General features: G+C 39.7%; 7 protein-coding genes, 2 long non-coding RNA genes, 1 other non-coding gene and 5 pseudogenes across 21 annotated transcripts; 9 read left to right on the top strand and 6 right to left on the bottom strand.

The window, feature by feature from the left end:
* Positions 1-459: 459 nt before the first annotated feature.
* On the top strand, positions 460-54485 carry MROH2B (maestro heat like repeat family member 2B). Its single transcript, XM_059062334.1, is given in 42 exon segments — positions 460-487; positions 1832-1893; positions 3459-3569; positions 4902-5077; positions 5700-5782; positions 8432-8586; positions 11325-11421; positions 11424-11464; positions 11843-11948; positions 12053-12097; positions 13706-13819; positions 14799-14872; positions 16469-16591; positions 17334-17447; positions 19484-19640; positions 19787-19827; positions 20454-20605; positions 20731-20875; positions 23884-23976; positions 27000-27106; positions 27657-27810; positions 30348-30374; positions 31098-31217; positions 31428-31507; positions 36414-36549; positions 36646-36741; positions 36968-37057; positions 37380-37500; positions 39535-39632; positions 42444-42596; positions 44746-44903; positions 45440-45566; positions 46044-46179; positions 46182-46230; positions 47285-47425; positions 47828-47942; positions 48564-48710; positions 48962-49144; positions 53258-53335; positions 53337-53414; positions 53752-53892; positions 54279-54485. Coding segments are annotated over 42 exon segments (4659 nt in total).
* Positions 54486-60256: 5771 nt separating this feature from the next.
* LOC136794129 (uncharacterized) lies at positions 60257-63236 on the top strand (annotated as a pseudogene).
* Positions 63237-70030: 6794 nt separating this feature from the next.
* On the bottom strand, positions 70031-123683 carry C7 (complement C7). Its single transcript, XM_059063455.2, has 18 exons — positions 123439-123683; positions 117965-118020; positions 116090-116165; positions 112984-113125; positions 110956-111103; positions 109576-109714; positions 102509-102679; positions 100979-101222; positions 98626-98736; positions 95381-95547; positions 92858-93086; positions 89897-90068; positions 86517-86604; positions 84115-84247; positions 79582-79773; positions 75799-75889; positions 72723-72907; positions 70031-71252 (listed from the first exon to the last, which is right to left on the bottom strand). The coding sequence occupies exons 1-18, from the start codon at positions 123442-123444 to the stop codon at positions 71071-71073; spliced, it is 2532 nt and encodes an 843-aa protein (XP_058919438.1). The 5' UTR covers positions 123445-123683; the 3' UTR covers positions 70031-71070.
* Positions 123684-124895: 1212 nt separating this feature from the next.
* On the bottom strand, positions 124896-148406 carry LOC136793987 (uncharacterized). Of its 2 annotated transcripts, XR_010840112.1 has the most exons (4): positions 148306-148406; positions 146786-147003; positions 142796-142966; positions 124896-125227 (listed from the first exon to the last, which is right to left on the bottom strand). It is a non-coding gene; the product is annotated as an uncharacterized lncRNA (long non-coding RNA). The 2 variants fall into 2 exon arrangements; XR_010840111.1 differs by lacking the exon at positions 146786-147003.
* Positions 136677-137218, bottom strand: LOC131756376 (large ribosomal subunit protein eL21-like; annotated as a pseudogene).
* A 67-nt stretch (positions 148407-148473) lies between the features above and the next one.
* On the top strand, positions 148474-152286 carry LOC131755659 (kinetochore-associated protein NSL1 homolog pseudogene; annotated as a pseudogene).
* Positions 152287-157436: 5150 nt separating this feature from the next.
* On the bottom strand, positions 157437-162459 carry LOC136794128 (caspase recruitment domain-containing protein 6-like; annotated as a pseudogene).
* Positions 162460-168464: 6005 nt separating this feature from the next.
* On the bottom strand, positions 168465-171134 carry LOC131755658 (caspase recruitment domain-containing protein 6; the record flags this gene model as incomplete). Its single annotated transcript, XM_059062332.2, is given in 4 exon segments — positions 168465-168952; positions 168955-169017; positions 169020-169076; positions 170771-171134. Coding segments are annotated over 4 exon segments (972 nt in total), but the record flags the coding sequence as incomplete, so codon positions are not given.
* A 10168-nt stretch (positions 171135-181302) lies between these two features.
* RPL37 (ribosomal protein L37) lies at positions 181303-183994 on the top strand. Its single transcript, XM_059063467.2, has 4 exons — positions 181303-181410; positions 182147-182282; positions 182524-182608; positions 183878-183994. The coding sequence occupies exons 1-4, from the start codon at positions 181408-181410 to the stop codon at positions 183945-183947; spliced, it is 294 nt and encodes a 97-aa protein (XP_058919450.1). The 5' UTR covers positions 181303-181407; the 3' UTR covers positions 183948-183994.
* LOC131756507 (small nucleolar RNA SNORD72) lies at positions 183716-183795 on the top strand. The gene has a single exon (XR_009335681.1). It is a non-coding gene; the product is annotated as a small nucleolar RNA SNORD72 (small nucleolar RNA).
* Positions 183995-188496: 4502 nt separating the features above from the next.
* On the top strand, positions 188497-205634 carry LOC136793986 (uncharacterized). 2 transcript variants are annotated; one of them, XR_010840109.1, is made up of 3 exons: positions 188497-188551; positions 201461-201648; positions 204408-205634. It is a non-coding gene; the product is annotated as an uncharacterized lncRNA (long non-coding RNA). The 2 variants fall into 2 exon arrangements; XR_010840110.1 differs by having other exon boundaries at positions 204538-205560.
* A 697-nt stretch (positions 205635-206331) lies between these two features.
* On the top strand, positions 206332-253935 carry PRKAA1 (protein kinase AMP-activated catalytic subunit alpha 1). 7 transcript variants are annotated; one of them, XM_059063458.2, is made up of 10 exons: positions 206459-206573; positions 207780-207903; positions 234091-234232; positions 235922-236015; positions 240043-240187; positions 241521-241608; positions 243378-243602; positions 246121-246607; positions 246720-246846; positions 248798-251701. In XM_059063458.2, exons 4-10 carry the CDS (start codon positions 235956-235958, stop codon positions 249040-249042), a joined length of 1377 nt encoding a protein of 458 aa, XP_058919441.1. In that variant the 5' UTR covers positions 206459-206573; positions 207780-207903; positions 234091-234232; positions 235922-235955; the 3' UTR covers positions 249043-251701. The 7 variants fall into 7 exon arrangements, with proteins under 7 accessions (XP_058919439.1, XP_066887020.1, XP_066887017.1 ...); XM_059063459.2 differs by having other exon boundaries at positions 207780-207911; XM_067030917.1 differs by lacking the exon at positions 206459-206573 and adding an exon at positions 207149-207287.
* Positions 207214-221262, top strand: LOC131754754 (non-histone chromosomal protein HMG-14 pseudogene; annotated as a pseudogene).
* A 1082-nt stretch (positions 253936-255017) lies between the features above and the next one.
* TTC33 (tetratricopeptide repeat domain 33) lies at positions 255018-288838 on the top strand. Of its 3 annotated transcripts, none has more exons than XM_067030923.1 (5): positions 255018-255157; positions 257803-258024; positions 281364-281445; positions 283255-283386; positions 286565-288838. In XM_067030923.1, the coding sequence occupies exons 2-5, from the start codon at positions 257804-257806 to the stop codon at positions 286916-286918; spliced, it is 789 nt and encodes a 262-aa protein (XP_066887024.1). In that variant the 5' UTR covers positions 255018-255157; position 257803; the 3' UTR covers positions 286919-288838. The 3 variants fall into 3 exon arrangements, with proteins under 3 accessions (XP_066887024.1, XP_066887022.1, XP_066887023.1); XM_067030921.1 differs by lacking the exon at positions 255018-255157 and adding an exon at positions 255191-255243; XM_067030922.1 differs by lacking the exon at positions 255018-255157 and adding an exon at positions 255210-255383.
* An 11150-nt stretch (positions 288839-299988) lies between these two features.
* Positions 299989-314574, bottom strand: PTGER4 (prostaglandin E receptor 4). Of its 2 annotated transcripts, none has more exons than XM_059063460.2 (3): positions 314116-314574; positions 312632-313547; positions 299989-301945 (listed from the first exon to the last, which is right to left on the bottom strand). In XM_059063460.2, exons 2-3 carry the CDS (start codon positions 313502-313504, stop codon positions 301355-301357), a joined length of 1464 nt encoding a protein of 487 aa, XP_058919443.1. In that variant the 5' UTR covers positions 313505-313547; positions 314116-314574; the 3' UTR covers positions 299989-301354. The 2 variants fall into 2 exon arrangements, with proteins under 2 accessions (XP_058919443.1, XP_058919445.1); XM_059063462.2 differs by having other exon boundaries at positions 299995-301945; positions 314004-314574.
* Positions 314575-487587: the final 173013 nt, after the last annotated feature.

Below are 487587 nucleotides of genomic sequence, written 5' to 3'. Positions count from 1 at the left end.
AACAAGATCACCATAAAGGCTTGACCAACACCAGCCCAGTAAAGTGACCACTGAAAATCATTCCCAAATCTGTGGTCAATGGACCCACGTTTAGGGAGAAGAACTCCTTTGGTCTACCAAAATTGTTTGAGCTTCAGTCTCTAATTTCTTCCTTCTCAGATACTCTGGTCTCCACCAAAGGGACACTATTCAGTGAGATGAAGCCATTTTTTTGGTCAGCAGGAGCTCAGAAGCAACAAAATGTCCTAGTGGTAGAATACAGCATCATCTTTCTCAGCAGCAGCCCATCACTGGAAGCTTCCAGATCACTGTGCCAATCAAGTGGTGGAGGGACTTTCATCTAGAGACCCTTATGTGAACCTTATGTGAGAAACTTGCCAACCTGCTTCTTCGATTTGTTAGTCTTATTATTTCTGATACTGAGGTGCTGTCTCTTAGAGAGCCTGAAACAGCCAAGACATGGCCAAGGACACAGAGGAATCTGCAGGTGAGCATCATCAGATCCTGAGGAATTAGGTGTTTTGTGTCTGTGTGACAATATGCATATGTGAGGTAAGGAATGGTGTACATCATTGAGGGAGATCTGTACACCTTAAAAGGTTTTATGAAAAGCTATGCTAAAGTAAGATTGTTTCTCTCTACCCTCCCTTTATTCAAAAATAATAAAATCACATGGATTGTAAAGGACCAATGATGATTGTGTCCTACCTTCTTTAAAAATGTATAGTCCAGGGCTTCCCTGGTGGCACAGTGGTTGAGAGTCCGCCTGCTGATGCAGGGGACGTGGGTTCGTGCCCCGGTCCGGGAAGATCTCACATGTTGCAGAGCGGCTGGGCCCGTGAGCCATGGCCACCGAGCCTGCGCGTCCGGAGCCTGTGCTCCGCAACAGGAGAGGCCACAACAGTGGGAGGCCTGCGTACAGCAAAAAAAAAAAAAAAAAAAGTATAGTCTACTTGAGGAGAAAGTGGGGCTACAACACAAAGAAAGGCAGTTTCTTATTTAATCTTCAATACTGGAAGAGTCCTTTGGAAATATTCTGCTTTGCCAAAAAAGACTGTTCTAAAGGGTTATGTTGTTTGATTTGGAGGCTTGTGGAAAATCACTGCATGGAGAAATATCCCTTCTACCAACTTGCCATGTGGTGTGAAATTGCTCAGTTCCCTGGACTCAAATATGTGTTTTCAGTTTTCCAACAAGCTTTATTCAAATAATTCCTGGAAGGTACAAGTCAAAAATATTTAGATCATTATCAGAAAAGAACAAGGTTGCATGAGCATGATACCAGAAGAGGGACCTGAGAGGGCCAGAAGGGAAGTCAGAGAGAAAGAGGATGTGAATACATAAGTTGGGGGGGGTGGCAATGAGGAAGGAGGTGGAAAATAACAAGCTCTATTACACTTTTGCCCTCCCCTACTCAAGTCAGGTGTAAGGGATTCAGTTCATGGAATCTGAGAGCTGAGCCTTGCTCAAGAGGATATAGGGTGATGCCTACATGACTGGAGAGATAAACAGGGATCTAGCATCTTTTACCTTCCCCTACACGTTTAATTCAGGTTTTGAAAAATACTAAGCATCTTCTATTTTCAAGTATGTCAATTATAAGAAATATGTATAAGACACAGTTCCTGCCATCAAAGAGGTGGCAGTCAAGAGGAAGAGAAGAGTAGGAGAAAGGGAGAGGGGAGAGAGGAAAGAAGGAGAGAGAAGGAAAGAAGAGAGAGGTGAGAGAGAGAAGGAGAGAATGAGAAGGAGAGAGAGGTAACCATAGCATAGTAATTCACGGGAGGGCATTTCAGCATGTTCTTAATTCTCCTTTTCCTGCCCATTTTAGAGATTTTTGGAGAGATTAACCTCACTCTCGGCATGCTGAACAAGGAAGATAATATTAGCAAGGTCAGGAAAATAGAGAAAAGTCTCTTCCCCCTTCACTTTTTCTAATCCAGTTAATGCAACATTTCATCTACATCATTCTTTGCTTCAACTTCCCCTTTTCTCTCCCGCTTCTTAAGTGGCACTCAGTTTTTCAGAAAATGCAGTTTTAATGGAAGTCATTGTAATGTTTAAACAATGATATTTGGCATTTGAGGATTCAGAGTATCCAACTGTAGAAGCTAACAAAAAAATGCCCCCTTATGTAACCTTACATAGACAGATGTGGAAAAAGGGAGATGTCAGACTTACAACCATGTGGATTAGAGCCTCCTCCTGTGGAATGTGAGGGTTAGCAGACATTTGGTCCTGTCCAAAACATGTCAAGGACTTTTGGTGTGGACCAAATGTCTTATGAACATTTTGGACAGGACCAGATGTCCTGTAAGGAATTTGAGGGCTCCTATGAAAATCCCAAAAGATCCCCCCTACTCATCTGTGATGCTGTTTCACAATTAGAGATTTATGTCTCTGAGATTTGAAGGCTTTTCTGGCTTCAACAACCTTTAGTAAAATAACAACAGTTACTGCTCATTGAACACTTACCTAAGGCTGGAGAGAGCTAGATGCTTTCTAAACAATAGTGCATTGTATTATGTTCACTCCTCACAACTTTATGATGTAGGTACTGTTATTTCCATTTGACAACTAAGAAAAGTGAGGCCCAGAGAAGTTACATGCCTAAGAACAGCAGGATTACATCCAAACACAAGCCTGTCTGACTCCAAAATAATGCTCCTAATCATTATTCAACGTAGCCTCCCTGTGAAGGGCAGTGCCTACACCTTTATCCTTAATCCAGTGGTTCTCAACCCTGACTCCATATTAGAATCCCCTATGCAAAGCGAGCTATTTCACACGTTAAACATAGGCATAGTACCTCAAGGTAGCATGCCTGAGGCTCTTGGAGATTTCAGAACACCAGTCTCTCATCTTCCAAAGGCCATGTGGCCACCTGAGAGATTGAGAAGAGCCCTCACACACCAGCATCTGCCAAGCCATATGATTCCCAGAGGCTGCAGCTCTGTGGAAAAGGATTTACAACTTCTTCTCCACAAAGGCATGAATGAAGTAAGGGCCTATAAATCCCCTTTAGGAACAAGTTTCATAACTCAGCAGCCTCTTTGGGAATCGCATTGCATTCCCTAATGCCATAGTCACTCTCTGGTTGTAACAGCAACAATTAGGTTGATAGGCATTTCCATTGTCCTGAGTGCCCTACAACAGTGAATTTCAAGAGACTTTAGTATGTTGGGTAGCTCACCCCTACCTTCAGTTAGATTTTGCCATAGAACTATAGTCAAATTAAAATAGGTTTTAGAATGAACTTTGCTTTACCTATAAGCCTTTGATTCCTAAAGATAAATATTATGTTAAGGAAGTCCCATAAATATTATGTCAAGGATATATAAAATCCATTGTGTAGTAGAGATATGTTGCTTAGTTTAACGGTGTTATTCATTTGGACTTTTTCTGACTCCTTTAGTTTTGCAACTCAAATTTCTGTGTGTAACCTTGTATGTTCACAGGAAGACATTTATAGTCATCTCACTTCCATTATTCAGAATACTGACATCTTGGATGATGCAATTGTCCAAAAGTTGATTTATTATGCTTCTAAGGACATGAGAGATGACAATGTAAGTTTGATCCTTGATGATGAGTCAGTGTCAGGACCAGAAACAGGTCTTTACCTAACCCAACTGCACCCATGCAGACATCCATAAACCTTTCTACATCACTGCCAGGACCACAGGTCACTTTTATTAGTTCTTCATGGTAACCTGGATATAGTTACAGCACATATTATTTACCCCAACACAGATGAGGAAACCGAGGTAGAGCTAAGAAAGTCTTTAGGAGTAATATCCCATCCACTTGTAGATGAGGAAGTTGGAGCTTAGAGAGATTGTTTGCAAAGTAATACAGCTATCTATTGACAGAACAAATAACTAGAACCAAAGTTTCTTGGCTCCCGTATGAATTCTTATCTCTTCACGTGCCTACTTGTCTATATCTACTAGACATTGTATCTGAAAAATTATTTGTAAAAATAATTTGAGTCTTAAAATAATGTTATTTCCTTCCAGAAAGAATTTTTACTTGTTTACCTGCCAAGGGCACAAACAATCTATGATTAATTTCAGGGCTTGAGATTTTTCTGGGCAACTTCTGTGACTCAATGTTGTACTACAGTCTGTGGAGAGCCTATTTAACCTTTCATATCAATGCAGCCCTTTGAGGTCTTTGCCCAAAAGATAAGAGGTGAGATGACCAGGATCTCACCATTGGTTGGCCCTGAATTCTGACTAGTGTCCCAAAACGCTACAAAGCAGCCTCCAAAGCAGGGCTTATCTCTGTGGATTTCCAGTCTTGTCCAGATCTCAATTCAGTAATTCATTCCACCTTATATTGTGATCTCTTTGATGTTTCTATGAGTATATTTTTTAATATCTTGCCCAGCACTTTTTATTTTCCTGAGCAGGAAAGTTGATCAAACTGACCTCGTTCACTATTACCAAAAGCAGAAGTCCCTCCAAATATCTCCAACACCAAGGATAATTAGATCAGGACAATACTAAAACCCAAATCTCTAGCTAGCTTTGGGTTTTTCTAGCCCAAATCCTTGCCCATTTTTCATTCTCCATTCCCTTCAGTAATTCATATCACTTCAACATAAAATGTAAATCTTATGTTCATGGTACCTGATTAATTAACAAGAAAACATGTATTGCCCCAAGTTTACAAGAATCCTATTAAAACCCGGCCTTGAGGTGCTTTTGAATTACCTCTGCTTTCCCAGCTACTGACACCTACCCTAGAGTCTTACACGCTGGGTTTGTAACAGCCTTTTCTCCCTCTACTGAAAAGGTAAGGAACTTATAAATATTATGTAAACTATCAATATTTCCCCTCTGCTGACTCATTCCCCTCTTCCTAGTTGTTATTGTTATTTTCCTTTTCTTCCTCAGATCTTCAGAGAAATCAGAATGCTAGCTGGGGAGGTGTTGGTGTCTCTCACTGCCCATGATTACAACTCTGTGATGTATGAAGTACAAAGTAACTTCAGGATCCTGGAGCTACCAAATGAATTCGTTGTGCTTGCCCTGGCTGAACTGGCAACGAGCTACGGTACAGAGGGAATAGTGTCCACATTTTCCCTGGGAAACAATCATTCTAATTGTGTAAACCCAAATGGGAGCAAACAGCAGAAGGGAGAGGATCTCTCCCTTCTTTTATACTAAAGAATATTGATAGCGGCATTTGGGCTGTTGTTTATGAGCATAGATGAGCCTGCTGGCCAGTCACGGGTCCACACTGCTCTGAATTTGTCCGGACTTTCTCCCACCCTCATTTTCCCTTTCGTCTGGCTTTGTGTTTGCAGAAGCACATTTTCCACAAGCCGTATCCTGCAAACCACTAAACTCTTACATGAAGTAAGGGTTTCCTAGGATGTTTTTTCTAAACCACTTTATTTAACAGATATTTATTGAGTACCTATCACCTGTACTAGGCCCTGGGGATACAGGCAAGTTCTGGTGGGAGGGACGAACATAAATAAAATAATTATTCAAGTAAGTAATTGCTACTAAGCAACAGGTACAGATGGCCGTATAGCCAGTACATTATTTTAAGGTACTCTAACTACAGATTGATTCTCTAACTATAGCCTGGCATTTCAGTGGGGGAGGGATAGAGAACAACTTCACGCTGCACCTCATCTGCCTCCCCTACAAAGCCCTGAAGTGCTTACTGATTCCTCACTGCAGTGTCCCAGAGCATTCCCTGCTTACTATGCAAACCATGCTCAGGCTGGCCAAGGAGGAAAGGATGAAGGGAGCTTTCTGTATCGGTGGGTATCCTCTTGTTAAGACCAGACTATGAATGGAGCAAATGTCTTATTTTTCCCTTTACTTCAGTCTTGTCCTTTCTAGTAATAGTAGCTACCACTTACTGAGTGCCTACCACATGGAAGGCCTTCTTCAGGAGTTATCTCTGTCAATCCTCACAGCAGTTCTGCAAAGTACTATTAACCCATTTTACAGATGAGAAACTGAGGGTCATGGAGGTTAAGCTATTTTCTCAGGGTGGTGACACTCAGTGAGATGGAGAGGTGGCATCCAGGTCTACATGACCACCCAGTCCATATTCTTCCCACTGTCTTACACCAGGTCCATTTATACTAGCCTCCTTCTTCAACTGGATCACACTTTTCAACAGTGATTATGAGAGCTTATGAGCTCTTAGCCATAGGCTAAATTTTGGCATCTCTTTGTAATGCAATATTGTGAAAGTGATAAGTAAACATTCTAATCAAAATACAAGCAATTATACAATCAAGGAAAATGGGCAAACAAGCTACGATCACAAATCCCTCTACTCCCAAACTGAAATACATCTATAGTAATCAACAATCTACAGAGAAAAACATGTCCTTGAGTTCCTGGAAAAAGCATTTTCAGCACAGTGAGAGACTTCTTGGATGAGTCTGAAGACCAGGACTCTTTTCTCCAATCAGTCACTGAGCCATCAGGTGATTCTGCCCTTCTCTCAACCTCAATTTCACCTCTAAAAACAACAAATGAAGTGATTGCTAAGACCCCTTCCACCTCTGACATCCCCAGCACTACTATTTTATAATGTTTTAAAGCCTATACTGTTAGGAATATCTTCTTTACCTATCAACCAACTCTTTCCTATTCTATTTTACCCATTTCCTCTTGTCTGTCCTCCATAAAGGTAATATTTGTATCTGATAAACATTGAGAATTTACCATGTGCCTGGGCACTGCCTTACGTATTTTAGGATTATTATTTCATTTAACCCTCATAGCAACCCCGTTAGGTGGCTAACATTTTCTGTTCATTTTACAGAGGAGAAATTGAGGCTTAGAAAGTTTAAACAGCTTGCCTGCAATCACACAGCTGGTACGTGGCAGAGACACGTACAGTCAGACTCAAGGACTCAAACTACTGTACTAGATTAGCCCACTTTTCAATATTTTTTACTTTCCCTACTTACTATCACAGCTAACATTGTGTCCCAGCAAAAAAATGTTGGTGCCACTAAGTGCATTTCTACCTCCAATATTAATAACCAAGAAGGTAAAAGAAAATAAAATCAGAAATCATCGTGGCAATGAATAAGGGAATTCTCATCTGTGTGTTAGAAATTTATCTAAGTGCGCTTTAGTCTTAAAGCAACTTTGCCTGACTGCCAGTAAAGAAAAGGTATAAAATTTAATAGCCATCCATCTAGCTATGTGTTCAGTCAATCAGCAAATAAACAGACATTGTGCTTGTTGTTTCAGATACCATCAACAAACCAGGCACCATCCCTTCTCATTATAGGGCAGTGCAAGACACACACGCATACACACACACACACACACACACACACATGCAAAATGGATTTGACAAAATGTACCATGAGATTATCAGAGAGAGTTTGGAGGGAATAGGAATAAACCAAAACTGACCAGCTCTAAAGCTAAGATACTTGGGATCTTTTTCATAGAGTTATTTGTAGATGAGGTATCCTTGAGAGAGTAAACTACAGTTTTTTTACTATCCCTTTCATTAGATAGGGGCTGAAGGAAAAAATATTATTTAATGCATTTGGGGCAAATATATGTGTGATATATATGATATTTTTGCAGGCCCAAGATTTTTTAATTTTATTAAAGTAAAACATACATGGAGAAAAACATAAGAATCAGAAATATACAGGTTGATGAATTGTCACAAAGTAGCTCATCCATTTGACCACAACTCAGGAAAAAATTTGGACATTACTAACTCCCTAGAAGCCCCCATCTTTTCTCCCAGTCATCACCTCTCCATTCTTTCCAAGGGTAACCACAATCCTGAATTCTAACACTGTAGATTAGCTTTGCCTATTTGTGAGAGTCATACATGTTTTGTGTACCTGTAGTCCATTTTCATTTCTGTATACTATTACATGTCTATACTACAATTTTTCCATTCTACCTGTTGGCAAATATTTGGATCATTTTTTTTGTTTGAGGCTATTACAAAAATAATTGAATAGGAACATTCTTGTACAAGATTTTTAGTGCCCATATGTATGCATATCTAATGCCCATATATATACCTTGGAGTGGAATTTCTGGGTTATAGACAAAGCATATTCAACTTTGGTTGATAATGCCAAATAGTTTTCTAAAGTGTTTGCAATCAATTCACACTCTCACCAGCAGAATGTAAAAATATCAGCTGCCCCTTAGTCCTGTCAACACTTGACATTGACTATCTGAAATTTTAGCAATTCCAGGTGGTATGTTGTAGTATTTCATTATGGTTTTAATTTACAGTTCACTAAAGTGGCTTGAACACTTTTTATATATTTACTTGGTGCAGTCAAAAGATTTTATGGAAACTATTACACATTTGCTAATCATCAGTACACTCTTCTCAAATTATATTATGGTCCTACCTACCTTGATATTTCTCTCAGTCTGTGGTTGTTTTTAAAATGCAGCCCTTGAGAAGTTCAGCAGAGCTATTTACAAGTATGTCAACCACTGGAGAGACTTCCCCTACCCCAGATTGGATGCCAATCACCTCTCTGACAAAATCTTCATGCTGTTCCGGTATATTATGGACAAGTGGGCCACCATGACCTCGCCCACACAAGTGAGTGGGGTTCAGCATGCCTCCAGCTAGCTCTCCTGGCATGCTGGTTGAACTTCCTCTTCTCTTTTTGACATGATAATTCATCTTAGTTCTCTTGGAAAGCTGTGGGTTGTATCTTATCAAGCTTATAAAATCTTTTGTTTTTCCTGTTCCAAATCACTATTTATTCATTATTTCAACTAATACTTATTGAGTCCCCATGACATGCCAGACATCATTCCCATACTGGGGATACAGCAGAGATTAAACAGACCCAAATCCCCACTCTCATGGAACGGACATGCCAAAGTGTGCAGAGAACAATAAATAACTAAAATGAGCAAAACATATTGAATTTTAGCTATATCATAACCCATATTTGGGCTGTCGCTGATTAGGAAAAACACCAGTCCAGAGAAATGTCCTGTGTCTGTGAATATCACAATGAATTAAAATGATATCTAAAGAAGGAGCGTGTCTGCTTCAAAATACTGTAATGACTTATAAAGAATAGATTACAAAGTGCATTCACATATATAATCCCATCCTTATCTTGCTTAATTGCTATGATTTTTTTAAAGTAGGCTAAATTATATTCTACTTCAATCTCTTTACTGCTATATTATAAAAGATTTAACACTTAGCTACCTTCTCTAGTTCAGTTTCTTTTCTATATTTTGAGCTTTTAAAGCATTTATTTTTTAACATGCTGGGATAGTTAAATCATTAGCAAACACGAAATTTTTAAAACATTCTGTAGAAGTCTTTTCTTCAAGCCACTTGAAAAACAAAATTCAATGCAAATTTTCTGACTACTTTCCTAGCCTCCCACAGGAAGTTAGGCAAGTAACAAGAAGGTGCAAAAGTAATAAGGGAACACAGGGAGATAAGCACTTAACCCCCGGTGAGCACTGGAAAGGCCATGACATTGGAACTGAGCTTGCAACCCATGAAGTCATCACTACAGGAGACACGCAGTCCCTGAAGAGGGGATAAAACCCACTGAAGCATAGGTTAGAGATGGGATAACGTGATACTTGAGTGAGTCCAGTGGGAGAAGGGGAAGTGGAGAGAGGAAAGGGGATATAAAGAGGCAGAAATAAAAGAAACCCAGAAGGTGGTCTTGGCCACATAATAAAGAATGCTACACAGTAGCTTTTTTTAAGAAATAAGAAACCTTGGGGGACTTCCCTGGTGGTCCAGTGATTAAGGCTTCACTTTCCAGTGCAGGGGGGCCAGTTCCATCCCTGGTCAGGGAGCTAAGATCCCACATGCCTTGCAGCCAAAAAACCAAAACATAAAACAGAAGTAATATTGTAACAAATTCCATAAAGACTTTAAAAATGGTCCACATCAAAAAAATCTTTAAAAAACCAAAAGAAAAGAAACCTTGGAAGGGCTTACGAAGAAGAATGAGATGTTAGAAACTAAGAAAGGAGTAATTTTCAAGAAGCAGAGACAAATCTACAGAGGACATTGCTATGGTGCTCAAGAAAGAAAAATCTTGAAACGTGTCTACTACATGGAAATGTGGTAGAAGAACTTTCCAGCTGTCACACAGTGTTAAGTGAAATAAATGGTTATTGTTATTAGCCACTAAGTTTTGACGTGGTTTGCTGTAGGGCAAAATTTAGCTAATAGGAAAAAAAGCATTTATTAGGTAGAAAAAGCAGAATATAGAACTATAGATTAAAGAATGGTGTCAATTTTTAAGAAATTAAAATATATAGAGAAAAAGATAGGAAAGAATAGGTCAAATAAAGAAATAACTTATTAAAAATACACCAGACAGTGCTTATCTATGAGTACTGTGGGTACTGTGTTTTCTGCTTCCTCCTAATTTTTGTGATTTCTACATTTTTAAAAATAAATTTATTTATATATTTTATTTATTTATTTTTGGCTGCGTTGGGTCTTCACTGCCGTGCACGGGCTTTCTCTAGTTGTGACGAGTGGGGGCTTCTCTTGTTGCGGTGCATGGGCTTCTCATTGCGGTGGCTTCTCTTGCTGTGGAGCACGGGCTCTAGGCACGCGGGTGTCAGTAGTTGCGGCACGTGGGCTCAGCAGTTGTGGCTCGCGGGCTCTAGACCGCAGGCTCAGTAGTTGTGGTGCACAGGCTTAGGTGCCCTGTAGCATGTGGGATCTTCCCGGTCCAGGGATCAATCCCGTGTCCCCTGCATTGGCAGGTGGATTCTTAACCACTGTGCTACCAGGAAAGCCCATAATTTCTACATTTTTATCATCAATATATTGCATTTATATTTTGTACTGGTTCATTTTTCATGTCATGTGGAAGCCAGATGACAGTGGATTAAGAAATAAAGGGGAGGTGGGGATTGGAGGTAAAAAAGGTAGACCACTCCTTCCAAAAGCTTTGCTCTGCAAGAAAGGAAAGAGAAACAAAACTGGATGAGGATAACAGTGGGGCTAAAATGATATGGAATCAAAGAATTTTTTTAATATAAGGGAAATTTTAAGTTTGTTAATATAGTAAAAGAAAGTGACCATTAGAGAGAGGTTAAAGAAATAGAAGAGCGGGGCAACTATTGAAATGAGCATCAATATAGATATAGATGTAGATACAAATATAACTCTCCTTCATACAATGATCTTAACCTAAACATTTTTGAAGAAATCTTGCTCGGTTGAAAGCAGTGAGGAAAGGTTTTTTGGGGATATCTAAAGCCTCTGGTATACTGAGAAATGTACAAAAAGCATAATGAAGTGTGAGAAACAGTATTTGTTCGCTGCCTCTGCAGATTTTGGCCATCATTAAGGTTCACGGCCCCACAGTGAGCCTGCTACTCCATTGGGAAGACCTCTGTGAATACGCCCTGGGCCAGGTCCCTTGGATCCTGAGCAGTATAAAGACAAAGAGATTGATTTCCATGTCAGTCAGGTGAGAGCCACACCTTAAAGAAACCGATTCTGATAGTTGACCAGCAATCATCCTGGAGGATGTTAATTTTCAAGAGGGGTCAAGGAACTCAAACACGTGTTTGGGCAGCCGAACTCAAATACCTCTTGGGAAATGTGAGGTAGAGAAGCGGTCGGTGGCATAGCTGGATGGTGGAAACTCCAGAAAGGAATTTCTGTTCAAGATGCTGGGGAACTAAACAAGGTAGAGGAGCAAAATCACTAAAGACAACTGGTAATCACAGAAAGGTTATGGGTTTGTTCTCCTCACAAAATGCAATGAGTAATGATTTGCTTTCCACATCCTGTGCTGCTGCTCGGTAGGCAGCCTCCAGCTAACCTTCGAGAGCTTTTATTCCAGAGTCTAAGACAGATATTAACCGCGGCAGTCCTTTATGACATTAGCCTTCCAAAGGCCTTGAAGAAGACCATCTTTATCAATTTACTCCACCAGGTAAGAAGACCATGTTGTCAGATCTGATTGTTTCATTTTCAACAGCTTTCTCTTTTTAACATCTACCACCTGATTTTTTTTCTTCTCATTCAGGTGTGCAGAGTTCTAGATCCTCAGTAAAGGAAAATGAAATCGAAGCTTCAGACTGTTTCCTCATTCTAGGTAGGACCCAGCATCCAGAGGGTTTTTAATTAAAATGTCTCCAAGAGATAATGATGAAAAGGGTGAAGTGCACGCAAACTGTCACATTTGTTACTTTCACACATACACACAAGATGTTTCTTCAACTCACAGTATTCTGTGCCTTTCCATATCCTCCCTGCTCCCAAGAAAAGTGCAGCTGGTAGGGTGACCAATCACCCTGATCTGCCCGGGACTAAAGGACTTCCAGGAAAATAGAACTTTCCGTTCTAAAACCAGAAAAGTCTCAGGCATATTTTGGATATTAATTCCTTACTGGATATAAGGTTGGCAAATATTTTTCCCCATTCCGTATGTTATCCCTTCATTTTGTTGGTGGTTTCCTTGTCTGAGAAGAAGCCTTTTGGTTTCATGTAGTCCCACTTGTTTATTTTTGCTTTTGTTGCCTCTGCTTTGGGTATCAAATTCAAAAAAAAAATCATTGCCAAGATCAATGTCAAAGAGCTTCTCCCTATGTTTTGTTCTAGGAGTTTTACAGTTTCAGGTCTTATGTTCAAGTCTTAAATCCATTTTGATTTAATTTGCATGTTTGGTGTAAGGTAGGAATTCGATTTCATTCTTTGGCATGCGGCTGTCCAGTTTTCCCAGCACCATTTATTGAAGAGACTACTCTTTCCCCATTGTTTATTCTTGGCTCCTTTGTTGAAAATTAATTGACTATATATGCATGGGTTTATTTCCAGGCAAACCTGTAAGAGTTGGCAGCCCTAAGGCTAGGAAATGCTTTTTTCTTGGCATTTGAGATTATTTGAAACTCTATCAAACCTGAGTCATCTTTTTTCTTCCTTGTCATTTCTTAGTATCTATTCCTTGTCTCTCTCTCCGTCCTTCACTCTCTCCCTTTTGTTCTTGCTTTCACATCACAATCCCACCCATCACCTGGTTAGAATACCGGACACCGGTTGTTGGGGAAGCACCAAGTTCCCAGGGTCAGGATACAAAACTATAATATAGTCCCTCAGGGCAAGAGACAAGAGCAATCCTAGACCTCCCACACCTGCTCCCTCCCAAAATATGTCATTTCCTCTACTTCACTGCATACCTTTCTAGTATGGTCTAGTTCTCTCCTAACTGACCACCTCTGTTTCTGTAGTTTCCACTTCTCTGTGCCCCAGCCTAATTAAGTTCTTCACTTTATCTCTAACATTTGCAACCCAAACCTCTCTACTCCATCCAGGTCTTTCTTCACCCTTCCCTGCTTCCTCCTTACCCTTGCAAGTCTCCAGCTTCCCTCTGTGTCTCTGTCTGTATCTTCTATCCATTTATTATAAAGACACCAGTCATATTGATTTAAGACAACCTCATCTTAACTTGATTTCATCTACAAAGAACCTAATTTCCAAATAAGGTTACATTCACAGGTATGAACAGAAGTGGGTCTAGCTCTCTTAGTGACCAAACTGTTTAATTAATTCTGTGATACTAAAGAAGTATGGACATAATAAAATCTGGTTACCAACCAAAGAGTGACTTTGACAATCCTCATGGAATGATCCTCTTCCCATTCACAAGTATTTTACCTAAGGTGAAAATGAGTTCTTATGACGCCAGTATTTCTTAAACCCACAGCCCATTCCAGCCCTGCAGACCTGATAGAATTTTTTGATGAACAAATGAGAAGTAATAGTAAAGCCACTCGAATGGGAATCTTGACTTTGTTAAGATCGGCTATCAGTGCTGAAGGTAAGCAGTAAAGATGACAGCAGAGTGGTTTATTCTGTACCAAAAAGCAAACTGAAACTTGTGCATTGTCTCTAATTCTATCCCATGTCTTTGGGAAGTTTATGGAGCATCATATTCAGGTGAAGCTTGGTTTTCTTAGTTGTCTACAATCTACTACTTTTAAACAGGCATTTCTAGTTACCTCTCTTCTTTCATGATATTTATGGATGCACCCACTAAGTGAGTAGAATATTTGAGAATTGAATCTAGAATTTAAAAGAGCTAGTAACCTGGTTAAGTAGCCTGATAAACAGGGAGTGGGTGGGAAGAATGTACAATATTCTAAAAATTAGTACATTTAGAAAAGAGAATTTAATAAATTTTCATATTTCATTAATTCCAAAAAGCACATATTTTCACAGTGTCAGAATGCATCTTATAATTGATAGCATCTTTAGTTATCATCAGCCACTAGAGTTTTTCACTCGGCACAATATAATGATGCCTCATAAAATTATATCTCGGATTCAATAAAATATGACAATTCATTTTTGCACAGCATTGTAATAGTTTTTTAACACCTTTTTAAAGAGTATAATTGCTTTACAATGGTGTGTTAGTTTCTGCTTTATAACAAAGTGAATCATTATAATAGTTTTTTAAATTCAGTTTACCCTTGGATTTACTGAAGACTTGGCAGAAGAAACATGAAGTTGTCTAGGAAATTTAAAGCCGATCCATTAGGCAGGATGTATTGAATCCACTTAAGAATTTAACATTTTAAACAAGGTGAAACAAAATGTAATAGAGAACAAAAAAAGCAATCAACATGTGGAAAGAGTTGGAAAAGGAGAAGGTAGCAGGGAACTGAATAACATAAAATGTTAAGGACCAGAGACTTTGCAACTATGTACCATAACTCTAATGGGTTTTCGTCAATTCTAGAACATACTGTAGTCCTTCTGAAGTGGGTCTCTCAATTTCTCCCTCTATCTTTCAGAGCCCAAGTTGAGGGATCACAACACTTCAATTGAAAAAACAGTCAAAGTCGTCATGGGCGACCTCAGTATTAAAGTAAGAGAATTAATGGGGACTTTTATTTGGATAATGATAGTTTTAGGAGTAAATGAAATGGTTTTGACTGTTTAAGAATCTGCTTATGAGATTGCTTTATAAAGAATTCAGTGATCAATTCTACTTTTAAAAGAACCCCATCTTTCCCCAAAAGGTAAACTATCGAAGTAAAGTTCTAAAGCACATTCAGTTCAAGGGCTTCTCAGTAGAAAAAAAAGATTTTTGCCCAGAGCATCACTCTGCCATGCTCTTCAAAAAGTTTTAAATTAATTAGTTGAAAAATTTATTGTTAATTATAAAGATAATACTTCTTCCTCCAAAAAAATAATAACCCCTGAACCCTGTTCTGAGCAGAGACATCCTATTTTCCAATCAGGGAGCACCTAGAGCAAGTCTTGCACACAATAGATTTGCCATTATTTCCTGATTATTTGATTAAAGTATTCCACGTTGGAAAAGACATAGAACTTAAATGGGAACAATTTTTAAAATTAGTAATTGTAGTATTATTTGTATGAAAACCATATTTTGTTTGGATCAAAGCCCTACACAGAAGCCAATGAAGAGGAAAAAATTCCCCTAAGAGGCTTTGGTCACCAATAACTATGTTTAAAATAACCAAAGCTATGCAATAAATAACAATGGAGTGATTATATAACAACCTGACCCAGTAACTGACCAAGCCAATCAAAGAATTGTTAGGATTTAGGGTAGAATAAAAGAGCACAGGAACTTTAAGGAAGGCCAGCAAAAATAAAGAGAAAATATACCTCTTTCTCCTTAATTAGGGAGATTACTGAGTCCCTGTATGCTAATTGTTAATTGCCACCTTGTGGCCCTTCCTCCCTGTGCAAAATTATTTTCTTCCCACCCTCCATTAAAAGACCCCGTTCACTAAGGAATTAGATTTGAGATTTCTATCCTCCAGGGAAGCAATCCAATAAATTAATTGAAGCCAAATTATTAAAAACCTGTGACACAGGTTCATAATTCTTTATTCGAATCCGTAGAGCCAGACATATTTCAGAATTCACAACTTTCCAGATTTCAGAAAAACATTACTGTGACAGTAGCCCACAATCAAACCTATTAATATTTTTTCAAGAAAATGTATGCATATCACACTACATAAAAGAGGTAAAGACTACAAATAGCTTTAAAACAGTTCAGTTTGGGTTTTGCTACCAATGAGCTGGCACCAAATTTAAGAAACAAAATCCCAGTTTTCAGAGTCATTTAGAGTTTGAATTTGTGGATAAGGAATTGTGGAACTTCATCTCAGTGTGGTATCTTTCACTGAGGATTTTTAAAGCGAGGCCATGTTTTAGCCCAAAGTTACTAATGTTTCATAATATATAGTAATAGAAAATATGTCTTGGGAACTAGGAAGAAGGATTTTGGTTAAAGAGAGCTTTGCCAGTGACATTTAAATCATAACCTGTAGATTACTTCCTGCTCCATATATGACAGTAAGATCATTCAATTTATACTCTTTTTTGGAAAGATTCCACTGAATGATCCATGAAGGTTACAGAACAGGAGAATCTAAATTTCCATTCAGAGTAAAATGTTGTGAATGCATTTTCCTTACTCTAGGTGAGGAATTCCGCCCTCCTCCTCAGCCAAACCATGTGTGAAAAATGCTACATTGAAGCCCAGGCAGGCTGGCCACTGATTGACTACATCTTCTCCCAGTTTGCAATGTCCAACAAGAATCTGGTACGAAGGGGGCGCCATTTTGAGTGCTGCCCTGTAGCAAGTTCAGTTGACTCAACTGGATTTAAAAAAATATCTGTGGTCCAAGTTAGAAACTGACTTAGAGGTTATATTTTAGCCTTATCACTTTCATTAATAAATTTTTCAGCTTCTAGTGTTCTCGGTTTTCTTTCAGTGATATCCTTTTTAACTTATAATAAACCCAAGGTAGGTTAAATCAGTTTTTCCTAAAAAGGAGGCAACCTGGCCTCAAAAGCTTGGGGGTGGTTTGGAGAGAGGCAGAGAAAGTGAATTGTTTCTAGAACACAAGAAACATCCATACTTGTTACACCGGTTCCTCTGGATGAAGAGCCTGAAAAACATGTGCTTAAGATCTCAGTAATCTTAGCAAATTCATTGCAACTGAAATTACAGTCCACTCCACTAGGAAGCAGTGTCATTGGAAATTTTTGCCCCAGAGAAAAAGCGGAAAGGCCTGAGGGAGAAAAGGAGTAATTGCACTCCAAGGATCCTCACAATGTTTGCTTTTTTGCTTCAGCCAGGGGTGTTTTTTTCTAACCCATTCCTCCAAAGAGCACTTTAAAACAGGATTAGATACTGGAGACCAAGATTGCTGGATTCCACAAGCCCTTTAAGTTGAGTGACAGCATCCTCCACCCCAGAGGCTAAGAACATCTCCAAGTAAGGTCAGAGGCGACCGACAGCAGGGATTATGAACCAGTCACCTATTTCATCTTTCTTAAAGGAGAAACCAATAAAACCTAACCCCCAGGAGACCAAAAAGGGAGAGAAATGTATCCAAGAAACAAGCCTGGAGGTCTTAAAAACCCTGGACGCACTGATCATTGGAATGCCTTAGGTAAGGGGTCTTTTGTCACCACTCATAGTTAACTTGATCACCTTTCTAAAGCTCTGTCCATTTAGGAGTAAAGATACGAGTGGGTACTCCATGTGTCATCAGCTTTTTGATGCTCTGACTACAGGAAGTATGTTGGGAGGCTCAGTGCCAGCACATAATAGTTCCTCAAAAACAGGTGTAAAATTAGCTAAGTAATCTTTTATATCTGGATGGCAAATGGCAGTTTATAAACATCTTCATATATTATTTTTCTTCTTCCCCTGACATACTTGGACACATATCGTAAGTGGTGATTCTAACACAGTGAATGCTAAACTTTCACCATTTATCTGGGAAGGTGTTAAAAGCACACATTCTCAGACCTCATTTGAGGCCTAATATAACCTGAACCTCAAGGGGAGGAGCCTTAGAATCTGCATTTTGCTGAAGCAAAACAACCTGGAAAAGGATTTAATGGCCAGAAATACATGGCACAGCCAGGAGACAATCAAAAGGCCAGTTTAAGGGGATCACAGGCTTTATCTAGGATGGTTTTCTTAAGGTGTGGGTTTTGGATTACCAGGGCTATTTATTTTAAAATGCAGATTTTCAGGCCACATGCCAGACCTACATGAATCAGTGTATCTGGGCATGGGGCCCATAAATCTGCATGCAAATAAATTCCAACATTTCTGATGTATATTAAAGTTTGGGAAATTCTGATCTAGTAGTAAATGATGAAAGAGTAGTCTAAGGCCAGACTCTAAAGGGTCTGAAATGCCAAATTCCTTCCTTGTCCTTGATAAGCCAATGAAAATTTTAAGCAAAGGCTAAACACTTTAAATGATAACTGTAGGAAATCAGTGTATTGACATTGATTTAAGAGTAGACACTGATTTAAGAGTAGACTAAGCACAAAGAGTCTACATATGAGATGAGATGAGATTCATAGGGACTGGAACTGGGTCATAATAGTAGGAAGGGCAATATGGAAGGGCGTGAGAAATCTTACAGTTTAAGAAAGACTAGGCTTGGGACTTCCCTGGTGGCGCAGTGGTTGAGAATCTGCCTGCCAATGCAGGGGACACGGGTTCGAGCCCTGGTCCGGGAAGATCCCACATGCCTCAGAGCAACTAAGCCCGTGCGCCACAACTACCAAGCCTGCGCTCTAGAGCCCATGCTCCGCAACAAGAGAGGCCACTGCAATGAGGAGCCCGCACACTGCAACAAAATCCTAACACAGCTAAAAAATAAATAAATAAGTAATAAAAAAAATAAAATTGTTTTTTAAAGAAAAGCCTTAGGCTTAGGCTTGGTGATTAAATACAGATGCCAAGACAAAGGGAAGAGTCCAAGTTGACACCTAAGTTTCCATTAAGACTTGAACCATAAATGGAGTTTTTCAGGGGACATGAAACATACAGACTACAGAAATCAGGTGTTGCAGATTTCCAGATTGAGGAGATCAGCACCTGGGGAATTCCCTGGGGATCCAGTGGTTAGGACTTGGCCCTTTCACTGCAGGGGCCCTGTGTTCAATCCCTGGTCAAGGAACTAAGATCCTGAAAGCCATGTGGTATGGCCAAAAATAAATTAATTGATTAAAGAAGAAGAAGAAGATCAGCACCTGTAGCATACACAGCAACAGCAGCCCAATCGCCATCCCTTCCCCATCATTCTCACTTTGGACAGTCCCACTCCAGTCTTGGAGTTTGGAGAAATATTGGGGGCATTTTGGGTTGTCATATTGACAAGGGGTTTAATGGCACTTGGTGAGTGGAACCCAGCCCTTCCTGCAGTGACCCACAATGGCGACGTGTCCTGTCCTAAATTCCAGCGGCAATGCCTCACGGAGAAACACTGCAAGTAGCATCTGAAAGTGAATGTGCTGTGCAGAGACTGTGTTTCATGATTTCATTTTGATTTGGCCTGAAGAGCAAAATAATAACATGTGACAGAAAGTTTTCTAAATTAGAGGGAAACACACACAGAGAGGACCAAGAGGAATAATGAAAAAGAATAAGTAATCCTTGCATCTTGCCTTATGTTTTCCACAGGCGCTATGGCCAAGAATCCTGACTTTTGTGGTACCTGCAGAACATATGGGAATGCTGAAATACCTGTTTAATATCATCAGAATTCTGTTTATGGCAGAGGAGAGGAAGAAGAATAATGCCAAGGAGTCAACAGCACTTGTCATCTCTACAGGAGCTGGTTTGTACATTCAAAAACAAAGCAAAATATTTCTCTTATGAGAGACTAGTTTCCAGAAAGGCTACAGGGCTTTGCGTGTAAACCCAAGCCCCATCTTATTTTTTCTAGGCCCCATAGCAGTAACGAAAATTGCTTTCTCTTTCTAGTGAAACTTCCTTCACCACAACAGCTACTGGCCAGACTTCTGGTGAGTGAGTTATGAAAAACCATTGTGGTATGAATTTAAACCAATATAGACAATTCAGTTCCAAATAAATGATAATAAAAATTATATAGATATTCCCAAACAAAAGAAACACTAAAATGGCATAATAAATGTTCTGCTATACTAATGACACTGATGAAGATTTATTATTCGCAAGATTATCTTCTCACTCGGTAATGTTTGTTAAACTTCATTTATGATTTTTTAAATAAACATAGACTGAATTTGATCCATAAGAACCATTCAAACAAATTCCACATCTGTTGTTTAGATTTCTCTCTCTCTTTCTGGCCACATATGTGCTTGAGCACTATTTCCACATGCCCTTATTTAATTAATAGATATATCTAAGTGTTGGTATGTTTCATTTATTTTTGGTTGATGGTTTCCATATATTTTTACACCTTTATCCTCAGAAGAAAATTGGACAGATGGATTGTCTAAGTATTAGCTTTGATCTAGAATAAGTAAGAATAGACTGTGATGGTTTGTTAGAAGATTATCTAATGAAGGATTCAAGAGAATCCAGAACAGTGATAAAAAGGAAAAGGTAGGTGAGCCTTTTAAATATCCCTGAGTTGATTAACAATTTTTCCTCCTTCCTCCAGGTAATATCTATGCTCGCCAGTTTAGGGAAATTATGTGGGGTCGGTGCAATGGGACTTTTGAAGATATTGCCTGAGATAATTCACCCAAATTTGGTAGAGCTATGGAAAACACGCATACCTGAGCTCCTGCAGCCTCTGGAAGGTATAAGGGAGTGGGATCAGGTCTTTATCCAAGGAGGCAAGAACACAAGGAAATGAGGCACCACTTCTATGTCTTAAGCCATTAGTGATCATATTAGGCAATAAAAACAATGAACTTGACATGCAAGGTAGACAGCTCTATTTTATCCTGGACTCCTTATGTTCTGATTCTCTACCAAATACTTATATTGATATTATAAGAGGATGTAGCCTGGACCATTCAACTGAGTCGGGATTTCAACAAGCAAATGGACAGTTACAGCAACACCTCTGTTGAGAAGGTTGGTTTTTCAGCTCAGAGACCTTAGCTTCTACTTTATGACCAAAAGGAGGGAGAAATGGTTAGAAAAATGCTCCCTTCTCTTCACCTTACATTTGACCAAAAGTTACAGGGCCACACCTATCTGGTTTCCATTGGGCCAGTCTTGTGAGGCTGGCTACAAGGAATAATCTACTACAATTTTTTAAAAACTTGAAAAAAAAGAATGCTCAAAGGCCACTTCTTTCATTCCTCTCTCTCCACATGACCTCTACCAAACCCTCCACATTGTAACCATCCATTCCAAATGGGGTTTGAATCCAGCTTCTGCTACTTACTGCTTATGTAGCTTTAGGTAAATTTGTTAACCTCTCCGGAGCCTCAGTATACTCACCAACAAAATGGAAATTTTATCTACCTCTGAGGATTGTAATGTTATGAGGGTTCAATGAGATAAAGTATATAAAGTCCCAAGTGAAGTGCCTGGCACATGGTGTGTGTTCAGTAAAAAGTAGATGGTGGTTATCATTGTGGTTATATTATTCTTAATTTTTTTTTTCCTGAAAAAACATTTCCTAAGTCCTTAAGTGTTCCCAGTATTAAGTGTCTCCTCCCACAAATTCTTTATTAGCAACCTCCAACTCTTCTATGTAATTTTCAAAATTCCCCTCACTGATTGACCCTCTAATTTGGTACAGAGTACTGATTCTCCAAATTGGTCTATCCAGCCTGCAGACACACCCATCAGGAAGATTTGGTGAGCAGTGACTCATCTTCTTTTACACGAACTAGCCTTGTGCATCTCATGTAGTACCATTCATCCAACAGCTTCCAAACCCACAAGATTAGTCCAAGATAATGGTGGTATGAGTAGGCAGAGCAATTCAAGCAATGAGCTGCTTAGATGGCTCTAAACCTTTACACTTAACACCAGAAAAGTAAGTGTACCAACTAGCTTTAGAAGCATAACAAACTTACCCCTGGTGGCTTAAAATAACAGGCACCTAGTTAGCTTACAATTTTGCAAGTTGACCGTTTGAGTTGGGCTCAACTGGGCAGTCTTCTGATCTCAACTAGCCTCACTGCAGTGCACTGGGGATTGGCTGGTCTGGGATGATCTTAACTAGGACAGCTTTTTTCTGCTACTTCTAGTCCCTCATCCTCCCGCAGGCTTGCTCTCATGGTGGGGGGCGAGGAAGTATGCAATGTCTCCTGAGGTCTCATCTCAGAAGGGGCATACTATTGCTTCTACCAATTCCATTGACAAAAGCAAGTCACAAGACCAGCCCAGATGCAAGGAATGGAGAAACAGACTCGTCTTGCTAAGAGCTGCAAACTCCCATAGCAGGATAGAGGTGGGACAGAAAGGTTATGGCTATTTTTGCCATCAATGACATTTTTTTCCCCCAATCCTGGTTTTCTGATTTCTGGGATTCCTAGCCAAGTCCCCGAGTAAGAATGCACCATACATTGAATCTCGACCAAATTCAGCAGAGAAGCAACAGTTCAGCAGCACTGGGGGCCACTGAGGCTAGCTAGCCCTTCACATGTAAGTCATATTTCCCCCTGATCAAACCAATTTTTTCTCAGCACAAGACTTTTCCAGACTCTTTTCCTGTCCTTCTCCCAAGATGGAGTTAAAGAGACTCTAGCAGCTTTGACCCTAATTAATATTTACTCCAGTGCTGTAAACAGTTTTCCTCATTATGATTCCGTGATCATGGGGGTCTTTTGCCTGGACAACCGAGAGTGAAGTGGCTTCTACCTTGTCACATTCTTACTCTGATTTTACTCTTACTCTGGTAGTTCTTCCACCTGTTTTATCACCTTAGGTCCCCCTCTCATCCCAAGTCAGACTAATGTGTACAATTTCTCCTGAATGTACTAATTTAACTTCATTTGTTACTACTAGAGTTTCCTTTCCTCCTGTGCCATACATCCTTTCTGATCAATAATGACCACTCCATAGCTACAATCCTTGGGGCTCTTCAGGGTCCTCAGAGTGGACTTCCAACTGGCCACTTTACTCTCCTGTGTGTAACAAGATGGACAGTCTAAATAAAGAGATGCCAATCTGGTATTATATAGCTGTATATACACACATGTTCATATCCCTATTTACGTCCAGGAGTGTGCTATACTGTTCAAACGTGAGCCACTGAGGGGCTGCCCCACACCTCTAGGCATGGCTCTACATCACACGTGGCCTCTAACGAAAGATGACAGGAAGACACGACTTTCCTACTTGCCTTTTCTCTATCCCCACACTGCAGAAGTAACCAGGGTAGGGCTGGTATAATGAATCCAACATTCTCACCACCTGTAAGGGAGGTGGAAGCCACAGAATGATTCCCCACATGCCCCGCCTCCAGTGTTCCTCCATGGGGTGCTTTCCCTCCCCAGTTTAGAGTTCCTTACTAAAGACACAATGCGTGTGTAAAAGTTCCTATGTGAATTTTCTCCTTCACTCCTAATACCATTCTGGCAGCACTTCTGGACAACTCACTCTACTCCTGGGAGAGAGATAATAGTAGAGCATACAAAGTATTATTTTCAAAATTACTATACTCTAAATCTCCTAAACTATAAACTAAGTCAATATACTGTGGAGTTTGAGAATATCTGATGACATTACCTTCAAAATTACCCAATTTTATTGAGCATGTTAATGCAATGAACACTTATTAGCTACCAGTGACTGTCCACTGGAAATAATCAATAAGACCCTCTGCAACCAAGAACTGAAATTCTGAGCATAGAGACAAATAAGAAAATAAAAAATTACAGTAGAGAGTGAAAGGTATTATGATGGTGGAGTACATGGCATAGAGGAGGGCAGAAGAACACAGGTAGAGGACAGAGCCTTGGCAGCGGGGAACGCTTTGAAGAGATAGTATAGGAAAGTACATGGTTAGTAAGCAGTCATAAGTTACCTCAATGTCTTTTCTTCAAATGACTGTTTTAACTTTCCATTTTTCATCAGTCTTGCTTTCCGACCTTTAACTGTGTTGCTTGTCCTTTGTTTTCCAGAAATTTCTTTGGAAAGCCTTGGGAACCACCTTTGTAAGCTCACAGATTAAGGAATCTCTGGCTGCCCCCAACCACCTGGGGGACCAACACCAGGTGGGGCCCCTTTCTCTCAATTTCCTCTCACGATAATGATAATGAATTCCCTCTGGAAAACCTCTGACAGTTCTTACGTTAATGTCTTACTCATTCAGCATTATCCATGTATTCAAGAGAGTCCAACAGAATTTTTCAGAAAAATGAAACTTCCTTATTTAAATATCAATGCTTCATTATCTCACCAGGTTTGTGAAAATATTGAAAAATGAATTTTTTTTTTTTGTTTTTTTGCCGTACGCGGGCCTCTCACTGTTGTGGCCTCTCCTGTTGCGGAGCACAGGCTCTGGACGCACAGGCTCAGCGGCCATGGCTCACGGGCCCAGCCGCTCCGCGGCACGTGGGATCCTCCCGGACCGGGGCACGAACCTGTGTCCCCTGCATCGGCAGGCGGACTCTCAACCACTGCGGCACCAGGGAAGCCCTGAAAAATGAATTTTAATCACTCTTACTTAACAAGAGTATTTTAAATATATTTTGACCTCGGCTTTATAACTTAAGAGTATGATTGTAAGTATCAAAATCATCAAACTTGTAAGCTGAAAGTAAGCTTATATACCATTGGTTTTCCACCTAGAGAAAATATAAGTATAACCTGGAGAGTTTTTGCAGTGTTTTTGCCTCTTCCCTACCCTAGCCTAAGCTGGAGAGCATATGTGAATGTGGAAGAAAAAGGAAGATGTCTGTTAAAAAAAAAAAAAAAAAAAAAAAACTCTGCAAGGCTAATAAAGACCAGCTAGTAAAAAATAAATTTTCATAGTCTGTCTTGTTATATACTCTTCTCAGAAATTCTCAGATGTTTAGGGTCCTTTCCCCGTCGTAAATGGCTAGAAACCACTAGACTTACAGAACTTTTGAAACTCTTCCTTCTCAGATATCCTGTCATCACATTTCTCATTGGCATTATTCCTAGCACCATTTTTCCCATCCTAATTGCCCTTTTAGCTCTGCTCTGGGCTAGGAAACAATGTCAGTTTATTTCAGATATAAGCATACAATATGGCCATCATTCAACATCTGAGGGGTTCACAAACTTTAAAAGATGAACTTTGTGACATCCATTTGAGCTTCTGAAATTACTCTTTTACTTAACTTTACTTCAAGTTCTTGAGTGTGTCCCAAACACTCAAGTAACTTAGTGAATGACCTCTGGATGGGTAAGGTGTTAACGCATAACTTTCTTAGTCACACTGAGCCTGCTGGCATTCCATCTCCTGAGCATGACTCTCTCCCTCAGGTGACACCTGAGCTCTGATTCTGATGTCAGACTAGCTGGATTCAAATCTTGCCTCTACAACATGCTACCTACATCTCTCAGGTTCTTCCAAGTAAAACAGGGGAAAATAGAAGCCTTCTCAAAGTTCTTATTCATGGATAGTGCTTAGTGAACGGTTTCAGGAGAAAAAGAGCTGAGGTTGCAACTGTGAGGAACTGGAGAGAGAAAATGGACTCAGGGAAAGATGTAGGACATCGGTGCAGATTTGAGGGCCCCACTGGGGGTTGAAATCACCTTCTACTGGCACCTATTTTCTCAGTGAGGTCACTTTTTTTTCCAGTAGCCTCCTGCAGATGAGGTGTAGGGATAGGTGATCAGCAAGATTGGGAGTCAGATTTATCCAGGGCTTGGGTTTTGCCAAACTTCCATGATAGAAAGACAGTGGGACGTAGGTGGAAAAGTAGGGGAAGGAGTTAAGACGTTAGGAAGATGGGTTTGGAGAGGAGAAACACAGAGCACTGTGGGGAGAACAGGACCCAGAGGCTGAAAGAAACAGAGAGGTTTATATCTTAGGCCATGACCAAGGAACACAGAGACTTCAGGCCACAAGCCTTTAAACATCTCTTCCAAGCATCTTCTGATAATGGAGAGTATGTAGCCTGGTATCTGAGGGCTAAGAACAGTGCTGGTTGAGACCTTGGTGACAGTGGTCATGGTGGTTCTAGCCAGATTATGCAATCAGATGAAATATAACAGGACTCATAAACAAACTGCCATGAAGGTACAGTGGTGAAGTGAGCCTCGAGCAAGAGAGGTGGGAAATGTGGGCAAGGGGGGAATATGACCCCAGAGCATGAAACAGGAGCTACCAGCTTTCAACATTTTGGCCACGTGAGATATAGTAAGGGTTCAGCAGGAGAGGGATCCTATAGAAATGACAGTCAACTCTAGCTCAAAAAAACCTCCACTGGCTTCCCACTAGTCTAAGATTAGAAATCCAAATTCCTGGCTGTGGCCTGAAAGTCTCTGCTCAGACCAACCCCCACTTCCTCTCACACCTCATCCTGCATTTCCCCTTGATTGTTCCTTCTCCCCTCCTTGATGGACCTCAGGGCCTTTGCACTTACTCCATCTCTTTAGAATTCTGCTTCCCAGGTAGTCCAATGGCTCAGTCTCTTGCTTATTTCAGGACTCTTCTCCATGTCACCCTTGTATTAAGGCCTTCTCTGGGCACCCCATTTATATTGCCAACTCCCCCCAGTGTGCAGCTTCTACTCTTTTCCTATTTTTTTTTTTTTTTTTTTTTTTTGCTTTTCTTATCTCCATAGCACTTTATCACCTTCTGACATACTATACATTTACATGCTTACCAAATTTATGGTTCACTTTATGTCACTTCTCTGTCACTTCCCCGTGACTTCCTCTGGTTGTACACTCAAAAGAATGGGGGGGGGGCTTCCCTGGTGGCACAGTGGTTGAGAGTCCGCCTGCCGCTGCAGGGGACATGGGTTCGTGCACTGGTCTGGGAAGGTCCCACATGCTGCAGAGTGGCTAGGCCCGTGAGTCATGGCCGCTAAGCCTGTGCGTCCGGAGCCTGTGCTCCGCAACGGGAGAGGCCACAACAGTGAGAGGCCCATGTACCGCAAAAAAAAAAAAAAAAAAAAAAAAAAAGATGGGGAGTTTGATGTGTTTTGTTCAATCCTGTATCTCCTGCACCTAGAAGAGTTCCTGACACATAATGGGTGCTCAATATATATTTGTTGAATAGATGAATAAATTCAAAATGTCCTATCTTTTCTGATTTTAGGGAATAACATTTATCTTAGGATACTGTGCCGAGAACCACTTTGAAATTGTTTTAAAAGTTCTTAAAACATTCCAAGACCAGGAAAAGTTTTCCATGAATCGATGCAAGGTAAAAAGAAGAATTTTCTCCTCCAAAGCCCTTGGTCATTGCAAAGGCAAATGACACTGACTCCTTCAGTGTATATCCTTTCTCCGTATTATACTTGCTCCCGTCCCCAGGTCTTTATTCCAGGTCAGAACTGTCCGAACCCAGGCCCTGAAGAATGACCAGCTAGGTAACAAGTCTCCTCCACTTTCTGTCACTAATGCTGACCTGGGAGGCCCTAAGGAGCTCCGTGTGTGCCTAGGTGTGTCCAAGCTGCTCAGGCCTCATGGACAGTTTCCATTGTGTACACCCTGCTTTTCCTAAAGGAGAAGAATTTAATGAGTAAAAATTAATGCAAGCCTTCTCACAGGTACCTCTCAACGCCTGACAGATCCACAACACCGTCCCGTGTGTTTAAATTTATATAGGCAAGAGTGTCAGCTTTAGACTAATTGTAATAATCTCAGTCCCATTTCTTAACCCCCGTAGTGGCCCATAGAATTAGGAAAAAATAGGAGAGAAAAAGAAACTCCTTCAGCCATATTTTTTATGTCTCTCTTTCCTCCTCTTCAGGGTTATTTTCTCTGGGAAAAAGAGCCTGACCAAGACTGACGTCATGGTAATCTATGGAGCCGTGGCCCTCCATGCTCCCAAGAGGCAGCTCCTCACCAGGCTGGATCAAGACATTGTATCCCAAGTCCTGTTTCTTTATGGCCAGTGCTCTCAGGTAATGACCAACACAGGGCCACCTCGATTTCCAAGGCTGGGGTTCCCAAAACTTGGAGGGACTCAGCTCTTGGAAATCTTCATGCTCAAAGGATATAGACCAAAGGAAAGATAGGGTATGGTATAGTATGTTTGGAGGATGAGAACTTATGGAAAGACAACATTTTATTATGAAACAGAGTGATTTGTTTCTTTCTCAAGACCTTGGGCAGTTCACATCCCACCCCTCCCGTGTTGCCTTCCTAGACCAGTTGTACCCATCATGATCTCACCCTCGTTTAAACTTAAAGCAATGACTCCTGTACTACTTTAGGGCAGCTGGCTTATTACTTCCCTGTAACAGTCTCTGATGTGTTGCTAATGGTAGCTGGTTAACCTCTTATAGGGTAATACTTATAAGCCATCTAAAAGAGTGCCTCACAAATAGTAAGAGCCATTTATGTATTTTTAAGTGAATAAAATGCATCACTTGTCAATCTACTCAATCCACCTCAAGTTGTACTAATTTCCCCCTCCACCTTCAGGCCAGCCACGCCGACCATCCTTGACGCTCCTCAAACACGCCAAGGATGCTTCTGCCTCGGAACCACAAAACCGAGTTGGAATTCATCCAATCATTTCTGTCCCCCATAGCACTTTTTGTATCTTTAATAAAATGCTTTCTACATGTTGTCAGTTCAGCCATTTTGCTGATTAGTACCAAGTTAGCCACCTAAGACCCACCTAGCAATCAAGTTTAAAATATGGCTTCTCAGAGTCATTATCCAGGGAGGTTGCCTCAGTAAGTCTGGGGTGGGGTCTGCCATTTGTATTTTTTAAAGGTTTATGAATGATTCTTTTTTTTTTTTTTTTTTTTTTTTTTTTTGTGGTACGCGGGCCTCTCACTATTGTGGCCTCTCCCGTTGCGGAGCACAGGCTCTGGATGCACAGGCTTAGCGGCCATGGCTCACGGGCCCAGCTGCTCTGCGGCATGTGGGATCTTCCCGGACCGGGGCACAAACCCGTGTCCCCTGCATCGGCAGGCGGATTCTCAACCACTGAACCACCAGGGAAGCCCATGAATGATTCTTATTCCCAGCCAGGTTTAGGGGTTTTCATTGATTACCTACACATCTGCTTCTCCCATTAGATTAACAGCACCTTGATGCTATGGATTGTACTTTATGTTCCTTTATCTCCTCTTCTGTGTCCTCCACAAACCACCTCTTTGATAAATCTGTGCCCTTAACATCTATTCATGTGTGTATGTGAGAAGAATGGACTCATAGGGAGCTCATGGTATTGTAGATATAGGTACATGCTAGTGGAAGGATGTAGGGCAGTGATCCTCACACCTCAGCTGCATGAGAATTACCTGGAAAGCTTGTTAAAAATAGAGATCCCTAATGAATCAGCCTTCAGAGATGGATCACTGAATCTGTACTTTTAATGCCTTCCTCAAAAAGTGATTCTGACATACCGAAAATTTGATAAGCCATGATGAGAACTGAAAACAAAATTTTCAAAGATGTTTTATGCTACATTAATATTTAGTCCATCATTGAGGAAAATTATTATAAAAATAAAAAAGGAAAGAGACAAAGATGTTTCAGATAAAGATCACTGGACACTTTGAGGTCAGTTCTACTATAAGGTAACATTTGCACAAGACAGTACCAGAAAAACCACAGGGATCATGGGGGAAATGGGGTGAGGGGAACAACATTCAAAAAACCCCATCAATGACAAATTTAAAAAAAACAGAATTAAATTTTCAAAAGTAATTTTAAAAACATTTAGGAAATATATAAATACTACCAAGAAATGACGGCACGTTTCCTTGAAAAACACCTGAAGTCAGCTGTGCAATTTATGAGCTACTATGAAAAGGTGGTGGGAAAGAGGGTTGTCTGAAATCTGACAAACAGCTGTAATGCCAGATTTGAATGAGAGCAGCTCATCACACACTGTAAACGAAGGCAGCTGATGGATATTCGAGGTATGTGCACAAGTCTTCCTATGTGGCTCAGTTCAACTGTTGCACCTTTTTGCTCTCACAGACAAAACTGTGCATAAGTAAACTCAAAATTCAGAATATGCTAAAAGTATTCCCTCATGTATCAATTTCGTTGGAACAAATTTGCATTTTCAACACAGGCGTTGTCACAGAACTAACTATACTTCAATTCCAAAGTCAGCTGCCCTATTAACTTTCGTTTTATAACTTTTCACCGCTCTTTCTGCCAAGAGCCTTAATACCCTTTTTCTTACCAAAGTCTGATAGAGCCTCTTTAAAATCAGAAGGCTGAAGCCCAAAGGCTTGACATCTTTATGCTGCTTTCTGTAGTTTAGTCATGATTCACCCAGGGCAAAGAATCTACCAGTGTACAGGGTCTCCCTTCGAAACTGGGGGAGGGAGGCAACAGCTCCCACCAGTTGGAAGGACTCGGCATCCTGCTTCACTGTTGTCCTTCAGGTTGATGGGTGGGTCTTTTTGTTGGGATGAGGGAACTCTAACTGCTGCTGTAGTGTCTGCTTCTGCCTTTAATTTTTTTTCAGGTTCTGGGCATGGCTGTGATGAACAAGGTATGCAGGGTATGTGATATATTTGAATACCTGTGTTTGAGTATAAATATATTTGAATACAAATTATGCTCCCTGGAAGTACAGTAACCATAAATGTTCTCTTGATTTGATTCCACATGAAAGGATCCCAAAATATAACTAATTAATCCAGTTCTGAAGCCAGGAACCCTGAGCCTAATTTAAGACAGAACAAGGAGCTGTATTTGGTTCTAGGTGGTTTGGAAGTTAGACTGTAAACTAGAACAGTGTTCTTACAACTGTGGGTTGTAAACCACGGGTAGATCAGGAAATCAATTTAATATATCTAATAGATCAAAACCAGCAAAATGTTTGTAATGAAATAAAAGAGAAGAGTACATTGCATATAGCAATAATAAATATCATAAAACTTTTATTTCAGTTATGTATTATATATATATATATATTCACTATATTGTGCATGTAAGTACAGGGTAGAATTGTAAACTGTTTCCTCTTTTGATTTCTGATCAAAAATGTTTGAAAGCCACTGCTCTAGAGAAACCTCAATTTATGGTGGGAGCTGGAGGGGCTGGAGATTGACCTTAGTTTCTCAACTTCCCTGCAACTTGGATCCGAGACTAAGGTGGAGATAGCAAAAGGAGCAGAGTGTCACTCCTGTCTGGGCACATATTTCAACCCTATTTGTAGAACCGGGTGTTGTGCCTAAGACCCTGGCTTGCACTGTGAGTCGTTCTGCTTTAGGACATGGATCTGCAGATGAGTTTTATAAGAAGTATCCCGGAAATTGGCATTGCTGTCCAAGATGCTGAGGATGAGAAGTTCAAGTTTTCCTACAAGGAGGTGCTGCTGGGTTACAAGCTGGTGAGTGTGCAGGGAGGACATGGGCAAGACCCTGAGAAGTTCATTACCGAGAGTGCAGGTAATGGGTAAAACTCGCCAGTCCTGAAAAACAGACCTTGGGCATATTTCTGCCTGAGGGTGCCCAACGGTCCAATGAGGTTTCCACCTCTTTGCACCTAGAAACTCCCCTGGTCCTTCCTGAGACAGTTCACCTCCTTGTCTGTCTTGCAGGACTTCATCAGGGATGAGCCCCTGGATTCCTTGGTTAGCCTTGTTCGGTGGAAAGCCTTAATCGCCATCAGATACCTCAGGTAGAGAATTTTTCGTTTGTTCTCATTGAAAAAATATTTCCTCCCCCATATCCTCATTCTAATCAACTGACTTATTGATCGGTGCAGACTCTAGTGCACCAATCAAACATGAACACAGTTCATCAATAGGTTATTTCAAATGGGGGCTTTTTCTCTTTCCAGAGTGACAGAATTGACTGAGAGCCTGATCATTTGTTGACTCACAGGGACTAGCGGAGCTGCTTACAAGAGTCAGACTTATTGATATATGAGGACTGAAATTCCTGTGCAAAAATAATTTATCTTGGCCTGTAGGCAAATTTTAATCTTCCCATTAGAAATATATGAAACCCTTAATCACACCCTAGATTGGTTAGCAGCAATAAGCCTGAAGAAGGTAATAATTTTAAGCACATTTTAAAAATAATATTTTTCCCCTGCAGTAAAAGAAATAGAAGCTCACTGTTAAAACCTGGAAACTATAGAAAGTTTTTTAAACTAATAAAAATCATCCCAATCCTCCCCCCCTTATTATTAACATTTTGGTATATTTCCAGGTCTTTACTTCTAGACTTCCATGTTGGTTACAGAGTTTCTACTCTGCATATGATTTTTTATCCTGTTTTTTTTTTTCTCATCTCATCTTACATATTCCCATGTTATTACCAACTCCTCACAGACATCAGTCGTTTTTTATTAAATTTTTTTAGTTTTGATTGTGGTAAAATATACATGTTTATCATCTGAGCCATTTTTAAGCGTACAGTTTAGTGTGTTAAGTACTTTTACACTGTTGTGCAAAGCAATCTCCAGAACTCTTTTCATCTTGCAAAACTGAAGCTCTGTACCCGTTAAACAACTCTTCATTCTCTCCTTCCACCAGCCCTAGCAACTAACATTCTACTTTCTGTCTCTGTGAATTTTATACTTTAGGTAACTCATGTAAGTGGCATCATACAGTATTTATCTTTTGACACCTGACTTATTTCCCTTAGAACAATGTCTTCAAGGTCCATCCATGTTGTAGCATGAATCAGAATTTCATTTCTTTTTTAAGGCTGAACAATATTCCATTCTATGTGTATACCATATTTTGTTAATCCATTCATCTGTTGGACATTCATCTGATGGGTGTTCTTCACATTTTGGCTATTGTAAATAATGTTGCTATGAACATGGGTGCACAGATATTTCTTCCAAACCCTGCTTTTAATTATTTTGGGTATATACGCATAAGTAGGCCTGTTGGATCATATGGCAAGCCTATTTTTATCTTTAGAGGAACCACCATACTGCTTTCTCTGGCAGTGACACTCTTTTAAATTCCCACCAGCAGTGCACAAATGTTCTAATTTTTCTGTATCCTTGCCATCACTTTGTTATTTTCTGTTTGTTTTTACAGTAGCCATCCTAATGGGTGTGAGGTGGTATCTCATTGTGGCTTTGAGTTGCCTTTCCCTAATGATTAATGACTTTGAGCCTCTTTTCATAGTCTTATTGCCTATTTGTATATCTTCTTTGGAAAAATGTCTGTTCAATCATTTGTCCCTTTTTTTTTTTTTGGTTCTTTTTGTTGTTGTTGCATTGTAGGAGTTCTTTATATATTTTATATTCTTTCTATCCTCTATAAGGTTATTAACCCCTTATTAGATATATGATTTGCAAATATTTTCTCTCATTCCATAGGTTGTCTTTTACTCTAAATTGTGTTCTTGATGCACAGAAGTTTTTAATTTTGATGTAGGCCCATTTGTCTATTTGTACTTTCATCATCTGTGCTTTTAGTGTCATATCCAAGAAATCATTACCAAATCCAATATCACTCCCCTCTAAATGGTCTTGGAACCCTTGTTGGAAATCATCTGACCATATATACTAGAGTTTATTTCTGGGCTCTCTATTGTATTCCATTGGTCTGTATGTCTGTTTATTTATGCCAGTACTATACTGGTTTAATTGCTGTGGTTGTATAATCAGTTTTGAAACCAGGAAGTGTGAGATCTCCAAATTAGTTCTTTTTCAAGATTGTTTTGACTACTTGGGGTCACTTGAGATTCCATGTGAGTTTTAGGATGGATTTTTCTATTTCTTCAAAAAGTGTCATTGGGATTCTGATAGGAATTCCATTAAATCTGTAGACTGCTTTGTATGGACATCTTAACAATAATAAATACTCAAATCCAAGGACATGGAATGTCTTTCTCTTTATTTATGTCTTCTTTAATTTCCTTCAGCAACATTTTGTGGTTTTCAGTGTACAAGTGTTTCGCCCTCTTGGTTATTTCTAAGTATTTTATTCTTTCTCATGCTATTGTAAATGGAATTGTTAATTTCTTTTGTTGATGGTTCATTGTTTAAGTGTATAAAAATGCAACTGATTTTTATGTGTTGATTTTGTATTCTGCAACTTTTTTTTTGTGTGTGTGTGTGTGTGTGTGTGGCTGCGTTGGGTCTTTGTTGCTGTGCATGGGCTTTCTCTAGTTGCGGCAAGCGGCGGCTATTCTTCGTTGTGGTGTATGGGATTCTCACTGTGGTGGCTTCTTTTGTTGTGGAGAAGGGGCTCTAGGAACGTAGGCTTCAATAGTTGCAGCACGTGGGCTCAGCAGTTGTGGCGCTCAGGCCCTAAAGCACAGGCTCAGTAGTTGTGGCACACAGGCTTAGTTGCTCCATGGCATGTGGGATCTTCCTGGACCAGGGCTTGAACCCGTGTCCCCTGCATTGGTAGGAGGATTCTTAACCACTGAGCCACCGGGGAAGTCCCTGTATTCTGCAACTTTGATGAATTTGCTTATTAGTTTTAATATTTTTTGTAGATTCTTTAGGATTGTCTATGTATAAGATCATATCATCTGCAAACAGAGATAATTTACTTCACCTTTCCAATCTGGATGCCTTTTATTTATTTTTCTTATCTAATTACTCTGGCTGGCACTTCCAGTATTATGTTAAATAGAAGTGGCATCTTTGTCTTGTTCCTGATCTTAGAGGGAAAGTTTTCAGTCTTTCACCATTGTGCATGATGCTAGCTGTAGGCTTTTCATATGTGGCATTTATTATGTTGAGGTAACAAACATCATTTTTAATGGCTGCCTAATGTCTTGGTGCATAGATATGCCTCATATTGTTACATTTAATTATTAATCAACCTCCTATTGCTACATTTAATTATTTCTTGTTTTTAAAACTATATGTAATACTTTGGTGAACACCCTTGCGCAAAAAGTGTTCTCTGAACTTCTAATTATAAAAGTTGACAATTTGCTTCAATAAATATTATTGAGTTGCATCCACGTATCAGACACTGAGCTAGGCTCTAAAAGGACAATGTTGAACAAAATACGGCCTTGCTCTGAAGGAGTTTTAGTCAACTAGGGGAAATAAATGCAAAACACATTCACATAATTTCTCTAAAACTCGATGAGAAGCAAAATAAGGGAAGGCACAAGTTGCCATGTTTACAAAGATGAGGGAGGTTTAAAGAAAGTGCAAATAAATCTTGAAGATAAATTAAGAATTAACCAGGCTCCAGAACAGTACTGTCAAGTAGAAATAAACTATAATACAAGTTACATATGTCATTTAAAATTTTCTAGTAGCCACTTTTAAACGTGTAAAAAGAAACAAGTTAAATTAATTTTAATAATTAATTTTAATCTAATATATTCAGTATATTATTTCAAGTATTTAAAAAAATAAAGAAGTAATAAGATAATTTACATGATTTTCATACTAAAAAATCCAGTGTGTTTTACAATTACAGGATATTTTAAATCAAACCAGCTACAACTCAACTGTTCAATAGCCACATGTTGCTAATTGCTATCCTCACATGGACAGGACACCTGTAGAACTTGCAAACTAATCTCTAATGGCAGAAAGCAAATCAGTGGTTGCGTTGGGCCAGGGTAGAGGAAGAGACGAGCTGCAAAGAAGCATGAGGAAAAACTGGGGGATGATAGCAATCAATGTTCTATATTGATTATAGTGGTGGTTCCATGAGTATGAAACTCATTTGATTGCACACTTTAATGGATGCAGCTGGTTCTGCATAAATTATAGCTCAATAAGTTGAGTTTTTTAAACAGCCAGACAGACAGTAAGGATGAGAAGACTGTTCAGCATCTATCAACACATTTAACACTTTCAATAGAGCTGTCCCAGCTGTTACTGACTTTTACTCTCCAGTGAGAGAACCAATTTCACCTTTCTCTGACAGTGTCATCATTTTTAACTTCTTTGTTAACTTGGTTGCTGACAAGTGGTATTGTATTGTCTTAATTTACACTTATTTAATAACAAATGGAGTTTTTCATGTTTATCTAACATTTACATTTTTCCAAGTTATGTCCAGGTTTGTTTATATCCTCATAATGTCTATAGTATATGTCAGAAAGAAAGAAAAAGAGAGAGAGAGAGGAAGGAAAGAAAGGAACAAAAGAAGGAAGATTCCATTATCACTTATTCATTTGTGCATTTATAAGAACCTATAGTATGTGTGATAGTATGTTTGACACTACATATAACATGAGAGGACATATGAAATTTATAAAACTCACTGCTCCTAACTTAGAATCTCTCTCTCTATCACACACACACACCCACACACACACAATCAAGTGCTGAAGAAAACAAGTAGACTAATGTTAGATCATATAATAAAGGGTAAAGTGATGCAAAGCAAGTGATGGTTTCTTTATCACTCTAATAAATTAGACCTGAAGCGTGTGGACTACGCCCACCACTACAGTCTGGTTCTATGTCCCCAATCTCTCTCTACTTCCATCACCACCTGCCTCAACATCCCTAACCCATCAGAAACGTACCTGACCCCTTCAGCCCCTTCAGACTGGCAGTTCTTGGGAATTCTACTGGGTTATGTTTTGTTTGTCAACATAATATCCACTCCTCCACGTGGTTCTCGTTTCAGTAAACTGAAACCTCAGCTCTCACTGAATGACCATCTTAATATTCTTGAGGAGAACATTTGGAAGCTGCTGCCCCTTCCACCTCTGGAAAAACTCAAAAATGAGGGCGAGACAGACAAGGACAAGCAGCACATTCATGTATGAGGGGGCGAGGCCGGAGGGGAGTGAAGAGTGGCGTAGAAAGAATGAACTTGCTCCCCTCGGCCTGACCCTCGCAAATCACTTTGATTTCAGTTTCTCTACGAACGATCCATGGATGCTCTGGGGAAGCTGCTGAGGACCATGATGTGGGATAACGTGAAAGCAGAGGACTGTCAAGAAATGTTCAACGTGAGTAGGGCCACTGCTCAAACTGACTCCCATAGTCCCTGATCGGTGCTCCAAGGCACCCTCCAAACTCTGCCTCATCCAGCCCGACCCACGTGGCCCTCCCCACTTAAAAAGGGCTTGTGGTGAGGCCAGCACCCTGTTCCAGAGGAGGCAGAGCGAGAGCGAGAGAACGAGAGCGAACGTATACGAGGATACTAAGGAAAGACTTTTACTTTTTGACCAACAGCTTCTCCGAATGTGGCTTGTTTCACAAAAAGAGTGGGAAAGGGAAAGAGCCTTCCAGATCACCGCGAAAGTGCTGACAAATGATATTGAGGTAAGGAAGCCCGTAAAATGGATGGATGGCATTGCTTGCTAACAGCAGGGACCTCTGAGGCCGCTGGAATCCAAAACTCGTGCGTGACAGATCTCCAGTCCCAGGTGGAGTCTTTCAGGAGAACCACCGGCGAGGTCTGTCCTAACCCAGGGCGTCTTTGCTGGCTTGCTCGCTTACTTGACCACCACCCTTAAAGTCCGAGATTCCATTTTATTCTAAGGGCCTGCACGGAAGGAACAAGGGACTTAATATCCAGTGTTGGGACTACCGTGGGACATCGTCAAGCCACCCTGTCACCTTGGGGTCCCCCTTTGTCCTGCAGGCACCAGAGAAATTTAAAATCGGCTCACTCCTTGTTCTCCTGGTTCCTCACTCCTGTGACACCCTGCCCTCCATCCGCCAGGCGGCTGCTAGCTTGGCTATTGGTCTGTTCTGCATAAAAGGTGAGGGAAGGATGTGAAACCCAGAGATGCAGAGAAGATAACTGTTTTCTTTTGTTCTCAGCTTTTCTCCACGTCCATCTATATCTCTCTCCTTCCTCCTCTCTCTCTTTCTCTCTTTCTCCTCCCCCAGTTCAGCCATTTCTGAGTTCTGATACCTTAATTATGTCACAATTTGTCTCTCTTTTAGATCCTTTTTCCTCAGTGGCTCTGCTTTCTGGTTTTTTTAAAATAAAGATAATAACACCAGAGCATGATAAAGAGTCATTAAAGCAGGGAAAATGTTTCGAGAGAGTCCAATTTAAATCACACAGCCATTGGGCATATTAGCAAAGCTTTCTCTATCACACGGCTTTCTTCCAGAGGAAACTGCACTATTATTATGGTGCTAAAGTGCCTCTCAGAGTTTCCTAAAAGAGATAACTTTGTGGAGGTTTTTCCAGCTTGCATAGCAGGACCTCTGTCTGCTCTGCCAGGACACGGGAATAACTGTCAATGTCAGGAAATATAAGGAATTTTAAAACATCAGTCTCAGGCCGAAACCAACACTCAGGGCTTCCTGATTAAATCCAGGTTAAATAAGCAGGCGTTCGGCCGAGGTGGGCCCTGCATCGTATGCACAGGTCTCTGTAGACCAGGTGCAGCCAGGAACACTCAGCCAGGTTGACTGCAGCTCATGCCCATGTTGGGCTCTTCATTCTCTTAGGTACTCGGTAAACATTTCTTGAGTAACTTTTCATGTGTCAGGCACTGTTCTGATGCTGGAAGCACAGAGATATTATAATTCTAAGATTCGCATAAGAAAAGTATGTTAGATTTGCCGTGCAAAAGCTTTTGAGCCAAAAGGTGGGATTTGGTTGGGGGCAGAGGGCAGAGTCAGTTAAAAAGGACAAACTATTCAACAGAGCCCGAATAGGTCTCTTGGGATATGAGACAGTCAAGGGACAGTCCCTTGGGATATGGGAAGATAATTCATGAAGGGTATATGCTTTTACCAAAGCCAGGAAAAAAAAATGAATTAAGGAAGTGAGAACTAAAGGACCATTTTAATAAGAGAAGAAGTGTGCCAGAGAGGGACCTCATAGGAAGAAAGGAATTCGAATTCTATTATTGTTCTACCTATTCTCCCTTTAGTGTCCTTTATTTTCCTGAAACATGCAAAGTTCAGGCCCTTAAATATTCTTTGTTAACAAGAAATCCCATATTTCATTATTCACGTTAACTCTTTCTTGGTTGACCAAATAAATATGGTAGAGAAAAACGATGATTATTTTTTTATTAGATACAGGTAACTAGTGTGATACTAAATTAAATACCCATTTAATACTCATGGGTTGTTGTTCAGTCAGTTGTTAAAGCAGATGAGGGATCTGAGGTTAAGAAATTTACCAGTTGCCTGGACAATTGAAAGCAGTGGAGCTGGACTTTGAGCCCAGGTGGTCTGCCCACTGGCTGGGCTGCCTTCCAGAGTGGTTCAGGTGTGAGTTTCCTCAATTACTACACTCCATTCCAACAACAAACAGAATATCATTACCGTTTAGGTCTGCATTTACAAATTGATATCAACAGTCACTTACACAATTGCTGATGTTCCTATTACAATGGTTGCCTTACCATTTCCTCCAAAGTGGCTCAGTGCAGAATGGAACTCCAACAGAGACAGCAGTATAGCAGAGGAGTAAGAGCCTGCGCATTGGTGTCAGACCGGGGTTCAGGTTCCAGCTCTCCTATCTTTACTAACTGCGTGATCCGGCCAAATGGCTTTACACCTCTCTGCCTCAGCTTTCTCAACTGCAAATAACCTCAGATCATTTTTAGGAGCAATGAGATCATTATGTGCAGAGTATTTAGCATGCTGCTGGCATGCAGAAACTACTCAATCAGGGTTTGATCTTATGCTCACCATCTAATCAGACAGGCTTTAGTGGGTTTGTTAAAGGCATCCGGCAGCTGAATTAGCGTCACATCAAAATACAGACAGCTTCTTCAACCCCTATCAGCTCTTTGAACTCCTAGGTCACCCTTTGTTGATTGTAGGCATTCGCCTGGAAGTGGAAAGACTACAGGATTTGCAGGAAGGGCTGCAACGTGATGACGTGCAGGTCCAGATCAAGATTTCCTCCAAAATAGCAAAGGTAATAGATACGGAGGACTGGCCAAGAGATGTAAGGATGATTCCGCGTTGATTTCCAAATGAGTCAGCTGTGTACACCCGGCTACCCATGAGGGCAACAGCCTAGCCATTCTAGCTGAATGAAAGACCTTTGTCCACTCATTTATTAACTCTGGGTCCATGTGCACAGGCAACACCTGCTACTGATCATATCATACTCTGGGAAACCTGGGGAACCAAGTGGCCCTCTCCAGGGTGAGGGAGGCAGTGGGGTGAAGTGGAAGGAACAGGACTTTGGGGTCGATCAGACGCACTCTGTGTGCACTGCTTGAAGTGTGTGCACTGGGTGATCAGTCTCCTCATCTTAAAAAAAAAAATGCATAACCTCCCTCTCAAAGCTGTTGTGAGGACTGGTCGATCAAGTCATTCATTTATCCATTCGCCTAATATGCCCTGTGCACGTACCACATGCCACACTTTTTTCTAGGCTCTAAGGATAGAAACGCCTGCCCTCATTGAGCTTGCATCCTAGTAGATGGAGCAGCCAGATAAATATGATGTCAGATAGTGACAATTGAGAAAAATAAAATCAAGGAAGGGAATAAAGAGTACGGGAGGGGTGCTCCCCTAGGAAGACCTCTCTGAAAGGCAGAACCATGGAGACATCTAGAAAAGAACATTCCAGGCAGAGTGGAAACAGCATGTGCAAAGGTCCTGAGGTGGAGAAAGAAGTGGGTCATGAGATCCAAAAGACAGCCCAGAGCTGACTGAAGTGCCTTCCAGGACTTGTTAAGGATCTTGGCTTTTATTCCAATTGAAATCAATAGCCAGCAGAGGTTTTGAACAGAAGAGTCAAGACCACTAGGTACACTGTGGCAGTTGTGAAATGTACAAGGGCACCCCTGTGTGAGGCAGCATCATTCCTAACGTGGACATTGTAAGTTTATATGTGTATTATGGCAGTTATCCACAGAGGGCAGTAAAGGGTCCAACAAACTCAGTCACTGTGACAATAACAGAGAACTCTCTTGAGAACAGGGCACTTTTCCTAATTTACAAAAGCTCCTTATGGGCTAGTGGTGGTTCTGCAAGGAGGAACGTGATTGGACTTATATCTTCTGAAGGGTCATCAGGCTGCCATGTTGAGACTAGACTATAGGCTGGCAAGAGTGAAACTAGTGAGGTTAGTTTGAAGGAAACTGTAAGAATCTACATATGAGATTAGGTGGCCTGGACTAAGGAGGCAGCAGCGGGGATGAGAAGGTGATGAGAACATAGGAGACAAGGCCGTGGGGGACAGGGAGGGAACATATGTCAAATGCCTAAGAAAGTGTCTGATGCATGAGAGGTGCTCGAAAACATGAATTCCCTTTCTTCCTTTCTTCCTAAACCAATATTCATCCCAATATGAAAAAACAAAAACAAAAAAACACATAACTGTTGAGCTTGGACCCAGGCAGGCATTTCGTGTTATACAGAACAGAGGCATGAGTCTAGGCCTTGACCTTGGAGCCATGGTAACTCAGAAACCGGCTGGGATATGCAACTCCTCGTGAAGAGGAACTCATTTCCTCTCAAACATGGTTCTACCAAACATCATTGGGCCATTTAATACTACTGGAGGAAGTCGGTTGTGAATAGGAATGTTTTCATATGCACAAACTCATAATCATGACCATCTTGCTTGGCTAAAGCCCAGATAATGCTCCTGGACTTTATTCAAACTTTTAACTTTTCACCTTCCCTGCCTGCCTTTTCATTCTTATACACGGAAAGACATATACAACCAAACATGGTATATAGTTCCTGTTTAGAGACCAAAATTGCAAAGTTTTTATTTTCTTCACTTTTTATTGACTACTCTTGATCTTGAAACATGCAAAAGCAAAAGACAGCATTCATAATAATTCACCCTCTGTGTGAAGTAAGTCAGAAAGAGAAAAACAAATACCATATGCTAACACATATATATGGAAACTAAAAAAAATAAATGGTTCTGAAGAACCTAGGGGCAGGACAGGAATAAAGACACATATGTAGGAATGGACTTAAGGACACGGGGAGGCGGAAAGGTAAGCTGGGATGAAGTGAGAGAGTGGCATGGACATATATACACTACCAGATGTAAAATAGATAGCTAGTGGGAAGCAGCCGCATAGCACAGGGAGATCAGCTTGGTGCTCTGTGTCCACCTAGAGGGGTGGGATAGGGAGGGTGGGAGGGAGGGAGATGCAAGAGGGAAGAGATATGGGGATATATGTATATGTATAGCTGCTGATTCACTTTGTTATACAGCAGAAATGCAGCATTGTAAAGCAATTATACTCCAATAAAGATGTTAAAAATAATAATAATTCACCCTCTGTATGGATACTGTGAAGCACCAGGTATTTAGCACAGCACTTAGTACACAGTGATAGATTTCCTGAATTTTCAAGCCTAGCTATTCTTTGGCAGACACAAGACTTATTTCTATGATACGTGAAATGTATTTGAAAGTACTTTACAACATATAAAATGGCATATAAACATTATGCATTATTTTTCCTTTATGGGGTATGATGTAACTTCAGGTTTGGAGAGGAAATTGCCTTGGCAGGCCTGGAATTTAATAAATAATGAAATGATCAAGAGATAACTCCAAGGAAAGTCTACTTAAAGTTGAAAGGTCGTGTCTACGTCCTATTTTAGTATTCTCTCTGGTTTCTATGGCCCCAGTCACATGCTAACTTTGTGGAAAGCCCAGTGGTTTCTAATACCCTAAAACAAAGAATAGGTGTCCAGATATGAAGTGAGGTGGCTGACGACATGAGTCTTTCTGGTTCATTCTCAGATCGTCGGTAGACTCATCCCAAGTGAAAAAATGCTCATGTTCCTGGGGGAAACCCTGGATGGTCTGGAGAGCCTCAACCCCACGTGTACAAAGGCATGTGGCATCTGGATGATTGCTGCCCTGAAGGAGCAGGGAGCCGCTTTAGAAGATCAGGTGAACCAAGAGCCAATCTGGCAACCGAGCAGAATTCTAACACTTCTGAAATGCCAATACCAGAAGTAGGTCGCCACTTCTCAGTTGGTCCTCTGATGGGCCACAGGCGGGAGTGCGCACGGCCTCAAGAGGCCTCAACTGAGACCCAAGTTGCGTGTGAACAGCCAGGCTCACACTGAGTGCCTGTCTAGCCTGACTCAATCGCTTCTCTAGTCTGTGATGATAAGAACTTTACAGACTGCCACTCTCTGGTCAGAGGCACGTGGATCATGGAAAACTGGGTTGTGAGGTCTGCAAGGATGAGCGTGACCTTTAAGATGGCCACTGAGGGCCAAGAGAATTTTCTAATCTCACTGCCACTCTGCGAGCTGCTCTTGAACACCCCTTAGGTATTTTCTGGTAAAGAAGGACGTCACTGGGGAACTGACTAAAAGAAAAGTCTCAGTCACTCCTCCCAACTGGAAAGTGAAGCAGAGAGAACAGGATTTAAATTCAGGAAGCCTGGTTAACAGCTCCAAATGGAGATATTCTACTCTCTCTCTTAAAGTCAGAAACAGAATACCAGCAATTCAGAGATTGAGGAGGAAAAGAATCTTTAACACAAAAAAGGCTTTCCAAGGGGAACAGAAGGAGGAAGTTATGGTCCCCATAGCCCAGAATCAACCACCCTAAATTTAAAATTTTTCCAAAGCATCATTTTTAGAAATGACCTCTGTGCTAATTACTGTCCAATCAGCTTTTTTCAAAATCATTCATTGAGTACATACTATGTGGCAGGCCCTGGGCCAGTCATGAGAAAGTCAAAGGTTAATAAATTTGGAATGTCCATGTTATTTGTGTGCTTAGCATAAAAGGGGAAGTTGTTCACACACTAAGTAAAGGCTTACAATAGGGACCTAAATCCTCTCCAAGAATCATTGAAATGGGACTGTGTGGTATTCATGTTTGCAGGATATTTATGATTAAGGAATTATAATTCTGAGAAAATATTATATTTACCTAAAAGTGTGTATCCAAAGTAGGTGGGAAAAATTTCCACTAGAAGCAAAGGTTCTTTAGCATGGAGACATGCCCTTATCCATGTCAAAAGCCAGATGTGTAATATCATTCCCTACTGCACACAGATTAAAACCCAAACTCAGAAAGGTGGCCCTCAATGCCCTTTAGCATCTGGCTTCATCTTTCCTATCAAGTTATCTTCCTTTATCACCTTTGTTCTTTCTTTGCTCCAAACTGGACCATTCTCCTATTCCATAAACCTTTTCCACATTTGCCTCTACCATGCTCTCATGCCATTTTCCTGTATAGATTTTATGTTTTTACAGCCATCATGTTCACAGCAAAATGGAGCTGAAGGTACAGAGTTCCCATATACCTCCTTTCTCCACACTACCGACATCCCACATCACAGTGGTACATTTGCTACAATCGATGAATGCACATTGACACATCATATAATCACCCAAAAGCCATAGTTTATGTTAGGGTTTAGTCTTGGTGTTGACAAATGTATAAGGACACGTGTTCACCACTGTAGTATCCTACAGATTAGTTCCACTGCTCTCTAAACCCTCTGTGCTCTATTCTCATGGTGTCTGATTTTACATCTTTACCTGTGCTCTTCCTTCTGATAAGGATGACCTTCCCCACCATCTCCACCTTGCCTTTTGGAATTGCTATATATCCTTTGAGACCCAGACCAGATGTCCCTCCACAGTGCCCTCAGTTACTTCTGGATTCCCCTATCAGTCCTGTCCACCTCTTGTAACACCATTTGCCATACAGAGCCTTGTGCACAGCCCTTGGGTATATGGCTGATGTCCCTTATGAGACCACCCATTCCTTTTGAGAAAGGGCTACATCTTATTCATCCCTGGTAATAAAATCCCTGGCCCCACAATGCCCAACACAGCACCTGGTATAATGCAGCCTTTTGCTAAATGTTTGCTAAATTGATTTAAAAATAAATGCCCAATTTATCGATAATCATCCTGAGCAAGAGATAGGCCATATGTAGAATCAATTACTTTTTAAACATTATTTCTAGTTCATCAACCACCACCCACAATATGCTAACCGTACATGACCTAAGCCATCCATGTAGAGGAAAAATGGCAACTCAGTGTTTGATTCGGCTTTTTCTTTTTAGCTGTTGGAGATCTTGGGCATAATTTACCATCACATGCCGGTCCTCAGACTAAAGGAGGAAAGTTTTCAGTTGATGCTGGAAGCCATCTCCCAAATAGCCAGCTTTCACATGGATGCAGTTGTTGCCAACCTTTTACAGAAGCCTCTGCCCTTTGACAGGTAGATTCTAACTGAGCTGGTCCCTTTTCCTAGGGAAGGCCACTCTGTAAGGTATTGGGGAAGAATCTGTGGTTTGAGAGAAAGATAGCAAACAGAAGTTGAAAACACCTCACCTGAATAATTTCAAAAATGGTGTTTGAATCACAGGTAATGGTTTTCCAAGTATTTTTCAAATATATGTCCTCATTGGATGATGAGAGTTTTAGATGTGTGTGTGTGTGTGTGTGTGTGTGTGTGTGTTTATTTAATAGCAATAAGTGAGTATTAGAAAGTGAATATTTCTCCCCTTTCTGGTTGCCTAAAATGAATCTACATGAGAGGTCTCTGTCTTGATGGACATTAACAAACCTCAGCAACCCAAGGCCAGAATGCTAGATTGTTAAATAAAACATCCTTATTATATCCCCAGACATGTTGGCATGTCCATCCGTCCTTGCAACTGCGATTAGTCATAATGTGGTTTTAGAGTGGATCAGATGAAAAAGCTCACAGCACAAGGAGCAGAGCCTTATCGGCTTCCTGCCGTGCTTCCCTAGGGACACAAAGACACTGCGGAAGGCTCTGGCTGAGAACCCAGCCTCCAGTGGCAAACTCTTGGGAGCCTTAATAGACAAACTGGAGAATGAGTTAGAAGATGACCTCGCGGGGACAGAGGCGATCTCCGTGAGCTGGACAACCTGCCACCCGCCCGGGATGCTGCCCGACTCCATCCCACCTGGCACTGGGTGATGTAGCATTAATCGCACTTCTTCCCCTCTCATACCCTGGTTTTAAATCAATTCCGTTTTACATTGGACAAAGATGGCAGTGATTTTGTCTGCAGCTGATCATGTTTAGAAGGAAATTTCTCATCAGCCCAAAGAAAGTCTATGTCTCTGTACTTCCAAATTAGTCTTCAAGATATCCACTTGCTATTGAAAGACCCCAATACTGGTGCCCCCTGGAGTTTGGAGTCACCCCACATGACAGCCCTGAGAGAGAAACACAGCAGAAGTCAAGAAGTTTCCAGACAAATAAGCCCTCCCTTTTCTATGTGCTTTCACCACAAGTGTGGTCAACCTGGAAAGCGATCCTTTGTAGAGAAAACAAACTGGAAGATCAGCCCTGCCTGCCTGACCACAGGGTCCTTTCTCCCCTCAGGTGGCCTGTGCAATTTATGAAGTGGTGTCGACAGGCACCCCTGTCGCAGGCTTGTACCCAAAGCTGCTCGCCCTTTCCCTGAAGCTGGTCAGCTGCACACTGGGCCAGAAGATGCCCACTTCGACCCTAAACCACCGCCACGGGTGATGCAGCAGGGAGAGCGGCTGCAGATCGCAGACCCCTGCAGGTAAACAGCCAGGCGGAGAGGGACTTCCAGAGCAGTCCTGACCCCAGACTCCAGAAGGGGTTGGCATGGCCTCAACTACCCGTGAAGAAACAAGGCCCCTCCATCCTTGAGCCTCGTAGCTCTTCTTCCCTGGGTACCCGGCACAGTTGCCCAGAACGGTCATATAACGAATAAGCAGTTATGTCCTCTTCCCTAGAGGGCCCGATCCACTTCCTTTGTTTTCTTTCATTGAGACCTTTCAAGGAAAGTTGGAATTCTGTGATTTTCAAGGCCACCAAGGAAAGAATATAAAATAAAAATAAATACCACATTTCCTCAAATCTAAGACTTCTCCAGTTGAAGGAAGCAACATTATTTTGCGTTAACATTGAGAAAGGAAAAAAAAAAAGAGTCCCAATTAAGTCATGAATCAGTGCTTTCTTATACTATTAAATTTGCATTTTATACTGATCCAAAAAGCTTTGAGGATTATTAGGTATAGATTTTTAACCTTTATCACACTGCTCTGCTTTCCTGTTCTTTTGCATTAACTTTTTGTTCCGATGTCAAATCAACCTTTTTAAAGAATTTTATATAGCAGTTAGGCTCAGCACATGTAGTTCCAATAATACATGTAACTTTACTAAAACGCCCACAACTCAAAGAGCCATACCTAAATCCATGCATGTACACGCATTGTATACACAGGCAATAGTAACTGCATCACAACTACTGTCTGGCCAACAATTGCAACGCACTATCCATTGTGAGATACATCCTGATTTCCAAGGTGCTGTTTTGTTTTAGAACCAGTGAAACAGCCTCCATTCACCCAGGAGTGAGGGAGCATTGTAAGGAACATTTTTTTTAAAAAGAAACACAATGTGCTATATTTATTCTGTAGAATACAGTGTTTACAAGTAACCAGATCCACACATATCAATAAAGAGCCCCAAGATATAATAAGTGAAAATACAGAATACAGGCAGCTTGATGATATTTATTAAGGACTTGGGGATCCACAATTCCTTGCATGGCACTGACTTACTTTTGTGATGCCAACTGTCTCCTTCAGGCTCTCGACTACAACTCTGAAGTGTGTGCAGGCCCAGGCCATGAAAGAAGGGCTGGCCAAAGAATCTGACAAGGGGGACAACATGTGGACCCTCCTCAGCAGTCCCAGTAGGCACCACATAGGAGTCTGTGCACTGGCCAGGTAATGTGAAGATATTCCAGAACTGGATACGAAGGAAAAAACTGAAAACAAAGTAAAAATGCAATGCAGGCAACTTCACTGACAGCAACTGATTCAGTAAGGACTTATAGTCCAGGAGGAAAAAAAACAGGGAAGAAAGAGCAAAGGGGTTGGGAAGAGACAGCAGAATCAGCCCCAAACTCACCCATCCCACAAAAAAATAGCGATACAATGAACAGTTTTAGGCAAACTACACTTCAGTCGGGCACTTGGATAGGCTATTATAGTTAAACCTTGATGCTCTTTCCTTTTTAACATTCCTTTTTGGATAATTTATTTTCCTGATAGAGAAATAGACTAAAGTGTCTTCCACTGTTCTGAAAGAAAAAAGTCTCTGCTACCATGGGAGCCTTGGTTTTCTAGGAGCATGGCCGTATGGCAACACAGGGTCATACTGGACATCACGGAACAACTGTTCCCATCCCTGACCTCCTCCTCGGAGAACTGCTGGATAATGGGCGCAGCTTTCTTCTCTGAGGCAAGGGAGCACAGCCATCCCAGCAGGCCCGTTGGGTCCCAGTGGGGTATTTCTCTCAGGAGTTCAGTGGGAATTTGAGCCACAGAAGAGGGACCCTCTCTGGGATCTTTGGAAATGGAGAGATCCAGCTATTGCCAGAGCAGAGAGAGGGAGAAAGAGAGAGGAAAAAGAACCCAGCCTCACCCTCTTCCTGCCCTCTGGTCTGCAGACATCAACTCCCAAGACAGAGAAGGGTAGAGAATCAACCTGGAAGGGACTAAACAAAATGCAACCAACAAATATATTATGGTCCTTTCAAACTCTGGGATAAAGGCTGACCCAGTCAATGCAAAGAAAGAAACTGTCAGTAACTCCTGTTTTCCCTGCTCCATGTTTCCATTTAGATTAGAAATACCTTCTTAACTAGGTATTTTGGTTCTCATCACCACATAACCTTGACCTGTGGAGTGCTCACTTCTAGAGCTTAGTTCCTGCCAGACAATTTGAATTCACCAGAGGGCTTCCTCCTCTGCCCCACAAGCAGCTGGGACCCTACTCTTTAATCATAGCTATAATGCCTTTGGAACTCTCCTGAAGGGAGGCCCTTCTCTGAACTAAAGGTGAGGAGTGTGTCATTTTCAGCTCATGAAGGAGCCAATCCTTTGGAAGCACGGGAATCTACGGGATGTGCTGATCTTGATGGATCAGAGCACCTGGGACTCCAACACCATTCTGAGGCAAATGGCCATCCGAGGGCTCGGTAATACTGCTTCTGGAGCCCCACACAAGGTAAAAGGAGTTTGGGGGGGGACACAAAATAGTTCATCTAAGTAGAGTTTTAAAATAATTATTTACTAACCCACACCCTGTGGTTGCATAGAAATTAAGTGAAAATCCAAATAAGTTGCTGAAGTGGTGGCTCTTGGGTTGAAGGACACGTGACCCTAAGAGAATGTCAATCCCCTCATCTGGGGTCTCCTACCCTATTCCAGATACACATAGAACAATTTTCGAGATTAAGAGACCTTATTTCAATATAGGTAAAGAAGCACAAGCAGATAATGTTAGAATCTATCGTCAGAGGCCTCTATCACCTGGCCCACGCCGAGGTCGTCTGTGAAAGCTTGAAGGCTCTAAAAAAGATCCTGGAGCTGCTCACAGACCGAGATGTAAGCTTCTACTTCAGAGAAATAGTGCTGCAAACAAGAACCTTCTTTGAAGACGTAAGTGAGCCTGTTCAGGAATCTTCCCTCCCCAGAAGTGAATTCAGGTAGCGCTTGTAGCAGACCAGTTTGATGTCCATTTGCATGCCTTGGCCTGCCCTAGAGATCACCTGCCCCAGAGGTCACCTGTCCCACAGACCACCTGCCCCAGAAGTCACCTGTTCAATTCCTGTGCAGCCTGTTGGCTTCCTGTGTGTCTGCCTGAGGGTATTCTCTAGCCCAGGAATCATGATTGGTTTGAGCAAGGTGGGCCGGATGTGTTGGGAAAGGACCCTCAAACAACAGGAAAAGAGAGTTTGTAGATAAACTCCCTGGCTTCCTCACCCCTCAGAAGGACGGTGCTCCACTTGCCCATAAGGGTACCACACTCACTAATGTTCCCTTTCGTAGCTTTCCTCTCTTGCCTATCATGCTTCCTGGGCCCACCTCCCAGATAAGTGACTTACACCTAAATCCCCATCTCAAAGTCTGCTGTTGGGATGAATGGGTTTGCAGGGTACAAATAGAGACACAGATGTAGAGAACAAACATATGGACACCAAGGGGGGAAACGGGGGGTGGAGGGGATGAACTGGGAGATTGGGATGGACATGTATACACTAATATGTATAAAATAGAGAACTAATAAGAAGCTGCTGTATAAAAAAATAAATAAAGTTCAAAAATTCAAAAAAAAGAAAAAGGAAGTCTGCTGTTGGGGGCACACAGCTTATGACAGTACTCCCTACAGGGCTAGATGTTATTGCCTCCAACACTACCTTTTCCACGTGCAAGATTTCAAAGACTCAAAATGCTTGCGCGGTTCATTTCATCCAGGAGTCAGTAAACTGCCCCATGGCTCAACGGCCAAATTCGACCCCCAGCATCTTTTTGTAAATGAAGTGTTATTGGAACACAGCCATGCTCACTGGTTACATATTATCTATGGCAGCTTTCACACTTCATCCCGCAGAGCTGATTAGTTGGTTATAGAAACTGTCACCCCGCAGAGCTAATTAGTTGTTACAGAAACCGTGTGGCCTGCAAAGCCTAAATTACTCACTGTTTGGCCTTTTATGGAAAAATTTTGTCGACCCCTGACATGGTTTATAGCCCTCATTTCAAAAAACATCAGTCAACAACAATCCTAGGCAAAGGAAGGTCATTTTTCTTTATACCTTCTGGCAAACCCGATTTTATTATTTCATTTTGGTTTATTCACTGACATTAATGTAAAAATCTATTTCACATCTAACTTAAACCTATTTTTTTGTGATCTAAACCTGCCTGCTCCTGTTATGTGGTCAGAGGAGATGGAAATTTCTGGCTGCCTCCTCCAATGCATCCTTCTTAAACATTAAGTAAGGCTTTATTAAATTTCCTATCCACCTGATAGTCTCCAGACTGAAAAGTCCTTATTTCCTTCATTATTTACCATAAACCTAATTTTTCAGCTCCTTAAATATTTTACAAGCCAGTGACTGTGTTGTATCCCTAAATGAGACCTGAGAAGTACTGAATAGAATCTAAAGAAAAATTGCCTCTCAAATCCAATCTTTTCCTATTTATTCACTCCAACTTTTTTTAAATCTTGCCCTTTCTTCCTGACTCTTTAGCAATTTATTAACCACACCAACCTCCAGACTGCAGTCTGCAACACATGTCCTCAGTCAATCGTCCTCCAGTGTTGTATTTTTCAGTTTCTCTTGTTTGTGTACTAGCCTCAACCTGGCCTTTGAGAGCAGCTTTCTGCTGGTTTCCAACTATTTTCTCCAGTGTACCAATATTTACTTTTAATTCTCATCTTGTCCCCCAAAATACTTACTGGGCTCTCACTCAATTTAGTATCTTCTGTAAAATAATGAAGATTTTTTTTTTTCATTACACAAATAATTGATGACAATCTTTAACAACAAAGGGTTAAAGTCAGCGCTACACAGCCCCACCTGTTAGGTTTCCCTGGACTGTTCTTGATCCAATGATAGTAACTCTCTTGGATCTGAGCCTCCAACAATCACAAGTCCATTTACAAGTTTTGTGGTCAAGAGAATATTTCTCAGTCTTAATGCATAAGAAAAAAAAAACAACTAAAGCCTATCTGGTTGTTAGGTTAGACCTTTCGCATTCCTAATAGGTATTTCATCACATTTGCATAAACGTAAAGTTTGACAAAAATTGAGTCTTGGTCATGACATGCTATTTGCAGGTCCTATAATGCTCTCTTTCTGCAAATATATTCAACTATGATACTTTGCCCCTATATTTTTCTGTAGATGAAGCATACAATTCTGTAATCTCTAAGTTTTCCCTTTCTTCTCTTCAATATTTAAGTACTTTCTTGAAAATCTAAAAATATGGCTACACTTTGAAAAAGTGGTAGAACAGAAAATATGGCTGCTGTCCCATGCTCCAGGACCCACTCACTGCTATTTCCCACACTGGCACCTGAGTAAAATGTTAATATCTCTCCCAGCACCCAAAACACTTTACCCCTTCTCTTTTCTGTTTTTTCATCATCCCAATTGGTTGATTCTCCCTTGATCTATCATTAGGTCTTTGATTTTAGAAAATTCAGAGGACTCTTAAATAAATACCTCTCTACCATTTAGATACTTTGTTACTGGTTTGCTTTCTTTTTCTAAAAAGAGATCTTTTAAAAATATACCTTGAGCTTCCCTGGTGGCGCAGTGGTTGAGAATCCGCCTGCCGATGCAGGGGACACGGGTTCGTGCCCCAGTCTGGGAAGATCCTACATGCCGCGGAGCGGCTGGGCCCGTGAGCCATGGCCGCTGAGCCTGCGCGTACGGAGCCTGTGCTCCGCAACGGGAGAGGCCACAGCAGTGAGAGGCCCGTGTATCACAAAAATAAAAAATAAATAAAAATATACCTTGACCTTACTCCTAGTACATTTAAAGAACAGTTCTACTTACATTTCCCCTCTATGAGGTCACATCTCATGTTATTCAATTAACTTTTCTAGCCTTTTCCTAACAAGCCATCTTTATTATTTTATGGAAGATCTTTGTTAACTTCCTTTTTCATGGCATTTTTGTGTATGTGCCCACTTCTCACACATTTTATTTTGCCTTCAAAATAAACTCCTCTATCTTCTCCCCCTCATATTCATAGGAACGCTTTTTTATTGGCCCTTGTTTGTTGCTAATCTAAATAATATTCTGGGGACTTCCCTGGTGGTCCCGTGGTTAGGGCTCTGCACTTACTTACACTGCAGCGGGCATGGGTTCGATCCCTGGTCAGAGAACTAAGATCCTGCATGCCGCGAGGCCCAACCAAAAAAAATTTTTTTTTATTTTTTAAATAAATAAATGATATTCTGCCACTCAGGATGGCTTTCCCTCATCCCTCTGTCTTCCTATGGGTATTTAACCTAGTTTTCTAGATACGCCCCCCCCACCCCCCAAAAAAATACTTCTAGAAAATTCACCAGAAATCTGAACCACATCAACAAAGTGTCTGAGATAACAGAACGCCATCTTTCTCCACCACCTTACCCTTTGGCTCTAAAAAGCACTGCCATACTCTGGTTTCTCTTCAGATCGCATACATCCTTCATCTTTTACTAAAAAGCACTGCCCACCCTCCTGGACAATAAGCAAGGCAGTTCCGTAACTTCACATACAAGAGTAGGGCTAAGCACTTGTTTATCTGCTCTTTCTCTCTGAGACACAAGGCCCAAATTTCTGAGCTTCCTGTAATCCCTTTGGAAAGGATTTGGGATCTTGGAGAAGAGCCCTAGGCCTTGGGCAATTTAGATCAGAGGCCCCATAACTCCAGGCTAATGGCGCAATCAGGCTAATCCGTACAAAGCACAGAACAAGCAAGCGCCCTCCCCGGCCTTGTGCTGCCAGCACCCCCTGTATTATCCCTGTGGTCGCGTTTCCCCACTAGCCCCACAGAGTCAGAAACCAAGCCTCCAGCTCTACATTCATGTCGTGTGGGTAGAGAGCTGCTGGGAAACGAAAGGCACTCTTGGGACACCCAGGGGCTATGCCAAAGGTGCGCCGGGGCACCAGCCTGCCTTTACGGAGGTGGGAAAGGGTGGGTAGGGTAGGGGTACCAGCTGGGAATGGCCTGTGTGGAGGACTCACCCATAACATGTATCTGTCACCACAGGAGCAGGATGATGTGAGGCTGACTGCAGTCCTCTTATTTGAGAATCTGGCATCCCTAACAGGAAGAAGGTGGAAGATTTTTTTTTGCTGAAGAAATTTTAAAAAGCATGATTTCATTCATTTTCCACCTCTGGGATCCCAATCCCAAGATTAGAACTGTAAGCGGCCCTTGCACAGACACCTGCACCTCCTCCTCTCCCCATGGCCGAGAGGGTGCCGGGAAGCCTGGTCTAGCTGGACCGGAAACCAGGTCTGAAGGCACCACTCGTAAATGAACCTGAAAACCAATTTTCCCGTCCTGGGTGCTTTTTTGCCATCACTGCCCGAGTTTGTGCTTCCATCTTTGAAACTGGGAAGGTGGCAGCACTGACTGTAAAGCCCTCACATCACAGACTTTTACTGCTCCTTTCCCAACACACAACCAGTCAGTGTGTCTTCCCATCTGGACAGGGAGCCCACATCATGGACTGTGATGCAGGAAACTCTGTTTTTCAGGCTTGCTGTGATGTCCTGATCATCTGCATTCCTTTTCTGGGCCTCCAGGAACTCTATGGGGTATTCGATCATCTCCTTGATGGTCAGGATCTACCAAGGGCCAGGAATTTCTACAGGCAATTCTGTGTGAAGCTGCTGAGTGTGCTGCTTTGCAGCTGGTGAGTGTGTGGTTCGAGCCCTAGTCCAGGAAGATCCCACATGCCGCGGAGCAACTGAACGCGTGCGCCACTACTGACCCTGCACTCTAGAGCCCGCGAGCCACAACTACTGAGCCCGCATGCTGCAACTACTGAAGCCCACGTGCCTAGAGCCCATGCTCCACAACGAGAAGCCACTGCAATGAGAAGCCCGTGCACCACAATGAAGAGTAGCCCCCACTCGCCGCAACTAGAGAGAGCTCGCACACAGCAACGGAGACCCAATGCAGCCAATAAATTAATTAATTAACTAATTTTAAAAAAAATAGATGCTCAATTTGTGGATCCAAATCCTACCTCTTAGGGTAAGACGTGAGCATGGGGGCCTAGCCCCACCCTGCACTGACCCTCAGTGAGAGCCTTCCTGTGCTGCACAGCTTGGGCCTCGGCTTTCTTCATTCACTGGACATTGCTATTCTCTCCATTTCAGGGCTCCAAGCACTTCGACAAGACCCCTGCATCGGTGTCCAGAGAGCAGCCAAAGCTGCCTTGCAGACCCTCTTGAGAAGGTGCAAAGAGATGAGCATCCATCTGTAAACCATCAGGAAATAAACCACTAGGCCTTTTCTATAACTGACTCCTGTCTTCATCCTCATAACTCACAAACTTGCAACATCTTGAGGAAAGAGACGGCACCTAGAGTGGGGATGTTGAAGTGGTGGTATCTTCCTTACCCTCCAGGCTCTCCCTGGTGGCTTCTGTTAGCAAAAACCACGCCCACCAATTCACTTGAGGAGTAACTTGTGATTTGAGCGGTGACAGCCCCATGGCTTTGCATAGGACAGCCCTCTATCTTGGGAAGCTTACATCCCAGAAGATATCAAAAAATGACAGAACATGAAACAATTCTGCCGCCATTAAGAAGAGAACCACTGCTATTTTCCACACAGAGCCCTTTTGTCTCATATCTTTGCCAGCTTTGGCTTACTACTCACACTCTTTTCTCTCTAAAAAACAGTCCCACGACAAACTTTAACCTGTCTGTTCTTAAGTTGTAATTTATGTGTCGAGACTGTGCCAGGTACTTTTCTGCAAAAGCCCCTTTCTGACATTCTATTAAATTTCATAGTTTCCTTTCCATTTTTATCCTAGAACATTGATCCCTTTGAACTGTGTGTATGCGGGTACGCATGTGTTAAACCTTCGTAGCATCTGAATAATAACTCTTCACTCTTTTTTCACAATGCACACCTGAAAGGTTACATACAGGAAATCATGTACAGACAAAGAAGTTTCTAACACAGAGCCTGGGACTCATTTACCACCACCGCTATCAGGATCATTCATGAGCAACATTACTTTTTTGCTATTATTTTTATCTTATTGACATCTAAATTTCAAACACTGAGCTCAAGTATATGCTGGCCCTTTGTTCAGATTTTTGAAATAAAGATAAATGGACAGACAGCTTTAAGGGTGCAATGTATTTAACATTGCACGTTAAATAATTAGAGAAAATCTAAGGGGTGGCATAACTATATACCTTTATACGTTTAGTAGCACAAGTATAGGGACAAGCCATGCAACTGGAGGAAAAAACCTGTTCAGGACCGAACAGAGAGGTCCTTGGCTGCTGACAGAATCTCCCCTTAACTTCAGACTTGAGAAAAACCAGGAGTCTGTCAGTATACAAAAACCACTGAATTCAGGACAAACAGTAACAGGATATTAAGGAACTGGCTCTGGCCAGTTGGGACTGTGGAGGCCAGTCTGAAGTAAGCAGGGTTGGCTAGAGGCTGGAAATGTTGCAGCTCAAGTCCAGGATCTGCAGATAAGAACAGCAGTCTAGAGACAGAATGGTTAGTGCATTCTTCAAAGATCCCCAGTTTTCCAAACAAGTTCTAGGATGCTCTACTCAAACAGCGGCAACTTATTAAACTGATGTTCCTCTTTATAAATCCCTATTTACCTATATTCTAACCCCTTCATCCCCAAGCTCTGTGGGAAAGCATCTTTTGTTTCTACAAAACATTTTAAGAACCAAAGGAATCTTTTAGGTCAGAGATTTTAGGCCAGAGTCCCATTTATTCACTCACTTAACAAATATTTGTTGACTGCCTATAATTTACAAGGCACTGTTATAGCCACTGGGGCTACAACCGTGAGGAAAAAAATAGAAAAATTCTACCCTCATGGAGCTTATACTCTATGACATCTGTGTAGAAATTCCAGAGGATGGAGCTAGCCTCCAAGATGGCTCCATGATTCCTTCCTCCTGATGGTTATGTACCCCCCTCCCACAGTGAACAGAAATGCCCTGTGCAATCAATACAATCGTTCAGAAATAACAGTGTGACTTCCAAGCCAAGGTCATAAATCGTTTTGCACTCTCTTGAATCACTCACTCTGGGGGAAGCCAGCTGCCAACATAAGGACACTCAAGCGGCCCCAAAAGAGGTCCATGTGGCCAAGAATTGATGCCTTCTGCAAACAACCAGAGCTAACTTACTAGGCTCGTTCATGAGCCATCTTGGAAATGGATCCATGAGCCCTGCGTAAAGCCTGCAGATGACTGAAGCCTCAGTTGACACACTGACTGGACTATGGGATAAAAGACAGACTGCCCAATTAAATTTGAATTTCAGGTGAACGATGAGTAATTTTTTTAGTAAAAGTATGTCCTGATTATTGCATGGGACACACTTCTACTAAGGAATTATTTATCATTTTTCTAAAATTCAATTTTAACTGAGCATCTTATATTTTTATTTGCTAAATCAAGCAACCCCAGTTGAATCTAACGGGAGTCCTGAGCCGGAATCACTAAGCTAAACCACTCCTGAATTCCTGAACCACAAAACTGTATGAGATAATAAATCCATGTTGCCTTAAGGCACTAAGCTTTAAGGTAATTTGCTACGCACCAGTGGATAACTATTACACAGAAAGTCTGTGATTCCACTCAAAGTCGTATGCAAATTTATGTGCATAATGCATAGGTGTATTTTCTGGGTAATGGCTTTGATTAAATTCTTAATGGAGTCAGAAGCTATTCCCAAGCATAACATACATGAAACAGAGCCAGAAAAAGAAGGCAAGAGACGCGGGTTTAGTTGACCTCTTTGACGGGTTAAGTCAAATGACATTTCCAATAGAACTTTCTGCAATGACGGAAACGTTCTATATCTGCACTGGCCAATCAACATGGTGGCCACTAGCCACGTGTGGCAACTGAACACTTGAAATGTGCCTAGTCCATCGGAGGAATTAAGCTTTTAATTTTAAGTTTAAGCAGCCATACGTAGCTAGTAGCTACAGTATTGCACAAGACGATATCAGAACACGGGGCACGGCTTCCCTGGTGGCGCAGTGGTTGGGAGTCTGCCTGCCGATGCAGGGGACGCGGGTTCATGCCCCAGTACGGGAAGATCCCACATGCCGCGGAGCAGCTGGGCCCGTGAGCCGTGGCCACTGAGCCTGCGCGTCCGGAGCCTGGAAGATCCCACATGCCGCGGAGCAGCTGGGCCCGGGAGCCGTGGCCACTGAGGCTGCGCGTCCAGAGCCTGTTTTCCGCAACGGGAGAGGCCGCGGCAGTGAGAGGCCCGCGTACTGCCAAAAAAAAAAAAACCAAAAAGGAACATGGGGCAAAGAGTCATCACAGAATTTGGGCTGAGCCACCCAGAACTATAGGGCTTTCTCAAGAAGTATAAATTCACTGACACAAGACCTTGTCTGATACTTCTTTATATATCCATCTCCACTATTACTCTCCACCCATCCTAGCAACCAGCAGAGCCTTCCTTATCATTGATTGGTGGAAATTAGGCAGAATGGCCCCACGAAACACGCATCACGGCTAAATCTTTGTCTAAACCCTAATCTTAGAAGGATTCACCATGACAAGAATTTCCGAGTCTTTTTTGTTGTTGTTGTGGTACGCGGGCCTCTCACTGTCGCGGCCTCTGCCGCTGCGGAAGCACAGGCTCCGGACGCACAGGCCCAGCGGCCATGGCTCACGGGCCCAGCCGCTCCGCGGCCTGTGGGATCTTCCCGGACCGGGGCACGAACCCGTGTCCCCTGCATAGGCAGGCGGACTCTCAACCACTGCGCCACCAGGGAAGCCCCGAGTCTCTTTTTATCATATTCCAGCTTCACCTCTTACTAGCTGTGTGACTTGGGAAAATCATTTTACCTGTCTGTTTCCACATCTGTAAATTGGGATCATAATTATCTACCTCAAGGTGCTATTGTGAAGATGAAATGTATTACTGTACATGTAAAGCACTTAGAAACCTCGCACAGAATCACTTTTAAGCAAATGTTAACTGTACAATGTAAATATTAATATAGTAACAAATTTATTATTAGAATCACAAATTTTAACATAAACTCGGCGACTGGCATATAAAGCCAGCTGATTATCCTACCTCACGTGGCCACGTTCCTGGCTCGGCGAAAGTTGCTGCCCTTCTTGAGAGGATGTAGACAAGACGGCCCCTCTAGTCAGAGGATCCCAGCTCAGCTGTTCTGGCGGCCTCTTACTGACTGCAATTCCCCATCGCAGCCTTCTTATTTGCTGTCTTATCATACAGAATAAGCCACAGTCAGGCTGTGCGACAGGGGAAATTTAGACCTATTTGCTCTCCCCAACAATTATTTCTCGTAATCCCTGCCAACCACTACCGTCCGCCCTCAAGGAGTTACCCCCCGCCCCACTTGATGCCTCTCTTTCCGTCAGTCCTCCACTGGCCTCCGTGGTTCATCTCTATGGTTCAAACACAGCCATGTTACTTGGGGCTGAGAGACTTACTGAGGGTCTTAGGGAAAGAGAGTTCTAGAGAAAAATTATGTTCAAGAACTCGTGAAGAAATTACAGATTTGTTTTTCATTGTTACTCCTGCTGCTTGCCTCACTATTATTTGCATATGTAATCGTTTTTCAACTTGTGTTTACTTTAGGATAGAGATTCAACGATGTTCACAGACTGCTTAATGGGCCCTCGCTACTTTGAAGCGCTCTGAATCACATTATTTTGCAATTCAGCTCTCTGCCCTTTAACCCAACAATGAGAGCCAGTGTTCTGCTGGTAAATCAGGGACGTTTAGCTTGGCTGACCTTGCTAAGAAGGCAGTTTTACCAGAAAAGAGGAAAATAAAAAATCACATATGGGAAGAAAGAAATAGGCTTCCAAAGAAGCCAGGGGGATTGCTTCATTGGAATTGTCCCCTTACCGCCATAGTTTTAGAAGTTTAAATCAAGACCAGCCACTTCTGCTGGAGATCTCAAGAGACTCCAAGATTGCAGCAAAGTATTTTCTAAAAGTGTTTTATTATCACTTGATTTAGTCCCCAACCCTGCCACTCTCCTTCAGATTACCTAAGTATAAAACTAGAGAATGCATGTCAGTCACACATGGTAGCATCTTGTGAGCTAAACAGGAGCTTTGATCTACACCCCTGACAGAAAGCAACTCTCTGACAAGCAAACTTCTATAGTTGCAGTCTGGGAATTATCATTTCTTGGAATTTCTCTTTCTTTCTAATTTACTGCAGGTATCCCTAAGACTGGGACAGTAGAAAACATGGGTAGAGTCAGGAGCGACATGAGGGAAAGACAGTGGGGTTCATTACAAAAATGTACGTGTGTTTCCGTACATATAAAAATCACCAAGTCATGACCTGAGAAACGGCATTTACTTCTTACCTCTACTTTGTCAAACTTTATTTATCCAAAAAAAAACTATCTTACTTATTTGTATTCCTTCTGGACACACTGCCCTGGATTTTATTTATTGAATTATGTGGTTATCCTGAAAGCAAGATAAATTTGGAGAGCACGATTTTCTAAATATATGTGACTCATAGTTTCTTTTTCAATTTGGGAGCCACCAAAAAACACAAAATAAGAAATCCTTCTTTCTACCTTACCTACCACTTCCTCCAAATATTCTGAGGTCAATCTTCAGGATTAAATTGACCAATGCCCTAACACTTCAATTGAACATTGGTGAAAAAGAAGCTCAATCTTAAAAATGGGAAACCTGGAGAATTGCTTATTGTCTGCAGGACAGTTTAACCAGGACTTTTAAAATTTTTCTGGGGAATATGGGGGAGTTGAAATTTATCTTTACCTTGAGTCCAGTGGAATTATAGGAAAGTCATTAATTATCCCACATCCAACCCTCAGTGACTCTGCTTAGGGCTGGGATGGTGAGAATGTTGTCAGACCTGTGGATGGAGGTAGACAGGCCTGTGGGGCCATTATCCAGTCTGTTACTTCCATAGAGGATGGAATGGAGCCCCATGACAATAGCAGAAAGGTGTTACTAAGAGATGAAGACGGCTAAATAGCAAAGGGCCAAATATTGAATGACAAATCAGGTTATAGTATATCTGGAAGACACTGGGTTGCCAGAAGAAGTTCTTGAACAAGGTAATAAAATAATAACTTAGTATTTTAGCATGTAATTACCAGAATAGATAAACTGGTAAATCAGACAGTAGGTGATAGACTTTTGGACTCAGGAACTATTATAAAAAGAAATGACAGGGTGGTAAATTACTAGTAGGGAGATTGAATCAGTAATCAAAAACCTCCCAACAAACAAGTCTAGGGCCAGATGTCCTCTCCGGTGAATGCTACCAAACATTTAAAGGAGAGTCAATACCAATCTTTCTCAAAAGCTTCCAAAAAATAGAACACTTCCAAACTCATTTTATGAGGCCTGCATTACCCCGATACCAAAAGCAGACAAGGATGCCACAAGACAGGAAAGTTACAGACCAATATCCCTGATGAATATAGATGCAAAAGTCCTCAGCAAAACATTAGCAAATCAAGTTCAACATTATATTAAAAGGATCATACACCATGATATGCTTGAGTGAGATTTATGGCATAACTTAGTTCATAGGAATCTAGATCAACTTTATCTTCTATGAGATATCATGTCAACCAATTGCATTGATGACATGCTGATTGGACCTAGTGAACAAGAAATAGCAACTACTCTAGACTTATTGTTAAGACATTTGTATGTTAGAGATTGGGAAATAAATCTGACTAAACTGAGAGTATCTCAGTGAAATTTCTAGGGGTCCAATGGTGTGGGGCCATGTGGAGACATCCCATCTACAGTGAAGGATAAGTTGTTGCATCCTGCCACTCCTACAACCAAGAAAAGCACAACGCCTAGGGGGCCTCTCACTTCACAGCAAAAAACAAAAAAAAAGTGCTGAAACAGGCCTTAGTATTTTGGAGCCAAGTCCTGCCATCCTCTGCAAATAACTACTCTTCTTTCAAGAAACAACTCTTGGCTTGCTACTAGGCCTTAGTAGAGACTGAACACTTAATTGTGGGCCACCAAGTTACCATGTGAGCTGAGCTGCCCATCATGAACAGGGTGTTATCTGACCCACCGTGCCAGAAATTTGGGCATGCACAGCGGCATTCCATCATCGAATAGAAGTGATGTGTATGTGATTGGCCTGAGCAGGCCAAAGCGCATAAGTAAGTTATGTGAAGAAGTGATGCAAATGCCCATAATCTTTACTCCTGCTACACTGCCTTCTCTCACCCATGTTCACCTATGGCCCCATGGTACACGATGAACACCATGATCAGCTGACAAAGGAAAAGAGAACTCATGCGTGGTTTACAGATGGGTCTGCACAACATGCAGCCACCACCCATGAGCAGACAGTGGTGACACTACAGTCCCTTCTCTGAAAACAGCAGTGAAGGGAAATCCTCCCAGTGGACAGAACTTCGAGCAGGGCACCTCATTGTCCACTTTGCTTGGAAGGAGAGGTGGTCAGAGGTGCGAATATATACAGATTCCTGGGCTGTGTCCCATGATTTGGCTAGATGGTCAGAGACTTGGAAATACATGATTGGAAAATTGGGGCCAAGAAAATATAGGGAAGAGGAACATGGATAGACCTTTCTGAATTTTCAAAAAATATGAAGGTATTTGTGTCCCATGTAAATATTCACCAAAATGTGACCCCAGCAGCAGAGGGCTTTAATAATCAAGTAGAGAGAATGACTTGTTCTGTGGAACCAGTCAGCCTCTTTCCCCAGCCATTCCCATCATAACCCAATGGGCTCGTGAACAAAGTGGCCATCATGGCAGGGATAGAGATCATGCTTAGACTCAGCAACATGGAGTTCCACTCACTAAGGCTGACCTGGCCACGGCCACCACTGAGTGACCAGTCTGCCAGCAGCAGAGACTAACACTGAGTCCTCCGTACAGCACCATTCCCCAGGGTGATCAGCTAGCTACCTGATGGCACATTGATTACATTGAACAAAACATCTATTATGGAAGGGGTGGTGTTTTGTTCTCACCAAAATTGACACGAAGCGTGCATATGGATTTGCCTTCTCTGCATCCAATGCTTCTGCTACTACCATCTGTGGACTTACAGAATGTCATATCCACTGTCGTGGTATTCCACACATCATTGCTTCCAATCTACGAACTCACTTCACAGCAAGTGCTGCAATGGGCACATGCTCGTGGAATTCACTGGTGTTACCATGTTCCTCACCATCCTGAGACGGCTGGCTTGATAGGATAGTGGACTGGCCTTTTGAAGATTTAGTTACAGTGCCAGCTAGGTGGCAATACCTTGCAGGGCTGGGGCAAGAATCTGCAGAAGATTGTATATGCTCTGAATCAGCATCCGATGTATAGTGCTGTTTCTCCCATCCACTATTCAGAGAGCCAAGAACCAAGGGATGGAAATGGGAGTGGCATCACTCACTCACTGGCATCGCTCACTGTTATTATCCCTAGTAATCCATTAGCAAAATGTTTGCTTTCTGCTCCCACGATCTTATGCTCTGCTGGCCTAGAAGTCTTAGTTCCAGAGGGTGAATGCTTCCACCAGGAGACACAAAGATGATTCTATTGAATGGGAAGTTAAGACTGCCACCTGGCCACTTTAGGCTCTTCAGGCCTCTGAATCAACAGCTAAGGAAGGAAGTAACTGGGCTGACTGGAGTGACTGATCCTGACTACCGAGGAGAAATTGGACTACTACTCCCCAGTGGAGGTAAGGAAGAGCATGTCTGGGATACAGGAGATCCTTTAGGGCCTCTCTTGGTGATACCATGCCCTGTGATTAAGGTCAACGGAAAACAACAACATCCCAAGCCAGGCAGGACTACTAATGGCCCAGACCATTCAGGAATGAAGGTGTGGGTCACTGCATCATGTAAAGAACCACAACTAGCTGAGGTGCTTGCTGAAGGCAAAGGGAATACAGATTTGGTAGCTGAAGAAGAGAGTTAAAATACCAGCTACAACCACATGACCAGTTGTAGAAACGAGGACTGTAATTGTCCTGAATATTTCCTCTTTATTTTGTTATGAATTTGTGTGTGTCTATTAAGCAAATATCATGTTTTTCTTTCCTCTCTTATTTCCTTATCATGCAACATAAGATTATTTAATTTATATCATAGTATTTAAGTATTGTTCATTTTACATCATAGTATTTAAGTTACAGTATATCAAGGGGAAGTGTAAACATCCTTCAAGTTCTCTACCTCCTCTTCTGGGGAAAGGGTTAGTATATTTTTAGTTGTATGTAAGATAGTTGTATCATGTGAGATGGAATTCTAACCTTATTATTATCTTCATTTGGAATTTAAGGATGGTTTATTGAGATGTGTATGGGGGTTAATAAGTTAAGACAAGTTAATAAGGGGTGGGCTTGAGATGATTAATTTTGTGTCAACTTGACTGGGCTGTAGGATGCCCAGATATCTAGTTAAACATTTTTTCTGAGTGTGTCTGTGAGGGTGTTTTCAGAAGAGATTGACATTTGAATTGGTGGACTGAGTAAAGCAGATTTCCATCCCCCATGTAGGTAAGGATCAGTCAATCCATGGAGGACTCAAATAGAACAAAAAGTAGAGGAAGTTTGAATTCTCTCTCTCTCTACCTAATTGCTTGAGCTGAGACTGGTCTCCTCCTGACCTTGGGATGAGGCTTAAACCATTGGCACTCCTGGTTCTCAGGCCTTCAGAGTTGAACTGGAATTTACACCAGGGGTTTTCTGGGTCTGTAGCTTACAATGGTAGATCATAGGACTTCTTAGCTTTCATAATCACAGGAGCCAATTCCTTATAATAAATTATATATATATAATTATAGGGTTCTCTGAAGAACCCTAACTAATACACTCTACTTATATGTACAATATTTATATACACTACTTCTAAAATCAAATGAAAACTGAAGTAGCTATATTAATACCAGACAAAGTAGACTTCAAAACAAAGAATATATCAAAGAGACATTTGACTGGCAACAAATGGGTCAATTTATCAAGAGGACATAATAATCCTAAAAGTTTATTCACCTAAATCTACACAAAAAGTTAGAGATTTCAATACTCTCAGTAACTGATAGAACAAGCAGTCTGAAGATCAATAAGGATACAGAAGACTTGAACAACACTACCAAGCTGAACTTATTGACATGTGTGGAACACCCCACTGAACAACAGAAAGCAACTACTTTGCAAGTACACATGGAACATTCACCAAAATAGACCATATTCTGGGCCATAAAACAAATCTGTACAAATTTAAAAGGATTGAAATCATACAAAGTATGTTCTCTAATCACAGTGGAATTGAACTAGAAATCAATAACAGGAAGATATCTTGAAATCTCCAAAATATTTAGAGAATTAAATGTTATTCAATAAGAGAACAAGCCAGTGTTTATTAAAGCTCCATATCCTCAAGATCAAAATCTTGGCAGTCCCATTCCTAGGTGAGTATACCCCTAAACCCATTCAAACACACACACACACACACACACACACACACACACACACACAACACACACAGAGTAGATTCATGGAGCATTAGAGCTTTAAAAATTTGTTTCAATCCATTTTAAAATATCAGTTTAAGAAATTCATCATATTTATACAGCTGAATCTTTCTGAAAAGTTAAGGAAATTAACTACTGTGTTTTTATTTCAGTGACCAAATCTTATCTTAACTGTTGGCTTATTTTTGAATAGGACCAAGTATTGCAAAAAAATTAGAACCTGTTAACGTCCTAATCAACGAGAAGTGCTATTACCATCTTCAACATATCAGAATAGTGGTTAAGAGTATGATCTATGGAACCAAAGGGCTTGGATTTAAATCCTGTTTCCTCCATTTGTTATCTGTGTGAAGTTGGGTAAATCACTTACTTAGCTTCTCTATGCCTCCATTTCCTCATTTGTTAAACGAGGCTAATAATAGTACTTATTCCTAGTGTCCTTGAGCTGATTGAATGAGTTAATATAGGTAAAGTGCTCCCAGCAGGTTTAGGTTTAAATATTAATGCTGCTCTTTTCCTGCATTTGTGTCTTTGCAATCCACAGCCCAAGACTGAGTTCCAATGTTCCTTCTCAGAAGAGATGGTATATCCTAGCCTGAGTTGCTTGGGATTTGTATTAGGCATTTAAAACACTGTCATTATAATGTGAGAGAAAAATGTCTCTTAGAATACGTAGGGAGAATAAATCACGTTCCATAAATTGACTTTGCTCTCTTTACATTATTTGCCAAGATTGCCAAAGGGCAAGCTCGTGAGATAAGATTCCTCACCAACCCACTGGATGAAGCAACAGGTTTGACCAATAAATTACAGTAATTTATGGTCCCTTCTATGGGCTAAATGTGTCCCCTCAAAATTCATATGTTGAAGCCTTTATCCCCAAGGTGATGGTATTTGGAGATGGAACCTTTGGAAGGTACTTAGGTTTAGATGAGGTCAGAGGTCATAAGGGTAGCGCCCCCATGATAGGATTAGTGCTCTTATAAGAGGAAGAGACCAGAGCTCCCTCTCTTTCCACCATGTGAAGATACAGCAAGAAAGCAGCTGTCTGCAAACCAGGAAGAAGGCCCTCGCCAGACACTCAGTTTACTGGGACTTTGATCTTGGACTTCCCAGCCTCCAGGACCGTGAGAAATAAATATTGTTTAAACCATCCAGTCCATGGTGTTTTGTTATAGCAGCCAGAACTAAGACATTCATGTTCTCTCTCCCACCAACACGGGAAAGACTGTTGATCACAGATTAGAATTCCCAGTCTGCGTTCCAGGGAACTGTCAGCTGCAGCCACCCCCACTGTTAGAAGCAGGAAAAACAATCTCTTAATAAGCCAGCGTCCCAAGACCAACTTTTCCAGAACTTAGCCTTGCTTGTCAATATCGTTTGGATCTCAGGGATTTCTGTTTCTTCCTTAGGTCCTCTGCTTCATTCTCTACTGCAATTCTCAAGAGCGAGCATCCTCACCCTCCATCAATCTTCCACAGGGGACGTGAGACAAAAATCTCCTAAGTGTTGTCAAAAGAAAAAAAGGGAGAGAATTAAGAGGCCCACACTTCCATGGCACAAAAGATTAGTATTTCAGAATACCTGCCCTGTGGGTGTCTCAAGAGAACACTCCCACTCTGCACATGAACCTGCCCCTGCCTGGCAACACACAACTCAAACATAACAGCCACGTGTCCACAGGACAGTAAAGGGGCCAGCACTGTAGTGGAACAAGATGAGAATCACCCTGGGAGGCAGAAGAGCAATTTCTAGAGTAAACCAGCTATGTCACAATGGATAATAACTGTAAAATGGCCGTTTTATTGAGTATATACAGCCCGTGTCCTGAGTCACAGGGGGGCACAGAACCCTATCATCAAGTCCCTACCCTTACCAGTCCAGAGCAGGCTTGGAGACCAGATCTCCTCAAAGATGGCTTTCTCTCACATGTAATGAATCTGTGTACCACGTCCGCGGGAAGCAGCCAATCACTGCATTTTTTTTTTTTTTTTTTTTTTTTTTTTTTTTTTTTCGGTATGCGGGCCTCTCACTGCTGTGGCCTCTCCCGTTGCGGAGCACAGGCTCCGGACGCGCAGGCCCAGCAGCCATGGCTCACGGGCTCAGTCGCTCCGCGGCATGTGGGATCTTCCCGGACCAGGGCACGAACCCGTGACCCCTGCATCGGCAGGCGGACTCTCAACCACTGCGCCACCAGGGAAGCCCCAATCACTGCATTTTTAAGAGACTCCAGACACTTAGGAAATCTCCTCATCCTCCTACCAAAGTATTTAATCCTATGGGGCCACAATCATCCCATTAGAGAGCTTGTCCAGGTTTACATCACACCTGACTTCAGCAATTCCCCCCTCAACACCCTGGTGCTCAGTGTCTGTGCAGAGAAGAGTTTCTGGACTTAGAGTTCAGTGGGGGCCCTTTATAAACACACTGGTACACACTAGGGTTGCATATGATCTAATAATACACCAATCCTGAGACTTTCATGTTAATCAGTTTCTCCTGAGGGTGTCTGGTAAAACTTGCCTTTGATGAGAAAATTCCTTTCACCTGTCTGTGTTCCCGGCCCACTTGGTCAGCTGATTATTGCTTAACAGGCCCTCATCCAGCAGCACATATGCTTTATTCTTTCAATCAATGCTTCTCTGTCTTGAGCATCATTGATCTGTTATGTGCCTGAGGCCCCTCCCCTGGGGTTCAGTACCAGCCCCCTCTCACAGGGATGCTTGGAAATAACAGTGATAACAGAGTAGTTCTTAATGTTTGTCCTTTCACAGGAAACTGTCCTCAGCCTGTGAATCAAAAAGAACATTTTAGTGTTCTTTCTTGTGCCTACCTTTTCACCTTCAGCCCACCCCTTCTGAAACGACAGTCTTCCCATCTAGTCTCGTTAACCCTTGGATGAAAAAAGCAAATTGTTTTACATGATTGATGTTTTGAGGATAAAGCTGGAGCTTTGCCTGACAGGAATAAATAAAAAGACGAATTGTAGGTGCTTTGGTGGTCACAGCAGGGACTCCTATCATGCCATCAGCTTTCTTGTCCCCAAATGTGTGAACTGCCTGAAAGACCTAGGTAATTGAAAAGCATGCATATACCTCAGGTTTCTCAGATATTAACGGAAATTGCCTGCTACTGCGGTTGCTTTCTGGCTCAGTGTTCTGAAAGAGAACAGGTCATTCCATTTCTAGCTAACACTTTAACTAGTCCATCAAGGAAGAAAAGTCTCAGTGGACTGGTAGATAGCCGGGCTAATGCAGCAGCTCAATTCTGCCACTGCTGTACTAAGGATGCTCCAGTCTTCCCCCCTTCTCTCTCTCCCTCCCTCCCTCCCTTCTTTTCATTTCTCTTCTCTCCTCTTGTGTCTCCTCCTCCTCTCCTACCTCAGAGAAAGAAGAGTTGTAGATACACCTGAACACGCTAAGTATGTAACATCTTCCTTTATCTTCAAATTTATGATGACCACCTTCACTAGCTATTATGCTCATCTTACAAATAATCCAAACGCCTGTGGTGGGTCAGTATGTGTGTCAGTATGAGGGTGTAAGAAATGTTGGTAGGTATAGAAAAAAATATAGAACAAATGATAAACTGTGGGGTCGGTCCAAACATATTGATGAATCCACATATCTTAACCAAAAGGAAAAGTGATTAATAATTTATGTGCAGCTGTTTCGGGGAATGTTGAGTAAACCAGCCGCTCGGCACCTGCAGCTCTGAGTGGCTACTTAACAACAGGATGGACTCACAAGTCCCATATGAAGCTGAGATTAGCAATGATCTGCCTAGCTGAGAGGGGGGAGCTCTCAATCAAATGAGCCAGTTACCTGGCTTGTTGCTAGGCAACTCAAGAGTTCCAGGGGTCATTTGTCAGATGTTCCAGGGGTCATTTGTCATTTGTCAGTCTCTTGCCACTCCGCATCCCCACCGTACCCCACCTGAGTACCAAGAATATCCCCTCTGTTTCAAGGGACTTACAAGCACCCTGGACTGTTGCTCTTGGGAGGGAGGTTCCACGCAGAGCAGTTAGGAGGGGGCTCAGTAAATCTCACGGCGTTGATAAGCAGCACTTCTGTTGGTCAATTATTAGGAAATGTGTGGAGCGTCACAAGAAGGCACACTCCGACGCAATTAGGGGACCTTCCAAAGCAGCGTCTCTGCCCAGGTGACTTACAGTGTCCACTTAAAATGTGAGTGATGGCCAATAGGGTGTGACTGGGTTCCCATGTAGCTCCCTGAGACTGGCCAACGCACCAGCTGATTCCCTCCTCTCCCTCTGTCCCCTGCTAGGCCCAGAAGACTTTAACTTCAGCACTTCCTGCCTTCTCTTCCAAGGCTAGATCCCATCCCAGCCCGTGTCCCTCACCTGGTCTGAGGCACGGGAAAGGGCAGATGGGGACATTCTCACGCTACCTCTGCTCCCGTTGCAGTCAATTTTCATGGCATAAACAGTCCTCCCAGCTTTCCTCAAAGCCTTCTCTTCAGATGTTCAAGGACTTATTTTGGAAGTTTCAAAACGTGTTTGAAGTCTTAATGTTGAAGGTTACGTTCTTCTTGCAGCCCTGATGCCACAGTCCTAATTCACGCATAGACAGTTGTGAAGGTCTCTGTCCAACTAAAGGAAAGGTCAAGTATAAGGATGTTCGGAACACTTAAAAAGGCGTGAAATTTCTTATTTCAAGACAGCAACTCTGCAACTTCATTCACTGCTCCCCTCCTTCTCCACCAACTATTCACTCATCCCTTGGCTAGACCTGGAGGACATGATGCTGAATGAAATAAGCCAAATACAAAAAGATGAATACTGTATAATCTCACTTTTAGGAGGTATCTAAAACAGTCAAAGTCATGGAGCAGAGAGTAGAATGGTGGTTGCTAGGGGCTAGGGGCAGGGGAAAATGGGGAAGTGATGGTCAAAAGGTATCAAGTTTCAGTTATGCAAGGTAAATGAGTTCTAGAGATCTACCCTATAGCACAGTGCCCGAGGCTATCAATGCTATAACGTACACTTAAAATGTTCTAACAGGGAAGATCTTATGTTAAGTGTTCTCACCATAATAATAATAATAATAATGAGGGTGGGAGGAAACTTCGGGAGATGTTGGGTATGTTTATGGTCTGGATGGTGGTGATGGTTTCACAGATGTATACTTATCCCCAAACTCATGTACAGCTCTTTACATGTCAATCATACCTCAATAAAGTAGTTTGAAATTTTTTAAAATATAAAAAAGAGCACATTAGCCATCCCTCATGGAAAGTCTTTAAAATTAAACATAACACAGACTTTAAAATTCCAAAGTATAGTATCTTTAATGAGTTTTTAAATCATTGTCACTTAAACTAAAGTTTCATTGAAATGTATCAGAAAAATACAGAGATATTATTTGTATATAAAAGCATATTTTAAATTCCATTGAAGCCCACTCATTTCATCAACTACAGCTGTTATTTTGTTGTGATGAAAGAAGATTAGGGAATAAATAGAAGGCTAATGCCTCAAATGGATCTACGTGTAGAGCCCCCTGAAAAATCTAAGTACGTATCCACATTAGAGAACGCTTCTCCCAAATACGCAATCACTCAATAGCTCAGGCATGAACGATGCTTCCTACAAGAGGAAAGGGGAGGAGGGGGACAAATTGCAGGTCTTGTGTTTGGAAAACACAAGAGAAGCTCCAGAGAGAAGCCTCAATTGTAAATACTTGTTCTCAGACAAGAAAGTAGAAGGTGCCCCTGTGACCGTAACATGATGGATTCCACTCTGATAGCAGTGATTCAACCTCCTGACAAGATGAGGGATCTCTAGGTGTTGCGCTTGGCATGGAATAATTGTATCTGCCTTTTTCCATTCGAGGTCCCCTTTGTGTTCAGTTTCACTGAGCGAAGCCAGCCTCCCTAATCTTTGTTTTCATAATCAATTTGTGGAGTGTGTTCTGGTCGGTTCTTTTAATCATACTAAAAAGAATCATAGAGCATTCCAATTTCTCTAATCCAACCCTCTAATTTTCAGATTAAATAAAAAGTCAAGGTCCAGAGAAGTCAGCAATTTTTCCAAGAACACACAGCTCCTTCAGAGGTTCACCAATATCCTTCAGCCTGACTGACATTTAAAAAGAGAAGAAAAAGAGGATGTGGATTCAGGTTTGGGAGAACAAGGGGTTGTGTCATTATGCAGGGCCTGGGGATTGGGAGAAGTGGACATGGAGCGGAAGGAGAAAGAATGGGCCCGCGTGCTGAGAAGCTGTCTACGGGGCCGAGCGTGCAGAGGTTTTAACCCGGCCACGCGGCTGCAGGATCGCGAGCAGGCCCACCGGGCGCCGGGAGCTACGGGGCTTCGGCGGCGCAGGGCCGGATGCTGGTGACGGAGATGCTCTGTCCTCGGCATCTCAGGACGCCGGCCTCACACTCTGTCATCGTCCGCTCCCTGCCATTCGCCTCCACGCAGACGCTGAACCCTGTTTCCTCGCACTCCGAGGCGGCTCTGCAGACACATTTGCTGCTCTGGGCTGGAAAAAGAAGCGAGACAGGCTTGGTGGCCCATGGTGGAGGTGGGGAAGACAAGGCACATCACGTCCAGAGTCGTGATGTTTGGTGACTGGAGAGCTATAGAAGCTCCTGCCTCGCGTGATGCAATCAACTACCCTCCCCTCTCCCCGACCCCCAGGAAAAGCCGCAGGATTGGGCAAGGGAGGCATTTCGCTCCACTCCGACAGAATAAGCAGTTTTTGAGGCTGCTGCCCCGCTTCCTATCGATGGGATCCCCGTGGAGCGGTTCTCTCCTCCACGTGCTGCACGGGGGGGGGGCGGGGGGGGAGGGGAAGAAAACCCCCGGTGTGATCCCTCAACGCCCAGACCAAATGCAGAGACCTCAGCAAAAAGCCAGGCGGCAAGGCTCAAACAGAGGGAGACGAAGAATTAACTTGCTTTGAGAGAGAAAGGGCATGAAATGCAAAAGGCCTCATGCCCCGTAAAGACCCATCAGAAACGAGTCGGGGAGGAAAGCAGTGTGTGCGCTGAAGGTGCGAGGCTGGAACACACCAGCCAGGCGTCCCCAGACGGAGGGTAACCAGGTCTGCCAGACCACTGTGGTGACTGCCAAACCGAAAGTGACCCAGACGTGGCTATATGTGTCATCGTCTCTGCTGCAAATGAGATGGGAGTGAGGGGAAAGGTGCCCAGCGGGTACCGGCCAGGAAAAGGAGGGCCTGAGGAGCTAGCAGAGACCTTACAGATCAAGATCGCACAGTCCGGCTCCCAAATTGACAGATGGGGAAACTGAGGACGGTGACTTGGCTCTGGCCACCCAACTCTTCCCCCTGCGGAGGAGGGCTGGCCAGTGCTGGTTGTCAAGATCACTGTTAAGTGCCACCTGGACACAGCACCAGCAAGTACGGAATCACAGCTTGAGAATGTAGTACCTCCTTTTCTATTCTCTTCACATCCTTCTGATTGCTCCTAGGAGAAAGTGTCAGCTTGGCACAGGTGTGCTTTCAACACGCCCCTGACACTTGCTAACCACCCTTTATCACAAGGAAGCATCATCCTCCAAGCTTTGAGCAGCATCTGGCTAGAATCTCCTACCTTGCTCTGTTTCATTGTATGTATTTTCATGGTTACCTAATATTTATGGCAAGGGACATTCCCTATTAAAGATGTGATATAAAGTTTCTTCTCTTAAAAATTGTTATTTTTATGGGAGCCTGTTTCTTTTTAAATGAGTACGTCATATGGATAATACAAGGACAGAGCAAAAATCATGAAGGTGGAACATGACGTTTGGGAGGACATTCAGACCATCAGGGAGAGTTCTTGATTGACCCCCTCCCCGGGGAAGGCAGTCAGGGAGGATAGTTCATGCTCAGACCAGTCGGATCTTTCACATCCTCAGGGATGTGCTTTGAGCTGCTGCTAAACTAGAAAACTTCACTCCTACTACTTGAGCATTTTTATAGTTACAAATATGAAATGCCCCTTACCATCACATTTTCCCCATAGTGGACACACACCGCAAGCTTTCTCAGCTGAGGCAGGTAGAGTACAGCTCTCCCTACCAGCAACAGTGTAATTTCTACCCTGACATTGGAGAACATGCATCTTGCAAACTGTCAGAGGCAGTATCCTCTTGCTTCTCTCATCTCGAGCACATACATCCAAGGAGGATCTGAAACAAATTTTTAAAATTACTTTATTTACAAGATTTTCTTTCTTCAAAGCTGAGAATGAGAAGCGAAAGGTGAGGCTCTGGGTTCAGTGCCTCAGATGTCGTCACCTACAGCAAAAAGATGGAACAGAAATGCAAATGCCCCTCATTACTAGGGCCCAACCCCCTCCAAAATATGTTCAGAATGAACATATTTTGCTCTTTATTTACTCACAAGTTTTACAAGCTTAGATATCTAGTGTCAATGTAGTTTCATCTACAACAGATCAGATACAGCAAATTAGAAGAGAAGGCAACGTCTGCTAGCCACAGCTGGTAGACTGACGACAAAGAAGGAGACAGAAAACTAGCAAAGATTAAAACACTCAGAGGAATGGTAGTCAAATGGGACCACTGACTGCAGAAGAAAGTACCTCCTCCCAGGCCAGCAGCCCTGAGAGTTCAGGTCCATATTATAGCATTATCCACAGCTGATGACTGAATCCTCAAGGGAAAATGAACTCTATTTTTCAATGCTATGTTTAGAGTATCTATGTTTACAAAATAGTTTAGAAATATCTCCATAAAATGGGTTACTTTTTTTCGTATGTATTGGTGTTAAAATAGTGCCAACTATTTGAAATGTCACTAATAAAAACAACCACATTTCTGAATGCTGATGGGTAAGGAAACAATTACTATAGTGAAACCCTAGACAATAAGGCATTTTTGAATAGTAAACAGAATCTATATTTACTTATATATATTTAGCTCTAATGTTTACTTCTCTGACCAAGAGTTAAATTTATTTGGACATTTACATAACAGAAACAAATCCTAGTATTTCTTTTTTATCTGTTTATTTAAACTTTTTTTTTTTTTTTTTTTTTTTTGCGGTAAGCAGGCCTCTCACTGCTGTGGCCTCTCCCGTTGCGGAGCACAGGCTCCGGACGCGCAGGCTCAGCGGCCATGGCTCACCGGCCCAGCCGCTCCACGGCATGTGGGATCTTCCCGGACCGCAGCACGAACCCGTATCCCCTACATTGGCAGGCGGACTCTCAACCACTGTGCCACCAGGGAAGCCCTATTTAAACTTTAAAAAGAAGTACTCAGAAGAGCTTAAAGGGCAGAGAACTTACAAGGCCATCTATCTTGTTATCAGTATCTGATGTTAAAACTCTTACCATATTTATAAACAGGCTGCAGATAAACTCAATGAATCAGAGAAGTTGGAAAGAGGATGAAAGTGAGTCAAAGTAAACAATGATTAATAGAGAATAACAGCACAGTCAGAAGATTCTGGGCTGACCATGTCCATTTATGCTATTCAGTTTTATGTTCTCCTTCACATGAGAAGTTACTTCTTATAAGTTACCACCATAATCATCATTACCCAATGTAGATGTTCAAGGAGATGTGTTTTGGTGACCATACTAATTGAAAGCCAAGTAATTGGCTAATAATTTGTGTTTTGCTTCTTAACCTTAAAGACGGCCAGTAAGTCCTGGGGACTGGATATCTTCCATTTGCCTCTCCAGATTCACCCTCCACTCTTCTCCACCCTGCCTGGGAGGCTGACACATAGGGACCACAGCAATAGACTTCCTTGTCCTCTAGCTTCAGGGGTGTTTGATCAATGGGGGAGTCTGGCAAGAGATTGGAGGGAGAGAAGAGGGTACAATGGGGGGTTTTATGCCCCTGGCTCACTGCTGGGGATCTCTGAGGTCCCCAAATGAGGGACTCAACTCTTCCTCAACTAGCCCTCTGTCAACAGGTCTTCATAAGTGCTCCTCTCTCACGCCTTCTGGCTTGGGCATGGAGATACTCTAAACCCGAACTGCTACCAGTCCAGGAGTACTGCCCCTGGCTTGCAGTTTTCTTTACTCTGTCCACATGTCTGTAAATAGTCCCACCAGTAAACCTCCTCTTGTCCCAATTTAATCATGCCATCTGTATCCAACATCCAGCAATTACTTCAGATAGCTTTCTACAGTGGAGTGATTTCAAGTGCAGGTGGTGTTCTTAGAATGCAAATCTATAAATAAACATATTTCAAGAATCAGAAAAGCAGCCGCTTTTGTTTCTCTTGGTATCTTTAAGAGTTTATGTCTCATGGGAATTTCAGCCCTAATCTCCTCAAGCTCTAAATCCTCAGGTGACGGTTTTGTATTTTGCCCCACTTTATGTAGAGAACAAGCAATCTCAGGCAGCCCTTCAGCCTTTCTCACCAGCCAGATTAGAACACTGCCTAACGCCACCAATGGGCAGCCCTGGTGACCCAGGCAAATAACAAACAGCAAATGGACTGCATTGAAATGCAAAGACCCTTAACCCATGGTAAGTAACACATTTGAGCTAACAGAGACTAGCATCTAAGAAATCATTCCATCTATTTTTTTTTTAATTTAATTATTTTTTAACTTTTTATTTTATATTGGAGTATAGTTTATTAACAATGTTGTGTTAGTTTCAGGTGCACAGCAAAGAGATTCAGTTATACATATACATGTATCTATTCTTTTTCAAATTCTTTTCCCATTTAGGTTGTTACATAATACTGAGCAGAGTTCCCTGTGCTATACAGAAGGTCCTTGTTGGTTACCTATTTTAAATATAGCAGTAGGTACATGTCAATCCCTAACTATCCTTCCTCTGCACCTTTCCCCCAACCCAGTAACCATAAATTCATTCTCTAAGTCCGTGAGTCTGTTTCTATTTTGTAAATAAGTTCATTTGTATCCATTTTTTTTTTTAGATTCTGCAAATAAGTGATATCATACGATACTTGTCTTTCTCTGTCTCACTGACTTCAGTTAGTATGACAATCTCTAGGTCCATCCATGTTGCTTCAAATGGCATTAAGAAATCATCCCATCTATTTTAAATAAAACAGAGAAGAAGACAGAGCTTACCCACATTCATAAGGCATTTTACAAACACATCTTGAGTTCTGCAGTTTCTCCCAACGCTGACATTCAGGCACTTCCGGTGCCAAAGGGGCATCTAAAAGAAAATGATAATGGAGAGGCGATCATTAGGTGAAAAGCTTCTTCATAGCAAACAAGGTATTATTATTATTATGTTTTTAACATCTTTATTGGAGTATAACTGTTTTACAATGGTGTGTTAGTTTCTGCTTTACAACAAAGTGAATCAGTTATACATATACATATGTTCCCATCAAGGTATTATTTTAATTGTTGAACCAGGCTCTGTAATATTCTCAACTTCAACAAGTTTGTGCAGTAAAAAATAAAGTTATGAAGCATTTTACAAGAGCTAGAGCATTCCTAGGACCACCCAATTTCATTGGTCGTAATAGCTACCATTTCTTGAGCATTTACTCTCGGCCCTGCCCTTTTTATACATTGTGATATTTAATCCCCTTAATAAATGCCCATTTAAGAGATGAGGAAACTAAGAGACAGAAAAGTTAGGAAATTCATGCTAGTTAACAAATTGGTCAAGCCAGGATTGAAGTCCATGTTTGTCTGAATTGAAGGCCCATAGAGTAGGCTCCCTTTCATCAAGTACATGGGGGTTTAAAAACTGTTTGTTATGTGGACGCATTTTGCCCACTGTGCCTATAATGAGACAGAAAGCATACCATCACTTGACCTATACAAGAAGAACTCTCAGTATCTCAAGGACAACTATAATAACCTCTTACATGTAAATGTCCGAGTGGTCTCCCCTCAACAGTGACTAAATGTCTGGAGGTACTTACATTAATAAAATCCTTTCCTTTATTTTATGTTTCCTACAAACTGATAGAAAGCCAATCATCATTCCAGTTTTGACAGGAAAACACTTTGGTCCAACTTACAAGAGCATAATTTGCCATGGCCTAGGCTATGCCTGCCTACAACGTGAACAGTCTACACCACCCTGCAATTTCCACCTCCTGCCAGCTTCATTACAATGGAATTCAGTGGCATATACTTTTGCATCATAAAACTAGCTACCTGCTGGATATATCTATAAAGGTCATTTGTCTGAAGGATGTGTTTTTATGGGTGCACAAACTATGGAATACTTCCTTACTTCGGAAAACAGAAGAGCTTTAGACATGACAGGAAAATCTCATGAACAAGGAAGGCATAAACTTGTAAAAATGGTAGCAAGGTGAAGTATGCCTGCCGTGTCCAGCAAGGTCTCTAGCAAGTACTTATTCTTTAAACATTTTTCTTTGAAATGGTATTATCTTTTTTTTTTTAATATATACAGCAGGCTCTTGTTAGTCATCAATTTTATACACATCAGTGTATACATGTCAATCCCAATCGCCCAATTTGAAATGGTATTATCTTAAATGAAATGTAGTATCCTGAATTGGATCCTAGACCATGAAAAGGATGTCGGTGGAAAAACTGGTGACATATGAATAGAGTCTGTAGGGTAGTCAATAGTATGGTACTATTTAATATTAATGTCTTGGTTTTGACCAACTAAATTGTGTCAAGATATGTAAGGTGTTAATATTATGGAAAGATGGGTAAAGGGTCTATGGAAACTATACTTGCAAATTTTCTGAAATCCTAAGTAATTCCCAAATAAAATATTTTAATGGTGTTATCTAGATCAATGCTTCTCAACCAGCGGCAAATGTTTGCTCCCCAGCGGATATTTGGCAATGTCAACAGACATTTTTGGTTGTCACCCCTGTGAGCCGCTTCTGGCATCTAGTGGGTAGAGACCAGGGATTCTGCCAAACATCTGATAAGGCACAGGACAGGCTCCCACAACAAAGAATTATCAGGCCCCAAATTCCAGTAGTGCTGGGGTTGGGAAAGTCTGATCTAAATGGACCAAAACTGAAGTTCAGTGATTAAGCCATGTACATTAGTTCTGCATTATTATTAGCAGTTTATTTGCTAACTGTTCATAAGGATAGAATTTCAGATTTTAAATATTTTCTAAAAGTTATTATAATTTCTTTGCAGAAAATCACTTGTAGAATTACCTAGACCAAAGACTTTTGCATTTTAAAAGAATATAGCTTTGTTGTCTCCATGGCCTGACTAAACAAGTAAACACACTCTTAGGACCCACCTACAATATGTACGTTTACTATTTTAAAATCAAATACCTTCACATCAAGACTAAGTACTGATGCGGGTGCTGACAGCTACAGAACATGTGAGAACAGGCAGGGCAGCCGTTCCACTGGACACGCAGCCCTCCCATTCTGTCCTCTGTGATCTATTTAACACAATCAGTCACAGAGTGCTCTCTTTTCAATTGTGAAGATCTAATTCACCTAATATTCTATTCATGGAATCAACTACTTCATCTTCACCATAGAAGACAAATTTCAGCATCGAATTAAAAATTATATACTCAAGAAATAAGAATATAATAAAAAATAGAATGCAAGTGCAATTTTCTTCTTTCTTGTTTTTAATTGTTATAAACATAATATTTTCCATTTCTTAAAAAAAATGTAAAGAAAGAGGAGGTTATTTTGAAGACAAATCTATCCCGTTTTAAGTATCTCTAAAAGAAATAGCTTGGGGCTTCCCTGGTGGCACAGTGGTTGAGAATCCGCCTGCCGATGCAGGGCACACGGGTTCGTGCCCCGGTCCGGGAAGATCCCACGCACCGCGAAGCGACTGGGCCCGTGAGCCATGGCCGCTGGGCCTGCGCGTCCGGAGCCTGTGCTCCGCAATGGGAGAGGCCGCAGTAGTGAGAGGCCCGCGTACCGCAAAAAAAAATAAATAAAAAATAAAAAAAATAAAAATAAAAGAAATAGCTTGGCTTTCTAAATCTCTTCCTGCCTTAGCTTCTTAAAAGACCATTTTATACCAATGGACTTATTTACAAAACAGAAATAGAGTCACAGATGTAGAAAACAAACTTACGGTTATCGGGGGGAAGCGGGGAGAGGGATAAATTGGGAGATTGGGATTGACATTTACACACTACTATGTATAAAATAGATAACTAATAAGAACCTACTGTACAACACCGGGAACTCTACTCAATACTCTGTTAATGACCTATATGGGTAAAGAATCCAAAAAAGAGTGGATATATGTATATGTATAACTGATTCACTTTGCTGTACACCCAAAACTAACAAAACATTGTAAATCAACTGTACTTCAATAAAAATTTTTTTCTAAAATCTATTTTAATTTGCCATGCGTTCAAAATACTGGACATTTGGATTTCTACCAATAAGAACAACTTCACAAAGCACAATACTTTTCCTTCAATAACTCTGCTTTGCAGGGTTACATGTAAGTGCTTTTAAATTTTCAATTTCAATAGCACTAATAAACTCTAAGAGCCCCCAAATGAAACATACAGAACTTTATATAAATTATGATCTCAACTCTGTACTTCATAAAAGTACATTTTTAAAAATCAGGAGGAATCCAGAAATCAGCTTTTAGAAATTCTTTATTTTCTTGGCACCTTAACAAATATAAAGCTGATCTTTGATATGAAAGATTTAAGTTAAAATTTCAGAATCACCAGGGCTATTCTTGCCTTTCCTTGAATTCTGTGAGTCTATCTGTGCCATGTGCAAAAAAGTCTGTTACCCACTCTATGAACTGACCTCCTTCTTGTAGCAGGGCAGGGATGGAGGGAATGACTCCATTATGGAAGTTCAATGCCTTGAGGAACTGCCGCAAGGACTCTCATTCCCTGAGTGTACGTGTCCTTGGACAGACCCAAGAGCCACTCACCCTTTTGCACACACTGGACGTTCTTCATCTCAGGGCTCCACTTAAGGCTGGATCCGCAGAGAAATGTCGAAGGACCTTCTAAGGACCTGCCACCTGAACAGGAAAAGGTCACTTTCTCACCAACGGTGTAGAAAGGTTTGTGGGGATGACTCTGTATGCCATCCATCAGTGCAGGTAGAACGCAGGCAATTTCTAAAGAGAAAAGAGAGAAGAATACAAGGGTTACTGCTTTCCTAAACCATCTTTTTTTAAAAAAAAGTGACAGCCTTGAATGGTGCTGATACACTTGTTCTGCTTTTTCTAATTAGAGGACAAGAAGGAAGAGGTGAGTTCACTCTTAGGATGCCCTGAAAAATATATCCCAACATGCTTGGCACGTTAATTACATGAATGACTGCAGGCCAAAACAGTTCCCACTCTCTCACCCCTGCCCTCAAAGCCATGTGACAACTTAAAATGAATAAGCCTTTTGGAGTCCTGAAGTCCAGCCTGCTGTTAAAACCAGACTTTAAAAAAAAAAAAAAAAAAAAAAACCACACCAGACTTTTTACAGCTGCTACTTCTTTTCTGGTGAAGTCCCAAGAGAAATTTCCCAAGAGCTGTGTTCATTTGCATATCATTAGCATATACCCAATTAGATATTTTGCTATCTGAAATCTTTAAAGAACCACCCTTGGGCTTCCCTGGTGGCGCAGTGGTTGAGAGTCCGCCTGCCGATGCAGGGGACACGGGTTCGTGCCCTGGTCCGGGAAGATCCCACATGCCGCGGAGCGGCTGGGCCCGTGAGCCATGGCCGCTGAGCCTGCGCGTCTGGAGCCTGTGCTCCGCAACGGGAGAGGCCACAACAATGAGAGGCCCAAGTACCGAAAAAAAAAGAACCACCTTTAACCTTGCAACCATAAAAATGTTAAATCATTTTTGGTTTTCCAGTTCTATCTTTTCTTATTCCATTACACTCATTAGCTCAAATCTTCTACTTGAAAAAACAACAAGGAGAAAAATGAGAAACATGCATAGTCATGGAAAGCGAGTCAGAACTCATGATTAAAAAAAAAAATCTTGCCAATCTCTTTAGTGGACTTTGGACAATATTCTACAAAGTACTGCTTTATTTCTGCACCATTTTAACCAGAAAATCCATTCATTCATTCAAAATCAGCATTTATTGAGTGTCTATATTTTGCCAAATATGCTGTGTGCTACTAGGGACACAAAAGACTAGTCACATAATCTGCCTTCAAAAAGCTAATAATTTAGCATCAGATTTGTTTATTTCTGGCCATGACACATTTGCTGGTTTCACACTAATGCTCCCACTAAGACATATAGAAAGGCTGTACAAAGTTAAAAGAAAAAGTATTTCTGAGAGCAACAGACAACAATCAGAGCAATGGAAATTTGAAGGCCCAAGACTCTAGAAAAAGGGAAGCCTACGGGCTTCCCTGGTGGTGCTGTGGCTGAGAATCCGCCTGCCGATGCAGGGGACACGAGTTTGTGCCCCGGTCCGGGAAGATCCCACATGCCACGGAGTGGCTGGGCCTGTGAGCCATGGCCACTGAACCTGTGCGTCCGGAGCCTGTGCTCCACAACGGAAGAGGCCATGACAGAGAGAGGCCTGTGTACCACAAAAAAAAAAAAAAAAAAAAAAAAAGGAAGTCTAAAGTAGTGAGATTACAACGTTTGGTAATGCTTTTGTCCTTGAGGTTATTTGTAAATTTGAAAAAATCATTTTTGTTTAATGTGCTGAAGGGCTGCTAAACTAAGGAGAAAGCTGCAACTCAAAGGCTGAATAGCTGCATAGAGTTTTTAGCAGTCTCACAGGGCTAGGAGACCAAAACTTAGAGTCCAATCCTGTTACAAAGGAGGAGCCTCAGTAGAAATCCCATACTTTCCTTTATGATCCCTTAATGGATACAACCTAAGATAAAGGTAAACCAGACATAAACAAGCCTTGTTCTTGCCAGAAACAAACCTAAATCTTTTCTAGAGGAAGATAACATCATCCATATGTATTTTTTTACATACAAATCTGGCATTCAACCAAAACTAATCTAACATTCAAAAATACAATAGAAACATCTACAGCAGATCCAGATGATGGGGTTAACAGACATGGACCATGAAATAACTGTGATTAATATGTTGGAAAAATGAAATTAGAAGATGGAGAATATCAACAGAGAATTAGAATGTATAGAAAAGTAGACAAATGGAATATCTAGAATTGGAAAATGAAATTAAGAACTCAGTAGATGGGCTTCCCTGGTGGCACAGTGGTTAAGAATACGCCTGCCAATGCAGGGGACATGGGTTCGAGCCCTGGTCCAGGAAGATCCCACATGCCGTGGAGCAACTAAGCCCGTGCACCATAACTACTGAGCCTGCGCTCTAGAGTCTGCGAGCCACAACTACTGAGTCCATGTGCCACAACTACTGAAGCCCGCATGCCTAGAGCCCATGCTCCGCAACAAGAAAAGCCACCACAATGAGAAGCCCGCTCAAGGAAGAGTAGCTACCACTTGCCGCAGCTAGAGAAAGCCCGCACACAACAACGAAGACCCAACACAGCCAAAAAGAAATAAATAAAATAAATAAATTTTTTAAAAAAGAACTCAGTAGAGTTCTTGAAAGCAGACTGTCACAACTGTACAGAGAATTAATAAACTAGAATATAGATCAATAGAAAATATTTAAAATGGAACAGAGAGAGAAAAAATGATGTAAAACAAAGAAATGTAGGGAACTCCCTGGCAATCCAGTGGTTAGGACTCAGCACTTTCACTGTCTTGGGCCTGGGTTCGATCCCTAGTTGGGGAACTAAGATCCTGCAAGACACAGGGCATGGCAAAACAAAACAAAACAAAACAAAGAAATATATATATATATATATATATATATATATATATATATATATATATATATATACACACACACGTATGTATATGTATATACATTCTAAAAAATGTATAATTTGTGTCTCATGAGGAGACGTGAGCAAGAATGAGACAGAGCAATATTTGAGGACAAAGGTGAAGAATTTTCTAAAACTGACAAAAGACATTAAAGCATAGGTTCAAGAATGCTTTGAAGATCAACCAGGACAAAGACAAAGAAAATCACACCTAGGCACATCAGAGTAGAGTTGCTTCTGGAAAAGAAAAAAAAAAAAACTTAAAAGCAGCCGGACCAAAAAAATACAATTTCCAAAGGAGAAACAATAAACTTGAAAGTTGAGTTCTCACTAAAAAACAATGAAGTCAGAAGGCAATGTAATAAAATCTTTAAAGGTTTTAAAGAAAATAACTGCTAACTTAGAATTCCTTATCCAGTAAATCTATCCTTCAAAACTAAAGATAAAATAAAAACGTTTTAGATGAACAAATACTGGGACAGCTTTTCACCAGTAGATACACAATAAAGAAAAAGAAGCTCCAAGCAGAAGTATCTTACTAATCTTTTAAAAGAACTAAATTTTGGCTTTAATACTCTTATCTAGGGAATATTTATATTCTATTTCGGCAATATTGATAGTTTATTTCTTCCCAGGGACTCTAGGGCAGAGAGACAGAAAGACAGACAGAAACAGAGAGAACAGGAGAAGATCTTACAAGTCAGTAAGAAAAAGACTAACAAACCAACAGAAAAAATGCCCGAAAGATTAGACAGCCATTTCACCAAAAAAAGTATCCAAATACCCAATAAATATATGAAAACAGGCTTAATATCATTAGTCATCAGAAGAAATACAAATTTTAAAAGACAAATTAAAAAATAAGATATTACTACACACTCACCAGTATAGCTAAAAAAAAAAATTTGAGATAGACAATATCAAGTGTAGGTAAGGATACAGAGCAATCTTGACTTCTCAGATTCTCTCTGGGATGTATATTGGTACAACCACTTGGAAGACTGGTAACACCTACTGACTCTAAATGTATGTATACCTGACAACTCAGAACTTTTACTAATATGTATGTACTCAAGAGAATAAAATGTACCTGTGTGCACTAGGACTTTCCTCACATAGCCTAGACCAACTGATACAGGACAAATACATCCCTGTAGCTCTGTCTATCCATCTGCTGAAGAATCTTATATTGTAGTACAGCTGAGACAGAAACCAGAAAATAGCGTTAGGGTGATACAACATGCAGAAGCACTTACTCAGATGCCTACATCTAAACAAAATAGGATCAAAAGCATTTAAGGAAGTAGACTGTGGTAAACCCCTGGTAATTAAACTCTAAAGAATATCCTGATGGTCTTAACCAGAACTGAGCTCCCTGACCTATTCTAATTTGCACCAGAAACTTTAAAATTGCAATAAAATGTGCCTCACCTAACAGGAGCACTAGCAACTAGAGAAAGCTGAGGGGTTTTTCAAGATATTCCTGAAATTTGGACAGGATCAAATAAGCCTTTCAGGAAAGGGAGATCAAGACATGGGCATGTGGTAAGAGGTTATTTATCCTGATTTATTCCTTTCCACACTATTCTTTCATCTTATATACTATAATCAAGGCCACTCACTCTGACAATACATTTTCCCAAGAAGCCACTGTAAATTTTCTCCACATCTGGCAACAGGGTCTCCAACAAGAGAGTATCCTTCATTGCAAGTATACACTATGTTTTTCCCAACAGGAAACATGGCACCTTCATCCTAAATAGAAATAAAAGATGGAGAAAGGAAGAATATCTCTTTTGCATTGACAAAATGTTTCTTTAGATATATTCAGCCTATAATTCATGACTTCTTTAATTATCAGGCAACCTACATTCAAATAACTCATTTTGAAAATTGTCTGTAAAATTATTTTTTCCTGTAGAGTCCTAGCCAACAACACTGGTACCACCATTAACTGAATTAAAGCTATTAATGCCACTGTACTATAATTTATTGACAGCTCCCCCAAACCAAGCATTATACTAAACATTTTACTAAAGTTACTTTAGTGGACACTGCTCAGGTAACTTCTATTATACTTTCAGGAAAGTATCGGATTTTGGAAATGTCCTTGTCAGTCAGCTCTTCCTAGTGAGGTGTTATGGGCTGTCCATTGGCAATACTGGCCAATAAATGTCATTATGAACAGGCAGAAATGTTCAAATGTCCTATCAACATGTTCACGAAAGTTTGAGGTTCCCACTGATGACTTTCAGGGGAAGCATGATGTTGATCTTCACCCACTACCCTTCCCAGCCCCATCCTGTAAGGGAAGTGATGCTGAGGCTGAGTCAGATTCAAGGACATGCCATTAGCCTATAATGCCAGGAGGTGAGATTTCATTGTGAAGCAAGGAAGAATCTGAAGTCTGAACCTTGAGGGAGTCATCATTCTTGTTTGGTGTCTCTCTTGGTTCCTTTCCTTATCCATCTAGCTCTTGGCTACTCAAGAAGATGGGGAAGAAATCTGGCCTGGGAGAGGGCGTGGAGCTGGACCAGCTCTGCTGTAGGCAATAGAACAAAATTCTGTGGCGTCTTCTTCTCACAGACAGTCTTGCTCCTCCTGGCCCAGTCTGGCTCCAACATGAGAGTTGGTAGGAAAAAGAGCACCTAGATTGGCATTGTGATTTGAAGAAAATGGGGAAAGATATTTGATCTGCCTTGGTTCTAGCCCCTAGGCCTTCCTCTGCCTTGCAGAAGGGACTTCTATCTGAGAAAGTCTAACTCAACAGTGTCTAAACCTGGCCGTCTCTGTCAAAACCATTAGTAACAATTAAAAAAAAAAAAAAAAAAAAAAAAAAAAAACCTCTCAGGCTCTACACTAAATTTACAAAATGAGAAAAAAAAAAAAAAAAGAAGAACAAGGGGCAAGCAGCAATCTATTGTTAAGTTTCCTGGGTGCCTATGATGTCGCCAGTCCACGGGACAGTGTTTGGAACCCCCAGGTCCTTAACAGGACACCACATGCACTACAGTTGAAGACAGCAGCTTCGTGGTTTGCTGAAGTATATGAGTCTGCCTGGCCTCCTTCTATAAGCGTATTTCCTTCAGGAACTTCATGGATTGTGGTGGGAAAATATGAGTGTTAGAGATTCTAGGTTCACTTTCTCTCTCTCTCCATAGAGAGAAATTTCCCCAAATGTAGGTACTGTTGTTAGAAAGATAATTTGAAGGTCATGTGAGTTGAGGAAGATGTATGTGTAAAACATACATACACATCTCCCAACAGTACCTACATTGGGGCAAATTTCAGCAAACCCTCAGTGAGTATACGTTCAAGGGCCTGGCATTTGAGAGGCAAATTCTTCACGGAGAAACCAAGGCTGGTGGCATTGAGAAAATCCTGATGAACAATAGCTCCTGTGTACCATGAAGAGATACTTCCTGGTGTTTGGAGCCAAAGTCTCATCATAAGAAGGAGTGAGAAGAGCACACGAATTAATATGGCCCCAAAGCCACGTTAATTTCCCAGAATGACAAATGGCAGATGACTTGTGTTCCTTCCTGAACAAGAAAATTGCTCAAAGTATAATACAATGACCCATATCGCACCAGACACTGGCTAAATGTCTTACTGGCCCCTGGAATAAACCTAATGCTTTACCCCAACCCTTGTATTTATGAAAAATTTTAAAAGACTCCTTGCAGTGAAAAGAACCAGGTAAGTTCTCTATGCTGAAAAACTTGCTTATAGATTCCTACTTTCGTGTTCAGAATGGAAATGTTTAGCTACCCTCTGGCATGATTACATTTCTAATTCATTGGGTGGTGATATTGATTTCCTTTACCGCAGGAGATATATTACCTCCTAAAGAATTCTAAGCGCCTTGGGCCAAAGAACAAAACTCACAAACTAAAACACACACATAAAATGTTTTTAGCACTGTTTCATCATGGAAGGAGGAAATAGATTATGACATCAGTAGAGAGCTAGAACTTGGAATGAACAGTGTATGTAAAGGAAAAAAGTATCTTTTATAACCAACTTGAACATATCCGTCTTTCAAGGCAGGAGGTGATGGACAGAATTCTGTTGGAACCAAAGACAAAGGAAAACAATGTGGTTCAAGCAATCTGAAAGGAAAAGGAAACAAAACATAATTAACATGATGGATTTTCCACAGTTTAACAAATATTTTACAGCACAGTGAATTTTTCATTTGCATCTGAAGGGACTCCATCAAGTAAGTAGTGGACACTGCTCTGTGATGTGATGTCTTTGTCATTCTCAGAATAAAATATCTGATCACATCCCATGATAGAAAACACAAACATCAACTCAAGCTTCCAAAAGATAACTACCAGATCAGTAGTATGGAAAACAAACAAAGCAAAGAAAAAGAAATAAAGCCATTGGACAACACATACGCTTTATGTGATTCCTAGAGGTCACCTGTCTCACATCCACTTTTCCTTCTGCTATTTGGTTCTTAAATACCTTTAACACAAAATTAATTCTGTATTGAAAATAAGGTACTTCAAGTTCCTGATCCTGTGAGAGAGGTAACACAAAATAATAACTATTTTTGACTGAGTGCTTACTATGTGCTAGGCACCTTGGCAGATGTTCGACAAATGTGCCTCAGCTCAATTCACACTCACAGTAAACCCATGAGATATGTGGAGAAAGGCTCAGGAAGTTTGAATAACTTGTCCAGGGTTATAGAGTAAAAAATACCAGGGATGGATTCATGTCTAGCTAAGCTCCTAAAATCATGCTATTTCTTTTTTTCTTTTTTTTTCGCCGCAGCCTCTCCCACCGCGGAGCACAGGCTCTGGACGCGCAGGCCCAGCGGCCATGGCTCACGGGCCCAGCCGCTTCGCGGCATGTGGGATCGTCCCAGACCGGGGCACGAACCCGTGTCCCCTGCATCGGCAGGCGGACTCCCAACCACTGCGCCACCAGGGAAGCCCAAATCATGCGATTTCTACCACTCACAAGGCAATCTCTAGGGGAGCTCACAGTAATTGAAACCAAGCAGGGCCCTGTGGGGCTCCAAGGCACAGAGGCCTTTTTCTGTTCCCCATTTCTTATAGGCAAGACTCCAGCCTCCATGACCTTCCCTGAGTTCCAAAGGGCAGATTTGAACAGTTGCTAATCAAGGAACCACCTGAGGCAAGATTAAAGGGAACAGAGAGACTTCCCTGGTGGTACGGTGGTTAAGAATTCACCCTCCAAGGCAGGGGACTTGGGTTTGATCTCTGGTCAGGGAACCAGATCCTGCATGCTGCAACTAAGGAGCACACATGCTGCAACTAAGGAGTACACGTGCTGCAACTAAGACCTGGTGCAACAAGGATAAATTAAATAAATAAAAATTAGAAATAAACGTTTAAATATTTTTTTTTTTAATGTTTCATTGCTGAATCATACTCCTGGGTTAGAGTTGTTTATGACACACCCCACTCTTTAATAGTGTCCTTATTAACCTTTTCTGATCTGGCATTGGCAAAAATTCTAGAAAGATGATTTGAAGATCATGTGAGTTGAGGAAATGTGTAAGATGCTTGGGTGTCTGGTATTAGCATAGGGAGGTGAGATAAGGTGACTTATTCCTGGATCTTCGGTGCCTCGTAATCCAACAATAACCAATATCTCTTGGCTGAGGAAGCTGGCAGACATATGAGATTCTGGTAGGAGGAGAATGTTGCCTTCAAGGGCACAGATCTCTGGGAAGAAGATGGTCTCTGAGGACACCTCTCCCTCCATGGGCATATTTCCTCTGCCTGTAGACATGAAGCTGGATGGACAGGAGCATCCTAAGGGGAGCACTGAGCGAATTCTCACTCTTCTTGGTGCTCACAGGAGAGGAAATCTCCTCCTCCTCCTTAGTACAAAAAGGAAAATTATGCTTAATACTTCACATCTCTGAGTTTCCTCAGTGTGTGGCAAGAATGTGAGGAACTCAGCTCAGAAGGAGGCGACATTCACAGGCTATTTGTAAGGCTTCCCCTCAGATTTCCTGTTTCTGGAGTGGAGATAATACTGGTGTACAGTGACCTCAGAGGCACTGCTGAAAATCATTGTTTAATGATGGATGTCATTGTTATCATGATTATGATGCCAAAATCTCGGCATCTCTGTACACCAATGCCGAATCAAGTCTCAGAGACAGTTTTGGGTGAAGTAGAAAAGGATAGCTTAATTACTTTGCCAGGCAAAAGGGGACACAGCGGGCTCCTGCCTCGAAAAGCTATGTGTCACCCACCACAGAGGATTTGATGAGGGGTTTATAACAACAGTCCAAGGGTGGGGTTGCTGACAAGATCAGGGTGTGTGCAGGGCTTGTCCTCCCTCCTCTCCACCGGTCGGGCTCCTAATCTTGATGAGCTCCTCTGGTCCCTCCTACCAGAATCCCATATGTTTGCCAGCTTCCTCAACCAAGAGATATTGGTTATTGTTGGATTACGAAGCACCCAAGGAATAAGGAATAAGGCATCTCACCTCCCTATCCTAATACCAGATACCCAAGCATCTTACACGTTTCCTCAACTCACATGACCTTCAAATTATCTTTCTAGAATTTTTGCCAATGCCTGATCAGAAAAAGTTAATAAGGACACTATTAAAGAGTTGGGTGTGGCATAAACAACTCTAACCCAGCGGTATGATTCAGCAACGAAGCTTTTTTTTTTTTTTTTAATATTGATTTTTGGCTGCATCGGATCTTAGTTGCCCTGTGGCATGTGGGATCTTAGTTGCCAACCAGGGATCGAACCTGCAATCCTCTGCATTGGAAGGCGGATTCTCAACCACTGGACCACCAGGGAAGTCCAGCAATGAAGCATTTTTGAAGATAGCTTTTGCAAGATCCTGGCAAACAGGAAGTTGGTATCAGACACCTGGGCTAATCAGTGCAGATGTTAGCTGTCTCAAATGTATGCCTCATGTTTAGTCCAAAGTAAATAAATAAGAGGGAGTGGTATACCTGAAAAATAATGCAACTCTTAGTGAGTGCCTACTATATGCCAGGCACAGTACAAATCACTTTCTATTCTTAACCTCAGGCAATATCCAATTATCATTGTACCTACTATTTTTATCCTAACTTTGCCCAAGTTTACAGAGCAAGTAGGTGGCAGATCCGCCTGATGCCAACTGCTGCTCGCATCCACTGAGCCAGACTGCCTTCCAGTCCCCCAGCCTTTTGTAACACCTGCGTCAGGAAAACTTGAAGCACACAAGTGCAAATTGGCCACTATATGCCTCTTTCCTTCAACTGACCCCAATGCTAAGAGAAAGCACTCCCTGATAAAAATCACCATTTAAGGTTTAAATCTTTCAATAGCAGCAATCCTGTATTCCGTGCTTACTGCAGAGGGCACTGAGTTTTACATAACTGCCAGGAGGTCTGGTCTCTATTACCGCAAATGCTCCAAGTCCTGGTCTTCGCATTGTCTGGTTTCTGACGTTTCTCCAATGCAGGATTTCCCACCCTCACTGGGAGGTGGGTTATTGCATTCTCGGCTCCTTGTTTTCTTCCCTTGAACACAGGGGCCCCAAGAGGACCAGCAGCTCCACCCTCCATCAACCCCTCCTGCAAATAAGAGAGACGTTGTTCAGAGAGTACCTGGAGAGGAAGATTTCAGAGCTCAGTGAGCTAAGCTTCCTACTATGTGGTTATTGGGGGAGGGGACGATCTGGGGTTTATTACCTTCACTCTGTTCACTGAGGTCTCCACAGTGGCCAGACTGTCTCTGCACACTGACTAGGACTGTCCATATCAAGGCTGCATTAACGAACTTCTTGCAATACTATCTTAAATTTGTTTATTATTTTACAACGGTTTCAAAGCACTTTCACATGCATTTTATCATTCATTTACTTCTCACAAGAACGAATGGAGGTGGCCAAGGGGTCCGTTAACATTCTCATTTGATAGGTGTGGAATCCAAGACAAAGTAGTTAAATGATATGCGCAGTGCTGTACTGGTGGTCAAGAGCCACATCCAGACTGTAACCTGGTCTTATGGCGGCCGAGTCCAGGCTCTTTTTATCACCCCACAGTCTCTTAGTAAGGCAAATAAGTCCCTAATGTTAAAGCAGTGATTGGGCATGAGAAGAGTATAGTCTATTGCAGCAGTCCCCAACCCTTTTGGCACCAGGGACCAGTTTCGTGGAAGACAATGTTTCCACGGACTGAGGAGGAGGGGCAGGTTTGGGGATGCTTCAAGCGCATTACATTTATTGTGCACTTGCTTTCTATTATTATTACACTGTAATATGTAATGAAATAATTATACAACTCACCATCGTGCAGAGTCAGTGGGAGCCCTGAGCTTGTTTTCACTTGCCACTCACTGATAGGGTTTTGATCTGAGTCTACAAGCAATTGGTTTATTATGGTCTCTGTGCAGTCGAACCTCTCTGCTAATGATAATCTGTATTTGCAGCCGCTCCCCACAACTAGCATCACTGCCTCAGCTCCACCTCAGATCATCAGGCGTTAGATTCTCATAAGGATCATGCAGCCTAGATCCCTCACATGGGCAGTTCACGCTGTGAGGGTTTGCGCTCCTATGAGAATCTAATGCCGCTGCTGATCTGACCGGAGGCGGAGCTCAGGTGGTAATGAGAGTGATGGGGAGCGGCTGTAAATACAGATGAAGCTTCACTCACTCGCCCGCCGCTCACCTCCTGCTGTGCAGCCGGGTTCCTAACAGGCCATGGACTGGTACCGGTCCGTGGCCCAGGGGTTGGGCACCCCTGGTCTACTGGGTACTCCAGGCTGCCAACCCCAGGGCTGGTGCTGTACAAGATGAGGAAATATATAAGTAGGAAAAATGCTTCTACCTCCTGTCAGCATCCTTCTTCAATCTACAGGCACCTCCTGAACTCACTCTGGCCACCTTCTACCTCAGGGCTGGTTCACGGCTCACAGTTTTTAGTATTTTTCCCATCATATTCCTTGGAGGACGTAAGAGAGAATTTGAAGCAGATTCTAAGAGCTTTGCTTTCCTAGTTAGAAACTGACCTCAGGAACCATTCCCCCAAAGCATTACTGCTGATAATAGATGGGTGTGTTTACTGCTCCTTAGCTATTTCTACTGTGTGACCTACATTCCTCTTCCCTCCACTCCCTCCACAGCCACTCCTCAGTATCACACACAAAAAACCTAAAATAATTTGTATAATTTTTCCCATGATCGTCCTTACCCTTTCTTCCACAATTAGAAATTGAGTTAATAGTGTATAGTCCTCTGAATATGTTAATAGTAGGTAATAAGAGCTTGATGTATTATGATTGCTACTCCACTCCTCACCAGCAGGGGGAGCTTTCATTTTATCAAATAGCTGTAAATCTAAGCCTCAAAGGAATGAATCGCAGTGGTGGCATTTTAGTTTCCCAGGACAGGCCACTTGGAGAGACATTTGGAGGCAAGGATGCTTTTTTTGTGTGTGTGTGGTATGCGGGCCTCTCACTGTTGTGGCCTCTCCCGTTGCGGAGCGCAGGCTCCGGACGCGCAGGCTCGGTGGCCATGGCTCACGAGCCCAGCCGCTCTGCGGCATGTGGGATCTTCCCAGACCGGGGCACGAACCCGTGTCCCCTGCATCGGCAGGCGGATTCTCAACCACTGCGCCACCAGGGAAGCCCCAAGGATGCTTTCTTAATGCTTGTCTATAAGCAACCGTGGTTTAGTCATGTACTTATTCATTTATCAAACATTTATTAAGTGACTTTATGAATCAAACACTATGTTGGGCTGTGGGAATAAAGAAAGGAATCAAACAGTTCTGAATTTAAGAAGTAAGCTTTCTAGAGGAGAGAGACACACAAATAAATATAAAAATAAATATACACAAATCATCTCATACTTTGCCTACTCATAAAGTGAACTTCACATACTAAATACTTAAAACACCAAATGCACTGTTGAGCACACAGCCAATGTTCAACAAATATTTGTGAATGATTGATTCACCGGTGGGACATAACACAGAATAGAAATAGAGGTGTTTCCAAGGGCTTGCCATCAGAAAGGTTAGTCAGTGCAGACACAAGCTCTACAGACCTAAGTCATGACAAAACCTTACTGAGATGACTATGGAAGGATAGAAGGTGTTTCAGGCATGAATCTGTTCTAATGGAGAGTGGAGAGTAGAAGGCAGTTCTGTTAGTTCAGATGGGAAAATAGAGAGATAGCAAAGGGCCCGACCTCAGTAGCTACAACCCGGAGGTGGAATAGGGAGGGAGAGACAAATTCAAAGCCCTATGAGACTTCCCCTTCTCCATACACAAAGAAGCACAATCTCAGAGGCCAGAGGGAAAGGGTAATTCCCTTTTCATTGTGTCCAGCATAACTGGAGAGAATGCAGCACACTGACCTGCTTGATCCCCTATGAGGGCTCCTTGTTCACAGGCCACACCGAACGTGTATGGTTTGCAATGGCACTGACACTGGGTCCCCTTAACAGTGGCCATGCCACCATTTTGACAAGGCCGGCAATGACAGGGGTCAAATTCATCGAGATATTCCTCAATGGCCCGTTTCAGGTATAGCCTTTTCACAGAGGCACAGGGTACTTCCTTTACCAGCTCATACAAAGGTGTCAGCTACACAGATAAAGACATCACGGTCAGTAATCAGGGTTTTGGGGGAGAATATTTTCCTTTCAGCATTTTGGCTCAATCTCCACTAAAACAAAATCAAAAGCCACTCTCATCTTAATTCCAACTATTTCTTGTTCAAATAAAAAGAGAAAGCAATTCACTACCTTTACAAGACAAACCTAGGGAAAATTAGAAACAGGGAGGGAATATTTTTTGTATTTTGTGTGCATACATAAAATTTTTAAAAACCAACAGGATGTTCATTTTCTAGTTACTGAAAGATTATTTTGAACACACACATTTCCACCCCTGCAGAGGATAGAAGAAAAGGAAATGCACTTAAATTACAGTAAAGAAGCAAATGCAATTAAATTTGAGATTAAATATCCTGACTCTGAGATACTTAACATATCTCTCTAATGGAGACTATGATTCTCTCTCCCTGAAGAAATTTAAAACAGGTAGGCATTATCGCTCTGTGTTGGATAGTTCTGATGAAGAGCAACTTCAAGACCGGAGATGGATTGGCTAAGCTCTAACAATCTGCTCTGCCAGGAACAAAAAGGCTCTCATTTGTAGCCTTTGCCAATTTCTGCAGTGTAACTACTCTCACCATGGCCAGTTTCAGGCTACCACCATGATGTCCCTGGGAAGAGCTGGGAAGAGACCTGCACCATTGGCTCTTGAGAGAGTCTGAGTGAGCTGGCTGGAGCACCCCTGAGAGTATGGAGATTAGCTCAGAGGGTCACATTGCCCTCCATCTCTGCCCAAGCTCTTCTGAACCGAACAGCATTGCATGGTTATCTACCTGTAAAATGTCTCTTCTTTCTCTGTCCCTTTCCTGTCCAACTAATACGTTAGCACAGCTATGACAGCTACAGTCCTATGTGGGAAAGCACACAGTTGAGAATGGAAACGAATGTCTGTTTTTTACCCCAAACAACAATTTAGGATTTTTAAAGATTTGTATGAGATACTGACAATGAAAATAGGTCATTTTGAATATTAATGAATGACACTTTAAGGTAAGACTTCCCAGGAAAAACTGCCCTTCCCACTGTCACTGTTATTGGGAGGCAACTGGGCTCAGTATGGTGTTAGGAGGGTACCTGAGGAGCACTCGTAATTTTTGAGTTTATAAAAGTGTCCAAGTTTCTTAATCTCAACAGTCAGGTTGGACCTGGGACACTGCCTGACTCCTGTGGCAGCGAATAGATCATAGGATCACTTCTGCTACAATGTGTTTTGAAAATGTGAATTTGTTCCATTGAGATTGAGATATTAAAAAATAAAATGAGCATATCACAAATTTTGTGTTTTCTTATGTACAATTTTGTCCATAAGAAACATGGGGTGAACACAGAAAACTGCACACAACTGAACCAAGCTGCATAAGGATACACAAAACACTCACACACAAGCGCACATCTCAAACACCCATCTAGTTCACCACCTGTATAATAAACCACACCAACCACAAATGGTGTTACGACTGTCTGTCATTTCTGATAGTACTCCTTCTACCACTTCACAATAATTCACAATCTGTAACCCTCCCATCACCCGGCAAGCTTCAGATCCTCTTCTAGGTAATGTGCCACCTTTATTGTAGTCCGTGCATTCCTTAACAATTTAACATGTATAAAACTTCCACTGTTTTTACTGGTGCCTCTCTTTTTTTTTTTTTAATGAGTGTCACAAATGTTTTTGAGTGTTGTATTCCTAACACCTTTTTTCCCATAAGCCCTGTGGTCTTTATTGTGCAATTTTGCCTAGCTCTCTGATTTTTAGGAACACATATGTTGTGTTATAAAATAACTGATTGTGCCAATAAAACATCCTAAAATTCTGCCAGCCAAATTGATTCTATCTTTTTAGAACTAATTTGCATGACCAGTAGCCTACAAGCCATGGCCACAGGAAGAAAGGTGATCTGACAAATGTAACACTAGACAAGCCCCTAAATGCCTTCGTCTTGCAAGAATCTATAATTCCTCTGAATCAGGGACCAAGGAAAACATAAACAAATTTAGGTCAAAAGCTTGAAATGTAAATTTTAGCACTAATTTCTCTTGGGATTTACAAGCCATTTAACCTTTATAACTGAAATATGGACATACAAGATAATGAAACTTGTTTCCTATTATGTATGCATTTATTTTACTATACAAAACATAACTGGGATACAGAAAACGCTAATTACAGCCTTCTCTGTTTAACCACCTTAATTTAATCTCATTTTCCCAGTGCAAAGAAAAATGACTGCTTTCTGGTGCTTTCAACAGAGTGTCACATACCTTTTGTTTTATGACTTGGGGAAGTTCAGTCACAGATCCTGCCCAGCGAGAATATCTCCATTTGTTTCCAGCAGGATTGTCCAGTTCCAGGTAACTAAGGCCAGACACAAGGCCAGGACGTCCCCCTCTGACAAATGGGACCCCTCGTAACACACTGCCCTGAGTTCCTACTCAAGGAGAAATCAAACGAAATAAGTCTGGATGCACAAATGAAATGAGAATGAGAATATGAAATTGAAAGTCAATGAAGTAACACAACCCATTCAACTGTATGACGTTCTGGAAAAGGCAAAAAACTATGGAGAGAGTAAAAATACCTGCGGCTGTCAGGAAGTGGGATGGGAGGGATTTTTAGTATTTTTAGTGGATTTTTAGGATCTTTAGAAGACTTTTAGGGCAGTGAAATTGTTCTGTATACTATAATGGATACATGTCATTATGCATTTCTCTGAACCCACAGAATGTACAAGAGTGAACCCTCATGTAAACTATGGACTTTGGGTGATTATTATGTGTCAATGTAGGTTCATCAGTTGTAACAAATGGACCACTAAGGCCTGTATGCTGATAATGGAGGAGGCTGTGCCCGCGGGGATGGCGGGGATATAGGGATTCTCTGTCCTTTTTGCTCAATTGTTTTGTGAATCTAAAACTGCTCTAAAAAATAATATCTATTAAGAGAGAAAAGAAAAGAGACACAACCATTACCTAACAGTAGATGATTATTAAGAAGTTATTATTCATATTCTTAATGTTCTTAGTGTAAGAAGAAAATTTGTTATACAGGTGACTATCTTGTTCTTAGAAGATACATGCATGTATTTAAGGATGAAACATCATGACATCTGAAACTTCCAAATGGTTCAGCAAATATCACAAATATTTTAAATACATATTTATACATTGCTAAACAGTCAACATTATAAATACTATATGTAGATATATATATCAAAACATCAAAATAATAATTATTGCATGTAAGAGGTGGGTATGTTGGCGTTTTTTACTATGTTTTTTCAACTTTTCTGTATGTTTGAAAATTTTCATAAGAAAATGTTGGGAGGAAAAAGTTCATTGCATTTGGAATACTAACAGTAACCAAAATGCTATTAACAGGAATATATTAACACATAAAAAGTGTTCTAAAAAGTTTGAGTACTAATCAAATCCTTTTTCTCACTTCTGTGCCTCATAATTTCAGAAATATTTTCAACTCCATGTATAATTGATTTCCACACTGGTCATGACTGGAAGTTCCTAACTTGCTGATCAGACTTATGTTGATTTTCATTTCCTTTTTTAAATTAAATTTTGCAATTTCATAACATTTTCATAAAATTTTGCAAATTCATCAGAAGTTATTAAAGTCTCAGATTTTTAAAGAAATGCCTGAGTGCTTCCTCATCTTCCTTGTTAGCTACGTTTTAAAATGCAAATAGTCACACTTTTAATGCAGCGTATTGCCAAGTTCAGTCCCTGAACTACGGGAATCACATTCACCTAGCATGACTGCAGATTTCTGAGCTCCAGCCAAGACACAGAAGGACCTAGCTGAGAGAAAAGTCAAGTACTCAGCATTTGAACAGGCTGCCCAGGTAATCCTCTTGCATACCAAAGTCTGAGAACCACCACCTAAACTGACATGCTTGTTTACAAACTACAGAGTCTGAGAAATCAGCTTTTATATTTATTTTTAAGCCTGTAGCCTCTCTCTCTACACCTCAGTGAGCTCTGTGCTCCAGCTGGCCCTCTTCCCCTAGACAATCAGCCTGGGGCAACAGTGAAGGGCCCAGATTGTGAAGCCAGACATTGGAATCTTGTGCCCGACCCCAACTGTGGTCTTGGGCAACCTTTCTGTGCCTCAGTGTCCCTGTCGGTAAGATGGAAATATGAATACTACCCAGTTCTTAGGTAGGAGTACATTGGTTAATTTTTGTAAATCACTTAAAATTGTGCTGGGCACATCATAAGTGCTACACGTTTGTTAAACATAAAATAAAATAAGATAAAACAAAGCAAAATTAAAATAAAATCAAATCAGTAAGCAGCTTCCAATCACCAGCCCAACTGATAACTGATGTCAACATCTTCTCAAAGCTCCCACTTTCATTTCTATTTCCACATCAGTGTATTTCCATGTTGTTCAAAAACTTGTCCTCCTCCTTCGTCATGTCAGGTCCAAGAAGACAGGAACTTTTTCTGGCATGTTCACTGTTGTATCACCAGTGCCTAGAACAATTTCTGCATGCACTATAGGTTCCGTAAATAGTTGATGAATAAAGTAAGTGAATGAGGAATTAAGCCTGGCTTAACGCTCTGTCTCCCTCCTTCTTGCAGTCATCTACTAAAGGATCCTCACTTCCTCAATGAGGACTTTAGCACCTGGCTCAGTCTTCTCCTTCACCCCAGTTTCTGCCATCACCCCAAGAGAACTTGAGCTCTAATGCTGCTCCATGGCCTCACACAACGCACCACAGTCCCATTTCCATCCCTACTACACCAAGAATCTCTTCATTTTAAGGCAGTTAAGTCTTAATCACCAAATCCAATGAAGTCTTCAGACCTTCTCTTCGCTGTAGCATTTCTCGCTGTCGATTTCTTCTCCACTACCTTCCACGTTACTCATCTTTTCTGGTTCTTATCCTATCAGATTATTCCTTTTCAGTCCCTCTTCTTTCACTACAACTTTATATTTGTCATCTTTCATTTAATCACTCCCTGTATTGAATCCTTTAACGGCATCTCTTGCCATCAGGATGAAACCCAAATTCCCTAACACGGCATCTAGACACAGTCTAAATCAGCTTACCCTTCCAGTTCCTTCTTCAACCACTCAAAGACTAACACACCACCTCTCACACTCTGTCACCACTGTCACCACCACCACCATGCACCAAAACTTTTAACTGCACTGAGCATCCATGTCACAGAATGAAACTGAAGCTTCTCCTCTTGCTGTCATTTTTCTAGGCTTGTTTGTCAACCTTCGTCACAGGAAACAAAGATGGTGTTCACTGAAGACATAATTACAGTACACAGAGATACCCAGTGAAATTTCCACTCTGCATGATAGATCACTGCCATGACATATGACAGAGAGATCAGAGGTAAAAATAACCAAGTATTTCAAAAACACAAAATAGAACACCCGCTAGAATTTCAAAAGCCCTTGGAGACCAGGAATAAACCACAAGAAAGAGGGATGGAGGTAAGTTTGCAATGAAAATTACCCCCTTCTCATTTACCTGAAACCAATTTTAAGGTCTCTTCCATCTCCTTGCATTTGTGCTCTGATGATTTAAACAAAAACTTGATATGTGAGGAAGCACATTTCTTCTTCTCCTCTGAACTAAGACCTGGGGGGGGAAATTTTAAAGGTGCTTAGTTTCCACATTTGTTGAAAATCTCCTTTGAGATGCTGGCCAGGTGTGAGAGTGGGATAAGAGGTTGTTTCCTACCACTGGGGCCATATAATCAAAAATATACTACACGTACATTTTCAAGTGCTCTAGAAGGGTCAAGGGTCAGAAAAAGCGATATTTGATGTTTGTTATAAACAAAATAATATACATGCATTATATTTAGGGGTAAAGCATCACATGTCTGAAACTTACTTTCAAATGGTTCAGCCGCTCTTGGCTTCTATTAACTTTGACCAGAGGGTGGGGGTGGGTGAAACAGTGGAGGGAGCAAAAACTGAGTACTTCACATAGTGATACCTTTTACCCAACTGCAGTCAGCTTCTCAGGCATAAGGCAAATAGGTAAAAGTAGACATACAATGGCCTCCAGCCCACCCACTGGAGACCCCAGAAGCTGGGTTCTGGTTCTACAGTAATTAATTCCTAAAATCCTAGTTCTGGTGCCTCAGTCTCTCCATCTTTAACATCTCTGGTTTCTACATTTTCTTCCTATGACATATAATCTTAGATGGTTACAATTTCTACTCATTATCAAATGGAGTTTTGCTAATGCATTTTTTTTAAAAGAGGATAGAAAATAATAAAGGGTAGAAATATATTTTTATATAATTTTACTAACTATATTATAATAAACTCAGTATTTCTTAAAGAACAATTGGGGGCATATAACATATCCCAGTATCCTTGATTAATTTCACTTAAAATTTTTAAGAACAAAAACTGCTCAAGAGTAAAATTTTTTTTTTTTATGTTTTTTTTCTTTTGGATGCGCAGGATCAATGGCCATGGCTCACATGCCCAGCCGCTCCGCGGCATGTGGGATCTTCCTGGACCGGGGCATGAACCCGCATCCCCTGCATCGGCAGGCGGACTCTCAAACACTGCGCCACCAGGGAAGCCCAAGAGTAAAATTTTTACTCAAAATTTTTTTACCAACTCAGAAAGCTTTAAAAAAAAAAAAAAACCCTCTTTGTTTCTTTGTAAGTGTTAAAGAAAAAAAAAGAAAAAAAAAAAGGTCATGAAACTGAGTTTAGATCAAGCCCCTTTCTGGATTAATTCCCCAAAGAAATACTACCTCTGTTGTTGCTACAAAAACCTGTGCTTGTGCATTCATTTCCAACCTGCTGAGGTTGGAAAAGCTCACATTCTAATTAAATCTTAATTGGTAAAAATTAAGCCCAATAGAAAAAAAAAAAAGTGAATGGAAACACAGAAAAATATTGTAGTTCACTCACAAGAGAAGGCTACAAGACCTCCTCTGAATCTGAGGTAAGCAGTCTTACTCTCCTCCAAGGTGGTAAGAAAGTCTTGACTGAAGAGTAAGATACTAACAAGAGGATTTGGGATAGAGAAGCAAGTGTGGCCACGAGCTTCAGGACAAAGTTGGAAAGGAGCAGGTTGGACTTGGAACGTAAATAAGCCAAAAGGTCTCTGGAAAGGAGGAATGGATACTAGGACACACACTCCTCTCCAACATGGCAGCAGCTGGTGAGGAACATCCTCTCATTGTGAAGTCAACCAAGAGTGAACTCAGTAGTGTGCCCTGAGTCTAACAAAAAGCAGGCAATTCCAGCAGCAACATAGCGTAAGGAAAAAGCTAAGTTGATGCTGGAGCCAGTTAGACCTGCTTACAATCAGTATGCCCTTGGATTTCACTCAGTAGCAGTGAGGATTATTGCTAACATAGGCAACCTGCCTGTCTAGAAGAAGGTATCCAATAAATTTAAGCTATTGTTACAAGTTTTAGGTAGTAAGCAAACTCATGATATCCAGAGCAGATGTTTTTTAAAGGAATGTGAATGGTAAAGAACAGAGGTAAATAAGAAAAGACTTCATTGAAACGTTTTGATTTCTGCAATATCAGTAAACTCCTCATTAGTTTTCCTCGAGGAATATTACTTAATCTGAGAAATGGGGAAAATTTTAAAGTATTCTAAAAATCCAATCAACACCTTCTAGAGATAGCAATAATGATAATGGCTTAACTCTCACTTCAGGGTACTATCCAAAAGAGTAGGCAGGCTTTTTCTTAAACCCTCGAAGACTTTGAGTAGAGTATAATAGATTCTTGCAATTTTGGATTCTTTTGCAATTTGTCATATTTTAAAGCTCTAAAGTTTAACTACTCATTAAAATCCCTGCGATGCTTGTATATAACAATATTTTTAATACTCTACCGCTTTGTTTGATTTTTTCTGAGTCCATATAAAAGATAACTTTGTATTCTCCTCCTAAGGAACCAGACTGAAGATAATGTGTCCCATACTGGTCGATCAGTCTTCGATAGGCGCTGTAGTCATACAGAGAGGGAAGGTAGGAGAGTTCCTTCCAGAATGACTCAGAAAGTTGTAAAAAGTCCGGATTGTTATTGATAAACTGAGCCACTTCAACAGTGTTCTGAAGAACCAACAACTGATAACTCTATAGGAAGAAGAAAGAGTAAAAGGAGTTTTAGGATGAAGACCAAAAGGCAATGGAAATAGTTCCTTGTCCAATGTCTCCATCAATAGCCACCTCCATCAATGCAGACTAAATGAATTTTTTATTTTTGATGCATAATGAGGTCTCTTCTGGGCCCACCCACTTGAAGCAATCTAAGGAATTTTCGGAATCCCAAACAGAAATAACATCTGAGTGATGACATGGTAACTGGTTTTATACACGACTTTGAAAACCCCCAAGACCAAGTTGTTATGCTCTTCTCAAGTAGAAAAAAAGATTCAACATCGTTAACTGCTAAATAATCTCACAAACAGGGATATAATATCCCTAGAGTCCACATCGTAACAATGACTTATAGGTAAGGTGACCATATAATTTATCTCCCATACTGGAGTATTCACAGGGTAAGCTACTTTATAATGAGGTCTTTTAAACCCTTCCTACGCATCTTTTCATGATGTCCAAGATAGAGCTACCTTACACCAAATTCTCACTTATGTGAACAATATAATATGGGTATAATAAATGTTTTTACAGCTCATATTTCCATAATCAACTTCTTAGTCATAAAACAGACAAAATTATATTCCTTTATACCTTGCTTATGTGATTTATTAATCAAGTTACTGACTTTAAGAATGAGATGAATTATGTATGTTATGAATGATGATCAGCCTGAAAAATTCTTCAGCAGCAAGTGTGAATCAATTAGAACAATTCATTTCAACTGTTCAGGTTGCCCATGATGAAAGTCTTAGTATCTCAATACAGCAGGATATCTAAAATTAAGTCTTTTAACCTCCTCGGATGAAAATGTTGGTTTCTCCAAAGTAATAAAGTATTTTAACATCTTTTATTTTCATGTACCTTCTTTAAAAAACTCTAGTATTACTGTATCGGAGGCGCATTTCATTGGATTTTTGAAATTTTATATAATACTTAAAATAGTAGCATCAGTAATCATGAATTAGAAATTTAGGCTAGTTTTAACTAGAAGATTTGAAAGTAATAAGTTTTTTTTAGATTTTTAAATAAGAACAAATACTTCAATGAGAAAATAAAACGTGTAAATAAATGTACTATCAAAGAGAATTAACAAGGCAAAAACCATACCTTTTAAAGAAATATATTGGATTATCTCTTTGAAGAAGATACTGTGCTTAAAGAATGAAAGCTGATTCTTTTAGTAAATGCACTTCTGTTAATGTTAGAAATACCTAAACCAGTAAAATATGGAAAAGTTAACTAATATATTTCATACTAACCTTTTCCTTATGGATTTCTTCAATATCTGAAGAGTAACTGGATGAAGAAGATGAAGAACTAAAAAAGAGGAAGCGTCCTTCACTAGATGATGAATATTCTGTTGATGTATGTTTTACATAAGACCAGGTACTATTGTAAAATTCATAATTAAAATCATTATTTATTTTCACCTATAAAGAAAATGAAAAAGTTAGATCTCTGGGGCTTTGTTTTTGAAATATTCTATGTGATCCAGCAGTGGATTTAAATTTCTAATTCTGTTTGACTTGAACAAATGTTAAGATTGGAATTGTTTTTCCTATGCTAGACGGTAGAAGAAAAAGTCATCCCAAACAAATTTAAAAACAGACAACAGGATAGTCACATGTGGTTGAGAAGGGACAGCTCCAGCACTCATGAAGACTACTATTTCTTTTTCCTTTATTTTGTCCTAGATCAAGTGTCAAAATGAAATGCCCACAGAGGACTGGCAAGTAATATAAATGTTGGAAGCATCCAGTGGCAGCTGGGGTAATGAAGAAGTGAGCACACACCCTGTCTAAAAGGGTCTAAAAGGTACCCAACACTCAAATACATCCGACAGTCCTATACAGTACTACAGCTTCCAGCATTGACAAATATCTGATTTTTCAAGAAAAGAGATATATCTGAATCTTCAGGAAAAAATCTTTAGTTTCTTTTTAAATCATAGGAACTATCTTGCTAAAAATGTCAGTCACCATGAGAATAAAACAACATGAAATATGATTCTCAGTCTGTTCTATATAAATATTCAAATCAGTAACTCTCCTTTCACAAATATTTGTGTTTTTATTATATGTCCATACGCATCTGTATTTGAGATCAAAGTATAAATAAACACAGAGAAAATTTAAATGATGAATATGATACATTTTAAAAATAAAGCTAAAATCTAAAAAAGAGTGGATATATGTATATGTATAACTGCTTCACTTTGCTGTACACCTGAAATTAACACAACATTGTAAATCAACTATACCCCAATAAAAATTTTTTTAAAAAAAGGCTAAAAAGAAAACAGAATATTATGCAGCCATCATAAAGGATGAGTGTGAGGACAAATTGTTCATGTTAAATGAAAAAGCAAGTATAAATGTGATATTTACAAATTCTATTAACCACAAATATGCAAGTATATGCCCAGTCAAAAAAAGACTAGAAGGAAATTCAACAAAATGCCAGAAAATATTAAAAATACTTTCATCACTACCCATGTTAAAAATTAGGCATTCATGCTAGAAGCATGACAGGAGAGAAGAAAAAATAGATTTAACCATACCTTTTATTCCAACATTATTTTCATTATATTATGAAATTGGTTTGTTTAAAAGTCAAACGTAAAAATTCAGCTCAAGTCAAAATGAAGAATATATTATTATTCTTAACTACAAAGAGGATATTATTATTATTATTATTATTATTATTGAATACAAAGAGGACATTATTTTAAAATGTACTAGAGATTTCTAGAGTCACTAGATAGTGTCTCAGTCCTATTTGGTTTTGGACAGACACAGAATTTAGTTTTTCCTCTCGAGAAAGAAAAGTTACCTACCTTCCTTTCAATGCAAAAAAAAGAAAACTAGCCTATTTTTTTCTCTTCTTCAGATGTACAATTCAAATACTTGATTCATGATTTATTCAGATAAGCCTCTTAAGAACTTTAGTTCAGCATCTCCTCACTCCCATGTACTCTACACATAGCCACAAGAATCCTTTCTCAAGGTAGTGTGATCTTAAATTTTCTTTAATACCCTCTTCCTTCCAGCTAAGATCCTGAAATTTCCCCAGATTGAGTCTTCCTCTGAAGTCACAAATTCAAACATCCTACACTCTGACATCTCTTACTCTTTTGACACTCATTCTATTATTGCCATATCTATTATTCAACCTCATAGAGACAGCCCTTCAACTTACTTTCCCTTCTCTTTCCCTATCAGCACCTTCATTTTGTCACTTCCTTCATGTTGTAGTTAAGCTTCATGGTTCATGACTTATTATTCTCTTGCCAATGAACCTAACTCCTGCCGATGAACCTTGCCTAGGTATGTTCTGCCACCATATTTGCCAGGCAAAAACTCAACCTTTGTTCAGTGCTCGCAGCCAAGCACCTTAGCACTGCTATAGAAAAATCACACAACTATCGATTGGTGTTACTGTAAGTCCATTCATAATTTCCAACCTCAGTGGAATCCTCAATACATTCCAGCAACACTAAATCTCTAGCCAATTCTTTCTCCCATTCTCTACAGTATCTATTTCAAAGTTCTGCACCCATCTCAATCCCCCAATCTTACAATCATTTCCTTCACCCTCAGAAGATAAACTTAACCTCTTTCTTTACAAACACTCCCACTATCAGACAGAGACCTCTTACACTTCTGGCTAACAAATTTACAGACTTACAAACGTCTTCGCTTCCTTTCCTGTGCAGGTGTTCCTCCCCCTGTCTAAGGCTAATTTCTCTTTTTTCTGTATTGCATTCCCTCTCACCTCTTCAAAGGACTAATTAAATTGATTGATTACTCCCTGTCTTACAGCTTCAACTTTTCTTTCTCTACTGGCTCATTCCTATCAATGCTTATACATATTCTAACCCCACCTAAGTACAGTGCCCTGCAACGGCTCTGAGCCACACTTCTAGGGTTCAGACCCCATAGTTGTCATCTACTACCTCTGTGATTGTAGGTAAATTACTCAGCATTCTTTGTCTCAGTTTCCTCATCTGTAAAAATAGTAGATGACAGTCCCTACATATTTAGGTTACTATTATTATTATTATTATTTTTTTTTTTTTTTTTTTTTTTTTTTTTCGGTATGCGGGCCTCTCACTGTTGTGGCCTCTCCCGTTGCGGAGCACAGGCTCCGGACGCGCAGGCCCAGCGGCCATGGCTCACGGGCTTAGTTGCTCCGCGGCATGTGGGATCTTCCCGGACCAGGGCACGAACCCGTGTCTCCTGCATCGGCAGGCGGACTCTCAACCACTGCGCCACCAGGGAAGCCCTAGGTTATTATTTTTAAAAAGTTCTATTTAAAGCACTTGAAACGGTGCTTAGTATATAAAAGGTTCTTAATATATGTGAGCTACTTTTATTATCATTCAAATTATTTTCTGTTAACAAAGTAGATTTAGAAATCTCAGATATCTAGACACATACCAACAGAGGAAGCAGAGGATCAGATAACTAAGCATTAGTTAAAATTGCCTTTAGAATACGTTTTTGTTATTCATTTGATATACATATAGGATCTTGCTTTAAAAAATATAGTGAAGGGCTTCCCTGGTGGCGCAGTGGTTGAGAGTCCGCCTGCGGATGCAGGGGACACGGGTTCATGCCCTGGTCCGGGAAGATCCCACATGCCGCGGAGCAACTAAGCCCGTGAGCCATGGCCACTGAGCCTGTGCGTCCGGAGCCTGTGCTCCGCAACGGGAGAGGCCACAACAGTGAGAGGCCCGCATACCGCAAAAAAAAAAAAAAAAAAAAAAGATAAAAAAAAAATATATATAGTGAAGTATACTAAATCAGAGAAAGACAAACATCATATATCACTTATATGCGGAATCTAAAAAAAGGATACAAATGAACTTGTTTACAAAACAGAAACAGACTCACAGACATAGAAAAGAGACTCATGGTTACCAAAGGGGAAGGAGAGGGAGGGATAAATTAGGAGTTTGGGATTAGCAGATACAAACTACTATGTATAAAATAGATAAACAACAAGGTCCTACTGTATAGCACAGGGAACTATATTCAATAGCTTGTAATAAACTGTAATGGAAAAGACTCTGAAAAAGAATATATATATCTGAATCACTTTGCTGTACATCAGAAACTAACACAACATTGTAAATCAACTATACTTCAATAAAAAAATGTTTTAATATAATGAATTACATTCAAGATCAAAACAGGAGGATCCAGGAAGTTATTTTCTCCACCTTAATCTTTACTCACTCCCATCTGCAACTCATTACATGCTGAGAATAAACAAGACAGTCTTTCAGCATCTCCCAGGCCAAACTAAGCAGGGTGGCACCTTCCCAAAGTGACCGTGGAGCTGGAATGTGTTTAGGTTTCAAAGGTTTCCTTGTGGTATGAAAAATATGAGCAAACAGAGAATGTGCATGGCATCAAAGTAAGTGGCTTACTCAATAAGAAACTGGGTTTGTCTTGGGTAAACTACCATGCTTATTTCCAAAACAGAGATTAGAAGAGAGATTGACTGATTCTGTTTTATGGTTCTTTACTAACATTTATGTTCCAACAAGCCAAAAGTCATGTTCCACCTGTAGAGGCCTGAATCCCCAGTGGCTCCCCTTCTATTTGAACTGAGGAGGACATTGACTGCCTCCATATTTGCACCTGGGTTTCCCGCTGCAGTGATTGACTCACTGCCTATTGCTTCCACCTCACTTCCCTTCAGCTGGGTCCTAAATAACAGGCTATAATTTCCCTCTACCTCTGACAAACACCCTCAAATTCAGTGACTGGCAAGGCATTTCAGATGTCAATCTAAAAACCAAGCCATGCTGTAGAAAAAAGAATGTCAGAATTATGCTGCTATTAAATTATTTTTCTTCTTCAGAAGCTGCAGGTTTCCAGCATGTCTCCTTTCCAACCATGTCAGAAATTCTCTCCCTTATTACTTCCTCTGTTCTGTAACTTTCTAAATTTGACTACATACACACACACACACACACACACACACACACACACACACACACATATACACATATATGCAATTCTCCCCCTTATAATTATGAAAGAATTATCAACACATCCTCTTAGTAATATGAGGAGAAAAAATTATCTTTATATGCCTATCTCACATTCTCCCTTCTGGCCAAAGGGTAAATTACAATATATGTTTTACACCAAGTAGAATTTAGCGTCAAAAAAGTGGTTAATACAATATATTGGGAGAGTAAAATATACTAGAAAAATGAAGGGCTGTTAAGTCTGACAGACTGGATCCAAGCTCTACTGCTTATTAATTTGGTGACTTGAAGCAAGTCTGCTGAAGTCCTCTGAGCCTCGATTTCTATATATATAAAACAGTAAAATATTACTTACCTTCCACAGATGTCGTGAGGATTAAAATTACACAAATTGCCTAAAATAGTGCAGATGCCACAAGAAATATTCAAAAACTGGTAGCTATGATTATTTTTCAAGTCAGTTCCACTTTCTACTTTCATGATTCAATAACTCTTAAATGTAATTTAATTCCATTATAAGTTGGAGGTTGGTGGGTTTGCTCCTCATAATCAGAACTGCTTTCTGAAGATGACTAACTTTGGTAAACTAAAGCCCCTTCCTTCTGAATATCCTAAGAGTTTTGGTTTACAAATTTGGGAGTAATCAGTAAGGAGGGCTGAACTGGAAGTTTTTGAGCTCTGGGAAGATGGGAGGAGAGGCATGAGAGAGGAGATCTTGGAAGAGATGAGCAAGAAAGAGGCTAAAACAGGATGAAACCAGAAACTTCTTTTGGCTTAGGTTGTGGAAGGACAGACAATTTAAGATAGAGGATCTCAACTGTTTTTGTCAGCTGCATTGGCACTATGAGGTAGACAATCTCTCCTCTATGTTCCCTCTAAATCTTCAGGAATTTCCCCTAAAGCCATTACTGTTTTGTGTGAGTAGATTTTGTGTTGAAATCAATAAATAGGATGAGTTTAGGTGTGTATAACAGAAACAGCCTGCAAGAAGCAGAAGCCTACAGAAGAAACCTTGAGACCATAAACAAAATTTTAAATTTTGGCAATATGGATGCTGGCAAGGATGTAGAGCACAGGCCACTCTTCCACACTGCTGGTGGGGTATAGATTGGTCATATATAGGTTTTGGAAACTTTAGTAGAGTGTAACCTAAACACAGCCTACAAAGCAGCAATTCGAGTTCCAGGTGTCTGCACTAGAGAAGCTCTAGCTCAGTTGTATGGAACTCATGCACAAGAATGTTCAAGGCATTTTCATAAGAAAAAAATAGAAACAGCAGTAAAAAATGTCATCTACATCAGCATGAATAAACTTTAAAACTCTAATTTTGAGTGAAAGAATGATTCATAGAAGAATATGTACTCTATGATTTATCTATATAAGTGGCAAAGAACAAGCAAAACTAAATCACAAATTTTTCTTTAGGGACAAAGACTTATGGGATAAACATATACAGATAAACAAGGGAATGATTAATACAAAATATAAGATAGTGGTTGCATGGTCAGTACAGGTAGAGAAGATGTGACAGAGAGAGGTAGATAGGAGCCTTTAAGTCACTGGTAATATTCTGTTTCTTGAGGTGGGTGGTGGGCATATATGTTTGTATTATTAGTTTTCTCCAAACTGCAAGTATATGTTATTCACAGCCTTTTGTACATATGAAATATTTCATAATTTTTAAAAAAAGCACTTTTAAGTAAGGTGACACTGTGGCAGTGGTTAGGAGACTATCACAACCAGTCATTAGCAGGGCCTTGGGTTTTAACACCCATACAGGGACAGACCATCAGGTTCTGGACCCACATGGAGTATGGAGTTCAAAACGAGATAATGGATATTTCAGCTTGAATGACACAAATTAAAAGTATCATTGCACTATAACACATATTTAAAGAATATATATTCTTAAATAGTGAATGTAACATAAAAGAAGAAGACTCACAGATATAGAGAACAAACTGGTGGAACCGGGGGGGGGGCAATATAGGGGTGAGGGGGTGGGACATACACACTACTGTGTGTAAGATGGGCTCAAGGATGTATTGTACAACACGAGGAATAGAGCCAATATTTTGCAGTAACTGTAAATGGAAAGTAAACTTTAAAAATTGTATGAAAAAACATTTTAAGAATAAAACATTTCTTAAAAAAAGAAAATGTATCCTTTTTAAGCCTATATAAGACATTTCTAAGAATTGACCACATACGAGGCCACAAGTAATTCTCAACAAAATACCAAAAAAATCAATATCATGTAAATAATGATCTCTGGCAACAATTCACAGATTAGAAAGAAATCAAATCAATGTAATTAAGTACCTGGAATGTATAGGAGAGGATATTTCCGCTCAGTCTGTAGAAATCTCTCCCATCCCCGCTAAACACCTTTCTGCATTGACCACCAAAACTTTTAGCGTTGAGGACTTTGTTCCTAAACTGGCCAGTGAGCGCATTGTAACTGTTTTTTAAAAAATGAAAGAAGAAAAAGCTGTTAAAAACCAGAAACACTGGGGCTTCCCTGGTGGCGCAGTGGTTGAGAGTCCGCCTGCCGATGCAGGGGACACGGGTTCGTGCCCCGGTCCGGGAAGATCCCACATGCCGCGGAGCGGCTGGGCCCGTGAGCCATGGCCGCTGAGCCTGCGCGTCCGGAGCCTGTGCTCTGCAACGGGAGAGGCCGCGGCAGTGAGAGGCCCGCGGACCGCAAAAAAAAAAACAAACAAACCAGAAACACCACTTGCTGAAACAGGCATCATTAGAGAACTCAAGATATTCTTGAAATACATTACAGTTAAACATCTCTGCGAGAGCTCAGAAAGCCTCCTAAAGCACACTATGCATTACCCAACTATCCCTCCTTGCTGTAATGGTTAAAACTAATAGCTGGGGAAACCCATCATCCTTTTAGCCTAAGAACGTGTTTAGGAAACACACAGCCCTTTTGTAACTATGGCAACAGCTCGTTTTGAATTGAATCTATAAATAAAACCAAACAATTAAGATTACTCTTGAAGAGAGAGAACTCTCTACAACGATTTACAGATTTACAACTCGTCGGCCTCTTAGCGTGCCAACTGGTATACTCTTTAAAGTAATTTTACCATTTTTCCATTAATGAATTTTATAGTAGTAGAGAAAAATCACATCTATCACTCTCAAAGAGATTATTTTAAAACCTTGAAACTTTAACTTGGGTCTGACCGTTAAAAAGTTTTCAGAATCCTTTTTAAAAAGGCTAACAGGATTGCCTCAACTTCACTTGAAAGTTCCCAGCTAGTTTAGGTGATTACTTTTCAGTTTGAGTGTTCCAACACACTTTCTCTCTTCTTCCGCTACTCTCATTCTGTTGTCTCTTCATTCCCTTAAGTAGCTCCACATCAATGAATTAGTTGTCCCCCCTTCCCTCCCATAGGGGGACTGACTGACCAGGTTTTCCCAGGTCTGAGGTGTTTCCTTAGATGCAGGACTTTCAGTGCTAAACCCAACATTCCAGGGACAACTGGTCCCTCTATGCTTTACCACATATATTTACAGGTATATAGATAGGAATTTTTAAATTGTTTCAGGATGTGGCAAAGAGCTCTAAACAAAGTCTTGACTTTTAGGTGATTTGTTATTAGACTTACCAAATCACAAAATAAAACACAACAGAATAAAAATTACAACCCATCGATGTGTACAGGAAGACACCCAACACCTTACCCGTGTCCAGTAAGTTCTATGTTGGGAGGAGGTTTATCGAGGTCACAGGAAGGCCTGCTTTCTGAGTCCTCACACCTGTCTTCATCAGCACCGTCCTCTTCACAGTCAGAATCCCCATTGCAAACCAAAGATATGCTGATGCACTGACCTGAACACAGGAAAAGCCACCGCACAAAAACAAAAGAGGTGAAGAGGAAAACGCTACCTGGGATCAAAAGATTTCACCCTGGACCCTCAACACAACACTGATACTCTAATGTGAGTTTGAGATAAACCCTCAGTGCCCAGGGAAGGACTGCTGATTATTTTGGTCCTCATTTTTCAACATGCAAATTGATTCTGACCTTGGCTGGACACAAAATTGAAAATAGAACCTGAATTCAAATTCCAGGCTCTCACCCATAGGCATCAAGCACTTTGTCTGAATTCTCCAAAATCACACAATGCCAATCAATCACTGGAAAGACAGATTGACCTCCTGCCCTTCAACTTTCCATTTCTCTTCTGTAATCACTGACCAAGATGCCAAAGTGCTGTCTTTCTTGGTGATTTAGATATGTGTGCTTTGAAAGCATGGGAATTGGATTAACAGATTAAAATTCAACATTTTTTTAGCACCTTCTCTGTTCAGGACACTCTTGGGTGTTGGGATCCAAATATGAATAAAAAGGGTATTCACCAGGGTTTTCATATACTTTACAATCTAATAGGAAAGAGTATGAAGTTAGATCATTAAAATTCAGCAGTGTAATTGTTGTGAGAGATAGAAGCCCAGGGTACCAGAAGTACATGGAAGCACTAGAGGGTACCAGATGATCTAGCCCCGGCCTCCCTCCTCAGCATTATATCCAACCATTCTCTTACTAGCTTCCTACGCCCTAGTCATACTGGATCATTTACATAAATCAAAGACCAACCTTTTTTGCCATCTCCACTGACTTTGCACCTACAGTTCTTCAAAAATCAAATCACACATTACCTCCTCTCAGAAACCACCCTTGTCCCACAAGCTACAATGTATGTCCTTCATCTGTGCCCTTATAGTATGCATGGCACAAAACTGTCCTGATAGCACATCCCACTATGCTGTCACTTGATCCAATGCAGCAAACATTTGTTGAGAGTCTACTATGTACCACACACTCCAGATGCAAAAATAAAAGAAATATAATACACACCTTCAAGGAGTTCAGCCTACCAAAAGATATCCAGGGCAACAAATACTTCAGATTACAGATGACACAATGCACATAGAGAACACAGAAAAGTGATCTGTTAAATAGCTCTATCAGTTGGGCGTTTAGGGAAGGTCTCCCTAAGGCGGCATCATCTGATTGGGTTTTGAAAGGACAATAAGAGTTTGACAGGTATTGTTGGAAAACATCTAACACAGGAAATATTTATGTACTATTTTGCCCATAAAACTTTAAGAGTTTTGAGGGAAGAGGCTATGTGTTTCATTCTACATCCACAACCCTCATTTCTGTATCTGGAACATAACAAGAAAAATAAATGTTTGCTAAAAATTGTTGAATAAACCTTTCTGCACAAATGCAACATAGACAATAGGTCAAATATTATTCAATCCAAAACTGTTTCATTCCCCCATGCATAGAGATGACCCGTATTGCTCCTTGATTAACTAATTAGAGTTGCTTTTCTTGTAAACATAAAAATAATTTGGGCACTAATATTGTTTTTGCCCAATTTCAGTCTTCATTCCAGACTCATTCTACATCTTCACCAAAAATGCAATGTCAAGAACTGCTTGGGTCTGTCAATAGCCATATTTCTTTTTCAAAGAAGCAAAGAGTATCCCCACCTTTATTACCAGATGACACCCATGCATTTAAAAGAATGATAGTTGAGTGTGCAACAATATGCCAATAAAAATCCAACTGATTTGGGGGAAAATTAATTTATAGGCTAATATAAATGCAGTACAATTCAACAAATACATACTGAGCAAATTAAACAAATAGCATTTGAATTTACATTCTGCATGCTGAACCTATGGGAAGCAAATACCTGAAAAACACCTGAAACGTTCTCCACATCCCTCTTCTGTTGGACATCCTCGTGTAGGTTCACACGATTGTGGTTCAAAAGCACTTCCAACACAGGGATGGCCGCCATACTGCCCATAAACAGCAATTGACCGCCTGCGGGTCTAAATAAAAATCAAAAAGTTTTTCGATATCTCCAGTTTCCTTTATCTGAGAAATAAAATCTGGGATAAATTAATACAATTGGAGAAATAATGTTTGTAAAATTGTTCTGGTGTACTACAGAAGTAAAGCCTACAAAATCAATGCACCCAGAAACCCACTTGTCTTTGAGTCCAGTGACACTTGGGTTATTATTTATAGAGCACTCCCAGTTATATATTTACTCTTAGGGTTGAATGAAAAAAAATTTAAAAAATCTTTAAGAAAGTATGCTGGATAGACCAGATCACAATACAGAATGACTAATTTTTTGCCAAAGCAATGTACCAAGAGCTAATTAGAAAAGGTGAAGTGAATTTTGCTGGAGAAAGAGTAAGCATATTGGGAAGGGAAGTTAAGATGAACAGGAGTAAGGGAAAGCTTTAGAAAAGTGGTGGTAATTAATTTGAGCTGAACCTTAAGCCTTCTTCAGGAAGGCAAGGTGAGGCAAAACAATCCAGAGAGACATATATGCTAACATGGAAGTCAAATTTACAAAACAGAAGCCTAAGTGGTCCACGGGTGAAGGTACATCTACAATGATACTTTACCGGACAACCAAAATTACTGACCTCTGAAATGGGAAAGATGTCAAAGCCCTATCTTAGGGTGGGGTGGGGTAGGAGGGGGTAGAAAAAAATTTGAGGAAATCTCTAAGGCAAATGAGAAAACTAATTCATCCTAAAATTCATTTACTCAATATGAAGACATGTATCTAATGTTTAAACAAAAAGAAAGATCTGCAAAATCATTTTCCTCCCCAAAGGCAATCAAAGGTGTATCTTTTAAGCCTCTTCCTATACTCAACTCTTACCAGTTAATAAAAATGGACAAAATCTGAGATTCCAGAGAATTTAAACCTTGAGCAACAGGGAAGACTAGATATACAAACCAAAGTTGAATCTATTCATTCATCCTAAATTGGGACAAAGGGTCACAGATATGTAATTTGAACTCTGAGCAGGTTTGCAACAGCCTGGGGTTTTCATTGCGTCTAAGCAGAGGGGTCGTAGAGGAATATGAGTTAGGAATGGAACTCAGTACAGTTTCTTAGTAAGTTTTTAGTTTCTGTATTTAATTGATGAAGACATCTCTTATATGTGGCTTAGTAACATTGTGCTTTTCTTAAGTTCCAGAGCATAGATTGCATTGTTGTATAAGTAATGTTTTCCTTCTCCATAGACACAAGGATGACCTTGATAGCTGTCTGCTCTCATGGTCTCATTCTCACCTGTCAAATTCTGATCTTATGACCCCTTTTTCATTTTCACTTGTCTTTTTCTGGATGAAAATTCTGTTTTTATAATCTAAGCATGATGACCTTCACTCAAAAAAATTACTCATATGAAAAATACCTTCTATCTACCTCTATTTAATGTTCTTTCTTGTTTTTAAATTATAAAAATGTTTTCTGAGGGTGGTGTTTGTTTGACTTTTGTTTTGTTATTCATGTACCTGTTTGCCTGTAATCAGAGTTGTCATCTAATATTATATTTGCCAGAAACCAAATCCTAGTTACTTGTGTAACTTGTTTGTAAATACCCCTCATGTAGATACTAAATAAATGCTGGAAAATGAGGATAATGATGATGCTTCAAAACACAAGTTATCTTCTATAATATGGTTCTGTTATTTTAATAATTTAAAAATGATTTGAAATGTACATTTTTATCTAAACTGAACCACCTTTAAAATATTTTACAAATATCAAATCATGTTGTACACCTGAAACTCATATAATGTTATATGTCAATTGTATCTCAATACAAAAAAAAATTTAGCCATTCAAATGTTCAAAACCTTTGAAACCAGCATTATACTTTTGGAATTTATCCTAAGATGATTATCAGAAAAAAGACATATCTATGTGCAAAAATGTTCACTAAAGTTTTATTCATATAGCAAAATATATAAATAACCTAAATCTCAAATAATAGGAAGTAGATAAATAAGATTGGTATACACATATAAATAAGATTGGTATACACATATAATGGAACATAATTCAGCTGTTAAAATTCATGCTGATAGTATAATGTTAGGTTAAAATAGAATACAAAATCATGATCAAATAATCCTATTTTAAAAATCATAAGCACATAGAAAGAAAATAGAGGAAACACCCAAATGCCAGTCAATAGAACTCTAATTAAATGTTTTAAATGTACATTCATACAATAAAATGCCATGTAGCTATTCAAAAAGAATAAAGCAGATCTGTGCTTACATGGAAAAAAAAAGAAAAGAAATTGAAAGAATAAATACTAAAATGCTGACATATTGGTTTCTTCTAAATGGTAGAATTATAAGTAGTGTTTTCTTTATTTATATAGAAATGAACCATTTTATTTCATTTATAAAACAATAAATCATTTTCTCCAATGATTAATTTATAATAAGGAAAAAAAACAGACATTGTTAGAAGTACTCTATAATCTCCCAGTCAAGTCTTGTATTTTATTTCTATTACTTTTGTATTAAACTTTAAAAATGTTTGACTTTCCATGGTCATTCACTATTAGTTAGGTAAAATGAAGCAGCTATTTTGCTACTCTTTAGTGTTTGTTTCAAATGAAAAGAAAAGTTGAATCCAGTAAATATGAAATTTTGAATTATCTACTAACTTCATTTCATGCTATTCTTATTTCTCTGATAGTGAAAGAGTTAGTGAGTTAGTTGCTTTTAGCGTCTCTCCTATGTATATTTCTAGGCTCAAATGTAAGATTTAGAGAAGTCCTGCAAGAAAAATGAGAATGCAGAAATTTTTTATTACAATATTAAGTATGAAATAAATCATACTTTTCCCTTCAAAATTACTAATTACATTTTCAAAAAATAAAACAACATTCAGAAGTTAATGCCATTGTGTCCACACCTAAGCTATTTCTACATATAAATAGTAAATACAAAGTTTTCACAGGTCCTACCTGAGTCTTGGTACAACCATTGCATTCTGACCAAGGGGCATAGGAAGCCCACTGGCAATTGACTGGCGAGGAGGCACTGTCATAGTGTCAAATTGTCCATCATAAAGCCGACAGAAAGGTTGGAGAGAAGAGAAAAAATTGGCAAGAATAGTCAAAAATTGCTTCACGATTTTTTTCCTACGAGGCACCAAGAGGATCCCAAAATATATAAAAATATATGTGGGAAGGACTCACTTTTTCAGAGATTTATTAAATATCATTTATGAAATATCTAGAATGTACCAGGCACTATTTAGATACTAGAGCTATAAACATAAAAGAGATAGGATACTGACAATTGGTAGAGGGGAGGATGAAGACACAGATGTGTAAACAAATAATCATAACACAATAATATAATCATGATCCTTTATACAGTATAGCTAATGAGATAGATTTCCTAACAGAAATGTGTACAGCATAATGCGTTGTGGAAATACACATAAGAGAGTGTCCAAAGTTGGGAGGCTAAGTGAGAACATATAGAAGGAATGTATTATGGCCTTTGACGGGATTTTGGACGATGAATTGGAGAGCTATACAGAAATTTAACTGAGAGACAACAAGCTCTAAAACGACCGTATGAGAAGTAGGAAACCAAAATCTGGCAAAGGCTAAATGGATGAGAGTTTAGTTTTATGTGCTCCCCCTGTTTATTTAGGTCACTTCTCAAGCACACACCCAAGTACAGTAGGGTCAAGTTGAGCTCAAAGAATTCCACCCAAATAAAATACATGTGGAAAATGACAGGTTGACTCTCTTACAATGCTTAACTCTGGCTGTGTCCAAGAGGTCATGTTGCTTAGTCCAAAGAGATTAAGGAAGCCTTACCTAAAACCACACTTTACAGGGGGTAGAGGAACCAGGACTCCTGATTTCTGGACTTTGAGTACATTCCTAATCTGGGAGACATCTCAGGTCAAGGTGATTCCTGGCTTAGTTAAGCATAGCACTGCCAGGTGCTGCAGATAAGGAGTCCTGTTTGTAGCTCAGGTGCCCTTATGGGGCTAATCTTGCTAACCTGTAGTCTTGATATGGCATCAGTGATCCAAATGCCTTAGTGTTTTTGACCTTTAAACAATCTGAACTTAATGCTATGTGTCTCTTTTGTCTCCCAGAGACAGGCAGAGGCCTTCCCCAAACACCGAGGCTTAAGAAGGGAAGCTCGCTCGGCCTCACCTCCTCTGTGCACCCCGTCCAGTCCCCTCACAGAGCCCTTATCACAGCTGCATTGAAATCAACTCTTTCAAGATCTCAGTCACCCCCTCTACCCTCAGTACCATCTGCCTCCTCTGTGTCCCAGTCACTGGTACAACTCGACACATGTTCTGACAGTTCGATGAGGTAAACCGAGCTGGTCCTCTCCCATCAGACAGTGAAAGCAAAGCAAAGCCGTGAGTAAATGATGCTGGCTTTTTTCCAGGTCTCAAGAGCTGATAAACCAATTTTCTTAAAAAAAAACTCTCAACTTTAAAATGCCAAAGACTATTTTGCAAAGATTACATTTAAAAATCAAATTCTGCTCTAAGATATGTAAGTCAGCTGCCATTCCCTGAATTGCAGGTAAAACCATGGTACTGGGAGAAGCAGGAAACCTTGAGGTGTTTTTAGTCTTCAGGTTTCTTCCTTACAGGGACTAAAATAAAGTAAAATAAGAATAAGAATAAAACACGCTTTCTCTACAATTGCCTTTTCTAAAAAAGGGAAAGAAAAAAAGTGTTGAAGGGTTAAACATGCTCAGGCTGCAATGTAAAAATCAGACCATACTTAAGAATTTCCTTAAAATAAAAGAAATAATTGTTAATGATTTCCACACACAATCCAAAAAATTCTCACCTTGAAGAAACTTGGAACTCTCCTATAAATCCCACCAAGAAGAATAAACTTATTGCCTAAGGGGGGTGAAAAAAAGCAATAAAGTGATATTTTAGTTAGCATTGCTTTGAGTCAAAAGTGAATGCATTTTTACAAGTCAAGATTTGTGAGTTGGGAATAGAAAGAGTGAAAGAACCATGGAGAAGCCTCGATGATTCTGCTTGACTTTTAAGTTTTCATTTTAAATAAAAATTTAATACAATTCTCTTATTTATTTTTGGGGCCGCATTCGGTCTTTTATTGCTGCGCATGGGCTTTCTCTAGTTGTGGAGAGCAGGGGCTACTCTTTGTTGCGGTGTGTGGGCTTCTCATTGCGGTGGCTTCTCTTGCTGCGGAGCACGGGCTCTAGGCACACGGGCTTCAGTAGTTGTGGCACACGGGCTTCAGTAGTTGTGGCGCACGGGCTTAGTTGCTCCAAGGCATGTGGGATCTTCCTGGGCCAGGGCTTCACCCCGTATCCCCTGCATTGGCAGGCAGATTTTCAACTACTGCGCCGCCAGGGAAGTCTCTAATGCATTTCTCTTGAGTTCACCTCCTACTATTCATTTCTGGAAAGACAACTAGGGGCTAGGTGATGTCATTGACAAATAAATTGAAAAGACTCCCTTGAGTTAAATGTTCACAACATTGCCTTAGGGCCCCATCATCTTTTAATTCCTTACTCCACTCTCCTCTCTAACTTTGGTACCCATGAGGACACCAGAGAAGAGAAAGCCTGGAAAGAACAGTTCCAAGGGCTGAGAAGCTAAAAGAGAAATAGCTTCCTAGATGGAAAAATCAAAAGTGGAGGTACATTCCTAGCCAGAGGTGCTGTGATACTCATCACAATCCTTAGTCCTGCGGGTGGTTCCTTCAGTCTTTAAAACACCACAGAGGCCTTTTATAATCACATTCATGTGATAGCAGCAGCCTAAAATATTGAGCATCTGACAGGTTATGAAATTGTATGTAAAATGTGATTACATTTTGTTTGAAAATCAAATGTGTATTGAAAACAAATCTAGAAAGAAACATAACAAAGGAGAATAGTTCATTTCTAGTTGTGAAATCATAGGTGACTTTTATTATTTTATTTTCATTTCTATGTATTTTCCTACTTTGACAACTGAAGGTGAAAGGAAATACAATTCAAATCTGTACTGGAGACTCTTTAAGAATATCAAACACATTCAATTCATAACCCAGTAAAAAAGTCCTTAAATCATCTTACCTCACATTTTACCAGGCCAGTGTTCTTTCTCTTCTCTTGATTTCCCCAAACCTCTTTTCTCTCAGGGTAGCTGTGGAATGGCTTCACAACATTATTTTGCAGACCCTTCTACTCACCTTCCTAGAACACCCATCCTCTTATTAGGTATCTTTTTTTCAGTTATAAAATCCTAGTTGCCTACTTCTGCCTTTTACAGATTTTTTAGTCTATAATCTGATTAACATAACCAAAAGGACAGAGAGGTACCAACAGCTGTGGGCACCCTGGAAATGTGAACAATGGTGGGAGAGGCTATGGATACTTTTCTGATTTTTCAACAAACACATGAAGCGCATAATGGAAAGCAACACCTTTTAAACGTTGGGTTGTTGTTTTTTAATTATAAACTGCAGTGGGTTGTTTCTTTTCAACAATATGTCTTTTTTTGTACTATGTCAACTCATTTTTCCCGCCCTTGGGCCAGCCTATCTCATAGCTTTTTCAGTCACTCCCAGGCGTTCTGGAACAATCTAACAGTCAAATTTCAATGTATCAGCCAATTTTAAATGTCTATCCTACTCCCAGGTCCTGCGGGAGGGGTGGGGTCCACTTCGAAATTCCTCTGCTTTATTCTCCTTCTTCTCTTCCCCACCTCCCCAGGATGCCTGTCTGCTCCAGAGTGAGAGCACAGGAGTGAGAGAGGCAAGAGCCAAAAGGATCTTCTTTGCCTGATGCAGCTGGAGTCTAGTGATGGTAAATCAGGGTGTGTTGGATGTTTGAATGTCAATTCTTTATCTCTCGTGGTGTTTTTGTCATTCTTTGGATATCCCTCCTTTGAGAATCGACAACCACTGTTCCCTGGCACAAATAATTCGTCTCTTTGTTCAGCTCTCTTCAGTCTCACCAGTGCCTGCTTCCTGATGCTGTCTGCTGGGGTTGCTTCGTCCTGCAGGCGTCTCCCAGACAGAGTCCCTGACAACCCAAGTCTGGCCCCTTTCTAAAGGTCCACATCTGGTCCATGGGATACCTGCACACATCCTTGCCCTGTCAAACTCTGGATGTCAGGATGTAACCAAAACTGCTGTGTTCACTTACTTGCTAACCACAGGGCAGTGAACCAGCCTATGCCTTTAGATTTTCTCAAACGTGAGTAGGGTATCATTCCCTATACACCCTCATGCTCCGAGGGGCACAATATTGCATACTTTTGAGGATGGAGATGGCCAAAGGGTCACCAAACAAATTTAGGGCTACTCTTTTGGTATTGCAATAATCCTGGATTGAATGTACAATATCTCACTTTAAAATGTGAGGGTACTGAGCACTTATTATTATTGGCCTTTGACTCTCAGGCAAAACAGGCATTGTGAAAAAATCCATTATAACATTCTATTACATATTTTTTGAAACGTCAACGAAGTTTTAAGGGATATACTTTTTCATCAGAAAAGATAACTTCGCCACCATCTTCCTTGTATACATAGTATAACCCATGAAGATCTGCTTATCACAAGTTCATGAGTTATACAAGCTGAATCTCTTAACCAAAAGAATGTCTTGAAAAATTGCTAGCTGAGTACCTAAAAATGAAGCAGTTATCATTCCTTGCCTTTGGAAAGAGTATCTCATCAAATGGACAAGATAGAACAATTACAAATTAATAAACAAATTAATGACAGACATAGACATACATCTGAGTTAACCCTATAAAAGAATTGCTTAGTTGAAAAGATATTGTTATCTTTGCAGTGTGTAATGTAGCTAAGCTGGGACTACATTTCCCAGAATTCTCTTCTCCTCTTTCTTATGACTGAATGAGCATTAGCTCTACCTCCTTCCTCTAAAGTGTTCCAGCTACAACCATTGCCTCTATGCTTCTAATTTCTCCACATCTGGTCTTTTACCTTTGTCCGTTCAATCATGAGCCCATTTGAGGTAAAAAATAAAATAAAATATTAATTTCTGTAGCATACACTGGGTTCCAAATATCCAAATTCCAAGAGAAAAAAGTGTGGAAAAATCAAATCTAATTTCTTAGCATGCCCTAATTAATATCTTGATCAATAAATTTAGAACATAGGGCACCAAAGAGATGAAGAAGGTAGATTTTAAAATCAATTTACTTACATCTTTATCAGAAATAGACATCAATTTGCAACACTTCTCGTGATAAAGAAATGCAAAAGGGCACAATAGTATGATTTGAGTACTTTGTAGCCATTAGAAGCACATTATAGATTGAACAATGACAGGAGAACATGCTTATGATATAGTGAGTAAAAAGATTCAGATCTAGATTGATAGCAGTTTCATAAAATATATTTGGTACATGTTCATATAAAAGTCTGAAAAGAAATAGATTAAAATGTTAATAGTGGTTATCTCTGAGTGGAGAAATAATTGATATTATCTTCTCTTTGAACTTATTTTTGCCAAGATGGTAGTATTATAACCTGGAAAAAGACATTTTTTTAAAGGCACAAACACCATCACAGTATAATTGACAGAAGACAGCTGATAACATCAGATCAGCTCTGGGTGTGTCGAGGAAGCAGAAAAGCCCTCATCTGAGCCATCACTGTGCCTGACCACATCCCAGCACCATGTGAATCATGCTTTAGGTTTACAAACCCCAGGTTCATCTCAGTCCATGGAAGAGAAAGTGAAGGTCTGGACCACAGCCAGCTCAGAGGGAAACACTTTTTGCTCTAAAGTCCTGAATCACTTCAGACCCAGTTATCTCCTATCCAAGAGATACAAAGAGAATGAAAGGAATTCTGGGACCACCTCTCTGAATTTAGTTCACATGAATGGTGGGGGTGGGGGCGCTGGGGAGAAAAAAGAATACTCCCTCTTAAAAGGCCAGACCTGAAAACCATTTCTAGTGGTGTCTTCATAGCCTAAGTTTACCTTCTCTGAAATGTATCACAAAAGCATACCCTTCAGATTTACTGTAAAAATATGAATCTCTACTTTCAAATATAGGTGAGAACTCTGAATGCAACTCACAAAGAAATCATTTCTTTATTTGTTAATATTTTATCAACCAACTGAAAGAGTAAAGTAAATATGTTACCCCAGCAGAAAAATTTCATAATAATCAATGATCCATCTTTAAGCACAAAACAATTATTAAGATGTCTCATCATAAAATAAGTAAGGAAATTGATTGATGGTTAATACAAATATTAGGAGAAAGTATTCTAGCTAGATGACTCTAGGAAATGGATCCTATTCTTTTTGAGCTAAAAAGCATTTTAAATTTTTAAATAAAAATACAAGACAGAGTGATAGAGATTAGATTATATCATAATTCTAACTTTGTATGGTTACTTGATGTTCTAGCATCATAACATTAAACAAATTAACTTTATGATTTGTGTGTAATTTTCAATAACTTAATTAAATGTAATTTCACCCATGAGTTACTCAAGACCCACCTCTCACTCCACTTCCAAAGCCCCTAGAAAGTGAGCGTAGATTCAGTATTGCAAATCGGTGGCATATGATGACAAAAGCAATCTAGCAGCTGACAGGGCTGAGAAATTATTGTTCCAGCATTATAATGTAAAATTTTTAAAGTTTAAATACAAACCTCTGCAATAATAAAATTGTAATAGCAGGTTCAACTTATTTTTGCATCCCAGAATTCTAGTCTATGATAGTGATTTCTGTCTTCAGTCCTGCATTTTTTTTTCCGTAACATTTGGCCATTTTCCATTAGACCAATATGTGTTTTTGGTAAACCTTTAGTTTCATTCCATTTATCTGTATCTTCTACTCTCACAAGCCTTATCTTCTCATCCAGATTCCAAACTCTAAAGTTACAAGTCTCCAAACTCACTTTTCTATAAAGCTCTTAGATAAGTCAGATCAGGGGGGTTCATTGTGTGACTCCAAATCAAACAAACAAAATCCGTGGGAGGGAATTTTCCCCTAAGGAATAACAATTGTATTATTGTATTTTATTTCTTAATGGCTTTCTTGGGACTTTCATAAACATTGTCTCCAATCTCTGATTCCCAGACCTCTAAACCAATAAATTAACTGCAAGAAAAGAGAAACAAATTCACTTTGGCTGAATTGTTAACTATATTTAATTAAGGATTTTTTTAAAGTCACCCTCTGAGATTTCTCTTTCCTATTTTCCCATGTATTCTCTTTTTTTTTTTTTTTGAGTTATTTAAGTTAAGCCTTACTCCCTTTTGAGTTAGCTTCGTTCACAAAAATAATGAAGTTATCTTACCTTCATGTTTGGGAAAACATTCAGGGCAGAAGACAGAAGGAAAATTTCCTCCTCCAGTGCCCAGTGAATTTTCAACAGGAGGAAGAGCCCAGAAGTCTACTCCCTGCCTGTCTCTCCCTGCTGGGGATTCACTTGGCACTCATATATAGAGCAAGTGGCTCCAAGACTTAGCTGTGACCCCCAACCAGGTTCTCTGAGGACACGGAGAGCCTGCCCTGTACTTAGTCTGTGTCTTGAAACCAGATGCATCTTATCAATTTACCCAGGCCTTAGCTACAGTCAGCTGGGACTGTTTGGAAGTGTAGCTCTGAGAAAACATCTGTAAATCAAGAAAAGCAGCAAATGTTCTCACTTCAGTGTTTAAGTGATTTTCAACCAAAGGAGACTCTGTGTAAGGCAAGGGATAAGCCTCCTTCCTGTTTCAATCTACCACGCTAAGCAGATGTTTTCACGATTCTCTAAAAGGGTGTTATACAACAGACTTTGAGATTAAACACTTTGTGGAAGAAAAAATTTAAATACAATTCTGTCACTCAAAATGTGAACAGAAACTTCTGGAGTGGAATCCCCCCAAAATATATATATCCTAACACAATATAATGCACATCCCTTCATGCTTGACTTTCAATGATCAAATGATCACTGAATGATCAAAAAGAGCATCTTTTTTTTGAAACAATATTTAAAGGCATCACTAATTTCCCCAAGAACAGCCCTTAATCCTATGATATTCAGATCACCCTGTTGGAAAGTTCTTTTCACAGTCATCAACCATGTCTATGTTCTCTTCTTCAGTTGAGGGTCTGCCAGACCCTCACTTTCCATGGCTTTGCATTGATTCTAGCACTTCTCCAACATCACTTGCATAGATTTCACAAAAGGCTGCATTTTTGCAAGATTTCAGATTTTCTATTAAAGTTGAGCTACAGTTTTGTGGGTTCTTTGTTTTTCTGGTTTTGGTTTTGTTTTTTTGTGAGCTACAGTTTTATTTGTATGGTTTGGCCAAATATTCTGAAACTTACTCTTAGGGCATTATGGGTAGGAGTGACGTAAGTGTGAAGGAGGAAAGGAAATTTGAACTGAGAGTAATTTTATAACTAAACATTCCATTTGTGAATATTTTCCAGTTTTAATATTTTTTCTTTTTATATCCAAAAAAATTGAATAATAAAGAACAACACCCACCCTCCATTTATAAATTAATGGTTGTCTTCCAGAGGAAAAACTTCCACATCTTTTGTTCAAACGGTTAGTGCTTTGTGTGGGAAAAAAAAACTGCCACAGAGAAGATGATGTCTGATTCCTGAAAGAGTTCTTTCTTTTAATTCAACTCCAGTTCCATGAATTCCAGATGTCATGGACTCTCCTTAAGCACTCAATGTACAAGTCCACATTCAGTGGCTGTCTTAGTTTGGGTTCCCCCAGAAGCAGATCTGAGACAAGAATTCAATTGCAAGTAGTTTTTTTGGTTTGGGGGTTTCTTGTGTTTTGGGGGTTGTTTTGTGCAGTGAAGTGATCCTAGAAAGCACTGCTGAGGGATAAGAAAGTGAGACTGGGAAGGAAAGGAAGTCAATACAAGGTACTTTAACAGGCAAGATACTGAGGCAATTATAGCTCAGTCCCAATGAGGAAATCTGGGAGACATTGAAGAGCACATCTCAGAGTTATTCCAACGAGGGGGTAAGGCTATATTTACCAACACCCTGTTTATCATTGGTTAAGGGTGGCTTCTGGACTCACCAACTCTCTGACACTTCCAGCTTGAACTGGGGGTAGGTTGGGAACACATCTGTAGCCAGGAAAGAAAGAAAAAAAAAGACTTCCAGTAGAAAGTTGCAGGTATTTTCAGTATTTGCAAGATATAGGCAGGACACCACCAGCACCTGCCACAGTAGTTTTTCCATTCATTCATGCATGCGCTCATTAATTTGTTCATTCTAAATTCAATGAATATTTACAAAGGTTGCATAATGTGATAGGCTAGGGGCTTTGACAGATGGGAGGCTTGAGCAACATCCTTCTTTATTTTCATCATTTACATGCTATAAAGATCATAGTAGCCCATTTATAGAGTTTCCTTAGTCTAGAGGATGAGACACACACATACAGATGTATCTGTGATAATTTAGAACTTGCATTGTTCGGCTTCCAGAGATTGTATGCCAGAAATTAAATCTAAAAAGTTTACAAAAACTTCCTTTCACCAAGTGCTTTGCACTTGCCCCTCTCCACAGCTTTGCTCTCATATGAACAGTGTTTTTTCTTTCTGGAATTTCAATGGAGGAGCCACCAGAACAAAGGTTTCAAATATAGGAGGGAGCCACACTGTGGGAAATTTGACTGCTGGAAAAAGTTGTGTAGACTTTATTCAAAGGACAATGGGAACTCGCTCACTGGAAGTTTTATTTATTTATTTTTTAAAATTTTTGGCTATGTTGGGTCTTTGTTGCTGTGCGTGGATTTTCTCTAGTTGCGGCGAGTGGGGGCTTACTCTTTATTGCGGTGCGCAGGCTTCTCATTGTGGTGGCTTCTCTTGTTGCAGAAGCACGGGCTCTAGGAGCGCGGGCTTCAGTGGTTGCCACATGCAGGCTCAGTGGTTGTGGCACACGGGCTTAGCGGCTCTGCAGCATGTGGGATCTTCCCAGACTAGGGCTCGAACCCATGTCCCCTGTACTGGCAGGCGGATTCTTAACCACTGCACCACCAGGAAAGTCCCCCTCACTGGAAGTTTTAAGGAAAGAATCAAAGTGATGATTTAAACACTGGTAATGTGCAGGCTACATGGAAAGGATAAAGAGGGGAAACAGGAAGTGTGATCCGGAATTTATTTCAGTAATCAGACAAGGGGCAATCATGGCCTCATTTGAGAAAAGAAAGACGAAGGACCAGAGGATTCACCAGGCTTGGTGATTAAACATAATCACATATCAGATTGACTGAGAAAATTGGAAGACTTTAAGAACAAACTAATGAAGGAGGGAAATAGGAAGTTGATGAGAAAGAGGTAGTTTTAGAAAAGGGACATTTTTATTTTGAAGAAAATATCCAACACATAACTGGAAATGTAGATCTCTTTGGGACAAAATATCTTGGCATGAGGGAGAGAGGTTACAGAAGAAGGAAAACCAAAACAATTCATTGTCAAGCCAATTGAGGGGAATTTCAAGGAATGGCCAGTCAACAAAGACAAGTGCCACATGGAGGTCAAAGAGAAGTGTTAAGGGAAGACCACACCACGCAGCAACTAAAACATTGTGGATAAACTGAAGGCAAAGTTTCCCCACAGATTTTCCACTCTAGTCCTACAAGACAATTCAAGAAGAGATAATTAATTTCGTGGTTGAATGAGTGTAACAAGCTGTGTATGTTATAGAGCAGGGTTTCTCAATCTGAATTGCTGACCTTTTGGGCTTGATCATTCTTTGTTGGTGGAGTGCCAGGGGTGGGGTGGGGGGGTTGCGGGGGTGGGGAGCTGTTCTGTGCTGTTCTGGAAGACGGTCAGCAGCATCACTGGTATCTACCCATTCGAGGGCTATAACATCCTTCCCCAGTCATGACAATCAAAAATGTCTCCAGACAATGTCAAATGTTCCCTGGAGGCAAAAATCACCACCCTCCACCGAGAACCACTGTTAGAGTATCTACCCCTAGCAAATGCCCAGCCTGAGATTCACAAAGCGCAATGCACAGGGTAATGTCAATTAAATGTTCTGAAAGTTCTACAGGAAGTAAAACTTTTAAAAACTTTTTCAAACCAGAATTTCCCAAATTCATGTGACCACAGAACTTGTACTTTTTTTTCTTTCTTTCTTTTTTTAAAATTAATTTTTAATTTTTGGCTGCATTGGGTCTTTGTTGCTGCGCGCAGGCTTTCTCTAGTTGTGGCGAGCCGGGGCTACTCTTCGCTGCGGTGCGTGGGCTTCTCATTGCAGTGGCTTCTCTTGTTGCGGAGCATGGGCCCTAGGCGCACGGGTTTCAGTCGTTGTGACACGTGCACTCAGTAGTTGTGGCACGTAGGCTCAGTAGTTGTGGCTCACGGGCTCTAGAGCACAGGCTCAATAGTAGTGGCGCACAGGGTCAGTTGCCCCGTGGCATGTAGGCTCTTCCCAGACCAAGGCTCACACCTGTATCCCCTGCGTTGGCAGGCAGATTCTTAACCACTGTGTCACCAGGGAAGTCCCAGAACTTGTATTTTTAACAACCCCCAAAACTGGTACGTGTGATAGGCTTTGGCAAATTGTGTCTGAGCCAACACTGAATCAGTAGAAGGGGAAGCAGATTTCTGCCAGACTGTGGAAGAGTCTGCAAGGACCCAGCCCTCTCCCCTTCTCCTGCAGAGACACACTCCCTGTTCCCCACTAGTCCCCACTTCCTGAAGTAGCACTTCAAAAACTGTTACTAGGGGCTTCCCTGGTGGCGCAGTGGTTGGGAGTCCGCCTGCCGATGCAGGGGACACGGGTTCATGCACTGGTCCGGGAAGATCCCACATGCCGCAGAGCGGCTGGGCCCGTGAGCCGTGGCCGCTGAGCCTGCGCGTCCGGAGCCTGTGCTCTGCAACGGGAGAGGCCACAACAGTGAGAGGCCCGCGTACCGCAAAAAAAAAAAAAAAAAAAAAAAACTGTTACTGTCCCCAGACCCTAATGAAACTGTTAGACCACTGATGATATCAAGAAGCTGTTCTGGTCCATCTCGGAGAGATACTAGAAAACATTTTACCAAGCCTATTTCATTTTCTAGTTATTTTGTTTTGTTCTGAATTGTTCCAGCAGATTCCACTTACTCTGCGGGCATACGAGGAACACACTGGGGAAGGATAAAGCCTCCTTTTTTCTGTGAAGTCTGGTAAGGTCAGAATTGAAACCGCCAGAGGCTGGAGTAAAGAAGCAACAGCACCCCCTAGTGGCAAGCATGCTCTAGTCCCTTGAGTTAAACAATAGCGTTAGGCTCTGGAGTTAAACCACTCAGAGGGAATGAGAAACATGGAATCTTCTTAGGCTCCCAGTCAAGGGCTTGTTAAGCTAATAAGTACTCCAGATGGTATCTCTTTTTCCACTAAATTGTAACTGTGTGAATAGTTTGAGAAAGAAAAATGGCTGCTAGGCAATGACTTAGCTAAAGGAAGATTTCAGCAAAATAATTATTGTTCATGCTTTATCATTACACCTTTATCATTACACCTAAATACTGTGATTTGTGCATTAATTTGAAGTGAGGTCAGAAGATGAGTATTCTCTGCTGGCACCAAGTCCTTCATAAGAATGTTGTTTTAGGTTTAAATAGATTAAGAAGTATGAACAGGGCTTCACCCTTCCCTTTTGGGCAAGATATCCTTGCCCTTTACAACACTGGTGACACATCTTTGCCCTGGTGGTGCTGATGGCTGTAGATGGCAAGGATCAAATGACAATCAGGAGGCGATAAGACATTTTGTCACGATGCTTTTCAATAGTGGCAGGCACTTGCTAAATTTAGGAGAGGACCAAGATTTGTTTGGGTTTCTAGCTATCATCTGGGTTTTTCAGTTCTTTGCATTACGTGGCAGGAGTCTGCAAGTCTAAGAAACACTTCATTTGGTTTATATTTGAATGAAGTCAAACAGCTCTGAGAAAGCAGATACGAAATGCAAAGATTTCTGTGGCTCTACAACTCTATTGGGTAAAATCCTGCAGAGGAAGTGTGAATATTAAAAGGCAAGGTCATTTATTTGATCTTCACTTTAAATTTGTGGTGCCCAAGTAAAAAAAAGGTGTTATTTTTTTTTCCTCAGACTAAGACTTCAGCATATTATACCCTAAAATGAAAATCAATCACTTTCAGAAAATGTCAGTCTGTCCCATAATTTTAAACATTACCTCCTTAAACTGTCTTTAAACAGATATATTTTGATATCAGATTCATCATTACATACTCCACAGGTCAACAAAGAGTAAAGAATGAGGGGTGGAAAGGAGTAAAATCCTGAATTGTACAAATTTTTCAAAATGTTTGTGATAAAACCTTAGAAAGCAATGGAAAACAGTTATAAACACATAACTAGAGACTTTTCCTTAAAAGTAGGACTTTCCCCGAAAGCAATAAAGGGTACTAATTTGTGTTTCACTAGTACAAATAAGTGCTCTAAAGGTTGACAGTCTTTGTTCAAATCTTGAGCAAGTTGCTTAGCCTCTTTGATCCTCTTGTTTCCTTAACTGAAAAGTGGAAATAATATTATCTAACTCAAAGGGTTGTTATATTAATGAACCCAAATAAAGCAATTATCACAGCACCTGGAATATAGTAAGCTTAGTCCAATAAATGTGAGCTATCATGCAAAAGATCAGAGACAACACAAATATTCATCAGCAGTGGATTGGTTAAGTAACTTGTACAGTATACACATTAAAAGAAATATTTTGCAGCTATTAAAGAAACTGGAGAAGTTTTCTATGCACTGATATGGAAAGATCTATACACTGTTAAGAAGGAAAAGAAAGATACAGACCAATAAGTTACTTTGGAGTTAAAAGGATGAAGGAGAATAAGAATACATTTCGGGGAGGGGGTCTCTGCACCATCCCCAGGTGCAACGGTGCTTCTCCGGGTTTGTGGGGCTCACTGAGTGCCCAGGGAAAGTCAGGAGCAGAGATCTGCACCAGCTGTGGAAGTGGACTGAGCTTCAGTTTGGTCTAAATACCCAGATGACTTTCATCCACCTTGGGTAGTAACCCCTTCGATAATCAGCACTGCTATATGTTATATATGAAAGTTGTTAAGAAAGTCCATTCTAAGAGTTCTCATCACAAGGAAAAAAACATTTTTTTCTGTTTCTTTATTTTTTTTTATTTATTTATTTTTTTTTGTGGTACGCGGGCCTCTCACTGTTGTGGCCTCTCCCATTGCGGAGCACAGGCTCCGGACGCGCAGGCTCAGCGGCCATGGCTCACGGGCCCAGCCGCTCCACGGCATGTGGGATCTTCCCAGACCGAGGCACGAACCCGTGTCCCCTGCATCGGCAGGCGGATTCTCAACCACTGCGCCACCAGGGAAGCCCTGTTTCTTTAATTTTGTATCTATATGAGATGAGGGATGTTCACTAAACTTATTGTGCTAATTATTTCATGATGTACGTAAGTCAAATCATTATGCTGTACACCTCAAACCTATACAGTGCTGTGTATCAATTATATCTTAATAAAACAGAAGAAAAAAAGTTTAAACAACTAATTCAAAAAGAATACTTTCATACTTCTTTGTATTTGCATGAAGAAACTCTGAAAGGATACACGAGAAACTAATAAAAATTATTATCTGACAGGGGATACATGGAGAAGGGGACTAGGTTGTCGACTGAAAGAAAAAAACACACAACCTAGAAGTGGAGAATGATGTTTTATCAGAGGATCTTCTAAGGGCTTAAACCTGGAAGACAGCCTCCCAGAACACTCTCAGGCACTGCTCCAAGGAGGCAGGAGGGAGCCAGGATATACAGGAGTTTTGCAACAGAAACCAGACAGCTGTAACATCAGAAGATTACTGTTAATGAAGAAAACCAGACATCTCAAGTTATTGAATTTAGTGCTGTTCTGTGTATGGGAAGATGCAAGAGTCTGGGCTCACTGAAATCATTCCTTTGTCATGCACCTTAGCTATCTAGGGCCAGTATCCTGCTTTTCTCCATCCTGAATCCCCTCAGGGTACACAGCTGGGAGTGGCTACAGTGGCTGTTGGCTTGGTGGCTGCAACATCCTTTGTTTACTGTCAACATTTTTCACCCACAAGGTGAAAAGATGGAAACAGGTTAGATTGAAAAAGAGATGAAACTAAGACTTTATACCTTATACTAGCTTATATTTTTAATATGTTAATGAATGCATGCATTACTTATTCGTAAAAGAAATTTTAAATTATTTAATTTTATTTTGTTAGCTGCTATTACTTTTTTATTCACAGTGCAATAAGATAAGCATCCTAAAGATGCTCTGTCTTTTGTATGTCTGCTTGTTTGTTGGTTCTTTTGTTTGAAGGAACTGGAGTATATTGTGATGATACACACAACCATGATAGAAACAGGAACCTTACTAAAATGCTTCATGGGCACCAGGGACAAAAGGATGGTCTGGATGCAAGGTAGATCTGGTGATTCATAGATCTTCACTTTAATGCACTGCTGGTATAGTTCCTTGATATTTACGTGACCATGTTTCCAATGTATGCTCTTTAACAGTGAGCATATGGGACTTCCCTGGTGGTGCAGTGGTTGAGAATCTGCCTGCTAATGCAGGGGATATGGGTTCAAGCCCTGGTCCAGGAAGATCCCACATGCCCCAGAGCAACAAAGCCCGTGTGCCACGACTACTGAGCCTGTGCTCTAGAGCCTGCGAGCCACAACTACTGAAGCCCACGCGCCTAGAGCCTGTGCTCCACAACGAGAGAAGCCACCGTGATGAGAAGCCCGCGCACGGCAACGAAGAGTAGCCCATGCTCACCTCAACTAAAGAAAGCCCGCGGGCGGCAGCGAAGACCCAATGCAGCCAAATATAAATAAATAAGTAAATTTATTTAAAAAACAGTGATGGGGGTATATGTATATGTATAGCTGAATCACTTTGTTATAAAGCAGAAACTAACACACCATTGTAAAGCAATTATACTCCAATAAAGATGTTAAAAAAAAAGTGAGCATATGAGTGAAGTGCACTGATGGTATGTATTTGAAAATACATATATGGGCTTCCCTGGTGGTGCAGTGATTGAGGGTCCGCCTGCCGATGTGGGGGACGCGGGTTCGTGCCCCGGTCCGGGAAGATCCCACATGCCACGGAGCAGCTGGGCCCCGTGAGCGATGGCCGCTGACCCTGCGCATCCGGAGCCTGTGCTCCGCAACAGGAGAGGCCACAGCAGTGAGAGGCCCACGTACCACAACAACAACAACAAAATTTTTTTAAATAAAAATACATATAGATGTAATAAGTTACTTGTACTCGTAAAGAAATTAGTTTCACTCTCTTCTTGCTCCTTCTTCAGCTTCTACTAGTATGAACCTGCTTCTTGGGAGAAAGTGTGGCTTGCCAGAAAGACCATCAGACAAATCTTGTCTCAAATGTAGGCTTTACTGTTTGCTATCTGAGTTATCCTCTTAAGCTTCAATTTTCTTACTTAAAGGATAATGAAACCTTATTTATAGGGTCGATGAAATAAAGTTATATAAAATACACACTGCAGCATCTTGAACACATATAGGCTTCCACACCCTCCCCACCCATGGGCAATAAGTGAGTTTTTAAAACATATGCATAGGGCTTCCCTGGTGGCGCAGTGGTTGAGAATCCGCCTGCCGATGCAGGGGACACGGGTTCGTGCCCCGGTCCGGGAAGATCCCACGTGCCGCGGAGCGACTGGGCCCGTGAGCCGTGGCCGCTGAGCCTGCGCGTCCGCAGCCTGTGCTCCGCAATGGGAGAGGCCACAACAGTGAGAGGCCCACATACCGCAAAGAAAAAAACAAAAAAACATATGCATAAGCAAATATGAGCCAAAGAAAAATTTTAGCAAATATTTTTAGCAGTTTATACAAAGATATTCCTCCAGTGATACACAGTTTGGGTGTCAGACTTCCTGAGAATAATCAAATCAACTTACAAACATTCAGTCCAGAAGGAACCTGATTAATAATTACCAGGGAGATTACCAACTATCTGACATTAGATTCTTACGAGTCTGTGAAGATATTTACTGGGGAACCTAGGGCTATTTTACTGGTCTAAGTTTATATGATCTAAAATGAGAATGTACAGGCTTATCAGAGTATCAAGACCCTTTTCTTTAGACTGAAATGATATCAACTAGCATTGCGATAGTGATGGTACAGTTCATGCAATGGGAAAGGCCAGTTGACAGTTGCATTACTATAACTTTGATTAGCCAAACAGTGAAACCAGTTATGTTAATAAATGCTTTTATTGTCAGAAAATCTTTCAAAATCTGTGGTCCGAGGCAGGGTGAAATGAAGAGGGCACCTCATTTGTGAAAACATCAGGAAGAACTTGGCAGAACATTTAGCACTTAGAGTCAGTAGAGGTTAGTGGCTTCTCCCATCAAGACTAAAGTGGGGAAACCTCAAAATGGGAAGTAGCCTTTCAACACTTGTCCAAACACAGGAAGTAACCTCTCGGTTCACAGGGGAAATTGAGCAACACTCTTGAATTGTATAAAACAGACCCACGAAAATGGATGTACTTGTTAATGCTTGCTCTGAAGTGTGTCTAAAACTGCCACTTACTTCTCCTCCAGAATAGACCCTATGTTTTCAGGTAGCAGGTGGAGAAACACATATTTTAACAGGATGGGGCACATACATAAATGAACCAGTGCAATACAAGGTGACGAGGCACCTCAGAATCATTCTTGGCCTTTTCTTCCTTCTCACTACCTCTCACACCCAATTAGTCAACAAGTTCTGTAGAACATACTTCGAGTTATACACCCCTTCACTCTGTTCTACTGTCAGTGTAGACCCAAGCCCTCCATATCTTTTACTCCCTATCTTCTGTCTGGTATATTTGCTTACTGGGATATAATTTCACACAGCATAAAACTCACCCTTTTAAAATGTATAATTCAGTGATTTAAAAAATATTCACAAGTGTGAAGCCATCACCACTATCTACAGAAATCCTGTAACCATTACCAGTCACTCCCTATTTTCCCCAGCCTTCTAGGTCCTGGAAACCACTAATCTACTTTCTGTCTCCGTGGATTTGCCTCTTCTAGACGCTTTATATAAACAGAATCATACAACAAGTTGCTTTTTGTGTCTGACTTCTTCACTTAGCACAATGTTTTCAAGGTTCACCCATGTTGTGGAATGTATCAGTACTTTATTCCATTTTATGGTTGAATAATTCTATGGCTGTATTTCATTTTGCTTATGCATTCATCAGTTCATGGACATTTGAGTTGTTTCACTTTGGGGCTATTATAAATAATGCTGCTATGAACATTCATATAGAAGTTTTTATATGGACACATGTCTCCATGTCTTTTGAGACTATACCTAAGAGCAGAATTACTGAGTCATATGGTAACTCTTTGCTTAACATTTTGGGGAACTACCAAACTGTTTTCAAAAACAGCTGCACCATTTTACATTCCCACCAACAATGTATGAAAGTTTTAATTTCTCCACAACTTCAGCAACACTTCTTACTGTCCAACTTTTTACTTACAGCCATCTGAGAGGGTGAAAAATGGTATCTCATTGTGGCTTTGATTTCTATTTCTCTAATAACTAATAATATTGAGCATCTTTTCATGTGCCTTTTGACCATATGTATTTCTTCTTTGGAGTAATGTCCTTTACACATTTTCTTAATTTGGTTTCTTGATTTTTTGTTATTGAGTTGTAAGAGTTCTTTACATATTTTAGTTACTAGACCCTTATCAGATATATAATTTACAAATATTTTCTCCCATTCTATAGGTCATCTTTTCACTTTCTTGATAGTGTCCTTTCATGGACAAAAGTTTTTAGTTTAGATGAAGTCCAATATATCTAATTTTTTTGTTCTTCCCTTGCTTATGGTGTCATAGCTAAGAATCCACTGTCAAATCCAAGGTCATGAAAATTTAGCCCTATATTTTATCAAAGAGTTTCATAGCTCTTTTTAGGTCTTCATTCATTTTGAGTTAATTTTGTATATGGTCTGAGGTAGGAGTCCAACTTCATTCTTTTGCCTATGGATATACAGTTGTCCTAGCACCATTTTTTAAAGAGACTTTTATTTACCCATTGAATTGTCTCAACATCCTTGTTGAAAATCCTAATCTTAGGAGGAAAACTTTTTAAAATCCTTTACCATTAAATGTGATGTTTGTTGTGGGTTTTTCATAAATTCTCTTTATCATGTTGGAGAAGTTCCCTTTTACTCCTATTTTGTTAAGTATTTATATCATGAAATGGTGCATCTCACCTGCATCTACAGAGATGGTTGTGGGTTTTCTGTCCTTTATTGCTTTAATACGATGTATTACCTTAACTGATGTTCATATGTTGAACCAACCTTGCATTCCTGGAATAAACACTCATTTGGCCATGGTATGTACTCTTTTTTGTATGTTGTCAGATTGTTTACTAGTATTTTCTTGAGGAACTTTGTGTCTATACTATTAAGGGATATTGTTCTGTAGCTTTCTTTTCTTATTATATCTTTCTCTGGTTTTCATGTCAGAGTAATACTGGCTTCCTAGAGTGAGTTGGAACATGTTCCCTCCTCTTCTATTTTTGGGAAAATTTTGTGAAGGACTGGAAGGACTCCATCTCTGTCACCTTACCCTCCTCTTAGTAAACATTTGTATAAGTAACCATTTGTGTTTGTTTGGGGTGTTTTTCCAGTGTTTCTTTCATGCAAATATAAGAAATACAAATATATGTTCTTATGATTGGATGAATGAAAAGAGAGAAGGATGAAACAGTTATCCACAAGTTTTTCAGTGTAAGAAATCTTGGATTCTTACAGTCAAAACTACCCTTGCCAATTCTCCCCATTCCACCCTGTCAATTATCCCTAATATATATGTCAAAACCGCAACTCTTATTAAATTCAGTCTAACTGTTCTCTTCCTGTACCCTGTGATTGGTCTTACTTTAAAGTGACGATTATGAACCTCAAGTGGGCTTTTAACTGGTAATCACACTACTTTGCTTAGTCCATTCAATTGTTCATTCTGACTATTTCACACTTCTTTTTCTAAACCTTTTTCCACAAATTCACTCTCTGGGAATAACCTTCTTCTCTACCTCCCTGATCAAACTGAACCAAAAGAGAGAGCTTCCACATACCTTCACTGAACCAATGTATTTTCTCTCTGGTTAGTGTGTTGCTTCTTTATACTCCTAACTCAGTAGCTAGATATTCTACCTCCCATTTCTCTACTAGAGTCCTGAAGAGAAGAAAGATAACTTTGGACTCATACTGAGTCTTTTTTGATCTCTAGAATCCCTGGGATGTGTATCAGAGAACATTGGTTCAGAATACTCTCAGGCAGGCATTCTAAACAAGAAAGGAGCCTCTGCCCCAACCTCAGCCCTGGAACTAAACTGGTGTCTTTTGGTGCACTGGGATGGATGTGAAGATGAGTGAGTTAATGTTAACAAGATTTTTCATTTATTTGTGTGTGTGTGTGTTTTAAATATTTGTTTGGGGGAGGGAGGTCACACACTTCTACTCAATTAAGAGAAACATTTATATAGTCCAGATCTTTTATTTTCTTTACACCCATCATGCCATGAATTCACAGGGAATGGGCTCCAACAGTTCAGGTTCCTTCCCATTGGTTCTAACGAGTGTGCTTCTCTGGGTGGAGCAGGCTGGCGCTTCAGTTGAACCCAAGTACCTTTCTCTTTGGCTTCCTTCTTTTTCTGATCATTTTCCTTCACCCGTTTCAGGAAGCTATCTCAGCTCTTAGAGTGTTTAATATGCTTGATATGCACATTAATTCTCTTGGCAAGAATCTTGCCCTTAACTTGTTTGTTTACAATGATGCCAACAGCATGCTGGGTAACATTGTAGACTCTCCCAGTTTTGCCATGGTAACATTTGTGGGGCATTCCTTTTTGAACAGCGCCCATTCCCTTGATATCTACAATATCACCTTTCTTGTAGATTCGCATGTATGTGGCCAAAGGAACAACTCCATGTTTTCTAAAAGGCCTAGAGAACATGTAGCGGGTGCCCCTCCTCTTTCCCTCTGTGTTGGTCATTTTGGCGAATTATGGGAAGATGGCGGTTCCAGCTGAAAAGCCTAATAAGATTTTAAGTGACAGGAACAGAGCTCTCTCTTAGCCCCATAAGCCTTAGTAGAATCAATACTGGGCTTAACCAGTGTTTGTCTTGCATGTCTATGCCCTATGACATTCCTCTCTTATTTGTCTTGTCATGAATCTTTCTTTGCTGGTTTTTACTTAACATTGATAATTGGGATGCTAGGGATAGGTAGGGGGTGCAATGGGGAAAGCTGGTGCGTATAACTTACACTGAAAACATCCAGGAATTCTTACACTGAAAGACTTGTTGATAACTATTTCATACTTACTTTCCCCCTCAAAGTTTCAAGATCTACTGTCTCACATTTGTTCTTTTTTTTTTTTTTAAGAAGATGTTGAGGGTAAGAGTTTATTTATTTATTTTTGCTGTGTTGGATCTTCGTTTCTGTGCGAGGGCTTTCTCTAGTTGTGGCAAGCGGGGGCCACTCTTCATCGCGGTGCACGGGCCTCTCACTACCGCGGCCTCTTTTGTTGTGGAGCACAGGCTCCAGACGTGCAGGCTCAGTAGTTGTGGCTCACGGGCCCAGTTGCTCCGTGGCATGTGGGATCCTTCCAAACCAGGGCTCGAACCCGTGTCCCCTGCATTAGCGGGCAGATTCTCAACCACTGTGCCACCAGGGAAGCCCCTCATATTTGTTCTTAATCAATGGCTTTCTTATTTCATTGAAAAAATGGAATCCATTATAAAGGACTTCCACACACTCCCACTGTGCAGCCATGCACCTCCCAGCATCTAAGCCCAAATACTCTGCCTTACCCTTTGTTACCACAGGTGAACTCTGCGTGTTACTGAGGCCAACTCCTCCAACTGTTGACCAAATTCCATCTTGTTCACTCACATTTAGAACCTGCAGAGCCAGCATTCATTATCCTTTTTAAAAACTCTGCTTAGAAACAGTCCTGCACTCAGTGAGATCACATCCCCACTCCCTTTTACAATTAAGCATTGCATGGTGGAGTGATTATGTGACCCTTGTTCCAGCAGAGATATTTAAGTGTTTCCCCAAACAAGTACATTTCCAAGACCCAGTGATTCTCTGCATTTGGGCCTAAGGTAGGTACTCAGAGCATTTTGCAGAATGAATAACATTCACAGACACAACCCCAGATCCCAGGGTTCAACTCCAGCCAGAGAGTTTCTAACTCTCTCAGGAAAAGTTTGGCCTAGTGTTTGATTCATTATTGATGAATGCCCCCAATAAAGTACAATAAAGTATGTTGATTAGGCCTATTTCAAGAAGAAAGCTTATTATCCTTTGAAATCCAGTAGGTTCCCCACACCTTATACCAGAGGAACTTTTTTTCACTCTCATAACAACTAAGCACTCTGCTGAGTGATACACCCCTTTGGTTAAAAAAAGAAAAGATAAAATTGACCCTCTACTTGCCCTAAGTTTCTTCAGCAAGAGTGTAAAAAATATGATATGGCCCATAAATACAATTGAATTTCTAAAATGTTTTATATTCTATATGAAAGCATCTTTCAAAAATATATGGGAAAAAAAGCCACTGATGATTTAAGCTCCCAGGTAATGAAAGGAGCTATTGAGCCTAATTCTTCTAGGATAAATTCAGGACATTAAAGCAGTGTTTCTCATGAATTAGTGGCAACATTAGGTCATTGCAAAAACTTTTCCATGTGTCCCAGCCTCTGTTCTCTGCCCTCTCTTTTTTCACTTTTCTTTCAACGAAACAAAATTCCCCCATGTCAGTTTTCAGGCATATTTTCCAGATACTCTTAACCCCAATATTTATCTCTCATGACACCTGAAATTACAACTTTAACAATTTATTCTTTGCTTCAAACCATCCTCCCACAGGCTGGACAACTTAAAAGTCCTACTTGAAGAGAATACTGACTATGTAGAGGGAAAGAGAAAAGAAAGGTAAGGAAAAGATATAAGAAAGAAATTCAGCATACTAGCCTTTCAGTCTGTGTCAGGGCTGAGCCAGTGATACCAACATTCCTGGATCTCAAAGCTCCCACTCTGGCCTTGCATCCTCCTCCAGCCCATTCTCCTGTCATGAGTAAATAGGTCACCTACTGTCTTTGTATAATGACAGATGGTAACTAGACTTATCATGGTGACGATTTTGAAGTGTATAGAATATCGAATCACTATGTTGTACACCAGGAACTAACCTAGTGTTATAGGTCAATTATACTTCAAGAACAAACAAACAAAAGAACTCATAGAAAAAGAGATCAGATTTATGGTTACCAGAGTAAGGGGATGGGGGAGGAGGAATTGAATGAAGGCAGTCAAAAGGTACAAACTTCGTGTTATAAGATAAATATCAGGCATGTGATGTACAATGTGATTAATATAATTAACACTGCTGTATGTTATATATGAAAGTCATTAAAAGAGTACATTCTAAGAGTTCTCATCACAAGAAAAACAGGTTTTTTCTTTTTCTTTTATTTTGTATCTATAGGAGATGATGGATGTTTGCTAACCTTGTGATAATCTTTTCATAATGTATATAAGTCAAATAATTATGCTGTACACCTTAAACTTATACAGTGCCTTATGTCAATTATGTCTCAATAAAACTGGAATAAAAAAAGGTTAGGGCTTCCCTGGTGGCGCAGTGGTTGAGAATCCACCTGCCGATGCAGGGGACGCAGGTTCGTGCCCCGGTCCGGGAAGATCCCACATGCCACCGAGTGGCTGGGCCCGTGAGCCATGGCCACTGAGCCTGTGCGTCCGGAGCCTGTGCTCCACAATGGGAGAGGCCACAACAGTGAGAGGCCCGCGTACCTCAAAACAAACAAACAAACAAAAATAAAGGTTAAAAGTTGGGACTTCCCTGGCGGTTCAGTGGTTAAGAGTCCATGCTTCCACTGCAGGGGGCACGGGCTCGATCTCAGGATGTAGAACTAAGATCCCGCGTGCCACACAGCACGGCCGGAAAAAAAAAAAGGTTAAAACTTGAAAGGTCATCTACTTTACAAGGCGTTTCTTTTTTTCTTTTTTCTTTGTTTTTGCGGTACATGGGCCTCTCACTGTTGTGGAGTCTCCCATTGCGGAGCACAGGCTCCGGACACGCAGGCTCAGCGGCCATGGCTCACGGACCCAGCTGCTCCACGGCATGTGGGATCTTCCCGGACCGGGGCAAGAACCCGTGTCCCCTGCATCAGCAGGCAGATTCTCAACCACTGTGCCACCGGGGAAGCCCACAAGGCGTTTCTTGACTGCAGCATCACCGCTGCCATCTCCAAGGCTGCAGTGGTCCAATCAAGTGGGCAAAGCTGCAGCATGGGAGCAGAGAGGTTACTGCTAACTCCTTCTACAAAGGCAGAGTGGATTGTATATTCCATCTTCCCAAAGAGTAGGAGTATGTTCCTTCTGGAAGGGCACCATGACAAGTGTCAACAGATGTTTCCTTACTTGAGCCCTTCACTCTGCTTTAAGGATAACTACAAGCAGGGTTTCTTAGGAGAATACAAGCACACACAGCACCAAGGCATTTTGGTCCTTCAGGCAACAGCTGTAGCCACTTCACTCTTCTTCTTCCCCTCATCAGATTTTCCCAGAACCCAATTTGTATCTGATGTTGGAAAATCTGCCAAGGCAGCAGAATTTAAAAGCCTAGGTGGTTTCCTACCCCTGTGATACTGTGAGCCAGTGGTTGATGTTGTAATGTGGGCACAAAGGAGTTGATGTCGTGTCTCCTGGGGTCCTTGAAAGCTGGAGGAAGATTTTCAGAAATGCAGGCGGGGACTTCCGTGGTGGTGCAGTCGTTAAGAATCTGCCTGCCAATGTAGGGGACATAGGTTCGAGCCCTGGTCTGGGAAGATCCCACATGCCGTGGAGGAACTAAGCCCGTGAGCCACAACTACTGAGCCTGTGCTCTAGAGCTTGCGAGCCACAACTACTGAGCCCGCGTGCCACAACTACTGAAGGCCACGCGCCTAGAGCCTGCGCTCTGCAACAAGAGAAGCCACCGTAATGAGAAGCCCGCACATGGCAATGAAGAGTAGCCCCTGCTTGCTGCAACTAGAGACAGCCTGTATGCAGCAACGAAGACCCAACGCAGCCAATAAATAAGTAAATAAATAAATAATACATTCTTTTTTTAAAAAAATGCAGGCACATAAGCCTTTTTCTAGGCACTTTATTCAAAATTCTTAGGGACTGCATGGAGCCCCTGTGTTTGTCCTGTACGATAAATTGAAGAAAGCCATCTAGATTCTGTCCAACTAGAAGTGGAAACCAAGGGAATCATGTAGAGTACTCATCATACTTACCGTATGAACCACTGGCCTTTGAGAAATTTCTGGTGTCTTTTTATCCAAGGCAGGTTATATTTGCAGGTTGCTAGGGAAAGCTCTAGAAACAAGAATCAATTATGATCACACCCAACCACTGGCTCTGATGCTTCCACATACTGACTATTTCAGTTTGGGCAGGTAAAGAATAATTGTAATTTGGGGTCTAGAGATAAGGCAGCTCAGCCAATTGGATTTAAAGATCATCCAACTGAAATACTATTCTGTAAGACCTCAAATTATGTTCAAGTATTTATCTTGACAAATTATGTTTTCCCTTTGAACTTAAGTCCTACGTACCATTTTGCACAACTGAATATTTTCAGTTATGCTCTACACTGGACATTCTGCTGTAGAAAAATAAATACACAGAACACACTTTAGAAAACATCTATTGAAAAGGAAAGCACAAGTTATGAAAGAAAAGCTACCTTACTTATCACCTCACACTGGTCAGAATGGTTATTCTCAAAAAGACAAGAAATAACAGGTGCTGGTGAGGATGTGGAAAGAATTGGTGCAGCCACTATGAAGAACAGTATGGAAAATTCCTTTAAAAACTAAAAATAGAGCTACCTTATGATCCAGCAATCCCACTCCTAGGCATATATCCAGAAAAGATGAAAACTCTAATTCGAAAACGTACATTCACCCCAATGTTCATAACAGCAGTATTTACAATAGCCAAGACATGCAACCTAAGTGTCCACCAACAGATGAATGGATAAAGAAGATGTGGTATATATATATATATATATATATATATACAATGGAATATTACTCAACCATAAAAAACTGAAGTATTGCCATATGCAGCAACATGGATGGACTTAGAGAATATCATACTAAGTGAAGTAAGTCAGACAGAGAAAGACAAACATTACATGATATCACTTATATGTGGAATCTAAAAAATAGTACAAATGAATCTATATACAAAACAAAAACAGACTCACAGACATAGGAAACAAACTTATGGTTACCAAAGGGGAAAAGGAAAAAGGGATGAATTAGGAGTATGGTATTAACAGATACAAACTACTGTACATATAATAGATAAGCTACAAGGATTTACTGTATAACACAGAAAACTATATTCAATATCTTATAATAACCAATAATGGAAAATAATCTGAATATATATATATATATGAATCACTTTGCTGTATACCTGAAACTAACACAATATTGTAAATAAATAAATATTATTAATTATTATTATTAGATATTATTAAATGCAAAAGGAGAAAAAGAAAAAAGAAAAGAAACGCTACTTTACTTACCATTTTGCCTATAGTTGACCTTGGATAAGAGAACTCTTTCTTATTTCTCTCTTGGCTCTTCCAAATGAGAAAATATATGTGAAAGGGTCCAATCAGGTGCCTGGCACATTGCCAGAAATAAACAAATACTCTTTTCCATTAAGTTTTATCTCCTCAGCTCACCGAGCATTGCTATGGAACATAATAAAACCCAGAATAAGTTACAAAAATAGCAACCTTTGGAACACTAACTAGAAATTATGAGTAGTAAACCATACACAGATGACTTGAAATAATTCATGTTACTCCAGCTAATGTCTATTTATTAACCGGATCAGAGACTGCTTCTGGTCCCTTTATGTTCATTCTTCCCTTGTTATATAGCAATGGAACTCTGATGTTGAACTGGACACAGTATGACTTGAAATAAAGACTACATGTTATAATCTCCCTTGCAGTTAGGTGAGGCCATATTGCTAACTTCTGGCCAAAGTGATATTAGCAAAGGTGGTGTGTGCAACTTCCTGGAAGAGACCGATTCCAGCCCCTAGACACAACAAAACCCCAAGCCTCTCTTCCCCTGCTCTCTCAAGCCACTTTTGGACCAGCTGGAAAGCCTGCCCAGGCTTTTTCCCCCAGAAAGCTTCATTATGTATTCTGATACTCTCTTGATATGTGTATGCATCATCAGTTTTGATGTCCAAACCAAATTTTGGGGTGGAGGTCCATGCATGAGGGTATAAAAATACATAATGGAGCTTTCTGAGGATCTACTTTTTTTTTTGGTTACCTACATGTTTAGCAAGATCCCAGGAAGTTTCATAACCACTAAAACTCGGGAAGCACTACTCTGAAGTGTACAAATTACACAGAAGAGCAAATAGTAAGCTAACATGGCACAGTCAAAAAGAAGAAAAAAGGAGCAAGAAAATCTTCTGGTCTCTCAATCTAGGTGTCAAATGTTTGCTGAGAAGTTAATATGAGCTGTCTTATAGGCCTCAGGAGATAACAGTGAACATACCAGAGAAAACTCCTGTCCTCATGGGGCTTATGCTTCATATGAGTGTGAAGACATTACAATGCAATTGAGAATTTTGAATGGAAGTGTTGAGTGGGAAGGATGCTTGCCTCTGTCACTTGGTCAAAGACCTACCCATATTGTCCTCTCAACATAATAAAAATAACAAGAGTTATAGTCAACCTTTTTTGAGTATTTATCAATATAATATGCCAGGCAGTGTACTTGGCATTTCATATGTATTACTAAGCATTCTAATATAGGCATTTACACTTGTATGTTTTTCCCTTTTGATGCATTTGGGTGTAATAATTTAAAAAAAGCACTGCATCCAAATTCAGAATATTTGGACTCATTTCCTGATTTGACTATGTGTTTAACTTTCCTCACTCTCAATTTCATTAGATAGAAATATTGTCTATATACTGTCTTTCCAAAGTCATGGAGAAGACCAACTGACTTCTCACATGCTAAGCACTTGGGACAGCACTTAGCCCATAGAAAAGACTTGACAAATACCAGCCATGATTACTGTGCCTAGTCAATTTTTTATTATTAAATAATAAAGGTAAGTAAAAAGACATTGCACTGTAAATTTGGCTTCATGGCATGGATTTCACGGAGTACTAAGTTTTTCTCCCCATTAGTTTAAACTTTTATTTAATAGAAACCACAAAATATAACTTACACTCAAATTGTCTTTATCTTATTTATTGTACCATTGATTATGAAGCTAAAATTGAGGACTTTATTGCCTCATGTTCCATTTTTTAAAAGCTGAGTTTATCACTCTTTTTAGAGGCAGAAATCCAAATGTAGTTTTTTGCTACATAAATATCTGTTAGTAACAAATATGAAAGAGTATTTAATTTGCATAGCATCTTCCAGTTCTAGGCCAAAATATTTTAAACAAACCTCTTAGAATATCAGTCATTATTACTTATTATTACCAGTGTATTTAGAACTACACCATTATTTTTAAGCACCTTCAAAGAGCCACATTGCACAGATATAGTAACATCATTTATTTAAGCATGCTGGGTTTTTCTAGTCCTTTATGAACAAGGTGAGATTATACATCTTATTCAAAGATATTTACATCTTTGCATACATTAACAAGAATATATGTAGGATGAGTTCCTAAAGGAAATTTACTGGGTCAAAAGTTACAGATAGTTTATTTTTACTTTTTAAATAAGCAATCAAATTGCCTTCCCAAAGGACTGCGATAATTTATACTCTCACCAGCAGTGGAAATGCTTTCCTAGCCAACACCTCTATTAACATTAATTTTAAAAACTGTCATTGGAAGAGGTTAAAATTAATGGCCAAAAGGTGGAGGTTGAATTACTTGTAAATTTTAACTATGTACATTTGCCTCCATCCCCTACAAACAAAAATAACTGACCTCTAAATACACCTACTTTTTAGCCTCTATATTTAATATGTATTAAGCTGTTTAAAGAAAACTTTTCCAATTAACTAAAGAAATAATTTTAATTATACAAAGTTTAATAATGTCAGCCCTAGATTAGAGAGTTGGACAGATGTGGTTTTAAATATCTATATTGTCATTGATGTGTTAGCATTCAAAAGATCCAGAAGATGGCAGTATAGTGATGTTTTTCCCTAAATTTTAGAGAAAAATTTAAGCAGGAAAATCTGAAAATATAGATTCTTCCCATTTTTATTTTCTCTTTTCTTAAAATAATGCAAGATCACTGATGTAAGGCACTAAGGAATGTGTAGAGGAGACCTCACACTTACAGGAAAGAGAAGTCAGAATGGGTGGAACACACAGCAGACGGAATTTGAGGACTCCCGCTTCAAATTTCAGCCCTTTGGGCCAGGGCACTCTAAATCTACACTTTCCTGTAGGTGAAATTATCTAGCAACACCCTCCCCTCAAGACTATTACGAAGACTAAATGAGATAAAATATATAAACCTGTGCAGCACTGAGAACGTAATGAGCATTCTGGTTTTAATTTTTAAAATCTTCCTCTGTTAGAGATATGTACTGAAATATGCATGGTTGAAATAATATGGCATCTTAAATTTGCTTTTAAATGCTTTTTTTAAAAAGAAAAACGTTGTGATTTAAAAAAGATTGACAAGTTATTGATAATTTTTGGAGTTGCTATAATAAGATTAAGGGGATTCGTGATACTACTCTGTTTATATGTTTTAAAATTGCCATGTGTATACACCATGTGTATACCTCAGTCTGGCTGAGATTAAGAGACTGGGTTGCAGGGCGGCAGCAGCGGACGCAGAGAGGGCAGGTAGAACGCTACTGCAGTGGTCCACGCAGGAGGTGATGGTGGCTTAGATTGGACTGGTGGGAGTGGAGATCTTAGAGAAGTGGATGGACTCAGAATGCTGTGGAGATAAAATTGACAAGACTTCTTGGCGATTTGGGATGGAGGGAGGTGGAGGGAAGACACCGGCAGAAGTCCTGGGTTTGGGCATTATTATAATTAAAGGAGTGGGCTATGGAGGAGGGTTGCAAGTTTGGGAAGGGTTCTCTTTTGCCCATGATAAGTTTGAGATTTCTATCAGGCATGCTATGGAAATGTTGAGTAAACAATTGGATGGAGTTCACAACACAGGTCAGGACTAGAAATGCAGATTGTGGGGAGCGAGGGGGACTTTGCAGGCAAAGTCATGAGTGATGTCACCAAAGGAATGAAGAAATGGAGAGGGAACCTCAGGATAGATGTGCAGAGACTGAGCAAAGGAGAAGCCAGCAGAGGACTGATCTCCCCGTCTGTATAATAGGACTGTCTTAGGGCTATTGGAAGGAGTATATAGGCTTTTTGTATGTAACACCCCTTGTGGCACATAGTAGGGCTTCAATAGCCATTATTCCTCTTTGTCCCATTCGTTTTTCACAGAGGGCCTCTCCTCCCACTTCCCTGGGGAAAGCAGAAAACAAAGGCCATCAGGTGTCAATACCATCAACTACCAGTTTGTGCCACAATTCAAACCTACCTGCAAGTCTATCATTCACTCCGCCTTCCTTCCAGTGTCCCAAGAAGACAAATTCCTTTTTCTCTTCAAAGTTTATTTTTCCCAGCTGCCAATTCTATCCCTCCTACTTCTTCTGGGACATTGCCCTACCAATTATGACATTCTGTCTTATACTTTCTATTCTTTCTCCTTTACAGATTCTTCCTCTCAGTAACTCTGTAAGCATGAGTTCATTCCATCTTAAAAAAAAAAAAAAAAAGGCTTCCTTATTTCTTTTAGTGATTTTTCTCTAAAAAGTGCTGCTCAATTTTTATTGTGTGTATGAGATACAAATGAACTTATTTACAAAACAGATATAGACCCACAGGCATAGAAAACAAACTTATGGTTACCAAAGGGGAAAGGGGGAGAGGGATAAATTAGGAGGTTGGGATTAACATATACATATACTACTATATATAGAATAGATAAATAACAAGGACCTAGTGCATAGCACAGGGAACTATACTCAGTATTTTGTAATAACCTATAATGGAAAAGAATCTGAAAAGAATACATATATACATATATATATATATATATATATATATATATATATATATATATCACTTTGCTGTACACCAGAAACTAACACATTGTAAGTCAACTATATTTCAATTTTAAAAAAATCAACTGACCCTAAGACCCTAAATGTAAAAACAAATTTATTGTGCATAGGAAATATCAAGGGATATTGTTAGCATGCAGATTACGATTCATCAGGTAGAAGGGTTGCAGAGTTGAGGTTCTGCTGAATGCTGATGCTTATGCCACTGGTCCACGGGCCACACTTCGAGCAGTGGTTCTCAACCTTGACTGTGTGTCGTTATCACCTAGAGAGCTTTAAAGAATGCTGATCTCTGGGTGCCACTCCCAGAGATCTCTATGTCTTTGACACAGGCTGTGGGCTCGGCATCGAGATTTTTAAAAATCTCCCCTGATGATTCTAATGTGCAGACAACATTGAGAACTCCTGCTATCCAGACGGTAGAATTATGAGGGACTTTCTACACCATATATTTCTATAGTGTTTGAACTTTTTGCCAAATATTATGTTACCTTGGACTTAAAAAAAAAAAAGATGAATTAGTAGAATGAGGATGGGGCTTCCCTGGCAGTCCAGTGGTTAAGACTCCACACTTTCAGTGCTTCCACTGTAGGGGACATGGGTTGGATCCCTGGTCAGGGAACTAAGATCCCACATGCCATGCATCACAGCCAAAACAACGAAAAAAAAAAAAAAGAAGAAGAAGAAGAAGAATGAGGAGGAGAAGGAAAAGAAAGGAAGAAGAGAAGAAAAAAGGGGGGAGGGTAAGGAAGGAAAAATTTTCTTGATCCAGTAGGTACAGCACTTTCCTTTACAATCAAATTTCTTGAAGTGTCCACTTCCTCACTTTCCTTTCACATCTCAACCCTCCCCAGTCTGGCTTCTGTGCCCTTTTCTCCCTAAAGCTGTACTGACAATAACCACACAACGCAACAGGTCACGTCTCAGTTCTTACCTTACTAATCTTTGGCCAATGTTGCAAGAGGTCCCAGGAACCTAAAGCAATATCCCAGCGCACACCATATCGTTAATGATTTTTTTCTTCTTTCTTGTGGGCTACAAGTGAGAACAGTAAATTATGAATGATTCCGTGTCGTCATTAAGCAAGGAACAGTGCTGACACATGGCAACAGGTGAAATATGCACGCATGCAAAGCTCTTGTTCAAAAAATCTCTCCGCATCCAAAATTAATGTCCATCCTAAAGGAACTAAAAGAGTCAAAACATTTCTCCCTTTGTGAAGCAGACTCTCAAGAATTATAGCAAAGCTTTAATTCTGGGTCTGCTTTCTCACAAAGGGGGAGGGGGAGAAGTAGGTGTGTCCAAGACGGCTCAGACATTGAAAGAAGAAGAAACATTTTTCACAAATAACTTGTGCCAGTTCAGGTCCTCCAGGAAGCAGACGCTAAGACAGAATTCACGTCCGTGAAAAGTCTGTGACACAGAAAGGGAGGAGAGAGCAGAAGCGGGGAGAGCTCGTACTGCCTGCAGGTCAGACAAGGCAAGAAAGAAGGGAGGGGGTACTGGTAAGGAAGAGCATCGGACTACAGTGCAGCTCAGAGAAAGTCTCAGCCAGGCCAACAAGGAGCCCCGGAGCCAAGAATGCCTGGCAGCCTCCCCACACGTGGGAAGGACTGGCCTGGCTCCGGGACCCTCACCATGCTGAGTCCCTGACTCGGAGCAGCCTGCCCAGAGTGTGGTTTCTGGACCGCTGCAGTGGGTTCCTACAGAGGGCCCTTGGCCGGCAATTCTGCTCACAGCAGGGTCCCCAGCAGCACACTCCGAGGCCGAGGCTGCCCAGGACTGAACTCGGCTGGTTAGTATTTGAATAATTTTAATATGGTTTGGGCAGAATAAAGTGGCAACAGAATAATCCTTTGACAGTTCTATCTCTTCGTTTCTGAAACCTTCATCTCATTCCTTATCTTAAAAACACCAAAAGTAGGTCTAGTCTAAAAGTAAGGAAATTGGCCCTAATTTGATAAGACAAGTCTCTTCTGACTTCTTGAAACACCCCACCCAGAGCTTCCCGGCCCCCCTCTCGCGCTTCTTCCCCATCCAGTCCTCCTCTGTATACATCACTGACCCTCTGCCTGTCCCTTAAATCCTGCCCTTCCTCAAGCTGCACTTGTCACTCTGTCCACACTACCTGGGCTCCTGTTGTGATGGAATGATATTTGAAGTATTAACTGATGCAGTTTTTTTATTAATAATATTTCCTCCTCTCTTGCATGATGCCTTCACCCATCCAATTATGGGAAGTGTGAGAGATACTAAAGACATGCAGTATTCGAATCTCTCTTTGGGTTTTATTGCTCACCTGGGGCCTAGGGGGAGGGTTAGGGGTTTACCCAGAACTGGGGATAAGGGGCAGGGGCCCTCTGGACGATATGCACGTCTCAGTATCTTCATCTATTCTTCTTTCTCTCTGCCTCTGCATCCCAGAGAAATTGATCTGGTCTGCGAGGCACAGAGATGCAGGGCTGTCAAATCAGGACCTGAGCCAAAAAGTATAGTGTATTAATCACTAGTAAAGTTGTCTCCCATTAGTGACAGAACGATACTACATATACCAGTGACACAGGACAATAGGAAGAAAGAATTTGGGCTTGAGCAAAAAATCAAGTCCTAGCCATGGAACAAAGAGAAAGAAGCACATTTTGAAAAATAAAAAGATGTCTTTTAGATTTAATCAGATACAAAACTTGCAGGCAAAATGAGAAGCGTTCGATACAGAAGCCTATAGGTAAAACAGTTCTAATCTTTTTTTAAAAAAAAGTATTTATTTTTGGCTGCTTTGGGTCTTCATTGCTGTGCGCAGGTTTTCTCTAGCTGCAGCGAGCTGGGGCTACTCTTCGTTGCAGTGCGCGGGCTTCTTATTGCGGTGGCTTCTCTTGTGGAACATGGGCTCTAGGGCGTGCGGGCTTCAGTAGCTGTGAAGCGCAGGCTCAGTAGTTGTGGCGCATGGGCTTAGTTGCTCTGTGGCATGTGGGATCTTCCCCAACCAGGGATCAAACCTGTGTCACCTGCACTGGCAGGTGGATTCTTTTTTTTTTTTAACATGTTTATTGGAGTATAATTGCTTTACAATGTTGTGTTAGTTTCCACTGTATAACAAAGTGAATCAGCTATACCTATAGCAGACAAATTCTTCACCGCTGCACCACCAGGGAAGCCCAGAACAGCCCTAATCTTAAATAGCTAAAAGTTTCTACCTCATTATCATATTACACCAGCTTTTCAGTGACATATTTTCCAGCAGGAGAGGAATAATGAGTTTAATAAGAATGATAATGAGGAGAAATTATCCCAGCCTGGATTTCTGGCCCAGATGAAAATATCTTTCTCTGAGCACGGGAAAAACAGGTTTGCAGCCCAGTCTGGATCTGGGTTTTTCAGAATGTGGCCCCAGGATCTTCTGCCTCAGTGAGTTCCTGTTAAGAGGCTATTGCATAGACCTACTCCAGACCTACTGTGTCAAAATCTCTGCAGGGAGCCCCAACAACATACAACTTTAACAACCACCCCGAGTGATTTTTACACACACTCTAATTATAAAACCACTGCTTTAAAATTTAAGAAAATTTGCCAAAAGGGTGTGAAGAATGTTAACTCCTTGGATTAAAGAGACAGTCTATTTTATAGTCCCATTATAGAATAATAGAAAACTTTATGGCTCTTGTGCAATTTAGGGTCAGGAGCAGGAAATACCCCGATTACAATAGCAACCTTATATTATTTAAAAGAGTAAATAATCTAAAATCCTCTCTTCATTGCAGCACCATTCAAAATCTTCTCTTCAGACAGCTGAATCTGGAAAACTGGAGAGGGCTTGAGTCGGTGGCTCTTTCCCCTCTGTGGGACACGGAGAGAGTAGCTGCGATAGATGACAGGGCCTCGGTCCCTGCCACCTCCTGAAAAGACTTGCCAGTGCACAGCACCTCAAAGCAGGCAGTGATGGAAATGCTAGAACTGGGTGGCAGCTCTGTGCAAAACCTCGGGGACGCGCTGCCAGAGGAGATTCGGGAGCCCCTGGTGCAAGATGTGCTGCCAGAGGAGATTCGGGAGCCCCTGGTGCAAGATGTGCAGTGGACTTTTGAATCAGCTGTGCAAGAGAATGTCAGCATTCATGGGCAAGCATGGCAGGAAGCTTCAGACAATTGCTTATGGATTCTGATATCAAAGTCCTTGAAAACCAGTTTGATGAAATCATAGTCCATGTAGCCACAAAACAGTAAGCAGTATCCCAGAAAGATCCTTGAATGTGTCATCAAAATCATAAAAGCAGGGCTTCCCTGGTGGCGCAGTGGTTGAGGGTCTGCCTGCTGATGCAGGGGACGCGGGTTCGTGCCCCGATCCGGGAGGATCCCACGTGCCGTGGAGCGGCTGGGCGCGTGAGCCATGGCCGCTGGGCCTGCGCGTCCGGAGCCTGTGCTCCGCGATGGGAGAGGCCGCAACAGTGAGAGGCCCACGTACCGCAAAAAAAAAAAAAAAAAAAAAAAAAAAATCATAAAAGCAAAACAAGAAATTCTGAAGCAGTACTAACCTGTTGCACAACTACTGGACCTAAAATATGACCCTGATCCAGCCCCTTGTATGGGAAACTTGAAATGCAGAGAAGAAACAATAGCTAAGGAGATCAGTGAAGCTACGAAGTCCTTGCCTGCATTAATTGAACAAGAAGATGGTTTTTTCCCAAGTTTTAAAGATGCAGCCTATTATCCGGCTCCAGGGAGTCCACCAAGAAGTCTTCTTCGGTTGTTATAGGAAACCAAATGTTAAACCTGAGAGCTTTATAGCACAAGTAAAAACCACACCAGCAGAGACTTCTGCTAGGAAAACCACTGACTTGGTACTGAGAAGGAAGGCAGCTAAAGACTGCCCCCAGACAAAATGGTATCCGTTGAGGCCAAAGAGAATCAGTCTTGATACATAGGCTCTTTCTGTTTATCTTGGGAGTTGAAATTAGGCACTATCAACATTTAGATTACAGCTTAATGCCTAGACAGGACTTCAATTAAAACAACAGATAACTAGTGATTCCTTTATACAAATATAGTAGCTGTATGCTGAGGTATGATGTAATATTGTATTTCTTCCCTCACCTTTTCATCTATAGTCAATGAAAAGCATATTTTAAAAAAATATTTACACAAAGTCTGTCAATGGTCATTAAGAGTGCAAACTTTTACTGCCCTTAAATACCATCAACACTTGGCTGCCTTACAGGATTTTTTTTAAAAAAATAAATTTATTTATTTTTGGCTGGGCTGGGCCTTTGTTGCCGCACGCGGGCTTTCTCTAGTTGCGGCGATCAGGGGCTACTCTTCGTTGTGGTGCACGGGCTTCTCAATGTGTTGACTCCGCAGCATGTGGGATCTTCCCAGACCAGGGCTTGAACCCGTGTCCCCTGCATTGGTAGGCGGATTCTTAACCACTGTGTCACCAGGGAAGTCCCAGCCTTACAACTTTTATGGAATTTCAGAAGTAACGTGTTTCATTATGTTTCCTGGATATACATCTTTCTTTAAAAAAGAGCTGTGTAGGGACTTCCCTGTGCCTGGTGGCGCAGTAGTTAAGAATCCGCGTGCCAATGCATGGGACACGGGTTTGAGCCCTGGTCGGGGAAGATCCCACATGCTGCGGAGCAACTAAGCCTGTGCGCCACAACTACTGAAGCCTGCGTACCTACAGCCCATGCTCTGGAACAAGAGAAGCCACCACAATGAGAAGCCTGCGCACTGCAACTAAGAGTAGCCCCCGCTTGCCGCAAATGGAGAAAGCCCCCAAGCATCAACGAAGAGCCAACACAGCCAAAAATAAATAAATTTATTTTTTAAAAAAAAGAAAGAGCTGTGTGAAGCTATTTTTATTTAAGGGTTGAAAGTCATCATCAGTTCTGCACAGGAGCAGATGCAGTTGTTCTTTGTTGTTGTTTGTTTGCTTGTTTTCAGGATACAGTTTGATTTATCAAGTTAATGTGTAGATGACAAGACTGGCTTTGACTTTGTTACTCTAAGCTCTGCTAGTTTGGATTTGTGGGATTAATTTTAGGATTTGGGGGATTTGTTTTGTAAGACAAAAAAGATGATTATTTGTGTAAGAATTTCTCTGAGAAATAAAAATTGGCATGTAGCCAATGTTTCCTACCCACACTTGTTTTCCATAGACCTCTTAACTTTTAAACATAATTTGACTTGGAACTAATAGTTTCTTTTCAGGATTTCTCATTATTTCTTTGTAGATGACTCCAGTTCAAAAATATGTATCAGATTAATATATTAAACAAATTGTCATTGTGGAACAAATATAGATGCAATCTTACTGAACTACTTTACTTTTAAGAATATTTATATACCAAGTATATAATCATTGGTAGAAGTCTGAGTAACCTATATTGCCTATACTTCTAACATTTAACTCAGTTTCTTATAGCTCTTATTGTGTCTCTTACATTAATACAATGTAGGCAGGGCCATCTAATTTGCCAACTGTTTCCCTATTAATGACTGAATACCTTCATTCCTTTGCAGAGGAATTTACTAATCATAAGGTTAGAAAATCTGTACTTCTCTTGTTCATTATGTCTTAATAATCATACAGGTCTAAATGGGACGGAGAGTCTGTCTCAGTGAAGAAAACTTACAAAGCTACTTTATCACATTCTGTATTTGAATGTTAACAACTTGAGATCTGTGTATTTTACACAGCAGTGTGTTTTTAATTAAAATAATGTACAAAGACTGAAAAACAAAACAAAACAACATCTTCTCTTCAATTCAGGCAATTACTATCCCTCCTCATCACTAAAATAATTTATATCCTATAATAAGGATAAGCAAAAAATTATGACTAAGGTGATAGGGATGAACGTCTGATGTTTGCTCTGGGGTGCCATCTGGTGACTTCCTCTCTGCACCTCGGATATCTTGGCATTTTATGATATTGTGGTAAACAGCTGCTTCTTCCCTTCTTCCCAGAGGCTTAAGTACTCAGCTAGTGACTACATTTCCCAACCTCCTTTGCAGCTATGTGTGGCCACGTGACCAAGTTCGAGTCAATGGGTGGGAGTGAAAGAAGTTTGTCATTTCCAAGTTCTTTCTAACTTAAAGTCAGGCTGGTTTCTCTGGACTTTGGCTTGTCTCACCTTTTTATAAATTGGATCAAGGACATTAGAGAGAGTGGCTTCAATCTTGCAGAAAAAGGCAATACCCAAAGAGATGGAAGAACAACAAAGTGAAAGGAACTTCATACTTGATTAGCCCTACTGAGGAGAGCTCTCCATCAGCTTAGGCTGAAGTGTTACATGGGGGAGAAAGAACCTCCCATATTATTTAAGCTGCTATATTTTTGCCTTATCTTTGCTATAGCATCTTAGCCTTTACCCTAACAAATACCAATAACTACCCTTAGCCAATTAGCACTTAAAACCACCTGTTAAATCAGATGCCTGAATCCTCAGCAGTCAGTGCCATGTTTATCCTCCCCAACACACACTTTGTTTACATGGGTCCTATATAGCAAACATTGGAAAAGGAACTATACCTTAATCACAAAAGGAGACTACAAAGAATTCCAAGACATGAGGAAATGAAGGAGGTCACCATGAATGCAGGTAAAACCTAGATGTATGAGGCTAATAAGGAGTTATGAGACAATTTTTCCCTGTGGCCAGTCTTTGTATCACATTGGAGTACACTCCTTTCAAGCATCACAACAAAGAACACACTTTTTAATGTTAAAAAAGAAACAATCTTTGTTTTCTTGTTCAAAATGTAAATTGATTTAAGGTGTTTAAGAAAGGATTTTCAGGTGCTGAAAAAGGTAAATCATTGGGTAGACTCTACAATCTGCTAAGAGCAAAAAAAAAAAGTCACGTACAAACTGAATGTTCTCAACTTAGTTAAATTGTACACGTGGCTAAACAAATGGTTCTGAATTTTTGCATTTGACTTAAAACAATCAAGACTTGGGACTTCCCTGGTGGTCCAGTGGTGAAGAGCGCTCCCAGTGCAGGGGGCCCAGGTTGAATCCCTGGTCAGGGAAATAGTTTCCACATACCACAACTAAGAGTCTGCATGCTGCAACTAAAAGATCCCGCATGCTACAACTAAGATCCCGCACGCGGCAGTGAAGATCCCACATGCCTCAGCTAAGACCCGGCATAGCCAAATAAATAGATAAATATTTTTTTAAAAATCAGACTTGGGCTTCCCTGGTGGCGCAGTGGTTGAGAGTCCGCCTGCCGATAAAGGGGACACGGGTTCGTACCCCGGTCTGGGAAGATCCCACATGCCGCGGAGCGGCTGAGCCGGTGAGCCGTGGCCGCTGAGCCTGCGCGTCCGGAGCCTGTGCTCCGCAATGGGAGAGGCCACAACAGTGAGAGGCCTGCGTACTGCAAAAACAAACAAACAAACAAATAAAAATCAGACTTGTGGGGCTTCCCTGGTGGCGCAGTGGTTGGGAATCCGCCTGCCGATGCAGGGGACACGGGTTCGTGCCCCGGTCCGGGAGGATCCCACGTGCCGCGGAGCGGCTGGGCCCGTGAGCCATGGCCGCTGAGCCTGCGCGTCCGGAGCCTGTGCTCCGCAACGGGAGAGGCCACAACAGTGAGACGCCCGCGTACCACACACACACAAAAAAAAATCAGACTTGTGCATTATACAATAACACCCTTCCACTATATTTCATGTCCTGCATGCAGACTTCCTTTTTTAAAAAATTAATTTATTTTATTTTTGGCTGTGTTGGGTCTTTGTTGCTGCGCATGGGCTTTCTCTAGTTGCAGTGAGCAGGGGCTACTCTTCGTTGTGGTGCGCAGGCTTCTCACTGCGGTGGCTTATCTTGTTGTGGAGCATGGGCTCTAGGTGCGCAGGCTTCAGTAGTTGTGGCTCACCGGCTCTAGAGCAGAGGCTCAGTAGTTGTGGCGCACAGGCTTAGTTGCTCCACGGAATGTAGGATCTTCACAGACCAGGGCTCGAACCCGTGTTCCTTGCATTGGCAGGCGGATTCTTAACCACTGCACCACCAGGGAAGCCCCAGACTTTCTTAAGACATCTGGAAAACCAATATTTCATCCCGTTTATACTGCCTGACCCTAACACTATGTTTGACTTTGCCACATCAACCCTGGTACAGACGTAAAAATGTAATAGAATACTGCCTGTAAATTCATAAACATAGAAAAAATACATGAAAATGTTATTAGTGAGTTAGAGGACTATATTACTAGCTACTCTAAATTATGAAGTTACAGGTTACTTTTTTTTTTTTTTTGGCCACACTGCACAGCATGTGGTATCTTAGTTTCCCAGATGGAACCCGCACCCCCTGCATTGGAAGTGCGAAGTCTTAACCACTGGACCACCAGGATTAAGGATTACTTTTATGTTCCTTTCTTCATTGTCTATTCCTGCATTTTCAAAACCATGTATAATGAGCTTATAGTTTTACAATAGGGAGGAAACACACAGATTTACGGGATCTCACAGCTATAGTGGGATTCTCATTCTGTTTCCATGTCTTCTCAGTTCTGAGTCCAATGACTCACACATAATAGATGCTCGATAAAGAACTATGAGAGAAGGAAGAAAGTAAACAAGAGGAAAAAAGGAAGAATGGAATGGAAAGAAGAATCTTTTGGTTACCTTCTGTTTGCCCCTCTGGATCCATTCTCTACCCTACTCTGAACCTTAAAAGGCTGACCTACATGAACAGCCTAGATGGGCTCCTTGTTCTGTTTTCCGGTTGGTTTTGGTCAAGGGGGTGTACTGGCAGATCAGAGGTAAGGAATAGATATTTAACAGTAAGTCTCCTACATAACGAAACTTCAAGTTGAGAACTTTCAAAGATGTGGACGTGGGACTTCCCTGATGGCAAAGTGGTTAAGAATCTGCCTGCCAGTGCAGGGGGCATGGGTTTGATCCCTGGTATGGGAAGATCCCACGTGCCGAGGAGCAACTAAGCCCGTGCACCACAACTACTGAGCCCGCGAACCACACCTGCTGAAGCCCATGCACTCGTGCTGCAACTACTGAAGCCTGTGCGCCTACAGCCCATGCTCTGCAACAAGAGAAGCCACCGCAATCAGAAGCCCGCGCACCGCCTTGAAGAGTAGCCGCCGTTCGCCGCAGCTAGAGAAAGCCAGAGAGCAGCAACAAAGACCCAACACAGACAAAAAATAAATATATAAATAAATAATTTAAAAAACAAAACAAAAAACAAAGATGCGAACGTGCATCTGGTTCCAGCAAGGCTGTGCCATCAACGTCGGGCATGAGTGAAATTGCAGCTTGCCCTCCAATTCCTGTTGCTGATGATCCTTCAGCTCTACCATCTCCCACCTCTTCTCCCTCCTCCAGTCAGTAACTCTTCTTGCCTGTTCACTCGATGCCAGCCCCTGTGTGCCAGCTGTTGTGCTGTACTACTGTACTTTTCATGGTACTATACTGTAAGATTAAAATGTTTTCTTTATTTTTTGTGTTTGTTTTTTACGTATTATTTGTGTGAAAAGTATTATAAACCAATTACGGTACAGTGCTATATAGCAGATTGTGTGTGTTGGGTAGCTAGGCTAACTTTGTTGGACTTACGAACATGCTCTCGGAACAGAACTCATTCGCATGTAGGGGACTTACTGTATTCCCTGGAATACCTCCCTGTGGGTCACTGAAACCACCCAGACCCGAGACCCTTCCCACACAGCTCTTCTGATCAGGGAAAGCGCTCCCCCCCACCCCCGCTTCCCTTGAGACCTTGGAGTAGTAACGTGCCTTGCTTTTACTAGATCCAGGGTACTGAACTCTCCTTTGTACTGTTTTTACATATTGCCTAGCCCTTTATAAATAGTCCATTTATTAAACTCTCCTCAAATTGTCTAATTTGAACGTACCATATATATATTATTAACCCCAGGCTGATACAGAATCTATTGGTGACAATAACCCAACAAGTTCTGTCCTCCAGGAACTAATCTTGAAGAAGGATATAGAGAAAAGTTTTTTAAAACAGCACTACTGGACTTACCTGGCGGCGCAGTGGTTGAGAGTCCACCTGCCGATGCCGGGGACACGGGCTCGTGCCGCGGTCCGGGAAGATCCCACATGCGTGAGCCATGGCTGCTGAGCCTGCGCGTCCGGAGCCTGTGCTCTGCAACGGGAGAGGCTACAACAGTGAGAGGCCCGCGTACCTCAGAAAAACAAAACAGCACTACTATTGCTCATTTCAAAAGTTTAAACAACAAAAAGGTTATTTTTGTGAGAAACTTCACTTTTACACCAAAGATTTTGTAGTTTTGAACTTATGCTTTTATTATTTGCCTGCCAGAAGACAAAAATTCATATGCATAGTCCTCTATTTCTTTCTTCACCCTTACAGTAACGTTGAAAGAGATTGAACACCTTCTAAATACTCAATATTGATTGTTTAATACATGCACAAATGAAGGATACCTATTGTCATATGAAAATGTTTAATTAAACATTTTTAAGAGATTAATTATTCCTTTTCAAAGATCATTTCTCATCTTTTTGTTCATAGGATTTTTTTGTGTCTTTGAAGACAATTTTTGATTTTTTTTTTTACCCAGAAAAGACGTGGGGCTATTTTAGTACTTAAAACTAATGTTAATTTTATAAAAGTTACAGATTCAGAAAGCAGGGCTCCTTATTCAACTTACAAATCCTATTATTTTATTTCTAAATCTAGTGAATTTTAACATCTTCCTTTAAAGTAGCCTTTTAGATGTTACAAGAATAAAATTAAGATAATATCCATGAAGTCTTTGGAGACCCTTGTAACAGAGATTTTAGATAAACGTTTCATTCTAATGAGAAGCTCAAGCAATCTGCTAAAACCCCACAAAATTTATTTTTCAATTGAAGAAACTTGAAAGCTATTTGGTTTCTGTTATAATTATAATACTTGGAATAAACACACAAAAGTCAAATTAAAGTTAAACTTATTTGCTAAAAGTAAATAAAGTGGTCTCATTAATATTTGGTGTCACTCACAAACTTAGTTAATTAAACCTCACTTAAATATTTTAAATTTAATATTCCTTCTACTTACTGCTTCTAACTAGCAGAACTTAACCAAATGTTTAGAACAATATGTATCTAATAAATTAAAGTTGAAAATTATGTGAATCTTAAGTTCTCTTAAACATTTCACTGCTTTTTACAAACTTTGTAAACCTATCTTATTATTTTCAACTTTAAAAAATCAGAACTCTAAAATTAAAAATTCAATTATACATTTTAAGTTAGAGTCATGAGGCTAATATATCAGATCCTCTAATTAGCCAAATTACCTTAACCCCTACAAACATTTAAAATATGAAACATACACAGATCATTCCCAAAGTTAAGGCAAAATAATTAATTTCATTGGTTGTTAGTGCATTATTTCTATATGTAAGGGTCAATTGAGTTTTATCATCCAAGCAATTTGGGGCTATTATCACAAGCAAGTTGATTTAAACATTCCAAACAAACAAGGTTACCTGCTTAGCGGCTGATATCAAACCAAAAATTTTTGACCAAAACACCTCTAGAGCAGCCAACATCTAGGGCAGCTTTTCTTGCAACACTGACACAACTTGCGTCCTATTTTATGGTCACTTTGCAATTAAGGGCATCATCCCCACTCTTCTCCAAGTGAAACTGTCTTACAGCCCCCATTCCCTGGACTCAGGTTATATATTACCTAATACTCAAGGTTGTATTCAATTCGTTTATTTACTGCTTGATTCTATTCTTTACTCTTTTCATATTTTTCCTTTTTTTTAGGGACACAATTCTTATAGATATTTTTATGATATCCAATTAGGCTGTGCATATCTTGCTATCTGTGTCATGCTAATGATAGTACTCTTTTACCATCACTGCCACTCTTCTTCAGGTTACTATATATAGGCTAGGAAAGGCCTGGGCAAAGGATACATTTCATAGGTCTCCAGAGTAAGGACTTTATTGCTTCCCTACCCTCTTGGGCCCTGCTCTTGGGTCATATGCCTTAGCCTGAGAAGGACCAGTCAGAAATGACTTGGGTTGAGTGGGTCTGGGCTGGGAAGGCTTAGATTAGGAGGATTGGGGCTGGCATGGCTTGGGCTGAGTGGGTTTGGATGGAGAAGGTTTAGCTTGGGAGGTTTGGGGCTGAGAAGGCTTAGATTGGGAGGACCAGGGTTGACATGGCTTGGGTTGAGTGGGTTTGGATGAAGAGCACCTAGCTTGGGAGGGCTGGGGCTGAGAAGGCTTAGATTGGGAGGACTGGGACTTGGAGGGCTGGTGCTGAGTGGATCTGTCTGAGTGAGTTTGGGTTGAGAGAACACAGGTTGAGAGGGTTTGTGCTGGGACTGCTTGGCCTGGGATGACTTGGGCTGACTGGATTTGAACTGAGAGCTGAGCAAAAATTTGCTGTTGGACGTAGGATTGAATCCCACTTGGAAAGATGGATTTGAAGGCCCACCTTGTGTCTTCAGCTTAGCTCCTTGCTGAGAGGCAGTCCTTATGGGTTTTTGTATGGCTCCTGCTGCTTGAAATGCTTGATGGTGAGGATTTTCAATATGGGATGTTGTTCTCATGAATTTTCTAATTGCCTCATTTGGCCGTGTTCCCCAGGCACAGACATGCCTAGGCTGTGACTTCCCAAACGCTCTTGCTGGCTGTGAACCCAGGGAATGGAGGTGACCTCCCTGGGAGTCCACTTCCCCAGACCTTTCAAGGGCTCCCATTTTCTGTGGTCTCTCAGACCAGGCCTGTACATGCTGAGAAATGGGTCTTGGTGGTCTCCCAAAAGTTTTATCCATGTGACGTCCCTGAGCAGTTCTTGAAAAGTTCATAAATCTCTCAGCTGAATACAATCTCTGAGGCTGGATGTACTCAATCCCAAAACTTTACCTGGACTATGGGACCTTGTATTCTGAAAGGGTGAAGGATGGACATTCTGAGACCTCTGCTCTAACCAAAACTGGGAGACCATAACCCAGGGGGCTGTGAAAGAAACAAGGTTAAAAGTACCTCCAATTCTGGTTGGTAATGGACGGCAGTTTTTCAGAAGAGGCATAAATACTGGGGTGAGATGGAAATTCTGAAGATTTTGGCTGATCTCACATCTAGCCTCAGCCTCTCTTACTGACATCTAAGTGGGGCTTTCAGATGAGTTTTTTGGCTGACTGTGTCTTTTTTTTTTTTTTTTTTTTGGCGGTACGTGGGCCTCTCACTGTTGTGGCCTCTCCCGTTGCGGAGCACAGGCTCCGGACGCGCAGGCTCAGCGGCCATGGCTCACGGGCCCAGCTGCTCCGCGGCATGTGGGATCTTCCCGGACCGGGGCACGAACCCGTGTCCCCTGCATCGGCAGGCGGACTCTCAACCACTGCGCCACCAGGGAAGCCCCTGACTGTGTCTTTGTGGTCCCTCATCTTCAGCTGTTCCAGCCAAGTTTTCAGTAGGGGAAACTTGAATCCCCTGCATGTTCTCAAAGTCGTGGTCTATCTGTATCCCCAACTCCCTGGCCAGGGGTGCAGTGTCCTCCACAGACACACATCTGAGTGAAGAGGACGTCACTTCTTTCAGGGCAGCATGAAGATCCTCCATGTTCCTCCCTCTCTCTCCAGCTTCCTCCTTCTCCCAAAACAGCAGCTGTGATGGCTTCAACTTCAGGATCCTCTGGGAAATCTGAGCCTCCTCATTTCCCCCTGGCCTGCGGACTGAGGAAGAGTGGCATCTTTCAGTGGCAGCTTCTCCTAAAAACATTAGCAAGTCCCATTCCTTCTCACCTAGGCAGTCAATGAAAAAAAAAACACAGCTGAGGAAACTTCCATCAAGAAACCAAACTGTGCCCAAAAACTTTCTAGACCCCCACGAAGGTTGGCCACAGCAACAGCTTTCTGGAAAAAACTGGGGTTTTCCTTTAGACCATCACTATCAGGAAAACTCCATGTTACCTCCACCAGGCCATCAGAGATCTGCTGGGGAAGCACCAGAACAAGCAAATCCTGATGGAGAAAGATTCTGTGTGATTTCAGGTGGGCAGGGCTGAGCAATGTGTTGGGGATTCTGGACTCGGAGGAGCTACAGTATCCCAGACGCACAAAAGAGATGACAGGCATCTTCATGAGAGTCAGCAATTTTCTGTATCCCCTGTAGGTCTTCCTGAAGACTGCGTTGACTGCTCCTTCATAATGACCTTAGTGGCCCCCAGCATTAAAATGCTTTTGTTCTTTTCTGCATCTGGCAGTAGCAGGGAAGGGCAAACTGCACTGACACGTGTTTGACATGACTTCATGTTGCAAAGAGCTATCTGAATACAGAATAGAGGCACAAAGGACATCAAGGGGATTAATGGGTTTTGTTTCTCTAATTTCCACATTCTCTACTCCAGTCAAAAATTCCCCTTTGCTATCTTCACCCAGAACCTTGTGTCTGAGGATTGAATCTCTGACTGTCATATCCAGTGCTTGAACTTTCATCAGGAAGTCCCAGGCTAAGTCACCTGGAGTCTCGGTCACCCACCTACAGCCTTGGTCTAAGAAGAATTGTTTAACAAAAGCTGGAAGAACCTTTCTGCTTGTATCTGGGTTTAAACAGGACAGGACATCTTCAAACACTTTTTTCTTTCTGTAGGAAATAAGATAGTGAATGTCGTGTTCAGCATCTAAGCTTCCTTCAATGACTTTTTAAATTAAATAAGTTATTGACATTTTATTGGAAAAAAAAAAAGATGAAACAATACAAGTAAAGTTCTCTTTCATTGCTCTGTCAATTCTATTTCCTTCTAAGAGATATGTCAATATAGTATGGTATGTTTCCTTCCCATCCTTTTTCTATGCAAGTACGTAAGTATGTTTGCATATGTAGAAATACACAGTTTGGTTTATGGATGGTATTTTATTTTATAAATGATAGTATACTGAACGATTCTTCTTTGGTATAAAACTTCTTTTTACTCAGTGGTATTCCTTGCATATTCTTCCAAGTAAGTATATATAGAGACCTACTTAATTCATTTTAGCTAATCCATTGTACTTCATGGTTTGGAAGAACCATTATTTATTTAACAATTGTCTACTGGTGATCATTTAGGCTTTCTAATTTTTTTGGCTAATGTTTGTATGCAGCAATGAAAAACGCTGTTAAAGCTTCATTATACACATGTATGAGGAATTCTCTAGGTTGATACCAATTTATTTCTTAAATGTTAACTCTCGCTAAAGTTTGGAGATATGGAACATTTTGTTATCATTGAAGTTTTCTCAGAATTTACATGTTGTACCTAATTTCTCCTGATGTCATTTTCTAATTTACCTTCTAGCCACTTCTTGGGAATACGGAGACAGTGCTTAGTAGAGAAAGAAAATCAGAGAGCATTTTCTGCTCCTGATGGATAGCAAATTAGCATGATTCTTGGATCCCCTATATAAATAGCCTAGAAGAAACAGTAGAAGTGAGAGAAAGTATGGATTTCAAGAATTAACAAAAGTAAGGCTTCCCTGGTGGTGCAGTGGTTAAGAATCCGCCTGCCAATGCAAGGAACACGGGTTCAAGCCCTGGTCCAGGAAGATCCCACATGCCGCGGAGCAACTAAGCCCATGCACCACAACTACTGCGCACGCATGCCTAGAGCCCGTGCTCCACAAACAAGAGAAGCCACCACAATGAGAAGCCCCCGCTGGCTGCAACTAGAGAAAGCCCACGCACAGCAACAAAGACCCAACACAGCCAAAAAAATAAATAAAATTTAAAAAAAAAAAGAATTAACAAAAGTAACTAAGAAATCCTTGGATGGTCTGAAAGTTGCTTGAACTGGTATATATGATGGATAAAAAGGTGAGGGAGGAGTTAAGGCCAGCATGAAGGATTCCCAGAGGAGGCACTGAGAAGTTAGGTTGCAGAAAGCATTTAATTTCTCCTCTTGCCTATCCCCTGCTTTTCCTTTGGACAACCATCCTCTGCTTCTTCAGCACAGAAATCAGTACTCACACAGCCCAAGCCAGATGCCTAACGTTGACAAGGTAATAACAGGCTACTGTAGAGCAGTACAGGGATATACCTAATAAGCATAGAGATGGATGAAAAATTAAGAAGCAATAATTTCTAGAACCCAATACCATTTATGTAAATTTAAAATTCATGAAAATAGCCCATGTAAGGCAAAAAAAAAAAAAAAATGATCAGAGATTTTAGCTGCCACCCACTGAAAGGAGACTGAGTTTTGAATTTGAGTCCAGTCAGGTTAATTGGGAACTAAGCCAATGAAAAAACCCAAGATTCTTCGGAGAATTTCACAATCCAGAGTCTCTATAACTGATCACACACAATGCATAGGACAAAAATCCAAAGTTATGAGACATATGAAGAAACAGGAAATGTAATGCACACTTGATCAATGGAGACCCACTCCAGGATGACCCAGATGTTGGATTTAGCATATAAGAATTTTAAAGCAGCTATCTTAACTATTTTCAAGAATGTACAATAAAATAAACCCATAATGAATGATTAAATAGCAATTCTCAGGAAAAAAAAAAGAAAGCATTTAAAAATTGAAATTCTAGAATTAAAAGTGACAATACCTGAATTTTTTCAAAAATCAGTAGATGGACTGAAAAGCAGATTGGAAATGACAGAAGAAAAATTCAGTGTACTTAAAGATATAGCAGTAGAAATGATCCAATCTAAAGAATAAAGAGAAATTTTTTTTTTAAATGAATGGAGCCTCAGGGACCTCAGGAAAGATATCAGAAACTCTAACATACATGTACTTGGAGTCTTAAAAAGAGAGGAGGGAGCAAGTGGGACAGAAAAATATCTGGATAAATAACAGCTGAGAATTTTCCAAATCTGGAAAAAATATTCCAAATTTATAGATTCACAAACCCTACAGAAGATGAAAACAAAGAAAAGCACACCTAGACATGTCAGAGTTAACCGCAGAAAAAAAATTTTAAGAAAATAATCTTGAAATCAACCAGAAGAAAAGTAACACAACACTTAAGGGGGAGCAATGATAAAATGACAAGACTTAGCATCAGAAACAATGCAAGCCAAATGACAGGAATGACATCCATAAAACACTGAAGGCAAAAAATCTCCAATCTGAAATTCATTACAGCAAAAATATTCTGGATTGAAGGCAAAATAAAGACGTTTCAATAAACAAAAAATAAATAAAATTCTTTAGGATAACAGGAAATAACATCAAATTAAAACTTGGATCTTCAGGAAGAAAAAGGGCAGAGGAAATGGTAAATATATGGGTTCCTACCATCGACTGACCCCAACTAGTATAAGCTAGAAGGGAAGGGAGTTGATTGATATAGTCCATATACAAGTTGACCTTAAACATTGCAGAGCAAACAGGCAACGCCTTAAGTCTTCCTGAGACTTTGACTTGAGACACAGTGATGGGCGTGGGGGGCATAAAATTTAAGATGACAAAAAGCGTGAAGATCCTTCTCCTTTGACTCAGACGCATTTGGATTTTTTTCTTCCGGTTCCCAGCTGCACATACAAATATTACGGAGGAAAGAGACAGAGGATAGCCACATGCCTCCAGTCAACTAGAGTGGATTGGTAACCATTAGAACTATATTGCAGGTCATAGCTACATTATTATTGAGATTTTTCTTGACCTATTTTCTTAAAGGTGTTAAATTGATTGCAAAAATAGCCCCAACTGGGCTTCCCTGGTGGCCCAGTGGTTGAGAGTCCACCTGCCGATGCAGGGGACACGGGTTTGTGCCCTGGTCCGGGAAGATCCCACATGCCGCAGAGCGGCTAGGCCTGTGAGCCATGGCCACTGAGCCTATGCGTCCGGAGCCTGTGCCCCGCAATGGGAGAGGCCACAACAGTGAGAGGCCCGCTTACTGCAGAAGAAAAAAAAAAAAAAATAGCCCCAGTTAATGGATTTCTGGCATCCATACTTTTTGCAATACTACTTCACAAGAGGTGGAGTCTATTTTTCCCCAATCCTTGAATTTGAATTAGCTTTGTGACTTGCTTTTGCCAACAGGGTGTGGCAGAATTGTATGAGTTATGGGTTGAATTGTATCCCCCCCCAAAAAATATGTTGATGCTCCCAGTTACTTCAGAATGTGGCCTTACTTGTGAATAAGGTCTTTACAGAGGTCATCAAGCTAAAATGAGATCATTAGGGTGGGCCCTAATGCAAACTGATCAGTGTCCTTATAAAAAGAGGAAATTTGAAAACAGAGACATGCACCAAGAAGATGGTCTACAAGCCAAAGAACACCTCAGGCTACCAGAAGCTGCGAGAGAGGGCTGGAACAGCTGCTTCCCTAGTGTCTTCAGAGACATTATGACCCTACCAACACCTTGGTTTCAGTCTTCTGGCCTCAATATCTGTGAAACAATATATTTCCCATTGTTCTAAGCCACCATTTTGTAGTACTTTATTGTGGCAGCCCTAGGAAACCTATCATACAGATGGCGTGATAGTTCTGAGCCTAAGCCTAAAAATGCCTTCACTACTCTCTCTCTCTGTCTCTCTCTGACTACTCTCCCTCACCATAAGAATATGCCTCTCGGAGTCTGAGAACAAGTCCAGACTAGCTTGCTAGATGAGAGATGAGCCTATGCCAGCTGACCACAGATATAGGAGTAAACGCAGCGAAGACCAGAAGAACTGCTCAGCCAACTATAGACACATGAACAATTATACACTCTTATGGTTTTAAGTGACCCTAATTTTGAGATGCTATGTTGAGATATTATTATTGTGATAAATAAATGATACAGAAAAATCATGCAAAACAAAACAATATCATGCAAGAAACACATAATATTAGAATGTTACCTATGGAGGAAGGTGAATGGGAAATAGAGAAAAAAATGAAATAGATGAACAAAAGGGGCTTTTTGCAGAATAATGAGGGTAGTATGCAATGACTAATTAATTAATTCAACCCTATGCAACAACTGTAATATATTTTAAAAATTAAGAATGAGGTCTAAAAGCAACTATATATTGGGAAGGTATGGGGGTGGGACAAGAGCTGTGTTATGGGTTGAATTATGTACCCCTCAAATTCGTATGTTGAAATCCTAAGCCCCAGTACCTCAGAATGTAATGGTATTTGGAAATGGGGTCACATGGTAGATGTAATTCGTCAAGATGAGGTCATTATGGTGAGCCCTAACCTAATATGACTGGTATTCTTATAAAAAGGGGATAATTGAACATAGAGACATGAACCCAAGAAGACAGCCATGTGAAGATGAAGGCAGATTGCGGGGGTAGGGTGAAGGGGCCGAGGGTGGAGGGGGTGCTTCTACAAGCCAAAGAAGCCCAAAGACTTCCAGCAAACTACCAGAAGCTAGGAACAGATTCTTCTTTACAACTTTCCAAAGGAACCAACCCTAGAGACACCTTGATTTCAGACTTCCAGCCTACAAACTGTAGGACAATATGTTTCAATTGTTATTGTTTAAGCTACTGAGTTTATGGTGCTATTTTGTTACAGCAGCCCTAGAAACTATGTCAAGGTGTGCTGATGAGGAAATTACTCTTTTCTGACCCATAATTGCATTATGAATTCCCAGGATTTGGACTAAATGTGAGTTGGTAGTTACCTTCCCCTTCTGTACTCAGAACTTGGTGATGTTTATTTTCCCAGACAACATCTCTCCAAATTAAGCATTTCTCATATTTTGAATTTTCATTGAGAAATATTCAAATTCAAGATTTCCTCATCAACATGGCCATATTTGGACTGGATCAAGACCAGCTTTATTTCGAGATTTTATCCATTTATCACAAATTCCTCTCCTGTTTCCACTTCAATAGTTAGGTTCATAACCCCCATATTCCATTGGTCACAAAGGAGCTAAAATGATTAAAGGCTTAATCTGAGGAACAGAAGGTAACAGCTAAAATTAGTGGTTATATGTATGATGGAGGTGACTGCAGAAACCTTAAGTTGATAGTCAATATTTACTTTAGCTTATACTGTCCACTGTTCCTAGGTCCTGGGTTTTCCTCCCTGTCAACACTCACCTCTGAGGAAATTCCAAGTTAGAGAGGTCCAAGAAATTTTTGTGTAGCTGCTTTTCTGCCGGCATCTGGTGCCTTTCCTCAGCCCCTCTCCCCATTATGTCATGGCAACCTAAAAATAAGTTGTTGCCTACGTAACCATACACACGTCATTCCCATGCCTTCCATACTTTTCTCCTCTTCCTCCTCCAGTGACATGCCAGTTTCTGAATCCTCATAATTCGGTTCTTCATCAGAGATCTCCATGGTTTCAGAATACAAAGAGTCCTCTTTGCTGACATAGATAATGCACTCTGGGTCATCATAAGTATCCTCTTCCACGGGGGTGTCTGCATCTTCAGAGTACCCAACAGATTCTAGATATTCCTCTTTTCCTAAGTGTAAAGAATCATCTGGCTCCTCATATCTCTGTTCATCTTGTAAATACTCAATAGTTGCTGGAAATTCATAGTCAACATTCTCAACCAATTGCAGAGATGTGAATTTTGGTGTGTTGTATTCCTTCTCGTTTTCCCTTGGGGACCAAGCAGTTTCCCGATAACCAGCCTTCTTGTCCATGAAAGACTCAGAGGTTTCCAAATCCAAGTGTTTTTCTCTTTCAAGGACAAGGTGATCTCAGGATTCTCAGGCTCTTTCTCTCCAGGAATAAAAAAATACCTTCCCTGCTTACCCCCACAGGTTGCGGTGGCTCTATATACTCATGTTTTAAAAGTTCTGTAAAGAATAGGAAAGGTTGGGGAATTTTTATTTTCTTTTTTGAAATTAACAGATGTTATATAATAACTTGACTTTCCAGGACCTCAAAGCATCATGTCCTTTATTTCACTGGATAACAGGAATACCTACCACCTTCTACATAAATGGCAACGAGTCAACTGTCAGAACTTTCTCCCACTGAAAAATATCAGATCACACTCCTGCCTTGCTCAAAAGTTCGAGTCTTTCACAGCAAACTCAAAGGGTAACTGAGTGAAATAGAAAACTTGAATCCTGTGTTTACTTGTGGATTTACTGTGACCCCAAACCAGCTCACACTACATAAGGTCATTGCTAATGAAATCTGATCCAAATAATTTCTAATCAAGAAGCAAATAGCTCTGATTTAGAATAAGTCCTGGAAATAACAAGACCTATTTCTCTAAGCATACGGGCCCTGTACTACATTAGAGACCATTAACATTAATCTTTTTATCTGAGCCTCTGCCTCTCTAACATCTCTTAAAATAATCTTCACTATTTTTTAGAAAAGGAGCTACACCTGTCTCTGGTAGTAATTTACAGAACTGAACTGCTAAACAATTCATTCTGGAAGAAGTGCGCCCTCATTTGCCATTAATTATCTTTGAACGTTGAAAAATTAGAATTTGATTTGGTCCAGAAAACTAAGGTTCTGCTGGCATTCTTCTCACAGAGAAAACGAAGTTGTGGACTTCCCTGGTGGCGCAGTGGTTAAGAATCCACCTGCTAATACAGGGGACACAGGTTTGATCCCTGGTCCGGGAAGATCCCACATGCCGCAGAGCAACTAAGCCTGTGCACCACAACTACTGAGCCTGCGCTCTAGATCCCGCGAGCCACAACTACTGAAGCCTGCACGTATAGAGCCTGTGCTCTGCCACAAGAGAAGCCACTGCAGTGAGAAGCCCATGCACCGCAATGAAGAGTAGGCCCCGCTCGATGCAACTAGAGAAAACCCATGCGCAGCAACAAAGACTCAACACAGCCAAAAATAAATTTAAAAAATACGAAGTTGCTAATCTACCACATATGTGTGTTAAAAATTATTTTTCCTATATGTTCAAAATGGCTGTACTAAGTGAAAGATGCAGCTTTTGGTCTTGAGGTTGTTAATACCCATGAATTCACTTACTTCATAAGGAAATCCTGATGTGTCACTAACAGTAGTCTCTTTCCAACTATGAATATTTCAGAATGTCACTGCCAGAATAATAAGTTTATATTAGCACTAAAAAAAGTGCAGGTTTTGGGGACATCCCTGGTGGTGCAGCATGTAAGACTCCATGCTCCCAATGCAGGGGCCCCGGGTTTGATCCCTGGTCAGGGAACTAGATCCCACATTCATGCTGCAACTAAGATTTAGCATGCCACAACTAAGGAGCCCTCCTGCCACAACTAAGACCCAGCACAACCAAATAAAATAAATAAATATTTTTTTTAAAAATTGCAGCTTTTGGATTGAGTTTGAACAAAAAATTATAAATCCCCTAAAACAATAAGATACATCATTCCCTGCATTTTAAATCTTGGATACTTTTCCCTTTTATCATATTTCAGTGAAAATTATCTCCAGGAGAATGACAAATGAAAACAAAAGGTAAATTTTTTCTTTTTTTCAGGAAATCTGCCTCCTCCTTCTCAGCCCAAAAAAGTGTAGAAATTTAACTTACCATGACTTAAGTGATTTAAGTCCCAAATGGTAGCTGACTCTGAAAAAGTACTAAGTAAACAGTTGAGAAAAAGCTGACCGCTCACTTCTCCCTTTTTCTGTACCAAAATTAACAGCTTCCAACTTTTCTTCATGGGATCTGTAATATTCTCCAGAATCTCATACTCTTCCTCAGAAATTAGCCTCCGAGAGGTTAATGTATCTAAGGTACAATCAAGATCTTGTTGGAGGATTTCAAGTAACTTTTTTCATTCTTTTTCTATGATTTCTGAGGGAACACTCCCAGTAGCCAATGTTCCTGTTTTCTGCAGAGTAGGAAATGAACTATGAAATAGTTCCAATAAATACAAGTTTTTGTTTTTGTTTTTTGTTTAAGGCAAAGAGTAATTCTATTTGGCAAAGATTAACTATGTCAATGACGCCTAGTGTTGGAGAGGGTGGATAGAAACAAGCCAAAGCAGTGGGGGAACCCAGCCCTCAGCCCCCATGGACCCTGGCTCCCTGTAGATTACTTAACGTTTTTTGACAACTTGACTCAGTTTCATATGACTTAGCCCCTCAGAACTCCTCTGAGTCAACTCCTCTGAGAAGCCTCTCTTGAACTTCAGATTGGACTAGGTATTCTCTACTCTGAGCTCTATCTGCGATAAGAAGAATGTGAATTGATTAACCCTTTTGGAGAGAAATCTGTCAATACGCAGCAATAAATAAATAAATGTGACAGATAAAAATCAAAATTCATACCATTCAGTGCAGCAATCCCACTGCACTGAATAGGAAATTATCTTCTGGAAATAATCAGACAAATGCCCAAAGATGTATGTGCAAGAATCTGCATTACAACATTTTTATAATAGCAGAAAATTGAAAATAACTCAAATATCCACAAATTGGGGGTTTATGGAACAAATGCTGATACATCAACAATGGTGTTACCTAATCAGGTCTGGCTGTTCACCACTCAAAAAGTCAATACTTGAAGGACTTCCCTGGCTGCGCAGTGGTTAAGAATCCGCCTGCCAATGCAGGGGACACAGGTTCGATCCCTGGTCCGGGAAGACCCCACATGCCCGTGTGCCACAACTACTGAGCCTGCGCTCTAGAGCCCACAAGCCACAACTACTGAGCCCACGTGCCACAACTGCTGAAGCCTGTGGGCCTAGAGCCCATGCTCCGCAAAAAGAGAAGCCACCGCAATGAGAAGCCCATGCACTGCAACGAAGAGTAGCCCCTGCTCACCGCAACTGGAGAAAGCCCGTGCACAGCAATGAAGACCCAACACAGCCAAAAATAAATAAATAAATATTTTTTTTTTTTTTTAAATACTCGAGAGAGAGACAAATGTTGGTAGAAAGGAAAGTTGCTTTTAATCAGAATACTGGCAATCTGGGGAGATGGTGGACTCAGTGTCCCCCAAAACCACCTCTGAAACTTATGCTTGGCCATGAATGTTTTTATAGGGAAAAAGGGAAGTAATCTCAGCTAATCATTGAGATAGGGGGTGGGAGTCGCCATCCCCCACTGTGTGCAGACCTGTATGCAGGCTTGTCAACTTCCTGTGATTTTTTTTAGATGCTATCTTGTTCACACAGTTTGTTTGCAAGATTACTGAAGGGGAAGCTAGGGAAGAGATCTGGTCATCTGTTAATTATTTATTCTTCATTTCAACTTCTTTGATCTATAGAAAGAACCAACAGATCAGGCAAGGTATTGTGTGATCAAGATTTGAAAGGCAAGCTAGGGCTGGAGATGAGTAGAGCATGGGGTTTAAGGTTTAAGGTTAGTGACAAGGCAAAAGGGGCCTCCTGCAGAGAGGTCTTTCCTGCAAAAGGCTTTCTCCTGCCAAAAGCTGCTTACAAATCCCCACTTGTCAGAACACCATTCCATTTCTATGAGATCATGGGTGAAGGTCTGTCTTCTGTAACTTCTTCAGTCTGACAAAGGGCACCGTGTTCTTAGAGTGGAAGATGTCAGCATGGGTTTGCAACATCTCTTTGCTGACAATTTTAGTTGCCCACTTACATATGCAGGCAGAACAAGCTACAATTATTTTGGTGCCCACCAAGATATAGATTATTATGAGCAATAGTGTTAATCCCATTCTCTTAAGGCCAGTTCTTGGACTTGTACTAGCCATAGATTCAGTACTGCTCAAGGTGGAGCAGCTTATGTCATGGCTACAGCCTAGTCATCATGCAGTTAGCTTTTCCCCTCTGGTGGCAGTTACAGTGTCTGTAAAACAACTCAGGAATGTGCATCAGATACTGAGTCTCTGACTCTATTGTCCTAATCATTAATGGCTTGAGCTTGCTGTTTTGCGACTCAGGGAGGCCTGGGAGACTTCAGCTTTTCTATAAACAAGAAGCAGGAGACATGAAGGAGCCTTTGTGCTTGGGGTGGGGTGGGAGTGGGGTCCAGAGCTCTGCTCAGTTCCAATGCAATACCAAAATGAAGTTAAAAGTGATGAAGGGCTACCCTCGTGGCACAGTGGTTGAGAGTCCGCCTGCTGATGCAGGGGACATGGGTTCGTGCCCCGGTCTGGGAAGATCCCACATGCCGCGGAGCGGCTAGGCCTGTGAGCCACGGCCGCTGAGCCTGCTCTCCGCCACGGGAGAGGCCACAACAGTGAGAGTCCCACGTACCGCAAAAAAAAAAAAAAAAGTGATGAAGTAGGGACTTCCCTGGCGGTCCAGTGGTTAAGACTTTGCCTTCCGATGCAAGGGGTGCAAGTTCGATCCCTGGTCGGGGAGCTAAGACCCCACGTGCCTCACAGCCAAAAAAACAAAACGTAAAAGAGAAGCAGTATTGTAACAAATTCAATAAAGACTTTAAATAAATAAATAAATAAAATAAAGTGCAAAAGCTACAAAACCATTCTGCCCTCATCCCATATACCACAAAAAAAAGAAAAAAAGGATGATGTAAATCTACACATATTAACAAGTAGTGATATCCATGATATATTATGGAAAATAGCAAGTTATCGATCCTATTTTTATTTAAAAAGTTAATATGTGTATAGTATATGTATACAATATGTGTATATACATATACATTATATTTAAAAGAAGACAGCCAGGAATGAGATACTCCAATTGTAACACTGGTATCTCTGGTGATATGATTACAGTGGTATTCATACCTTCTACTTTAAACATTTCTATTTATTTTAATAGTTTACATATTTTGTCTTCTTAGCTGACTTTAATTTTTTTAAAAACTATCTAGTTGGTTTTTATTTTCAGTTATAGTTCACAAGAACCTGAAAACAATCTAAATAACTATCAACAGGATACTGGATGAGTAAACTGTGGTATCTCATATAATGTAATATACAGCATTGAAAAAGAATGAACTTCAGTGACCCACAGTATATACATAAATAAATCATAACAATATTAAGGAGAAATTTTAAATATTATATGCTGCATGACACCCTTTTTTTTTTTTTTTTTTTTGGCGGTATGCGGGCCTCTCACTGTTGTGGCCTCTCCCGTTGCGGGGCACAGGCTCCGGACGCACAGGCCTAGCGGCCATGGCTCACGGGCTTAGTTGCTCCGCGGCATGTGGGATCTTCCCGGACCAGGGCACGAACCCGTGTCTCCTGCATCGGCAGGCGGATTCTCAACCACTGCGCCACCAGGGAAGCCCATGACACCCTTTTTAAAAAGCTCAAAATAATGTAAATACAGACACATACACACACACATTTTAGGTAGACACATGGAATCAATATAATTATATAAAATGAACTTCAGAAGGATGGCTACCTTTGTTAGGGGAGGCTAGGGGATGGGATGGGATGGGAGGACAGGGAAATCATGGAGTTAGACATAGGATATCATCTGGGAATGAGTTTATAGGTGTTTATTAAATTATTAAAGGGAAATAGTTAAACATGTAAGTGAAAGCAGGTCATGCATGGACCAATGCTGAGCATAACCAAGGATAATGAGTCATTAAATTCTGGTGTCCCTAAGGTTGAAAAAGAATAATAGAACCCATATATGACATTAAAAATTAACTTAGGTTGAGAGTTTTAAAATGTGTCACAAAGGTATGGGTTTCAAGAGATGTATCCCACCTAATACTAACAATTTGACTGGCAATGTTAGTAGGTTTGCCAATCTTTTTTTTTAATTCAACTTGGTTGGTAAGGTATTCTAATAACCAGCTTCTCAAACCCCACCTCCTCCCCACTGCTCCCCCTAAATACCCTCCTCTCCCACAAGAACTTGCTCCAGGAGATCTCAAAGCTGATGGGAAGAAAAGTGTTTATTTGAAGTTGCATATTTCACAGTAAAATTTAAATTTAGGGGAGGAAGTTTAAATTCAGTTCCTTGGTAACAGGAAATCGGCATTGCACACACTTAGAATGCAAATGGAAGTGAACAGGGGGGAAGGGGGCAGGGCAAAACCTTTAAAAGAATGACATAGCCCGAGGACATAACATAAGCTAATTAGAACCAAATAGGTCCAAGATGGTAGACTAGTCTAATTCCACTAGACCTTGAGTCTCAGTATATGCTCACTGTAACACATTTGCAAGCTTAACGACACACCCATAGGCGCCATGACAGTTCCAAGGCCAACCATAAAGATCAAAAAGTAATCTGTTGGGCTTCCCTGGTGGCGCAGTGGTTGAGAATCCGCCTGCCAATGCAGGAGACACGGGTTCGTGCCCTGGTCCGGGAAGATCCCACATGCCGCGGAGCAACTAAGCCCGTGAGCCATGGCCGCTAGGCCTGCGCGTCCGGGAGAGGCCACAACAGTGAGAGGCCCGCATACCGCAAAAAAAAAAAAAAAAAAAAAAAAAAGTAATCTGTTGATGGACATTTTGGTTGCTTAAAAAAAAAAAAAAAAAAAAAATCGAAAAGTAGGCCTGGGCTTCCCTGGTAGCTCAGTGGTTAAGAATCTGCCTGCCAATGCAGAGGACACAGGTCCGAGCCCTGGTCTGGGAAGATTCACATGCCGCGGAGCAACTAACCCTGTGCGCCATAACTACTGAGCCTGCGCTCTAGAGCCCGTGAGCCACAACTACTGAGCCCGTGTGCTGCAACTACTGAAGCCCGCGCACCTAGAGCCTGTGCTCCGCAACAAGAGAAGCCACCGCAATGAGAAGCCCGCGCACTGCAACGAAAAGTAGACCCAGCTCGCTGCAACTAGAGAAAGCCTGTGCAGCAACGGGACCAAAGCAGCCAAAAATAAATACATTTACTTTAAAAACAAGTAGGCCCAATTCCTAGAAATTCCCACTCCTTCCCCCAAATAGCTGGAATACTCCTCCTACTCATTAGCCAATGAAATTACCCACCCCTAAAAAACCTGACAACCCCATACCCTGGTGCCTTTCTTGCCTTCTGACATGGCCCACACTCTGTGGAGTGTTTCTCTCTAAATAAATCAACTTACCTATCACTTTGTCTCTCACTGAATTCTTTCTGTGATGAGACATCAAGAAAAGACCTTGGGTCTAAATCCTGAGACCAGGTGCGTGATCTCAGTTAAAACACCGAGGGTTCAAGTCCCAATCTGGGTTTTAGCTGGGTTTGAGTCCCAATCTGAGTTACACGGTTTCAGAAGTGAGCTGGGGGAAGAAGGGTGGCCAGGAGATGAAGATTTGAAAATACATCCCTCACATCAAATACAGGTGTAAAAATTTTGTTTGCAGCTAGGAGTTTAAATTATGTGACTTTTTTAAAGAGAAAAGTCAGCACTAATTTCATCTATTGTAGGAAAAAAAGGCAGGTCAAGTCAAGAGACCTGAACTATATCAGAATAACAGATGCAAGATTTATGAAGTCTCCATCACTCTCTGCCAAAAGGCAAAACACCATAAGTAACAGCAGAGATTGCCAACAGGAAAGAGCCAATTTTGACTCCCATGTTGGATCTGTTTCTTTGACTTTAGCATTTGCTTTTCGTAGCTTTTGTTATTATAATCATACATAATGGACTACCTCAGGGAACCCTACCCACCTGTGAAAGGCTGCAAGAAAGAAGAAATTAACCATCCCCTCCCCGAGGCTGGTCATTCCAGATGTTTCTCCTTTTTACTTTACTTCCTCCCGCATCTCCCTCTCTATTTTGCCTTTTTACTTTACTTCCCTCTGATTCTATGAAAGAAACTTGCATCCAGACCCCGCTAAGATGGTTTTTCGGGGACCCTAGTCCGCCATCTTTTCAGTCCGGCGGCTTTCCAAATAAAATCGTATTCTTTGCCTCAACACCTCGTCTCCCAGTTTATTGGCCTGTCGTGCGGCGAGCAGAGCGAGCTTGGACTGTAACAAGATCATGTTTCCGAAGTCATTCTACTCTCCACCTAAACCTGGCTTTTTTTTTTTTTTTTTTTTTTTTAAGGTTTAGCATCGTTTTTCTTTTAAAAAAATTTTTATTTATTTATAGCTGTGTTGGGTCTTCGTTTCTGTGCGAGGACTTTCTCTAGTTGCAGAGAGCGGGGGCCACTCTTCATCGCGGTACGCAGGCCTCTCACTGTCGCGGCCTCTTGCTGCGGAGCACAGGCTCCAGACACGCAGGCTCTGTAATTGTGGCTCACGGGCCCCGTTGCTACGCGGCATGTGGGCTCTTCCCAGACCAGGACTCGAACCCGTGTCCGCTGCATTAGCAGGCAGATTCTCAACCACTGCGCCACCAGGGAAGCCCCCTAAACCTGGCATTTGGATAGAAATCTGGAAATTCTAAACTGGCTTCATAGGCCTCTATAGACCCAAGGGCCTACCTGACCAGGGTCAGAATGGAGTGATTTCCAGCCCACCAAAAAGGGAGAGGAGGAAAAATATTTCACTCTGATGTTTACAATTTGGGGAATGTCTGGGGTAAAAGAGACTCTGACATAGTGCCTGTCACACGATTTGGTTCCTCAGTGCTTGCTACCTGTCCTACCCTTCCTGAAACCAAGCAGCACCCTGTGGGGCCCTCCTGGGTACAAAGGCTTTCCATGTCCCCCTTCTCTTGTTTGTAGGAAAAAGGCTTCAGCCTCCTAGATAGTCGCTGCTGTGTTCCAAAGGGTAGATTCGAACAGTTACTAATTAGGGAAGTGAGGGAATGCAGAAACAAAAGAAAGGCAGTCAAGAAACAATAGTGCAGCAATAAAGCAGAGTCCTAGCTCCTCCCCAATGGATATACATAGGAATCTGATACAAATTTCTGAGTTCCACTATCGGAACTAAGGCCCCCAGGTGGAGGTGGAGGGTGGATGGCTGAGCACAAGATTCCTGGAACACCATTCTCTTACCTCACCACCAACCAATCAGAAGAAAGTCACATGCCCTGCAGCCCTTAGTTTGCCTTTAAAAACTCTTCCCTGAAGGAATTCCCTGGTGGTCCAATGGTTATGACTTTGGGCTTTCACTGCAGAGGGCCAGGTTCAATCTCTAGTCGGGAAAATAAGATCCTGCAAGCCGCGCCATAGGGCCAAGAAATAAATAAATGATTTTTTTAAAAAAATCAAAAAAATTCTTCCCCCCAAACCACTGGAGAGTTCAGGTCTTTTGAGCATGAGCTGTGCTGTCCTCCTTGTTTGGTCCTTTCTCTGCTCCAAACTCCAATGTTTCAGTTTATTTGGCCTCACTGTGCCTCAGGCACACTAACTTGGGTTCAACAACAGTCTACACTGATCTCATTTGTCATAACACTTGTGCTAAGCAGAATAATGATCTTCCCCAAAGATGACATAACCTGTGAATACTTTCAAGGCAAAGGACAATTAAGGTTGCTAATCAGCTGACATGGAGATGAGAGAATTATCTGGGTGAGGCCAGAGTACTTACAAGGGGCTACTGAAAGATAAACAGGCATAGTTAAAATTTAAGTTTATTTTAGCAAAAATCGATCCAAAAAGGGCAGCACCAAACTGGAAGTGGTTAGTAGCATTCTATGAGCCAGGGGAAGGACATTATAAAGTGTGAAGCAAAGAAAGGAAATCATTTGATTGACTGTAGGTTAAAGACCAGATGGTGGTCTGTGATTATCGTCCTTAAGTGTAAAATACAGTACTGTCAACTGTAGATGCAGTATTGTACTGCAGATCTCTAGAATGTATTCATCTTGTCTAACTGAAACTTTATACTCGTTGATTAAATGTTTAGCATTAAGCTGTTACGTTTGTGGTAAATTGCTGGAATGGCAATGGGGAACTAATACAAAACCTAATCCAGTTAAGTCTCCCCTGAACTGCAGTTTGGTCCAAACACCCAAATGTTGGCCTTCTCTCTTTCTCCCCTGGCTGCACCTCCCCCTGAACCCCCTACTCCCCACCTACCACTTCCATGAGGACAGGGACTATGTCCTGTTAATGTTTCTATTCCCAGTTTCTAGAAGAGCCTAGTACTGACTAGGCACTAAATCAACAGTTAACCTGTCAAAATTAAACCTCTAATTCCTAGTCGTCACCTTGCTCTGCGGGTAGTTAATTACCTTTGCCAGTATTTCACAAGTGACAGGTCACGAATTCTGTTTCCTTTAGAAAGCACTGCACATTTAGGATCGTTTTTCCCTAACTCTTAAATGCTTGGATTATTTTATCCTTTTGCGAGGGTGGGGGCTTTCCTAGGCAAGAAGGTTACAAGTGGATTAGCGTTTATCAAGAAGGTCTGGGAACCACCAATATTAACACTATAGTGTTTTTTTAAAAAAACATCGTTATTGGAGTATAATTGCTTTACAATGGTGTGTTAGTTTCTGCTTTACAACAAAGTGAATCTGTTATACATATACATATGTTCCCATATCTCTTCCATCTTGCGTCTCCCTCCCTCCCACCCTCCCTATCCCACCCCTCTAGGTGGTCACAAACCACCTAGCTGATCTCCTTGTGCCATGCGGCTGCTTCCCACTAGCTATCCACCCTACGTTTGGTAGTGTATATATGTCCATGCCACTCTCTCTTTGTCACAGCTTACCCTTCCCCCTCCCCATATCCTCAAGTCCATGCTCTAGTAGGTCTGTGTCTTTATTCCCATCCTACCCCTAGGCTCTTCATGACATTTCTTTTTTCTTAGATTCCATATATGTGTGTTAGCATACGGTATTTGTTTTTCTCCTCTGACTTACTTCACTCTGTATGACAGACTCCAGGTCCATCCACCTCACTACACATAACTCAATTTCGTTTCTTTTTATGGCTGAGTAATATTCCATTGTATATATTTGATAAAGGAGGCAAGAATATACAGTGGAGAAAAGACAGCCTCTTCAATAAGTGGTGCTGGGAAAACTGGACAGGTACATGTAAAAGTATGAAATTAGAACACTCCCTAACACCATACACAAAAATAAACTCAAAATGGATTAAAGACCTAAATGTAAGGCCAGACACTATAAAACTCTTAGAGGAAAACATAGGCAGAACACTCTATGATATAAATCACAGCAAGATCCTTTTTGACCCACCTCCTAGAGAAATGGAAATAAAAACAAAAATAAACAAATGGGACCTAATGAAACTGAAAAGCTTTTGCACAGCAAAGGAAACCATAAACAAGACCAAAAGACAACCCTCGGAATGGAAGAAAATATTTGCAAATGAAGCAACTGACAAAGGATTAATCTCCAAAATTTACAAGCAGCTCATGCAGCTCAATAACAAAAGAACAAACAACCCAATCCAAAAATGGGCAGAAGATCTAAATAGACATTTCTCCAAAGAAGATATAGATTGCCAACAAACACATGAAAGAATGCTCAACATCATTAATCATTAGAGAAATGCAAATCAAAACTACAATGAGATATCATCTCACACCGGTCAGAATGGCCATCATCAAAAAATCAAGAAACAATAAATGCTGGAGAGGGTGTGGAGAAAAGGGAACACTCTTGCACTGTTGGTGGGAATGTAAATTGACACAGCCACTATGGAGAACAGGATGTAGGTTCCTTAAAAAACTACAAATAGAACTACCATACGACCCAGCAATCCCACTACTGGGCATATACCCTGAGAAAACCATATTTCAAAAAGAGTCTGTACCAAAATGTTCATTCTAGCTCTGTTTACAATAGCCCGAACATGGAAGCAACCTAAGTGTCCATCGACAGATGAATGCATAAAGAAGATGTAGCACATATATACACTATAGTGTTTAAAAGTACAGATGTCCAAGCCCCATCCAAAGCTGCTGAACCAGATTTCCTCACGTTAGAGTTTAGGAAACAATATTTAACAAGTTCCACCTCTGATTCCTTGGCATAACAAGATTGGGGATCAAATCATTTGCCTCTAAAGTACTATAGTCAGAAAAAACATTATTTGCCTTTCTCTTCATATTCTGAGCCCAGCTCCGTCTTCCTAGCGACCTCTCAGTGATGATCAGCGTCAGCCGAATGCTTCCGGCGGAACTGCGGAAGAACCTGGCGAAGAAACCCAGTCCCAACCTGAACCCTACACAGACGCCCACCCCGGACCCAGAAAGCTGTGAGCCCCGCCCCTCTGAACCTTCTATTGGCCCCGTCTGGCTCGAGATCCTCCTCTCGACCCCACCCACGCTGCAGCTACGGACGCTTGAGAGCGGTGCACCGCGCCCCGCCGGAAGTACTTTCCTGGGCGGAAGCTTCTGAGCGCGATATAGCGGAAGTGCCTTCGGTTTCGGTCTCTTTGGTCTAGGCGGCAGAAGCGGGATGGTGAGTTGTATGCAAGGGCTCTCGGAATCGGCTTCCATCGTAGCGCCCTGCGCCGCGTTCCTTGCTATCCGTGGGGGCCCGGCAAGGTTTCCTATAAGGGGAGCCGGTGGGCAGGAAAGGGACATGCGGTGGCCCTCGAGAGGCAGAAGAATGGCCCCTAACTAGCTGGGAGTGCGTGGCCTGCAGTCGCGGAGCTGCAGCTGCTCTAGGCACCTTGCTTCTGTCTGACCTTTGGGGAGCCCGCACAGCCCTTCCCGCCTGTGGGAAAGGACAGAAGAAGCGTAGTTTGAGAGTGGCTCTGTAAGCCAAGGAATCGTTGGCAGTGGTCCCTGGGTAGGAGCTCTTAGATTTTGGAGTAGGGGGAGTAGGAAAACCACGTTATCTCGTCTTTTGCATTGTATCTTATTTTCTTCTTTTAAATAATGTAGCGGATTTCAAAACACAGCAGCTCTTGCAGGGAGCTTTAGATGACGTGAAATTCCGATAGAGGTCTCTGATTTAGCATTTAAGAAAAGTTAGACTCTGCTATGTTTATAGCATTTGAATTCTTCATTGCAGTCGATTTGAAAACATGTAAATAAAATAAATACACCACATTTTAAAAAAAAGTCAGACTCCCACAGTTTGAAACCTTGTGGTTGTCATGAAATCTTATCAATAGTTTCTTTAACTGAAAACGTAAGAACGTGTGTAGAAATTGCTAGATTGAAGAATCGTCTGTCCCCTTAACTTGTAGACGAAGGGAACGTCCTCGTTTGGAAAGCGTCGGAATAAGACGCACACGTTGTGCCGCCGCTGTGGCTCTAAGGCCTACCACCTTCAGAAGTCGACCTGTGGTAAATGTGGCTACCCTGCCAAGCGGAAGAGGAAGTGTAAGTGCATGTTTACTAGACTTTGATAGAGTGTATCATGGCGTTGAGAATTGTCCCGTGTTTGTTTTGTACCTCAGTGGGGCATGACTGAGCATTAGGCGGTCCCTAGCAGAACGGGGCATCTATAGCGATGAAGTGGGGTTAAAACCCAAGGCAGGCATTTTTAAGTGTATTGAGCGACAGAGCTTACAAGATGTGTGGGGAAAACCGTTTAGAACCTTCACCTGAATGTGTGTTTTAGATAACTGGAGTGCTAAAGCTAAAAGACGAAATACCACCGGGACTGGTCGAATGAGGCACCTAAAAATTGTATACCGCAGATTCAGGTACAGTTTTTATGTTTCAGTTCTAGTTGGTTCTGTGAACTTGCATAATTATCCTCTCAACTACCCTGGTTGGTGGGATGAGGTGTTAGCAAGGAACTTTTTTCTTCTGCCACCATAACCTTCAGATCAGTTACTTTAGATCTTGTGAATCTTTAAGTAAACAGTAGTATGAGCTATACATGCTGGGGCTTAGTTGGAGCTAGACTCCAGAAAATGTGATGACATTTGTTAGCATACCTGCATTTCACTTTCCTTCCAAAATTTGTCAAGATAATTGTGCATAAATGAGACTTTCGGGTTTTGTGGTTTTGGGCAAGTCTGCTGTAGAAAACTGTCAGATGCTATTGCGTTTGTATAGAAAGAAATTTTTAGTCTTTTATTACTTGAAGACAGGCCTTAGAGTTTTAATTTCAGCCCGCATCTAGACTGTTAACAGAGAAACTGCATTTTAGTGGTAGCTTTTGAGGGGTTAACCCATGTAAGGTCTCAGCTGAGGTGATTTCTTTGTTGGGGAGGGCAGTTGTCCTGTGCAGTGTAGGATATTTAGTAGCAGAGTTTCTGACCTCTACCGCTCAATTCCAGGTTTCCAAATTTTAAACAACCTCAAAGACAGTTTGGGGGTTTGTAAACACAACACCCTTAGATGTGCTTGTGTTCATGTGCTGAAGTGACCTTTCTTTGCACTTTGCACTTCATAATTATACAGTAGTATAGGCTTAGGGTTCAGTGGTCTGCTAGTTCAATGTAAGAGTTAAGAGCATGAATTGAAGCCAAATTTAACCTGTCTGTTCCTCAAAAGAGGGATAACGGTACACTTCAAGTAGGTGTTAATATTAAATGAATTAAGATACAGAGTAGTTAAGCAGTTGAGAAAATGTCTACCGTTAAACACATTGTTTTTCCTTGGCTAGAGGAAAGTAGGATCTTTGGCTCGTAATTTAAGAATCTGTTTTCACAAATGCCTTAGGAATCTTAAGTGGTGGGGAAATACCGGCCCAGTGATCAGTACAACCAAATATGTTGCCCTTTTTTCTTTTTTTTTTTCCCAATTAAAGTTATCTGTATTCCTGAAATGGCTATCTTGAAGCAGAAGGACGTAAACACTGCAGCTTATCAGTGATGTTGTAAAAAATAAATGTCTGAACATATGAATTCAATATTGATTTCAGATTTAACTGAGATAAGCTCATAAAAATCTGTTTTAGCAAAAATTAAAATGTATGTATTGGCATTGCTGAAGTAACTGTTCTTGTTTTTAACATGGTGCAGGCATGGATTCCGTGAAGGAACAACACCTAAACCCAAGAGGGCAGCTGTTGCAGCATCGAGTTCATCTTAAGGATTTCAATTATTAGTCATGCAATAAATGTTCTGGTTTCGAAAAAATGTCTGGTGTGCTAAGGTATTTTTAATAGGCTTGTATTAATGATTTGTATAGGTTTGCAAATGGGACAGCTTAAAATCAGATTTACTTGTTAAGTGGTTGTTTTGGAACAGTAGCTTTTGAACTGGGTTGTGATACTGCTTAAGAGGACAAGGAACAAGCAGAATTCCAGGATTGCTTCAAGCCGACAACACTGGCAGATGATGTGAAGAATATAGTGAATTTACATAGTACAATTCTTAGTACAACACATGGATATTTAAACGTGAGAGTGAGTGAAAGAGCATAAGTTAATTTCTTTTAGGAACATCTGTGGTCTTTGGGGAGTGGTGGTCAATCGTTACGATAGGCTTTGGAGTACCGGTGGGAACGTGAAGGATAGGAGTTAAATGAATTCTATTTTAGAAAGGTGATTTTTTTCTTTTTTCTTAAAATGTTTACTGGAGTATAGTTGGTTTACAATGTTGCGTTAGTTTCAGGTGTATAGCAAAGTGATGCAGCTGTACGTAGACTTTCAGATTTTTGGAAAGGTGATCTTAACTGTTGCTTGGCACCTAGGTTATAGGCTGTGTGTGCCGTTGAAGGTGGTCAGCTAAGTGAGTCAACAACAAAATATGGAAGAAAGTTTGTAGGGCGACGGGCAAATGCAGTGGATTGAGTAGAATGTAAAGGAAGGCCAAGTATAAACTTATATTTGTAGGCTAAAGGCAATGATAAATAGATCCCTGGAATTATTTTAACCCTTAGCTGGGTGATCATTGATTTTTCGGTGCTCTGAATTTTTTTGCCTTGCTTTCCCAGTTCTGGTGTTACTGCCATACAGTGTTTTGAAGTGAAGATAAGGCTGACTTTGTTGGACTGCTGAATGAGAGAACAGAACATTAATTAAACCGCATAAGTGTTGGAACAACTAGCATAAAATAGGATCGTGGCCAAGCTGTGCTGTCCTAGCTTTTAGCTTCCCATTGTATTAAGTATAACATCCTTAACCTGACCTTGAAGGGGTCTTCATGATCATCACTGCCTCACCAATCTTACCTGTAGAATGCATTCCCAAAATGCTAGCTAATTCCTTTCCTCCCGCTTTTTTCCTAACTCATCCTTCAGGTCTTAGCTTACATTTAACTTCTACAGAAGCCCCTGCTGATCTAAATCTACATTGGGCTTCCTCCCAGTATGTGACTCAATATAAATGACTCAGTACTGTGTACTTTAGGGATGCATAATTGAGAGCATGGTTCCTGGATCCAGCTGACATTTGTTAGTGATTTTACTGCTGTGCCTGTGCGCAGTTGTAAGCTGGAGGTCTTAACATTATGGGCTTCCAAGTTCAGCGAGTGAAGGTGCTTCTACAGTGGCTGCGGCCTAAAGTTGGTATAGTAGATTCAAGTTTGTGAAACTGCTTTTGACCTACAAAAATAGTGGTTTTAATATATTTTGGCTTCAGAGTACTGAAATAATCTATCTGACTTGGTGTGAAGATCTTTCTGAAGTCTTCCAGTGTTACTAATGGTTGATTCCTGAGTGATAGAGAGGCCCATTAAGATAGGTAATGCCCAGGATGGAATAAATATTAGGCCTTGAGGTGAGTGGGCACTGGCCTGAAGACGTGGAATCTCTACATCCTGGGCCAGAAAACAATTGGCACAAAGGGGTTGTGAGAGAGGTGGGCAGTGATGCATTAAGAAAGGCCTGTGTGTTTGAGTGTAAGGTGAGCTTATCTTGTTTGCCAGTGCCTGTGACCCTTGACAAACAGGTTGGGTTTCAGTGGGAAATCGTCTGATGCAATAGTGAGTATTTCCATAGGTCATAGGTGGCTCACAGACCAATTGAAGCTGCTCCAATCACAGTTAAAATTAGTTTTAAGACTCTGGAGAGCAGCAGTGGGGGAGAGATGAGCTGGTTTAACACATCAGCATAGAATGCAAACAGGTGGGTTCAGTTCATTGAATACTAGTTAGCAGGAAGCTCACATCTGACGTATCTCATCATGTCCCGAGGGTCAAAGTTGGTTTGGACAGTGGACCTCAGTCTGACAAAAGATGCCTGGGGCCAATGCCACAACTAAGGAGTTTGTGTTTCTTGGCCAGAGGATACTGAGGACCAGATGGGTGTCGCCAAAGGGTATTTGAAGTGAGACCCAGGAACATGTCTTAATGTTTTGTGTTTTCTTGGCCTTTCAATCACGGATGCTGTGGTTTGTCAGGTCGAGAGAATGTGAGGGGGTTGGTAAGAATCTAGAGGGGTGAGGATGATCAGATTGTGGAAGGTCTTCAGTATTATACTAAGAAGTTTAGACTTTAGCTTGAAGCAATGATAAATCGTTGGAAGGTTTTAAGCACACACAATGGCATGATTAGTTAATCATTAGCAAGATTAATATGATGGTGATGGAAGGTGGTGGTACGGATGTGATAAGTTTTGAAGCTGGAAAACCCGGCAACAGGTTCTTAAATAGTCTGAAAATCATGAGGTCGTGGACTAAGGTAGCAGTGGGGCTGGCTGTAGGGGGGATGGTCTCTACTGAGAACATGTAAAAGCTTGAATCAAAGGGAGTAGCTTCCAAGCCCCCTCTTCCTTCTGTATCATAGGCTGTGTGAGGCTTCCATGAGATCACATATATAAAAATATAGCAGGACTAACCTGGTGGTCGAGTGGTTAAGACTTCATGCTCCCAATGCAAGGGGCCCAGGTTCAATCCCTGGTCAGGGAACTAAGATCCCACATACTGCAACTAAGCCTGCGAGCCGCACCTGAGACCCAGAGCAGTCAAAAATGAATTTAAAAAAATAACTTAAACAGCATAGTGTCTAGTGCAGTAGGCCTCAGAAACATTGAGGTAGGAGTCTTGGATGTTTTGGACTAGGGGGCAAGGAGGTGGTGCATTCACTGAGAGGGAATATAGGGTAGAGGCAACAAGGGGGGAAAGTATTAAAGTTAGGTTTTGTTGCCTGTGGGATACCAAGAGGAGGTACATTGGAAGAAGTGAGTAAGCCTGGTGGCCGTTCAAGTGCAAAGCCTGGGCTAGAGGTCTGCATTTGGAAGTAATGAACAGAGAGTTGTGAAAGGGAACTGATTTTAGGGGTTAAAATGGTGAAGATAATTTAAATGGAGGTATGAGGTGATGGTGAGACCTGGTAGGCATTTAGAAATGAGAAAAAAAGAACTTCCTTTTTTCTTTTTCTCTTTTTTTTTTTAAGGATTCAGTTTCTTGACTGATGAACTTCAGTAATGGTTGAAACCACTTGAAAATACAGATACTCTAGAAAGAAAAAGACAATTTGGAGAGGCTCAAGGAAAGATTTGGGGAGATGTCCATAGGAGACAGGAGGAGAGAGTGGTTCATTAATTTGTTCAACATAATACATGTGATGATGCTACTATGTGCTAGGCAATGTTAGAGATACAGTGGGAGCAACAACCAACATGGTTGAAGTTGACAGTTGACTGTAGTGGTTGCAGAAATAGCCCAGGACCTAGGATAGGGTTGAGTCACACAAACCAAGTATTGTATGCGGCTGAGGCCAAGGAGAAAAAGATTTTAAAATTTAAAAAAAACTTGCCGATTTGCAAAATTTAGGTTAGTGTTTACTTCCATAAACCTTGTTTCAATAGAGCATCAAGAACAAAGCCAACTTGCTAGAGGTTCAGGGGAGATTGGGCAATGAGAAACTAAGAGTTTAAAATTAAACAGACACTTTTGGAAGAACCTAGATGTTCTATGATTCCGTTTCATTTCTGTTGATACAGTGCCCCTTATGAACCAGATCTAGTGACCTCTGTGCTAGAAGCAGTTCTAGGCAAAGGAGATAACAAGTGGAAAACAAGGCAGACAAGGATCCTTGTCTGACAAAGATTTCAATAGTACGTGTGTGGTGTGGGGGGGTTGACGGACCTAGAACAGGTAAGCAATTTCGGGTAGTGATAAGTGCTTTGAAGACAAAGAGTGATAGAGTGGGAGTGAAGAAACCTTTAGAAAGGTGGTTAAGAAAGTTAAATTATGGGAATTCTGTGGCGGTCCAGTGGTTAGGACTCTAAACTGCTGAGGGCCCAGTTTCAATCCTTGGTCAGGGAACTAAGATCCCAACCCTAACTTTTACCAAGTTAAATGATACGGAGCTTTCTCTTTCTCATTCGTACTACATATGGATTATATTTCATTTTTTTGATTTTTTTTTTCCCCTCAAAACAAAAGGTAGTTCAGATCATAATCTAAGAGAAGCACAGGGCAGAGGCTATCAACCTCAGGAACCAAGAAAGGAATCTGAAGCAAAAGCTTACTTGTATGGTTAGGTAGAGGGGTGTCTTGTTCAAAGAAAATACCAGTGGAAAAAAAATGGTTCTCATGTATGTAGGTGGCTTGTAGATTACCACAGGCACGGTGTGTTGATTGAGGTAAAAACACAGTTCTTATTTTTGTGTCCTCATCTTTATACAGTGGAAGTATGGTCCTGTGTCCAAGGATGAAGACTTGGTGTGACCGTTGTGTTTTTGGATTATTTACAGATAACAAAAAATATCCTCCAGTCATGAGTAGTTGTAAAAACAGTTTTATTTCAGTAAGTTATTTTTATTTCAAATAAAATTTCCAGCCCTCTGTTATAGTCAAACTTCAAAATTGACTTAACCTTATCTCACATCTTCCAGCTTGGGCCTCCTTTGGTTTGGAGCCAGCAGTGGAGAAGGGGGCATGGTCCCTCTGATGTCAGCCTTCTCCCTGTATACATTCTCTGGGGCTTGTGAGCTACAGTTGCACTCCCCAGTGGGGTTAAAGAGTAGACAGGAGGAGGAAGGAGAGGTGGGGGGATGGGGGCTGGTTCTTCCTTGGTTGGGTGGGTAAATAATGTCTGGACCGTGCACATGATTAAACTTTTCCTCTCTTGGGCATTTGTATGACCTCTCCTGTAGTTCCCATCTTAATTCAGAATAGTCTTTTGGGATTCCTTCCTAGCCCCTAGGATCCAACCTCTTTCTCCAGAGGTTTTCTCTACCTCTGAGGGCCCTATGGACAGGATTCAAAATTATCGCATGCTGTCCCTCTCTCCTGAGTGGCCCACATCTTATCCACAGGAACCATTCCCACCTCCCTGGCCTGAACAAGTTCTTAAGTGCAGGGAGATCTCATGGCAGCAGCACTCCCCTGGCCCCCCACCAAAACAGTTGCAGGAAGCAAAGTTCAAAGCTCTCTGAGTGCTTCCTTTGAAGTTTCCTTCCCTAGGGTTAGAGCTACAAGGTAGTAACCCCCTTTTCCAAGAAGGTTGAGTTGCATACTTAAAACTCTTCAAAGAAATTTCTTCGCCAATCTTTCCCTTGGACCCCTCTATATCCTTGATCTGGCTGAGGATTCTAAAAGCTGTGACCAGATGTAAACTATTATAGAATGGATAAACAACAAGGTCCTACTGTATAGCACAGGGAAGTATATTCAGTATCTTCTGATAAACCATAATGGAAAAGAATATTAAAGAATGCATATATATGTATAACTGAACCATTAGCACAACATTGTAAAACAACTATACTTCAATTTTTTTAAAAAAATGGTTCTTGTATACATTTCCAGTGTGTGTGTGTGTGTGTGTGTGTGTGTGTGTGTGTGTGTCTAATTTGGTACTTCAGGCCCACTGCAGTGAAAGCACCAAGTCCTAACCACTGGACCACCAGGGAATTCAGAGCCCTAATCTAATAGTGTTACTTTATATAGCTCTGCAAATAAACATCTAGCACATGTAAAAAGTGTGATTTGCCCTCAAAAATGTTGAAAGTGATTTGAACCCTAGAGTTACGTGGAGGAAATGAAGGCCTTTAGGGGAAAGGTCTTTTGTAAAAAAGACAACTGATAAAACAGGGTACTGGAGAAAGGTCCAGCTTCCTTAAGTTACGGCAAGTGGTAGAGGTGGCTGAGGAAGAAGCAAATGGGATTAATACCAGGTGGCCAGTAGTTCTGTTTCAGAAACACGACCATCTTGGGCAAATGGGGGGAAGGATGGCTTGTCAGTAAATGAATGGCTCAGCCACCTCAAGAGTGGAGAGGGCATAGTCAGAGCAGAAACTGTTTATGGTCCCTGTTTTGCAGGGGAGCAGCCCTCAGAGGAGAAGCAGCTCCCCAAGGCAGGAGAGACGGGAAGCAGGAAGCCTCAGAGAGAAGTACTGTTCAATTAGGATGACTGGAGAGAGAAACCTCTGGGAACATAACACCTCTGAGGTAGCACAGCATGGCGCAGTGCTTTTAAATTTGCAAGAGACTTGAGATGGTGTAATAAAACTTTATTTTGGAGAAGAACAAACTAAGGCACAGAGAGATTGTGAAAGGTATATATTTTCTTTTTCTGGTAATAAGGATTCTGACAATAGTGTTATTGGAATGCATTTAATTAATACAGACATTGTACAAAGTAAGATTCCTTTTGTAGAAAATTTGTCTTTATTAAATAGAATACTTACTCATCTATGGCCTAGGTGTGGAACCACAGTGCTAGTCATACATCATATAGTACAGACATCTCATTAACATGTAATTTTAGCACTGGATTAACTCTTTAAAGGTAATAGCAAGCCATTTTCCGGTCATCTTGATCAGAGCAAATCTGCCCTTTTCCTGATTCCTGCCCTCCCCCCGCAAAAAAAGTCCTATGAGAACATACTACAGAGTTTTAAATTTTTGAACAGCTCTAAATTTTGAATAAATTTCACATTCATCAGAGACAACTCTTCGAATCTAAGTAGATGAACTATAGGCAGATTTAAAGACTATCACATGGGACTTCCCTAGTGGCGCAGTGGATAAGAGTTCTAGTGCAGGGGATTCGGGTTCAATCCCTGGTCTGGGAAGATCCCACATGCCGCGGAGCAACTAAGCCTGTGCGCCACAGCTACCGAGCCCTTGTGCCTAGAGCCCGTTCTCTGCAACAAGAGAAGCCGCTGCAATGTGAAGCCCGCACACCACAACGAAGAGTAGCTCCCGCTCTGTACAACTAGAGAAAGCCCACGCAGAGCAATGAAGACCCAACACAGCCAAAAAGTAAAAATAAAATAAAGACTATCACATGATGCCTTTTGGTATTTTTCAATTACTTGAATTTAGACCAATGCTAACATCTGTGCAGATGCAAGCACAGAAAGTCATTTAGTATTTGCAAAATAAGAAAACTTCAGTTATTGCTCAAAACATGGTAATGATATACATATATAAACAAATAACATGTAGAGTATAAAAATACAAACACCCAATTAAAATAGCTGGTATACCAGTGAGGGTTCAATGAGGAGACAGAAGTCACATAGTAAGTTGAACAGGAAAAGATTAAGGGATTAGGGTAATAAGGGATTGGCTAGGAAAAACAAGTGAATTCTTCAGGAAAAGCAGAAATAAGCAGCCACTACTAGAGCAGAGATAGAGCACCCAGGAAAGAGGCCTCCCCCAACAACCCCGGAGTTGAGATCCAGATGTCTGAGAAGATGCAGCATAGCTCACTGGATGTTGAAGTGTCTTGTTTCTGGGACTTGCTGGGAAGCCACCAGAAGGATGTTGGTGGAGAAGCCATTCATGGGGAGGTGCCTTGCCCAACAATGTTCTGTTTTGAAGCTGCCTGAAGGGGTTCCAGGGAAAGCTTCTGGTCTTAGGGGCACCTAGCCAGTACACAGGGCAGGAACCTGGCACTGGAGAAGCCACCAATACTGCAGGGGCCTGGCATGGGGGAAAGCCCCCATACTGTGGGAGCTTGGTCCTGGAGAAACCGTAGGCCTCTTTCTGAATCACCAAGAATCATTTTGATTCAGCTTAGAGCTTTTTGTCAGATTCAGTCTGAGTAAAATCTGTGCTGAATTGGCCAATATAAATGTCTGTAAAATGTGCTAGACAAGCATCTAGTAGAAATATAACACGAGCCACAAATGCAAACCACATGTAGTTGTAGATTTTCTAACAGCCTCATTTAAAAATGTAAAAAAGGTAAAGCTAATTTTAATAGTATATTTTATTTAAAGTTATGCCCAGCATAGTATTATTTATCTTGTAATCTTGTATTTTATTGTAACCTTGTATCTTATTTATCTTGTAATCAGTATAAAAATTGAGATATTTTATATATAATTTTTCATACTAAGTCTTCAAAATATAGTGTGTATTTATACTTTCAACACATCTCAGTTCAGACTAGTTGCATTTCAAATGTTCAACAGCTACGTGTGGCTGGTGGCTAACCTACTGGGTAGCCCAAACCTAAACAATAACAAGTTTAGTGTTTTGGGGTTGAGTCATCATTTGGTAAAGTTGTCTTCATCTAAAATAATGCTGGGACTTCCCTGGCAGTGCAGTGGTTAAGACTCCACGCTCACAGGGCTTCCTTCATGGCGCAGTGGTTGAGAGTCCGCCTGCCGATGCAGGGGACACGGGTTCGTGCCCCAGTCCGGGAGGATCCCACATGCCGCAGAGCGGCTGGGCCCGTGGGCCACAGCCGCTGAGCCTGTGTGTCCGGAGCCTGTGCTCCGCAACGGGAGAGGCCACAACAGTGAGGCCCATGTACCGCAAAAAAAAAAAAAAAAAAAAAAAGAGTCCACACTCACAAGGCAGGGGGCCTGGGTTCGATCCCTGGTCAGGGAACTAGATCCCATATGCATGCTGCAACTAAGAGTTCGCATACCACAACTAAAGGAGCCCACATGCCGCAACTAAGGAGCCAGTGCAACAAATAATAAATTAATAAATTAATATTTTTTTAAAAGTAAAATAATGCTGCATTCACCATGTAAGTAGATAGGTAAAATCAAAACAGTTACTAGCTTTTAGGTCAGTTAATTAACTTAAGCCAAGATTTTTACCTGTAAAATGGTACAAAAGTTGTGAAACGGAGCAGGACCCTATGGTCCTTGCTCCCCATGTCCTCAGCCTGCCTTTTGTCTGTGAAAAACTTTAGCCAAAGAATAAGTTTCATCAGAGAAGTGAGAAAATGCAGAAACAAAGACAGTCCAACAAGACTAAATAATAATAGTTGAGTCATTAAGCAAAGTCAAGGACTTTTAGTTCCCCCTCAAGGGCTATAGATAATATTCTGAGCCATGTCCTGTGAGCTGTCTTATAGATACGGAAACCCTCACCAGGTGGAAGAAGTTAACTACATGATGGCCAGACTGTACCTTGACATAAGGTGCCACAATTCCGAGAACTGGCCTCAAGGAAATGGGAACAAACCAACCCTGGACCTGAAGATTAATCGTACTTAAAACAGCCAAGATGACGCTGGTCAGACCACCGATGACCAATTTCAAGACGACTGTCAGAGCTGACTGTATTGTTTCTGCACGTAGCCCCCTCCCTCAGCCTATAAAAGCTCTTGCCCCCTGATTGTCAGCTGGGGTGGGGAGTCGGCCTTTGGACAGGTATCCGCCCCCCCACACCCGGTTGCCAGCATCCAAAATAAAGCAAAGTTTCCTTTCCACCAACCTTACCTCTTTATTGCTTTTGAGTGGCAAGCAGCTGGACCCCACTTTCGGTTACAGTTGTACCTACTTCATAACGTTCGTTGTGAAGTGTTGCTGTGAGAATAAAATGGGATGGTGCATATAAAGTGTTCAGCATGGTGCCTGGCACAGGGTAAGAGTCTAATAAATGTTAGTGATCGTAATTATTACTATATAGGTAATATTCCTGGATAATGGGTATCACTGCTAATAGCAGGAAGACAAAACCCTATAGGACAACATGTATCTTGGTGAATTCACCATGGTCCGTAGCGTCTGCTATATGCTAGAGACTCTACAGCACTGTAGGCTCAGAAACTTGATTTGGTCAGAACAATGAGGGTGGCTTATCTCTCGGGGGGAAGCTCTTGTTAACCAAATCATCAAGATAAATGTATATTCAGTCAACTACTTTTTAACAACATTCTATCTCCAAGTGTAAACTGTACACTGTCTATGTGCTAGCCACTGATCTAGGCATTGGGAATATATCAGTGAACCAAGAAGGGTAGGAAGAGGGGAGAGTGGTCATACATAAGCCCAAGTCATGTTTAAAACAAAATTACAGTCAACTCATTATTCAGGTAGGGTGGGTGAACCACTGGGGGACTCCTTTTTTTTTTTTTTTTTTTTTGCGGTATGCGGGCCTCTCACTGTTGTGGCCTCTCCCGTTGCGGAGCACAGGCTCCGGACGCGCAGGCTCAGCGGCCATGGCTCACGGGCTTAGTTGCTCCGCGGCATGTGGGATCTTCCCGGACCAGGGCACGAACCCGTGTCTCCTGCATCGGCAGGCGGATTCTCAACCACTGCGCCACCAGGGAAGCCCATGGGGGACTATCTTGATTGTGGTTCAGAAGCTACTTGTTGGGATTAGGTTGAAAGGTAGAGAGGGAGCAGAGAAAGCATGGTCCCGAGATGCCTACCACTTGAGCTCAGTCTCCACCTCAAGGCCTAATTTCTCCATCTACTCAACTTCTCCACCACACCATGCACTTCACCCGCCTCTGTAGTTAATCAGCAAAGTGACTAATCCACGCCCAGATTAAATTAATGATTGTTTGAAAATGGGCTTGCCAATTGATCAAAAGTATAACTGTCAAACAGGCAGACTGCCCCTGATGTTGACAAACACTCTCTCTGACAGCACGCTTATTTTTGTGTTCTCGAGGAAGCATCTTTCTATAGGTCACATGAACTGACCAAAGAGGAAAGCAGGAAATCTTTGCTTTAACACATAGGCCACAAGGCACTGCTTAAGATCAGACAGTGGCTTAGAACACAGCCAAGCACAGCCTAGTTAATTACACTATAAGTCTTACCCAAATGGATCTATACCTGAAACTAGACCCAATTACTAGGGGGAAACACTGATCCAGCATTCCCAATTCTAAACATGTACCCTACACAAGCACTATCACAAGGGTACAAAGTTATATGCCCATGGGCATTTGTTGCATTATCTGTAACATAAAAAACAGAAACAACTAAATCCCCTAAGTAGAGGCTGAGTTAAACAAATTACTGTACATCTTTACAATGGAATAGCAATACAACTGCTTAAAAACAAAACAACCCCCCCCCCCAAAAAAAAGGCTTTACTATAAAGCTACAGTAGTCAAGATAGTGTAGTATTGGGACTTCCCTGGTGGTGCAGTGGTTAAGAATTTGCCCGTCAATGCAGGGGACATGGGTTCGAGCCCCGGTCCGAGAAGATCCCGCATGCCACAGAGCAACTAAGCCTGTGTGCCATGACTACTGAACCCGCGTGTCACAACTGCTGAAGCCCGTGCGCCTAGAGCCCTTGCTCTGCAACAAGAGAAGCCACCGCAATGAGAAGCCCACGCACCACAAGGAAGAGTAGCCCCCACTTGCTGCAACTAGAGAATGCCTGCACGCAGCAACGAAGACCCAATGCAGCCAAAAATAAAATAAATAAATTTATTTTAAAAAATAAAAACAAGACACAGGCTTGGAGAAAATATATGCAAAACATATATGATAAATGACTTGTATTCAGAACTTAATAATTAAAAAATAAATTGCCCAATTTTTAAAATGGGCAGAAGATTTGAATAGGTAGTTCACCAAAGAACAAATATGCATGGCAAATAAACACAGAAAAAGATGCTCAACATTAATATCAGGGAAATGCAAATTAAAACCAGAGCAATGGTTGAGAATCCGCCTGCCAATGCAGGGGACATGGGTTTGAGCCCTGGTCCGGGAAGATCCCACATGCCGCTGAGCAACTAAGCCCGTGCACCACAACTACTGAGCCTGCGCTCTAGAGCCCACGAGCCACAACTACTGAAGCCCTCACGCCTAGAGCCCGTGCTCCACAACAAGAGAAGCCACTGCAATGAGAAGCCCATGCACCACAACGAAGAGCAGTCCCCGCTCGCCGCAACTAGAGAAAGCCCGTGCACAGCAATGAAGACCCAATGCAGCCAAAAATAAATAAATTAATAAATTTTAAAAAACCACACAATGACATAGTACTACACATCTACAAGAATGGCTAAAATAAAACAAATAAATAGATAAAACTGATAATACCAAGTGCTAACAAGGAACAACTGGAATGCTCATTCTTTGCTGGTGGAAATGCAAAATGGTACAGCCACTTTAAAACAATTTGGCTGTTTCTTAAAGTTAAATATATACCTACTATAACCCCAGAACTCCTACTCTTGAGTATTTATTCAAAAGAAATGAAAATGCAAAAACTTGTATGTGAATGTTCATAACAGCTATTCCTGCTCCAAGAATTAGAAACAATAAAACATCAAAACTAGAGAATGGATAATTTTTTTTTTTTGCCCGAGCCACATGGTTTTTCGGGCTATAGCAGTGAAAGTACTGAGTCCTAACCGCTGTACTGCCAGGGAACTCCCCAAGAATGGATAAATAAATTTTGGTATATCCACACAGTGGAATACTATTCAGCAATAAAAAGCAATAAGTTACTGACACATGCAACAACATGGATAAGTCTCAAAAGTGTCATGCTAAGTGAAAGAAGCTGGATGCAAAACACTGTATATTGTATAATTTTCTTTATATGACATTCTGAAAAAGGCAAAATTATAGTTACAGAAATTAAAAGGTCACCAGGGAATTTTGGCAGGTGATGCAATTATTCTAAATCTTGATAGTGGTGATGCTTATACAATAGTATACATTTTTCAAAACATAGAAATCTACACCTAAAAAGAGTGAGTTTTATTTTATGTCAATTACACTTCAAAAAACTTGTCTAAAAAAAGAAGGAAAAAAAAAGAAGAGAAGTTAGAAGACAATGGAGCAATGACTTCAAAACCCTCAAGGAAATTCTTTACAACTTAAAACCCTATGTCCAACCAAACTATAAGGTGTAAGGGTAGAATAAAGACATTTTCAAACACATAAGCTCTCAGAAAATTTTACTTCCCTGAGGCTTTCTCATAAAACTACTGGTGAGATTGTTCCACCAAAACCAGGGAGAAAGGACAAAAACAAACAAACAACAAAAACGGAAACCACGGCATTAGGAAACAATAAACCCAACATAGGAGAAAGGGAAGGGACTCTCCAGGACAATATTGAAGGGGATTTTCAGATGAGAACTCTGAGACAGGTATAGAAGGCAAACAACTGAAGCAGGTACGAAAGCTCTAGGAGAGTTCAAGAACCTCAGACTGATAATACACATCCCATGTTCCATGTCTTTGAGAGATTTTAGACAATTGGTGCAAGTTCAGGTTGAATCAATAAGTACTTAGAAATCGAAGCAAGTGGGCTTCCGTGGTGGCGCAGTGGTTGGGAGTCTGCCTGCCGATGCAGGGCACATGGGTTCGTGCCCCGGTCTGGGAGGATCCCACATGCAGCGGAGCAGCTGGGCCCGTGAGCCATGGTCGCTGAGCCTGCGCGTCCAGTGCCTGTGCTCCGCAACGGGAGAAGCCACAACAGTAAGAGGCCCGCGTACTGCTAAAAACAAACAAACAAAAAGAAATCTAAGCAAGTAAAAACCATGACAAAGTATTAATTCCAGGTGAAACAAAAAGCCTTTTATAAAGGTCAATTATAATGTACATAATCCAGTAAGGCGCCTAGAACATTCTCCATGTTAAAATTTCAGAGTCAAGCAACCTAGAAGCATTTCAGTAAAAATAAAATATACTAGACTTAGAACAAATTCCTAACATATAAAAAACTCCTGGGGCTTCCCTGGTGGCGCAGTGGTTGAGAGTCTGCCGGCCGATGCAGGGTACACGGGTTCGTGCGCCGGTCTGGGAAGATCCCACATGCTGCAGAGCAGCTAGGCAGGCCCGTGAGCCATGGTCGCTGAGCCTGCGCGCGTCCGGAGCCTGTGCTCCGCAACGGGAGAGGCCACCACAGTGAGAGGTCCGCGTATGGGGAAAAAAAAAAAAAAAAGAAAAAAGAAACCTCCTGAATTCCCATATAAAACCAACTTAATTTTTGAAATTAAACACTCTACACATGTTATAATGTACTTTAATTGTGCTTTATGTAAGAGAAATAATAGATATAGAGAATATGAGAATTACGTTAGTAATTTCACATGATGGTCACATAGGTAAGGAATAATATTCTTTACTAAAAAAAAAAAAATCAGGTCTTTAACTCTCTTTTCTTTCTTATTTAATTTATTAGTTTTAAGGAATCCACCAGGGGCTTCCCTGGTGGTGCAGTGGTTAAGACTCCATGCTCCCCATGCAGGGGTCCTGGGCTTGATCCCAGATCAGGGAACTAGATCCCACATGCATGCTGCAACTAAGACTTTGCATGCCGCAACTAAGGAGCCCACCTGCCACAACTAAGAAGCCCATGTGCTGCAACTAAGGAGCCAGTGAGCCGCAACCAAGACCTGACGCAACCAAATAAATAAATAAATATTTTTTTTAAAAAATCCACCAAAGCTATATTACAGCTCAGTTCTTCAGAGTATATCCTCAACACATTTAACGCAACTTTTTTTTCTTTTCTTTTTTTTTGGCTGTGCTGCATGGCATGCGGGATCTTAGTTTCCTGACCAGGGATCAAACCCATGCCCCCTGCAGTGGAAGCAGTAAGTTCCTTACATAACTTTTAATAAATCTCTATCACAGTAAGATTCTTTTAGAAAGTATAAAATATTTCAAAATATTTGAAGAAAATATTTTATTAAAATTTTTTTTTTTATGCGGGCCTCTCCTTGTTGTGTCTTCTCCAGTTGCGGAGCACAGGCTCCGGACGCGCAAGCAGCATGTGGGATCTTCCCAGACCGCAGAACGAACCCGTGTCCCCTGCATCGGCAGGCGGACTCTCAACCACTGCGCCACCAGGGAAGGCCTGAAGAAAATATTTTAGAATGGAGACCAATCTTTTTTAAAATTTTAAAATAGTTTACATTTTCCTTGTTTCAAAAGCCTTTAAGTGTGACAGAAAAGATATAGATGAACCTTAATGGAAATTGCTAAGGGAAAACAGCCAGTCTGAAAATACTACATGCTGTATGATTCCAATTATATGATATTCTGTAAAAGACAAAATTATACAGACAGGAGAAAGAGGAGAATGGTTGAACGTGTGAAGCAACGGGAGATTTTTTAGGGTAGTGAAACTATTCCGTATGATATGATAATAGTGGATACAAAAAAAAATAGTGGATACATGACATGGTCGAAACCCACAAAAATTTACAGCACAGAGTGAAGCTTAATGTATGCAAATTTAAAAAAATCATATGGGAAGTCATAGTATAAGGCCTAATATAAAGTCTCAATATTATGTGCTGGCTTAACAGTCATGTTTATTACCTGGGAAAAATGGGAGGGCCTACAACGGCCTAACTGTATGTCCCTGTCTCCACTCTTCGCATAGATGTTCCTCTAGCTACACCTTTAACTCTCCATACTGAAGGGACCAGGCATAGTCAGTGCTGATCCCTGAGTAGTTAGTTTCAGTTCCCTGCCAGCTTGTGGAATTATTCAAACAACTAATCAAATTCTTCACAGGAACCAGAGGGCACCTCATCCTCTTGGAACTATAAAACTCTCTTCCACAGCCTCTAGTTGTTCCTTCTGTTCCTGAGTGTGATTTCCGTGTGGCAGTGCCTTCTCTGTGTGGTACCCTCCTGCCCGAGAGACTGGGAGTATACGTGGCCAACAGACTGCCGTTGATGTCATCTGTCCTGTGTCGGGTGTTGTGTGTTTGGCTATTCCCAAAACCCTAGGGAGGGAACTCTTCCCTCACCAGCAGGGTGACTAGGAAGCAATTAAAATAGAGGTTGGGGGACCCGAGGATGGAACGCAGATTGTGACAACATAATCTGTCTGTATTGCACATATATGAAACGACCTCACTGAAGAGGGTGGAGGAAATAGGTGATTACCTAAGGAAGTGGTGGCATTCAAGATTACCACTTGGAAGTGAGTGAAGTCGGTAAAACTAAAGACAAAAGCAACTGCACACAAGCACTGGACTCAAGTTGATAAAACTGATATCCACAGGAGTACGGTTAATAATTCTGATACTTCCATCAATGTACACTCAAATTGAGCCATTAGGTAAATGGAAGTTAGATGATGGAAGCTAGGTTTCTCACTGTTGGAGCAGGAATTTACAGATAAGCAATGACAATGGCTAGAATAATCTATGCGGCAATGAATTAGAGTTGGTTGTATGGATCAGTATGAAGTCCTGCTTAGGTTAATATAGACAGGGTGGTTCCACGTGGAGAAAGAGATATGGGTATATTTATTAGTTAGAATACACACATATATTTCCTTGCTCTGTCAGCTGAGAGGGTCTAGAAGCAATTACACTCCAAATACCAAATCTTGGTTTCTAATATCACTCTCCAATAAAAGTAACAAAGACGTCTTTGAGAAATGGCTGATCCTAGGACCAGGACAGGAAATATACAAGTTGAGCATCTTGTAGTGTCAGTAAGTAAGCAACAGACAAACAAACAACAAAAACAACATTGATGGAGCCATGTCAAAGGGATACAGGAGCCAACTGAAAGAGCACCCAATGACCAAAGCTGGAACAATCTGAGCAATACAGTGAAGGACTATTGGATTATAACTCAGTGTATAAAGTAAATATTCATGAGTCTATACTGCTATAAATAAATGATAAAATAAATAAATGGGAGAGAAGACAGAAATCTCCTGTGAAGAATTCCAAATAAATAAATATCCCACCTTAAAGGAAAGGAAGCATAACTCCACAATCCTTAAGTGTGGGCTATGCTTAGTGATTTCCTTCCAAAGAGTACAGTATGGAAAGGAGGAAAAAATGAGTGACATTACTATAGAGAAACCCAAATAAACCTTTGATGTGGTGTGATTAAGATAGACCATTGTTTGTGTTCTTCCTCCTCAAACCCCGTAACGCCAATCTAGCCATGAGAAAAACACCCAATTCCAACAGAGGGGCATTCCAGAAAATATCTGACTAATACACCTCAATACTGTCAAAGTCATAAAAAACAAAAACCAAGATATCTGAGAAATTGTCACAGCCAAGAGGAGCCTAAGGAGACATGACAATTAAATGTAATGTGGTATCCTGGAACAGAAAAAACACATTAGGTAGAAACTAAAGAAATTGGAATAAAGTATGGACTTTAGTTAATAATAATATAATATCAACACTGGTTTATTTTTTTCATTAATTGTAACAAATGTACCATATAATTTAAGGTGTTAATAATAGGGGAAGCTGGGCATGAGTATATGAGAACTCTGTACTATCTTTACATTTTTTTTCTGTAAATCTAAAGCTGTTCTAAAAATAAAGTCTACTTAAAAAAAAAGCATCTGGGAAGCCTAGAGAGTGATAATATCCAGCAAAGTAAATAATAAATAAATAAGGAACTGAGGGGAAGGAAAATACGTTAATCCAGGGATGAGGTTAGAATACTAACATGCATGCCTTTAGCAACGATGTTCTTGGTTAGAGGTAGGCTGTACATTTGGGTCCGCAGAAGTAAAGAAGCTTTGCATGTCTGTTTCTCATAGCAGCCCTCAGCACCCTCCTGCACTGAGGACAGAGACAGCAGCAGAAGAGCAAAGGAAGCTGAGCTGGGCTGCTGCCCGGAAGCCACTCTATAAAGGATACTGCACATCTCTGGGGCGCCAAAACGTCACTCTAATCTTTGTTTACTTCAGTTCTTCTTGGAAGGATGCGGCTAAAAAGAACTACTTTGGTAAGTCACTTCGGGTGGGATAAGACCTCCTCACCCCACAAAATGCATGCTTAGATGGCCTGTGGACTGCTGCCCAAGAAGTTAGGGTCTGGGAACCGCAGGGTCTTTGTTTCCTGGGACACTGCTCCAGACATCCTTTTTCTCTGCCTTTCCACGTAGATAAACGTTGAATAAATTTTTCAAGAATACTGTTTTGAAGGGAACCAAATTACTAGTTGGAACAGAGAGTCCAATTATTAGCTTATTAAAGACGTCCACGTGTTATCAGCCCCTTGTATTACCAAATTGAGTAAAAACGAATCTAACAGTAACCAGAGCCAGACAGTCCAACGACCTCTCTCTCTGATAGTCTCAGATGATCCAAGGGCACAATTTAGACGATCAGCCTACCCTTCAGGCAACCATCCAAGGACATTATTTCCCTTAACTGATAAGAATAGGGCAGCAGAGTTTGGAGTTACATTTTTTTGGTGAATGACCATTGTTAGTGCTGCTGGTCACGGACAGATTCACGTGCCTGATACTTAGTGAATCAGCTGAGAGGTGGGAAGGGTTGACATTTTCTTATTAAAAGCAAGGAACCCAACCAGGACTAACCAACCACATTTACCTAGAGATGGACCGAGGGAGTCCTTGTGAACAGTGCTAAGATTTTCCCTAGAAAACAGCTCTGGGCCTATTTTTACAAGAGCAATTGAAGCTTAAAATTCATCATCATGAGGGGGTTGCGAAAGTTCTAACCTAAAAATATTTCAAACCAGGAGTTGGGAATCATCAACCCTAGATAAATAGGGAAAAACTATCCACAAACTAATTTTAATCACTGTAACTTCCTAGAGAATATCTAACATAAATTGGCTTTTTTTCCTGTTTCTTTCATAAGCTCACATTGCTTCTGGATCTTCTTAATTATCCATATTCTCTAAGTGAGCGTTCCGTCCTTGGGTCCCTTAACGCTACAACCTGGGGAGATCCCACCCAAATTCACCGTCCTACTCTGCCATTTGTTTGGTGAGGACACCCAATCTGTATCTCTACACTGACCTTTTTTTGGGCTAACAGACCTGTATTACCCGTACATTCCTGGATATCTTTCCTGAAGGTCTCCAGTTGCCTTAAGGTTACAGATAAAATTCATTATTTCTGCTGAACCTCCATTCCCCATCCTCCTGACAATCTCCCCAGAAACCTGGGAGGTAATTAGGATTCCTTCCTTTCCCGCTCTGTCCACACCAATCTCTGTACCTCACTAATTTCATATCTAAATAGGTCTTGAGTTTTTTCCTTTTTATACATGGTGCCTGCCTCATCATTTCTTCACTAGCCGATTGCAAGTCTCCTGTTACACACATTGGTCTTGCTCTTCTCCAAACTATCCTCCACACTAAAGTCAGAGTTAAAAATTTTTTTTTCTAACAGTTAATTTTTTCAACTCTGTAATATATGCATAAAGTTTAAAACCAAAACGTTACAAAAGAGTACATAGGGAAAAGTCTGCACTTTGCACCTGACTCTCAGTCACCCAGTTTGCCTTCCCAAAGGCACCCATAGCTATCAATTCCCTTGGTAAAGATTGTATTTCTAAAAGGCATCTACTTCACATCTTCCTATGGCTCACCACTGTCTATAAGAAAATGGTGAAATCGAGAAGCACATATGAGGCCTCTCAGGGTTTTCTCTTGTTGCTCTCTCAATTCTTCCCATCAGTCCCTCTATCCATCCAGATTATGTCTGCTGTAAGCATTTTGCTCTTCCTAAAAAGTCTAAGGCTTCCTTCCCTCTGTGATTTTGTATATGCTGTTTCTCTCACCTGGATGCCTTCCCCAAGTTCCTTCATCTCCATGTCACCCTTTTCTTTGAGTACAAAGTACTCTTAATACTCCTCTAAATAGGTTCAATTTTAAAAGACTTTGTGGACTTCTGCAGATAAAGGTTATGCCCTTGTCTCATGAAGCTCTTTTAGGACCATATGTATATATATTTTTATTATAGCACCTATCACATTGCTTGGCCATGTCAAAGGCAGTACTATGTTCCTTTGTTTTTTGAGTCCTCAGAGTTTAGCAATCTGCCTAATACCTAGTTGTTGTTTAATAAATATTGAATATTAGTTACAATGTAACTACTACTAAGGATATATTAGGCTGCATTAATAGCAACACAGTAGTTAAAATTTTTAGTTCTGCCCACCACATATACAGATAGATGTTGAGGAAGTATAGCATCTCCCTGACAATGTACAGCTTACTAACACTGTGATGGCCTTAACAAGAAAAGACTAAGAGCGTGCACAGCTCCCTTAGAATCTCTGAAGGGCTAAAGCGGAAGCAGCTGACAACTAGTGAGTTTCCCCATGAGACCAGAGGTTCTCCACCACAGTGTTGGGTCATCTTGGTTTGTCTTCATCAGTGCTGAGAGGTACTGTAACTTATTTGCGCTAATAAAAGTTAAAGTACTGAAATTTGAAAACAATTTACTTTTCTCCCCTCCTAAACTAGACTGGATTCAAGGTTACTTCTACAAAGTCACTCCTGCCCACTTCTATTCCAATATACTTCGTTGAGATAGGGGTACAACTGATGGGTCCAGAAACGGGACATAAGTCACAGTTTATCTTATCTTTACTCCCCCCCCGGAAGAATGCTGAACATGTGAATATTATCTATTGTGGGGTTGGGGGTATACAGAGAACTGCCCTCCTAGATTATGAGCTCCTCCAGGGTAGGGACCATGACTTTTCATTTTGTGTCTACCCATAGTGTCTGGGTGGAAGAAAATGTGACAAAAACTTTTAAAAAGGACTGAAGGAAAGAGAAAAAGCAAAGGAATAAAGGAGTTTTATCATTTACTTTCTTAGAAACTGTTAATTGAATTCCATTTTTAACTCAGCATAAGAAACAACAACAAAAAAAAACCCCAGCAATAAAAGCTGCTAAGAGACTTCCCTGGTGGCGCAGTGGTTAAGAATCTGCCTGCCAATGTAGGGCACACGGGTTTGAGCCCTGATCCAGGAAGATCCCACATGCTGCAAAGCACCTAAGCCCGTCCGCCACAGCTACTGAGCCTGCGCTCTAGAGCCCGCGAGCCACAACTACTGAGCCCTCCTGCCATGACTGCTGAAGCCCGTACGCCCAGAGCCCGTGCTCCACAGCAGGAGAAGCCACCGCAATGAGACGCACGTGCGCCGCGGCGGGGAGTGGCCCCCACTCTCCGCAGGTGGAGGGAGCCTGCGCGCAGCAAGGAAGACCCAACACAGCCCCAAAATAAATAAAAATTTTTAAAAAGCTGCAGAAACGCAAATGACAAACAGTAAAGGTGAAGAAGCAACAGAGCAAAAATTACAACAGTAGCCACTGCCTGCCCCCCAAATATCTCAGTAATCAAAGATTTCTTAACTTTTTGGCTCTTCAAAATATGTACAGTCCATAATACAGTAGGAACTGATTACCTATCCAAGGCTAGTTGTAAATGTCTTCTGATTATCTGATGTAATTCTAAGCTCAAAGGCTTTTGCCTCTCCTGCAGTATCTTGCTTGGAACAAAGCTGTGCTTAATGCATATTACTTTTATTTCATAAATATAAAGTATATAAAAACCAGAAGAGTTGAGTAACTTTCACTGGGAAGGAAAAAGGTAACATTTTTAGTCTTTTTCTTTTTTATATTATTTTCATGAAGAGTCTAACTCTTTGCCCATTGACACCTATCCAAATGCTATGACACTGCAAAACTGAGATCACATAAAGTTTTTCTGGACACTTGATTTTGCCCATGTTAAAGGAATATAATTGAGTAACACACTCACTTAAAATTCTATTACAAATAAGCACTTTCTCTACTCCCCCTGTGATATGCCATGATCCCATCTGTATAGACTTTTACTCACTGAAAGCACAATAAATATTTGTCGATTGATTTGGTTGATGCAACTGTAAGCCTTGTTTTCAGTTCAAAGTCTACATTTTACTGATAATCTAAAAATATTAATTCCTATACATCCAAATGTCTGGGTAGCATCCTGCTTCCCGAACACACACACATCCACCCTTAACCCCAACCTGCTCCTTCCAACAGAGTTTGTTGTGGGGAGAACATTTCAGGAGGGCATCCAGCAGGAGGAAAGACCAACATCTCTCGCTTCTTGAGCTGTCGAGGTGCCCAATAGCAACTTAGTGGCTCAAAGTAAAAAAGAGCAGCGCGGGTGGCAGGTGGGGGGGAGGAAAAGGAAACTTCATCAAATATGCAAGTGACAACTCCCAGGGGCTTATTATAGATTCCATCCGAACAGGAAAAATGAAAAGGTTAGAAAACAGTGGCAGGGTGGTGTCTCCAGCCATGTTTCAATTCACGCTGCACTGATAACAAGCCACATATCTGCCTCACCCAAGCAACTTCCCCAGTGCCCATCTCCCCACCTTGGAATCAGTAAGGGGAGCGGTCCCCACGACTCCGGAGTAATAATTAGGGGAGACCACTGCCTGCAGAGACTCTACCAGAGGAAAGGAGCCGAGGGGCTGCGGCGCTTCTCTGCAATCCAGGAAGCCCCCTCCCGCGCGCAGGTGGGCGGGCGCCCGATGCCTCAAGGATGCAGGGCATGGAGCGAGGTACCGGGGCCCCTCCCAGAGACCCCCGCCAGCCCCGCCAGGGGGAGCGTCTGCGCCCGACGGCCGGCTGCGGGGACACGGCTGACGGCGCAGGGCGGTGGCTCGGCGGCGCTGCTCCCCTCCCGCGTCCCCACCCTCTCCCCGCCCGCCCCCGGCGCGGCCCTGCCCGCCCCCTCCGCCCCCTCCCGCGGCGCCATGCGCAGACTCAGTTCCTGGAGAAAGATGGCGACAGCCGAGAAGCAGAAACACGACGGGCGGGTGAAGATCGGCCACTACATCCTGGGAGACACGTTGGGGGTCGGGACGTTCGGCAAAGTGAAGGGTGAGGACCTCCGGGGCAAGGCTCGGGCCCAGCCCGGGATCCGGGTGACTTCCGCCTTTCGCATCTCTTCATCCTCCCCCGCCCCTTGCGTTCCTCGTCCCCCGGGCTCGGCAGTCCCTGTCCAGGTTCCGGCCGGAGTAGAGCCGGAGGCCACGGCGGGACTGCGGAGCTGCGCCCCCAGGGAGGGCGGGGGTGGGGTGGGGACTGGTCGCCATGGCGACGGTGCGGCGGCCAGAGGGGCTCGTCCGTGCGAGGGGCGGGGATGCAGACGTGCGAACTTTCCCAGGCCGGACGGTCGGGGGCTGCACTACCCGCTCCCTTAAGCTGGGTGGGGGCGCCGGGGTCTTGGCCGGGAACCCTGGAGAGGCGGCCCGCCGTTCGTCCCAGCTGTGCTCCCTCGCCTCAGGGCCAGCCCATCGGTTCCCTGGCCGTCCTCGGCATTGTCCATATTTCCGTCCTCTTCAGAAGGCTGTTGACTTACCTGCCCTGGCTAATTCTCAAGTGTGAAATGTGTTCCCCCGAAGTAAGGTTTCTTTGGGGAGTAGTTTACAGAGTTTTTTTTTTTTTAAAAAAAGGCCATCTCGTCAGAAAGGATCACTAATTTTTTTCGGAGCAGTTAATGAATATAAACTGGTCCTACATGTATTTGCGATCCTTGGTTTATGGTCTGAATGCAGACGCCGTGCCTTCAGTGTTTCTGAATTACCAAACCTGGTAGGCAGTTCACATTTTGCTTCCAGATAGTGTGTATTAATTCACTGATGCAGTTAGTTTCCGTTTATTTTCACAGGATATTTATATTTTAATAAATAGTCTTATGTACATTACTTGAAAAAAAATTTTTTTTAAAGAAAAGTGGAATCGCTTACCTTTGTGTTTCAATACAGTATTCCGGAAATAACAGACTTGCTCTCCAGTCCACCAATGCTGGCACAAAAAGTTTAATTGCAAATTTTGTGAGGCATAAATATATTTTCCTTCAAAATATTTGACTTTGTTATTCGGGGTGTAGAGGAAGGAAGTATGGAACTGATAAAAATAATTCATGCGTTGGCTTTGGATAAATAGCCTGTGACTTGAATATACTAAGTTCTTGGTAAATATTTGACTTGAAAGAGAAAAAAGTTTGTGAAAGTCTGTACAGTGAATTAACTAACTGAGCCTTGCTCTATCGGAGCTAAATAAACATTTTCTGATTTTATCTAGGGATGGAAGAGGAGAGCCCTTCCTTCTCTTGCTCTTTCTGAGTCATAGAACTGGAAAATTGCTGTGTAGCCCACAGGGGAGCAACTGCCTAAACCTTCTTAAGAAAATCAGCAAGGCCAACAATGTAAGAAAGTAAGAAGCAAATGCCAGAATAGGGTAATAACAGCCATTAGGGTGGGTCTGTATTAGGCCAGTAAGATGTTTCTGTGCTTTTGAAGTTATTTATTTTTGGCGATGTTGTCTCTTTACTTGTTAGCGATTACAAACTTTTAGTTTATAAGTATTTGTAAGAAATACTCATTAATGCCACCCAAATAGTAATGACAGTTTTGATGCCTTCACCCCTCCCAGAGTTCTGTTTGGATTAGGATACTCATTGTTTTCCTAATATAGACCTGAGCAGAGTCAGGTCTCACTTTCTTATTGGCTAGGTGGCTTTTGGCATGGCAGATAGGAAAGCAAGAGGATATTTCTCATTTCCTGGGTTTGATCTGTGATGTGGCTGTGCCTTGAATCCCTCCAGTGACTGCTGTTCCTGAACATTCACTCCTCCACATGTGCTTCTCTTGAAATACCACACACTGTCAAAGTCAACAATCTCTCCAAATATAGAAAGGCCAGTATTAGTCAAAGGATCATAGGTTTTATAGATATGGTTCATTTGTTCATAAATACATTAATTGATGGTGGTCGAAATCTTCAACCAGTGCATTTTTTAAAGTTGTTAAACAGTTGCGATGCTTTCTGCCCCAAATAAGAAAATCCAACTCGGCCTAGCCAAGAACATCTCCTTCTGTGGTTCTCTGTCCAGAGCAAGGAAGCCCCAGCATAGCCCTCAGGAGTCTCATTGGCTCAATGAGTCCCTCTGGCCAGGGATACCTTGTGCTAACTGGCATAGGCTTGTGTTCCTGTAAGTAGGCACTAGCAGGGGAGATGGTATTACCCTTAGAGGAATATGGCCCACTCTTGGACGTGTGAATAGTATGGGGAGGACAGAGTAGATACCTACACAGAAATGGGTTTTTTTTAGAAGAGAGGAAGGGGGACATAGCTGCCCAGTGAGCAAGCAAAAATAGCCACTGTAGTGGTGACGATGGTAACTTACAGTAGCCAAGAATTTGACAAGAATTCTTATAAATTATATGATTAGCCACATATTTCAATGGAGACAATTTGGATTAGATAGGGGTTTTAAAATTAATCATACACATTGCTAAATTTAACATAGAAAAGGAGTCTAATAGAGGATGTGATACAGATATGCAGAAAAATTCCCGATATGGTATTCCATCTTATAGGTAACTTATTGGGGGGGGCAGAGAGGACTTTAAATTCATATGAATTATTTTGTTTCTTGTTACAGGTTTAAAAAAAATCCTTTGGTAACTTAATGGTAACATTTTGAGAGGAAACTTTAAATAGACAACTAGGGTTAGTTTGGGATTATGCTTGAATTATCTTATTATTTCCAAGATACTTTTTCCTCCCCCCCTGCCCCCCCCCCCCCGGTTGTCAAGGTGTTAGTCTCCCCTCCCTTGTGGGGTCTACTCCCCTTTCCTCCCAGGTAGAACAATTATAAAAGCATGGATGAACAGAGTCCTGTTACTATTGCAGTAAATTTAAATGACAGTTTTTGTTAGTTTTCCAAAAGAAGATGCCTCTTTAGTAGGGTGGGTAATCTTTGGCAAATGAGTTGTTTATACACAATCTATTTATTAATTTGGTGAGTATTTCTATATAAAACTGCAATTTCAGATAAATAGGTGACTGAATGAATCAAAGAAGTTACTTAAAAGCTTCTTTAAGTAAAAAATCGATATGTGAATTAGAGCTATATATATCAGCATGGGTAAATTTCAAGTATATAAGGTTAGGCCACAAAAACAAGAAGTTGAAGACTATATATAGTCATGTTATTCATATAAAATTTAAAAACATGCAAAAACACTCATGCATTACTGGTAGGAGTACAAATTGGTACCACCTCTATAGAGTATGACAGTATTTATTAAAGTTAACCCAGCAATTCAACTTCTAGGAATTTATCCTATAGGTGTATGAAATAATGAGTTATTCATTGTCATATTGTTTGTAAATACAAAGATTGGAAATAACCTTTCTAGTAGGACAATAGTTAAATTATGGTTTATCCATACAGTGGTATACCTTGCAAACATTAGGAGAAAAGGAAAAAAAGCAAGAGACTTCATATAATAGAGGGAACAGTTTCCAATGTGTTTTTTTTTTTTTAATTTTTATTTTTGGTGGTACGCGGGCCTCTCACTGTTGTGGCCTCTCCCTTTGCGGAGCACAGGCTCCGGACGCGCAGGCTCAGCGGCCATGGCTCACAGGCCCAGCTGCTCCGCGGCATGTGGGATCTTCCCGGACTGGGGCACGAACCCGTGTCCCCTGCATCGGCAGGCGGATTCTCAACCACTGCGCCACCAGGGAAGCCCTCCAATGTGTATTTTTAAGAGGAAAAAATAAGGGGTTAGTAGAACAAAGTATATAGTATTCCTACCATTTGTGTATAAAGATCAGGGACAAATTAAAGTAAGTGTAACTACTTGCATATATATAGAGTGTCTCTTTAAAGATACACACGAAACTGTTACATTAGTTGTTCAGGGGAGGGGAACTAGGTAGCAGAGGGACATGTCACTGTATATCTTTTTATAGTTTTGAATTGTGTAATGCAGGTATTATGTATTCAAAAGCTTATATAAAATTAAAGTTGTAAAATAACCGTATGAAAACATTGTTACTGGATCGTTTATGGATTCATACCTGTGGGAAAGACAAACACCACATTCAAGATAGTGGTAACCTCTAGGGAGAGAGAAAGGAGAAAGGAATCTGGGAGGAGTCAGACTGGACTTCAGTTGCATCTGTAATGTTTTACTGCTTAAACTGCTGTTGGGTGGAACATGGGTATTTGGTTTGCCTTTTGGGGTGCCTAAAATGTTTGGTTAAGGAAAGGTACCTTTCTCACATTTCCACCTATAGCTTTTAAAATTCATCCCTCTCTAGGATTAAGTTATTTCACTGATACTTTTAGCAGTGAGATTTTTTTTTTTTCAATTTTAGAGTGAGAATGAAATGGTTGGGTGATTAGAATATCTTTAGTAAATATTTCCATCTTTGTGGCATCTCTTTATCAGTATTTAAAATTCTCTCTTTCAAAGTATGATCTTGTTTTACTTCAGGATTACATAGCTGATTAGAAGAGTATCTGTTACACTGTTCTACAGTTAGACAAAGTTCCCTTTAGAAAGCAGTAACAGGTTGTTAGCTAATATTTAGTTGACTCATCTGTTGCCGTTGTTGTGCGGGAGACATTGTGAATTCTGGTAATCTTTGCTGTGAATGACTCAAGTCTTCCATGGCAGAAATACCTGTCTTCCATTTCACTCAAAAGCAACATCTTAGCATTACTGTAAAACAGTGACAGTCTGAAGGGTAACGTTTCGAGCTTTGGAAAAGGGGAGAAATATCTTAGTAATGCATATTCCTGACAAAGTCCATTTACTGCACTGATTGACTTATGGAGCAGCAGTTAATTTGGCTGCAACTGAGTTAAGTCACTGGAGAATCTTTAGCCTAGTTTTGAGAAAACAGTTTAGGTTTTGATATTGTGCCAAGGCTTTTTTTCCCTTCCCACTGCACTTTGATGGTGCGGTAGAGCAGAGAGGTCCAAGACTTGGAATATTTCTAATTAGAAGACCGGTTCCAACTTGATCAGTTAATAGCTTTACTTCAACAAATTAATCTCCCAGAACCTCATATTACCTGCATCATAGGTTTATTGTGAGGATCAAATGTGATAATGTGTTTCCTAAGCTATAATAAGGTAACTATATTTTCAAAAGTATTACGCTACTGAAATTCTAATGCTGAAGTATGTTGGCAGTTGGGTTCAAGGCAGATATCTGTGTTCCTACAAGTAAGGAAAACGTGACATATTATATTATGGCCTTAAATTAGTAAGATTTTGCTGGGAAGAAAAAGCGAGAATAATAGGAGATACTGCCTAATCTGAAAGAGAAAATATTTAGAGTCATCAATGTTGGGACATATTTTAAAACTTTTGAGGGAAAAACCTGTATCCAATTAAGACTGGGAAATACCAGGTTAAACGTTTGATAGGTTTCTTTGCGGCAGGGCTCTTTAGAGCCATTACTGTGTTAATATGTATAATGAGTTTCCAAAAGGGAGAGCAGACATCCTTTCCCAGACTCCTTGATTATGAAATCTTTTTCTGTGGAGAGTCTCCAGTCCTAGTGTTTTGTAGAGCATACTTTAGAAAATCTATTCTAATAATTTTAGTTTTATGATTTTTTCTAGCCCATAGAAACTTAGAATCCTGAAATTAGAACATTGGAGAGGAGGCTGTGAGTTGACTCCTGGTAGGCTGTGAAGGATGAGACACAACTTCAAAAAGCAGAAAACCCTAGGAGCTGGAACATAATAGCCTGGGAGCAAGAAGTAACTCCCATGGATGTCACTGTGTGAGGGCATAGGGAGTAACTGATGCTCATACAAGGTGAACATTTGCTTGGTTCCCCATCATCGCTGTGTTCCATTTAAGAATTCTCGGATGGGACTTCCCTGGTGGCACAGTGGTTAAGAATCCGCCTGCCGAGCAACTAAGCCCATGCTCCACAACTATTGAGCCTGTGCTCTAGAACCTGCAAGCCACAACTACTGAGCCTGTATGCTGCAACTACTGAAGCCCACGTGCCTAGAGCCCGTGCTCCACAACACGTGCACCGCAATGAGAAGCTCACTCACTGCAATGAAGAGTAGCCCCTGCTCGCCACAACTAGAGAAAGCCCATGTGCAGCAACAAAGACCCAACACAGCCAAAAATAAATAAATAAAATAAATAAATTTATTAAAAAAAAAAAAAAAAAGAATCCGCCTGCCAATGCAGGGGACATGGGTTCAATCCCTGGTCCGGAAAGATCCCACATGCCGCGGAGCAACTAAGCCCGTGCGCCACAACTACTGAGCCTGCGCTCTAGAGCCTGTGAGCCACAACTACTGAGCCTGTGAGCCACAACTACTGAAGCCCACGTGCCTAGAGCCTGTACTCTGCAACAAGAGAAGCCACCACAATGAGAAGCCCACGCACTGCAACAAAGAGTAGCCCCCACTCGCTGCAACTAGAGAAAGCCTGCGTGCAGCAATGAAGACCCAATGCAGCCAAAAATAAATAAATGAATAAATTTATTGTAAAAAAAAAAGAATTCTTGGACATGTGTAGTTCAGTTTAGAAAACCTGTTTTCAAAAAAGATTAACTTTTGTTAACTTGTTGATTTTAATGGTGAATATCATAAACCTATCAGTTTCCTAGGGCTGCAGTAACAAAGTACCACAAACTGGGTGGCTTAAAACAACAGAAATTGTTTTGGAGTTCTGGAGGCCATAAGTCCGAAATCAAGGGTTTAGTAGGGTTACACTCCCTCTGAAGGCTTTAGGGGAGAATCTGTTTCTTGCCTCTTCCAGCTTCTCGTGGCTCCTGGTGTTCCTTGGCTTGTGGTAGCAAAACTCCATTCTCCGCTTGTCTTCACATGGCCCCATTTGTGTGTGCGTGCTTGTGTTCTCTCCTTTTCTTATAAGGACACCAGTCATTAGACATGGAGCCCACCCTACGTCTAGAATGATTTCATCCTGAGATCCTTAACTACGTACACCCCCAAAGACCCTATTTCCAAATAAGATCCCATTCTGTGGTTATAGTAGACGTGAGTTTGTGGGGAGGGGGACACTTTTCAACCCACTGCACTTGCCATTACAGTTTATGTGCTTTTATTTATTTATTTATTTGGCCGTGGTGCACAGCTTGCGGGATCTTAGTTCCCTGACCAGGGCTTGAACCCAGGGCCTGGCAGTGAAAGCCCTGAGTCCTAACCACTGGACCGCCAGGGAAATCCCTATGTGCTTTTAGTTTTATGTTCTTAATTTCTCCCTTATGATGAAGTCATCCCTCAGTATCTGTGAGGGATTGGTTCCAGGAGTCCCTGAGGATACCAAAATCTGTGGATGCTCAAGTCCCTTATATTAAGCGACATAGTACAGTCGGCTCTCCATACCCTCAGGTTCTGCATACGGGGATAGGGAGGCTGAATGTTTATTTACTGAAAAAAATCCTAGTATAAATGGACTCTTGCAGTTCAAACCCGTGTTGTTCAAGGATCAATTGTACTTTTTGAGTAACTTTTAAACTGGTTTAATAGAATGAATAAAATGTCTTCTTTGGTATCTTGTTTTAAAACATTGAAATCAATAGGAAGCAGGTTTTTATTAGACTGGACTTATTTTTCATATACAAGAAAAAGGTCGTAGTAGCAGTGTATGGCACATAGTAGGTGTGGGTGCTCAATAACTTTTTCTTAAATATATGAATGAATTTTTAGAATAAGTCTTATTAGTATGGGGAATTCAGTCTATTCTTTTAAATTAAGGGTTCTGCTTATATGTTCAACTTCTATTTATGTTTTATTAAAAGGATATTTAGTATTATTATACTATGTAATATTCTTTTGAGGATTATCTTTTAAAAAATATCACATTTCACTTACCCTTTTTGGAAAAAGCACAGGTTTTTGTCTTTTTTTTTTTTTTTTTTTTTTCGGTACGCGGGCCTCTCACTGTTGTGGCCTCTCCTGTTGCGGAGCACAGGCTCCGGATGCGCAGGCTCAGCGGCCATGGCTCACGGTCCCAGCTGCTCCGCGGCATGTGGGATCTTCCCGGACCGGGGCACGAACCCGTGTCCCCTGCATCGGCAGGCGGACTCTCAACCACTGTGCCACCAGGGAAGCCCAAAACACAGGTTTTTGAGACAGATCTGGCTTTGTATTTTTGCTTTGTCAATCACTAGCTGTGTAACTTTGGGTAAGTTATTTCATCTTCCTGTGCCTCAGTTACTTGTAAAGTGTTGCTAATAATACTAGTCTTCCAGGGTTGGTGAGAGTTAGAGTCAGTATGTTTGGGTACAAAGTGGGTATGTCATGAATATTAACTAGTGAGTTGTATACCTTAATTATGTATTATAAATCAACTAGATTTATATTTTTTAAAGTAATAGTCTGGGCTTCCCTGGTGGTGCAGTGGTTGAGAATCCGCCTGCCGATGGGACACGGGTTCGTGCCCCGGTCCGGGAAGATCCCACATGCCGCGGAGCGGTTGGGCCCGTGAGCCATGGCCACTGAGCCTGTGCGTCCGGAGCCTGTGCTCTACAACGGGAGAGGCCACAGCAGTGAGAGGCCCGCGTACCCCAAAAAAAAAAAAAAAAAAAAAAAAAGTAGTAGTCATTTAAAAAAATCTGATTTCAACTTAAGTCAAATGAACCTGTTTTCACCTCTGTGCTCTTCTATGACAGAATAAGTGTTTCTATAGCTTTTGGGTAGTAGGTGAAATCCCTGTCAAGGACTTGGCACTATGTATATATATGTCTAGCAATATTATGTTGAAAATTAACCAAAGTTAGGAAATGGGTTGAACTTTGGAAGCTAGAAATCTCTGGTATTGATGGAATGGAGGAGGATGGAGCAGGTTTGTGAGATAGAAGCTTATGGGGATGGAAACTAGATGCATAGAAATTACAGCTATTATTTATTTAGTACTTATTAGGTACCTGGATCGAAGTGGATAAAAGTGACAAATCAAAGAGCTGAGATAAGATTGGCTATATAGGATTAAATCAGAAAATTTAAGACTGATTAGCTAGGAATGGGGGACAGGTTTGGGAACAATAGAAAATAAATAACCCTAAATAGCAGTAGCCACTCTTTCTTTATTGAGCACTTAACTGTGCCGGTGTCTATGGAAAGTGCTTTACAAAGCCTACTTCATGTCACCCTTATGGAGTACGTGGTATTCTGGCTTTGAATAGAAGTTTGAAGTAATTTAACTAGTTCAAGTCAAACATTTAGTAAATACCTTCATGCAGGAATGCAGGACCAAAGCCCAGGTCTTTGTGACTGCAAAGCCCATGCTCTGTACACAGATCGCCTTCTCATGTGGAAGTGGAATTGGGTGCTTAGCCCTACCCCTGAAAAAGATGAATCTGTTAATACCTATCATTGTTTTTTCCTTTTCTTTGAAATCTTTCTTAATTGAAAAGAATATTAAAAAGTAAGTAAACTTTGAAAAAAAGATCAACTATTTTAATTATAGCACATTATCATTTTTATGTAAATATTTTTGTATTGCTGGAAAGTGTAGGATACATATACAATTTTTGTTTGTTCTTTTCATGTTTATGAGAGCATTTCATGTAGTTTTTCTATGAGAGTCTGTTATGTTGGAATGACAGTATGTTAAACTGTTCTCTGAAATTGGTCATTTAGGTTAATTGCAGTATTTGTTCTTACATAAGACACTGTAATAAACATATGTATGCACATTTTTTCATTTACTTAATTCTAAGTTAAATTACAAGTAGAGGAAAACAAATTAAAAAAAAATAGCACCCTTAATGCTCTTCTAGGACATTAATTACCCTTTTATTACCCTAAAATGTACCGTTGGTTTACACAGCCATGAAAAAGGAATTATTATACTAATATTCCATTAAAAGAACCAAAGTGTTGGGACTTCCCTGGTAGTGCAGTGGTTAAGACTCCGCACTCCCAACGCAGGGGGCCTGGGTTCTATCCCTGGTCAGGGAACTAGATCCCATATGCATGCAGCAACTGGGAGTTCGCATGCCACAACTAAGGAGCCTGCCTGCCACAACTAAGACCCAGTGCCAAATAAATAAATAACCAAATAAATAGGTAAATATTAAAACAAAAACAAAAAAACCCAAACTGATCATGTACTCTTCCTAGTGACTTAGTTTGGAATGTCTGTGTATGTGTGAGAATTTGAATGATCTCTTTACAGTTGTTGTCATGACACCTTCCCTCTCCCTGACATTGTCTTAATTTTTGTTGGAATATTTATACAGTCACACTTTTGTGATTTCTTCCACTGTTTCAAAAGTGAAGAAGTTATGCCTCTATACTTCTAATTAATTTATAATTTGATAAAATGCTCAAGTTTTAGAAAAAAGTTGAGCTATACCTTGATTGTCTGGTGATTGATTTCATTTTGTTTATTCTGCCTTCTTTATTTTTTTGGGGGGGGGCATCTGTTATTTATAGGTGGAATGATATTCTACTCCTTATTACTCATGAGTTGAATTTTACTTGATTCCCTATGCCTTGTCTATCACCTTCCCTCCTACTCTTGCTAATTTCTTCCTAACTTTTTGGTATGTGCTCCATAAAATTTTCTATCACATATCTGCTGCAACTTACTGCTTTCTAAATGATTTTAGTTGTTCTGTTGTAAAGTTTGTCTTGCACTCTCTTATTTCATAACTTCTTTATTTTCTTATCACCATGAAATAGTTAATAATTTTCCTAAAACATTCACATATTTCTCAAGCGAGCATTATTAATGTCCATTCTTTTTGTTTGCTTGTTTAATTCTTTTGTACTCATTTTGGTGTTTCTTACCTTACAGTTACTTTGGTCCTCTTCAGAGGCCAGGAAGGTCCCCGGGACCCAGGCTGCTTTCTATTGGTACTTTCCCTGGCAGCGTTAACTGGCGTGTAGTAGATGCTACGTGTAGTAGATACATAAGGCCAAATGAATGAATTTGAGCGAATGGTTTGAATCTCCTATTCCAGGTCCTTATTTAATGACAGAATGTACATCAAAGAGTTTCAGATAAGCCCTAATTATTTCTTAAAGTTAATTGGGGTTGAAAATAAATTAAGCAGAGTATGGTATAAGAAGAGACTGGTCAATGAATTGGAGTTTCATCAGCCAGTTGATGAATTGGGTGATGAATTGGAGTTTAGACCTAAATGGATTCTGCCAATATTAATTGTTGCTATTTCCCAGTTCTGTTTCAGTTGTGCAGTTAATGGGAAAAGGTTCCTACTAAGCCATGCTTGAAGTTTTGGGGGGTAGTTGGGACAGATGAGATTAGTACTTACTCAGTATCAATAAATTAGGTCTCAGAAAGAAGATACTTCCTGAATTAGGGTTTAACAGTCAAGTTGACTCCTCTTAATCACATCTGATTGGTACTGGAGACTGGAGAAAACCTTATCAGAAATTAGAATGTGCTTGATTTCTACAGTTCATTTCAGCTGTGACTATAGGTTTTTCTTCCTCATTGGTTTCATATATATTTTAATAATGTTTTGATGGAAATATATCCAGTACATTCTGTTACTGTGCCATCTTTCAGGAAGCTTCTATAATTTCTTAGCTATGAATGGTTCTTTTTTTTTTTTAAATCGAGGTATAGTTGATTTACAGTATTATATTCATTTCAGGTATACAACATAGTGATTCAAAATTTTTATAGATTTATACTCCATTTAAAGTTATTATAAAATGTTAGCTATATTCCCTGTGCTGTACAATATATCCTTGTAGATTATTTATTTCATATTGATACACAGTTTGTACCTCTTCATCCCCTACCTCTGTCTTGCCCCTCCCCACCTCCCTCTCCCTACTGGTAACCACTAGTTTGTTCTGTATATCTGTGAGTCTGTTTCTGTTTTGTTATATTCACTAGTTTGTTTTATTTTTTAGATTCTATATATAAGAGATGATATACAGTATTTGTCTTTCTGTCTGACTTATTTCATAGCATAATACCCTCCAGGTGAATCCACATTGTTGTAAATGGCAAAATATCATTCCTTTTTATGGCTGAGTAATAGTCCATTGTGTGTATATGGATATATATATATATATATATATATATATATATATTATATATACACCACATCTTATTTATTCATTCATCTGTTGATGGACACTTAGGTTGCTTCCATGTCTTGGCTATTGTAAATAGTGCTGCTATGAACATTGGGGTGCATGTATCTTTTTGAATTAGTGTTTTTGTTTTCTTCAGATATATACCCCAGGAGTGGTATTGCTGGATCATATGGTAGTTCTACTTTTAGTTTTCTGAGGAACCTCCATACTATTTTCCACAGTGGCTGTGCCAATTTGCATTCCCACCAGCAGTGTACAAGGGTTCCCTTTTTTCCACATCCTTGCCAACATTTGTTATTTGTAGACTTTTTGATGATAGCCATTCTGACAGGTGTGATGTGATATCTCATTGTGGTTTTGATTTGTATTTCTCTGATGATTAGCAAAGTTGAGCATCTTTTCATGTGCCTATTGGCCAGCCATGGATGGTTTTGAGATTAGGTGAACTATGTAAATGGTACTTACAAGAAAAGTTAGAGATTCCCTTTACATTCTAGTAGTTTAAAAATGGTACTTTTTGGAGATTAATCCTTTGTCAGTTGCTTCGTTTGCAAATATTTTCTCCCATTCTGAGGGTTGTCCTTTTGTCTTGTTTATGGTTTCTTTTGCTGTGCAAAAGCTTTTAAGTTTCATTAGGTCCCATTTGTTTATTTTTGTTTTTATTTCCATTTCTCTAGGAGGTGGGTCAAAAAGGATCTTGCTGAGATTTATGTCACAGAGTGTTCTGCTTATGTTTTCCTCTAAGAGTTTTATAGTGTCTGGCCTTATATTTAGGATTTTTTTTTTTTTTTTACATTTAGGTCTTTAATCCATTTTGAGTTGATTTTGTGTATGGTGTTAGGGAGTGTTCTAATTTCATTCTTTTACATGTCCCCAGCACCACTTATTGAAGAGGCTGTCTTTTCTCCATTGTATGTTCTTGCCTCCTTTATCAAAGATAAGGTGACCATATGTGCATGGGTTTATATCTGGGCTTTCTGTCCTGTTCCATTGATCTATATTTCTGTTTTTGTGCCAGTACCATACTGTCTTGATTACTGTAGCTTTGTTGTATAGTCTGAAGTCAGGGAGCTGATTCCAACAGCTCCGTTTTTCTTTCTCAAGATTGCTTTCGCTATTCGGGGTCTTTTGTGTTTCACAGATTGCCAACAAACACATGAAAGAATGCTCAATGTCACTAATCATTAGAGAAATGCAAATCAAAACTGCAGTGAGGTATCACCTCACACTGGTCAGAATGGCCATCATCAGAAAAATCTACAAACAATAAATGCTGGAGAGGGTGTGGAGAAAAGGGAACCCTCTTGCACTGTTGGTGGGAACGTAAATTAATGCAGCCACTACGGAGAACAGTATGGAGGTTCCTTTAAAAACTAAAAATAGAACTACCATACCACCCTGCAATCCCACTACTGGGCATATACCCTGAGAAAACCATAATTCAAAGAGTCATGTACCAAAATGTTCATCGCAGCACTATTTACAGTAGCCAGGATATGGAAGCAACCTAAGTGTCCATAGACAGATGAATGGATAAAGAAGAAGTGGCACATATATATAATGGAATATTACTCAGCCATAAAAGAAACGAAATTGAGTTATTTGTACTGAGGTGGGTGGACCTAGAGTCTGTCATACAGAGTGAATTAAGTCAGAAAGAGAAAAACAAATACTGTATGCTAACACATATATATGGAATATAAGGAAAAAAATGGTTCTGAAGAGCCTAGGGGCAGGACAGGAATAAAGACACAGTCATAGAAAAAGGACTTGAGGACACTGGAATGGGGGAGGGTAAGCTGGGACGAAGTGAGAGAGTGGCATGGACGTATATACACTACCAAATGTAAAATAGATAGCTAGTGGGAAGCAGCTGCATAGCACAGGGAGATCAGCTTGGTGCTTTGTGACCACCTAGAGGGGTGGGATAGGGAGTGTGGGAGGGAGACGCAAGAGTGAGGTGATATGGGGATATATGTATATACATAAAGCTGATTCACTTTGTTATACAGCAGAAACTAACACACCATTGTAAAGCATTATACTCCAATAAAGATGTTTCTAAAAAAAGGGCACTTTTACTTTATGATTCCCTGATAATCCTTTGGGTTAGACTATGTTGTGGTTGAACATTTGCTCACTTGCTGGGAAGATTTGTATTGTGGGAGTATTGTGAAGGTTAAGAAAGGATCTGGGCGGGGCCCAGCAGCTCGGGCAGCGGGAGGAGGCTTAGTGGCCAGGCAGCCCAGCTTCGCGAAGGCTCTGTGCGTGCCAGAGCCCGCTGCCCCTCCGCCACAGTGCCCAAGAGGAAGGTCATCTCCGCCCCGAAGAGGGAGCGGCAAAGGAGGAGCCCGAGAGGAAATCGGTGAGGTTGTCAGCTATACCGGCTCCTGCAAAAGTGGAAACGAAGCCAAAAAAGGCAGCAGGAAAGGATAAATCTTCAGCCAAAAAAGTGCAGACGAAAGGGAAAAGGGGAGCAAAGGGAAAACAGGCTGAAGTGGCTAGCCAAGAGACGAAAGAAGACTTACCTGCAGAAAACAGAGAAACTAAAAATGAGAAGAGCCCAGACTCTGATGAAGCAGGAGAGAAAGAAGCAACTCTGATTAATATCACACATCCGGTCCTATCAGTGGTCCCTGTCTCCCTGCTTGTACAATCCAGAGGAATATTCTTATCAACTATTTTGTAAATGCAAGTGTTTTAGTAGCTCTAGAAACATTTTTAAAAAGGAGGGAATCCCACCTTATGCCATTTTTTAAGGGTAAATGCTTTTTTTTTTTTAAGATGTGAAATCATTTGCTGGTTGTTATTTTTTGGTACAACCAGAAAATAGTGGGATATTGAATATGGAAGGCTTTGATTATCTTGGGTGTCAGCTGAACATTCCATAGATGAGGGGTAGCTTTTATATCCTATAATACAAAGTACACTAAATGGCAGTTTGGAGTCAGTTGTGCATTTAATGTCTTAAACACTTTAAATTACTTCTTTTCCCATGTTGTTTTTGGTTGAATTATTTCCTAAAGCAAACCACTCACTCCTTGATCTTGGCTGTCCTGGTCAGAATTTTGTGTACTCTGTAACATCTTTGGTTGTGGTAGTCCAGTTCTTCTCGTAACTTTGTTAATGTGCTGTGAACGATTGACAATTTGAGTATGTAGTGTATATGATAGTAGATTGTGAATTAGTGGGACTTACGATGTAACAGCATATCAGTAATTGAAGATATTGGTACTTGATACCCTGTCAAGGAAAATTTGCCTCCAAATTTTAAGCTGAAAAGTCACTGGAATAACTGTTCAGAAAAGAATCACAACCACATGATTTTTTAGATTTTTGGTACGTATGTTAAGAATTGTATACAATTTAGGAACTTCCCTTGTGGCACAGTGGTTAAGAAGCTGCCTGCCAATGCAGGGGACACGGGTTCAAGCCCTGGTCCGGGAAGATCCCATGTGCCTCGGGGCAACTAATCCCGTGCACTACAACGACTGAACCTGTGCTCTAGAGCCCGTGCGCCACAACTGCTGCGCCACAACTACTGAAGCCTGCGTGCCTGGACCCCATGCTCCGCCAACGAGAGAAGCCACCGCAGTGAGAAGCCTGCGCACAGCAAAGAAGAGGAGCCCCCGCTCGCCGCAACTAGAGGAAGCCCACGCCCAGCAGCAAAGATCCAACACAGCCAAGAAAAAAAAAATTGTATACAATTTAAATGTCTGTGCTGATCCTCCAATAACCAGTAAAATCTCAATTATTAAAAAAAAAAAAAAGGATCTGGACAAAATGGAAGGTGAACTTATGTGGTAAGTTACATTCTTGAAAGGGACTGAGTTAGGACTCTGATTTAAACACTTTTCTTTGAGTCTTATTTAACAAAGACTTTTTCTTCCATTGTGAAATATCTGTATAACCTAACCTTAAATTTAATATTATTAACTAAAATATTTAAGCAAAGTAGCAGATACTTAAAAAATTCAAAATAATGAGGAAACACCCCATCCCCTGTCCATACCTCTCAACTGCAGGGGGTTTCATGGGGCGGAAGATCCTTTCCCCTTCACTCATTGTCTTGGTTAGCTTGGTGGGGAAAAGTTAAATTGTTGAAAACCATTGGACCCGATGATCTGTAAGGTTCTCTTTAGTTCTAAAATTCTAAACTTCTTATTGTTAAATCATCAAGAGCAAGAGCACATATTAAGTGAGGAGCAAACAATGTGTCTTTTTTTTTCTTTTAGAAAAAATAATTATCTCATTGCTCTCGTGATTAAAAAAACCTGCAGTGGTTCCTAATCCTTGGGGGGGGGTTATTTATTTATTTTTAAAATTTATTTATTTATTTTTGGCAGTGTTGGGTCTTCGTTTCTGTGCGAGGGCTTTCTCTAGTTGTGGCAAGCGGGGGCCATTCTTCATCGTGGTGCGCAGGCCTCTCACTGTCGTGGCCTCAATTGTTGCGGAGCACAAGCTCCAGACGCGCAGGCTCAGTAGTTGTGGCTCACGGGCCTAGTTGCTCCGTGGCATGTGGGATCTTCCCAGACCAGGGCTCGAACCCGTGTCCCCTGCACTAACAGGCAGCTTCTCAAACACTGCGCCACCAGGGAAGCCCGGGGTTTTTTAAAGGATAGGCAGGCTCGGCTCCATCCCAAGTCCCAGATCAAGCAGGAAAGTCTATTGAGATTGGAATAATGAGAAAAATTCTTTGTTTAAAATAATGTTTTAAATACAAGGAGTTTAAAATATCAATGCTGAGTTTTCAATTTGGAAATAGTAAAAAATATTGTATTAATCTGCCAGCGCTGCCATAACAAAAATATTGCAGACCGAATGGCTTTGACAACAGAAATTTATTTTCTCACAGTCTAGAGGCTAAAAGTCTGAGATCAAGGTTTGTTTTCTTCTGAGGCCTCTCTCCTTAGCATGCAGATGGCTGCCTTCTCTCACTGTCCTCACATGGTTTCCTGTGTGTACCTCTGCTGTTTCTCTGTGTATTCATATTTCCTCCTAAAGGCACACTTGTCAGGTTGGATCAGGACCTACTCCACCTGTTTCATTTTAACTTAGTCATCTCTTTAAAGGCTTTATTTCCAAATACTATCACATTCTGAGGTACTAGGGATTAGGAGTTCAACATATGAATTTGGGGGGAGACACAGTTCAACCCATAAGGGATTTCTTGTTATCATTACCCTTGATTTTCAGATGGTAATTATGAAGATTGCCAGGGAAAGCTCTTTGATATTGGTCTTACAAACTATGTTTTAATTTAGAAGAGAACATTTTCTTCCTGAAAAACAAAAACTCTAAATCACTTATTTAAAAATTGAAAAAAAAATTTTTTTTGAAAATAATACATGTATATTTTAAAATGTCAAATAGTGCTAAGAGGTCTATTTATAAAACAGAATTTCCTACCCCCACTTTCAACTCTTAGCTGTTTCTTCTTGTATTTATCTTTAAAATTAAAAAAAAATATTTTTAATTTTATTTTTAAAAAATTTATTTTATTTTTGGCTGCATTGGGTCTTCATTGCTGCGCATGGGCTTTCTCTAGTTGCGGCAAGCGGGGGCCACTCTTCATTGCAGTGCGGTGGCTTCTCTTGTTGCAGAGCACGGGCTCTAGGTGCGCAAGCTTCAGTAGTTGTAGCATGTGGGCTCAGTAGTGGCTCACATGCAGTAGAGCACAGGCTCGGTAGTTGTGGCGCACGGGCTTAGTTGCTCCATGGCATGTGGGATCTTCCTGGACGAGGTCTTGAACCCGTGTCCCCTGGATTGGCAGGTGGATTCTTAACCACTGTGCCACCAGGGAAGCCCTGTTTTTTTTTTAAACTTCCACATTTCTAATTGATAATGCATGCATAAAAGTTATCTTAATTCTTGTTGAAAGACTTTTTGTTAAATTCTTATTATGGTTGATGAGGATTTTAGTTCTTTCTTAAGTTATTTTTTTATATTGAGGTATATTTTTATATTGAGGTAATTGATTTACAGTATTATATTAGTTTCCAATGTACAACATAGTGATTCAAAATTTTTATATATTATACTTCATTTATAGTTATTATAAAATATTGGTAATATTCCCTGTGCTGTACAACATATCCTTGTAGCTTATTTATTTTATACATAGTAGTTTGTACCTCTTTATCCCCTATCCCTATCTTGCCCTTACCCAATTCCCTCTCCTCACTGGAAACCACTGGTTTGTTCTCTTTATCTGTGAGTTTGTTTCTTTTTTGTTATATTCACTAGTTTTATTTTATTAAAAAATTTAAAAAAATTTTATTGAAGTATATTTGATTTACAATACTGTGTTAGTTTGAGGCATATAGCAAAGTGTTGTGGATATATATACATATTATGTTCTTTTTCAGATTCTTTTCTATTGTAAGTTATTATAAGATATTGAGTATAGTTCCCTGTGCTGTACAGTAAATCCTTGTGTTTATCTATTTTATATATACTGGTATCTGTTAATCCCATACTCCTAATTTATCCCTTCCCACCCTTTCCCCTTGGGTAACCATAAGTTTGTTTTCTATGTCTGTGCATCTGTTTCTGTTATGTAAAAAAGTTAATTATTATTCTTTTTTTTCGATTCCACATACAAGTGATATCATATAATATTTGTCTTTCTCTGTCTGACTTCATTCAATATGATAATCTCTAAGTCCATCCATGCTGCTGCAAATGGCATTATTTCATTTATTTTATGACTGAGTAATATTCCTCTGTGTGTGTGTGTGTGTGTGTATCACATCTTCTTTATCCATTTGTCTGTTGATGACACTTAGCTTGCTTCCATGTCTTGGCTATTGTAAATAGTGCTGCTATGAACTTTGGGGTGCATGTATCTTTTCTTTTTTAAATTTTTTTTCTGGTCTTTTGGGAGCAATGTCATCTTAGGAGGAACTTGCCTTTCTCCTCTTATGCTTTTTTTTTTTTTTTTTTTTTTTTTTGCGGTACGCAGGCCTCTCACTGTTGTGGCCTCTCCCGTTGCGGAGCACAGGCCCCGGACGCGCAGGCTCAACGGCCATGGCTCACGGGCCCAGCCGCTCCGCGGCATGTGGGATCTTCCTGGAACGGGGCACGAACCCGTGTCCCCTGCATCGGCAGGCGGACTCTCAACCACTGCGCCACAAGGGAAGCACTCTTAATGCTTTTTAAAAAACAAATAAATTTATTTATTTATTTATGGCTGCATTGGGTCTTTGTTGCTGTGTGTGGGCTTTCTCTAGTTGCAGCAAGCGGGGGCTACTCTTCATTGAGGTGCACAGGCTTCTCATTGCGGTGACTTCTTTTGTTGCGGAGCATGGTTTGTAGGCGTGCAGGCTTCAGTAGTTGTGGTGCACGGGCTTAGCTGCTCTGCAGCATGTGGGATCTTCCCGGCCCAGGGCTCGAACCTGTGTCCCCTACATTGACAGGCGTATTCTTAGCCACTGTGCCACCAGGGAAGTCTGCACGTATCTTTTTGAATTAGAGTTTTCATCTTTTCTGGATATATGCCTAGGAGTGGGATTGCTGGATGATATGGTAGTTCTATTTTTAGTTGTTTTAGGACCCTCCTACTGTTTTCCATGGTGGCTGCACTGATCTACAGTCCCACCAACAGTGTAGGAGGGTTCCCTTTTCTCCACACCCTCTCCTGCATTTATTATTTGTAGATGTTTTGATGATGGCCATTCTGACCGGTATGAGGTGATACCTCATTGCAGTTTTGATTTACATTACTCTAATAATTAGAGATGTTGAACATCTTTTCATGTGCCTATTGGCCATCTGTGTCTTCTTTGGAGAAATTTCTATTTAGGTCTTCTGCCATTGTTTGATTGGCTTGTTTATATTTTTGATATTCAGAGAGCTGTTTGTATATTTTGGAAGGAAATTAAGCCCTTATTGGTCTCATCATTTGCAGATATTTTCTCCCAGTGCATAGGTTGTATTTTGTTTTGTTTATGGTTTCCTTTGCTGTGCAAAAGTGTATAAGTTTGATTAGGTCCCATTTGTTTATTTTTGCTTTTATTTCTTTTGCCTTGGGCTGATCTAGGAAAATATTGCTATGATTTATGTCAAAGAATATTTTGCCTATGTTCTCTGCTAGGGAGTTTTATGGTATTATGTCTTATATTTAAGTCTTTAAGCTATTTAGAGTTTACTTTTGTATATGGTGTGTTCGAACTTCATTGATTTACATGAGGCTGTCTGGCTTTCCCAACACCACTTGCTGAGGAGACTGTCTGTCTGACGTACTTCACTAAGCATAATAACCTCCAGGTCAAAGATTTTAGTTCTTTTGTACCTTTTCCTCTACACCCTCATTCTCCTAATATAATTATGTCATACTTTAAAAAAAATCCATATTTGGTGTTTTCATAATTGTGACTGTGTAAAAACTATCTGCTAAGCCAATACTATGAGTATATTTACTTATAGAACTTTTCATTTTTCCTGGAGTTATTAATTTACCTCATTTTTTCATTTGCTTAGTTTTCTTGTAACCTAAGGCTAAATTCTCCACATCTTCAAATGACTTTGTAAGATCTTTCTCAATGTAACATTCTGTACTTTCAAACCTGTCAGATAATTTATCTGTCTATTCTTTTTTCTCCCTAGAAATAACCATCCAAGATCCTCTGCAACATTTTTGTCTGGATTTGTTGCCTTCCAGCCTTCTACACAGCTGTTACCTAGGACTTTGCTTCATTACCTTTTTGGGGATTCTATTCTTTTTCTCCTATATTGGATCCCTTCTTACTGAATACCATCTTGGTTTCTTTTTATTTATTTATTATTTAAAGAAAAATTTTTTTATTTTTAATTTTCTTTTTGAATTTTTGAATTTTATTTTATTTTGTATACAGCAGGTTCTTATTTGTTATCCATATTATAAATATTAGTGTATACATGTCAATCTCAGTCTCCCAATTCATCACACCACCTCCTCCTTACCACTTTCCCCTCTTAGTGGCCATACGTTTGTTCTCTACATCTGTGTCTCAATTTCTGCCCTGCAAACCGGTTCATCTGTACCATTTTTTAGGTTCCACATATATCCGTTAATATATGATATTTGTTTTTCTCTTTCTGACTTACTTCACTGTGTAAGGCAGTCTCTAGATCCATCCACGTCTCTACAAATGACCCAATTTCGTTCCTTTCTGTGGCTGAGTAATATTCCATTGTATATATGTACCACATCTTCTTTATCCATTCGTCTGTCGATGGGCATTTAGGTTGCTTCCATGACCTGGCTGTTGTAAACAGTGCTGCAATGAACGTTGGGGTGCATGTGTCTTTTTGAATTATGGTTTTTCTCTGGGTATATGCCAAGTAGTGGGATTGCCTGGGTCATATGGTAATTCTATTTTTAGTTTTTTAAGGAACCTCCATACTGTTCTCCATAGTGGGTGTATCAATTTACATTCCCACCAAGAGTGCAAGAGGGTTCCCTTTTCTCCACACCCTCTCTAGCATTTGTTGTTTGTAGACTTTCTGATGATGCCCATTCTAAGTGGTGTGAGGTGATACCTCATTGTAGTTTTGATTTGCATTTCTCTAATAATTAGTGATGTTGAGCAGCTTTTCATGTGCTTCTTGGCCATCTGTTTGTCTTCTTTGGAGAAATGTCTATTTAGGTCTTCTGCCTATTTATTTATTTATTTATGGCTGTGTTGGGTCTTTGTTTCTGCGTGCGAGCTTTCTCTAACTGTGTTGAGTGGGGGGGCTACTCTTCGCTGGAATGTGCAGGCTTCTTATTGCGGTGGCTTCCCTTGTTGTGAAGCATGGGCTCTAGGCACGCGGGCTTCAGTATTTGTGGCACACGGGCTCAGTAGTTGTGGCATGCAGGCTTCAGTATTTGTGGCTTGCTGGCTCTAGAGTGCAGGCTCAGTAGTTGTGGCGCATGGGCTTAGTTGCTCCGTGGCATGTGGGATCTTCCCGGACCAGGGCTTGAACCTGTGTCCCCTGCATTGACAGGTGAATTCTTAACTACTGCGCCACCAGGGAAGTCCCTTCTGCCCATTTTTAGATTGGATTATTTGTTTTTTTAATATTGAGCTGCATGAGCTGTTTATATATTTTGGAGATTAATCCTTTGTCTGTTGATTTGTTTGCAACTATTTTCTCCCATTCTGAGGGTTGTCTCTTCATCGTCTGTAGTTTCCTTTGCTTTGCAAAGCTTTTAAGTTTCATTAGGTCCCATTTGTTTATTTTTGTTTTTATTTCCATTACTCTAGGAGGTGGATCAAAAAAGATCTTGCTGTGATTTATGTCAAAGAGTGTTTTTCCTATGTTGTCCTCCAGTAGTTTTATAGCATCCGGTCTTACATTTAGGTCCCTAATCCATTTTGAGTTTATTTTTGTGTATGGTGTTAGGGAGTGTTTTAATTTCATTCTTTTACATGTAGCTGTCCAGTTTTCCCAGCACCACTTATTGAAGAGACTGTCTTTTCTCCATTGTATATCCTTGCCTCCTTTGTCATAGATTAGTTGGCCATAGGTGCATGAGTTTATCTCTGGGCTTTCTATCCTGTTCCATTGATCTGTATTTCTGTTTTTGTGCCAGTACCATATTGTCTTGATTACTGTAGCTTTGTAGTATAGTCTGAAGTCAGGGTGTCTGATTGCTCCAGCTCCATTTTTCTTTCTCAAGATTGCTTTGGCTATTTGGGGTCTTTTGTGTCTCCATACAAATTTTAAGATTTCTTGTTCTAGTTCTGTGAAAAATGCCACTGGTAATTTGATAGGATTGAATTGAATCTGTAGATTGCTTTGGGTAGTATAGTCATTTTCACAATATTGATTCTTCCAGTCCAAGAATATGGTATATCTCTCCATCTGTTTGTGTTGTCTTTGATTTTTTTCATCAGTGTCTTACAGTTTTCTGCATACAGGTTTTTTGTCTCCTTAGGTAGGTTTATTCCTAGGTATTTTATTCTTTTTGTTGAAATGGTGAATGGGAGTGTTTCCTTAATTTCTCTTTCTGATCTTTCATTGTTAGTGTACAGGAATGTAAGAGATTTCTGTGCATTAATTTTGTATCCTGCTGCTTTACCAAATTCATACATTAGCTCTAATAGTTTTCTGGTAGAGTCTTTAGGATTCTTTATGTATAGTATTATGTCGTCTGCAAACAGTGACAGTTTTACTTCTTTTCCAATTTGTATTCCTTTTATTTCTTTTTCGACTCTGATTGCCGTGGCTAGGACTTCCAAAACTATGTTGAATAATAGTGGTGAGAGTGGACATACTTGTGTTCCTGATCTTAGAGGAAATGCTTTCAGTTTTTCACCATTGAGAATGATGTTTGCTGTGGGTTTGTCGTATATGGCCTTTATTATGTTGAGGTAGGTTCCCTCTATGACCACTTTCTGGAGAGTTTTTATCCTAAATGGTGTTGAATTTTGTCAAAATCTTTTTCTGCATCTATTGAGATGATCATATGGTTCTTCTCCTTCAATCTGTTAATATGGTGTATCACATTGATTGATTTGCATATATTGAAGAATCCTTGCATCCCTGGGATAAATCCCACTTGATCATGGTGTATGATCCTTTTAATGTACTGTTGGCTTCTGTTTGCTAGTATTTTGTTGAAGATTTTTGCATCTATGTTCATCAGTGATATTGGTCTGTAATTTTCTCTTTTTGTATTATCTTTGTCTGCTTTTGGTATCATGGTGATGGTGGCCTCAGAGAAGGACTTTGGGAGTGTTCCTTCCTCTGCAAAGTTTTGGAAGAGTTTGAGAAGGATGGGTGTTAGCTCTTTTCTAAATGTTGGATAGAATTCACCTGTGAAGCCATCTGGTCCTGGACTTTTGTTTGTTGGAATATTTTTAACCACAGTTTCAATTTCATTACTTGTGATTGGTCTGTTCATATTTTCTATTTCTCCCTGGTTCAGTCTTGGAAGGTTATACCTTTCTAAGAATTTGTCCATTTCATCCAGGTTGTCTATTTTATTGGCACAGAGTTGCTTTTAGTAGTCTCTTATGATGCTTTGTATTTCTGCAGTGTCTGTTGTAACTTCTCCTTTTTCATTTCTAATTTTATTGATTTGAGTCCTCTCCCTCTTTTTCTTGACGAGTCTGGGTAAAGGTTAATCAATTTTGTTTATCTTCTCAAAGAACCAGCTTTTAATTTTATTGATTGCTATTGCTTTCTTTCTGTTTCACTTATTTCTGCTCTGATCTTTATGATTTCTTCCCTTCTACTAACTTTGGGTTTTGTTTGTTCTTCTTTCTTTAGTTCCTTTAGATGTAAGGTTAGATGGTTTATTTGAGATTTTTCTTGTTTCTTGAGGTAGGCTTGTATTGCTATAAACTATAAACTTCCCTGTTAGAACTGCTTTTGCTGCATCCCATAGGTTTTGGATCATCGTGTTTTCATTGCAATTTGTCTGTAGGTATTTTCTGATTTCCTCTTTGATTTCTTCAGTGATCTCTTGGTTATTTAGTAACGTATTGTTTAGCCTCCATGTGTTGGTGTTTTTTATGTTTTTATCCCTGTAATTGATTTCTAATCTCATAGTGTTGTGGTCAGAAAAGAAGCTTGATATGATTTCAGTTTTCTTAAATTTACCAAGGCTTGATTACTGACCCAAGATGTGATCTATCCTGGAGAATGTTGTCTGTGCACTTGAGAAGAAAGTGTAATCTTCTGTTTTTCGATGGAATGTCCTAAATATCAATTAAATCTATCTGGTCTATTCTGTCATTTAAAGCTTGTGTTTCCTTATTAGTTTTTTGTCTGGATGATCTGTCCATTGGTGCAAGTGAGGTGTTAAAATCCCCTTCTATTACTGTTTTACTGTCAATTTCCTGTTTTATAGCTGTTAGCAGTTGCCTTATTTTTTGAGGTGTTCCTATGTTGGGTGCATATATATGTATAATTGTTATATCTTCTTCTTGGATTGATCCCTTGATCATTATGTAGTGTTGTTCCTTGTCTCTTGTAACATTCTTTATTTTAAAGTCTATTTTATCTCATATGAGTATTGCTACTCCAGCTTTCTTTTGATTTTCATTTGCATGGAATATGTTTTTCCATCCCCTCACTTTCAGTCTCTATGTGTCCCTAGGTTTGAAGTGGGTCTCTTGTAGACAGCATATATATGGGTCTTGTTTTTTTTTGTTTTAAAAATTTATTTATTTAATTTATTTATTTTTGGCTGTATTGGGTCTTTGTTGCTGCGCGCAGGCTTTCTCTAGTTGTGGCGAGTGGGAGCTATTGTTCTTTGCTGTGCATGGTTTTCTCATTGCGGTGACTTCTCTTGTTGCAGAACACGGGCTCTAGGCACACAGGCTTCAGTAGTTGTGACACTTGGCCTCTAGAGCGCAGGCTCAGTAGTTGTGGCTCACGAGCTTAGTTGCTCTGTGGCATGTGGGATCTTCTTGGACCAGGGCTTGAACCCGTGTCCCCTGCGTTGGCAGGTGGATTCTTAACCACTGCGCCACCAGGGAAGCCATGGGTCTTATTTTTGTATCCATTCAGTGAGCCTGTGTCTTTTGGTTGGAGCATTTATTCCATTCATGTTTAAGGTAATTATCGATATGTATGTTCCCATTACCATTTTCTTAATTGTTATAGGTTTGTTTTTGTAGGTCCTTTTCTTCTCTTGTGTTTCTCACTTAGAGAAGTTCCTTTAGCATTTGTTGTAGAGCTGGTTTGGTGGTGCTAAATTCTGTTAGCTTTTGCTTGTCTGTAAAGCTTTTGATTGCTCTGTTGAATCTGAATGAGATCCTTGTGGTGTAGAGTAATGTTGGTTGTAGGTTCTTTGCTTTCATCAGTTTAAATATATCATGCCACTCGCTTCTGGCTTGTAGAGTTTCTGCTGAGAAATCAGCTGTTGACCTTATGGTAGTTCCCTTGTATGTTATTTGTCGTTTTTCCCTTGTTGCTTTCAATAATTTTTCTTTGTCTAATTTTTGTCAATTTGATTACTGTTTGTCTCAGTGTGTTTCTCCTTCAGTTTATCCTACCTGGGACTCTCTGCGCTTCCTGGAGTTGGGTGGCTATTTCGTTTTCTATGTTAGGGAAGTTTTTGACTATAATTTCTTCAAATATTTTCTCGGGTCCTTTCTCTATTTCTTCTCCTTCTGGGACCTCTGTAATGCGAATGTTGTTGTGTTTAATGTTGTCCCAGAGGTCTCTTTGGCTGTCTTCATTTCTTTTCATTCTTTTTTCTGTATTCTGTTCGTTGGCAGTGAATTCTACCATTTTGTCTTCCAGGTCATTTATCCATTCTTCTGCCTCAGTTATTCTGCTATTGATTCCTTCTAGTGTATTTTTCATTTGTTATTGTATTGTTCATCAATACAATACATTTTCTTTGTTCTTTAATTCTTCTAGGTGTTTGTTCTTTAATTCTTCTACGTCTTTGTTAAACATTTCTTGCATCTTCTCGATCTTTGCCTCCAGTCTTTTTCCAAGGTCTTGGATCATCTTCACTATCATTATTTTGAATTCTTTTTCTGGAAAGTTGTCTGTCTCCACTTTATTGTTTCTCTGGGGTTTTATCTTGTTCTTTCATCTTGTACATAGCCCTCTGCCTTTTCATTTCGTCTGTCTTTCTGTGAATGTGGTTTTCCTTCCACAGGCTGCAGAATTGTAGTTCTTCTTGCTTCTGCTGTCTGCCCTCTTACCATCTTGGTTTCTTTCCTGATTTTGATGGAATATTAATTCTCCACTAGGTCCTTAAGAAAGCGTGTTTAGAAGCTAAATTTTTGGAGGCTTTGTCTCTTTTAAAAAATGTCTAAATTCTATTATAACCATGATTATCTGGGTACAGCATTCAAAGTTGAAAGGTAATCACTTAAATTTTTTTTCTTATTTTTAAAAACAGAAACTACATGCTCATGAACCAAAATTTTAAAGGTTCAAGAGACTATAGAGAAAGTGTGTCTAACATGAGGGTGGTTTTTGTATGATGCAGCTGTTCTGTATCTGATTATAATGGTGATTACACCAATTTCTACATGTCTTAAAATCCATAGAACTGCACACCATAAGAAAAAAGTTCAATTTGTATATATGATAGTTTAAAAAATGAAAAGTAAATTAAGAGAATTTAAAAGTACCAAAAGGTAGAGAGCAAAAAGAAGTTTCTTTCTTTCTCTCTCCCTTAGCCTTCCAGCTTTAAACATCTAAACGTTTATGGGTAAATCAGGCAGAAATGAAAGGAACTTGACATATATTCACTACTATGTTTAAAATAGATAATTGATGAGAACCTACTGTATAGCACAGAGAATAGTACTCAATGTTCTGTGGTGACCTAAATGGGAAGGAAATGCAAAAAACAGGGGATATATGTATACCTATAGCTGATTCACTTTAATGTACAGCAGAAACTAGCACAACATTGTAAAGCAGCTATACACCAGTTAAAAATTAAAAAAGAAAAAAGGAACTTGGAAATGCTCAAGTACTTTTGGAGAATGCTAAGATTACTACTCTTAGAATAGTTCTAAATATGTTATTAATCAAACCTGGCACTAATTTATTAAAATTATTTCTCCTACAGTTGGCAAACATGAATTGACTGGGCATAAAGTTGCTGTGAAGATACTCAATCGACAGAAGATTCGAAGCCTTGATGTAGTAGGAAAAATCCGCAGAGAAATTCAGAACCTCAAGCTTTTCAGGCATCCTCATATAATTAAACTGTAAGATCTGACTATATTAAATATAGTCATATCATTTTTTTATCATTTTTGTTAACCTTCTTAATCTGACAAGTTAGAAAGATGAGTGACATTGCTTTGGTCTGTTCCTGAGGGTTTTCAAATTTCTTCCTGTTCCTGTATTTATCTAACCCCATTCATGGTCACTTAAGCCTAAGTTCACGTTTTGCCCTTGTGATGATCAGATGTTATCTTTCTCATTTTCGGGACTGATGCCCTTCTGATAGATAACTTTCAGCGCCCCTATTGCTATAGAACCAACAATGATTTGCTAGTAAAAACTCCTGCCCTCCAAATTTCCACATGATATCAGCTTGCCTCACTAGAGACAATAAAGTAGGATCTCCAGTCCCCCACACTGCTTATATCTGATAAAACAAGTAACAAATAATAGATTTTCAGGAATCCAAATCCAAATCCAAATAATAGAATTTCAGGAATCCAAATTTCAAAAGGCAGTAATATTACCGTTGTTTTACAGCTGACAGTTGTAGGATCTACAGTTAACTTATTTAACACTCAGCTTTATTATGCAGGCTATAAATTAAAACCATTTAGGCGTTTGTATTGAACTGGTGACTCAAAATTTGTTTCACTCTCACCTCTTCTCATTTGTTGAGGTGCCCTGGTTTTAAATACCATCCTTATGCTGACAGACAGCCCTTAATATACATCTCCTGCTTTGAAACCTGTTCACTGAATATGCACACTGCCTATTTTACATCTCCACTTGGGTGACCATGAGGCATGTGAAACTCGATATGGCCCAAACTGAACCCTGTATTACCCTCCCATGCCTGGTCTTCCTGGTCTTTTCACCATCTCAGTTAATATCAGTTCCTCAGGGCAGAAACTTAGGAACTATCCTTAACTTTCCTATTTCTCTCACTTCCCAAGCTCCATTCCATCTCTTCCTTCAAAAACTAAGATCTCATTCTAGTTCCTTCATTATCGTCAACCCAGTGTGGGCCCCCTTCATCTTTCTCATGGACTTCTGCAGTAGCCACCTGCTTCCACCCTACTGCCCAGTCAGTTCTTCACATTGCTGCCATCGATTAAAGTTACCCTTTTACTTGGCCAGATCATGTGACTGCTTTGCTTAAAACCTTCAATAGCTTTCTTTCTCCCATAGAGTAAAAGCCAAAGCCTCATCATGGCTTCTAAGGTTCTGTGTCCTCTGCTGTCCAGTTACCTCTTTGACCCCACATCCTGTTTCTCTCTCCCAGCTCACTCTACTCTAGCCTTCCTACCATTGCTCAAATGCGCCAGGCAGGTTTCCCCCGGGGGCCTTTGCACTTGCTGTTCCCTCTGCCTGGTTCATCTTCTTCCTAGATAATGGCATAGTTTGTTCTCTGATTTCCGTTAGGCTCTGCTTAAATGTTACTTTATCAGAGAGGCCTTCCTTGAATACCCTGTATGAAAGATTTCCCTTAGTTTTGCTTTGATTCTCTTCATAGCATGTTCCACCACCTGAGATACTGTTTTCAATTTTGTATCTGTTTCTTCGCTTCTGGAAAATAAACTCCATGAGAGCAGAGAATTTGTTTTGTTCCCTGCAGTTTTCCCAGCGTCTAGCACAGTGCCTGGTGTATTATAGGTGCTTAGTAAACATTTATTGAATGAATGAATATACATGTTTTAATACTGGTAGATAATGTTTTCTCTCACCAGGTACCAGGTCATCAGTACACCATCTGATATTTTCATGGTGATGGAATATGTCTCAGGAGGCGAGCTATTTGATTATATCTGTAAAAACGGAAGGGTAAGCAGTTCTGATTTAATCCTGTATATATTTTGTAATTCCCCTGATCCCTTACTAGCATCAAAATATCAGAAAGGAATTCTGTTAAGAGGTCTATTTGATTACCAGCTCCCTTAGTCATGTATTTGCCTAGAATCATAGACTATTTAGAGCTAAGAAGCATCTTAAAGATTATCTCCTTAGCCTACTTACACAGATATGGAAACCAAGACTCACAGTTTATTTAGTTATTTTTTAAAAATTAATTAAATTAATTAATTTACTTTTGGCTGCATTGGGTCTTCATTGCTGTGCATGGGCTTTCTCTAGTTGCGGCACATGGGCTTCTCATTGCGGTGGCTCCTCTTGTTGCGGAGCATGGGTTCTAGGTGCATGGGCTTCTGTAGTTGTGACACACGGGCTCAGTAGTTGTGGCTCATGGGCTCTAGAGTGCAGGCTCAGTAGTTGTGGTGCACGGGCTTAGTTGCTCCGTGGCATGTGGGATCTTTCCGGACCAGGGATCGTACCCATGTCCCCTGCATTGGCAGGTAGATTCTTAACCACTGCTCCACCAGGGAAGTCCCTCACAGTTTATTTATTTTTATTTATCTACTTTTTATATTTTGGTCACACTGCGGCATGTGGGATCTTAGTTCCCTGATCAGGGATCGAACCTGTGCCCCCTGCATTGGAAGCGCAGAGTCTTAACCACTGGACCACCAGGGAAGTCTGAGACTCACAGTTTATATATATGCTCAAGGTCACATAATTTATTAATGACAGAATTGGATGGAGACTCCAGAACTCACGATCTTCAGACTTTGCTTCTGGGGCATACAGATACTTTTAATATATATCTTAAATTAAGTATGTAATCCTTAAAAAATATATTATTAAATACTTAAAGATCTAGGCCTTGCTAGTCAACCCTAGTCACATTTAAATTGCATTCAGTTTTTGGTTTCAGAAATCTGTTGTACCTAGAATAGTAAGAACAGGCTCCATGAAGGAGGTAAGAATTAGACTTAAAGAATTTAGAGTTGGAAGGAACTTTTTTTTTGCGGTACGCGGGCCTCTCACTGTTGTGGCCTCTCCCGTTGCGGAGCACAGGCTCCGGACACGCAGGCTCAGCGGCCATGGCTCACGGGCCCAGCCGCTCCGCGGCATGTGGGATCTTCCTGGACCGGGGCACGAACCCGTGTCCCCTGCTTCGGCAGGCGGATTCTCAACCACTGCGCCACCGCGGAAGCCCTGGAAGGAACTTTAGAAGACATTTTGAACAGTGTCTTAAGTTACTGATACAAAAGCTGAACACTGCCCCCGCGCATACTTTTTCTTACACCCAGGGTATGTGGTATGCAAAAACCTCTTTCTGGAAGAGCCACATCAAGCACTGAGAAGCCAATTTTTTCCCCTCCCAATCTAACATTCTTTATATCATTCACTCATTTGTTCTATGTAGCGTATCTCTTTACTTTCATCAAAATCAAAATCATTAACCAAATTAATTTTGATTTTACCATTTCTTTACATGGTTCATTTCAATTTCAGGTATTCCACTTGTCTTTTCACTCCCCACTCCCTGCCGCAATCCTGCACAAATATTCTGCCTAGAAAAATGGAAACAGACACAAATTGAATTGGTATCTTCCTTTCTTATCTTTTGTTTTTCATGTCTTGATCATTTTGCTTTACTTTATGGGAATTTTCCTCAGTTTTATCTGTTGCATATTAAAATTCCAGATGTCATTTTTTCTTTCTTTCTTGTTTTCTGAAGTTGTCTTTCTTTAAATAGCCTATTTTTTTTGTTGTTGTTCCACTGAGATAATAAATGTATCTGTCTGAGGATGACAATTAGTTTAAAAATTTTTTCTTCTTCTCTTCCCTGGATTGCTTCTGTACCTTCTCTGCTCCCTGCTCCCTACTTGTTTTTTCTATTCATTTTACTGGTCTTTGTCTTTTGTGCATGACCCTTGCTCAGATACCTGGTGATTCTGGGTTGTCCACTCATATTTGAGAGTGAGATTCTAAATGCCAAGCTCATGAGGATGGAACTTATTAATTGGTGGGCCTTCCCATAGGTTGAATAGGTACGGACCTGTTTGTTTTACTAGGAAACACCAAATGTTAACAATTACAAATATTTTTCCTTGGATCAGAAAGTTGCTCCAGAAGAAACCTTCCAGTTTCCTTGAGCGTGTTAGCTTAGCTGCCAGTGCTCTGCGAGCTAAATGGGGAAAGGCCCACCAGCCTCACTGGTTAGTATGTTGACTTTCATTTTCTCCCCATGTTTTCCTTCTGGTGCCTCATTCCTATTCTGGTGTCCTTGAGAACAGAGCTGGTTCAGCCTTATTAAAGAGTAAATCGTGGGTCTTATTCTCCAGTAAGGGTGAGCTTAAAACTTCTTTCTTCCATCAGTTGTCCTGTTTTCAGTCCATTTCTCACTTCTACCTTCAGAAATTCCCAACACTTCCTATATCTAAGCCCTTCCAGGAGTCTGTGTGCAGATGAGTTTATCATTGATTTCCACCCCTAAAGGCTTATTAGATTTCAGCTTTCTCTGGTTGGCCAAGTCTTTATCACTGTTCATTTACTTTTTAGCTTAGTGACTCCTCTTGATTACTGCTGTCTCTCCTCTTGCTCCTTTGTCTTTATATGCTGTCATCTTAGTGATGTTTCAAGGAGTGGAGACAAAAGGTTCCATCTGCCATGCTTAAATGGAAATATGCTTTGACTTTTCTAATCTTTCTTTGTAGCCTCCCCATCCTTGATCCTTTGTACTCTATTTATTATTAATAGAGTATAATTTTCATTTTTGTAGCCTATCTAGTTATTTTACCTCTTGTATTTTGCTTAATCAATTAAATGTTCTTCTCTTTCACATTTAGAACACATTCTTTTTTTCGTTTAGTGTATTTGATATGAAGTCGTATTAAAAAATGAACCTATATTCTAGAAATAAAGGTATTAGATTGCTAATGCATTATTACTTTCTCTAGAGGAAGGGTATCTCTGAGTGCTTTGATAGTTTTAGTTTTGCTTTCAAAAGAAATTACTGGTTCATATTCCAGATTATCCATACCATTTAAGGTGTAGGAACCTGGTTTTAGAATGCTAATTTGTGACCTGTGTTAGAGAATTGCATGTTAGAGTCCTTTGCCTAGAGAATTAATAGCTTATTTATTAAATATGACCTCTTGGGAGCAGGCATACCCAAGTAATAGTTTTCACTAATGGAAAAAAAAAATCATAAAATAAGAAGAGATGGATAAATAGACAGAGAAGTTTTTAAAGAATATTTTTTAAAATGTAATTACATTATAAGATGTAATTTTTTCAGTAAGCAGAGTAAAGATAAATGCCGTTATATTTTATAAAACAAATGAATTAAGGTTTTTCTTTTGTTAAAACATCTTTTATTTCAGGAGATATGATAACATGGTTGCTTGCTAATTCATTAACACTGTTTAAATATTACTTTCTCATATAGTCCACAACAATATTCCCCACCCCAGCATAACTCTTTGTGTCCTTATCCTGCTTTGTTTTTCTTCAAAACACTCTTACTCCTTATATTGATATTTATATGTTAATTGTCTATTTTCTTTAACTAGATTAGGGCCTTTTTAAAATTCATTGCTGTATCTTGAGTGTCTAAAACTGTGCATGGCACATTGAAGGTATTCAATAAATATTTGTTAAGGGAATCAAGGATTAAATATTTGTAATTTACAGGAGAAAACATGCCTACTTTCAGGTAGAAATTGAAATTATTTGAAATAGTGCATGAGATTAGGCGAAAGCTAGTTATTAGAGTGTAGTCAAGAGAGTGATAGTATTAGGAAGTTGAGTTACTGATTTGGGTTCTAAGGTCCTCTTAGCATTTCCATTTTATGCTGCCTACATCTCCACGTTTCAAAAGTATCTCATGAGTGTGGTTCATTTGGAAGATTTCTTGCATTTTCACAGTCTTATAGGTTGGAAAATTATAGGTAGAATAATTTCGTTTGAAAGACACACGTTTAAGTTGCCTCTCAACTTTTCTTAGCTGGATGAAAAAGAAAGTCGGCGTCTGTTCCAACAAATCCTTTCTGGTGTGGATTATTGTCACAGGCATATGGTGGTCCACAGAGATTTGAAACCTGAAAATGTCCTGCTTGATGCACACATGAATGCAAAGATTGCTGATTTTGGTAAGGAGATTTTTATAGTTTCATATATTCATTATGTTTAACAAACATCAGTAGGATTCTTCAGATAACTTTTGCTTTTATATAATAGACTGAGTATCCCAAAGTAGCATATCCTCACCATTTGTCTATGAGCTACAAAAAAGAGTAAAATTAAGGAATTCTCTTAGCTTTATGTCTTTAAAATTGACTTTTATGACATAAGCAAACAATTTAAATTGGCAGCATTAGCGACATCACTTGAAAAGAGACCATGATTTGTGAAGGACCATTATTTAACTATTTGCTAAATAGTGTTATCAATAGAACACGCTGTTTCCAGTGTGTTCTTCTGATCAAGTATGGAGCCAGAGGAAAGAGACTGGGCTGGAGTTATTCAAACTTTGAAAGCCAGGAGGCAAACCATATGAACAAAATTATTTTTTAAAAAAGAAGGTAAAATATTTTAAATAGAAAAGCATAGTTTCAGCTTGAGGAAAATTTAATAAATTTATTTTTCCTTTATTTCTTATATAAATTGCCATTGACATTATTAAACCTAAGATAAAAATGAATATCTACAAGTCTCTTTTTTCAGTTTCATTTCAAATCAGAGGAGATACTTATATTTTCTTAAGTTTTGTATATGTTTATATATTTTAATCTATAGAGATTCACTAAATAGTGCCCAACAGCTCTGAGCTACTGGGTTTTTTTGTAACTGACTAAATTATTTGACTTTCTTATTCTTTAGTTGTCATTATTTTTTATACATTGTATTTTTGAGGAGGCAGAGTTTTCTTTCTTTTTTCTTTTTGGCCGCACTGCGCAGCTTGTGGGATCTTAGTTCCCCCGCCAGGGATTGAACCCGGGCCACAGCAGTGAAAGCATCGAGTCCTAACCACTGGACCACCAGGGAATTCCCGAGTTTTCTTTTTGTAGTAGAACTATGAAGGAACTTTGATATTAAAAATTATTATTATTTTTTTTAAAGAATCAGAATGGAGTTTAATAGAAACTTTGAATTTTAATCTGTTCTACATTTTTTTCTAGTAATTTCTATATTAATAAAACTTAAACATGCCCAGTTTATTCTATTAAGCAAAATAACCAATAGCTTAATATGTACTCATTAAACTCCAACAATGCACTAACTTTATATGTTGAAACAGATTACAGATTTTATGGCATAAAGGCAAAATATTTGGGAACAATAAAGACTATAGGATTCTGTTGAAGCAAAGAACAAAATGATGATTTATCACCTTAATGCAAACTCAATTTTATTGTTTAATGGAGTTTTGTTTTTATTTTTGTTTTGGGGAAATCTTGAGCAGTGGATTTTGTGCACTTTCAGGTCTTTCAAACATGATGTCAGATGGTGAATTTTTAAGAACAAGTTGTGGCTCACCCAACTATGCTGCACCAGAAGTAATTTCAGGAAGGTAGTGTTTGCCACCTCCTCCCCGCCCAATATATTTGTAATGGTCTTCTTTTCCTAGACTTTGTTAGTCTATAGTGTAATATTCAATTCTAGTGAAAGGAATTTAAAGCTTATCCTTTTCTTATCCAGAAGGCATTCTATTTTAAGAATAAAACATTATAAGTGAACAAGGATTAAGGACTCCATTTATCGAGGAGGATATTGGTTTGCAAGTCAAAATTATATTAGTTAGATGAGAGTACTTTCGTTTTTTTCCCCTGGTGGAAGAAACTGAAGGTTTAAAACTAGCAAGTTTTAAAGGTGAGACATTAAAAACTTGAATAATACAGAAATATCTAGTAGTAAGAAATAGTGTACTATCTGCTTAGATGAACAATTAAAAGTATAATGTGTAGCTTTAATTTTTCAAATTAGCTTTAGCTTTTATGATAAGGTGCCTTGGGGAATTGGACTGAAGTATTGATAAAGTCCTCAGATTTTATTTAATTTTCATTCTTTAAATCTTCTCGAGGCTGAACTCTTTTAAGAATTCTAATCTCTCAGTTTACTACCCACCAGCATTGAGAACATGAGGATCTTAGTATAGGGCAGCTTTTCGGATAGTTTAGATGACAGGAAAATTTAATTTTTTGACGAGTAGCTGTTCTCCACTATACTACTGAAGTTGAAAACAAAGAAACTAAAGTTTCTTTACTAGTTTTTATAATTAACTTTTACTAGCTTTTCATTCAAACCATGTTTCTTTGTTTGAATGTCTTACATCCTGATTAATTTAGAATGCAGAAATCGAGTAGTATTTTCTTTCTGTTTTCATGAGCTTGCTTGCTTAGACTGCTCAGAGAAATTATATTTGTGTTAAGGCATGGTTATGAGTAAGGCAGAAATATCTAATTTTAGATTTATCAAGATTCATAACTACCTTTTTATATTAACTTAATGTTTAAATTATTATTTCATGTGGGTTGTCTAATTATTTTGGGAAGAAAACAATTTAGGACCTGGATACTGGGGGCAGTGTTAATTAAATAAACAAAAAGAAATGTAATTGTGCATATATGTAATGGGCCATTACTGAAGTCTAATTTTCCCAGTTTGGATAAGGTCTTTCTGTGAGGTCTAGATATATGGAAACTTTTACTTTCAAAATAGTATATATTGATCATTTCAATAATTTATTTGACCAATTTAGAGAAATCCTTTCCCTGAAGCCAGACTTTGAATGGGTTATCTAATTAGTCAGTAGCTAGTTAAGTCAGTAGGTTACAGTGTACTGCAAATAAGAGTTTAAAATCTTCTGCGAATTAGTTAGCTGGGCTTCATTCTGCAGCCTCAGGCCCCTTTTACCTTGGTATGAGGTCTCGGGTTATTGCGGAGAGTGGGTTTAGAGTCCATCACTAAAGAACATTCTCACTTGATGAAAGATCACTTAATCTCTCCTCTGTAACCAAAAGATAATGGTTTTAAATTCAGTAATGATATGTTTGTTCAAAGTTTGGCCCCATTGATTGGATATCATGAGGACCCTTGTGAGGTAGTATGGAGAGAATTTTAGCTATAGTCTGTAACTTTAAAAAATTCTTAATTTTTGTTTTCAAAGATCATACTGATAGAATTAGTATAGAATCTGTACGTGTAGTACACAGCAGTGACTTATAGAAACCATATTCTGACTAATAATTCTTTATGAAGTATCTATATTTAAAATGATTAATTGATTTACTCTTTAAATTACTAATGATTGTTTAATCTAATTGATATTTCCTGTTACAGACTGTATGCTGGTCCAGAGGTAGATATATGGAGCAGTGGGGTTATTCTCTATGCTTTATTATGTGGAACACTTCCATTTGATGATGATCATGTGCCAACTCTTTTTAAGAAGATATGTGATGGGATCTTTTATACCCCTCAGTATTTAAACCCTTCTGTGATTAGCCTTTTGAAACATATGCTGCAGGTGGATCCCATGAAGAGAGCCACAATCAAAGATATCAGGTGATAAAGCAACTTGATTATCAGATCTAGTAGTATCAGTGATATAAGTGAAAGAAAATTTTGCAGAACAGTATGTACAATGTAATCCTGTTTTTCTGTTAAAAATAGTGTATAGACTCATTTATTTTATTTTGATATTTAAGAACACATACTAACCTGGCTGCTTTAGGGAAGTAAGATGGGTAGGAGGAAGGGCTTTCACTTTTTTGCTTTTGTTTCTTTGTTTTGAAATTGTAGCAGTGAACATTATATTACTTTTTTTAAATTCCATATATCTACAAAGTTGCTTTAATGAAATTCTGAATATGATATTTTTTATTAAAGTAAATGTGTATACTGTAACTAAAATAGAGGGGAATTCACTCTTAGCTAAGTACTGTAATAATATACTTGGGGTTCAGTAAGGAAAATATAATCTCTTCTAGGCATTTCAAACAGGATAATATCTGATCAGAAACATAGGTGCTTACAAAATAAGGTAGAGGAGTGAAAGTCAGAAGTGGAGGAAGCTGTCAGTTTTGTCACTCCACACTAGTTCTTAGGACACCAGTAAGTTACTTTTTTTTTTAACATTTTTTTAAAATTCAAACAGAAAGTCACAAAAATTATAATCATCCTCATCAGTTCACTCAGTCCCATGTAATTAATTTTTTTTCATCTTGATCTTTTGTTAGCACTTTTATGAATTAATCAGTTTTCCATTAGAGTTCTGAAGATGCTTATTCATTCAGTTCAGCAGTATAGTCAGTTACCAGAAACCTGTACTTGTCAGTGTATTACTTTTTAATTTTAAAAAAGAGCTAATAAAAAATAAAAAGGACCCTGGTTGGGTATTAGATTTGGTAGTGATTCTTTAAGATTTTCTATAGTATGCTTCATGTTTGACTTTTATGTATTCTCATGGGGACTAATATTTTTTCGTAGTAAATTTGTGTGTTGCTATTTGAGTTCTGATCTTATAAATTATTGTATTTTTTCCTTTTGTTCATCTCAGGGAATGAGAAAATTTTAATTCAATCAATGACATGTTTGTTTTTGTAGTAGTATACATTGAATTACATATGAAATCATTGTTTTGTAGGTAAAAAAGTCCATCAGTTTTGCCAGTTGCATATGGTTCCACGGAATAGTTTAAATAAGGCAAAAGTGGTGGTGACAAATCTCCTTCTCAAATTTGGGCAGGCCATTTCTGATGAAGATTTTTTAAAAAACTGCAAACTTTGTTTCTTCTACCGTCATTTTTCTTTCTTTTTCCCCTTATGGAAATTTCTCTTTTGGTCTTCTAATGGCTAGACAGCACAATTCTCTGAGATGGAGGGAGAAGGAAGAAAGAAATCAGACGTATATCTGGGAATAGTAAAGAAGAAAGCATTAGGATAATGAAGCAGAAAGATCATATGTAGAACTTAAAGCTTGCTTCCTAAAATAGATAACTAATAAGGACCTACTGTATAGCACAGGGAACTCTATTCAATACTATGTAATGACTTACATGGGAAAAGAATCTAAAAAAGTGGATATATGTATATATATAACTGGATTCACTGTGCTGTACAGCAGAAAGTAACACAACATTGTAAATCAACTATATTCCAATTTTTAAAAAAAAGAAAGAAAAAAGCTTCGTTCCTTTCCATTTATTTCATATGCTACAGACTAGCTAAAAAACAGCCTGTGAGTGGCAGAGCATGACTTTGCCACTAGAGGAGAAGGACTAGTCATTCTGTAAAATTTATATTTCAGAATCTCTTAGTGAGAGGTGCTTTTTCTTGTGTTTTACGTGTTTTTTCCAATTTAAATGAAATATGTGACAATTGGAAAAGACTTAGCAAACACCAAAAAATTTAGAGAATTAAAGTGATTTTTAATTCCATTACCCAGAATATCATCATTTGTTCTTTTGGGTGTTTTCCTCTCTTAATGTTTTTAGTTTTAGCATATTTTTTTTTTACATAGTTCAAGTCAAAAATATCCTTCTATATAGGAAGTTAGGAAATCCTCAGTTCCTTCATTAAAATAAGGGGATATTACCTTCACAGAGTTGTTTGAAAATGAGGTGAGATAAAATATATGAAGTGTTTAGCCTAAATTCTACCACATAGTAAGCACTCAGTGAATAGTAGTCGTCCATTTTTGTTGTTGTTATATATTTTTTCACTTAACATTATATCCAAAGAGTATTATAATGAATCCACAGACTAATTTTGTTCTCTTTTGGAGCTGGAAGTAACATGGTCTTTGCCATTGCCATTTGTTCCAGAACTTTAAAGTGTAGACACTTGGTTTCTGGTTGCTCCAGCAGTGTTTTCTCCCTCTTAAAATCAGAGGAAGGCTGGAGAATTTCCCTTAACATATACAATGAAATGTGAGCCAGAAGAGGAAAATCTCAGTTTTTAAAAAAATGATAATACAGTATGAGTATAAATATAAATGAAATCATATCCTAAATTCCCCCAAACTGTTACTTTCAGTCTCATCTCTCCTTGAAGTCCTTCTGACCCCTGCCATTTTCTCTCAGGGAACATGAATGGTTTAAACAGGACCTTCCAAAATATCTCTTTCCTGAGGATCCATCATATAGTTCAACCATGATTGATGATGAAGCCTTAAAAGAAGTATGTGAAAAATTTGAATGCTCAGAAGAGGAGGTTCTCAGCTGCCTTTATAACAGAAATCACCAGGACCCTTTGGCAGTTGCCTACCACCTCATAATAGATAACAGGAGAATAATGAATGAGGCCAAAGATTTCTACTTGGCAACAAGCCCACCTGATTCTTTTCTCGATGATCACCACTTGACCCGGCCCCATCCTGAAAGAGTACCATTCTTGGTTGCTGAAACACCAAGGGCACGCCATACCCTCGATGAATTAAATCCACAGAAATCCAAACACCAAGGTGTAAGGAAAGCAAAATGGCATTTGGGAATTAGAAGTCAAAGTCGACCAAATGATATCATGGCAGAAGTTTGTAGAGCAATTAAACAACTGGATTATGAATGGAAGGTAAGAAAGAAAGAGCATTCTGATTATTAGCACATTTGACAAATCTGTAGTCTATATAATATTTTATAGAAGAATTCCTTTTGACTTTGTTTTTCTCCATACCATATGCTAGGTTGTAAATCCATATTATTTGCGTGTTCGAAGGAAGAATCCTGTGACAAGTACATTCTCCAAAATGAGTCTACAGTTATACCAAGTGGACAGTAGAACATACTTATTGGATTTCCGTAGTATTGATGGTATGTACATCACACAGAACAACATAGATGACATACTAGACCTTGTTACCTAATTTGGCATTTTAGTAAATCTTTGATTCTTTTGAAGCTTCTTGAATTGTTCCTAGTAATTCAGTAGCAAAAGAACATAGAATATAAGATTTTGTGCCTTTGTTGATGTGAACATTTGTGTATCTTGTGAACAGTTTAGTGTCCTTTTAAGATTATCTTCTTAGATCCTTAAAGCCTGATACAGCCTGATCCTAAAGTGATAGTTTCTGTTACATTTCTGTTTTTTGTAGTTCATTGTGGTAAGATAAAATGTTTTATTTACAATAAATGTTGACTTCTAGTAAATGGTGCAAAATCATACCATGGTTTGAAATGTACATTAATTCAGATCTCCCATGCATATACACTCTTAAAACTAATTTACCTTATCTATTAAAAAGCCTGATGGAACACATTTGACTCATAATTCAAATAAATATCAATAATAATTCTACGCCAGCATTATGAAAGGCTATAGCTGTGTGTGTGTGTGTGTATATATATATATATATGTATATATATATATATAAATGTTCTCTCACAAACAGAACCGTTTTTTAAAAATTAATTAATTATTTTTGGCTGCATTGGGTCTTTGTTGCTGCACGCGGGCTCTCTCTAGCTGCAGCGAGCAGGGGCTACTCTTCATTGTGGTGTGTGGGCTTATCACTGTGGTGGCTTCTCTTGTTGCGGAGCACGGGCTCTAGGTGTGCGGGCTTCAGTAGTTGTGGCACATGGGCTCAGTAGCTGTGGCTCGCGGGCTCTAGAGCGCAGGCTCAGTAGTTGTGGCACACGGGCTTAGTAGTTGTGGCTCGTGGGCTCTAGAGAGCAGACTCAGTAGTTGTGGCGCATGGGCTTAGTTGCTCCGCAGCATGTGGGATCTTCCAGACCAGGGCCCAAACCTGTGTCCCCTGCATTGGCAGGTGAGTTCTCAACCACTGCGCCACCAGGAAAGCCCCCCAGAACCTTTAATTAAGTAAGTTTAAGGCAATTCTTCATTGGCCAAATCAATTGAATTAAGATATGTTGCCACTTTTGTTCATTTAAGATTATATGGAATTATTAGATGAGATTTACATGTGAATTTTTTGTCTTCTTTGTAAACTCAAAGATAGTACCTACATAGTATCAGAAAGACACAGTTTTGAGCTGTGTTATATTGGCTAAACCTGTTTGTCTATGTCTAGATGGTATTTTTCTTCTAACACTTACTAACGCAGTGTGAGATACAGAATGGGTTTTATTTTTTTCCATTGTATTTGGATTAAATACATGAACCTTAGGTTTATTAGTACCTGGGTTTACCAATTGAACGGACATTTACTGTTTTATATTGTGTTCCCAACTTAGGTTTTCCTTGATTTTTGTTCATTGGAATTGTTGTTCTTTTATAAGATCTTAAATCAAATATGAAGACAAAGTGGGAGAACGAAGAGCACCAAGATGAGAGTTAGGAGACTTGGGTTCTAGATTTACCTCTCTGTTCATTTGTCACTTAACTCTTAAAGGGTTTATGTTTTCTTATCAATAAAACGAGGAGTTAGATGAGATGATTTCCAAGATTCAAATTTTAAGTTCATTTATTCTATGATTTTAATATAGAAAGTTTGACTTTTATTGCTAGGGAATGTTTATTAAGCCTCATTATTAGTTTATTGGGCTCTCTTAATCCTGGATTGCAAGACTGATGAGGAGCCAGATATGTACCCAATCTTAATAAGTCATTAGGGGAATACGTTGCTGTGTGTAAAAAAGGCAAGTGGCATAATAGAGATTCATTGCTTCTGTTTTAGGAGGTATGCAAAATAAACATGCTCTTGTTAGCTGGTCAGTGATCTCATTTAAAGAAGCAAATTAAATACTATTAAAATTTGGGGGAGGGTGTCATGGATTATAACAAATTGAATTTTTTTTTACCCAGATGAAATTACTGAAGCCAAATCAGGGACTGCTACTCCACAGAGATCGGGCTCAGTTAGCAACTATCGAGCTTGCCAAAGGAATGATTCAGATGCTGAGGCTCAAGGAAAATCCTCAGAAGCTTCTCTTACCTCATCTGTAACCTCACTTGACTCTCCTTCTGTTGACTTAACTCCAAGACCTGGAAGTCACACAATAGAATTTTTTGAGATGTGTGCAAATCTAATTAAAATTCTTGCACAGTAAACCTAAAACTTTGCTTATTTCTTTGATAGCAATAAGCATGCATAATAAATCATAGCCAAATGCTTCCATTTATAATCAAGTTATACATAATTATAATTGAGGGTTGGCCTTTCGGAATGCAGTTTGCACAGGGACTGGAACATGATTAATAGTTAAAAGCATAATGTGCAGAAATGAATTAAGGTAATTTTGTTCATTGTTCAGTAGGCATATAGAATAATATAATATACACAATGAACTATAGTTCTCTCAGGCTTACTTGATTTTTGGCTATTTTATATTTAATGTATACAGGGCTTTGTCAAATATTAATTTACCATAAAGGCCTTCATATATTAATTACGTGTTGATGTGTTATATATTTGCTTCATAAATTTATTCAATAAATATTTGCCTAGAATCCCCAGAGAACTCTATAGGTGATTTTGTTTTCTGGGCTCCTTAAATAGCAAGTATCTTCAACAGTAGGGACAGCCTGGATGATTCTTCCATATCCCCTCCTTAATATTCTTAATATTCTGTAGTATATGGTAAGTCACCTTGAAGATATTGGACACATTTAAATTTTTTTCTTTTGTTTGGTAAGTCCAAAAACACACAGAACTTATATATTCAGATACTCTAGGCACGAAGTTTAATTTTATAATTTGTCCCACTATATTCTGTACATAAATTGCTCTTTTTGTCACAAGAGCTGTGTTGCATATACTGTAAATAAATCATGCTGGTTTTGCCAATATCACAAAGTCCTGCTCATCATGTCAGTCAGTATTAAATGTATGCAAAAATTTCTAGTCATTCAATCATGTATCTTTTAAATTGATTCAGTGCATAGAACATGTCTTACAAACTATTTAAATGCTCAGATACGACTTTTTTTCCTAGACTTCATTATGGACATTTTTTTAAAAGAAAAGTTGAAAGGCTGTAAGGTGATCACGTGTATCTACCACTTAGATTCAACATTTGTTAACATTTTGCCATATATGCTTTATCTATATCTGTATATAGATACAGTTATATATATATGTGTGTGTGTGTGTGTGTGTGTATGCTTTTTTCCCCTGAACCATTTGGATTTTGCATGTATATTCATCACCCCTCAACACTTCAAGCATCTCCTAAAAAAACGATGACGTTCTCCTAAAAAAACCCGTAATACCGTTAAAAATTAATAACTCTCTAATGCCATCTAATCATGCATGTTTAGATTTCCCCTGTTGTCCTACAAATTTATTTCAAACCAGGCTCCAATTAAAGTTTATACATTGCATTTGGTGTTTCCTTCATCAGCTATTACTTTATTATTGTTTCAATAAAATATGGAACAGATCAGTTAGTTCTTCTAAATAGTAACATTTGCTTTGGATTTTAATTATTTTTTAAAAAGTAGCATTATGGAAACTGCCTAAAGTTGCTTAATCTTCCTAAGAGCTCTGATTTATATTTTTTCTTGCTCTTAGTATAATGCATTACATAATAGGTATAAGAAAAAAATTTAGAGTCACCTCAGATAAAATTCGTATCATGTGTATGGTAATAAAAAATTAGTGTCACCCATAATTGCCTTATACTATATTTTAACTTCAAGAAAAAGTTTTTGGTATTAATTATTTTTCCATTGCAATGGAACTATCTTTTTTTCTCTTTTAAGACTCTTTGTACTATAGTATTGTTTTTGGCTCCTTTGTAACCAGATGATAATGTACTCAAATGTCACGATAGCTTGCATACTTACTGTAGTTGTAGATTTGGCTCCAGTACCCCTAGAAACATGCACTGAATTCAAAAAAAAACCTTGCTTCCTTTTGTCCAGGGCTTATTCTATTCAACTTAGAATCTGAAAGCTGTATAAAATTATAGGAGTTCCATTTAAATATGTTCAAACTGTATTTATAACTTGTATGTGGCCCTCTGTTTTGAGGATATTGACTTCATGTAGGCTCTAAATGCAGCATTATGTTCCTAATGTTAAGAACAGAAGACTGTATTTTTAAAGCTACAGATTTGTATATAGAACTAAGACATCGTTGTAATGTCTCTATAACCTGTTGTGGGGAGCAGGGAACAAAAAGAGGAACCAATTAAATAGGACCTTCTAAAAATTGTTAATTTTGTAAACTGCTTCTTTTAAGTTATTGTGGTTCCTTTTAGTTACTGAGTTTTATTTTGAAGATATTTAAATATTGCACTTGTACAAATAGTATAATAAATGCACAGACTATTGCAGTAAATTCTTTTTTTAAGCTGGGATATTTGAAATGACAACTTTTGGTTGAGTATGTCAAGGTTGCATCAGAATTTTCAGAAATTTACTGTTGTTTGCAAATTCTTACTAATTGAAGATGTAAGGGAGTCAATGCAAATGATTTTTAATCTTTTTTTATTATCTTTTCAGCAATTTATATTTTTTTGTGATTTTATGCAACCATATTTTTACTTTGTCTTGACAACTGAAAGATGTATAAGGTTTTTGCCAGAAATGTACTGTATACATAGTTTTAAATATAACAGATTTTACTGATATGTAAAAGTTTTGCCATTAAAATAAATGATTTCTCACTGAAAGGAACTTTTCTACCAGGTTGGGGGATATGGGAGCTTAATATATCATATCTAATTTAAAATAATTTCACTGAAATAAACTCCATTGCTTTTACTTTGATTATATTTTTTCTTTGGATGGGTCTGTAGTTTTTCAGAGTTTTAAATGATTTTGTACAAAAAGTCCTGCCCTCTCACCCTGCCCCCCCCCTACTTTTTGACCTTGTAGTGATACCATTCACACTGAACTAATGACTGGTGGGCTATGGGTGGATGTAGAACTCCATGAACCTTTGGAGTGAAAGAAAAAAATGTATTTAAATCTTTTCCCCTTAACTCCTTCCATCTCCCCCATCCACAACAGAAATCATATTTTCATCGTGAGTTCTCTTCACTAGATGAATAAAAGTCCACATAAAACATAACTATAAATTGGTAGTATGGTAGAAATCAATCTTTGTGGTACAATATTTCTGAGACTTGTTCATGTATGTCTTGACCAGAGTATATTTAAGGATACAATTTCAAATACTTTGATTTGGAAAATGGATAATAAAGAAAAACATTATTTTTCATCGGCTTACAATGAATGTGCTTAACTTTTTTAACTTCTGGGAAAACTACATGGAAAAAAAAAAAGGCACTTGTTAGGGCCAACCATCTGTGCACTTTTTAAACAATGTGCCTAAAGTATAGTGCTTGAACAAATTTTAGCACTTGAATGTGGTGATTTTTGTCTCATCTAAATTAGTGAGTTTTTGTTTCATCTAAAAATTAACCACCTGAACAAAATATTAAGTTATATACAATAAAAATCAGAGCAGTTATCTTTGGCTGCTAACATTAGATTTGGTTAGAATTCCACTACTGTTAGAATTCAATCAGTATGAAATCTTATACGGCATTGTTGGCAGGGCTTGTGTTAGATTGCTGACATTCTGAATCCTTAAAATAGCTTGATAATTTTAACAGAACACAGTACTAGACTGTTATGAACAGCACATAGATTGTTCTTTTAGGGAAATTAATTACTCTTAAGTACCCTGACTGAACAAAACTGTACAAGAAATTCTCTTGTCTGATAAATAGTTATTGAACTGTTCTATTTATTGTGGATGACAGTAAACAACTATGACAAATGTAGAGGATTTCTAGCAACTTGGAAGATGATCATGTTGTCTATACAGACAGCATGGGAAATTATTAAATATATAAATAGATGCATTATGATCATAGACCAAAGAAAGTAGGAAAGTGGTGGGTGAAGTGTGAACACTTAGTGTTGGAGGTCGCCTTTACTAGGGTAGAGTGGATCAAGATTAAGTTATTTGAGAGATTTAGGAAAGACTCCTTTTAGAAAGGGGTACAGCTTCGAGCACCGTTTAATTATTTTACTCTGCAAACTATAGCCCCTCATAAGGCAACTATGAACCAAGCACTACGAATGTAACCATAACTCATAAATCCTGCTCTGAATGCCTTGTTAGGGACACATATATTTTAAAGAGCTTTATAGAGGTATAACATATACAGAAAAGTGCACAAATCATAAAATATTTGGCTTGATGTATTTTCAGTGTTTTAGGTTTGCAATGAACATGGCCATGTAAACCTCTAACCCAGATGAAGTAACATTGCCACCACCTCAGTAGTGTCTTTTTTATTAATATCAGAAGTGATATCATATCAGAAGTGGTATGCTATCACATCTGCCCTATCCTACAGGCAACACAAAACAATCCTGGTATGATGTGGGAAGGAACTACACAATAGTATGAATGCCAGGAGTAGGGATCACAGGTGGCTATCTTGGAGGTTGGCTACCACAATTGCATATTGCTCATTTTGAAAAAATTGGTTCACTTCCACAGTTCTTACCAATGTTGAAACATTTAATCCAACAATATATTATAAATAAAAATTGCATCTGATACCACCACTGATCTCATCGGAAAAATCTGAAAGTACTGGGAAGCTGGCAAGATCTCTGTGGCAAATACATGTTTTCCAGAATGATGATTTTTGCTTAAATTCTTGAATTTTATCATTGGTAACTGTCGATTGTTTTCCTTGATGTAACAGGCTCCCTTTGTTCATTTTCACGAAAAGTCCTGTCAGACCCAAGCCTGAATAACCAGCAGGGGTGTCAGCCCTTCTAAGCAAAAGTTGTATTCCACGAAAAAAGCGTCTACTTCAGTCTATAACGCAATTTCACGAGTGCTTTTATCTGGAGACATCATACTTCAATATACAGCAAAAGAACTTTGTACCTCCCATTTTTGTCACACAATATTAAAGAAAATGTGTACTCAAGGGTCATTTTAATAAAATAATTTCTACTGCTTCTTCAAGGACTTTGAGGGACTGCATCTTCTTTTTTTTACAATGAGTGTGTACAGTGGTGGAGAATACAATGACTACTAGTACAGCTTGGTAGCATTGCCCTGATTCGGACTGAGGTGCCAGTGGTTTTAGCCACCACTGCTTTTGCACTCTCAGCGCAAATGTCAACATTGTGAAAAAGGTAAAATGATGTCTTCATGTTAGTATGAAAATAGAGATAGTTTTGACTTTGAAAGGATCTTGACGACCCTCAGGGGGTCTGAGGATCACCTTTGGAGAATCCTTGCTCCCCATCAGTGGTTCTCAATGGGGTAGGGGTGGGGTGGGGGGTTCCATCATTTTCCAAGGGACATTTTCTCATGTCTGGAGACATTTTTGCTTGTCACAGCTGGTGGGGTGGGAGTGGATGCTAATGGCATCCAGTGGGTATGCCATCCGGGGATGCCGCTAAACACCCTGCCCCGCACAGGAAAGGCCCCCTTCTACCAACAAAGAATCATCCCGTTGGAAATGTTACTGCCTTGAGGTTGAGAAAAACTGGTCTACAAAAATGATCCACAGCGACATTGAGAAATCAAAACGATCTTAATTTTTCAATTTCCTAAACACTTCCTGTATTACATGTCCCCACTTTTTTTTCTTTTCAAGACAGCTACTTTCGGGCCATAATTCTTTCTTCTTTAGAGAAATGGAGTCCAACTTTTTGGGGTTTTTTTTCCCCAACGGTTGAGCCACGGCCGTATCCTTTTTCAGTCGGGTTTGCCTCTGTCTTCAGCGTCTGGACGACCTCATCAACTAGGTTGTAAACTCCTTTAGGAAGAGTCGTGAGTCAATGCTCTGGATTGCCCCCAACTCGTTTTCCCGGGCCTCTTCCGCTTTACCTGCTGACTGGATGGACTCGTACCGCCAGGGCTGTCCTCTCCGCGCGCACACAGCCCGCGCAGCCGCGGTTTCCCACGCTCCCGAGCTGTGGGCCCCCGCGCGCCGACGCTCTCGTCTGCCGCTAGAGGGCGATCCCGGCCCGGGCAGCCCGGACTACCAGCCTCGGAGGGTAATAATGGGGTGGGGGCGGCCGCAGTGACTTCTGGGATTTGTGGTCCCGGGGAAAGGATTGCGGAAGAGAAAAGCGCTAAGAGTCGCCTCTTCCCTGCCAGCTTCTCTAGACTGTTCGCACGCCCCACATCGGGCAACCCCCTATCTTGGGAGACCCTGCACCTACGGCAAGCAGGTAGGAGGTCGGGCGCGGTAACTTCCGTTTCCGGTGGGCAAAGGGCAAGCGGAATGTAAACACGGGACCCAGGGAGTGGTCATCAGGTAACGGGCTACGGGTCTGTGGTAGAAGCTGGGGAAAGTTGAGGGAAGCGAGGCTGGTGGGTCTTGGGGTAACGGGAGAAAGGAGCTTCGGAAGTCGGAGTTGAGGCCCACCGCGGGTGTGGCAGAGCCGGGACGCTAAGGTTGGTCTCTAGGGACCAGCAAGTCTGGGGACCGGGCCCTCCCTGGCACCCGCGCCCGGGGCGGCTTCCGAGGCGGGCGGTGCGGCTTTGACCTGCCCTGAGCGGCGGGAGGAGCGGCAGCGAGCTGGCTTTGCCCCCAGCGTGGCAGGGGCCCGCGGCCGCGGGCGGGGCTGTGAACTCGCGGGTGACGTCTTGGGCAGCCTTTAAGAACTTCGCTCTGCTTTACTGTTGTGCAAAATGAGGGGAAATCGCTAATGCTGGTTTCTCTTTTGCGGTAACATTTTCGGGTAAACCAGTTCTTGAATTCCTCACCTCCGACTACATCCCTGTACCCGGAAGGATGCTGTTTTCATTACCTGTTTGTGTTCATCAGGTTTCTCGTCTTGGGTGCTGCATTTTACGTCGCAGTGAAGAAAAGCATTCTCTAGCTTGTGGCAGGGTATAATGTCTGTATTATTAGAGTTCCCACACGTCTTGGTCCCGCACATTGCCAACTTGGAAACTTGAAGCCAGAAAACTGAATCATCCTCATCCTTGTTACCTTTAGGGACAGTCATAAATACAAGACTTCTTTCTTATCTTGAGTTATTCTGTTATCTCGTGAGACCTTCCTAACGATCCATTCTCATGTTGTTCTCCTTCTGGGCCTCCGGACTTCTGTTCCTTAGTAACCACACTTACATTTTCAGCCATTTCTTGGTTCTTTCCCTAAGTTACTTGCAGTCATCTTCAAACAGGAAACTCATTCTCCTCTATTATAATGGATCTGGGGAGAGAGTTTGGCGTTGTCCTGATTCCCTAGTATAGCTTATAATCCATTACTCCTACAGGCTTTTCTAGAGATCTCTTCTCCTGTGGAAAGCATGTGGTTTACACGTATCAACCTGTACATTTCCTGATTGCTGTAATTTATTGGCACTTTGTCATATTCATTAAGAACTTAGGCACATGACCCACAATTTTCTTACCCCTTCAAAATCTGCCATTATCTTGGGCCTTTCCATGTTAGTGACCTCATAGCCAACTTCAGCCTTTTTGTCTCCTTCATTCTAGTGGTTACTTATACTTTACTACAGCATGTGCATCAGTGATAAAGATCCTGATATCTGCTAGAACTTACTTGCTATTTCATTCCTCTCCCTCCCTTACTCCCACAATGCCCATTCTTTGATAGTTTTATGGAGACCTCTGGTTCATTGCTTTTCCTTATCTCGATAGTTTATCAGTCAGTTGATCATAATCTTCTTGGGGTTATAGGCTTCTTTAAGAATGGAATGAAAGCTTAGAGACTCTTGTGCAGATTGCACACAAGCATATAAAAATTTATATAGAATTCCAAGAGTTTCTCAGTATCTTTAAACCCATCCATGTAACTAGCAAGAGCTCTCGATCCCTCAGCAAATCCCTTCTCTAAATAAATATTTGTTCAGTTCTTCCAGGGTTTCCTTTAACTTTGTTCCATCAGTTATGCTGTCTCGCTTAGCCCTTACATTTGTGTATTATTGCAGATTTACAAAGCAATTTAACATTTCTTATCATTCTGATTAACCTTATAGTTCTGTGAATTAAGTCATTTCCTAAGTTTGAATCTTTCCGAAACCTTTTTTATGGAAAATTTCAAACATATATGAAAGGAGAGAGGAAGTACAAAGAATCCTGTGTATTCACCACTTAACTTCATCGCTTATCAACTCAAAGCAATCTTTTTATCTATATCTCTCTTATATTGCACTCCCCACTCCCACTTACTTTGAAGCAATTCCTAGATATCATGTAATTTCATGTAAAATATTTTAATATGTATTCCTAAAAGATAAGCACTCTTTTTGTCAACATAATCACAATACTGTTATACCAAAAAAAAGCAGGAACTTCTTAATATTATCAAATATGAAATCATTGTTCTGATTTCCCCTATTATTTCATAAAGGTTTCCTCCCCATTGGCTTGTTTGAACCTGTAGCTAAGCAAGGTCCACACATATTTGATTTGTGTGTTTCTTAAGTCTCACTTTTCTTTTTTTCTTGAAGAAACCTGGCAGTTCATTTCTTGAAGAAGCCAGTTTTTTCTTTAGTTTCTGTTTCTTGCTGTCTGCATCTCTGACATCTTATTTAGCATGCTCATCTGTATCCCATATTTCTTGTAAACTGGTAGAGGTTTGATCTGATTGAGCCTTTAATTTTTGGCAGAAGTACTTCATGGATGCTGTGTCACTTCCATCAGGAGATACAATTGTGGACTTGTCTTTCTTTATGATGTTAGCAGCCTTCAGTGATTATTGTCTAGATCCACTGTTTTAATTAGGGGTCAAAAAATGGTGACAGTCTAATCCTATTATCCTTTCTTTACCTATTTGTTGGAATACTTCTATAAAAGGCCAAGTTTGAAATTTAAAACTCTTTCCTTGTAACTTTTCCAGAATGGCTTCCTTTGGATGGAAAAGGAAGATTGGTGAGAAGGTCTCAAAGGTCACTTCCCAGCAGTTTGAAGCTGAAGCTGCTGATGAGAAGGATGCAGTTGAAAATGATGAAGGGAACTGGCTTCATGCCATTAAACGGAGGAAAGAAATTCTCCTTGAAGGCTGTGCTGAGAAAAGTAAACAGCTGAAGGACGAAGGAGCCACTTTGGCTGAAAATAAAAGGTATGTTTTTAGAGTTTTCTTTTTGAGAACAGTTTTGGTCTTTGGTAGGACAGAATACTCCTCAGATCATCCAGAGATCTGCAGTCAGGACTTTGTGCCTTTGACTGGTATCTCCCTTGTGGTGCTGAAGAGTTTGAGAAATTAAAAGTAGTGCTGAACAAGAAGCACTTAAAAAAAATTCTTTTCTTTGTTCGTTATCTTCTTTTTTTTTTTTTTTTTTTTTCTATCGGTAAGGTTGGTTATAAGATTCCTTGTTTATCATTTTTGTCATAACTGAGTCAAAGTTGAGGAACCAGCATTTTTGTTTCTAGGCATGTTATTATTTTTGATTCTGGGAGTAATCTTATTAATGCATTTTAATATAAAACATAAAATAATGCTTAAGCTATAATATATTAGCACCTCAAATTGGGAGTGAAGGGTAGACAATAAATAAGGACAACTAACAGCTTAACAGCCTAATGTTAGATTGTGAATTCTCATTTGCAGTGTTTTAGGCAAAGATTTTTCTCTTGTAGAACTTTGCAAGATTGGCCATTCTGTCTTAGTCAGAAGAAAACCAACTGTAAATTTTCCACATTTATGAAATCATTTTCAGACCATCCATAAAACATCTTTAGAAATTCCTGTAAATGCCTGTTAAAAGTTCATTAACTTTGTTGTTTTTATCTTTTTCTCTAGACCACATTAGTGTGTAGAAGGGAAAAGCTATTCAGTTATTGCCATGGGATTCCCTCTGAATTTCCTGTGGTAGATGAGAGATACCAACTTTGTGTATAAACAAAATAACTCATTTTTTTTTCCTGCATGTCAAAACACTGAGTCATTTCACTGAAATCAGCTGGATTGGATGCTTTATTTTGAATGGAGAACACTGTGAGATGATTAAGTTTTTTAGCTATTTAACATTGGTTTTTGGAGTAATGTATACACAGATTTAAAAGATAACAGAATTAAAGGAATCTGATAGAAATGAGTCGTTTGGCTACTCTAAGCCAACAATAAATAGAAATAATGATTTTAAAATATCTAAGAGAATATTCAAGTTGATTGAAAGTAATATAAGAAATAGGAAATAATATAAGGAAGAATAGTGAAGTTAAATTAAGAAAAATAAAACTCGGTCCCTGTCGTTCAAATCAACTTTATCTTAAACCACCATCATTTTCACTACATTGGCCTTCCTTGTGTTTTTGAACACAGTTCTTAATACAACTTTGTCTTATGACTCCGTCTGAAATGCTCTTATTTTCTGTGTTCTGATGTCTGTCGTCTTGTCCTTCAGATCTCTGCTCACATGTCCTCTTCGCAGCGAACCCTTCCCTGACTACCCGGCAACCCCGTACTCCCTCTTCCTCCATTACATCAGCCTTTTTTATGGTTTCTTAAATATTTATTTATTTATTTGCCTGCCTTGGGTCTTAGTTGCGGCTCGTGGGCTTCTCTAGTTGTGTTGCATGGGCTTCTCTCTAGTTGTGGCGTGTGGGCTTAGTTGACCCACGGCATGTGGGATCTTAGTTCCCTGATCAGAGATTGAACATGTGTCCCTTGCATTGGAAGGCAGATTCTGAACCACTGGACCACTAGGGAAGTCATGCTTTTGTTGTTGTTGTTGTTGTTGTTGTTGTTGTTGTTGTTGTTGTTTAAAGATTTTTAAACTTCTAGGACTTCCCTGGTGGTCCAATGGTTAAGACTGGTCTTCCACTGCAGTGGGTACTAGTTCGATCCCTGGTCAGGGAACTAAGATCGCACATGTCGTATGGTGTGGCCAAGAAAAAAAAAAAAAAAGAATTTTCAACTTCTATTTTGTGATTAAGTGAAAGGAATACTAGTCAAATAAACCTTACAAATGAATGAAAAATAAAATTCTTTACTCATGACTTATGTGTATGTTTCTAAATCTGTTTCAAAGGATATCATTAAGTTGATCTCAACTATGGTGACAGATCAGGAAGTAAATTAGTTGCTAGGGTGGCAGTTATGGGTTCAGGAACAGTATTAGACATTTACTGATGTACCAGTTGCTATAAAATGAGTCAACTTTTCAGAAATGTGTACTGTCATCATTAAAATATAACATAAAATATCCATGCATCCATCCATCCTTCTTTAAAAAAACATTCAAAGAGAGGTAAGATATATTCTCAGTTTAAGGAGCTCAGCCTTTGGTAAAATGCACAGAATACAGACAATCATCAATACAGTGCAGAGTAGTGTATGCAGTAAGACAGGTCAGTTCATACAGAGTATTTCAGAATCACAGGGAATGGAGCCACCAGTTCTGTCTGGTGTTATCAAGGAAGTTCTGACAGATAAGTTCAATCTTCAGCTGGGTTTCAAAGAAGGAGTAGTATTTTGCCACACCAATAGTGGTGGGAAGCATTTCAAGAAAGTGGAAACAGAATATGGAAATGCAAAGAATTTTCCTAAACATATAAAAGAAATTGTTTTACATGTTTAGGAAGATTCTACCAACTTGTTATTGCTGGAGCAAAGAAATACAAATAAGTTTGCAGTAAATACTGCTGAAGAAAAAAAACTAGACTGTGATCTCTTTATATGCAACAGTAAGACCCTTTTCATTATATTCTATTGGCAATGGTGAAAAGTAATTTTATGACTTTAACAAAATAATGAAAAACCACAGTCACATCAACGTATTACATTTTCTTATATACTCCCTTTTTTTTTTTTTGCGGTACACGGGCCTCTCACTGTTGTGGCCTCTCCCGTTGCGGGGCACAGGCTCTGGATGCGCAGGCTCAGCGGTCATGGCTCACGGGCCCAGCCGCTCCGCAGCATGTGGGATCTTCCCAGACCGGGGCACGAACCCGCGTCCCCTGCATCGGCAGGCAGCCTCTCAACCACTGCACCACCAGGGAAGCCCCGTATTTCTCCCTTTTTGAAGTTACCTTATATGCTTATTTAGTTGTTTATATTTAGTTGTCTTTCTTCTGTAGAAATGTAAGCTCCAGGAATGTAGGGACTTTGTCTAGACAGACTTTTGTCCTCTACCTTCAACTCTTAGACCAATTTGTGGCACTTCCCAGGCCCTCAGTAAATATTTATTGAATATTTATAAGGCTGCTGTGTTTTGCTATATTATGGCTAAATAGGTTTTTGTGGATTACCATATATTGCATTGTACTATAGGAATATATATTTTAAACTCCAGATTAGAACACAGTATTGTGAGAACATATTTTATTTCATGTCCCAACCACAAAGGAACTTCGGGAATAGAATTTTCCTATCTGTATGAAAATATGACACTTGAAAATTATTGTTCTTTTCTGAGTCTTATTCCTTTCCCTATAACCTATGATGGTAAGGATTAAGTAATAAAATATGGAACAGCTTTGAACTTGGAATGAGTAATAGTCCTTAGAATGGTAGAGAAGTAGAGATGCCCCTGGAGGAATTACTAAAGGAGGAGAGAGGGAGCACTTTCTATTTCCTGGGATGCATTCTTTTGCCTCCTTGTGATTTTCTTCGTTTTTGCCCTCAAGATTCTCTTATTTAGTTTTATTTAGCACAGAGAGAGTTTTCTGAACACATGGACTATGCATGATCCACGTGTGTTAATGTCAGTCTTCCTCCAAAGGAGGCATAGTTCTTGAGCATCAGAGTCTCCTGTTGTCCAGTTTATTTCGTTAGTAACAAAGTATAACTGCTCTTAGAAAAATTTGGTTTGCGATGGAATGGTTTTTAAATTCTGAAGTTCTACTTTGTAGTATTCATGATTCTTTGTAACAGTAGACTAGTTTACTTTTCTACGCAAGCCCTAGGTAATGTTGGTGCCTTATAGAAACGGTATAGTAAGTCTAGTGGTTACGAGTGTGGATTTTGAAGTTATTTTAACTCCGTTCAGATCTTAGTTTTATCATTTCTGTCTGTATAAACTTGGGGCACATTCTTAACCTTTCAAGGGTCAGTTTCTAGTTTCCTTATATTAAAATGGTGACACTTATCTCTTAGACTATTGGGGTATTAAAGAGCAAGTCCATGTAAAAGAGCTTAGTTAGCATGCCACCTAGCACCTAGTACGCACTCAGTAAATATACTTTAGGTAATTTATTTTAAGATTTTATATGTGATTGGTAGATTTCATGCAGTATTAAAGTTTTTTTTATAAGTTATTTTGTTTAGCTTTTTGTTGAATTAATTCTAACTAGGATATATCTTCTCAAGAATCACAGTGTGGGTCCCAGCTTTGATATGTTGGCTTTTAAGGTTTCAGCCACTAGATGGTGATATTTGATTGTGTAGCTAAGTAGTTTCATTTTTTTCTTGTGAGTATCAGTGTGTATGTGTGTGAAGCTAGAATATAATTAGAATTTACCATGAATTTTGTTCCTTGTCTAGAAAAGCATACTTACTAAAGTAAACTTGAAGGTGACCTGGCTGTGTGAAACACATTCTGTTGAGTGCCAACCTGAATATATTTAATGACTGTGATCTTGTCTCTTATTCTTTGGAAGAGAATAGATCCAGTCAGTGTAGAATGCCTTTATTTTCTCACCACCACATCTCCCAATCTGCGTGCATCTGCATCCAAGCCATCTGTGTTCACTGTGTTGTAATGAAGTGCCCCTTCTTTTTTCAAAGGCCCACCCCTCCACTTGTGCACTAGACTTCATCTCTCTTGCCTTTTCAGGAATATTGTACCTAAAACACCCTTTCATTTTGATGTCATCTGTTGTCTTCTCTCTCTCTCTCTCTCTCTTTTTTTACCCTATTTTTTTTTTTTACTGAATTATAGTTGCTGTACAATATTATATAAGTTACAGGTGTACAATATAGTGATTCACAAGTTTTGAAGGTTATACTCCATTTGTTATTATAAAATAATGGCTGTATTCCCTGTGTTGTATACATAATAGTTGTACCTTCTATTCCCCTATCCCTTATTGCCCTCTCCCCGGCTCCCTCTCACTGGTGTACACAAACATACCCTGATAACATCCATTTAAAAACCTTCCCTTGACTCCACACGCCCTGCCATTTCTTTTTTCTCCCTTCACAACAAACTCCATTTCTTGATGAATCATCCTCTCAGTCCATTCCAGTCAAGTTGCTGTCCCCACTAATCCACTGAAACCACCCTTCTAAAGGTTGTTGGTGACCCTCATGTTGTCAAATACAGTCATCATGTCTTGGTTCTCATTTAGTGTGCCTCTTGGTATCAACACAGCTGCTCACTCCCTTCTTAAATATACTGCCGTCTAATCTACAACACCACACTGTCATGAGTTTCCTTTTCTCTCAGTGTCCACTGCTTGTTAATCTTCTTTGCTTGCTGTTTTCTTTTGCTCATTTTCATTTTCTAAATATTAGTGGGCCACAGTATTTAGACAATACCTTTTTCTTCTACATATACGTTCTTGTCCTTCTTGAACCTATGTACTCTCTTACTTTCAGTACCATCTCTATGCCAATCACTGCAGCCTGCAGTGCTGTCCTCCCACCTCAATTCCAGACTCTTTGTCTCCCCTGCTTGCTTTATACCCACTTAGATGCCTAATTAGTATCTCAAACTTAACATGTACTGAGCAGAACCCTTGATTTTTCTCCCCAACATCTGGTCCTTTCCAGTCTTGCCCATGTCAGTTATAAAAGGTGCCACCATTTACGCAATTACTGAAGCCCAAAAGCCAGGAGTCATCTCTGCTGGTTTATGTGCCATTCCAGAGCTAATCAGCCAGACTCACCTCCAAAACCCTGCCCTTGAGACGGCTCATGGTATTCATTTTTTTAATGTTTCTTTAAACTTGAACTGGGGCTTCCCTGGTGGCGCAGTGGTTGAGAGTCCACCTGCCAATGCAGGGGACACGGGTTCGTGCCCCGGTCCAGGAAGATCCCACGTGCCGCGGAGCGGCTGGGCCCGTGAGCCATGGCCACTGAGCCTGTGCGTTCGGAGCCTGTGCCACGCAACGGGAGAGGCCACAACAGTGAGAGGCCCGCGTGCCACCAAAAAATAAATAAATAAATAAAATAAAATTGAAGTGTGGTTGATTTACAATGTTGTGTTAGTTTCAGGAATACAGCAAAGTTATTCAGTTTATATATATATATATATATATTTTTTTAGATTATTTTTCATTATAGATTCTTACAAATATTCTTATTACCATAAAGTCCTGGCAGCTGCTGCTGTCAGCACAGACCAGAGAGCCCCTATATACGGTGCTAACTGATAATGAAAGACCATCACACCTAGACACTGGCCAGGTTGGACCTATAGGTGCTTTAGAGGCACTGGGTCACACACCCAGAAGTGTGAGTGGGTTAAAGCCTTGTGGGGCTGACTTTGATCTAGGGGAGACAGGATATGGGAGGGAGGCTGCCCATAAATTCTTTTTCCTCCTTTCCCCACGGGACTGTTTCCAATACAAAGAGGTTTCATACTGTCTCTGAAGTTCTACAAGATTAACAATCATCTGTGTTTGTTTTGAAACTGTTGTCAGCTTAACATATGCCTTATATTTATTCTCCCTCCTTCCTGCCTCACTTTTCTTTCTTTTTTTTTCCCCCTTGGATCCTACCCCCGCACACAGCGTTAACCTGTAAGCTTAGGCCTCAGGCTTTATTTCCCAGGTAACCCAAGCTAAGATATCATCCTGGATTCCTTTCTTTTTTTCACTCCTCATATCCACTCCAAGTTGAGATGATTTTACTTTTTAATATATTCTGAATCACTTTTATCCTCCCTTCTGTTTTCATGGCTGTAATCCTAGTCTAATCTACTGTCAGCTCTTACCTAGATTTCTCTGGTAGTCCCCTAACTAACAGGCCTCCCTGTCCTCATCCTTATACCCCTACAGTTCATCCTCCTCCCCTGGGCCTGACTGGTCTTTTCAAAATGTAAAGCAGTTCATGTCTCTTTGTTGCATGGAAACTTTATGGATTCATCACTCATACAGTGAAATCCACACTCACAACTGTGGGCTACTAGTTTAACAATCATGGCTTTGGACTACCTCTCTGGCCTCGCAATCCCCTTCCTCCTTCTTCTATAGCCATGCTCGTTTTCTTTTCTTGCCTTAAAAAATGGGGTGTTTGATCCTGCCTTGGGCTCTTCCTTTGTCTGGAATGAACTTCTCCAGGTTTTCCATTGGCTGGCTGCTTTTTGTCATTCAGCTCTCAGCTCAGGTGCCTTCTGACAGAGACCTTTTTTGACCATGCATTCACCCCCTATCACATCCGTCCATGTGTTTTTCATCATGGCACTTAACCATGTTTTAACTTAACGTTTGTTGTCTTTCTGTGCCTTCTTCACACACATATACAGTCTAGAATGTAAGCTCTAGAAGAGTAATAGGGTCCTTTTATATCTTATTGAATGCTGCATCCTCAGTACCTAGAATACTACCTGACCCAGAGGAGTAGTCTGCTCTGGTGCTCAATAAACGTTTATTAAATGAATAAGCTGGTAACTATATAGCTCATTAAACTTGATGCTACAGTAAATTACAAATATAATTGGGAGCAAAGTAGCTAAACTCCTTGATATTTCTATCTGGTAATAAGCGTGCTGACTTATTGGGCTTGATCACCAGCTGTTCTTTTTTTTTTTTTTAATTTATAAAAAATTTTTTAACATCTTTATTGGAGTATAATTGGTTTACAATGGTGTGTTAGTTTCTGTTTTACAACAGAGTGAATCAGCTATACATATACATATATCCCCATATCTCCTCCCTCCTGCATCTCTCTCCCACCCTCCCTATCCCACCCCCGCTAGGTGGTCACAAAGTCAGCTCAGTGCTTTGTGGCCAGCTGTTCTTTACCTCGTTGTAGGTTATTATCTCACCCCACCCTTGGGCAGTCCCTGGAACTATTCTCTCTGCTTCCTTCTTTGTGCTAGTTTGCTTGCATACTGTTAAGGTTGTCCTTAAACTGGCTGAATCAGACTTTGGTCACTTATTAACCATAGTGACTTTAAGTTTTTATCTTTTAATGTTGCCTATCCAGCAGCTGCAGTAGGGCTATGCCTGTTCAGTCTGTTCCAAACCAAAGTTGAATTAAGAGATACACTGTGGAGCTTACGAGAGACCATTGATTTATTAGGTGCCAACTTTCCTGTGATCCAAAAGTGGAGGAACTAGATGGTGCCACCTTTCATTTGTAGGCCAAGAGAAGTAAATCAAAGAGGAAATGAGAAATGAGGGAGGGGAGGGAATTCACCAAGCCGACAGTAGTGAAGTAAATGCCCACCAGTTCTTGCTTCTCTTTAGCCAGTGGAAAGCGGCTCGCTTGTTCCTTTAAACCTTTGTGTGCCTGGGTGAACAGAGTACGTTTCATTTGGCAGTGCCTCTGCTAACAGCATTGGCAATGTTTTCAAAACCAAAACAGTGCAACGGGAAGAGGACAGTTTTCTTTTTGCCTCAGATCTGTGTATTTGCGCAGATTTGCACGTGTGTTTGTATGTATGGGCATGTTTGCATGCCTGCCTAATGAAAAGAGAAAACAGAAGTAGGGATGGTCAGTGTCATCTTGAACTTCTTGGTTTATTTTGTACTTTGGGACAACTTAAACTTAGGTGCATAAGCAGCTTTGTGGCAGTGGGTGGGGTGAGCCCGTCTGATTCTTAGGAATAATGCTCTTGGCATTTTGGGCAGGACGGTGTCTTGTGCAGGATTGCCTTTTGCCTTGCAGGATGTTAACATCCCTGAACCCCTGCCACTAGTGCCTCCGCGTCTTAGTGACAACAAAAAAGTCCTCTATAAATTGCCATACATGCCCTCCATGGGGTGATAACTGCCCCTGGTTGAGTTAGGCAAAAAATAGGACTGAAAGAAAAAAAGACATTTGACAAATGTGGCAGTTTAACAGTGGCTGGCCCAAGTAGAGTAGGTGTTGGCAAACCTTAGTCTATTTTTATAAATAAAGCTTTACTGGGACACAAACATGTACTTTTTTTTTTTTTTCATTTATATATAAGCTTTTATTTTTTTATTTATTTTTTTAACATCTTTATTTGAGTATAACTGTTTTACAATAGTGTGTTAGTTTCTCCTTTACAACAAAGTGAATCAGTTATACATATACATATGTTTCCATATCTCTTCCCTCTTGCGTCACCCTCCCTCCCACCCCAAACATGTACTTTTGTTTGTGTATTGTCGGTGGCTGATTTTGTGCTACAACAGAATTGAGTAGTTGTGTCAGAGACAATATGGCCCACAAAGCCTAAAATATTCACTGTATGGACCATTACTACGCTGACCCTGGCTTTAGGCCCTTCCTCAAAAGCCACAACAACGCCTGAAACCTTAGACATCCCAGGGTCTTAAGGTACCTGTAATTTGAATCTCTTGATTCTTTCTACCCATATTGCTATTCCCCTAGTCTTGGGAATTTCTTGTGATTTCTGTACATGGAATGGTGAGATGAAACAAAGTAAGAATTAAGGTGTTTGCTACTTTTGTCTTAGGGTAGAATTTGTTTTTACATCTTTCCATCTTTTTTTTTTTTTTTTTATGTATTGTAAGCATGCTAGCTTCTGTCCTGTTTTCATGTCTTCCATGCTTTTCTCTGCTGCTTTCCAAGACTTCTCTTGGAGAAGTAGGACAAATGAGGTAGGTAGAATCTGTGATATTAGCACTTTCTATGTGCCCGGTCATGTTCTGGGTGTTGTAGAGAATACAAGCAAATCCACCCTTTGGTCCCTGAACTCGTTAGTAAAGAGAAGATAGGAATACATGGAAGAATTAGAGAAAAATTAAATGAAAACAATATTGGGGTAGTTAGAGAAAGCATTGGTCATGTAGTTATAAGAGGTAGCTTCAAATCCTGGTTTGTGTAGACTTAGTACCATGTGCCTTTGGACTAGTCCTGTAGTTGCTCTCTACTTTTGTTTCTTCCATCAGTAAAATGAAAACAAGTAATACCAATCTTTTAGGACTTTTTTGTGAGCACTAAGTGAATTAACTTTTTACGAAAATAATTGTATGTTAAGTAATTGTATGGAAAGTGCTTTGTAAAACATAAATTACTTTAGAAATATAAGTGTGACGGTGTGGTCAGTTAAGTGGTACTCATGGTCTTCATGAGAAAAGGGGATTTTCACTTGGTCTTAGAGGAGAGAGAGCCTTTGACTAGATGAGGAGGGGGAGGAACAGGAACCTAAATGTTCACATGTTTGTACACTGAGGAACCCACATGAACAAAGGAGTGAGATGTAGGTAGTGACGGGGCAAGGACGCAACTAAGTGAAGCAGAGGTATGGTGGGGAGAAAAAAGACTGGACAGATAGGCTAAGACTGGGAGACATAGACTTGCTACTGTTAAATACTGTGGAATTTACTACTATGCTATTAGTTAGAAAATTATGAGTATAAAGATTATTATGAAGCAACAATTTAATTTTCCAGAGAAAGAAGGTAGAACATAACATACTTCCAAAGTTTTTCATGTTGTGTCTATAATAACATTTGGAAATATTATTTAGAGACAAGCTTATAATTACCTGTAATATGCCTAAGAAGTACAAACGCGTTTTTTTAGGTGACACAGTTAATGCTTTTAGAGGTAATACCATTAATACTTAGTGGATAATAGCACCAGATAACTAAATTTCTTTAATGTTGTATATACATTTTGTTAAAAACATTATAGATGATAACTATAAATAATCAAAAATGGGTATTAAATTATAGTAAGCATTGTTGAGTGTATATACTTTTTTTTTTTTTTTTTTTTGCGGTACATGGGCCTCGTGGCCTCTCCCGTTGCGGAGCACAGGCTCCGGACGCGCAGGCTCAGCTGCCATGGCTCACAGGCCCAGCCGCTCTGCGGCATGTGGGATCTTCCTGGACCAGGGCACGAACCCGTGTCCCCTGCATCGGCAGGTGGACTCGCAATTACTGGGCCACCAGGGAAGCCCTCATATACTTTTTTTTCTCCATTATCTATTACGTATGAAACCTTTTCCAATGTTTTTCTGAGGTGTACCCTACATGGTCATGCAGATTTTGTACTTTAGCAAGTTGCTTGATTTAATTGCTAATCCTTTATTTAGGATTTTTACATTTCTCTTATGGACTAAAAATTCTTCAGTGATCACTAGGATTAATTCTCATTTCTCAAATAATGTATCTTTCTTAGGACAAAAGTGTACTTTATTTTTATTGCTAGATTCTCCAAATATGCTGAAATGCATTAGGACTCTGAAGACTACATTTCTAATTGTGGAATTAAAACTTTTGGATTAGTCAGTGGCTGCTATTTTCCAGTCAGGGCCCCTCCCATACTGTCCCAGTTCGTCCTGTGTTAGCTGATACAGCTGCATATACTTTGGTGAGCAAAATACCTATTGCATTGTCCACATAGAGCTTTTAGTTTAAATAAGCACAGAGATAAATATAGTTTCAAATAGTTTTACAAAGATAAATGACCGGGTACCATGAGCCAGAGTGATTTAGATAAGGGGTCACAGAAGGCTTCTCCACTGAAGCAAGAAGACAAATGATTGAGTTAATCCAGGTGAAGGGAGTTCTACTTATTGTTTTGCCTTTATTGTGATTTTATCATATTTATCATTAAAATAAGGGAACTACTGATTTATTTGTAAATATTTTTATTTAATCCAAATTATACTAGAATTAATTTCTGGTGAATTTTATTTTGTGACATGTATGTGTATGCTAAACGAATGAGTAATATAGGTGGTAAAATATTTCAAATGATTTTTGTATCTAAAGTAAAAATTGGGATATTAAAATGATGACTTTTTAGATATTTTTCAGAAAATTCTCATTGCCTAGTGTAGCAAGGAGTAGAACAGGGTAATTGCTTTCAATACAGTAGCAACTAAGAAACATCCTGTACTAGTTAGACATTGGCATTGTTGTTTCAATTTGCTTTGGAAAATGACCTTTATTCAGGGTGTGTGCACTTCCATGTAATTTCAGAGGACCTTCCTACTGTTTCCAGAGTGAACTGAGCTGCCGTAAATTGTTTGTTCTTGTCTATAATAAGTTAGAAGCTTTTAAAGACATGTTTGTTCTTTTGTGTAAGTAAATTGTTTAAATTATTACTGAAAGTAGACTTTATGACTTAACCTAATCCTGTGTCCACATTTTTCAATAAGTGATAGTGACTAAAATTCAGAGCAGTTTAGTAGTTAGTTCAGCAGTTAGTTTAAAGTATATTTATATCGTGTCTCTTGCTCTTGCCTAGTAAAAACATACTGGGACTCCAGTCTGAGCATCATCTCAATACTTCTTCCTGTTTCAGATCCCCTTTCCTTCAATATGACTGTCTTGAGAGAATATGCAATTAGGCAGTATATGTTTTTCTTTCATTGTTTTTGCTTCTTTTTTTCTTCCTTTCTGAGCCTGTCTGAAGTTGCGAGAAGTTCCTTACGATGAATGCTCATTGTATGTAACTGCACATTATTTTCTCCTTGCTTTCTTCAGAATGTTATTCTAAATTCTAGACAGAAAAACTCAAAGTAATTTATGGAGGGTTTTGTTTGTTTGTTTGTTTAATTCAGGGAATTGACCATTGTCTAAAACTCGGAACCTGATCTACCTACATTGGAAGTCACACGATTTTCAGTCAAATCTCAACAAATTTCAACATCATTATAATTTCTCTATGAACGCTCCCACAAAATCAAGGAACCAAACTAAACTTTAATTTCAAATATTATATACTGAACTTCCAATAACAAAATCTAAACTAAGCCAGAAAAGTTATTTCTATCATTAAACATTTAGGGGAAACAATGATTATAAATATTAGAAAACACAATATAAAATAAGGTGAAAGCTTTAATGTTCTTTAAAAAAATTTTTAAAAAGATTTATTTATTATTTATTTATTTATTTTTGGCTGCGTCGGGTCTTAGTTGCAGCACGCAGGATCTTCGTTGAGGCATGCAGCATCTTTTGTTGCGGTGCAGGGGCTCTTCTTTGTGGTGCTCCGGCTTCTCTATAGTTGTGGTATGCGGGCTCCAGGGTGCTTGGGCTCTATAATTGTGGCATGCAGGTTCCAGGGCGTGTGGGCTCTGTAGTTTGCAGCATGTGGGCTCTAATTGAGGGGCGCAAGCTCAGTAGTTGTGGCGCGTGGGCTTAGTTGCCCCGCAGCATATGGAATCCTAGTTCCCTGACCAGGGATCGAACCTGCGTCCCCTGCATTGTAAGGCGGATTCTTTACCACTGGACCACTAGGGAAGTCCCCTTTAACGTTCTTGATGATATAGTTTTTAGTAAGGAAATAAAATGATGAATCATATATTCGCTGCTGATTTACTGAACTGTAGCTGTATAGGAATAGCTTTTAAATTTGTTTTGGTATTTCCACATGAGCACATAAAATTGTATGATAGAAGTCTATCATGATATTAGTGGAAAGTGGTGATCAGTGTGTTTAGTTACAATTTATTTGACATTGACAGAAATGCTCTAACATTTCTTCTTAAATACAGTCAGTCCTCATTCATGGATTTTGGATTTGTGAGTTCACTTACTCAGTACAATGTATTTGCAACACCAAAATCAATACTCATGGTGATTTCCCATCTGAGTTCCCAGCTGAGTCAAACTAGGCAATGGTCTCTCTGCCTTTGTGTTTTACCTCTCATAGTGAAAACAAGCGTCCTCTCTGTGGTCTATTTAGTGTTATGTTTTCCACTTTTTTTTTGGTGCCTTTTCTTGACAACTTTGCTGTTTAAAAAAGCCCCCAAGTATAGCACAGAAGTGCTGTCTAGTGTTGTTAAACCCAAGAAGGCTGTGATGTGCCATATGGAGAAAATACGCGTATTAGGTAAGCTTCATCCAGGCCTGAGTTCCAGTGCTGCTGGCCACGAGTTCAGTGTTGGTGAATCAGCAATGTGTATTAAAGATGTCTTTAAAGAGAAACGGACATAAAACAGGGTTATATGTTAATCAATTGATAAAAATGTGTCCAGAGGCTCGCTGGAACTTAACCTTAGAACCAATGATTCAGTATTCACTAATTCAGTCTTTATGGTGACTTTTTTTTTTTTTTTTTAATTTTTTTTTTTGCGGTACGCGGGCCTCTCACTGTTGTGGCCTCTCCCATTGCGGAGCACAGGCTCCGGACACGCAGGCTCAGCGGCCATGGCTCATGGCATGTGGGATCTTCCCCGACCAGGACACGAACCCATGTCCCCTGCATTGGCAGGCGGACTCTCAACCACTGCGCCACCAGGGAAGCCCTATGGTGACTTTATAGAACAAAACTACTGGGAATGGGAATCAATTATATCTAGAATAAAGCTTTTGAGTTTAGCAGTGTTTTCATGTAAGCAACGTTTCTTTTGTCAAGAATTTAAATAATCAGGACAAGTAATTAAAATTTACTTTAAAGCTGCGTAAAATCTGGCAGTGTGATTCAGCAAAGATAAAATTATGTTCAACATCATTTGTCATTTGTTATTTCGTATTCTTCTCCCCTTACTCAAATTAACTTAGTATGTTAATGTCTTGTATCTATTTTTACTCACTGAACATTTATTTAGTGCTTTTGTTAAGCATTGATGCTACAAAAAAAATATTAGATAAACATCTTTTGGAGGGCAACACAAAGAGAGAAGCTGTTTTGATATGGAGTAAAGAGTACAGTTTTAGAGAGTTCCTTGGATGATATAAAAGGAGGGTGTTTAAGTAAGTGGGGTAATGGAAGAATTAAAGTGTGTTTTACAAGAGTTTTGGGAGGAGATAGCATCAGAACAGTCATAAAAGATAAATGGAAATTAGCTGAAGAAGGAGCAGAACAAGATTCCAGTCGTAGGAATCTGCATGTGCAAAGCCAAGAAGAGGCCAGAGAAAATCTCTCCGTTTGGAGTATCAAAAACAGGTCAGTAGAACTGGAAGGAGCATAACGTCCACCGTCAGTGAAAGGAGTGTCTAGAGGAGAATGGGGATTTGGAGCTGAGACATGTCTATCGGATGTCGAGTTAAGTTTAAGAGGCCTGAACTTGAGTGTCTTGAAGGTAACCAGGAGCTATTGAAATATTTTTATGAGTAGGTGAACTCATCAAAACTATGTTTTGGAAATTTTTTTCTGAGGTAGAGTAGAAAATGGATTGGAGTCAGGCAAGACTGGTCTCAGGAAGACTGCTTTATTGAATTTTTGACCATCCTGGAAGGCTGAGGACCTACACTAGTAGCAGTGACAGTGGATTAAAGGAATTGAATTAGAGAATTGAAGACTAATGTAACCTAGAGCAGGGAAAAGTATAGTCAAGAATGGCTTCAGGATTTTCTTAGTGACTCAGTGGTGCTGTTCTTTAAGTCAGGGATATATGGGTAGAGTAAATTTGGAGTAGAAGATGATGGTGAGTTCAGTTTAAACACATTGTGTTTGAGATATGTCAACCACCTCTTTTTTTAAAAAAATAAATAAATTTATTTATTTATTTATTTTTGGCTGTGTTGGGTTTTCGTCGCTGCGTGCAGGCTTTCTCTAGTTGTGGCGAGCGGGGGCTGCTCTTCGTTGTGGCTCAGGCTTCTCATTGCGGTGGCTTCTCTTGCTGCAGAGCACCGGCTCTAGGTGCACAGGCTTCAGTAGTTGTGGCACGTGGGCTCAGTAGTTGTGACTCGCAGGCTTTAGAGCACAGGCTCAGTAGTTGTAGCACACGGGCTTAGTTGCTCCGTGGCATGTGGGATCTTCCCGGACGAGGGCTCGAACCCAGGTCCCCTGCATTGGCAGGTGGATTCTTAACCACTGTTCCACCAGGGAAGTCCCTGTAAATCACCTCTTGATCTTATATTCCTATATGAGTAATCTTCTCATTTCTCTCTTTGGTATTCACAGAAAAACTTCCCAAGTGAGTCATTCACTGTCCCTACTTTTTTACTTCCACTTCACTATTCAGTCTGGCTTCCATTCCCACCATTCCAACAATACTGTTTTGGTCAGTGTCACCAATGACCTGCATGATATTAGAGCTTTCTGAAGTATTCAGTACAACTCGTCACTCTCTCCGTGACAGACTTCTCTCTTGGTTTCAATAAAATCACACACACTCCTGAATTTTCTCCTTCCTTTCTTTCTCTGCTTCTCAGTCATCTTTGCTGGTCCTTCCTTCTTTGCTTGACCTCCACATTTTGAAAACTCCAGCCCTGGTATCTTTTCTCTTTCTTATCTAATCTCTTCTGTAAGTGATCTTTCCAAGATCCATGGTTTGTTTAATTTATTCTTAAAATTTTAAATGAAAAGATAAAGGCAATGAAATATACTCATGATTTTTAAAAAGCAAATGCAGTAATAACAAAGGATAACAGTGAAGAGTCTTACCCTTACTCCTGTCCCCTAGCCTATTATTTCACTTTACCAGAGGCAGCCACAGTTACCAGTTTCTTGATATCCTGCCAAGATAATCTTTATATATATAAACATGTGGATCTATAGATCTTTTTTTTTTTTTTTTTTTTTTTTTTTTGCGGTACGCGGGCCTCTCACTGTTGCGGCCTCTCCCGTTGCGGAGCACAGGCTCCGGACGCACAAGCTCAGCGGCCATGGCTCACGGGCCCAGCCACTCCGCGGCATGTGGGATCCTCCCGGACCGGGGCACGAACCCGTGTCCCCTGCATCGTTAGGCGGACTCTCAACCACTGCGCCACCAGGGAAGCCCTATAGATCTTTTAAAACATCATTAATGGTAGCATTCTAAATATAATATATATACCATTCTCTCCCTTGTCTTTTTAACTTAATACATCTTAGAGATCTTTTTGTGTGTGTGTGTGTGTGTGGCTGTGTTGGGTCTTCGTTGCTGCACATGGGCTTTCTCTAGTTGTGGTGAGTGGGGGCTACTCTTCATTACCGTGCACGGGCTTCTCATTGCGGTGGCTTCTCGTGTTGCAGTGCACGGGCTCTAGGCACACAGGCTTCAGTAGTTGCAGCACGCAGGTTCAGTAGTTGTGGCACATGGGCCCTAGAGTGCGTGGGCTTCAGTAGTTGTGGTGCATGGTCTGTAGAGTGCAGGCTCAGTAGTTGTGGCGCACGGGCTTAGTTGCTCCGCGGCATGTGGGATCTTCCTGGACCAGGGATCGAACCTGTGTCCCCTCCATTGGCAGGCAGATTCTCAACCACTGTGCCATAGGGAAAGTCCTTTTTTTTGTTTAATGGCTGTGTCGTAAGTCTCTTACTATCCAGACTCTTACTATCTGAAATCAGGAACCAGAAAGATTTGGATATGAAGGGATACTTGTATTTCATTATATGATGTTCTAAAATGTATTTAACCTTACCTCTTTTGAAAAAGAATGTTTTCATTTTTAATTTTTATAAATGATATAGTGGGTATCCTTTCAAAGATATACATGTGCACACATACAGGTCAGTCCAAGAAAGATATATAGAAATGGAATTGCTAGATCCAACTGGATGTGCAGTTAAAAAAACAGTTTACTTTTTTTCCCTTTTTGTTTTTGAGTATATTGTTATCAAGCAGAAAACTTGGCTCTTAATGATTGTGTGCATGTGTGTATATAGAAAGATAGGGGACATGCTTATAACTTTCCATTAAAAACTGTTTTTTAACTTTTTATTGTGAAAATTTTGAAACATACAAAAAAGTTGAAAATTACAGTGAACATCTGTTTACCCACCACCTAGATTCAGCATTGTTATCTTTCCATATTTGCTTTCTCTGTATACTTTTTATGAACCATTTAATAAGTTGCAGACATCATGAAAGCTTATCCCTGAAAACTTCTATATGAATTTTCTATCAATAAGGACATTTCCAAAATAACCATAATATAACTAGCATGTAAGACAACAATAATTTCCTAATATTTGTTAGTATCTCATACGTATTTAGTTTTGCAGTTGTCCATAAAATGTTTTTTATAGCTAATTCTTTGGCTGAAGATCCAATCAAGACTCATGCATCATTATCGGTTGTTAGGTGTTTTTAGTCTCTTTCAATTTAGAGCTGGGTCTAAGACTACATACAGTTAGTGGATCATACTTTGTATGCCATCTATTTTTCTAAATAAAGTTTTGTTGGCACACGGCACCACTCATTTGTGGTGTGATGGTTGCTTTCACACTAGAGCAGCAGAGTCAGGTAGTTGGAACGGAGACTGTCTTGTCTCCAAAGCCTAAAGTATTTACAATTTGGCCCTTTACAGAAGAAAGTTTGTGGACCCTTATTTAGAACATTAGAACAATTCTCTCACCTTTAAAAGTTTTTCCCACGGCATTGACTTTTTGAATTAACTAGGCAAATTGCTTATTAGACTGTCTCACACTCTGGATTTGCCTGATTTTTTCCCTCTGGATCATTTAATTTTTTTTCCCTCCATCTCTTGTATTTTCTGTAAACTGGAAGTTAAGTCAAGCAGCTTCAATTGAAGTTCAGTATTTTTTTGCTAGAATATTCATGGTGTTGTTTACTTTCTGTTGCATCACATCATGATATGTATAATATCTGGGTGTCCCTTTAGTGATGCTAAGGTCAGTTACAGCATTCAGGGGAATATCAGCCTTATCTTCCATTGTACAGTTCTGCATCAATCTTTTCCCTAATGGTTTTAGCATCCACTGATGGTCATCGTTTAGATCCATCTAGATCCATTATTTCATAAGTGATGATTTTTAAAATTCTAATATTTCTCCTGCATTTATTAGCTGTTTTTTCCCCCCGTTAAGAACTTTCCTTCATCAGTATTTGTTTAGAGGTTTATTTTTATGTTTAAGTTGTTGAAGGAAAAAAGTTTTTTGTCCCTTACAAAGGTTTTGAAAGTAGTGTTCCTGTACATGTCCTTTTATTGTTTACAGTAGTTTAAAAGTAGTTGTTCATTTGAAGTAGAGCTTTTAAGTGTATGTTTGTGTGTGCGTGCATGCACCTGCGTATATTTTGGATACTAGATTGAGGGAAGAAGATCTGAGAGGCTGCTGCTGTATTTGTTTTTCACTATAAGGATTTCCCCTTTTTTCTATAAGACCAAAATTTTAAAATTATAATTCTAATTGTTAAACACCTAGGCTAGTTTCAGAGGATTAAACAACCTGAATATGATTTGTATTTTAGATATAATCTTCTTATACTTAAAAAGTACTAGTGTCATTTGAATTCTTGATTGGTTTAGAGATTGCTAATTCTGATAACTAAACCAACCTGGAACTGTCCCTTTTACATCTGGCATATTAATAGAAAATCTGAAGGGGAGTTGTGTAGATGAGTAAATATAATATTTATTTTTCCCTCAGTGGCTCTTTTTCTTAATTAAAAGAAGTCAGTTTGAGTGATATCTTGAGTTGTACAACCTTCCTTCTAAGGTGATCTCATTTCCAGTCAGTTTTACATCAAATATAATACGTGTATTCTGTTTGACTTCCAAAATACATTTTTTCTTCTTTAGTAATTATTATTTGTGGCACACTTTCTTCCAGAAGAGAATTGTAATGGCCAAAGGGTAACTTTTCTCCAGCTTTATTGAGATATAAGTGATATATAACACTGTGTAAGTTTAAGGTATACAATGTGAGGAGTTGAACATGTATATATTTCAAAATGATTCCCACAGTAAGGTTAGTTAACACATCCATCACCTCATAAAATTACTTTGTGTGTGGTGAGAACATTTAAGATCTACTCTCTTAGCAATTTTCAAGTATGTGATACAGTACTGTTAACTAGAGTCACCACACCATGCTGTGCATTATGTCTCTAGAACTTATTCATCTTATAACTGGAAGTTTGTACCAAAGGGTTACTTTTAATATCTAACAAGGGAGGATCCATTTGGAGCAGTAGTAATCAGTCTTTAAGTATTATGCTGTAGAGGGAAGCACTTGATGATTTTAGGACCTGAGAAGATGTTTTGTGTGTGTGTTATATACATTATATTAAAATATACTGGAAGGGTATACAATAAAATGTTAGCTATATTAACTATGGTTATGATCTTTGGGTGGTGAAATTGTGTCTTTAATTTCTCTGTGTGTGTGTGTGTGTGTGTGTGTGCGCGCGCACACGTGTGTGCACATACCCACACCCAGTTTCCTCTGTTATCTGGTTCTTCTCTATTTGTATACCCAGGGAAAAATTTTTTATGTCAAAACAGGTATCATTTACTCAGGTAAAGAATATAAGGAAGACCTGATTTAAGAATATTTTTTGTTTAAAAAAATACTGAATACCAATATAAGCCACCAGTGCAATTTATAATTGCCAGCACAGATTTGCTGTCTTAGCTGCCTTAAAAGATGTACATGTGCAGCTCAAGGAAGGAAGAGGTCCATTGGAATCTGCAGGCCCTGTCTTCCTCCTTCTTCCCTTTTCCTCTTCTCTTCAAGCTGTGGTTTTTAATCCCTGTTTAAGAGTCTGCCAGTAAAGTTCAGACTTTCTCTTTCCTTCTCTGTGTGTTTCTTTTTTTTGTTAAGTGCAATACCAGGTGAAGTCCTTGTATCTTTTCTCTCCATCCTTTTTTAGAGGGTCTTTTGGCTTAAAGGAAGCTGCTTTATCTGAAGGGGCTGGGAAAGGAAAAACTAAGAATGGGCCCCTTTAGGCATTAGTATTTGAATCCAAGCAGTGTGACCTGATAGGTGGTGATGCTACAGAAGGAGCTAGTTAATTAATTCTGTAGAGTTGATGGTGTTTTTTTTTTTTTTTTTTTTTTTGCGGTATGCGGGCCTCTCACTGTTGTGGCCTTTCCCGTTGCGGAGCACAGGCTCCGGACGCGCAGGCCCAGCGGCCATGGCTCACGGGCTTAGTTGCTCCGCGGCATGTGGGATCTTCCCGGACCAGGGCACGAACCCGTGTCTCCTGCATCGGCAGGCGGACTCTCAACCACTGCGCCACCAGGGAAGCCCGATGGTATTTTAATAGAATAATTGGAATTCATAAATAAAGAATTTTAATGGTACCTGAAAAGATACTTAAATGTCTTACTTTGAAGTGCATTTGGTGGGTCTAAGCTAACACTGACATGACAATTACTTAAAAATAATTGTGAGCCTCAGCCTCCCATTCAGGGTAACTAGAAAGTAATGGTGGGACACAGGGGTTTAGCCAACATGTTTATACCACGTGCTAAGCACAGTTTGTGTGGAGAATTGTGTGCCAGCCACGCAGGCCTGTGCAGGCCAGGCTAGTGGGTATAGCCTGACTCTGCACAGAAGTGCCAGGGCCCGTGGAAAGCAGAGCAATGTATGGAGCACTCCAAAGGGATCTCTGCGTGAGACGGAAGGAGGAGCATTGAAGGACAGCGGCCGGTGAGACGGCATATCTCCACTATTACTTCCCACTTGGGGGACCCTGGCTCTAGACAGGTGCTTCTTGAGTTTGGCAAAATCCTTGATAGAGAAGTAATTTTCACTTAGTGAAGCTCTTAAAGATTTGATTTGTGTCCTAAGAATAGGTCTGTTGCAGGCAGAGACAGGGGAAAACATACAGCATTGTGGTAGCACATCATAAAAATGAGGTGAATAATGGTCTCTCTGTCTTCAGGTCATTGGTAGTTGCTAAAATTCGAGTAGTCTTTCACCCAGAGTTAAACAGTCTTCAAGCAAATATCTCCTCGGGGCTCAGCAGGGACCCCTGTTAGGGAAGAAGATTAACAGTGGTTCTGCTAATCATCTCTGCGTATTCAGATGTGGTTTGTCTGGAAACAAAGACTGCCAGCCATTGTGGGGTGAATCTTCAGCTTATTGTTATATTGATAACTTAGCCTGCTGCTACAGAATAACAGTAGCCATCGCTACAACCCACGTGGCAGTTAAGGCAGGCTTTCTGTAGTGCACTTGCGCTCTATCCACCCTCACCCCTGCTGCTAGCCGTGGAGTTGGCAGTGTGGCAAAATTATTCTAAGATAGCTGCTGCCCTTTTGCCGTGTGCCATGGTGGCACAGGACCCTGGAAATGGTATTGCCGTTTGTATTATTTACTAGTAAAGGAGTGCTGTAGCAAGGTGGAAGCAGAATGTCCTTTTTAATGTTTTTCAGCTGTGTATTTTCTACCAAATTCTGCCTTTATTTCTTTAGTTTTCTGCTCCCTGCTTAAATAATAATCAGTGCAGGTTAGCCCACATTTTGATTGCTATGTTTGGTGTGGATCTTCACATAAAAAGTAGGAAATTATACACTGGAATACATAGTGGAAAGGAAGGGTAGCAAGAAGAGATTTAAGAGAAGACAGTACATGATAGGGCTTAATATCCCAAGAGAGATCTTAGCAGTGGCTCTGAACTCTGGTTTTTATTAGCATAACTTTGGGAACTTTAAAAAAATACAGATGCCTGGGCCCTACTCCAAGAATTTGTTTTCATTGATCTGAGACAGGGACCAGCATATATGTGTGTGTGTATGCGTGTGTGTGTGTTAGTGTGCATGCACGTGTATTTTTTTCCCCTCCAAAACCTCCCTAGATCATCTGTATGTAGCCAGGAATGAAAACTGGTGGATTATATATTTTCTGTTTAGTTCTAGAAAGGAGAATGAGTAGCATTGAGGGGAAGGTACAGGATAGAAGTTTCAGCTCATTATAATGAAGAATATTCTAGTAATTTGAACTTTGTCCTCCTAGAAATAATCAGGTATACATGAGTTAACTGCTTGGGAAGGATGCTGTGAAGGTGACTGCTTTGGATAATGTGCAGGACTTAGTCATTCCTTAATTTTATTTAAAAAAAAAAAGAAAGTGCTACTGTGCTTCTGCATGGAGTATGCTAAGATCAGTTTGGGGCATATTCAGTTTGAGGTGTCGATAGGGAATCTAGTTAGAGATGGTAGCTCAAAAGAGAGTTGTGATTGGGAGGACATCAGTGAAAAGATGATAGTGGAAATCACTGTCTTCATACTGTTTTTCATTCATGTGACCCATATCTTATAAACTTACCACTTATTGATAGTGATAAATAAGACATGGTCCCTGTGTTCTTAGAGCTTATAGACAAAAAATCTTAAAACTGAAGAATCTTTACAGAATGACCTGGCAACATCTTAAATTGTCATCTCTGTCAGCTAGATTGCTGCAGTAGAGCCAAGGGTTGTAATTAGATTATAAGTTCTTGAGAGAAATCCTTTGTAATACATCTGAAATGAGTGACAACACGTGCAGACATTGAGGTTGGTGAAAGAAAGAAATTCTGGTGGTGATTTCTTAGGCCAGAAAATAAAGTCTTGAAAAATTTCAAAAGTCTTTTTAATTTAGGTTTTGCTTTTTTCCTCTTTTGCTGTCCTTTCCCTTCATGTCTTAAATTTTCCTGCTTTTGTAACATCACCATTATCAGTTCTTGAATAGAGATATTTCTTGGTAAACAGTTATTCCTTATTTTCTGATTTTTAAATTTGGTCATGTACTCTCAAAGACATACTGAAAATATAATATTAATGTAACTTTAACAACCATAGATACCGAGAGGCGATTCAGAAGTGGGATGAAGCACTACAGTTAACCCCAAATGATGCTACCCTGTATGAGATGAAATCACAGGTAATAATTATGAAGAATTTCCCTTTCATTATGAAATTGCACTCACTATGTCCGGTGAGCGGTGATGAACCAAAAGAGCATTTCCTCCCATTTTCTTTCTTTTTTGAATAAATTTATTTATTTAATTTATTTACTTTTGGCTGCATTGGGTCTTCATTGCTTCGCACGGGCTTTCTCTAGTTGCGGCGAGTGGGGGCTACTGTTTGTTGCGGTGCACAGGCTTCTCATTGCGGTGGCTTTTCTTGTAGCGGAGCACAGGCTCTAGGCGCGCAGGCTTCAATAGTTGTGGCTCTCGGGTTCTAGAGCGCAGGCTCAGTAATTGCGGCACAAGGGCTTAGTTGCTCAGCGGCATGTGGGATCTTCCCGGACCAGGGCTCAAACCCGTGTCCCCTGCATTGGCAGGCGGATTCATAACTACTGCGCCACCAGGGGAGCCCCATTTTCTTTTTTAAAAAATATAGTTTATTTGGGAAAAACATACGTCACCATATTATTTATGTCTGTTCCTCATGCGTCAAAGTAGAAATTTGTTTAAAACACTTCACAATGAAGCTAACTTTCATTTTAACCTAACTGCTTAAGATATGAGCAGATGGATGTCTTTTAAAAAGTCATTGGTGATCTCTTAAATGAGTGAAATGTGTTAGCTTTCCTTGGAAAGTAATTGTAGTGGACTAGCAATAACGCAGTCTCTTCAGAATGAGGATGGATTGGATTCTAGGTGATGATATTTCTCTAAAAATGGCATAGTCCATAGCAAAAGGTCAGAATAGACTCGATTTATTAATATTACAAAAATAACATTTCTGCTTAAAAATACAGTTTTAATATTTTGTGGGAAAGTTCATAAAGAAAACCTCTGAGCACTCGTATTAGGTTATCCAAAAGATGTTGAAAATCTCAAAACAGAGAATTAAACATACTTCTGGCAGGGAGTGGTTGCAGTTCAGCATTGATCCACACACCTAGCATATCTTTCAGATGATGATCCCCAACAGGGCACGTCCTTTTTCAGCTTTGATTGTAGTTTATCCAGGAAAAACCCAAATAAATTATTTCCACTGAATGGAGTGCCATGAGGACCTTCATTTGGATAAATCTTTAATTTTTAATCCTAAATATATAAAAGATAGGATTTGTGGCAAGCTATATGAAATGAGTTGTTTTATTTGGAACCTGATAATGATGGTGTCACAAATCTTATGAAATGCAGATGGGCAAAATATTATAGATAAAAGCCAGTCCTTTCCCATCAATTGAGGTGTAGATGGTTCTGGAACTCCCTGATTTTTCTGATATGTGTGATTTGAAGAGCCCAGTTGTGGGGAGGCTGGTGGGGTGTTTAAATGATTTTTATAGCAGAAAGATGTTCACTAGGGACAGGATGGGTAGTTGAACAAATTTAAATTTACCTAGTTTGACAGCAGGACCTGGAGTTCCCTAAAAAAACACATTGTAAGTAGAATAAATAGAAGGGGAGTTGGGGTTCAAATCGCTGTGAGCCACCATGGCCAGAATATGACCACCTGGTTTTGACCAGATGGACAGTAGGTTTCAACAGTTGAAAAGGGAATGCTTTATATTTTTCATAGTTATTTCAGGAGTAGGAAGAATATAATTTTTAACCCTGAATAGCAGAGAAGGGGGTCAAACCCACTAAAATGTTATATTTTCCAGACGAAAAATATATTTTTAAAAATGAAAAGAGTTGTTTACATACAATTATCCATTTTTTCTTTTTGGCTAGTGTTTAGTTTGCTAATTTATGAATATTACTGATGGGTTTTGTTTCTTCTTTTTTGGCTATAGGTCCTAATGTCTCTTCATGAAACGTTCCCAGCAGTTCATGCTGCAGAAATGGCTGTCCAGAGAAATCCACATTCATGGGAATCTTGGCAAACTTTGGGACGTGCTCAGCTTGGACTAGGAGAGATAGTCTTGGTAAGTAAGTCAGATTATTACAGTGATGACATTTTATTTTGACATGCTTTTCATCATCTGAACCAAAAAGTAAATAGTCATTTATCAAGTGTACACAAAAAGTAAATAGCAAATAACCTTTTAAAGGTATTAACCCATAAACACAGATCAGTTATTACCAAGCATCTTTTTCCATTACAGATATCAATTATATCAGGATCAGAATATTTTTCAAGTGTTTGGCATCATGGGAATTAAAAAAATATTAACATGAAATGTAGGCATTTGGTAAACTTTATTTCAATATAAAACAACTTTTAGGTTAGTTCCTTGCATCATTAAATTTACCACATTATAAAGTGGTATTAGTATCACCATGGAGACAAAAACCACTAAAAGATTATGTTGCGGAAGGAAGAAAGTGAAATACGGGAGAGTAATGGTGATAAATATTCAGACTGAAAAATTGCTAGGCTTAGTGAGGGGAGAAATGGGGAAGGGCAGAAGCTTATGAAAATGAAATACTCATTGTGTAAAGTTTACTCTAAACTGGTACCTGATGCATTTCTCACCTTGTCTGGACTATACCTTGTAGGTAGCAAAGGCTTGGTAGGTCAGAGTTGGCTGTGAGCATTGTCCTGTTTTTGTTTTTCTTTTGACTGAACTATATATACCTGACAGCTAATTTCCTAAAAGACTTCTGTAAATCTAATATAGTGGTGCCAGATTTGCTCTTTGTCATCAAAAATTAAGATTTTTCATGCGTTTATTAGCTTTTTACAGTTAAAAACAAAACAAGCAAAAAATCCCAAAGAAGTTTCTTTAAAGGCTAAAATTATTGGTAAATCCTGAATTTAACATTACTAATAATGGCTTTAGTCAGTTGTAGATAACTTAGATTTTCTGGTACTCTTGTAAATATATCATTATTTCTAATTACCAAAGAAGGTATTTGTCAAATTCTCAAAAATCATAAGGAATTTTGATGAGAAAAGGATTGCTTAAAGTAAAGTAACTTAAAAATGATAATCTGAAATAAAATTCACAGTGATGGAAACAAGTAAAACCAAAGGTTGTTTTCTTTCCTTGCCATTTAACATAGTCATCTTTCCTCTTTTTTATCTGAAGACTTAAATCATATCAGAGTTGGAAAAAGAAATTCAAGGAATTTAGTTTTCTAACAGGTTAACAGCAAAACAAAAGTCTATTCTATGATACTTTTTACCCATTTCTCCTTTATTAAAAACTTACAAATCATTATCTGTTTTGCTTATAAGTACCTATGGTAATGGGAAAAATCTCTAGGACATAATGTTTAGCAAAGATTGTCCTATAAAGAAAGAAAATAGGGCTTCCCTGGTGGCACAGTGGTTGAGAATCCGCCTGCCGATGAAGGGGACACAGGTTCGTGCCCCGGTCCGGGAAGATCCCACATGCAGGCCTGTGAGCCATGGCCACTGAGCCTGTGCATCCGGACCTGTGCTCTGCAACGGGAGAGGCCACACAGTGAGAGGCCAGCGTACCAAAAAAAAAAAAAAAGAAAGAAAGAAAGAAAATAAACTGCAGGTGAGACAACAGAGATACTTTGAATAAAACAATAAAAGTAAAATTATTCAATATTTTAAGTTTTTAAAATAAGAGTACCAGTTGTTCAACTGTTATTTTTTCCACTTGATATATTTCTTTCTATTTATATTGTGAAATTCTTGGAATTAAAAGTGTTTTTTCCCCCATTTAATACAGTTTTAGGGCTCTACTTGAAAAAAATCTAAATTTGTAATTTTTATGTAAACTTAAGCCGTTCTTTTGAAATACTAGAATGGTTTAAAAAATAACTTTACTCATTGTCATAATGAAGGGAACACTGTAAAAAATATATTGAAAACAAGCTAAAATTTCTAACATCTCACAATTCTTTCTACATATACATATGGAAAAAAACATAAGAAAATACATAGGTAAATAGAACAGGCAGTAAATTAAAAGTCAACAGTTGTATATACATCTATGGGTATTTAGATTTCTATGCGGAGCTGGGTGTGTATGTTGGAAAATATTCATAGGCTTAGTTTGTTTTTCATTTTCTAATTCTTTGGGATATAAAGTTAGGTTTTTTTCCTTGAGATCTTTTCTTTTTTTAACATAGGCATTTATCATTATAAACTTCCACTTAGTTTTGCTTTTGCTGTATCCTACAGTATCAGGATGTTACATTTTAATTTTCGTCTCAAGATATGTTTTAATTTCTCTTTTGATTTCTTCTTTGACTCACTGGTTGTTCAAGAGTGTGCTGTTTTATTTCCATGTATTTGTAAGTTTTTCCAGTTTCCTTCTGCTGTTGATTTCTAGTTTTATTCCATTGTAGTCAGAAAAGATACTTGGTATGTCTTCTTAAATTTAAGACTTGTTTTGTGACCTAAGATGTGATCTCTCCTGGAAGTGTTCTGTGTGTTCTTGAGAATAATGTGTATTTTGCTGCTGTTGTATGAATCATTCTATATACGTGTTAGGTCCCTTTGGTCTATAGTGTTGTTCAGATCTTCTGTTTCCTTATTGATCTTCTGTCTGAATGTTCTATCCATTATTGAAAATGGGGTGTTGAAGTCTCCTACTAATACTTTATTGCTGTCTATTTCTCCCTTCAGTTTTGTCAGTGTTTACTTTATATACTTAAATGTTCTGATGTTGGCTGCATATATACTTATAATCGTTATATTTTTCTGGTGAATTGACAGCTTTTATCATTATATAATGTCCTTCTTTGTCTCCTATGACACTCAAGACGTGTTATCATTATTGTGATCTAAACTCTTGGCTTCAAAGATATGCATTCCTGGTACCTTTCTTATCATGGGTTAGCCCAAGAAATCGCCAGATTTATATATTTGCTGATCTGCTGAAGCTGAACAATGCATTTGCCTTGTTTTGAGCCATCATATCAGTACCTCTGTTTTAATAGACTTTTAGTCCTCATCAACAATTTGTCAGACACTTTCTTTTACACTCTTTGACTCTTTTATTTTATTTTTTTTTTACTGTAACCATCATCTAGTGGGTAGAGAACAGCTCTGACTTCCATCTTTACATTCTAATACATTGAGGAAAAAAAAAGAGAGAGATGGATATTGTGGATTATATTAAGTACACTCCTTTTTTAAAACTAAGCAAACAAAAAAGTCTGACCTTTTCTCCTCCCTAGGCAATTCGAAGTTTTCAAGTAGCCCTTCACATCTATCCAATGAACCCAGAAATATGGAAAGAAGACCTTTCTTGGGCAAGAACGCTCCAGGAGCAGCAGAAGGTAGCACAGAGGATTAAAAAAAGTGAAGCACTAGCAGAGGTAACACATGTCTCACCAAAGTCAATTCCTGAGTATGACTTTGAAAGTGAGGAGATTGTAGCTGTTTGTGCAGCTATTGCTGAAAAACAGAAGACAGTTGCAGCAAATAAAACAATGGTTATTGTGTCGGCTTCTGGGACTGTAGAGACTGTGACTGAGAAGGAAGATGGTGCTGCTCCACCAGATGGCTCTGTTTTTATCAAAGCCCGATGAAGCTTAGCAGGAATCATTTGAATCTATCTTTGCCACCTAAATTTTAGCTGTGGGGGCATTTAGAGAAACAGGGCAAAACTCCTGTTTGTAAAATAAGTTTTTCAGATGAGGCATATAGAAACTAAATGGAAGAATTATTGTGTAGTGTTTGGACTCTGCTTTGATAAGCTATGATTTCAGCTTCTTAAGATTAAAATTCTGAGTACAGTGGTTTTTTGATTAATAAGCTTAATTTAATCCAAATATATAAGTGAATGCATTTTAAAGATACAACTTGCAAAGTAAATTCTCATAGTGAATAACTTGATGGCCAGTGTTATTAAAATATTGACTTGTTGGCTTTTATGATAAAGGAAGTAGGCTTCTTTCCATGCTAGAAATACACTGCTGTTACTCTTTACTCTTCTTTTTCTCTTCTTTCATTAGAGTAAGTCTGTCACAAAGCTTGAATCTTTTTGACATTCATTTTGATTCAAGGTTGTCATTTGGTTATATGTGGGATCCTTGAAATTTTTCTGAAAATGCATGCAAATGTGTACATTCTGAATATTTTCTGAAGTTTCTCTTAATTCTGTTTTGTGCTTTTGTTTTGACTTTATAACTATTTATAACAATGATAGTTGCTAGTTTCAGTATTTGTTAGATGTGTGAAATACTGATAAATGTCAGAATCATGGTTTTATTTTTTAAATTATTAAAGTAGATAGAGTAGTCCTTAGCACCAAGTGAGTCATTTTTAAGATGTGCATTTTTTAAAGCAAACGGCTCTTATAGATACATCATAACAAATTGCACTGCTGTTGTCCCAGTCAAAAGCAGTTATTTTCTTTTCCTTATTTTTACAAGATTAAAACCCTTGAAAATAACTTATCTCTTGATATAACTTTTCAGCTGATGGTTTGGAATTCCTTTTCTTTTTTCTTTTTTTTTTTTTTTTTTTTTTTTGGCAGTACGTGGGCCTCTCACTGTTGTGGCCTCTCCCATTGCGGAGCACAGGCTCCGGAGGCACAGGCTCAGCGGCCGTGGCTCACGGGCCCAGCCACTCCGCGGCATGTGAGATCTTCCCAGACTGGGGCACGAACCCGTGTCCCCCACATTGGTAGGCGTATTCTCAACCACTGTGCCACCAGGGAAGCCCTGGATTTCCTTTTCTACTTAACTTTTCTGGAACTACTCAGTGAAATGAGAAACAATCACAGTTTTAAATAGCTATATTATACCTTTCTAAAAATTGGGAAAGAAAAAGTAGAGATTTATTAAAGTGCCAATGAGTGAATACCTTAGGCACAACATACATAGAAACTGAAATGTGATTTATGGTTCAGTCCCATGAGTAGAAAGGATATATTGCAGAATATATTTCATTGAAAGGCCACAGTCACATCCACAAGTCAATACTGTCATTGCTAATGTTAATTGTTATTTTTATGCCACATATATGTTAGTACAGTAGAACTGCTGTGTACTGTTACTTCTGAAACTCAGGAAGCTATTATTGGTTTAAAATTAATTTTATCCTTGTTAGAGAGGAAGTAAGTTATTTTAAAGAATCTTACCTTACCCTCTGAGGGCATGTACATGTAATAGTGTACATTTTTCTGAGATGATTTAAAAACATTTCTTTTAGTGGAATGCTTACCTCGTTTTTTCAGAGTTGGAGAAGCCAGAACTTGCCTTGAAAAGTATTATATTTTTTCCCCAAAGTTGTATCAGAAAGTTAGCTCTGGTTAAAGAAGTTAGTTTTAGAAAGATCCAAAAAACAAATATTAATTATATTTTATTTTGTTTAATAAGGCATATTCTCAAAGGGCAGATAGTTGGGTATCTAGAGAAGTGAGCACTTACTATTTCGTACGTTGTTTTGAGTAATGGATGTTTATTGTATAATTTGTGAATAAATAGTTTTTTTCTGCTTTTAAAGGTTTGCCTATTTTGTGGTGTTAGCTTTTGAAAAATTAGATTGATTTATTTAATTCATTTCTTATGTGAAAATAAAATATGTAAGGCACCTTGTATGGTGTCTTGTGTATGAAGTACTCAGTAAATGCTAGCTATTTCTATGAAGAACTTGAATTGGTTTTATTTAACCTCACTTTCTTCTGATTTTAAGAAAGGAGAAAAAAAAAATAAAGAAAGGAGAACTTTGTAATCTTTATTTTCGTGAAAGTGAGAAGTCACTACTTCTGATACTGTAGGACAGATGGCTTTCAGTCGAGGACTCTTCTTGGTGTAAAGTCTATACCTCAACCCAAAAGAAGCAAGACCCAGGATGGAGTGCATGTAGCCACTAAATTCTGTTTATGAACCTAGCGTTTCCTCTGGATTGACATCAGTAGGCCAGGTTTGTCTCTTCCTTACACAGAGATAAGACATAAGATGGTTTAGATGCAAGACGGAGGAGAGAAAGAAATAGTGAATTATGCAGAAGGAAGGCAGCTCATTTCTTCAGGCCCCAAAAGATGCTTAGCTAACACTCTTCTGTGTGTGAAGAGAAGAATGCATACATTATTTTACAAGGATGTGAATACCAATAGATCTTTACCAAGCTTGGTAACTATAATAGCAAATTCTTTTGAATCTGAGAGAAAAACAATTGATGTTCATGATAAAGGTATAATTAAATATATTTAATATACTTTCTGAAACAGCACTAAACACTAATATTATATTGAACATAATTTGTAGTATTCTTGTTGGAAAATTGTATGGCATAGACACTCATTAGTCAGAACCCTACACATCCAGACCATGCCTGATGATTTGAGAATCATATATTATTCTCTAGACAACAGGTTCTTTTTGTCGTTGTTGTTGGTTTTTGGCCACACCAGTGGCACGCGGGATCTTAGTTCCCCGACGAGGGATCGAACCCACACCCCCTGCAGTGGGAGCACAGAGTCTTAACCACTGGACTGCCAGGGAAGTCCCGACAACAGGTTCTTAGATTATAGAGTATTTATCTTAAATGTGCTAACACTACATAAACATTGAAAAGTCATGCAAGGTATATAGATCACGGAACCTGGATCTACTTTTTATTTTATTTTTTTTGAATTTTTGAAATTTTATTTATTTTTTTATACAGCAGGTCCTTATTAGTCATCCATTTTAGACACATCAGTGTATACATGTCAATCCCAATCACCCAATTCATCACACCCCAACCCCCACCCCCTGCCATTTTCCCCCCTTGGTGTCCATACGTTTGTTCTCTACATCTGTGTCTTAATTTCTGCCCTGCAAACTGGTTCATCTGTACCATTTTTCTACGTTCCACATATATGTGTTAATATGCAATATTTGTTTTTATCTTTCTGACTTACTTCACTCTGTATGACAGTCTCTAGATCCATCCACGTCTCTACAAATGAACCAATTTCGTTCCTTTTTATGGCTGAGTAATATTCCATTGTATATATGTACCACATTTTCTTTATCCATTCATCTGTCGATGGGCATTTAGGTTGCTTCCATGACCTGGCTATTGTAAAGAGTGCTGCAATGAACATTGGGGTGCATGTGTCTTTTTGAATTATGGTTTTCTCTGGGTATATGCCCAGTGGTGGGATTGCTGGATCATATGGTAATTCAATTTTTAGTTTTTAGTTTTTTGGGGTTTTTTTTTTTGCGGTACGTGGGCCTCTTACTGTTGTGGCCTCTCCCGTTGTGGAGCACAGGCTCCAACGCGCAGGCTCAGCAGCCATGGCTCACGGGCCCAGCTGCTCCGCGGCATGTGGGATCTTCGCGGACCGGGGCACGAACCTGTGTCCCTTGCATCGGCAGGCGGACTCTCAACCACTGCGCCACCAGGGAAGCCCTCATTGTAGTTTTGATTTGCATTTCTCTAATAATTAGTTGGATCTACTTTAATTGGAGCCTATGTACAAAATTTTATGGTACTCAAGTACGAAATCAGCTTTTAAATTGATATTGTATGTCAAAACTATAGTGAAGACTTTAAAAAAAAATCTTTGTCTCAGAAAACTAGAGTTTCCAGGATTATAACTGACCAGTTTGAAAATTATACTTTATGTAATGATGTCAAAAGCTTGTTTCCCTTCCTTTCCCAACAGTAGGAAATTGTCAATCATTTCTTTAATTTCAGGTTTCATGAGTCAGAACCCCTTCTAAATTGACTCTGGACTTTGATTTCATGACATATATGTATCTAAATGAGCTGTGAATTGATACAAAAACCATAGTTCTATAATTATCTTCAAATAAATAGGTATATTAAGTGTGTTTTTCCTCAGAGGTTATTATGAAACTGATGGTGTATTTTGTAATTGATGGCATTTTAGAATTGAGAAAGTAAGGTTTTTCTTTTTTTAACCAATAATAAAATACACAAATTTGTAAATGATTTACTCATTACCAAAGTAAAATGAAGTGTGTCACTTCTGCCACATGCTTTTAAATATGTCCACTTGAATGGAAGAGAAGGGATGGCCCTATAGCCAGTGTACCATGAATTGTGCCTTAATGTGTGTTGTGTGTGAACCTCACTTGCTGTGTGTGCAGGGTGGAAGAAAGGGTGAGAAATGCTGGTCTACACTTTGTTGGGAAGGCAGAGGGTGGGGATGGTGCTGCTTTGGACATCCATTAACTAAGAAATTGCAATCTCTTCCTTCCCTCCCCTCTCCCACCTCACCAGTAAAGGGAGTTTAAAGACCTGGACCTACAAGCCCCTTTCTGCCTTTTTTTTCTTTTTTGGACGTGTCATGCCTGCAGAGAGCCTGTGTTGTGGTCTCTTGCCAGAAATGTTGTAGGTTTTGCAGTGAAGACTCTGTCCCTGCGAGGGGAGACCTGTAGTTGTGCAGGACTGCCCATGCCTTGGTGAGCAGGTCTGTCTAATTCTGGGTTTGATATTAGGTGGCCATTGTTGTCACAAACCTAAATCACATCCTCTGACCTAGACTTTTTCAGCAGTAAATCTGACATATTAAATCTCTACATGACTTTTTGTCTCTCAAGTGGCTCAAAAAGTCAGGAGGAGAAAAGGGTGTTATTTTATGACTACCTCAAACCCTAACAAAGATTAATGCAGATTATATTTCAATGTAAGCATGAGACAAAAACCAAATTTTTTTCTAATTTTAGATTTTTTTTTTAATCATGGAAGCTCTATTGAAAATGGGTAATGTTAATTACAAGGCAACATGTAAACATTTGTTCAGGGTATTTAAAAGGTCTCCTGACTTCGCATTGTGCTAGACCACAGTATTGACTCTAGATTTAATTTGAAGGGAAGAATATGAAACAATATCTCTGCCTACCCTGTCAACTTTAAGAGTGTAATTTACATGCATTCATTGTAAGAGCTTTGACACCATTACCATCAAGGTGTAGAGTATTTCCATTGCCCAGAAAGTTCTCTAATGCCCATTTATAGCCAGTTCCCCTCCACCCCAGCAACCAGCACTAGTCAACTATGAATTTGCTTTCTGTGACTATAAATTGATTTGACTTTTCTAGAATTTCAAATAAATATATCACACAATATATACTCTTTCTGAACTTTTTCGCTTAGCATAATACTTTTGAAATCCATCCATGTTGAGATCCATCCACGCTATTGTGTATATCAGTAATGTGTTCCTTTTTATTGCTCTTACTCTGTTGTATGGATATCATGATTTGCAGTTATTCATATCTGTTGATGGACATCTAAGTTGTTGATGAACATCTAAGTTTTGGTCTATTATGAATAAAGCTGCTATATACATATGTCACAAGTTTGTGTGTGGATATATGTTTAAGTACCTGGGGGTGGAGTTACTGAGTTTTATGATAAGTATATGTGGAGCTTTAGAGGAAACTGAATCTTCCGAAGTATCTGTACCATTATGCGTTCTGACCAGCAATGGATTAAAAAAGTTTCAGTTGTGCCGTATCCTTGTCAATGCTTGGTACTGCTGTTGGTTTTCATTTTAGCGACTTCCGTGGATATGTAATGGTATCTCATTGTGGTTTTAATACGCGTTTCCCTGATGATGTTGAGCACCTTTTATATGCTTATTTGACATTTGTATATCTTCTTTGGGGAAGTACCTTTTTAAACATTTTTGCCCATTTTTTAGTTTGAGTTATCTTATTATTGAGTTGTAAATTTTTTTTCTATATTCTGGATAAAAATCCTGATATATGTATTGTGAATATTTTGTCCCCATCTGTGGCTTGCTTTTTTGTTTTCTTAATGATACCTTTTGAAGAGCAGAAGTTTCTAATTTTGATGAATCCAGTATATTTCTTTTATGGTTGTATTTTTTTGTGTGCTGAGAAATCTGTGCTTACTCCAAGATCAGAAAGATTTTATGTTTTCTACTAGAAGTTTTACAGTTTTAGCTTTTATATCTAGGTCTGATTCATTTCACAGTAATTTTTATGTAATGTATGAGGTGATGGGCTAGGTTTGTTTTTTGATTTTCAGTTATTCAAGTACTATGTATTTTTAAAAAACTGCTCTTTCCCATTGAAATACCTTCACCATGTATTTGAGGGTCTGTCTGAGTTTTGTATTCTGTTACGCTGATCCATATATCTATTCTTATACCAATATCACACTGTCCTACAGTCTTAAAAATCAGTGTGATTTTTCTAACTACGTTCTTTTTTTCTCAAAGAATCGTTTAACTATTCTAGTTTCTTTTATATACATTTTAGAATCATTTGTCTCTATCTACATGTAGGTCTGCTGGAATTTTGATTGGAATTGTATTGAATCTGTAAATCAGTTTGGGAAAAATTCCCCGTCTTAACAATGTCACATTTTGAATCCATGATCACAGCATAATTGTCATTGTTTTAGATCTTTAATTTCTTAGTAATGTTTTTTAGTTTTCTGTGAATAAGTCTTGCCTATATTTTTGTTAAGTTTATCCCTAAGTACTTCATATTTTTTTGATGCTTTAAGAGGTGTTTTTAAATTTTCATTTTCCAGTTTGATACTATTACATAGAAATATAATCGATTTTTGAATAATGACCTTGTAGCCTACAACCTTGATAATTCATTTATTAGTTGCATTAACTTTTTTGTAGATTGTTTAGGCTGTTCTACATATATTATCATGTTGTGAATGAAGACAGTTTTCCTTCTTCTTTTCCAAACTGAATGCCTTTTATTTCCATCTCTTGCCTTATAACACCAGCTAGAACCTCCAGCACAATGTTAAACAGAAGCTGTGAGAATGGACATTCTTGCCTTGTTTATAATCTTTTGGTCTTTCACCATTAAGTATGATGGTAGCTGTAGTTTTTATATATGTCCTTTATTAAATTGAGGAAGTTCCTTCTCTAGTCTGCTAAACACCTTTTATAACAAGTGGGGATTGAATTTTGATAAATGTATTTCCTGCATCCATCAGAAGATCATATGATTTTTCTCTTTTATTCTGTTAATATGATGAATTACATGATTTTTCGAATGTCAAATCAACTGCATTTCTGGGATAAAATAAGCCCTATTTAGTTATGGTGGATTATCATTTTTAGATCCTTTTTGATTCAATGTGATAATATTTTATTAAGGATTTTTATGTCTATGTTCATGAAAAATATTGGTCTGTAGCTTTCTTGTAATACTCTTTTAGCTCTTGAATCAGAGTAATGCTGACCTCATTAAAAATAGAGGTTGAAAAGCATTTCCACCTACTCTTTTCTCAAAGAGTTTCTACAGATCTGGTATTTTGTTCAATAGCGTTTAATAGAACTAACAAACGTTGTCACCTGGACCTAGCATTTCCTTTTTGGGAAAGTTTAAAATTACAAATTAAGTTTCAAATACAGCTACAACGTAGACCTTGTTGATTGTGTCACACTGAGTGATAGTAGGATTTGATTAAATTAGGATCCCAAAAAAGTCCATTTGTTGCATTGTTGATATGTCTCTTAGTCTTTTATAATCTATAGGTTCCCTTTCATTTTTTCCTTGCAGTTTATTTTTTTTTAAACTGAGTTGTTTGTCCTTTAGAATTTTCTGCTTTTTGTATTTTGCCTCTTGCATCCCACCTAATATCATTAATGTGACTCTGTACCTACATTTCCTATAAAATGATTAGAATTCTTCAATTTTCTGGTAAGAATATATCACGGGTGGTTTTGGATATTTAGACCAGAAGTTAAATATTTCTGGCTATCTCTTTCTCTTTGTAATGTCAGCAGCTGTTGACTATCATTGCCTAGACTCATTATTTCATTAGAGGCTACACATGGTGATAATTGTTAGAATTTTCGTGCTAGAAAACATCTTTGAAGAAAAACTTCCCCTCATCAACTATTTTGTTACCTTGGAAACAGTTTATTTAGTACAGGCAGTTTCTGTAGTGGAGGCTTTGTTCTTCCCCTTTATTTAGCACTTTTCAAAATAATATGTTGGTTCTCTAGCACCCTCCAAAGGTGATGAGTGAGGTGTTCTGTTTCATTTTTGTATCATTATGCAGTCATGCGTTGAGACATATATGTTTCAGTCCTTGCAGTTATTATTCATATTGATGTTGTGTACATCCTCAATTTCAGTAGATCACGCCAAGTTCATTTTTTCAAAATGGTTCTAATTTTATACCCCACCAACATGTATTAGAGTTTCTAAAGCATACCTGATATTTTCATACTATAAAATTTTTACAAATATGATTGGTGTATAAGGGTGTGAATATACACACACACACACATACATACATATATATGTGATTTCACTGCATATATATGTATGTGTGTGTATATATAATTATGATTTCACTGCTTATTCATTTTTTTTTTTTTAGAAATTTACGACATGAACTATTTGGAATATGATTTGACTCTCTTACATTTCCTCAATATATTTACTTACTACTTCTGCATCCATTTCCAATACAGTTGATTATAATTTGGGCCTCAATCTATATTCATTGTTTAATATGACTATGTAATTATTACACATAGTTAATCTCATAGTTAAGCTAGTCTATTATTTTCATTTTACCTTTCTTATACTTCTCTTTTACATGGAGTCAATAATTGCCTTTTTTTTTGTTCTTTAGTTTTCCATGTATATATTACAACTATCCCCTCTAACAGAAATATAATACTCCCCTCAATATTCCAAATATAAAATAATCCATTGATTTTCTTTCTTTCTTTCTTTCTTTTTTTTTTTAACCTAGAGACATCCAGAACCCCCTCTCCTGCCTTAGGCTAGTTTCACTGTGTTCTACTGCAGAGCTGTTGCCTTGAGTTCTCTTTCATCACTGTTCTTGGAATTCTCTTTGTTTCTTCCTTGTATTGAACTCAAGAAAGAGAAATATTTACCCAGTTGTTCAGATTTTAGTGTATGGACTTGCTGTGGTTGAAAGTTTTGTTAGGACACAGGTATGTCTGGTGTGCTCCTCTGTCTTCTTCTGTGGTGTGGAATGGGGTGGATGGCCTGGGAGGGTAAATATAAGGTTGTGAATGAATGGTAGAGATGCTGATATCGATACAAAAACAAGAAGCCCAACTATCTTTCTCTCTTCTTTTCTTCCAAAGCACTTCTTACCTAGGGCTACAGCCCCTTGTGTGGCCCAGGGCAGCTCAGGCTAAACAATAGAGTCGAATGTTCTCTCGATCTGTCTATTTTTCTCTGGTTCCACTTCTGGTGTACCTTGAGAGCAATCATAAGACCACACTTGCAGCATCTTAGACTCAGGCTCGGTGGTGGTAGGAAGGGCATGAGGTGGGGGAGCAGTGAAAAGAGAGCAAACATCATGGCTTGTTTTGTTCTGAAACTATGACAAGTAGTTTAGGAAAAATGACTGTTTCATGTAATGCAGATATTTCTGCATTAAAGTCTAAGGCCAAAGGCATAGCTAACAGTGAATACTACTATGCCTTGATTTTGCCATGGCCCTTTGTGTTTGTGGCTCCAATAAGAAACTTGTGCAGAGGGGTGGCTGTACTTTGGGAAAAGACTCTTGCATTCCATGGTCTTCTAGTCAAAGTACCACTTTAATAGCTGTACCAATATCACAGTCTTTTCTAATACACTTGACCTGGTTGGTTAGATTATGAGATTGTCTTAAAGATTATGAGATGGTGTGAAAATTATCTTCCTGTCTGCTATATCCTACTGGGACCAGGTAGGATTTAATACTAGCCAGTTAGATAATCAAAACTGTCCTGCATAGAAAGTTTAACACTCTAAATGATCAGAAACAAGTTTCCCACAACAAAAAAACTGTCTTTGCATAACATAGTAAGTCTTAAAAGTAAATGTGGAATAGATGGCGAACAATGCTGAAGTTTTTCTTCCTTTGGTTGTTCTTTTTAGAATAAGCCAGACTCAACAATAAAAAGACAGTGTTATGGACTGAATTGTATCCCCCTGAAATTTACATGGTGAAGCCCTAAAACCCCCAATGTGACTGTATTTGGAGATAGGGGCTTTAAGGAGGTAATTAAGGTTAAATGAAGTCATAAGGGTGGGCCTTAATCCAATGTAACCGGTGTCCTCTTTTTTTAAATAAATTTATTTATTTATTTATTTATGGCTGCATTGGGGCTTCGTTGCTGTGTGCGGACTTTCTCTAGTTGTGGCGAGCGGGGGCTGCTCTTCGTTGAGGTGTGCAGGCTTCTCATTGCAGTGGCTTCTCTTGTTGAGGAGCACAGCTTCTGTACATGTGGGCTTCAGTTGTTGTGGCTCGCAGGCTCTAGAGCACAGGCTCAGTAGTTGTGGCACACGGGCTTAGTTGCTCTGCGGCATGTGGGATCTTCCTGGCCCAGGGCTCAAACCTGTATCCCCTGCATTGGCAGGTGGATTCTTAACCACTGTGCCACCAAGGAAGCCCCTGACTGGTGTCCTCTTAAAGAGACACCAGGGATGCATGTGTACAGAGAAGGCCATGAGGCAAGACAGCAAGAAGGCAACCATCACAAGCCAAGGAGAGAGGCCTTGGGAGAAACCAAATCTGCCAGTGCCTTTATCTTGGACCTTCAGCCTCCAGAACTGTGACAAAATAAATTTCTGTTGTTGAAGACAACCAGTCTATGGTACTTTGTTATGGCAGCCCTAGCAAACTAATACAGACATATTATCCAATTTAAAAATGCACAAATGATTTGAATGGGCATTTCCCCAGAGAAGATATACAAATGGCCAGTATGCATACGAAAAGATTCTCAACATTGGGACTTCCCTGGTGGTGCAGTGGTTAAGAATCTGCCTGCCAGTGCAGGGGACACGGGTTTGAGCCCTGGTCTGGGAAGATCCCGCATGCCACAAAGCAACTAAACCCATGCGCCACAACTAGTGAGCCTGTGATCTAGAGCCCGCGAGCCACAACTACTGAGCCCACGTGCCACAACTACTGAAGCCCGTGCACCTAGAGCCCATGCTCCGCAACAAGAGAAGCCACCACAGTGAGAAGCCCACGGGCAGCAACAGAGACCCAACACAGCCAAAAGTAAATAAATTTAAAATATATATATTATATAAAATTACCATTAAAAAAAGATTCTCAACATCATTTGTCACTAGGGAACTGCAAATCAAAACCACAGTGAGACACCACTTCGTACCCATTAGGATGACCGTAATAATTTAAAAAGACAATAACATGTATTGATGAGGATGTGGAGAACTTGAAACGCTTGTACATTGCTGGTGGGAATGTAAAATGGTGCAGTCACTTGGGAAAACATTTGGCAGTTCCTCAAAAAGTTAAATATATACTTAATAAATGACCCAGCAGTTTCATGCCCAGGTATATAGAGAATTGGAAACAATATGTTCCCACAAATACGTGTACACAACTGTGGCTTATCAGCAGTATTAATAACAGCCAAATAATGGAATCAAACCAAATGCTCATCAACTGATGCATGGATAAACAAAATGTAGTATATTCACACAATGAAATATTATTCAGCCATATATCAGGAATGAAGTATTGATTCATGGTGCAACATGGATGATCTTTGAAAAGATTATGCAGGACAGTAAAGGCCACATATTGTATGATTACATTTATGTCCAGAATAGGCAAATCCATAGAGAGAACAGTGGTTGCCAGGGTCTAGGGGGAAAGGTGAATTGGGAGTGACTGCAAATGGGTATGTGGTTTCTTTTGGGGATGATGAATATGTTCTGGAATTAGGAGTAATGGTTGCACTCTATGAATATGCTACAATACTTTATAAGGCAAATTTTATTATATGTGAGTTTTATTCCAATTTAAAAAAAAAAGAATAAGCCAGAATCAGCATTCTGGGTGGTGAACCTGAAGTAAAGGATGAGTGAGATTATGCCTTGACTATTAGTAATACTAACTTCTGAATGAGGCTTTGTTTTTCCTCCATGAACATGGGTGATGAATATACATATTCATTTATACATAAATTTAGATGTTGTCTCATTGTCCATATACATGGAAGAAAAACAAAAGCTTCTCTCACAAGTAAAATATTCTCTGAAAACATTGTTTCTTATTCATTGGTTAGCACAGTAAAATAGAGCCAGATCTCCTTTTCTGAGGTAGCCCTCCCTCAGCCAAAAATCACTAAGCCATCAGGACTGTGAAGATGACAGTCTTGCTTTTCTGATATCCAAAAATCTCTCTAAAAAAATCGCAAATAAATAATCATAACCTCATTCCTGGGGTTTGTTGCTACTCAGTGTGTTCTAATACTGACAGCATCAGCATCACCTAGGATATACCCCAGACCTACTGAATCAGAAACTTCGTGTTTTCACAAGACTTGCAGTTGACTGTGATGCATGCTGAAGTTTGAAAAGCACTGATCTAGAGAATTAACAACTAGGAAGGGTCACAAGTTTATGCTAATTTTTAAATATTAAATATTTGGATCCTTTACAGGTATTAAGTTAAGCATAATACTGTCTCCCCTACTATCCATACAGACTGGTAATTTTGAGTACACTTCGCACCCAGATCTTGGTTTCTAAATGCCCATCTTCATTAAGTGGATCCAAGGCTCTGTGCTATTCTTGTAACTTTACCTTCGACATTATTGTAAAATAAAAAATTTTTAATATTTCAATTTAAAAAGATGAAAGATGACCTGAAACAAACACACAAAAATCACGCAAGTTTTCCAAAACTGATGATATGGAACTCAGATTGACTGTATTTATTTTATAATATCCAAAATAATTTCAGTTGGTACAACTGCTTAAAACCACATCACTATCAGGCTCAATTTACTTACAACCAAGCAATTCACAAAAACACTTTAAGCAACAAAACATGCTTAATATTTCTTTGAGAAGGTCCTTCAAATATGTGTACAGCTTTACTGGGCGTTAACACAAAACTTTTAGAAGATGACCCTTAACCTGCCCAATTTCTGTACCCCTTCTGTTGTGACATCTGTTAAAGGCTAATTTAACCAATCCTTCCACGCCTCCAAGTAAAGCCCTCCATGGTGCAATCTGCCTTTCTCTTAAATTTTAAAGAATATTCTAGATCATTCCTTAGGAAAGTAAAACTATGCATACTTCTCGGGGGGAAACAAGCTGCTTAGGCTTTTTATTTTTATATTATACACTTCAATTATGGGTTACTTATTAAACACTTTTCAAAATTTGTTACATTTTAAAAAGTACCAGCTAGAGAGGACAGAAGTACAAAATATTTATCAGCATGTTAGGTTCTCCCGAAATCAGTTTTCTGGATAAATGCATGCAGCATCACTAAACGTTTTTCACTATGTATTACACATAGCATAGAAAGAACTTTAATATTTTGGCCTGTCATTTTCGTGTCTTAAATAGTATTTTGCTTTATTCCTTTAATAGTGCTAAACTCTTTCTTTTAAAAATTTATCTTTTTTATAGATATGACTCTCACTGTGAATTTTCAACACCATAGCCTGAACTTGGTTATGAAAAATATCTAACATCTGCAACTTCAGCTGGTTATACTAGGGGGAGAGGGGTTACCATAATTTTATTATACCTTGTATTAACAATAAACCTTCTCACAGAGAAGACAATACTTTAAATACCTTAAATCATATTTACAACAATAAAATTCACATTTCATGCTTTAGTGAGACACTTAAATCATCCATAAGATAGTCCTCCTAGTTCATTGGAATAGAGCCCTTCTGTACCTGGCCTTCTGCTGTGTGCCAGATATAAAGCTCTTGACATTATGAAAATAGCAAACTTATGCCATCCTCCTATCAAGTAGAAAAACTGAGGGTACATCTTCCCAGCCATCAAGTTGTAACCGAAATCCTGTATCATAGCGAGGTGGCAACCAATGTGCTTCAGACCTCGGGACCCATAGGAATCAACGTGATTGTTTGAAAAGTGCTCAAAAGCCAGGATATTCTCTAATGTGCATTGTAGAATGAAGAGGGCCCTTCTGAGCACGGCTAAACAGTTCATTTACGTGTCTATTGCACAGGGTCTTAGAAGCTTCCAGAAATAGTGCTGTATTTCTTTCCTTCACTACTATATACATTTTTCTGATAAGTTCAGTGTTTCATTGGGAAATGTGACTTGCAGGGAGCTCCCCTTTGGGGCAGGTCCAGCCCTGCCACTCCCACCAACCTCGTCCACCAGTAAGACACTCTCTGAGTCCTGCCCCTGTGAGGAGTCTGAGGTTTCTGATATTCGCAGAGTCCTAAGTGATGTGCTGTCTGTTTGGGTCAGGCCCATGCCAGGCACACCTGGAAGCAAATTTCTGCCTCCAAGGCCGTTTTCACTGAGGTCTGGCATGTAAAGGAGGGTCTGAGACGTGCTGCTGACCTCCTTCAGCTCCCGGGAGAGAAAGGAGCGAGAGTGGCCTGACATGGCAGAGGATGTCCTTCTACTGTCTGAGCAGTGCTGCCCCGAACGCTCCCTGCGTGAACCCCCGATGCGGCAGAAGAGGCATTTGATCTTCTCTATCGCTTTACTGAGCACTGTCTTCCGCAGGAGGATGTATATCCAGGGATCCAGGATGGGGTTCACAGCAGCAATTCGGATGGCCTGCAAATCTGGGTTTTTGCTGATAACTCGCTCCAAATTTGGCTGATATAATTGGTTGATGAACACCCGCACCTGTGTAAATGAGATGCCCACATTTAGTGTTTATCATTAAGCAACTGGGAGAAACATTTTTATGCAACGTCTAACTTAGTAACATTAGGTAGCTGCCCTCTTTTCTGTTAATAAGTGCCAGGAAAAGAGCAGCATACACAATTAGCTTCAGAAAAACCACCGATTAACATTTATGTTTCAAGTCAGTGTAACTTTAGTATATTTGTAACTACCTTATGAATATCTTCCCAAGATCAAAGATGGTATAAAAGAATGCAATGTGTGTACAGGTAACATATGCATGAAGTTCCCTGGAGAATAATTTTATTAACTTCATTTATGTGAGTGCTTTCAAGTTTTTGTAATTCTAATGAAGTATCTTTTTTTCCCCAATAGGCACTGATTTCCTTTATGCCAGTTGGCTTTGTATATATTTAAATGAAACTTATTTTGGAAGTCAACTAATCATCTAATCACAGAAAAGCCCCAAAATCTATTTTAGGATCTAGAAAGAATAGCCTGGAAACTTTTAAACCAATATCTGAATCTATTACCATCTAGAATGACCAGAGAATAGTTTTTATTTTCTCTATATGAATCTGTTCCCCAGTTATAATAATCATCTAGTGTTATCAACTCTTCCTTCAAAAATCTTTTCTATAAGCTAACTATATGTCAAGAAATAAATAAATACAATAAATGAAAAGAAGAAAAAAAGAAAACCTTTCCCCCTTTTTCCCTCTAACTGCATTCCTCACCTGGATAACTGCATCAACCACCAAACTAGCTTTCCCATCTCCGATTTCTGTTCTTTCCAATCCATCCTCCAGACTACCACCGGGAGATTATTTCTAAAACGCAGATCTGATTATGCTACTTGGCTGCTAAACCTTCACTGGCTCCCTGCTGCCTGGGAACTATAGTTTTGCTCAACAACTGACATTCAGGGAATCCATCCCTCCTTTGTGTCTATGGAGCATTTGAGCCGGTAAACAGTCAAGAGCACTCTGGACAGCCCCACAGCGATGACAAGTCATTCTAGTGCAGTTTGATCTATTCAAGGGGAGGGGCACACTGCCAGCCCAGCACAGGCCGGGATGGCATGAATGAAGTAAACACAAGGAGACCCTAACAACCTTTTAGCTGTTGTGGAGTCTTATTTTTGACAGTTAAACGTTTTTGCTTTTACCGTAATCACTTATTTACTCATATTCTTTCACGCATTTAGTAAGCCTTTATTGTGTGTTAGGCATTGTGATAGGTTCCGGGCACAAAAAGTTGCATTAAAGACCAAACAACACTTGAAGGCAGAGAGTAACCTCCAGCGTGCAAAACAGTAAGGTAGATCAACTATTGCTGGGGGTAAATGATGAGAGGCATTTATAGGGGGCACAGCTAACCCAGACCTGGAGTGGAGGGCATCAGAAGATGCTTCCTGGCTTCCCTGGTGGCGCAGTGGTTGAGAATCCGCCTGCCGATGCAGGGGACACGGGTTCATGCCCCGGTCCGGGAAGATCCCACGTGCCGCGGAGCGGCTGGGCCTGTGAGCCATGGCAGCTGAGCCTGAGCGTCGGGAGCCTGTGCTCCGCAATGGGAGAGGCCACAACAGTGAGAGGCCCGCGTACCGCAAAAAAAAAAAAAAAAAAAAAAAAGAAGATGCTCCCTGTGAGAGAGGAGCTTGGACTGAGTTTTGATGGATGAGTGGGAGTTTGCTGAACTTAGAAGGAAGGACATAGCATTTTATTTTATTTTTGGCTGCGTTGGGTCTTTGTTGCTGCGCACGGGCTTTCTCTAGTTGTAGCGAGCAGGGGCTACTCTTCCGTTGTGGTGCGCAGGCTTCGCACTGTGGTGGCTTCTCTTGTTGCGGAGCATGGGCTCTAGATGCACGCACTTCAGTAGTTGTGGCACGTGGGCTCTAGAGCACAGGCTCAGTAGTTGTGGCGCACGGACTTAGTTGCTCTGTGACATGTGGGATCTTCCTGGACCAGGGCTCGAACATGTGTCCCCTGCATTGGCAGGCGGATTCTCAACCACTGTGCCACAGGGAAGCCCAGACGTAGCATTTTAAGTAGAGTAATTCTATGTGCAAAGTCATGGAAGAATGCAATGATATGCCAACTCCTGGGAACTTCAAATGACTCAATGAAAAGAGTATGAATTTGTGTAAACTTAAGGAAGACTATCATTTTATTCCTTAGAGGTAAAAGTACTTGTTATTTTTTTCTCTTTTTAAAAAATTGAAGTACAATTGATGTATAATGTTATGTAAATTACAGGTGTGCCATACAGTGATTCACAATTTTTAAAGGTTTTACTCCATTTATAGTTATTATACAATATTGGCTGTTTTCCCTGTGTTGTACAATATTTTCTTGTACCTTATTTAATACCTAATAGCTTGTACCTCTTAATCCCCTGCCCCTTTGTTGCCCCTCCCCCTTCCCTCTCCCCACTAGTAAACACTAGTTTGTTCTCTATACCTGTGAGTCTGCTTCAAAAAGGTACTTGTTAAATGTACACTTTCACATTTACTCCTGAAGAGCAGATCTTAGAAGCTCTCATCATAAGAAAAACATCTTGTAATTATGTGTGGGGATAGACGTTAGTTAGACTTATTGTGGTGATTATTTTGCAATATATAAAAATGTTGAATCCTTATGCTGTGCACCTGAAACAAATATTATATATCAATTATATCTCAATAAATAAATATGTGTGTGTATATATATATGCAAAAAAAACCCCAGAATTGTTCTCTTAAAGGATGATGATGATGATGATGTCTGGGTCTTCTAATTCCACCAGGATCTTTTTTTTTTTTTTTTTTTTGCGGTACGCGGGCCTCCCACTGTTGTGGCCTTTCCCGTTGTGGAGCACAGGCTCCCACTGTGGTGGCCTCCCCCGTTGCGGAGCACAGGCTCCGGACGCGCAGGCCCAACGGCCATGGCTCACGGGCCCAGCCCCTCTACGGCACGTGGGATCTTCCTGGACCGGGGCAAGAACCCGCATCCCCTGCATCGGCAGGCGGACTCTCAACCACTGCACCACCAGGGAAGCCCCCACCAGGATCTTTTATATAAAAATCTCACTGTAATTCATATAAAAATAGTGGTTTTAAGATAACTGCCGGGCTTCCCGGTCCGGGAAGCTCCCACGTGCTGCGGAGCGGCTGGGCCCTTGAGCCATGGCCGTTGGGCCTGCGCGTCCCGCGTCCGGAGCCTGTGCTCCGCAACGGGGGAGGCCACAGTGGTGAGAGGCCCGCGTACTGCAAAAAAAAAAAAAAAAAAAAGATAACTGCCATCTGTCTTTAGTAATTATTTGATAATTATTATTGCCTTCAGTAATTATTTAAGGTTAGGGAGAAGTAAGAAGTGAGTCTCACAGCCAAGGAGGATGCATTAAAAACCATAAAAAGAAGAAAGAACTCATAAAAGTATAGCTGGAGCCATTTAATTAGGGACAAATATCTCTAACTTTAATAAGAGTTGATGACATTGCCACTTTGCCATACAGTATAATAATTAATATTCATGGTGTATGAGTCACTAAGAAAGAATAGGGATATTTTAGAAAGATTTATAACAAATTGGATAAAAAAGTCTAAAATGTGTAAATAAATTTCATTAATCTGCAAAACTCAGCTTATATGCAACTTATTTCTAGATGATGCTATAGATCAGTGAGGTGTAACTGCATTTCTGTTTCTTCCTACACTGGAGTTTAGACCTCAATCAACCACAGGCTTATAATCCTTTATCAAGAAGTTGTTATTGTTTTGTTATTCATTTGTTTTGTTTTGTTTTTGGTTGTAAAACCTGAATTGACTAGACCATGAGGTGATTTATAATTTTACTTATTCCACTTACTGTGAATATTCCTATGTTTTGCTCCAGAGGTCCTGTTTCAGTTCTGTTGGGGATATTACATTTTATGCATTTATACATTTAGTATATTACTAAATTACTCTTCTAAAAACCAAGAAGTTCTGAATTTAAAACACATCTGGTGCTAAATGTTTTGAATAAGCAACTGCAGTCCTGCAAATCTCATAGAATAATGCGGTCAAATGGCTCTAAGATGAAATTATTACCTTGATCTCTGGAAGACAGCTAAATAAAAACTGAACTAGAATGAACAGCAGTATATGATGACTACTCTTAAAATACTATTAGAAACCATGTTTGGATAAATGATACTATCAAGACAAAGGATGACTGATTTTCTATCCTTTCAAAAACCAGTGAAACAAAGTATCTTGGTTTCCTCCCACCATACTCTTTATTGAAGTTCTCAGCTGCGCCTGGGCACCGAGATTCCCTCAGGTCTACGGACCTTTTCTCAGATGAAGTGTTACAGAAACCTGGACGTTTTGAGAACCTTATTTAGATCCCCCATGCTGTTGGTGGGCGATTTTGGTCTGGGCCCCAGGTCTCCAGATGACTTCCATGTTGCTTTTTCTGTTTTAAGGACGGCTGGCTTTCTGTTTAAGAATTATTTCCTGTAAAGGGAATTATTGGTAAAAAGCATGAGATCTATATTTTACTCTCACACAGTAGGTTCCTACGGGTAAAAGAAAGGATAGATTTAAATCTGTTAGTATCAGGCCCTCCCTGGTGTGTAGTAGCCTCTAGTGAAAAACCCAAGGCAGGATTTGTGCGAATTTGAGACTTCCAGCCTCTAGGTGGCAGTGTTGCTCCACTTGGGAGTTTTTGGTCCCACAGGCCGCTTAAGAAGCGTTTTGTGGGCTTCCCTGGTGGCGCAGTGGTTGAGAATCTGCCTGCCAATGTAGGGGACACGGGTTCGAGCCCTGGTCTAGGGAAGATCCCACATGCCGCGGAGCAACTAGGCCCGTGAGCCACAACTCCTGAGCCTGCGCGTCTGGAGCCTGTGCTCCGCAATAAGAGAGGCCGCGACAGGTGAGAGGCCCGCGCACTGCGATGAAGAATGACCCCCGCTTGCCACAACTAGAGAAAGCCCTCGCACAGAAACGAAGACCCAACACAGCCAAAAATAAATAAATAAATTTTAAAAGAAGAAAAAGAAAGCGTTTTGCCCAGCCATCTCCAAGACCCTCTTTCAGACCAGAATCTTGGTTAATTTTAAACTTTGCATTTCTCAAATTTTTAACATGGAAATGTTTTGTTGCTAGTTTCTCCCACCGCTTCCTCTAGGGAAACATGGTTACTACTGAAAGGAGGAAGAATTTTGAACAGCTGAAATGGATATAGAAGGAATGAAATTTGTAGCTATTTAAGGGAATGTAATATTAGGAGTTACCATTCAATTTTTAAATTCCCATGACCTTTCAGAAAAGTCAGAGTATTGTAAAAAAAAATTAATAATGGACTTTCATAATCAAAGGTGACAAGAGGCAAGGAAAGAATCATCTTTGTGGCTCACTTCATGTTCAGCAGTAATTAATTCTGACTACTGTGAAGGGAACGAAAGAGCCTTATTTCAGAGTTCCATGGTTGGGGGGGTGCTTACAATTAATACAAGCTACTGAACCTGGTCATTTAATGTCTTTTCAGGAAAGGAGAGATCATGGGGTAGCATAAACATGAGTTTGAAAAGCAACATTCCAAATTCAGGTAAAAACATTCTCAAAAGTTGGTCAAATCATTTGAAAAAAATACAGCCATCTCTGCCTCACTTTAAAGGCCACTTGATTTGCTCTGCCGAAAGTGGGGGAAACCCCAGATTAAGATGGGACCATCCACAGCAGGACTTCAGTGTCATGTAGGGAGGGGAAAGCACTTTTCTGCAATTCTTGTCCAATGGGCTCTTGTTACACAAATAAACATGTTCAGGCAGTTTTCAGTTTTGGAAGAGTGTGCTGCTGAGAAAACTGAACCTCTGAGTTGGAGGCGGGCGGGGGAACACCTTAAAAGAATTTGCTGAATACAAACAACACATATAGTCTCTTGCAATTTTAAAAGTTAGTCTATTTTTCAGTAGCTGCAGATTTGCGCCTGTGGCTTATTGTTAAAATTGGCATACACAACAATATTCTAAACTTCTCAAAGATGACTAGACATTAGGATTCAGGAGCATTGGAACATAACTTGGAGAAAAGATGATAAATTCAAAATTAGATGTGATGACAGGAAAGCTATAAGGGAGGCTACATGTTGTAAAGATAAATGCCCACATTCTGTTCACATCCTGGCTCTGCTCCATAAAGAATTTATGAACAAATTATGAAAGGGCTTAGTACAAATATGTGGAGGCTTGGCCACTGTGGAATATACCAATAATTTTTAAACCACAGCTTAGAGGTAGCTTTGGGGTATATAGTTAATGACACGGTATCAAAAACACATACTTCCTGTTTAAGAATTAACTTGTTGGCGGGGAATGTCTAATTGAAAAAGAATGTTGAGATTTTGATTAGACTGATTTGGTAGTTGACTCTCAAGGTAGAAATGTTTTCCAACAAATGACAAGAACCTGTAACTGGATTTGTGTGTGTGTGTGTGCTCCTTGTTCTGTTCTGAGCACATAAAAGGAGTGATCTGTGTGTTCTCAGTTATCTAACTGCCCTGTGAAGAGTCCAAAATTGACACAGCTGTTACTAGAAATGCTTACCTTTTTTTTTTTTTAATTTAGCGACAAAAAAAAATCTCTAAGTAAAGGAGAGTGGAGAGAGTGCTTGGCTGTGTAGTGGAGTGAGAGCTCTGTTCTCCTTCCCTCTGCCTCACTAACTGGCCATTTAACTGCAGGCAAATTGCCTCATCTCTATAGGTCAGGTCTGTACATTGAACATTTATTTCTGCAGTGTTTGTTTTTTGAAACTCTAACTTTCAACATTCTAATAGGAGCCTGCAAGAATCACTTCAGCTCTGGGGGAAAAATATCCTATTAGCAGATGTTCCATAACCAAGCCTTGACAGGTCAGCACAGCATGGCGAAAGGAACATTAGATTAGGACTCACCCACAGCCACCCAGGAAGTAGCATGATATAGTCTCCATCTGCAGTTGAGGAATCCAGGGTGCAGAAGGAGTGAAGGTATTGGCCAGCCCTCCTTTCTGCCTAGAGCTTTTTTTGAGACTCAGAGGAGATGCAGGGAAAACACCTTACTTTTATGTGCTGCTTTGCGGTCTTCAAGGTACTTAAATACTGCTGGGTCTGCAATTTTATGTTATGGCTAAAAATCTGCTTTGGGGCATTGCTATTTTTAAATTTAGCCAAATATATTTGAAAAAATAATCAGATCCTTCAGGTTCTGCTGTAATAGTGCCTGGATTTATGGTATTCCTCATGTACCTCTAGATGTGATTTTTACTCATCTGAAACCCCGTCAGTTGTTTTAAGATTCCACTTTCAGTCTGCCTACAGTAAACAAACATCTACACAGCCTTCCTCTGCTCTAATAAACCTTTGCTGATCAGATGCTGATGAAGCCTTTATGCAGACAACTAGTTTATAGTAAGGAGACAGACACTCACAGGAAGCTATTTTCCTGAAGACCCAGGCAGAAGATGAATCAAATTGGCCATTCTGCCCTTAACAGAGATGAATGCTTGCTACTTCAGAGGAAGAAGAAAATAAAAGAAACGAGTAAGCAATAAATACTGCCATGGCTTGCCTGTGCATGGGGGGAAATGCCTTTTAAAATCCTACAGTGTAACTGTTTAGCCCAGAGGCAAAAGATTGGATTATAATCATTATCGTAACATTAGTAACTGCAAAATTAGGCACCAGATGTTGATCCAGCTTCAGCATTTAACACCAGGACCTTAGGAGGCTGTCTCACATATTTCTAAAGAATTCAATCCCTTTTATTTATCTTAAGCATAGATTCTTTCATTTCTTTAGCTTCTCTTGTATTTTAAAAACCAGAGCCTGGTTATAAATAGAATAGACAAAATGACAACCACCGCCTTCCCACAAAACCTTGTCATGTAATGTTCCCTGTCCATTGTATTTACATCTTTTCTGTTCATTGTTTATGACTCGCTTTAGAAAATTTTGCAACTTCAGCACAGTTCCTTATATATCCACAACTAACTTTCCAACCTTTCTCAAATTTCCATTCCAAGTTCTATTTATGTGACATATAGATTTTAGATAACAAATTAAAATTTACTTTTGATCCTAAATTCAATATCAACTGCCCTCAAAGAGCCACTGTAGTTTTTCCTTCCCTGATGTCCAAAAGATAAAAAATGTGGGTCCTTTGCAGTGACTGCTTGTTTTCCTTATATGTTGTGAGTCAAGCTTTGCTAAACTGCACATAAACTGTATTTGCTGTATTATTTCTAAAGCATTTTAAATGTTTCGAAGGATTTGATTTGCCTCAAATAGGATTAGTGACCAACTTTATTTGATAAAGTTAAAAGAGATGCTTCATTAGTTTCCTTGGAACTGAAGATAGATCTGACTAAATGTCAAAGTTCAGAAACTTTCAACTTAAATTACAATATGAATAAGAGAAACATGAAAAAACAAGAAAGTTGTAAAAGTAACCCAAGGAAGGCTACAGTTGTGGATGTTTCCCTTTTAATTCTTTCAGTAATTGCTAAACTGTGGCTGGGTGAGTAGCACAATGACACCATTCTTATCATTAATTTACAATTGATTCTGAAATTAGATTTTAGTGGCCAAAACTAAAGGCTAAGAACTGAAGCTGCCATAACTTGTATGATTCCTTATTACTTACAAAGGTATGTCCATGTGATTACTTCTCAGCTGAGCCATTGTCAATTTTCAAGGTACAATGACTTAATATCTACTACTTGATACGGACTTTATATAGAGTATAGTCCCTGTTAGTTAAAATGTGGTTAATTTGCAAACCACAAATACAGCTCCTATAATTTCTTGCCTCTTGCTTTCTCAAATAATGTCAAAAGCTTTGTGATAAATGGCCCTGCACCATCGGGTCAGATCTGCTATTTCAGCCCATAAGAGGCTTGAAGAAAACAATTCATCTGTGACTGTGGGGTAATCAACAGCTTCACATGCTTATCTCCAACCAAAACACATTTTAAAAGTATGTGCATGTTGCTAAGCTTCTAGCTCTAATTCCTCAGTTCCTTAAAGTGCATGTTCTGCAAACAACAACAACTCACTTTGGCATTTACTGTTCTGTAAAATATAAGGCAGAGGCCATAGAAGGAAGCCCCAGCAGGAGCAGAGTTGTTTCTTCCAAAATCTCACTTTATTCTGAGTTGCCATTACAGGCAGTAAAATATATTTATGTGGCTCAATCAATTCCTTAAATTATACTGGGTCCTGCAATGGTTTAAAGGCCCTTCTGGCCAATTACATTTACTTCTGTTTATACAAATTGGCAAGAAGCTACTGTATGCTGGCTCTCAGCCACCTCGAAGTTCCTTCTATTTACAGTCAGTTTTACCAGAGATATAATATTTTTATATTAAAGATCCCCGAACAGCATTAATAAGGGAAAAGAAGGAATAATAACCTGTTACATTTATTTTCTCTTGCTCCCAGTCAGCATAAAAAAAAACCCAAACTTTTTTGAGTTGACAGTTTAGAATTTCCAGGAATGAGGTGTTTTGAGAGATGGAAAAACTCAGAACTAGTTGCTTTCAAGAGAAACTCTAGATACAGTAGTATATGCATCTGCCCATGGGTTTCTAGTGTAAATAGAGGAGAACTAGGTAGGCTTTCAACCTTCCTGCTTATGACATTTTAGAACATTTTGAAAGTTAATCCAAAGGCAATTTTAAAGAAGGTGGTGTCCTGAAAATAAAGTGTACCAAAACTCAAATACACACACTGCTGCGAAGGCCAAAATTAGAAGCGTTCTAGGAGGGAGACATGATGTAATATAACAGAAGCAGGGTTTGGAGTCAGAAGGGTCTGAGGTTCATTTCAAGCTGCAAGGCTTTGGCTTGGCAATAAATAAGATGACCATCTCTAAAACCCCATTTCTCTAGAAAGGCACTGTACCTCTCACAGTGGAGGCTTCGAATTCAATACCTCATGTACATCAGCCTGCCCTTAATATGCCCCCTGAGAAACCTTGCTTTCCTGGCCCCTAGAGAGAATGATGGAACCCGAGTCTGGACCATGCCTGTGTAGGGCCACATGTGCACTGCGATGTGCTTCCCAGCATGGTAAGGAGCAGGGAGTTCAGCTTGATAGACTAGCTCTGCTGGATTATTTTAAGCAAGTCAATCCCTGTGTAAAGTGAAGGAGTTAGACCAGACCAAAATGCATCCAATATCCCTTCTAGCTCTAAAATTCTACATAAGCCACCAAAAAACCCGACATAAATCAAAACACTAAAAAAAAAACCCCACTATTGTAAGGAGTGTACACCAAAGAGATCACCACCCCTGACGTTTCAGATTCTGCCCTAGACAGTGCAGAGGACGGGGCTAAGTCACACTACAACGGTTTCCCCTCCGCATCTGACAGAGTGCGGCGGGTGTTCCCGGAAGGCTCAAGACCGGTGTCAGGCAGCATGGGGTAGGGGCTGTCCCGAGAAAAGAGAAAGAGAGAGAGAGAGAGAGAGAAGGAAACGGCGATGTAGGGGAAAAGCACCTGCTGCATCTCTTTAGCGACGGGGAGGTCGGGCCTGCTCTGAGAAGCAGAGCGTGCAGATCCAGCCCCGACCTGGAGGAGACGCGTTGGTGGCCGAGGAATGACAGGGAGAGGAGGGAGCGGGAGATGGAGGAGGGAGGTGGATGCACGAGAAAGGCCGAGTGGAGCCCTGGCCCCAGCCACTCACCACAAGCGGGATGGAGCAGATCAGCACCACTAGGGAGGTGGCGATGAGTAAGATGACCATCTGGATCTCGGCGCCCGCGATGCGGCGGAAGCTCCGGCGGCGGCGAAAGTCGCTGAGGCGCGGCAGGGCGGGGGAGGCGGCGGCCGAGGAGCCCCGGCAGGCGGCCTGGAGCTCGGCGGCGGCGACCGCGTGGTGCTGCTCGGTGCCCAGCGAGGTGCGGCGCATGAACTGACGGTGCATGCGGAGCAGCGCGCCGCACACGAGCACGTTGCAGAGCACGGTGGCGAGAATGAGGAAGGAACTGAAGCCCGCGTACATGTAGGAGAAGGCGGCGTGCGCCGTCACATTGGTGGTCCAGTCGATGAAGCACCAGGTGTCTGGGTACTGCAGCCGCGAGCTGCCGAGGCCCATGTTGGGCAGCGCGCAGAAGAGCACGTTGGACGCGTAGACCGCGAAGAGCGTGAGGCCCGCCAGCCGCTTGTCCACGTAGTGGCTGTAGAAGTAGGCGTGGTTGATGGCCAGGTAGCGCTCGATACTCATGGCACAGATGATGCTGAGCCCCGACAGGCCGAAGAAGAGCAGGATGAAGGTGCTGTACTCGCACAGCGCGGGGCCCCCGGGCCACTGGCCCTTCATGTATGTGGCGATGGTCACCGGGCTCACCAGCAACGTGCCCAGCAGGTCGGTGACCGCCAGCCCGCATACCAACGTGTAGAAAGTCGTCTCCTTCTGCTCTTTGCGCGACTTGCACAGCACCACGATGGCCACCAGGTTGCCCACCACCCCGAAGATGAACATCACCGCCGGGATGGTCACTGGGCTGTTCAGTCGGTCGGAGGCCAGGGCGGATGCATTGCTTCCAGGGGTGGCCATGGTGGCGGCCGGCGGTACACTGCCTTGGAGTGCGAGGCTGGGTCTGCGGTTGGTAGGAGAGACACACAGACGCGGTGAGCGGAAATCACTTGCACAAAGGTGTCAGACCCGCGCCCAAGAGACAATATGCTGATGAGACCAGGGGAGCAACTCGATCCTACACTGCGGATTGTAGCCACTTACCAACTGCGGCTACTGAAATCTCCAGGCTCCGGATACGTCCTGCCAGCGCACCACTCTACTGGCATTAATATTTATACGTTGGTACTGCCATTCTCTCCTCCTCCCCCCAAGCCAACTCATCCACTGCCAAGATGAACAAGACTTACCTCTAGGGAAAAGTGTTTTGCTCGTTTTCCCGACAGATTCTGAGTCAATAAAAGTCTCACTGGAACCAGGTTACGGAAGATAATTTGGAGAACGCTCTCTTCCCTCCCTGGCTCGGCTCAAGGGGCGCGCGCCCACCACTCTCTGCCCAGTGCCTCCAACCCTATCTCACCTGTGGTAGCCGCGGAGGTGGCAGCCACGTAAGCCCCCAGGGTCAAGCCTCGGATATCCTGGACACGCCTTCACCCTGCCCTCAGCCTTGCCCCGCTCAGTGTGGAGCTTACCAAGCCTTTGCTTTCTCAGAGCCTGCTCTCGGTGGCTGCCAGTTCTCCGGAACAGGGGTCAGAGTGGTCAGCTTTCAAAAACTTGGAGAAGCAGAAGGACGGCGAAATGGGTCAGTGAAGCCTGATCTTGGATTTTTTTTTTCTTTTTCCTTTCCTTCGTTTCTTCAAAGACGATACAAGCTTTGCGAAGCCCGCGGGTCTCGTCCGCGGACGGACGGCGCTCAGGTGTACTGCCGCACGCGCAGGTGGCACCGAGCCTCGATCCCCGGCTCGGGCCGCCTTCCTTCCCAGCCCAAGGCAGCGCAGGCGGCTACCGGGGCTGGCGGCTGCAGCTGAGGCCGCTTTTGGCGCCCTGGGGGCGGCTTGAGGTCCACTCGGCCTGAGGCTCTGACCTGGGGCCGTTCATCTTCCTCTCGCGCTGCCTGCTTGGAGCTCCGCTCTTGTCCTTCCAGCCTCTGTACAAACTTTTCTGCTGCTTCAAGTTTCCCTGGCGGAGGCGGGACCACACAGTGCGCGGCCCGGGCGCCCATTGGCCAGGCCGGGAGGGGGCGGAGCGCGTGGTCGCTCCTCTGCGCGGCGAGGAAGCTCCGAGGGCTGGAGGGAGGGGCTCCGGGCTGCGCGGATCCCACCGCGCCTCGGGGGGCGGCTCCCCGCGGCTTTCCCGCCCTCCAACAAAGTGGGGTTGGTGGGGGGTGTTGGAGACTTGGTCCTTTCGCCTCAGGCAGGTGGTGCGGAGAAGCAGTGGTCCGCGGGAACCCTGGGGAAGCCCCAGTGCTCTTCTGTGCACCCTCTTAGGTACTCTGAAGTCGGCATCCAGGGGGGCCAGCTCTGAAAGCGGCATCTCTTCTTTCTCACTGCCTCCCGCTCCAAGTGGGCTGTTTCTAGCACCTACTTCATGCGGGTCGCAACATCTGGGTGCTGGGAAGGGAGGTCAGCGGCTTAGGACTCTACTTTGGAACGCCCGAGGTGTGTGTGTGCGCGCGCGCGCGGACGGACCCCGGGGAGGAGAAATAGGGTGTGTGCGCGCGTGGCCCCGGGTCAGAAGTAGGGTGCGCGCGACGGTTGTGGTGGGTGGATGGGCGCGTGGGCGCCAGGCATGGGCGGGGAAACAACGGAGAATCCATCTTCTCACCATGAAAGGAGTTAGTTGGCAGCGCCCAGGCTGTGGGCTGCGCTCTGTAGGGCAGCCCCAGGCAAAAAAAAGGAGCCGGGACAGCAACCTCCCCCGGCGCAGGTGGCAGAGCCCTGCGGCTGCGGAGAGGTGGCGCGCGGTCCCCCAGGGGAGGGGTAGTGAGAGGGGGAAGGCCCTAGTTCGGTATTGTCTAACCGCGGAGGCCTTTCTCCTCCTCCGGGGAACTTCTCCGCCTGGTGACAATGGTTGGACTGAGCTTCGTGTCTTGGACGTTCGTGTTTAGATACCTTCACCACGAATCCTTGGAAAGGCTGTTGCAGAGTGAGACTGGAATTTGAAAGTCTTTGGAGTAAAGGAATTAACCCTAACCCTGGTCAGCTCTTGGAAAAGCCTAATTGCTCTACCTTTTTACTTTGAATTGCACTATAATTTCTTCTGTGATGGGAACAGTTTTTTTGACTACTCGTTATTCACTTCTTTCTATTCTACTTCTTGAAGTAAGAACTGGAAACTAAAAAAAGTGATTGTAAAACTTTATGGCATAATTATAACTGTTTCACCATTTTTTTTTTTTTTAACCAGGAAGTGAGATTGTGTGAGCCTTCACAATTTCAGTTCCTAAGAAAACCTCTTTCCAGGAGTTGTATACATGCATTTTAACATATTGTATCTCTTCACAGGGTAGGGAAATAACTTAATTCTTCTTATGATAAAGCAGGCACTCATGCCTTAAATATTATCTCATGAATGAACAAACCTAAGAATTTATCTGGTTCTCCAGTTATTCTCAAATGACACAGTAACAAATAAGTAATAGGAGAAACAAAAGAGGGCATTCCAGATTTCAACTAATTACAGGACATATTAGAATTGTATTTACACATTTTGCATAAGGCAGGCATGTGGATATATTGATACAACATCATTCTGTTGTTTGTATTGTTTCCTCATGAATATCAGGGATTCAGAAAGAAAAACACGCATTTGTTAGCCAATAGAAAATAATTGCTGGCGATTTGTCAGTTTCTGGGAGTCTTAATCATCACTATAACCACTCCTGTTGTCTGTGCTTCCCATGAGTAGTAAGCTCTAGGATTGTGTCAGGACTGAAAGCAAATCAACACTAGAAAAAGGAAACTGCACCTTCTAACCCCCAGTCTTCTCTGACCGCATTGTATCACTATTACCCTGTCAGGCGGTTGTCAGTCACAATATGAAGATGAAGTGGGAAGATCCACTTATAATCAATCACTTTCTGCTAATAAAATTTTTTTTCCAGTTCTCTTTCCACTGAAGTTCCTAAAATGGAGAACAATTAGGATTAGTACGTGTCAACTTTTCACGATTTATATTAAATATAAAAGTTGAGGCACACTGTTGAGAGAATATTACAGGTTTTAGCGTGTCGTTGATAAACTGGGCTTGTTATCAATAGAGCTGTTTTTCTTACTAGTCCTTTACATTTTATTTCCACAGTAGCTTTAGGAAAATGAAAATAAATAAGCATCCAGAATACAAGACTAAAATAATGTAGGTTGACCTGTAACTTCTTTTGGTGCATGATTCTTTTTTTTTGTGGCCTCTCCCGTTGCGGAGCGCTCCGGACCCGCAGGCTCAGCGGCCATGGCTCACGGGCCCAGCCGCTCCGCGGCATGTGGGATCTTCCCGGACCGGGACACGAACCCGTGTCCCCTGCATCGGCAGGCGGACTCTCAACCACTGCGCCACCAGGGAAGCCCAGGTGCATGATTCTTAAAACTTAAGTTTAGCCTTCAGAAGTAGAAGATTTGGGAAACATAATTATTTTATTTTCTTAACTTGAAAACCTGAGACAGTGTAGTTCAGTTTCCCTCACACTCTGCCAGGAATCTGCATTGCACAAGGAAATGAAGAATCGCCATGATTATGTGGACAATTCTTATCATTGTTTGTATATTTTAATGAAAAGATTTTTTTTCTAAGCATTGTTTGCTATCCTCCCTTGCAGTTGCTGCCTCACTCCCTATTTCTCTGCACCGGAAGCCCCTAGTTCCGTTCTCTAGAACTGTCATTAAATCCTCTCTGATGGTTTGCGCTAGTCTAAGAATGGCCTGACTGATCAGTTTGATTGCTCTCTGCTAGCTAATTACTTGACTCCTCTTTTAAGTAAATACCATAAGGGGAGAACTCGTTTAAAAGCACAGTCTGCTTGCAGGGTACCAACCACGTTCCCTTTGGTTGAATCTTCCTTGGGTCAAAGGAATGGGTAACAAAGGGACTAATTCCTGGAAGGAAGGCAGCAGGATGAATCAGATCTGGCCTGGACCCCCTACTAAGCCGAAATTGGCTACGTTTTAGAGCGTTCCTAAAGCACTAACATTCATGTAGCAAAGCCCGTGCAAACTGTGTTTGCTCTCTGTCATTCTGGACAGGCCATACGGATATTCAAAACAGTGAAAAAGGCATCTATCTGGTACAAATAACACAGTGCCTTTGGATACATCTGCCTTCTACACCCTCACCCAGTTGGTTCAGTAAATTAGAAGCATGGCATTAACTTGACCTTGGGCATGAAAAGAGGTCCACGGTTGTGGTTGTGGTCCTAAGGACTGCCCTCCCTCTTTAGTGGTGCATTTCAAATATGCACCTAATTATTTTCATTTTATAAGCATAAATTTTGTGCTGAGTCTAGTGCTTGGAGTTGTTACACGTGTCAGTACTGTGATTAACTCCCCAGCATCTTCATGTGGGGATAAATTACTGCTGTGGAGGCTGGTGGCCACCAAGTGACAGCTTCAGTCTGCCTTCTTCTCCGACAGTTACACTCGTCAACGGCATGGCTTTCTACCCTTTTATTCTTCCCCTCTTTTTCCTCCCAACAAATATTTCCACTGCACTCCCATTGTGAACTGGACTAATGGACAAAGAATGGAGATTACTTACCTAGTGTTGCTCACTTTTGAAGATACAGGTGGAGAGATAAAGCCTTACGAGTCCAGGCATCTCTTCTATAGGAAGATGGACATTCTGATTATATTTTAGTTTCTTCTCACGCCCCCGGAATTGCTGTATATTTTAGCACTTCAGAAAATAACACAGGGACTCCCTGGTTTAATCATCAACACCAGCATCATCTGTAGCTTGTTGGCTGCTTTCCACAGAGCTTTCAGAATTGCACTCGCATGTGTTCTTATTAGCAACCCCTGAGGATGTTAGGTAGGTGGGATGGAGACTCGTGTTTCACCAAATGCTGTTTCCATTTCTGCTTTAACACGTAGCTGGATGGTGTTTCCCAGACTTCTTGTGGTCAGGTAAAGCCCGTGTGACTATGTTCTGGCCAATGGAAAACGGGAGGATGTGATATGTGCCACTTCCAAGCCTGGTCCCTAAAAGACCCTGATCCTCTGTGGTCTCTGTCTTCCCTTTTCTGCCAACAAGATGCAAGGCCCTGGTGTATGGCAGAACCACTAGGTAGAAGTTGACCGGGTCTCTGAATGCCTGCATGGAGTAGGGACCTCATTCCAACCCCGGCGACCTTCACTGGACAGTGAAGTGCAAGAGAAATAATCCACTGAGATTTGAGGGACTGAATGTTTGGGCAGTTAGCTTATACTAATACAGTATAATTGGAATCATCTGTCTTCAGTAATGAGCTTGTGGGCACAGAAAAGCTATGTGACTTCCTCAAAGGCGCAAAAATTAGTGAGGCCAGCTGAAATGTATCCAGTGCTTAGTCAGTGAGGCACTGTGCTGAATGATTTATGCATATGTCATTTAATGCTCACAAGAAACCTATGAGGAGGGTACTACGCTTAGTAGGCCCAGTTTACAGATGAGCAGACTGATATTTGGTTAAAGAATGTGGAGGAGGACATAGTCATTCCTTAAAAGACTACACAGCATCTGGGGATGGTGGCGTGAAGGGTCCCACAGTGTAAGTGGCTGCTGGTTGAGGCATCCTTACCATCTTGGTTAGGTGTGACCTTGGCAGAGTTTGCTGTTGCCAGCCTTCCTGTTGACTCCTGTGTGATTGATTGTTTTCCAATAAATTATTTTCCTGCTTAAATTGACCATACTCAGTTTCTGTTGCTTGCGAATAATAACCCCACATAGCACAGAGAGGTTGAGTAGATTACAGATCACAGTATTGATAAATGGCAAAGATTTTAATCTAGGTCTGTCTGGTCCCCAAACCTCTATCACTAACCTCTATATTTCATAGCCTAAACTGGAACTCCAGCCATATGACTCTTCGTATTCTTTTTTTCCCCCTCAATATCATTGGCCTTGGGATAAAGAAAGTCTGGATTCAAGGTCATAGTAGGTAAGTTAAGTTGCCTAAGCCTTAGCAAAAAGGAGTTTTGACTAAGTTGGTTCTTTTGCAGTTTAACTAATATAGTAATCCATACAAACAAAATATCTGGCACATTTTAAAAACAATAGTTATTATTATTACGTACAGTTATGTTTCCCAAGTTAATTTCTAATGATTATATGATTAGTTGTTGTGCATAAAATGTTTAGAGGGCATAATAATAAGTTGAGTATATATTACTTTGATAGAACTTATTTTTGCCTGGGCCTAGCCCCAAATATCCAAAGGCTGGTTGTATATATAATCACAAAAAGAGAATTAAGGTACTTATTCAAATAATTTAGGCAATCTCCTTCCCTTCCCTTGATGAGAAGGAAAGAATTACTTTCAAAGAGATGATTTTTATTGCCTACTTATATGGATTAACTTTATTAAATAATTTCTCAAGGGTATACCTAATATTGACTGTAATCACAGTCTAGCTATTGAGGTGATATTAGTGAATTTTACCCAGACACAGAATTCATCTGGTTTTCTTCCAAAATAAGTTTCCAATTTTTAAATTTTGAGATGTTTATAAGAAGAACTGAAGCAGATTTATTTGGGAGAAATGAATGCAAACCCGCCTGGAAGCAAGGAGCTAATGTGCGGACCTTGCAGAGGGGAGAAGGACCAGGAGGGGAACATTTCCAGTCCAAAATGGAAAGAAAAAGAACAAGCATCTTTGTGAGGAAAGAAGCTGTTCTTCGACAGGCATAATGACTCAGCTTGTCCTACCAGACACTATCTATAGCTATGGGGTCCCTTGACCTGGCATCAGCTTATCCAGGGTACCACTGGGACCCTGTCCTGCAAAAACTGCTAGTGCCCTAGCACAATGCGTGGCACATCCAGAGTAGAGTGAGTGTTCAGAACTTACCCTCTTGACGTTTGTCATCCATACACATTCCACTTTGCATCTGGTCTCACAGCAGTCTCTTCACTTTCAATACCTATATGCATATAGACATGCATCCAACCTAAAGAGACATATACACAAGTTGCTGCCCTCATCCCACCAATGAACACATCCCTGCATGCATCCTCAGACACAGATCTCTCCAGCTGACCCAGAACGTGTTAAAACATGATGTTTTCATTCTTCCATGAGCAAGGTACTTGACCCTGTTGTACTCATTGTGCTTGAATTGACCAGCCACAGACATTTCTAACTTTCAATCTGCCATTCATTCATCCGTTCAACAAGTACTTGTGTAAAAGGCTGGGTTAACCTCTGAGTGCATCCTTTGAACAAAATAAACAGTTCCTGCCCTCACGCAGCTTACTGTGTAATGGGGGAAACTTACTGTCCAGAAAGGAAAACAGACATTCAAATAAGCACACACTCTTCGATATTTACAACCTGGGATCAATGCTATGAAAGAAAAGAGGACAGCCTTCATTTAGATTTGAGAGCAGGAATGGCCATTCTGAAGAGGTTGTATCTTCTAACCAGGGTGTTATTTGTTTCCCTCCAAAATGGCTCTCTGGTTAACAACAGGTTATCTTCCATTCTAAGTACAGGAAGCTTTAAGCATGTTCTGGCTCAGAGCTTCACATCCACTCTGTCTGATGCCTCAGAGAATACAGGTGCACATCTTACAGGCCAATATCTAGAACAGAGAAGGTTTCTGAGAATTCAGAGAACAGATCTTGAAGAAATTAGGAGCTGAATAACCCGAGTGAGGTGCATTGAAGTAAAGGAAATCATCAAAGTTTGAAAAGAGGAAGCTATGACCAGAGAGAATCTGCCACTTGACTGTGAACTCCTGAAACAGAGGTTCATAGCTCTTAACTGGGGAGGGCGAGGTGGGAGGAGAAATGAAGCAGGATTGCTTGCTTTCTGAGGATAATACCAACTTCACTGTCTGTTGAAATTCAAGCCAAAATTAGTCTCAGGCCTGGCCTGCTCCTTGCATTTCAGGTTAGTAAGTATTGGTCACAAAGGAAACTAAAAGTATAATTAAAACTTTGCTGTAGTTTAAGAAGGCCTAAAGGTATGAAAGTCAAATTCAATGAATAAAGCTGTTTGTTTTATAGGAAAACAAAAAGCTACAGTGCTTGATCTAACAAGAAATGAGATTTGATTGTATAAACAGCAATTTAAAAAATAAATAAATTTATTTATTTTTGGCTGCATTGGGTCTTTGTTGCTGCGTGCGGGCTTTCTCTAGTTATGGCGAGCGGGGGCTACTCTTCGTTGTGGTGCATGGGCTTCTCATTGCGGTGACTTGTCTTGTGGAGCACAGACTCTAGGTGTGTGGGCTTCGGTGGTTGTGGCTCGCGGGCTCAGTAGTTGTGGCTCGTGGGCTCTAGAGCACAGGCTCTAGAGTAGTTGTGGTGCACGGGCTTAGCTGCTCCGCAGCATGTGGGATCTTCCCAGACCAGGGCTCGAATCCGTGTCCTCTGCATTGGCAGGCAGATTCTTAACCACTGTGCCACCAGGCAAGCCCAGCAGCAATTTTTTAATATGACTTTCTGATGTCAAGTTGTTTTGTGTATTTTCCTATGAAATAATAGATCATATATTAAAAGAGCTATAAAGTTTGCCTAAGACATTTCTGCAGTAAGATTCATTCATTTAATGTAACAGAAGAAAAGCAAGTACATTTTTGAAAATTGAAGTATAGTTGATGTAGGATTTTGTGTTAGTTTCAGGTATACAACAGTGATTTGACATTTGCATACATTATGAAATGATGACAGACGTATTAACCATCTGTCTCCATACAGAGTTATTACAATATTATTGACCATATTCCTTACACTGTATATTACATCTTGTGGCTTATTTGTTTTCTAACTGGAGGTTTTGTATTTCTTAATCCTCTTCACCTATTTCTCCCCACCACTCCCGTCCCCTCTGGCAACCATCCATGTGTTCTCTCTCTCTTGAGTCTGTGTTTGTTTTGTTTGTTTTGCTTTTTAGATTCCACATATAAACGAGATCATACTTTGTCTTTCTCTTTCTTTCTTTCTGATTTATTTCATTTAGCATAATACCCTCTAGAGCCATTTTTTTTTTTTTTTTTTTTTTTTTTTTTTTTTTTTTTTTTCAGTATGCGGGCCTCTCACTGCTGTGGCCTCTCCCGTTGCGGAGCACAGGCTCCGGACGCGCAGGCCTAGCGGCCATGGCTCACGGGCCCAGTTGCTCCGCGGCATGTGGGATCTTCCCGGACCAGGGCACGAACCCGTGTCTCCTGCATCGGCAGGCGGATTCTCAACCACTGCGCCACCAGGGAAGCCCTAGAGCCATTTTTAATATCACAAATGGCAATATTTCATTTTTGTTATTGCTGAGTAATATTCAATTTTTTGTGTGTGTGTATATATATATATATATATACATATATATCGCACATCTTTTATCTGTTCGTCTATCGATGGACACTTAAGTTGAAAAGGCAAGTATATTTTGAAGATATTGAATGTGAGGACTGAGAATTGAACATGAATTCTTTTACTCTCAATCATGAATTAGTGTAAAAGTGTCAGTTGTTAAGTAAACATTTTGTGAAATTTTAGTAGCTGAAAGAACAGCATACACTTCTCAAAACTGTCCTGTTGTGTTAATGATTTGTCTTCATCTCTGATCCTGTTACACTAATGCTGCAGGGATTTTAAAAGATCCGCTGACAGTCTAAATTGTCTGAAGTGTAATTCACTCTAAACTATATAAATTGAATTTAAGCTTTGATAGCAGTCACTTCTTACTGAGTGTTCTACCTATGGATTAAACTTTTTTTTTATAGCCAAACAAACTGTCAAAAGAAAAAAATATTATTTAGTTTTGTTTTCCTTTTCCTGGCTTGCATCTCATTTAAAATTTTGTTTTCCAAATTGAGCATTTAAAAAAAATGCCACAAAGGAATAGAAATAAAATATATCTTCCTCTTGAGGAAGAGTCCATCCTCTAGGTGAGGTTTTGCCTGGACTCACATAATTTTGGAGATCCTGTTTACAGACTCCTTTAGGTTCTTATACGTTGCACAGTCACTTGGACTTGAAGGTGTGGCACTAGAAGTGCCCATTTTATGAAGTGTTCGTAAGTCCTTGATTGTCAAAGAAAGTCCAAAGGTCTCTCTTTTTGGCCCAGATGACAGACCAGTCAGCTTTAAACCCCAGATCAAATCCTTTAACCCTTGCCACGGACTGGCCTTAGGAAAGATTAAAAAATACATTTAAGGGCTTCCCTGGTGGCGCAGCGGTTGAGAATCCGCCTGCTGATGCAGGGGACACGGGTTCGTGCCCCGGTCCGGGAAGATCCCACATGCCGCGGGGCGGCTGGGCCCGTGAGCCATGGCCGCTGAGCCTGCGCATGAGCCTGCGCATCCGGAGCCTGTGCTCCGCAACGGGAGAGGCCACAACAGTGAGAGGCCCGTGTACCACAAAAAAAAAAAAAAAAAAAAAAAAAATTCAGTACACTCTATTATTAAATATTTTCACTTGCTGTTTTTTTTTAACATCTTTATTGGAGTATAATTGCTTTACAACATTGTGTTAGTTTCTGCTGTATAACAAAGTGAATCAGCTATATGTATACATATATCCCCATATCCGCTCCCACTTGCATCTCCCTCCCACCGTCCCTATCCCACCCTTCTAGGTGGTCACAAGGGACCAAGCTGCTCTCCGTGTGCCATGCAGCTGCTTCCCACTAGCTATCTATTTTACATTTGGTAGTGTATATATGTCAATGCTACTCTCTCGTTTCGTCCCAGCTTACCCTTCCCCCTTCCCATGTCCACGAGTCCATTCTCTACGTCTGCGTCTTTATTCCTGTCCTGTCCCTAGGTTCATCAGAACCTTTTTTTTTTTTTTAGATGCCATAAATATGTGTTAGCATATGGTATTTGTTTTTCTCTTTCTGACTTACTTCATTCTGTATGACAGACTCTATGTCCACTCACCTACAAATAGTTCAATTTCGTTTCTTTTTATGGCTGAATAATATTCCTTGTATATATGTGCCACATCTTATTTATCCATTTTTCTGTAAATGAGCACTTAGGTTGCTTCCATGTCCTGGCTATTGTAAATAATGCTTCAATGAACATTGTGGTACATGACTCTTTTTGAATTATGGTTTTCTCAGAGTATATGCCCATTAGTGGGATTGCTGGGACATATGGTAGTTCTATTTTTAGTTTTTTAAGGAACCTCCAAACCGTTCTCCATAGTGGCTGTATCAATTTACATTCCCACCAAGAGTGCAAGAGTGTTCCCTTTTCTCCACACCCTTTCCAGCATTTATTGTTTGTAGATTTTTTGATGATGGCCATTCTGACCAGTGTGAGGTGATACCTCACTGCAGTTTTGATTTGCATTTCTCTAATGATTAGTGATGTTGAGCATCCTTTCATGTGCTTGTTGGCAATCTGTATATCTTCTTTGGAGAAATGTCTATTTAGGTCTTCTGCCCATTTTTGGAATGGGTTGTTTGTATTTTTGATATTGAGCTGCATGAGCTGCTTGTGTATTTTGGAGATTAATCCTTTGTCAGTTGCTTCATTTGCAAATATTTTCTCCCATTCTGAGGGTTGTCTTTTTGTCTTGTTTAGGGTTACCTTTGCTGTGCAAAAGCTTTTACGTTTCATTAGGTCCCATTTGTTTATATTTGCTTCTATTTCCCTTTCTCTAGGAGGTGGGTCAAATAGGATGTTGCTGTGATTTATGTCATAGAGTGTTCTGCCTGTTTTCCTTTAAGAGTTTTAAGTGTCTGGTCTTACATTTAGGTCTTTAATCCATTTTGAATTTATTTTTGTGTATAGTGTTAGGGAGTGTTCTAAAGTCATTCTTTTACATGTGGCTGTCCACTTTTCCCAGCAGCACTTATTGAAGAGGCTGTCTTTTCTCCATTGTATATTCTTGCCTCCTTTCTCAAAGGTAAGGTGACCATATGTACATGGGTTTATCTCAGGGCTTTCAATCCTGTTCCATGGATCTATATTTCTGTTTTTGTGCCATTACCATACTGTCTTGATTACTGTAGCTTTGTAGTATAGTCTGAAGTCCAAGAGCCTGAATCCTCCAACTCCATTTTTCTTTCTCAAGATTGCTTGGGCTATTCGGGGTCTTTTGTGTTTCCATATAAATTGTGAAATTTTTTGTTCTAGATCTGTGAAAAATGCCTTTGGTAGTTTGATAAGGATTACATTGAATCCGTAGCTTGCTTTGGTTACTATAGTCATTTTCATAATGTTGATTCTTCCAATCCAAGGACATCATATATCTCTCCATCTGTTTGTATCATCTTTAATTTCTTTCATCAGTGTCTTATAGTTTTCTGCATACAGGTCTTTTGTCTCCTTAGGTAGGTTTATTCCTAGGTATTTTATTCTTTTTGTTGCAGTGGTAAATGGGAGTGTTTCCTTAATTTCTCTTTCAGATTTTTCGTCATTAGTGTATAGGAATGCAAGAGATTTCTGTGCATTAATTTTGTGTCCTGGTACTTTACCAAATTCATTGATTAGCTCTAGTAGTTTTCTGGTAGCATCTTTAGGATTCTCTATGTGTAGTATCATGTCATCTGCAAACCGTGACAGTTTTACTTCTTCTTTTCTGATTTGGATTCCTTTTATTTCTTTTTCTTCTCTGATTGCTGCGGCTAAAACTTCCAAAACTATCTTGAAAAATAGTGGTGAGAGTGGGCAACCTGGTCTTTTTCCTGATCTTAGAGGAAATGTTTTCAGTTTTTCACCACTGAAAACGATGTTGGTTGTGGGTTTGTCATATATAGCCTTTATTATGTTGAGGTAAGTTCCCTCTGTGCCTACTTTATATCATAAATGGGTGTTGAATTTTGTCAAAAGCTTTTTCTGCATCTATCGAGATGATCATATGGTTTTTCTCCTTCAGTTTGTTAATAGGGTTTATCACATTGATTGATTTGCATTTATTGAAGACTTCTTGCATTCTTGGGATAAACCCCACTTGATCATGGTGTATGATCCTTTTAATGTGCTGTTGGAGTTTGTTTGCTAGTATTTTGTTGAGGATTTTTACATCTATGTTCATCAGTGATATTGGCCTGTAGTTTTCCTTTTTTTGACATCTTTGATTTTAGTGTCAGGGTGATAGTGGCCTCGTAGAATGAGTTGGGGAGTGTTCCTTCCTCTGCAATTTTTTTGGAAGAGTTTGAGAAGGATAGGTGTTAGCTCTTCTCTAAATGGTTGATAGAAATCGCCTGTGAATCCTTCTGATCCTGGGCTTTTGTTTGCTGGAAGATTTTTAATCACAGTTTCAATTTAAGTGCTTGTGATTGGTCTGTTTATATTTTCTGTTTCTTCCTGATTCAATATTGGAAAGTCATGCTTTTCTAAGAATCTGTCTATTTCTTCCAGGTTGTCCATTTTTTTTGGCATATAGCTGCTTATAGTAATCTCTCATGATCCTTTGTGTTTCTGCAGTGTCAGTTGTTACTTCTCGTTTTTCATTTCCAATTCTGTTGATTTGAGTCTTCTCCCTTTTTTTCTTGATAAATCTGGCTAATGGTTTATCAATTTTGTTTATCTTCTCAAAGAACCAGCTTTTAGTTTTATTGATCTTTTCTATTGTTTCCTTCATTTCTTTTTCATTTATTTCTGATCTGATCTTTATGATTTCTTTCCTTCTGCTAATTTTGAGGGTTTTTTGTTCTTCTTTCACTAATTGCTTTAGGCGTAAGTTTAGGTTGTTTATTTGAGATGTTTCTTGTTTCTTGAGGTAGGATTGTATTGGTATAAACTTCCCTCTTAGAACTGCTTTTGCTGCATCCCATAGGTTTTGGTTCCCGTGTTTTCATTGTCATTTGTTTCTAGGTATTTTTTGATTTCCTCTTTGATTTCTTTAGTGATCTCTTGGCTATTTAGTAGTGTATTGTTTAGCCTCCATGTGTTCGTATTTTTTACAGATTTTTTTTCCTGTAATCGATATCTTGTCTCATAGCATTGTGGTCTGAAAAGATAGTTGATACGATTTCAATGTTCTTAAATTTACCGAGGCTTGATTTGTGACCCAAGATATGGTCTACCCTGAAGAATGTTCCATGAGCACTTGAGAAGAAAGTGTATTCTGTTGTTTTTGGATGGAATGATGTCCTTTAAATATCAGTTAAATCCATCTTGTCTAATGTGTCATTTAAAGCTTGTATTTCCTTATTTATTTTCAGTTTGGATGATCTGTCCATTGGTGAAAGTGGAGTGTTAAAGTCCCTTACTAAGATTGCATTACTGTCGATTTCCCCCTTTATGCCTGTTAGCATTTGCCTTATGTACTGAAGTGCTCCTATATTGGGTACATAAATATTTACCCTTGATATAAATTGTTATATCTTGCTCTTGGATTGATCCCTTTATCATTATGTAGTGTCCTTCTTTGTCTCTTATAATAGTCTTTATTTTAAAGACTATTTTGTCTGATATGAGAATTGCTACTCCAGCTTTCTTTTGATTTCCATTTGCATGGAATATCTTTTTTCCATCCCCTCACTTTCAGTCTGTATGTGTCCCTAGGTCTGAAGTGGGTCTCTTGTAGATAGCATTTGTATGTGTCTTGTTTTTGTATCCATCCATCCAGTCTGTGTCTTTTGGTTGGAGCATTTAAACCATTTACATTTAAAGTAATTATTGATATGTATGTTCCTATTACCATTTTAATTGTTTTGGGTTTTTTTATTGTAGGTCTTTTCCTTCTCTTGTGTTTCCTGCCTAGAAAGTTCCTTTAGCATTTGTTTTAAAGCTGGTTTGGTGGTGCTGATTTCTCTGCACTTCTGATTGTCTGTAAATGTTTTAATTTCTCCATCAAATCAGAATGAGTTCCTTGCTGGTTAGAGTAATCTTGGTTGTAGGTTTTTCCCTTTCATCACTCTAAATATGTCCTTCCATTCCTTTCTGGCTTGCAGAGTTTCTGCTGAAAGATCCGCTGTTAACCTTATGGGGATTCCCTTGTATGTTATTTGTTGCTTTTCTCTTGCTGCCTTTAATATTTTTTCTTTGTATTTAATTTTTGATAGTTTGTTAATATGTATCTTGGTGTTTTTCTTCTTGGATTTATCCTGTATGGGACTCTCTTCGTTTCCTCGACTTGATTGACTATTTCCTTTCCCATGTTAGAGAAGTTTTCAACTATAATCTCTTCAAATATTTTCTCAGACCCTTTCTTTTTCTCTTCTTCTTCTGGGACACGTATAATTTGAATGTTGGTATGTTTAATGTTGTCCCAGAGCTCTCTAAGACTGTCCTCAAGTCTTTACATTCTTTTTTCTTTATTCTGCTCTGTGGTAGTTATTTCCACTATTTAATCTTCGAGGTCATTTATCCGTTCTTCTGCCTCAGTTATTCTGCTATTGATTCCTTCTAGAGTATTTTTAATTTCATTTATTTTGTTCATCAGTTTGCTCTTTAGTTCTTCTAGATCTTTGTTAAACGTTTCTTGTATTTTTTCCATTCTATTTCCAAGATTTTGCATCATCTTTACTATTATTACTCTTAATTCTTTTTCAGGTAGACTGCCTATTTCCTCTTCATTTGTTTGGTCTGTTGGGTTTTTACCTTGCTCCTTCATCTGCTGCATATTTCTCTGTCTTCTCATTTTGTTTAACTTACTGTGTTTGGGGTCTCCTTTTCTCAGGCTTCAGGTTTTTAGCTCCCATTGCTTTTCGTGTCTGCCCCCAGTGTGAGAGGTTGGTTCAGTGGGTTGTGTAGGCTTCCTGGTGGAGGGAATGGTGCCTGTGTTCTGGTGGGTGAGGCTGGATCTTGTCTTTCTAGTGGGAAGGGCCATGTTCAGCGGTGTGTTTTAGGGTGTCTGTGAACTTAGTATGATTTTAGGCAGCCTCTCTGCTAATGGGTGGGGTTGTGTTACTGTCTTGCTAGTTGTTTGGCATGAGGTGTCCAGCACTGGAGCTTGCTGGCCATTGGGTGGAGCTGGGTCTTAGGATTGAGACGGAGATCTCTGGGAGAGCTCTTGCTGATTGATATTACATTGTGCCAGGAGGTATCTGCTGGTCCAGTGTTCTGAACTCGGCTCTCCCACCTCAAGGGCTCAGGCCTGACACTAAGCCGGAGCACCAAGACCCTGTCAGCCCCACAGCCAGGTACGTAGGGATTTTCTTGCCTTTTGGAAAATCTGAGGTCTTCTGCCAGGTTTCAGTAGGTTTTCTGTAGGAATTTTTCCAAATGTAGATGTATTTTTGATCTATTTTGTGGGGAAGAAGGTGATCTCTACGTGTTACTCCTCTGGCATCTTGAAGGTTCCCCCTTCAGTAGGAGACTCCACTAAAGATACCAACCTCTGCAAGAGCTAGAGATGCAGAGGCATTTTTTTAAAGGGTTTGCAGCTTGCCTTTTTCTTTTTCTTTTTCTTTATGCTTCCTCTAGTTTCACTTGTTCACAGGGTGCTTCATGCAGAGGCCTCCTACCCGGCACTTCAGATCAGAGTTCCTAGTGAGAAACGGCTGTGCTGACACATCAGTTCGCGGGACGGGCTGTGTGCGTCCCTTGCTGTTTTTAAAGGGTTAGTTTTCTCTCTTTGGATATTGACAAAATGTGCTTTTGCAGTTGACATTTTTTCGTGTATTTTTCTGAGATGAGATTTGTGCAGGAGGGTTGGAGGATTGGTTCTGCTGTTTTACAGATCTGCCCAAGCATTCACTGTTACAGAAAGATGCCTGAGATCTCTGCTGCTTTATAAAAGCTCTATTTATTAGAAAGTGTTCAGTTCTGTCCAGGTGATCCCTACATTGCTCTGTAATGATTAGTGGGACACTTTATTTGTTTTTAAGAGTTTGAGGAAATCATTTGTCTTGCAGAGCCAGTATCAATCCTATCATGGGGAACTAATGTGTTAATTGTAGTGGCATTTTAAGCTTGGGCAAATGCTAATGTCTTCCCCCCGCCCCCCCCCCCACTTCCATAATAATGATAAAAGCTTTCCTTCAATTCAAATTAAGGCTCTCTCTTGGGAGCTTCCTTCATATACAACTTCTCTCTGCTCTGCATAACTGCCTCCCGCCCTTCTTGGGATAGCTGTCCCTGAGCCCTGAATCAACAAACTCAGGAATCCAGAAGGCCACTGGTCTAAAAGGATTGACAGCAATGCCAAGCAGAGCTTCCCTTCTTCTCTTCCCCCCTTTCTTTCCATTTCTCAGTAAATCAACAACCTCAATAACTAACATTTAGTAAGCACTAACCATGGTGCCAGGCAATGTGCAAAGTGCTTTTAATGAATTATTTTCCCTATGGTACAAATAAGGACACTGAGAGGAGTTATGTAATTTTTCCAAGGTCCGAGAGCTCATAAGTGCTGTGGCAGAGAGTATGTGCTGCTGACCACTGAATTACAGCATCTCCTCCTCCCCAGCGCTGATGAGGAGTCCACTCCTTAACACTTCACCCCATCCCTTAAGGCACAAAAGGACAAAGCCGCCACATTTCAGTAAAGGATAAAGGTAAAACTTCTCTGAGCAATAATGGTATACGTAGTTTAGCTACCCACCACCCATCCCTGGGTGCCCAGGAAGCAGGTACAAAAAGCAGAAAGTAGAAAATTCTTCACAGTATTTCTGATTGGAGCTTATAGGCACTTATTTTAATTTTCTATTTTATGTGGAGTAGTTTACCACTTCTGCAACTACCAAGGGTATCTATAATAGCTTCTGTGAAGTTTAAATGATCAAATACTTCCTTATACTCTGTCTTATTCGGTTCACAAGCACCCAACCAAAGTCAGTTTTCCTGCTTAAGCTGAACCTATGCATGGATAAAGTGGAGAGTAGAGTGAATAACATGAAAAAAACATCAATGGAGTATAAACTATGTGCCAGGGATTTTGCTAAACGCTTTGTGTTTATCTTATATAAGCCTATGGTAAACCAACAAGGGAGGTGGCATTATTGCACCTGCTGCTCTATTGGGATGTAAAGTCAGTCAGAAAATCTGCAGTCGTTTGGTACATCTCTTTTATGGGAGATGGGGTAGGAATGGGCATAGACAAGAAAGATTAGCATAAACTCAGATGCAAAATCTTTCTATTCTCATTATAGACGTTGCTAATCCACAGCACCATTCCTTCCTTCAAGGGCTCACCACCATCTACTAGTGATGGCACAAGAGATGGAAACCTGTTTGTCATGCTTGACCTAGCATATGCTGTGTGTAGAATTGACTCCAAGAGACCCTAATACAGGTGGTTTCGTAAACTTTGAAGGTATGTTGATGAGGTCCTCCTTGCCTAGGTGATTATGGAAGGGCTCTGAAGATCTTTCATCAGGGTTTTTTACTTTGGAGGGTGAACTTTTTGCCAAGAGAATATGAAAGCGATATAGCAGGAGAGGGATCATGATCATTATATATGTAACTAGAAAAAAATCTCACCTAGGATAGAGGGTCGTGCAAGGCATATTCACCTATAAAAAAAGTACTTCAAGAATGTCTGGAATGTATCTAACATTATCATACACGCCTTTCTGCAAAATACCCACATTTGCAATTCAGAGAGCAGCAGGACACAAACTGAAGAGGCAGGAACAGATTGTATTTGGGTCCAACTGTGCCATTTAAGTTTTCAACTCTATGAACCAGCTAAATCTTCCAATACTTTAAATAGAATTTTGGGAGCCAAGTAGGGAGTAAATGATTTTAAAAAATAGATGAATTGCAATAATTAAAACCTAACTTTATTTAGTAGATACTTTGTGATGTTTAAACATACACGAAAATATTTGGACAATTGAATCATTTGAAACCTATGGCTTAGAAGTTTGCTATAATAACACAGCACTTTGGGGAATATTTCCCTAAAAGATCAAATGTTTATTCATTATCTCTATTTTATCTTTTGTTCTTGATGCTTGTGTATTTTAATAATTCTCACTCATATAAGGTAGGAGACACATTTTAAATTATATTTATACAAGTTGAACTCTTGTTTATCTCCCTTACTGAAAGAGTGAAACACTATTTCTTTAGTATGAATGCAGTGCAGTGCACAATTGACTCTAGAACCAGAGAGAGGAGAAAACTCAATCTTTAGTCTGTTTGTAGCTGCCTTAAATATTTCAGAGAATTCAGCTTATTCAGGATGATTCTGTTGTAATGCATTAGTGTTTAATGTGGACACTCGCAAGAGCTGACTCATTTTTCTGAATGTTTTTCTGGCCTCCAGTGTTTGGTGAGGAACCTTAGAAGAACACAGCTTTCTAGTTAATAAATATTTTTGAATGAGAACATAAAAAGCATTCTAGAGAATAAAAATTTACTTGATAACCTCTGTAAGGTGTAGAGGAATAATATATTGAGATTTTGGTTGTTGGGAAAAAAGTAACTATTTAAGAATAATATACTCAACATGGTCTGTGACTTGGTGCATGGTTGGATGAAGGACTATCTTGTTCTTAACACATTAGCATTCTTCCTTACAAATGGACTGCTTAATTTCATTAACAGGAATACTGAAGATAAGGTATTGCAGCATTTTCTTTGTTTTGAGTCCTAGTTCTTAATTTTATTTGAAAATGCAAGAAAAGAAATATTTGTACACTTTGGCTTTAAAGCACTAGTTTAGTAGCTATGGGATGTTTTCCCCATGATAACAAAAATACTTAAAAATGCCTAAGGATGAAAAATACTTTTTAGTTTTTTATATCAAAGCATTTGAAAAGGGGGAGGGTGGGAAAGAGAGAAAGGAAAAAGGAAGGGAGGGAAGGACCATGAGAGAGAGAGAAAAAAAAAAATGCCTAGGTGGTAAATCTGTTACACATTTTCCCATGGTCACACACCCACAGACCAGTGTGATGTTATGGACCTGTCACTATTGAAGTTCCACTTAGAAGTCCCCAAGGCAACAAAAACAAGCCTTCATAAAAAGCCTATGTGTCATCAACTACAATCAATAATGTAGGAGATTTGGATGACTTATTAGAAGTGATATATACGTTTTTAGAGTGCCAATATTATTGCATGGTTTAATTATAAACAAGGTGAGTTACCTTTACCCAAGAGACTGATCTTTTGAAAATGACAAGAGGAAATACCGATTTTCTACCCATTCTTTTCTCCGACCAGAAAAATATTCTAAGTGTCCTAATAGGGATACAGGGTAAATTATTATATACAGTATCTATTTTTATAATTTATGGGCTCAAAAAGAAAAACTGCTGCCTTTAAAAAATTAATACAGCTTAGAACATGTTTTCAATACTGATTCTGCCTAGAAAAAAGGATTTCATGGTCAGATAAATTTTGGAAATATTGCACTATATTCCCTCCTTAGGCCCTGAGTTGTCTAACCATTAAAAAAAATTCAAAGTTCTTTAACTTCATTTTAGTTAGCATCCCCTAGGTTTATTGATCATGCACTCTTTCCTCACTAATACCTATTAACATGATAAAGATTAGAATTCCTTGGAACACGTGTGGGAGATCTTTCCAAATATGGCAAAGGATGGTTTACTTTTCTGAGGAATAGTTCAGAGACAAACATTGCAATTTCAGTAGATACCTATTTATTTTGATGTGTTAGGAAAAAATGCACATCTCATTCATGACTGAATGGATATTGTTGCTTAGAATGAAGCTAAGTTAATGTATGAGAAAGGAGTATATTCAAAGAAAATATAAAGTGAATAATAGTAGAGATAATATACAGTGTGGCAAAATCATTCAGGTGAATGTCTGAAGATTGGGAAATGCTGGTTTTATCTATAAATACAGCAGTCCCCAACCTTTTTGTCACCAGGGACCGGTTTCTTGGAAGACAGTTTTTCTATGGACCGGGGAGGTGGGGGATTGTTTTGGGATGATTTGAGCACATTACATTTATTGTGTACTTTATTTCTATTATTATTACACTGTAATATATAATGAAATAATTATACAACTCACCATAATGCTGACAGGAGGTGGAGCTCAGGCGGTAATGCGAGTGATGGGGAGCGGCTGTAAATACAGATGAAGCTTTGCTCACTCACCTGCTGCTCACCTCCTGCTGTGCAGTCTGGTTCCTAACAGGCCATGGACCAGTACCGGTCTATGGCCCAGGCGTTGGGGACCCCTGTATAAATAGGTTGCAGTACTTTGGATGTGCATATTCAAAACTTGGGGGGAGGGAGGAGTTAGCGCTCTGGTTCTGGCTTAAAATAATTTTGTGACCTGGGAGGAGAAGCCTGTTCTAGACCTCAGTTTCTTTGTAAATAGGGAGAGCTGGATTGGAGATCTATGGTTGACTTCAGCTCAACATTGTTGGTGTGACAGAAGGTTATCATGGTGGTCTGATCTGCTAGCCCCTTTATGCACTCTGAGACTCAGGGAGGGCTCTTTTATTTCTGCATAGCTGGAGGATTACAGCCTGCATTACTATTTTTAACAGGAAAATAGTGGCCAAATATTGCCCTGACCACACCTTAGTGAATGAATGTTGACCAGGCTGTCATGCTGATTGATGCCTTGGTTCCGGGGTAGCAGTGGAGCAGAACGCTTCATTCTATGGCCTGACACTGTTTGAGACCTACTTTTGTCTTTTTCTCAAAGTAGCCAAACCAGATTGCTGGATTTGAGCTACCTTTGTGTGAGTGGAACACCTTGCAGTTCAAGCTCCAGGGACTTCCCTATGTGACTGGCTGGAGGACTGGACTATCTGGAAGACAGACCTTACTTACTTTTTTTTCATGCCCCCCCCCCCCCGCCAATTTTTTTGTTATTTTGGAGAATTGACATCCATTTAATTTATTGAGTCTTCCAATCTGGTCTTGTAAATTTTTTAAAATGTCACTTTTTGGTTACATTTATTGCTAGGGTTTTATTTGTTTTGATTTTTGTTTGTGTTTTTAATGGTCCTGTATTGTTTTGTGAATGAGATCCTGTGACCTATAACATTTCCTAACTGCTTATTATTAGGGCAATATAATGTATTGGCTATGTGCACAAACTCTGCCAGGCTCTGTCACTTACTAGCTATGTGACCTCACAGAGTTACTCAACCTGTCTATTCCTTAGGATTTTTTTAATCCTTAAAATCAGGATAATAATACTAACCTCCCTCAGGATTAAATGAGTTAATACATTAAAAAGCATTTAGTACAGTGCTTGGTACATAGCCCTCAAAAATTGTTAGCTGTTATTATTATAGCTGGTGTCCAGGACACCCTTGTCCCCTCTGACATCAATCCTGCACTAATGGAACACTAATCAACCAGAGTCAGGTGACTAAAATTGCTGTTATAGATATCATCACTAATGTACAAACTCAGGTTGTTTCTCTAGGGCAAGATGAGCTAACACATCCACAAGTTGTGGACCACTGTAAACCATAGACATCCTAACTCCTGAAACTACAATTAAATGTCAGAAATGTCACAAGCTGATGTTTAATCCAAGCCTGTTTGTTCATCCCCTTTAAAAACCCCCTAACTCAAAGACCAGGTTGGAGTGAATCTGAGGCTTGTCTCCTACTCCCTTGCTTAGCTCCCTGCAATAAAGGCTCTACTTTCCTTCGCTACAACCTGGTATCAGTAGATTGGCTTTGCTGGGTGTTGGGCAAGTAGATCCCAGTTTGGTTCTGTAACACTGTCAGTTGATTGTCTTGAAAGTTCTAGGTGTATAATTATATCACATGAAAAGAATATCAGTTTAGGTGCATTCTTCCTTTCTTTTGTTTTGAGATGATTTCTGTGTCTTTGTAGTGATGATCCCAACCTTCTTTTACATAATCTATATACCATAATTTATAGTTACTTTTATGTCCTTTTTTTAAAAAAAACCTCACCATTATTCATGAGCATGTTTCATGTTGATAAACTTTTGGTATATATGATTTGTTATGAATTTTATAATAATTTGTATATTATAAAATATAACATATATTTATATATTAGTATATTAAATTTATGTACAGTTTAAATGATGATGATAATCAGACTCTCTGTATACACAACAAACTTAAATAGAATATTAGCAGGCACTTAGGAGACTCTTGTGCCTTTTCCAAGTTGCATCAAGAGTTTTGTATCAGATGCAAACTATTATATATAGGACGAACAGCAGGGTCCTACTGTATAGCACAGGGAACTATATTCAATAACCTGTGATAAACCATAATGGAAAAGAATATGAGAAGATTGTTTATGTATAACTGAGTCACTTTGCTGTACAGCAGAAATTAAACACAGCAATTGTAAATCAACTATACTTCAATAAAATTAAAGAATTTTGTATCAATTATTTCCTTGCTTTTCTTTTTATGTTTATCACCAGTGTATACTTATCACCATATAGATGTATTAAGATTTCAGTAAGAGTTCCCCTACTGTGATTACTTAGTTGGTTTTATATTTTGGATGTTGGGAATAGAGCTTTTCTCATACTGAAGATTACTTCCTTGGGATAGATTTAAGAAGTAGAATTACTAGGTCAATGGATATGACTGTTTTAAAAAGCTTTGGACAAATATTGATTGTCAAAATGCTTTCCAAAAGGCTTACATCCGTTTATATTTCCAAAAAACAATGTATATGAGAATGACCATTTCAGTTCAACAGCCATCAATACTAACGGTTATTAGTTTGAAAGACAAGAATATCTTGTTAAAGTAGTTTCATACAGTTCCTAATGAGGTTGAATTTTTTTTTAAGACCAATTAAATTTTTTTTTGAAGGATACTTTGTATAGAGAAGTGTTTCCATATCACAAGTGTTTAGCTTGAAGATTTTTTTTTTTTTTGGTCTTGCCATGCAGCATGTGGGATCTTAGTTCCCCTGATCTGGGGTTGAACCCATGCCCCCGCGGTGGAAGCGCAGAGTCTTAACCACTGGACCACCAGGGAATTCCCTTGAAGAATTTTTATAAAGAGAACATGGCTTTGTAACTAACACGTAGATCAAGAAACAGAACGTTATCTGGAGATAAAAACAGAACATTAACTGTGCTTGTGCTCACTTTCAGTTTGAAGACCGTTCTGTATGCGAAAACCTGTGAAGAAAGAAAATTGACGTTGCTTTTTTTTTTTTTTTTTAAGATGTTGGGGGTAGGAGTTTATTAATTTTATTTATTTTTGGCTGTGTTGGGTCTTCGTTTCTGTGGAAGGGCTTTCTCTAGTTGTGGCGAGTGGGGGCCATTCTTCATCGCGGTGAGCGGGCCTCTCACTGTCGCGGCCTCTCTTGTTGCGGAGCACAAGACTGCTCCAGATGAGCAGGCTCAGTAGTTGTGGCTCACGGGCCCAGTTGCTCCGCGGCATGTGGGATCCTCCCAGACCAGGGCTTGAACCCGTGTCCCCTGCATTGACAGGCGGATTCTTAACCACTACGTCACCAGGGAAGCCCCGCCCCTGACGTTGCTTTGACCAATTTAGTTTTCACAGCCAACAGCAAGTTTTCAAATTATGAAGAATGGAAGATTTTGAAAGATTTATACGAGTTTAATATTGTCACTCTCCTCAAAGTAAAGTAATAGATTTATAATTCTGCCTGAAAATATCTCTTTGGAAACGGTTTGATGTCCTTTGGCTATCAAACCAGATAACTTTGCATATACTTAGAGTTTTTATCAAGCCATGATAGTGTATCCTGTACTACAGATACTTAAATTCTAGTGTGTGTGTATATTATTTTTGGCTGTGTTGGGTCTTCGTTTCTGTGCGAGGGCTTTCTCTAGTTGTGCTGAGCGGGGGCCACTCTTCATCGTGATGAGCGGGCCTCTTACTGTCGCGGCCTCTCTTGTCTGGAGCACAGGCTCCAGACGCGCAGGGTCAGTAGTTGTGGCTCACGGGCCCAGTTGCTCCGCAGCACGTGGGATCCTCCCAGACCAGGGCTCAAACCCGTGTCCGCTGCATTGGCAGGCAGATTCTCAACCACTGCACCACCAGGGAAGCCCTCTAGTGTATATAAATTGGGTTTCCCTCAATGCTCTTTAAGACACAGGTTCAAGAGGCCCAGCTAGGACTTACTGAATCAGCACTTGTATTTTCATGAGCGTCTTGGGTGATGCTGATGCATGCAAATGGCTCCTGAACCACACTTTGAGGAATGTTGCTCAAGAGGATCAATGTCTCTGATTGAAGCAAGGAGATCTGAAGCAGTTACCGTCCAAGAAAACCCTTCTACATAGCATGACCTCAGTTTCTTAAATGTGCAGTCAAGTATGTTTCACCCCTTCTTCCTTTCTAGCCTTTCCTAGTGTAGACCTAGACACATGGTATTTAACACGAGAGTGGTGCAGTTTAGGTAACCAGAACAGGAAACATCCAACTCAAAACACACCCCTTGATTGCAACATCTTTGGGACTGACCTGGTAGAATAGGTCTAGCTTTTCAAAGGATCACCCTTAGCTTATTTACCTTGGCAATCTTATGGGCATATTATCTGTATAATTGTGGTAGCCAGGTAAAATACTGTAACTTAAGATTTTATGTGACTATGCAAGTAGCAATAAAATGGAACCAAACAATGGACTCCCTCCCAAATAGTATTCTATTTAACCTAAGTTCACCTCTTCAGTGCTGCAGCTATGTAATTGGATCATTTTATAAAAGTCTTGATAATTCACATTTTTAGTCAAAAGAAAAGTTCAGAAAATTATTCCTCTGTTTCCTTTCTCTAGACACTAACATTAGAGTTCATATGCTTTTGGAGAGTCATTTTAGAGAAAGTGGAATGACTATTAAGCAGTAAAATATTAGGTAATAACTCACATAAAAATTTATATGGAATTTGACTTTGACTTTTTGACCAGGGATTGAACCCACGCCCCCTGCATTGGAAGCGTGGCATCTTAACCACTGGTCTGCCAGGGAAGTCCCTTAAATTTTCGTAATTAGAAGTTTTGCTTGTTCTGCTAGACTTGATGGATTAAAGTCTTAGTGATTCTGACCCCTTGGTATTGCTTGAATCCATTTACTTCTCTCCATCTCCACTACCAAGGCTGATCCACCTTCTTTCCCCTCCTGGTCTACATTCAGAGTCTCCTAACGGTTCCCCATTCTATTCGTGTCCCTTTCTAATCAATTCTCCATGTGAACTTCAGAGTGGTTATTTAATAAAATACACTGGATCATGTTATTCTTCAGCCTTCAGAGCCTTTCCTCAACTAAAAAGTCCTCATCATGGCCCACAAGTTTCTGTACGATCTGCTTCTGGCCTCCCTTTCCAACCTCAACTCAATCCCACCTCCCTCCTGCTCATGACACTCAAGTCACATTGCCTCCCTCATCCCCTTGGTTCTTTGATCCATCCATGCCTTCCCCTAACTCAAAGCCTTGGTGCAAGCTGTTTGTTCTGCCTGAAAGTCTCTTCCCACAATTTCAGCTGCCCAAAAGCCTGCCCCTCTTTTAGATCTGTGCTTAAATGCCACATCCTTATAGAGATCCTCCAAATCTAAATTGCATCTCTCCCATTTTTCTCCTCATTGCATACTCTCTTCTCAGTACTTACCACGATCTGTACATATAAATGTATGTGTTTGTTAATATCTGCCTTTCCCACTAGTCTATCTTGAGAGAAAAATTATGCTCACGTTGTTCATTACTATATCCAAGTGCCTACGAGAGCACCTGGCCCTGAATAAATAAAAGTAAAGATTTGTAATTACCCAGTGTATTAGTTATCTACTGCTGTGTAACAAATTAATGCACAAACTTAGATATTAACTTAAAATGGATGGCTGTGGTTCAGAGAATCTCATGAGTTGTAGTGAAGGTGTCAGCCAAGAGTGTATGCATCTGAGGGCCTGGGTGGGGCTGGAGGATCTTTTCTAAGAGGGCTCACTAACTAGTTTTTCTGTGGGTTATTAAGGCTATTGGCAGGAGACCTCAGTTACCTTCCACAGGGGTTGCTCCGTAGGGCTGAGTGTTCTCCTAATGTGACAGCTGGCTTCTCCCAGAGATATGATCCAAGGGAGAAGGAGATCAAGGAGGAGGCCATCTATAACCTAATTTTGGCTATCACATATTGTTACTTTTACTGCATCTTATTTGTTAAAAGCAAGTCAGTAAGTATAGGTCACTCTTAAAGGGAGAGAAAATAGCTCCATCTTGGAAGGGAGGAGTATCAAAGAATTTATGGACATATTTGAAAATCATCACAGTTCTTCCTCTGGCCACAAATTACTTTTAATGTCTCCACATGCAAAATATACTAAACTCTTCCCCTTATCCCCCAAGAGTTTCATTCACTTAAATTATCAGCTTAAAATCCACGATGTTGGCTTCAAAATCAGGTCCAAGTGTGGAGAGACTCCTTGGGTGTAGTCCGCTTTAATACCATTCCCCTTGATCTGAAGACATATAAACTGAAGAGACATGTTATCTACTCCTCCTGCAGCCAACATGCAATGGCGAGATGAGCCTGGCATAACCACTGTAGACCCTCCTGTTAAGAAAGGGGAACATGCAGTGTGCACAGGAGTCCTTGGTCCACGGCAATTCTGAAATCCAGCTGGGCACAGGTTGAAGTTCTTGATTAGGAAGCAAGGCCTGGAAATAATTATTCATGGCTCTTGGTTCCACCCACTGCTCTTATTTCCAACCTGTGAGCCATTGCTTTTGTTTGTTTAGTGAAAGGTAGTATGTGTCTGCAGCTGAGTAGTTTTTTTAAAAAAATAAATTTATTTATTTATTAGTTATTTTTGGCTGCATTGGGCCTCTGCTGCTGCACACGGTCCTTCTCTAGTTGTGGCGAGCGGGGGCCACTCTCTGTTGTGATGCGCGGCCTCATTGCTGCGGCTTCTCCTGTTGTGGAGCACGGGGTCTAGGCATATGGACTTCAGTAGTTGTGGTGTGCAGGCTCAGTAGTTGTGGCATGGGTCTAGTTGCTCCACAGCATGCGGGATCCTCCCAGACCAGGGCCTGAACCCGTGTCCCCTGCACCGGTAGGCAGATTCCCAACCACTGTGCCACCACAGAAGTCCACCTGAGTAGTTTTTTGCAGCTTGCTTCCTGCTCGTAGAAGTGTGGGGGTCTAATGGCCTTTTTTTCCATTTTTCACTCTCTCTGTCCCTCTCAGTCCAGGCTGGTGGTATCTCTGCCAATGTGATATATGTAGAAACATAAATATTTACAAGGCACAGAAATTATATGGAGGAAGAGATTAATTCTGCGTGGGCAAGGAGGGACTGGGAAGGCTTCAAGATGAATGAGGCCTAAGGGGCATTTTCAAGAATGAATAAAAATCCATTAGGAAGACCACACAGAGAGGAGAAATCTAAGTATAAGGCAGAGTGTGTACGGAAGTACAGTGGACTCAAAATGTAACGTATCTACAGGGACATACACATAACTTGGTATTAGTAGAACATGTGACATGTCAAGACTTTGGGGTTTTTCCTGTAACTCATTATTTCTCAAAATATGGTCTACCAACCTCCTACATCGAAATCATTTGGGCATTTATTAAAACTGCAGCTTTCTGGATGTTACTCTAGACTTGCAGCATGAAACTCTCTGGAGGAGGGACTCAAGGATCCCTGAGTTTTAAGAGTAGCTGCTCTAGGCCATGGGTCTTAGAAGGTTTTCAGCAGGAGGTGGATTCCATGGCATGATTTGCATTTTTGATAAATTACTCCAGGAGCTGTGTGGAGGGTGGTAAGATGGTCAGAAAGGGAGATCAGTGTGGAGGCTTTTGCGATGGTCCACATAAGAGATACTGAAGGCCTACAGAGATGAAAAAAGGAAAACTGAGAGTTTTAAAGATAATGGAGAGAACATGAACACGAATATAATACAATGGGGTTTTTATGTATATGCATATAGATGTGTAAAATTGACAATGCATAAATGTTTCAAGTTTTGTGAGAACACAGCAGAGTCAGAAAATAACACCAGTTTTTGGGGGAATGAGAGATGGGGAAGAGTGGGAGTGATATTTGAACTAGGACTTGAAGTAGGAATAGGATTTTACAAAACAAAGAAGGGAACTTAGATGTAGCAAAGCAACATGCATAAAGGAAAGTGAGGACCTGACACGCTTTAGAATAATAGGAAGTTGGGTTAGATTTGAATATAGTTGCTTAAGGAAAAGTGGTGGCACATGTGGCAGAAAAGAGAAGGTAAGGTCACCAGAGAGGGGCTGGCTGCTCACCAGGCTGTTTCTTCCTCTTCCTGAGTGCAGCCATTTCCTTTGCACTTAAATGAAGCCATGTGGTAGAGTCCTCACAATTGCCAGTTGGTTGGAAGTGATCCGCACCATTCTAGGTCTACATCTCCTACATGCTAATCTCCATCTCACTGTAGATATGCATGGCAACCTTAGAAGCCACTCGTTGGAGATGGACGAAACCTGGGTTCCTGAATTACCTTTTGGAGAGTAGGTGCCCATGGATAAGGAACATCCATCTTAGATTGAATATAAGTAGGAGATAGACTCCTGTTTGGTTTGAGCCATGGCATATGAATGCCACGCAAAGGAATTGGGAATTTGGTTATCTCACAGGCAAAGAGGAGTCAATAGACATTTCAAATAGGGAATGATGTGATCTGGTTTGTTTTAAGGGGAAAATCACTTTCAGTGTGTAGTAAAAAGAAGTCTCAAGGGGTAATGTGAGAGTCTTCCACAAATGTTCAAATGTTGTCTTGTGCGTGTATACATGACTGTATTTAAAATAAATAACCAACAAGGTCCTACTGTATAGCATAGGGAATACGTCTCAGTATTCTGTAATAACCTAAATGGGAAAAGAATTAGGAAAAGAATTAATACTTGTATGGGTGTAACTGAATCACTTTGCTGTACCCCTGTAACTTACACATCACTGTTAATCAACTATACTCCAATATAAATTAAAATGAAAAAAAACCGCTCTTTTGAATGGGGGGATTAGCTCTGCTAGGGGTAGGGTGTAGACCAGACACTGAATGCATAAGTGAAAGTTGCAGGGGAAACAAGTACCACTCAAACTAGAAGGAAGAAATTTCTAAGAGAGTTGCTCCTACAAGGGTTTCCTCAGTGAGATTCCTCTTTCTGAAGAGCTATCCCGTGGGAGGCTGGGGGACTTCCTGTTCAAGTTTTTGGTGGAAGACTGAAATAGTATACCTCTAAGGTGTTTTTCAGTTCGGGGATTCCAAGACCTGAAGATACATCGAGACTTGGGATCAGATGGCCAGCTCACCAGCTGAACCCACACTTGTTAATGGTGTGACTTGGGGCAAGTCACTTAGCCTTTCTGGAACTTGATTTCCTCATCAGTAAAATGGGGACAATAATAGAATCTACTTAACAGGGCTGTAGTGGGGGTTAAATAGTTAATAATGCCTGGTATATAATAAACACTTAATAAATATTAGCTGTTATTGCTATAGTCCTTAAGGATGTGTCCTCCCTACCCCACACGTAGTGTTTAATTCATCTCTTCATTATATATATCATTACACATATTTTCACATTAGTTATCTAAACATTAACTTTGAATTCTCTTGTTTCATTTTGTGTGTACAGCCACAGTCACCCTTTCCATGTATATAAGTTTGAACCTGCAGCCAAAATTTAGCAGCTACAAAATTTGCATTACCTCCCCATCTACTTATTAATACTACTTTCTGTTTCCTCAGGATCGTCTCCAGCAACTTGTTAAACAGGCTCAGCTATCACATGATTATGAGAATGAGCACAGAGGTTTCAAACATTGAACCACACGCCCTCCACACCCACACATACATACGCAATTCTCATGATAAATAGCCTATAAATTAATTTTAAAAACAGACAGAAGTTAATTTTCTTACTGACTTTGCATCTTTTTCCTGAAACCTGTCTTTCTTTTAGTTTCTGAGAATATGGCCCACACTAATTTGCATAATTGTATGAAATATTAGAGAGTTTTAGAGAAAACAACTAGATTATAATACACTAGTGTTTTGATTCCCAGGAATAATAGCTCTTGACCATAAAAAAAGGTGATTAACATGATATCTATTACTTCCTAGTTTTTGTGATCTGGCTGGCTGCCTTGGCTTTAAGGAGAAGACTGGACTTGAACTTACATTGCTGGGAAAGTTTATTAACTTCGCCTTAATTAAACCAGTGCCCTATAGTAGGAGCAAGGATATCACTGCCCCTTTGTTACTTTTTGGCAATCCTCCCATTTCTCTTTTGTGATAAATTACCCACCCTTTGGCCTCTGATTATCCACCAGGGAAACAGGTTATTGCTATGTAGAACAGAGGGGGAAGTATATTATCGTTTAATTTTCAACGGCAAGAGTTGGCATATTGTATCAGGAACAAATAAATCTGAACACTTACTCACCTAATGTTTAAGCAATTCTGGGCTTCTTTTATTAGGACTTTATGGAAGCCTGTCTGCAAAGGCTGATATTCTGCTCCTGCTGGCAGACATCCAGGTTGTGAGGCCATGACTTGGGTCTCCAGCCCCAGAAACGAAGATGGTATCTTTTCTTCCAAGGAGTGAGACATTTGCTAGAGTGGTGCTCACAGGATAAGGAGGTAGCCTGTACAAGTATTGCAAATGTGTTTTAGAGGAGATTTCTTCATTTAAAGCAGAGCAGGGCTTCCCTGGTGGCGCAGTGGTTAAGAATCTGCCTGCCAATGCAGGGGACACGGGTTCAAGCCTTGGTCAGGGAAGATCCCACATGCCGTGGAGCAGCTAAGCCCATGCACCACAACTACTGAGCCTGGGCTCTAGAGCCTGCAAGTCACAACTACTGAACCCGTGTGCCACAACTACTGAAACCTGTGTGCCTAGAGCCCGTGGTCCACAACAAGAGAAGCCACCGCAGTGAGAAGCCTGCGCACCTCAACGAAGAGTAGCCCCTGCTTGCTGCAGCTAGAGAAAGCCTGCCCACAGCAATGAAGACCCAACACAGCCAAAAAATTAAATAAATAACTAAATAAATAAAGCAGGGCATTTACACACCAAATTGTCAACAGTGAATATTTCTTTGGAGAAGGATTCGGTGAATGGTCAGCAAGAAGGATTTGGTGAATGGTCACTTTCCACTTTTAACTTTATATATACTCACATTGTTTGATTTTTTTAAAAAAATTGTTGATGCAAATTACATTTTTAAGAAAATGATGATGACAGAAACTAGTAGCTCTCAAAATTAAAAATGTTTTTAATTTTGGAGAGATGCTCTGATTCTGTATACTGTCGTTGCTAAAAATAAAATAGTTGTCAGTTTTTGCATGTATTTCAGAAATGACCCTGTCACCAGGGTTATAGTTTGTAGTTTAGAATTAGGCTTGATTGAGTAGAGAAAAGGAGAGTAAATATGACATAGAGAGGAAGGTAGAAAATGAGATAATATGTACAAACCAGAATTCTTTTACCCATGTCCCCTGCATCGGCAGGCGGATTCTCAACCACTGCGCCACCAGGGAAGCCCCAAACCAGAATTCTTGAAGCACTGACTAAGAAATTGGCTTTGTTGGAGAGGAAGGTAAGCCTCTCAAAATGAGTATGTTAATTTGCTAGGTTTGCCATAACAAAATACCACAGACTGTGGCTTAAACAACAGAAATGTATTTTCTCATAGTTCTGGAGGCTGGACGTCTAAGGTATAGGTGCCAGCAGATTCAGTTCCTGGTGAGGGCCCTCTTCCTGGCTTGTGGACAGCTGCCTTCTTTCTCACATTGTCCATACGTGGTCTTTCCTCTGTGGGTGCACATCCCTGGTGTATTCTAATCTCCTCTTCTTATAAGTTCACCAATCACGTTGGATAAAGGCATGCCTTAATGGCCTCACTTTAACCTAATTACCTCTTTAAAGGTCTTATCTACCTCTTTAAAGTTACATTCTGAGGTTCAGCCTTCAACATATGAATTTAGGGGGGAGGACACAATTCATTCCATAACAATGGATAAATTCTCCCAGAGCTTGTTATTCTTACGGATTTCAGTGAGAATGAGTTGGGAATGAAAATGACTATAACTGTTCAAACGAATTGTAGTTTACTGAAGAACAATGGATAATCCCTAACCCATTGTGCAAAATAAAGAAAATTAAAACTGAAAATTAAATTGAGATGTCAACAAAGTTAGTCTACACATTCTACATACAATGGGATATATTTAATGTATGAAGAACGATCAAGAAATGTTTCATTTATGGGGGAGGGAAATTATCTTGTTAAGAAAGCTGGTATTTCTGATTTTTGTATGGTTTATTTTGAAAACTTGCTACCATTATAGTCAAGGGACTTATGTTTATTATTTTTTAAAGAAAAGCAAACATGAAAAGAAACTATAAACATTAAACACACTGAAGCTTTAATAGAAGATGTTATTCAGTAATAAAGAGAATATTCAGCTGGTATCCAATTCGAAACCCTTTTAAATCCTAATCAAAGTATTTTAATGAGTGTATGTTTAAGAAAATGTTTATTTGACTGTACGAAGAATTGAAAAGTAATAGCACCACAAATTATAATAGAAAATAAGAAACTTTTCACAATTTTCTAACTTTGAGTTATTCCAGGAGGTTTTTAGATTCTTTAGTGTTTGGAATGCTGAATGTCAAATTATTTCTAGAAGGATCTTTTTTTTTTTTGAACTTGCTGTCAGCCTCCCAATTTGACATGTACCATGCATTGCTCATGTTGTTGCATTTTTTCTATGCTTAAATATTGTCTCCACCAATAAGACAGTAAGCATCTTGAGAAGAACTGTGACTAATTCATGGTTATTGCTCCAAAGCCTGGCATGTAGTAGGTAGCTAGTGACGTATTTTACTTATCAAGGTCAAGTAGTATAGAAATTTTCTCATACATTTGACTCTATTTTGTAAAACTGTGAAAATGTAAACTGAATTATGATAAAAATAATCAGGTGGGGCTTCCCTGGTGGCGCAGTGGTTGAGAATCCACCTGCCAATGCAGGGGACACGAGTTCGTGCCCCGGTCCGGGAGGATCCCACATACTGCGGAGCAGCTGGGCCCGTGAGCCATGGCCGCTGAGCCTGCGCGTCCGGAGCCTGTGCTCCGCAACGGGAGAGGCCACAACAGTGAGAGACCCGCGTACCACACACACACAAAATAATAATAATAATAATAATAGTCAGGTGATTGCATGGTTGAACCTTTAGCTCTTAGGTCAGTTGTCCAAATAATTATCTCAGATCCCCAAATACTTTAACCTGAAATGCCTAGAAAATGGAGGTTAAAAGGTTGTTTTCATTTCTTTTCTCAAATTTCCTCTGTTAGGTATAGCATAGTGGTGAAAATATGAACTTCTGGGTTCACAATCCCAGCCTTGCCACTTACTAGCCATGTGACAATGGGCAAGTTACTGTATCTGTGCTGAGTTTCTTATCGTACAATGGGATAATATTAATACCTACCTCTTAGAGTTTTTCTGAAGATTAAGCGAACTAACAGTGTAAAGCTCTTAGAAGAGTGCCTAGTGCATCCTAAGTGCTGTAAGTGTTTGCTTTTTTAGATGTCATATTAGTTCCCTGATATAGATGTAGACACTTTCCTGAACCCCAACCCAACTAATGTATTTGTCTCCCGCATTTGTGATGTTACTGAATTAAACAAGCAAAAGAAAATTATGCCATTGATGAATGCATTCCACAAGTAAAGTAAATTTTAACCTGGGACATTAAAATATATGCTTCCCAGGCCAAATCTGAGAGAGTTTACCAGCGTAGCAACAACGGCATCCATTCATTGAGAAACTGTGGCTCCCTCGGTCTTCTACAGTGAGTACTATGTGCTATGAATGCTCAAAAAATGAGCAGATTGAAGTGAAGTCCAGACAGGATTGATCAGAGTTCCCTTATAAGGAATCACATCAGAAATTTGATTAGGGCACAGAATGAGGTTTTTTTCAGGTGTGGCTTCCATGCTGTGGATCACTTAACAGAAAGGATGGAAGACTTGGCAGGACATCAGAAACCCTCACTTGGCAACCTTTCTAGGGCCAACAGGGCAATGTCCAGCAATTAAGGAGTACATTCTCACCAACAGGTCTACGGAATCATAAGGAAGTTGTGTGCATGGGTCTGGACTTACAGTAACTGAGAGATACTGGAAGTCTGTGGGAGGTTTCCTCCTCCAGCAGCTAGGATACCTTTCTTTGGTTACAGTCCTGAAGTTAACCACTGGGATTTTGTAAGAGGTCCTAACACTAACTGGCTGTATAGCTTTGGGCTTGTCACTCAACCTCTTTGGACTTCCATTCCCTCATGGGTAAGTGAGGGGATAGGGCAAGGTGTTCTTTAAATTCTCTTCCTAATCCAATGTTCTATGATTCTGCAATGGAAATAGAAGCATAGTCAATAAGGATCTATTTTCACTAACTCACCAACACCTCTTCATAAAAGCAAAATCAGAGTTTGGCAATGATATAGTTAATTCATATTTTTAAAAAATCCTGTGATTATACAGTGAACTGAAGACCTGGGAGTGAACTAATTTAGACTTCTAATTCAATGGTTTTGGTTTTTTTTAGCATTTGATTTTTAGGAGAAAGAAGCAAATCCAGAGAAAACAATTTATTATAAAAACCAATATCCCAAAAATCCATTGTCAGAGCCTAGCAAGTTCTTGCTCCTATAATTTTCACATTGTTAATATGCTACAGTTATAGTTGATGCTCAGTAACATGTCCCTAAAATATCCAAGGCAGACTCAATTACTTAAACTAAGCTATACTTAGAAGTAAAATGTCCCAATCCAGTGTATATCCTTGCAGGTATATTCTAGAAAGCATTTTGGTCATAGCTACAAATCAAATGCATTTCCTGTAAAACTTTAATGAGACAATTCAATTTTCCAGATCAGATTTTGATGAGCAGTGTTTCATGGTACTTTCACTAATAATCTGTGTGCATTTATGCAAGTCACTTCACTTCTGTTATCCTCATTTTCTCAGACAAACATAGGGTAAGAGACAATGTCTACGATGCTTTTTTATCTCTTAAATTCTACTTTCAGTTCTATCTCTATAAATTCTAATTCTATTCTATCTCAGAACTTGAATTCAAGTCCTCTACCATTTCTTTCTTCGTTTTGAAAGATCCTTCCAGTTATTTTTATTCTGATTCTTCCCCAGAAAACTCCCTCTGCTCTGTATAGTCTCTCTGTTACCAGCAGATACTATTACATGCTTTCATGGACAGTGACTGGCAAAGGAAATGTTGACTTCTCCTTTTCTGCTTGCAGAGATGTATCTTGGGTGGCTTTATCACTCCCATGAGCCCCCATGAGGTGCAGATGGCTAAAACTTGAGTTAGTTTCCTGATGCAAGGCTGACACTTTCCATCAGTTTAATCAATCAGATACCTAGCAAATATATGACAGACGAGGCATAGCACTTGGCCCTAAGAAATGTATATTCTCTACATAAAAAGTTGGTGCTGATATATCTGAAATATTCAGAGAATTCTTAAATGCCAAACTGTATAGCCCTAACTGTAATTGCATTAGAAGTGCATGGAAGGGAGATTTGGGTTTGGAGTAGTCAGCAGAATTTGAGGGAGGAGCTCTGACTTGCAGAGCATATTTAAGGAAGTATAATATGTATGAATCTTTAATGCCTTAACTCAAGCAACAAAGATTTATTTAGTGGCTACAATGCATTGAACTCCTCTAAGTGCTGGGAATACAGCAGTGGGCAAAATGGGAAGAAACTTTGCCCACACAGAGCTTTCATTCTAATAGAGGTGTGTAAGAAAAAATAAATAAGTAAAATGTATATTATATCAAATGATGATAAGAACTATGGAATTAAAAGGATATTTCAGTTAGTAAGGTAAGAATAGAGAATGATCTAAGTAGTGTTATAATCTGACCATATCAAGCTAACACTCTCACTTTATAAATGAAGAAACTAAGGCTCAGAGGGGTTAAGTAACATAGCTAAGGTCACCCAGTTTATTAGCAAGAAAGGAGTAAAATCCAGGCTCACCAGTTCCTACATAATGTTCTTTCCAATCATGCACACCCGTTCTAAATGGTCAAGTCACACAGTTTAAGATGTGGGGGTGAGCAGAGCTTGTGTAGGACTTGAAGGGGCAGACACTTTTTGCTGGGGGGAAGTGGAAGATATGATTAGGTGGGAAGATAATGCCAAATCTGGAAAGCCACACAGGAAATTTTTTTGGGGGGGGGTTATTGACCATCTTTTATTTTTTCAAACATTATCAACATCATTTCATAAAAGAAAGGACATCCTATCCCCAATAAACTTAGTAGCACATATTGCAGAATAAGCAAGTTTGCCCTAAAACAAGACCATTAGCTATTTCCATGGACCATCCTTGATTTCTCCATCATGCTGCTGAGTAGTGAAAAGTCGGTGTTCAAGAACACCTCAGATGATGGTGTGCTATCAATAGCTTCTATGAAAGCAGGAAGCTGGCATCCTCAGTGGCTATATGGCAGACCGGGAAGTTTAGATTTGATGTTGGGATAAGAAAGAAATGAATATAATGACCCTTAGAAAAGTTTGACAATATTTTGTCAATTATTAATTCATCAGATTAAAAAAATGCTTCTCTGTGTGAGTTCCCTCTCCTCCCCTTCCTTCTTCCCTCATAGTTTCCTGAAAAATAATTCCTTTGCCTAATGCTATTCACCATCAGGTAGAGCAGTTGTGTGTTCTGAGAATATCAAAGACACGATGCTATGGTTTATCTCAAAACTAGAAAGAAGGTACTGGGTAAAAATAAATATTTTATTGCAGCTCCACATTTAGAGATTAAACTGCTGGTGAAATGAGTGTAGAATGAGAACTAAATCTAGATATTAGATTTAGATAAAATGAGCAAGTTGAATCAGATGTAAATTAAGAGATGCTGTTACTCATACTTTCATCATAAATTGGGAGCTAAGTACTTAAGTTCCTTCGGGAGCTAATACATAAATTATAAACCAGATCATACATTTCCTTAAGTGCAGCAGTCATGGTTGCTGATTCGTTTTCACTTCAAGTTTCCAATAATTAAGAGAGAAAGAAAGAGAGAGAGAAACCACCAACAAATGTACAAATGAGAATTTATTTGCAGACCTGAAGATGCCGTAACAGCAGTGTAGGTGCAGAAATAGTTTTGGTTTTTACTTTTCTTTGAGAAAGAACAGGAGGGTCAAGTAGGAAGATAATACATGCATTAAAATACCACAATTTCAACAATCAGAAAATTATCAAATAGGGCAAATAAACCTTATGGCTGTAGCAGCTGATAGCAGATTAGATATGGGTGCTTACTTTGGCCTAAATCTGAAGCATGTCTTATTTTGGATATGATGGGTATTTTGGAAAGGCCCTAGGAGCTTTTGTGTAAGGTTATAACCAGGGAATTGTGAGCCTTTATTATATGACGGTCATGGAATACATTCAAGGATCTAGCTAGGCATTTTGGGGGCCAAGCAAATTTTTAGGAAATGCTCTAAGGCCATGGCTCTCTAAATCCAAGCAAATTTCCAATGCAATACAAAGGCTACTTAGATTTTTATGTCCTATGATTAGGGTAGGTGTGGAGGTATTAGCTCTAATATTCACTTGTAAGACATTGACTCTTGCAATATTCCCACCAGAAGACCAGAATTACTTGTATAATTAATTCAATGTAACTGTTACCCAAGTGGGTCCCTCCTACACATTTACTGTATTTCAGGCTTCTGGCCATCTTGGGGTAATGATTCATAAAACAAAAGGGCTCTAAGCTGCATGAGCTGCTTGTATATTTTGGAGATTAATCCTCAGTTGCTTCATTTGCAAATATTTTCTCCCATTCTGAGGGTAGTCTTTTCATCTTGTTTATGGTCTCCTTTGCTGTGCAAAAGCTTTTAAGTTTCATTAGGTCCCATTTGTTTATTTTTGTTTTTATTTCCATTTCTCTAGGAGGTGGGTCAAATAGGATGTTGCTGTGATTTATGTCATAGAGTGTTCTTCCTATGTTTTCCTCTAAGAGTTTTATGGTGTCTGGCCTTACATTTAGATCTTTATTCCATTTTGAGTTTATTTTTGTGTATGGTGTTAGGGAGTGTTCTAAATTCATTCTTTTACATGTAGCTGTCCAGTTTTCCCAGCACCACTTATTGAAGAGGCTGTCTTTTCTCTGTTGTATATTCTTGCCTCCTTTATCAAAGATAAGGTGAGCATATGTGCATGGGTTTATCTCTGGGCTTTCTATCCTGTTCCATTGATCTATATTTCTGTTTGTGTGCCAGTACCATACTGTCTTGATTACTGTAGCTTTGTAGTATAGTATAGCTGATTCCTCCAGCTCCGTTTTTCTTTCTCAAGATTGCTTTGGCTATGCAGGGTCTTTTGTGTTTCACAGATTTTCAACAAACTTCTGAAAGGATGCTCAACATCACTAATCATTAGAGCAATGCAAATCAAAACTATAATGCGGGGGCTTCCCTGGTGGCACAGTGGTTGGGAGTCTGCCTGCCAATGCAGGGGATGCGGGTTCATGCCCCAGTCCGGGAGGATCCCGCATGCCATGGAGCGGCTGGGCCCGTGGGCCATGGCCGCTGAGCCTGCGCGTCCGGAGACTGTGCTCTGCAGCGGGAGAGGCTGCAATAGTGAGAGGCCTGCGTACCGCAAAAACAAACAAACAAACAAACAAAAAAACCTATAATGCGGTATCACCTCACACCAGTCAGAATGTCCACCATCAAAACTTCTACAAACAATAAATGCTGGAGAGGGTGTGGAGAAAAGGGAACCCTTTTGCACTGTTGGAGGGAATGTAAATTGATACAGCCACTATGGAGAACAGTAGGGAGGTTCCTTAAAAAACTAAAATTAGAACTACCATATGACCCAGCAATCCCACTACTGGGCATATACCCTGAGAAAAACATAATTCAAAAAGAGTCATGTACCACAATGTTCACTGCAGCTCTATTTACAATAGCCAGGACATGAAAGCAACCTAAGTGTTCATCAACGGATGAATGGATAAAGATGTGACACATATATACAATGGAATATTACTCAGCCATAAAAAGAAACGAAGCTGAGTTATTTGTAGTGAGGTGGATAGACCTAGAGCCTGTCATACAGAGTGAAGTAAGTCATAAAGAAAAAAAAACAAACATATGCTAACACATATATATGGAATCTAAAAAAAAAAAATGGTTCTGATGAACCTAGGGGCAGGACAGGAATAAAGTTGCAGATGTAGAGAATGGCCTTGAGGACATGGGGATTGGGAAGGGTAAGCTGGGACGAAGTGAGAGAGTGGCATGGACATATATACACTACCAAATGTAAAATAATTAGCTAGTGGGAAGCAACTGCATAGCACAGGGAGATCAGCTCGGTGCTTTATGACCACCTAGAGGGGTGGGATAGGGAGGGTGGGAGGGAGGGAGATGCAAGAGGGAGGGACATGGGGATATATGTATACGTATAGCTGATTCACTTTGTTATACAGCAGAAACTAACAACAATGTAAAGCAATTATACTCCAATAAATATGTTTAAAAAAAAAAGGCTCTAAGCCATGAGAAAAATGTCTGTCACTGAATGTAAGCCTGCTATTGTAGGTTGGAGGAGGAGTTACCTTGAGGTCTTCATCCATAATACACAGAATATGCACAGTAAGGTGTAGGCACTTGGTCACAAGTACAGAAAGTTTGAGGCACAAGGAAGATGGTCATTATGTATTTTACTTCCTTTCAGTATTCATGCCAAGTGTTTAAGTCTGAGATAATTGAATATATATGGGAGGAAAAGTTTAGATACCTTAAAAACCCTTTCAGGGATCTATATAATGCTACATATCTCTCCTGCTGACTTATAATGATGGTTCTGAGTGGTCAAGAAATTATTTCAGTCCATTTACTCTGTTCAGGAAGTTAAGTAAGAAGATAATGTTCAGGACTTCCTTGTTGGCACAGTGGTTAAGAATCCGCCTGCCAATGCAGGGGACACAGGTTTGATCCCTGGTCCGGGAAGATCCCACGTGCCACGGAGCACCTAAGCCCATGCGCCGCAACTACTGAGCCTGTGCTCTAGAGCCTGCAAGCCACACCACTGAGCCCGCGTGCCACAACTACTGAAGCCCATGTGCCTAGAGCCTGTGCTCCTCAACAAGAGAAGCTACTGCAATGAGAAGCCTGTGCACCACAATGAAGAGTAGCCACTGCTCACCGCAACTAAAGAAAGCCTGCGTGCAGCAATGAAGACCCAAAGCAGCCAAAAATAAATAAATAAATAATTTAAAAATTTATAAAGGAAAAGAAGATAATATTCAACTAGCTTTCTGTCCAAATGGTTAAGACGAAAGAATTGTGTCTTCCAAGAGGTAAACTTAGGTTATGTAGAAAATTCATTTGTATTAAGGGCTTCATTCCAAGATGAGGGGAGAAAATTGGTATACTTATGCGGCATGTATACTATATACTCAGCCAAGTGACAGATACAAGTGGTGGTGAACGCTCTAGTAGGTGTCTCAGGACATGAAAGCTGTCACCAGGGTCTTGAAGATTTTGTCCTGTGTCTGCCGGCATGTGAGATGTTAGGCAAATCAGGCAAATGGAATTCCGTGCTCCTCTAGAGTTGGTAAGGGCAGTAAGGACAGGAAGGGATTCATGCTTGGTAGGTCAAGTTGGAAATCTGAACACATTTTCCTAATAGTCTTTAGGTTCTTCAATAGGAAAAGATTTGCTTTTCTATAGATAAAATTGCATGAAGGGTGATGAGTTGCCAAGACTGGCTCACATTAGTCTTTGTATTCTACGATATACCTGAGGTACTGAGTTCTAGAACTCCCACTTAGAAGCTTTTGGAAACAATTTCCTGCGATGGAGTTACCAAAACAATTGATTCAAACCATTTATACTCTAAGGGTCTTGAGAAATGTGGAATTTGGATGGTCAGGAGTAGACAGGGACCACCCAAATTGCTGAACTTATAAGGACAGAGAAAATAGGGTGGGAGAGGGAAGGAGCGTAGGCATTCTAGGCAGGGAAACAGCAAGGCAGAACGCACAGAGCACTGGTTCCCAACCTTGACCGCACGTTTGAATCACGTGGGAGGCTTACAAAAATTACTGATGACTAAGATTCTCTCCAGAATCTCTAGGGATCAGCCCTAGCATGAGTATTTCAAGAAGTTTTGAGGTGACAATGGACCACATAGGTTGAGAATCACTGACTTAGAATCTGGAATGAATCTTATGTGTTTGGAGGACGTGAGATCATTTTGCAGAGAAGTCCCCCTTCCCCTTGTGAAGCAGCCCGTGGATAGGCAGGAAATGTCTCAAAGGACTCTGAAAACTGTTCTCATCTGAAGGATGAATAGAAGGCCACTATTTTTTTTTTTAGCAGTAATAAAACAAGAATAATGTAGTGTTTTGTGGCATTTCTTATGTAGGCAGGGCTTTGTAGATGATTAAATATAGAGATATGACTACTAGTTAAGAGGCTACTGCTATAACTGAGGCATGAGATCGTAAGACCTTGGGTAGGAGCTGTGGGAACAGAAACAAGGGCACAGGATGGAAGGAACTTTGAAAAGTTGAAACGCTAGCATGTGCATCTTGAGCACAGTTGGTACTTAAAACTTGTAGAGTATAGGGAGGGTGAGAGGGAGGGAGACGCAAGAGGGAAGAGATATGGGAACATATGTATATGTATAATGGATTCACTTTGTTGTAAAGCAGAAACTAACACACCATTGTAAAGCAATTATACTCCAATAAAGATGTTAAAAAAAAAAACTGTAGAGTAAATGAGTGGAAGGGGCTAAGGAGAAAAAATCATCAAAGAGGACTTCAAAATATGAGGATCACAAGACTAACACTACCATGACAAGAAATGGGGGCAGGCAGGAGGGAGGAGTTGCCTTAGGTGGAAAGACAGATTCCATTTTGGATATGTTACATTTGTGAGGGCAGTAATAATGACAACAGCTAACAGTGCCTACTCTGCCTGCAGGATGGAACCCATGCTTACTTCTTTAGCCCCTCCCCAATTCAGGCTCTCCGGTCATGGTCACTCCTAGTTCTAGGGTTTTCCCACACGCCTTCCCCTAACTTTGCTTGGGGTCTAGTTCCTACTCTTCTTTGACCCCACCCTACTCATACTTGATGTCTCCTTACGCACGATTTTCTTGCCATGCTGCCACCAAAATCACTTCCCTGTGACATCGTTTGGCATCTTGTCTCTAGATGGTTCCTTCATAGCACAAATCTTGTACTTCAGCAGTGACTTGCTCGAGAGCTCACTCCCCCACTAGAACCTCCATACAGGCAGAGACCTTGTTTATTTTGTTTACCGCTGCACTTCCAGGGGCCAGCCCTGTGCCTATCACAATCCAGGTGCTTGAAGACCTGAATGAATATGTGCTAAGCATTTTTCATGCAGTGTCTCTTTTAACCCTCACCACAGACCTATGAGGTACATATTATTATTAATCCCATTTTACAGACAAGGCAAGAGAACCTATCCAAAGTTACACAGCTGGTATGTAGCAGGACTGGACCATGAATTCTGCTTTCTCCGGTGCCAAAGCTGTGCTTTTTAACCTCTAACCTTTTCTGCCTCAGCCAGATGATTAAATATATAAGAGCTTGGGAATACAAGCACAACTGTAAGAAGACAGAAAGGAGGAGATGTAAAAGAAAGAAAGAGGAAGTTTTAGGGAATTGGGGATATTTGCATATGAATGGATCTTAAAGTTCATGGAGGCCAAACCCTTCATGGCACAGGTGAAGCAAATTGGCCCAGGAGGTTAAATGCCTGTACCAAGGTCACACAATTGGTTATAGTTTGGGAGTGTGCTAGATCCCAGGCTCCCCGCTTCTGATTCTGTGCCCTCTCTATAGGCAGAGCAGGTACGAGCAAGTTTGGGGCCAAGGAGTAGGCAAGTTGCTTTCACTCCAAACTCAGTTTGAAGACAGAGGGAAAAGAAAGGAGGAAGTAAACTGCAATGAGTATTGCGGGTAAATGAAGTACTTTAGACTTTGCTATGGCTCTGATTACACCATAACTGTCTTTTGTTGTAGCAACAGAATTAGCTTGCCTTTGATGTTGGTTCCTTAGATTCCTTTCATTTTGGTTCATTTCATCACTTTGCCAGGATGATTGGTAAGGAGATAATAGCTATGCCTTGGCTTCATGAAAAGATATGGGGCTTTTCTGATACTTTGGGTTGTTGTTGCCAAACTATAGTCCCTATTCCACCCCAAACTGCCCCACCAATTTTGCCAATGAGAAATTAAAATAGAGGTTACGTGACTCATCACTTTTGGGTAAGAAAGTGGGGTAGCTAAGAAGTAATAAAGAGGGAAAAGGGAGGTAAGTATGTTAACTTGTTACCAGAATTGGATATATGTCCTATATTATATAGGCCATATATAATGAGCTCTCGACAGGTTTATAAACCTGTCGATGTGACATAAACTTATAAATTTCTTATTCTCAAGAGCACCTGAGTGAGGCACCTAGCTTCAGACTTTCCCTAGGGTCAGATGAATACCTCCAGAACTCTTATACCTAATTTTAGACTTCTAAAACCGGGCAGGAATTACCTTCACTTTGGGAAGAAGAGAGGTGATGCTTCCTTTTCCGGGACCTCCTCCTTAGGGCGTCTGGTACATTGCCACATCACTGCCAGGCCCAGGTCGAAGGGAGGACCAGAAATCCGAAGTCCGTGGCTCGGTGCCCTGAGCGGCACTTCATTTACATCAGTACAAATGATGTAGACTGCTTTTACTTTATTTCTCGTCAAGGTTATTCTCTGTGTTCAGGACTTGGCTACCCAGGCTGGCATTTCCCTAACGTGACACGTGTACCGCCATTTTCCCTGAGGTGTTGCCTCCCCATCCGCTTTCACGGTGTTGGTGTGAGAGAACAGATGGTTAAGAGTCAGATGGTGCCACTGTATTATTATTATTATGTGTGCTCGATGGAAACTGAAGTCTGAGTTAGTATAATATCCCTGAAGTTACGACTAGTGAGAAATTCTCTTACAGTCTGGCCTTTGCGACATTCCTCTAACAAAGCCAGGAATTTATCTGGCATCTGTTTTCTATGGAACTCAAAGTGAGTAACATGTGATCTGATTATTTTCCTAAGTCCCTGGATGTAGCATGCAGCAGGGCATATCTGCCTAATAGAAATGTTGGACCACCAGAATTGAGGTGAAAGGTTCCCTCCAGATCATGTCTTTCTTTCTGGTGGAAGCTTGAGACTTCTTGCCTTTCATTCAGGTTTCTCGGTGGCCTTGACTTCACAGGGCAAGGTGTGTTTGTGCTTTAGCTCAGTCTCCTAAAGATAAACTTTCCCCAGAGGACTGTAGTTCTCCATAATACTATAATGAAAGTGGAACAAGAATGCATTTCTCAAGGTCTACACTTATTCTACTTGCTCACAGAGTGAAATAAAATCAGGAACTGGAGCCAAAGGTTCTAGAATTTCTCACCTTAAAAGCAGCTGAGGGCTTCCCTGGTGGCGCAGTGGTTAAGAATTCTGCTGCCAATGCAGGGGACAGGGGTTCGAGCCCTGATCCAGGAAGATCCCACATGCCGCGGAGCAACAAAGACCGTGCGCCACAACTACGGAACCTGAGCTCTAGAGCCCGCGAGCCACAACTACTGAACCCACGTGCCAGAGCTACTGAAGCCCGCGCGCCTAGAGCCCGTGCTCCGCAACAAGAGATGCCACCGCAGTGAGAAGCCCGCGCACCGCGGCGAAGAGCAGCCCCCACTCGCCGCAATGAGAGAAAGCCCGTGTGCAGCAATGAAGACCCAATGCAGCCAAAAAAAAAAAAACCCCAGCAGCTGAAAGGCAGAATGAATGTGAGTGAGGCTTAAAACTAGGGCAAGCATATGATTTATCTTGTAAAACACGACCCTCTGAGAGTGAAAAAGGGTACTCTAACCCTACAACAGGCTTAAAGTGGGACCGTCCCGGGTAAACCAGGGTCGTGTGGTCACTCTGCTTTATACTGATGGGAGCGGTGGGGTGTTACCTCCCAGAGCTGAGTGCCTGGCACATTTTATTCATTAAGCTGATGTGTAATAAAGTCCCATTGTAGGTGCTCTTGAGAGAAACAGATGTATAATAGGTATACCTCTCCTGCCCTCAAGGAATTGTGAAAGAGATAGCTGGTACTAAAAGTCAAAATAATCTGGCATATTCTTATTTATTTCGCTCTGTTCTCACGATTTTCAGCACTTCCTTATTTGAAAGGACATGCTATAATAATGTTGTTAACTTGATTTAGTGAGATACAGTTTACAGAAATTCAGTTCTCTTTATAAAATGCTTTTATTTCCCGGTTGAATATACAAATGTTTTCAACTATATTCTTATGGATCATAACAATACTAGGTCTGATAGACATATTTTAATGATAAAATAAATTATTTTTTACAAAATTGTCTCCGTTTAATGTAAGTAAGCACATTACATTGTGTAGTGCTTTCAAGTTAACAAATTAAATAACATAAACACGCTCTCAAGTATCCACCAGGCACATAGGGGCTACTCAGAAAATACTTGAATAGTTTTCCTATATTGATTTATTTTGTTCAAGGAATCATTCATTCAAATGAAATCTTACACAGGGTTAACAAACAACAATCATTTATTATAGTAGAGTGTTTTATGGCTAAAAGGAGGACATGGTCTTGAGTCCATACCTCCATTTCTTATAACCCCTATCTATTGGAGCAGATGTGAAAACTATTCATCAAAGATATGAAATTATAGAGACAGAAAGAGCATCAGACCACATAAAGTCAGAGAGCTCATTTTGTCTGTAGATAAAGAAATTGAGGCCCAGTGCGTCTAAATAATATGCCAAAGGTCACTTGTTGTGCAATATGGCCAGGATAGGCACTCACATCTCCTGGCTCCAGGGCAGAGGCTTTCCTATTACAGGCAGATCTAGATTAAGGGGAGTGAGAGGTAAGTTAGCCAGACAGCTCTGGAGCAATCCAATTGATCAGGACATTACTGGAAAAGTAACATAGATGGAAGATCTGAACATATGTACCAGAATTCTTCCTGGAAGACTATCAAATTTAGTTGCAGGAAGGAGGTAGGGAGATGATAGCTATTTTGATAAGTCACATGCATGGGAGGTGAGGTCCCACCAAATAGTATGTTTGAAAAACTGGCAAATAAATAGTCCTGGAACTGCTTTCAAGGGAGGTGGATCAAGTTTTTTGTGTCATTGGTTGGAGTTTGCAGATCTGGGGCCAGACTTACTAATTGGGGAATTGAGGAGAGAACTTTCTTTCAAACAAATGTTGAATAATTGTTTAAAGGATCTTAGTTTTGAAAGGTTGCTAAATAATTAACCACCCAGGACCTAAAAGTCTGGGTCCAATCCCGATCACTGAACTCTGATTATCTCATTTGTGAGTCAGAAGTTGAAACTCTTTCCCTTAGAAACAGATATATGTTAGATTGTGATATTGTAATCATATAAACTGAGAGAGTGCAAGGTTTTTTTCTAATATTGCCCTCACTGAAAGAAAGTAAAAATATACCAACCTGATAATAACGTTTAAAGAACTGGATCAAAATTTTGGGCCACTTTAAAAAGTTTAAAATTGGCTTCTGACTGCAAAAATCAATCAGTCAATATTATTGAATGCTTCTCATGCTATTATAATAATATTTTTCAAACATTTTAAATTATAGCATGCTTTAAGAAATACATTAGATATCACAACCAAATATATAATTGACCAAAACAACCATTTTTGAAATGTTTGAAAATTTTATGAAGTGGCCATTACCTTTACTATGTATGTCACTTTTATGTTTTTTATTCTATTCTATTTTGTTTAAAAAGTGCTGGTCATGACCCACTAAAATGACTTCATGACTCTCTAATGGATCATTACATAACATTTGAGAAACAATGCTATAAACAATATGAGAGGAATCAAAGGTAAAGTTCCTGAAAGAGAGGGACTTGTGGTCTACTTGGGGAGAGAAAACTAACTTAACAAAACTTTGAGTGTATTTTAAGACTATGATTAATTAGTTGCTAAATTACATGATGCAGTTTAAGTAGAAGATCTGTATTTACAAAGAAAAAGAAAAGTAGCCTTATAAAATATTCCCTGGTGGACAGGAGTCTTTTCTTATGTTACTGAAACAGCAGAGATAAAGAATGAGATTAGCTATCCAAATGGAACCAAATTCCCTACATGTATTAGGTATTCTATATGTCTAAAATGTGCAAATTAAATTTTATAAGAAAAATTAGGGATTTCTTTCGAGATATTAAAGTATTGTTAGTTCAAGTAAAAATTAAGGATAAATTTCTAGTAACAATCTACTTTTGTTCTAGTTCTGTTGATTCTGATTTTTCTATACATAATTTTCAGACCAAGATATACTGTATAAGAATGACATCAAGATTTCTCATAATCCTTACTCTGCCATTATTTTATTTTATTTGTGAGGAATTTATCATAATGAGATGTATGAATCTATTCTTGAATTGACCATTTATTTAGAAAAAATGTCATTTTCAATGATCATGACAGATCAGCTATGAATATCAGAAAAAAAACCCTTTCAATAAACTGACTTCAATCTATAAAAAAAAAAAGAATTATGGATATTCAGCTTTTATTGGTGTGTTTTCTATATCGAAATACACATCTAAGATAAAGAAGACAACTTTTAAAAAGTATGCTTATTTGAAACTGTATTTCATGTTTCCAAGATGCACCTTTTTACATATTCTTACATCTCTGAAACTGGGTGTTATCTTACCATTGATAATATTTTACAACTGATTCATTTGTCATTGCCTGGGCATGTGCAATCTTGGTGTCATTGCTGGTAGCATGATTGGACAACTGAAACCTTTCACCATTTTAATCTGTAAACCATTTGAAGGAGGAATATTAATCTTTTCTGATAAGGAATTCAATCTGGGCTAATAAGATCAAGTAAGTGTCAGCATAAAAATTTACAGAATGTTGTTGGTGGCTTGGAGAAAAAGCTCAGAAGCAACAATGGTGCAGACTTCCAAAATAAAAGACGGCCTTTCCAGTACCACGGCTGACACAAAAGTCAATGTAGGGACTTCCTTGGTGGCACAGTGGTTAATACTCCGTGCTCCCAATGCTGGGGACCCGAGTTCGATCTGTGGTCAGGGAACTAGATCCCACATGCATGCCACAGCTAAGAGTTCGAATGCCACAACTAAAGAGCCCGCCTGCTACAACTAAGACCTGATGCAACCAAATAATAAATAAATATTAAAAATAAAGTCAATGTAATATGGAAAACACTAACATCAATAACTGAGTCAAGAGGTGATTTAGAAGAGCTGGACTCTAAATTTGAAGAAGTATTAGGGTTTTCTTCACCAATTAACTTTGCTTATATATTCCTTTTTTGTTTATATGTGAGGGATTTATAATAAAAATACTATGCTTAAATAAGTCTAAGAGAGCTTTTTAGGGAGGCTATAAAGTGCAATTTCTAAGTGATAAGAAAGCATTGTGTCATTGTTTAATTGCAGCATTCTTTCTTATTAGCACATTAAATGCCAATCACATCTTATACTTACCATCAGTCTTAAGAAAATGCAAATTAAGTACCACTACATACCTACTAGAATAGCTAAAATTAAAAAGATTGACAGGCGGCTTGTTGGTACGGGTGCAGAAGAACTGAAGCATTGCTGGTGGGAATGCAAAAATATACAACTACTTTGGAGAACAGTTTGCTACTTTCTTAAAAATTTAAACACACGCTTAGTGTATGTCTCAGCAATTCCACTTCTGGGTACTAAACAAAGAGAAATGAAAACATGTCCTCACAAAGACTTGCATGCAGATGTTCATAGTAGCCCCAAACAGGAAACAACCCAAATGTCGTTTCATAAATAAACTGTGAATTGGTAAACTGTGGTGTATAGATATAATGAATTGGTATTCAGCAATAAAAATGAATAAACTATGGATACATACAACATTATGGATAAATCTAAAATGTGAAAGAGTCAGGTGCGGAAGTCTTCATATTGTATAATTTCAATTATATGAAGTTCTAGAAAAGGCAAAACCGTAGTGATAGAAAGCAGATCAGTAGTTGCCAAGGACCAGGGACTGAGGCGAGGAGACTCTACAAAAATGTTTGAGAGAATTTGTTGTGAAAATGGAAATATTCTTTGTCGTGATTGTGGTGGTGGTCACACAACTGAATCCATTTGTCAAAGCGTATTGAATGGTATACTTAAAATTTGTAATTTTGGGGCTTCCCTGGTGGCGCAGTGGTTGAGAGTCCGCCTGCCGATGCAGGGGACACGGGTTCGTGCCCCGGTCCGGGAAGATCCCACATGCCGCGGAGCGGCTGGGCCCGTGAGCCATGGCCACTGAGCCTGCGCGTCTGGAGCCTGTGCTCCACAACGGAAGAGACCACAACAGTGAGAGGCCTGCGTACCACAAAAAAAAAAAAAAAAAAAAAAGAAAAAAAAAAAAAAATTGGTAATTTTTAAAAATGTAAATTGTACATGAGGGAATCGCCAGGTAACATCCTGTATGTTGCCCCAGTGGAGGACTTATTTTTAATATAAAAAGGGTAATTTAAGTTTTATCTAAGATCTCCTTAGAGGGTCCCATGTGCACATGTCTTTCAGGTTTTACTGTATTCACTTTGGCATATTGCCACCCCAACTTGTGAATCTTTCTGCACCAATATTACCCTGATGCAGTTGCTGCTATGAAGAAAACAGGTTACTTGGCTTGGTTTGAATGCATTGCTATGGGTGTGTGACAGAGGCTGGTTGGAGTGTGCTGCTACGGATGTCCCAATAGAAATGCCTGAGCCACCATGCCACATGTGTGTCAGCCTATGTCCTTATAGGTTGAGAATATCCCTAAAAAGAAATTGAAGCTTAATTCTTTGGCTAGAATTCCTTATATAGGAGTTTGGATGTCTAAACTAGAAGAAGCCATAAAGTCACAGGGCATTCAGAGACTTCTAAAAATAGTTTCCTTATGAAAGAGGAGGAACCATGGGCTTTTCAGATAGCTTCAACTGACTCTATATTTTCAGGCCACATCTATATTCCATTATGTTTAAGTTTTTGGATCCATTCTCATAGCAACAGAGAGATGAAATGTGGTTTTTACTTTGGCAACTGGGTTGCTGCTGTATAGTCAGAAGGACATTTTATTTAGGTTAGCTGAAGCATTGGTTTTTAATGTATCCTGAAAGAAGACCAAATATCCATTACATTAGTGGTAGGTGGGAGGAAAAAGAAGTTATTAGGCAAAAATATGAAATATTCATCTATCAAGCCACTAATCAAATGTTATACCCTTTCTGAAGTCTTTCCTGACCACTCTAACTTCCCTGTTTGTTCTCCTGCAGCACTTGGACTGTCCCCCTATTACAGCAATGATAACATTACATTAGAGTTACTTGTGTACATGACTGTTCCTCCACCCAGTTATGGTCTTGTACAAGACAAAGGTAATATTTTTCAGATTGTATCCCTAGTGCCTGGCAGAGTTTGACATATAGTAGGTGACTGATCATTGATTGTTGGATTATGGAAACATGGAGATGTAAGAGAAATGGAAAATGTTCTTAAATGGATGTATCCTAAATAGCATGTATCCTATATGAGCTCTTTTGGTCAAAACAGACAATATGGAAATGTGCTCCTCATTTTATAGTAGATGAGGAAGTGTGTCGTAGAGAGGTTCAGTGACTTCAAGTGACCCAGCTGGCGAAGGTACAAAGCCAGATTCAGCCTGCAGGTTTTCCAATTCTCAGTTCCACATTCTTTCCAGTCCACCTCAATGTAATTCACTTTAGAACCATGGAGGAATCGAAGTTATTTTCTGATTGTATGGAGAAAACACCAAACAAAATAAGCTTCCTTTATTTTCTGGTGTATGTTGATTCCTTCTGGCGTGTTTGGAATTCCGCAAATGGAGAAACGTCTTTACAGTCAACGTGAGATTCTTGACGTCATGAGACTTCACAGAGAAGATCAAAGAACTGAATCCTCTCAGAGGAAGACTTTATAAAAAAGGTAATGTTTTAGTGTTAATGTCACATAATGACAACTTTTATTAAGTGCCGTATTTGGACTAATGTCACGCCTGTTTATAATTCATCAGTTTTTGTGAGTTAGATGAATTTCATGTATAATACAAAAAGAACTGTGTTTGACCCATAGTGTAGCAAGTGCTCAATATTCTTATTCCTTTTTTTTTTTTTTTTTTTGCTTAACGTTCTTTAACCAGGTTTTTTTTTTTTTTCTGGCCTGTGACATTCAGAGGAAGCAACTGAAGTGCTTGTTACGGTAGCTGGAAGAACCAATTGACAATTTAAAAGAAGTTATTCTGCTTAAAGGGAGGTCCTAGTAGAGAGAGTTGGCCTCACAACTCTCTCAAGAGGATAAACTGATCAGTTCATACTCTTGACAGGTTGCTACATCAGGCTTTAATAATGAAGATTCCACTGGGTCTTAGAGAGGGGGGAAGATCCATTAAGTCAATCACTCTTTTTCTTTCTTTTCCTTTCAAAAGCAGACACTAGAAGAAGCCAGTGGAGGAAGGTCACAAGAGAACCAGGCAGTGCGCCTGCATTCCCAGTAACTCAAAGGCATCAGGTGGAGGCAAAAGAGGCAAAAACAAAACAACAAAGGTAACTTTTAAGCTTCTGAGAACTGGACAGTGACATCTGAGAATGGTATGGAACAAGACAAAGGCGAAGAGCGTGGGGAGTGAGAGGCAGCACAGGTCTACGAATAAACTCAGTGGTCCAAATGGGTTTCAGTCTAGCCTGTCTTCCCTGTTTCCCATCCAGATAGCTTTCCCGTGCCTCCGTTTTTCCATTAGTAAAAAGAAGGTGAGTGACCACTGAAGGTTCCTTGGTCTTTTGGAGTAAGAAAATGCACCATTAGCTAAGAAGTCCATTAATCTAACTATCACCTTAGTTCTAGCCTATGGATTTAGTTAGCATTATTTTCTTTGATTATGTTTCATCACTCTTTCAGACCCTAAGCACTTTGGCAGGGATATGGTGGGGAAAGTTGCTGTAAATCAAATTATGAATTGTATTGCTCTAATTGGGCTAGAAGCCCACAGGATCAATTAAATCTTCATTTCTTATCCTCTTGGTTCATATGATCATCATTCTAGGTATGTATAAAATCTCAGTGTGGCATAATTATGTAATTTTTTAAGCAATAGAACCCCAGTTCATTAGTAACATCCTGGTTAGGAGAGGCAGGAGTCTAAAACCTTACTGGGAACAACACTACAAGTAGTATGAGAAGCTAGACTGTGTCTTTTTCCTTCTTGTCTTTCCACATCATGTAGCTCAGGCCAAGGAACATAAGGAGTGTAAATGGTTCCTATGGAGACACTAATGCCTGATCTACCTTGTTATCTCCATGTTTAGTTGCTCATGGTCTATCGTAACTTGGCAGGTAGGTTGAAGTCTACATTCAAGCTTCAAGTAGCATTGAAGTTACAAAGACTTCTGTAGAATGAGAGTTTCAAAGTGCATTAGGATAATTAATCCTAGCTGCCACAACAAATAAAACCTTGAAATCTCAGTGGCTTGCCAAATAAATGCTTGTTTCTCGCTTACTTCCCATTCCATCCTGCAACTGTGGAATCTGGAACATGCAGCCTCTGTTGCTGGTTGTGGGAAAACAGAGATGGCAGAGGTGCACTGGCTTTCTCAGCTGCCTTGGCCTGGAAGTCACATGCATTTTCCACCCAAAGTCCTTTTGGCTGGAATTAGTTATGTGACATCAAATGTACTTATAATGAGGGCTATGAAATATAGGGGAGTTAAGGAATATTTGATGAGCGCTGTCTTTGACACATTAGGATTTCTGTAGGGGATTCCACTATACCTTTAGGTATTGAGCTATAAATGGCAAATAATGTAAACATACAGATGAGCCAGCCCGTTAGTTCTGTGGGAAATTCTTTTTCTTCTTAATTTAAAATTAAAATTTATTTATTAATTTTTTTCTTTTTTTAAAAATTGAGGTATAGTTGATGTACAATATTATTATATAAATTACAGGTTAAAACATAGTGATTCCCAGTTTTTAATACTTATTAACTTTTGAAATTGAGGCATAATTGACATATAACATTATATTAGTTTCAGATGTACAGCCTGATTCACTGTTTGTATATATTGCAAAATAATCACTGCAATAAGTGTGGTTAACATCTGTCACCACACATGGTTACAAAAATTTTTTTTTCTTGTAATGAGAATTTTTTAAATCTACTCTCTTAGTGACATTCAAATATGCAATGCGGTATTATTAACTATAGTCTCCATGCTGTATATTACATCCCTGTATATTACATCTCTTATTTATTTTATAACTGGAAGTTTGTACCCTTTGATGCCCTTCACCTATTTTACCTGCTCCCCACCCCTGCCTCTGGCAACCACCTATCTCAGTATGTGAGTTCAGTTTTTGTTTTGTTTTGTTTTTGTTTTTTAAGATTTCACATATAAGTGAGATCATATGGTATTTGACTTTCTCTGTCTGACTTCTATTACTTAGCATAATACTCTCAAGATCCATTCATGTCACAAATGGCAAGATTTCCTTCTTTTCTATGGTTGAATAATATTCCTTTGTATACATATACCACATCTTCCTTATCCATTTGTCCATCGTTGGACGCTTAGGTTGTTTCCATATCTTGGCTATTGTAAATAATGCTGCAGTGAATGTGAGGGTGCACATGTCTTTTCAACTAAGTCATCATTTTCTTCGGGTAAATACCCAGAAGTGGAATTGGATCATATGATAGTTCTATTTTTAATTTTTTGAGGAACCTTCATACTGTTTTCCCACCGATAGTGCACAAGGCTTCTTTTTTCTCCACATCTTTGTCAACAGTTGTTATTTTTTTGTCTTTTTGGTAATAGCTATTCTAACAGGTGTGAGGTGATATCTCATTGTAGTTTTGATTTGCATTTCCCTAATGATTAATGACATAGAATGTCTTTTTCATGTACCTGTTGGCCATCTGCATATCTTCTTTGGAAAAAATGTCTATTCAGATCTTCTGCCCATTTTAAAATCAGGGTTTTTTTTGCTACTGAATTGTATGAGTTCTTTATATATTTTGGATATTTGTGCCTTATCAGCTGCATGATTTGCAAATATTTTCTCCCATTCAGTAGGTTGCCTTTTCATTTTGTTTGTGGTTTACTTGGCTGTGCAGAAGCTTTTTGGTTTGAGATAACCTTACTTGTTTATTTTTTGCTTTTGTTGCCTTTGCTTTTGGTGTCAGATTTTAAAAATCATTGCCAAGACCGATGTCAAGGAGATTACCTCCTATGTTTTCTTATGGGAGTTTTATGCTTTTAGTTCTTAAGTACAAGTCTTTAATCCATTTTGAGTTAACTTTTGTATAAGGTGTAAGATAGCAGTCCAGTTTCATTCTTTTGCATATGGCTGTCTGGTTTTCCCAGCACCATTTATTGAAGAGACTGTCCTTTCCTTACTGTACATACTTGGCTTTTTTGTTGTAAATTAATTGACCATATACACATGGGTTTATCTCTATGCTCTTTGTTCTCTTCTTGATCTATGTGTCTGTTTTTATGCCAGTACCACACTGTTTTGTTATATCACTTTGTAGTATAGTTTGAAATCAGGGAGCATGATGTCTCTAGCTTTATTCTTCTTTCTCAAGATTGTGTTGGCTATTTGGAGTCTTTTGTGGTTCCATACAAATTTTAGGTTTGTTTGTTCTATTTCTGTGAAAAATGCCATTGGAATTTTGATAGAGATTTCATTGAATCTGTAGATAGCTTTGAGTAGTGTGTATATTTTAACAATATTGATTGTTCCAATCCATGAGGACAGAATATTTTTGTCTTTTTCCATTTCTGTCATCAGTGTCATAATTTTCAGTGTACAGGTCTTTTACCTTTTTGGTTAAATTTATTCTTAGTTTTTTTTTTTTTTTTTTTTTTGGATGTAGGAAATTCTTTTATTAAAATAAATTAAACATGCAAGGCAATTTTTTAAAATCTTTTTTTTTTTTTTGCCATGTCACAGGTTCTCCAGAATCTTTAGCTGGATTCTTCCATGGAAGTCCAACTGAAAAAAACTATACAAGTGAGTTACATTGTAGATTTTAAGTTGCAAATGTTCTTTTGTTATATGGTTCTCATTCAGCCAGCAGCATATTTTCTTTTTAACTCAGTATCTGTATTAGTCTACTAGGGCTACCATAACAAAATACCATAGACTGGGGGCTTAAACAACAGAAATTAATTTTCTCACAGTTTTGGAGGCTGGGAAGGCAAAAATTGAGGGGCCAGCTAATCTGGTTCCTGTGAAGACAGACAGTCACCTTCTCACTGTGTTTGCACAGGGCAGAGAGAATAAGCATAACTCTATGGTGCTTTTTTGTATAAGAATAATAATCTATCAGGCCAAGGCCATACCTTTATGAGCTCATTTATCTTTAATTACTTCCATAAAGGCCCTATCTCCAAATACAGTCACATGGAGAGTTAGGCATTCAGCATATGCATTTGGGAGGGGGCATAAATATTCAGTCTATTATAACGTCTAAGGATTTCTTTTAAGAGATGAGTTCCTCTTGGCTAAGGGAAGAATAAGAACACAGGAGAAGTTACCAGAATGTCTCTCAAAAGAATCCTCCATAAACCAAAAGAGAATCAAAGTTTCATACTAAAGGTCAATCTGGATTTTTATATTGTTCAGGACTTTGAAATAAGATTTAAGGAGGCTGGTTCAAGTTGTTGTTACAATTTTTCAAAGGCCCATCCATCTGTCAAGAGATCTGTGGGCTACATTTTATCTCTTTCTTGCTGGCTCTAAGAGCTGGCGTTTCTTGCATGTTACATGTGGTTACATTTCTGTACAACATTCTATTTAGTTTGGATTACACTTGTGTGTCTTTGGCTCTAGGAACCCAAGAAGGGTCTCATGTATTTCTCCAGAGTTAGTTTCAAAGTTGTGCCCCCAAAAGACCATGTTTTCATGCAAATAATTGTCACATGGAAATCCTTAAAGAGAGCCTTCAAATAATAGAGGAATTAATAGAGAAATGTTTTGTTAACTATTAGAACACATTACAATAAAGCAATAGGGTAAACTAGCCACAATTCCATATAGAAGCCAGCACCAAACCAGGGAATTGTCATTTGGTCGTCTGAAGCATTTCCTTAGATTTTAGAGGGCTGGTTGGCAACAAACTCACATGTGTTTACTTTTGGCTTAGTCTTTTATCCAGTCTGAGGTCAACTCTTACATAATAGTTCACTGGGATTTCACCTTTCCCTTATATCATTTACCACATCATAATAATTGATGGAAGCCACTTTTTAGAATAGCAAATTATATGGCTAAAGGAACATATTATCAAAACAAGTGCCTTGTGAGCAGCGTGGCTAATAAATGGAGAGATTTCCATAAATTTCCAGTCTTTGTTCTTACTTTCTACTCAGTCCTCATCATGTTCAGAAGGCAGCTCCCCACAAAATGAGAGTCAGAACCCCCTTTGCTGCCAGGCAAGAGTCAGAACTGCTCTACTTTAAGACACTTTAATTTCCATGGGTTAAAAGACATTTAATATTATATTAAAGTACCAATTAGTTAATGGTTGTAAAGGTCTTTAGGAAGGAAGTTGCACCCATGTATGAGTTGCACCATCGTATTACCTTGAAGTGCAATTATCCTTGTTTTTTTAGAAAATTATTTTGTTTGAACTCAACAGGATATTGTGATAATCATCTGAATTAGTAAGTCTCCTAAAGTTGTAATTAGACCAGAGAAACCAGAGGGGGATGGGATAGACCAGAGGCTTGGCTAAGGGCCAGGGCTGGAAAGGAGGTACATGCAGGAAAAGGACTGGGGTGGGCACATAAGTGATTGCAATGACCTTCTTTCTGCCACTGGCTCTAGATGGCAAGAGTATGATGGAGAAAAGGGAACTTTCCCCACAAATCAGCTAAATCTATAACTTTGTCATAGGTGCAGCCCTCTCTTGGCCTCAAGTATTATAAGTACAGTATAGAAGGAATGTGGGCTTTGGTTTCAAACAGCTCTGGTTGGAATCCTAACTTTGTTTCTTAGGAGCTACGAGACCTTGGACAAATCACCTAGCCTCATTGATCTCAGCTTCCTAATCCATGAAATGGGGAAAATAGCACTTTATAAAATTGTATCAGTATTAGAAATAATGTGTGGCGAGTACTAGCTACTGGGTACAATTCATTATGGGTGCTGAGTAAACTGTACTGATAATCGTGATCATTATAATTAATAGTAACCTGAGAAAAAGATAAGGAAGGTAAACTGTATCAGCAGTGACCATTATTTGGAGTTGGGCCTTGCACCATAACGGTTTAATCAGGTAACACTGTTGATTCTAATAGTTTAATTGGTTATTCCTTTAAAAAAAACCACTATTTGTATTTTGAAGAGGTCTCCTGTAGGCATTACAACAATTTAATCCAACAAATGGCTTTGGAAAGAATTTCAAGCAGAGTCAGGCTGGTTGAGAAGAGATTTAGGGAGCATGACTGACTTTTGACTTTTAGATCACATTGTATGGGGGACAGTTTGCATTACAAACAGACACTGGCATTTTACACTCTTTAGAGTTTAAGTTTGGTGTTTGATGTGAGGATTAATGCAGTGCAAAGGCAAGGACACGAAGCATCTAAATGTATTTATAAATCAGTTGTTGTTACATTAAGATAAAGCATGACAATATTAGTCCTTTGTTGACATATGTAATGGGCTTTTCTACCCGCATTATCACACCTCATAGTTTCTGGACTTAAGCTATGATTGTTCCAGAAAGAAAGAAAAAAATATTGATATGACTATTTAATTTCCCTGCTGATCATACTTATTTTTTAAAAATTACTGAAATAATACACATTTATTCTTAAAAATCACAACAATTCAGAAGTGTACAGAATAAAAATTGAATATCCTTTACTCCAAAGAAATTCATACCATTTTAATTTTGAAAATTTAATGAAAAACATTAAAAATTAAATCAACATTTCACTTTTCCTTGACATTTGAAAGATGATGAGCGACCTAGTGGTATTCTGGTGAAGGTTTAGAAACTCTAAGCATTTGAATGAGCACACTGTAATAATCCCTTTTATCCATGAATCCTTTCAGGATGACTCCTTGGCATAGGGTGGCAAGATGAGAACGCAAGCTTTGCCCTGGGAATCTCCACACAGGTGTCAGGGATTTGTCACACAGGAATGCATGGCAGAGGAATTTAAAATTTCCCTTCAGAATAACCAGCCTCAAAACTAACCAATAAAAAATACTCCTGTAGAATAAGCCCGTGGCCACAGTGTAATGCATTTTATCGTTGGGAGGACCGCACTGAAAAGGGCTTATGATTTCAATGCCCTTTCGAGTCAAAAGGATGACATTGGATTTTCAAAGTGGAGTTTCTCTCTGAAGTTCCATTTCTGGACTTCTCAGTGTGGAAAAGTAATAAGACTTATAGGAAACAACATTGATCATTGCTGAAGGCCTCTGCTGAAATTCATTATTGCTAAAAAAATTCATTATTGCTTTATGAACGACTTATTAAGAGAGTTTCTGGCTCCTGGCCATCAGGAGATTACAACTTATGACTGCAAGGATGGCCACAGATATTAAAAACATGTGCACAGTTGAGAAAGTGTTGGATGAATTTATGGATGTGCCATTGTAGACAGAAAGGAGTAGGTATATGCTGGAGGGTGGAGTGGCTATGATAATAGTTTATCAATTTCATTAAAAACATCTTTTGTTTGTTATCCATTCCTTCTTTGTTCAAAGAAAGGATTAGACCAGCTTCAGGGATGCGTTTCAGTTATCTATTGCAGTGTAACAAACCACTCTGAAACTTAGCAGCTTGAAATATTAACAACCATCTAGAGACTGAGCTCAGGTGGGTAGTTCTTCTGGTGGTCTTGTCTGGGGTTATTTATGCAGCTGCAATTATCTGAAGGATTTCTAGGGCTGGAAGTCCAAAATGGATTTACTCATATGTCTGGCACCTCAGTTGAAATGTCTGGAATGGATGGGGGCTGCCTGGGAATCAATCAATCAATCAATCAATCAATCAATCTCTCTCTCATTATATTTCACATAGCGGCTTAAGGCTCCAAGATATGAAAGCAAAAGCACCCATATCTCTTAAAGCCTAGGCCAGAACTGGGAAAGTGTCACTTTTACCATATCCTTTTGATTAAGGAAATCACAAAGTCAGCCCACGTTAGTCTATTTTTCCACGCCAGTGGGAAAATAGACTAATTTATTGATGAGAGGAACAGCAAAGAATTTGGGTCATCTTCAGTTCACCACAGGGTATATAATATACAGCAAGATAAGCAATAATAACCTCTAAAAATTGCTATTAAACTTTTGGGTTGACAGACAGCTAGCAGATGTGACATGTTTCCACAGGTAGCAACAAAACAAATGATCTAATTAAGGGACCTGAAAGGTCAACTTGTCAACTGGCTTGGCCCAAGGTTTAAAATTTTTCTGATCAGAGTTACTCATAAAATTTTATAACAGAGTTGGGAGAGATTTTGAAGGTCACCCAGCCCAATCAAACGTCTGTTGACAAAAACAAGCTTTTAAACAAGATTGCAGATATTAATCTGTAGCACATCTGCTGGCTGATTTGATTATATGACTAATTTTTTGTGGCTTTGGTTGAGGACAGGACTTAGGAAATAGAACATAGGACAGATACATTTTACATGGAAGGGAAAAGGAAGGAAAATACTCAGAGTATGAGGTGTGTTTACATCCTAATAAGGTCCGAGGAATGTAGATGAGCGCCGTACTCATAGGAACTACACAGCGCTTAGCATTGAGCAGGGCTCAGAAAACTGCAGTGTCTTTTGCTAAATTTGCAACTTTGCCTGAGGGAGGAATCTTAGAAGTGATTTGCTACGACTCTCTTCCCATTAGTCAGAGAGAAGACTTCTTGGAAGAAGTGTTTCAACATCACTGGAAATGAGAAGCAGCTTTCTCATGAAGTGCTCATTAAGTAGAGAGACATGCTTAATTTTCCTCCTAGAGGTTATCCTTCTCATGTCCTTGTATAAACTCAAGGTCTACCAGAAGATAGATAGTTAGCTGGTTTTCACCTTTGTCTTCCTATCATTCCTCCTCCTCATCTTCCTAGCATTGGAAGGTGTTAACTGAGTGATCTGAGACTGGGTTACTCACTGGCCTTCCCTATGATTTGAGGAATGTATGTTTTAGGTGTGGGTTAGCATTCTAGAGTGTGTGTTTATCATAACAGAGCCCAGAGAAGCCCAGCCTGCTGAGCTTTTGAAACACATTTCCTGTTTCACATTGTAGTTGTCATGCTGGCAGTCTGGGCTCAACAGCTTTGGTCACATTTTCCGAGAATTATGGGAATACTTTGAGGTATGAACATGCCCCAACATGTTCTCAAGGAAGCTTCCAGAGGAGCTAGGGGCCCTGTGAAGCCAATACATTTCAGCTGGAGAAAGAAAACTCTGGAGAAGAGAAAAATAATAGGCAAGGGATTTTCCCCTGAAAGTGATAAGCAAGGGATTTTCCCTCCATCCTCCACATCTGCCCCTGACCTGGCTGATGGTCTTGCTCTTCTCCTTCCCAGTTTCTGGTCTTTCTGTCTCTTTGTTGACCAGCTCTGTGTCTGTAGCAGGAGCTGTCTCTGTCTGCAGTTTCTTAATGGGATAGAGTGCCTTTTCGTAAAATGTGCTGGGTTCCTGAGTATTATTTTTTTCTTATCAGTATATAAGCACTGAGATCCTTAGACTTAGACGGAATTTGTGAATATAATGGATGCATGAAAAAACCTAATGCAATTAAATATTTTTTTCCCTTAGATACAGAATAATTTCAAATGATCCTGAAGTATTTAAATAGTCTCCGTATTTGGGGGCAAAATGCACAGGTCCTTCCTTGTTTCTTCTCAACGTAAAAGATTTCTGGAACTTGGATCTAATTCACAACTCTAGGTCCTGCTTCACTTGGTGCTCTTATTATTGAATTAGCTAAAATAGTAATTATTTAATGAGTTGAAAAGACAAATTTCCTGGTCCCACATGTCATATTTGCAAAAACTTTGGATTTCTATTTCCATGAAGCTTAAACAGAAACTTCGTTCCTATTCTATGCAGTTAATTTGTGGTACTCTTTTTTTTTTTGACTTTTTATTTTATATTGGGGTATAGTTGATTAACAATGTTATGTTAGTTTCAGGTGTACAGCAAAGTGATTCAGTTATACATATACATGTATCTATTCTTCTTCAAATTCTTTCCCCATTCGGTTGTTACATGATATTGAGCAGAGTTCCCTGTGCTATATAGTAGGTCCTTGTTGGTTATACATTTTAAATATAGCAGTGTGTACATGTCAATCCCAAACTCCCTAACTATCCCTCTCCCTCCACCCTTCCTCCCTGGTAACCATAAATTCATTCTCTAAGCCTGTGAGTCTGTTTCTGTTTTGTAAATAAGTTCATTTGTATCATTTTTTTTTTTTAGATTCCGCATATAAGCGATATCATATGATATTTCTCTTTCTCTGTCTGACTTACTTCACTCAGTATGACAATCTCTAGGTCCATCCTTGTTACTGCAAATGGCATTATATCATTCTTTTTAATGGCTAATATTCCATTGTGTATATGTACCACATCTTCTTTATCCATTCATCTGTCGATGGGCATTTAGGTTGCTTCCATGTCTTGGCTATTGTAAATAGCGCTACAGTGAATATTGGGGTGCATGTATCCTTTCGGACCATGTTTTTCTCTGGGTATATGCCCAGGAGTGGGATTGCAGGATCATATGGTAGAGGAACAGGATAGAAAGCCCAGAAATAAACCCACGCACGTATGGTCAATTAATCTATGACAAAAGAAGCAAGACTATACAATGGAGGAAAGACAGTCTCTTCAATAAGTGATGCTGGACAGCTACATGCAAAAAAATGAAATTAGAACATTCTTTAACACCATACGGAAAAATAAACTCAAAATGGATTAAGACCTAACGGTGAGACCAGACATTATAAAACTCTTAGAGGAAAACATAGGCAGAACATTCTCTGATATGTATCGCAGCAATATCTTTTTCAATCCGTCTCCCAGAGTAATGGAAATAAAAAGAAAAATAAACAAATGGACCTAATTAAGCTCAAAAGCGTTTGCACAGCAAAGGAAATGATAAACAAAACGAAAAGACAACCCACAGAGTGGGAGAAAACATTTGCAAATGATGTGACCGACAAGGGATTAGTCTCCAAAATTTACAGTTTATGGTACTCTTGATTAACCTTCTCAGGAAAATTGGTTCCTGTTGCTGTGTGCCTCTGTCGGGGATTATTTTTCTTTTGAAACTTCATTAAAACACCACAGGGGTAAATCAATACCTGTTCGCTCACAGTTTTTGTTTCTCATTTGTTCCACTGAGCTGATGGGATGAGAAGGCTTTTTAACCCATTTAGCACTATCAGAAAGGACACCTGTGGCTAGAAATATCCCCAGTTGTTTGCAGTATCTATAAATTTGCCTTCCATTCCCGCCCCCCCACCCCCATTCACCCTCCCTTTTCCTGTCTGCTTCCTGGAGGTTTTCTAAGAGACCTTCTAATCTGGTCAATACCAGAAGATCTAGGTGGTCATCAGAAACAGCAGTATCTTAGGGTTCTGAGCCTCAGAGAAATGTCAGTGACTTTAGAACAATTTAGGCAAAGGGCCAAAACATATCTACCAAGGTCTGCCTCTCAGGTTCCATGGGAATCTGCTAGCAGGGGCCTGCCCTGGGTGTTTTCCCATTTTCTTCACTTACAGGGACCTAAGTAGGCTTGGAAGGGAGGTGGTGTGGCACACGTAGAATGACTGGAATCCCCACATTTTCCACTAGGGGAAAGAGAGCAGGGGTAACTCCTCCCACCCCCAAGTTGGCCTCCATGCCTGGAGTCCCTGCCCACTGTTACCAGAGATCAGATTTCAGTGACAGCCTCTCAGACAGCAGCAACCTTCTCACAGTTGTTGGAGACTCCGGGAACAGGGTAGGACAAGAGAACAGGTCGTCAACAAATTTTGCTCGAATTCAGGCTGACTTAGCTGTATTGGGGAAAGAGAGCAATTTTGCCTGAATGCATTTCTGGGACTGGTTACAGGCTGAGAAGGGCAGAGGACAAGCAGCTCCTCAACTGGAATAGCTTGTTAGTTTCTGGCTGGCGGTATGCAGAGGAATGTGGGGTGGTGAGGAGATACATGATTAATCATGTAATCAGTGGGCCTAGATGAAGAGAGAGACAGGAGAAGAGAGCAGAGGTGGCGAGAGGAGAGGAGAAGAAAGCAGAGAGACTTGGGTTGTGAAGGTTTTCCAAGGGAGGAGAATTTGAAGAAAGGATTAGGAGGCTAAAGACAGATCCTTGAGGGACTCCTGCTCTTGATGGCATCTCTGTTAACCCATCTTCTACAGTAAGGTGTGTTGCATGTAGAACAGTCTTGTCTTCTTTAAAAGTCTTGAGACATATGTCTAGGTTTCTGGCATGCAGCATGTTTTCTTTCACCTCTAGGATATATATTTTGAATAAACTCTTCAAAAGAATTGCAAAAAAAAAGGAAAAAATGAAAACAAAACAAAAGAATTGGCCGTATTGCCATCTCAAACTCCTCCCTCCCCAGTCTCTTATGAAGCCTCTCCAGTTAAACTTCCTTCCCCTCCATGTAGCTTAACGAGATCTCCAGTGCACTCCATAGATCCACCCCAAACCTGTCATTTACCAGTCTCCTTCCACCCTATGTTGGCCTTACTGTTACTCCAATACCTGAAGAAATCTTCCACCTCAGGACTTTGTACTTGGCTGTTTTCTCCTCTGGAATGCACCTTCCTAGATATGACTTGCTTCCACATTTCCTTCTTCAAATGACCCATTTCTCAGCAAGGCTTCCAAGAGTACCTATTCCCTATTTCTGTGTCCTGCATTCTTCATATCATTGCTCATGACATGACTAGAATGTAAGCTCCGTGAAGGCGGGTACCTTGCTGTTTACTGCTGTATCCTCAGCATCTAGAACAGAGCCTGGTGCATAGCTGGTGCTGATTTATGGATGACAAATCTGAATCAACCAGCTGTCACACATCACCACGTGGCATTCGAACAGCTCTCAGGATTATGGATATGTGTCTGTACATTTATTTTTGTTATTTATTCAGTGGGTTGTTTTTGACTAGTCTTAAGTTAAATGAAGTAGGTTGGTTTGTATTCCCAGCAGATTGCAAACTACTAGAGAGAAGGCATTATTTAATATCCTACAGTGTTTCAACTAAGCGAAATTTTGACAATAATACATCAACATTACCTTCAAGATTACGTGTGTGTGTATATGTATATATATGTACACATATATGCATACATATATATTTTATATATATATATATATTTAAGGACTTTTTTTTAGAGCTCTCTTAAATTTATAACAAAATTGAGAGGAAGGTACAGAGATTTTCCCATAAGCCCACTGCCCCCACACATGCATAGTCTCCCTCATTATCAACATGCTCGACCAGAGTGGTACATTGTTATAGTTGATGAACCTATATTGACACATTATAATCACCCAAAGTCCATAGTTTACCTCAGGATTCACTCTTGGTGTTGTACATTCTGTGCATTTGGTTAAAAGAATAATGACATATAACCATCATTATAATATCATACAGAGTGTTTTCATAGCCATAAAAATCTTCTGTGCTCTGTCTATTCATCTTTCCCCCTTCTCCCCCACCCTGGCAACTACTGATCTTTTTATAACTTTTATAATTTTGCCTTTTCCAGAATGTCGTGTTGTTGAAATCGTACCATATGTAGCCTTGTCAGATCGACTACTTTAACTTAATAATATGCACTTAAATTTCTTCCATGTCTTTTCATGGCTTGATAAATTAGTTCTTTTTTGTGCTAATAATATTCCATTGTCTGGATATAACACTGTTTATTTATCCATTCATCTACTGAAGGACATCTTGGCTGTGTCCATGTTCTGACAATTATGAGTAGAGCTGCTATAAACATCTACATCTCGGTTTTTGTGTGGACGTAAGTTTTCAACTCGTTTGCATAAATACCAAGGAACACAATTGCTGGATTGTATGGCAAGAGTATGTTTAGTTTTATAAGAAACTGCCAAACTGTGTTCCAAAGTGGCTGTACCATTTTGCATTCCCACCAGCAATGTGTGAGAGTTCCTGCTCTTCACATCCTTGCCCACATTAGGTTTTATCAGTGTTCTGGATTTGGGCCCTTCTACTGCTAGAATATGTAGTGGTATCTCATTGTTGTTTTAATTTGCATTTCGCAGATGTTATATGATATGGGGCATCTTTTCATATGCTTACTTTCTATCTGCATATTTTCCTTGGTGAGGTGTCTGTTAAACCCTTTGGTCCGTTTTTAAATTGGGTTGTTTTTTTTAATTTTTAAATTTCATTTAATTTTTTTATACAGCAGGTCCTTATTAGTCACAATTTTATACACATCAGTGTATACATGTCAATCTAAATTGGGTTTTCTTATTGTTGAGTTTTATGAGCTGTTTGTACGTTTTAGACAATAATCCTTTACTAGATGTTTCTTCTAATTCTTTTGATATTGTCTTCACTTAAAAAACTGCAGAGAGCAGAGAACTATCAGACTTTTACTTGGCATTTGACTGCTGCAACAAAAAATGCAAAACAAAACAAAACACTAACAAAAACTCAGGCTTGTATTGAAGAATAATTTGATTCAACTAAATATTGACCAGGTGTTTTTATGTGAGAAACATTATAAAAACATCAGTTTGCTTCTAGACTTTAACACAATAGTGTTGCACAATATATATAGTTATTTAACCTTTATTTTTAACCTTTTCTCATTTTTATCTTGATTTTGCCTTCAAAGTGCATAGAATTGGATAAATCTTAATGCATGTCTCATGATACATTCTCATCATTGGCTTATGTATGACCTGCTTTCAATCTACCCATCTGTCATTATTAATAATGTCATCATTCATGAGCCCATCATAAAAGTAAGAGCTACATCAAATTACATGGTTTCCCTTTCTCATACCAACGCTCACTTTTCTTTTCCTGAACAAGCATCATTCTTAATCCCGTGTTTTTCTTTTCTTTGCTATCTCTCTTCTCTTTTAATATAGCTTTATTGCATTTATATCTATTTCCAAATAAGGTGTCATCTTTATGAAATCTTATAAGACTCGCAGCAGATTGCTAAAATTTGTCCATATTGTTATGTATCGTTGTTAATTCATGCTGATTTTAGCATAGTATTTCATTGCATGAATATACCAGTTTTTTTCATCCATTCTCCTCCTGTTGATGGGCTTTTGAGTTATTCTTAGGTTTTGGCTTTTGTGCTGCTATAGACATTCTTGAGCATGTCTTTAAAAATACTGACACAAAAGTTTCTCTTGGGTATATACCTAGGAGTGAAAAAGGGCATGTGAATATTCATCTTCATGAAATAATGACAAATTATTTTCCAAAGTGATTGAGCCAATTTACACTCCCTCCAGCAATGCACAGAAGATTCTGTGGGTCCAAATCCTCTCCAAGACTTGGCTTTGTCAGACTTAATATACATACATATTTTCCAACTGAAAGGGTTTAAGATAGTATCTCATGTCACCATTACTTGATTAATTAGTAACAATGTTGAACAGTTCTTTATATATTTATTGACCATATTTGGTTTATTCTGTGAAATACCTGTTTTTGTCTCTTGAACATTTTTTACTGAGTATTTAAATTCCTTTTCTGTGTGCAAAATAACACTCACTCAGTTTATAAGATGTCAATAACTTCAGAAAAAGGTCAGTAAAAAGCAAAAGACCCTGTTGTGGTGAACCAACCTAAGTCATGTTAGTCGTATGAAATTTTAGGTTCTTTCTTTTTGGTAGATATCAATAGCCACAAAAGATATTTGAGGTGGCACTGGTTTCTTTCCACAACCTTGCTACCAGGTTATAATGAATTCATATCGCAAACTAAATTCTGCTGTATATTCAAATATGTATTCAACAACATTTAATAATAAGCAGGCACAAAACCATTTGTAAACTTCATCTGTAGGCTCCATGAAGTCCCTGAAATCTTCCTTTCAGGTGTCAGAGTCCACATTGCCATGATTCTGTGTCCTCTAGTCAGTCTTATGCCACAAAGTCAATGGCTGGATATAGGATATATTAGGGATTATCTGTCCTCGAAGGGGACAGGGTATTTACTTCTTTTGTGCATGCAAGGGTGGATAGGTTTTTAACAACTCTAGACAATTTACATTCGTTGAATACCTTTAATTGCACCACTGGGAGAAAATTTTTACATGCACGATGAAAGTAAATCGTCATAAGTTTCACTTAAAAACCCATTTTTGACATAATATGCTAATTAGCAGAGGACCAGTTATCCATCAAGACATGGATAGCAGAACTTAGAGTAGCCAACCCTGGAGAGTGGCTCTTTCTGATGTAATGCTAGCTGACATCTCTGGACTATTCATTCTTGAAAGAATGTTGCTGATTATCTTTGGAATTAAAGTTTGAGCTAATCAGCACTTATATAATATGATACTGAAGTATTTTAAGGAAAATAACAGTCACTGTAACAGACTGTCACAATTCTACCACTCTCCACTGGAAATAATTATATTAGGTATCTACTACTTTCATAAGTGCCTTAATGTTTCTGTGAAAAACTAATTTAGTTTAATGAATTATGAAACAAACAACTGTATACAAAAAAACAGGTGTATGTAAAAAAAGAACAAACATCAGTTTATAAAAAAACAAACGCCAGTATAAATCATCAGTAAAACCAAGAAACAGACATTAGTTGAAACCTTCCTGAATGACCCCACCTAATCTAGCCCTCTTCCTTCCTCCCATGAGTAAGCATCTTGAGAAAGATAACAAGGCATTCATGACCTTGCTTTTCACTGTAGTTTTACCACATAATTATGTAGCCCTAAACAATATAGTTTTAGTTTGCCTTAAATCTTATGGTCTCAAAAAGAGGCATTTTAACAAAACACTCTGTGAGAGGAGTTTAAATGAGGTATTTTCTTCTACCCCATCAAACAGACCTCACAAATTAGCTTATGCTGTGTATGCCCTCATAAATCAGAAATGGTTCCCTTTTAAGTTAAGTTAGCAGATGGTCCACTTATAGTATAATCACCCAGCGAAGGAACTCCTTATTTGCTGGGTGTTAATCAATGATTTTATATAGAACTTCCCTCCTCCCAACACATAGGCTTTCTCAGAATCTTTGCTTACCCACCCAGCAAACTCTTCAGTCCTTGATAATCATAGTGGATCTTTAGACATTGTTGTGTTATATTCTAAACCTGAGGCCTTTTGTTGGGCTGAATTAGTGTTATTCTCTTAATGGATGTTGATGTTGATGGTGATTTAATTTGTAGAAGGTGATTTTTTTTGTTAGCTGAAGTATAGTTGACTTACAATGTTGTGTTAGTTTCATGTGTACAGCAAACTGATTCAGCTATACCATAAATATGTATAAATATATATTCTTTTCCAGATTCTTTTCCATTATAGGTTATTACAAGATATTGAATATAGTTCCCTGTGCTATACAGTAGGTCCTTGTTGTTTATCTATTTTATATATAGTAGTGTATATCTGTTAATCCCAAACTCCTAATTTATTCCTCCCCTCCACTTCCCCTTTGGTAACCATAAGATTGTTTTCTATGTCTGTGAGTCTGTTTTATAAATAAGTTCATTTGTATCATTTTTCTTAGATTCCACATATAAGTGATATCATATGATATTTATCTTACTCTGACTTACTAAATGATAATCTCTAGTTTCATCCATGTTGCTACAAATGGCATTATTTCATTCTTTTTTATGGCTGAGTAATATTCCATTGTATATATGTACTACATCTTCTTTATCCATTCATCTGTCAATGGACACTTAGGTTGCTTCCATGTCTTGGCTAATGTGAATAGTGCTGCTATGAACATTGGAGTGCATGTATCTTTTCTAATTGGAGCTTTCATCTTGTAGAAGGGGATTTTTGATTATCAGAAAAGAGGAAATACATTTAGGTGAGAAAGGAGCACTAGTCCTCAGTGAGGGCCTCTAGAACTCAGCATCCATGTCCACCAAAGACGTGCACTGGTGTTTGTCATGTGTTATAGGACATATTTTTTTTTTTTTTTTTTTTTTTTTTGCGGTATGCGGGCCTCTCACTGCTGCGGCCTCTCCCGCTGCGGAGCACAGGCTCCGGACGCGCAGGCCCAGCGGCCATGGCTCACGGGCCTAGTTGCTCCGCGGCACGTGGGATCCTCCCGGACCAGGGCACGAACCCGTGACCCCCGCATCGGCAGGCGGACTCTCAACCACTGCGCCACCAGGGAAGCCCAGGACATATTTTTTGATCAGCCCATTTAGACTGTCCTAATCCATTAGCAGGGAGGAAATGTATTATCCATGTTCTAATATAGTCCCATTTCTGTCTCACTGTCTCAGTTTTTAACTTCTCAAGGTTAAGTACTTAACCTTGCTTCAATTCCTACTAATGACCTTTACCTTCCAGGACCTGGAGGCATTTTGAGATTCTTACAATTGAGGGTTGGGAACAAATCCTCTTAGACCTGAGGATAGGTTAACACCTTCCCCTCCTCCATCTACCCCAATACCTACACACACTCCTTCCCCCTTAGTTGGGACTGGGACCATGGAGACAATTGGGAGGATTCAGAGATGATGTTGGACTTGACTTCTCCATTCATAAGTAATAATGTGAACATCTATTGAGTGCTTGGGAAGTATTAAAAGAATGTTAAGTACGTCACATACAGCATCTCATCTAATCCTCATGGTAACCCTGGGAGGCACATATGTAATGTCATCAGTCCCATTTTACAGATAGGAAGCTAACCTAGAGACGTTAAGTAATTCCCCCAAGATTCCATATTTAGTTAGTGGCAGACCCAGGTTTGACAGGTTTGACACAAAGGTGTGTGCTCTTAATAACCATTACATTCTATTTCTATGTCCCATAGGAGCGGTCAAAGTACAGCTCTAGGAAACGAGTTGTTCTTTCTGTGGCTTGGGGAACAGGTCAGTGTTCCATTGTGAAAATACAGAATTGGCCACCTCTCTGGTCTGGAGTCCATTATGAAGAGCAAAGATGTGGTTGAGTCCTTCTCTCTTGTTTTGGATGATTCATTACATGTTTAGATATCAGAGTATCCTTAGTCCAACATTTCAAATTCATGGAGCAAATATATTGGCTATGTTAGCCCTTGGCTTTATATAAGGAAATTCAGTGCATGAAATTTTACAAGTTCCTGGAATATCATCTGGTTTTCTGTTGTCCTGTAACAAAATATCCCTCTCATGTGCTGAATATAATATGTTTAAGAATCCAACAAACACAAAATAATTCACTATTAGTAATCTGAAATTGTGTGTCTTTATTCACTAATTTCAAGTAATTGAGAGTTTGTTGGAGGTCTAATAGTATAAGAGAAAGAAGGTGGATGAAATAGCCCTCAATTTGAATTCCAACTCTTTTACTTGCTCTGTGACCTAGGGGAGGTTACTTAACTTGTCTGAGCCTCAGTTTTGTTTTCTGTTAAATGGGAATATATATTAATACTTACCCTGCAGGGTTCTTGTAAGAATTAAAGGAGTCTAGCATAGTGCTTGACATGCTATATATACTCCACAGGTTCTCCTCCAAGCCCTGGTCAGTTTTCAAGAGTCATGTACTCCTTTAAAAAAGTTATTGTGATTTTTGTTTAATAAAATTGTAGAATCTGAAGATTGGAAAAAACCTTACAGATCATCGAATGCAGATTTCAAAAACTGTCTGTGTGTCAGCATCAAGTGAAGAGCTTTAAAATATGCAAATTCCCAAACTCCAGTGCCAAGAGATACTAATTTAGTAGGTTTGGGGTGGAGAGTAAGAGGTCTGATATTTAAAAAGTTCCATTGATAATGCTGGATACGTGTCATTATATATTTGTCAAAACCCATAGCATGTACAATGCTAAGAGTAAATTCTAATGTGAACATGGACTTCTGGTGACCATGATGTATTAATGTAGGTTCATCAGTTGTAACAAATATACCACTTGGGTGCAGGATGTTGATAGTAAGGAAGGTTGTGTGTTTGTGAAGGCAGGGAATGTATGGATATTCTCTGTATTTTCTGCTTAATTTGCTGTGAACTTAAAACTGCTCCAAAAAAGTCTATTTTTAAAAACAGTTTCCTTGAGGATTCAGATGAACACGTAGGTTTGTAACCACTGATCTTTCTAGTTCACCATCCAGATCAGAAGCATCTGCAGCTGCTGCACTATTCTCAGAGTCATTGCTCCTTCCTGGACTGCTTCCTGAAGCACTATTCACACAAAGCCATTTCCATTGTTGGGCGGCACCAGGATTCCAAAGTTCTTCCTTATATGGAATTGACGTCACCTTCTTTGTAATTTCCAATCACTGTGCATAATTCCCCCCACCGGAGATACTCGGAATAAATCTAATCTCTTTCCCACATGAAGCTCAATCATGTATTTGAAGGCAGTGCTCATACTCCTCCTGAACCCACCCCATTTCAAGTCTTCTCCTTTCAAGGTTAAAGATCCCTTGAACTTCGATTCTTCCTCTGCTGAAATTTCCAGACGCTTCCCACTCCTGGCTAGTAGCTTTTCTCATTTATTTCCAACTTGAAAATATTAACTGTGCATCTGGCGTAGAATGGAAACCCTGGCTGAGTCTGGTAGTAACCCTTTGGTTGCTGGGGAGGGAGGTGAGGTCTTGGGGGAGGGGCTGAAATGACTGGAGGCTCTGAGAAGTAGCTATTTACCAACCGGTACTAAAGTATTTCATTATTTTAACATTCAACCTGGCCATACTGGTGCACACCTCCAAGTATCAGCCTAGTCAACCTCCCTCTTACAACCTCTTATAAATCCAGTATAGAACATGAGGGCTGAGGCACAGAGTAGGTCGGACTGTGTCAGTTTGCAGACCTCTGCATCACCCGGTAAGCTGTGTTTCTGGAAATACTTTCAGCAGAAGAGCTGTGAAACCATTTTTATTGTACCTTATTATAGATAGATAGCTTATTGTTTATTGCAATTTTGCATTTGACTTTTGAACCTGAATGCAGGTTCATTTATCATGAGACTTATGGTTCATTTTTTGCTGCTCATCTTGGACTCTCGGGTTGGTTAGGCAACATGTGCCCCTGTCTCATGACTTCATCCTGTCTGCAGCTGATGGCTTTTGACATAGTTGTTGATAACAAGGTAGCAGGAGGTAGGAATGAAGAGACAATTCAGCTGCACGCCACTGGAGACTTCTCGGCAGCAAGTGTTCTAGCCATGCATTCTTACCTGGCTGTCCTTGGAAATCACTTGGGAGAATTGGAAAAAAAATGACACCTGAACTCTACCTCAGACCTCTTGAATCTGAATCTCCAGGGTGTCAGTTTTTACAAAGCTCCCCAGAAATTGTGACACGTGGTCAGGTTTAGGGATCACAACTTTAACGTATGCTCTTGCGCGCCCTGCTAGCTATCAGTAGAGCATGAGACTCTTTTTTTTTTTCTTTTAAATTGAAGTATAGTTGATTTGCAATATTGTGTTAGTTCCAGGTGTATAGCAAAGTGATTTGGTTATATATATATGTATATCTCTGTATCATTTTTTCCTAATCTTTTCCATTATAGTTTATTACAAGATATTGAATATAGTTCCCTGTGCTATACAGTAAATCCTTGGCATTTATCTTTTTTACATAGAGCATGAAACTCTTTTTTTTTAATGGAATGTTATTTCCTTTATTTGTAATTTCTATTTGGGCCTCCCCATCACCACCACCTCCCCCACACATATAAATCTGCCCTTATAATATGATCATCACCATTAATTATACAGTTGTACAAAACCAGAATCAGGAATTTAAAAGTTTCCTTTTTTTTTTTCCACAACTCACACACACACACTGTATTTTATTTTTACAAGAGATAAACTGACACCAAGCATTGTAAATGGATGACCACAACAAAAGCAACAATGATTGCGATTACCAAACACGAAACACATTCATACTATGTCGTAATATTGACATTCAGTCCAGTAATCCTCCACTGTAACAGCTCCTTTACTTTGCAGTGAAAATTGCTTTGTATATTTTTTGCCTCTGAGTCCTTGTGGGATTTTTTTTTTTTATTCAAACAGAAAGTCACAAAAATTATAATCATCCTCATCAGTTCACTCAGTCCATCAGTACATTAATTAATTAATGTAATTAATTTATTTTTTCATCTTGATCTTTTGTTAGCACTTTTATGAATTCATCAGGTTTCCATTAGAGTTCTGAAGATGCTTATTCATTCAGTTCAGCAGTATAGTCAGTTACCAGAAACCTGTACTTGTCAGAGTCTTTTCCATGAATTCCTTGAAGATGAAACCCTTTTATAGGAACGTTTTTGCAAAAGCATCAGAGTACACCCAGAACTGTCTGTAAATGACAAAAGACTTAAAAATGACCACGGTTAAAGATTTGATGAAAGTTCATAATAATGCAATTGACAAGGAAATTTAGTTATTTCTGAGATATACATTTTAAAGTAATAACTAGAATTATGACTTATAACATTATACCAGAACATATAAGATTTTTAGAAATTTCATGTAATGTCTGAAACATTTATATTAACACATTTCCATACAAATAACCCAAAGAAAGCTTAGGATTAGTTGTTTTGTTTGTTTGTTTGTTTATACTGCAGGTGCTTATTAGTCATCGATTTTATACACATCAGTGTATACATGTCAATCCCAATCGCCCAATTCAGCACACCCCCACCCCCACCCCACCACGTTTTTCCCCCCTTGGTGTCCATACGTTTGTTCTCTACGTCTGTGTCTCAACTTCTGCCCTGCAAACCGGTTCATCTGCACCATTTTCTAGGTTTCACATACATACAACATGAAACTCTTAATACATGATCTTTAGGTACTAATTATGAATGCACTTACTGGATAGATTTTTACTTCTTTTCACTAAATTTTGTTGAACCTAATACCTTTAAAAATCATCTTTATGCACTGTTTCCAAAATAATGTTACTGTTGGTATTCTTTCTAACTTTGAGTCATCACTTTTCCCTGAGGGGAATTTTTCTAATGAGAAAATGGAAGCAATTAAGTGACTTGTTTTAGTCCATTTTAGCATGTTCTGGAATTTTTTTTTTCTTCTCTTCAAGCACTCTATTCAACCAATTAATTTTAATGTGGGTTGTTCTGAATCCACAGCCTTCCTCTTTGAAAATTTCACCAGAATGATTCCAAAAGAATTGTCTTCATTATGCATTGTCTTTCACTGCTTTAACCCAATGGAGTAGGCTGACGGTGTATTGATTTGATTTTATATATTTAGCAAACACTTAGAGCTTACCATGTGACAGGTATTCTTCTAAGAGGTTTACACATATTAACTCATTTTCATAACAACCCTATGAGGTAGTATCATTGTTCTTATTACTCAGATGAGGAAACTCAGGCAAAAAGTGGTTAAGTAACTTGCTGAAGGTCACATATCTGGAGAGAACTGATTTGGTTCCAGAATTCATGCTCTTAGCTACCAGCAAATTAAAAAAATGACAGTAATAAATCTAAAGTGGTTTTTAATTTGGTATTTGTCCTTTTCTGGTGGTGGTGGTGAGTTTGACATAATGTGACAAATGTCACATGAATGAACCCAAACCAAAAGTGGTAGTGGTTACCATCTGGGCTATTCATTTTTCATTTACATAAATTCATAGCTTCTAGACATTGAATTCCACATAGAAAATTCTTTATTTTTACAAATGTTCTATAGCTCTATAATGTTAAAAATGTGTTTTGGAATGAACAAGGGAAATGGAAATATATGAATTTTTTTCTTTATGTCTGCAATATAATGAAAAATACAATTGACAAGGAAATAATCTGGACTTCTAGAATGTGGCCACTAACCTTGCCCTTAAGTGTACCTGTTTCCTAGTAGACTTAGGTTCACTTCTTTTAAGTCCCTGTTAGTTGGCCATTCATTTATTATTTTATTTACTCAACAAGTGCTTTTTGAGAACAAATCGTACGACCAACTCTAGGGGAATAGTGACCAGAAAAATCTAGGTCCCTGCCCTCCTGGAGCTTAGAATCTAGTGGAAGAAGACATAGTCAAACAATCAAAATGTAATGTATAACCAAACTGTGTATTATTTGCTCCATCCTAGCAATTATCACAGTGAATTGTAAGTGTTCAGTTAACAGTTTGTCCCTGTTTTAATTCTAAGGTGTTTGAGGGCCGGTTCTAGGTTTCACCTCTGTGCTTCTCTTGCTAATTCTAACATCCACTTAGTGCTGAATTGTGTGTTAATGAATGGATTTGCTTTTCTCTAAATATGGATCTAAAATGATTGGGCTATAGTGATTCCAGTCTTGTCTTTGTATTTCATAATGTGGAAAGATAATTATTAACTCCAAGAGCAATTCAGGAACATTTTACGGGCTTAGTTAATGAATGAGAAGATGGTGAACCAGAGTTAGAAATTTCACCATTATCTTTTCCTAACATAAACAGTATGAAATAGAGATGAAATCTCTCAATAGTCAGAGAGTCATTTAAATTTTTGAGCTCATAGAAACATTAAAGATCACCCAAGTCAACTGCCATATACTGTTGAAGAGGAACTTGAGGGCCAGAGTGGGTGATTAATTCAAACAAGGCCATGCAGCTATTAACAGAGCTACAGCCAGAAACTGGACTGTGTAGAGTCCTCTTTAAAGCAAGACAAAACAAAAAACATCATATTGCTAGTTTTTCATTTTTAAAAGGAAGACTGTGAATTTATTTTCCCACCTCAAGTTTACTAAAATTTTAGAATTTTTTTTTTTTTGAGTTTCGTCTTTTTTTTTTTTTAACGTCTTTATTTGAGTATAACTGTTTTACAATAGTGTGTTAGTTTCTCCTTTACAACAAAGTGAATCAGTTATACATATACATATGTTCCCATATCTCTTCCCTCTTGTGTCCCCCTCCCTCCCACCCTCCCTATCCCACCCCTCTAGGTGGTCACAAAGCACAGAGGTGAACTCCCTGTGCTATGCGGCAGCTTCCCACTAGCTATCTAATTTACATTTGGTAGTGTGTATAGGTCCCTGCCACTCTCTCACATCATCACAGCTTACACTTCCCCCTCCCCATATCCTCAAGTCCATGCTCTAGTAGGTCTGTGTTTTATTCCCATCCTACCACTAATCTCTTCATGACATTTTTTTTTTTTAGATTCCATATATATGTGTTAGCATACGGTATTTGAAGAACTAAATAGACATTTCTCCAAAGAAGATATACAGATAGCCAACAAACACATGAAAGAATGCTTAACATCATTAATCATTAGAGAAATGCAAATCAAAACTACAATGAGATATCATCTCACACCGGTCAGATTGGCCATCATCAAAAACTCTAGAAACAATAAATGCTGGAGAGGGTGTGGAGAAAAGGGAACACTCTTGCACTGTTGGTGGGAATGTAAATTGATACAGCCACTATGGAGAACAGTATGGAGGTTCCTTAAAAAACTACAAATAGAACTACCATATGACCCAGCAATCCCACTACTGGGCATATACCCTGAGAAAACCATAATTCAAAAAGAGTCATGTACCAAAATGTTTATTGCAGCTCTATTTACGATAGCCAGGACATGGAAGCAACCTAAGTGTCCATCAACAGATGAATGGATAAGGAAGATGTGGCACATATATACAATGGAATATTACTCAGCCATAAAAAGAAATGAAACTGAGTTATTTGTAATGAGGTGGATAGACCTGGAGTCTGTCATACAGAGTGAAGTAAGTCAGAAGGATAAAAACAAATACCATATGCTAACACATATATATAGAATTTTATTTATCTATTGACTGACTGAAATGACCTATCATTCTTCCCATTTAAATGACAAAAACGTGAATACAGGTTGTTCATGAAGATTATAAGTGTTCTTTTCATTCTGCTCTTTTTTTTTTTTTTTTTTGTGGTACCCAGGCCTCTCACTGTTGTGGCCTTTCCCGTTGCGGAGCACAGGCTCTGGACGCACAGGCTTAGCGGCCATGGCTCATGGGCCCAGCTGCTCCGCGGCACGCGGGATCCTCCCGGACCGGGGCACGAACCCGTGTCCCCTGCATCGGCAGGCGTACTCTCAACCGCTGCGCCACCAGGGAAGCCCTGCTCTTTTTTCTTGAATGGCTAGTCAAGAAGCACATAGGGTAAGTTATGGAGATTGTGGTCAATAGGGAGGTCTCTGGATTCAAAGGCAGATTGCACAGGGAGCTTAAAAGGCAGGTTCAGATCTGCTGAAAGGAACAGCAAAAGGTCAACTGACCAGGTTTCCCTAGAAAATAAATTGAGTGGAATTGTGTATATGCAAATTCCAAAATTCATTTTTTTCAGTCATGTAAAAGTGAACTAAGCCATTCTCTGTTTTACTCTACTCTTTAGTTTCTGTCTTTCTGTATTATGCCCGATCAGGACACAAATGTGAGAATTAACAGTGACAAGACAGTGTGTTTGGTTTAGCAGCACCAAGAAGTGTCATGACATAGCCCTGTTATGGTGATTCTCCCTCATGTCACCCTAAAGGTTGTGGTCTCTGAAAACACATTTTTCTTTAAAACTGATTACAGAGATATCATCTGGTGACTTATATAAACATTTTGGAAAATTTCTATTTTTCATTTTATGCTGTTTCTGAGGTAATGTTTACAAATCTTCCAAAAGACTACTGTGTTCTAAATAGAGCTCTTTCAAGTTTCATTTTTAAAAAATAAAATTAAATATTAGCTTTTGGGTATTTGATGACAAGATACATATTCGCCAAATTCAGGATTTTATAAATTAAGACAGTGGTTCCCAAATGTGGTCTGAGAATTTCTGGACAGGTATGGGATGGTGGGTGGTAGTTCAGAATTATTGCAAGGGAATTGAAGTTTCATATGTGTGCCCAAACACTGTTTATAATAGGATAAATATATAACGTCAGACATAACAGATACACACATACCAAAAATATGTAGATGTTGCTGAGATTATTAAAATGCAAGTTAACTTAAAAAATGATTGAGTTTGTGAATGCTTCTTGTCATAATGTATTTTCCCAATCAGAAATTATTAAATGTTTAAACACTATCATGTGTGTTCTCAAATATTTTTGATATTAAGAAAGATTTTTGATACCCAGACTAGAAGCCACTAAAATGAAACACGTTCCTTGATAGGCTCTGTTTTTTTCTTGGTGAAAAGTCCAAATCTTGTTTTTCGGCACTCCTATAATGTGCTTCCCATCTGCTTTAGCACTTGGTCGTTCCTGTTTTCTGTACTTTTCCCAATACTGTTACATCTTTCTTTAGTTGTGGTTATAGACATTTCACAGAATGTTTCTTGTTGTCATACAGAAGTGAGATAATGTTCTGTATTGTTTCCAACACTTTTTCTGATTATACTATTTTCCGGATTTTTCTGGCCACAGCTACTCACTGGTCCTATTTTCTATGAAATTGAAGTTATGATTCTTCCTATGAACTGTCTCTGCAGTTTGAAACTAAGAGATGATTTCCTGTGATGTCACCTGACCTGACTGCTGGAGGCCTCAGCCTTTCACTCCTGTCCTGCAGCGCCTCTCACCATCCCCGACTAGAAATATCAAACTATCATCCACACCTTCCCATTCCTTTTTTTTTTTTTTAATCATCCTCTCCCTTTATATTGGCTCTTTCTCCCATTAACGTCCTTCAAATCTCCCATCTAAGAAAATAAAACCTTTTTACAACTGGATATCCCACTCCCATTCCCCTCTCCCTCTTTTCATGGTTGTATCAGCACTCCTTGAGCTAGTGTGTCCACCTTCACCCACGCTTCCTCACCTCCCGTTCCTTCCTTAGCTTGTGACCATCTGGCTTCTGCCTTCATCTTTTCACCGAAACTACACAAACTTAGGTCAAAATTGAGTTCTCCTATTTCAAAATGGAGCAGATACTTTTAGTTCTTATTTTAATTACCCTTTCTGCAGCCTGTGAGCTACTCATACTGCTTTGATTGGGTCATGCTGTCACATTCCTCCAAGGCTTTTCCTCATCCTAGAATGCTCTTTCCCTTTTCTTTAACTGGCCAACTGCTATGTATCCTTGAAGATTCAGTGTGTGTCACTAGCTTGTGAGGCCATACCCAACCTTCCTCTAAGCTCCAGGCTGAGTTAGGGGCTCCTAGAGCACCCTGTATTTATCTTTATAATAGCATGTACCACATCATGTTAATTCCTACCTTAGGTAAGTATTCTGTGCTTATTATATATAAATTAGAAAATCCAGTGAACATGAAAAATAGTTTCCAGTAAACTCATAACCCAGAAAGGATCATGACCAGTATGTTGGGGTTTATCTTTCTTTTTTTTTTTTTTTTTTTTTTTTTTTTTTTTTGCGGTATGCGGGCCTCTCACTGCTGTGGCCTCTCCCGTTGCGGAGCACAGGCTCCGGACGCGCAGGCCCAGCGGCCATGGCTCACGGGCCCAGCCGCTCCGTGGCATGTGGGATCTTCCCGGACCAGGGCACGAACCCGTGTCTCCTGCATCGGCAGGCGGATTCTCAACCACTGCGCCACCAGGGAAGCCCAGGGGTTTATCTTTCTAATACTCATAAAACATGTTGACGTAAGCTGTTTTCAAAAAACATAATCAGTCATAAATATGTCTTGAGTATTTTTTCATAATTTGCATTATCTTTTTTTTTTTTTTGCGGTATGCGGGCCTCTCACTGCTGTGGCCTCTCCCATTGCGGAGCACAGGCTGCGGACGCGCAGGCTCAGTGGCCATGGCTCACGGGTCCAGCCGCTCCGCGGCATGTGGGATCCTCCCGGACCAGGGCACGAACCCGCGTCTCCTGCATCGGCAGGCGGACTCCCAACCACTGCGCCACCAGGGAAGCCCTGCATTATCATTTTTAAGGCTTCCCTGTATGCACTTTGGATGTATCTTAATTTATTTAAACTGATCTGTTTTTATGGGTAGATTGCTCACCCTTCCTCCTGTTAATTAACATACTGTCATAAATATCCCTGTACAAATATCTTTGTAACTTGTTCTATTACAGACTAAAGATAACTTTCTAGAAGGGAAGTTGCTGGGGCAAAGGGTATTTACATTTTCACGACTTTTGATCTATCTAAGCAAATTAAACTCTAGAAAATGTTACCTTAGTTTATAAGAGTGGCTGACCACATACTATTGTAATTGCTGGCTTTTACTCCTCCTGCTGCTTAAATTTCTAGTGCATGGGTGTGATGACGTTGTCTTCATGGAGGTTCCCATGAGCATGTCTGGTAATCATTTGTTGATGGGATCAACCTGTATTAATTTTTGTGAGGGGTTTCCTTCTGTGTTTTTCAAAGAGGCATGTTCCTGCCTGGCTTTGGGAAAAGAAACCGTCCCCCAAATACGTAAATTAGGATACATTTAGAAGCGTACTACTTTGCAGCCATTGTAATCGTTGATATAGATGTATGTCAGTTGTTTACAATGTGCTGTTACCCACAAAGAACAGGCTATAGAAGAATAGGTATAGTATGATATGATCTTTGCAACACTCACCCATATGCATAAGTTACATTTACAAAGTTGAAATTGGGATTTATCACGTCTCTCTGTGTTAAACGAGTGCCATGAGCCATTCTATAACATACAAATAAGCAATTTAAATGATCCATTTTGCCAGTGATATTTCCTACATCATCCTTCCTTTTCCCTTTACTAGGAAAGACAAGTGTTATAATCCCAGTTTAGCCACCATGTTATAAGATAGTTTATTCAGCTTTCCTTTTGTAATTCTTCTAACCATATAATGGCAGTAATGATACCCATCTGTATTCTCCTCCAAGGAATGTTTTGAAATAATAGAGATTACTTGGTGTTCTTGGGAGGAAAATTGGTGTAGAAATCCTGGGTGTTTTTATTTATTATTAATAACTACACCTTGCCTTCATGTTTTGAAATGACACAGGACTTAACGTGACTTAATGTGCGGAACAGGAGGCTACCTGGGAGGAAGGGAAGGAGTCTGATGAAATATAACATAATATTACTGATAAATAGTTATTTTTATCACCCTAGGAGACTATAACATTTTGTTTCTTAGCATCCATCACTAAATAATGGTACACTTGTGTCTTCTGTACTTTCCTCTCTTTCTTTCTGGTAATTTTGCCTGTTTAAAAGAAAAGAACGTTGTCTTCCTAATGACAGTGTTAAGAGAAAATATTTACAAGTTTCAATTTGTGTACCTTTGTTTACCACCCTTTTATCAACATTAAAAAAATCCCAAACTACCTGGCAATATTGGAGGTAAAACTATTTCTGTTTCTCATTCTGGTGCTTCACGTCTTGAAATCCTCAAATTGATGAGCTGGGCTGAGAAGCACACCCTACATCAATCAGCTGTGGCCACGGTAAAGTTATGGAAGAAGATGGCAGCTTGCTTGGTAACCATATCACTGTGTTCTGGGTAAAGGGAAGTTTTGGATATTCTGTATTATTCTCAGAAGCATAAGAAAACAGGGAGGGCAAAACAATAGATGTCCAAAACATAACCCTTTGGAGAGATAACACAGCTAAAAAAGCTATGTGTTAATGTCTTAATGGAGAATTTTCCATGGGTGAAGTAGATAATTTGTGAGTTACTTTTTCACTGTAAGTTTCTAAGATCAATATTTTATTTCCCCTTCAAAAGTAGAATAAGACCCTGAAGAAAAGGATTATAGGAGAGACTTGGCCTGGCTAGAAAACACATGATTATTTGGGAGGCGGGATGCTTGAGTTAAACTCTCCCCAGGTCATTAACCAGTCATGGTCATCGTGATGCCCCTGTTTCTTAGCTCCCTGTCCTGATGTAAAGCAGCTATCTCTCCTCTACCTCTTAAATATCTCTCCCTCATGACATTTTATTTTTTTTTTAATTTTTAAAATTTTTTAAAATTTTATTTATTTATGACTGTGTTGGGTCTTCGTTTCTGTGCGAGGGCTTTCTCTAGTTGCAGCAAGTGGGGGCCACTCTTCACCGCGGTGCGTGGGCCTCTCACTATCGTGGCCTCTCTTGTTGCGGAGCACAGGCTCCAGACGCGCAGGCTCAGTAGTTGTGGCTCACGAGCCTAGTTGCTCCGCGGCACGTGGGATCTTCCCAGACCAGGGCTCGAACCCGTGTCCCCTGCATTGGCAGGCAGATTCTCAACCACTGCGCCACCAGGGAAGCCCCTCATGACATTTTAATAGAGAGAGGAATAGTCTGCTAGGATGTGCTGTGTAATCTGTCCCTTTTTTATCAATTAAAAAAAAACTATAACCACTATTGGCATTTATGGAGCACTTACTAGTGGCCAGTTATTGTATTATTTCATGTAACTGTCAAAACTTTTCCATATTCCCTATTTCCCTGTACCTGCTTTTTAGATGAGGAAAGTATATAGGTTAAAATTTGCTCAAAGTCCCACAGGTAGTAAATGTTAGAACTGGGTCTAGAACCCAGCTCAGAGTGACTCCAAAAAGAAAGGCCACTTTACACTCTACCACCCATTCTATCCAGCATACGGTGAAAACAAGATAAACTCTGTGAGTTAAGTGAATAATAAAATATAAGGAACTCGAAGTGGATATTAACAACAGGAACCAAAAATAATGTAATTAATTAAGAGGTGCCCTAATTTATAAAATTGGCTTATAATTTGCTTTTATTCTTATTGGCTAGAAAATGAGTAAGCCAAGTCTTGGACTCTGCTTTTCCAAAGTTTCACTGGATCATTGGATAAACAGATACAATTTCAAGTTCAATTCACTCAACATTCATGGAGCACCTGCTATATGCTGGGTGCCAGTGTATTAAGCTGGGTAATCGATATCTGTTTTTACAAACAAATCACAGCCACGTAAAAGTGAATGTTGTTTTACTAGGGAAGGGGCCTTAGAAATCATATAGGCTATTGGTTGTCACTCTGGCTTCTGCAGAACCTTTAGGTTCGGCCAAGTTTTATCTACGGCCATCTTTGGGTACAGGGAAGAAATGGAGGGAACCAAAGAGGAGACTGAGTAATAGAATTCTGTTTCTGTCCTTCCCACTTCAACCAGAGCAGCTCTAAACTTTTATTTATTGGCCTTTTGAAGTTTCCTCCTTTCACAAATGAAGAAACTTAGGGACAGTGGGTGTCTGAGTTTGACAACATGGTGGGTTAAGAAGGTGCAAAAATAGGATCCTTCCATTTGCCATACCAATGAGCTGCAGAGTATTCTTCATGCTCTTCATACCCTTCTTAGGAGTGAGTTTAGCTTTCACTGTAAGTATGAGATCCTCAGCCAAGTCAGCCGTATTGCACTCAGATGGCCATGTTATAGGCATTGACTAATGGCAGATGTGGTGACTTTGGGGTTATTAAGAAATTGCAGTCATTGAACATGATGTAAATTGCTTTGACCTTTATCAGCGTCGTTACCAGGTCTCAACGGATGCCTTTGGGTTTGTTACCTATGTTTCCAGCTGAAGTCCTGAATTTACTATCAAAAAATTTCAAGGTTACATTCTCAGCAGTAGACTAAGAATTATCATGCAACCCCAATTCCATGTCCTCTTAATAAACACTCTGAAAGAGGAGGATATTTTGGGTTGGGGAAATTACTCTATTAATTCCAGCTGTTTGTGCTGTAACACTATAATTCTGTAGCCTTTCTTGGACACTATATTAAAGAAAAGATACATCTCATTCTGTGTTTGTAGCATTCCAGCTCATATTGCCCTTATCCATTAAGCTAATTAGAGGACATGGAAACTCAAGTATTTTACATCAAGTCAAAGGCTATAGCTGTTTAGCCAGGATTTTGAAAATGATATTAAATTATTAACGAGAATGTCTAAAATTCTTACTAGTTAAGCTTTAGAGCCCAAGACATGGACTTTTCTGCTGCTGGACTGGAGGATGGAAGCAAGGAGGCAGACTTGGACTTTAAGATTGGGAGGCCTCAGCCAAAGTGGAGGGCAGAGGGGAGGCAACTAAATTCAATTAGGAACTGGTAGGAGCAGATCAAATCTGCAGCTGGAAGAAATCAGTTAACAGCTGCAGCTTAATCATCACAGTGACTGTAATCCAGACAAGAAAAATATAGCATGGGAGGCAATCCACTTGCAATTTCCTTGTGCCAGTATTAAAGCAATGTTAGGGCTTACTGATTTTTTTTTTCAAGAAGAAGAAATGTTCATTAAAGATGGATCATGATGGATTTTTTTTTTGTAGAAACAAAAATAGTAAAAATGACTTTCATTAATTAAAAAATCTTTTTCTAGATATTTAGGTAGTTACCTTTTATAATTTTTCTATGAAAAACAATGCTGTGACAATGATTTTTTTTTTTGGCTTATTTCTTACTGGACACACCTTAATTTTTTCCTCAGAATGAAAGCCTAGAATGTATACATATATACAACGGAATATTACTCAGCCATAAAAAGGAACAAAACTGGGTCATCTGCAGAGACGTGGATGCACCTAGAGACTGTCATACAGAGGGAAGTAAGTCAGAAAGGGAAAAACAAATATTGTATATTAATGCATATATATGGAATCTAGAAAAATGGTACAGATGAACCTGTTTTAAAGGCAGAAATAGATACACAGATATAGAGAACAAATGTAGGGACACCAAGGAGGGGGAAAGGAGGGTGGAATGAATTGGGAGATGGGGATTCACATATATACACTACTGTGTATAAAATAGGTAACTAATGAGAACCTGCTGTGTAGCACAGGAAACTCTACTCAATGCTCTGTGGTTACCTAAATGAGAAGGAAATCCAAAAAAGAGGGAATATATGTATACATATAGCTGATTCACTTCGCTGTACAGCAGAAACTAACACAACATTGTAAAGCAACTATACCCCAATTTAAAAAAAAACCCTAGAATTTAAATTTCTGAGGTGAAGAGCATGTATAAAATTAAGGCTTTTGATATGTAATCAAATTATTTCTTTAAAAACTCTTGCAAGAATTAATTTTTTTCTATGGATTGTCTACCATTTGTTGGTGATTCATAAGAATTAAGGATACATGGTTGCTTCAGAGAGTCCTGAAGCTAGATGGAACTCTCCGGGAACAAAAGGGTCATTTCTACTGTATTAGATTTTCTGAGCACTCAGCCCTCTGTTTTGCCCTGTTAATTATTAATACCCGAGGCCACAACTAGTTGAACTATTGAACCATATTGGGACTATCAAATTCTTTCTCTTGAGAATTTGAACCAAGAGGCGTGATATCAAGACACTTAGAGAGTATAGCTAAACATACTAGATCCTGGAGCTCTAAGGTCTAATAGAGTTGGGGCGAGGGGTGGACGTGTGACAAACTATAGACAAGCTGAAGCAGAAAAGCTTTTCTGTAGAGGGGATGCAAGGAAAGAGGTGGACCCTGAACATCAGGTACCACGTAGCCTGAGACATTTAATGGTGTAGTCCCTGTGGTCCCATCAGTACATTCTGTAGTTTGTTTCATAAGACCCTCCTGTGCTTTCTGAAGTTTCCTCTATGTTGATCACCATGCAAGACACCTGACTCCAGGTAAAAGTGCAAAGCATTTACTTGATCCCTCCAATGGGAGGCTGTTGCTTATCTCTTTCTTGACCTTTGTAGTCAGAATGTAAGTGGCTGTAAGGATGGAACAAGGCAGGGTAAGGGAGAGCATGTGTGTCTATGCACATGCATGTGTGTGCTTTGTTTTCTTTTTTTTATATTTCATTTTTGGTGTTCATCATGTGATACAACAACTGTGTGAGTCGGTGGATTTGGGCATCTCCTCTAGATCATGTACCTCCTTGAAGAATGTCCAGTTCATAGAGTTTTATTTTACCCTTTGTGGCTCACAACTCTTGGTTTTGCTTGAGTAGCAATGCATAACCTATAAAACTAGATTGTCATCCATTCATGTAATTTCTTTTGACTCAAAGGCATCTAGATATAGCACATCAAATATTAGACTAGAAATTAGCAAGCTAACACAGGGTTCTAGTCTTAACTTAGCTTTAATTATTTGCATGCCCTTAGCCAAGTCTCCTAAATTGGTTGTACAATGAAAGCTTTAATACCAGGACTTCCCTGGCAGTTCAGTGGTTGGGACTCCATGCTTCCACTGCAGGGTGTGTGGGTTCGATCCCTGGTTGGGGAACCAACATCCCACATGCCACATGGCACAGCCAAAAAAACAACTCTTTAATACAAATGATACGAATATTCTTTCCAAATCTTAACACTCTCAGCATCTGTGAGGCTGAAAGGAGTATGTTGTTGAGTGTGATATGCTTTAGGCATATGTTTATTATGTTTATTTTCATGCTCAGGTTTGGCTCATGTGTCCTTTTAGGTATTAAAGAGATCATTTGCTGAAATAAAGACATTCCAAAGGGCTATATGTAATATTGTGTAGCAGCAGCCTGCCCTGTGTTTCTGGATCCTCTAGGAGTGGATGGAAAAAAGTATTTAAAAGAAGGAGCCAGTCAGAAGGGATCTTTTGCATTTATTCCCATAAAGAAGGAAGCTAGAGTTTTTGCCCAGGTCTAAGTATTTAATTTTTCAGTAAGAATCAGACCCATCAAAACATTCTCTTATCTGAATATTTATGGTTTGTTCTTTATCTTGTCCGTATGACTTTCTGAGCTAAGAGACTGTATGTTTGACTCCTGAAGAAGATAATGTTATCTCAGAAATATGTTTTTTGGCACCGGAAGAAAGTCCAGATTTAAAGTATCAGCATGGTCACTTACTAACATCTTCCAAGTGTCCAGCTGTTATCATTACAAATGTTCATGTCTCGGTCTTGGGAAGTATAGTTTACAGCAGTGTCACAATGGCAGAATAGTTGTTAAGAATGTTTTTTCTGCATATTTGACTTCCAAAGAAAAGCAGTTTTGGGGAAGTGATGGTGAGGGTGGAGAAAAATATTTTCATGGTTATGAAGCCATAGCAAATTTCCGGAGGAAGGCAAGTTGTCACTTTCTTGACCTTTTAAGGTTCTCCATGAAGTTTAATCCTCCATCATTTTTGAATTCTTAGGAATTATGTCTGATTTAAAAAATTGGGGTAGTATGCCATAGATACTTTTTTTCATGGGAACTGTGTTTAAGGTGATCCTTAAACAAACTATTTGGTGTATTTAAGATAGAGTAAGATATTTACACTTCCATTTTCGGTTTTCTGATAATCTTTACCTAAAAAAAAAAAAACCAAAAACTCCTAAGTCAATTGGATTGAATGTTGGCTGATCTGTGCCTCCTTTGAATAATATTTCTATTTCGTACTTACTGGCATTCTCAGAAAGCCTTAAAATCTTTAGAGGGTCATACTTCCTCTTTGGCAACAGGAAAGTGCTTTTGACTTCCTGGGTTCCTTTAAAAAAAAAAAACTTGATCGAAGTAAAATATACATATATCAGAGAAGTACACACAGCATCAGTATAAAATACATTAAATTTTCAGCTACCGAACACACCTGTCTAGCCAGCTCTTAGATCAAAAAGCAAAACACTATCAGCACCACACAAGCCCCTTCATGCTCTGCTCTAGTCCTTAACTCCTCTTACCACCTACGATAACCATGGTGTTGATTTCTAACAACGTAGACTACTTTTGCCTGTTCTTATGCTTTCAGTCGTATTTTGGTCATATTAAAGACATTAATCGCTATGTGCTCTTTTGTATCTGGCTTCTTTCATTCAACATTATGTTGATGAGATTCATCATGTTGCACACAGCTGCTGTTCATTCTCATTTGTGAATAATGTGTAAATGTATATTATTTACTTATCAATTTTACTGTTGATGGAATTTGGATATTTCCATTTTTCTGGCCATTATGAATAGTTTGGCTATGAACGTTCTAGGACATGTCTTTGGTGACTAGATGGATGTGCTTGAATTGGATGTATACTTAGGTGTGGAATTGCTAGGTCATAGGATATGCATAAGTTCAGCTTTAGTAGATACTACCAAACAGTTTTCTAAAGTTGTTGTACAATTTACTATCTCATCCTAGGGTTCTTTTTATTGGTATAAAAAAGGAGCAAAGGGGAAAGGATGGTTCAACAAAAGACCTGATATTAAAACCAGATTGTGACAAAGGGTAAAACCCTGGTGAATGCACTTTTCATCCCACGGCTCTGATCTTTTCCTAACTCTTATTTAATGAAATCCTTAATTCCTATGTCTCTCTTGTTCAACTAAAGGTGACACTTAAATGATGTTGCTATGAACTTCCTTATAAGATTTGAAGCTATTTAAAATAATTTTTACATGGTCTTTACTAATGAAAACTTTAAAAAAATGAGTCTCTAGAAAGGATGACTTTTCTCTAAGTAGTGTCAAGAAAATGTTAAGTAAAACCCTTTTTTTCTTGGTGGTCTTTATTCAACTTGCTACCGGCTTTCCACTAAACTAAGAAAGAGAAAGTGAAATGGTGGAATGTTGGAACAGTTCTTATTTGAAGAAAAAATGCTTCTCAGTGGGAGAAACAGCATAACACCTATGAAAACATATTGACATACCAGCCTGAAAATATCGCTGAAGAAACTAGAATGGGTTTGAATACTTCCTCACAGCAAGGAAATTTATTTTGAGAAAACACATCCATCCAGTTTTCTTTGGACAGCTTTCTTAGAGAGATCTGAGGAGTCCAAATTACACAACTAAATATTTATAAATTCTCAGGATATAAACATTATCATTATTAATGAGCAATTTAGTATTTATTATAGCCTGCATATTAATTTTAGTAAAATGTTACGGGCTAGAGTAGTCTTGTTTGCTATAAATGCACCAGTCCTTTAGTGATATACAATATTTGATCATATTTACTTTTTGATTTGAAAGATAATTTTATTATATCTAGGAGTCCTAGGATATATATCTTCAATTTTATTTTCTCACCTATTACTGTGAGCATATCTGTAATTGATTTTGTACAAGTTTCTTGGTTCAGAGTACAATATGTAGTTAAATATAGCTTCTTTGGGGAAATAAATCATAGATTTCAGGACTATATTATGAGTGAAAATGTGTCTCTCTCCCTCTCTCTGAGTGTGTTGTATAATATGACTGTACACACACACACACACACACACGTGTATCAAGCCTTATGTGTGCAGTAGGGAAAGTTTATTATTGCAAAAGCAATGCATTCTGGTGTAGCTCAGGGGACCCCTGAGTGCTCTGCTCAGATGTTTGGATTGTGTGCCGTAGGCAATGGGGAGCCAATTAAGTTTTTTCATAGAGGAGTGAGATCAGAGGTGCTTTAGGAAGATGATTCTGGGAGAAATCAGAAGCAGGAAGAAGATTTAGAGGCCCAGACTGGTTCATGTGCCAGAACTCTTGAAAGTCATAATCATCTTTGTACAACATTATGAACCATTGTTACATTAAGCTTAAAACAACTAGGAGTATAATTTTGTGCTATAAATACCATCTTCTACCATCACATACGAGCTGCAGATGTGTTAAATTTTTAAGAAAAATGTGTGGGACAAACACATTTCATTGAGAAAAAACAATCCATTAATTGTCCTACCTCCTGAAAAATCTTAAAAAAAAAAAACCCACTAAGATTTGATCTAAAGAGAAATCTTAGGCCATCTCTTGAAAGCTCAGTGTTCTACAAGAGGGAGCCTTGAGGACTGTTTATTCTACTGTTTCTGTTTTCTTTGGGCAATGAGGGCTTGGATAGAAAGGAGGCAATAAGAGCAAGAAAATAAGGGATATTGTGAAGGAGTTGACAAATGACTGATGGTGGATGATGAGGGGCAGAGAAGGAATAAAATATTAATAACTTTCTGTTATGTGGAAATCCTTTTCAGAGAAACCAAAGCTTCCATTCTGATTTGAAATTGGTGGTAGATCTTTCATGTTTGGTAATCTTCCTTTTAATATTTCTTTTTTTTTTTTTTAAATAAATTTATTTATTTATTTTTGGCTGTGTTGGGTCTTCGTTTCTGTGCGAGGGCTTTCTCCAGTTGTGGCGAGCGGGGGCCACTCTTCATCGAGGCGTGTCGCGGCCTCTCTTGTGGCGGAGCACAGGCTCCAGACGCGCAGGCTCAGTAGTTGTGGCTCACGGGCCCAGTTGCTCCGCGACATGTGGGATCCTCCCAGACCAGGGCTCACACCTGTATCCCCTGCCTTAGCAGGCAGATTCTCAACCACTGCGCCACCAGGGAAGCCCCCTTTTAACATTTCTTTCTTTAAAAAGTACGTGTGTATTCATAGGCAGGAACAGCTAGAGAAAGCATTCTTAGAAATCACATGTGTCTTATCTCTCAGTATTCATGCTGCATTGCTACTGTTCAGAATCATGGAAGCATGTGAATTAGGCTTTTGGAAAAACCAACCTCCTCTCTTAAGACAAAATGTTCTGTAAAGTGTACACTCTACACTCCTGCATGATATTAATAGATAGGTCCTTGATTATGTCATGCACTTCTTCTAGTGAGGCAACCAGAGATATACAGCAGAGCTGGAAAATCTCAGGTGGTTTATGGTTAATGACATAGGAGTATCAGCAACACTGAGTAATGAAGTATTTAAAGAATGATACAGCCTAATTTTTGTTAAGCCACTGCACAGATAAATGAGTTCTTTGGATAAATAGTTCTGCATTGGCCTTAATAATAATTGTGTACAGGGACTTCCCTGGTGGTCCAGTGCTTAGGACTCCTCGCTTTCACTGCCGAGGGCACAGGTTCGATCCCTGGTGTTGGAACTAAGATCCTGCAAGCTGTGTGGCACGGCCTCCCCCCCAAAAAAAATACAAAAAAAAAAAAAAAATCGTGTACAAAACAAAAGAAAAAAAAGTCCCGTACTTCCCTGGCGGCGCAGTGGTTAAGAATCCGCCTGCCAATGCAGGCAACACGGATTAGAGCCCTGGTCGGGGAAGATCCCACATGTCACGGAGCAACTAAGCCCGTGCGCCACAGCTACTGAACCTGTGCTCTACAGCCCGCGAGCCACAACTACTGAACCTGCACAACTAGATCCCGTGCTCCACAACAAGAGAAACCACCGCAATGAGAAGCCGGTGTACCACTGCGAAGAGTAGCCCCTGCTCGCCACAGCTAGAGAAAGCCAGTGCGCAGCAACAGACCCAATGCAGCCAAAAATAAATAAATAAATAAATTTATTTTAAAAAAGAAAAGAAAAGAAAAAGAAAAAAGAATTCCAACAGAAAGTTCTTGGCACAATCTTGGCCAGCTTGCTTGAGCCCAAAGTCAGCTTAAGAGAAGTGTGAAGTTAACTGTCTTATAGTATTTGTGAACTAGAAGTTACCACATACGTTTGGCTCAGCACCTGGAGTTGTAATTTTGTGTACCAGGTATACATTTGAAAAGGACACTGGCAGTATATCTTAAGCAAGGAATCACAGAGGCTGTGGTCTCAGTTCCATGAAGGACTGTCAACTAAGGCAAATCCTTGGCTTTGCTTCACTTCTAATGGAACCAACTTATGGTTCAATAATTATTATAACACAGCTTTTAATACAGCTACTAAAGCTCATCTCCTGACTTTTTTTTGGCTGTGCCACTTGACTTAGTTCCCCGGCCAGGGATCTTAGTTCCCCGGCCAGGGATCGAACATGCGCCCTCGACAGTGAAAGTGCGGCGTCCTAACCACTGGACCACCAGGGAATTCCCCATCTCCCAACTTTTAAGGGGTCCTTTAATTTATCCTAAATTCCTTCACCACTTATCATGTAAAATTTGTGGGCATAAATAAGATGTTAGTTATAAACATGCATTGAAAATAAGAATGCTATATTTAAGGGAGATACTTTTTTTTCATGGAGAAGCATTTTATTTTAAATATAGCAGTGTGTACATGTCAATCCCAAACAAGGGAGATACTATTATGTGAAATATTAAGTCATCTCTTGAAACACTGAGTACACCTAGAACTGTTTTTTTGGTTTGTTTTTTGGTGGTATGTGGGCCTCTCACTGTTGTGGCCTCTCCTGTTGCGGAGCACAGACTCCGAACGCGCAGGCTCAGCGGCCATGGCTCACGGGCCCAGCCGCTCCGCGGCACGTGGGATCCTCCCAGATCGGGGCACGAACCCTTGTCCCCTGCATCGGCAGGCGGATTCCCAACCACTGTGCCACCAGGGAAGCCCCCTAGAACTGGTTTTAATGCACCTCAGTAGGCTGTAACTTTCAAAGGAAGCGCTCATATGAGATGTTAGAAGGGGCCAAGCTATGTGAATAATTATCAGCTGGGGGCAGTTTGTTTTGTTGTGAGTCTTGCTCAGCCGCTCTGAACTAGATTCCAGCACAGCCCCAAACTGCATAAAATGACAGTGCAAGTAAATGAAATGAATGGACTCCTGCTCAGTTTTAGGAAAGTGAGTTTAAAATCACATACATGAGGTGCTGTCATAGAGAGTCAGGGTGCTGCCTCATAACACGTTACTCTGAGGAAACCATATCTAGAATTGAAAATTTTTTAAAAAAAATTTTGTTTTTTATTGGAACATAGTTGATTAACAATGTTGTGTTAGTTTCAGGTGTACAGCAAAGTGATTCAGTTATACGTAGACAAGTATTTATTCTTTTTCAAATTCTTTTTCCCATTTAGGTTATTAAAGAATATTGAGCAGCGTTCCCTGTGCTATAGAGTAGGTCTTTGTTGGTTATCTGTTTTAAACATAACAGTGCGTACATGTCAATCCCAAACTCCCAATGTATCCTTCCCCCACTCCCTTCCCCCTTGGTAACCATAAATTCATTCTCTAAATATGTATCTGTTTCTGTTTTGTAAATAAGTTCATTTGTATCATCCTTTTTTAGATTCCACATATAAGCAATATCATATATATGTCTTTCTCTGTCTGACTTACTTCACTTAATATGATAATCTCCAGGTCCATCCATGTTGCTGAAAATGGCATTATCTCATAGAATTGAGCATTTGTATCTTGACACATAAAGACTTTATGAAAGGGATTGGGGAAAAATAACTTTTTTTTTTTTTTTTTTTTTTTGTGGTACGCCGGCCTCTCACTGTTGTGGCCTCTCCCGTTGTGGAGCACAGGCTCCGGACACGTAGCCTCAGCGGCCGTGGCTCATGGACCCAGCCGATCCGCGGCATGTGGGATCTTCCCAGACCGGGGCACGAACCGGTGTCCCCTGCATTGGCAGGCGGACTCTCAACCACTGCACCACCAGGGAAGCCCGAAAAATAATTTTTGATATTTGTAACATAGAGAAGAGATTTGAGGCAAGGTTAAAGCGCTCTTTATTGTATATATAGGTATATACATCATACCTAGAACTATATATGTATATGTGTTTATACATATTAAATATTAATACATGCAAAATATTTATACATATGTATGCATGTATATATGTGTTTTACGTGTGTGCATATTTATATAGTGTAAAAAAGATAGCACAATGACAATAATCATATATTTTAAAGCAAAATAGGAAAGCTGACCAAAATCCCTTAGGAGTGATTTTTGAAGGATCAGTGAGATTTTTAATAAATTCATATAAACATTTATAGCTTCCTCAAAAACCAGAAGAATCTAAGGCAAGCCTTTCACGTCATTTCCCCACTGTGAAATAAAGGAAAGCAGTAGCGTCTTAGAGGAAATGGCTTAGTGCAGTCTTAACCTCACATTAAACTTGTATTTTAGAATAATTTTTTTGAAGGAACACATCAAAGCATGTGAAACTGGTGGATAATTATATTATCATTAGTATACAGTAACACAGTGTTATCATTCTTCGTGAAATACTATGAAATAAGTATGTTAAGAATATTTAATTATGTGGATGAGTGAAATAATAAAGACAAATTGCTAGTTAATTGTTTTCCTTAGAGATGCTATTAGGGCTGGCAGTTGCCAAGCACTCTCGTGATTCATCCTAAAGAGATACTGTATGCTGTTGGACTGCTGTCTTTGGAATTAATCTGGGGAAACTAGGAGGAACAACTAGGACTTGCCTGCACAGATTTTGCAGAGGTCTTTATTCTCCGTAACATGCCACTGCCTCTGGGATGCCTTCCCTGAACTTCAACTGGAATAACTGGTCTTATCCCTTCTATGCGCCCCAAGCACTTTACTGATCTCTATTATGCTTCTCAGCACATTGTATTTTCATTATTAGTCCATGTGTTTGTTTTTCCTTCCAAACTGGGAGCTTGTTAGAGACATGACTATGTTTTACTCTTCCCAATCCCTAGCTCAGAGCCTGACACAGAATAGGTGCTTGATGCAGGTTTGTGGAATGAATTGAAAACTCTCCTCATAGAACTAAAGGCAGGGACTTGAGAAAGTGGGTGTGAGACCAAGGTTCTATCATTTTTGTTTTCGTTTCAGGAGGAAAACAACTCCAGGATCTGAAACAATCCCACCATATTTTATTTTATTTTATTATTATTATTATTTTTTGTGGTACGCAGGCCTCTCACCGCTGTGGCCTCTCCCATTACGGAGCACAGGCTCCGGACGCGCAGGCTCAGCGGCCATGGCTCACGGGCCCAGCCGCTCTGCGGCATGTGGGATCTTCCCAGATCGGGGCACGAACCCGTGTCCCCTGCATCGGCAGGTGGATTCTCAACCACTGTGCTACCAGGGAAGCCCCCACTATCTTTAAAAAGATGTGCCTAAAGAGATACAGTCTATTGACAACTCCTCCACTTCCTTATTTTCTCCAAATGAAAAAAAAAAAGGAAGGAAAAAATTCCATTTTCTCCTCTTCATATTTCATCCCATTGGAAATATACCACTTGAAGTGTGTGACTATTTAGAACAGCAGAACCTTCTTTAATTCAGGATCTAACATGGAAAAGGTCAGTTGTCTTTTGTGGGTGATTTACATTACATTAAATACCCTGTGAATGTATCTATTGAATTTCCTCATTTACCATAACACGTTGTAGATTTGGCTGGTGTGACAGAAAGAACAGAAAGGGGAAGTGTTTTACAAAATAATTAAACTATAGTGCCCCTCCTCAATATAAAGTTCTAGGAGCCTAAGCAAATGTAGATAACTTTCTCTCCAATTATTTTTCATCTCTGCACTGTCGATTTTGGCACCCAACTACCCTACATAGCGAAAGGGTGCATGCCTATAAAAAACCGAATTTGGAGTCTACAAGGGAGGAAGAGGTTTCCCACATGGACACATAGTGTTTAAGAATTAAGATTACAGAATGACTTTCATTAAACAAATCATGCCTTTAATCAGGAAAAAAGCAGAGAATTGAAAAAAATGTCCCCTGAATAGAATCATAGGTGGCTTACCGTTAAACCATGAAAGAAAATAAAAGTTTGATTCTGAAGTATCGGTTAAGTTCCACCTTTGCAGATAATAAAAAATGAAATAGTTGTTTGGAGAAAATCTGCCAGTTTTGAGAAGAGTGACAGGAGGAAAGTGGTATGTAAATTAACAACCAGAGAAATAAACCAGATAATGTGTTCAGCAGTGGCGACACTGACAGTAGAACCTATACATACAAGGAAGTAGCATGATTACATTGGAAATTATCTTCCCTCCCCACCTGCCTGTCACTTGCAGACTAAAATAAACACCAAGGGTAGCACTTAAGGAGAAAAGAAGTGTGAAATTGAGAGCAAGTGGCTTACACACATACACATACACAGAAGGGGCTTTAACCTTGGAGAGACAACTGTCAATGGATTGCTTTGGAACGTACCTCTTTCAGCATGATCTAGCCTCTAGGCTCCACCTCTCTAAATCAATGCCTGGCTCACTAGCCCAGACCTGTGTGTGTGTGCGCGTGTGCGTGTGCGTGCGTGCGTGTGCGTGTGTGTGTGTTACAGAGACAGAAACTGAGATAAAGACAGAAAGTTAGAAAGAAAGACCTAGAATATGGGAAGAGGTATTTATTCAGAGTTTTCTCCACAATGTACCAATTATGTCCCTGGTTGACATAGCATGAAAAGGACAAGAGTATGAAATGCCAGTTGGTTTAATATTTAAACTCCTGTTTCATCTAAGCATTTGCTTAAATTTCAGAGATTTATTTTGAATATCAGTATTAATGTCAAAAATTTTCTAACCACATTTGGCTTATAAACTTGCATTGGGATTTCATGTCATTTCATCTTCAGTTTCTCCAAATATATGAAATGTGCAGAATTTCTAGTTAGCATATCTTATGGGATACTATGACAATCTGGATAAAAACCACTGCATTGGTGCAAAAATATATCATACGAAGATCTTTCCCTTGTCTCTTCATTCCCGATACATTTATTTTATTTAGTGCCCCACATAATTAAGATGTTCCTAAGAAGAACTTAACCTGATTTATCAATATAGGTAATAAATGAGCACCTGTTATTTTATTTGACTGGGTCCCATTCCAACCCTGCAGCACAGACTTTGCTTTCATAATTTTGTAAATAAAGAAACTGAGACTCATAAAGTTTAAGCAACTTTCCTAAAGGGTCACCGCAGGCCAGCTCCGAGAATGACTATGCAGCATTGTTGAACATCAGTCCATGGCCATTTGAAAGCCTTTAGCTTGGTGTCATGCAGTCCGGGATTTTTGCTAATTCAACTGATGATGGGAATAGCAATGACAAACAGATAGTATTGTTTCCACTTAAGCTGATTATAGTTTCAATTTCATATTTTGTTTTCCTTCTCTTTAGTACATTTCTGACTGTAAATCTGGAAAGCTCTTTCTTGATAGGCCAAATTGCCAGATTTATGCTCTAAAGCAGATTTTGAATTAGTTTGCAATGCGTGTGTAGTTAGTGGGAACCATTGTTTAACCCAGACATTTGACTCCTTGCTCCCTATTTAAAAAGAGACATTATGGGGCTTCCCTGGTGGCGCAGTGGTTGGGGGTCCGCCTGCCGATGCGGGGGACACGGGTTCGTGCCCCGGTCCGGGAGGATCCCACGTGCTGCTGAGCGGCTGGGCCCGTGGGCCGTGGCCGCTGGGCCTGGGCGTCCGGAGCCTGTGCTCCGCAACGGGAGAGGCCACAGCAGTGAGAGGCCCGCAAAAAAAAAAAAAAAAAGAGACATTATGTCACAAAGGTGACGTGACGGTGGTGAGGGTATGGAGGATGTTGTGTCTGAGCTCTTTGATCTTGGAGTTGAAGTAGTGTTCTGAGCCCTTGTAGCCTTTGCTTCGGGGCTCTTGAAGACTTCCCAGGACAGTCACTGCGGGATATATAGAGTATAGGGCAGAAACTCATTGGCCATTGAGTATGCTACAAGTGAGAGCTGAATAGGGCTGATTGGCAGCTGATAGAAGAAAACATTATCTGGGATTCTCTATGAAATTCTTAGACCTAAGACATAGATTTTTGCAGTTCCCAAGGGAAAAAATGAAATTGTTTTCCTTTTTTTTTTGCCTTCTTGCCTCCCCTCTTATCCTTGCCAAATCTCAGAAGGGCATAGTGGACAGTGGTATTTGTTTCTTATTATTGACGTCAGAGGTGGGGTTTCTTCATGCAGGAGAGGACCTGTTGACTTGGAGTTAAATCCATGGGGACACTCAAATGCCAAAGCCGTTAATAATCTTTTCTCTTCAGCTTTGATTCTTGTTTTCAAGACTCACAGTGTCACCATTTAGTTACATAGTAGGCCGTCCATTACATGCCTGGCTTCTTGGGGGCCACACATGTGGCCAGCTCTGTTGGTTACCTACCTTCCATGCCAAGGTACCCAGCCCCTGGGTGAAATTACATTTTGTGTAAAACAATTATGACAATCTTATTGCTTCTTGTCAGTGACTTGTCTGCATGGGCATGTGATCTTGTTTAGGAAAATAAGGGTATGTAATATGTTGGAAAAGTCCTACTATTGTGTGAGGACAGGGTGTTTGGAGCTTTGATAATTATCTTTGACCTGAAGGGAAAATATTAAGTACATACTGAGGATGGCTGAGCAGAAAATTTGAAGGAGCCTGCATCCTTGATGATATTATTAAGCCATTGATTCAACCTTGGGATGGCTTCTCTCTGGTCTTTTTGTTAAGTAATGTTCCTGTGGCTTAAGCCTGCTAGTCAGGTTTTCTGTTACTTTTGGCTAAAACTATTCCTAATTGACAGAAGAATATCCTAAAAGGGATTTGTGTATTACAGTTTGCTTTTCAGGATTTTTTTTTTTACACTAAAGAAGCTCTTACACTCTAACTAAAAGGACAATCCATTCACACAGCAAATGACATAATCTAATAAAAAAATCAGTACAGAAGACACTTGAATATTGTGTTAAGAAACTAACCAAGAAATTAATTTAGCAAATACCTAACACATAAATGTGCCTTATTAGTTCAATGTCAGTTATCTTTCACTGATAAAGTTATCCAAGCTTAATTATCATCCTCCTGTATCATATTAACATCTGTATTTGTAGCAAATTTTGATATATTGACAATTGTAGGTCAGTTGAAAGATTGATGACTACGTAAAGCAAGAACATGTTTCAATATATTTAAAATAATATATCACTGGTGGAGGCAAATGTGAGGGTGAATTTTGGAAAATCAGGCCCCAAACTAAAAGATTATTCATGGTGCTGAAGATATCTGTGGCCAGAGGGTTGGTGACCCGGGGTATTTGCCCTTTCTCTGCCCAACTTTGCTGTCTGGTGAAGAGCAAGGGAATAGGAAAATAGTCAGAGGCCCGAGGATAATGAGCTAGAAGAAAAAATGTGGGAGGTTTGGATATGCCATTAACCAGAAAACTGGTGTCTAAATATTTGAACCTCTACTCTATGTATATTTTCTCAAGGATGCTCACATATTACTCAGGAATGCCTGGCATCGGCACAGTAAATAGAACATCAGTGCTCAAGTGCTAAAACAACAGTTGTCCTTGGTCCAGCACATTCTCATCTCTAATGAAGGCAGACCCAAGTCTTTAAGGGATTTTTAGAGGAAAGATGTTATTTTCTCAGTGACTCAAAGCCAGCTGTGAGGGTCTTTAGTACAGTTTATGCTTCTTCTGACCCCCTCTCTTCCACCTTTGGCATGCCTACAATGGGATGAAGTGCTTTTCCTGAAATGGCAATCACTATTAAACCCATTAGCTGGAAACCAAACGGTTTCCCTAATTATTTAAAGTCTCATTGTGAAAAGGAAGTTTCTATTCATTGGAATATGAGGGAAACAATCCCAAATTCATCATTCTTTTCTTTTTTATAAACACAGTCAGACAAGACTGACACACTCAAAGTCATCAGATTTACTTCTTTGAAGATTCTTGGTCACACTAGATATTTCTAGTACGAGTATCTTTGTGCCCAGTCATTCTGTTTTTATTTTTTGTATTTGCTGACTACTTTCTCTCAGTTTTCTTCTTGGGCCTGTCTTATGTTTTTTGTATCTTTGTCTTACCTTGCAAATTTTTATTTATGTCCAGTTATTTTTGATACCGGATCTTCAAGCCCTCACTTTCTTTTAAAAAGTTAGTTGGTTGGACCCTACTCCTGAAATATGGCACTTCTTTTCCAACAGCCATTTCAGCTACTCTCAAGTACTCAACTTTATTTGTTGCCCAATATTTGGAATCCTGGTGATGCATTTCTTGGGCCATGGCCCTTAGCTGTGTATCCGGAGTTCCTAGAACAGTGCCTGATACTTAGTGGGTGATGTTTAATATTTCTTGAATGAAAGAATAAATTCAGCTGTTTTTAAAAACCTCGTAAAAAATCACTTTGACCAAATAAAGTGATCCAAATAAAAGCTAGTCAAAATGAGGACTTTTGCTGTAGACAGTATCTTATTTGGTTTAGACTCAGTCTTTTTGATAAATCTTTGCTTTTCTCTCTCTCTCTTTTTTTAAAAATTTATTCAGGGCTTAGTTTAATGAAGGGTGAAACACGTGATCTCTAAGACACTTCTCAGATCTCTGAATCTAAATCTTACGGCTAATTTTTTTTTTTTTTTTTTTTTTTTTTTGCGGTATGCGGGCCTCTCACTGCTGTGGCCTCTCCCGTTGCGGAGCACAGGCTCCGGACACGCAGGCCCAGCAGCCATGGCTCACGGGCCCAGCCGCTCCGCGGCATGTGGGATCCTCCCGAACCAGGCACGAACCCGTGTCTCCTGCATCGGCAGGCGGACTCTCAACCACTGCGCCACCAGGGAAGCCCACGGCTAATTTTTAAAAAATAAATCTTTGCTTTTCTCTTCACTGGATCAAGAATGTTGGACAATTTCTGAGCAAAGAGGAAAAATATGTTTTTCACTTAAAGGTGCTTATAATCAGATGTAACATAAATTCTAATAAATATAACTTTGCCAATTAATATGTTTTATAAGTTTGATATTTCTAAATGGGAGCTATAGACAAATATTATTAAATCTTTTGTTTCATAGTCCGGCTGTATTATTCACATTAAAGGAAATTTCATCTGCTTAGAGAAAACAAAATAGCAGACTGCTAACCCAGAACATTTTCACAGGTGTAATGAAAATTATGGAATTACTGGAGACTGTATGTAATCAGATTGTGATGGAATACTTGGCAGACAGTATTTAATTTCTCCTTAGCACATTAACTACACAGCTTACTACATTGAGATAAATTACTGTATAATATAAAATTGACAGTCATGATGAAGTATAGAACATCGAGTTTTCACTCCTGGTGCTGACATTCAGGTATTGTTAGTTTCCTAAGTGCTTTAAATTATATGATAGAGTGGCTGCCAAAATACTTGAAAGGAGACTAAATAGAGGTAGATTTAGTGATTCTAATTTGGCAGTAATTTCATAGGAATGTGGATAGCCTATTACCAAGTTCCAATAGTGAAAATCCAAAGGATTTCCAGTGCAATCTTTATGTTTTGAATAATGCTTAGTTGTTGAACTAAGATACCATGTGCTCCTGTGATTGTCTTTGTGTATTGGATAATCCTTTAGCATAATACATCTAGGGAGATAAATTAGCTTTTCTTTTTAGCTCTTTCCTAGAAACAATCCCTAGGAACTAGTGGAAAGATTTACCAAAAGATGAATGAAATGTAGCTTGATCCAATTGTGTAACTACAGTGCTAGAGTAGGTGCTTTTAATGACACTTTTTCGTCCAGTTTCCTTTGTGTCAGCAATGAGAGTTGCTATGCAGAACTTCTAGACTCAGGACACTGGAGGTAAATAGGCTAAAATGCAGAGTTGCTCCCCTTGCTTTGTTAGATCCAAGCTGTCTGGGGCTCTAGAAATTAATCTTTTTGTTCAATTTGTTTACTTAATGTTTCCTCTCTGTTTGTACTATCTACCCATTATGTGGCGATTTCCTTGAGGGTGAAGACTGCCTTGCTTAATCCTTATGACCTATAGCGGAAAACCAGTAGGATTACTAGGTTCTTAGGATTGAATTGGACAGGCTGGTATTTTAACTTTCAGTCTGGTAAAATCAAAAGGAAAAAAACTAAATATATCAATGTGGGTTTTTAAAAATTGTCAATATTTTTTTCTCAAGGCTCTTAGGTCAGAAGCATGGTGTTGCCTTGGGGCTGACCATTTCTGTGTCCTGGGAGCGATTCCTTTGTGAGCACTCTCTGTCCTATAGGAGAGAATCAAGTCAAACCAGACAGTATGCATTGAGTACTTATTATGTGCTGACACTGTTCTGAATGGTAGTAACTTATTTAAGCCTCACAACAACCCTATGATATAGGTACTAGCACTATCTTCATTCTACAAATGAGGAGATTGAGGCATAAATCACACATGATGAGTGATGGATCTGGGATTTCGAATTGGAAGTCAGGCTGCAGAGTTTATATTAACAGACTGTCTTAAATACCTTGCCACATATCTTGGAGTGGCTCCTAACAGTGCCATAGGAATCCAGAAGTATCTATTTCAGACAAGGATTTTGGATATTGTGTTTTATAACACAAAAAGCTATCCCAAGGAGGAGGTTCTGTCCCTTCAGAAACTGTAGGTATGTATATATCTATTTACTATGGAAGGCAGAATAATGGCTACCCAAAGATGTCTATGTCCCAATCTCTGGAGCTTGTGGACTTGTTATGTTACACAGAAGAGCAGAATTAATCAGCTGACTATAAAATTGGGAGATGATCCTAAATTGTTCAGGTGTGCCCAAGGCAGTCATGGGGTTCTTAAAAGAGGAACTGGGAATCAGAAGACCAGTCAGTGTTAGAATCATGAAATTTGAGAAAGACTTGACCAGCCATTGTAGGCTTTGGATGGATGGAGGGGCCCATGGGCACCTGCTAGAAGCTGGAAAAGACAAAAAAAATAGATTATTCCCCTAGAGCTTCTGGAAAGGAATGCAGCCCTGCCACATTTTAATTTTAGCTCAGTGAGATCTGTGCCAGACTTCTTATATACAATACTATGTAGTAAGATAATACGTTTGTGTTGTTTTAAGCCATTAAGTGTGTGGTAATTTGTTACAGCGGCAACAGGAAACTAGTACATTCACTTATATGCCGTAAGTGAGGAGCTGACGATTTCTCAGGTGGGCTGGGAGACCTATCTCCCAGCTTGAGGGCTTGAGGGCTTTGTCACTGATAGAAAGTATAAGAAGAGTCTCTATGTCAAGGAGGAGCTGCCCCAGAATTGCTTTATTCAAAAGTTAATTCTAAATTTATTGAGAGTATGCCAGTGTTGTGCCATGTTTCTTTATAATTTTTTGAATGCTCAATATATGAACATAATTCAAGAATGAAAAAGTAGAAGAGCATACAATGAAAATCATGCATTTGCTTTTCATTTGCTTCTTGAGACTCCAAGACCAGAAACAGTATTTAACTTTTATTTTTGCCTGACCACCTAGGATTTTAACCTGTCACTTAGCTCTCTAGTTTCCGTCTTCAGAGGCCTCACTGAAACTAATAACAGTGTGTCCTTCCAGAGGCATTTCATGTCTATATGAGCATGTGCTGGTGTAGTCTTTTTCTCTTGCACAACAGTAACATCCTAGACACATGGCACCTTTGCATTGATTTCTATCTTAAATTCAGGAAAGTTTTCACGGTAATGAAAAATAAGCAAAACAGAATGTTAATGGAATTGGTGGGAACTATGCATGATTCTTCACATTTCATATAGGAACTCCATAAATGAGAATATATCCAGGGAACAACAATTAGGAAGGATATATGGTTCACTCAAAGAAAGGTACTCAAAATGTTTATTTAATGAACTAATGAATAAATTTTAAGTGGCTGGATAGCCAAGCTAAGATCCAATTCCTTGGTTGTGAGCTTCTCGCAGAAACTTCTGCGGGGGAGAAGATAAATACGTCGGATCTGAGTTCTGACTGAAACTTGGCTCTTAGATCATAGAGTTTAGGCCTTTTATTTTATTTTTAAAATATCTTTATTGGCATATAATTGCTTTACAATGTTGTGTTAGTTTCTGCTGTACAACAAAGTGAATCAGCTATATGTATATGTATATCCCCATATCCCCTCCCTCTTGTGTCTCCCTCCCACCCCTTTAGGCCTTTTAAACCTGCATGGGAATGGTAAGGTGAGGGCAAAACCAATCTGTCAATTCAAAGTGTATCTCCGTGAGCTGGAGACTTGAATATACTCTTGGCAGAAACAGATCTCTTGTTGAGGAAACCACAGGAATGGGGTTGTTGGTTTTATAATTGCAGAGCTTAGCCCATAATTAGAAAAGTGTATGTTTGAAGAGCTGTAGTTCTCAGTAACTGAACTGCTCTCTGTGACAATGTTGAAAGGTGTTTATATTCTAGCCAGAGCTGCATCTCTGTAGACATCGTGCCTTTTAGGTAATTTCTTTTCCCACATGAGAATTTGTTACTACAGATACAGAAACAGTTACTTACGCTAGTGGAAATATTTTGTGTGTGTTCATTTTTCCCAAGTGAGGTTCAGTGATAGTAGGTGATGATGAGGTGAAGTACCTTAGGTGGTCCACAGCTGAGCTTTGGAAAGGTTAGAGATGGGAAGATGACTCCCTGCCCCATGTCTCGGAATGGCTTAGATAAGTGATGGATTTTATGGCACTCTGGGATATAGCAATATTGCTTCAAGGTCCAGGTGACAATGTACAGCATAAGACAGGAGGACGGGCTTTTCACCGCCCTTTGGCTCAGAGCCCAGCAGCTTTCTGGCTTTAGAGGATTGGATGCATCTTTGGTACAAACATTCGGGTTCTCACAATGGGCATCATCTGCAGTGGTAGCTGGGGATTCCTTCAGGAAGCTTTGTAAACATGGTCACACATACATGCTCACACACACCATCACATTCTTATGTCTATTCTTTGTCTTTAATGCAAACTGAGGTGTACTAGAAATACTGTTTTGCCCTCTTGTACATTGTTTTATATCTTAAAGAAGAAACTGTCAGCAAAATAAAAAGAATTTGGAAGTTGATAATGATAATAAAGTCAATAACATTTATTGAGCAACTACTATGTGCCAGTGATATGTGCTTTATATATGTTTGCTCATTTATCTCAACAGTTGCCCAACAGAGGTTTGTAGGCACCTCACAGGGTAAGGGGCTTCTGTCCAGAGATGTTTTCAAGCAGACGTAGGTGACCATCTGCTTCAGACATTGTAGAGACAATTCCTACTTTGCGGGTAAGTCAGAACAGGTGATTGCCAGATCCTTTCCACATGTGAACACTCAGGATTCCACTGGTTAGTGGTCTAGTGCAGGCTTGGGTGTTTGAAGTGTTTGGTAATGTTCGTCAGGGACCAGTTAAGATTTGAGCTTCTCTCTTGCTTCTGCGTAGTGGTTAGTGTGGGTTAGAAGTGATGTGGGGAGTTGCTGCGTGCTGCTCTTGTGAAACTGAATCAGTCTCAGGGTGACCTTGCTATGCCTTCTAGACAGAGTGTGTGGCCATGGTTAAGTCAAGTCACTGGGCAAATCGGTGGCTCCATCTTTTGTGTTTTGAGAACTCCGAGTCTTCTTCAAGTTACACATTTGCACCTAACCTTTCAATCTTTTCTTTAGCTTCATCTCTGAGCTACAGTGATGGCTTAAAATGACAAGTTTAGGTCATCCAGATGGCTCATAGTAGTGCTGGTATGACAGCACTAAATCAACACTTGCTGAAAAACAATTTTATCAGAGAATAATTCTTTATTAAGAATTTAATAAATTAAAATTAATTTCCTGATTAATTCTTCAGTGATTTATTTGTCAGGAACCATTCTAAATTCTTGAAAAATAACCATTAATCTTAGAAGGGGGAGTCACATAAAGATATCAATGTTAGGGGCTTCCCTGGTGGCGCAGTGGTTGAGAGTCTGCCTGACGATGCAGGGGACGCGGGTTCGTGCCCCGGTCCGGGAAGATCCCACATGCCGTGGAGCAGCTGGGCCCGTGAGCCATGGCCGCTGAGCCTGTGTGTCCGGAGCCTGTGCTCTGCAACGGGAGAGGCCACAACAGTGAGAGGCCCACGTACCAAAAAAAAAAAAAAAAAAAAGATATCAATGTTATGTTGGAGATAAGAGCTAAATGTGGCAACATGGAGGAAGAATGACTTCGGGATGGCAGTGTCATAGTGGCAAGCATGGTTCAACTTGGTTTTGAAGGATGAATAATTAGAATTAAATGAATCATCAAAGTTTAGGCCTGACTCTGGGCAAAATTGTGAGAGACTTCGGGGTCCTGTTTTCTTTCTGTGTTCTTCTTCCTCCCTGCTTGATGCTTCTTTTGGATTGTGCAGTTCTCCTGTTAAAATCTTCCTTTTGGGAAAAGGCCTGTTGTTAGACATTTATACCTCTGTTGAATGTTAATAGCTGTCCTCCCACTAGAGAGCACATGACTATTAATTCTTATCCCTAATTATGATATGGAAAAAATTTGAAAGGACTATCATGAACCCTAAGTTCCTAAAGGAATTAATAGGCATCAGAAATTCACATGAGTCTGGTAGGAGAGGAAGGAAGATGGGAATTAGATCTCCCCTGGTGTCCCTAAAAGCCCACCGCAGATCTGCTCTGTGTAAGGTGAGGTGTCTTAAGAACAGGTGAAGTGGCAGAGAACAACTGAGGTTCTTCTGATGATGCAAGTGTGAAAGGCTGATTTACTAAGTTAACCAGAAGAAGTCCTTTCATGGAGTATATATTATGAGAAATTACTTGAGAACTGTGTAATGCCCAGTTTGGGCAATATAGATTAGTAGAATTTATGTCTTAGTTCAGTCAAAATGCAATAAACAAAACCAATTTGTATATCATCACATATTAAAATATTTCTAATTATATGGGCTAATGTATGGGTTCTTAATCTTAATAGTGCCATGAACTTTTGGGCAGTCTTGTGAAATCTATGGGTTCCTTTGCAGAACAATTTTTTTTTTAATTTTAAAATTTTATTTTATTTATTTTTTTATACAGCAGGTTCTTATTAGTCATCAGTTTTATACACATCAATGTATACATGCCAATCCCAATTGCCCAATTCAGCACACAACCATCCCCACCCCCCTCGCGGCTTTCCCCCCTTGGTGTCCATACATTTGTTCTCTACATCTGTGTCTCAATTTCTGCAAACCGGTTCATCTGTACCATTTTTCTACGTTCCACATATATGTATTAATATATGATATTTGTTTTTCTCTTTCTGACTTACTTCACTCTGTACGACAGTCTCTAGATCCATCCACGTCTCAACAAATGACCCAATTTCATTCCTTTTTATGGCTCAGTAATATTCCAGTGTATATATGTACCACATCTTCTTTATCCATTCGTCTGTTGATGGGCATTTAAATTTATGGCATCATGCTGTATTAAAAAATTTCAAGTCTGTAAAATTCAGACAAGTTCTCATGAAGTTGTTGTCAAAAGGTAATTAAAATTCCAGTGAAATAAGGTAACATTTTAGGATTTGGAATGCAGGCCTTTCTGTCTTATGGTAAAATTGAGATTTTAGTTGAGTTCTCATCTCCTCGCATGCAGAACTGAGAGAGGGTGACCTGCAGAGGAGCCCTGCAGGAGCCGTGCTGTAGAGCAGCAGTCCCCAAAGTTTTTGGCACAAGGGACTGGTTTCATGGAAGACAATTTTTCCATGGAGGAGCGTGGGGTGTGGTGGGTGGTGGTTCAGTTGGTAAGGCGGGCATTGGGGAGTGATGGGGAGCAGCCGATGAAGCTTCACTCCATTCTCCCGCCTCTCACCTCCTGCTGTGCGGCCTGATTCCTAACAGGCCTTGGACCTGTGGTTGGGGACCCCTGCTGTAGAGCACCAAACCCCCATCTGCTCAGGAACTGATCCACTGCCTCAATCTGAGAGTCAGAAACAAAGCAGGTCCTGGACACGGTGGCCAATTTCAGATGCTTTGCTGACATATCTAAAATAAGCTCACTGAGAAGAAATTTCACATGATATTTCTGCAGTGAGAACTTTCTTGAATTTCAGCTTCTTCATTTGTCAAGGAGTCCTTGGATTTTGGAACTTTTATTAGTAAATCTTCCAGATATCTAATCACTAATTGTCAGATATCAGAATGCACTAAAACTGACTTGAATTGCACAATTTAAAATCTTAACTTTAAAAAATATAACATGTAGCCCAGTGTATAAGGCACAAATATTCAATTTAATGAAACTTGTTTGGATTTCTATTTTCAGATTTGGCAAGCTATATTCACGGTCACTTAGGAAGTAGGATCCAGTGTATTACTGATACCTGTGGGTGGCTGCATAGAAATTTATAGGCCTGGGAAAGTCTAGGTAATGAGGATGCTCCATAAAGAGGCACATTTCACCAGGGAGAAGTCATCCAAATTGCATCACAATTGTCAAGAAATATATCTACTCAGTCACATGGTGTATTTTTCATGGTCTTTGCTTTATTCATTTCATGTGCATTTTGACTAAAAAGATACATTGTGCATTTTATTATCTCTTATATTTTCCAATAAATATGAATCTGGAATGCTTTTTTTTTCTCTTTTCCATTCTTCTCAGATGTGTGATGATCATCAAATAAGAGAATAATTTTGAAATACATCAGTCCATTTGTCTGCTATAACAAAATACCATAGACTGGATAGCTTATAAACAACACACAGTTATTTCTCAGGATTCTGGAGGCTGGAAATCTGAGGTGAGCGTGCCAAGCAAGGTAGGGTGAGGGCTCTCTTCCAGGTCACAGACTATATCCTTATACGGTGGAATGGGCTTCGGAGCTTTCTGGAGGCTCTCTCATAAGGCACTAACCACCTCCCCAAAGTCTCATCTCCTAATAGTATCATCTGAAAGGTTAGGATTTGACATATGAATTTTGGGGTGACACACTGTGATATCTGTGATTTATAAGAAATATATATTTGGTCATTCAAACATATATTTCTCATCTGTATTTAGCTGTGAGCTATATTCCTGGCTCATAGCTCCCCAAACCCTAGGAATTTCCTTAGTGCTGAGGATGATAAAAGGTGTCTTGTTATGTTAATGAGATGACTTTTGGAAAGCATCTAAGGATGGGGGCTGGTTGCCAGGAGAACCAGTCAGGGTTGGAACTTTCAGCACCCCTTCAATCCCCCACCTCTCCAACCTCTGGGAAGAGGAGAGGGCCTGAAGTCTGAATCCATCATCAAAGCTAATGATTTAATCAATTGTGCCTATGTAATGAAGCCTCCATAAAAACCTAGGAGGACAGGGTTTGGGGAGTTTCCAGGTTGGTGAACACGTGGAGGTTTGGGGAGAGTGACTCTCTTGGAGAGGGATTGGAAGCTCTGAGCCCTTTCTCCATACCTCTCCCAGTGCATCTCTTCTGTCTGGCTGTTTCTCAACTGTATCTTTTTATAAAACCCCAGTAATCTAGTAAGTAAAATATTTCTCTGTGTTCTGTGAGCCACTCTAGCAATTTAATCAAACCCGAGGAGGGAGTCTTGGGAACCTCTGATTTATAGCCAATCAGTCAGAAGCACAGGTGACAACCTGGGCTCGTGTCTGAAATGTGAGCGGTGCGGGAGGCGGGGGGGAGGGAAAGGGAGCAGCCTCCTCCGCTTATTTATTTAATTCAATTGTTTATTTAAATCAGTATGGACTCACTAATATCTATTTTACACTTAGTGTTGTACACTAACGCTATTTTGTTTATTTTGTTGCTCAAATTGTTCCAGCATTTGGCCATTGGGAGCTCTTTCCCTTGGCTCCTGCTTTCCTTTTGACATAGCCCCATCAATGTTTTGTTTTTTAGTACCTCTGTACTTTCTGGCACTATAAGATTCTCCAAACTTATTTTATATATTTCTTGCCCCAGTCCTAGAACCAGCCATTTCTCCAAGGAGCCTTGGTTTCTTTTCTGAGTGAATGGTATTAGAAACCAAGTTTTGGATGCTAAGTGTGCTTATCATTACTGGGGTATTGTCACTTCTAGGTCTTCTCTGCTGATGGAGTAAGGAAATATATGTGTATATATATTTATAACATCTATAAATATTTCTGTATGTAACCATATACATCTATATTAAGCTAAACTTGAGGTCTTATTGATATCTCCCATTATAATCAGTCACTAAATGGGTCATCACAGTCTCTTCCCCTTGTTCTTCTATAACCTGCCACGGCAACATTGAGAAACCAGGCTCCCACCATCTGCTATCCATTTATTTACTGTTCAGTTATGGTACGCATGGATAGCAGTATCATCCTATGGGAAATAACTTTATTAATTTTAGTACAGTGCTTATAAGCACTTCCTTTTGCCTTTAGTCTTGTAATCTCCACTCATTTCTAAATTTATTTGGGTCAGCACATTTCCCCCCTCAACTCCCCTTCATTGAAGTTGTTTCATATACAGTATTTGTAATACAGTTATATTCTCTTATCATAGTTTCATTCCTTCTAGAGATCCTTAGACCTTATAAAAGATTAAACTTTCTTTTTTATACATTAAGGTTTATTCTTTGTTCTATAAAGTTCTGTGGATTTTGACAAATGCATAATATCATGTATCTGCTAGTACAGTATCATACAGAATCGTTTCACTGCCTGACAAATCCCATTTGCATCACCTGTTCAATCCTCCCTGTCTCCCTCTGAAAGCCTTGGCGACCAGTGATCTTTTTACTGTTCGCTCTCCAGAATGTCATATAATGGAAATCATAGAGTATGACTCTCTCTACTTTTAAAGAGATTAGTAAATAAAGACCCAAAACCCACACTTTTCTAAATATACCTCCAACCACAATTTTCTGAAGAGTATCTTGTCATTCACAGACATTTGATGTAAAGAAATTAAAAAATTTAAAGCATACTTTCTTGTAAATTGTTATGAGTCAAGAGAAGTAACTCGAAGTACAGTGCTGATTTAGTCTTCAAAATCGGTAAGATGAATTTTAAGGTTAAATAAAACAAACAAACTCACAGAAAAAGAGATCAGATTTGTGGTGGCCAGAGGTGGGGTGTGGAGGGAGGGGGAATTGGAGGAAGGCATTCAAAAGGTACAAACTTCCAGTAATAAGATAAATAAATACTAGGGCTGTAATGTATAACATGATAAATATAATTCACACTGCTGTGTGTTATATATGAAAGTTGTTAAGAGAGTAAATCCTGAGTTCTCATCACAAGAAAAAACCGTTTTTTTTTTTTTTCTATTTCTTTAATTTTGTACCTACAGGAGATGATGGGTATTCTCTAAACTTACAGTGATCATCATTACATGATGTACGTAAGTCAGATCATTTTGTTTTACAACATAAATTTATACAGTGCTGCGTATCAATTATATCTCAGTAAAACGTGAGGAAAAAAAATTTAAGGTTAAATATGTATTGTTTTCTTTTCTAGCTCAGCTTTTCTAACTCTTGTTTCCCTCCCACTAAGGAACTAAGGTTTAGCTGTTGCTAAAAGAACTTTAAAATTGCAGGATGTAAAATTGATCTTGGGCAGTATTTCCAAGTTGTTTGGCTGTCAGACACAAGAGGAGTTTTAATTTCTTGGCAGAGCACAAATGAGGTATAACTGTACACCTGGAAAAAAGTGGACAACAAAAAATAACACTGGTCACTGGTGACATCTATATTTGCCAAATGCAGTGGACACTCCTCTGCCTTAAGCTTCCCTGATTTCTCAGCAGTGATTGATCAGATGCATACTCCTCACTTCCTGAAAACTTCACCTCTATTTGCTTCCAGTGACTACATTCTCCTGTGTTTCTTCTACCTCCTGCCACTCCTTCATGAGTGTCTGGAGGTCCTTGAGGTTCAGTCCTAGGTACCTTTCTTCTTCATTGCTATCCTCTCTCTCGAAGTGATGTCTTCCATTCCCAATCTTTAACTAAGCTCTCTATGTTTTCTCTAGGCTTCCATCCTGACCTCTCTCTTGATCTTATTCCCCACATATCTTAAAGCTTTAGATACTGAATTATTCTGAAGAGTAAAGGGAACTTATTGGAAAGGGAAAGGACAAGTTTTAAGCTCTGTTTATTTTCTTGCAGTGGCCTTTCAAGTGGATTCTTATGACTTCAATTAACTTAGAATTTCCTACAGGAAATATGTATGCAATTCTAAGTTTTTATCAGGAAGTTATATCCACCTTATCATTGTTTTCCAACTTCCTTTTTGGGCTACAAATTAGCTGTAAACATGCTGAAAGGAATCATCTGCTGATATGCTTCTTGCCAAAAATATTTGTTTTGGCCACTTACAGGAAGTCAGTCAATAAGGTCTTTATAAATATTGGTTACTTTGTTCCTGGACAGGTGGCCTTTTCACTGCCTATTAATTCTCAGCCTTTAGGTGGCCTTCTACTAGCACAGTGTTTTCAATCTTAGCTACACATGTATAATTACATGGGGAGCTTTTGAAAAGTGCTGATGTTTAGCTCCTTTAGAGATTCATATTCAATTGACCCTGAGCAGTGCCCAGGTAGAGATACGTTTTCAGAGATCCCTAGGTGATAGGAACATGAGGCGAAGTTTGAGAACCACTGACATCTGTACTAGAACAAACGATCTTTGCATTAATTGAGCATGGTATTCAATTCTGCCTCATTTCTCCCAGCCGAGTGATCTTGGGCATATTGCTTAAATTTGCTGAGCCCAATTCCTCCTCTGTAATACAGGATGGATAGTGTCAGCACCACAAAAGCTTGTTTTGAAGAGTATATAACTTAACCTAACTTGTCTAGCACTTTATAGGATCTGATAGAAGTTTAACCCCAAGTACAACCCTTCTTCATGACTGTCTCTCTCATTTTTCTTCCCTGGTAACATTTTTTTAAAAAAAATAAATTTATTTATTTATTTATTTTTGGCTGCTTTGGGTCTACGTTGCTGCGTGTGGGCTTTCTCTAGTTGCGGTGAGCAGGGGGTGCTCTTTGTTGCGGTGCATGGGCTTTTCCTTGTGGTGGCTTCTCTTGTTGCGGAGCACAGGCTCTAGGCACGCGGGCTTCAGTAGTTGTGGCACGTGAGCTAAGTAGTTGTGGCTCACGAGCTCTAGAGCACAGACAGGCTCGATAGTTGAGGCACACGGGCTTAGTTGCTCCACGGCATGTGGGATCTTCCAGGACCAGGGCTCGAACCCGTGTCCCCTGCATTGGCAGGCAGGTTCTTAACCACTGTGCCACCAGGGAAGTCCCCCTGGTAATATTTTTTTAACCATTAGTGTATTTTCTTTTGTTCTCCTAAAATGTAAATGTATTTCCACGGCAGCACTTTATATCCTGCTATTGTTGATAATAGCCATGAAAAAGCAGTGGTTCAAAAATCATGAAATGGGATCTTGTGTCAGCTGTGCTTCCCTCACTTTGTTCTTAATATCTTTATATTAGATGCCTGATAACTAACCTCATCCTTGATACACTTACAGGTCTTTCCTGTTCATTTTGGAACTATATTTGACATTTATACCCTCTTCTAACCCTTTGAAAATCCCTGGTTTCAATCTTGTTATGCCCATAGGTGGTGATGGTGATGATTATGTTGAGGATAACTGTGACGTTGTTTCCATTACCCCTGACTGCAATCAATGAAAAGGAATCCATTTGTATGGTCTAAGTGGGAGAACATGAGCTAAACAAGCACCTTTTTCTATCAGCTGAGATATGTGTTATGGATATTTTCAAATTCTTCTTTTTGGTTGAATCAAGAGCTAACGCCTAGAGCCAGCCTAAAATCTATTTTCTTAGCTATTTGTGGCAGCTCATGAGATAGATAATTTTCTAATGAGATTGTTCTGAGTTCATGAAAAAGTCACTGATAAGCTATTGACAGCAAACAAATTATTTTGAAAATGCCATTTTAATTTTTGTTTTCAGCTCTATCTGAAACAAAGAATACTTATTCTGTTGAAATTTTAATTGAAAATGTTTCTAGGCTGTAATCAATGTGGATATAATGCCATCTCATTACATAAAAAATGAAATACTAGATGTAAAGTCCAAATTTATGGGGAGAGGAAGATATAATCAATATTTTATTCACATACTGGTGATTTATTTTGTTGTTACAGATAATGTACTGTTCAGAAGTATTTTAATCCATAAAGGACCATCTCGAATCCATTTGTGAAGTGTTAGATTCAAAAAGACCTAATAATTCAACAGTAATATATACCCCTCCAGACCAGCTATCATTAAAAAGATCAATACCACATTTTCAGCATAGAGAATGCAGCATGCTGCACTTGACTCAGCATAACACAATTCTCTTCCATGAAAAGTTGCAGATCAAACAGTTCAGTGACTAGGTAGACTTTAAAACAACTATATAATAACAAGGAAATGAAGGGGAAAATATTTCTTTAAAAAGATAGCCAAAGATCTAAAGATGACCATTGTCCTATTGTGGTTTATAAATGACTGATGAGAAAATAGTATGGATATCCATATTAACCCCAAGCTTAGTTTTGCAGGGAATTAAAAAAAAAGAGAAGCAAGGAAGGAGATCTTGGAGCAGATAGCCAAATTCCAAGGTATCCATGAAAGCAGAGGACAGACATCCACAACGTACCTAATATCATCCTGCAAAATAAAAAAGACTTGTTAAACTGGGAAGTCATTTTTATTACTTGAAGGAAGGATGCAGATAAGTCAGGGAAACACCAACAAATTGATCACGAATGTGATGGAAACATTAGTTACATAAGTACATACATAACGCTCAAGTCTTATCTGGGACAAAGTTTCAACCTCCTTTTCCTATCAATATTATTCCATAGATTTTGGGGGAAACAAAAATGGTTTCCACGTTAGGGCATTCGGATAAGCTAAGTCAATATTGGTAATGAAATAATTTAAGGCAGGTAGCTAGAGGGAGGCTGATAAACTAACAAGTGGCTGTCATGTTAATTCACACTTTCTGATGATGTCATAGGAGCTTGTTTGCTGGCTTTCCCCAGCCACCCTGTCAGGTTCTTGATGTAGAGAGCTTGCTCACGTTCAATGGTCTCTAAGAAGTGCCTTTCACCAGACTTATTTGGCAACTCCTCCTCTAAATCATCTCATACAAAGTTCTGAATTGTTTTATCTGCTCAGAGGGAGTCATTACCTCTGAATTCATTCCTAAACATTGCTCTGCCCTGTATCACAACTATAATTCACTTTAAGCCAGCTCAATATCATAAAGTATGGATTTACACAAAAGCTTAATCATTTGGGGATGTTGCATCTGGTTACTGAGAGGGAGGGTGGGAATGGCCAGAGAAGGTCAGGATTGTAAATCCAGGCAATACACCATGAAATGAATCTGAAGGAAGGTCCTGAACAGGATGCTAATCCGGCAGGCAGGAAAAACAGATAGCGTACATGTACCTTTGGTCCAAACCAAGCCCAAGATCTGGGGCAGGTGACTCATAGAGATTCAAAGGTCACACAGTTAACCCAGGTACAGTTGGAAGGCAGCCAGCAGGGATCAGAGACTTAGTTTCCAGAAGATAAACAATGGAAGACACAGACTTTAGAGGAACTAGAAGAACATGCAAAGACATGAAAAAGTAGGCAGTAACTAAAACTGAATACTAGCAACATGGAAAACTAGAACCCAGTAGGTTGGGACTTGTGGTACCGTGGGCCATCAGTGAGAACGGCTGGACAGTGACTTGGAGAGCTGTGGGTAACCAGGGCACCTTTGAGTGTCAGGCCTCAGGTCAGGACGATGCTTGCGTCAGAGCAGTTTAATCACTCAATAGCAGCTGTTTGAGTAACGCAAGGGTGGGAAGTCAGACATGATTACAGGGGCGATCTGTCTACCCTAACACAGAAATTCAAATACGTGGAACTTGGTTTTTTCCAAAGCTGTTCAAATTTTTATGAATGCATTTATTGAGTAAAGTGTTATACCTTCTTTTCTCCTTTAATATATTCACACCAAAATTTATTAATTGCATATTGTGACTCAGGTAACAGACCGTGCACTTGGGATACAGATGACATGATTCCTGCCTTTAGAAGCAAACAGGTGGATGAACTGACACTTAAAATATCAAGTAGTTAGTTCAACAGGGAGATAAGCCTAGGGTAGTATAGGGTACAATTTGGGAAGAGGAAGCTAGATGAGGCTTCCTGCGGTGGGACAGCAACAATCTGAAGTGTAATGGGTGAGTATAATTTATTCAGGTAAATGGGCAGGGTGAGGGGCAACGTAAAATGGGGAAGAGGTCATTCCAGCCAGGAGGACTGCAAGGCCAATAGAGGAGGTGAGAGGTGGTAAGCAGTTAGGCGAGAACTTCCAAGAAGTGGAAGACAATAAGATTAGAAAGATGAGCAAGAGTTGGATCCAGGAGGGCCTTGTGCACCAGGATAAGGAACCTTAGTGTCATTCTATTTATTTATTTATATTTTTTTCTTACAGTTTTATTGAGATGTAATTGACACACAGCACTGTATAAGTTTAAGGTGTACAGCATAATGACTTGACTTACATACATCATGAAATGACTACACAATAATTTTAGTGAACGAACATCCATCATCTCATATAAATACAAAATAAATAAATAGAAATTTTTTTTTTCCCTTGTGATGAGAACTCAGGATTTACTCTCTTAATTTTCCTGCCACATGAGTCTGTATTAAGCAATCTGGCTGGTAGTATTCTCATGTTTAGCTTCCCCTTCCAGATATTTTTTTCCCCCTTCTCTGAAATCATAGTTCTTTATAGCATTATTTCAGATAGACAGATTTTTTTTTTTTTTTTTTTTTTTTTTGGTATGCGGGCCTCTCACTGTTGTGGCCTCTCCCACTGCGGAGCACACGCTCCGGACGCGCAGGCACAGTGGCCATGGCTCACGGGCCCAGCTGCTCCGCGGCATGTGGGATCCTCCCGGACCGGGGCACGAAGCCGTATCCCCTGCATCGGCAGGCGGACTCTCAACCACTGCGCCACCAGGGAAGCCCCAGAATTATTTTTGAACCCTTTTTCTTTCAACATAATTTTTTTCAAAGCTCTTACTGAGAGAGCCAACTTTTGGCTTTGCTCAACCCTCCTGAAAATAATAAAATGTAATATTCCACCTATAAATATCTACCACACATGAATATATTCACTGTTCTAGGCCAGACTCAGGTAGGAAACATACAATTTGATTCTTAAAGTATGGAAACCCTTGACAAAAATTTTAAAGGGATAATCTGTGGTACAAAATTTTTGTTTTTCAGAGGGATGATTTTAGCTTGGTTTTAACTTCTATTGGTATTACTTATTAGCATTTATTGTTTCTTTTCTACTTGATAAAGTAATGCATAAACTGAAGAAAATTTAGAAAATATATAAAAATATAAAGAAAAATTCTATTCTGCATAATCATTTAAAGTATCTTCATATATATTTTCTAATCTTTTATGTATACCTGTGTGGTATTTTGAACAAAATTAATGTCCCATTGAACATGATTTTCCTTTTTGAAATTTACTTTCATTATTTAAAATAGCAGTTGAAACTTATGAGCAGGGGAGTGACAAGGTCAGATTCACCATTGAGATAGCTTACTCTGTTGCCAGTGAAGGCAATGGGCAGTGGTGGGCATGATCATGAAACAAAAAAATATGCATGCCTTGGCCACCCCCCAGGGGTCATCCACATACTCTTCACCAGTTTTTTTTTTTTTGGCCCCAATCTTTCAGTATAATTCCTTTCAGACCTCGAACAACCATCTAAGCCATTCACCTGCACAGGAATCCATGGGTATCCGTACTTTGGACCACTTCCCTTTCCACACACACAAAAACAATCTATTTGGATTGCTTGCTTTGTGCCTAATGGAAAGATTTCCTTTCATCACTGCCCTTGAGGACCAATGCTGAGGGGGACTAGGACACAACAGAAGTCCGTTTTTGCCAGCGCCAACATTGCACTGACTCGTCTGTGCACCAGGACTATTATTCTTCCTCGGTCAGGTGGCTGGAAGGGACCAGCTCTCCCTTCCACATGAGACCTTATAAATAAGCTGAGGGATTGGGGTTAATACAACAAAGGTATGTAATGCGGCAGTCTGGGCTGCCTTTTCATATAATTTACTGGTGCCTTCTAGATCTGATCCTGAATGTATTATTTATTCCTATCATTCTATCAGTAAATTAAAACATCATGGGGCTTCCCTGGTGGCGCAGTGGTTGCGGGTCCGCCTGCCAGTGCAGGGGACGCGGGTTCGCGCCCCGGTCCGGGAGGATCCCACGTGCCGCGGAGCGGCTGGGCCCGTGGGCCGTGGCCGCTGAGCCTGCGCGTCCGGAGCCTGTGCCCCGCAACGGGAGAGGCCACATAGGTGAGAAGCCCGCGTACCGCCAAAAAAAAAAAAAAAAAAAAAAAAAAAATCACTGCTATGCACTTCTGATCTTATGACTTGGTAACTACATCCACCTTGCTTTCAACAATTAAAAGGTAACACCCGATTGCTGCTGTTCTGGAATCATACTTTTTGGCACTAGAGAGCAGAGCTGTATGGTACCATCTCCTACTATAAGTACTGTGCTTCAGAGGATATCCCTCACTGAATTTCTTTTCTTTTTTTTTTTTTTTTTTTTTTTGCGGTATGCAGGCCTCTCTCACTGTTGTGGCCTCTCCCGTTGCGGAGCACAGGCTCCAGACACGCAGGCTCGGTGGCCATGGCTCACGGGCCCAGCCGCTCTGCGGCACGTGGGATCCTCCTGGACCGGGGCACGAACCCGTGTCCCCTGCATCGGCAGGCGGACTCTCGACCACTGCGCCACCAGGGAAGCCCCCTCACTGAATTTCTTAAAGATATTTCTTAAAGATCCCCGTCATGCCCAATCCATTCATTCTGTTGCTCTAGTGAAGGTATCCTCTGGGCCCTCCCAGGAAACATAGACGTGGTTTGGGTTCTTACCTAATAAATCCACTTAAATATTCCAACCTCCCTGGATCTTCTGGCCTCTTTCTTAGTACTATGCTAAGGAAGTTCTGGCATGTCTACCTCATTTATTATGGACCCATCATGTTTAAACTTCAAGAAAGCATCCCAGCAATGTATTAGGACTGGTTCCCCTTTTCCATAAATTCTCCTTTGTTTGGTTTTATATTTCTTCCCTTGTACCAACACCCTCGAGATCCACTCCTACATATGTCCTCCCAGTTCCTATGGTACAGATTAGCCAGGTTCTGTGGTTCCTTCAAGTGTAAGGTATTTCCTCCCAGTGTATGACCTCTCTATGCCTATATCAGCTGTGCTAAAATTTGACCCAGCTACTGGCCTGGGGATAGTGAAGGACTTGGGGTTGGCTCTTGGGGAGGACATGTCTTGAGGAGGTGTCAACTCGTAAGGCACCTGCATCAAGTGAAGGCCTTTCAGAGTGTCCAGCCTGCTCTCCTCTTCTTTTGCCTTCATGGAAAGTTTAGGAGAATATGAGAGTTGAAGATTCTCAGGCTCACCCAGGAAATATTCCCATCCCAGGTCTCAGAATTCCCCTTTTTCTTATAAGAGAGATATGGTTTGGCACGGGTAACTCTTAAGTCTGTACATTTAGTTTCCTTTGCAATCTTGCTAGTGTTACTGTTGGATTCTGTGCCTGATATTCAACACAATTTGTCCTGCAGCTGCAAGAGACAAGGCTCCTTCACAGCTTCTATTTGGCTCTCTGGCTTTCACAGCTTACGTATGTCAACAGTTTAATACCCCAAGCTTATCATTTAATATTTTCAAGGAGAACCAATACAAGGAAGTATTATCAAGTTGGCTACCACCATGGGAAAGTTAACAAAAGCCAACCTGCTCTACAATCCTATAAGTATCATTGCCTCTGTGCCATTCAAGTGCTATAGCTGCAGCATAACCCAATACCTCACATCCAACTATATCTTATCTGAATAAACCACAGTTAAAAACAGCAATACCTACTAATTGTGCTGCTACTGCATGCCATGGGTTATTACCAACCATTTACTATAAGTAATGGGGTCCTTAATGCCATCTGATTCATAAGTGATCCACCCTATGAAATGCAATTTAGGATCATCTTTCCTGGGGAAGAAAAGGAGAAACAGTTATCCACAGGCTCCCACTCCCCATTTGTCAAAGGTTCACCTCCTGGGACAAATCACCTGCACTTCTGGGTTGTATGAGGCTTGGCCTGGAACAGGTTCCTGTGGTGTCTCACTCTGTGGTGTCAACAGAGACATCCCAGGGTGGAAGGAAAGGTGTGCCTGGCACAGGACTGATGAAAAGCACTGTCAGGCTGCACCTGCAAAAGCAGGTCAGAACCCATGCAGTACTGGTTGTCAGGGCTGTGGCTGGACTGAGAGACAGTGAAGCTGAGGAGATCTGAAATGGTGTGTAAGCTGTCCCCCTAGTACTAAGATACTACATGTAGCCACTCACCGTTTTTAGGAAAAAAATGTAAACCCACTTAAATCCAAATTCATAAGTTGAAAACTAATATGTTAGGTATTGTGCTTAGTGATGTAAACTGAGTATACCATTAGTAAAGCCATATCATTATAGAGCTAGAGGAATAGTGAATTAGACTCATCTGGCTCTGTGTGTGTCTATGTGTGCAATTTTTGATGAATATTGGTTTTAGGAGATCTTAAAGTTGGAAACCTGTCGGGAGGAATCTGAAGGTCTAACATTTTCTCCACTCGTTAGGCGAATGAATGTGCAAAGGAATCAGCCTGGGCTTGGTGCAGAGCTACCTGGACTAGATTTCTGAGAAATCTAATGTCAGCCAGAGAAGCGCCCCAACTGAGGAACTTAAGGATGAACCAAAGCTTCAGAGCAAAAGCATATCAGCTAAGCTTGTACCAATATGCGTGGTGGAGTACATACACATTAGTCTTCCATGGCCTACCATAAGGGACCTTGAACTTTTTGTTTGCACATCAGTTAAAATAATACTGAAAAATCTTTTTATTTCTTCCACATTAGGTTAACAGCGAAAATAGTTTACTCTAAGTTTAAGTTGTTGAAAATAATGTAATTTCTGGCCAATTATAAGTATTAGCCCTACCGCAAACTATCAAATAATTTTTAAAAATTTCCAGTGGAATCTTGAAACAATAGCAATTCAATAGCCACAATACCTAATTTAAATATGGGAACAAGATTATTTTAATAATCAGAAAGTTTATATATACCCTTCCTTTTCTTCTTTCAACTCCCTCCACAAATTTTTAATCTAATGGAATTTTTTTATGCTTGGATGTCTTATGTTGATTATACACTTTGTAAAAATTAAGTATATGAACTGAAATCTGAAATTAACATGTTTTCTATAAGTCTCTAATAGATCTAACTTTATTACTGTTGTTATGACACAAAGCAACATGCTTTGCAAACTTTTATAGTTATATAATTATATCTATAAACATAGAAGTAAACTTGATATGAGAAAGGCTCACGCATTCATATACAGGTCTATGGGACTGCATGAGTAAGCCCCGCTGGTCACCAGCGCCAGGCCATCTAGATGAGTCCCCTGTGAGGCAGTTTCAAAAACCACGGCACCAGGCACAGAACCCGGACCGCAGATGCACGTGATAGGGCATTTCCGGAGACGCATGCGCTCAGAGCGCGGAGAGGAAGAGCGCAAACATGGCGCTGCCCTCTGGTCTCTGCTTCTGGAACGCTCCCCAGCAGGCCACCAAATGAGTGTCAACTCAAACGCTTGCCTCTTGGGCGAAGCTCCCAGACAAGCTGAGCGTGTCCCACACACTGTCCCGGAGCAGCCCGGTCGTCGGCGGGAACCGTGGGGCAGGTGAGTTCGGGCTGGAGTCGTGTGCGTTTTCTAAGCTAGGTATTTCAGGGGCTTGTCTCTCAGGTGCAGGTCTTAAATGTTGAAGATGTCCCATGTGGGGTAAAGGCTGAAGATGCCCCACGTGGGGTTCAGGCCCTCGTCTCCTCGGGGAGAAGCTCCCATTTTGTGTTCCCTCCTGACGGTGGGGTGCTGTGCTGGGAGGGGATGGGGTTTATGGTGAGATTGTGTCCCAGCCTCTCCTACCGGGTTTGATGTGGACTTTCTCTTGTTTGTCAGGCAGGTAGGCGTTGCTTAGACAGTGTTTAGCTTTTTTCTGCAGAGGCAGTTGTTCCATACGTAGCTGTAGGTTTGGTGTGTTTGTGGAAGGAGGTGAGTTCGGGAACCTGTTAATGACGTCATCTTAAACTGGAACCCCCGAAAAAGGTTCATGATAAAATACCTTAGCTTATCATCTGCATCTGAATATTACTGATTATGGGAATGAGACGGGGTTCAATGGAATAAAACAGCCAAAAAGTGGAAAATACTAGGTATACAAAAGCTATATTAATGATAGCTTATTCTCATTAATCTAAATTACCAGATATGTAATAAGAATAAATAAGCAAACACAGAAGCGATTGACAGAGGATAGCTGTCAGAAATCTTGGTGCCCAGGTGAAAAATGAATATGGATTTTTCACGTATATAGTTGTGAAAGGGAAGGTCCAGCAAGATCTCTCTACTTTGGTTGTATTCTCAGAACGAAGCTGAGGATCGGGAAAATCATTGCTTTCAAGTTACCCGTGCATGCTTAGCCTTGGAACATTTTTGTATGACTCAAGGGTACTTGCACCCCCATTCAAAGACCCCTAGTTATTTGCCATGTTTTATGAACATTATGAATTCCATCATGATCCAATAGAACAAAAGCCATGAGAATAATAGAGTGTGTGCATAAGCAGGGATGTGCATTTACACTGGAAATAAAAGTAGAAATCAAGGTAGAGATAATTTTTGTTTAAAGTGAGGAAATAAGAAAGTTCATGTCTGCATGCAGTGTAGCAATGATTCTGAAAGAAGAATGGGCAAATCAAACAAATGTGAGAAGTATTGATTGTATCCTACCAGCAATATCAGAAAAAGGGATGATGAAAACGTATTTACTGAATGAAAAAAAAAAAAAAAAACCAGAAAAGAAAACTGACCTTTTAAGCATGTGGCTAGAGGATTCCTGTCATCACTGCAGGTCAATGATCAGATTATGATTCAGAAGAAGACATGCAGATTTGGGGCAATTTACAGCCTGAGCTTGGTGGCAGTGTTTCGATGACCTCTTTCTCAGTAGATTTCAGGCCTGGTAGCATCTGGACAGTATCAAAGCGTGGGACAAGGCAGCCTGCGCAGGCACCTACAGACTCACAGGCATCACCAGAAAGGATGCTGCAGGCCTCAGCAGACTTTCAAAAGTGACTGTGAGTGACCACCCCTACTAACAGTGTAGGTTTCTCTGGGTCATACTCATGCTGTCTCCAGATTCATTAAAGATTTATTATACTTTACATCCTGGTTTTCTATATTGTAGGCGAATCAAGAATGGGACTGTATTCCCACTTAAACCAAATTGGCATAAAGAAAGCATAGCAGCCCAGAGGAGACAGCTGGAGGGTAGCAGGGCCTGACTGGTGGGGCTCTGAAGCTGCAGTGTTATCTTTTAATTAAGAAATCAAGTAGACATTTTAAGCTTCTATATGTGGGTATATTTGGTTTTGTCTTAATCTTTACAGATGATGTTAAAAATGATAATTACCTTTTTCTCACTTAGAGTCCTGGAGCTGTCTCCATTCTTTGTGCTTATTTATGCTAGGCACAATTCAGATAACACTCATTTAACAAGTTTCTAACATGTCAGTCATATATCCATTTATTCATCTATTCAAGATATATTTATTGTGCAAATGTTATGTACTTGGCATTGGAAATAAAGTGGATCAGGGGGTAATCATCCTTGATCTCATGGAGTTTGGAGCATCCTAGGGCAATAGATATTTAAAAAATAGCCTAATAACTATATATAATTGTATTAAGAATTTTGAAGAATAACTTTAAGGCACTACGTAAGTGTACGAGTTGTCAACTAAGTTGTAATTTCCTTGAAGTCAGGGGCCATTTCCTATACTTCTTTTGGGTTTCTCTGTAGCTCCTAACATAGATCATAATATAGAGTATTAGATGCTCAATAAATATTTCATTGATTACCACCTCTGTATTTGAGGCTGAAAGGATTAATGTCAAACCAAATATTTTTACTTCCTCACTGAACAAACGTGAAGGCTGTACTGTAATTTTAATCTGTAATTTGTATCTGAAGCCATTGTTTGCAAAACTCACCGAAGTTGTGACCCTTCTCCTAGACCTGTGCTCAAGCCGGAGGCTATGTTTACATAAGGTCAGCTGAATTCTTGATCTCTGAATCCCATTGATTGGTTACTGGGTCTCAGTTCATAGCTCTGTTTTTGTTCAGTGGGCCTCCGTAGAGTTTGAAAGCAGTTCTGACTTGCCCTTTGTGTAGTTGCCCCTCCCCTACCTGCCGGGTGGCCACTGCTCCAGCATCCTGCCACAAATCTAACTTGGTGGCTCGGGGTGCTCAAGGTGGCCTCAGCAGCTCGACTGTGTTTCAGGATTTACAGTGAAGGTTAAATGGGCTGGTAGGTAGTGCTGTTGGAACCCAAGGAGTTTCCTGTTAGTATTACGCCATTGCAGTATGCTTGCTGATTGGGCAGGAGCTTCAATCCACTTGAGGGTTAACAACAAAATAGCAAATCAAATCAGGGCCAAAATGTCTTTTAAGGGACTGTCTAACAGACAGGCAGTTTTGGTTTGTTTTTTTTAGCAAGTAGCTGTCCATGTACTCTAACATGGTAATAACTTTGAACACTAAGGCATCACTTGTTTTTCCTGGAGTAGCTGATATATTGGTTTGGCCGAAAAGTTTATTCGTGTTTTTCCGTAACATTTTACGGAATATTAACTCAGTCATTTAAAAATTATTCTTAGTCCATAGCAGTGGGTCTGTGGTTATGTGCAAAGATCCTTGAATGTGTATTTCAAAGGGACCTAAGGGTAAAAATTGCCTTTTTTATGGTCTCACAGAACATGTTTTTGTACCCCTTGAATTTGCATGCATGTCTTTTTCTGCTGCAGTATAACAAGACGGGTGAGAACAACTTCATCTGTGTATCTTTAGCGTATATCACCTTGCTCTAGGACTGAGAACGTATTCTGTTGGGGATATAAATAAGTAAACACATGGTGACTGCTGAATATATGATGCCATTTAAGATGGGATTTTCTCAGAAGACTCAGGAGAACTTTGACAGTGGATCCTGAATTCCTTCATTGAGTATGAAAGTGAAGAAAATTTAAAAAATAAGATTAGAGCTACAATCTCACCAAGTGCCAGTTCATTACATGAGCAGAGAAAAGTAGTAGGTCATATGTTCCGTTTACTGCTCTGGTATAGAAAAGCTTAACCTTAGGAAGAAGAGTGTACAATTTTAGAGCATTCTTCTGGGCAGCCAGTAGCTAAAAACATGTTTTAACCTATGGATCTTTATCAGTAGATAATTTGCTCATCAAAAATTTTAAAATTGATTCTCTTGGGTTTTACAAGTAAAGAATCACACTACATGCAAATAATAATGATGATTCTGTCTCTGCTTCTTTTAAATGTATAATTTATTTTATTAGTTTTGGTCAGACTTTTAAAACAGTGATAAATAATTGTGCCTTCAGGCACACTTGTCAATGGAAATTCCTCTTGTGTTTTGACAGTAGGTATGACATTGACCATTGGTTGTTGAATCAAGAACATTTTTTTCTATTTTATTAATATATTTTAAAATTATCAATAATGAATGTTTAATTTTTTCCAAATGCTAGTTCAGCATCTATTGAGATGGTTGCTTTAATTCCCTTGGTTATTGATGTGATCAGTTACATTAAAGATTTTTCTTTTATGTATTAAAGAACCATTCTATCGTTCTTGGAATGTTTCCTAACTGGCCATGACCATGGTGTCTTTTTTTTTAATGTTTACATTACATTAAAGGTTTGTATTTGCTAATATTTTATTTATAAATTTTATACTAATCTTTATAAGCTAGATGTGTTTATAGTTTCTTTTATCTGCTTTGTCAGATTTGTCCATAAGGATTATTTTAGATTGTAAAATTAATTACAATGTGTTTCATTTTTTTCTATACTTTTTAACAGCTTATCAAAGGAATTATCTGTTACTTCAAAGAAGAGAAACATTTTCCCATCAACTGTGTAGGTCATGCATTATTTTTTGAAGGAATGTCTTTGATGACTTTTCCCAATTTATTCCATGATTATTGATCTTTTACTTTTTCCAAATAAAAACAGTTTTGTCATTTTTTGTAGCTTGCCCTTTTTTCTAATTTCATAAAATGTATCTGTGTTTTTTTCTTCTCATCTCTCTGTTTTTAAACTGTATTTGTCCTAGTTGGTTTATTTTATTGTTCTTTTAAAATAGCTTTTGAATTTATTTATGAATTCCAATTTACCTCTATTTCACTATTTCTTAGTTTTTTGATTTGTATTTTATTCCTCATTTCTGCTGGTTTTCTTGAAGTTTGTGCTGTTTTACTCTTTCTAACTTAAGTACTTTGCCCATTTATTTTATTTTTTAGAAATTAATTATAAAATCTTTGAAGTAACTTTGACTATACAGCAGTATTGCCCAAGTTTTTACATGTAGTGTTCTTATTTTTGTTATTTTCCAAATGGTCTGAAGTTGTAATTTTGGTTTCTTTTTCTATCCAAAGGGTATTTAAGAATAATTTTCCTCTTCTAATTTGCAAATGGTACTTAAATAAAAAAAATTATTATAAACTACTTTGTGGTGAGAAAACTTAACTTATATAATTCTTATCTTTTGAATTAAATGAGTTTATTGCTTTTCTTTTTTGCAGCTGAGTAGACTATCTGGTGGTGGGGAGGGTAAAGGGGCATAGTTACTCCTGTTTTCACAGAGTAGAATAGAGAAGGTAGAAAGTAACATCTGCCTTGTTCCGTAGTTGTAACTCCTTGGATTTTTGAGTCTGGGAACATATGGGGAGAAATAACAAAGGTCTTCCTACCTTCTTGTTTTTGGTGATTTCTATTCCATGATGTCAAGTTGGAATGTGCTGTGAGTAGAATTCTGTGTAGGTTTATCTTAATCTAATTTTCTCTGTTTTGTGATCACCTATTACTTTTAAGTTACCAGGTTGACTGTTTGTTTTCTTTTTAAAATCATTTTTATTATTTTTTAAAAAAATTGTTTAATTTTGGTGTGTTTGTCCAGTGTGTTAGGAATTACTATGTAGAGGCCGATATGAACCCAAACTTCTGTTTCTAACAACTTTGACCTTCTTAAAATTATTGTTTATCTTTATTAATCTCAAAACATACAGAAAGGCAAAAATAAATAGATTAATATCATCCATAACTCAAACATCCTTAGATCACCAAAGTATTAATATTTTGGTGAATAGTTTCCTGTTTTTTCTGTTAATTTTTAATACACTTGAGCATACATTAAGCTTTCTACTTCTTTAAACCCTTAAGGTAATTCACTTGAAGGAAAAATACGGTCTAGGAAGGGTGGATCTAAATAATTCACCCACTTTCAATAGGAAGGCAAAACTATTTCTTCTCACCAGATGTCTGCAGCAAATCCTGAATCACCACAGAGAGCAGTGAACACAGGGTGGGAGGGGCGTCAAGGGACAGTGAACATGCACCCAAACCATCCAAATTAAAACTCACTAATAAGACTAAGAACAGCTGGTATCTGTATAGATAATATTGTATAGGAGGTGAAGCCAGGGATTATGCATGTTATGTCTTTTCTGTTGATTACATAATAAAGATTAATAAAATTCCTAATATTCAAGAAATCCTAGTCTCCTCAACAATTCATGTTAGTAAAGATAAGCCTTTTTGAAAGAAATGAATTTTGAGCAGTTTGAAGAAAGAATAAAATAACTTGCTCAAAGAATAATCTGAATATATTTTGCATGATTGAGAATCTTGGAAGAATGTAGAGATATGAGGAGAAATGAACAGTCAAGCGTAGGTATCTATTTTTATAGAGGCAAAAGGAATATTAGTGTGGAGATGGCAAGCAGAAAATAAAATTCAGCTGGACTAATTGGAAGACTAGTATTTATGAGATGGGACTCGTGTTTGTGGGAGAGAATATGATGCAATTTAGAAAAGATCAGAACATGGTCATTCTTGAAAAAATTTTCCTATGAAGATGGATAGAAAGATAAGGATTAATGCTGGATAGAAAGAGTGCCTGTTAGGGAAGGTTAGCTACATTATTGCCCCAAATTTACAGTATTACGCAACACCAATTTTGCATCAGTGTTTTGGCCAAATGCCAGGAGAACACCCAACAGAAAATCTACTAAATCTACTGTGGAGCCAGTAAACAATTGGTTTCTGAAGAAACACATTTTGAAGATATTTTATATTCACAGACATTGGAATTTGCCTCTTTGGTTGATAGAACACTTTAAACAGTAATGTGAAACCACTTGCATCTACTAATTGCTTACTTATTCAGCCGTCTTTTTTTTTTTGACCTGTGCAGTAGCAGGGAATAAAGAGAAGCTAGTAATGACTGCATAATTGCGGACCTATGAAGCTCAGGCTCAGATCTTTGCTGTGCCCCTAATTTACTGGTTGACCTGGATCAAATTACTCCATCTCTTAGTATCAATTTCCATAGAAATAAAACAAGAGATTTGAATTCTTAGCTCTTTATGTTCCATTTCAGTGTTGAAGTTCTAGAATTCTGTGAGTCAGATTCCTGTCAGTGCTGTGTTAGGTGATAATAATTTCAGCCCTTTAAGTCCAAACTCATATATATATATATATATATATATATATGCAGATATATATTCTTTTACAAAACACCTTTGAAATATTATAATGATAACAAATATTTATTACTTAGTGTTTGCTAGGCACTGTACAAGCATTCTCTAATGCAAAGAGGCATGAAGTATAGTGGTTATGGAGTGAAGTCTGTAAAGTTCAAGCTCTCCCCTCCACCACTTCTAGCCAGGTGGTTTTAGTTAGGTGCTTTTGAAACTTGAACATGCATAGGAATCATCTGTCAATCTTATTGAAAGGTAGATTTTGAATCAGTAACCTGAGGTGGGGCTTGAAATTTGGCATTTCTAACAAGCTCCCAAACGATGCTGATGCTTCTGGTCCTTGGAGCGTATTTCTGTGCCTCAGTATCCTTTTCTACAAAATAAGGATAATAATAGTATTTATCTACCTCATACAGCTGCTATAGGGATTAAGTGAATTTATACTACCAAAGTACTTTAATAGTGCCTGGTATGTAGTAGCACTTAGCAGCTGTTGGCTATTATTATTATCAACCTTCAAATCAGCCCCACAGGATAGGTGCTATTGTTGTTCATTTCGCTAGGGAGAAAACTGAAGGTAGAGAAGTTAAGTGACTTATTCAAGGTCACATTATTAGTCATAGAGCACAGGGCCTTGACTTTAACTGGTAGTTTTTCATGATTTATTTAGGAAGCAGCTGCATAGACTTTTTTGTTGATTTTTTTCATAAATGACTGCAAGAACCCAAGTTTTAAGCCAGTAAGTCCCACTGTTGCAAAAAAGTCACCACTGCTTTACTTAATAGCTTTCTTCAGTGTCTCTTTATTCTCAGGAGTTTCTTTGAAAAGCACATGCTTCATGCAACACTTTCAGTCATGCCTTCAGTGCACACAGAGATGGTCTACAGTTTCCATCTTCTTGTATTGAAAAGTTTCTGCTCCTCTTCAAATCATTTGCTTCTTCACTCTTTTTCAGCATAATTTCTTTATCTTTCCATTTACATTAGCTTTGTCATACCGGGGATGGAAAAAAAGAAATAAATGACTAGGTTCATCACCTAGGTGACAGTATTTTCAAAATAATACCATAGACTTCCTGTCAAGAGTGTATGTGTTATGAAATGATTCTCCAGGGGTGGTGGCTAGGCTGTACCCTTGTGACCTCTGGGTACCTCTGTGGGAGGCCAGGTCAAGAGGAACTGTCTTGTGACTGACTTGTCAGTGTGAGAAATAAGTTTACAACCTGGGCTTTAGACAAAATTTTGTTAAAGTGTATGGTTTGTACACTTATCATCTGGTAGCTCCTTTCTGAATTCAAAATAACTTAAAAGGAGTGTGGCTGACAGTCAGCAAACTAAGATGCTGATGGCTACTTGAATCAACCCTGGCTCAATATTTTTGCTCCTTTATGGAAAAAGCAATGACCCAAGACATTTTTAGAGGCACTGATAGAAGAAAAGGGAATTAATGTTTTTCATTCTTAAAAATATTGTTTACATTTTTAATTGAATTTGGGTTGAAAAGCAAATCAAAAATATTGCATTAAAATATGAAGTTGAAGAAAATACCGTATTTTTTCCACTCTTAGAGGTTGTTCCCAGAGATAATTTGATAGGGCTCATTGTCTTTCTGCTCTGGTGCACCAAAGCTATTGCTCCTTTCATCTAATTAGTTTTGTTCTCCAAGTTTTCACCTGAGCATTTACAAAGTCAGTGTCTGGCAATCAGTAGATTATAGAAGTTTGGGGACTTGTTATATCTGGAGAGCAAGGATGTGAAAATGCAGCATGTCAGAACTTATTTAAATTAGGTAACAGAAGGGAAATTAGATCTCCCAAAATAGTAGCACTGGGCAGACCATACCAGTAATTTAAGGGGAAGTGACCAAATTTGAGAAGTGAGGACTCGCTATAAATCTCAGCACCTTTACTACAGGTTTCATTTCCTCATACGTTCTTAAAAAAGCATGTTAAGAATGCATGCTGTTGGTTGTATCTTTGGACTGTATAGAGTAGTTTTTCATAATTTCTCCTGGTACAGTACAGTTGCCCACATTTGCTCATTTATACATCCATCCGTTCATTCCATACAGATGTATTGAGATCGTACCAGCCTTGCCGATGGATTGAATATGGAGTCTGAGAAAGGGAAAAATCAAAGAGTAACCTTAGGTTTTTGGCTGGATAAATGGAGTAGTAATGGGATAGTCTCTCATTTGCTGGGAGACTGGAGAAGGAGATATTTTAGAGGTTGTAGAGTAGGAGTCCTGAGTTGGGTTTTGGGGATACTAAGAAGTGTCCTGTAGGTGATTGGATATGCACATTTAGAGTGTGAGTGATCAGGGATGGTGATTTGGGAGTCATCATCATATAGACAGAATATAAAGCTATTGGACTAGATTAAGCACCTGGGGAGTAGGTGTAGTCTTAGGTAAGAAGGTCTAGACTTGAGATATGGTCACCCCACCACATTCTCTTTAGCAGAGAAGGAGGATTCTATGAAGTAGATGGAAAAGGAGCAGCCTGTGAAGCAGGAGGTAAAGTCTTAAAGTGTGTTGTCCTGGAAGCCAAGAAAAGAAAGTGTTTCATGAGGGACGTGATTAACTGTGCTTGATGCTGCTGAGAGTTAGGAGATGGGGACCAAGCATTGACGATTGGGCTTGGTGATGTGAATGAGCTTGGTGGAATGCTGAGTTAACATCTGATTAGAGGGATTGAGAACCTGAAGACAGCTATCACAGGCATCTCTTTTTAGGAGTTTTTCTATAAATAAGAATAGAAAAGTGGACCAGCTGCTGGAGGGAGATTGTGGGGTCAAAGAGGGTATTTTTAAGATGGACATATTACAGCATAGGTGCATAGTAAAGAGAAAACTGGTGTCGCAATCAGAAGAAGAGAATAACTCTAGAAGCAAAGTTTTTGAGTAGGGGTAAGGAAATGGAATCAAGATAATTAAAGAAGGGGTTAGGGGTTTCCCTGGTGGTGCAGTGGTTAAGAATCAGCCTGCCAACGCAGGGGACACAGGTCTGGGAAGATCCCACATGCCACAGAGCAACTAAGCCCATGCACCACAACTACTGAGCCTGTACTCTAGAGCCCTCAAGCCACAACTACTGAAGCCCATGTACCACAACTACTGAAGCCTGCAGTCCTAGAGCCCGTGCTCCACAACAAGAGAAGCCACCGCAATGAGAAGCCTGTGCGCTGCAACGAAGAGTAGCCCCTGCTCACCGCAACTAGAGAAAGCCTGCACACAGCGGTGAAGACCCAACGCAGCCCAAAATTAATTAATTAATTTTTTAAAAAAGAAGAGGTTAGCTTTAGATAGGATTAGGAACAGTTCATCCATGTGACAGGGGGGAAGGGAGAAGGTATGGGTACAGATGGAGATAGGCTGGTAAACTTGGTGTAGGAAGGGTATGGAAATTATTTCCTAAATGATTCTATTTTATTAGGAAAACAAGAGGCAAGAATTGCAGCTAAGAGTAAGGTTGGAGCTAGTATGGAAATTTGGGGAGAGAAGAGAGATATGAAAAGAGATGTTTGTGGACTGCGTAAGTCAGAGGACTGTAGAAGGTTGCTGGGCAGTATTTTTGAGATTTGAGGTCATATTTGAAAGACTAGTCAGCATAGTTCTGTGTTTTTCTCTAGCCACATTCAGCTGCTCAGTTGCAGATGTGCAGTAGCTATTGAGTTAGGTTTTAGCAGGTTTGTTTTTTTTTTTTTTTTTTTTTGGCCACACCATGTGGCGTGTCAAACTTCCCTGACTAGGGATTGAACCCATGCCCCCTGCAGTGGAAGCGCAGAGTCTTAACCACTGGGTCACCAGGGAAGTCCAGATTTTAGCAGTGTTAAGCTTTGTTAGATAAGTATGAAGGAAGCCAACTAGGTGAGGATGTAGGCAGGGAGTGATTAAAATGATGGATCTTGGATCTACATTTGGTAAGCAGTGAAGGAGGGACTTGAGAAGGGTAGGTGGTAGGACCAATGGATTGGATATCCCAGTAGAGCCAAGGGAGTTTTGGAGTGAGTATTTTGGAGTGAGTATGAAGAGTGGGCTGGAAAGATAGAAGTTAGACATTAGAGATTGATATGCTGGAAATTGAGATTATGGATCTCAGTAATGACAAAATCTAGGGTATAAACACTGAAGTGTGTGCTTGAGGTAAGGTAGAGGGCAAGGTCAATTGTCAGGAATAGGTCAAGAACCTGACGTGTCATAGTATTCCATAGTATTAAATGGGTCAGTTATTTGAATATTATGATCACCAGTAACTCACAGGAAATGTGATGGAAGACACAATCCAGGGGTGCAACTTTTCAAGGAATGAGAGGTTATGACTAGGAGGATGGTAGATAATTGATAGAGAGGGATGGCAGCTGTGAAATCTATTTTTATAGTCATAACTTTAAAGGGAGATCAAACAGCATAGTTACGTATGTATTTTACTCTGGCAAATTTGGTTTGTCAGACAGAGATCTACAGTAGAGAGATTGATGGGTTTTATCAGAGTTGGAGCTTTTGCCAGATAGTTGTGCTAAAACAAAAGGGGAGAAAGTGAAAGGTGTTTCCAAGGCAGTCATTCTAGTTAAGGACTAATGGAATTCAAACTGGGCAGGAAGAGAGGGGAGAGGGAAGACATAAGAAGAGTGATCAAGAGAGAAAGTAGGATGATAGTGGGTTGGAAGCCTCGGTAAATGGAAGCGAAGAATTGCTGCAGGATGTGTACAGAGTGACCGAGCTGAAAGTTTAGAACATGGTGTTCAAAGAGTGGGAAGTTTGAGGCTATTTTAAAGGTGGTACAGTTAATGGTGATGACAAGATAGAATGGGTGACTGGGCTTGTTGGAAGCAATCTTTGGACTTGAGGGCGTGGAGGAACTGAGACACCAGCGTATTGATGCCATTACTGTAATTGTTTTCTGACAGGAGTAGGGGCAGAAAGGAACTTGTGTAACAGCTGATAAAAATTAATCAGTAAGTGATGCAGAGTGACCAGGATTTGTAGATGACAGTAACAAGTAGGGAGAGTGTTAGGCTTGAATTTTAGAAGATCTGAGCTTTTGAGCAGAGAGAGAGAAGAAATGGTTTAGAGGGAGCAATGGGAGCAAGGTGGATAACTACTCCATTTCCAGACTTTGAGGAATGGAAGGGTACAAGAGGAATAAATCTTCCCCTCGGGAGGGCTGTAGAGGAGACTCGTGTCACCACAACACAGCCAGGTGAAGGAGGTGTTCAGAGAAGAATGGAATGAGCTGCCTGGAGCTGAATAAGAAAGTACCACAAACTGGGTGACTTAGAATAACAGAAATTTATTGTCTCATAGTTTTGAAGGCCAGAAGTCTGAAATCAAGACGTTGACAGGCCATGTTCCTGTTGAAGCCATCAGGGGAAAATCTATTTCAGGCCTGTCTCCTAGCTTTTGGTAGTTCCTTACCTGTGGCAACATAAATCCAACATGACGTTCTCCCTGAGCGTGTGCCTGTTTCCAAATTTCTCCTTTTTATGAGGATACTAGTCATATTGGGTTAGAAGTCCACCCTACTCCAGTATGACTTAATTCTAACTTAACTAATTATGTTTGTGATGACCCTGGTTTTTTACATTTTATTTTTAAATTTTACTTTTGTTTCTTCCAGTTTTATTGAGATATAACTGACATACAGCACTATATAAGTTTAAGGTGTACAGCATAATACTTTGATTTACATACATCATGAAATGATTACCATAATAAGTCTAGTGAAAATCCATCAACTCATATAGATACAAGATTAAATAAACAAAATATATATATATTTCCTTTTGATGAGAACTCTTAGGATTTACTCTTAATAATATTCATATATAACGTATGGCAGAGTTAATTATATTTATGTTGTACATTACATTCTTGGTACTTATTTACCTTATGACTGGAAGTTTGTACCTTTTGACTACCTTCATCCAATTACCCTTCCCCCAACCCCTGCCTCTGGTCACCACAAATCAGATCTCTTTTTCTATGAGTTTGTTTGTTCGTTTTTGAAGTATTGATCTGCAACACCATGTTAGCTCCTGGTGCAGAACATAGTGATTTGATATTTCTGTATGTTTCAAAGTGATCACCACAATAAGTCTAGTTACCATCTGTCACCATACAAAGGTTTTATGTAATTATTGACTATATTCCCCACACTGTACATTTCATAACCATGACTCATTTATTTTGTAACTGAAAGTTTGTACCTCTTAATCTCTCTCATCTATTTCTCTCATCTTCCACCCCACCCCCAGCAACTACCTGTTTGTTCTCCGTATCTGTGACTGTCTCTGTTTTATTGTGTTTGTTCATTTGTTTTCTTAGATTCCACATGTAAGTGAAATTATATAGTATTTGTTTTTCTCTTACTTATTTCACTTAGTATAATACTCTCTAGGTTCATCCACATTGCTGCAGAGGCAAGATTTCATTCTCTTTCATGGCTGAGTAATATTCTTTTTTTATGGCTGAGTAATGTTCTGAGCATATACTATATACATATATATACACACACAGGTGTATATATATACACATATATATTTGTGTGTGTATATACATATATATATATATATATATATATATATATATATATATATATACACACACACACACACATGCATACACACCACCTCTTCTTTATCCACTCATATATCGATGGGCACTTAGGTTGCTTCCATATCTTACTATTGTGAATAATGCTACAATGAACATAGGGGTGCATATACCTTTTCAAATTAGAGTTTTGTTTTCCTTGGAAAAATATCCAGAAGTGAAATTGCTGGATTGTATGGTAGTTCTATTTTTAATTTTTTGAGGTAACCTCCATACTGTTTTCCTAGTGGCTGTACCAATTTATATTCCCACCAACAGGGTACAAGTCTTCCCTTTTCTCCACATCCTTGCAGGACTTGTTATTTGCTGGGTTTTTTTTTTTTTTTTTGTGGTATGTGGGCCTCTCGCTGTGCCTCTCCCATTGTGGAGCACAGGCTCTGGACACGCAGGCTCAGCGGCCATGGCTCACGGGCCCAGCCGCTCCATGGCATGTGGGATCCTCCTGGACCGGGGCATGAACCCGCGTCCCCTGCATTGGCAGGCGGACCCTCAACCACTGTGCCACCAGGGAAGCCCTGCTGTGTTTTTGATAATAGCCATTCTGACAAATGTGAGGTGATACCTCATTGTGGTTTTGATTGACATTTCCCTGATGATTAGTGATGGTGAGGATGTTTTCATGTGCCTGTTTGTCATCTGTATGTCTTCTTTGGAATAATGTCTATTCAAGTTCTCTGCCCATTTTTAAATTGGATTTTTTTTTAAAAGTTAAGTTGTATGAGTTCTTTGTGTATTTTACATATTAACCCCTTGTCAGACATATCATTTGCAAATATCTTCTACCATTCAGTAGGCAGTCTTTTCATATGTTGATAGTTTCCTTTCCTGTGCAAAATATTTTGAGTTTATTTAGGTCCCATTTGTTTGTTTTTGCTTTTGTTTCCCTTGCCTGAGGAGAAATATATATTAAAAAAATATTGCTGAGACCAATATCAAAGAGCCTACTGCCTATGTTTTCTTCTAGGAGTTTTATGGTTTCAGGTCTTACACTTAAGTCTTTAATTCATTTTGAATTTATTTTTGTTTATGGTGTGAGAAAGTAGTCCAGTTTTATTCTTTTGCATGTAGCCGTCTAGTTTTCTCAACATCATTAACTGAAGAGTTTGTCCTTTCCCTATTGTATATTTTTGCCCCTTTATTTCATATTAATTGTCCATATAAGTATGGGTTCATTTCTGGGCTCTCTCTTCTGTTCCATTGATTTATGGGTCTGTTTTTGTGCCAATGCCATACTGTTTTGATGACCGTAGCTTTTTAGCATAGTTTAAAATCAGGGCGCATGATGCTTTCAGCTTTGTTCTTCTTTCTCAAGATTGTTCTGGGTATTCAGGGTCTATTGTGTTTCCATACAAATTTTAGAGTTATTTGTTGTAGTTCTGTGAAGAATGACATTGGAATTTTGATTGGGATTGCACTGAATCTGTAGATGCCTGGGATAGTATAGTCGTTTTGACACTATTAATTCTTCCAGTCCATGAGCACAGTATATCTTTCCATTCGTTTGTGTCATCTTCAATTTCTTTCATCAGTTTGTAATGACCCTACTTTTAAATTAAGTCACACTCTGAAGTACTGAGGATTAGGAATTACACATAGGAATTTGGGTGGGTGGGGGCACAGTTCAAGCCATAACAAGGTGTTTGCTGTTGACAGATAAGGGGAAGGGGTTTAGAGGTAGAGGATGGTTGGGAAAGTTGTTCAGAGTCATAAATGTATAGAAGCCTTGGGATGATGGATGATGTGGGAGCTCAGGTTTCTGGTTAACAGGTAATAGGGATGTGATGTATGAGAACTGATGGCCAAGCAGGACGATGTGGGGCCATTGGACAGGTGTTCTCTACTGCAGCTCTCAGCAGGATGGTGGCCAAGGGAGGAGAGAAGTAGCTCTCAGTGTGCTGGTCTCAGGAACAAGAGGAGCTCTGAGAATTTCCTTCTCTAGTTCTGAGGTGGTGTGGTGGACTTAGGAGGCCCTGTCTCACTTGGAACATGAAGCTGGAAATACTTCTCCTTTCAGGGATTGTGTTGTGATGGCCAAGACAGGAGATACGGAGACGTGTCTTGATCATCTGATGGTGTGGTGATGTGGTACTTATTACTCAGGTGACTTTATGAAGCTACAAGTATTTTGTCAGCTATAGAGTCCAGTATGATGTACGGTAATATGAAGAAAGATTCTTAACATGTTTCAGCAATAGCAAAACTCAGATTTCAAGGGGACATGCTTATTCTTAAAGGGAGAAACTTTTACTGGGTATGAGAACGTAGAATTCTTTAACCTGTTCTTTATGATATGATGCTGCTAAGTGAGCTTTCTATGTTCATCAAGACATGATGGGACCTCTATCAGCATGATCTTCACAAATTTGTCAAATAGAAGAAGTTTAGTTTGGGTGTTCATCTATTGTTTCCTTCTGTACAGGTATTCTTATTCCATCTGCATATACTTTCTTTTCCTTCCATTCTCCAGGGACTCTTTACTTGCCTGATTTACTCTTTTTGATTCTCCATTCTGTTCATGAGCTGCCTCAGTGATGTTTTAGAAAAATACTTTTATTTAATTGATATCGGAAGAACACGAGCTACAGTTTTTTTTAGCTGTTACCTATGATATTAGAGGCTTTCACATTGTTACTTCCTAATTTCAAGTACTTTTCATCAGAAGGGAATAAATAGTACCCTGTTTTAATAGATAATGTTTATCTTTTATAAACTGAGCCACAGAGAGATTAAGTGACTTTACTCGAGGTTATACATCTTGTTGGAGGAACACATTTTTGATTCAAACTGAGTCTGATGAACTTTAAAGTCCCCTTTTCTTCAGGGCATTATTTATTCCCTAGGATAACAAACATGCGCCTTCCTTCAAGTGTATTTGCAGTGAAGGAAGATGCTGCCTGGTATAATAAAGGCAGCTCCCTGATGTGGAGGGCTGAGGCCTGGCATCATGTCTGGTTTTATCATTTAGTAGCCATGTGATTCCCTATCCTCAACTGTAAAATAGGGCTAATAATATCTACCCCAGGATTATGATGATGATGAATAAATTATATGAGAAAGAACTGAGGAAATAGTGCCTGTCATATTATGTGTGTGTGTTTATTTATTTTCTTTATTATTATTATTATTATTTTTTGGCTGCATTGGGTCTTAGTTGTGGCATGTGGGCTCTTTGTTGTGGTGCGTGGGCTTCTCTCTAGTTGTGGCGCACGGGCTCCAGGGTGCGTGGGCTCTGTAGTTGTGGTGTGCGGGGTCCAGAGTGTGTGGGTTCTGTAGTTTGCAGTTCATGGGCTCTCTACTTGAGGCACGCAAGCTCAGTAGTAGTGGTGCGCAGTCTTATTTGCCCTGCAACATGTGGGATCTTATTTCCCTGACCAGGGATCGAGTCTGCCTCCCCTGCATTGGAAGGCGGATTCTTTACCACTGGACCACCAGGGAAGTCCCTGTGTGTTTTAATAATGATTATTTCTTTCTCTTTGCCATTAGTTATTTGGATTCAGAACCAGAATGCCTATTAAACCAGAGGGAAAAAAAAAATTCACAGCAGTTGGTAATGATGGACCAGGGGATAGGTGATGTGGTTGAGAAATTTTTTTTTTTTTTTTTTTTTTTTGCGGTACGCGGGCCTCTCACTGTTGTGGCCTCTCCCGTTGCGGAGCACAGGCTCCGGACGCGCAGGCCTAGCGGCCATGGCTCACGGGCTTAGTTGCTCCACGGCATGTGGGATCTTCCCAGACCAGGGCACGAACCCGTGTCTCCTGCATCGGCAGGCGGACTCTCAACCACTGCGCCACCAGGGAAGCCCGAGAAATTTTTAAGTATATCTCAAACCACATAAAGGCCAAAAGCCCAGATCTAAAATTTGGCTTTAGTTTGTGAGTTAGAATACATTATTATTATTCCATGGAGGGGAAAAAAATCTCTAGTAAAAAGGAGTAGATTTTGACCTTCCCCAGATTAGTGCAGTCTCTCCTTTAACAGGTCCAAATTAAACATTACTATGTTCAGCTCTTCACGTGTGGCTAAGCTATTATTAAGGGTAATTCAGGAACATCAACAATTTCCTCTCAACCTTAAAAGTCAAAGGAATTACGTTGGAATGTGAGCTTGAGTATAAGACGGAAATGGGAGGATGAGACTCAGTAAACTTCAGCCCCATGTAATTGAGTCATTCCCTCATTGAGGCCTGTAGTGGAACCTCCTGAATAATACAGACTTGAGATCACTCCTAAGGCAGCAGTCTCAAACTTTAGTGTACTTCATAATCTCCAGGCAACCTGGAAAAAAGTCCTTTTGCTCAGAGATTCTAAACCATTGACATTAGCTGAGACCCAGGCCTCTGCATTTCTGTAAGGCTGTCATGGTGGTTTTTTTTTTTTTTTTTTCTGTATGCGGGCCTCTCACTGCTGTGGCCTCTCCCGTTGCGGAGCACAGGCTCCGGACGCGCAGGCTCAGCGGCCATGGCTCACGGGCTTAGTTGCTCCGCGGCATGTGGGATCTTCCCGGACCAGGGCACGAACCCGTGACCCCTGCATCGGCAGGCGGATTCTCAACCACTGCGCCACCAGGGAAGCCCTGTCATGGTGGTTTTGATGGAGAACACCAACAGGTGACTCTTTGAGAAATACTAAGCAATTGGTACTAAGCTTATCACTTGCAAAATGTAAGCATTTTAAGTCAGTGACCAGTTGCTTTCTGTTGTCCTTTGTTCTTGACTTGCTGTACTTGGCACCTTGTGATGCTCATGAAGGGGGGCTTAATATATATTAGTATGTGAAAAAATCTTGGGAAATTTTACGTGTAAACTATTAGCACTTCGAGGAAAGGGTCAGCATAAATTATTTCTCATATTATCCTCTAGTAGAAGATGTTGGCTACATTTTTTTCCCTCCTATTTCCTCCAGCTTCTTGAATCAAAGTTATCCATTTTCTTTGTAATAGAATGCTCAGTAAAGGCAGTTAAGTGCATCAGTCCTGTACCTGTGTTTTCTACAAAATTCAATAATGCTGATTCTCTTTAATTTCAGATCTCTTAGGGGCACAGAATAAAGAATCAAATTTATAAGGCTAGAAGAATTCATCAAATGCCACATAATATGTTCCTTGCCTTTGGCAAGATCACATCTTAGTCAATCTATTGCAGTTGAATTTCCAAGGGCACCAGTGGTACGTGCACCTACACTGGGGGGATCCCACCTGCACACATGTTCCCTCAACTCTGCATCCTAGATTACAAAGGTCATTTCTCTGTGCATTGGCTATTTATTGTAGAGGATTGTTTAAGGCAAGAAGAGGCACCAGGTCTTCCAACTAACATCTGGAGACTTTGACGTGGTTGGCAGACAGGGTCATTGTGAACAGCGACAGGATCCTTGGGAGGAAGGAACTTCAGCACCTGTGCTTTAAGAAGAAAAACGGAGACCCAAAGTGTGGATTAGAAGCTGCAACAGGAATATTCTCTATTTGGGAAATTCTGTTGTCCTGTCAGGGATGATCTGTGACCATGTTCCCTCCCCCATCTCCACAAAACCAAACCAATAGGAGTAATCAGGGATTCCAATAGCAAGGGTTAATGATATTCAGGTATCATCTTTGAGTTTCATATTAGCAAAGAATTCTTTTGAACTGTCTTGCATAACCTAAATTTTTCCATATTACTTTCTTAGAGAGGTGTTAGCAAGAACAGTGTGCAAAGCAGGACAGGAGTGGGAACAAGAAAAAGGCCAGTAGTAATCTGAATTAACAACTTCTACAAAATTGGAGTGAGAACAGTTTTATGTTAGGATGTAGTTGCCTTTCACTCTCCCCAGGCACACCTGTGCCACCACTGGTATGGTGCCCTGTACACGGTACGTGCTCAATAAGTGCGCATAACCTGTTCATTGCAATTCAGTGTATCAGTGAAATAAGAGTCTTGACTTGGATTCTTTCAGTTGCGAGGTCAGGATCCTGGGAGTTTTCAGTGTATCTGTAAGAGTTGGAGAGGACTTGAGACTAAAGATGATATAAGGTCCATCATCTCCTTGGGGAGTAGAATGAGATCCCAGGCTGTCGCTGCGTGTGGTTGAGTGGCTTGTAATACCTCACAGAAATAACCTGTATCGTAGAGCAGGGAAACTTTCTGCATTATGGCCCTCTGGGCATTGGGTCCAGTCTCTTTGGAGATGTAAGAATGAGTGGGTCTTGGGACTATTGGTTGATGTGGGCATTGCATTTGCCTCTAGGTGGGTGGGTTTGAGGCAGGCAAGCTAATTGCTTGGAATTTGCTTAAGTGGAACTGATGCCACAACACCATGTCTCAGTGGGCGACTGGACTTAGAGTGTGGCCAAACTGATATTCAGGATCAGTTCACCAGCCTCACTCTCTGTGCGTCCACCCTGGGCTGACAGCACTAAGGACTTGGAGAAAATTTTGCACTGACAGAAAGTAAAATCACCCCAGGCTTTCTTTAATGTCCCGTTTGTGTCTTACAATAAATGTTTATTATTTTGGTGAAAAGAATTTTTCTTGTTTGTACTATTCCATCTTCTGGGAAAAAATATTGAGATAAGAGGGCATTTATCATTCTAGAGTTTATTGGCTTGTACTGTTTATTTATTCTTGAAAGGAAAACAATCCCCACATCAGGAAGTGGTAACATGACAGAGCCAAGTCTGCAGATGTATGGTGGAGAAAACTTGAGGTGACAAAGACTCAGGCTGTTTTAGTGGTGTCATTTTTCAGAAAGTGATCTGCCTTCATGTTGATAGCACAGATACTCTGCTTCCTCCCTGATTTAGTTCATGGCTACCTCCTTGCCAGGCTATGAGACCCTGGGAAAGTCATCTCAGTGTCAAGCCTTAGTTTCTTCATATGCAAAATGAGGGATTGGAGATGTGACCCTAGATGTGTTTTTCATCTTTAATGGCTGCAATTATTATCTTTTAAAAAATTTGAGGCTTTTTTGTATATTATGTTAGAAAAGTGAAAATCCCACAAAACCCAGGAATCTGAAAAGTGTAAACTGGACTTTGTCAGCATTCTTAGAACTGTGGGTGAGCTGATGAGAAGAATGTTGGGTGTTGGGATGGACACTTCTTTCCTACAGGTATGGAAAGGGCAGTGATCTCATCTAGAAGGGCTGGTTCTCACTACCATGAACCTCTGGGAGGTAGTGCCCAGGACGTCGGGGTTCTGCTCTTGGATGGGTGTGGAGAGAAACAAGATTATGTCCCATTTGTGCTTCACTACTGGACTCTCCATCTCCTTCCGTTGTACTGTCATCCTTTGTATTACCCCTTTCCTTCTCTCCCTCTCTTGCTTCTGTGTAAGAGGTTTTGTGTCTGATTACCTTTTCTTCTTTCTCCATTTCATCCCTTTCCCCTGTTTTCCTCTTTGTTTTTCTCTTATTCTTTAGACATATATTATAGCCCTTATTTTACTTTTTTTAGCTTATTATTATTTTTTTATTGAAATATAGTTGACTTATAATGTTATTTTCATGTGTACAAGATAGTGATTCACTATTTTTAGAGATTATACACTAAAGTTATTATCAAATAATGGCTGGATTTCTCTGTGCTGTACAATATATCCTTGTATCTTATTTATTTTATATGTAGTAGTTTGTGTCTCTTATTCCCAAACCCCTATTTTGCCCCTCCCCTATTCCCTCTCTCCACTGGTAACCACTAGTTTGTTCTTTACATCTGTGAGTCTGTTTCTGTTTTATAATATAAATTTGTTTTATATTTTAGATTCCACATGTAAGTGATAACACAGAATATCTTTCTCTGACTTACTTCGCTAAGTATAATACTATCTGGGACCATCCACGTTGTTACAAATGGCAGAACTTCATTCTTTTCATAGCTGAGTAATATTCCATTGCATATATATACATATATATGTATATATATGTGTGTATGTGTGTGTATATATATATATATATATACCACATTTTTTTAATCTATCCATCTCTTGATGGACACTTAGGTTGCCCCAGTATCTTGGCTGTTGTAAATAATACTGCTATGAACATTGGGGTGCATGTAGCTTTTCAAATTAGTGCTTTTGTTTTCTTTGTGTACATATATACCCAGGAGTGGAATTGCTGGATCATATGGTAGTTCTATTTTAATTTTTTGAGAGACCTCCATCCTGTTTTCCATAGTGGCTGCACCAATTTGTATTCCCATCAGTAGTGTAAGAGGGCTCCCTTTTCTCTGCATCCTCACCAACATTTGTTACTTGTGGTCTTTTTGATGATAGCCATGCTGATAGGTGTGAGGTAGTATCTCATTGTGTTTTGTTGTTTTTTTTGGCCACATCCTGCAGCTTGTGGGCTTTTAGTTCCCCGACCAGGGATTGAACCTGAGCCCTCAACAGTGAGAGTGTGGAGTCCTAACCACCAGACCATCAGGGAATTCCCTCTCATTGTGGTTTTGATTTGCATTTCTCTGATGATTAGTGATGTTGAGCATCTTTTCATGTATCTGTTAGCCATCTATATGTCTTCTTTGGAAAAATGTCTATTCAGATCTTTTGCCCATTTTTTTCTGATATTAAGTTGGATGAGGTGTTTATATATTTTGGATACTAAACCCTTGTTTGTCATTTGCAAATATTTGCAAATATCCATTTGCAAATATTTTCTTCCATTTGGTAAGTTGTCTTTTTGTTTTGTTGATGGTTTCCTTTGCTGTGCCAAAGCTTTACAGTGTAATTAGGCCTCATTTATTTATTTTTGCTCTTATTTCTTTTGCTTTAGGAGACAGATCCAAAAACATTGCTATGATTTATGTCAAAAAGTGTTCTGCTTATGTTCTCTTCTAGGAGTTTTATGGTTTCAGGTCTTACATCTAGGTCTTTAATCATTTTGAGTTTATTTTTGTATATGGTGTTAGGAAATGTTCTGATCTCATTTTTTTTTTTTTTTTAACATATAGCTGTTCAGTTTTCCCAGCTCCACTTATTGAAGAGATTGTCTTTTCTTCATTGTATATTCTTGCCTCTTTTGTTATAGATTAATTGACCATAAGTGTGTGGGTTTATTTTTGGGCTCCTTATCTTATTAAAATTTCTTTGCTTTTGTTTCTTTAATTTTTCTTAATTCTTAATGAAAAGAATTAAGAATTAAATAAAGATGGAGTTAAATTGATTTTCATGTATATGGCCCCTTCTTTACATTTTTCCTGCATGAAGGTGATTTGCAAAGCCAAAACCAAACTAAGCAATCAAAGCCCAAAAACTAGCAACAAAAAAAGCTTCTTGAATTTACTGTTAAAAAAGGGTATAAGTGAACAGTATGGTGTTGGTGTAATACTCAGGACTGGGGAATGTAAATTGTCTCACCATTGAAGGTTTTTGGAGGCAAGTAACACTCTGAGTTAGAAAGTTTTTCTTCCTTTTCCAGAGGACCATGAGGTCGGGGTTGGGTTTTCAGAACAAGGGTCTAAGGCTTCGTAGAACATTTGAGAAAGCTGAAAGTGGGGATTGTGGTGAGGGTGTGTTCAAGTAGGCAGACATCCAGCTTCCCCTATCCTGTCCATACTCTTACTTTTTAGAAAAACTTTAAATTTAAAAGTTTAAAAAATTTTATTGAGATGTAAAATTATATTAGTTTCAGGTGTACAACATAATGATTTGGTATTTGTATATATTGCAAAATGATCACCACAATGTCTGGTTAACATCCATTGCCACATATAGTTAAAATTTTTTTTTTCTTGTGATGAGAACTTTTAAGATTTACTTTCTTAGCAGCTTCTAAATATACAATATAGTATTTTTAACTATAGTCATTATGCTCTACATTACATTTCCATGACATTTATTTGATAACTGGAAGTTTGTACCTTTTGACCCTTTTCAACCATTTTGCCCACCCCTCCACCCCTTGCCTCTGGCAACTACCAATCTGTTTCTGTATCTGTGAGCTCAGTTTTGTTTTGTTTCTTGTTTTTAGATTGTACATATAGTGAGATCATATGGTATTTGTCTTTCTCTGACTTATTTCACTTAGCACAATACCCTGAAGTCCATCCATGTTGTCACAAATATATATCTCCACTTAGTTTGCTTCCATATCTTGGCTATTGTAAAGAATGCTGCAGTGATTATGGGGATGCATATATATTTTTAAGTTAGTGTTTTTGTTTTCTTCGGATCAATACTCAGAAGTGGAATTGCTGGATGTTATGATAGTTCTGTTTTTAATTTTTTGAGGGACCTCTATCCTATTTTCCATAGTGGCTGCACCAATTTACATTCCCATGAACAGTGCACACATATTACCTTTTCTCAGCATCCTTGTAAACAATTGTTATTTCTGTTACTTGTGCTCTTTTTGTTAATAGGCATTCTGACAGGTGTCAGGTGATATCTCATTGTGGCTTTGATTTGCATTTCCCTGATGACTAGTAATGTTGAGCATCTTTTTATGTATCTGTTGGCCATCTGTATGTCTTATCTGGAAAAATGTTGATTTAGATCCTTTGCTCATATTTTATTTGGATTGTGTGTTTGTTTTTTTGGTTACTGAATTGTATGAGTTATTTATATATTGTGGATATTAACACCTTATCAGATATATGATTTGCAAATATTTCTCCCATTCAGTAGTTTGCCCTTTTATTTTGTTGATGGTTTCCTTTGCTGTGCAGAAGCTTTTTAGTTTGATGTAGTCCCATTTGTTATTTTTGCTTTTGTTTTCATTGTCTGAGGAGACATATCCAAAAAAATATTGCTAAGATCAATGTCAAAGAGCATACTGCCTATGTTTTCTTCTAGGAGTTTTATGGTTTGGGGCCTTACATTTAAATCTTTAATCCATTTTGAGTTTATTTTTATGCATAGTATGAGAAAGTAATCCAGTTTAATTCTTTTGCATGTAGCTGTCCTGTTTTCTCAATACCATTTATAGAAGAGATGGCTGTTTCCCCATTGTATATTCTTGCCTCCTTTGTCTTTGAGTAATTGACCATGTAAATGTGGGTTAATTTCTGGGCTCTCTATTCTGTTCCATTGATCTATGTGTCTGTGTTTATACCAGTACCATACTCTTTTGATTACTATAGCTTTGTAATATAGTTTGAAATCTGAACTATATCTGTGATGCTTCTTGCTTTGTTCTTTTCCAAGATTCTTTTGGCTGTTGAGGTCTTCTGTGGTTCCCTACCAATTTTAGATTTATTTGTTCTATTTCTGTGAAAATGCCATTGGAATTTTAATAGGGATTGCATTGCATTTGTAGATTGCTTTCCATACTCTTGCTTTTAATCAGGAAACTCCCTGCCTGGCCTTTTTTTTTTTTTTTTTTTTTTAGCATATTGGTCTTTGCATGAGTTTTCAATTGATGAAACAGCTCCTTTGTTGGTCTCATGCAACCTCTTCATTTTACAGATGAGGGAATATCCTTTTTGAATAAAGATTACATTAAGGCATTTGTCCCTGTCATGGTAAATAATAATAACATCATCAATACCACAACAGTAAAAGTATATTATTCATTTCACGTAGGGACTGTGGGCCAACTGATTATACTGGGGTCATTGTGTTCTGCTCTGTATACAGTATTAAAAAATGACTGGGAACCTAGCGAGTTAGAGGAGGGCAGCCAGGATGAAAGGAGGCTTAAAATCAAGTCACATGAGTTGAAGGGGAAGGTGATGTTTTAAAGTGAAAAATAGAAATCCAAGGCAGGCACAAGAATGTGGTTTTTATAGCCACAGGGCAGACGTATGAAAGGAAGATAACATCTTGGTATCTGTGGGGGCAGAAGCAGGGCTAGAGGATGGAAGCCTCTGGAAACAGATCTGGGCTTAGTCATCCAAAGGCATGGCTAGTGATTGGAGCTGTTTTACCATAGTACAGTTTGTCTGGTGTGGTCGGCAGTACTGAGCAGCTTGTTTGCTGGAACAAGTTACAGCAAGGCGAATACAGAGCATCAGCTTAGGGGAATTTCAGCATCAGCTTAGTGGTTGCATCTGGTGACCACGAGGGTCTTTGGGCTCTAAAATTCCAAGAGATAGTGGATTGAGGAATCACATTTTGCTTAGTTCAAAACTGACTGCACAATTCATATTATAACTTTAAACCTAAGCAGCTTAATGAGGCAGTGGCTTCAAAGATTCATTTGTGCCACGTAATTCATATTGCCCATTCTGAGATAAAAGGGTTGCAAAGACATTCAGTACACTCAAAAAACCTAATTCGGTTTTAGTACGTGAAGAGGCTCTTATGAAGTACAGTTTGGTGATGTAAATGAAAATAAATAAAGAGCATGTCTATTGAGGTGGGGTTTTTTTAATACTCATCTTTTAAATGGTAATTATTAAGAATTAGGATGCCATATATACAATTTAATATATTTATTCAAGATTACAATATGGAGCAAATCTATGATATGAAACATTCTAAAAATTGAAATAAATTTAAGAGAGATTGCATTTTCCACACTTCCCTTTAATCATCTCTGCAATCCCTCCCAGTTACCAACAAAATACTAACGTATTAGGGCCTTTTCTCTTAATTTCCTTTAGGGATTCCTAAGTAGTACATAAAGTGACCTTATTTCTTTTCCTTCTGTCCCACAGGAATTTCTCAATTAGAAATGGAGATAACAATTTTAAGGGACATTCCAGTGTAGCTGAAACAGCTTGACTGCTTTCAGATTGAATACACACTCACTTGAGTAACTTCAGATCTCTATGTAGCATTAAAAAACAAGTCCCTTCTTCCTTCTCATCTTTATCTCTAACATAGATCAGCAAAACCAAAATGCTAAATCTTAGTATCAGGCAGAGAGAATGGTGATTTTCCCTTTCCCCTAATTTGTATGTCTTGTTTTGAACATGAAGGGAAGAGGGTGATTAAAAAATGTACATGAATGGTCCTTTGTGTGATTAAATGCCTAAAAAAGCACATTGAGTTTGAAGTTCACTTTTTCTTTTTCTGCTAGGAAAGGCTTCTGCCCTTACTTGTTTTGAGAGCATTTTAAATTAGGAAGTACCCTCATTGGATATCTGCTCTTTCCAACTGCCACTCTTAGCTAATTTTGGTCTTTGCTAGAGTTTAAGACAAACAACTCTGGGAATTCCGTGTGATGCAAGATCCTCGCCTCTTAGAATTTTAGAGCTGCGTCAGATATGTTTTAGAGACTTAGTTCATGACTCTATTATTGCTTAGAACACAGAAGTCTGGAGTTCAGCGATTTACCAAAGTGTATGCATCAAATTCAAAAGAATTGGTTCAAGAACTCATATTTCCTGACTCCTTGTACAGTAAGTATTCTCTGTCCTGTGCCAAAGGTGGATGTGCGGATAAACTTTTTCTTTCAAGAACATTCTTCATGAATAAACTTAGTTTATTTAAAAAATTATCACATAGTAATTAATGATAGCGTGGTAAGGTTGATGACTTTAATGAACTTCCTTAATGAGTGTATATGACTAATGCTATTGGTGATGAAGTATACAAGTCAATTATGATATGTGATATTTGCCCATTGCAGTTAAAATGTTACCGTAATTGCAAGTCTTTGAAATGCATGCATCAGGATTATCCAATTCAGTTAGTTTTGGGTACTTTTCATAAAAAGAAACAAATGTTATCTTATATTGAATTTAATTAAAGTAAATTGAAATTTAATGCTTCAGAAAAAGCAAAACCCCACAAATAAACAGTTCAGAAAGATCTTAATGGTAAATGCATCTTTATTTTTCAGAAGCAAGATATAAAATGAGTAGTTTATTATGAAGTACACAAAATGGGAGTGAAATCAGCATGGTCAAGGGAGGCTGGACTGGAATTTCGGTTAGGTCATTGGATAGAGTTGGTATCAAGAGATTAGGTCAAGGTTGCTTCAACTTTGGCCTTGGGTTTCATGAGTTTCCTCCTACTAGTTAGGAATGGTTTTAGCAGAAAGAAAAAGAGAGTACTTGAAGTTATGGAGGCTATTCAAATACTTTGCCTTCAAAATAGGTAGTCAGGATGGAGTTGGCTGCTGGCGTAGATTCAGAGGCTCAGTGATGTCAGAGTGGCAGCTCTGTGAATCTCTTTCCCATATATTTGTCCCCTCATAATTACATGATGGACACTGTAGTTCCAAACATCTAGTCCTTTTTCAAGGGGGAAGGGATAGCAACAGCTTTATCTGTGCCTTTTGCCTGGAAAGGAAAACTTTCCCAGAAGCTTCCCTTTTACATCTTATCAGTTAGAACTGGATCACTTGGCCACCTCCAGCAGAAAAGGAGGTTGGGAAAGTGGGGAGAGTGTGCCCTGGCTGAGGGCCACCATTATCCATTGCCTAATGCTAGAAAAATGGAGTGGGTAATTGCTTAGTGAGGAACTGAGTCTACCCCACATATTATACCCCTCTCCCCCATTTTTTGTTGCATTAGCTAGGCCCAGTGAGTTTCTGTTTCTTACAGTCATAAAGGCACTAATAGAATATGTTTTAATTAATTAATTACTTTATTTATTTATTTATGGCTGTGTTGGGTCTTTGTTTCTGCGCGAGGGCTTTCTCTAGTTGCGGCGAGCAGGGGCCACTCTTCATCGCGGTACGTGGGCGGGCCTTTCACTATCGCGGCCTCTCTTGTTGCGGAGCACAGGCTCCAGACGCACAGGCTCAGTAGTTGTGGCTCATGGGCCCAGTTGCTCTGCGGCATGTGGGATCTTCCCAGACCAGGGCTCGAACCCGTGTCCCCTGCATTGGCAGGCAGATTCTCAACCACTGCTCCACCAGGGAAGCCCAAGAATATGGTTTTTAAAAATGATTTAGGGATTGTGCTGAATAACTTCTTAAGGCAAAGGTGAATATTATTACAGTTAATCTGTGACATTAATGTTAGTCTGTTGCTGATGAATGATTACATCAGAGTGGTGGTGTTCCTTTTTTCCTTACAGTTGGTAATTTTGTAATCCTCAAAGTCCTATTCTTTAGATGCTGTGATATTGTCAGTTGCTTGGACCCTGGGACTCCCTGGCTCATGGATTGGGCTCAGACAAGGGCTTTTCTGCCCCTGCTTCCCAGAGGAATATGGAACTGAGGTGTTGCTCAATTTGGGTCAATGCTGAATCCCCTCATTTGCCACCACTGCATCAAGGAACTTAGCCCAGAATAGGCAGAACAGATGCTCAAACCTCGAGGTAGTAGCTCATACCAAGGCCCTAGAAAAACTGCAAGTTAAGCCCAGGGTTTGTACAGCATTTTCCAGACTCTGTTTCTGATGCTTTGTTCTTCATTTTAGATAATTGTCTCACTACTGATGTAGCACTTTTGTGGCCCAGTGCCTGCGTATCTCCCTGCAAAGACCTGTTCCCCGTTTATGTTCTCTGATATCCACAGTGTATCTAGTTTTCATGATTGGATTCATCAAAAGGCCCACTAGTTCTTAAGAAGGAACATCTTAATTGTTTGCTTATATTGATTCGTATTAAGTATAAAGGATTGGCAGATTTAACCTCCTTATCAATATTTACATGTAAAAGCATCCATTGAGCTTCTATACTCCAATAGGTAAAATGGTGAAAGAGATAAGAAGGGGAGGATAGGCTTGAAGGAACCAGGGCTAAAGCCTCTTGGCTCATAATGAAGGTGAAGACTATAAGTTTGAAAAAAGAAGGAAGATTGTCTCCTCTGTTCCTACAACCCTCAGACTCTTTTCTTGGCCCTCCAGACTCCTGCATCATCCTTCATACTGAGTGTTTAGAAACATGCAGTAGTATTTAGTCCTAGAGGGGAAATTAGAAATCATGCAGTCCAAATGCTTCATTTTTTTCTTTTTAAAATCGTGATATAATCGACATAACATATTAGTTTCAGCTGTACCACATAATGATTTGAGATTTGTATGTATTGCAAAATAATAACTGCAGTAAGTCTAGTTAACATCCTCACCACAGATAGTTACAAATATTTTTCTTGCTATGAGAATTTTTGAGATCTACTTTCTTAGCAACTTTAAAATATACAATACAGTATTATTAACTATAGTCAGCATGCTGTACATTACAACCTCAGCATTTACTTATTTTATAACTAGAAATTGTACCTTTTGACCACCTTCACCCATTTCAAATACTTTATTTTACAGATGAGAAAGTTGAGGCCCAGATTGATTTATTAATACTCCCAGGACATGTAACTCAGTGGCAGAAAAAAGAGATCAGGCTGTATTGAATTTAGTTGCTTTAATGTGATCTGTTCCTGAGAGTTCTGAACCACTGTCCATGTGACTGTTTGTTCAATTACACTCATACAAATCTTTTTATAATTACAGGCAGGTAAAAATAGCAGTGTGGTTTGATCACTTCTCCATTTCTCTGGAGGTCAGGTCGCCCTTTGACGGCAGTGTTATGGTTTTATATTAAAAATTTCATTTGACCTCAGTTTTTAATGTACTTAAGACTTGGGGCTACTTAAAAAAAGATTGTAATGAAGACATACATAAAATGAAGTCAGGGTGAGTCTGGAGAAGTGTGAAGTGAGAAGATTCAGGGAAGCCCCTGGAACTTTGCGGAGACGTCAGAGCAGAAGTGAGAGCTGTGAGGGATGCCGTAGGCTTAGTCATGTCACGTCAAAGCCCTGAGTTAGAAGTCAGGAGATCTGGATTTACGTTTGGTGAGTAATTTCACCTTTTTGAACCTTGGTTCTCTTTCTGTATCATGAGAGGGTTGGACTAGGTGATTTCAGCTGTTGTCTGTTTTATGACTAGAAGGGGCTTGTTTAGGACAAGAGGCCACCTTTGAAGTGACCTCTGCCACCTGGAGCCATGGCAAGGATGGTGTAATAGGTCTCAGTTCCAGATATACCAGTCCTTCACCCCATCAACTGAGAGGTTGCACTATGATTTTTGAACCTGCTTTGTGTCTCTCAGCAGAATGTAGCAATCTTAGGCTCTGGCGTGAGAAGAGGACCTTCTTGGTGTGAATGAGAAGTTGCTGGGGCCTCCCACAGACAGGATAGAAAAATTCTTTACGGAATCCAACCTACAATAGCTATAACAGCTCAAAAAAAATAGCTCCTTGAAACAATTTGAAAATAATGATATGCTAAGTTTGGACTCAGTCATAATGAGCATGATTTTCCATCAGATGGCCATTGGAGTGGTATCATGGACCACCCAGTTGGTGTTTGGTGATGGCACATAAAAGACAGTCACTTTAGAGAATATTTAGGAAATGGGGCTTCGTGGTAGCTAAAGTAAAAGGAATGAGGTCAGCCCCCAAATGTGATGTATTTTTCAGAAATATGTCTAAATTGCATGGGAGGGGGCATTAAAAAAAAAAGGTGCAATGACAAATGGTTGGTAGGTAAAATTTTGTGACTGAATTTTCAAGAATAATATGTCTGTACTTTAGATATTTCATCTCATTGTTAGTACAAGTTTCCAGATTTTTTTTCTGTTCGGAAAATTCAGTTGCTGAAAAGATAGGATTATTTGTCCATGAAATTGAATACACACTGAATAAATGGGCCTAAAAGATAACAAAATGCACCTACAATAGTTGGCTTCTTTGGTTTCTTTTGCTTCACAATGTGGTTTACTATAACCAGGGAAGGTAAACACATTTTTCCTCAAAGTTGGTTTTGCCTCGGCCAGACCCCATGCTGGGGTGTACTCGGAAAATTCTTCCAATTTTAATTATATTAATCTCACAAGTTATTTCCTGGGAAGATAAAGGAAAACACATGAGCTCTGATTTAGAAGAAATAGTGTCAGACTGCTTCCCAGAAGCTGAGGTTCCGATTTGAGTTCCCTATACTGTCTCTGTGAGTTTGGACAACTCCTTGAATCTTTTGGGTCTCAAAGCCTCATCTGGAAAATGAGAGCTGGAGTGCGTCAACTTTAAGTGTCCTTAGGCTCCAACATTTTGTGTCTGTGCATTCCAAAGTCCAATGTTAGTGACATTTAAATTAACGCCTAGTACAGATTAGTCACATGCTGCCTCCATTAATGATATGAATACTTATAGCTAACACTGACTGATTGCTTCCTTGCTGCCGGCTCCTTTCTGAAATTCATGGGCATATCTCAGTTATTTTCACAACAGCTGTATGTAACAGGTGTTATGACCTCCATTTCTTAGATGATGAAGTTGAGGCTAAGGATCAGGTAGTAAGTAGTGAAGCTGATGTTCAAATCCAGCCTTGTCTGACCCCAAACATCATGCCTTAACCTAGACACTCTATACAATACAAAGTTGACACCTTTATGAATTTTGAGAATATCCCAGGGGCATAATTTTAATGTGCAGAATATAACTCTACACTAAACTGATTTCAACTAGATATTTTTGTTAACTTAGATTATTTATTTCTGGTTAAGAGAACAGGTGATTTATATAGTTGTTAGGTTTTTTTTTTTTTAATATGTCTGTATGGGTAAAACCATTTTTATCCCATGTGATAAGAGCCAGAGTATCTCAGTTTGGGTGTTTGAACTCCCTTTTCCAGGAAATTGCCACCTCCCCCTCGCCAGTTGGAGAAGCCTGAGTTCACAGGAGGTTTCTAGTGCTCAATCAGATAGAGTCACATAGCTTTGATGAGAATTTGGGAGATGAAAAACACATAAACAACCATCATCATCCATATGCATATGCCTAATTGTGGAAGGGTAGATGTGATCCAAATTGTCAAGAAGGTTTATGGTGTCAGTTCTCTGGGCTAGGGTGGAGATTACAACTTCACTTTTGAGGAGTTGGGTGACTTACTCTTTTTTTCCCTAGCTTTGTTGGGTGGGATATAATTGACAAATAGAAATTGTATATTTTTAAGTGTACAATTTGATGTTTTGATGTACACATACATTATGTGATTACCACAATCAAGCTAGCTAACATATCTATCACCTTGCACAGTTACCATTTTTATGTTGTTTGTTTCTACTGTGAGAAGACTTAACGTCTACCCTCTTGGCAATTTTCAGTTGTACAATACACTGTTGTTACACTTTGTACCTTTGACTGACATCTCCCTGTTTCCCCCACCTCCCAGCGCCTGGCAACCAACATTGTACTCTGTGCTTGTATTAGTTTGACTCTTAGATTCTACATTTAAGTGAGATCATATATTTGTCTTTCTGTGTCTGGCTTATTTCATTTAGTATAATGTCCTCCAGTTTCATCATGTTGTTGCAAATGGCAGGATTTCCTTCTTTTTAAGGCTGAATTATATATATATATATATATATATATATATATATATATATATATATATATATACACACACACACACACACACACACACACACACATACATACATACACACACATATATGTATCACATTTTCTTTATCCATTCATCTGTCAATAGATATTTAGGTTGTTTCCATATCTTGGCTTTTGTGAATAATGCTGTAATAAACATTTACTTTCAGATATCTCTTCAAGACACTGATTTCATTTCCTTCGATACATACCCAGAAGTGGGATTGCTGGATCATATGGTAGTTCTACTTTTACTTTTTTGAGAAACCACCATACTTTTTTCCATATGGCTGTATAAATTTATATTCCCACTAACGGTGTGCAGGAGTTCCCTTTTCTCCACATCTTTACCAACACTAGTTATGTTTTGTGTCTTTGATAGTAGCCATTCTAATGGGGGTAAGCCATTCTATCTCATTGTGGTTTTGATTTGTATGTCCCTCATGATTAGTGATGTTGAGCATCTTTTCATATACCTGTTGGCCATTTGTATGTTTTCTTTTGAAAAATATTTACTCAGGTCCTTAGCCCTTTTTTAATGGCATTATTTTTTTTCTGTTGAGTTGTATAAAGTCCTTATATATTTTGGATATTAACGCCTTATCAGATATATGACTTGCAAATATTTTCTACCATTTTGTTGGTTTCCCTTTCACTCTGTTGATTGTTTTCTTTGCTATGCAGAAGCTTTTTAGTTTGGTGCAGTCTCACTTGTCTATTCTGCGTTTGTTCACTGTTCTTTTGATGTTATATCCAAAAAATTATTGCCCAGACCAATGTCAAGAAGTTTTCTCCTATGTTTTATTCTAGAAATTTTATAGTTTCAGGTCTTACATTTAAATCTTTAATACATCTTGAGTTGGTTTTTGTATATAGAGTGAGATAAGGGTTCAGTTTTCTTCTTCTGCAAGTGGATATCCAGTTTTCCCAATACTCTTTATTGAACAGACTGTCCCTTCCTCATTGTGTGTCCTTGGTACTCCTATAGAATATTGGTTGACTGTAAATGCATGCATTTATTTCTGGGCTGTCTATTCTCTTCCATTGGTCTATATGTCTGTTTTTATGCCAGTATCATAGTGTTTTGATCACTTTAGCTTTGTAATATGTTTTAAAATCGGTAAGTGTGATGACTCCAGCTTTGTCCTTCTTGCTTAAGATTGCATGCTCTTTAGGGTCTTTTGAGGTTCCATATGAATTTTAGGATTGTTTTTTCTATTTCTGTAAAGATTGCCATTGTAATTTTGATAGGGATTACATGAAATCTGTAGATCATTTTGGGTTTTACAGGCATTTTAACAATATTAATTCTTTCAGTCTGTGAACTTGGCATGATTTTGCATTTATCTGTGTTTTCAATTTCCTTCATCAATGTGTTATAATGTTCAGTGTACAAGTCTTTCACCTCTTTGCTTAAGGTTATTCCTATGTAGTTTCTTCTTTTTGTTCGTATTGTAAATGGGATATTTTCCTTAATTTTCTTTTCAGATAGTCTATTTTTATATATAGAAGCATTCACTAATTTTTTTCCATGTGTGTGGGCGTTATCTATTCTGTTATTTTTTTATTTTTATATTTTTTAACATCTTTATTGGAGTATAATTGCATTACAATGGTGTGTTAGTTTCTGCTTTATAACAAAGTGAATCAGCTATACATATACATATATCCCCATATCCCCTCCCTCTTGCGTCTCCCTCCCACCCTCCCTATCCCACCCCTCTAGGTGGTCACAAAGCACTGAGCTGATCTCCCTGTGCTATGCGGCTGCTTCCCACTAGCTATCTGTTTTACATTTCGTAGTAAAATGTAAAACAGTTTACCCTTACCCCTCCCCATGTCCTCAAGTCCATTCTCTACGTCTGTGTCTTTATTCCTGTTCTGCCCCTAGGTTCTTCAGAACCTTTTTTTTTTTTTTTTTTTTAGATTCCATATATATGTATTAGCATATGGTATTTGTTTTTCTGACTTAATTCACTCTGTATAACAGACTCTAGGTCCATCCACCTCACTACAAATAACTCAATTTCGTTTCTTTTAATGGCTGAATAATATTCCATTGTATATATGTGCCACATCTTCTTTATCCATTCATCTGTCAATAGACACTTAGGTTGCTTCCATGTCCTGGCTATTGTAAATAGAACTGCAGTGAACATTGTGGTACATGACTCTTTATGAATTATGGTTTTCTCAGGGTATATGCCCAGTAGTGGGACTGCTGGGTCATATGGTAGTTCTATTTTTAGTTTTTTAAGGAACCTCCATAGTGTTCTCCATAGTGACTGTATCAATTTACATTCCCACCAACAGTGCAAGAAGGTTCCCTTTTCCCCACACCCTCTCCACCATTTATTGTTTGTAGATTTCTTGATGATGGCCATTCTGACTGGTGTGAGGTAATACCTCATTGTAGTTTTGATTTGCATTTCTCTAATGATTAGTGATGTTGAGCATCCTTTCATGTGTTTGTTGGCAATCTGTATATCTTCTTTGCAGAAATGTCTATTTAGGTCTTCTGCCCACTTTTGGATTGGGTTGTTTGTTTTTTTGATATTGAGCTGCATGAGCTGCTTGTATATTTTGGAGATTAATCCTTTGTCAATCACTTCATTTGCAAATATTTTCTCCCGTTCTTAGGGTTGTTTTTTGTCTTGTTTATGGTTTCCTTTGCTGTACAAAAGCTTTTAAGTTTCATTAGGTCCCATTTCTCTAGGAGGTGGGTCAAAAAGGATCTTCCTGTGATTTATGTCATAGAGGCATTCACTATTTTTTGTATGTCGATTTTCTGTACTGAAACTTTACTAAATTTATTAGCTCTAGCCGTTTTTCTGTTTCATATTTAGAGTTTTCCACACACATGATCATGTCATTTGCAAACACAGTTAATTTTATTCTTCCTTTCCAATTTGGATGTTTTTTATTTCTTTTCCTTGTCTAATTGCTCTGGCCAGGACTTCCACTACTGTGTTGAATAAAGTGGTGAGAGTGGGTATCCTTGCCTTGTTTTGGATGTGAGAGGAAAGCTTTGTTTTCCCTCATCATTTATGATATTAGTTGTTGGCTTTTCATATATGCTTTTTATTGTGTTGAGGTAAGTTCCTTATATACCCATTTCCTTGAGAGTTTTTGTCATGATTAGATGTTGAATTTTGTCAAAATCTTTTTCTGCATCTGTTTGAGGTGATCGTGGGGTTTTATCTTTCATTGTATTCATGTGGTGTATCACATCAAGTGATTTGCGTATGTTGAACCCTCCTTGCATCTTGCGGATAAATCCAACTTGGTCATGGTGTATAGTCCTTTTAATGTGCTGTTGAATTTGGTTTGCTAGTGTTTTATTGAGAATTTTTGCATCTGTGTTCATTAGGGATATTTGCTTGTAGTTTTCTTGAGATGTCTTTGTCTGACTTTGGTATCAGGGTGATGCTGGCCTCATAAAATGAGTTTGGAAGTGTTTCCTCTTTTTTTGGAAGCATTTGAGAAGGACTAGTATTAATTCTTCTTTGAATGCTTGTAGAATTCACCCATGAAGCTATCTGGTCTGAATCTTTTCTTTTTTGGGAGGTTTTTGATTGCTAATTCAATCTCCTTACTTATTTTGATCTATTCAGGCTTTGTATTTCTTCTTGATTCAGTAGGTTCTTGATTTCATAGGTTGTATGTTTCTAGGAATTTATCCATTTCATGTATCCAGTTTGTTGGAGTATAATTGTTTGTAATAGTACCTTTTTTATTTCTGAGGCATCTGTTGTAATGTCTCCTCTTTTATCTCTGATTTTATTTATTTGAGTCTTCTGTTTTTCTTGTTCTAACTAAGGGTATGTCAATGTTGCTTATTTTTCAAATACCAACTCTTAGTTTTTAAAATTTTGTGTATTGATTTTCTATTCTCTATTTGATTTATTTCTGCTCTAATCTTAGTATTTCCTTCCTTCTGCTAACTTAGGCTTGGGGCTACTTCTGGGTTCACAGCTGGGTTTTTAGATGACCAACTATTACCAGGGGTGCAGGACTGCTCCTGGACCATGGTAGAGCAGGGCTGGAACCAAGTCCCAGGGGGATGGAGTCCACAGTTGGGACCACAGTCAGCAAGTCTGCCATTGGGGCACGTTCCTGCCTTCTCAAAGCAGTCCTGGGCTTTGAGGATATCACTTTCAGTGATGGGCTCCACCAAAGTTTCACAACCTCCTGCCTGGATTCCCACCAAAGCTCCCACAAAGACACTTTTGTCCATGGATGGCTGCCAAATCATTATTTCTGTGTGGGGCCATGAGCTGGGAAACTTCTGTTCTGTCATCTTGCTGATGCCCTGAACTGTTCTTTTCTTTCCTTTTTTTTTTTTTTTTTTTTTGTCTCTCATTCAGATTGTTTATTAAGAGCAAAAGTTGGGCCATCCCATGTGTGTGATATTGCAACATGAAGAGTCACATACATACTAAGGAGACCCCACAGAATTGAGAGCCTTTCAACAGTACAGAGCCATAGATTACAAAATTAATATACAAATGATCCCCCCAATTTGGCAGGAAACATGTACAATATGAGGAGTCCTGGAATTGAAGGGCACTTGCTTTTTGATAAGGCAGATACAAAGTGGAAAATAAACAGCAAACCAACCCACACCCCCAAAACACTCTGATGGGCATAACAGATAATAGACATGTGAAACAGGGATCCTGTACAAGCCTCTGTCATTGGCAAAGATGTGTTCATTAAGTGCAAGCCACTGAAGGGTTTGTGTTTGAAGATGCAGGTTAGATGAAATGACTGATTGTAGACATTCCTACCCTAAGAAGAGGTTCCATCTTGCCCTCGGCTGGATTCCACCTCAAAAAATGGGATCAACTTTACCCTTCCTAACCATAAAATTGAAAACAGTCTGTAATAAAATGGAAGGAATACAAAGGCATCCCTAAAGCACCATGCTTCCCAGGGCATGATCTTGAGCTCACCTGTCCTTCAGTTCAGCTGCCTCTCTCTCCAACAGGGATGGGGGCTACAAATGGCAGGGCCACAGAGTTGTATCTGTTCAGGTCAGGGTCACCTGAGTGACCCATCTGAAAGGCAAGTGTATTTAGTGAGAATTTAGAGTCTAGGACAGCACCACATTTCCCGCCAGGACTTTGGAACCTTGGTTTTAAATTATAGGCTCTTTCTGTTCTCCCCTCCCATTCGTTTTGCAAAACTCAACTGACTGCCTTCCCAGTCCTGTTTCACAACCTTGAGTTCTACAGGTTGGTTCCCTGAGAGCCAGGCTGGCCTTGGGAACCTCTGTTTAGTGGCAAGGTCTCAAGGTTCTGAGGGCAGCTTACTGCAGACTGCGTTACAGCTATGCTGCAAGTTGGAAAGTGAACGAGTGCCAGGTGGGTCAGGAGGATGGAAGGCTGGTCCAGGTGATGCACAAGGCCACCACTCTCATTAAATAAAACACCGTGTATTCCGCTGCTGCCAGGTTTTCACCAGTGTTCACGATGCATGTCTAGCAGATTGCAGTCTTTTAAAGTATGTGTAAATGAACTGTTCTTTTCTAAGCATTCTTTCATTAAGTGAACTTTGAGAATGAAAGTTATTCTTTTCTTCCCCCCTCACTTTACACTTCCTTCCCATCAACTCTCTTCTTTTCATACTTTGGTGAGCATCCAGTGTGCGGTATTTATTTTGTCTGTAGGATTTACTCACTGCATCTGAGAGGCCATCTTACTAAGCAAAGTTCCTATACACTTATTGACAAATAGAGTTGAACCTCAGATACTTCTTAACAATACAGAGATTTTAGAAAGTTTGAACGTCAGTTGTCAATCACAGCCTCATGGTTTATATGTTATATTGTCCAGTGTTTTAGTGATAAATCTTGATTTTTACTCTCCTTCCCCCATTACTATTACTATTTTATACAGCTTGTGTTCACATTTTTCTTATATTTACCATTTTCTTTGCTCACTGTTTCTTCTTACATTTCATATTTTCTTTTTGGATCATTTTCTCCTTTCTTGAAATATATCCTTTAATCAGCAACTGTTAGAGGACAATACTTAGCTTTATATTTGCTTGAAAATGTCTTTATTTCACCCTCATCCTGCCATGTGAGTATACATGGAGAAGTCGGCAGTCTGTAACTCAAAAGAGAGTCCTCACCAGATCTTGATCATACTGGCACCCTCACCTTGGACTTCCAGCCTCCAGAACTGTGAGAAATAAATTTCTCTCGTTTATAAGCCACCCAGTTTATGAGAGTTCTAGTAGCCTGAGTGGACTCAGTCAACTCTTGATCCATTTGTCAACAAAGTGAATGATGAAAATTCAGGATAGATGAAGAGAGACTTTCTTGTTTTATCAGTCGTTCCTTCTAAGAGCTCTTAGTCTGGCACAGAGAGGAGACACATACTGGCCTGATTTACAATGAAACCTCTTCCTTGTTGATGGCACTACTTTGGTGTTCCCGTGCCTTTTCTCTGCAATCTGTTCTTAGGCTGACATACACCCCTGTCTTTGCCTACTAACCAGTGGCAGAGGAGAGCAAGGAAGGTGTGTAGTATCAGCAGGACTGACTTCTGTGCCAGGGTGCCCTTAATTTTAAACCTCTGGTGGCCTTGGGTGGTGTATAGATGGTAAAACTGAGTTATTTCTAGAATCACACTGGTAATGATCACAGCATCTGCTTGGAAGCTCATCAATGCCTGTGCACTGCAGAATGTCCTTAGTATTCTTTTATGAGTATCATCATGCCCACAGAAGTTCAAGCGAAGGGGGAGCCCAGGGAAATGTCCTGGTCTCCAGTCCTCCTTTATGTGGTCAGCCCTGCTCTCAACATCATGGTATGATGATCGTATTAGCAGATTCCTTCTGTTTCACAAGTTCCAGCCAGTAAAACCAAGCTGTGAGTTGTATGATTACGTATATTGAACACCTTTATAGTGATAGACTTATGGACATGTATGGTCTCATGAAAGCCTCACTTTAGTGGCTTGTCTGATCGCTAGTATTATTACCCAGGTAGGAAGTGGCATAGCTAGAGTTTATATGCCGGTCCTCTAACTCCAATCCTAGTCATCTGTCCACTTCAACACAGGTTGGTTGGGCTTTTCCCTAATTTTTGACGATGCTACAGAGGAGACAGGCATGGATTTTGACTTCACAGATCCTGTAGGGTGAGCAGGACCATTGATCTGGGTCATCTTCCTTCCCACTTGGTGTCGCTGTGAATGCCACCTTTCACATGCTACTGCCCTCATTTCTTCATCTGATCTTCAATTCTCGGATGGCTCTTTGTTAATGTATATTAATTTTAATGGGTTCAAGTCTATCAGGTTGACAAGTTCAGTTTGACTCTGAGAAAGAAGTCAGGAAACCTGCAGCTTTCAAGGTAGCAGTGGTCTGTTGTGTGATGCTGGAGAAGTTGCTTAATCCTTTGAGGTCACTTTTCTCATCTGTATGAAAGAGGTGGCCTAGATGAACGATTTTCAATTATAAGAAATTTTTTTTCCCCCAAATGAAATCGGACATAAACTTCAGTGCATCAAACAGACAAAATTAGTTTAGTCAGGTTGAAGCAGGTATGGGGCCCAGAGCATTGCCTTCTTGGCCTCCCTGTTTCTCCCTTAAGTGGCTCCTGAGACACTGATCCAGATGAAGTAGATGGTTGTTAAATTACTATTATTAGTTGCTACAGGGCTTTTCTTAACTGTTTTCTGAGTGCCTAATGCTGGGGATTCTGAACTGTTCGACACCCGCAGGAGGACTGAAACTGGGGCTGGATGCCTGAGTTTGAATCTCAACCCTACTTCCTGGTTGTCCTGGTCACCTTTAGTCACCTGAGTCACCTGGTCACTCAATCTCTATGCCTCTGTTTCTGCATCTTTAAATAATGATAATAATAGTACCTGCCTCATAGGGTTGTTGTGAAGATTAAAATAGTTCACAAATGCAAAACATTTAGAATAGTGGCTGACACTGTTTAAATGACAGCTGTTATTCTTATCATCTCGAGGATCTAGCAGGGCCTTGTAGGGAGTGGAAGCTTAATAGTGACTATTAATTAACTGGTTTCTGCAGAATGCAGACCTGGGAGAGCTTTCGGTTGTCATGTGTTCCAGTGTCTCGTACATTTGCCTTTATGGAGGCTTTCCTGGGTCGTCTGTTAAAATGCAGATTCCTAGACCTTACTGCTAGATTTACTGAACCGGCATCTCCAGGGAAGCAGTGTGGAAATCTGTATTTATAACAAGTGTCCTACAAGATATTTATGAACAGACACGTTGAGAAATATGGTGGTGGTGAACTCTTGCATTTCACAGATTAGAAAACTGTATGGGAGGAGAAACTGCAGGCTCAAGGTCAGAGTAAGTGGTGGAATTGGAACTAGAACCCAGGTCCCTGTCCCTGGTCCAGGGTTATTCTTGCTCACCCCTTTTCTCTGTGATGGCTCTGCCATTTCTGTCCAGGTGCCTGCGGTTGGCTGTATAGAATGAACAATTTCAGGACGGTGTTACCAAATCAGCATTTGGCTGCAGGCATAACTTACCTTCCAGAAGGGTACGTGAGTTATCCTCTATAGGCAGATTTTGAGCTTCTTTTTTCATTCTTGACTTTGTGCTTCTGGGATAACGATCTCTGGGAACCTGCATGTCCCGAATAATCTCAAAGTCTGGTAATAGTTCTCGCTGTCCAGTTTGCACAGGAACATGTAATACATTTCAAAGTGCAACTCAGAGCCAAGATGGGGGAGTAGGCAGATAGATTAAATACAAATGCCAAAATGCTGAGTACACTTAGCCAATTTGCATCATGTGATCATGTGAAACACTTTGGAGCCTGAGGACAGAAACCAAAAATATGCTTCTGTTCAGAGGCAGCCAACAGCATCAGTTACTAGTGTTATTACTGTTATTATCATCATCACTACCATCATTCCTTTCATAAATTTGAAGGTAGGTAACTGGGCTCTGTCTTTTGGAGCATTTTTGCAGGAAGGAAGAGCTACGATGAATTCTAGACAAGTAAGTATGGGGGGCATGTGTGGCCCCATAACTCAGCCCCTCAGCTCAAACCACAGCTCTTTGCTCTCCCACCCACAAATATTCAGTCTTTTTATCACTGTGATGCCAATTTTCCACACCCAGGCCTTGCTCTAGCAGTAAAGAATCTTAAGAAAATGTGTACAGTAAACAGATCCTATTGGGGAATTAAGACTCTCTCCAGGAGAAGGGAGGATAGAAGGCTAAAGCAGAGGGGATAAGAGGCAGGAGTGTGGTGACAGGGGAAGTGCAGTCCTTTATTCCTGAAGAGTAGGTGGAGCCCTTGGACTTGAATAGATGTAGAGATCAAAAAGATAAGATGTAATTGGAGTCCGGGTCCGGGGGAAGTGCCAATTTTAAGCTCTGCGAATGGGGCTGGACCTTACTTAGAGGGAGGAGAGGAAATTCAATTGCCTGCCTTAAAAAAAGAGCAAAACAATTTATTTAGGTATCCACTCTTTTATTCACTCAGTCTAGTTCTGCTGCTTTGGATAACAAATCCAGTTCCTCTTTTAATAGTGGAAGATCCTGGAGCCCAGGTAGAAATTCATAATTTTATTTTAAAGTCAAAGTCCTTGTCTCTAATCTGATTTTTATAGATAGAGCTTAGAGCTTCTTTTCTAGAATGGAGTTGAGGAGTGTGGGAGATTCCCAGAGTGTAAAATAAGGGAGATTTCATTTGTCCTCCTAGCTAGCCCCTTGTTCTCCAACCAAAACTTTATTTTAAGCTTCTTCAACAATTTGCTTTATATTTCAATTGAGTAAACATTTGGCATGGCGTAAGTTATAAGAGAAATAAAATACACGACATACAATTACATGGTTTTTCCTAAGTGATCCTGGACTAGACAACCTCTTCCCACATCTGCATCCACAATTCATGTGGATGACATTTTGACACTAAAAGATTCCAAAATGCTTTCTTACTCCTTAAGCAATATCAAATTACATTCTTCTGGGCTTTCCTGGTGGCCCAGTGGTTAAGAATCCGCCTGCCAATGCAGGGGACATGGGTTCGAGCCCTGGTCCGGGAAGTGCCTACATGCCGCTGAGCAACTAAGCCCGTGTGCCACAACTACTGAGCCTGCACTCTAGAGCCCGCGAACCACAAGAGAAGCCCCGGCAATGAGAAGCCCATGCACCGCAATGAAGAGTAGCCCCCGCTCGCCACAACTAGAGAAAACCTGCACGCAGCAATGAAGACCCAACACAGCCAAAAAAACCCACAAAATTATATTCTTTCTAATTTTATGGTGGATTAATAAATATTTTGAAATGGATTGAAAATTGGAGAGTCCATGTTAATCGCCTCATTTTTCAGATAAAGCAATGGAAATACAAAGTAATTAAGTGACTTGCGCAAAGTTACGCTGATGAGTAGCAGAGCTGCGATTAAAACTGAGGTCCTTTGATACATCTATGTTTTCTAATCTTTTAAAATTCAGTTCACAGTGATGTTTCCTTTTCAGCAGGTTTAACATGTTCTACTATGTGTGTGTGTTCAGCACTAAGCTATTTAATATGCTTCAGTGTGTGTGTATGTGTGTGTAGGTGTGTGGGTAAGAGCGGAAGAGATATAAGAAATGGTACTAGTCTCCCAAGTACTTACAGTCTAGTCAGGGATATGAGACCTACACAGGTAAAACAATGAATGGGTACAGTTCAGTGATATTTCCCAAACTTTTATGTGCATGAAAATTGCTGGGAATCTTGTTGAAATGCAGATTCTAATTCAGTAGGCATGGGGTGAGCCCTGAGATTCTACATTTCTTACAGACTCTCATGTGAAGCATATGCTGTCAGAAGAGACATACTTTGAATAATAAGGCAAGGCAGGAGATAATTAAGGGACAGATTATGTAGCATAATTATAAAACACGAGAGAGTGGAGAGTAATAAAGGGTAATCAGGGAAAGTTTCATGGAACACGTGGAATTTGAGCTCCTCCTGAATAATGGTCTGACTTTGAATTGGTAAAGGAATTAGACAAAGGAATAAAGTGAGTGAAGAGTGAAGGCACAGGGGCAGGAATGAGTGAAATGTGCTTGTGAGTTGGTGAAGAAACCATGCTGCCCGGATTGGATGGGGCGAGATGGCCACAGTGACTCCCCCTTCTGGTATTTATGCCCTGTGTAATGCCCTGCATTGTATGTGGTCTGGGTCTCGTGACTCGCTTCTAAGGACTAGAATACAGCAAAAGTAACGAGGCACCATTGCCAAGATGAGGTTACCGAGAGCCTGACTTCTGTCCTGCTCACTGTTGCACCATCACTTTCTCTGAAGGAAGCCAGCTGACATGTGATGAGCTGCCCTGCAGAGAGGCCCCAGTGGCAGGGAGCTGATGTAGTGTCAACAGCCAGCAAGATCTGAGGTGTGGCAACTATGTGAGTGAGTTGGAAGTAAATCCTTTCTGAGTCAAACCTTGAGATGGCTACAGCCTTGGCAGATGTTGAGGGCTGAGCCAGAGGATGCAGCTAAGCCACTCCCAGATTCCTGGCCCCCAGAAACTGTGAAATAATTATGTTTGTTGTTTTAAGATGCTAAATTTGGAGGTAGTTTGTTACACAGACAGGGATAACTCATACAGTTGGAAATAATTTTGAAAGAAGGGGAGGTAGTGTGACATCTAATTGTGGAACAGGAAGGGGCTTGAAAGATTGGTACAACAGTTAGGACATGATATGAAAATGATTGTTAAGTTCTAAGCTCTCTCTCTCTTTCTCTGTCACATACCTACACATACAGACACACAGAGCTTTATGGAGATATAATTCGTACATCAAATAATTCACTCATTTAAAGTGTGCAACTCACTGGTTTTTAGTATGTTCACAGAGTTATGAAACTGTCACCACAGTCCATTTTTGGATACTTTCATCATCCCTCAAAAAAGATTGTGTACTCATCAGCACTCACACCCCGTTTCCTCCCTGACCTCCCAGTCTAAGGCAACCACTAATCTACTTTGTCTCTATGGATTTTCCTATTCTGGACATTTCAGATGAATAGAATAATGTAGTATTTGGCCTTTTTGTGTCTGGCTTCTTAGCATGATATTTTTAAGGTTTCTCTGTGTTGTAGCGTGTATATCAGTATATTGTGACTTTTTAATGCCAAATAATATTACATTGTATGGATATACTACATTTTGTTTATCCCTTGACAAGTTCATGGATGTTTGAGTTATTTCTACCTTTTGGGCTATTACAAATAATGTTGCTATGAACTTTCATCTAAAAGATTTTATGTGGACTGCGTTTTCATTTTTCTAGAGTATATGCCTACAAGTAGAATTCCTGGGTCATATCATAACTCTGACATTTTAAAGAACTGTCAAACTGTTTTCCAAAGTGGCTGCACCATTTTACATTTCCTCTAGTAATGTGTGAGGGTTCCAGTTTCTCCACATCCGAGCCAACACTTGTTACTATCTGTCTTTTTTATTTATACCCATCCTAGTGTGTATGAAGTAGTATGTCTGTGATTTTGATTTGCATTTTTCTAATGACTAATATTCCCAGGCATCTTTTCATGTGCATATTTACCATTTGTATAGCTTCCTCAGAGAAATATCTATTCAAATCCTTTGTCCATTTTTAAATTGGGCTATTTTTCTTTTTATTATTGAGTAGTAGGTATTCTTTATATATTCTAGATACAAGTCTCTTATCATATTTATGATTTGCAAAAATGTTCTCCCATTTTGTGAATCATTTTTCAAAGGTATCCTTCAAAACACAACTGGTTTAAATTTTTTAAAATATTTATTTATTTATGTGGCTGCACTGGGTCTTAGTTGCAGCATATGGGCTCTTAGTTGCAGCATGCATGTGGTATCTAGTTCCCTGACCAGGGATCAAACCTGGGCTCTCTGCATTGGGAGTGTGGAGTCTTAAACAGTGGACCACCAGGGAAGTCATAAACTGGTTTTAATTTTGATGAAGCCTAATTTATCAATTTTTTTTCCAGGCACTTATACTTTTGGCATTGTATCTGAGAAAGCCTTGCCTTGCCCAAGTTCACTAAGATTTAATCTTATGTCTTCTAGGATCTTTGTAGTTTTAGCTCTTATATTTACATGTAATATACACATTTGGAGTTAATTTTTGTGTATGGTGTAAGGAAGAGGTTCAACTTCATTCTCTTACATGTGGTTATACAGTTGTCCCAGCACTATTTATTATTTATTTATTTATTTGTGGTACATGGGCCTTTCACTGTTGTGGCCTCTCCCGTTGCAGAGCACAGGCTCTGGACACACAGGCTCAGCGGCCATGGCTCACGGGCTTAGCCGCTCCGTGGCATGTGGGATCTTCCTGGACTGGGGCACCAACCCATGTGCCCTGCATTGGCAGGCGGACTCTCAACCACTGCGCCACTAGGGAAGCCCCCCAGCACTATTTCTTGAAAAGACTTTTCCCCCATTGAATTGTCTTATGCTCTTTTTGAAATGAATTGGCCATAAATGTGAGGATTTATTTTTAATAATTTTACTAAAAGTATTAACTTTAGTGATTAATTTTATTCTTAATTAAATTTTATTAATTTTATTCCATTGATCTGTATGTCTAATCTTATGCCAGTACCACGCTGTCTTGTTTATGTTGGGTTTGTAGTAAGTTTTGCAATCAAGATGTGTGAGTCCTCCTATTTTGTTCTTCTTTTTCTCAAGTTTGTCTTGACTGTACTGGGTCCTTTGCATTTTCATATGAATTTGAGGATTCACTCATCAGATTCTGCAAAACTTCAGCTGGGATTCTGACAGAGATTGCGTCGATTCTGTACATCAGTTGAGGAATATTGCCATCTTAAAGATATTAAGTCTTTCACCCATAAATACAGATGTCTTTGCATTTATTTAGATATTTTAAATTTCTTCAACTGTGTTTAATAATTTTCAGAGTACAAGTTTTACACAACTTTTGTTAAATTTATAGCTAAGTATTTTATTCTATTTATTGCTACTGTAAGTGGAATTATTTTGTTAACTTCATTTTTCACTGCTCATTGCTATTGTATAGAAACACATTGGTTTTTATATATTGCTCTTGTACCTTATAACATTATAAACTCATTTATAAACTCATTTAGTAGCTTGAACAGTTTTTTAATGGATTTCTTAGGATTTTTCCATATATAAGATCATCTCATCTGCACATAGAGGTTGATTCACTTCTTCCTCTCTGATCGACATGCTTTTTATTTCTTTTGCTTGCCTAATTGCCCTGGCTAGAACCTCCAGTACCACACTGAGTAGAAGCAGCAAGAGTTGATATTCTTTTCTTGGTTCTGATCTTACGAAGAAGGTATTCAGTCTTTCATCTTTAAATATAATGTTAGCTGTGGGTGTTTTATTTGTTTGTTTAATAAATGCCCTTTATCAGGTTGAGGAAGTTCCTTCTGTGCCTAGTTTGTTGAGTGTATTTTATCATGGAAAGTGTGTTAGATTTTGTCAAATGGTTTTTCTGCATCTATTGACATGATCATTTGGGTTTTGTCCTTTTTTTATTGATATGAAGTATTACATTGATTTTTGAATGTTAAACTAACCTTGCATTCCTGAGACAAATCCCTCTTGGACGTGATGTATCATCCTTTTTATATGTTACTGGATTTGGTTTGATACTATTTTGTTGAGAATTTTTGAGACTATGTAAGTAGAATATATTGGGCTGCAGGTTTCTTTTCTTGCAATGTCTTTGTGTGGTTTGTTATCAGGATGACACTGGCATCATAAAATTAGTTGGGAACTGTTTCCTCCTCTTTTTCTGGATGTGGGTAGAATTTATGAAAAATTGGTATTAATTTAAAAAAATAGTCTTCAGTAGAATTCACCAGTGAAGCCATCTGTGTCTGGGTTTTTCTTTGTGGGAAGTCTTAAAGTTATTAATGCAACTTCTTTAATGTTATAGGTCTGTTTAGAATTTCTATTTCTTCTTAAGTCAGTTTTAGTAGTTTGTGTCTTTCTAAGAATTTGTCCATTTTTTAAAGTTATCTCATTTGTTAGCATGTGTTCCTAGTATTCCCATATAATCTTCTTGAATTTTTTGAGGTCAGTGGTGATGTTTCCTCTTTCATTCCTGATTTCAGTAATTTGAGTCTTCTTTCATTTTTTTTTTTTTCTGGTAATTTAACCAAAAGTTTGCCAACATTGTTTATCTTTACAGAAGACCAAGTTTTGGTCTCTTGAATTTTCTCTGTCGCTTTTCTATTCCCTATTTCATTAATTTCCAGTGTAATGCTTATCATTTCCTACCTTCTGCATGCTTTTGCTTAATGTGATCTTTTTTCAGTATCTTAAGGTGAAGGCTAAGTCACTGATTTGAGATTTTTTTTTTTTTTTTTTTTTTTTTTTTGCGGTACACGGACGTCTCACTGCTGTGGCCTCTCCCATTGCAGAGCACAGGCTCCGGACGCGCAGGCTCAGTGGCCATGGCTCACGGGCCCAGCTGCTCCACCGCATGTGGGACCCTCCCGGACCAGGGCACGAACCTGTGTCCCCTGCATCGGCAGGGGGACTCTCAACCACTGCGCCACCAGGGAAGCCCAGATCATTTTTTTTAATATAGACATTTCCAACTCTAAATATTCCTCTAAGCATTGCTTTATTTGCATACCTTGTTTTAATATGTTATGCTTTTATTTTCATTCATCTCAAGATTTTTAATTTCTTTTTTATGATTTCTTCTTTGATCCACTGATTATTTAGAAAGGTGTTATTTAATGTGCACATATATGCAGGTGTTCTAAATTCCTTTGTTATTGATTTCTAATTTTATTCCATTGTGGTTGGCAGACACACCTTGTAGGATTTCAATTTTTAAAAATTGATTGAGGCTTGTTTTATCATCTAGCATATGGTGGATCCTAAAGAAATTTTCGTATGTGCTTGGGAAGAATACACATACTACAGTTGTTGGTTAGAGCATTCTGTACATGTCTGTCAAGTCTAGTTGTTTCATAGTGTTGTTCAATTCTTCTGTTTTCTTTTTGATCTTCTGTCTAATTTTTCTATCCTTCTAGAAAGAAATAACAACTATTGTTGAGTCATTAATCCCTTCAATTCTGTCAGTTTTTATTTTATGTATTTTGGGGGTTTTGTTGTTAAATGCATATGTTTATAATTGTTATGTTTCTTATAGATTGACCATTTTATCATTATAAAGTGTCTGTCTTTATCTCTAGTAATTTTTTTGTTTGTTTTAACATCTGTTTTGGCTGATATTAGTGTCGCTACTCTAGCTTTCTTGTGGTTATTTTTTGGATCATGTATCTTTCCCTGTCCTTTTACTTTCAGTATTTTTTTTTTTTTTTTTTTTTTGCGGTATGCGGGCCTCTCACTGTTGTGGCCTCTCCCGTTGCGGAGCACAGGCTCCGGACGCGCAGGCTCAGCGGCCATGGCTCACGGGCTTAGTTGCTCCGCGGCATGTGGGATCTTCCCGGACCAGGGCACGAACCCGTGTCTCCTGCATCGGCAGGCGGATTCTCAACCACTGCGCCACCAGGGAAGCCCAACTTTCAGTATTTTGTATCTTCGAATCTACAGTGTGTTTCCTGCAGAGCAAATAGTTGGACCTTGTTTTTTTCCAGTCTGACAATCTCTGACTTTGATTGAGTTGTTTAATTCATTTACATTTAATGCTATTATTGATATAGTTGGACTTATGTTTGTTATTTTGCTATTTATTTTCTATGTATCTCCTGTTTCTCTCTTCCTCTGTTCCTCCTTTACTGCCTTCTTTTGCATTGAATAAATAGCTTCTAACGTAACATTTTAATTTCTTTAAAGAGTTTTCCCCACTATTTTAAAGTTATTTTCTGTTAAAATAAAGAAGTTCCTTATGTGTGAGGAAATAGCATTGTTGGATGGGTTTACCAATATTTATTAATCATCAGTGTGGGAAAGCATGAGTATGTTTGTGTGTATGTGGGGGAGGCAGAAATAGAGAGGGAAGGAAAAAGGGAGAGAGAGCGAGAGAGAGCAAGAGTGCAGGCAAATGTTTTTGATTCTTGTAGATATATTGAGAGGAGAGTGGAGGTCCTTCAAGCAGTAAACTCCAATTTCATTTATAGCACAGAGGGAGTCTTCAGGTAAGCTGACATCTATCCAACAGAGTAGCTTACAGATACCAGGTAAGTAATGATCAGGTTGGTAATTAAGAAGAAAGAGCCTTTATGTGTGCTTTGACCTTGCAAAATTTCCTCTTCACCTTGAGTGACATTGATTTTTGTCAAGGTTGTTTGTGTTTGCAGAAGTGTTTCCATGATTGAATCTGATCTTGATCTGCTGATAGCTGCTTAATTTACACAGTTAGCTCCCCCCACCCCAGACTATCCAATCATGATTGCTTCTCACATTTTTCCTCAGGGGAAAAAAAATCTATATTTATGGCTTCACAGGGTCACAAGGTAATTGACTGCTCTTTGCCCTTTTTAATTTGTAGCTGTTTGTCCTTCACTTTGTTTCTCAAAAACAGTTCTTGGCACAGTCTCACAAATGAAAGCCCTGTTTTTCAGATCTAGGCAGTTGCTAAGCTTTGGATCTGTGAATTTTGCCATCCTGCACATTTACGATTGACTATGGAGGGTGGTTAAGAAGCTCTGTACTTGAAAGGAAGTTTATTGCTTTAAGTAGCTCATAGTTGGTGGTATATCATTCGTATAAGCTTTCAAATTTGGCTTCTGTGGTTATTTCCTTTTCTACAGACTCTATTCTGCCCTCCCTGACCCTCCCACCAACCCCAATTCTGCTTTGGTCTCTGATGAATTCTCCATTAAACCCAAGAGCATTGTGCCTTTATAGAAGCAAGTAATGTAAAGAAAATTAAGCCATTTTGATTTTGAAATTCCAAACTTTAGTAACAGCAGTGAAAAGCCTTGAAAATATTACTCATTTCTACTTAAAACATCCCTGGGAAGTGAGTCAGCGTTTTATTATTCTCTATTGGATGTTATTAGCTAGGGACAATCAAAAGAAGTCAAGGCAAGTTCAAGTCATTTGTATAAAACCCAGGTGAACAAGCCAGAGTTAAAATCCAGGTCCTTGTATCCTGACACACTTCCTCTCTGGATCATTTTTCTCTCTAAAACAGCATTCTGTTCCCCAGTGTAATATCAGCAGTTGACTTAATATTTGTTTTCATGACACAAACAAGAGGAAAAAAGGTTTACATTGTTTGTCATAAGTGGATTGATAAGTGATCCCATGAATGGGAGGTGGGTGTGGCAGAGCTAGTTCATCCCTCTGGGAAGAAGTCAGACCCCTGCATTATGTTTCTGGCTCTTCAGTGCTGGACATTGCTCACATCCTTTCATATCTCTTATGCACAGTCCTCCACGTGTGAGGTGGAGCTCATCATGAATACGTGGTTGTGAGGAGGCATTGTCAGGAATGCTTTATTCTAATCACATCACCTGGGCTTGTAGTAGAAGGGTGGAGGTGGGAAAGAAGCCACAGGATACACTCATCAACCTGACCATGGACTGTCCAGTCTTAACCACCTGTGCCCTCACAAACTCCCACAGGAATTCTTTTTGTAATACTCTCATTTTAAAAAAAGTTTCCTTCCTTCCTTCTAAGATGTGTCATCAGTTAAATAGCATCATCAGGAAAAAGCTTCTATATCAAATGTATATGCCTATGGAAAGAGGGATCCCGATTTTAGAAACATTAATATGAAAAGAATGTATCCTGGAATCAAGGACAAGAGGTATTTGCTCAAAACTTCTCCACCATTTTCTCTTTTCTAATTGAATCTGCCCTCTCAAGTGTCCTAAGAAAGAAATACGAAGAGAGTGTTGTTCCTTTAGTCCCTAATAACTAGCAGGGCCATGGGTTGTCTGTGCCGGTGGTCCTCGATTCAAGATGTGGTATTTTCTGGGTTTCCACAGCATGTACCATTTTATAATTATGTATTTCCCTTTATTAGTAAATACACTTCAACCCAGAAAATTCTAAGCTCTGTAAAGATAAACAAAAGACAAAGACAACAGCCCTAAATGCTTGACTAAACCATAGAGTAAATGAAATATTCATTTACTAGATAAATAGGAAGATGAGCTCATTTGTTTTGTATGTTTCTATTTGATGCCCTTTCA

This window comes from Kogia breviceps, chromosome 4 (assembly GCF_026419965.1).
Source record: "Kogia breviceps isolate mKogBre1 chromosome 4, mKogBre1 haplotype 1, whole genome shotgun sequence".
NCBI lineage: Eukaryota > Metazoa > Chordata > Mammalia > Artiodactyla > Physeteridae > Kogia > Kogia breviceps.
Note: the sequence above shows the minus strand (reverse complement) of the source record. Positions and strands in the feature narration are given on the sequence as shown.

What these genes read in the sequence shown, in the direction of transcription:
- C7 (XM_059063455.2), bottom strand. An exon ending in ATGGTTGTACCAAGACTCAG is followed by an intron (nt 113,126 to 116,089) that starts GTAGGACCTGTG and finishes ATTTTTATTTAG; the next exon opens with ACCCGCAGGCGGTCAATTGC. An exon ending in CAGGACTTGGAGCATTTGCG is followed by an intron (nt 86,605 to 89,896) that starts GTAATAGAGACC and finishes TTTTCCTTTCAG; the next exon opens with ATTGCTTGAACCACATTGTT.
- RPL37 (XM_059063467.2), top strand. An exon ending in TGCCAAGCGGAAGAGGAAGT is followed by an intron (nt 182,283 to 182,523) that starts GTAAGTGCATGT and finishes TGTGTGTTTTAG; the next exon opens with ATAACTGGAGTGCTAAAGCT. An exon ending in ATTGTATACCGCAGATTCAG is followed by an intron (nt 182,609 to 183,877) that starts GTACAGTTTTTA and finishes AACATGGTGCAG; the next exon opens with GCATGGATTCCGTGAAGGAA.
- PRKAA1 (XM_059063456.2), top strand. Translation starts at nt 206,447, where the DNA reads ATGCGCAGACTCAGTTCCTGGAGAAAGATGGCGACAGCCGAGAAGCAG. An exon ending in ATATCTGTAAAAACGGAAGG is followed by an intron (nt 236,016 to 240,042) that starts GTAAGCAGTTCT and finishes AACTTTTCTTAG; the next exon opens with CTGGATGAAAAAGAAAGTCG. An exon ending in GCCACAATCAAAGATATCAG is followed by an intron (nt 243,603 to 246,120) that starts GTGATAAAGCAA and finishes ATTTTCTCTCAG; the next exon opens with GGAACATGAATGGTTTAAAC.
- TTC33 (XM_067030923.1), top strand. Translation starts at nt 257,804, where the DNA reads ATGGCTTCCTTTGGATGGAAAAGGAAGATTGGTGAGAAGGTCTCAAAG. An exon ending in ACTTTGGCTGAAAATAAAAG is followed by an intron (nt 258,025 to 281,363) that starts GTATGTTTTTAG and finishes TAACAACCATAG; the next exon opens with ATACCGAGAGGCGATTCAGA. An exon ending in GACTAGGAGAGATAGTCTTG is followed by an intron (nt 283,387 to 286,564) that starts GTAAGTAAGTCA and finishes TCTCCTCCCTAG; the next exon opens with GCAATTCGAAGTTTTCAAGT.
- PTGER4 (XM_059063460.2), bottom strand. Translation starts at nt 313,504, where the DNA reads ATGGCCACCCCTGGAAGCAATGCATCCGCCCTGGCCTCCGACCGACTG. An exon ending in TCTGCTCCATCCCGCTTGTG is followed by an intron (nt 301,946 to 312,631) that starts GTGAGTGGCTGG and finishes TCATTTACACAG; the next exon opens with GTGCGGGTGTTCATCAACCA.